The 475,963-nt window shown below is 46.8% G+C and overlaps 2 protein-coding genes across 6 annotated transcripts; one reads left to right on the top strand and one right to left on the bottom strand.

The window, feature by feature from the left end:
* The first annotated feature begins 32,451 nt into the window (after positions 1-32,451).
* SENP8 (SUMO peptidase family member, NEDD8 specific) lies at positions 32,452-33,489 on the top strand. Its single transcript, XM_069624657.1, has one exon. It carries the CDS (start codon positions 32,452-32,454, stop codon positions 33,079-33,081), a length of 630 nt encoding a protein of 209 aa, XP_069480758.1. The 3' UTR covers positions 33,082-33,489.
* A 1,039-nt stretch (positions 33,490-34,528) lies between these two features.
* On the bottom strand, positions 34,529-474,029 carry GRAMD2A (GRAM domain containing 2A). 5 transcript variants are annotated; one of them, XM_069624656.1, is made up of 14 exons: positions 470,531-474,028; positions 470,355-470,445; positions 341,171-341,510; positions 166,353-166,469; positions 144,023-144,080; positions 137,298-137,370; positions 117,022-117,125; positions 108,064-108,162; positions 68,456-68,527; positions 67,306-67,368; positions 67,065-67,221; positions 60,017-60,122; positions 46,745-46,852; positions 34,529-39,891 (listed from the first exon to the last, which is right to left on the bottom strand). In XM_069624656.1, exons 4-14 carry the CDS (start codon positions 166,436-166,438, stop codon positions 39,888-39,890), a joined length of 930 nt encoding a protein of 309 aa, XP_069480757.1. In that variant the 5' UTR covers positions 166,439-166,469; positions 341,171-341,510; positions 470,355-470,445; positions 470,531-474,028; the 3' UTR covers positions 34,529-39,887. The 5 variants fall into 5 exon arrangements, with proteins under 5 accessions (XP_069480757.1, XP_069480756.1, XP_069480754.1 ...); XM_069624655.1 differs by lacking the exon at positions 341,171-341,510 and having other exon boundaries at positions 470,531-474,029; XM_069624653.1 differs by lacking the exons at positions 341,171-341,510; positions 470,355-470,445.
* Positions 474,030-475,963: the final 1,934 nt, after the last annotated feature.

Here is a 475,963-nt window from a genome sequence, read left to right as displayed (position 1 = left end):
ACAGCAATGAATCCAGCTGTGCAGTAAATTAATATAGCTATGAAATCATATAGAGGTGACATTTTGAATTTGGGGAATCAAGGAGCGAAGTACAGTTAGGTAACAATCAATGTGGCAATGTAGCTGTTTGTCTGGCAGTGCAGTAATTATTCCGGGGCAATCGGGGAGACAAGTACAGTTTGGCAGTATCTAGTCTACCACTGCAAAATTAGTCTGTGCTGATGCAGCATTTATTCTAATGATACAACCATTACTCTAATGGTGTATTCATTAATCTTGCAGTGGAATAATGTATCCCCATGTGCAACCATCAATGTGGACCGCCAAACACAGGTGGGTTGGTAGACAGTCCAGCAATTCACTGATTAGTCTTAATGATTGAGCAAGCAGTGTAGAGGTGCAATCAGTAATCCAGGGCACCCAAAGCTCGAAGTACGTGAAAGTAACAAATAATCTAGCAATGCAATAATTTTAACTAAGTATGCAATAATCAATCTAGTTATGTAGCCGCTTAGTACAGCTATGTCAAGATTGATTTAGAGTGGGACAACCAGGGAGAGCAGTACAGTTAGGCAAAAATGATCCAGCAATGCAACTGTGTTTACCTGTTAAAATGATCTAGCTATGTAGTATTTAATTTAGAAGGGAAACAGTTAATCTGTGCAACAGAAAAATAAAGAGTGGGTTGTTGTCCCTTACCCACATGTCCCAGAATGTAAAGCAAGTAATGCCAGAGGTTAGGATTAATTCTAAACCTTCCAGCCATCCCCTTTTTGTTTTGCTGTAGTCACCCTGGGGATGGGTATACCCAGACATGGGTCCCGTGCCCATGGAGGGTGAAACATGCTTGTGGTCTCGTGCAGAAGGGATGTGACCAGCAGTTCAGGCTGGACTGCCCCTTTTGAGGTGGGACCAAGCCTGATTTGCAAATGGTCTTTCACCTTTTGTAATGGCTTGGCAGGCGAAGAGTGATGGTCCAGAAGGTTGCCCAGAGCAATGGCAGTGGTTTAAGATTTATTTTAAACCTTCCTGCCATCACCTCTTTTGTTTTGCCAGAAAGCCAGGACTGAAGGAGCATCTCCCAAATGACATGTGGCATGTATGGCAGTGGGTTGGAGACGTGGGAGCCTTGAAGGCTGGAAGCATTAGTGGACTTGGACAGGGTTGGAGCTATGCAATAGCGGACAAGTGATAGCTAATGAAAGTGCTGGAGAAGATTGGGGATGTGAGCTAGGTAGGAGATGAAGGCGAGGAAACGAGGTCTGAAAGAAAAGGCAATCCTGCCCTTTGCTACAATGTGAATGCCCCAGCCAAGTGTGGTCTTGGGAGGACAAGCTATCATCCTGCATGAGCATATTTGCACAGTAGACCCCCTCAAGTTACTCTCTAAGCGTTGTTCCCACCTACAGGTGAAACAGTGCACTCTAGTCATCACAAGGGCTGGGCAAAATTGTGAAATTCCTTTCTGCCAGCCGCAGAAGCAAAAATTGTAATATTTCGACCATTTTTGCATATCAAAAAGAGCTACACAAAGTTTCTTGTGCCACTTAATAGCACATATCAAAAAGAGGAGCACAAAGTTTCTTTTGTCGCTGCACGAACCTAGCACAGATCGAAAAGAGTAGTACAAACGTTCTCGTGCCACTGCACAAACCTAGCACAGATCGTGGAAAACCGTGCAGTTTCTTGTGCCACTGCAGAAAACTACCACAGATCAAAAAAAGACCTGAAAGAAGTTTCTCATGTCGTGAACCTTTCTTGTGCCGCTGCAGAAAACTACCACGGATCAAAAAAAGACCTGAAAGAAGTTTTCTCATGTCATGAACCTAGCACAGATCGAAAAAAAAAGACTGCCACAAAGTTTATCTTGGCACCTTCAAAACTAGCAAAGTTTTCTCGTGTCGCTGCACGAAACTAACATTGATCGAAAAAAAGATCCGTGCAAAGTTTCTCATTGCGCTGCACAAATCTTGCATGGGAAGAAACGCCACTTCATGTGTGAAGTTGGGCGAAATTTCAATGGCAGGAGAAACGTAATGCTGATTTCGCGGAACTAGGGGAAACGGATTCCAGTGTGGATTCTGCACTTTTCGCTTTGCTGTTGGAAATTTCACTCATCACGATTGAGCCAAGACATGCGCCAGACACGCCTGTTAAAATAAAAACACATTTGAACCCTCTAAACGTTTTCCCACTTATGCTTTGTTCATAAGTGTCATGTCACAGGATCACAGCAATCGCACAGTCCCAAAGGAAAGCATACATCAATCTCAGCCTTGGTGGCCCATAAGGAAAACAGCAGAACATTATTATATTGGGACACTAGGCAGTATAATCATCATACAGCATGAAATACATTGTGGCACCAGAGCAAAATTACTGTAGGACCCCTGGGAATAAAAGCAAGGTATTGCATTACTGAGACACACTAGGGAACCAAATCACAGAACAGCAGGAATTTCAATGGGGTACCATATAATACCCGCATCTCAGAAGCCCAGTCTAACACAAAAGAGCTATTCAAAATCCTAAAAGAACTGGAAACCCCAGTCCCACCCGTCTCTACCTTTCCCAGAGACAAAGCCTGGTGCACGTTGGTACAATCCACCCTAGCCAACAAAATTACTGAAAAAACCTTCCTTTGATCCCACTCTCCCCACCAACTACTGCCCCATCACTACAGTCCCATTCCTCTTGAAAATCCCTGACCACACTGCCCACCTACAACTCCAAACATACTCGGTCTATGCAAATCCGCCTTTAGACCAAGACATAGCACGGAATCCACCCTCCTCGATCACATGAAAGAATTTTACCTCATTTGCGACAAAGGAGTCTTCGCCATTCTCATGCTACTCGACCTTTCGGCGGCCTTCAATCTCGTAGATATCCGATATCCTCTGCCACCGCGTCACCACCTCCTTCAACTTTTCCCAAGAAGCAGCCAAATGGATCAAATCCTTCCTGAGCAACCAAACCTCTAGGGTCTTCGCCGGTACGGAAGCAGCAGACCCCATCCCAGTTCCCTATGGTGTCCCACAGGGATCCTGCGCCTCGCTCACGTTCTACAACACATACACTAAGGACCTATTTGATCGCCTTGACAACCTCAATATCCCTTATACAAATTTTGCTGACGACACCCAGATCGGCAGCTATGATCACGACTGCGTGAACATCAATCACATCTACAGCATCATACAGGCATGGATACCTATGCCTAAATGATGATAAAACCGAGCTACTCATTGTCGGATCCCACCACCACCTCAAACATCTTGATCCTGCCCACTCCTCCATCATCGACGGAAGCAGCATCCCTGTCTCCCCTCATGTAAAAACACTAGGAGTCTACCTAGATGCAGAACTCAACCTGAACAAACATGTGAAAGCAATGACCTCTTCCGCTGCATACTTGACCAAACTCCATCGCTCCAGAAAATTCCTCACCCCTAACAACTGCCTCACTCTTGCTAGAGCAACAGTCGGTAGCAAACTTGACTACTGCAATGCCATTTTAGCACGGTCCTCCAACAAGAATCTCAATAAACTACAACTCACAGAGAACAATGCCCTCATAGCAGTTTGGGGCCTCAACGCTCGGAGCAAACCTCCCAAATCAGACGCAAAGCCCACTGGCTTCCCATCAAAGCATCATTGACTTTAAAATACTCTACACCACCCACCGCTGCCTCTACAACACAGCCCCCCCTATCTCACGCGCCGCATCTCCAAGAAATCCAATCCACAAACCTTACGCTCAACCTCCTCTATCTCACTTACTACACCTAGATTCAACAGAAAACTATCGGGGGGCTCCTGCTTCACTGTCATCGTGCCCACACTATGGAACACGCTCCATCCCACCAACCACCAGGAACAAACCTTGCATTTCGCAAACAAGTAAAAACCACACTTTTTAACAAATATGCATGATTACCTATGTAACTACTATTGAATGGACTGTACTATAACTACCTATGCTTTACTGTATGTAATCCAGCACCGTGATACCTTCGGGTCCTGGGCGTGTATAACAAATGAAATAAATGCAGCAAAATCACAGTATAGCATGAATTACAGTGGGACACCAGGGAGCAAAATTACAGTAGGTGGTTGCCCTTACTGGATTGTAAAGCAGTCGCCATTGTGGCTGTACAAGGCATGGGGGACAACAAAGGTGTCGCCTTTTGCTGGCTGCCTGAGCAAAGCTGCCATTCGGGATGTATCATGAGACCGTAGTCGGATGACTCCCTAACAAGGCTTGTCCGATGACATAGTTTGGACATATTTAAACCTGTTTTCAAATTGTGCCCAAATAATGAAAGCAAGCCCTAAATAAACAGTTTTTCTGTACAGTCTGTGTACACAATTAATGAAATCTGTTCCAGATTCTTTAGTATGTATGCAGTAGAGGGACGCAATTATTTAAATGAACTTGCAGTTGGTTGTGCAGCATGCGTTTCATTTGTCACCTCATTTCACTTTTGTACCAGTGTTTCTGTCACTTCACTTTCGTTACCTGGATTGAAAATCCTTTTTTAACTTGGGGTAGGACTTGCGGGCCGATATGAGAGGTTGTCAGTTACCAAAATATTTGAACTGCAGCAGCTCTTGTATGCCTGAATTGAGAGATTATCTGATTGTAGTGCCAGTACTGGAGCTGCAGTGTTGACAGTAGGGCAGTGAGGTACTTCGGCAGAGCTATGTCTTTCATCAATGCTGGAATCCTAAGGTGGTATTAGTGGAGGGGCACCGGTGCCTGTGATATTCCAATGTTGCCCCAAGATGGAGATGATTTAGTAAAGAGTGCAGCACAGATAGATAGTCTAAAAAGAAATATGAAATGGGGTGATGACAGCACAATTTTATTTATTTCATTTATAAAGTACGCTGCAGCCCAGGGGCATCGTGCCACCGTTACAGTAATCGTAGGCATATGAAACATGGATTATACAGGAATCTTAATCATATACAATTCGTATACAGACAGTTATCGTAGGCATGAGGTAGTACATAATACAGATTGGCCTTATTTGAGGAGCCACGCTTTGAGTGCTTTGCGGAAGGCTCCATGGGAGGGTTCAGCTCTGAGTGACGACGGCAGTGAGTTCCAATGTTTGGCCGCTATAAAAGGGAAGCTTGCTCCTCCTGTTTTGGTGCGTTTGACTTTGGGGATCAGTAGTCTGTCGGTGCATGGTATTCTGGTCGGCCTGGAGGAGTGGGCTCTGTTCATTTTCTGGGAGAGATAAGGTGGGGCTGAGTTAGCGAGACACTTGTGAGTATTGGCTAATGTTTTGAACAGGACTCTCTCTCTGATGGGCAGCAAATGGACTTCTCTTCTGTGACATGTTCCCTTTTTGGGATACTGAGATCCGCCCGGAGTACATTATTTTGGATGACTTGGAGTTTTTGGAGGTTTTTGGTGGATGTGCCAGCAAATAGGGCATTGCAATAATCCAGCCTAGAGCCTACGACGGCTCTAGCTATGGAGCGGCAGCTTGCTGTAGAAAGGAACGGTTTTGCTGCATGCAGTAGTTTGGTGGAGTAGGCTGCAGATAAGGCAATGGCACTGACTTGGCGGGACATAGAGGTTGGCGTCTAGGTATACCCCTAGGGTCTTGACAGCGGGAGGGACTGGGATTTGTATGTTCTCTATAGTTGGTGAGTATTTTTAGTTCACCGGCGGTCCCATTAGCATGATTTTGGTCTTGACCCCGTTGAGGCATAGAACATTTGCCGCCATCCAGGTCTGGATGATGGAGTAGGCTGTGTCGATGGCCTTGGAGTCTTTGTATTTACCTGTGAGGGAGAGGAGGACTTTGGTGTCATCAGCGTACAGCGTAATTGGTGTAGATTATGCCGCTGGAGTCTAAGCAGGCCTCCAGATAAGGTGCGTACCAGTAAATACGACAGCTTTATTATTTTCGTGTGTACATTTAGACATGGTTTAGAGCAGAGGGCAGTGCAAAGGTTAGGTTAATTGACAGAAATCAGAAGGCTTCTTTTGATTTTTATCTACATGGATGTATTTGCAAGCCACCTCTGAAACTGAATGTATTTATCTGAAGCCTTTAAAAAAAAAAAGAAACTGCACACTGCGATAAAAGGAATGGTTTCTTTCCATGCAGCTTCTGTTGTGTTGATGCTCGTGGAGCAAACGGAAGCACTGTGCATATTTTTTTTCCTGGAATTTTAGGATTGTATAGTTAATAAGGTGGAAAACTAAGCTGCAATTCAGAATTCATATTTTATAACAAATTATGCTTTTTTCCCCAGTGAAAGCAAACCAGTATTGCACAATTGTATTTTTCCAATGCTGTGTGCATAATCAGACATCATTTATACACTTATAATTTAATTTACACTCCAGTTATTATAACAATGTGTAAAATGTCTATGCACCGTCTGGTTTACATCCATTCAACCTTGCAGTCAATGGGGCACATTATTATAAATGGCCAGTGGCAGCAGAGTCTTTGCTCAAGGGTGATTATCATTACACCAATCACGGGTGTTAGAATACAATTAAAACATCCAAAGCCTGACTCTCCAGGAAGTGCAAACGCTGTTCAAAAACAAACAAATGAAGTTACGTTGGTAATTGAAATAGAAACTCAGAAAATCCTGTCCCTGTGATAATCCAGATAGGTATTTAACTTTATGTAGCGCTTCATAAATGGATTCGTCCAACATCTAGGTACTGTGATTATTATACCTCAGTCGATGCTCAGTTAACCAACCTCTGAATGGTGTTAGCCAATAAGAGAGCTCAGCCGGTTGAGCACTCATTGCTGCAATCTGTGTGTGATCTGTAGGTTTCAGGTTCGAATCCTTATAAAGGATAAAGGAGTACCAACTTTGCTTTGGTGATAATTGTGATACACATGTTCTATATACATCGCTTTGCCAAAAGCGCTATATAAATAACCATTTGACCATTAGATTAGATATAGCATTTAGCATGGTGTCCTTGCCTCTCTGCACTGTTGGATCATAGCATGGCATTCCATTAGGTAGTAATAGCTCCAGGAAATGAGGACTTTCATTAAACATCAAAAGACAATTCTGCTATCGAACCTCAAAACGTACAATACAATTCATGTTTGCGAAGTAATTGGCCAGGTTTTAGAGATTTCCCAAAAAAAAAAAAGGGTTTTTTTAACTTGTTTGTAATTACAATTAGCAATGTTTACAAGAATCTTTACTGTTCCTCCAGAGCTAAGAGATTCACTGAAAAGGTAAAAATGGGCGACAGGACCTAGAAGAAGCTGTTATTACAGAGAGAACGGCATGCAATGTCTGGACTTAGTGGTTCGATGTTCAAAAGGTCGGGGTTCGAATAATCAAACACCTGTAGCGGAACTTAATTAGCGTCTGATTGAGTGCACCACCCTCCTATAGTTGGTTTGAGATCTGATGCCGCCTACAGTCATACAAAGGTTCAACTTGTTTTCTTGCCCTAGCTACCAGACTGTGCATTTATTTTGCGGAATGCTGCTTCCAAAATGTTTACTGTTGCTAATGCCCAGGACGTTTTTTTCACCTGACATCAGCCTGTCCCACCATGTCGTTTCTTCGTCTTCTTGTAGTCCCGCAAAGTCGGTGCACAGGTTGTTTAGATATGTAGCACGTATTTCTCTTAGCTCCGAACACTGCATCAAAAGATGGCGTACTGTTTCCAGTTTATTTACGTCGCCACATAGTCTACATTCTTTAGTGGCTGTTTTTAGTCTAATCGCTTGAATTTCACAGGTAGGGAGGAGGTTTAAACGTGCTCTCATGAAGGTGATCTGAGTAGTTTGTCGGGGGAACATTATACAGTAAGGCAATGGCCCGTTCAGACTGTTAAAGGTAGGTGGCAGATGTTTCATGAGTTTGTTGGATTGTGCCTTTTCCAGAGTATTGATCCAGTCTTGAGCTTCTAATTTGGATTTTACTCTTGTGGGATTCCTTTGCAAGTCTTCTTCTGTACACGCCACTTCCTCCAGTTTATTCCTTAGTTTGTCCACCCATCTATTCAAGGTGGTCAGCTTGCGGTTTGTTATTTCAGTTCCGATGATCTTGTAGGTAGTGAGGTGTTTCTAAAGAGTTGCATTGCACCAAGAGTTACCGATTGTTCAAGAGAGAGCAGGCCTAGTTCTCGCCTGACGAGTTCCACTGAAACTGAATTTGGTAGACCTAGCAGGGATTTCCAAAGAAACCCTTCCAGTTTCCTCCATATGGTGTTTGGCATGTTCAAAGTTGCACCCATCCCATAGGTGAGGGTCGGGACTACCTTTCCTTTGTAAGATTGTATTACTGGGATGACTGAAAATTACCCGTATTTTCTACCCAGGGTCTTCATTTGAGCTGCTAAATTCTTAGCTTTTTTCCGGAGCATTGCTTGCATTGTCTCTTCCTGGCCAGATGCATCTATTTTGTAGGATGGCACTACCTCAATGTTTGTTTCCCAAAAACCATTTATTTGCCTTCTTTTTTGTAGAGCTTTTCCCAATCAGAACCTTTGTTTTTTTTCTTGTTTATTTGCAGATTGTTTTCATCCATATACGCCGCCAAGTAGTTTAATTGGCGCTGAAGGCCAATCTGTGTCTGATCTAGCAGAATAAGGTCGTCTGCATATAATAGTCTTGAGATGTTCACCGTCCCCAACTTTGGAGGAAAAGACCTTACAGAAAGTTTGGCTTCCTTGAGATCACCTAAATAGGCGATGAATAGGGCTGGGGCTAAGGGGCAGCCCTGTTTCACACCACGCTTTGATGGAATTTCGCGCGACAGCATCCCTTGGGTGTTAAGTCGCACTCTTAGTTTGGTGTTTTCGTGTAGGGCCATCACAGGGTCGAGTAGCTCTTTTGGACAATTCCAGTTTTCCAATTTAGTCCATAATCTTCGCCTGTCCACTCTGTCAAACGCTTGTGACAGGTCTATAAAAGCCATGTACACTGGCAGTGTTCCTTGTTTTACCTTCGCTTTTATCAGATTTAACAAACAAATGTTCACTGAGGTACTTGCATTTTTGAGGAAGCCCATTTTGAAGGGGTCATGTGCAGGTGATGTTTTTGCCCAGGTGCGAAAGGGGCCAGAAATAGGGTTGCAAATATTTTCCCTATTATATCAAGGAGTGCTATCGGGCGATAGTTGCCGGGTTCTTCTCTGTCTCCTTGCTTGTGTATCGGGACAATCGCTGCTTCAGTCCAGGATGCGGGAATGGCTTTTGTTTCTCTGCAGTGTTCAAAGATGGTACTGAGGAACTCTGACCATTCCTCCGCATTTTGTTTGATGTCTATATTGCTGAGTCCATCTGGACACAGTGCCCTTGATTTTTTGAGTCTTGTTATTGCGACTCTTATATCCTATCTGTCAGATAGGTCGATCCATTGAGGCCCTGTGTTTCTTTGCGGAAGCACCTCGCTAGATGTTGGGGCTTTGTAGAGATCCTCAAAGAATGTGGCCCATGATTCTTCACTCACTGCATTGATTGTTTTAATGCCTGTTTCTTTATTTGGCCTTTTGTTAAGCGCCCAAAAATCACTGCTTTTCTTGGTGCTAAGTGCCCTAAGCATTTGCTCCGCGTCCTTCTGGTACTGAATGTGCCTGTGCCCTAGGATCCAGGATTTGTATGTCTTTATCTCGCTTTGCAGATTGCTCCACGCCAACAAAGTGTTCGCTGACTTGGCTTGTCTTTTCGCTTTACTTTAAGCTCTTCTTTTTTCCACCACTTCTTTATCGTACGCATGTATGTTAATTGTTGTGGCGTGATTTCCGTCTTTCGTTTTCTTTCTGTGCTGTAGGAGGAAGGGCAAATAATCTGGTCGTGCTAAATTGTTTTCCAGTTCGTTGGTTTGACTTTTATAAGCGTTCGTAATATTTGCAATGTTAGTTGCAGTTAATTGCAGCCGCGTACGTTGGTTATTTACCTCTATCTGATGTTTGTAGCTTTGAGTTAGGAGGGATGTTGATGCCCATGCAATTGCGACCAAATTGTGATCGCTCTCCGTAGTTGTGACTACAGAGTAGTCTGCTATGTAATGTAGCATACTCTCAGAGGTAAAAAAGTAATCGAGGGTAGCTTTCGATTTGTGGGTATCGTCCATGACCATGATCTCACTTGTGCAATGTTATGCAGATTTCTAGAATTCATCAAAGCCATTCATACTACTCCTCTCGCTTCGGCTTGTGAACGTGTTTTCTTCGCCCCAGTGTTTTCTAGGTCGACGTTACAGTTCGAGTTTAGGTCTCCGGGTCGCCACATAAAATTATGTGTGTTTGCGGGTCTTCCAGTGAGATGCAGTCAATCACTTTTTCTATTTTTTTTACAGAATTCCGTCCTCTAAGTTCTCTGTGGATTTAAGTATACAGTTATTATTGCAATCTTTGGCGGTTTCATTTGCCTTTCTTTGTGTGCTTTGTTTTTGATTCCACGTTGTTAGGATTGCCAGAATACCGTATGATTTCGTTATTTTTTTGATGATTTCAATTCCACATTCCATTCGAATAGCTATCAGTAGCCCTGCCGATGGTCAACCAAACATGCCTTTTGTTGCCGGGGCGAAAGCCATCTCAAAGCCGTCCAGTGCTGGTTTCGCCATTAACCATGTTTCTTGGAGACAAAGTATGTCAAATTTTCCAAGGTCTTGGTTATCTGGGTTAGTTAGATGATGGTGACCTCTAGTGTTCCATGAGGCCATCGTCAAGGCATTCTTTGTTGTAGTTTGTTGAAGATGAATTGGAGAAGTTAGTTTTTGTGGCGCTACTCCTGATGTTTACTATTTCTCCAAATTAGAGTTTAGGGCTGCCTTTAGCCACTTCCATGGGCCCTGTGGTTTCCTTGAGTCTTCCACAGCTTGATCAATCACTTCTCTTTCCTGATCTTTTTCCTGTTTATTTACTTGGCCTTTAAGGCGATAAGTATTTGGTCTCTGGTGGTCTTCCTCTGATTCTGATCGAAATCTCTGTTTACAATATTGCTCACTCTTCCTGGGTGATCAATCTTTTCGTACACACCTGGTGTAATTCTCTCTTTGCCTGCTCGACTCTCGTTTGTTTTCTCGATAGTTATGCCTCCTGTAGCTATGGATTTCCTCTACATTTGTTCCTCCTAAATGGGCCCTTTTCCAGTTTTCCTGGACTTGGCTTTTTTATTTCTGATGACATTTTGGACCCTCACTCTCCTTGAGACTCCTTGGCCTTCCGTCATGTTTATTTTCTTGTGTTACTTCTGTCAGTGTGAAGCCTGCTTTTTTTAGTTCTTTATATGGCTCGTTTGTGAGTCTCTCAATTGCCCCACGTTTCATATGGAGGTATGTTTTTGCCTTCTGGTCACGATGATAGGGTTCAATTAAGATGAAGTCCTCTGTCTTCAAGTGTTGCAGAGAAACAATTTTACTCAATGTTTTTAAGACTGTTTTCCTGTTCAGGATGATATAGTCACTTTTGCATGATGTTTGTTCTAACTTGAACACTCTATTTTTTTTCCGATTTAGCTTCTCGTAGGGTAGGTCTTTCCCGCCCCAATGCTCTTCTTGTTCTTTCCTTTGAGCTACTTCGTACTATTTGTCTTTTTGGGGTCAATGTCCGTCTATTTAAGGCACTCTGATTTGTTTCTTGTTTTTCTTTAGAGTGTTCCCCATGATTCTGGTCTCGTTGGTTGGCTCCTTGCTGTTTAGACCCTATTTTCTCCCCTTTTTGGATGTCTTGTTTTATGTGGGGACTTCTGCCTCTATCTGATCTGTCTTTGTGATGTCCTCTTGGGCCGTGGTCTCGATAGATTGTCTTGAGACGTCTCCTTATCTGGCTCTAAGTCCGGGTAGACCGATATATCCAATAATGGACTTCTCGTTAGAAATTCCTCCACCGTTCTTGGGGACTTTTCTGTATGTATGATCTTTTTCAGAATTTTTGTAGTTTTATGGTCGTCTCGCTTAGGACTCTTGGTCAAGTCGATACTGCCCTCTGTTGACGGAATTTAATTTTTTTCTGTTGTGCTAACTTCAAGCATATTTTTTCTCTTTGATCGCTACTAGATGTTGTATTTTGGTCAAGTCTCGTATTTTGGCTTTGCACCCGTACATCTTCAGCCAGAGAAGCCTGTTTAGACTTGCCAGTCACATGGTTTGTGTCGACCTTCTCCTTTGTTGGCCATACTTGAGTTTGACTTCCCGTTGTTTTTTTTTTTTTTTTGTTTTTTTTTTTAGCTTGTTATTTTGACTTTCCTCTTTGAGAGCTACCTCCATGGCTTCCCATTTTGCCTCCCATATCGTAGTCTGTTTTTCATTTTTAGCTTCCATCGCTGTTAAGTATCCTTCAATTAAATCAAATTTTGATAGTAATTTCCCTAAGGTGGTTGTATTATCTTTTGTAGCTTCGTTTATAGTTTCATAAGTTTTCCGAACGGAGCAAGGGAGATAGTCGTTGTCATATCAGATTTTTTGTTGGGTGAGTTTTTCTGTGTATCCATCATGATTTCACTATGTCTTCTATGTTTCCCCGGCGTTTGTTCTAAGTTATATGGTAGCGTGTGAGAGTGAGCCGGACTTTCAGCAAACGAAGATGCCCGGGGGGGGGGGGGGGGTCGCCAGAGATCGATGTTCCCCGTCTGACTTCTTAGTGGCGTGCTTTTTTCCGTGGTATGTATTGATCGAGTTTCACTCCCATTTGAATGTTGCAGATGGATTTTTTGCCCATGACTGTTCGCTCATTTTCCCTCCAACACCCGAAGTGTGAGGATCCTCCCTCGCCTGTTCCTCCTGTGGCATGGCATGCTCATGCGAATCTGGAAATGGAGTATTCTCTATGGAATCTAGTTTTTCCTGTTGTACGTTATTGTATTTTTGCAGGGTCTCAGTCTTGGACAAGACTTTCTTCGCTAAATCAGAAGAAACGTTTGGCTCTAGGCATGCCATATCTTGAGCCATCTTATCAGAATGTTGGAGGCCTTTTAGATCTGTTGAGAGGTGATTTACGCCCCCTCCTCGTAGTGGAATGATAGAACCACATAGTTTAGGATCCACGACTGGATCTTTATTATGCTCAGGTCCATTTTCTGTATTTTTTTTAGTAGAAGCTTTTGAATCGTCCATTTTTCTTGTTTTATTTGCAGGCAGAATCTCTTCTACTACTTCCAGCATTTCTGCATCGGATAATTCAGTGTCTGTATTGAGTTTCCGGTTGTGCTGTTGCTTCTTAAAAAAGTTGAGCAGTGCATTTGAGATTAGAGGATTGGGTAACTTTTCCGTATAATTTTCCTTTTTGTTGTTTATTATTTTTTGACTTTTTTTTTTTGGTTTTTCATTCCAAAACTGCGCCTGTGTAGTTGCTGCTAGTCTGCACATTGCCCTTTTAGTTTCTGTTTTTTTTTTTGGTTTAAGGGCTTTTCCTTTTTGTCTTTTGCTGTAGATTGTTTTCGTTTGTTTTGCCCCAGCCCCCTTTTTTGAGTCTGTCACGGTCGTCTCCTCGGGGCTTAACGGAGTGTTTTGGTTGTTTGCCACCAGGGGCTTTATAGTCAGGGGAGTATCGTCATCCATATCATCCTCCATGATCTCCTCTACACATATAGAGTTTTCTTTTGGGTTGATGAACACCTGTGTTATATCAGAAGTCGCTGGTGACTCTTTGATCTTTGCTTGTTTATTTACTGCTTCCTGTTGATTTTGCACCTCTGTTTGAGATCGAGGGTGAATTTGGTCTTGTTAGCAGTGTCATTTTCCTCTTTACCCCCGTTACACCTGTGCTAATGTCCAGCGGCCGCCGATGCTCCGGCTCTTTTGACTGAGTCCCCCCTCCCTTCACCTCGCATAGAGGCTGATCCTTGCAACCACCCTTCACACTTAGCGGTGTTGTTATAGTTCTTTCCCCAGTGTCTGGCAGTGTCGTTGTAGCCAGACTTTTTCCATGCGTCTCAGGTGTGTTGGCGGGGCAGGCCGGAGAAAGGGTCGTCCCAGTCTCGCCGAGGCGGACCTCCGGCCTCCATCCCCGCCACACACTACAGGTCCCGCCTCTGTCTCAGCCGCTAATAGCAAGGTTTTCTCCACTGCCGTTACAGTGGCAGTGTTTGACATTTCCTTTAATTTATTTGGATGTTCAATGAGGAGTTCAGGCAGAAAGTCAAAAGCGACTCTGTTGCAAGAGTCGGAGCAAATGGGGTAGCGTAGCTCTTACCTCGCTTAAAGGCAGGTGACTTTTTCTCCGGCGGCACTGCCACTGACCCTCTGCACGCTCTGCATGACTGCAGACTGCTCGACTCTGCAGTACACTCCGCTGTAGCTCTGGGATCCGCTCCGCGGTCAAAGGAGTGTTTATGTGGGTCCACCCACCAGCAATGAAAACGAAAAGCAGACTCACACGCTCTGCTCTGGACTGCAGACTGCTTGAAATCGTGTCTACACAGCCTTTTCAAGTGTCCATGTAGTATTCATTCGTTGTTAAGTGAAGTCTTGATTCCTACAGGTCCCGGGTTAGAATCCCACGCCAAAAGTTGTTACTTCAGTTTCTGCACGTCGGCTTCAGTGTTCGTGTACCGTGCTGTAAAGCCGTATCGCAATCAGAAATTTAAATATATACCGGAGAGTTCAAAAAGCCAAACCGTCGAGAACTAATGAAATGTGTATTCTGTCACAATGCAGAAAGCTGCCCCATAGTAATGATTTCCATATAGTTTTTGCACACGTCTTCTGGATGTCACATACATTTTACTCTCTTGCAAAGGAGAAAAGTCGTTTACTCTCTTAAAATCACATTTACTCTCCAAGTTTAAAAATAGGGAATAAAATACTCCCACCTTAAAACCTTATCTGGAGCACTGAGTCTAGGATATTAAAAAGTGGTCTGGTGAACATATTGTATAAGGCGGGAGAGATGTAGGAGCCCTGTGGGACTCTGCATAGAATGGGAGAGCGCACACGTTTTCTGCAAACACTCTCATGTTTCTACCCTCTGGGCATAAGCCGATTCAAATTGTTGCCTTGTGCGAGAAGTGGCCTGAAGTGGTGAGGTGGTGGCAGAGTATTTTGTGGTCCACTAGGTCAAAGGCGGCTGTTAAATCGAGGAGGAGGAGCAATGCAGGTTTGCCATTTCCCTAATTTCGTCCATCTGATTTTATTAGGTCTAGTAGTGCCAATTCAGTGCCATGGCTGGGTTGGTCTAGTATGTGGTTTTCTTCTAGGAAGTGTTAAATCTGGAGGTAGGCTGCTCTATCAAGGATTTTTAGAAGAAAATGGACTGTAGTGATGGGCCTGTATTTGTTGGGGGCTGAGCAGTGTGTGAGTTTTTGAGTGGTAGTACCCAGGCTTCTATGAAACATGATGGGACCAGTCCTGAGGCGAAGGAGGCGTTGATGATGGCCGTGAGGAAGGGAGCTAGGGTGCCGGCACATTCCTTAATGATTGTGGCAAGGCATACATCGCCTTTCCATTTAGAAGGTTTGGGATTTCTTAGGATGCAGTGCACTTTCAAGTCTGAGATGTCCTTGAAGGAGAAGGGGAGTGAGTTGAAGGTGGGGGCTGGTGTTGTCTGTTTTGGTTGGTGCAAGTTTTATCATTGAGCAAGTCTATTTTGCTCCTCATGGCGGTTTGAATGTTAGTACCCCATGTTTCATATTTATTGGGGGGCGGGGACTGAGGTCTCAAGTTTTCTGAAGATCATGAACATTCCTCTGATGTATGATTGGCATTTGTGATCCTAGTGTTAAAGTATGTGGATGTGGCTGGCAAGATTGCGTGTTTGTAGACTCTGGATGCTTTGGCTAAATTCTCTTTTAGCAGGGTCTGTGTTTTTTTAAACAAGCGGACTGGGCTGAATGCTTTTTGTTGCATTGTTCGAGTAGCTCAGAGGTGTACCAGGAGTTGGCGTGCCTAATGGGTATCGCTTTCCTTGCTGTGAGGGGGGGAAATTGTATTGACAGCCTGCTTCATCATGGTGTTGTATAGGACTGCGAGTGCGTTGGGACCCTTGGAGAATGGCGGTTTGAACTCCGGAATGTCTAAGAGGGGGGGATGAGGTTGTCGTTTGTCAGCTTCCTTGAGCTACGTGCTGGTGGTAATGGGCTTGTGTTTCCTGGGATAAGTGATAGAGAAGTGGATGGTATGGTGGTCTGTTAGATGAGAGGAATGATGACAATTGAGGTCCGCTAGCCAGTCCAGAGTGCAGCCTCTGTTGTTTGTGGGGCGAGTGATGCGATGTGTGAATCCTAGGGTTTGGAGGAGTTTTTAAGATTGTTGTTGAGGAGTGGAGGTTTTCCTGGAAGCTGGATAGGGAGACGGGGGGGGGGGTGGTAGATGGTGCAGGTGGGAGATATGGCTAACTTGAGAGATGGGATTTCCTCATTACCTTCAAGGGAGGAGTTCATTCTTCGGAAGGGACTCCTTGGCTATGAGTGCTACCCCTCCACCTCTGGCATTGGGGCGGTCCTGTCGATAGTGTAGTCAATGGGGAGAGCTTGTGATAAGGCAGGGCCAAAGCCCTCCTGAGCCAGGCTTCAGAAATGATATAGGGCATCTAGGCTGTAGGAGGTGAGCAGGTCATGGATGTCCTGGGCATGGGCAGGGAGGGAACGGGCATAGTTTAGGGGTGGCATGGCAGCATTCTGGTGCATGTGTTTTGGTGGGGTGTACAAAAGCTTGTGCTGTGGAAGTAGGTGAGAAAGTAGCATTTGGCCTGACACATTGGGCTATAGGAGTATGAAAATTTTGCATAGCACATTGGGTGGTGGGAATTGCTACATTTGGCATATCACACTAGGCAGTGGGAAAAGCATTTGGCATATCACACTGGGCTATAGGAGTAAGAACATTTGGGATATCACACTGGGCGGTGGGAATAGCATTTGGCATATCACACTGGGCTATAGGAGTATCAGCATTTGGCATAGCATACTGTCCAGTGGATACATGGGAAGCAGTAGCACATGGTATCAAATCTTTGGCGGGTGCACGTATAGCAGTAAACATGTCGGGTGTAGCAGCAGAGAGTTTAAGGGGTATAATAGTAGGCATACGGTTGGCACTCTGCAAGGCGCAAGGTAGGGCATTGTCAGCGTGCTGGGTGGTGCTTGACGTGAAGGGTTGGTAGCTAGAGAGCATGGCGCTCGACTGATTGGGTGTTCTGGTTCCTTGAGGTGTCCTCCTTGTGGTATGGCTTAGCAGCTGACGAGGTGGATACTCGCTGGCTGCTCCTGGTATTAGCTTTAGGTTGCAGTAGTGTGTGTAAGTGAAGTGAAGGGGGTCCTCTCGAGGAAGGGGTGGCATCTGGCTTGTTTCGCTCTAACGTGGCATGTTTGCAGGCTCGCACTAGTGGGACATCTGCTCGTTGAGGGTAGGGGCAAGGTGCACAGACTGAGCCAGCGGTTACTTTTTTCATAAGTCTGTAGGTGGGTGGGGCAGAGCGGTGGCAGAGTTCGAGACTGCAGTGAGGTATTTGGGTGGCCAGGGATTGCTGTGAGGGTGGCAGGTTGAATCCCTGGCTAGATGATGGTCCGGCTTTCCTTGCTTGGGGTTTCTGGGACTGGTGGTATCGTTTTCAAAGTAAATGTCATATATGTATCGTCTTGCTGAACAGGAGACATCCAATCAAGTTTTACAAGAATATCCTATTAAAAACCTAAGGGGTCACATAATATGTCTATATTTTATATTAGGTTTTATACTGCGCCAGCCCACCAGAGGGCAAGCTTATTACTGCATTGTGTGAAGGCATCATGAAGTAAGACACAGACGACAGGTTCAAACAAAATAACTTTATTAACTTAAATGGCAGGGTGGTTGAAGGCTTAACTTGCCCTATGCTAAGGTGGGATTTCCTTACCAGAACGAAATTTAGCAACCCCAAATACTTTACAGCAGATTGGGCCAGTTTGCACATTTTGGGATTAGCGGCCAGCCCTCCTCTTCGTAACACTGTCATGATGGCATAAAGGTGATGTAAATGGTCTTCCCAGGTCCTGCTATATATCCCAATGTCATCTATATAGGCTCTGCAAAATTCTGAGAACGGTTGTAAAATCATATCCATAAGTCTCTGCAATGTTGTAGGAGCACCATGAAGTCTAAAGGCCAGGACTTTAAAAAGAAACAACCTGATGGGTGTGGCAAAGGCAGTTTCTTTTTATCCGGCTCATGTAAAGGAACGTGCCAATATCATTTTGTGCAATCTATCGTTGAAAGGTAGACCGCATTACCCAGCCGATCTCAGGTCGTTGATATAGGGCCTGGGTTAGCGTCAAAGGCAGAGATGGCATTTACCTTTCGAAAATCTATACAGAACCTCCTTCAGGTTTTGCCACCAACACGATGGTGGAGGACCAAGGGCTAGTAGAAGGCTTGTTTGGCCTTAAACATGGTTTTAATTTCCTGAATAATGATCTCTTTTCTAGCCTCAGGTAACTGATAACGTTTCCAAGTGTACCACTTTATGTACGGGAGTCGGATGTGATGCTCAATACCCTTCACTCTTCCAGGCTCCTCGCGAAACACATCAATGAGCTGCCTAATAAGACTGTATAAATCTTGTTTTTGATTGTTACTGAGAGAGGGTGAAATGAAAGCTTTGTCTTTGGGTAGAAGACAGGATAATATTATAGCCTGGGACTCTGAAGGATTTTCTTTCCACTCTTTCAATACATTCACGTGGTAGACTTGGGATTTAAGACGGTGGTCGGGTTGAGAGATCTTATAATTACAGGGTCCCATTTGTTCCAGTACCTCGTATGGTCCATGCCATTGGGATACCAGCTTGTTTTCAGAAGTAGGCATTAGTAACGGCACCTTTTTACCTACGGAGAAGGATCGTAATGCACCCTTTTTGTCATAGGAGGTCTTTTGTTGTTCCTGTGCTTTCATCATATGAGTCTGGACTAGAATTCTAACGGCCGCCATGTGTTCTTTCAACCTATTCACAGTTTGGGAAAGTGGAATCAGGGCCTCCTCTCTCTTCCCATGTTTCTCTTAACATAACCAGGACATCCTGTGGTTCTCGTTTATAAAGAGGTTTGAACTGGGAAAAATCCTGTTGGAGTCCCGAGGGGATTTTTGGACTGCAACAAGGTCCAGTGTACCATTTGATCCCAGTTCTTGCCGTCCTGCTCAACTCATTTTCAGATGATGGTTTTTAGGGTTTTATTCCGTCTCTCCAAAAGTATATCTGTCTGGGGATAATACACACAGATGTTCTATGGGTGGTGATATGCAACAGTTGTTTAACTTCCCCCATATGCTTGATCATGAAAGTACAGCACTGGTCAGTAAATGGCTCCTTCAGAAATCCTACTATAGAGAAAAAACGGGAGCAGGTGTTTCAGGATTTGTGATGTTGTATTGGCTTTCAGGAGAAAGGCCTCAGGATAACGGGTAGCGTAATGTACAATAACAAGAATATATTTTTTCTCCAGTTTGGAAGTTTCCACGGGTCCCACAATAGCCATACCAATCCGGGAAAATAGAATCTCAATTATTGGTAATCGATTTAAGGGAACTGGCGGTGATGTGTGTTCTAGTTTTCTGGCTGATTATGCATTCTTGGATAACCTGTTTAATGTTGGAGTCAATTCCGGGCCATTAATACCTGCCCGCTTTATGTGTTTGGGTTTTGGACTGCCCCAGATGCCTACTGTCAGATTTGAATGACCACCTGTTTGTGACTTTTAGACACCACTAACTGTGTTTTTACTAGGACCTCTGAAGTGGTGTCTCTTCTATAAAGATCATGTTTCAAAAAGAAAAAAGGTCCCCCCTTCCGATGACCCTCAGGTTCTTATACTACTTGCAAAAATGCTTCAGCTAACAAGGAGTCGTTTCTTTTAACAAAGGCTAAGCCGGGAAGTGTCTCTTTTGGCTTTTCTAGGTTCAGGGTTGGGCGGGCCATCCAATGTTTCATCGGCCACCCCAAAGCCTTTAGTTCCCCTATATGTACTTTCCTTACCAGATTATTCTTTCTGCCTAGGGAACATTGCTTTTTCAAGCACCCCTTGAGCAATTGTATCCCCTTGATGGATTTGAAATTGGTCTTTTCTGTGATTTTGCAGCAATACCTTAACGTTGCCTCTAAAGTCTGAGTCTATTACTCCCGCTAATACATTAACTCCAGATCTCCACGCCAGCCCTGATTTGGTTGCTAGTCTGATCTATGAATCCGGGGGGTCGAGGGGGTTGAATTGGCATCAAATCAGTGGGTATCTGTCTCCATTCCCCTGGGGGAATTGTTTCATCTCTACTACTGCAGATATCAAACCTGATTAGAACATTTGTTAGCTGCTGAAGGGTCTGATGCTCTGGCACTTAGCTTTTCAAGCCACATTCCACCCCTGACACCATTTGTGAAGGCATCATGAAGCAAGACACACAAAACAGATTAAAGTTCAAACAAAATAACTTTATTAACTTAAATGTCAGGATGGTTGAAGGCCTAACTTGCTCTATGCTAGGGTGGAATTTTCCTACCTGAACGAAACTAAGGAAAGTCTGAGTCAAAGAGTTCAACTTAAAAGTCTCTGTGTCCAAAACCTATCATTGCTGTCACAACTAAAGCTTAACAATGTGTAGGGATGTCAATAATGAAAGCAATGATGATCAACAAAAAGGTCTGAGCTTCTTCCAGCTCTTAGTTTCCCTTTCAGCTCCCCTTCCCCAAGTTTAAGAAGGTTCCACAAAAGTCTCAAGATGACCTTTTCCCAGTTCAAGGCAATACAGTTCCCCACAATTCTCGGGGTCCCTAAGTTCAATGTAACACAGTTCACACAAAAGAGGGGGTCTTGAGGCTCTGTCCTCAAGACCGTATTTTTGGTTCCTCAAATCTCAGGGTTCCCTTCCCTAAGATTTCAATGTAACACTTGCACTGGTTTCAACCTTTCAATGTTCAACACAAAATGGGTCCACTTGACCCCCCTGGTTCGCTCATGAGTTCACCCACAGTGCTTCTTGGTTTATTTCGTTGTCTTTTGACTTTCATCACTTAGGGCTCACCGGTCTAGGGAGTTGTCGGACCGCACGGTCCACCCATCACAGGCCGTGCAACCAGAAACCATTTTTGGCTCTGTATGCCACTTTAAACTTTTTTGATTTCTCCTGGTTAGTCTATTGGCTTTATCACCACATGATATACACTTCTTGCCAGCTTCTGGCTTTGCCATATTGAATCCATTTATTAAGTTCAATTCACGGTTTTATTTTCCCTATCCCACCTTTTGTGCTCTCTTCAGTAAGTTACTTGAAAATGGGCACTTTCCCTTTTGGTTGTCATCCGTTGTTAACATTGCCCATAAAAGTGTTATTCAGTTCCGTGTGCAGAAAGCTTACTTTAGCTCAGTTTCAATGTTTTCATTCATTTCGGTGTTTGATATATGGGAATTGGCTGCGTTTCAAAGTTTCATTAAAAATGGCGTTCAATAAACATATTTCAGCTATGTTTTTAAGTTGCATTCAGTTTGGTATTCAATAAACCTGTGCAGACCTTGATTGCTTAAGCATAGCCTGCTAGGAGCTCTCTGGTGCTGTGACTTTCCTGACACTCACCGGTCTGTGCATTCCTCTCCGGTGGCTCCATGTCTCCTCTTCTGTCTAGTAGACCACTGGACCGGCTTCTGCGAGCCCTGCTCACATTCCAGATGCCGTCCTCCACATGCCGGTGGCCCTGCTGCTTCCGCTTGGACGACGACGGCGTCCTTTCTTCCTCCTGTCTCGTTCGCAGCTCCAGCTGCTTTCTGTCTCGTATGTGGGCTCCCACGCCTGTGGTAGCTGCCCAGCAGGTCTTGGGCTCCACTTGTCCTTTTGGATCTCGGCCGGTGGGCTGGTTTCTCTCTGGTCCTACCATGGCTGCCTCCTCGCGACACGGGTCCCCTGCTGTCTCTGCCAACCAGGCCACCCTGTGACTCATTCTACTGCAATTCTGGTCTCCCTTTATACACCTGCAACCCTTTGACAGGTTGCAGATGTGGATTTTCAATTGGGCTTGACTGACCATAATTACAAGGACATGCCTGACCTACGAAACAATCTATAGACATCTTCGTCCCAGTACTAGAGTGGTGAAATGAGGTGTTAGTGTTCATCACACCTAATTGCCTCTTCCTCGTCTCAGTACTATCAGAGGTAAGAAATATTGAGGGGGGGAGGAGAGCGGTCTTACCTATGAGGGTCGTTGAAGGGTTAGGTTGGTCTTTAAAAGGGAAAGTGGGATACAATGTCTTGCCTGCAGGCACAAGATGCCCAAACCACAAGGACCAACCACCCAGGTGATCCTCCCTCGCTTCTCTGGCTCCAGGTCAGGATCCAAGAGCGATGGCCTTTCCCTGGCCACCTGAGAAGAGTATCCAGGGGGAGTATGAGTGGGAATACCCTCAGGTTTCTCACAATTGGGCATCTGTCACGGGGGCTAATAACTAGTTTTTGAGGGACAATGCATTCAAATGGTAGTGCTCGGTCTAAAAGGGCAGGATTTTCGCCCGAGCTTAATGATATGCTATTTACAGGCAGGGGTCCCCCAGCAGAGTGTTCCTAGGATAGGAATCTCGGATATTTTGTTTTGTGGCGTTGTTTATTTCATGGCGGTTTGTCTGATGAATGGAACATGGCATCCACCAATGCTTTCCAGGCCTCTAAGGTGACAGCGAGGCGGTCATCCTGTGTCAATGCTGATTTTGCCCAGGCCCACGTCTCTGCTTCACTCCAGATTTCAAGGTTGTGTAGCCAGCGTTTGTACTGGGGACCTTTTAGGCGATTTCCATAGCATAGCCATTTGCCTTTTCGCAAGTATACATGCCAGGTTCATAAATCTAACAATATGTTTGTTTACTTTGTCTTGGGTAAGCTCCCAGCAGGCAATCCAGCGAGTTCCAGGAGTACCTAACAATTCCCGCCGCCCGACAAGCCTGTTCAACTTGGTACCAAAAGGCCTGTACTTTAATGCAGTTCCAAAACACATGTATACAGTCTGCCTCCTCTTGGTGGCATCGGGGGCACCAGGATGAAGCTTCTTTGTTAAATTTAGCTACCCCTTTGGGGCTCATATACGTGCGGTGTAGCACTTCATTTGGTGCAGTTTGGGATACTTATTTAAAATGTAACGTGTAATTGCTACCTTTTGCCTGACTTTGTTCCATATTTGCCATGCATAATTTATTTCTGTGCCCTAAGCTGTGTACTTCCTTGTACCTCCTGTGCCCTGATACCCTCGGGTCTTGCGCAATACAAATAAATAAACAAACAGGAGTCAAGTGCTTGTTCCCACTCCGGGTCAGTGATAACAGAACCCAGGTCCACCTCCCATTTTAGTTTGTTTGGGGTCTCTGACGCTAATTCCTTCTATTAGGAAACTATATAGTCTGGTCACTGGTCTCCAGCCATCCTCCAGTAAGTTCATCAGGGCCAGAAATGTATTGCAAGAATTGGCCCTTCAGTAGGCCTGATCAATATCTTTAAACTGACTACCCTCGTACATAAACTCCCAATGTGTAGCCCCCCCATTCCTCACAGAGTATGGCAGCTCCCATGTATGCACAAACAGAGCAGACATCTGTGATCATCGGAACATTAGGCGAGTATGGACTGTGTATTTTTAGATCTTCATTGTCCTGTGCCATATCTGCCTACCCATTCTAACCAACATTGGGATTGTGTTCACGCAGCCCGCTGGGAGCCACAGGATTTCACTTAATCTGGCTGGCGACACTAGTTGCTGCAGCAGCTGTTTTTCTGATGTGGGAGGTTCCGCCAGCCATTTCGTGACAAAACTTCATTGGGCGGCGAGGTAATAAAGTTTGAGATTAGGTAACTGTATCCGTCTATCTTTGTAAGGTAGTTGCAACACGTTGAATGCCAGTCTGTGGCGGCCAGCAACCCACACAAAATCTCTAATTATCGAGTCCAGACAGTGAATAAGGGCTGCTTCTATGTAATGGTGGACATTCGTGAAGCCATAAAGAAATCTTAGGAGCACTATCCTTTTGATAATGGCAATTCTACCCGATAGTGGGAGTCTTGACCAGAAGGACGTAGACTTCTCCAGACCTCCCAGTACCCTGAGCGTGTTGCAGTTGTGTGTTTCTTGGGGTGTGTGTGCGTGATCCGGATACCTAGGTATCTTCTGAACGATTCAGTCTCCCAAGGGAGTCCCAAATTGGGTAAGGCAGACGAGACCGCTTCTCGGAGACCAGCCAGTGGGAAAAGGCAGAATTTATGTCTATTGAACGGGATCTCGGATAATTCCGCAAATCTATCATGCACATCTAGGATAAATTGGTAGGTTGTGTCGTGGTTCACAAAGGTAAAGTAAAGCGCTGTCCGCGTATAGCGATATTAGGTGCTTAGAGCTACCTATGATTATGCCTGCCTCTAAATATTCTTGGTGTAGATATGCTGCTATGGTTTCAATAGCTAGTATGTATAGAATAGGCGAAAGTGGGCAGCCTTGACGGCTACCACGTTGAATATTCCACTTTTCGGATATCTGCCTGCCCTACTTTAGTCTAGCCATTGGGGAGGCCTACAGAAGTTTGACCCAGTGAATTAATTTCGGGCCCAGTCCAAAATTTGCCAATTATGTGAGCAGCCACTCCCGTAAGACTGAGTCAAATGCCTTAGGGGCGTCTTGGGATGCCACCACACACTGTTCTTTGCAAGTGTGTGTCTGGGTGATGATGTGCTGGAGTCTTCTGAGGTTCAGGGCCTACTACGCCCGTGGACCTATCTTGTCTGATCTGTGTGTACCAGTGTTGTGATAACTGTGCTGAGGCGTCTAGCTAGTACTGTTTTCGGTATCTTAATGTCGCAGTTTAGCATTGCCAGAGGTCAGTATGAATCACACATGTCTGCTGGTTTCCCAGGTTTGAGAATGGGTATCAATAGGGTCTCCCTCATGCCAGCTGGGAGCAAGCCTGTGTCATAAGCTTCCGTAAAACCTTTTAGAAGTGTTGGGGTCAGGGTAGCAGTGTAAGGCTTATATAATTCCGAGGGGAATCCATCTTTGCCTGGGATCTTTCCGGTAGGTAAGGAAGCGATAGCTTTGTTCAATTCCTCGACCGAAATGGGTAGGCCCAGGGAAGCTCGTTCACTGTCCAAAAGCTTTGGGAGGCGTAGCTGGGATAACACCTCGTCCAGGTCTTTTTGGGGAACTGGAGTATAGTGCTTGTACAGTTGTATAGAAGGAGGTAAAGATCTTGTTGATCGCCAGTTGGGATCTCCATGGGAGTGGTCTGGGGTGCTCACGTTTGCACAGCTATGATAGCAATCTCCCGTGGTTATCCCTTCCCCGTTTGTGCCAGGGCAGTCTGGACAGTGTAATCGAATTTGGACCATTTCTCCAGGTATCGTGGCACCTAGATCGTGCCTCTATCAGTTTTTCTTCAGTGGACTGTAAGCCGGGGTGTTGGGTCTCTAGCATTTTAATTTAATCTTCTGTGAACTCCAAGGTCTCACGTAGTACCCAACGGATACCCCCAGCCCTAGCTATGACCTCACCTCTGGTCACTACCTTCATGGCTTCCCATATGGTGCCTCAACTGCTCACACTACCCACGTTGTTCTCGAGGAAGTTGGTTAGGAAGTATGATGGTGACTTTCTGAAAGCTACCTCATTTAGTTCCCAGACAGGTAGTCACAATGTCACAATGTCGGGATAGGAGGTCTAGGGTACGCGAGGCACCACTCAATCATCACGGGGGGGTGGGGAGGCAGTGGTCCGATATTGTGCGGCCCATGTATTCCGCGCTCATGAGTTCTGGAAGATGTATTGGCCCCACAAAGAAATAGTAGTTTCGCATGTACAGCTTGTGGCGGGGAGAGTAGTAGGAGTAACCCCTTGTGTCTGGGTGTATTTCACTCCTGACATCGTAAGTCGAGGTCTGTTAGCATTGTGTTCAGTGTGGCAGAGGCCTTGGGGGGGGGGTTGTTGTTTAGAGTGGATGATCGGTCTAGTACAGGCCATCATTCCATGCCGTTACTAGTTTACTTAGAGTATGTGCTTGCGCCGGCATCTTGTGGTTCGGAAAGTATGAGTTTACAATGCAGACCTCCCTATGTTCGTGATATCCTCTGACAATCGGGTACCTCCCCTCCCTGTCGCTTTCTATATCTAATAATTGGAAGGGTGGCGTGCCGTCAATCCAGGTAAGAACTCCCCTGGCAAACTTAGAATAGGTGGCACCGAAACCCCCCCACATCCCACTATGGATATCTTTTTGCGTTTAATATAGGATTTCACATTGTTTCTGTGGAGGTAGGATCAATGGCCTTGCACATTCCAGGTCATTCTTCTTCTGGCAGTGAACATTGCACTGTGTCCTGCCCCCACCCCCCACCCCACCCCCCGCCCCGTGGCCTGTATCCCTGTTCCCTAGGAGTAGCACAGCTGTCCTGTGTTCAAAAGCCCTTCAACAGTGTGATACGGAACCTGCCAGAGTCCCTGTGCCAACATATACATTAGAGAGACCCCAGATCAGCAATTTAAACGCTCTCCCGCCAGACAGGAACTCCCAAGAGTCGTTTTGTATGGATAAACAACAAAAAGAAATCCAGAACTTGAACAGGGTGCCCAACAATGTCAGGTTGTTAGGCAATCTGGTACCTACAAGGGTTGGTCTGGACATTGTGCACCAGGCGTAGTGTCCAGCAACGTGCTGGAGACCTTTAGTAACTCGGGGGCAAGTGGTGAAGACCAACCATGAGTAGCTGGGCTCCGCCCCCGCCGGTGGTAGGTTGCCCTGTGTAGTCTTAGCCGAGGAGTTGGGTGTATCTCATGCATTTGGTGACAATCGTTACCTTGTATAGTTAGCGCCCATATTGAGATCTGAGGCCCAAATCCCCCTGTTTTTGTGGTTAGCCTTTTTTCATCTCTTTTGTCATGGATGCAAGTCGCTTTTGCTAGACAGGTCGTTGTGGTCCATCCACATGGCAGCCACGTCTGGGCTCTCTGAGAATTGTGCTTTGCCTTTTGTAGAGGATTTCGAGTCTTGCAGGGTACACAAGCATGTATTTTAGGTTTAGTTGTCTCAGTCTTGCTGTTGTAGGGATGAACAAGTTCCTGGTCCTTTGAACTGTTGGTGTATAGTCTGGGTAGATAGTAATCTTCAAACTACCCCCGTATTATCTCGCCCCCTTCTCTAGAGTGTTGTAGGATGACTTCCCTGTCACGAAAGTTAAGGATTCTGGCGATCATTGGTCGTGGGTGTGAATTGGGTGAGGGTCTTTTGGAGTGATCGGTGGTCCTTTTCAATAGCAAACCCTTGAGAAACCGTGCCTGGTTCAATCTCCTGGAGTAGCAGCTTCTCAATGTACTAGGTGGGGTCTGGCCCTTCAGTTCCCTCCGGTATACTGAGCACCCTCACATTGTTTCTATGAGACCTGTCCTCTGCATGCATTTCCAGGATGATGTTTCGTCTCTCAAGTTCCTTGACCCTCTTGTCCAGGTCCTTAGTAGCGTCTGTTGTCTCTTGCAAAAGAACTTCTCTGCAGACGTGACCCTCTCGGCTAGTCTTGCGTCTTGTCGAAGGAGCTGTATTCAATTTTAACCATGTCTATTCTCGACTCTGGGGGCGTACTTAAGGCTGCTTTTGCTGCGAGCACTTGATTTTCTTGTGGGTTTTGCGGGATCACAGGAATCGATTGTTGAGTCAGGCTCTCAGCCTTTGTGGTGTTGCTATTTTTCCTTGTACCATGAAGGATTCCATTGTCATGGATATATTCTTGTTTTTGGTGGGTGATATGGTGTGACGTTGTTTGGTGGGGTAACATTGGTTATGCTGTCTTTTCGTCCAGCCGGGGGCCCAGCTGTATTTGCGGGGTACCTCTCTGGGAAGTCCAGGTAGGCTTTTCTACAGAGGCTTAGTCTGTGGTGCAGGCACGTCGCAGGAGCGCAGGCAATCGAGGTATTCAGGGTAGGACCGCCTGCAGGAGTTCAGCAAATTGTGTGTGTTGTTACCTCTGTAGTGGGTCACATAGGATCTTGTTACTGTGCATGTGAGCTGTTGTGCTCAGTGATTCCAGTATCTGCTCTCGTTATAGCTGCCTGCTCCACTGGCCGTTTGTTCAAGGAAGATCAGCGCCAGCGGTTCTCGTAAGTTGACTTGTGGTCACGGTACCTCGTGTATGCTTCCTAATCCTAGGCGATGGCAGGTAGAATGGACCAGCTCGGCGGGCGCAGTGATGAAAGGTAGGAGTTGGAGGATAGATGAACTACTCGAGGTCAGTCTCGCCCAGCTGTGGATCTTGTTTCGTGGTGGACCAGGGTTTTATTGGAGTCATGCGAGTTTGTGTGGGCTGTGATTCCTGGGGTAATGTGGTGGTAGTCGATGCCCGCCGCGAAACGTTGTGTTGTAGGACCGGAGCCAGGCTCTGGAACATGCAGCTTAATGCAGTTCCCCTGTTGATGCTGTGGGCGCAGTGGCAGATTATGCGCATTAGTCAGCTAGTGGGAGGGGGTGAAGCAAGATGGATGGGTGAGCCCCGATGGGTCTGCCCAACCCAGATGCAGGGTGCACTGTGTGGAAGCTAATGGTTAATAGGGCCAGACGTGAATGTATGCTGGAAGAGGCCCTGGGGTGTCGAGGCGGTCACTCACACTTAGCGCACAACGAGGAGTTGTTAGACCGGATCCTGGCAGCAGGAGCAGTAGCCCAGTGATGGCTGCAGTGTCAGGGCTGTCAGGAGCTGCATGCCCTGTTACTTGCTAAGGAGGTTGGGTGGCGTTGCATGCTCCGCGGTAGATCGAGGTGGTGTGGCTGCAGACGCTGTGCCGCTCCCTATTGCTTGTGGGTGCCAGAGATGGATCTCATCAGCACTGCCCGAGTGTGCTGTGTTATTACATGCCGGTAGGCCGTAGGGTGAGGCGGACCTTTTGTGCGGTCGCAGGCAAGATGTAAGTAGTTTTGCTGCTAATGCCTGTCCCTTGCCGTGGTCGCCATGTTGGTGCGCAGGGGGACTCCTGCAATTTCTTGTTTTATGCCATACCGCAGCTCTGATTTTTCTCCCAGGGTGGGGTCATAAGTCGAGCACCACTTTCCTCTGCTCAGGGATGTGTTTCTGGACTTAGTAGTAAGTGTCGTAACTGCCGTTACAAGGATCGTTGCAGGATCTCAGCAAGAGCTCCACGCAGCTAGGTCCTACTGTATCGGCTCAGGCCACGCCCTCCTTCGTCCACCGATGTGATGCTACAGTTGAGTCTGGTTTGTGCAAAGTGCTGTTGAAGGTTTGTATATCAGAGATGGATTAAAGAACACACCAGCACCTGAAGACAGCCCAAGGACTTTTGTTAAAAAACTAGCAAAAGTACCCGTTCTACGAATGGGTCTTGTGGACAAACATGACAAAACTCATCAATTGTTGAAAATAGATGATCCTGTAGGTCGCTGTTCCGATTCGCTTATCGCTTGATGTGCCTCTGAAGTAAACTGCACTGAGAATGGGCAAGTGTGGCTGGATGACCTACCCCGGAGCAGACGTTGAGGGGAGGTGAGAATTTGTGCTGCTGCTGCACACTGGGACCTACTGTGCTCTCTTAACCACCTATCGCCTCACCCTGGTGTAGTGCAGTTTGTTGTGGTGCAGATGTCGCAGAAACCATGCATTTTAGGTTTGAGGACTGGTCATTCTATGACCACACTGATGTTTCGCTGCTTTCAGGCTTGGGTCTCCTACCTCCACCCTTGTGTCTTACTCTGTACTACTGTACAGACTACTACTTCGCCCTTCGCTCTAATTCTACTCTCCACTCCTACAGTCCCTCTACTTTCTCTCTTCCAGTTACCTTTTTAATTTGCTCTCTGTATTAATTTCACTCACCCACTTTGCATGCACACTCAAACTCAGCCGCCACTTTCTCCCACCAACCACTACGGGACCTTGCAAACTCCTTCAGCAATTCTCCTCGATCTTCTGCACTGTCTTTCCTCCGCTTGGTCTTCAGCCTCCCTTGACCTCACCCATACAGACCCTTGTTTCCTGGGCTCCTTCTTATCTCCCCTTTTCCTCGGTTCTCTTCCCCCACCTGGTTCCCTCGGCCAACCACTGGCTTTCCTTTCCTCAGGAGAGGTGTTACAGGAGAACAAAAGCATAAAAGGGGTCTTAAGCACTGACCTTTCTTTTAGACACATCCACCGGCTCTAGTCCATGGAAGCCAGAATTAATTTCAATGTGCCAGTTCTTGTGAGGGTTTCCTGGCATATGCAAGATGCTGGTTTGACAAGGGGATCGCTCTGCGGACCCTTTGCAAGTAGGAGGATTGCCCATCTGGGTTTGGATGCGTGTGCTGAAATCGCTTTTCCATGCATGAAAACACTCTGCTTCCTCACTGTTGCTGAAGAGGTCTTCCCCATGCAGACCGATGTCACATAGTGTATTGTTTCCACTAATCTTTGGTTCGTATCGCTCTGAGGCCCAGCAGCTCTCCAAGGACTGTCTTCTAGGCCGTTCACTTGTTCTTTCTTCGCTGTGCAGGCTAATTCTTGAAGTTCTAAGGGAACAAAAAGAAACTGGACAGCCTTGTGCAGTAAAGGCATGGGCAAGAGAAAGTGGTACATATTTCAAACAGGCAGTCGCAGGTAGTAGAGACAGGGGCCCTACTGACTCCCACACCCCACAGCTGGGGGAGAACTGGCTCTGGTGAAAACCTTGGTAAGCCTCTCATCCCAGGCTTCGAGGTGTCCCCATCTCCTCATGACGGGGACAGGCCCCTGTCACTTTAATAACTTTCATGTTAGGGAAGTGGACATCCATCTCCTAGCATCAGTCCCTAATTCATAACTCCAGCAATGTGGCATTAATTCATGCTGCACAAAAGTGGATATCTTGCTATCCTGGGACCACCCTCCCCTTTTCTTATTGCTGTCACTGAAAAATCTTGTTGAGAGAGGAGAGGAGGAATGGGGTTGTGGGTTCAACTGCGCACATCTTGTGCATTCAAAATAGGTCTGATCTATGGTTAATATTCTTTGCTAGCTGTTCCCATTTTAGCATATCTTAAAGGTCAATATCTGTCAGTAATTCACTGGGTTATTCCTGTCCACCTTCATAAATATCAGAATTACCACTGATCGCTTCCAGGAAGGGGGTGTAGGGCCCTGTGACTTATTGATGATTCTTTAGAAAGGCTAAACGTATCAGATGGAATGTGAGTTATGCACAGTATAAGAACAGTATCTAAGTTCCTTCGATTACACAGGCCTCTATGATGTGGTTTTGTAGACACGTAATTGTCAACCTTGTTCCATTGCGGAATCCCCGTGATGGCATAAGATTGTGTAGTAGTGGAATTACAGAGACTACTTTCAGTTTTAGCTTGTGAGGAGGCCTACAGTGTTTCTCTTTTTAGAGATTGAAACGTTGAGCCGGTAATTAACTGTTCATTGACACTTGAACCGCCTTGCCCTGTGTGAAGAGAAGTGGGGGTGGATAGAAGTAACTTGAAATGATTCTTAATGTTTGCGATAGTGGAAGTTGAAGGTGACCGTGTAGAACCAAGTTCATTCTGTTTGTTTGAAATTATAGCTATTGTTGAAGTGGGTATACTTTGCCATTTGGACAGCAGAGTGCTACCTAACAATGATAAATTGCATCAGCTGAGTACGGAAACATACAAAAACATTTTATATATAAGATAGATATTAAACATTAAGAAGCCACTTTAGTGAGGATCATTGAGGTTTGCAAATGTATTCATGTATTAAGAGTTTTTGGATAGTGTTTGCTGCTTCACAGAGGCTTCAATAGCCTTCACTTTCAAAAGCAGTCTACCAACATTCCTAGTCCCTTTGGAACGCATTCAGGGTTCACCTGCCGCCCACTTTAAAGGCAACGGTTTCACTGCAGTTGAGAGAGGGTGTTTTGGTTGGAATAGTTAATGCAGATGATGCAAAGAGCGCAGCACTGGCAATATTGGGTCTTGTCTTTTCAAGAAGTGGAACCCCAAAAGGATACTCTGATGGCAAGGAGGGATGCTGGTAGAGCAGGTGCAGGACAGGGGAATCATTTGGGAAATTACATATCCAATGCCACCCCACTTGACTGTCTTCAGGAACGCAAATGATGCTGTCTATATGATAGCGCTTTCAGTGCCAACGGACTTATAATGGGCCCATAACAGTACTGGTGGCGCACTGATACTTTTCTTTTTGGTGCTGCTGTCTAAACTGTGCCATTTCCTGTCTTTGCAGCATGCTGCCGTGTCTCATTGGACTCTGAAGCAGCTGCAAGGCAGCACGCTTTCTCTATATATGGTTTTAAAACAAACCAGTAATAAAGGTTCATTTTGTTTTGGATGGTGGGTTACCGTGATACGCTCAGTTACACCTTTGTTACAGTAGATTTCTCATGCTCACCTCCCACAAAACAAATCCTTCGATGGTAAAGAAAAAAAAGTGTGTTACTTTGTTGTTCCCTTTTTTTTCCACGGGTGCTTTGCTATTACAATTGTTTCTCAAAATCATTAATGTAATGTGTTTTTCTGCACTTTTCTTCTTAGCTTTTTCACTCCTACCTGATGATGGATCCGGTTGTCCTCAGTTACGTTGACAGTTTGCTACGCCAGTCTGACGTCTCCCTGCTAGACCCGCCCAATTGGCTCAATGACCGCGTGATTGGCTTTGCCTACGAGTATTTTGCCAGTGAACAGTTCAGAGACTGCGCTGAGCAGGTGTGCTTTGTCAGCCCAGAGGTGGTTCAGTTTATCAAGTTTGCAAGTAGCGCAGAGGAGGTGACAATGTTTTTGGAGCCGCTGGCTCTTCCGCAAAAGAGGCTGGTACTTTTGGCTATCAATGACAACTCCAACGAGACAGCGGGTGGAACACATTGGAGCCTTCTGGTGTACTTGAGGGACAATGGTTGCTTTGTGCATTATGACTCGTATAGCGGGAACAACTCTGTGCATGCCAGACAGGTGGCAGCGAAGTTGGAGCGCTTCTTGGGTGATGGGACCTTCGTGGAGGAGGAGGCCCCAGCTCAGCAGAATAGCTACGACTGTGGAATGTATGTAATCTGCATTACTGAGGCCCTCTGTGAGGAGTACCTGAGAGGGCGACACAAGCCATTGCTGCAGATCCTTACCCCACCCTACATTACCCAAAAGAGAGCGGAGTGGAAGGCGCTTGTGAAGAAAATGGCAGGAAACTGATCTTAAGATCCTGTTAGCTTTTCAAACTCTAGGAGCTATTTGGGGCACCTTTCAGATCAATGGCATTTCTTGATCACCGTGTCGGCTTGTTCTTGGGCATCTAGCCTATTTTTCCCGACTGCTGCTACTCAGTCCCCCCTTCCCGGTCATCCTCATACATGTGAATACCTGTTGACATTACCTCATCCCTCCATCACTTAGTGGCCGCAGAGTTGCAGTGGATAAGCCATATTCGTTGAGATATGTGGAGATTGTATTTATATTGGGGACTTGAGTCTCTACTCCAAAGCGATAATCCTATTGGAGTATGGGCTGGGCTGTGTGGTTGGGTCGAGGAGAGTGCGCCTGTATTAGGCGAACAAGGTTTACATTGAGTGACAATTTGTTATAAAGTGTGTAGAAACACCACAGCGTGGTTGTCTGTGCATTTGCATTCTTTACACAGTGTAAGTCTGTCACACGTTCACCTGGTTTTGAAACTTGCAGCTGTGCCGTACGTTTTATATTAGGTAAGTCCAAAGAAGTAAATCTCTAAGGGGCTGCAAGGGATTGTTCGCAGATGCACCTACATCTAGGTAACTCCAACTCTCTTACCTGCGGAGAGGCTGGACTCTGTTTGATGAGTATTGCCCAACCCACATTGGGGGACGGGATGGAAGAAACACAATGCCAGAACTGTGGTCCGCACTGTACCAGTCACCCCAGGCACCATTCACCTTACAGCCTACCTCATTGTAAAATAGTCGAGTGACTGACTTGCTTAACCGCTTGGACACTAACCAAATCCTGCTAGTCTCCACATATGGGAAACCGACATTGAATGCCATTCTGATGTGGTATGGTAGACCTGTTTGGAACTTCAGGAGTACTCCAGGCCACGCTTGGCAGGCATAGGTTCATGAGAAGTAAGGACTTTTCCTCTAACTCACTGTCATACTGCAGGGGTGGAAATAAAGTATTGATCAGCAGGAGCTCAAGTAACTTCTTGGTATAGAGCATCACCAAGGAGCAGGAGCTACTTCTGCAGAAGGAGCTGCTATTGCATGGATATGCGAGCTGCTATTGCATGGATATGCTGGATTCCAACCAGGCATATGTTATGGAAAAAGTATTGTTCTGCTTGCTATTGCAATATTTCCCACCACGCTGGATTACCACACGCTGATGATTTCATAAAAGCTTGTTGAAAGAGAATGTTTTGTATAGTTGGACATATTTTGGTTGCCTTATGTTGGAATTTTCGGAATACTTTCATGAATCCAACACACAATAAATAAATACATTTTTACGAACGTTTTTCTTGAAACACAAAGCACAACTTTTAGGCGTTGCACAAATATGAGAAGTTTCACCCACACCTACTCGGCATACATAAACACATTCCACATGTATATAACAGAAATCCAACCACCAAGTGTTATCCAACGTGTGCAGATAAAACTAAAACTCGAGAAACTAAGTATTTTATTGGCAGGTCCACAGTCGTTTTGCTGGGTAGTGTTCACTCTTCAGTTACAAGCTTCCAGCGCTTACCGAGTGACTTCTTACCCTTCCCTGAGCTTAAGTCTACAAAGTGCCAATCCCACTTCTCCCCCCAAAGGGGGCTCATTTTGATTAGTGCCGTATGGTACTAGACCATGTTTGCACCAACCTCGTCTGCTACGTTTTGATGTTGATGCAGTTGCGTCAGCACAGGGTTAAATCGAACAGAAACTAAGATTAAAAAGTATAGTCCCTCTTCGATTTTAATCACACAGAGGTTGTGTGTGGTGATGGGCATAGTGGAAGAACTACTGCTAGAATGGGTAAGTGGTACCTTGATTTATTCTAAGGCAACAGCCAAGCCTATGCAGCATATTCTCCTGTACCACAGGACATGCAAGACCCTGACCTCGACACCTGCCCAGACACACAAGCCCCCACAGTACCCGACCCCCCCCCCCTCTTCCCAAGCTGCAGCAATGAGAGGCTGTCATTCCTCGTCCTTAATTTCCCAGAGAGGTTGTAATGCTCTTTGCACAAGTGCCCTGAGGGATTGTAATGTCCTGGGCTGAAGTGCCCTGTTCTTCAGTGTCCTCAAAAATACAGCTCCATTCCATGCTGCAGGGCCTCCAAAGGAAGTAACATCATATCCTCTAGGGCATTGTTAGGCTGCACATCCTTTGTATTGCAAATCCTAGCAGGCTGTACCATTCCATACTTACTCAGGATTTCGAAAAGGAAGCAATACCTATGCAGAGCCATGTTCAGTTGAACATCCTGGTTATTGTGGTCAATGGTAGGCTGTACCATTCCATGCTCCAGATCGCATGAGGCTGTAACATTTCGTTTGGCAATGTCTTGAACCATCCGTGCCATGGGGCTTTGGTACTGTAGCTTCCGGTGCTGTATAACCTTATTAGGCTTAGCAGTCAGTTCTTGTGAGGCTGCACCATTCCATGCTGACCGGCCTGGAGAGACTAATGTTCTGCGGTACAGGACATTTGAGTGAATGTGTGGGATTCTACTCTGCATGCCCATTTCAGGATTATTTTGCGATTTATCACTAAGATTGAAAGTTGCAAGACTGTTGAGGGTCATAACTCTCTATGCTGAGGTCTTCATGCGCTATATTTTCCTGCCATGTGTAGATTAGGGCAAATAAGGATATAATGCCATTTGGTTTACTGAATTGCCCAGATTATAGCCCAGCTCAGGCTGTAACGCCCTATTCTTAAAACACTTGAATGTCCCCCACCTTGGAGTGCCGAGAGGATGGCCATGTGCTTTAAAAAGAAGAGATAATCTGTTTGTTGATGCCTGAAAGTGCTGTATGTTGGGGAGTTCAGAGGGCGTGCAATATCCTATGTTCTTTAATATCTGAAAAGCTGAGCCTTCAGGGCATTGAGTCCCTGAGAGAAATTAGTGATTTAATGACACTGGGATGTTTTTAAATGTTGTCCTTTAAGACCCTGAGACTTCAAACAACTGTACACTCAGATGTGAAAATCCTATGCTTCGAGGGCCCTTGAGCCATCATTTCCTGCTGCTTTGAGGTCCGCTGATGTTAATGACTTTACTATGGGGGTGAACGGCATTTAACAAATTGGGCTACGAGGACATGGGACATAAACAACATGTCCTTTGTGACCTGCTGCAATTAAGAAGTTGTGTGCAGGGGCCCACTTAATCCGTAGAACTTGAGGAGGGGGGTATTACTAGTCGGGTAATGCCCCTGGAGCACATAGCCCTCGAGGCATTATACAGGACAAGCTACCCTGTGCATAAATCATTACAGCCTTTGTGTCAGTGCTTAAACTTCAGCTTGTCATTCAGCATTCATTAACTGATTTGGCTGTGCCAATCAATGCCTTCAGCCCTTGAATGGGCACCTTGCATTCTGAATCCGAGGACGAGCTGAATCATCTGCTTTACTGCCTGCCACATTCCATGGTTGGAGTTCATCCTGCCACCACAGTACCCACTTGGAGACACTTTTTCCTTAGCATGTCCTTCAGCAAGCTCTGTTGATAGAAAATGATCCACTGTGGCATCTGGTTGCTGTTCCGTACGTACCAGTCAGTATAGCCAACATGTTTGCAACTCTTGCACAAGAGTTTGTGCAACCTCACGACTTCTATAATTTATTAGCGACATTCCAAGTCCCCCTTAGGATCAGGTGCCTCGAATTTGCCGATTTCTAACCCTGAATAATTTGCACACTAACCTCCCTGTCTGGGTAAGCAGACATGTAGGCGTTTACCAGGTCCTCTAGCCTTACATGGAATCCATTGACTGTTTTGTCCAGAGCGTCTTGGCTTGTCACGTTGTAAAATGTTGTAACCAGTATTCACCTGGAGATCAAAATATTAGCAGATTGCTGCATTCTAGCCATCCTCCATGCAGATGTTGGACAGTTTTAAGAAGAAATTGTCACCAGCCAGTGCTTTGCAGAGATCCTTCATATAGTTGGGAAGCTTGTCCATCCACAGCTTCCAACATGGTGATTGGGAAGCCAGCTCCTGGTGAGACAAAAATTGCGAAATCAGTCACTGGAAAAGATTGCCGGGACTTGGAGTGGTCTTACGACACTTACGGAGTGCCTTACTATGCCATTGTGATTCTTTGGGACGCATTTCGCTACCAGAGTTCTGTTGCCCTGCAAAGGAGTGTCAAACTGTGAGGACAAGTACATGCTTTCTCTGCAAGAGGGTTGGGTAGCCTAGGACCCCAGGTTCACTTTCTGAGACACACACACACGTTCAAGTGGCCAGACCTTGCACAGGAACCTCTTTGTATCCACCTGCCACAGGCTGGTGGGTACAATAAAATCCGAAGCATGGATGTGTGCATCAAGATGGCTGTAATAACAGCCTTTGTGTTTATCAGTACCTGCTCTCAGCATGGCTACCATACCACTAAAACAGGAGCGTGCCCTCGAATCGACTAAAACACTGTTCAAGCATAAAAGGGTTTGGCCTGAAAATGGCCACTACAAAGAAGAACCCAGGCCCCATGAATACAAAAAAGCCCCCATGTTTTCTTCTCTTACAGCATCTGGTTCAAAATGTGGGTAACTAATTTGACCATCTATACTCTAGTGCAAGTGGGTGACTGTATTATTTTGTTTTGCAATCTTATAAAAGTAGTGGCCATGGGACGTGCTGACATTGTGCTATGGTAACCAAAAGCACAGCATTAGAATGTTACTTTTACTGGTATCCTATGGCTTTTAAAAACTTTTTTAGAAGGGGAAGGGGGTGTGCGTGCAAGACGTTCCATTTGCTTTAGTCATTATTTGAATGTATTAATTTGAATGTTAGGTGTAGATGAATTGGTGTTAAAAGAACCACATTTAGGAGGGATCTAAACACTTTCCCCATTTACTGTGGATTTCAACCATTTCTATGAAACCCCTACTCCCTTCTCTCCTTCCTTTCCTCTCACTTATTCCACCCGCCCCACCCATCCTTCTCTCCCTTAGTGTTTCGAAAAGACCTCAAGGTGGTATGAAGCGCTGTGCAAGAAACCTCTGTACATACGCACATATGTTACATGAAAAGGGGATTTCCATCTTTGCTTGAAAAGTGAAGTGCATTTGTAGATGTAAAGATTTATTTTCTTCAGATGTTTGTAGTGAGCGGTGGATTAATTTAAGTAGGTTTGTCGCAGTTTTGAATTTGAGCCTGTGCTCTACTGTAAGATGGTGATCATTCGTTGAGAATGAGGGAGACCCTCGCCAACTGGGCGAGCCCTGTCACTGCAGCGTTTCAAGCTTTCAGGACCGAGGAGTTTCTTTTCTGGTAGATTGCAAAAAATGGACACAATCTCAATCAATTTTGTCTCCTTTGGTAGCTCTGGTGCAATTTGCTTCGATTAGCACAATTTTAAATGGTAGAAGTATAATTTAAAAAGTAGCCTTTTGTTTTCCAACTTGTTGGCAGGCTCTTCCAAATTTAGGCCAGAGTCTACGAGTGAAGGGTGAGCCCTCAAAGAGGATTTGCTTGTTGGATGGAAATCTTCACTTTAGCTTGTTTTGGAGAGCAGTAATCTTGGAATTCAATGCTGGAAAATATGCAAATTTAAGTACTCCCATGATTTAAAGTTTTGGTGTAAGTGACAAAGGATATAAGTCAGTGGTTCAGAGAGGTGCCAGGTTGAATTTGATTGTCTTGCACGTTCAAAACCGAAGAACAAAACCGAAGCCTTAACAGTACATTTTTTGGACACTAGGATATAGCATGCTGTGCTTTGTTGTGTGATTGAGAGACAGTACATGCCTATAGGGATGGGACCGGTGGCATTTAATGCCCTGTGCTGAAGAGCGCTGAACAACTGAATGCCCTGTGTTGTGGGCCCTAAAACATTGAATGCCCTATGCTCTAGATATCTGAGACCTCAAATGCTTTGTGTTGTGGTGCTGTGAAACAGCAAATGCCCTGTGCTGAAGGGCCCCAAGATATTAAAGGATCTCTGGGACATTAAATGTCCAGTGCTGCACAGTCTTGCTGCATTGAATATTTTCTGCTCTGGAGGCCAGACCGTTTAGCATCCTGAGTCCTCAAACTCCTCGTTAAGTATACCCTGAGGTATGAAACTGACATATCCTGTGTTGGTGCTCCTTTGAATGTCTTGTGGATCCTACGGAAGTGAAAACCATGTGCTTTCCTATCCTGAGATGTTAATATCCCATGCTAAGGAACTTCGAGTCATCGATTTCATGTAATGCGAGACCCTGAGATAAAGATCCTATGATGTTTAGACCTCAGACTGTAACCTCCCACACACAAGAGATTAAATGTGTTCTGTGAGTGTTCTACATTAAATGCTGTGTGCCCCTAAGGGAATTATAATTCCTCTAATACAGGCCCACAGGCAAACACCCTGGAATGTGGGCCCTGACACATTGAACATCCTGTAATAAGGACCCCCGCAAAGTGACCCTGAGATGCACTAACACTTTTTGACTTTGGTAGGGCGCAACACTTTATAGTGGGTCCCTACATGCATTAACATCCCGGTCTGCGAGGGCCCCAAGACACATTTCTCTAGTCCCGTGGGCATTCACATTGCATGCGTCAGCCCACACCCTGAGGTAAGCACTCGGTGTTGACACACCAATGTCCTGATGAAGAGCTCTTCCGAGTCAAACGCTTTGTCCATGTGCATCTGCTTTCTATAAGTAAAGCTAATAAATAACCTATACAGGTATGGCTTTGAGAAGAATATCGGCGACAGTCTGTGCTGGGGGTCGTCGTCCTCTGCCTTGTGTCCTGCAGCTATTCTTGATTCCGAAAATGTCCTCTTAGGCCTTGATCCTACACGTGTCACCTAGATTCAAATAAAAACACCATAAGTGAGAGCAGAAAATGGAGTGCTTGGAAAACAGCTGGAGGGTGCTAAGGAGGAAGGAAAAGATAAGCGGACACTGGGCAAAGAAAGAGGACAAGAGAGAGTGGGCTGGTGACGGCAGACGAGATCGATGAGGGAGGGCACAGCTGGAGATGTAAAGGCAAGGGTACAGAGGAGAGAAGATTCGTAGCAATAAATGAGCTGAAGGGGGTGGGAGTGTAAGGGACAGACTGTGAGAGTCACTAGGGGGTTAACATGTTAGACATTAGCTCATACAACACCCTATCGAGCTGCTTACAAAAGGAGGCAGTCAAAAGCCTCCATTAAGTACCTCTTGCATAACGTTTGGCAACTTCCGAGGAAGGATGAATAAAGTCAGTTGAATTTGGCAGGTACTTTTCTCCCTCAGCCTGATGGGGTTTTTTCCGGCCACCAATACTATACTACCATGCTTTGCCCTCCTACTCCTTAGTACCTTATGTTTTTTTTTTATTTTGCGTACCTTTTACTCAATAGAGCTCATTTTAATGAAATATGGCTGGGAGCCGTTACGTGTTGACATGCTCTTGTGTGGCTACCCGCTGCCAAATTGTAAACATTTGCACGGCCGGGTGCAAAAGGCAGCGTACACGTGTGTGCTTCTTTTTGCCCTCCGCTGTGCAAAGTGAGTAAACGCTGCCTGCCATGATCATATGCCAGGCTGTATTTACTTTAAATTGTGAGCACCGTTTGCCATGCTCGCATGATAAGCAGTGTTTACAATTTTAACTGCTCGGAGGGAAGGCAGCGTTTACAATGGATCCCTATGGGGTCTGCCTGCTTTATGCATGAAGCAGTCCGACCCCATAGGCATCTCCAGCATTTAATCGGGCGGTCAAATTCATGCTGGCGCAAATGCAGGAGCGTTTGTATGGTGGAAAGCAAGGGAGGAGACGGAAATGCAAGTTGCGTTCTGCCCCTGCTCTCGACCATACAAATGCATGAAAATATGCCATGACTTGATTGAAAGGCGTTAAAGCCTTACTCAAGGCTTTTACGCCTTTCAATCCCATTGCGCCGCTGACCAACATGAGCCCCAATGTGTTTAATTAATTGAAGTCAACCGTACCGCAAAGAGTACACTTTTCATAGGTTGCCGTGGGTGTAATTTTAGGGGGGGGCAAGGGTGTTTATCCCTCCCAACCTTTGTGGCACACCTTTTTGTCCCACTCATATGGCAGGGGCCCCCTTACTTTTATTCATTGTGCATTTGTTAGGTGCTTATACAGTAAGTCAATTCTGTTTCAAAGCACCCACAGGGAGGTATCATGAGATTGAAAAAACAATGAATACAGTGAAAGATAAAGACGGACCTACTATGCCTTGTCAGTATTCAGAACGTGCAAGTGCAGCGAGAAGAGGGGAGATGGAGTAGGGGGGTAGGAGTAAGTGCTGGGATGTCCATGCTCGTGGATGAGCAGCAGATGAAGTGCATAGTATGGTAAGTGCTACTGAGTAGAAAGTGCAAGCCTACAGAAATGAGGCCGGTGGTTGCCAAGGCAAGTGGTGAGAGGTAGGCAGAGGCTGGGATGACTGGGTATGGGAGGCCAGGTCCCCGAGGGATACACAAGGGCCCTGGCCACCAAGCACAGCGACTGTGAGATTAGCAGAGGAGGGGCGAAGGGAAGGAGGAGGTGAAGAGGAAAGTCTTAAGGAGTTTCTGGAATTTGAGGAGGTCCTACTCAAGAAGGGGGAGGCTGTTCCACAACAGCGAGCCAGCTGAAGAAAGTGATCGGCAAAAACGCTTTACACATAGAGAGTTGGTGCCAGAGGACCGTAGAGGGAGAGCATTTAGTAAGAGAAAGCTGCAGATAGCATGGTCCCAGGCCCCAGACAGCCTTGTTGATGTTGCACAGGGATTTAAATTTAATTTGCGATGTAACCGGGGGCCAGTGAAGGGTTTTTAGCACAGGGAGCTGAGGTCCACAGTACCTTTTTGCGCAATGGTTTCTCGGGTGCACACAATCTCTGTGGTGCAGAATTAAGAGGCCACCTGGGCTGGCCTATACTGTGCTGAACTGGATCAGAGAGTCCACAACAAAGGTGACTGATGAGGTAGGAGGTGTCCACGTAGGTCCAGGCTGGAATCTGGGCCATCAGGACACCACAATGTGGTGTTCTTAGCCTTCCTGATGTGCTGGTGAACTTCGGGCCTCCATCACCCGCGCCCACTGGCAGGCATGCCATGATGTTCGTTCAATATCAGGAAGGCTTCAATGTCATAGGGACGCTTGCATGGTTCACATGGCTCCAGGATGGTGTGTCATAGAGCTAAGCTGTAAAGGGTGCTATGGTCTATTCAGAGCAGTGGGGTGTCCCCAGTTGGGTTCACCAACATGTAGGTTGTAGAGATTAGGCTCTACATACACTTAGTATTTATTTGGGTAAAGCCTGGATACCAGCGTGCTGGACACCAAAAGTGTGGGGTAACTGTCCTCCGTCCACTGTCTCTCAATGAAGCACCTTTAGGCCACAACTGTGTCAGAAAACTATGCTGGTTTTACCCAGCAACCCGTCAAGTGGTCTGGCTTACTCCCTTCTTCCCCCTTGTCCTGCACATCTGGGCACAGGATGCCTGGCTTTTCTAAGTAGAACTTTCAGATGCTTCAGGTTTGACAGAGCAGTAGCCTCCAGTCTAACAGAATTGGTCACAGGAGTCATCACCGGTGAGGGAGGACCAGTGATAGGATTCCATCCCATGCACTGGAATATATATTCTTGGCACATCAAGGGCCTGACTATCAGAGCAGTTTATTACGAGGAGGAAGGGGCTCCAAGAATATCCAAGGGTTGTGATCATCGGGGTGTTTCAAATGACTCATGAACTAGGGAATTCTGGCTGCAAGATTTGTGGGTTTATTAGCCTGTTTCATTAGCTATGTGTGTACCCGATTGTGGGTTTATTAGCCTGTTTCATTAGCCATTTGTGTACACCATTTGCTCAAGCAGTCATCTGCATTTGTCAGCAGACTGGGCTCCAGGAACCCTCTATGGGGTTGCATGGTGGTACTTCTCTATCAAAAGTGCTGACTCGAGGACCTTCTGGTTCAAGCCTGCCTCTCAGTGTAGCTTGTTCCCATCAGTAGAATCAAAGGAACAGGAACAAAAAGGAGGGTGGAGAGAGTGGAGTCAAGATAGAGATAATCGTACTTAAAAAGGGAGAGCAGTATAGAGGAGAAATGGAGGTGGAGAAAAAGGAGGACAGAAGTGAGCAATTGAATGAAAGAATGAAACATGGAAACGAGGTATCAGAAGAAGATAGTTTAAAGAAAGGATAGAGAACTAAAGGTAAACTGCTGAGTGGGATAAAGGGGGAGATGGACACACATTGAATATAGTTTAGAAGGTAAGTGAGGAGAATGAGTGACTGGTGAAAGAGAGCAAGCAATGGAGAAAGGGCAGAATGTAGAAGAGCATGACAATTGGGGATCTGCAACCAGTGACGGCAGTAGGGCATGTGACCAAGTCCCCTGTCTAACCTTGGTGACTGAATAGTGTGGTCAAAGGGGTTGGGTTCCAACCTGAACTAGTGGATACCAGACCTGGAGGAAGTATACTTGGGATCTGCAGACCACCCGCAATGGGGCCCCACGATTAAGCATGGGGCAGTCACAGAAGCATTGCCACACCCACAAAACAGCAATGCCCATCGTACTACTATTCCTGGCCCCCGGAATTGCCAACCCCATAACCAGACCAAAACACCCATGGTAGAAATTAATGCTTTTCTCCTTAAGGGAACAAAGTTGCAACTATCAAATAGTTAGAAATGTTCTTAATAGCGCATGGAAGGTTGATCCACAGAGCTGCCGCCGCAACATAGAAAACCTGACTGCCAACCTGACACCGTTTGTATCTTGGCACAACAAGTTGTTCAGCAGTAGCTGAACGAAGTTTACGGGTAGGGAGGTTGCGGGTAAACTTGGCTTGGATATATTCCGCACCCTGATTGTGGAGGGCGCGATGAACTATAGAGCCTTGAACTCCACCCGCTGAGCCACCGGGAGCCAATGGAGGGTTCGAAGCATAGGAGAGATATGGGCTCCAGAGGGTGTGCCAGTGGCTACCTGTGGGGACAGATTTTGCAACTGCTTAATCACACCCTTAGGTTGGGCCAGGTACAGAGAGTTGCAATAAACTAGGCGCAATATGGCCATGGCTGCTACAACCGGAGGGCGCAGAGGGGCAGGAATCGGAGGCAGAACCTTCCTCAGTATTTTCAGCTGGAAGTGACCAGCCTGGCATACAGCAGTGACTTGTTGGTCCATAGAAAGTGACGCAGATAGAAAAACACCCAGGTTTTTCACTTTCTTTACCGGGATAGGAAGAGGTCCCAGGGAAGGGGGCGTGAAGGAGGACACCCAGAGTGTAGGGTCAGGGGGCCAGCCCACCACCATCACCTCAGTTTTAGCTCCATTCAATTTGAGCCAGTTGCGGTTCATCCAGTCTCCAACAGCTGTCAGGCACAATGACACCTCAGCCTGATCGAGATCTAAATGGATCAGAATCTGGGTGTCGTCGGTGTATGAGTAGCATCTGACGCCGAAGGAGCGGATAAGACACAAGGGCCCAAATAAAGATGTTAAGCAAAATAGGAGACAGGGAGGAGCCCTGTTGCACTCCACAACTGAGGTGATACGGCACAGAAAGAAAAGGGGGCATCGAGAGGGTCTGGGTACGATCCGCAAGGAACGATGTGAACCAGGCTAGCACCTGCCCCGATATACCAAACTGGGCAAGACTGGATAGCAGGATGGAGTGGTCGACCGTGTCGAAAGCCGCCTAGAGATCCAACAAAATCAGGGCACCCACTACACCTGCTTCCACCAGCCTGGTCATGGTGACCAGAATACACTCTGTGCCTCGACCAGGACGGAACCAAGACTGAATCGGGTCCAGATGTGCATTTCTTATTTGGCACCACTGAAGGAAGCATTAAAGAGATGGATTCGGACTAGTGCAATCTATGGGAGTTCCATGGATACAAAAGTTGCACTGTGCAAATAGACATGAAATAAAACATGTGCACATTACCCGCTCAAAAGGCAAAACAAACCAGCCCTGTTCTCCCGCTAGAGTCAGAGAAGTTACAAAGTTGCCATTTCCCCTCGACAAAAGAATTTGATACACACCAAACATTCCCATGCTTGCCAAAGTCTTTTTGGACGTTTGATTTACACAGATTGAAAATAGAGGGAATCCATTTCACAGGAAGCAATGTCATCAGAACTCCAAAGGGGAGACAAGGATACCACACATATGTTCAGTGTAGATTTAAAATCCAAAATGATGGTAGAACTTGATATAAGCTTGGGCAAACCCCATTTTAGTACACATGACCACAAGCACATGGCCCAGTAACATACTCCTACTACACAGTTGCAATACTTGACCCTAAGCTTCACACAAGGAGGGAAGAAAGCAGGCTATATAAGCTAACTTGCTTAAAGAGTTTGGGGTGTTCGAGAAGGAGCCGGTCGAGGTGTTGGAGGTGATTGGCAAGCAAGAGTCCTATTGAGAGGTGACCTGGAAGGAGATTGCTGGAAGTTGGCAGAAGGAAGTTCTATTGGAGGAGGAGGAGGGAGGTTACTATCTGAAAATAGTGATATTGAAGAGGTAGGAACAGTAGTCAGGCTACCACTTGGTAACCGTTATACTGAGGAGGTTAGAGGGAGAGCGTTCCTAACTAGAGAGAGTTTTATTGTGTAGGTTGGAGAAAGAGAGTTACAATCTGGCGAGTAACTGCAACAAGGCCTGCTTTCATCAATTCCCCCCTAAGCCCCCGGTAGGCCTTGAAGAACATTTAAAATCTGGAGCCATTCTGATAATCTGTAATTTTAATAAAGACTCTTGGACTTGACATTCGAGTCAGCGTGGTTGTTTGTGGTGGGCTGCCCCATCACAACTGGTAGAGGTGGGAAAGAGAGAACCATTACCACCTATCGAGGGGTATATAGAGTGGCAAGACCCGAGGAGGTGCCAGAAAAGGCAACCTTACTAGCCAGCGACACCAGGACGCCACCAGGTCAGATCAGAGATGGGATAAGGTACCAGATGGTGCAATCTCTCCAAGGGACTGGGAGGCTACTTAATTGGTAGCAAGGAGGGGAGTGACTGGGGACAAGAACCCTAGAGCAGGAAGGGTGGTCAGGTGACAGTTTCCTGCAAGCCTGTCCCGTCCCTAAAACCATTAGTGAATGGACAAGTGCTAAGGAAGGTTTCACCTTTCCGACTCCTGGAAAAGAATTTACAACTTTGCGAAACCCGTGCCTTGTTAGCTTTGGAAAGCCCTGCAGTCTCTGTAGGAATGAGTTCGGGATCCCATCAGCCCAAAGACCTGGGTATTCCACTGGATACAGGAATCTGGCCAGGATGAACCAAGGCTAAGACATTTGTGAGAGAACCTTTCTTTATGCACAATTCGTTGCTGAAGAAACCATTTTCCATTTGTGTGGTTGAATTCTACTTTCTTGAAAATTACATCTTTCTGTTTCCCACTTGCAGCTGCCCATGACAAAGGGTAGTAGACAGAGTGAATGACAGACAGTGAGATGATAGAACAAGGGTGAGAGAATCAGCTGGCTATATAATGTGGTTATAGAGCAGTAGGAGGCGGGAACTAGGCGCGTGGAAGGAGGATGGGCGAGTACAAATCAGAGAATGAGGAGGTAATTGGGGCTCCCATAGTAGAAGGACCACTTTGGTGCGAGGGGTGCTGGGTGATTAAGGATGAGGGGTGAGGGGCATTGGTCTAGCAAGCCCCAATGCAGGTTCTGTACACAGTTTTCCTTACCTCTTGTGCCCCCTTATGGGGTACCCCTGGTGCAGAGTGTGAAGCTGCTGCTCAAGATGAAATATTCGAAACGCCAGATAGAAAGAGGAGAGGACTAGGATGCACACTCTAGGGAGGAAAGAAATGGCATATTTATACAGTGATGTAGCTCTTAGGTGCCGACATGGGATAATGCATGGAAGAAACAAACATTGGATGAGTTTAAATGCTTAAGCTAACAGTTGTTAACCACTAGCAATTGTTCTGGTCACATTTTATTCAATTTGTTTCAAGAGTCTTTGTTACAACATCAAGGAAGCAACCACACACTATCAGTATTGATCTTGACTCCAAAGTGGTGCACTCTAGAAAACCTCCGCTTGGAAACGTACATGCACATTCCCAGGCATGTTCCAACATTGTTGTGCCTCAGTGACATGCAACCTGACTACCTAGGCAAGGATGTCTGAGCATACCTTATGGTTACTTACTGAGAAAGCTGGAATGTCATGGGTGGAACACTTCACCCAACACGCATTTACTAATGCACATTCCCCTGTGTAGAATGACATTCCATTGTTCGTTAGCCTGTCTAATATAACAGAAAACATAGATCCTTTAAGAGTGGTTTCAAGCTTAATTTGCAAATGGCTGGTTCCCTCATGTAATGGCATCGATGAGCTAAAGAAGGAAAGCAATTTGTGATAAACTATTCTACTTTGAACACTTTACAATGTATACAAACATAATAATTAAATTAGTTAGACCAAAATAAAGTAAGAGTTCTCTAATAAGTGTTACGGGTTGCTGTTAAAAATAATCCTAAAATATTCCCCATGTAATTTTTTTATTTATTCTACTCCATTGGAACTCATGCACACAGTGCTCAGCGCTAGCCTGCTTACACACTGTAGTCAAATGTTCCGGAAATGTTGGAATTGCAGTTTTATTTTCTAGCATCCATGAGGAGGACGATTACCGCAAGAATTTGAAATAGGTCCCCAATTGCTGATTCTGTTTCAATACCAAATATTAATCACCTGGGGTGGGTGCTGCAATCAATCTGATTGCCTGGAATGTGGGCAGGACCGGTAAGTACAAGCCTACATTGTGGTTAAAGATTCGACACCTCATCCAACTTACCTACCCTTCATCTACTACTTTCTATAAATAGCACTAACAATCAGTCCTCCTGCCCACCCCCTACTGTGGAAGTGGCAGTTTCTATGTCCCTTCCTGTTTACTGTGGGCCTCCTGTATTTTTTTTCTTTTTCACATGACTTTTAATGTCCTCACTGTATTCAATGTATTGCACAACTTCCTTTTCCAAAGTATTGGGTGACTTATTTTCCCCACATAAGCAGGCAGATTGGCTTCTGCCTGCCTCCCTTCTGGGCTACTCGACGCCCGCTCCCCCTGCTCGCTTCTTTGTATAGCTGAGCGTGGGAGAGCGGTCGCCGGTGGCCCCGAGGGAACTGCAGGCCTGGAAGCCCTGCCTCGGCATCCGTGAGTAGATTGTGTGTTTTGTTTTAAAAAAAAAAAAAAAGAAAAGTTTCATCTGCGCTCGTAGCGCGTTGTTGTGCCTGCTCTCGCTCTCTCCCTCCCCTCCCACTTCCTGGTTCTCCTCTCCCTCCTTCCTCCCTCTTCCTATAACTACACCCTTTGGGGCAGCCCTCTACCCGGCAGCCCCCTGCGGCTAAGGGCCCCAAGGCCAAGGGCGACTCCTTCAGTTGCGGCTCCCTGTGTGTCTGCAGGTGTCCGCAGGGGACGCAAGGCGCCTGTACTTTGCAATTCCACCTTCGCGCGGCCCACCCCACCTACACCTGGTCACTTCCTTCGCATGGTGTCTTCACCTCACTGTGTTCCACAGTTGAGGTAAACTTGGGTTTTTTCTCCCCTCGCCGGATTCTCTAACTTAGGTGGCCTCTGTACCTAATACTCATTCACTGTTCTGAATTGTGGTAAACTTGGGCTTGCCGCTCACGTCCTGCCTGCGTGCTTCTCGTATCGTCTGTCTTCCCGCCCCCACACTCCCTCCTACTCCATGGTGCTCTCTATCTTGCCTATCTTCTCTAACTGCTTCTCTATTGACTATCCTGCTCTCCTCACTAAATCTGGCAGGAAAAAGTTTAAAAAGGACATCCTGGTCTCCAACCCAGGCCTCCCTATCGCTGACACCTACACTAGTGCCTGCTTTAAGGAAACTCTCACTGACATCCTCTTTTTCGTGCCTTCACCTGACCTATGGACCCTTCATATGGTCTCTGTGCTCTCTCCTTTTTCCTCTTCTCCCATTAATGGTGGCACCCGTTGGGATGTCCTCTTGGCCCCCTTCCGCTCCTCTAAGCCCATCATTAATGTCTACGATAATGGGACCGTCTTGGTCCAAGGCCCTCAGGCCAACCTTCACCTCTTTGATAGACGCTTCCCTCGCCTCATCAACTTCCTTTCCTCCCCTGCTGTCCCCCCCCTGTCTTCGGCTACCTTGCATCTACCCTCCCTCCCTGCCCCCTCTCGCACTCCCACTTCACCTCCTTCTTCTACACCTCCGCAGGGCGTACCTCTGATCTGTACCCCTCCCCGGAAGTCCTTCAAGGATGGCAACCTTCTCCACTTTGCCACTCTTAACTCTCGCTCTGCCATCAAGCATTCCTCCGATATCTGTCGCCTTCTTGAGGAACTGGACCTTGACGTCCTCGGTCTCACTGAGACATGGTTCACAGCCAGCTCTGTCACGAGCTTTGACGCACTCCTACCTGAAGGTTACAAGATCCTCTCTGTGCCCAGGCCCAACCGTGCAGGGGGGGTGTTGCCCTTATCTTCTCTGAGTGGATTCCTGCCACTGTCACTCCTACACAGACCTACTCCTCTTTTGAAATTCTTGTCTGCCGACTCTTTCTCTCTCCTAGCCATTCCCTTACCGTGGCTACTATCTATCGGCCACCTGGTCAAATTTCCTCCTTCCTCTCTGAGTGGGCTGACCTCTCCTCCTCACCCCTGTCCTCTACCACTCAACTCCTCTTTCTTGGTGACTTCAACATCCACCTAGATGCCTCCTGTCCCCCCACTGGACTCTTTCGTGACCTCTGCGACTCTCTCTCACTCTCTATTCTCCCGTCTGGGCCTACTCATTCTGCAGGGCACACTCTTGATGCTCTGATCTCTTCTGACCTTCCCCTCTCTGTCCCTCTCTCCACTCCTCTCTCCTGGAGTGATCACTTTCTCCTATCCTCCCACCTCACCTTCCCTACCCCACAGGTAAAGCCACCCTCATCATTGCCACCCACCTTCTCGGTCATCCGACCCATGAAGCGCGTGTCAGTTGCGGCTTTCGCTGCCACCTTCTAGCCCACCCTCCCCCTTCGGCTGACTCCCACCCTGACACAGCCCTCTCCTTGCTCCACTCTGTTATATCTGATACTCTTGATATCCTTGCCCCTGTCATGAAAATCCGCCTGAAGCCCAAAGCCAAATGTAACTCCTGGTATGATTCGGATCTCGTCACCCTAAAACGCAAGTGCAGTGTGGCAGAGAGGAAATGGCGTGCTTCATGTTCATCCTCTGACAAACTGGCCTGCCGCCTGCTCCAAAGGCAATACCGTCTCTCTGTTCTCACCAAGAAGAGAGCCCTTATCCAAGCCCGCATCTCTGCGGCATCTAACAACTCGGCTGAACTCTTTAAAATCTGCAAGGAGCTTGCCAACCCTGCTGCAGTCTCTACCTCTCCTGTCCCCTCCCAGGCCCTCTGCACTGCACTGGCCTCCCACTTCATCTCTAAAACTCAGGACATCCTGTCCTCACTCTCCTCCTATCACCTCCCCCCCTCTCTTCCCTGCTCTTCCTCTGGCCCTTCTGCAGCCACCCCTCCTCCCTCCTTCTCTGCCTTTCCCCTTTTTTCTGCTGATGAGGTTTCCAGACAAGTCCGATCTATGAAAGTCTCGTCTAAACAGATTCACCCCTGTTCCTCCAAAACTATCAAGGACCACATCGACTCCCTGGCTCCTGCCCTGGCTGACTTTTGCAACCACTCCTTCGCCTCTGGAGTCTTCCCATCCCCCTCAAGCACTCCCTTGTGCACCCTCTCCTTAAGAAACCCTCTGCCGACCCCTCCTGTCCGGCTAACTAACGCCCAATCTCCATCACTCCCTTCCTGGGCAAGTTCCAGGAGAAACTGGCCATCTCCCAGCTTAACCTCCATGCTGAAGCTGTTGATAGTTTCCATGACCATATATCTGGCTTCAGAGCGGCCAGAAGCACGGAAACTGCTCTCCTGAACATCCGTGAGGACCTGCTCTTGAACCTCGACTCCAACACTCCATGTGTTCTCATTCTGTTCGATCTCTCTTCTGCCTTTGACACTGTCAACCATGCCATCCTGCTCAACCGTCTCCGTGATAACCTGGGTATCACTGGTCAGGCTCTGGCATGGCTGACCTCTTTCCTTTCCAATCGACCCTCCCAGGTCCAACTTGGGTCCTTCCTCTCTGACATCTTTTTCTCCACCTGTGGCGTTCCCCAGGGATCTAATCTCTCTCCCTGGCTGTTCAACCAGTATCTGGCACTCCTTGCCCACCGCATCGCCGCCCTCTGCCCCAACTTTCAGTGCTATGCGGACGATACCCAGCTCATTTTCAGGCTACCCTCGGCCTCCTCCTCTCCCTCCCTCATCTCTGACTGTCTGTCTGCTATCCAGGAATGGTGTGCTGCCAATGACCTCTGCCTTAATGCTAGTAAGACTGAGATCCTACTCATCGGCACACCCACTCCCTCCTTCCCTGCAGCTCTCTGGCCGGCCTCTCTTGGCCCTCTTCCTGCTCCTACCGGCAAGGCAAAAAACCTCGGGGTCATCTTTGACTCCACACTCTCCTTCTCTCCTCATATATCTGACGTCTCTAAGAAGTCACATTACCAGCTGCACCTCCTCAGAGGTATTCTTCCCTTTCTCTCCTTCCCCCAGAAGCTCACTGTCTCCCGAGCCCTGGTTCTCTCGAAGCTGGACTACTGTAACAGCCTCTATCTTAATCTGCCTGCCTCCACTCTCCGCCCTCTGCAACTCATCCAGAACAGAACTGCGAGACTTGTCCTTGGCCTCAAGCCCAGGGACCGTATCTCTCCAGGACTGAAATCTCTACATTGGCTCCCAGTGGCTGCGAGGATTAAGTTCAAAACCTTCTGCATTGTCCACAAGGCCTTCTAGGGCCTGGGGCCTAAATACCTTCAACTCTCTCTTCCTAAATATCTTCCTTCCCGAGCCCTACGCTCATCCGTCTCCAACTCCCTCAGGGTCAGCCGCTTCTCGAAGCAACGAGCTGGGGGTAGATCTCTCTCCGCGGCAGGGGCCTCCCTCTGGAACAGCCTTCCTGCCTCCCTGAAACTTGAGGAGAACCATCTCCGGTTCCGGAAGCACCTCAAAACCTTCCTCTTCACTTCTGCTTTCTCTCTCCCTCTCCCCTGCTAAATTCTTCACCAATACTGCACTGATTCTGCAACTGGGCCACTCTCACCGACCTCGGTCCTGGGCCCAGTCACTCTTCACTTGCACTGCCTCCCTGGCAACCCCTGCACTGCGAGACTGTCTCTGTATCACTACAGCCCCCCCCCCCGAGCACTTGTCTGCACTTACCTTGCACTTACCACCAGCTGGCCCTATTTATTTATTATTTTATTTCTATTCTACTTATTTGTACTGCACTCCCCACCCCCCTCCCCCTTCCACTTTTTCCCTTCCCCCTACCCCTGCACTTGCGCGGTCTGAATGACACCTGGCCTAGTAGGATCGTTGTCTGTCTTCCCCTTGTTCCCCCCTCCCTGCCTCGTCGCGCCTTGAAACACTTGTGTATAGGCGCGTTACAAATGCCATATCATATCATATCAAATGTATTTCCTCTGTGTCCCATGCACTGTGTTGAGGCGGTTATGGGCCCACGCCATGATCCCTCCAAGAACAAGTTCTACTTCTTGCTCAGCTGCAGCCTGAGCCTGGATACTTTTAACTCTTTCTCCCACTTGCCCCACCCTATCATTTGTATCTCCCCTTTGTCCTGGCACGAAGCATCTCTGAGCCCTGCAAAGCAAGTTCCACTTGTTGGGTCCATCATGGGTGGGGGGCTCTGGAAAGCCACTTGTCCCGCACCCTGTAATTATCCTGCCCAATGCCATATCAACCAGCTAGGCCCTGACCTCTTGCACCCTTTCTGGGAACCCCCTCCATTCCCCAGTCCTGCAATTAATTTCCACTTGGGGCCCCAGTTGCCCTGCACTGTATAATTGTCATTTTTACTGACTTGCGAATCACAAAATCTAGTTTCCCCTATTGCAAGAATAGGTGGAGACAAGCTCTAGAAGAACAATCCACCCTGTAAATACCTCAAAATATGTGCCCAGCCCTGCATCCCATCTCCCCTGGAAACCACACAAAACATGTCCTTGGCAACAGCCAAACAAACCAGTTGCACATGTATTCCTGGGTGGGAGGCTGGCACTGGAGTGGGCGGTTACAACAGCCTTATATAGGCCTGTGGAGAGAGGACTCTTGTCTCTCTCTCTTTGGTTGCTGGCGGTGGTGTGCCAATGGGGGACAGCAGAGCTCAGGAGCCCCTTCCACAGGTACCCTTCTCTCCCCTCTCCATCCTTCTCCTCCGTTCCTCCTCAACCTGTGCTATTTTTCCACCAGTAGTGCTCCTGGTCAGTCTGCCTTGCCCCCCTGTCTCTCTCCCTGTGTCGCTGTCCCTCTCGCTGTGTGGCTGTCTCTCTCTCTCTCCCTGTGTTTGTGTCTGTCTCCCTCTTCCTGTGTGTCTCTCCTTGTGTGTCTGTCTCTCTCTCTCTTTTTCCACCTCACCATCTCTAACAGCACCCCATCTCCAACTCCCTCTCCAACCCTTCCCTTTCTCCTTTGGGGTCCTGTCTCCCCCCTTGCCTTTAAGGGTACTCCCCATGCTCCATGCCAGTGGGTGTGCCTAGATAGTATGTCTGCCATCAATGCCGCACCTTGTGTGCGCAGCCGAGGGCAGACAATCATTGTGGCCAGTGTGCCTAACTTATCCTGCTGGCAATGAGCCTACTCCTCTTCCTGTAATCTAACTGTTCCTCGTGTCTACAAAGACATTGGTGCCTTCATTGTGTTTACACTTTTCAGTGTAGCCTGCCTGTCATTGTCAGAGAGGGGACCCTCCTCCGTCTGTGTATACAACACGCCCTCACCGGGTCTGTTGACTCCCTGGTCCAGAACTGTGGCTTTGCCTGGGGTCTTCCACATGACCTCCCCATTTTGGCCAGCCTCCCACTTTCACACGACCATCCAAGTTCTTACTCAACGGTTAAAGATTCTACTAGTGACTTTTTTACTCTTTTCACACTATTCCAGAATTTCTCCAGCATGGGGTCTGCCATGGATTCACATGCTCATGAATATTCCCTGTTGTCAGGCTAGGAATCCTCAGTAAAAGAAGAAACAGTTTCACTTTCACTTAAAATGTATTTCTCCTCTAATCACTGTCCTCTGGTTCACACTGCCCCCATCCAATGACAGTCCTCTCCCTAAGCCATCTTCAGATTTTTACTGCATGCTTCAGTGTTGGTAGTCCTTGAGTTTGCTTTCCGAGCTATTTGTACGTTTTTTCATGTTTTTTGACAGAAAAAGTTCTTTTTTGTTTTAAAGAAGCATGTGTGCTCTTTTCTTCATCTGCCAACAGCGGGGACCCGTTGTCAGTGAAGTTCCGTGCCCATCAAGGTTGAAGATTGTTAAAGATTCTACAAGGCCTTTGGGCCTACTTCGCGCCCTTTCGACCATGACACCGAAGAAGGAGGGAAGGTCCCTCTTCAGGCCCTGCACCAAATGTGGATTATGGAACGTGTTTGTGGAGGGCAAGCACCCACAATGCCTTTACTGCCTGCACGCAAACCACAAGGAGGTAGAGTGCGAGATATGCCTCGGTTTCTCCAAGAAGACGACGGACAGGCAGAGTAAGGTGGCGGCATGGCTTAACGCCACGGCCACTGACCCGTGCTCCGAGCATGGTCATGTCTCATCCAAGACCGGCCGGTCTGAAGAGTGGTCTTCTAAGTCCTTTGAGGGCACCTCATTCGTGGGGGCCCAAGATAAGGCAAAGAGGCGCAAGTCCGAGTCCACCTGGTTCGCTGCAGAAGTGGGCCCCAAAGTTGATAGGGCGCGATCAACATCACCTTCCAGCTCCTTTGCCAGCCAGCAATAAAGCTCCTCATCGAAAAAGAAGCCATCAACCCTGGCTACACTACATGAAAAATCTGAGAAGCCAAGGACGGAGGAGAAAGCGGCTGAACAACCCAAACAGGCTCAACCAGAACAGACTAAGACAATGTCGGCCACTCGTATCGACAGCTACTGCCACGACAGCTAAGGTCGCTGATCCTGCGTGGGTAGCCCGCCCCCCCGGTCAAAAGGTGTCCCTACCCCCGAGGCGCAACACTGCCGCAGTGACTTTAGCAAAGTCTGCAGGTACGCCAGAAGGGGCGGGGGGAACCGGCTCAGGCCCTGGTACAAGACCCTCCGGGGAGGGGGGGCAGAGGGGGGCAGGGAGACCCCGAAACAGCACTCCCAGGCCATCACCCAAATCATGGAGATCTCATCCACGGATGACGAAGACCAGGAGTCCTTACATATGGTCCATGAAGACGTTGAAGAGGAGGACGACAGAGATGATGGCACAGGGCCTAGTTTTACCTTCTCAGCCGAGGGACATTTCCTTGGATATTCTGTCGACTGCACACCTTTTTGCCAGAGATCCAGATGAAGATGCCTCCGGCTCCGGTACCTCTGGTCTCCCAGGTCCCCAATCAGCATACAGCAAAGAAGAGGAAGTGTCATCTGATGCCCCCATTTCAACCTCTGCCACCACATTGGGTCCCTTCTCCTCCAGCAGACCCAGACACAGGGATGGATACAGCCACGGGGACAGTTGAGGATATCTCCACATTTGGATGCTCCACATAGGGTGTCCCCACCAGATGAGGTGGGATCTTTCCACTCCATGATCTCCAGAGCCTCCAAGCTATTCCAGCTGGTGCCTGCGGAAACCAAAAAGGAGGGCTTCTTGTACCAGAGGCACAAGGCCAAGAGGAAGACTATCATGGCGGTGCCCCTTCTGGACGATGTTTGGAAAGAGGGTCTGGCCCTCATGAAGAACCCTTGCATGGCTCCAGCCAAATGGGATAGGCTGGAGAAGAAATATAGGGTGCCGGACTCTGCACCCAAGTGCCTGAGGATTCAGCCATCGCCGGATTCTGTGGTATCGGCGGCCGTGAGGAAATCGTCGGCCAACCTGTCCTCATCATCTCGTCCCTCCAGAGAGCGAGGGGAAAATAATGGACGCCATAGGAAAGAAGGTGATTTGCATCGCGGCATCCACAATAAAGGCAGCCAACGCCCTACCGACCATGGCCTGGTACGACATGGAGTTGTGGTTCAAGCTGGGCCCGATTCTGGAGTTGCTCCCAGACGATAAGAAGATGGAGGCAATCGCTTTCTTCTAGAAAGGGGAAGTGGTGTCCGATCACGCCATCACTGTGGCATTGGACGTCCCCGACACAGGGTTCCAGAAAACGGGGAACGGTGTCTGCCTGCGTCGCCAAGGTTGGATGAAAGCCACCAATTTCCGTCAGGAAGTCCAAGCAAAGGTGCTGGACATGCCCTTCGACTGAGAAATTCTAATTAGGAAGGTCATCGATGAGTCCCTCCAGGCCATCAAAACGGATACGGAGACGGCCCATTCCCTGGGCACTCTCCAGCAGCACTGCTCTTCTTTTCGCTCATCCAGAGGAAAGTCGAGCAGGTCTTCAAAAGATTTCACTACATTGCACTTTCAGCCTTCCAGATCCACATCTCAGAAAGACTACAGATGATGTTCTCAGGCCTACGGTAGCAGAGGACAGTACCGCCGCGGCTCGCAGGGCAGGACGCCGGTGCTGATGCAAGCCTGAACTGACCAGGATGTTGGGCCCTCACTCGTGCATCCCGGTGGGAGGCCGGTGAACGAGGTTAATCAGCGAGCGGAGAAAGATCAACACCGACAGATGAGTGCTGGACGCTCTCGCCCAAGAACATACCCTGGAGTTTCAACGCAGGTGTCCGCAGATCCCTCCTGTTACCCATCAGGAGCAGCACATCCCTCAGCTCCTGGAAGAGGTACGGCCCATGCTGCAAAAAGGGGCGATAGAGCTAGTTCCCCAATGACTCCGGGGCTCCAGAGTTTATTCCAGATACTTTCTGGTCAGAAAGAAGACAAGGGGCTGAAGCCCCATACTAAACTTACGTCATCTGAACAAATGCCTATAGTCCCAAAAATTCAGGACGGTCACATTGCAAAACTTGCTCAGCCAACTGGAAAGAGGAGACTTCTCGACATCGTTGAACCTGGAGGACGCCTACTTCCACGTCCCCATTCACAAGAAACATCGAAAGTTTCTACATTTTGTGGTGCAGGGAAAGCACTACCAGTTCAAGGCCCTACCTTTCGATTTGAAGTCAGCCCTCAGAGTGTTCATGAAAAGCCTGGCACCAGTGGTGGCCCATCTATGTCTACGGGGCATACACGTATACCCGTACCTGGACAACTGGCTGATTCGTGCCCGCTCACAGAATCTGGCCGACAGACACACAGAGACTACCATCCGGCTACTATCTGGGATTCTCTGTCAACTATCCAAAGTCCTGCCTAATGCCTTCACAGAACGCACTGTTCCTAGGCGCCAAACTCAATACAGTATCTTGCATGGCATCGCCTTCGGAGGAGAGTATAGCAGCCATTCTGGGAAAGATGCAGCAGCTGTCATCAACTAAGATGGCCACAGTGCGGGCCATCAAGTCATTACTGGGCATGATGTCCTGCATCTATCTCGTCCGGCTCTGCAGATTGCAAATGCGACCCCTTCAGGAGTTCCGTCGGGCAAAAGTATGGTGGGGCATCCGCTCCAACATCGCCCAGGGCACGGGATTTCAGACCCCGCCATACCAGGAGACAGTCATCACGGATGCCTCCCCGGAGGGATGGGGAATGCACACTGGATGTCTGCATGCCCTGTGGCTGCTGGAGAATGATCTTCATATGATCTTCATATGAACATCCTGGAGCTACAGGCTACAGGCAGTGTTACTGCTACAGGCAGTGACCCTCAAGTCGTTCCTCCCGTATCTAAAAGGCAAGGTGGTGAGGATCTTTAAGGACAATACCAGCACCATGTTCTACATCAGGAAGCAGGGGGCACTCCATCCCTGGCACTCTCCAAAGAAGCGCAGGACTTGTGGCACTGGGCCGTCGGACAGGGTTTGTTCCTCGTCCCTCTCCACCTGGCGGGAGTCAAGAACACCATTTCTGACTCCCTCAGCAGGGAACTGCACTCCTGTCGCGAGTGGGAGCTTCGTCAGGATCAGGTGGACCGCCTGTTTGTCAAGTGGGGCAGGCCCCAGATAGACTTGTTTGCGATGGCGGTGAACTCCAATTTCTAGAAGTTTGCCAGCAGATTCCACCAACCGAGGAGCCTGGTGGATGCATTCTCCTTCCCGTGGGAAGGACTGTTTCTGTACGCGTTCCCGCCGTTGCCTCTCCTGCTACGAGTGATCAACACCCTCGGGCAGTGTCCATGCAAAATGATTCTCGTCATTCCGGCGTGGCCGAAGCCAATTTGGTATCCGGACCTCCTCAGCGTCGCCTCCGGTCAAGCTGCCAGTGGTTCCGGATCTTCTCATCAGAGAAGGAGGTGCAATCCTTCATCACGACTGAGGATCGCTGAACCTGAGGGCTTGGCTCCTGCAGACCTAGATTTGAGGGTATGAGTTGCCTGCGGACCTCAGGGAGGTCCTCGCTAAGGCCATAGTGTAGTCAACTTTGAAGTGCTACGGTCACAAGTGGAAGAGTTTCGCTACGAGGTGCCGGTCTCAGAACATGACTCCTCTGAGGGTCACGACCCTGTGGATCCTTCCGTACTTGCTATCCTTGTCCAAGGCCGGACTGGCGCACGCCTCTATCAAGGTACATCTGGCGGCTATCTACTGCTACACCAGGTCTCCAGGAAGAGCTTCACTTTGGTCCCACCGACTCGTCAAAGAATTTCTCAAAGGACTTTTTTGATCTTTCCCGCAGTGAAGGCTCCTGCTCCGGCGTGGGAACTCAAGGTGGTTCTGACGAGGCTCATGGGGGGCTACCTTCGAGCCTATGCATCAGACCTCTCTCAAGTTCCTCTCGTGGAAAACAGCTTTACTTGTGGTAATCATCTCTGCCAGGAGGGTAGGTGAGATCCAGACCCTATCCTGCAAACAACCATACCTGACTTTGCACAAATCGAGGGTGGTGCTGCATACGCACCCCTCTTTCATGACGAAGGTTCCGTTGGAATTCCACCCCAACAAACCCTTGGTGTTACCTGTTTTTTTCCTGAAACCTTTGTCACCAGTGGAAAGGGCCTTGCATTCACTGGACGTTGCTCGTGTCCTGAAGTTCTACATGCAACGCACTAAGAGTTTTCAGAAGACATTGCAACTGTTTGTGAACTTTGGTCCTGTGAACCATGGGAAGGCCTTGTCCAAGGCTTCCATTTCAAGGTGGCTCTCCGGCTGCATCACGCACTGTCATCGGTTGGCGAACCGACTGCTGCCTGGCCGTCCGAGAGCCCACTCCATCAGAGCGATCATTGCGACAACAGTGTTCCTGTCTGGTGTGCTCCGGCTGGACATCTCGAGGACTGCTACGTGGAGGCCCACGCACACCTTCACGAAGTTCTACTGCGTCAACAGGGATTCCAGGGAGAAGTCCAGAGTCGGCCAAGCAGTGCTACGCAACCGGTTCGCTTGAGGTGAGACTGTTCCGGAGGTAAGAATGAATTGCTTCTGTTGAGCCTTGCCACCTCCCGTGGTTGTGTAATGTTGTACTGCTATGTAGTAGTTATTCATGAGCATGTGAATTCATGCCAGACCCCATGCTGGAGAAGGTTTAAGTTACTTACCTGTAACTATTGTTCTCCAGCATGAGCCTATCTTGTCTTTGTCTCTGCATTTCAACATAGGCAGAGCCCTGTGTAAGGAAAGAAACATCCTACAGGGACACATGCCCCCTTGAGCAAGGGATCATAAAAAGCCACACAAACACAAGATGCGTTGCAAACCCAGAGATTGATGGCTCATATAGTGACCTCTGAACCCATGAGAAGGGACAAACACGAGGGGAAACAAAGACCGAGAATCATGCCAGGATTTGGTATCATTCAAACAACTGTGGCCATACTCATGACAATGAGCCATGTAGCAATGGATGCATACATACTCACAGAACAACAAAGACTTTTAGAAGGTGATACTCTGAAGGTCCCAGCTTGGATGTGCAGTCCATCTCCACCTCTTGTTCAGGCTCTTCTTCCGTAGTTACTGGGTTTTCTGGAACAGAGGAAACACAGCTGATAAAACCCTTCAATTTCACTGAAGTTTTCAGGAATTGCCAACCACATTCCTAGTTTTGGTCCCAAGCTTCTGGGAGACTTCCCTCTGTGCCACACCGCTGATGAGCACCAATGGGCTTTATTTAACTCTGGACTCTGGAATGTGCTCCGGGCAGGGGCAATGAATGCTAGAACTGTTTAAAAAGAAACATCCTCCTTGCCACACCTCAGAAGAATTGCCCACATTCATGTGCATGTGTTTGGTCTCATGCACAATCCACCCTTTGGTTTCTGGCACTGTCTATTGGTACCTTTTCATGGTTTGCATTCACTTTACAGGTAGCATGAATTCACCTGCATTGTTGTAAATGATTCACGTTGCGAAACTGCGATGACCAGGAGTATGCCTTGTACCATTCAGTGGGCAATGCCCAGACCACAGTAATTTTTTCTCTTATCTACCATCTTCCTGCCAGAACAGTTGGGACATAGGCACTGTGGCGAGTCAGAAGAAGGATGTGGATACTTTGGACATGTTTCAAGAGATTATTTTATAGTAAAATCATAAGGCCTACTTTCTCTATCACTATCGGTGGTCCCTGCCTATGTTACTTAGGTGCTCGTCAGTCGTTTGTGAATATCCAAAGGAATAAGGCTGCTATCCAAAACTAACCTAACTGACCGTGACACTATGAAAACTAACTTGGGTGAGGAGAATGACTCCCTTCTCCTGAGTGTACTTCTGGTACCAGTCTGTAGGATTCTTTATTAATACTTAATCCTCAAATAGTCTTTTGTGATTTCTTGGATCAGTTTCTGTAACTCTTCAAATGGACTATTAGATTTTCCCTCCTCCTTATAAAAGATCCCTGAAAGAGATTGTTTTCAGCAAATACGGCAGGCTTTCCGTACTGGGCAATTCTAGTTCGTCTTGTTCTGGCTTACTTGATTTTGTACATTGATCAACTGAATAGATCCTCTGAACTGTGGCTCAATGTTTCTTTTCCCAGGGTATTGTTATCCACTGTTCTTTTTTGTCAGTATTCAGATTTTCAGTAATTCTTTCACAACACTTTAATGTCATCATTTTCAGATTTAACATTGCCTCATGACTTGTATTGGGATAAGTTGCTTGCATGGTATGAGTCCCTCTGGGCTTCCTGTTATTCCTGTTCTCCCCGTTACCTTCGACTGTGAAAGAGAATGTCTGTGGGAGCCTTGTTCCCTGTCGGTTTATTTTCATCAGCGTTTTCTTCCTCGCGTTTTTTCTTCTCCTCACAGCGTCTGTGTTTTGCTGAGTGACTGGACACCTTGCTGCTGAATGCTTGCGGTGGTATCCGCTATGGTTTGCGGACTGGCTGGCCACCATGGATCCTTTGTGGTCTCGTCACCGCCTTCCTCTGGGCTCCTGCCCTTTCAGCTTCTCACGTTGGGGATTCACTCTGGCGTCTCCCTGTTCAGTATAGTGCGAGTTTGAAACTTGCAAGCTTCCCGGCTCATGCCTGCTCTGCCGTTTTCAGGTGTTATGCAGCTTGGGGCCTTCCCTTGCCTGCGTATGCGTTCCTCTCTCGTTCTGTTGCTCGTCGAGTACATGCTATTCAATGTACTCATCCCAGTGGATTGGATACTTCAATGTAAACATTTCTATGTGATAATGACATCTATTAAGTATTTCTTGTTGCAGTCTTGTTGTTTAAACGTCTCTGGTATTTTAGAGCACCCCATGTAGGCCACGGTGTGCACAGCTTTAGGGAGTACCTCACAGGAAGGGGTGTCCTTGTCCCCTAAGGGGGAGTCTCTCCCGGCGAGGTCCCACTTGCCTCGACCACTCGGGAGGGTGTTGCAGAACAGGCTCTTCTCCCTAGCCTTACAGTGGGGGGCTCCCCCTTGTGGAGAAGGGACAAATTCCCTCTATTTGTCACAGTACCCATTCCAGTGTGCACTAAGATGGCAGCCTCATCACAAAAGTTCCCACAAAACACCCAATTTATATCTTGAATACCATTACGGAGCTCAGGGCCCCTAACCCTCTTTATATCAGACCCTCTTGAAGGCAGCCAGGGAGGTGTCATGAAGACAGGGGGAAACATTACCTGACAAATGAGTGTCAGTGGGGGCTTTATTTTTGCTTCAGAGAAAGGTAGTTTAAGGTAAGGCACTTCATATTAGGGCTCAAAGTAATAAAATAAAAAAACTATTCACCTTCTTTTCGGTAGGGCACTGTCTGGCTTATGATCCAAGATAACGTTTTTCCTAGGTTTCTCCCCTGGCTGATGCTGGCACTGGGCAATAACTGTGGCACACATTCTCTGCAACCTTCTGTGGGCCTCCTTTCTGATCATTTGTGTCCATGGCTTGCTGTGGATGTCTCTCCACTTCCCTGTTTCCCATTCTGGTAGGAGGTTCTCTGAGTCTCTCTTCTGTTGGTTTCAGCATAAGAGTCTTTGGTTGAAAAATAGTTTATTTTCCTGGGTCTCTCCCTGTCATCATTCCCAGACATTTAGCATAATCCTGCACCATCTGTGGTTCCCTTGACTGGATGGAGATGTTTCCTTGTTTGGAGAATGCAGCTCAGGTGTTGTAAGCGCTCTGTTTGTAGTTCCAGGTATTGCTGTACACATGCCTGCTGATTCACCCTAAAGTGAGGTGGTCTCAGAGGGTCTGTAAGCTCTGGTTATGGTCTTTATACACATCTCTGTCCTGGGGACCTAATGCTGTCACACAAACTCCTGCTAGCTGAATCAATGCTCACTCATTCCTGAGAGCATGTCTCTAAGGTTTTGGCTCTTCCTGGTGTGACCTCTTAATTGACCTCCTCACTGTCTCACCACATGCTTCTTCCTCATCCCACTAGCCTCAGACAATGGTCTGGTGTTGTCCTGCTGCCTCACACTGGCACTGCATCTCCAGGAAAATTCCCACAACCTTCTTCTCTTATCTTCCAGTTTCTGTTTACACTGCCAACTATGGGCCTCTCCTCTGATCCCACTATCGTCCGTCCTTCCTCGTGATGTTTCAGTTTTTCTATTGTTTCTCTTTCTTCACTTCCTGCCCGATAGTTCTCTTTTCTTCTCTCGTGGTCTTCACTCCTTCCAACCTTTACTGTTATTTCACCTTTTTCAATATGTTCTCCTCCAACCTCTTCTGTGCTGTCACCTCTTCTTACTTCTTCTTCACCCCTTTCAAATCTATCTGCTCTTCACCCTCATTCTTGGTAGTAAGACCATTCAACCACTCTTCCTCCTTCCTGATCTGCACCCTCAACCTTGCTTCTCTCCCTTGCTCCTCCCCTTCCAGGTATCTTGACACCTCCACCTCGGTCCACCTGTCCCTCTCTCTATGCCCTTTCACCTCCTCTTTCACTTCCAGGACTCTGTAGTTCCCGCTCCTCGTGCCCCTTTAGATATTTCAGTACTACCAAAAAACCCTCCTGCACCCCTGGCTGTTTCTGTACAATGATCCCCTTCTGCTATCTCTTCCTCTATGCCGTTTCCTACTTCACGACTCCAACTTCCCATGCTAACTATGGTGATTGACCATTTCATACTGCCTTATACCTTTTTCTGGGCTAGATCTCATGCAAGGGTGTGCAGCTGAGGTTCACAAATGTTTCCTCTACCATGTGTGTAATGGATGTTTCTCAGCAGCTGTGTGTCGCCGAGTTCTGCGCTTCTCTCCCCTGTCGTGGACTGTGCCTTCAATAGGCTGTTTCACCATATTTGAGCTGTTCTGACCGTGCATGCATGGTTTAGGCACAGATGATATGCCCAGCAGAGGGAGGCAGCATCTCTCTGGTTCCCTCTATCTTCCCCATGCCACCTGCGATGACAGTGGTAAGCTGTCTCTGTGTATGATCTGCACTAGGTTTTCTTTTCTGGGCACCATTAGTAACATTTGCTTTGATGTCGTTTCCAGCCGCACTCTATGGTCCTGATACCAGGGTTCCTGCTTTAAAGGGCCCACTGACTCTTAGGTGTGTTAAGATGGATTTCTGAACTCTGTCCTGGAGGGGCAGAGGTTCAGAAGGCCAGCCTAGTTTCTTGGAACAGGGTAACCTCTGGACAAGCCAGACCAATCAAGGTAGCGATCGCGGCGGTCAAGACTAGGTCTCGAGGGGTGAGGGTGACTGAAAGCCCGCAATGAGCACACAAAGCAAGGACACTTACAAATTACCCCAAGCAGGGGTTATATTAAAAATATATACACATTTATTACAAGGCCTTTGTAACATTGACCATAGCGAGAAATCACAATAAAACTCAAGTAAACCAACACATACAAATCTAATACAGTATATATACAAATACAAACGAGTCTAACGAGTTATACGCACGGAATGTGTAGACCACCTAGATTGGGAGGAAAACAGGCAGTGCGAATAATAATTAGACCCAGTCTGCCTTCAGAGGCACCTAACTAAAAGGAAGTCCAAGCCCTACGAAGAGTGGAGCCTTGTGCTCAAAAGTACCTGCACACACTGGTGCCAACGGGCAAAAGGGGAGTCTCTTCGAGGGAATCGGGCAGTTTAGTTCGATGAACAAATGAAGATGAACAGAGCTCCGCGGCACAAGCACAGCCTCCACTATAGGCAGAAGCAGAGCGCGAGTACGGAAAGTCGTGCTGTTAGACACAGCGGGGAAAAGCGATGGACTACTGCAGGAGGGCGACCAGTTCCTAGCGATGCTACTCACCGGTCCCCGATGCAGGCAGACCCAGGCTTCTCCGCGTCAGTTTCAGTGCTGGCAGGTTCAGATACGAGCAGGGGACGTCTCTGCGTCGTGTAGATTTCGCAGCAGCAGAAGTTGAGTTGAGGATGTCCCAAACGCAGTGAACCCGCACAGTTTGTTACCACAGCAGGGCAACGGAGCGGCCGTGTGTATTTCAGCCCAATGTACACTACTCACTTCAGACCTGGGAATGCCAAGTGTACGAATCGTGTGAGAGTGACAAGGACTCGTAATACAACACAACCTGACGGCAGTTACAGAGCAAGACTCCTGGGTAGGCTGGTCAGTCTGCTGGATGGCCCAGAGACACTTCCGAAGGCTTACGTGCAGGAGATGGTGAAGATGCCGAGAATAGTTGTTCCCACTTTTCCAAGGGTCGAAGTACCAGTACAGGCCTTCTCGTTCGATCCGAGGTAGAAAGGGTTTCACAAAGCACAGCAGTGCAGAGGAGCAGTCCTTCAGCGGGTTACCAGCGATTCCTCGGTTCAGCCTCGTGGTTGCAGGATACTTGGCTCCTGTATTCCTTTGTTCGCGAGAACTCAGGAGATCGACATGGTAGTGGTGTTTCCAGCCCCCTCTTATCCACGGTTCCCTTTGCGCCAAAACGGAGGGGACCAAATGGGAGATCCGCTCTTAAAACACTCACACCATACGTGGACCTATCACGGACCACGGGGGTCCCAGGCATTCACACCACCCTAGACTCTCTGGCGCCCAGGATGTGTATTGGGATCAGACATCCCAGCCCCCATCCTGGAGCACACACAAGACCTGTAGAAGCCTGCGAAAGCATCTGTGTTTCGTGGGAAAGTACATGCCCAAATAAGGAAGGCCCCGGGTCGGCTCGACCTGGGGGAGGTGAAGGGGGCAAGACGGTCAGCGGACAGGACAAAGAGCCTCGTGGTCTGGCCATTTTGGGAGCCAGGCCACCATTTTGGGCTAAGCGCGAGAAACGCGCTTAAAATGCCAAAAGGAGCTCAAAAACATAAAAAAACGATCGCTGCCACCAGTCCCGTCCGTGATTCACTTGCACCGTTCATTATCAATACAAAGAGAGTATCTAGGGCCTGTAGAAGACTAGAGACCCGAGAGAACAGTAACTTAGCTTACAGTGCCCTCTTGTGCCATGTTGCGCGAAAGCTGCAACATGATAAAAGAACTAAGGAAAACAACGTTTCCCGGTACTGACTGTCTTAAGGGCATGTCAGTTTCCCCGTAAGAATGGAGCGAAAGCCCAGAGGAGTGCGGCAGAAGGCTGAACTTCTCTGGCAAAGTCTAGATCCTGGTGAAAACAACAGCAAAAAGTTTAGGGGTATGAAAGGAAAATTACCCACAATTATGAACTCTTTCCTAACAAGGTGCCTATTTAAAAAGATCCTTTCCTTGGGTCACTGCAGGCAGTAATCACAATTCCCCTTTTGGCCCCTTCCATTCCGAGGGAGGGGATCCCTAAGCCCCTTCCCACACCACCATCGAGCCCCCCTTCATGTTGCAGAATGTGGGGCCTATCCATCTGCAGACATTCTATAGACCAGGACTAGGACATTGTCACAGAGTGTTCTATGGTCTTATTTCAGCTATCCTGCAAGCCTGCTCGCTTCTCTAAAATGAGTCATTGATAATCAAAAATTACTTGAGGATTAAGCGGATAAGTGCATCCTCTGTGTTTCCCTGTTAATAAAGATTTGGAGTAAACACTCATCCCAGGAATAAACCTTTGTCATCAGCCAGACTCACCACTCCCAGCCCAGAATATTCATTCCAAGTTTAGAAACTCCACTTTAGTCTGCTAAACTCACTCCTACCCCTAAGCCTGCTTCCTATCTTGTTGGGTTTAAAGACCCTGGCTTATGGTATGGTAATGTTTATTTGTAAAGCGCCTATACAGAAGGCAAGTGTTTCAAAGCACTCAAGGAGGGAGGGAACTAGGGGAAAAACAGCCATTCAGAGCCCTTCATTTTCTGAACAATACAAGTCTGCACACGCAGATTAAGTGCATATAATACAATTAACAGTGTAGATAACAGCGAATGGGTCTGATGACGATTCTGCAGTTTTTCCAAGTGCATTGAGGCACAACCATTCAAGGAGGGGAGACAGGGAAGATAGACGATCTTCAAGGCATGGTACGTTCAGATCGAGCAAGTGCACAGACGTACAGGAGATGAGAGGGGAGGGGTAGTTTATTAGGTAACTCATTCATCCATAGTTACCTGATGAATGAGTTTCCAGTGGCTGGAACGAGTTTTCCTTCGGACTCGTGCTGGACGCCCTATGGGTGATGCATTTGTATTGGGATTCTAAGCACGGTGTAGGCAAGGGTAACAGTGACATCTGCTTTCTCCACTTCACTTCTGGGGTAATCTCCACCTACGAGAGCAGTATAGTGAGCACTCAAGCATTCCTCGTGAAATCTGAGCTGTTCCTTGTAATCTAAAATTCACCTCAACTTACCAATGGCACTGTATCCAGTTCCTCAATGTATTCCTTTACACTCAAACTCTTCTTGCTTGAGGCCTAGTGCATGAGAGAAAATTAATTCAGTCACTACTCCTGCTTCAGTTACTATAGATGAAACATGTAGTAAGGAGTCCCGGGGAGGTGCTGACAGGAGGGCTGAGTCCTAACTGGGATGGGCATGGAGGTCTGAATCAGCACAGACACAACTGGAAGGTGAGAGACCAGAGCGGCAGATAGGAAGATCTGAGGATTTAAATGGTGGGGCAAAGGAAGGAAGAAGGTATCAATGGAGGTTATGAAGGTGAGACTATTCCAAGAAAAGGGTGGGAGGGTGAAAATAATCATATGGATGATAGGGAGGGGAGAGACATCAAAGGTAAGAAGCCACACCAGTGGGCAAAGGGAGATGACTCACTGAAGGGTAGAAAGGAGAGAGTCCCCAGGAAGGAGAAGGGATACACTGGATGATAGATAGGTGAGAGGCATTATAGGATGGGGAAGTGAGTGACCTCAGGTGATGATAGGAAGGGTAAAGACATTAATGTAGGAATATAAATGCTGGAGATCACAGCATAAATAAGGAAGCTGTCCGGTCTGGAGCAGAACAGAAGATGAGAGGTCTTGAAAAGGAGAGGAATAAATAGGTCTCACATAGGCTAATTAGAACATGGAGAGACTTCAAGATGAGAAAGTGAAGGTCCACGTCTTCAGGAGCACATAGGAAGATAAGAGGTCTTCCTGCTACATATAGAAAGGTAGGAGGCCTTCGGAGAAGGATGGAAAGTCGAGACCCCTCAAAGGGAAGGGTAGAGAAGCAAAAGGCATCAAATGAGTCCATACAAAGATTAGAGATATAGCATGGGAAAATCAAAAGGGGAAGGGTGGGAATATATCTGGGGATGGATAATGGTAATGAGCCAGTCAGACTCTTCTTATGGGTGTAAGAGATGGGTGCTGACAGGCAAGAGGAAGGGGGCAGAAGCCTCGCATTACAAGGACTGGAACTCAAGAAGGGCGTTTTAGGGAAGAATGGGAATGGGTGAAATGGAGAAGTTGGGAAGGATTTGCAATCATTATTTTAAAACACTGTACATTCAGGAATGTAAGGAGGAAAGGCTGAACTTGCAAGAAGAAAAAGATTTACCTGCAGATGTGTGCAGACTCTGCGCAATAAATCGTACACACTGTCTCGTGACAGGAGGGAGACAAAGACGTACTGGTAACACAAGAAAAAGAAGAAGAATCAGGTCACTGATGCACCTGGCAGGTAATTGTCCCTGTTCATTAAATCAGAGTGCCAGATATGGGAGCCAGAGGAAACCCCTTCAGTGTTGGTGTGCATACAAGGAGCATTTCTTTCAATACATAGCAGATGTTCTGCACTCAATAGTCACAGTATGACAGGAAAAAGACAGCAACCAGTTTTACTGAGAGTAAAGTCAGATTTTCAAAATAGATTGACTTTCAAAAGAGTATATGGTCCATAAGTGTCCAACCTAGACCAAACATCTGGGGCAGAAATAGAAGATGGTTTAAATGAAGGAATGGACAGGAATACAAATATATAGACAGATGTTAGGTACCAGGAAAGGAGAGAGCTGGGTATAGATGGCTTTATGCAACCAGACAAAGGGCTTTGTTTCAGGGTGTGTCTATGGTCCTGCAGCCAGTGGAGAGAGTGGGTAGCACGAGGGAAAGGTTACATATATGTTTCCATGACAAGACTGGTTGCTGCATTTTGCATTTTCTTAATCTCTATAGCAAATTTATCTTCTGCAATCTCGATAGTCAAGATTTGTAAATGATAACATAGAGATGATGACAATCAAGAAAAAAAAAAGCTGTTCACAATCATAACCTGAACAGGAAATGTACAGAAATGCAAAATCCATTGTAACTGATATAAATTAAACATCCTATCTGATCTCTGAGACCGAAAGAGATAGTTCAGTACATTTTGAACAGGTTTCTAAGACCCATCAGTTCAACATGCCCCCAACCAACATGCAGCCCGGAGCACACGCTGCTTAGTGGGCAGAGTCTTTACTCCTGTGCCGAGCACTGGCTGCAGGCTTGTTGCCTGGCAGGGCCAAAGACCACCCTTGGGAGCACCGTCCTCATTTCTTTCCTGTACTGGATACACAAGGCAAAATCTTTTGTGAGAAGATAGTCAAGGCCGGGCAATGATTGGTTTAGTGAACATATTGGAAATTGTCCATTTATTTCATTTGTATAGCGCACATACAACCTGGAAGCATTGAGGTGTTGTTACAGGTTCAAGTGCACTAGTCATGCTTTTGTCAGACAATCATGTTTTTTGTTGTGCAAAAATAAGGGTAGCGTAGGTACATTAACAAGGGTAACACAGTTACATTAACCAGGTGGCATTATCATACATATTAACATACAGTAACGTGGTGTAGTAGGGTTAATTAGCTGACAATTAGGCATGGGGGAGTTGAGCATTAGGAGAAGAGCTGAGTTTTGAGCACTTTGTGGAAGATCCAATATGATTTCTCAGTCCTCAAGGAGGGGGCGGGGGGTCATTCCAGAGTTTAGCAGTAAGGTAGGGGAAGCTTGAGCCTCTGGCTTTGCATCTCTTTACTTTGGGCACGATTAGTCGGTCAGTGCAGGGGGCCCTAGTGAGTCTTGAGGAATGAGCTTTGGTAATTCTTTGGGAGAGGTATGGGGGCACTGTGTTGAAGAGGCACTTGTGGGCAATGGATAGTGTTTTGAAGGTGATACGCTCCCGGATGGGGAGCCAATGTGCTTCTCTGCTAGCTTTTGAGATGTGTTCTCTTTTCAGGACATCAGGGCTACTCTAATGGTGTTGTTTTGGATGACTTGAAGTTTGTGGCGTTTCCAGAGGCGGTGCCTGTGAATAGGACATTACAGTAGTCGATCTTGGAACCAATGATTGCACGGGCAATGCTAAGGCAGTTATTTTTGGAGAGGAAGGGTCTGGCCGCATTGTGGGCCTTGGTGGCGTAGACTGCTGAGGAGGCAATGGCGCTTACTTGTCTTGTCTTAGTGAGTGAGGTGTCAAGGTAAACCCCTAGAGTCTTTTCTGTGGTCGAGACGGGAATTGAGCAGTTGTCAATCTGGAGGGCAGAGTATTGATTGTTGAGAGTCTTTAGGGAATTTGGTAGGCCAACAATTGAGATTTCCGTTTTGTCACTTTTGAAACAAAGATGACTGGCTGCCATCCAGGCCTGTATTGTAGAATAGATATTGTTAAGGGTGTCAGAATCACCTGCGTAGTTGCCTGAGAGTGGGATCAGGATTTGGGTATCGTCGGCATAGTTGGTGTAGACTATGCTGAGGGAGTCTAAGATGTCAAATAGGGGCCTGGTAAAGAGATTGTATAGAGTTGGGGTGATGCAAGACCCTTGAGGTACACCGCAAGAGATGGGAGAGGCATTAGCGATCTCTGAGAAGACCCTCATGACTCTTCCTTCTAGGAAGGATGTGATCCAGGCAGTGGCTGGTGAGGAGAAATTGGCATACGTGGTGAGGTGGTGGTAGAGGATTTGGTGGTTGACAAGGTTGAATGCCACATATAGGTCTAGGAGGAGGAGCAGGGCAGAATTTGTTTCATCCCTGATCTCGTCTAGCTGATTTGTTAGGTCAAGAAGGGCAGGTTCAGTACCGTGCCCGGGGGCGGAAACCAGATTGTCGCATCCCTTGGATTTGGTTGACCTCCACAAACTGCTGAATTTGCAGGTAGGCTGCTCAGTCCAAAATCTTTAGCAGGAAGGGGACAATGGTGATTGGCCTATGGTTGGATGGAATGGCTGGGTCTAGGAAAGTTTTTTTTTCAGGTGAGGGAGGACCCATGCTTCTTTGAGGCTAGCTGAACAATGTGAGAACTACCAGAAATCTGCCATGATGTACCAAGTGGGAATAATAGAAACTGGCAATGATCTGCCTAGTGGGCTAAAGGTAATCTGGGAACCCATTTGCATTATGCCCAGCTTTAAATTGCTGTAAACCAGCAATGAAGTGCTAGTGAGACATCATGCACACTGGCAGTGAACTGTTAGTGATGGTCAAATAAACATACCCAACACAATGCAGAGAATAGTATTTTTTAATTAAAATAATGGATACCTTTTCTTGCATTGCCACTTTTTTTTTCTTTTGCTTGGACATCCCAGCAATGAGAATGGGCGTCTGCAGCATTCCTGTGGTGTTTCCTCAGTGAAGATTCCACATTGCTGTAAAGCCAAATCACGTGCTCCCATGGTATATTGGCAAGCTGTGAGAATTAGCTTTGTATATCAACAACTACCCATTTCAGGACTATCAAAATTAACACACCTAACCATTTTTGTCATGATTTATAATATGCCTAAACTTGTTTAGCATGCTTCATAACTTTCAGACTTCAAGGCCAAACATGAAGACACACAGTTGTGTAGGCTTGTTTAAAAACAGTTGCAACAGAAATTATAGGATTGAAAGCTGCATGACAAAGCACACTACTTAACACTGGGTACTGGTTACCTGGGTACTGAGAGTAGGATGGCCAAAAGGGCCAGGAACTTCCCCAAGCTAATCGATGCAAGAAACAGGAGGTACATGGAGGAACCCGAGAGTACCCCAGCTAGGTCGCTGCACTAAGCCACTGGTAGTCATATGAGCACTCACAACTCCACCACCCCTACAAATGCTAATGACCACCTAGAGGGAAGTGATAATGTCATTCACACCAACCCCACTGGTACAGACACTCAAGCCCATCAAGGCTAGTCATAGCACTCTCACTCCCACCACCTCTACCCCACCAGTGACTGCCACAAGCAGAGGGGGAACTCCAAGCCCCTCAAAGAGACTTCTTCTCATAAACCAGACCTAACATCCAGCATAGAAAATTAAACCTCCGCCCTTAAGGGAACAAGGTTGCAACAATTCAAAGTTACAGACGAGCAAAGATCTACTTTTTTCATGGGCACCGATGTTGAAGCTATCATTTCTCATTGTGACTCATAATAGCGCAGGCTGCGGAAGCCCCCCCCCCAGGCATAAGGCTGCACTTTAACATTATGGAGTTCACTGGCATGGACCACATGAAGAACAAAATAAACACTACTCTCCCAACCACACACACATGGTGATTACAAAGTTGCAAATTCCCCAGCATGAAGGCATTGTTAATGCAACAAATAGGGTCCCATGCTTACCAGAGGATTTTCTGGTCGTATATTCACAAGCTGACGGAGCGGGGGATCCAGATTAAAGCAGAACATGGCAACCGGAGTTCAAGGGAGAGAACAAGAAACCCCACGCATACCAATGGTCTTTCTGAAATCCAAGATGGTAGCAGGCCGGCAAGCCCCCTGATCACAAACACATTGCCCAATAACATAGAAGCAGAGCTCTCAGTACAGAGGTTCCCCAATATCTTAATCACCATCCAAAGGAAGGAGAGAGCCCATCATGAAAATCAGCCACTTCATTCTGTCAGGGCGGGCGTATAATTAGGCATTGGAGGAAGAAGTTTGGCAGAGAACAGCAAGAGGGAGGGGAGTACTAAGAGCAGAGCCAGAGGAGAGAGTTGAAGGGAGAGTCTTGAGGTTGGAGGAAGAGAAAGTGTCATTTGAGAGAGAGGGTGGGAGCAAGTGAATCAAGAAGGTTGGAAGGATACAATTATTTAGAGGAGGGGTGGAGTGTTCAGCTGGAGGGTAAGAGTTGTTGGAAAGAAGCGATGACAGCCAGAGAGAGAGTTATGAGTATGTTGGAGGAAAAGTGGGCACCATCTTGAGGAGAGGAGAAATGTACTACCATCTGGATAAAATGGGCAGGTTGGAGGAATGAAACTGTGAGGCGCAAAAGAGACTAGGATGGGAGAGGAGAGTAAAGACAAACATCTGTGGAAAAGGAGAGAAGAACGTTAGAGAGAGAGGTACAGCTATGACACCTGAGGAGGTGAGAAGAGAAGTCAGCAGCAAGAGGTAAAAGATGGTGCAATCTCACCGGGGGTCAGGGAGCTTATGACTCAGTTGATCAGAATGGGGGTGTCCCCCTACCTTAGAGCAGGTAGATGGGCAGTGGACAGAGAACACCTATAGCCTAACCGGAGAACTAAGAGTACAATAGTGCAGAAGTTGTTTAACCATTGCCTCTACCTCCTAGAAGAGAGCTTTAGACCTTTTCCAATCTCGGAATGTATTGGCTGTGGGAGGCCTTATTCTCATACTCAACAGACAAGGGTTTGGGAACCCTGAAAACCCAGAGCCAGAAGACGAAGACTAGGTTAAACAATTGGGCTTTCAAGCAGGATTAGGCTGTGCTTGTCCCCAGGGTCTGTGTAAGAAAATATTTCATTTGTTACGATTTTCATTGAGAGACTATTTACAAAGCACGTTTATAAATTCATCATATCAACTCTTTACCCTTCCCCTATTCACGAATAGTGGATTTCCCTAATCTAGTGTGGGAAGACCTGAACACCCAAGATGACTTTGGGAAGAATTCAAGCTGAAGAAAAAGTGATTTTTGATTTCCTTATTATTGCACCTTTCATTTTCAGTTATTCCCGTGATTAATCCTACGACCCCTCACTGAAGCCCTGCCTAAATTCTCCTCCCAGGTGGCCAGCAAAAGGCAGACACTTCCTGATCCTGACCTTGGGGTGGTGTACTGTGGGAGGATCACCTGGCAGGAGACAAGGCCCAGGGTGGTGAGGAGATCCCGTGAGATGAGACACAGTATCTGTCCTTTGAAAGGGAGAACCTTTCAAGGCTGCCAGAATATGCCATTATAATGTATCTGAACCACATATGTGATCTGTGGTGCTGGGCACAAGTACCATACAATCAGAGCCAGCAAAACCCTTCAAGGTATTTCAGGATAAACACCCTCCATACTCCCAAAGGTATAATATAAAGGAATCCAGAAATATTGCCTTAAGTAAATTGTCTTCCTCTGTAACAACAACTTCTAATGGTTAATCTTTAAATGACTTTTAGGGAAGTAAATAAAACCTTTAAAAACAGTTAGTAACTTTGTTGTTGGGGACTACAAGTCCCATAATCCCATGAGTACTGGGACGAGGAAGAGGTCTGAAGAAGCATGTGTAGTAGTAGTTAGGCAATTAAGCCCAACAGCCCACACCTGAAGGAACCTGAAAGACATAAAAGCCCCCCCCCCAGGTGCAGGCAATAGGAAGGAGCTGGAACTGTGGCTGGAGTGCATGCTGTAGTAGTAGAAGCAGAAAGAAGAAGACAGTGTTGGCAATCCAGGCAGAAGTGGGAGAACCAAAGGGATGCCGGAACGCTGATGCAGCAGATTTCACCTGCTTGTTCTGTGAGGGTCCTGTTCCTCCAAACTCTGAGTTGCAGAGGCTCCGAAGTGGAAGGCATGCAGGAAGGCTGCCTTTCCCCATGTGAGCCTTCTTGTGGAGATTGCTGCCAGAAGTGTGTCGGAGACCGAGGCGAGGCTCTGCTGTAAAGCCGTGGGTCTTGGGCGTGAAAGGGGCTCCTTAATAGAGTGGCCGGATTGGAGACACCATCAGCGAGGAAGGGTGTAGGTCTCTGTGAAGCCAGAAGCAGTAGAAGTTGTGCCAGAAGCCGTGCAACCCGCAGAACAAACATCACAGAAGCCGGTGAGTGAAACGTGGCGTTCTGATTCCTTGCGCAAGCATTTCCGGCAACAGTATCCTGTTAAATCTTCACTCGCGTATAAGTAGAAGCAAGTTATAGCTGTTCCTTAAACTTTTAACAATGGGACAATGAAAAAGTAGCACTTGCGTGTGATCAGTAATTTCTCTTTCACTCGCACAAAGAGCAAACGCTGCAGAAAGCCATTGTTAACCTCTTTAAACATTGTAAACTTTATGTAGAAGAGGTTGTGTGTGCCTAATTTTGCTTTTCAATGGAAGAGTGACCTTTGTTCTTCATTCACGCAAACATTAAATACTCAATAAGGAAGTAAAGTGTTTAACCATTGTATCTACAGTTGAAGAGAGAGCAAGCATTTCCCAAGCCAAGAGTATTCCCCTATTAAGACTGAAAGCAGCCTGTCTTAACCCCAGAATACCACCTAACCAAGACAGTGAGCCCAATAGAAGTTTAACCTTGCCTAAGATACAAGTGAGCAGGCATTACCTGAAGTTAAGAAAGTGACACCAAGGCTTCTGGGTAATTGTTTTGGTTAACAGTTGGCAGAGAGATGAAGGTAAATTTGGTGAAGGGACACTTGCTACTCATAACTATTATTATAGGTTGACACAATCCATATTGTCAAAGACTTTAAGCATCAGAGAGAAGTGGCTCATAAAGGCAAACTTGGGTTGTTGTTGTGGCAGACAAGACAAGAGGGGCAAAGAGGCTGCCCCTTTTGGAGAGAGATATTCAGAGGCAGAGAGCCTTGCTGTTTGAAGGTGTTGAAGTGCCTTAACCTAAATCTTGTCCAAACTAAAACCTGTTTTGAATCACAAAGTACTAAGACTGTGGTCATATATCTGGTTGTCAGTAGATGCAAAACTTCAGTAGTACAAGTGAGTACTATGAGACAAAGGAGAACGTTCTCATGGTAAGCCTTTCTAGAAGTGAAGTTGTTGTAGTAGAAGCAGCAGAACTGTGAAGCCATCCTGACAAAGATATCTACTGTGAATCCTAATCTTGTAACTAATTACATATAACTGTTAGCCAAGAACTGCGTTTCACAGACATTTGTAGAAGTTGCATTTCTTTTGAACTGTGGGAAGTTTTCTTGGATTTCTGGAAGTGGTGTTACAGCATTGTGGCTGTGAATAACATTGATGCTGTTTTGAGGAAGCGGAAAGTCCACGTTTCACCAAGAGAAAAAGATTTGCTATTGCTGGATCTTTGGTTAACAAAACGTTACCTTGACAGTGAAACATCAAGAACTGATCCGAGACTATCTTACTTACAGGGATTTCCTTGTTTCTTTTTGTTGAACATTGGAGTTGAATTCACTTTGAATCCTGGGGAAGGGAACTCACACAGGTTATTGCAAAGTTATCAAGAAACTGTGAATGTTGTTGATATTATTTCCAATTGCCTTATATTTTTCTTTTTATTTGATGTTAAGTGGGAGGGCCAGACATCCTTGGTTAGAGTATTTCCCTTTAGTTTTGTTAGGCAGGGAAATCCTCAGCAGAGTAGGGTTAGTGAGGAATTTAAAAATGCCATGTTTTGAGCAATCATCAAACAGTTGTCTGCTTTGCATTGCTGGCCCCTCACATCCCCTACACTTGCCATGCCTGAAACACACTATTCCTTGTAAATATAATAAATATTATACTTTCAGAATCAGTACTTGCTTGGTTTTGTGCCCCCGCTCGGCACCTTAAGTGACTGTGCCGATATCAACGTTTTATGAGTACATTTGGAAGTAGGCCATAACACTGAATGAACGTGGTCTGATTCTGTCCAGGGCAAGTTGCTGAGGCTGGGGTCAAGAAGAGCAAAGAACATGTGTAGTGCCTCATTTAATTCCCCGGAAGTGGATGATGGTTCAGAAGTTATCAATAGGATGTTTGAGGAATTATATATTCATGTAAGAGAAAAAACAGGAGCACTGACCATTCCTCTACTATGCAAGATTGGTCGGATCAACAGAAAAGATTGGTCGGATCAACAGAATACGGTTCAGGATGAAGATTTCAGTCCTCAACGAAACACTTCAGATTTTTATGTACTACAAATGTTTGAGCACATAATTTACTGTGGAAATTAAGATCAGGTGAACATCTAGACAAGGATTTTCAAAGCCTCCAAAGTTGGTAATGGTAAATATATAATCAAGTGAAGAGTGGGACCGAATCTCTTTCCCTTTGAGCAGCAAGTAGGGGAGGAAGGATAGCTCAGGGAGAATGTGTTTGTCTTTGGAGGAAGACTACGCAGCGCAACACAGGTTCAAATCCCTATCCCACGCTTGGAAACCACTTGCTGGTATTAAGCGCGTTGTAAAAGAACAATTATAAAAATTATAAACATATTATTATACTAAGTAGAGCTTAAACATCCTGTTGAGAGTAACACTAGCTCAGGAAAAAAACACCATGTAAAGAAATATTTATTATAGTAAGAAATAGAATATACTTGTACCACCAGATCACAGGGAAAGATTGGTTTGATACTGGTATCTGATATGAAGAGAAAAGATCATTAGTCTCAGATACTTTCATAGGCCAGTCTCACAGAGGGAGTAAAGGAACAGCCCGAGACTGGACTTCAGAGTTCTCACACAGTTTTTATTTATAAACACAAGGAGGTTGCACATCTCCTGTAACAAAATAGAAAGCTCCCTATGTGTAAGTGAAGCTAACTGCAAACGTAAAGGTTTGGATCCACACCAGTCTAGCATCCCAGGTTCCATCTGCCAACAGTTGGCAGACCCAGACAAGCAAACAATAAGAATTACAGGGACAGGCTGGGGGAACTCATGTGGGACTATAGGTTTTCTTATGCAACAGAAGAAAGGGAGATTTTCTATAAGCAAAAGTTTAGATGAGCCGAATAAAACCTTGTATTCCTTGTTCTAAACAGACCAATGGTTCTGATGCCAAAAAGTCCATGCCTTACTCTGGAGAGCTGGGTTCCTGATGGATCACCCTCAGAAAAAAGTTGTACAAAGTCACACATAGACTCTGGGACTAAGTGTTGCCGGCCCTTCGTTGTCCTTTGTGGGGTATAATCCTCTGGGATCCCTATTGCTCCTCAGTGTCTGTCTTGGCTGCGTTGCCTCCTGGGCATTTGGATGGTCTCCAGTGGTCTTTGGATTCCTGTCTCCTCCTGGGGAACTATGGCATGCACCCCCACAGTCCCCACTACCGCAGTTGGTCTGTGCAGACATTTCTCCCCACACAACCTCAATGCTAGCTCTAGGGCCTTGGAGTAGTGTTGATGGCCTGATCTTTGCCCCTTTAATCTGAACCCCACCCTGTCTTCTTTTGGGTGTCGCTAGTCCTAAGGAATTAGCAACTTGCTTGCTCTGCCAATGTTAGGGGACATATCACCCCACACTCGTTTAGCAACATTAAGGGGATGTATCGCCCCTTTCTTGTTCAACCGTCATTCCAATACTTTGACTGGTCCCTACCAGCTGCTGTCCCCAGGCCCTTCACAGGCCTCCTGCCATACTCTGGGCTTTCCACCTGGTTACTGGGCTACAATTGACCCCTGGAACAGACAGCATCCTGGGTCCCATCTCTGCTCCCATATGACCCTTTTAGGTTTTAAAATGTAGTTCTTACTCCCCTACTCATTCTTGCAAGTTTCTACCTCCTCCTAATATTCTCACCTACGCTCTCCAACCTCTCCCTTGCTCTCTCCTCGAGTTTCTTTCAATCTCTTAACTCTAAACAACAGCTCTTAGAAATTCTGTCCTCTACCCAAAAAAGCTAGCACAGGTTGACTACATGTTATACTGTGCATAATAAAATGGCATCAAGGGCTCTAATTGGATACCCCTGTTCCTTCCTGAGTTTCCTAACCCTGACTGACCATGGCTGTTTGCCCACCTCCTCTCGTTGAGGGCAGTCTCTCCCCTCCTTAGTGGCAAGTGAAAGGAGTTACACAAAAAATTAGTTTGTGTCCTGTATGGGCTCACAACCATGCCATGGCTGCCTCTTGAGCCACTTCAATGGGGAACTGGGTCTCATTGCAGTCCATGTTTGCTAGTAAAGAACCCATAGTGGTCTGTGTTTGCACACATAGCATTATCAACGGCTTCCTTCAATTTCTTGCACAGCCAAATGTTTGACCTTTGGCTCTGGGTTGTGAACTATACATCCTTTGGCACAGACAATGTGTGCTGAGCTCGGACTCCCGCTTTGTGCATGGACACGACAGGAAACTGGGCTGTCCGGGGAATCCCTGGTTCACTTCAGAGCCACCTGCAATCGTGTCTGGGGTTGGATATAGTGGAGTTTGTGTCCCAGGGCTCCCATTGCATCCCCAAAACCTGTTCTTAAAATGTTTTTAACTAGATGTATTAGGCACCTTTCCCTCCTGGATGGTTGGGGTTCTTGCTCAGGTACGGATTATCTCTGACCCTCACTGTCTGCCAAGGGAAGTGTGACTGATTTCCATCTGTTGGGGAAACCTGTTTTTTTCTAAATGTCAGGAGCGCAATGTGATGAATCCAATGGAGTCATCACAGATTCCATGGCAGAGACCTCATCCCATGTGGCCATGGGACGACAGCAGCTACCTGATCTCACCCTGAGGGCGGCTATATGAGGGAGGATCACATGGGAGGAGACAACTACTAGGGAGATGTTATGGCTTCATTGGATGAGGCGCAGTATTCCCCCATTACCCATGAGGAAGACCCCCTGATAACCAATACCATAATGGCCTATTGCCATGTGTTTGTTCCCTCGTGAAGAAAACAAAGAAACCTTTCCCCAGTATTCTTTAGGTCAAACTCCCATCTATGACCTGAAGACTAAAGGCTCCAACAAAACCCTTTTCACTTCCCTTCATGTGGAACTGATCTTTCATGTGGAATCATTGAGAGAAGTTCTGCAAAAGCTGTGCATCAAATGACATAAATGGACTCCAACTCTCACAACCTCCTAAGTACTGAGACAAGGAGGATGAAGGAATTGGTGCAAAGCAACAGGATTGAAGAGAGGGTCCCCGGAATGCCCATCTGGACCCCTATAAGCATGACATCTCAAAGAGTCAGAAATGCAAGATGCCAGTCACTGTTTGGCCAGCCCCCAGGAGGGCCAGTGACCTTGACATATGCAAACAGATATTCTCTGAGACAACCATTCAATCCATACCCAGCTGACAGCCTAACGGTTACAGGTGCCTCAACACTGGACCTGGTCAACTGATGACAACTATCCAGCTGTGCCAATCTCAGAGGTGTCCAGTCAATTGGTCGACAGCAAACTGGTCGACTGCAATTTGGTCGACACCATTTGGTCGAATGCCAAATGGTCGAATTTTTTTTTTTTTTTATATATATATATATATGTGTTTTGTGGGTTTTCGTGTGGGGGAAGAAAAAAAAGGGGTTGGAGGGGGGGACCCCCCCAAAAAAAAACAAAAAAAGGGTGTAAAAAAAAAAAAAAAAATTCGACCATTTGGCATTCGACCAAATGGTGTCGACCAGTTGTCCTGTCGACCAAATGTTTTCGACCAATTGACTGGTAACCATCTCAGAGACACCACGACATAGTAACGTTTGTCACGGAGCAAACATGCATCCCTGCACAAAGTTACACAGACACACATGTGCACACACAAAGGACATGCTTACACAGTTCTGTAGATAAGGACACATCCATACTGTCAGAAGAATTTCCTTTTCATTAGCAAAACGCAGAAAAGCAAGAGATGCAGAGCAAGCTTGCAGCCACTTATTGCAACTAACCATATGGAACTACAGGGTTGTATAAGGAACCTGGGAGAACCAAGTACCACTACCCATAAGGAACATAATACAATATGGACTTATAGAAATCACAGCATAACTACATTAGAGTTCCATGACGCCACAGCCCTCATACTGAGGGATGAAGGAAAACAGATTTTCAGCACCCTATCCAGGTCTGGTGCTCACAGCCCAGGTCAGAGATGAGCAGAACATTCCTGGCTCCAGGGAGCCACCTGCAAAATAGCAGAATGAATCTGCACCAATTGCATACAGGAAAGCTCGATTTTGTGGTCTTCACCCACGTGATTCGCCAAGCCGAACAATAGCCATTTAACCTTGGTGGGAAGAGGAGCAGTTTCCAGCAAAGCAGACGAGAACTGATACATGTGTTTTACAACGTTGCAACCTGCAGGCAAGGTGGATATACCAGTAGAATAAATGGGGACCATAGTCTTTCTCATCACCTTTAGAAGGTACACCGAGCGCTGAGAACAGACCTGAGTCTCAGGCCTCAGGAGATCCGCTCCAGCCAATCAGGGAACACAAATCTAGGGGTGGATGGCAAAGGGCAAGGGCCAATGGTAATCCTGCGACCCTGGAAAAATGTAATAGATAGTTTTTGGGGAAGGCTCAGGCAAAGCCACCTGACATGCAAGGGCCAGTCAGCTAACCTCTATATGTGCTGTCTATAGGCACTACCACCCCTGCCACCCAACAGTGTAAGCTCTTAGGTGACGGGGAAGAGCCCCAACTTGTGATGTCACACACCAATAAATGCCCCTGACACGGGCTCAGTAGTTCTTCCTGTATGATCACTGTCTGTTATGGAAAATAAAGGACAGTTTTATCTTGCCCTTGGCGGAGTACTCCGTCTGTTTACTGCGGGAGGGTTAATTGGGTCCTGGGTAACTCTGCCAAACTGAGGTTGTGTAGCACAAACCCTGCTCCTCTGGTATATCTATACAAATTGGTAGCAGAGGGATGGTTCACAATTTGGTAGCAGAGGGATGCCCCCCCCAAAGCAATATTCAAGCTTTGGAATATGTTCCAGGACGATGGAGGGAATGTGGCGAGGCAAAGTGGATGCTGAGCCAACGGGAGACCCTGGATGAAAAACCCACGGCCCCGCTTCCCCACCTCCTCCTGAACATGGGAACGAAGGAGCTGCAGCAGGAGCCCAGGGATTGTACCCTATACGAGAATTAAGAGCAGTGGAGGGGTACACAAATCCAACATTCACACCTCCACCATACACCAAGGAGGAGGGGCAGAAAGGATTCGCACCAGCAGGAGGGGCAGCAACAAGTGCCCCGCGAAAATGGTGCACAGCGAAACGCAGACCAGTACAAGGGGATGTGACCTGGGGACAGAGGAAAGAAGAGAGGGGCTGGAGAATGTAGTATTGAAAGAGTGGGTAGGAGGACAAATACTCCTGAAATTAGACGGGAAGAGGGGAACCATCGAAGAGAAGAGTGTGAAGAGAAAAACAGAAGGCAGAAGAGAAAGAGTGGGGGCAACGGGAGATGAGGAGAAAGAGGGAGCCTGAGGAGATGGAGAGGAAAAGGGAAGAAGAAGAAAAGGAAAAGCAAGTTTTAGTAAAAAGGGAGAGGAGGAAGTGAGAAATCGAGCAGTTCGTAAGAGAGCGCAACCGCAAGTAGGAGGAACATGCAGTGAGGGACATAAGGCTGAGAGTGGGACGAGCAAATTTGAACGACAACTAAGGAAGGGATGGACAAGCAGAGCAAGAACGCAGCAAGAAATATGTTAGGGCAGCAATGCTGCCAGACAAAACTAACACAGGGTCCTCTGTGAGAAGGGACTCGAGAACTTGATTGACCTAGAAGGGGAACCGCAGTGAAGCACGGTACTGAGGAGGCTTAGCTTCCATAACAATATCAACAGTGACTTGGGAGACACTGAGTTTGACGATGACTTAGTAGGGAGTGGGGACGAGGGAACAGGGCAATCTGTTCGTCGATCGACTGGGAAGAACACTGATCGCAGTTAGACATGGGGAGCAGACAGTCACACAGGGGGATTGCAGAGTGACAAGGATGGGAGACCACGTCGGCCCAGGGTTACATCGTACAGCATGGACAGTGTAATTTTGTATGCACAGAGGCTTAAGGATCTTCCAGCACGAAGGAGGAGAGAATTGACGAGGGCATTAACTGCCACCAGAGACATAGAGAGATTGAATGGGAGGATCAAGTAGACACAGTTCCCCTTACTGGAAAAGGGAGGGGGCGACCTCAAGACATACCATGGAAACATATCAACAAGGACAATTTGAGGTGTAGGCTACCCTCGTTGACTGCAGGTACAGTGAAATGGATATACGAAATGGAGAGGATAACAGCAGGACAGAAGGTAGCATTAGGGGACATAAAAGGTTTACTAGTGGCGACCTTTGGAGAAGCTGCCGATGACGTGTGGAAAAGGGCTGGATACCCAGGAGTACCCACCCAGAACCCGGCGAACAATGGTTTACCGTCTGATAACTGCTGAGCAGCCATGTGGCAAGCTCTATGGGTGCAGTACCCAGACTCGTCAGCTATTAGTGCAATTATGGCACGCAGAATGGGGGAAGACGAAGAACCCCACAATATGTTCAGGCTATTCAAGAGTTATGGAGACATGAAATGCAGCAACCTTGGGACAAAACAGTGGCATTATTCTATAATATACTAAGTCAAGGGTTGCCAGAGCAGGTGCAAAGGCAACTAAAGAGGTTGGTGGGGATGGAGGCAAACCTGTGGTCAGAAATTCAGCTCACAATAGTACATTACTGCAGGTTAATGCAGGAAAGCGTGAGGAAAAAAGCATGAGAAAAGGAAGCAGGAAGAGGCAAAGTTAGTGCAGAAGAAACTCTCTAAATATGCCATGAGAGGGGCAGTGTTACCAAGCATAGGAGGAGAGAACTGCCCAAAAAACAGTATGCACCGCCGCCCACAGGAGGAGAATTCATGGGGTGGGTGACGCAGAATGAGTTCAGAGGAAGAGGGGTGCCACCAAAGGGGTGCAGGTATGGGCATCAAATGCAGCAGAGCCAAGGGGGATTTTCGGGTGGGTATCGTGAATACAGGCAACAAATGCAGCAGGGTCCAGAAGTATTCTCTGGAGGGTATCAGAGGCAAATAAGAAAACAGCCCCAGTGCTGGGTGTGTGGACAGATAGGACATATCTCAAGGGTATGTAGAAGCAGAGGGGGGGGACCACAGAATTGGGGAATGCCATACCAGCCAACATATCCAGGGGAACAGAATGAGTACAATGCCAGGACCAGACACAACAACAAGGACAGTCACCAAATGCATAAGCACAGACACACCAGCCTGTGACACAGACACCACAAATACAGGCACCAGTGCAACAGTATTCACAGGCACCGCAGATACTGCAGATGCAGAATAACATGCAGCCATCATACACGGCACAGCAAAATGACGGGGCACTGGCACACACAGACTCTATGGCAACGACTCCCATTAGGAAGCTATGGGGGTTACCGTGGTGGAGCAACCCATTAACAGGAAACGGAATGTCATTATGCCATCAGTAGGACAGGCCATAGACAGACTAGAGGTGTTCCATCCTATCGATTACATCCAACCCCGCGAAGGAACCATGAATAGGGGTGATGATAGGTAACAAAACATTCTCCTTTCATGTAGACACAGGGGCAACTAGATCCTGCATCCAAGAGGGGAAATATAGAATGTCAGGCGATGCCATGAATGCTCAGAGACTTTGACACCAACACAGGGAGCTTTCAGTCAGACGGAACCTTATGGGAGGCGTTCAAAGTGGTGGTACGTGGAGCAGCCATATCCAAATCCAGAGGGCTCCAAGGGGGCATAGAGCGAGAGATACTGGAGACAGAGAAGGAACTGGAAGACATTATGCATAGGGGGTGCACCTCACAGGAGGACGCGGAACGGGTGCATTTATTACAACAGACTAGCAGGGAGCACTTGGACAGATTATGTAAACTGAACTACAAAAAATATATTGAAAGGCAACATGCAGGGGGTGACAAACTGGGAAGGCTGCTGGCATGGTTATATAAAAATGAGACACCAATACCAGTGATCAGAGAGATAAAAGGGGAAGAAGGTCAGACCTGGGCCACCAAAGAGGGAGTTCATGAGGGGTTCCTTAGATTCTACAAACGCCTCTATGAGGACACGGGGGAGGAGATGGGTCGGGAGATTCAGGAAACACTGGAAGACATAGGATTACCCAAATTAAACGAGGAAGAACGGGAAGACCTGGACACCCCAATCACAATAGAGGAACTAGAGTCGTGATTCAGCACCTACCCACGTGTAAGGCTCTGGGTTCGGACGGGCTCCCCAGCTAATTTTATAAAACATATAAGCAGGAAGTACCCTACTCCCTGCTGATCACCATGGTAAATGCAGCGCTTGAACTGGGAAGGTTGTCGGAGTCTCTGAGGGAGGCAGTGATTATTCTGCTCCTAAAACCGGGCAAGCCAGGCACGGATTGTGGGTCATATAGACCCCTATCTATGTTGAACCAAGATAGCAAAATTCTTACGGCAACGTTGGCAAATAGACTCAAATGGGTAATTGGCAAACGTATACACCCTGATCAAACAGGCTACGTTCCAGGCAGGAATATAACTGACAATCACAGGAGACTCCACCACATCATAGAACAGACAGAGAAGGACCCCGGCGAAATGGCAATAGTCTCGTTGGATGCCGTAAAGGCCTTCGACTCTGTAAGGTGGCCGTGGTTGGTGGCGGCCTTGAAAGAATATGGGATGGGTCCGGGGTACCTGAGGTGGGTCAGGATGGTATACAGCTCCCCAATCGCCAGGGTCAAGACGGGCGCGATAATCTCAGACAAATGGCAACTTAGTAGGGGCAGTAGACAGGGCTGCCCCTGGTCACCCGTGCTGTACATTCTCGCATTAGAACCATTGGTAATCTGCATCAAACTGTCATGATGCCTACCCCCGGGGACCCAGACCACGTCCAGCAACCCCGGAAGCAGGCATCAAGTTATCCTAAGCAAGCCCAATAACCCCTGCTAGGGGCTATTTGGGTCCAGTCCTGGCGCCTATGGCGCCAGGCTCATAGATTAAAACTTACCTGATGCAGACCATGCTGCAAACTTACCTGGTGCAGACCATGCTGCTAGAGCTCCAAGCCAAAAGAGGCTTGGAAGGGACTACTTTACTTAGGGACTATTTTTTACTCGGGCGGGGCTGGGGAGGAATACTTAACTGGGACTATTTTGGAGGCTATTTAAACCACGCCCGAAGAGCAGCACACGCTTCGCGTTATTCTGCATCCAGCAACGTAACGCTCCCTGTGCCTGCAAGTCTGCATCCAGCCTTCTGCCACGCCCGCCTCGAGTTTGGAGCTCCTAGAAAAAGGGAGAAAGAAGGAGGAAAGGTTAGAACAAGAGCAATACCCTTAATCCTTACCTGAATTCCCGATCCATCGCGCCTTCAAGCTGGAAGAAAGAAGTTATTTTATGCGCATCGCCTTGCCTGCTGCAGCGCCGCGCTGAACTCACCGGCCTTCGCAGCATCTTCACATTCTACCGCATCCTCCTGCATGTTCCCACCGCACTCCGGCACCTAAGGGGAAGACAAGAACAGCAAGGTAAGCCAAGGGAATACACAGAGGAATATTAGTTACCCCTCCGTAGACGTTATACCGTCCTTTGATTGCGGGACTTTTCATCGCAGGGTTTTTTACCGCGAATTTATTTTAAAAAGAAAAATGCGTTTTTGGGGGGGGGGGTAAAAAATGTAAAAAATTTGTGTAAGGGAATAAAAAAATAAATAAAGTGAACGGGGAGTTTGGGGGGTAACCCCCCTAAAAAAAAAAAAAAAAAAATTTGATGGCTTTTTTATCGAAAAAACATTTGCGGTAAAAAGCCCTGCGATGAAAAGTCCCGCGATTAAATAACGTAGAACCCCATAGACTTACCTGATTTTACCACTGTGGGTACTATTCCTCTTCACGGGTCGGCGCAGCTTCCACTGCATCTTCGCCGAACCCCGGCCCCTAAGGGGAAACAAAAGGACAGCAAGGTGAAACAAAGGGACTAGCAAGGGGAACCCTCCTCACCACAATAGACTTACCTGATTTTACCGCCGGAGGTATTATTCCCCAAGACTTCATACTTTCTCTCAGCGCCTGAATAAGGGAGAAAGCAACAGGTTACATATTGACATTATTTTATAGAACTGTGTTGGAAAATACAAATCCTTACCAGAATACTACCGGTTGCCACGAGGAACCCTTCATTAGGGTCAAGATGCAACCTGCAAGGAATCGGACAAGAGTGAAAGTCAGGCATTTGAACTCTTACGAACTTTATACTTACGGCGTCTTGCCGGGAATCTCGGAGTCAATATTGTTCTGGAACTCACCAATTCCTTCGAGCCAGTGAAGCAACTGGTTATCAACGCGCCCCTGCGCTCAATGCAGGATGGAGAGCTCATCTTTTCAAACCATCAGAAGAATATTCCTATGGGCAAAGCAAACGAAGCTAGGTGGGCCAGTCCAGTCCGTCATCTCGGCCCTACACGTCACATTGGTGGAGACCGCAGCTGTCCAGTTCTGATCGACGCCTCTGTGGGAGCCAGGTGAGCGTAACACAAACAACATTACGGGGAGATAGGGATCCTCACGAAGGGGGGACCACACCTGATATCATTTTACGCCGATGACATGCTGCTATATTTGCGCTTCCCAGAAGAAAACCTACAGTATTGTCCTGGAGGTGATGGAACGCTACGCCACCCTTTCGGGCATAGCGGTAAACTCTAAGAAGTCAAGCATGTTCCCTCTGGGGAGATATAGGGGGGCCCCGCATGGGAACCTACCGGTTTTGCCAATACCCTGGCATACTAGGACATTTCGATACCTGGGAATTGACATATACCACACGGCTGCAGAGGAATACAAATAAAACACGGAAAGGGCAGTGGAAGGCATCAAGAATAGTATGGGGTTCTGGTCCAACCTCCCCTGGCAATGTTGGGAAGGGCGGCTTTGATTAAGATGGTGGTCCTGCCAAGGTTGTTACACTTTTTCACGAGCATCCCATACATGCTCCGTAAACGCTTCTTCATAAAACTCCACAGCATATGCAGGGGATTCATATGGCATAACTCCATTTACGAACTATTGATGACCAGGGTGGGCAAGGAGTTGATCCAACTGAGGCGGGACTGGGAGGAGGAGGTAGGAGAACCTATGCAGGATGGGCAATGGGATAGGGCTCAAAGGTATCACAAGAAGGTGTCCCGAAATGCGAGGCTACAGCAGATCCAGTTATACGTTACCCACAGGGCATATATGACCCCTGGCAAGATTGCCAGGTTTGGAAGCCCAGAGACACAGAAATGCCCCAGGTGCGGGGAGGTGGATGCTGGGATGGTACACATGTTCTGGGCACGTCCGGAGGTGGGCAGATTATGGATGGAGGTTCAACTACGCCTGTCCCGTAAAGGGATTAAGCTAGAGGTGGAGTCAGTGTGGGCATGTATGCTGGGGGGTTTTTGCCAGACCATGCAACCTGAAGCATATTAGCAAGATGAAAGACCTGGCCTACATCCTGGCCAAACGTAGAATTGCAATGGGCTGGAAAGCAGCCCAAAGACCCAGAATAGAGATGTGGTGGGCTGACCTCCTGAAATGGGCAGAAGCGGAGACAGCAGCCTGGTATGAAGCAATCAGTAGGAGAGGGGAGGAGGAAGCGGGACCCCTGATAGCGTGGAGACCATGATGGTGGGACCCTCCCAGGCCGAACTCAGAGAAGACGATACGAGTGGGACCAATGAGGGAGATAATCCCTGAGAACGATAATTATGGTATTGAGGTAGGGGCTCGAGTTAAGGGGGCAGGAGGGGGAGGGACTTTGATGCATAATATGTGAATATAACGACGTGAAGCATATACGTGAATGTCCTAAATGTTTGTAAAGTTTGGTGTGTTGTTTATAAAGTAGTAAAAAGTGTTAAAAAAAAATGAATGCTCAAAGATTTTCTTGGGCAACTAAATTGGTTCCATTTACAGACGATATTGCACTTTCTATAAGAGAACGTGATCTAGCTCTACCCTTACTGTACTCTCGACAGACACAGGTAAACATAATGGGGAGGGACATCATGAGCAAACTTAACATGACCATCTCATTCACTGACAAGGGTATAGTGTGTTCCACACCTGGGAAACACCTTCTAAACGTGAGGGAGATCATTCAAACTTATTGTGGGGGCAAGATACAGAGGGGGGTGCCAGCAAATGAGAAACTATTTCGACATGGGACTGAAATAATAATACCATGGCTCCCAGGGATTCAGGGAAAAATGTGGCGTCTTCCAAATGAGTACATTTGTTCAGGCCAGAACTCCCATTAGAGGAGAAGGAAGGGACGATGGTACCATTAGAATTAGAGGCAGTAATAGTGGGGGGGGCAACTGGATAGCAGCACTTGGGACAGATGATACACGGTGAGCATGTTGATCAGTGTTCGCTGTGGCCAAAGGGTACCAATTAACTACTGTTACAGATGAAGAACTGTTCAAAGACAATAGTCAGATCATGAGGTAGTGTTTGAAATTAGCATTACATAATGGGTGAAAATACATTACAGCGAGGTACCACAGAGAATAGCGATGATGCTTCAAGAACCGACGACATTTTCGAGAAAGACTTGGCAGAGGTCCCAAAAATCTTATGGAACACGAGTCCCTATGATGTGGGGCTTCTGAAAGGGATAGGAGCAGTGAAAATAAAACTGAAGCCAGGAGCCATTTTACCAAGAGCTAGCAATATCCCCTATCAAGGGTGGCAGACAAGGGTATTTATGAGACGATTGCACCACTAGTGAAACACAGCATCCTAGTACTATCAGAATCACAGTGCAACACAGCGGTGTACCCTGTCAAAAAGCGACAGCGCGTCAAGGTGTTTTATACAGGACTTGCACCCCCTGGACCATATTGTCGAAGCAGAATTTACTTTAGTTCCGAATCCAGCGACAATATTGTGTAGCCTTCCAACTGAATATTTGAAGAATGCCTTCTTCTCTATACCAGTGCACCCAGACTCACAAGACTTTTTTTATATATAGAAATAATAAGTGGAAACATACAAGACTTCCTCGGGGGTACTGTGAATCACCTTCCATATTCAACAGAGTTCTTCAAAAGGACTTAGGAAATGTGCAGTTAGCGAGGGCTGTTATACAGTCTGTAGACATATTGATTTGCAGCAAGTTAGAGACACAGTGTAGAGATGACTCTGCTAGTACAGTCAACCTATGCACAGAGAATGTATGCAACATAGACAAGGATAAATACCAATATTGCCAGAAAGAAGTGTGGTATATTGGACATCTGATATCACAAGATGGGTGAAAGGTGACACCAGAAAGAGCAGAGGCGATATGCAAGACACCAAAGCCCACAAACATAAGACACATGCAGCAGTTTCTAGAACTATGTAATTACTGCAAAGCATGGGTAGCTGACTACAACACTTACACTAGGCCCTTATTGAGTGCACTGAAGGAAGCACAAAGATAGGAAGGTACATTAAATGGACAAAATAAATGACTGAGGCATTTGATGAGCTGAAAGAAGCAATATGCACAGCTCCACTGTTAGGGATCCCAGATTATCAAAGTGAATTCTACTTATTCTCGCACTCCAATGGAGTGGTTGTAACTTCAGTATTGACACAAAAGCCAAGCATGGGGCACAAACCTCTAGCATATTACAGTGGGAAATTAGACCCAGTAATGAGAGGATACTATGCATGCGAACAGGCACTGACTGCTGCCACATTCGCAGTAGACAAATCAGTGAGTTTTACTTATTTGTCTCCAGCACGCAAATATGTGCGAACAATGATATTAAAAGAAGGACGTAACACATTACCAGGGACACCGATTATGGAATTGCAGGGAGCTGCACCCAGGGAAGAAAAGGAGTTATGGATAAATAGGGGATGTACAGTGTCTCCGACAGATGCCTTATGGTGGCAAAACAACACAGGAAAAGTAGTAATGCCATTCTCATTATTGCATATTGTACTGGTACAGTTACACCATCCAACCCATATGGGGAAGGAGGTGCTTGATGCTCATATTGGAGAAGATGGGTCCTGTCCTAATTTATATAGAACACGTGGCAGAATTCATGACTAATTGTCTAGTTTGTATACAATTAACTGCAGGTCATACACTAAGGGCAGTGAGAGGAGCCATACCTCACCCAATGGGTCAATTTCAACACCTGCACGCCAACTATGTAAACATGCTCCAAGTATGCCGGTGCTACCGCTACCTAATAATGGTTGTGTGCCCATTTTCCTGATGGATCGGGGTTGGTCCCTATTCCCATCCTGATGCCATTAGAGTGGCAAAATTCCTGGTTCGAGAAATCTTCCCACAATGGGGTGTGTGAGAGGTCCTGTGGTCTGACAATGGTCTTCACTTCGCCAATGAGACATTCCACCACATCACAACCTTTTTGGGATTACAACACACATTTTCTTGTGCCTATCACCTGCAAGCATATGGGGTGTGTGAGCGCCTCAATGGCTGCTCAAAGATGGCGAGCTGGCTGCACTATCGGCCATTGTCATTATTAGCACTGCACCATAAACCAGGGTGCAACCCCCATTTAACACCACATGAGGTGGTGACAGGACTGTGTATGAGACATCCACTGGCTCCTCCTACTAGGACTTTAAAAGAAAAAATGTCTGATGTATTGGTTCAGGAAATGCTTCCTTGATGGCTAGTGCCTCTAAAAGGACAACAGGAGAGGCCTGAAGCAAGGAAAGAGAACAATGACCCAGACGCTAATAAGGAGCTTTTGAAGAAACCACAGCTGTATCCTGGTGATCAGGTGTTATAAAGAGACTTCACCAGGCGGTAGTATAAACCGTGTTTTACAGGACCATATACAGTAGAAAAAGTAACTGATTGGGCAGTAAAGCTACAAGGGAAGATGGCCTGAAACTACCTGGGGGACATCAAGCGCTGCAAGAGGTGGCCTCTCATAGCAACAACAACGAAAGAGCCAACAATCCACAAGCAGAAGAACAAAACAATGGCCTCGAAACATCACAACCCAGCAGTGGCCAACGTATTATTACTCGCTCCAGAGCAAGAGGGATAGGGAGAGGACTTCCTACACTGTCTGTTTACTATTTCTTTTTTCGCACACTGACAGCATTCAACATGCAAGTGTGACTGTGATTATTGCATTGTCCCATGCCTCCATCCTCATTCCGAAACCTTAGGAGATCGAACAGCAATGGAAGACTCCATCCTAATGTGTTTTTCCATGTTTTTTTATTGCTTATTTGGACCAAGCATACCCATACCTAGACAGAGGAAACCCGTCTGTCCTTGTAGTACTTCATGATCCTAGAATACGCACAGTTTGGGAACAATTATTCCTTCTTGCAATGACCGAAAAAAACAGGTTTTCAGTGCTTGAATTATTAAAATACAAATAGAATAACACCTTTTCTAGCGCATTGCAGGTGGTCAACAAGCGTCGTCAAGACTACACAAGAGTAAGTGATGGGAAAGATTATTAAAAGAATGCTTATTATATCCGGTGTCTCATTTTCATGTGGTATTTTCCCCCTCATCTTTGGCGAATGTCTCATATTGCAAGTGATACCCCTGTAACCTCTACTAACACAACCCCAACAAGTGGAACGACCATGTCAGGTTGAAAGGTAAGCACTGCAAGTACAGAAAGGAGAGGTAGATGCAGTGCTGATGCAGACATGGGATGGGTGGATCTCTAACTCACTGATACTGCTCGAGTATTGAATAACATGTGGTACAAGCACATGACTAAAGTAGGTAAACAAACCACTGGGGAGAACTGCTATGTCTGCTCAATAATACCCTATGCCATGAGGGCCTCCAGAACATTTGTAGCAACTGAAATACCAGCAGCAAGAGCCCAATGCCTTATGTACCTGTCAATGTTTACAACCCAAGGAAGATTCCAAGGGAGAATGGCAACATTGCGATGGATGTCCAAGGCAACATATCCCTATGAAGATAGCTATAGAAAAACACTTGACATGATGGACAAGTACTGGAAACTAGACCAGGCTATACAATTCATAACTGACGGCCCACAGAAGGGAGAGACAAAAGCAATAACACTGAAAGAATTACCATGTCCTAAGAAGGGACCCAGGGATATAGGAGGAGAAAGAGATGTTTGGAACGACCACAGATGCTTGTGTATGGCCAAGTATACACAGTATGAAGGATGGAAGGAGGGAGTAGTAGGCAGCAAAGCACATGTACTCCTACAAGCTCCAGTAAACACAGTACTAGCAGAAAACGATAAATGGCTAAACAAATGGGATGCAAATGCAAAGTTACTGACCTGGGTGGAGAATGAAGTTGGGTGGAGAATGAAGCTGGCCCAATGCCCATAATACCACTGAAGAAAGCAGCATTATGTTTCCAGAATGCTGGTGCAGTAACAGCTGGAGAAAACAAAGAGTGTAAGCACACAGAAAAGCATCCAAGCATGAATGTTGGGATTGTGCACATCTAAGGCGTACGAGAAGCTGCCACCCAACTGGGGAGGAATATGTTTGTTGGTGCACATCAATACGCCAGCACTAGTAGTGCCACAAAACTACATCAAAACAGAATACTACCCTAAGATGGACAATGCAAGAAGAAAGAAGAGGTCAGTAGAATGGATTAGTGTGAAAAGAGAGAACTACTTCTCATCAGCATCGGAAGCATCTCAGGGCGACGTGCCACCTGAATGCCGATTGTTCAGTAGGACGGATATGTTCTTTGCGTCAGTAGTTCCAGCTGTACAAACATACACAAATGCAAAATGGCTCAAGATTATGAGATGGGAGCTGATGCAGACAATAAACTCAACTGTTAATGGCTTTAATGCGATAAAAGAAGAGCTCTGAGCAGTAAGGTTGATGGCCCTCCAGAACAGATATGTTCCAGACCTTCTAACAGCAATGGAAGGAGGAGTTTGCGCCAAGATGGGATCTTCTTGCTGTACATTCGTGCCTGTAAACAAAGAAAATGGCACACTCACAGAAGCAGTTACCAGATTGTCGAAAAAATCCACGCCAAGATGGAGGAGGAAGCAAAAGGTACAGGGAAAGATCAAAGCTGCCTGTCGTACATATTTTCATTGATGCCAACATGGGTGGAAGATGGACTAAAAGAATTACTAGGAGCACTAATATTGGTACTAGTAGCACAATGTGTGATTAGGATCTGTATCACGAAATGCTGCATACGACAGAAAAGATAATAGGAATTAAGGGGTTAGTGGATACAAATGGTGGACAAGATAGTAGAGGAAAGAAATAAAACAAGGACACAGATGAAGGAGTGCCCACTGTTCCCGACTGAGATGATGACATTCGATGATCTCATGGACAACACGAAATACTGGGTGAAATGGGTATGGTGCAACACGGAAGGAGAATGCAGTTACATGAAATGGAGTATGGATGATCATGCAAATTACTATGGACATCTTGGAAGAATAACGAAGATATAGCTACCAAAAGCAACAGTGAATAGGTTTGATGGTGTGGTCGGCAAATCAACCAGCGGGGGTGGAGGGGAGTGAAGAGAGGGTCCCTGGAATGCCCCTCTGGCATGGCAGCCCGAAGAGTCAGAAATGCTAGATGCCAGTCACTGTTTGGCCAGCCCCCAGGAGGACCAGTGCCTTCTACATATGTGAACAGATATTCTCTCAGGCAACCACAGGTGAATGCAGGTGCCTCAACACTGGACCTGGTCAACTAATGACAAATATCCAGCTGTGCTGACATCATTAGCGACACCATGACATAGTAAAGTTAGCCACGAAGCAAAATTGCATCCCTGCACGAAGTTATATAGACAGACAAGTGCACACACGAAAAACATGCTTACACAGTTCTGTAGCTAGAGGACGGTGTGAGCAACCGGAAGGTTTCTCACTTACTAGTCCCTGGGGACCTGTCATCCAGGTGGCCAGAACACGCCATCGCTATTGGATCCAGTTCCTGGGGATGGACCAGTGCAGGAGGATCACCTGGTTGGGGGTCTTCGGGAGCGAAAGTCGGACACCGGCGGGTGAGACACAGTATCCCACTTCTTATAACACCTTTTCTCCATCCTACCCCATAGGATACTGAAACACGCTACCCCCCCTTTTCTGACACAAACACTCTCACACACCACGAAAGATGACAGACTAACACCAGAGCCGCTTACCTGACATGTCCCACCACAAGGGTCAGGCAATTAACAAGAATCACACACATCTGACGGCCCTTTCCCTTTCCCACAGGGATAAAAGGTGGAGCACAAGAGCACAATACGAGCAAGGAAGACCGCACAACAAAAAAGCTAACTCAGCACTGCAGTTCAAGAGAAGGAGAAAGAAGGAGAAAGACAGCACAAACCAACTGGGTGTCAAGGAGAGAAGCAACCTAGCCCTTCATGAGGCAGGCCTGTGAAATATCCACCAAAGGAATCTTAAGCATGTCTTGCAGCAGATGTCAACGGTACATGGGGCCCTCCTCTACTGATAACCAAGCCAGGGAGAGACGCTTGCCACTGTGGTACCTGGCTTGACTCCAGAGACAAGAAAAGCCAAGTGGCTCATCGCAGTCGGTGAGTCGAGGGGAGAGCCGATAAGAAACCGAAATGTGTTGAACAAAAGTAGAAAACGGCTAATTGAAGAAATACCATGAACTGTAAATGTAAAAGGGGAAAACCAGTTACGGAGGAGTCAGGCACCAAGTGGGTGCTCACTCAGGAAACTCTGGGTGATTACCCTATTGTTGAAACTACTGTAACCATGGGAAAGAGGTCAAAGCGGTCATACATGGGTCTTGTAAAATCCTATGTACAGTCGAAAATCTTTGACCGCCAGATGACTGTAAAGTTAAGGGAAGTGAATCCTGCATCGTAAGAACTGTTCAAGGAATTGTGTAAAACGGCAAAGTTGGCAAAAGTGAACCTGACGAAGGGATGCCGATAAAAGGAGGCGAAGTCTGTAGTCTCAATGTACAGTGTGTTGATAAGAGTGAACTCGGCAGAGGGATGTCCACAGTGAACTGTTTAAAAAGACATTAAGATTTGTGCAAGTCACAGATGAGATTGTATTGAAAAGGCCATAGTCAACCCAACGGAGGGAAGGCAAGCATTTGAGTGGGGTCTGAGCCCGGTAGAGGGAGACCCAGGGGTGAGAAGCCATCACCCCTCTGACACGTGACTGCAACATAGGAATCTTTTCAATACAAGCCAGGGTAAACTCGACGGAGGGAGGCTGATATTTGAGAGGGCTCTGAGTCTGGAAGAGGGGGACCGAGGGGTGGAGAATTATCACCCCAAGTACAATAAAGAAGGAACTTTTGTTTATTATTTTGGAACCCATCAGCATTCAGAAGCAAGAAACTTAACTACCGAAGATCCTGATACTGCAAAGCACTTTTGCTATATCTGAGCGCGGAAGAAGGTAATCCAGGGGTGAAAGGTCGTCACCCAATGTGCCTACAGAAAGGAACTCTTTTGTTAATTATTTACAACACACCAGGTCCTCAGAGGCAAGAGACTATTTGTAAAAAAGAGACTTAACTACCAAAGGTTCTATTAGATGAGAGGGGAACTGTTGGCTCATGCTGGGAAAGCTTGAGCATGTGCTGTGCTCAGGCATCCCGCCTTGTCCCGTGCTCAAAACATGGGTAAGGGAGAACACCGGCTATCACATCCTGACATATCATTTGCGAACACTTCTTTCTTTCTTGTGAACTTCATCCCACACTCTTTGTTTGTATTTAGAGTAAGGATTGGCAATAGTTTCTTTTCATAGTATAGGCCCTTTTCTTTTGACAAGATGCCACTAGGACTGCCTTATTATTAGATGGTTGTAGTTTACTCCCATCTTTGTTTTAGGTTTAGATTAGGTGTTTTTCCAACATGCATATTCAGTTTAATAAATACCCTTGAACTGTGATCACTTGTGTCTGTCTTTACTGTTGCCAACATGAGTTCCTTACAACAGATACATATTCATACTGTCAGAAGCCTTTCCTATTTATTAGCAAAACGCAGAAACGCAAGAGAAGCAAGAGATGCAGAGCAAGCTTGCAGTCACTTATTGCAACTAACCATATGGAACTACAGAGTCGTATAAGGAAGATGGAAGAACGAAGTACCACTAACCCATAAGGAATATAACACAATATGGACATATAGAAATCATAGCATAACTATAGTAGAGTTACATGAAGCAACAGGCCTCACACTGAGGGATGAAGGAAAGCAGGTTTTGCAACACACTGTCTAGAGCTGGTGCTCGCAGCCAAAGTCAGGGATGAGCAGAACATTCCTGGCTCCAGGAACAGGGAGCAACCTGCGAAATGGCAGAATAAATCCTTACTAATCGCGTATAGGAAAGCTCAATTTTCGAAAGCTCGAACAATAACCGTTTACCCAAAGTGGGAAGAGGAGCAGTTCCCAGCGACGCAGACGAGAACTGATACATGTGTTGTTTTACAACATTGCAACCTGCAGGCACTCTCTAAAGCAAAGTGGTTATAACAGTAGCAACAATGGGGACACATAGGGCCTCATAACGAGGAAGGCGGCCATGGAATGAACGGTGCTGGTAAGGGACCGGCACCGTTCATTCCGGGCCGCCCTATTACAAGGTCTGCAGCGGGTCCCACTCTGGAACGCCTGGTCAGACCAGGCATCCTTAGTGGGACCCGCTAGCAGACCAGGATGCTAACAACGGGCCCGTCATTAACGGGCCCGTTGTTACATCCTCCCCATTCCCATTGAGCCCTATGGAGGCTCAAATGGGAATGGGGATGTACCGGGACCGTGTCCCGTGAAAGGGATTTACCGGACCCTCCAAAGTTGGAATGACCCGGTAAATCCCCTTTTGTGGTACCCGGACCCGGAATGGCTACCTAGCGGCATGGCTACCTCCATACTCCTAATGAGGCCCATAGTCTTTCTCATCACCTTGAGACGGTACATAGAGCGCTGAGAACAGAGCTGGGTCCCAGGCCTGAGGAGACCCGCTCCAGCCAATCGGGGAACATAAATCCAGGGGTGATGGCAAAGGGCCAGGGCCAATGGTAAACCTGCGACCCTGCAACAATGTAATAGATAGTTTTTGGGGAAGGCTCAGGCAAAGCCACCTGACATGCAAGGGCCAGTAAACTAACCTCTATAGGTGCCATCTATAGGCACTACCACCCCAGCCACCCAATAGTGTAAGCTCTTAAGAGCCCCAGCTTGTGATGCCACACACCAACAAAAGCCCCTGACACGGGCTGAGGAGCTGTGATTCCTGGAGATATCGCATTTCCTGTATGATCCCTGTGTGTTATGGAAAATAAAGGACAGTTCTAACTTGCCCTTGGCTGAGTTAGCCGTCTGTTTATCGGGGGATGTTTTTTTTGGCCCTGGGTACTCTGCCGAGCAGTGATTTTGTAGCACGAACCCCGGTCCCCTGGTACACCTATACAGGATCCTCAAGCTCAATACGCGTGCTGGTTGTTTGGTAAAAAAAACCTGTGCGCGGGACATTTAAACATGCCAACAGCAGTATGAGAAATGGTTCAGCAGAAGATGTTGCATCTTCCAGAGAGGTGAGCAAATGCTGGAGGTAAGAGCTGGTGTGGCAGAGCAGTCGAGCTCGCCAGTAGAGAAGGAAAGTCATGGTGCATGAGCAGGATGTGCCGTGGAGATGCCAGGAGCCATGTGAGAGTTCCTGGAGAGACGCCTGAACAGGTCATAGTGGGAAGCAAGCAGCAGAAATATGCTGCATAAGTGCGAACGGGACCGAAGACGCTACACAGCACCAATGAGTCAGCCCAAAGCAAGTGGGGACCCGGGGCATTTCAGCAACCAGACAAACGACAATTTGAGCGGTATGAGATTGCCAAGAGAAAAACAATAAGATTGTTTGAAAGTAAAAGAGGCAGAGTGCAGACCCAAATCACACTAACATAAATGCATGAAGTGCAAGTGTTGGGAAAAGATTGAATGTTCTTTGAAACAGACAGATATACCGAACCAGGAACGGTATTTGTAGTTTTGGATATAAAAGGAACTGAAACACAAGTGAGAAGTCCTGGCAAGAGAAATATACCAGGCAGTTGAAATCACATACAATGTCCTGGCAGGGAGGTATACCATGCAGTTGGAAGTACAAGAGAAATCCTGTCGGGGAAGTATACCAGGAAGTTGGAAGTACAAGAGAAATCCTGTCAGGGAAGTATACCAGGCAGTTGGAAGTACAAGAGAAGTTCTTACAGGAGAGTACACCAGACTGTTGGAAGTGCATAGAGAGTCCTGGCACGGGAGTATACCAGGCAAATTGCAAACCTACAAGAAATGTTGTGGAATAAACAGTGTTTGTTAGAACAAGGAGGAACTTGTGTTACAGAAAGATCGATACAGAATTGTTTTACCTAACATGATTGTTGTGGGCCAAAGAGTCTCGGAATCGGAGGTTATTCCTTCTTCAATCTCCTCCCCTGGGTCTTCTGAGTATTCCTCAGAAGATTCACCTTTTTTCTTCCGTGGGCATGGACTTGCGCCGCTTCTTTTTCTTTTTGAAGCGATATGGGCAAGCTCCTCCAGAGGCCACTTTGCCTGAATGAGCAACAAGCCAGGCAGTGGGGACTCAGAGGAGCCAACCCCTCACCGGGGAAAAAGCCTTTTGGAAGAAAAAACCCTAGAGTGCTTGATCAGCGTGTCCTCAAACATGGATGTTCTTAGGGGGACAACAGTGGAACTGATGTAGGGAGACCACCAGACAAGAAAGTACTGAATTGTCAGCACCTACTAGATATAGTAGTAGCGAGGGAGGATAGCAATAGTATGCTGTCTAGACAATGCTGTAGACAGGAACAAACAAGTTAGCAAAAGAGGAGGTGAGGGTGCAGGGGTTGAGGGAGGCAGCAACTGGAGAGTAAGAGTAGCCACGGCAGGATGGAAAAGGCAGCCACGGTAGATCGAGACATTGAAATCACCAGGCCGATGCCGCGGGGCAAGAGGAGAGAGAGAGCAATGAAAGCGGGAGTGCGAGAGAAACTGCTGTGCACGGCGAGCTGCCAGCGAAGAGCAAAACAGGAGGAAACAGAGTCGGCAACAAGAGAAGGCAATGCAAAAAGAGGGAGCGCGAACTACGAGCGTCTTACAAGAATGACAGATGAGGGTTGCATTGCTCCGACCGGTGTACTGAACACCAGTATAAACATGCGGCGGCCATCTTTGAAAAAGACTAGACCGCTGAACAAACTACAGTTGAAACGTGTTGGAACTGAAAGGAGATGCCAATTTTTCCACAAACTCCAGTGCCGATTCATGACAGTATGACCCCTCCTTATCTGGGATCCACCCAGTTTTCCTGGATGTTTTCTGTGGAACTGACGGATTAGACAGTAGGCGTGTATGTTGCAAATGGGCTCCCAGGTTCTCTTCACCTCTGAATAGCCTTTCAATTAACCAGATATTGTAAAGTTCCATGCCTGTATTGGGAATCTATGAGTCTCGAGACTTCATATTCATCTGGTTCTTCATTCCTGTCTTTCTTACATAAGGATCTGGAAGACAGTTTTTGAGGAGGGAGGTATAAAATACCAGATGAATCCTCTTTAATCTCCCAAAATGCTACGGGATTGCCCTTGGATTCGATCGAGAATGGTCCAATGTAACGAGGGAGAAAATTTGCTGGGATGCACCCATCTGAGTAGGTATTTGGTCGATAGCCAAACCTTAGTGCCAACATCCCAAGATGGGTTCCGTCTTCTTCCTCAGTCTGCCGCGGTCTTGTAGGACTCCTTTCTAGGGTTTGTAGAGCTTCCTTGTGGGTACGATTTAGAGTTTCCAGGAGTAGGTCCATAGATGGTACCTTGGAAGGAGGGAATCCCCTAGCAGGCAAATGTTTGGGGTGGTAACCATAGGTGCAAAAAATGTTACTCATCCGTATGGCAATGTGTATGGTGTTGTTGTATCCAAACTCTGCAAGGGGTAGTAGGTCGAACCAGTCGTCTTGCCTTTGATTACTAAAACACCTCAGATACTGCTCCAACGTGGCGTTCAGCCTTTCAGTTTGTCCGTTACTTTGAGTGTGGTACCCTGATGATAGAGCATGATGGATACCAAGACATTTACAGAGGGTGGACCAGAAAACTGAAGTGAATTGCGATCCTCTCTCAGGCACGATGGTACGTGGAAAGCCATGTAATCTAACTATGTCCTTTAAAACACAGCTGCCGTCAAGGGTCGAAAGGAAGTCCTGTGAGGGGAGAGAAATGTGCTGATTTGGTGAAGGAATCTATGGTCACCATTATAGCAGTATGTCCCTGTGATGGAGGAAGGTTGACAATAAAGTCGGTCGAGATGTGTTGCCAAGGTCCAGTAGGAGGAAATTCTTATTGTAAGAGACCTAAGGGCTTGGTGGTCGAGTACTTGTTTAGAGTGCAAGAAGGACATGTTTAAACATATTGCTTTACATCTTTATTGATTGAAACCACCAGAAATATTGCAACACCAAATCCAATGTTTCTGCTTGACCTTTATGGCCGGCGGTCAGTAGGTCATAGTACCATGATATTGCCAATACCTGCAATTCTTTTGTGGGCAAAAACAAACTCTTATCCTTAAACAGGAGTCCCTTTTTAAGACAAAGGACGTTCAAGCGGTTGGGTGGTACCAGTCTGGTACTTAGTGGTGGCTTGTTTGACATATTGTAAGAATGCGTTAATCTCTCTGATGAATCTCTTCCCTGCTAGAATGCTCTTGTAGCCCTGGTATTTCCCAGAATTGTCTCCAAGGCTATGAGACAGCGTATCTGCCTTGATGTTCTCTTGACCAGGTATGTAAATTATAGTAAAACCAAATTGAAAGAAGAAATATGACCATCTGGCATGCCTGGAGTTTCGACACTCCATCTGTTGGAGACCGCAGAGGTTGTGGTGATCCGTGGGGACCAAAAATTGAAAGGCCGCCTCTTGTAAAAGATGGTGCCATTCTTCGCAGGCTGGGTGGATTGTCAGCAATTCCTTTTTGAGAACGGAATAGTTCCTTTCACTAGGAGTGAGTGTTCTTGAGTAGTAATCTACAGGATGCCCCATTCCGTATCCTCCTTGTAGAAGAATGCCTCCCAATGCGCCCTTTGAGGCGTCTGTCTCTACTACAACAGGGATCGCCTGGTCTGGTTGACGAAGGATGGGTGCTGAAACAAAGACCCTCTTTAGCTCCTGAAAGGCTGATTCCGCCTCAGAACTCCATACGAATTGAACTCCCTTCTTCAGCAGACCCGTTATGAGTAAAACAATTTCAGAGAAATTGGGAATGAAATTCCTACAGAAATTTGCCAGCCCCAGGAATTTCTGGATATCCTTGATGGGCCTTGGTTCTGGCCACTGGAGCATGGCTTTGGTTTTACGGGGTCCATTTGTACTCCTTTCTTTGAAAGAATGAACCCAAGATAGGAAACAGTAGCAGATTAAAATATGCTTTTTTCTGGTTTGACTAGTAGACAGTGTTGTCGCAGACGATGTAGGACTTCAATAACGTGTCGTCTGTGTTCTGCGAGGTTAGAGGAATATACCAGAATATTGTCTAGGTAGACCACCACCGAGGAGAGCAAGCGGTCTGAGAAGATCTTGTCCATGAATCTCTGTAATACGGCCGGGGCATTAACAGGTCCAAACGGCATAACTTGATACTCATAATGACCCAAGGGAGTTTGGACTGCTGTCCTCCATTCGTCTCTGGGTCTGATTCTTAGAAGGTGATATTCTCTGCTAAGGTCGAGTTTGGTGAATATGCTAGCACTCTGGACGGCTTCTAGGACGTCCTTTATCAAGGACATGGGATACCTGTCTCTGAGTGTGAGATTATTGAGCCTGCAGTAGTCTATACAAAGCCTCAATTCCTTTGAATCTTTTTTGGGAATAAAAAAGCAAGAGGCCCCGGCAGCTGACTTAGATTGCCGGATCAGTCCGTTTTGTAGGTTACAATCTAAGTACACCCTCAATGCCCTTTTTTCCGGAAGAGACAAGGAAAACATTCTACCGAATGGTACGGTAGAATCAGGTTGCAAGTCTATGGGACAGTCTTCCTTCCGATGCAGTGGTAGTTCTCTTGGGGTAACGTCCTCTAAGACATCCTGGAAGATTTGATAGTATATGGGAACAGAGAGGACCACAGAGGAGGAAAAGGGAACCATCACACCTGTTTGGGAGCATTCAGTCTCCTGATCCAGTCAAAATTGGGGAGGGGCAGTACTGAGACTGGAACTGGATAGTGTTCAAGGTCCGGTCAATACCCTGGTTATGCTTACACAACCAAGATATACCCAAAATCACAGGAAAATGGACTGCATGAATCAGGTCAAAAGAAATTATCTCCCTGTGAAGGAACATGGAGACTGGAATGGCGCATGTTTCCTGGAAGATAGGCCCTGAAGTTAATGGTGAGCCATCAACCATTAACCACTGGAATGGGATCCTTCTTATCATGTTACGGCATGTTCATCTCTTGTGCCCAGGCTACGTCCATAAAATTTCCTGACGCTACGCAGTCCAACATAACCTGGACTTCAATGGATGCTCAATCCTTGAGAATTAACTGTACACAAAAAACCATTAGCCGATTGTCTTCAGTGGTTTCTTTCCTTTGGGTGTGATTACAGGGACTTGTGCTTTCTTCCCTTAGCCCTGATTAAGGTCGGGGAGACTAGTTTCCCTGGCGACACGGGGGAACTTCAGCACAATTTCTCAGAAGATGTTTATTGGACTCGCAGTACATGCAGAGCCCTTGATCCCTTCACTTCTTTCGTTCTAGAGCAGTTAAAGGAACTCTGGCTGCTCGGATCTGCATCGGCTCATCTGCTGTCGGTTTCTCTGCCTGGAGGGGCATAGGTGAAGGTGTACTTGGAAGACTTCTGAACTTCCTCCTCTCATGTTTCCTTTCCGCCAATCTGTCAGGAGAAGGTTACCAATTCATGGAAGGTAGCTGGTCTGGCAATCCGGGCTAATTCATCCTTTAGCTCCTCTTGTAATCCGCGCCAGAACAAATCTGTGCCGAATCTGGCCACCCGGCCTTGGCTGCCACCTTTTGAAACATAGAGACATAAGCCTGGGCATCAGCAGTCCCTTGTCTAATGTCCAACAAGCTCTCATAGGAGGAGAATTGGACTTTCAGCCCTTCAAAATCGTGCCTTAAACATCTGTATGAACGGATTGTAGTCATTCATTGTCGGATCAGATGCAGTGACCAGGGGTGTAGTCCAAGCCAAGGCATTACCCACTAGATTGGTAATCAGAAATCCCACCTTGGCCATATTGGAGTCATATGCTCTGGGGCAAAAGGTGAAGTAGACTAGGAAAGCATCAAGGAACAGGTTTGATCATCCCGGAAGGATGCTTATTGTCTTAAAGCCATTTTTGGCTCTGAGGTTCTGAACCTCTACAGTTAGTCCCTGAAGGGCAGCTACCAGCTCCTGGTGTTTTTCCAGGCTTGCCATTGTGGATTCTAGCCATTGCAATCTCTCAGAATCTGAGGATATCCCTTTTTCAATCTCTTCACCTGGGTCTTTCGTGGGATTGCTCTGGAGATTTGCCTTTTTTCTTCTGGTCCATGGACTTGCACTTCTTCTCTTTCTTTTTGAAGAGATAAGGCCGAGCTCCTCCGGAGGCCACTTTGCCTGAATAAGCAGCAAGCCAGGCAGTGGGGACTCTGAGGAGCCAACCCATGACCAGGGAAAAGCCTTTTGGTGGGAAAAAACCCTGGAGTTCTTGATCAGAGTGTCCTCAAACGTGGATGTTCTTATGAGGATAACGGTGGAACTGATGTATGGAGACCCTCAGAAAAGAAAGTACTTAATTGCCAGCACCTACTAGATATAGTAGTAGCAAGGGAGGACAGCAATAGAAGGTTGTCTAGACAATGCTGTAGACATGAGCGAACAAGTTAGCAAAAGAGGAGATGGGGGCGTAGAGGTTGAGGGAGGCAGCAACTGGAAAGAAAGAGTGGCCACCGCAGGATGGGAAAGGAAGCCACAGCAGATCGGGACAGTGAAATCATCAGGGGGAAGCCGCAGAGTGAGAGGAGAGAGAGAGAGAGCAATGAAAGCGGGAGTGGGAGAGAAACTGCTGCGCACAGCGAGGTGCCAGGGGAGAGCAAAACAGGAGAAAACAGAGTCGGCAAAAAGGGAAGGCAATGCAAAAAGAGGGAGAGCGAACTACGAGCGTCTTACCAGAATGACAGATAAGGGTTTCAAAGCTCCGACCGGCATACTGAATGCCAGTATAAACATGGAGCGGCCATCTTCGAAAAAGACTAGACCGCTGAACAAACTACAGTTGGAATGTGTTGGAACCTGACAGAGCCACCAACGTTTCCATAAACTCCAGTTCTGATTCATGACAAGGAGAGTCACGAGAACTGTTAGAATAAGAGACATTGCCATCCCATTAAATAATTCAGGGGAAAGGGACCACCCTCTGGATCCAAGGTCTTTTTTATTATGGAGAACATTTATGTTGGATCCGTTCTATTTTTCATTTATGAACACATTTTGTTCTGCCAATACCAGGTTAAAGACATCTCCCTTTTCTCTTTATTATTTTGTTTGTAGTGTGAGGGTCAGGATAGAATGTTTGGACACAAGGAGCGGATTTTGATTTCTGACATCCTGACACAGACATAGCCTTAGTTTTTGTTTTTTAGGGAGGGAAACTCCCCTTTAGAGCGGGGACAGAGAGGCATTTTCCAAATCCATATAAATTGAATAGAAGTCTTTGAACAAAAACATGACAACTTTGTGTCTGGCTTTCATTTCTGACCCTTCACACCAAGTAAAGTCAGGTCTTCTAAAGAGCCCCACTTTGATAAAGCCCTATGCCTAAAAAAGTAGCATACGTGGTTTCTATCCTGATGGGCCTGGCAGCCCATAGGGCATTACACTGAATTAAGAACATCCTTGTAAGACACCATTTATATTGTCTACTGTGCAACAGTTATTTGGCATTGCAGCAACTTCCACACCACATAAGCAACCTAACATGGAAATATGCACAGCAGAGGAAATGTGCACAAATTGACCCAGTTAAATGCTCTACCCAAGGTCATCAAGGAAGGAATGAAAAATATTGTCATAGAAAATAAAGATCCACAGTAACAAATGCTGTGGATATCTCTAAAAGTATAATAACTGAGGGAAAGAGGGGAGAAGAGGAAGAGCGAGAAGAAAGAGTACAGGAACAAAAGGGAAAGGTTTAAGTTGTGAGGGAGAGAGAGAAAAGAGGAGAGGAGCAACAGAAGGGAAATGTTGGAGAGAGTGACGAGACCGGTAGAGAGAGTGATAAGGTAGCAGAGAAAGAGATAGTACCCAGTCTTTGTTTCAGCCAGGGGTGACCCTACTTGCACCCTGACGGGGGTATGATTTCAAATCCTTGGGATGTGTGGAGAGAGGAGAGGAAAGTGAGATGTAAGTGAAAGAAGAGAGAGGCCCTTTTGAACCCGCACCTACCAGAATCACCCACCCTTGGCTAAGGAGGGTACCAATAATGACTGCTGCATGACAATCCATCCAAGACAGATGGGGAAGGAATAGTCTGACAGTGGCTGAATGCTACGCCCTTAAGTGCTGTGGTGCTGGCATTGACTACCGTACTTCAAGGTGGCGGCGGGAGTATTGGACCCCTTAACTGTTCCAGGAACTGTGAATGACTTTGTGAACCATCAGTGGCGAAACCACCCAGAAAACACATTTTTCATTAGACTTGAGGATTGTGACTCAGGAACACGGTCCTACCTTAGACTAGGTATGTCTTTCTCTCTCACTGTTTGTTTATGTTTGACTGTAATGATGAGAAATACTTTGGTTGTGATATAGTTACCCACACCCCACTTTAGGCCCTCTTGGCCTTATTCCAACCACTGTGATTTGAGATACTAAGCCTAGAGTGCCCACATTTTATTGGGTTTTAAGTCTTGTGTTACGTCCTCTGGCCAGTAACATTCATTTAGCAATTCTAGGGAATATTTGTTCACTCACCACCTACCGCTGAGGAGAAACAGAGAAGCCTGGACTGTGGCAGGAGGGTGAAAAAATCAGCCTGAAAGGAACCCTGACCGAGGAGGGGAGAAAATACCCATTAGATCTGAAGAGAGTTCTAAGAAAGCCAATGTCTTGGAGGGACTTGATGAGAATGCAGGGAAACCCAAGGTCTCAGCAAGAACTTGAATGAATACTTAGAGACCCATGTTTGGGGTGAGACCCAAAATGAACGCAGAGAAACCAAAGGCTGAGGGAGGCCTGAAGTCAAGGGTGAGAAACCCAAGGTCCTGGAGGGATCTCCATGGGCTTAAAAGTATCAGAGGTTGGGGAGAAACCAGTGCTCTGCGAAATGAAAGCTGAATGGAAGCCTGACCAGAGGAGCTTGAGAAGCCTACAACCTGTGAAAAGGTCTGGAGATGTGTGATGAAAACAGATAGAGTAGCGTGGTCCAGACTATGAGCAAACCCTCCCAAGAGAGCTTAGCTGTTTTGTTACATTAGATCACGGTAGGCCAACTGAGACCAAGATTTCTGAACTCGTTTTCCGACCATCCCTTGAAACATTTTGGGCTTTAGGTTTGGGTTGCCGGGAGGCTAAAGACTTCATAAGGTTAGCAATTGCAAAAACATTTTGCTGTCCATCTCATTGGGTATTACCTCGCAGAATAGGGTGTGTCAGGGAGGGACAAAGACTTGAAAGAGTAGGTTAAAAACGTTATGATTTGTGCATTAACCTTCAGAGGTGTTTGTAACCTGGAGAGACCACCATTTGCGTTGACCCATTGTTCACACTGTTTAATTTTAAAAGGTCCTTGTTACATTTAAGTGGTTCCTTGTCCCTGTAGCTTTATAGTCAGACGCCTTCACTAAAGTAACCATTAAACTCATTCTGTTGAACCTCAATAGCTTGTGTGAAATAAGTTATTGCCCGGCCTGACCACAAATTGTACCTGCTAAAATAAGTGCTAAATATATTTTCTGAGTTAGAGAAAGAGAGCCTCATTGCAAACAATTTTGAGTGGTTCTATTTTTTTGCTAGCACGAAATTGGGGGGTTATAACCTTGCAGAAAATTGATTAACTTTTGTGTTTTACTTCCCTTAGTTTGCATAATATTTTTTAGCGAGGCAAGTTCACAGACACACAAGCCTACATTCACTCCATCACTGGGTTGCCTTCAGGTCTCAATGTTGAAATAGCCCTTTTGTAGATGTTCTAAACAGTTGAACTATCTCAACGGAGATGACAGCAATGCTAACTCCAACTGCGGCCATACCTTCCTGCTGGCAGTGGTGGTGATCGCAATTCCATTTGGAAGAAGCCTTGCCGTCTTGTGCTTTTTCACCAGCTGAACGGAAACTACAGGGATAACCACCTAAAATAAAACAAGCCAAAGAACAAAAATTGTCAAAAGTAATAAAAGCCATCAGAAGTCCCATTCAATCATTCAAGATATACTCTCATTAATTCACCTTTCTGATTGATTTTAATCCAAAACCTCCTAAAGTACAAATCCAACACCCTTCAATTCTATCTACAGCAATATACCATGTAAGGCCCACTACACTACATTTGTCAATCTACCCATCTGCCCCCTCAGACGCACCCCTTTCTACTCAACTACATAACTCCCCACTCACGCATAACCTGTTATGACATAGAAATATGAAATGCATTTTGAAATATGGACTCATGGTGGGCCTTATTTTTAGATTGTCTCTTTCTGTGTTCTCTCCTTGTCTGTTACTCTTAAACCATGAGCTGGCCTTCAAGAATCACAACTCACAGACTGCTTTCTTCAGAACCTAATAGTGGATCTGTGGAGCTGACTCATGAAGGGCACAACTTCCACCCACGATATGTTTTAGGACTGGAGAGAATGTGCATGGATCACATGGATATGATATGATTGGTTATTTATAACGCGATAATTAATACCCCTGCGTTTCTAAGCGTGGACCCAGGGATCGAACCTGTGTTTCTCCTGTTGTCTTGCTTCCAAGGCGAGAACGTTGCCCCTGAGCTATCCTCCCGAGACCCTGAGCTAGCCTCCTGAGACCGAGGTGCACTCGGCCTGCACTGAGGTGTGCAAGAGGCTGTGTGCAGGAGCACATGGGCTGACAAGGTAGAGGTGTGAGGGTTTTCACACTCTTGAATTGCATGGGCCTGAACAAGTTTCATGTGCATGGGCTCATGCACGGTCATCACAGGCCCATGCACCTACTGGTGCAGGTTGACACACTACCTCGCAAGCAGGCTCGTACACCCAACATTACCCTCCCTAGTAATCACCCTTGTGTTCACCCACGTCTCACGTATGTGTTGGCCCATGTGCACTATCACTTACATGGTCCACACACGCACACACACCTCCGCACATATGGGCCAATAGGCACCTTCACATGCACCTCGATGCTGGCCAAAAGTGCATTGTGTATGTGTGACCGCATGTGCCCACACCCCAGATGGGCATGGGCCCATGTGCAGACACATGGGTACTTCTGCACATGTAGGCTCATGCGCTCCTCTGCATGTGTCAGTCCATATGCACACCTCTATGGGCAGGGATACGTTCACCTCAGCGTGGGTCCATGTAAACGTTTATGGGGACCTGTGTGTGCACGTACTCCTCCAAAGATCTTATACACACCTGTGCGGACTATTTACTACAGCTACCATACCACCAACTGCCTTTAGATGCGTGTTTGTCCAATGCCTGACATAAGGTATCCAAGACCTTGCTTTCCTGTTCTCAGATAAAGCGAACTCTGCCAGTGCAGCAGGTTCATTGTGGGTTCATATTATGGTCCGGACATGTAGCGGTCAATAACTACATAAGTCACACATTTGACTTTTTTAAGCCATTATGTAACTGGCATAATGTCTGTAACAACCAAACTGCTTTCAATTCAACAACAGCAATATCGTTCAATCTGTGGTTTGAGTTTCAACATTAATCTGTGATGCTCAAACAATCAAGCCGGTTGCCTAATTTCAGTGGGAGATAGTAGAACACACAACCTGCCCTAAAAAATGAACATTGAAAGTTCTCTTACTGACTCATCTATGCAGTCCATGGTTTCATTTTTATTGTTTTAAAGGAATATGCTTCTATATAATTCTAATGTTGCTTGGTGCAAGTTACTTGCTTGTATGGCTTGGAGGATCTATTTTGATAGCCTAAACTGGTTTACGTAGTTAACGCTTGTCAGGTTTAATTAATGTCATCTACTAAGATTAAAATAAAGGATGCCCTTGTGTTGGTGTATGTTTAAGGCTTCACAGAGAGGTCTCTATTGCTAAGGCTCCTTCGTCATGCAGTCAGATTCCCTCAGGAAACAAACCTGATTCAGACCTCCATTGTGGTGTACCGCCTTAAGTGTCTGACCCTTCTGGATCTCATAACGCAGCCACTTAAAGGTACGCTTTGCGATCCTGTGGAAGAGCCCCTGAGAACCAATAGCTCTGAACAAAGTGGCAACTGGCCAGGTTACTCACCCCAGGATTTGTGCCCTCAATGACAATGAGTCCCCCTGAGGTGGCAGTGCACTGGCAAAGAGTATTCACTTAGCCTATATAACCCTTGAACTGGACGTTCTGCCCTGGCAAACTTATTTCACTCATGTCCTGCACATCACCTGCCTTGATGATCTGAATCGAACAGTGTCTTCTAGCCACAAATGTTTGCGCTTGTGCCACGACTCGATTTTGGACCTGGATATTTGACGTTTGGCCTTAATGTACACTATGGCTATATTTCTGTTATCATCGTTATTGTTAGAATACTGATATATCATCATTTCACTGTGATGGCTGCTTTTCACACTACTTGTCATGAAAATGATGGTGCCTCTGAATATCTCTGGGTTCACAGTGACATCACTTACCTACATGCCTGAATTTTAAATCTTATTGACTGCTGGGTTTTTGCCCACTTGCCTCATGACTTATCTTCCAAGTTCCCTATTGCGCCCGGTCCCTTCGAGTGGTGGCACGTCTGTCTGGATCTTAAGTTGGTCAACCAGTCCCAAGGCGCAGGACCCTGTAGGGATGCTCATGCTTACTTGGGTTTTACAGGTCCTCTGAATTTGCCCACGACAGACCAAGTATACATCAAGCCAGCAGCACTACATCTTTCCTCCCCGGCAACTGGTTTGGTATGTTACACTAATCCGGGCCTTCTGTTTATGGGACTAGCAAATGTCATTATTACTTGTCCACCAATACCATTGTAGTGATTAATAATGTCACATTTGCCTTTGACCCCGATTTTTCATGTTTCCAGTCCTGGTATGCAACATATTGTGGAACCTATTTCCTTACTGGAGGCAACGTTAGCCCCTGGCTGCACATTAAACGAGATGGGAGTTTTTACATGGGGTATCTTCTGCCTGCAGTGCATCATACTCCCACCTACCCCGCTCAGTATCACCTCAGGAGAAGCGCTCCCGGGGAAAACCTTGTTGCTAGGGTAGGATATCTCATATATACAATGGAGGACCTGTTGGGTAAGTCAACCCCCTGTAACATCCATAACTAACATAATAACACAATGCAGAGAGGATATTTTTCTTTTTATGACTGAAAAACCTAGACTGTATCGGTCCCCGAAGAGGAACTCAAATGTCCCTTGTGTGTGCCACAAAATCCCTAGATGATGGTGGTGGGCTGCCAATCTAAGGAATGACAGGAAGAAGCGGACTCTGTTCTAGTATGCCTACCTAACGGTGTTTTTTTCTGTAATATTTTTTAATTAAAAATGTTCAGTGCACAAGGTACTTTTACAAAATATTCAAATACAAAACATTGACAAAGTTATATCAAAAATGCAATTCATTTTTCGTTACAATTTAAAGGCGCACGCAAATCATCACTCTAAATTATCAGACAAAGACTACAGCCTTTCTCTACAAAATAAACGCCAGTGCTTTCAATGTTAGCATCTAGACGCCTCGACCCTCCAATTCATCCTTCCCGCACCAAAAAGGGGGGCGTAGCACAGTTTTTTCAGAATGTCCTACCCGGTAACCACCAGTTCCTCTACCTCTAGGTGAGCTCCTTCCATCACCTCATCCAGTCCAGCAAAGATAGTAATCAAAAACTTTACCAGTGCCATAGTGTGTGACAGGTGGGCAGTTGTCTTAAGTCTGTGCCATAGGTCAGATGCTAGAAGACCAGTAGTGGAATTGACCAAGGGAGTAAATATTGCAATCCTCTCCTTCAAAACCCTGTGGCATTACATCACAAAATGTTGCAGCGACTCAAATTCCCCTCCATACAGTCTGTAGAGTCTGAGCTCCCTTGGGGATCCCCAATTTAGGCCTCACCACATCTAGGGTCAGCAAACAGTCCAGTCTAAATTTGAGGTACCAATCTCTGAGCTTCGTTTATGGGAATTCTTTGACAGAGTCTAAGCTCTCTCTGTGGCAAATACCAAGCTTCCTGCCCAGCATACATTTTTAGACGCCCGTCTCTATACCTTAGATTTTAATAGGCCATCTGAAACCGGGCCCTTCAGGTCCAATTGTTCCATAAATGCCTCACACCTATTTTTAATTGTGCGCAAGAAGGTATTGAATCCCTTCCCCATGGTGGTGTTCAGATAATGGTCGATCTGTGGTTGTTCAGCTCTAGCCATCTTAAAGAACAGTGTCAGGCTGTGCTTCATCACTTGTGCCCACCATGACACCAACCCATCTGATTAGACTCACTGGAACGTTGGTTGGGAGCCCCAACACTCTCTTTAGGGTCCTCCATTCCTGAATGTCCAGGAACTTTCTGCTCTTACCCTGAGTCAGCTCGGCTCCGTACAACACAATCGCTGATATCTTGGCCCGGTAAAACTTGATTAGGGGCAGGAGGGAGAATTGAATAGAGACAAATACGCCCCCACTTTCTCTTCCATTTTTGCTTCCTCCACGATTAGGCATCTTTGTTTGTGAGAGACAGAAAAACAAATGTATTGGAAACAGTCCGCTTTCTTGATCCACGTCTCATTGATTGTCCACCTATAAGTGATCTGTTTCATCCTCTTACTACACGTCATCACCACAGATTTAGCTGGATTTACTGTGAGATGGTTCTCAGATAGGTAAGTAATGAGCCCAGTCAAGCAGTGTTGTAGTCCTGCAGGAGTGTAATCAATAAGGACTACATCATCTGCATAGGCAATACAGGCCATTGACAACTCCCCACACTTTGGGCAAAACCCCCCGCCCTCCTGACTTAGCTCCCTCACACAAATCTGCCAGATTCAAATTGAACAGAGTGTGTGCGACAATGCACCCTTGTCGAACTCCCATAACAACAGAGATGGATCTAAAAAAAAAACGCCCCCCTGGCTTAGCTTCCTCACACAAATCTTCCAGATACTAATTGAAGAGACTGGGTGCGACAATGCACCCTTGTCGAACTCCCTTAACAACAGAGATGGCTCCAGAAAGGTCTCCTCTGCTGTTTACCCTTACTTTGCAGTTGGTGTGGGAGTATAAGATCTGGATCATGGCCAGAAGGCCTGGTTCAATACCCCAACTTACCAGCTTCTTCCATAAATGTGGAAGATGCACGTTATCGAAGGCTGCAGAGAGGTCTATGGCTGCTACATACAGATTTGTAGGCACCCTACAGTTAACCTCCGAAAGACAGGCATGGAGGACTATCTCACTCTGTAAGGTGCCCACGCCCCTCCTGAATCATGTTTACAATGGGTGTAGGCGATGGGTAGCCTCCGCCCAGGATCTCAACTCTCGCAGAACCATAGTGGCGAAGACCTTGGAGGATGTGTCAATAAGTTAAATGGGATGATAACTTATTATTCAACGTCCACCAGATACCACGGGTATCTTTCTTTACAAGCTTTGCCACAGACCCTCATTAATATGCATATATTTCTGTGTTTTCCTGTGTCTGCACCAGAGTGTTCATTTCCTCTTTGCAATCTAACTTGTTATTCATGAAAGATTTTTTTTACACTCCTGATTTCTTTTTGTAGCAGGCATTTTCTTTCTGAAACTTTGCTATAAAATGGGCAATTCTTAATATCTAGAGTTGGACTAAATGGTCTCCCGGGAGCCAAGGCCCCCGTTCTTACCAGCTTACTTAGTAGTTTGGGAAATTAGTCGGGTGCAGCTGCCCCCCTTCTATGCTGAGATTGTTCCACCACCGGGCAAGCCTGTTATTGATAGTCACCACATTGGAACTGCGCGGGACCAATCTCCCTCCTTCATGGCAAATTGATAGTAGTCTATCACCCATATATTCCATTGTGTCCAGCGGGGGGTTGCCGCTAGTACCATCAACAGGAGGAGGGAGTGGTCGCTTCTATGGGTTTTTAGAATCTGTAGATCTCTCAATCTAGTCAAATCGAAGTTTTTCATGAAGATGTAATCCACCGTTGAAGATGTGATTGAGTTGGCCCAGGTTGGGGTATCTTTTAGCGACTTTTCCCCCGATCAAATTAGATTGGGTGTAACCCCATCTTGACCGGAAGTGCGACCATTCCCTCCCAATGCTGGCCCTTCTCAAGGTCCCAACGTTTAGCCCACTCTTTTCCCTCCCTTCAAGCTCAGCAAACTAATCGGCTATCACTGTACAATTGCAATTAAAGTCCCCTCCTAAAATGATGGGACCGCCCGCACCCTCATTTGCCATTCATGTAGGGCATTTTCAATCTCATTCATCACAGTTTCAAAATCCCCCGTCAGTGGATTAAAGTAGATGCTGATTAAGAGATATCTAGTCATAGCATCGAATGCCAAAGCATTAAATGCCTTACCATCTAACAAAAAGTATCTAATGCAGTTTTTTTTAAGGTAAAGGGAGTCTATAAGCAGTTGATCTGCTTTCGTTTGCAGGCAGTAAAGAAACACTCGCTGTGCGAGGAAAAAAAGACTACAGCAAACACTCGACAGCACTCCGCTTCGCTCCGCTGGGGGTGGAGTCTGTAACCAGTTGATCTGCTTTCGTTTGCAGGCAGTAAAGAAACACTCGCCGTGCGAGGAAAAAAGACTACAGCAGACACTTAACTGGACTCTGCTCACTCCGCTGGGGGTGGAGTCTATAAGCAGTTGATCTGCTTTCGTTTGCTGGCAGTAAAGAAACATTCGCTGTGCAAGGAAAAAAGACTGCAGCTTCACAAGTGCACACAGCACACTCACTCAACTGCGCTCTGCTGGTGGTGGAGTCTGTAACCAGCTGATCTGCTTTCGTTTGCAGGCAGTAAAGAAACACTTACCGTGAGTAGAAAAAAAGACTACAGCCAAACGAGTCCACACAAAACACTCGACTAAACTCTATAACTGCACTTTCTGTGATGAATATGCACTCAAATGAACTTGTTAAAATATGGTTCTGAACTTCGGTCTTTCCAACATTTATTAATGACCGTTTAAATTCCATAAATTAAAAATAACCCTCATTTCTATAAAGCAAGACAGGTGTAGGTTATTGATTCGACTCCAATTTAGTCGATATCACCCCCCACCATCCCTTGTGAATTGTTCAAGACAAAAAAGAGGTGGAGGAAAGAGGTCTTCCGAGAAGAGATGAGGTGGAGAGAGACGGAGAGGAAGTTGAAGGAGCACATAGAAGAGGTGTAGAGAACATCAAGGTAGAAGTGGGAGGAGGAGCTAAGTTTGGTAAAAGAAACATTAGAATGGAAGTAGGAGAAAGAATAGGTTGATGGAGATATTCAGGAGGAAAAGAACAAGGAGGAGATGAGCGAGAGTGAGCATCAAGGAATAGTTTGGAAGGAAACGAGAGAGAGAAAGAACATTTAGGAGGAGATTGGAAGGCGTTAAGAGATGAGACAGAGGGAGATACTGAGAGAACATCAAGGGGAACGGAAGGGGGCATGGGAAGGAGGTTGAAAGGAGTCACCAGTAGAAGGTTGGAAGATATGCTAAAAAAGAGCGAGGGGGCACCCAAGAGGAAGGAGAGAGGAAGGCAGAGCAGAGAGAAGTCAAGGGAGAAGGGTACATGGAGGAGATTAGGAGGACCATAGTTGGAGAGTGTAAAGGAGATAAGGTGCACATAAGAGTAGAGTGATCTATAGAGAAGTTGTAGAGTTTCAGGAGGATGCAAAGCCAGTTCTTGACAAAGATGAGCCTGGAGGATGTGGTGGTTTAAGCGCCTGGCAAAGAATGGAGGCAGTACATGCGCAGAGACATATTGTAGAGGAGAGGACAGCCGGTGCAGGAGAGGTCCGCCTAGGCACAATTTTGTTGCAACCTGTCAAGAAGAAAAGTGATGATGGGCCTCTTATCTAGGAGTCTGAGAGAAGGAGGTGGCGACAAAGCTGCAATAAACCCTCTAAATACACTCACGTTACCAGCCTCTCGATGGAAGGTCTGAGGTTTTGACCACCATTATACTGCCCCGGATTCTACCCGTTTGGCTCTAGCATGTGAGTGGGCCGCAGAGACCAAGAAAAAAGGGGTCTCCCCGGGTATGAGGATGAAAAGTAGAGGACCAGAGTCTACCGGAAGCAGAGACCAGAAAAAAGTGCAGGTGACACTTAAAAACCCCAGGACTGTGAGTGACTGAATTGATCAAAAACAGCAGGACAGGAAACCGGACTGAGATTTACAAGGTTAGCCTCAAACTGTTAAACCCAAGGAGAAGCAATATGATTGTCCAGGTTTTACGTTGCTTTTTCCTAGTTTTGCCCATGCCTGTTACTAGCCCTAATACACATTTGTTAAACATACACCCTGATTCCTGCCCCATGATGATTCTTCTCAGTTTTGTGAACCTACCCATAAGGAATGGATCCGGCCCATCTGGTCGCAGCACCCATTTCCCTGTGATACTTGCAGCATTTTCTTTAAGGGGGGCAATCCCCCTATACCCACAACCAACTCCCACTAACCTTAAAATCATGTTTTACTTAGTGCCGAATCTGCCCGCTCTATAAAATGCTGCATAAAAAGGCAGGGAAACAGCCATTTCACCAAATGCAGTGAACCGGCCGCAACGAGGTGGAACATTAACATCTAAAACATACCACAAATTCTCAAACAGTGTCTAAGATAGCTCTCAAAGTTAAGTGCTTGCCTCTGTGTGCATCTTGCAGTCACAGGTTTAAATCCCAGCAGGGCTGGCTTGGTCCTTTTCCATGCAGAGGTCGATAGGTACCATTGAGATGTGTAATAACAGTTGTTATTCATGCCAATAAACCATTCAGTTTGTGGTGTGTGCCATGTAAGCAGTACAAATTATGATTACATTACATTACCTTGATATCTTTCCCAAAGAGGTTGGCATAGAAACAAAGCCAATTCTGGGAGATGTAGAGCCGTCCCTGAATAAGGATCTCTCGCTGGAGGGCACAGGAGTACGCTGCAAGAAGCACACACCATAAAGCACATGGTATGGGAACATCATTGAATTATCACACTACTAACAGGGCTATCACATTCTTCTCTTGGTGTTTGTCAGGCTATGCGTTCCATTCATTGACTACGCTCTACTCCACACCTTAGCTTAGCACCCGGGACCACACTTGGGCATTGCATGCTCTTGCCCCCACCCGGTTTACCACACTATCCTGAAAGCGGGAAGTTCCCAGATCTCACAAGTGATAAGGGCGTGACTGTCTGTCCTGAATTCCCACAGGAAAACATTTTAAAGCGGGCAATTTTGGTGATCCATCGCCAGCCTGGGTTGCAGTGCAGCCCGCTCTAACATGCCCTGGCTATTTTCCTTGAATGTCTTAATTGTTCGTTTTGGAGCTGGGCACCCAACACCACCAGTACACAGACCCTCAAGCCTAGTGACCCCGTGAAGCCCTGGCCCTGTTATTGACATTTACGGATCTCACTAAAATTGAACCAATCCTCCCTGCATGCTACTGAGGCAGTGGCGGATTTAACGGTCGGCAGACAGACAAATGGTGAGCGGGCCCCTGTGCCCTGCCATACCTCTTCCCTTCCCAGTCTCTCTCTGAGACACACGTTGCAGTCAGACCCGAACTTCAGCAGATGGTCACAGCGCACTGTAATGGAGGCAATGAATCTATTAATGGGCGTTAGACGCCTGCCGTATGGTGCACAATGCCCACTATTGTTAATCACTTCCCAGTTGTTCGCTGCAGCTCGGAGCAGGGTGCTCTGACTCGGCAGTTTACCTCTCGCCCTTTCCCCTCTCCAGAAACGCACGCTCCTCTGCTCTAGCAAGTGTTTAATGTATTATAGTTAACAAATAATGCAGATTTAAGCAGACCTGAATTCTGCTTGCTGTAATATTAGTTCAGGGCTGGATGTCTGCGTTGGGCCTTTAAAATCACAACTTAAATAAAATGAATCATGTGTCCCTAAAGTTCATCTTTGCGCAATTCCGCCCACTTTGGGGGCCCCGCCTCCAGGACCCGCCCACTTGGGGGCCCTCTGTAATTTTTCCCACGGGGCCCTTTGCCTTAAATCTGCCACTGTCAGGGGAGTTGTGGAAAAGACCCGGGGCTAAGCTGATGTCACAACTGTTGGGAATGGGGGCTAGCTAGTCTTTTGGCTGTAGCTCCTGAGATTCTATCCGGGGCTACAACCAAAATATCAGAGCCTATAGCCCCCCCCAGCAATGCCCCTGGCCACTGTACTGAGGTCCTTGCCTTGGGGACGGTCATCTAGAATGGAGTGCAATTAACCAGTATCCTGAACCAAACAATTTGACACTCTGAATTTCTCATCAATAAGAGATATGTACTGTAGGCACCACTGCTAATGACACTGCCCAATACACTGGACAGACTATACAGATATCACATCAACCAGAGATATGCACACAGTACCCACCGCTGCTAAGGACACAGCATACACATAGGACAGACTACATATATGTATTCCTCCACCCGTTCACTTGATGCACGCAATTCTTGTTCCACACCTAAAGCCTAGGACCACGAAAGGTACTATAGCAGGAATGCAACGGAAAAGTTGCAAGTCATCAACCCCCCTCCAGTAAGTCCAAAACCTACATCTACATTCTAACTACATGTCTGCATCTGGAGTTCCTGCTAAGCAAATCTTCATGACGCACATTTAACATCACCTATCACAGAAGATTCAAGGTTCGAAATTGAGGGGAGCTGGGAGCTAGTTAGCTCCCGCTTGTTGCCTAGGCGAACCTGGTTATCATTATACCAACAGCTACCAGGAGTCACCTTTTCTTATTCAGGCCAACTGATGCTGAACAAAACACTCCTATATGAATTAAATAAACATTAGGACCCATTTATAGGCGATTTAAAGTACAATGGGTCATAAATAAGGGACAACATGATAAGTTTGCATCTTACATGGAAGCTAGATTTGCCGTATGTTATGCACTAGACCCTGGTTCTCCGGTTGTAGCTCCTGGTCACTTGTTAATGCTGGATACCCAGAAGCTGGTTTTAGCTTCTGCTTATGCCATCGCAATTCTGGTCCCTGAAGACTTCTTGACTGTATCTAAATACCAGTGTAGCACTAACCAACGTCCCAACAGAACGGAGACGTTTGCACTCAGAAATAGCATAGATAAATGCCAGTGGATATTTCAACTATGAAACTATGTGAGGAACTCATGGTGGCAACATTAAGACAGACAAGGAATCACAGACCAAGGGTGTTTATTGAACAATGAATGCTGTATGCAGGTTGGAACGCCTAATCTAAACCTAAATCTAAGATGGGAGCAAGCATCAACCATCAAATGAAAAATCAGGTAGTCCTAGTGGCGTTGTGTCAAATAAAAGGGCCTATTCTAAGAAACCTATTGCCAAGCCTTACACTAATACAAAAGGGTATGGGATAGTTCTCAAGAAAAGAAAGAAGTGTTCTTGAATAATATGTCAAATTGTGGGTGCCTGGGTTTCCCTTCCCCACGTTTTGAGCACAGTGTAAGGTGGGATCTTGGGGCACAGTACAGTCTCAGGGTTCTCCAGCATGAGACAACAGTTCTAATGGCAGCTCTCAGGACCATCAATGGCCAAATCTCATCTCGTTTCACTTGAAAGTCTCTTGCTTTCGAGGACCTGATGTCTTCAAATTAATAAAACAAAAGTTTATACCGGAAATGAAAGTTTGTTTCTTGGTTTCACTTAGGGTGAGGATTCTCCTCCTTTGGGTACCCCTCTTCCAGGCGCTAACCCCTCTCGAATCGTATCCTCCCTCGGTCAGGTTCATTATGGTTTTACCTTCTTCATAAATCTTAATGTATTTTTAAACAGTTCCAGAGGACATCTCTCGGCTGAGTTCACGTTTGTCAACACACTGTTTCTTGGGACTTTAGACTTTGCCCCTCTTGGGATTCGCTTCCCTTGTTTCCTCTCAGTGTGAGATTCACTTCCCTTTCTTTCACTTAGTTTGTAGATCAAAGTCTTTCGATTGTGCAGGGATTTTGCTTGACACTCAGTAGGACCACTTTGACCTATTTCGCCGGCTCTTTGACAGCCTTCTGGTATCTGTAGTTTTTTTCATATGGGTCTCGACCAGAGTCTATTGAGTTAGCACCCAGGTGATGCTGGTTTCCCTCTGCAGCTGGTTTCCCCTTTAACACTTGTTACAGTTCTTTTACAGTTCATAGAACTTGGTTCAAACTTGCCACTTTGCGATTTTCACTCAACACAGCCTGGTTCTTATCATTTCCCTTTTGACTCACCGGCTGTGATGAACAGCTTGGCTTTTCTTCTTCTTTGGGGTCAAGGCCAGTACCACAGTTGCAGGAGCTTCCCTCGCTCCTGCTTATCGGCGTAGGCTTGCCCTGTGTACCGTTTACATCTGCTGCAAGACACTTGTGCTATTGTTCGTGGTCTTAGGCTTTCTTTCTCCAAATTCTGCGGGTATGGGACAAAAAGGGCAAGGTCACTTTCCTCATTGCCACCCTCTCGATTCCTGACGCCTTTCTCCTTCTCTTGAACTGCTGCGCCTGATTAACAGTCTCGCCGTGCTGTCTGCGGTGCTTGTACTGTGCTCTCTTGCTCCACATTTTATCCCTGTGGGGAACGGAAAGGGTCATCAGGTGTGTGTGATTCTGATCAATTGCCTGACTTTGCCTGACCCTTGTTTTGGGACATGTCAGGTAAACAGCTCTGGTGTTAATCCGTTCTCTGGTGTGTCGTGTGAAAGTGTCTGTGTTGGAAAGGGGGGGGGCATGGTTTTGAATGTCCTACGTGGTACGGGGAAAAGGTGTTGAAAGAAGGGGGATACTGTCAATAGTGGGGCTCACCTGTGATTCGGTGTCTGATTCGCAGGAAGATATTTCAGCCTCAGCAGATAGCGTCGTCCGGTCCGGAGTCTTTTTTTTAGAGAAGAGATACGGTCTGTTCCGGGAACTCGCCACAGTGGTTGTGTAGGGAGACAGACAGCAACCAATGCGGAGGACTCCCTGCACAGCCTGTTGAGGGGAAAAAGCCAGTGGCAGAAAAAACCCCTGAATTGTTTGAATGCGTACAGGGCTGGATGGAAGATCTTTCAGTTCCGGGAAGGAAACAGTCACTGAGGTGCGTTAGAGCAAGCGCCCCGAGAGAACAAGGGCAAGAAGGTCCGCAGCAGAGGATCCGGAAAGTCCCAGGTATCAGATCCAGCTTCGATCTCCGACAAGTTCCTTCATCCATCCAATAAGGATCGACAGCAGGTAGGGCGTAGTGGAACACAGGAGGAAGGCCAAAACAAACTACAAGACAGAGCCGTGAAACCAGACGTGATACAGCAAAGACGCTAATGAATAGCACCGGAGAAAAGGACCATAAGTATCGAAAATAAGGAAAGGCAGAATACGGATGAATTCACCAAATGTTTGCGGAGAGAGAAAGTAAATGGAAAAGCCAGAGGCTCGAAGGAGCAGTAAACGTGGCAAGTTGAAAATAACAGAGCCGGAGGAAAGGCAGTCCGAAAATGCCGAGAAAAAAGAGGCGGAGTCACCTGAAAGTGCAAAGTCAAGCGGAGGTAGAGAAACGGAGGAAGGAAACAGAAAGAAAGAAAAGATTCCGAGAGTAGAACCGCTAAAGGCTGAAAAAGAACAAGGACGCTAAGGAAGAGAGAATCCAAACGGGAGGTTATTACACAGAGGGCACGGGAACCGAAGGCACCAGTGTAGCGAAGAACAGGAAACAGTTGCAACGCAAGGAGGGGGCGTGGCTAACCTCAATATGAAGAGCCCAGAACGTAACAGCTAGACCGCTGCACAGGGCGCCGTGAAGGGTGCCTTAATGGCGCTTCCATCGCGTCCAACACTTCCATCGCCCTGTCCCCATGACAGTATGCCCCCTTCTAGGGGTACCTACCCCGGGTTTACCGGGATGAAGGGCATGAAACTGCCTTACACATCTGGGAGCTGAAATACCTGTCACAGGTTCCCAGGAATCTTCAGCCTGAGAATATCCTTTCCACCGGATCAAGTACTGAAGTCTGCCTCTGTAATATCTGGAGTCCAGGATCTTGTCTACTTCATAGACTTCTGGGTCAGGTTCCCGGCTCTTTATCTGGAATCTTTTTTTCCGGTGGTGAAGATCAGGGATAAATGACTTCAACAAAGAAGAGTGAAACACTGGGTGGATTCGGCTGAGTTGATGAGGAAGTTTTAGTCGAAAAGCCACTGGATTAATCCGAGCAGTGATTGAATATGGACCTAGATATTTGGGGGCCAATTTTGATGGATGAGTCCATCTGGGTAGATACTTGGTAGAGAGCCAGACCTTATCTCCGACTTGCCAGTTAGGATCTTGGGTGCGGTGTAGGTCTGCCTGATGTTTATATCGGGCTCGACTTTCTTGCAGATTACTAACAGCCATCTGTTGGGTCTTGTGTATGTTTTCTAACAGGGAATCCACCGTTGGCAGGTTTGAAGGTTGGATCTTATCCAGCGGAAAGGATCGGGGGTGTTGCCCATATGTGCAGAAGAAGGGTGACATCTTGATGGCTGAGTGTACTGTATTATTATAAGAGAATTCGGCTAAGGGTAGGAGTGACACCCAGTCGTCTTGTTGATTATTGACAAAGCAACGGAGATACTGCTCCATGGTGGCATTGAGCCGCTCTGTCTGTCCATTTGACTGGGGATGGTATCCAGAGGTGAGAGCTCTTTCAATCCCTAGCAGGCCACATAACGTCTTCCAGAATGTTGAAGTGAATTGTGAGCCTCGGTCAGATAGGATGGTAGTTGGAATACCATGGAGTCTAATCACGTCTCTGAGAAACACCTGTGCCATCTCCGGAGCCGAAGGTACTCCTTTCAGAGGGGTGAAATGACCCATCTTGCTGAAACTGTCGACCGTAACCATGATTGCAGTGCATCCTTGTGATAACGGAAGATCAGTCACAAAATCCGTGGAGACATGTGACCACGGAGTAGTTGGAAGTCTGGGTTGTAACAGTAGCCCTGCCGGTTTAGAAGGGATTGTCTTACTTCTGGCACAGATAGGACAAGAACTAACAAATTGTTTGATGTCGGAAAGCATGGACGGCCACCAAAACATCCGTCGGATAAGGTCAGCTGTGGCAGCGAAGCCCTTGTGCCCTGCGATCCGAGAATGGTGACCCCAATGAAGGACTCGTTCTTGTAGTCCGGCAACAGGTACAAAGAGTCTTCCTTGATGGAACCACATTTCTTCTTTCTTGGTTAGTTTGTTCTTTACACATTTGGGAAGAGGCTTGAGAGCCTCTATCGAGGCTTCTTTTACTTTCTGAAGAAACTTGGAAAGTGAATGAACAAATCGGACTTCTGGGAACATATCTTCTCCCTTAAAAGGTGGACTGGCAAAAGAAGAAGGACTCCTGGATAAGCAGTCTGCCAATATGTTCTTGCTACCTGGAAGGTAGGTAATGTAAAAATCATATTGAGCAAAGAAATAAGCCCATCGGGCTTGTCTGGAGTTCCTGCACTCCATTTGTTGTAACACCTTAAGATTGCTATGGTCTGTACGAATTTCAAATGGGTGTCTTGACCCTTGAAGTAGATGTCTCCATTCCGAGCATGCCTTTTTAATGGCCAACAGCTCCTTTTCAATTACTGAGTAATTGTACTCACTGGGGTTTAGTGTGCGCGAGAGGTAGGCAATAGGGTGTTCAACCCTGTTGAACTCTTGTTTGAGTACTGCCCCCAGGGCTCCCGCTGAAGCGTCCGTTTCAACAATGAAGGGTATTCTTTGATCAGGTTGTTTTAGTATGGGGGCGGAACAAAAGGCTTTCTTCAATCCTTGAAACGCTTGTTCCGCAGTGTGATTCCAACTGAAGGGAACGTTCTTTTTTAGAAGAGTAGTGATGGGGAGTACTTGTTCAGAGAAGTTGAGAATGAACCTTCTATAGAAGTTGGAGAGACCCAAGAAGGCTTGTACCTCTTTTACAGTGGAAGGAGAGGGCCATTCGAGAATAGCCGTGACCTTCTTCTGATCCATTTCGATGCCTTGTTCAGATAGGACAAATCCTAAGTAGGGTACGGAAGGCACAGCAATAAGACATTTTTCGGGTTTAGCAAAGAGTTGATGGCGCCTCAGTCTCCTCAGAACCTCGGCAAGATGTTCCTGATGTTGATGAGGATGGCGAGAGAAAACTAAAATGTCGTCCAAGTAGACAATAACTGAAACAAACAATAAGTCACCAAATAGATGGTCCATAAACCTCTGGAAGGCTGCCGGGGCATTGACTAGACCAAACGGCATAACTCTGTATTCAAACAGTCCAAAAGGTGTACGGAAAGCCGTCTTCCATTCGTCCCCTTTCTTTACCCTTAAGAGGTGATAGGCACCTCTTAGGTCAAGTTTACTAAACAGGCGTGCCCCTTCGACTGCTTCCAGTATGTCCTTGATCAAAGGCATTGGGTAGCGATCTCTCACAGTGATCTTGTTTAGTCCTCTATAATCGATGCAGGGGCGCAGCTCACTAGTATCCTTCTTGGCAATGAAAAACAAAGAAGCTCCAGCTGGAGATTTAGAAGGCCGGATCAATCCGTTTTGTAGGTTTTGATCTAAATAGATCCTTAAAGCTTGCTTTTCGGGTAAGGTCAAGGAGAACATGCGCCCAAAAGGGACCGAAGTCTCCGGAATCAGGTCAATAACACAGTCTTCCGGACGATGTGGGGGTAGATCCTTAGGTAGTCGATCTTCAAATACATCAGCATACTCCTGAAATACTGAATGGATATGATGGACCTGAAGAGTGTCAGAAATCACCGAGGGGCACGAGACAGCAACTCTTTCTGTTTGATTATGGAGACAACAATGATGGACACAAAACTCCGAATCAAATCTTATGGTGTTGAGGGACCAGTTTATCGTTGGATTATGTCGACGTAGCCAAGGGATCCCAAGAATTACAGGAAAATGTGCTGCTCTTATGACATCGAATTCGAGGATTTCCTTGTGATGAGAAATACATACTTGGATGTTGGTCGCTGCTTGCACAATAGGTCCCGAACTCAAGGGGCGTCCGTCTACTCCTTCCACCTTTTGTTTCTCCTCTTTATTCACTAGGCAGATGCCTTCTTGTGTGGCCCAGTTTACGTCGAGGAAATTGCCAGCTGCTCCGCTGTCAATGAGGGCTAGGGCTGTTTTCTCAGGCTGATCTTTCCACTGCAGAGTGAGTTGTAAAACCATAAGATGTGGATCTTCTCCTGAAGTTTGAGCACAAGGTGAGCCTTCCACTACACCCCGGTAAGCGGCTCCTTCTAAACCCGGGGTCCGTCGTTTCCCCGACGCCGTGGGGGTACTTCTGGGCAGTCCCTAAGGAAGTGAGCGTCTGATGCACAATACATGCAAAGGCCTCTTTCTTTTCTTCTGTTTCTTTCCACGGAGGAAAGGGGACCCCTGGCTGTGCTGATTTGCATTGGTTCTTCCCCTCCCCGGTGGGATGGTTGAGGTGTCGAGGATGGGTTTCCAGGAACTGGGGTTATCTGAGGTCGACCCTTTCTTCTTTCTGTCTTCCGTTCCATAATACGATAGTCGATTTGAAGAACCAGAGAGAATAATTCAGTTAGCGTAGCCGGTCTAGGAACCCTTGCCAACTCGTCTTTTAGATCTTCATGTAGACCTCTTCTGAATGCAGTATATTGCACGGTCTCGGGCCAACCCACTTCAGCTGCCAGTCTCTTAAATGCTGAGATATAGGACATTAGGTCCGTAGATCCTTGCTTGATATCAAACATTGCTTCACCCGCCAAAAAGCCGATCTCCTGGCGTTCAAAAGACTGTCGTAACAAGTTAGTGAAGGCGTTATAATCTTGTAGGACCGGATTGTTGGACGTGACCAACGGAGTAGCCCAAGCTAGGGCATTCCCAATCATGTTTGATATGAGAAATCCCACTCGAGTGCGGTCTGAGGCATATGTAGTGGGCCGGAAAGTAAAGTAAACCAGGCAGGCATCCAAAAACTCTTTAACCTTCTTGGGTGCTCCATCAAATTTCCCAACTGCAAGAGAAAAAGGCGGTAGGTCGGACAGATGGGCGTCTCTAGTGGTCACCATTTGTCGGAGTATTGCATTTTCCGTCTTCACTCCCTGCATCTCCAGGGAGAGGCTCTGTACTGCATTTATCAGCTCCTGGACCTGCTCTGCTGAGGCCATTACTGGGCGTTGCAATCTGTCAATAGTGGGGCTCACCTGTGATTCGGTGTCTGATTCGCAGGAAGATATTTCAGCCTCAGCAGATAGCGTCGTCCGGTCCGGAGTCTTTTTTTTAGAGAAGAGATACGGTCTGTTCCGGGAACTCGCCACAGTGGTTGTGTAGGGAGACAGACAGCAACCAATGCGGAGGACTCCCTGCACAGCCTGTTGAGGGGAAAAAGCCAGTGGCAGAAAAAACCCCTGAATTGTTTGAATGCGTACAGGGCTGGATGGAAGATCTTTCAGTTCCGGGAAGGAAACAGTCACTGAGGTGCGTTAGAGCAAGCGCCCCGAGAGAACAAGGGCAAGAAGGTCCGCAGCAGAGGATCCGGAAAGTCCCAGGTATCAGATCCAGCTTCGATCTCCGACAAGTTCCTTCATCCATCCAATAAGGATCGACAGCAGGTAGGGCGTAGTGGAACACAGGAGGAAGGCCAAAACAAACTACAAGACAGAGCCGTGAAACCAGACGTGATACAGCAAAGACGCTAATGAATAGCACCGGAGAAAAGGACCATAAGTATCGAAAATAAGGAAAGGCAGAATACGGATGAATTCACCAAATGTTTGCGGAGAGAGAAAGTAAATGGAAAAGCCAGAGGCTCGAAGGAGCAGTAAACGTGGCAAGTTGAAAATAACAGAGCCGGAGGAAAGGCAGTCCGAAAATGCCGAGAAAAAAGAGGCGGAGTCACCTGAAAGTGCAAAGTCAAGCGGAGGTAGAGAAACGGAGGAAGGAAACAGAAAGAAAGAAAAGATTCCGAGAGTAGAACCGCTAAAGGCTGAAAAAGAACAAGGACGCTAAGGAAGAGAGAATCCAAACGGGAGGTTATTACACAGAGGGCACGGGAACCGAAGGCACCAGTGTAGCGAAGAACAGGAAACAGTTGCAACGCAAGGAGGGGGCGTGGCTAACCTCAATATGAAGAGCCCAGAACGTAACAGCTAGACCGCTGCACAGGGCGCCGTGAAGGGTGCCTTAATGGCGCTTCCATCGCGTCCAACACTTCCATCGCCCTGTCCCCATGACAGATACCTCATCTCACCCGTCGGTGTCCCACTCCCCTAATACCTCCCCATCTAGGTGATCCGCCCTCATTGGTCCACCCTCCAGGAACTGGATCCAATAGCGATGGCCATGTCCTGGCCACCTGGATGACAGATCCCCCAAGGACTAGCTAGAGAGACACCTTCAGGTTTCTCACAACGGGAAGGCCCAGACTCAAGGTTCAATGTGTCAGGCTCATTCAGAAGCCCATGTAAGAAGCGTAGCCTCCTTTCACACATCAGTCATTAATCCCCCTCCTACTTGTTCACATTGATTACTCCCCCAGTCCAGTGAGAGTAACACAAATGTGTCAAGTGGTAGCAGCTGGAGTGGATGTGCACTGAGGCTGCAGCTCCCTCTTTACATTTCCCCATGGCCTTCGCTAGTTCAGTTGTTTAGTACTTAAAGAGGTTTTGCAAGACTAATTTGTGTTCTCTTCCTTCCATAACTCTTTTGCTGATGGGGTCTGCGTAGTGTCCACGTAGCTGCAGCACTGTGCCATTAACCATTAGACTGTCACTTGTAGCCCCCTATGGAAGCACCACAAGATCCTTCTTCCTCCCACCTCCATGGAGTAGAGCTGGCTACCTTCATGCACCAGCTATGATAATGTGCCTGTACCCTTATGATATTATAAAGCATAGACATATGGTTTGCGCCTGTAATCACAGGGGAGCAAAGAGGCTCCATTTACAAGTATAGTGTAGGATTCCTGGAGTCGAGCGTGCTTGATACATCCAGGACATGTCTGGGCTCAAAAACGCTGAGGGGATGGTTCTTTGCTGAACATGGATGAAGGCTTCTCACTGGAAAATATTACTAGCTGAGAGGTATTCCCGCACTGTGGTGGGCACCCAATATCAGAACTATGGGAAGGAAACAATGTTAGCCCAACCCAACTAAAACCTCTCAAGCACAGTATGGGCAGAGCTCCCTGCGTGAGCAACTGCATCTTTCTGAGAGTTGAAAACGTCTTTGCTCCAGCTGACTGTCAGCTGGTAATCAAATAAAGACACTAATCTGGCACTAAATGACAACGGTACCTTTGATTGAAGCAAATGTTCTACCAACTGCAAGAATTGCTGAGCATCAGGGTTTATCAAGTAAAGTGCTTGGAGACCATGTCTTCCAATTTGGGAGTGAGAGTAGTTAAACAGAGCGGGGGGGAGGGGGTGTGTGTGTGCGTGCGTGCGTGCGTGCGTGCGCGTGCGTGCGTGTGTGTGTGTGTGTGTGTGTGAACCCACGTCTACCACATTTTTCATGGATTCCTCTTTTGTCTGGGGCAAGATCGTGGTCTATGTTTGGATGCATAAATGCACTCCGTAGTGTGAGAAACCGGAGGGTATTCTCCCAGGTAGACCGCGGGAAACCCTTATTCAGGTAGCCAGGGGAGGGCTGGTGCTCTCAGATCCCAACTCTGAGGGTGGACGAGCGAAGGAGGATCACCTGGGTAAGGGAGCCTGGGGTTATGCTCAGAGGAATGCCCCATGTGAGATGCAGTACTATGCTGAGGAAGAAGGAGAGGCGAATAATATCTCTGAGGCCTTATATAGGCTACAATACATCTGCCTCACCTCCTCTCATTAAATCTCTCCTACCCAGATCCAATGACTTCTCCGTACAAAACAAATCCCCTAAAATCTCCAACCTGCTTACATCCCAAGATTATCTATCTGATCCAAAGATTATCTATCCCAAAATCCCTGTTTTCCTGCGTCCTGCCAGAACATTCCTGGACATTCTTCTTCACGTCCCTCTAATTATTCTGTCCCGAAACCCCACTATACTGCATTGACAACACACTACCATTCTCACAATCCCCCCTGTTCAGGTCATGATAAATACAGTTTTGTTCACTCCACAACCCCCACCAATCTCACTCTTCTGAATTTACCAAAATCCCTAGGATGAAGGCTATAATTACATTCAACACCTTTTCCCCATCCTCTTTCATTGGACATTAAAACACACTGCCCCCTCTTTCCGACACAAACACCTTCATGCAACACAGAAGATAACAGACTAACACCAGAGCCGTTTACCTGACATGTCCCAATACCATGGTCAGGCAAAGTCAGGCAATTGATCAGAATCACACACACCTCACGGCCCTTTTTCTTCCCCACAGGGATACATGGTAGAGCAAGAGAGCACAATACGAGCAAGGCAGAGCACAATACGAGCAAGGCAGACCGCACGGCGAGACAGCTATCCCGGCCCGGCAGTTCAAGAGGAGGAGAAAGGCGACGAATGTCATGAGGCTGACAAGGAGAGAAACGACCTTGCCCTTTTTGACGCAGACCTGCAAAACCTTGGCAGAGCAAATCGTAACACCGAGGACAATAGCCCAAGTGTGCTGCAACAGATGTCAATGGTACACAGAGTGTGTCGACGCTGATGAGCGGGAGCAAGGGAGACTCCTGCTTCCGTGGTACCGGCCTTGACTCCAGTTACGAGGCAAGCCAAGCGGTTCATCACAGCCAGTGAGTCGAGGGGAGAGCCGATAAGAGCTGGGCTTTGGTGAATGAAAGTCGCAAAATGGCAAGTTGGACCAAGTTCAAAGAACTGTAAAAGTGTTACAGTGAGACCAGCTGCAGAGGAAACTGGCACCACGTGGGTGCTGTCTCGAGAAACCCGGCTCTATTCCGCCTGATGAAACTACAGTTACTAGAACGCCGTAGGACAGCCGCCAAGACAGGTCAAAGTGGTCATACAGGAGGTCAAGCAAAATCCCTGTACAGTCGACCTAAGAACGGTAGAGAAAGTAAGGGAAGTGAATCCCCCCTCAAGAGAAAGCAAAGTGAATGTGAAGTTGGCAAGAGTGAACCCAGAATAGGGATGCTAACGAAGAAGAGGCAAAGTCTATAGTCCCAAGAAACAGTGTGTTCACAAACAAACCCGGTAGAGGGATGTCTACTATGAACTGTTTGAAAATACATTGAGAAACAAGGGGCGTGAATCCCACGAAAGTGAAAGGAAAGCCATAGTGAACCCGGAGGAGGGAGGCTGGTCAACGCTGGAATAGCCATAGTGAACCCGGTGGAGGGAGGCTAAAAGCAAAGAGGGGCTGCGCCGGGAAGAGGGAGACCCGGGAGACCCATGGGTGAATCTATCACCCGAGAAATACGTGGAACAGAACTTTGTGTTTGTTAGTTGTTTTGGTGAACCTTTCAGGCCCTCAGTCAGAGGAGACTCAATCACAGAAGGCCTAGATATCGATAGGAATTGTTTTAGGATCAAAACCCGGAAGAGGGAGATCCAGAGGGTGAAAAGCTATCACCCAACACCACGAGGAACAAGGGTCAGCGCCCGGATGAGGGGGACTCAGGGGTGAATAATCCAACCCTAAGTAAAACCAGGAAACAAACTTTCATTTGTTGAAGTAACTTTTGTTTTGTTATTTGAATACGTCAGGCCCTCGAAGGCAAGAGACTTTCAAGGGAAACAAGGCTTGGCCATCGACGACCCTGACAGCTGCAAGCGGAACAGTCGTCTCGTGCTGGGGAAGCTCGAGAGTGTAGTGTGCTCCAAGATCCTACCTTAACCCGTGCTCAAAATGTGGGGAAGGGAGAACCAGGCTAGTGCATCCTGACATATTATTTGTGAACACTTCTTTCTTTTCTTGAAAACTATCCCACACCCTTTTTGTATTAGTTGTACGATTTGGCAATAGGTTACTTAGAATAGGCCCTTTTTATTTGACACAACGCCACTAGGACTGCCTTATTTTCATTTGATGGTCGATACTTGCTCCCATCTTAGATTTAGGTTTAGATCAGGCGTTTTTCCACCCTGCATACAGTTTAATAAACACCCGTGAACTGTGATCACTTGTGTCTGTCTTTACTGTTAAAGGACACCCGTGTCCTGGCCACCTGGATGACAGATCCCCAGGGACTAGTCGGGGAGACATCTTCAGGTTTCTCACAATACCCATCCATTCAGTGTCCATAGCTATGGGAATCCCTATGGCCATTCCCATCCCCTACCTGCCCCTCCCTGCCCAACACACACCCCCCTGGGATCTTGTTAAGAAACAGCCTATTGGCAAAGCCAGAAGTTTTAGCTTTTGTGTAGGCAGGGAACGGACATGTGTCAGGCATTGGCATAATAGTACAACCAGGCCATATGATGGAAGCAGCTGGGAAATGGCGTGAGTACTTGTGCATATGATATCAGTCACTGCCTGACAATTTCACATCTAATACACAAGCCAAAACTGTTGGCTTTGCCAATGTTTGTCTGATATTGTGTTTGCTCTCCCATCAATACATACACAGGAAAATATAATTTTGTCTTTTTTTTGGGCTATCGAGGACCCCCAAAAGTTACCAGTTGCATTAACTCTTCATTTCACTTTCAAACAAACCTTTTTAGTTAAAATGATCACAATGTTATGAGTTCTAAACCCAAGGAACGGCTTTTGACCAAAAGCCCCACCCTGGCATTGCACCTCACACCTGTGGCCTAATGTTAACCATTTTAACTACCTTTTAAGGCCATCACATGCTTTATGCTCATTTTCTCTACACAAACCTTTTGAGACATTAGAGGCTGAATTTTAACCCTCCTCCCATATACATTGTCTATTAAGTAAGTGTTCATCCAGATGTGAAGACAATTCATTGGTCTAGCTACCTTACTCTGATCAGTTCCCTTAGTGGGGATAGAGGCAGCTGCTGCCAAAGGCCTTTCAACTCTACACTTGACCCATGATGAGATAATGTTAATTTGGCTTCTTCTGACCAATGCCCTTCAGTCAATATAATAAAGTGGGCTACGTATGCGGTTACATCTTGAGTTCCTTATTTAGTTGTCAGCAATTCTGCTCACCTTCGTTGAGCTGTGCAAACATTGTTCTGTACTCGCACATGCTGCTCAAAACTGCTCTTTAATGGAATATCTTTTTTCCATTTTGTTTGGATAAAAATGATTGAAAATGATCAGAAATCATCAGTGAGCGATGATCAGTTGCAAAAATCTAAACTGGTATTAGTTATCTCACACAGAAACACCAGCGCAAAATCTTATTAGAATGTCGCCATAAGGCTACGAGTCAGACTACAATTCAATTAAAAGCACCAAGTAATGAGTAAATAAAGGCATTCATAAATCAAACTTCAGAAGTATAACTGAAAGCCATTAATTTTAGTAAGTTCACACATTTACCCAATCCAACTGACCAGCTATTCATATTGGCACTACCAATATAGACTAAGTTATCTTGTTCAAGAATTCCGTTGTAATGGCTACAGTCACAAGCAAATCCTCCAATACATCTTAGTGCACAATTGCCTCCAGAGCAATGTTCCATGTTCTCGTGCTCGCCTTTTTCTGTGTAAGGTACAGGAAAGCTTGGGTGATGCCTTCAGAAATTGACATAGATACGAACTGCATTATATTATCAACAATAGTTGTTGAACACCTATAACAGCACTCTTTTTGAGAGATTGCTTCACAAATACAAAATGTACTTCTATTGGAAATTGGCCCAACCTGAACATTAGCATTACTTGACGCAGGGCAAGACTGGTAATTTCAGAAGATAATCTTCACAGCGCCAGGTGATCTTAGCAAGACTACATAAATCCAGACTCAAGTATTTCTCTGTTACTCCAAAATCTTACCCTGTCTGTATCAGCTCGAACATTTCCTTAAGGCGGATCTTACTGGGAGAAGCATTGCTTTCCTCAGATGAAGGCTCCCTTCACGCTCAGATTGAGGGATGTTGGCTCCAGTACCTTTGGAGGGAATCTGGCCCAAAGTCTACTCAAAGGTTTATCTTTGTGAGTTGTTTAAAGCAGTAAAGCCCAAAACATGCACACTTAATATTTTAATTGGGCAAGTTCAATTGGGTGGTGTTGCCGTAGGCAATAAGATCACAGTCTTCTTCTAACACCACCTCACGGTAGCACCTTATCTACGCACTGAAGGAGATTGCAAATTTGGCACCCTTAACAGTCATTTTGTTAGATAAGCGCTTGACAGTGAATTTGGATATGGGGAATTGTGTATCCCAGACTAATGCATCTCAGCTTAAATGAGAAACATGATATGCAGCTTTTGCTTTGTCAGTGGTGGTCATTTGAAGAGATGTAGGAAGTGGAATTGGCGTTTTGTACAGCATTAAACACATTTCTCTAAATTCCTATTAAAATGTTAAACCAAGGAACCGGTAATCCAGTAAATTGCCTATTCATACTAAGGTCATGTATGTAAACAAACCCTGGATCCTTGACCGCTCTCTGCTTTTGCTAAACATCTACTCTTATAAGCCTCCACAGTCTTAATATCAGAACTTGATTAGTTCATAGCGTTTTCAGTCTGGCTCTCAATTTCAGGCTCCATCTGCATGTGAAGTGAAACATATATGGTCTTACAAACTGCTTTCACACATAGGAGATGATGGTTCAACAATCATCGGGCATACTTCTCCCACTGCGCTGGTTACACTAGCTTGGATGTCATTAGACTTTGACACAGAGGGGCTAATTAGTCCTGAGTATACGTGTCATTCTTAGTCTGGGAGATCCTGCGCTCATTCATCCCAGGTGTGGAGGTCAGTGCTAAGCAATGACCCTCTGTGGTCCTCCTTTTTGTGGTGGGGGTCAGTTTTATGAATTGAAACTCTGATCTAATTGGTTCTGGGAGTAAAGGGCAGTCAGGTTTACCGGACACCCCTTCATAGGACAGTTTATCCCGATTGAATGATTAATGGAACTTGCATAGTCACTAATACCATAAAAGGGGCGTGGGCCTTGTGCACTGAAATGACTAGTGAAACAGGGCGTTTTTAGCTTGGATCCCAAGGACAACAGGAAGGAGGATGAACAAATATCAGGATGAAGATTGCTCCAGTCTTTCAGAGTCTGATTGATGAAGCATTGTTCCCGCCTTTGGTTGAATGCCTACAGGCTGGGCGATGTTGCTCCAGTCTTTCAGAGTCTATGACTCTCCAGATGTTTTGGACTCCAACTCCCGTCATCTCTCATCACGGACCAAGCTGACTAGGGCTGATGGGAGTTGTAGTCCAAAACATCTGGAGAGCCAAAGGTTGCAGACCTCTGTCCTTTGGGCTGCCTGCTCAGGCATGTGTTAATTTCATGGTCCTCACTCTTGTCCATAAAGGCCTCCCCATGTTGGCCTCTGTCCAGCGCCTCCCACGTTACCGCCCTTATAGGACACTTCACAACATCAATTAAGCACTTGCTTGTCACGTACTTTACAGAGCAATGGTTTTGCACTCACAACATATTTCATGACGGTAGAACTGACAAGATATATTTAGTTTAAGCACATCAGGGAAATTGCAAAAAGCTGACAGAATCTCAAGTGCGCAGGTCTCTACACATCGCACAGACAAGGTCAACTTGCAAAACATAAGAGTTCCTCCATTGTTACTTAACCCAGAGAAGCCAACACATCACACACCAACACAATGCAAAGGGGACCGATCACCATCGATTACGCAACACAACGTCCCTGGATACATCAGTGTGGAATCTGGGGACCCGAGTTGCAATACCATCTTACCCACGTGACCCAAGTTGTGGGATCCTGGACATCTCTCTATCCTCCAGAAACGAAATGTTCCTTACCTGCTGAAATTAATATCACTTAGAAACAATTCGACTATAAACAGGTATGTATACCCTTGGGTCTGGTGCGCGTTACAAGTAAATAAACAAACAAATAAAACAGAACATTCCCATGTAATCAACTCACAATACACTCCATTGGCCTTCCTGTTCGCCACACTGTTGTCATATGCCGCTAGATGCAGATCCTGCCTGGTTCCCTTGAGGATTTGCGCATCACAAATAAACACAATCAACATCAATCCACGATACACTCAGTGGGCCTCATTACGACCCAGGCGGTAAGTTACCGCCTGGGTCGTACCCTTACCACCATGGTGTAAACTAGGTTTACACCATGGTGGATGGCGGATTTACCGCCCCATTCCAAGGTGAGTGGGGCGGTAAATCCCCATTTCCCATTTTACCCTTCCCCATTCCCATTTTTGCCCCATAGGGCATAATGGGAGTGGGGAAGGCGCTAATTACGCCACCGTAAATTACGGTGGCGTAATTAGCACCATGGTCCCTTAGCGCCATGGATTTTAACGCCTGCAAAAAGCAGGCGTTAAACTCACCATGGCGCAAAGGGACCTCGGAATAAGGCGTTAAGAGTCGGCGCCGTTTACGGCGCCGTTAACCCCTTAACACCTGATTCGTAACGAGGCCCAGTGACGTGTAATGATACACAACGTACAGCTTTCGCAATACCACACAACCCACGCTGCAATACAACATTTAGAACCAGCAATGGAATTTTACATACAGCTGTCATTTTGTCACATTACTGAATGCACACAATAACAACAGACCGCACAACCCAAACATAACACACCACATTACAGCATGTACCTCTTTCACAAGATACAGCTCACAACATAAAACAACTTTGCCAAATGTCACCTTTTAAACATGTCCCAAATCATCACACAATGCAAAACACATCACAGAACTGTAAACGCATCACACACAAGGTCAAATAAAGAGCTCTCATGGTCTCACACCATTTAAAACTAGCAGATGTGACCATTTTCAACGCAAAACATATTTCTTAAGGTTTTACACAATATATCTGGCAAATCCGCATAAACTACATGACATACAGATTGCCGCACTCGTCAACACATCTGATAAGATATGGAGCCCATAGCACATCACAAAAAAGCAACAGATTGCACGATGAAAATGAAACAAAAATACATCACAACGCTACGCACAGCCACATGTTCAACAATGCAAACCCCTTTATACACATACCTTTATATAGTCTACAGCAGAAACCTCTTCGGTATTAAGCGTGCTACAAATAACCAATTATAATTATAATATCACATGCATCGAAAAACACACAATCCCCACCCTAAAACAGAGGAACCATATCAAACACTGCCAAAGTCCATCCTGAAATGTATGTCAACACATAAGATAACTTACACCTTAACCTAAGCCACAACCCCAAAACTTAGAGGATGTTACAATCTCACAGAACTTGAAAAAATACAATACGATATGATAGTTTATTTATATAGCGCCTATACACAATGTGTTTCAAAGTGCTCCACAGCAAGGGAGGGATCAAGGGAAAATACAATGACATTCTCATAGGCCATGAACAACAAGAATGTGAAATAACTATCATACTCGGCCTGGCGACATTTCAGATAGTGCAAGAGCTAAGACACTGATGGCAAGGAAATGGGAAACAGACAGGCGACTACTGTACTAGGCCTGATGACATTTCTGGTAGAGCAGCAAATATACAAAAGGTGAGGGAGAGGGGAGGAGAAAGGAGGGAGAGGAACAAAACAAGCTACTATTGTACTAAGCCTGATGACATTTCAGATAGTGCAAGAGCTAAAACCCAGATAGGAAGGAAATGGGAAACAGACAGGTGATTACCATACTAGCCCTGACAACATTTCAGATAGTGCTGGAGTGGGATCGGGGGGTAGAACAAGTAAAGGGAGGGGGGGAGTGAAACATTTGTTGCTATCATACTAGGTCCAGGGACAATTCTGATAGAGTAAGTGCACAGAAAAAAGTAAGGGAGGGCAGGAAGAGAGGGAGAAGGGAGATAAGGAGAAAACAGCGAGAAAAAAAATAATATATTATATATTTATATATATATGCCACTTGCACAACATCCACCTCATGTCCAATTGCACATCCCATTATAAACGCCACAATAGCCCTTTAACGGTCCTGTGACATCCATGCAACCAATATTATAATGCATGGCACCATGACATCCCATTTATGAGAACTCACAGTCATGACATAGTCATGACTGTCCGATTGGCCCCCCAAGTCTTCAGGGCTCACCTTTCAATAAACCTTCCTCGCTTGGCAGGTCCTTGAACAGCTTATGGTACAAAGTGTTGTATTTATTGGGTGTCTAATTGGAGGAAACAATAGGAGATAAACATTACATGTATGCAGACCCATATACATGTCCATATATACTCCTTGTACAGAGAGAGATTCACAGATTAATACAGAGACATTGGCAGAAATACATCACACTATCTATGTTATGGTATGTTATTGGCCATTTGTATAGTGCCTTTTAAGATTGGTATGATTTCCAAAGCGTGATGGGTTGAACGCCCTCGAGGACCGTAGTCCAGGCTAGTGGAGAGAGTAGTGTAGTAAAGTGCTTGCGTGCACTCGGTATGTGTGCAGCCAGGGCGGATTAAGTGTGCCTTCAAGCCAGGTAAGGCATGCCATAAGAAAGGCTTAAAAGTACATGAGCATTTACCAGTGTGAGAAATGTCCTCCTATGCACAGGCATACTTTATCAGTGTTTGCTTGATTTTTCATTATGTCCGATCTGCATCTGGAGCTCACCCATGGTATGGCATACACATACAAACATATGCTAGTCTGGTAGGTGATTACGTCTGCCAGTTTCACTCAGCCTATATGTGTATTGTGTACACACTGCTTGCATGTATAGGGTTAGGATAGTTGTAAAATACACCACAACTACACCCTCTGTCAACTCCAGGGAACACTTCTTCTGGTACATTGAAACCCAATGCACTGACACCAATGAGACAAAGACTGGTGCCACGCGGTTCATTTGTTCTTATTTAGAGGTCGGCCTTATGCTAGGAAGCTCTAGGTTAATTCATTCTAGGTGTGGAGTTCTGTCTTATTGTAGTACATTTTGGATTCTTGGTATAGAGATCAGTCTAACCCTATGATATTTTGGATTCAGTGTTTCTGGGTCTAGAGGTCAGTCTAACCCTAGGATTTTTTATTTATTTATTTGCATTTTAAAAGCGCAGCAGCTGCCCTGGGGCATCGTGGCGCTGTTACAAGAAGGTTTACTTGGCATGTTGAATCGGTTACAGGAATGGATGTGGTTCCAGGGTTACATAGGGACCATAGCCATGATACAGTAGTAATTTACAGACAATATTGTATGCGATACAATTGGAAACTGGGTTTCACTTAAATAGAGTGATTTTCAAGGCTTTTCTGAAGGCTGTGTGGGATGTTTCCGCTCTTAGCTTGGGCGGAAGGGAGTTCCAAGCTTTTGGCGCTAGGACCTCAAAGCTCGAGCCGCCAGCTTCGACTCTGGTGAAGTTAGGGATTGTAAGTTGGTTGGCATATAGGTCCCTTTTGGGTCTGAGTGATTGGACTGGTTGTATCTGTTCATTGAGGTAGCTAGGGGCGGTTTGGGCTATGCATCTATGTGTGATTGTGAGAGTCTTGAATTGAATTCGCTCTTTAACTGGGAGCCAATAGGCATTTTGTCTTGCTAGGGAGATGTGTTCTCTCTTTGGTATATTGAGGGCTGCTCTCAGGGCATTGTTTTGTGCAATTGGGAGTCTGTTAATGTTTTTGGCCGAGGTACCTAGCAGGAGGACGTTGCAGTAGTCTAGTTTCGCGCCTATAGTCGCTCTGGCGATGTTGAGGCAGTTTGTGGTGGACAGGTGGGGCTTTACTGCGTTGATTATCTTGGTTGTAAGGGCTGGTGAGGAGGAGATGTAGCTGACATGTCTGTCCATGGACAGGGTGGAGTCTAGGTATACCCCCAGAGTTTTTACAGCTGGGGATACGGAGATTACTGAGTTCTCGATGAGGAAAGTACTGTATTTCTTGTCTAGCTTGTTGAGGGTTTCTTTATGGCCTACTAGTAGGATCTCTGTCTTGTCTCCGTTGAGACAGAGGCCATTGGCTGCCATCCATGCCTGGATGATGGCATAAGTATTTTGTAGGGTTTTCAGGTCTTGCTCATAGTCACCAGTTAGTGGGAGAAGGATTTGAGTGTCGTCGGCATAGTTGGTGAACGTTATGCCGAATTCTTCTAAGTCGTTGAATAGTGGGAGTGTGAATAGGTTGTAGAGAGTCGGGGAGGTGCAAGACCCTTGTGGAACTCCACAGTTGATTGGCGAGGGGGTGGCTGACGCTTGGTCTGAGTAAACTCTCATAGCTCTGCCTTCCAGGAAGGATGAGATCCAAGCTGTGGCATTGGATGAGAAGTGGGCCGTGTTGGTGAGATGTGTACTTAGTGTTTTGTGGTCGACTAAGTCGAACGCGGCTGACACGTCAAGGGGTAGGAGGATGGCGCATTTGCCTTTATCCATGTTTTTTAGGAGTTGGTTCTTAAGGTCGAGTAGTGCTGACTCTGTGCCATGGCGTGGGCGGAAACCAGACTGTCTCTTACCTAGGATGTTGTGTGATTCAAGGTAAACTTGTATCTGTAGGTATGCGGCCTTATCGAGGATTTTCAGCAGGAATGGCACTGTTGTGATGGGTCTGTAGTTGTTGGGTGAGTCCGGGTCTAGCGTAGGTTTTTTTAGTAGTGGGCGAACCCAAGCTTCTTTGAGGGAAGAGGGTACTGTGCCGGTGGAGAAAGAGGCATTAATGAAGGTAGCAATGAAGTGGGCTAGGGGTTCAGAGCAGTCTTTGATTATGTTTGCTGGGCAGATGTCCCCTTTGCAGAGTGAAGGTTTGATTTGTTTCATGATGCGTAGGACCTCAAAGGTAGATACATTTCTGAAAGTGAAAGGTGGTGGAAAATTGTTGTTGTGTTTGTTTTGGGGGGAGTGCTTGGGGCTGGGGGCAGTCTGTGTTTTGTGTGGAGACTTTGGTAGATTGTCGAGGTTGGCTTTGATTTTCTTTTGGAGTAAGTCAATTTTGTCTAGCATAGCTTTTTGGATGTCATTACACCAGTTCTCATCTTTGATTGTTTGGTGTTTGGAGGCTGGCGGTGTGACTAGTTCATTGAAAATCACGAATAATTCTTTTGAATGTGATTGGGCATTGTCGATTCTAGTGTTGTATGCGTCAGCTTTGGCTTTGGCTATGGAATTTTTGTATTGCTTGGTAATAGTTGAGTATGAGTCGCGTAGGAGGGTGGAGGGGTGTGATTGCCATTTTTTGAGTGCTTGTCTTTTGAGTGTCTTTAGGTCACGTAGTTCTTGGTTGAACCATGAGTTAGCGTGGAAGAGTTTTTTTGCTTTTTTTGTTTCTAGTGGGGCAATGGTGTCAATGATCTCTTTAATGGTGGTGTCGTAGAGTGCTACTAGTTCTTTGGGGTCGTTGGAGGTGGGTGATGCTAGTACTGAGACTTCTAAGAGTGGGCACATCCTTTCTTTAGAGAGTAGCTTTTTAGATCTGGCTAGAGCAGCTGGCATAGGAAGGATTTGACTAATGGCTGTCTTCGTTGGGATGTAAAAATGGATAAGGTGGTGATCGGTCCATGGTTGTGGTGTGTTAGAACTGATGTCTACCCTGCAGTTATGGTTGACTAGCCAGTCTAGTATGCGGCCTTTGGTGTGAGTGGCCGAGTCGACTCTCTGGATGAATTGTAGGTCTAGAAGGGCTTTCGCAAGGGTTTTGCTGTGTTTGTCTTTTGTGTCATTAAAGCCGAGGTTCAGGTCTCCCAAGAGTAAGGCTTTAGTGTTGGGTTTGAGATTGTTCCCTAGTAGGTGTAGGATGTCGGCTTGGAAGTTCAGGAGTGGGCCTGGGAGTCGGTAGATAATGTGCATTGTAATGGTGTCATTAGGGGAGAGGGAGATTTTTACTGATAGGGCATCGAAGTCGTTCTCGGGTGAGATAGATTTGGTTTGTCTAGCCTTTAGTGTTTCTTTGATTATTAGTGCCACTCCTCCGCCTTTGTGTTTTGGTCTATCTTGCCGGAGGATGGTGTATCCAGGGGGGAGGGCCTGGCATATGGCGGGACCAGAGGCTTCATGTAACCAAGTTTCTGTAATGGCTAGGGCGTCTAGCTCGAGGTCAGAGATTAGGTTGTGTATTTCTGTGGCGTGCGCTTGTAGGGATCTGGCGTTGATGAGGGCTAGCTGAATTGGGGGGGTTGTCTGTGCTTGGCTTGGCAAGGTTGTGATTGTGTTTGGTGGTGATGGTGTGGAGATTGTTGGAAGGGTGTTGGGGTGAGGTGGGATAAGAGATAGAGGGTTTGGTGTGTGGTTGCGGTGTGAGTTTGTGGTGGTTATTAGTGTGAGCTGTGGTGGTGCGGGCTCCTAATCTGGCGTTTCTTGTGTGCACTGGTATCGTGTGGGCTGTGCTTCTAGCTGTGGGTATGGGGTTTGGGATAGTGTTAGTGGATGGGTACTGGTGGCTAAGACGCTCTAGTGTGCGTAGAGCAGGTAGGAACGGAGTAGGGCGGATGGAGTCCGAGCATGGGAGCTTAGCAGGGTGGGTGGGGGCCATGTTGGGCATAGTGGGTGTAGCCTAGGGCAGAGTCGACTTTAGGCTAAGAATGTGGGATGCTGCAGATGTGACTCTAAACTCAGGACATAGAAATATGCAGATTCAACTTTGGGCTCAAGACATAAAAATATGCAGATTCAGCTTTGGGCTCAAGACATAAAAATATGCAGATTCAGCTTTGGGCTCAAGACATAAAAGTATGTAGGTGCGACTTTAAGCTCAAGACATAAAAGTATGCAGATTCAACTTTGGGCTCAAGACATAAAAGTATGCAGATTCAACTTTGGGCTCAAGACATAAAAATATGCAGATTCAGCTTTGGGCTCAAGACATAAAAGTATGCAGATTCAACTTTGGGCTCAGGACATAAGAATATGCACTTTAGACTTCACGCTAGGTGTACATGCACAGTCGTGAGGCATGGGAGGGCAATGCGCGTGGGTGGTGGGGAGTGTGCGCAAGAATGAGATGCCTGGCTAAAATATGGTAGGCTCTCAGTTGGATGAGCAGTTATAGATGTAGGGTGAGGGCATGGTGTAGAGTAGGAGGTACGACGGGGGGAAGTAACAGAGGACAATGCAAGTGTTCAGTAGGCAACATTGTAATAGACATTGCATAGTATGCTTACTGATGGCCCAGAACGGCGGGCAAGTCTTTGCTTGGCATGGGTCTCATTCCATGTTTGGTTCGGATACGGCGGTGTGAGTGTCCTTGTGGTGCACCAGGTCTGTGCTGCTCAGCGTTCCGTGGGGTAGTGGGAGATCTCCCCGAGGGTAGTAGTGACGGGCAGGGGTTTGCGCCTTGCGGCTTGTGCGGCGAGACAGGCAGAGACAGGCTCCAGCCTTGTCGTGGCGGGCCTTGAGGTGGGCGGGCCGGCTCTCGCCTTCCGGTGCTGCTGGCCGGGGGAAATGGGCAATTGGAGCCAATCCGAGGCGCTCCGCACACGGGTCAGCTGGCGAGGTTGCTTAGCAACCGAAGACGCCAGATGGCGCAGCGGCCATTTTAGGAGGCGCTCGCACGCTTGCTGCTTCAATAAACAATACGGGGCTTTTTTATGAAAAATGGATGATGAGCTGCTTGGCCCTCAGAGGGGGAGACAGAGGCAGGGCAAGGCAGGGGGTGCAGTTGCACGGCCCTGGTACCTTCGTCGTCGTCGAGGCGATGTGCACCTTAGCTCCAATGGGAGCGGATGATGAGGGGCAGGGCTCCAGCCCTCCCTGTGTCATCGCTGAGAGTGGGGGGAGTGCAGGCAGAGACAGGCCCCAGCCTTGTCGTGGCGGGCCTTGAGGTGGCCTTGAGGTGAGATATTTTGCTTTCAGTGGTTCTGGGTGTAGTCTAACCCTATGATACTTTGGATTCAGTGTTTCTAGGTCTAGAGGTCAGTCTAACCCTAGGATATTTTGGATTCAGTGGCTCTGGGTGTAGAGGTCAGTCTCACCCTAGGATATTTTGGATTTAGTGGTTCTGGGTGTGGAGGTCAGTCTAACCATAGGATATTTTGGATTCAGTGGTTCTGGGTGAAGAGGGCAGTCTCACCCTAGGATATTTTGGATTCAGTGGTTCTGGGCGTAGAGGTCAGTCTCACCCTAGGATATTTTGGATTCAGTGGCTCTGGGTGTAGAGGTCAGTCTCGCCCTAGGATATTTTGGATTCAGTGGCTCTGGGTGTAGAGGTCAGTCTAACCCTAGGATATTTTGGATTCAGTGGTTCTGGGTGTAGAGGGCCGTCTCACCCTAGGATATTTTGGATTCAGTGGTTCTGGGTGTAGAGGTCAGTCTCACCCTAGGATATTTTGGATTCAGTGGCTCTGGGTGTAGAGGTCAGTCTCGCCCTAGGGTATTTTGGATTCAGTGGCTTTGGGTGTAGAGGTCAGTCTAACCCTATGATATTTTGGATTCAGTAGTTCTGGGTGTAGAGGTCAGCCTTAGGCTAGAAGGCTCAGGATTTATCATTCTGGGTGCAGAGGTCAATCTTAGGCTGGCTTTCTCTGCTCTGTTCTTATTGTTCCTTGGCCATTCTTAGAATAGAAAGGTGTGACCTTGGTTTACAGTTCTGGGTTTAGAGGTCAGCCTTAAGCTTTATAGCTCTCTTCTTCTTTCATTGGCAGAATTTGGTTTTGAGCCCACAAGATCCACCCATTACTTAGCAATATGAGTTATGAACACTGAAGTTCAGCATTGACTGTGCAGGAAAAAGAGGCAAATTACACGAGAGCCCTTCTCACCCAATGACATACAGCAGGACAGACGGACTAGTTGGAATACACATAACCCTGCAGAATGAAGGAAGATATCTATACCTGTGAAGCGCTTACGCCCCACACCAGGGAAGAAAGGAACAGGGCTCCTGGAAGTCATACTCACCAGATCAAAGTGTTCCCGCTCCCTGTCTTCATCCTTCGGGCTCTCGTTTGTAATGAAGCTGCAACAAAGAGGCAAAAGCAGAGCTTCTGTGAACTTATTTGGAGAGGAAGTTGTTGGATGTTTTTTGTAACTCAAAATACTTCCATGCTTAAATGTTTCGGTGATAAAAAGTGAGAAATACATATTTGGATAGGTATACAAGTAAAATTCTCCTAGCTTCTGTTTGTGAAGTCCGAGAACAAACCAGAAGGGAAAGTAGACATGGGATTGCTAAAAGTCCTCCTCTACACAATGGGAGTGGAGGGATAGGGTCAAGAAATGCACCTGTGGGTGGTTTGGTATCGGGGGCTGGGCCAAACCTATATCTGCCCTATCCGCCATTTTGAATCACACCTTGAGGTGGCCTGCACTGGTTCTCCAGGTCCTGTTTTTACTAGTGTATGAATGGTAGGATGGAAAAGCCTCCGGTGTGTGTAAAGAACTTCGTACAGTGGAGACACCCCTGCCAGTGTGGGGAAATGGTTCGTTTGTATCAGCGGCATTCCTTCTTGCAACCGATGATCAATACAGAAATCCTGTGGTTTTCTGTGATGTCACTTCAATGTTCGGAAGGCTGCAAGCCGGCAAAAATGCATCTGTGTGCCATCTGTGCTCATCACATAGGTGTTGAACTTCACAGTGGGACCGTACCGGAGAGTGAAACAAACCGGCAAATGTATCTAAACTTTTGTGGTTAGCGCTGGGAAGCTGTGATGTATTTTCCTTAAAGGGACATACAACATTTCCCATGTGAATCTCCTCTTTCTAGCTAGTGGGATAGAATAGTTTTCCTGAAGTTCCCATACTATTGTTGAGAAGGTCCTTAAGTGGTTGGTGACAGACCCTCTGCCCATGGTGTTCATTCGTTGTCGGTGGTTGGAATCCTGTGGCTTCCCCCTTCCTTAGTATGATGGCCTACTTGGGGTTGCCTGGGGACCTCAGCATAGGTCCTCCGGTTACAGCATCCGCTAGTTCAGGCCAGCCCCAAATACCTTTGACCATCCCACTGTCGTTCCTCAAGGTCCTTTGCCACACTGGAACAAGAGTAGTCCTGATGAAGAAGCAGGCAAAGAAGTGGGTGAGGGGAAGCGGTTGTTAGTAGAAGTGGACACAACACCTTCCTGGTGGCACAGGAAAATGAACAGTGGAATGGTGTGGCTTTTGCCACTTGTAGCTGTTCCGTCTCTGAGCAGCACACACACACTCACTATTCGACATAGGACACACAAGTGAGTGTTCTGAGTACTGTGTTATTCTACCATGCTGTAATCATAGACACATTCTGGCTTAAAACATTTCTAAGAGTTAATTCCATTCGAATGCCTTTACATCAAAGAGATGCTGAACATGTTGCAATGTGAGAGCAATGAAATGATTGCTTATTGGTTTGCTTTTATGCCCAATCAAAGAGGACAAACTGCTCACGGTAACAGTTGGTGGAGGGATGTGTTGACTTGAAATGTTTAAACCAATCTAAAGTGACAGAATACTTGCCCCTTTCTAGGTGTGAATGGGTCCATTGCCCTTTCACTTGTTGCCATTGGCAGTGGATGGGAGAGAGTACCCCAAAAGAAGCCCTAGCAGAGAGCCCTGCAGACCCTAACAGCAGCACCCAGCCACTTTCTTCTCATCAACCTCTTCCCTCTTTCTTTGAATTCCTGGATGTGTTATGGATGTGTTATTTTCTCTTGCATATATTTTTGCATTATCGCCTTCCCCCGCCCTCTCTTTTTCCTACCCCCTTTTTGAGGAGCTGTTCTTTTCTCTGTTTTGACTGCACTTGACTTTTACTTTACTGGTATTTCTCGCTTATTTCATACCCCCACCAATCATTACCCTTCCTGAACTCTCCCAACCTTTCTGATTCAATTAGACGATTTCGTTTCTTTTTTCCCTTTTCTTGTGCCAGGAACTCGACTGCTCCCTACACCGGCTCCGATTACAGTGGATGGTAGGGAAGGGTACAAGCCATTCTAGACATGCACATCTGTCGGGGACAGCGTCATTATTTAGTGGACTGGAGGGGATACGGCCCAGAGGATCGGACATGCGAAACCACCTCGAACATCCATGCACTCTGCCTTTTGCGCTCTTTTCATGCTTCTCGTCGATGTACAGGCGGTAGTGGGGGTCCTTTGCCGGGGGGGGGGGTTACTGTCATTGTTCCCCCTACCTGCAGTGGTTCACTCCGGCATCGTATCCCAATGCGGGGGTGGCGCATCCCATGCCGCTTAGCGCACCAGACATTATACTGTGTTTCCTGACTTTAACTTCTGCATTCTGGTTAAAAAAAAGTTGTGGTTTTTTTCTTCTTTTTTTGCTCCTGGTTTGTCTGGAACTATCAATTGCCTGGATTCCTCCTCTGCTTTTGCTTTTGGATTGCCCTTTTGGATACCCTTGTCTTCTGAATACTTTGGAACTGTGTTTGCCGGGATTTCAACCTTCTTTTTATCTGTTGGACTGCTTATGGATTTTTTCTGAACTGTTTTGATCTCCTGATCTATTGGATTGTTTTCCTTGATTCCTGGAATGAGTTTCCTTTAGTTTCATCCTCGTTCCGTCCAGGTCATGTCCCTGCGTTTTCTCCTGTGGAACTTTTCACCCGCTGGCATCTGCATCGGGCGGGCATCTCTAAACTAGGGACTTGCAATTCTGGGCACGGATACAGGTGGGTGTATTGGCTATTCTTCCTTTGGAATCAGGTAGAACTACAAGGGGCAGGGGCAAGCTCTTGCAAACTCAGAGTTCTCAACAGTGGATTTGATCTGTATTTCCCTGTTATCTTCCTCCCCTGTAGTTCCTGCTGTATTCCTGCCTAGTTGCCTGAGCCCATTGCCTTGCAATTATCCTCCTACCATTCGCAGGCTGTGTTCTCAGGAGGAAAGTCTCCCCTAAATGGGCACTGCTGTCCTTTGCTATTCCAGCAGGGACTGGGGTGCATGCCGAGGTCTCTCTCGGACCGTGACATTTGCAGTCTGCAACCTGTGGAAGGAACGCTGTCTTGTTAACCAGCCAAAGGGCCCACTGACTTAACCTGCTGCTGGGTGGGCAATTCCAATTGAACGGCTGCTTGTCTTGATTGTGTTGGTCCTAATTTACTGATGAACACGGCAGTCTTCTTAACCACACTTAACTTTGCCAGATCCATCCTCTGTTTACGGTATGCAGTGATAAAATCGCGGCAAAATAGGCGTGGTTTGACCATCAAAGGTGTACCCATCACACCATTTAAGGGGAGCAGGGGTTGCGGGGGTGTCCCCCACTTCCCTTAAATGGTATAAACGGTACGGGGGTTGCAGGGGTGTCCCCCGCATCCTTTACATGGATTGTGGCGGCAACACCACAGCCTTTTTGCCGCAATATTTTGTGTCCACGGCCATTTTTGCCGCGATTTTAACACATGGAACCCTGTTTACTTAGCTTGCACTAGGTTTAGGCTTGTAGTGGCCGTGGGTGAGGGGTGGAAGCCGGAGATATCAGTTTTACAAATGTTCACGCGCACAATACTAGCAGTTACTAGCATTATCGATGCCAGATAGCACAGTACAAGAAATCACGTGTGAGTTAATAGGATTAGCAAAACCCTACATTCTTATCCGGCAGTAGGCTAGGCTCCTTCCCAGAATGCTTTGCCACCAGACAGCTGCTCTGCAGCGTTGAGACTCTACTCCCAAAACGTAAGGGGCTCCCACAAAAGGTGGGCTCCACTCAGTCCACATGCCCAGTCCTCGCTGCCCACCAAAGAAGGCAACATGGCTGCGCGGTGCCCACTGGCCCACTTATTTATATCACTGTGCTAGAACAAACAACTATGAAACGTCAATGAGGGTGCCATGGGCAGCGACAACTGGCACACACACCGCAACTGCCGCAATGTCCATGTGCAAGTGAGAGAGCAGGCTGGTTTGGAACGTAATGGCACATTAAGCACCATGCATTGCGCAGCAGAGGCATGGCAGAACATGCAAGGTGTTGCGCTTCGTGCACTTCTGAATGGGATGTTCTGCCCATCCGTAGCAGAGAGAAATGTTATTGCAATAAAGATGGGGTGGCGCTGGTCACAGATAAACAGAGTGGAGTGAAAACCAAGGGCAAGGCAAATAAAGGGTTCCATGAAATAATGTCCCTGCAAAAATGTCTCCTGACAAGAAAATCGCCGTTTTTTGTGGAGACATTGTTACATTGTATAGTAATTAATAAAGAGATAGAAAACCAAACACAAATGAACAATTATAGGTATCAGAACTGGGAAAACAAAAACCTTCTCTAAATGATGTACCGGTACTGTTATCTTTGAAAAAAATAAAGTACTACCAAATTATTCAAAAATATATAATTTATTTCAAAAACAGAAAGGAACCCTAAAAGTGTCCACAATAATAAAACTTGTCAAATACAATTGTATTACTCGATTTTCATAAATGCCAAAAGGAATCAGTAGTCCTCTACGGCCGGAACATTAACATGAAAAGTACTTACTCGTTTCATGTTAATGTTCGGCGAGTTGTTACCGAAAATGCATGTATCACAGCATCAGATGTAATTAGAGTGTTTATTGGTCATACCTTGGTTAGATGGCGTTGGTATACCTGGCCTTAGAGGACTACTGATTCCTTTTGGCATCGAGGTAGTTGCAGTGGTCCAACGGAGTATTTATACACGTTATTGAGAGCTGACTAGTACCCTGTTTGGAGATTTTTCAGCTTATGTACTACGTCCGTTGGTGGATGTCTTTTGGACCCCTACTGCACAATATTGGAAGAATTTTAAATGCAAAGAAGTGTTTTCCCCTGAAGAAAGTTCAGCCATATAAAGGCACAAAGAACTGAAACATGCTACATGTCGGGAAGATATATGTTTTATGTGACACATTTGTTCTGTGATGTTGTGATCTGCTGCTAATTTTTGTGTCAATGTATTTGTAAAAAGGTGTGATTCTTTTATGAAAATCGAGTAATACAATTGTATTTGACAAGTTTTATTATTGTGGATGCTTTTAGGGTTCCTTTCTGTTTTTGAAATAGATTATATATTTTTGAATAATTTGGTTGTACTTTATGTATTTTTTTCAAAGATAAAAGTACCAGTACATCATTTAGAGAAGGTTTTTGTTTTCCCAGCTCTGATACCTATAATTGTTCATTTGTGTTTGGTTTTCTATCTCTTTATTAATTACTATACAGCTACATATCCCCTGATAGTAGAGATAGCGGAAATGGGGGTTATCTGTTGATACCTATTTGAATTTCTGACATTGTTACATTGAACATGGGGGATACCCCTGCAATCACCAAATTATAATTTCTTTTTTTTTTTTTTACAAGGGGGCATCCCTACAACCCGTCCCCATACATACTGTCACCATATATAGTCGCCAATGGCTTTTCCCTGCAACAATATATACGGGGACATTATTCCCTGATACCAAATAAAGCTGGTTACATAGTTCAACGATTTAAATAAACTATTACTAGGGAGAGCTGTGTGTGATTTGCAGATCGCAGGTTCGATTCCCGACAAACTCCTTTCACCTTTCCAAGTTCTTTGAAATAAGTAACAATTATGATTGCGTGTTAATGATTGTTTTATATATATATATACATGTTCTTTGTACGGCACTTTGGAGAACATATCTACATAAACAGATAAGTATTCTGAGACCGGGCACAAGGACAGCAAGAGATGCAACGGCCAGTGGAAGGGAGCAGCTGGTCAGTGTTTATACACAGAGAGACTGAAGGGTTCGGGCCACTTACTGCTGCTCTTTATATTGTAAATTGGTACTGTGTGTGGGTGTAGAACAACCCTTTCCCTGCTGCAACACCTATACACAACAAGATATGTTCAAAACAAAAATCAAAGTCGCCTTCTACGTTGCCTTCCTTGTGTGCAAAAGTACCTCTTCATTAACGCATTTGCTGTCCTTGATCAACTATGAATTCTTCTTTTATGATTGGTCATTTATAATGCGCTTAATACCCAGAGGTTTCAAAGCACCGACCCGAGGATCGAACCCGTGTTGCTTTGCGTCGTCTTGCTTGCCCCTGAGCTATCCTCTCGAGATGTGTGATGATTGAGAAATGCGTGGGAATCCTTTCGATCCAACCAAAACATGTTTCATACTCATTTGAAGCTTTTTCAAGGCTCACATCTGCAGCTGCTCATTTGCCACACTTTCATTTTTTTCTTATATTTAACATACTGTGTTTGTGATTCTTAATGGTTCTGACGACGACACGTTCAAAAGTCATGGATTATAAAGCCTTAACCGAAGGCCACACGTGTAATAACTCGGGTCAATGAGAAGAAAACTATGGAACCAGAACATCTCATAGTGATAGTTGCAAGCTTGGGAATAAAGCATTAAGATTCATATACACAGTATGCTACATATAAGACAAAAATAACAGTGGTAGAGTGGGAAGTGAGTGCGTACAGATGCGAGCCTTGAAAAAGCACTAAGTGGGCGTGAAACCAGGGGAGTTGCTAGCTCTGGAAAAGACCCGGGGCTAAGCTGCTGTCGGAACTGTTGGGACTGGGGGCTAGCTAGTCTTTTGGCTGTAGCTCCAGAGATTCTATCCGGGGCTACAACCAAAGGATCAGGGGCTACAGCCCCCTTAGCCCCCACCTAGCAACGCCCCTGCGTGAAACACGTGTGTTGGCTGGAGCAAGAGGATTCTTGCACATCTCTCAATTGTCAGAATAAAAGATGTGTTCAAGCTTAATCAAAGACTGCAATTGTGCTATAGAAATGTAACTTTTGCGCACAAGCTAGGCAAAGCAGTAGGCAGTTTTGATTCTTGTTTTGAACATGCCTTGTTGTGGTTAGGTGTTGTAACAGGGGAAATGTTGTGTTCCTGGCAGTTCTCTTTTACTCGTCCCATGCAATATGTCAATGCCCTCAGGGCCGGTCTTTGCGTCAGGCAGCTCAGGCGGCTGCCTGACTCCAGTCAGCCTCTAGGGGACACCGCACAAGCAGTCCGCGGTGCTAGTCCTGCATTTGTTATAGCTCGCCTTGAGCCGGTGCTCCTGCAAAGCCAGGCCTGGCCGCACGCACAAGCCAGCCACATTCATCATTTTTTATAATGTTACGTATTGCTAGCCTAGTAGCACACTGCAGCCTCGGCCCTCAGGCAGGGCAGCAATTGGAAAATTAGCAACCTTTGTTGCTTTATTTCACTTTCCCCGGGTGGCGCTGGCGCCAGCCAGGCCAGGCCCCTGGGCGCACGTGCCCTCCTCCAGGATATGCGCGCGCACACAGTGCACTGACAGTGACACAGGATTGATTGGGGCAGGCGTTGCCCCAATAAAATAAAATAAAATTACACCGATCTTGATCTATGGGGCAGAGAACATGTTTGGCTGTGACCACAAGATATGGTCTAGGTGTGAAGGTTTCTTCTGGAAAAAAGTTCTCCAAATACCACAAAGTACACCGACTGCGTGTGTTCTATACGAAGTAGGAATATCCACTCTGAACACAAGGATTACATGGAACAAGCTATTGCTCTTTAGGAAAATGCACGACGAAGCAAACCTACCACCCAACAAAATCCTATTGGGAAACGAAATAGGTGAAAAAAAGTCGGCCCTAAGAGACTGGAAACAGCAATGTGGAGAAATCCTCAAACAGCTAGGGACGGATGAGTCAACATTATGGAATAATCCAGATTTTGTAAAAAGAAAATTGCTGGATCTCGACTGGATCACAATTGGGGAGAGAAGAGCCTGTCAAAAATCCATGATGAATCAACCAAAAGAAGCAACAAAAACGGAATACTCTTCAGAAATATCTGGCACTGGCTCCGTGCAAGCACCTCTGAAAACATTATTTGATGTTTCGTCTAAACATTCTAGAAACAAAAGAAATTCTGGGAATCAGGCGTGCGATATCAAGGGGAAACACTCTATGCCGATTCTGTGGGGAGAAAGATGAAAATTTAAAACACCTCATTCTAAGCTGTACTGAACTAAACGATCAACGTGATAGTTGCATGGGAAACATGATGACCAATTACCAGACGCTGTCTGAAGAAGAATGGTGGAGACAACTACACTTGACTGAAAGCAAGCCACTGTTGATTGCAGTAATGCGATTTTTAGAGCTCCTGCAGAAGCGCCTAAAAATGAATCTGGTGGTTGCCTAAAACAGCGGCCCGCACAGTTATAGGTCAGGAGACCAACCTCTCTGAAAAGACTGATAAGACAGAATATCTGTTGGTGCAAAGGTAGAGGAAATGGGGGTAGAACAAGTCTTGAGAAGTAGACCAATAAGGTGTTTAGTGAAAAATAGTTAAGGACGACAGATGGAATGTTGATCTTATCTTAAAGATAAAGTTTTTCAAAAGTTTGCATAAACTAAATGAAAATAAAAAAAATAAAAAAAAAATTGGCACATTAGCAACCTTTGTTGCTTTATTTCACTTCCTCCGGGTGGCGCTGGCGCCAGCCAGGCCAGGCCCAGGTGCGCACGTGCCCTCCTCCAGGCTATGCGCGCGCACACAGTGCACTGACAGTGACACAGGGTTGATTGGGGCAGGCGTTGCCGGGCCCCCTGCCCTCCTTTACGAGAAAAGAGGAGTGGGTGCGCTACAACCATAAACTCATCCTCAGTGGTATAGGCATGACATGGCATGAGTGGCAAGACCCACCCGCCTTGCCCTAGGGACCAAACTACAGCTCAGATGTGTTACCTGTATTGGGCAGGTCGATGAGGGTGCATATTTCCCATCGAATTTGTAAACTACATTTATTGAAGAAACAAGGCTAAACCATGTGAAGCAGAGATTAATATCAGGGACACAAAACATGACTAATACTAACATGAACTAAAAGCATTCTGGCTTGTACCGGATGAGCAGTCGGGGTGATTACATCTCAGGGCTTTGCAAAGCCGCCCAAATGGGTATGTTATTGTGATTTATAGCGCGCACCACTGCCATTTCCATGGTCTCCAGGCGCTCTGGGTAGCCAGTAGCAAAGCAGGGGAAGTAGTCGCCACCCACAAATGCAAATAAAGACGGCGAAAAGGGGAAGAAATCAGTCCCGCCTAAAGGGTGCTCAAAGGAAAACTGAACCTAAACCGGCCGCTCATACTTCCAGAGCCAAGCAAAAATAGGCACTTGTGCATTAGCAGAGACTCGTGGTCGTGATTAGCCTTTCATTATTTCTATTATTCGAGTTATCATCACTGCCTGCTATATAAGACATATTACTGCACACTGACCAACATTCCGTGGTGTCTGGCACCCTCTGCTGCCAAGTTGTAAGCACTGCCGGGCACTCTTGCTGCACTGGTCAATGCACAGATATTCAAACCCAGACGGCGCATTATTAATTGTCCCCAGAGGCGTTGCTAAGAGTAAGGGGCCCTGGCGGGGGGACCTATAGCCCTAGGTCTTTTGGTTCTAGCCCTGGATAGAAGCTGAGGGGTCACGACTAAAAAGGCTAGCTAGCCCCCAGTCCTGACAGTGCGAATGTTAGCATAGGCCCGGAGCTTTTCCAGACGTAGCAACACCCCTGATTGGCCCCATATATAGACTTAAAGATTGTATTTGTGTACGGATAGAAGGAATTTCAGGGGACCCCGACTCCATTCATTTTCTGTAAACATCTCCGTGTTCATGTGACTCACTTCTTAGTCTGTTTTGCGCAAATTCTCAAACAGTCGCAGTTCATTGGGTGTGTGTATGACAAGGGCTATAAAAGGCCGCATCCCTTTGAAAGAAGAGTCTTGAATAAATGCCGCCACAGGAAATAAAAAATACATTATTTTAAAAAATGTGGAGAGAGAAGAACACAGAAAAACAAACACGTAGGTCACGGGTCGCTAATATGAGCTTGATAACCCACCACGCACGCCACCAAAATGTTACCCTAATACTCACACAATTTTGTCAAAAAAGTCACACCTTGCAATTGTTCCCTTTTTCGGTGTCCAGTGCCTAGTTTCTGTCCCAATCCGACCCATTGTCCGTGTTCTACTCGGAGGGGGGCTTTCTCTGGAAAGCCACCAGGAATGACGGGGACAAAACGTCGACACCCCGCAAATGAAACTAGAGTGCTGTGTGCCCTTTAATGGGAGGCCAGGGCCGTCTAGGCCGCTGGCAAGAGGGGTTGCATAATGTGCCCTGACCTTTTTACAAAAAGTGAATACCTTGTCATCATACAAGCAATATATACATTCTGAATGGGAAGAATGCATTGGTTGGAGAGGGGCCTGTGAGGGCCCTTCATTGTGATGGCGAATATGTTTAACACAAATTGCAAAGAGCGATTTCCCTGATTTTATCACGCAGGTGCTGAACACGAACCCCTCCTCGAGCTGCATAACCTTTGTGTTGCCCCCACGCAAAAGACCTGAACGCAGAGTAAAACAGGTCTATCGTTATTGAACACGTTTTGGGGAGGTCTGGCTTTGGCCAGCCAGCACGTGTTTAAACCGACAGAGCCTTCAGTCTTTAACCACTAATGGTACGTGCAGGGTACGTGCAGACCACCAGCTCGATCATGGAGCATATCGTTCTGTGACACAATCCTAGATAAAGCAATTCAGGGAGGCAGTGATTGAGTCTGCAGGTGATCACTGGACAGGGTTGTTGGCCTCTGCACGGAAGAACAAAGAAAAACAACCAGTGGAACTCCCAATGGACCAATTAAGAAAACATATTAAGCTTTCTGTGTTTGAGTCCTGCCACCACCCCCGCTCCAGGTGTTTGGGCCATTTCCACAGCAAATGTTGAACGTTCCTGGTAAAAAAAAAAGGCGATATCTCAAGCACCGCCTGTTTTTTTTTACCAACCACCTTGTTATAAACAAATGAGGCAGTTACCTCCCTCACTATTCTGGGGCAGCACAGCATCCTGTAAATACCACGTGCTTGTGAGATGACATATATCCTCCCTCCCCCCGTGACCCCTCAAAAAGGTGGCTATAAAAATTCTAACCCACCAGACCTCTCTGCATTAAGACAAAAGGGCTGTCCTTTAAGGGAAGGCATCCTTTCAACAGAAGCCACCAAAACGTGCCAGGGCCAACAAAAGGGGGGGCAAAGGTGGGCACCTCAGAGGCCCAACTCATAGCAGGGCCCTTATTAACCCTAGTGGGCAGGATTTTCCATTGGGCAGTTAGGTGTGATCCATCCATGTCCATCACCACGCGTGGCATGCTGAGCGACTTGTTATATGACCGCTAGGGCGGTAAACCCGAATCATGTGAAGACCCTCAGATTTGCCCCTGCGGCAACGCCAGTGACTGCAATCCAGAATCTGGTTTCATTATTTTTTTTAAAGTCACAATTTATAATGCAGGCCAAACTAGCTTGCATGGCCAACGGAGGCTGGGCTGATGAGAAGTAGGAGCAGAGGGGTACACTATCTTAGAGCCCAAGTGGTCAAGGGGCCCTCCGAGGGCCTAATCAAAGCGATGCTATTTTTGTATGGGGAGAGTGGGGACCGCCAAAAAACCTCTGGCTGTTTCCATCTTGGAGCCCTTGCTGATTCTTGGCCTCCCCTCCCATGCACCCCAATTTCACATAACTATGAGACAGCCGATTTAGTAAAATCGACATGAGGGAAAGAACAGAAGGGGGGCCCTCAGCAGGATCAGCAGGTGTATATACTGCGACCCGGGAGACTCTGGTCGGAGCCCCCCCCGCCCCCCTCTGCACCAGGTGAAGGGCGTACAGGGGGGCGACCAGCGTCTACCTGGGAATGCTGAGGGAGCTGCTGCTAGGTGTCATAGTAAGAAAGCTCGAGAGGGGAACCCCTGTGACGCAGCGACAAAGGATTTCAAGACTGGAAAGCGTTGCTGCAAGGAAATGGCGGACCCACTCCAGGAGAAGCCGACGGAGAGCCAAAGGAGATAAGAACTCCTATAAACGAGACGAGACTCTGTGGTAGCAAGTCAAGAAACGTTAGGTCTCTCTGAGGTCCCATTCAAGAATGTCAGCTCATTGTGAAGTTTATCTCACTGTGTGTTTTGTGGGCAGAGTAGTGTGCGTTTCTGTTTTAACAAAGCACACTTTCGTGCATGTATACTGTGGTGTGTCGGCCATTTAACTGTGGGCCCATTGCCCCTTTAAGAATGAGCGTCACGACTCTGTCATGACGCTCCTTAATAAAAGGGGCTCTGCTGGCACGTGAGAGTCAGTACAGAAGAGCCCCAGGAAGCGTCAACTTGTGTCTGTGTGTTTATTGTGTGCTGCTTGCCGTGTGACCATGGCCTGGGTCTGCAGCCCCGGCCTGGGTGCCAGCCACGGTGTTACGTCCAGTGATCCGGACGCTATGCAGCGTGTCCCCTGCCCTTGGGTCCGCTGCGTGATAGCAGCATACGTGCTGAGCGATGTGCCCCCAGCACGTGGTGTGGCCCGCCCTGGTGACCTGTGGCGGGCAACCACATCAGCGACGAGGTGGTGTGGGCCCCGCACACCTTCAGTGTGCAGACTACCAGGAGCCTTTTGGAGGAAGAACAGCAAAGCCGCGGGTGTGAAAGCGGCATCGGCCGCTGCAGGTGGCCCAGGACCTGTTTTACGCATTGGTGCCCGCATTGACGAGGCGGCCTGGTGGGTGCCAAACAGGAGGAAGAACTGCGGCGGCTGTGGCTGCTAAGATTGAAGCAGTGGCATCGGCCGCATGGAGAGGAAACGGCAGGGGGCCGCCAAAACAAAGGAGTGGGTGGGGCCTAGGGGTGTCTGAGCCCCGCGAGGAGACGGCGAGGTGCAGCGTGGCCATATACTGCAATGTTGGGAAGTTCTAGCATGGAAGGGAATCAAGGTTTTTCTGGATGTAAAACATATACAGTGTCAAATCCATGGTTTGAAGAAAGAGTGCCAATTTGCCATAGGGTGCCTTCTGTGCACGCGGGACCAAGGGGCACGATGGAGCCCAGCCCTCTTAGTGTAGCTTCCACTTGAAACAGGAGTAGCCTGCTTATTGACCCGACTAAAGGTGAGCCGATCATACACTGATTAGAGGACCATCTCAGTGGTGAACTGGGTACCATCAGTACAAGCTGCAGATAAAGCGTACAATTGCCATAGACCTATGAGGCCAGCCCAGAATGCTGCGCTGAGCAGGGGAAACACGCAGTGAGTACGTCCCTTAGAGCAGTCTCCTGTGGTGGGATCAAAGCGGGAGGACCCCGACTGGATTGAATATCTGGTTCAACTTGATGTTATCTGTCTGCAGGAGACCTGGTTAACTGAGGGTTTTACTATTCCAGGATTCCACACATTTACTATGAGCGTGGACGGTGTACTGTGTAAGGCAGAAACACAGGTGGGCTAATCACTCTGATCCATGCTCAGGAGGGCTGGGAGGTTTCCAGAGTGACCTCTATTGGGAGATCATCGCTGACTGTGTGTATGGTGGGGTGGGACGGTAACGCAACGTCTAGGCTGTATGTTGTCAATATTTACTCACCCACCGAAGAAAGGTCAGAGAGTGCTGGGAGAGCTGAGGATCTGCTTAAACGAGTTTATGAGAGGTGCCGATTTTGGAAGTTTTGTTGTGATGGAGGTCTGGAATGCCAAGCTTGGTCATTCTACTGACACTACCCCGAAATAAATTTTTCGGAACAGGCTTGTGGCATACCCAAGAGGAATTATGCGTTTGATAGACCCGACAGTTGTGGCAAAGAGCTGGCACAACCTCTTACTGAATTTTCTTCGGTAGAGTTGAATGGCAGGGCCGTAGGCGATGATCCCCCTCGGAGGACATTCACACACCCATCATTGATCACATGTTTGTAGATTGCCATCTTTTCAATCGGATGGCGAATTTTGGGGTGGAAGTGACCACTTTCCGTTAGTCCTTCAACTAAAATCAAGGGAAGTCCAGTATTGTCAAAATCAGGGACGGAGGAGGCCCCGTCTGAACCGCCGAACAGGTCTCAAATCGCTGGCTGTTTTAGCTCTGAGGAGGTGCTCAAACAGCGTTACATGCTGTTGGGTAAATGGTATATCGATATTGCAGCGGAAACACTGGTAGCTTTCAAACTGTGTATAGATGCACTTCACAATAACATATATGACGAGGTTAACAGGGAGGGCAGATCGGGTTTGGGACTAAGAAGGTGCCCATCCTGGTTTCACCCGGAGTGTAGGGCAGAAAAGAGCCGCTTATATCCAGCACTTTAGGAGGACACTACCTCGGCGGGAGAGGGGTATGCGCTAAAAAGGGACTATAAGAAACTCCTGAAGAAAAAGAAGCAATGGGATAGACTTGCCGATGCAGTATGCACAAACAATCACAGGGTATCCTGGAAACTAGTAACTAAAGGCTGGGAAACGGCAGGGAATCAGAAGCGAGGATATATTCAGAAGAACAGATAGGCGGCGCATTTTAGGAATTTGTTTTACACAGAAGGGGCCGAGATAATAGATTTGCAAATGGCTGGCCCTGCTAACAAAATACGGTTCAGGGAGGAGGAGGTCCTAAGGGCCATTGAGCAAGTAAAACCAGGAAAGGCTGCGGGCCCTGACGGGCTACCCTCAGGGGTATTTGCGGGACATGGTGACTGGCGGGCCCCTATTCTTGCAAATCTCTTTGAGGCAACTGATGTAGCTAGGAGGATTAATTCTAAGTGGCGGGGCTGCATCATAGTTCCGATATTTAAGAAAGGCGAAATAGAGAACCCCAACTGCTACCCCCCTATCTCGCTTCTGGACATCTCGGTGGAGATTTATGCTGATTGGAAGATTGGGCCCTGGAGAACAACATGCATACTCCCAGCAGGCTTCAGGAGAGGCTTTGCCAAAACAGCACGCTGACTGGCCGTCGGGTGTACCTCAGAGTCTCACTGGTCCCCGGCACCGCCGCCAGTCCTCTTTCGCACTTGCCTCAGGGCCCTAACCCTCACCCACACAATGCGCTTGAGAAATTAACCCTAGAGACTGGCTCTTTCTGCACTTACCCCAGTCTCAACTGACCGGTTGCACTTGATTCCCCCCGTGACCCTCTGTGCACTTGCTCGATCCGTACGCACCACGCCTGAAGATCGTATGTCTGTTCTCCCTTGTCTTCTCCCCTTAACTGCACTATAAAACTACAGAATCGCATCCAGGCCTATTTGCTGCCTCCCAAACTGTTAAATGTATTTTTACTTACCTACTCTGCCTGGGCAGATTATTATCGTCTCAGAATTTCAAGGGCTCCTAGCGACTGTTTTTTCCCGTTATTCCCACCCTCCTTGAGCGCTTTGAAACACTTGCCTGTGTATAGGCGCTATATAAATAAACAATACCATACCATAACAATAGACTACTGCTTTATTGTGTCCCTAATTATTGACAAATATTGTAAACTTCGAGGCAGAGTAGTGTACACTGCCTTCCTAGACCTGGAAAAGGCCTTTGATGAAATTGATGGAGGCACGCTAAGGAAAAAACAACCAATACTGGGGATCTCGTCAAACCTATTGAGACTGGTTCAACTGTGTTATGACCAAACCAGGTCGGTGGTCAGATATGGTGGAACAGGGGACAACTCCGATATTCTCAAGATAGGAAGGTGGGTAAAACAGGGCTGCTCGCTTGCTCCATTGCTTTTTAAACTCTTAGTGGCAGATTTTGACCCTGTAAAACATAAGAATAGGGTGTGTCCACCGAGGTTGGGTAACAAGGTATATAGTGATTTACTTTATGCCGATTATACAGTTATCTTGGCCCTCACCACAGCAGGTCTGAAGCAAGGGCTTAACTATGCCACAGACTTCCTGGAAGTAAACACATTAAATTTAAATAAAACTACAAGTAAGATCCTGACTTTTGGGGGGAAGGAGAAGACAGTAAAGTGGCAAGGGGGCTACATCATAAATAGGGACACGTACATTTGCTTGGGATTGAAATTTTCAAAAGACTGTCATTGGACAACACATGTCAAATGCCCGGCAGAGAGGGCTAAAAACGGTGCCTCCACGGTTTAAAAAGGTTTTATTTTAAATATGGTGCCTTTACAAGTGCATAGAGGGTTTCAAATGTAAAGTGTTAACCCAGATGTTGTATGGTAACAAATGTAGGGTTACTGTTCTTGACAGCCTCTTGAGGTTGTCCAGTTGCATTTCTATTGCCAAGTTCTAGGGCTCCCTCCAGATTGCCAGAGTAGTGCCCTGAGAATAGAACTGGGGATTGAGAGCATTATGTATCCGGCACAAGATAGGCAACTGGCATATTTCACTAAAATGAAATTAGGTGGTTTAAAAAACCCAAATCTACAGTTAGTATTTTCAGTAATGGATAGCCGCCCAGAGGTACATAAGCCGATCTGGTATGTGATTGGATGTAGGCTCTGGGGCTAGTTCCTAGCTGGAAGAGGACGGCCTAGCCCTGACCAAGGTAAATCAGAAATTAAAATCTGGTCCAGAGAAAGAGCGCTGGAAGCGGATGTAAAGAAAACTCCATTCTTTACCATCACGCTCAATTTATGTGGAGTACAAGGGGTGTTTGTCCACCACGGGCCAGATTCCTGGCCTGGACTGCCTGGAGAGAAGACCTCTTTTAATTAAGACCAGTTAAACCTACTGCCACTGGCAAAACGAACCGCCTGGGTAAAGGCCACAGTAAAATGCTATTGTGATATGGGTGCAGACGAAGATTTGCTCCATTTGATTTTGATCTGCCCATTTTACAGATGGCAAAGGGGGAGATGGCTAAAATCCCACTTTTTAGCGCAAAATATCAGAACCTGTAAGGAGGCGATGGCTTTCTTTTTTAATTGTACTGCAACACAGTTTCTTTTTGATATGGTCAAGTATCTGGACCAGGCCCTAGAGGTGAAGCTCTTCAAAATAAACTTAAGCAAGGAATTATAAGGAAGGTCATGCTTCTGCATTTTACATTTACATTATATGCTGAGGTTGGTTTATTGGGATTGGGTTAGGTTTCTCCTTTTACATTTACTGATTGGGAATGTTTATAATTGTGTATTGTGCGCCGACTTAATATTTGTTCATGGATATCCTATGGATTGATACTTAATGATTGGGAAGTTTTTTTTACTGTGTATTGTGTGTTGATTTAATATTTGTTAATGAAGGAATATGAACACACTTTGAGATTATGATGATATGAGGGATAAATAGATGTAGCCGAAACTGTGGGGTGGGGGGTGGTCTATCAGTCGACGTTCATCCCACGATTTACATGAAAACCAGTCTTTCTGTCCAGGGGCGTAGGAGACACATAAAATCTGGGGGGACAGGGGACATCTTGGGGACTTTGCTTTATTTATTTATTAATGTATTTATTGTGTTTTAGTCAAAGAACTCACAAAATTAGAATTAAAATATCAGTAAGTATTAAATTACACATATCACTGTATAAAACAAGAGAAAAGAAGAAAAGAAAACAAGACAATTAAAGGATGCAGCAGCAAAGAACATGTCTTAGTATGTTGCATTTCTGGATTTTTCATCTGATTATGAGCTCATGGTAAGAGAGAGGAAATAACAATTACTTCCAGTGGGCCACAGCTAGGACGCCAGCTTGTTAAGAGGCAGATCACCTGTAAGTGGACTCCTGCCAAATAAAGCAGTTGAAGCCTTTTCTACCAACTGCATGTTGCTACTTTTTTGTGTGGGGGCAAAGAGACGTGTATGTCTCTTGGAATGGAAAGATGGGGGTTTCAAAGAAAGAGGAAATCTTGTTTGTACCTCTGAGTAAGCCCGGTTATGGGAGTAGAGGGACCAGGTGTGCGATGTTGCTGCTTTGACTGTCTTCCGGGGGGGGTACAGCAAACAAGGAGGATGAGCGATGGCAAGCCCACCCCCTTGTAAGCACTCCCCAGGTCCGCGGCCGGATGTGTCGGACCCAGGGGATGCCTAGTAGGTGGGGTGTATGTGGACCCAGGGGGTCGCCAGAGGGGCAGCCTGCTATGTGTGCTGCCCCTCTAGCGCCCCTGCGTGGGCCGGGCCAGCCTCTCACGATGAGTCTGGTCCCTCTTATTCCATCTCATGCTGGCTTCAGAGCCGAGCCTTTCCTTGGCTTTTCTTATTCTGAATGCAGAGCTGGACTCCTTTCCTTTCTCGTTTAACATTTGCTGCAAAGCCTGATCTATTTGATTCTCTCATATGTTACTAGGATGGCACAGCCTGGGTCCTCTGCCCTGTTACATTATTCAAAGAGCCCCTCTGGCCTTTCTTTGCCTTTCCCTTGTCTGACTGCTTGCTTGCTTAATCCATACCTTCTTGCTTGAAAACTCAACATATTCTCCCTAACACAGCAAAGGCAGCTGCAGTCTGTCTTAACTTCTATTTGTTCCGTGTCTTGAATTGGCCTCTTATTTCCGCTTTTCTGTCTAAAGGGTAAAGGCATTTGCCAGTCACTGCCATGATGGTTCTACCTGTCCATAAGAGGGCAACATCTAGCCAATATTGGAAGAACATGGGCATATTATGCCAGAGACTGGCAACTGCCTTCCTAATGCCGACACAAGAGACACAACTCTTGCCTTTGTTTCTAAGATTAATTCAGTGGATGAAGAAACGCGAGAGCACACATATTGCTTATTAAGGAAGGGGATGATGTCACACTTGGTTAAGAGATTTTGATCAAGCCAGGAGCTAATTTCCAGCTGCAATTAAGCGATTACCTTTTAGACTTCTGGCTTTAAATAACGTTAGTATCACCTGGAAAGCACAGAGGTTGCTCAATAGGGTTCCTGGAGCACAAGGGGTACCATACTTGGGGGCATGGATGATTGGAGGGCATTCTTGCCCTGGTTTGGAGCCTGGCCCCTACAGCCATGATGGGAAGGGGTCTATTACTTTTGGTTGTATGTACCCTTTGAGGGTGGGCAGACATTGCCTCCTGTTTTAGCCCACTAACAGCTCTGCTTTGCAACTTTATCACACATACCTCTCAGGTGGCATGTAACTCAGTGCTACTAATGTTATCAGCCTCAGAAGTCTGGAATCCTTTGCAACATCACCTAGGGTAAAGGCTTGCCACCTGAGATTTACCCATGTCTGAGTCGGCATCTGTCGCCCTGTGCGGAAGACACACATAGAAAGAGCAGGGCACAGTGCCCTTGTGGTTTTTTCACACTTCTTCCTCGGGGTGGGAACAATTCACTCCGCAGAGAAAGTGGCACATGCTGGGCAACATTCTCCCACTTGGACAATGTCACCCAAAGAGCGAAATTGGCCATTTGAAATATCTCTGTCGACTTATTATTGCACAATCCACACGGATGGTTTTCAGCACCTGCTTAACTTGAGATGGCAATTAAGGGCATTTGCCAACGCACTCAAGAAGCACAGGACACCCTCTTACCAGCAACATGTCATGCTCACTCATTCTGATCACGAATTGGCATTTATCTGGGGTCATGTTAAATGTATTTATTTATTTATTACATGTGTAGCATCACGCAAACCCCCCAAGCATCAAGACAAAAAGTAAACTGCATGGAGTGGACCACTTCCATTGACACACATTTTTACTTTTCCGCCACAATGCATGGTGGTTTAGTGACCCCCCACACCCACCCAAAACAAGTTATAATTTTCTTTATTGTTGTTTTGCATCTTTCCTAGGGGAAGATTGTGCTAGCAATCTGCCCCCAGGGAGGGCTACATGAGATGGCCCCCATCAATTTGGGTTGGGGGGAGAGGGACAGCCCCCTTTCTACTAAAACCATCCATGGTGGTTCAATGGCCCCCCACCCAAAACAAGTTATAATTATAATTATATATATATATATATATATATATATATATATATATTGTTTTGCCCTTCCCTAGGGGCAGATGGCACATGTGTGTGACCATCTGCCCCCAGGGGGGTGGCAAAATATACTGCCCCAAGCTTGGGGGGTGGGGTGGCTCTACCAATATTTGCAGTGGCCTCTCCTCTCACCCCAAATGGATTGGGGTAACTCATGTACCCCTTCATAGGGGCAGAAATCTGCCACCAGCGAGGGCTACATAAGGTGCCTCCTCATCCACTTAGGGTGGGGGGAGGGCCGTACCCCTTTCAAACACAAAAAAGCCTGGTGGTCTAGTGGGCCCCCCACCCAATCCTGGTGGTCTAGTGGGCCCCCCACCCCCCACCCCCACCCAAAACAAGTTATTATATATATATATATATATATATATATATATATATATATATATATATATATATATATATATATTTGTTTTGCCCTTCCCTAGGGGCAGATGGGCACATGTGTGTGGCAATCAGCCCCCAGTGGTGGTCAAAACATACTCTGCCCCCAAGGAGGGCTACATAAGGTTCCCCCATCCAATTAGGGTGGGGGGAGGGCCACTCCCCTTGCAAAAATCCCTGGTGGCTAGTGGTCCCACCCGCACCCACCCCACCCAAAACAATGTTTTTTAAAAATATCTTTTTTGTTTGTTTGCCTTCCTTCCCCGGGGGCAGATGATCACCCATCTGCACCCAGGGTATTGCCCCCATGCTTTGGGGGACAGCGGGGAGAGGGCAGCTTACATAGTAAGCAGCCCCTCCCACCACTTCAAAAACAGATCCCTGCAGCACACATCCAACACATATTCTGGGGGGGATAAATGACATTACATCCCCCCACTTAAAATTGTGGGGGAGATTTGTCCCACCTGTCCCCCCCATGTCCTACGCCCATGTTTCTGTCCCTATTCACAATCATTAATTGCCAAAAAACAGTTAAAATAAAAAAGGGACTCCTTAACTAGGTCAGCTTCAATATCCATTGTATTTAATCATATGTGACAGAATATAGGAGATTGCCCCAATATCGATCCATTCCTCTTCAGAATTAACATAATCCACAAAGTTCGTGATTTCCGCCATAACAGGTTTCATGGATATCCCCTCTCTCTATTGCACTGCCGACGAACCAGTGCAGCTTCAAAATTACCCACCAATCAATTCCAATCTATCCCCAATAAATAAATGAAGTAGCCAACCCTCCAGATGTTTTGGCCTAAAACTCCCATGATCCCTCATCACTGACTATGCTGGCTGAGATTGAATGGGGTTGTAGGCCAAAACATCTGGAGGGTGGTAGGTTGGCTACCACTGCTGGTGGTATAGACACTCAAGGAGTTAAGCGCTACATGCATGCAGCTCTTTGATGCAGAACAATCACGACTACAAATGAGTTTAAAACAATGTGGCTGATACAAGGTGGCTGTTAATTCGTCCCAACTACCTGCCTGTCTCTACAGCAATGAAAGAAAGACTAACCTAAAACGGACACCCATAAAAACACCACTGGCGAAACAAATGCATCAGCTGTTTACATTCTCACTGCCACAAAGTTAGCATCCCCAAGGCCAGTTTTGGGCTTGTTGGCCACATTACATAGTTGCCAAGTTTCCTAGTTCCATGCAAGCCACCTCTTGCCAGTCCTGTTTTTTCAATTGCATGCTGGGACTTGTTGGCCCATGCTTACAATGGGAAAAACGAAACTCCAAGTCCCAGAATGGAATGGGAAAAGCAGGACTGGCTCGAGGTGTCACGCATTGAACTGGCAAGCTGGACAGCTATGATATTCCCAGGACTCGTTTGATCGGTCCTCAGAAGAGCAAAGTCTGTTAAAAAAGGTATCCCCTCATCCATTCCTGCGTCGTTCTGCGGGCATGAAGGTTCCCTACCTCATTCTGAGGCTTTATGTCCTCACCTCCACAAGCCCTGCTTCCAAAATATCATGGATCCCTTCTCCTTCATGCTGCATTCTGGGGACAAGCAAACAGTTCATGTTCCTTCATCAGCCGAGCTCGGCTAGCAGTGATTCTGATATCTGGAGACAGTAAAGTGGTTACTGCGTGGAGGATAGTTAGTTCCAAGCCTACAAGTTGACCGCTGTCCTTCAGGTCCCACTGACCCCTTTTGTACCCCAAGTTCTCCTGTGCCTCAGGCTGGTCCCCACTCGAAGGCCAGCAGGGTATGGCTCATCAAATTCGAATCTGGAGCCAGGCTTGTGACATCAGGGTGTCCTTCCAAGCCACCACCGTGCCAAATGACTGTCGGGTATTTCAGCCGTCATGCTGTGCTGGCTCCACCCACCTCTGCACTCCGCGCAGTGTGTGTTTTGCGCTCAGCACACACAGCAGCACTTTGGCTCTCCTGCTGTCCAGGTCCTAGGCAGTAATGACACATTAGGGGCTACACAGCTTCTAGGGCAGTGGTAGGCAACCTGCAGGTCTCTAGATGTTTTGACCACCACTCCCATCATCCCTTACCATTGACTATATTGGGTAGGGCTGTGGGAGTTGTAGGCATAGGTCATGTACCCCAGCTCTAGGGGTGCTCTGTTTGCATTGTTCTGTCGAAAGGGCCCTGCTTTCTTACCTGACCCTGGGGGAATCTCCTAGGCTGTCCTCCTCCAGCGATGCCTCAAGGCGCTCTTGGCTCTGCCTGGCACTGGGACTTTTCATGGCTGCTGCCTTTTCGCGACTCAGTCTCGGCCTATGGAAAAAAAAGTGGGTTTAGAGAATTTGCTCGGATCGTTGCTAAGAATTAGTGCTGCATAGTATTCACAAGGCAAATAGGTCTTCCCATCAGTTGTGCCATGAATATATTGTATTGCGATGCAAAAGAAATGGGGCTTTCCTTAAAAAAAGGCACATCAAATAATACAATGTTTACAATAAGAAAATCATTCATTCCAACAGGTAACAGATAAGATCAATGTTCAGCGTGATACATTTGTGACAATAGTAAAATACATCAGTAGAGTGATGTTTTAGAACAGAGTGCTATAGGAAATGGTAGTGCAAAAAATGTACTCAAGAGATGCAATGGTAATGACCAAGACATCTGGGCCTCCAGATACAACAGTAAGTTTCAAGAAAAGCTGCGCCTACATATACAATGGTCACTGCTAGGAAAACCGGTGGCAACATATATCATGGTAATTCCCAGAAACACTGCCCCTACTAAATGTACAAACCCCACTTATAATAGGCTACGCCCCAGAAAAACTGTCTATAGATGTGATGACACATCTCAGAAACACTAGGCCTATAACTTCAATAGCAGTCCCCAAAAAAACGGTGCCACTGGCTATGAATGTACACCCCAGAAACACTACGGATATGATGGTGATGTCAAGAAGCACTGCATCTTTAGATATGATGCTAATCCCCAGAAACACTGGGCCTACAGATATTATGGCAGGGCCCAGGCAAACTGCCTATGGCTATGATGGCAAATCACAGAAACACGATGCCTATAGCTATATTAGTAATCTCCAGGACTGGGATTTGCGTTACCGGCCACCGGTCCGGCAGTATTAACTATTGGGATGAGCCATAAATGTAATTCCGGGATATTCGGCGCAATTACTGCTGGCGGTATTACTGTGTGATAATAGCGCCGAAAATCATCATTTTTCCGGCGTGTTTACCCCCAGTTCTGAGCGGAGGGTAAACACGCCAGACCCATGTTTGGGCGGACCCTTAAATGCAGCGGTAATAGCGTTACTGCCGCATTTAAGGGCTACCGCCCAACTCATGACGAGGCCCAATGACTAGTTCCAGTGTATCTGAAGTTCCAGTCGGGGAAAGGCTCAGATCCCCCCCAATAGCTATTTCTCTTTCCAAAAATGATGCATGATGTCACTCCTTTAATACAATCAGGCGGTCCGGTCTGCTCATATGCTGCAGTCGTCACTGTCCTGCGAGTAAGAACAATGGATAACCCGTTGGAAGGGTGGGTGCATTATTTCGCTCTATTGGCCCCCTGGACCTGCAGTTCCCTTTTCGTGAATGTTCAGCCTTCAGGATGATTTCATTAAATTTTGGCGAGCCCTTAAGCGACACAATCAATATCACAATAACTAATGGAATCATGGCCTGATTTGTAAACGGACTCGGATATGGTATTATCCCCAGAACTAAATCCACTCCATGTTTTCAGGATATCCACACAAAATCAATTTGAATGCAGTGACACTAAATGGGAGTCACTTCTAGTGGTAAACCTGAAAACCTGGTGTGATTGCTGCTTTCAAGGACCAGACTTCGTGCCCACCCTCCTCCTCTGTCTAACATACGATTCCAAGTGATTTAATACAATTGAATAATCAACCACTGTGGCTGCAGCAGAGAGGCCTGGCAACACATGCATTTGTATTTTAGAATGTGTTATGGTGAGAATCATTTGTGGCGATTTCTTAAAATGAATACATCAGATGAGAGAGCGAGAGTTCAACAAACAGATTATTAAATGGGCTTGTAAGGTTGTCCAGAAACTTAGCCACTGTTCCTTCTATCAAGTGTGTCTTGGAACTTTCTAATGTCAAGATGTAATATTTCTTTACAGGATATTAGCAATACATTTTTATTTCAAATTCCAGGAGTCAGCCTTGTTCCTTTCAGTCTATCAATTGTCACTTGGACCGTTCACTTTAATTCCCAGGGGTCAGTGGATCTCCTTTCAACCTATATTTGGTATAGCTGAGAACTTCAGGTTCCAGCATGCAATATGCCTTCTTTAACTTCCCAGTTGTCTCTTGGAACTTTGCCTCTAAATACCAGCATGCAGTGCTCCCCTCCTTTTTAATCAGGTTAATCAATGGGCTATATTGTGGTTTGCGTTGACGATCTGCCCGAGGTACTGTGGCCTTCACCTTGCTTCTCCCTCTATACTTGTGGACGCCTGCTATCCTCTCTCCTGCACACATGGTACTTTCTTGCACTTCCTCTCCATCTGTCAGTATCGATTCTCATTGTGCTCAGGCCCCCCCCCAAAAAAAACATCAGTGGCTCCTCGTGGTCCCATCAGCTGGCGTTCCCGCTCAGTCTCTTGCTCTTTGACCTCCTCTTTACCGTTTCCCCTTTCCTGCTTTCTGGGTGTGGGAAGCCATTCTTACTTTCCTCTCCTTCCCCCAGAAGCTCAGTCTCCAGAGCCCTGGTTCTCTCTAGGCTGGACTATTGTAACAGCTTGTATCTAAATCTGCCTGCTTCTACTCTCCGTCCCTCTGCAACTCATCCAGAACACGACTGCAAGACATGTCCTTGGCCTCAAGCCCAGGGATCGTATCTCTCCAGGACTGAAATCTCTGCACTGGCTTTAAGTTCAAAACCCTCTGCATTGTCCACAAGGCCTTTTGGGGCCTGGGGACTCAATACCTTCAACTCTCTCTTCCAAAATATCCTCCTTCTCTAGCTCTCGCTCATCTGCCTCCAACTCCCTCAGGGTCAGTTGCTTCTCCAAGAAACAAGTTGGTGGTAGATCTCTTTCTACTGCTGGGGCCTCCCTCTGGAACAGCCTCCCTGCCTCTCTAAAACGTGAGGAGAACCATCTCCGGTTCTGAAAGCACCTCAAAACCTTCCTCTTTGCTTCTGATTTCTCTCCTCCTCCCCCCTGCTGACCTCCTGGCTGAAACCGAAACTGCACTGATTTCCTGGCTACTCTCTGTTCTCGGGTCCAGGTCTCCTCCCCGCCAGTTGCACACCTGCACTGCCCTCCTGCCAACCCTTGCACACAGGGACTGTTTCTGTATCCCTACAGCCCCCTACCAGCACTTGACACCTGCTGGCCACACTTTTTATTAATTATCTTATTTATTTTACTGTTTATTCTATGCACTGCACTTCCCTCCTCCTTTCCCCCCCGCACTTCTCCCCTGCCCCCTCCATTGCACTTGCGCAAACTCAATGTCACCTGGCTCAGTAAGATCGTTGTCTATCTTCCCCCTGTTCCCCCTCGCTTGCCTCGCCGCGCCTTGAAACACTTGTGAATATAAATGCCATATCATATCATCTAGCCCTAGATGCTGCTCACATGCGCCATTTACAAAACCACAGACTATTCACTGCTCGGCTTGTATTCTAAGATGCTCCCAGTTTCTATGCGTACACCCGCACAGCAGCTCCATCAGGACTATCCCTCTCTCTGATTTTGCCATCCTTTTTCTGTCCTACTGTGCCACAGGCCATGTCACATGATCATGGCCAGTGAAAAAAGACTCATGATTCCGTTTTTTCTTCAGTGTTACCGAGGCAACTTCCCTCCACATGGCACTCTCCCAGTAAAGTGGTTTCAATTGCCTGAGTGGGATACATTACATTGTTGGTAGAAGCAGAGTTTATTTGTGAGAGGACCAGGACTTTTCCCAATCTTACTGGTTTGGCTCCCTGGGAGAGCTGCACTAGAGGCTGTATAGCTCTTGAGAGGAGGCAGGACGCGGTGGGATATACTCAACACATTTCCAGAATGCAGACACCAATGGCGCGCCGAATGAGAACCATATTGCAGCGCCCACAATAGAGTGGAACTAACCAAGGCAGTACAAATTAGAATCCACAACAACAGCAAAGAAAATGGCTGATCCTACTGAGGAAACGTGCCAGAACAGGGCTGGGCAGATCATCAGAAAGTACATACTGTTGTGATCCTGATTTCATGCATATCTTCCATAACATTAATGATGAAGCTGAGACATGGATTAGGTCTTACTTCTTTTAGTGTCTCATATTAACTGACTTACAGCTGTCCCCAGCCCTAGCTTCCACATTCCATTCTCCAGGCTCCCTTGCCTACATTCCACATTCTATTCAGCTACAACATCCCCCCTTACTTATCATCTGTATTCATCATACCCAACTGTTCAAGGTGTCCACAATTCACAGTCTACTTCTGTTCACTAATAGACCGTTCAATAATACACAGTTTGTGCTCTGCAAATAAAATACTCCATCAGAGCCAGACCTCTCACATTCCTGTGTCCTCGAATCTCCTCACTCCTCAGTTATTCTCTTATGAAGGTTCCTTCCTCACCAGGCACATTGCAATGTAAAGTTAATGCTGTGACAGTCAACCAGCGTGCTTCCACTGACAATATACCCACCCTGTACACTTTTACCTTGGCATCCCTTTTTACTTGGTATCATTTTATGGTACAGCATAACCAATGTGTTTCTCCTTATTTCCAGTTCTGTTTGCATTTTTTTATGCAGTCTGTGCCTGAATTTCTCCTTTTCAGTTATTCCTTAATCTGCCTCCATGTTCTCCACTCGGCTAGGTTATTGTATCTGGAATGAGATCTGTTGTCATCGTTAGTCAGTCACAGTTTATCACATCCTGCTCTCCATACAGTACTGTGAAAGTTACTGTCACTGTAAACTAATTACTGCTGACTTCAGGAGCCTCCCTGTTGCACCCTTCACACTTTCTACTGCATCCTTCACTTCATCATATCTCCCCTTTCCGTCTCTATTTCCTTTTTTTTTTTTTTTGTTTAGTCTTTCTTCGTTGAGCTCTTGCAGGCTGTCATTATTGCTTCACTTTATTTTGTAATGTATTGCACGACTTTCAAATTACTCTGTCATTGCGGTAACTTTGAAGCAATCTCCAAAATTCTGAACATCCATCTTGTATTACATACCAACATGCATGTAGACGGCTGTCGCCCATTTGAGAAGCACATTGGCAATAGCACACAAGTTCATCTTCCAGAGATGAGAAAATTGACTCATTTGGCTTTCCATCCACCAACATTTGACATTTGGGAAACTTATCATAGAAGTTTGAGAAAGAAGTTGACACAGAGAAGGGAAGGCAGCATTCGAACTGGTCTCCTCTCCACCAAGTGGATGTTTTTTGTGAACCGCTAGTTGTCTTTGAGTGGGGATGGGACACACGTGAGGCACTCCAGTGTTTGTGAAGTATTATAGCAGAGGAGTTCTTTGGCATGAAAGGGCTCAACTTCTCAGTGCTGGCACTTCTCATATTGCAGTCCTTGCACAGCCTGTGTGTATTAAAATATTGTTTGAGATTATTAAAGTGACCTAGACTGTGGCATGCCATCTGTTATATTTCATCATTGTTTCTTCATTCTTTTGATGTTTCTCCTTCCAACTCATCCTGGAACATTGCATGGAAGAGCGAAGCATCCCCTGTTGCTACGCCAACACCTTTCACATTGACCTGCAGCCCTCTTCTTTCCATGCCCCCCCCCATTTTTAAATTCTTTGTGGTTAGACCTTCTTTCATTTGGCTTTACTGCCTTGACAGACTCTCTTTGATATAATTCTCTTCTCTTTGCACAACAGCATTTACATTTGCACCCTTTGTATTCCTTTCTTTTCCCATTGTTGCTCATTTTAAATTAGCAGTTTTGCCCTGCTTTGAAACAGTGCTGCTATATTGACTTCTTTATTGTTCAGGAGCAAGTGCCACTCTTTTTTCCTCTTTCACACTTCGTTCCGCCCTCTTTCCTGCTCTGATGTGGTGTGCATTAGTACAACCTATATCTCACTGCATTGCTACGCCAACCTTTCATTTCCCTTGTCATTTATTTCCTCTAATTTCATTCTCCACTATTGTCTTTATTTTGTATTATTTCCATTGAATTTGCTTTCATTTCGTTTTCATTTGTATTTTGAATCAGGTGACCTTTTGCCTTTAATTACTTTGCTATGTTTTCTTTTCAGATAACTGCATTAATAGATTGAACACGCTAACACCAAGCACGCACAACCTTTGCAGTAGAGGGTCCATAACAGTTCACCAGCTGTGCCGCATCTTCACATTGCAGCAATCTTATGTTTTCAATGTGTACCCTCTCTTTATTTAGCAAGTAGTCCCGATGCTGATTGCACCCAATGGCAGGGTTTGAGTCAAAGTTGTAATTTTTAGTTAGGCAACACATAACTCAAAATGGTGTATTGGAATTAATGTAAACGAAAAAAACATGTTACTGTTCAAAACACGGTGGCAATTTTTCAACGTTTTGTTTATTTGCCAGATGATCGAGTGCAGTGGACTCTCATGTATTCCAACATTATTTCCCTTTCTTCATGTTAACCTGTTCAAGTCGGCAGGAACACTTTTAGTAAATGCATCATTACAGTTTCCTTTAATCTTGTAATGTTATCATGAAATGTTACCTTTCATCACAATATTGTAATATTTGACTGTTTGGGCCTTATACTCCAGATTACAATAGCATTTTGTTTCTAACTTCATTCACCTCATTTCATAATACGGTTAGGAAATTGCTTGTATTTGCACTTGCTGGTTTGCCATGGTAACCTTTATGACTTCACTCAATATGGCCATGCTTCCTTACGACCATTATCTTTTCAAGCAAAACAAATGCAAAACAAAACACTGGTCCTGCAATGTTGCCTCTCACGCTCAGTGAGGTTTGTTTACATTCAATTTTCATTTTAAAAAAATGCTTTCCTGATGGAGCGGCTCATTCCATTAATGAATATACAGCACCATACACTGTGTTACTTAATAAATTGCAGGTTTCAATGGCCACACATCATCTTACTATTAATCACTGCCATACACATGCTGCATCGGTATAAAGTCATAAAAGCCAGCTTAATACATTGCAGCATAACGTTCATTTCTCCTTTGGGTTTGTTTACTCTAGAGGCTTAAAAACGCAGCGCATCTTACCTTCTCCATGACTGCTGCAGTTTTCTTTTCCCAACTGATGTCACTTCCAACTTTGGCACGTTACCTTTATTTTGCTTGTTCCTTGTTGTTTTTCTTTACTTATTTTGTTTGCTTGTGTGTGTATATATATATATATATATATATATATTTTTTTTTTTTTTTGTGTGCAACCTCCTCCTCAGGTCACTTTGGCCCCCTCCTTGGGCAATATTTCTTTTGCCCCCCTCCTTGGGCAATCTTTCTTTTCCTTTGGCCCTCTCCTTGGCAACATTTTATTCCTTAGGCCCTTCCTTGGGCAACCTTTTGTCCTTTGGCCCTGGCAACCTTTCCTTGGGCAACCTTTTTTTTTCTTTGGCCCTTCCTTGGGCAAACCTTTTTTCCTTTGGCCCTTCCTTGGGCAACCTTTTTTCCTTTGGCCCTTCTTTGGGCAATCTTTCTTTTCCTTTGGCAACATTTTTTCCTTTGGCCCTTCCTTGGGCAACCTTTTCCTTGGCCCTTCCTTGGGCAACCTTTTTTTCTTTGGCCCTTCCTTGGTCAACCTTTTCCTTGGCCCTTCCTTGGGCAACCTTTTTTTTTTCTTCTTTGGCCCTTCCTTGGGCAACCTTTTTTCCTTTTTTTTCCCCGCCATCTCCATGGGCTCATCAGTGTATGTAATTGTTGGGAGGTCTGAGATCTGCAGGGAAAGGGCTAGTGTCCAGAGAAAGTTGTAGGATGAAGACAAGGGAGGCGGAAGAGAGAGAGAGATGAGACCCGGAGACAGAGTGTAGTGGGAGCGGAGGGAGAGAGAGAGAGAGAGAGAGCAAGAGAGAGACAGAGAGAGAGAGAGACAGAGACAGAGACAGAGAGAGAGAGAGACAGACAGAGAAAGAGAGACGTAAGTAGTGGAGAGTGAGGATAGGTTTGAGAGATGGTCATTTGGTGTCTCGTCCATGTGTAGATTCAGGTTCCACAGCCTTCTTTGATAATGTTCGTGATCCTGCCCCATTCTTTCTGAAATGCCCCTTCATCATGCAGGCCATTTCCTTCATGGTTCGCAGCTGGGCAGCCTGTGGAGCCTTCTCACCTTTCCTTAAAGTGAATGTGTGTGCCCTGATGCGCTGCTTTTTTAATCGCCACCCCGCCACCTCCATAAAAATGGACTTCGTTGTGCGCTCTTGATATGACTTCCCTCTCATCTGTCAGTATTTTTTAGTGTTGTCTGATTGGTGGTGGTGCAACCACCAATCGCCAACTATTGTCATTTAAATGTTAGAAGATTGAGGAGATTGACCAGATTAAGTACATCCTCCCACATGCAAAGTAGTGCTTTGTAAAATAATGTGTACGTAATGCTGCATAATGTCTGCTTCCTGAGGAAGTGTAGAGCAGGGGGTATGTTGTGATGAATCGAGGGAATTCATTACTTCTCCCCAAGGGTAACGCCCCCGTTGTGAGGCTCGGGAGATGAGCCAGCTCTCTAATACCCTCCCTAGCAGTAGAGGCAAGTGAACCTCCCGGGTAGAGATTCCTTATTCAGGGTCAAGGACTCCGGTTCTGTCAAATAACTGCCTAGAGAACATGTCAATACTACCTCTTCAGGGAAGATTTGTGCAAAGAAAATGTTAATATGTGCTATTGTGAACAGGAAAATGTGACTATCCCTTTAACTAAAGAATTCCCAGTGACTGAGACGAAGAAGAGGACCTGTGGAGGTATAGAGAAGACATACGAGACAGAGAGAAAGGACTACGACACTACACCGGGGAAGTCCCATGACTACATAGTGTATGAAAGGGGAGGAGCCCGGAGGAATGAGAGAGAAGCCCGCCAGTTCCGAAAGTGCTTGCATGTCAGCACTGAGAAAAAGCTGGATGGTCGCTATCCTGGACCAACGAGAGAACGGGAACCAGAACGAGATGCGCAGTGCCTCACACTGACACGAAGGAGAGAATCGGAATGGGACACACAGTGTCCTAAAGGTCGGAGAATGAACGAGAAGGAGAGTGGTGGCATGACCACAAACACATGGTTGATACTTGGGGTCCTTTAACCAACATTGATACCCCTCAGACAAAGCAGAATGAATCAATAACAGGGAGATCGGAGAGCCCACAAATCTGGGTGTACAAAGCAAGAGACGTGACAGATATCCTAAATACCAACCTGATGAAACACAGAGACGAGTAGGAGAGGACAGAAAAACCACTGAAGTTATTCCTACCAGTTACAGTTAACAAGGAATACAGGAGTACCGGGAAGGGAACAGAGAACCCTTATTGTAATGCTCATACTCGTAGGAGTACAAGACAAGAAATGATAATATTGAAAATCTGTGGAGCAATTGAGAAGCCTTATGGGAATACTCATACTCGTCCCAGTACAGGAAAATAATCTAGAACCTTAATAACCAGTGAAGAACAAGAGAAGGCATATGAGAAGGTTCATATTCATCCCAGTACAAACAAAGAGACTATAATATTGAAAACCTGTGAAGCCAGTAAAAAAACATTAATGGAATACCCATGCTCGAAGTAAATAAAAAGAGTATATCAGATTGATATTTAAAAGAGTGAAGGAGAATCGTTACTACAACACTCATACTCGTCACATTGAGAGAGAAGAAAGCATCCCATTAATACCCAAAATAGGCCATCTTCAGGCCCAGCTAAACAAGAGAGGCCTAATCAGGAAGAGATACTAAAAACCAGGGAAAGCAACAAAGGAGAGAGTTGTACATCCCGAATAGCCTTACCAAGGGAAAGGAGGAAGACCTCTAGTGATGAAGCAAGCCACTAGCAAAACAGCCAGGAAGCTAAAGAATAGAACACCAGAGAAAAGAAGGTAACGCTCAAGAAAGTGCAGAATGAAGTATATGAACTGATCAAAGCAGTCACCAGTGACTATTTGAAGATATCCTATTGAACTGAAGTTTGCAAGCAGCGACCACGCCCAGGAGAAGGGAGTCATTCTCCTGCCCTCGGTTATTAGGTTAGTGGTAGGATCAGATAGGGTTGGTTTGGACAGGGGGGCCTATTACTTAACACTTTCACTGATGACTGACTAGCACCTTAGTTAGTTAGGTAGGTAGTGGCGCTCCATAGCATAGGGAAAGTTCGACATTTATCTTTTTCTTTAAATACAATATTCAGTAAAATGAGTATTAGAGTCCGCCTCCTTCTTCTGACCCGCCACAGTGTTTAACGTATACATACTGGAGGGGTGCTGCAACTGTGAAGGCACTGTTCACTTACCACTCCCGCTTCCCACAAACTAGGCAAGGAAGTATGAATACGAGGGCGAGAGCTGCAAATGCCAACGACTATACAGTGCCCTCATACAAGTCAAAGCAATTGGAACTTCCCGTGCAGATGTATGCTACTTTCAATCACATGACTCCGAACACCTGTGCTACATTGATATTTCCTACGATTGTTTGGCGACACCAGCAGCCGGTCAAGAATAGGCGCGACACAACGACCTCACGCCCATGGTGGTGCTGCAGTGGCCTCTTGCTGGAAAACTATTGGCGTGATCCTCTGATGGGGACCCAAGGACTTGCTCTCCTCTGGACTTTTTCTTTCTGCCTGCTGCTTTTTTCTCCAAAAGTCATGAGCCACCTGGCTTGCCTCTGGGTTTTGGGCTAGTGGTGGACCGTGGCTCCTGCGAGTGTGTGCCCGTTTCAATGCGCCATGAAGGATCACAGAGCAGGACAGCCCTCCAATCCAGACACAACCTCAGATGCACAGGTAGAATGAGGATGGGTTCTGTTGGCCGGGCCAGGTTTTGGGGCGTTTACAGCATGGAAAGGAAGAAAGGGTGCCGGTGGCCTTATAAACTTTCTCTGCCACCGTTCCGAGTGACAGTGCAGTCCTGCCAGTCTGGGGGCTCTCAATGAGTCCAGCTACTTGTAGCCCAGCGAGGCTGGACACAGCCCTGGCCTTGGGACCATTACAAAGGCTGCTTTTGATAGAGGTTTCCGAACATATTGGGCATGCAAAACTTCAGGAATCCAAGCTCTAAAGAGAGGCCAAAGGTAGATATAGTCACGCGGAAACACACTCTGGGTGACTTATCAAGCAAGTAGGATGATGCATCTACATATACCAATAAATAGTGATTTGCAGCAGTGCTCTGTAGGTAGCTAGAGATTTGCAGCAGCGTTATAACCATAGCCAGAGACTTACAGCAACACTCAGTCTATAGCTAGAGATTTCTACTCATAGCTAGAGGTTGTAGCAGCTCTCTGCCAATAGCCTAAGATTTGCAGCAGCACTTTACCCATAGCTAGAGACATGCATCGAAGCGCCTCGCAGCTAGAGATTTACAGCAGGACTCAGTCCATAGCTAGAGATTTCTACCCATAGCTAGAGGTTGTAGCAGCTCTTTGCCAACATCCAGAGATTTGCAGCTGCACTTTACCCATAGCTAGAGAAATGCATCTAAGCACCTCGCAGCTAGAGATTTACAGCAGCACTCAGTCCATAGCTAGAGATTTCTACCCATAGCTAGAGGTTGTAGCAGCTCTCTGCCAATAGCCAGAGATTTGCATATCAACGCTCCACCCGCAGCTAGAGAATTACAGCAGCACTCTGTCTATAGCTAGAGATTTCTACCCATAGCTAGAGGTTGTAGCAGCTCTCTGCCAATAGCCACAGATTTTCAGCAGCACTTTACCCATAGCTAGAGACATGCGTCAACGCTCCTCATAGCTAGAGATTTACAGTAACACTCAGTCCATAGCTAGATATTTCTATCCATAGTTAGAGGTTGTAACAGCTCTCTACCAATAGCCAGAGATTTGCATATCAACGCTCCACCCTCAGCTAGAGATGTACAGCAGCACTTTACCCATAGTTAGAGAATTACAGCAGCACTCAGTCCATAGCTAGAGATTTCTACCCATAGCTAGAGGTTGTAGCAGCTCTCTGCCAATAGCCAGAGATTTGCACATCAACACTCCACCCCAATTTACAGCAGCACTCAGTCTAGAGCTAGAGATTTCTACCCATAACTAGAGGTTGTCACAGCTCTCTACCAATAGCCAGAGATTTGCAGCAACACTTTACCTATAGCTAGAGAGAAATGCATCAACGCCCGCTCCTCGTAACTAGAGATATACAGCAGTACTCAGTCCATAGCTAGAAATTTCTACCCATAACTAGAGGTTGTCACAGCCCTCTACCAATGGCCAGAGATTTGCAGCAACACTTTACCAATAGCTAGAGAGACATGCGTCAACGCTCCTTGTAGCTAGAGATTTACAGCAGTACTCAGTCCATAGCTAGACATTTCTACCCATAGCTAGAGGTTGTAACAGCTGTCTACCAATAGCCAGAGATTTGCAGCAACACTCCACCCGCAATTTACAGCAGCACTCAGTCTAGAGCTAGAGATTTCTACCCATAGCTAGAGGTTGTCGCAGCTCTCTACCAATAGCCAGAGATTTGCAGCAACACTTTACCCATAGCTAGAGAGAAATGCGTCAACGCTTGCTCCTCGTAGCTAGAGATTTACAGCAGTACTCAGTCCATAGCTAGAAATTTCTACACATAGCTAGAGGTTGTAGCAGCTGTCTACCAATAGCCAGAGATTTACAGCAACACTTTACCAATAGCTAGAGAGAAATGCTTCAACGCTCTTTGTAGCTAGAGATTTACACCAGTACTCAGTCCATAGCTAGAAATGTCTACCCATAGCTAGAGGTTGTCGCAGCTGTCTACCAATAGCCAGAGATTTGCAGCAACACTTTACCAATAGCTGGAGAGACATGCGTCAACGCTCCTTGTAGCTAGAGATTTACAGCAGTACTTAGTCCATAGCTAGAGATTTCTACCCATAGCTAGAGGTTTGAAGCAGCACTTTCCCCCATAGCTAGAGAGCTGCACCAACGCTCCTTATATATATATATATATAGTGATTTGTAGCAGCACTTTGACTATTGCCCAAGACCTGCTACAGCCCACTAGGCTGACAAATGGATAGGCCTTTAGCAGCACTATAACTCAAGCAAGAAATAGGCCTGCAACAGCAGTGTACCGGAGACATGAGGACAGCACTCTGCCCTGAGGAAAGGATAGGCCCGAAGCAGCACTATCCCCTGAGCTAGAGACAGGTCTGCAACAGCACTGAAATGTGAACCAGAGACAGTTGCAGCTGGGCTGGTTTCGGAGCTGCGGCGACACGCGCCGTGTACCCTCCACTATAGACTGGCTTGCCTGGGAGGTAGTAGGGTCTATACTGTGATGAGCAGATATTGTCATTTCTGTGAACCTGCGGTTTACCCGTCCTATAGGGAAGTTGCTGGGGCCTGCATCAGCTGTCGAAGTTCATTGTGAAATGGCATGACATGCAAATCCCACAACTGAAAAGCAAACACGCATGGGCTTCTTAGAAAGCAGAGGCCTGGATGCAAATCCACAGCAAAGCTAGCGATGAAAAGCACTCTCGCCACACACCAAAGCTGGGATACTGAAAGAAACAGGACAGAGCCTGCAGGGGAAGCACCCTCTCTGCGCAGCAATCCAAGCTATGGGTTTTAGGCACATTGTGGGTGGCACTGAGGGGCAACGCACATTGCGTGGCTAACCACAGGGAAAGGCAATGAGCAGCCCTTACAGGCCAGGAAGCCAGTGATACTCTGGGCACCCGAGAGACCTGGCACACTGCATGAGCAGCACTGGGAGATCAGAGGGACAGGCAACGCGCAGCCCTTAGAGGTCAGGAAGCCAGTGTTACTCTGGGCACCCGAGAGACCTGGCACACTGCATGAGCATCACTGGGAGATCAGAGGGACAGGCAACGCACAGCCCTTAGAGGCCAGGAAGCCAGTGATACTCTGGGCACCCGAGAGACCAGGCAAACTGCATGAGCATCACTGGGAGATCAGAGGGACAGGCAACGCGCAGCCCTTAGAGGTCAGGAAGCCAGTGATACTCTGGGCACCCGAGAGACCAAGTACACTGCATGAGCAGCACTGGGAGACCAGAGGGAAAGGCAGTGAGCAGGCCTCCCTTAGAGGTCAGGAAGCCAGTGATACTCTGGGCACCCGAGAGACCAAGTACACTGCATGAGCAGCACTGGGAGACCAGAGGGAAAGGCAGTGAGCAGGCCTCCCTTAGAGGTCAGGAAGCCAGTGATACTCTGGGCACCCGAGAGACCAGGCACACTGCATGAGCAGCACTGGGAGATCAGAGGGACAGGCAACGCGCAGCCCTTAGAGGTCAGGAAGCCAGTGATACTCTGGGCACCCGAGAGACCTGGCACACTGCATGAGCATCCCTGGGAGATCAGAGGGACAGGCAACGCGCAGCCCTTAGAGGCCAGGAAGCCAGTGATACTCTGGGCACCCGAGAGACCAGGCACACTGCATGAGCAGCACTGGGAGATTAGAGGGACAGGCAACGCACAGCCCTTAGAGGTCAGGAAGCCAGTGATACTATGGGCACCAGAGGGACCAGGCACGCTGCATGAGCAGCACTGGGAGACCAGAGGGAAAGGCAATGAGCAGCCCTCTCGTAGAGGCCAGGAAGCCAGTGATACTATGGGCACCATAGGGACCTGGCACACTGCATGAGCAGCACTGGGAGACCACAGGGAAAGGCAATGAGCAGCCCTCTCGTAGAGGCCAGGAAGCCAGTGATACTATGGGCACCCGAGTAACCAGGCACACTGCATGAGCATCACTGGGAGACCAGAGGGACAGGCAACGCACAGCCCTTAGAGGCCAGGAAGCCAGTGATACTCTGGGCACCCGAGAGACCAAGTACACTGCATGAGCAGCACTGGGAGACCAGAGGGACAGGCAACGCACAGCCCTTAGAGGCCAGGAAGCCAGTGATACTCTGGGCACCCGAGAGACCTGGCACACTGCATGAGCAGCACTGGGAGACCAGAGGGAAAGGCAATGAGCAGGCCTCCCTTAGAGGCCAGGAATCCAGTGATACTCTGGGCACCCGAGAGACCTGGCACGCTGCATGAGCAGCACTGGGAGATCAGAGGGAAAGGCAATGAGCAGCCCTCCCTTAGATGCCAGGAATCCAGTGATACTATGGGCAACAGAGAGACCAGGCACACTGCATGAGTAGTACTAGGAAACCCAAAGGAAAGGCAATGAGCAGCCCTTAGAGGCCAGGAAGCCGGTGATACTCTGGGCACCCGAGAGACCAGGCACATTGCATGAGCAGCACTGGGAAACCAAAAGGAAAGGCAATGAGCTGCCCTCCCGTAGAGGCCAGGAAGCCAATGATACTCTGCGCACCCGAGAGACCTGGCACACTGCATGAGCAGCACTGGGAGAACAGAGGGAAAGGCAATGAGCAGCCCTCTCGTAGAGGCCAGGAAGCCAGTGATACTCTGGGCACCAGAGGGACCAGACACACTGCATGAGCAGCACTGGGAGACCAGAGGGAAAGCCAATGAGCAGCCCTCCCATAGAGGTCAGGAAACCAGTGATACTATGGGCACCCGAGTGACTGCATGAGCAGCACTGGGAGACCAGAGGGAAAGGCAATGAGCAGCCCTCTCGTAGAGGCCAGGAAGCCAGTGATACTATGGGCACCATAGGGACCTGGCACACTGCATGAGCAGCACTGGGAGACCACAGGGAAAGGCAATGAGCAGCCCTCTCGTAGAGGCCAGGAAGCCAGTGGTACTATGGGCACCCGAGTAACCAGGCACACTGCATGAGCATCACTGGGAGACCAGAGGGACAGGCAACGCACAGCCCTTAGAGGCCAGGAAGCCAGTGATACTCTGGGCACCCGAGAGACCAAGTACACTGCATGAGCAGCACTGGCAGACCAGAGGGACAGGCAACGCACAGCCCTTAGAGGCCAGGAAGCCAGTGATACTCTGGGCACCCGAGAGACCTGGCACACTGCATGAGCAGCACTGGGAGACCAGAGGGAAAGGCAATGAGCAGGCCTCCCTTAGAGGCCAGGAATCCAGTGATACTCTGGGCACCCGAGAGACCTGGCACACTGCATGAACAGCACTGGGAGATCAGAAGGAAAGGCAATGAGCAGCCCTCCCTTAGAGGCCAGGAATCCAGTGATACTATGGGCAACAGAGAGACCAGGCACACTGCATGAGTAGTACTAGGAAACCCAAAGGAAAGGCAATGAGCAGCCCTTAGAGGCCAGGAAGCCGGTGATACTCTGGGCACCCGAGAGACCAGGCACATTGCATGAGCAGCACTGGGAAACCAAAAGGAAAGGCAATGAGCTGCCCTCCCGTAGAGGCTAGGAAGCCAGTGATACTCTGCGCACCCGAGAGACCTGGCATACTGCATGAGCAGCACTGGGAGAACAGAGGGAAAGGCAATGAGCAGCCCTCTCGTAGAGGCCAGGAAGCCAGTGATACTATGGGCACCAGAGGGACCAGACACACTGCATGAGTAGTACTAGGAAACCCAAAGGAAAGGCAATGAGCAGCCCTTAGAGGCCAGGAAACCAATGATACTCTGCGCACCCGAGAGACCTGGCACACTGCATGAGCAGCACTGGGAGAACAGAGGGAAAGGCAATGAGCAGCCCTTAGAGGCCAGGAAGCCAGTGATACTCTGGGCACCAGAGGGACCAGACACACTGCATGAGCAGCACTGGGAGACCAGAGGGAAAGCCAATGAGCAGCCCTCCCAGAGAGGCCAGGAAACCAGTGATACTATGGGCACCCGAGTGACCAGGCACACTGCATGAGCAGCACTGGGAGACCAGAGGGAAAGGCAATGAGCAGCCCTTAGAGGCCAGGAAGCCAGTGATACTATGGGCACCACAGGGACCAGACACACTGCATGAGCAGCACTGGAAAACCAAAAGGAAAGGCAATGAGCAGCCCTCCCATAGAGGCAAGGAAACCGGTGATACTATGGGCACCCGAGTGACCAGGCACACTGCATGAGCAGCACTGGGAGACCAGAGGGAAAGGCAATGAGCAGCCCTTAGAGGCCAGGAAGCCAGTGATACTATGGGCACCAGAGGGACCAGGCACACTGCATGAGCAGCACTGGGAGACCAGAGGGAAAGGCAATGAGCAGCCCTTAGAGGCCAGGAAGCCAGTGATACTATGGGCACCAGAGGGACCAGGCACACTGCATGAGCAGCACTGGGAAACCAAATGGAAAGGCAATGAGCTGCCTTCCCGTAGAGGCCAGAAAGCCAGTGATACTCTGGGCACCACAGGGACCAGACACACTGCATGAGCAGCACTGGAAAACCAAAAGGAAAGGCAATGAGCAGCCCTCCCATAGAGGCAAGGAAACCGGTGATACTATGGGCACCCTAGTGACCAGGCACACTGCATGAGCAGCACTGGGAGACCAGAGGGAAAGGCAATGAGCAGCCCTTAGAGGCCAGGAAGCCAGTGATACTATGGGCACCAGAGGGACCAGGCACACTGCATGAGCAGCACTGGGAGACCAGAGGGAAAGGCAATGAGCAGCCCTTAGAGGCCAGGAAGCCAGTGATACTATGGGCACCAGAGAGACCAGGCGCACTGCATGAGTAGGTCCAGGAGGACCAGAGGGAAAGGGTATGAGCAGCCCTCACAAGCAATAACACTCTATAGGCACAACCCATTGGGGCCAGTCTCACTTCTTACATGTGCAAAATACAGGACTCCTCAAGACCATCTCCCATAACCAGCTGATTCACACCTCCACCAACTAGGACTTTTACAACATACACATACACAGACATATCACACACACATATCTAGCAGCCATATACCTACTCGTATCACCTTGGTCACATTAACGCTGTGAACCCCACGCAGAGCTCACTGCATGGCCGTAACATTTCTGCCCGATTGCGGCCCTCTGCCCCCCGCAGCCCACCCTTCCAGACCAATTGCCCTTGCAATGTGCCAGTGTTGGCTGCTAATAGAACTTGGGTTCATCCTTCCCAATAGAACATACACGGAAGTCTCTGCCAGAAACCAAGTAGAATCATATTGATATGCAGGACTCGGATACCTCTGGCCCGCACCCTTAAAACCACATTTTTTCCAACATGCCTATCCTTCTACCCCACTAATACTACTGCTCTCCTCTTTTTGTGCACATCCATTTGCCCTGAAGCTGCCAACATGGTAAAAGTGAGCCACACAAGACCACTTGAAAATATAGGTTAATGGTATCACTGAAAATCGAGGGACATGTTATAATCAGGGGTGGACTGGGACCCAAGAGGCCCTGGAAGTCATTTTCAAGGTGGCCCGATATTCCACATTTTCATCAAGCGCATCCCTTTTCCTATGAGAACATTTAGAAATAAAATAGTTTGCCAGACACAAAAGAGGCCCAGGGTGCAGTGGCCAACCAGAAATCACCAGAGTTCCTTGTAGGCCACCCCCCCCCTTGTAATAAGGAGCATATAGAGGCTAGCTAGGAGGCAGTACAATAAGGGCAGCAGGGGTCTATAGGCAGCACTGGGGCCAATGGGCCGTGTAGGAGCATCTCTAAGAGATTACAGACAGATAATTAGTTATGGTATATTATTGAGATTTATACCATGCACCGCTGCCATTTCTATGGTCTTCAGGCGCCCAGGCAGATCTCAAAAGGATCGCGAGGGTTCGTTAGTGGGATGGAGAGGTAGAGCACAATAGAGCTTGTGCTGTGCTGTGCTGTTGGTAACTTCAGTTTGGAAAGAACGGTCCCTGTGTGTTGGGTTTGCCTCTAGTTGGTACGGGGTTGGCGTTGTTTTGGTGTGTGAGTCTGCATGGAATTTTCTGTGTGTCTGTGTTGTAGTTTTCTGTGGAGGTTTAGTGTGCCTGGTTGAGTCGGTGTTGTAGAGTGTGAGAAACCTGAAGGTGTCTCACCCACTAGTCCCCGGGGATCTCTCATACAGGTTGCCAGGACACGGCCATCGCTTTTGGATCCAATTCCTGGGGGTGGACCAGTGCGGGAGGATCACCTGGATGAGGGGTCTTCGGAGAGTGGAAGTGGGACACGGATGGTGAGACGCAGTATCCCCTTCCCTGCAACACCTTTTCCCCATCCTACCTGGTAGGACACCTTGGAACTCAACCCCCAAACCCTCCTTTCCCAACACATACACTTTCTCACTCATCATGAGCGAAAATGGACTAACACTAGATCTATATACTGACTTGTTCGTAGCTTGCTCCCATTTCTAGTTTCAGGGTTAGATTGGCATTCATCACACCCTTTTTGAAGTTCAATAAACACCCTTGAACTGTAGTCACTTGTGTCTGTCTTGTGAGATGTGATTGAATTGATAAAAATTGAAAATATATGCTGATAATTATCGTACCACCAGAAGGGGAAAATAGAATCGTTGAACTCCTCGACTCCGATCGTATCCACTCTGAAAGAGGTTTTGGTCTCTCAGCTTCATATCCCGACAAGTCAACAACGCCTGTTTTTTAAAACTTAAGTACTATTAGACACCCTCTCGCTCTCTCATTATAACATCCAACAGTGGGATCGAATAACATTGAAAATCTGACCAGCCTTTACCTCCAGTAGACCTAGTGCCCTAAACCCCCTCGCTCATGAACCTTTTTTCTTTTGGTACCCAATTACCATCTGTTGCAGGGCCATCATGATTGGAGACCAACCTACCTTAATCATTACCTTCGGGGAAATCAGACTCAGAAGAATCAGACGACTTTGAAACTTTATCCGAAGTAGTCAAAACCTGTTTTTTTTCCGATTCAGGAAAAAACACTTAAGGAACCCTTACCCCACTGGAGGAAATGGCCAACATAGCAGTTGTTATAGCCCAAATGGCAGCCCATCAAATGCAGGCCAAAGCTAGGCTTCAAGAAAACTTGACAAAATTAGTCGAGTTGCAAGCCAGACCCCTATTACGACAGGGGATACTTCAACCATACCTAGAAGGTGAAGATCTAGGGAACTTCTTTTTGAATTTTGAACGATTAGCCGAACAGTTAGGATAGGAACAAAACCTAAAGAGGTGTTATTTGGGGCCCCTATTGAAAGGTGAACTACAGACCGCCTACCAACTACTCAATCTTGCCCAGGGAGCCACCTTTACATCCAACAAAGAAGGGCTATTGAAGAGAGTGGGCCAAACTTGTAACTTCTATCATCAAACATTAAGGGCCATAGATTAAATCCCAGAGAAACGCCTCTTGAAATGGCTGACTGTATCAAAAATACCATAGCCCTTTGGATCAATAACAAATCCCTGGAAGAATTGATAGAAATGATTACATTAGAACAGTTCACCAATTCCTTACCCCCCTTTTTTTTACAAAAGGCTGTATTACAATTAAGTCGAACTACCCCAGCCATGGCCATCGAAACTGTACAAAACCACTCAGATGCAGCCAAACACTTCCACTCAATACATCGAGGTGAGGAACAAAAAGATTACAAACCTACCCACCGACCCAAACCACAGGGAATAGACAAACAAGGAGGGTCATTTAAAATCAAGGAATGGTTACAGAAGGAAAGAATAGAAGCCAAAAGATCCGACCCTAAAAGTAGAGAAGAAATTAAAAGGGAGGAACCACCCCCGCCCCCTTATCTGCTTTTCGTGTAGGGAAACTGGACGTAACAGGAGCAGGGCCATTGCACCATACACTAATCTCAGTCAGAGCTCAGGTCTAAACGACAAACGAGTTCACTGCAGCATGGCGTGAAATAGCATTTTGAGTCATGTTATGGACTGGAGCATGAGCTCAATAGCATTACCAGGCATGTCATGGTGACATGCATCTTCAGGGGCCCTTGCAGTTCATCAGTGTGAAGCAATACAGAGCAGCAGAACTGGACACATACATCACACACCGCATTGCATTGTGATGTGGGGTCCCCCTTTTCCAGCGAGACACAGCATAATGGATGCAGAGGGACCGGTGTCCAGGGTGGAGGTGTGGGTGGGCCAGAGGAAACCCCTGACTATGAGCATTGAGTGTGGGTTGTGTGCTATACAGTGACATACCAGGACATTTTTATAAGACCTTAAGACTGTGGGCAGTTATCCCTGCAGAACACCCGGCCACAAGCAAGCTGAGTGTAACCAGGACTGGAAGGGCCTTCATTACTCCCTTACACAAAATCTTTCCTCGATATACCACTAACCTCTAAGCACCCTGAGGCCTTTGGGTGAGCGGCGCTCCTATAAGAATTGAAGTAAATAAATAAATGTACTTTGTTTGATACCATCATGCCATTGGCTGGCGTGTAATGTAAGTGGTTTCTGGTCGTTCTCGATTGTAATTATTACAGGAATTTCACACAGTCTGCTTCTGGGGACCTATTTCCAATGGTGACCGTAAGCTTCGGACGTAAAACGCACTCACTTTAAATAGTGTGTAAATGTAGTTATTTATTTATTTAAAACAATCTTTTCAAACCCCAAACCAACGTGTCTAAGATTTGTTGAAACATCATAGCACTTTCTAAACTTTTTATTTATACTTTAATGGGATTCTAAACGAGCCACCCATTGCAAAACATACCATTTTGAACATTAGGTGTAATTATGTTTACACTTCTTGTAGATTGGTAAACATGTTTAATATCATTTGTGCTCATTTAAAAAATGTATAATTCAAGTCAACCTTAAATTGGGGGTGGGGTTGGCGCTTGTGAGTGGTTGACTCAATGGCCACAGATTAAAGGAGATCCGCCCCCCCAACCCACTGTCTTAACACTGCCTTCCTTTTGGAGGCAACTGTGGGTGAAGTGTCTATGAGGCTGGCTGCAATCGACCCAGTATTGCTCATAGCTGTACCACCAGCCAGTGCGCCCGGGATAACACCCTCCTTTGAGCTGGAGTTGGGCTGGGACTTGTTTCTGGCAGGAGTTCTCTACCTCTCTGCTGTGGTAGGTGCCGTGTGGGCCTCCGGCCAGCATGATTCCCCACCACACGCGGGAGAGCGTGTGTATGGGGTAGCTGATTGGGTCTACCATTCCGCCCCCCTTTGCTGGAGGTGTACAGTCCCCGAGAAGGCACACGGGAGATGGCAGTGCTGGGAGTGGAGCCACTGCTGATGGAGGTTTGCTGGGCTCTTGCTGTGGCCCAGCGCCTGATGTTCTACCTTGAGATCTGAACACCCTTGGGTTCCCACAGGAAATGGCCTTGGATGGACTCGCGTGTTGACCCCGCTCCTGGGAGGCAAGGGCGACGAACCACAACTATCTTGGAGCAGCGACAGAGGCAGGGTTCCCCAGTGGCCAATTGGAGAATGTGTGGGGACGACCCTGGGCACTGCAGTTGAGGCTCTCCTCATCCCCTAGCACATGGACCACCGGCCATCTGAACAAGCCACACACATTGATATTATCAAGTACAGCCAATCAGCAGCCGAAGCATGCATATTTAGCGTCTCCATGTGATATTTTTGTGAAAGCCGCATTTCAAAAAGACCTTTTTATTTTGGTATGCCCGATTTGGTGCAGCCTTCAATATTCGCCAATATCACTTTTTGGGGAGGGGGGTCAAACCCTCCTAGAAACCGATCCCACGCCCGCCCGCCCTCACCCATTAAATAGCGAAGACCCCCCTGGATTTCCTCCTTGCTCCCCTGCCCCCTCCCCGCCTTAAAGATTACTACCTAAACCCTCCTCCCTGTACAGGCGTACACATACATACACACACAAACAGAATCACTCACACTTATTCGCCCACCCGCCCCCTCCCTTCAACGCAACACCCTTTCCTTCCCAACTCACACAAGGACGCTTCCACACAGGGCTGGCACTAGGATTTGTGGGGCCAAGTGCAGCAAATTAAGTGCAAACACTTTATGTTGCATGAAATGACATCACAGGATAATGAGCCCTATGTATGTAGGCAGCAGTGAAAAAATGTGTATGTATGTATAACCCATTGTCAAGTTTCAATTATGTAAATGGTGCTGCTAGGAACTTCTATTGGTTTTCACCCGGGCCGGGGATTATGGGATTGGTGGGTGAATGCCCATTCTGGGTTGCCCACATTGCCAACAGCATGTTATCCTAAAGGGTTGGCCTGCACTGTTGGTTAGAGCCGATGATCACCCCAACATGTGCTGGGGCTAGTTGGGGTGCTGTTGGTCTATTTATATTCTATTATATTCTGGTCAAGCATTAATGTTACGAGCACTTAACTCTTCTTCACATCTAAAACCACACACTTCAGGACTGCTGTGAGAATGAGCTGCCTCCTGTCCCCCCCCATACCCTTCCAATCACAACGCTGACATGCAAGTACTAACCCCACATCACGATTTCAATTACCTAAAAATATATGCATAGGAAAGCAGGTGCTAAAAACAATTAAAGGCTTTACGTTAGTAATTGCAGGGCCTTTGTTAACAGCGAAGCCCAGGCGCCATTTAACCTCTTTAGCCTTTCTGTCCGGCCACGCGTCTGTGGGTCAGCCAGGTAGAGGCAGCATAGCCCAACATTTTTTGTGTCGGGTGTTTGTGGTGGCTAGAGCCCAAGCTGCTCAATGGTGTTGCGCACTGCATTTTTGTTAGTCTGTTTTGCTGTGCGCTGACCACCTGCTGTATCCCCTGTGGCCCCCCAAGCTTGCACTTAAGTGCAGCTTTAGAGGGTCGGCCCCATGATTTGTGGGGATCTGCTCGCCTGCAAACATCCAAGCTAAAATCAGTTTGTTCTGAGAAATGTTTTCCACATAGAAGCCCTGAATAAGTCTGAAGAGCTTGGATGCCCCAGTTGGCCTTAAATTCAGAGCAAATCAATAAGTGATTGATTGGTGCTTTCCCAACAGTGCTTTTGTATAGTGCTCACAGCAAATCGACATGTAGGAGCTTTATTACACACGTGTCTCCATGTATAAAATCAAGCAGACGTTTGGGGATAGAGTTTGCTTTCAAACTGCTAGATTGTGACACGTTCTTATTGAGAAGAACATGACATTCCAGAGGAGAGCACCATCATATGAAAATCTGTTGCCACCTTTGAAGAAGAGGCGACTTTTTGGGGACATCAATGAAAGTGAAATTGAATTACAGCAGCTCAGTTGCTGTGGCTTTTCCCCCTCGTTTTAGAGCATGTGTAAAACAGATTACCTTCAATTTAGTCCTATGTTCCATATAAAGTCAATGGAGGCCAAGCCATTAAGTGGGGAAAATAGATTTCCCATTTACTCTTTTGCCGGTATGCATCTGCAGAGTTTTGAACTCTGCATTCTTGTGCTGAAATCCATTGGCTTGCTTGGGTGGTATAGCAGCCGCAGTTATCTGGTCATCGATTGATAATGGTAATGAGATGTCAGTCGTGTGATGCGATAGATGAAGTATTTTTCTCTCTGTATTACTGAGAACCAATGTTTGAAAGAGTTCCCTACACAGTGTTGACAAGTGAGAGCAAGTCTAGAAGAAGCATTTGGTTTCTTGCTTTCTAAGATTTACTGATTGTACTTTCAAAAGGATGGGTGCAGAAAGGGAAGAGAGGAGAGCAAAGGCGCAGGATAACATTTTTTTCAAACCATTCAGTTTTAGGAAATTGCATTACATTCCCTATTTTGTAGACGTTTGGTGTTCTTAAAGCATTCTGTGCTTTTGGGAGTTTAAGGTGAATATGGGTGTAATCTATACCAGAAAGATTTGACACTCATTTCTGCACTATGATTAAAAAAACTCAGAAAGGAACATGAGCTGGAGGAGGCCACAGACTTTGGACATCTCACCGCTGCTTTGCATGTGCTTTCAAAATAAAAATGTCCCTTTGTACTTCACGTTAATACGCGTTGTCCAAAACAATGGTCTCTTAAATAGGCCAACAGTAGTAAATCACTGGCCCTTCTCACTCTCACGCACACACACACACACACACACCCCCCCCACCTGTTCTGTCATGGCTGCTTCCGTCAGCCCCTGCGTGCACTTGGGCGGGCCCCGGGGCGTCAAAGTTTTTTTTTACTTTATATCTATTTAGCTCATAAATGAGAAGGCAATACATATAAACATGTTGTGCAAAACAATACCATAGTTTCAAAAACCGCAGACCAACAACTACCATGAGATAACTCAGTCCCCCAAGTGATGAAACCAAGGAAACACAGAAACAGGGGATTGGTGATCAAGCAATGCAATGCCACAGGTTCATATTAATAATTATTTTAGTATAATACAGTCAATAATAATGACTTTAAAAATAATCAAACAAATATAAAACCCAATTCGCAATATATTAAGTCCATGTGTGCAATATACAATGTGGCATTCTCAAGTCATGAAATCAGCTAACTTTTCTTTACCAGTAAAATGGAACGAAAGAAAGGACAACTCCTTCTTCTTATTATTATTGTTATTAATTTGCAGGAGAGGTTACTCAACCTCTAAAGGCAATGTGCAACATGCCATTGAGCTATGTTTTCTGCTTGGGTGGAAAAAGAATGAATGTTGAACCCACTTTTCCATAGGCCATGATTGTAATTCAGTAAAAGGTTTTCTGGGACCGAAAATATTCTGGAAAAATCAAAGCTTTGGGAGATTGATGTTGCGCATATTCCTTGAGGCGGGCTGCTGGAAGGATTAGATCCCGTTCTTGATAGTTGAAAACCAAAGTAACAACTGGGACAGGTGGGAGGCCTCAAGCCAGGAGAGGGCCCAAGGATCTATGTACCCACTCAATTTGGAAATGTGCTACGAAAACTGGCTTTCCTAGTGGGTATGGAAGCATCTTTATTGAGAAACTGCTCCATGGGTCCTAGTCTGTGTTGATTCTGGGAGGCCTAAAATTCACATGTTATTTCGGCACAGCCTGTTTTCCAAGGTATCGCTCTCAGATTTGACAGCGTCTCACTCTTTTCTTAGCATCAATACGGTGGCTTCCAGATGTTCTACTGCTTCATTTTATTGTGGGACACGTCAACCTTTTCGGTCCGAGCATCCAGCTTTTGGCCAATGCTCATCGTGCTGTGCTGGAGCTGTTGCATCATGGCGGTCAGATCCCGATCCGGCGGGTAACCAAGACCAGTGCCAGAAGTAGTCTTCTTGCTCCCACCCCAGTGCTGTACATCTTTGGTGGATACTTCTTGTCATAGGGCGTAGCTTGCCTTTGCCAGGCCTGATGGAAGCCCTCAGTTTGTGTTTTGTGTGTTTCCGTGTCTGCCTGTGAGGTGACTGGGGTCTAGGTAGTAATCTTTAAGGCGGGGATGGGGCGGGGGAGCTAAGAGGAAATCGGGGGCGGGTGAAATGTCACTATCTAAAGGGTGAGGGCAGGCGTGGGATCGGCTTCTAGGAGGTTTTCACCCCCCAGCCTGAAAAGTTATATTGGCAAATATTGAAGGCCGCACCAAATGGGGCACGCAAAAAAAGAAATTGGTCTTTTTGAAATGCGTACTTCAATATTCAAGATTATCACATGGAGGCGCTAAATATGCATGCTTTGGCTGTGCTTGTGGAAAGTATCACTGATAACATACGGCTACCTTCAATTTGTGTGGCTTGCTCAGATGGCCGGTCTGTTGGCAGATTTCAAGAGAAGAAATAACCTCCCAAACTAAATTTCTTGTCCTCTTTACATGACAAGTCCACAACAATTTCACAATACCACTATTACATTCAATTAGAAAAAAAATGAAACCCCTTTTTATCCCTTTCCCACTTCTTCCCCCTAAAATCTAATTGTTCGTTATCAACTTACTCGTGGTTGAACATTTCATCTAAGAATTTTATCAGAGCGCACGGCAGCTTAAAATCAGTAGCCCCACATACCAATTCCCACCAATCTTCACGCACAGCCAGGGATCCTTCTCTAAAATAGCCCAAACATGTTGATCTCCAGTCTCTCACCCTGGGGCATTCCATAACTAGGTGTTCAATGATTCAACATGTTTCTTACAAAAGCGGCATGTACAATTGTTAGTCTTTCCTCGATTCCTACAGCCAAGGATTTCCCTGGTGGGTAACAGGTTCATTCTAAACCGTATGAGCCTGTCACAATAATATCTACTGGGGAATTTGTCTAGGTATTTTGGCAACCCCTTTAATTGTTTAATGTTTCCTCTCAAATGCTGAAATATTTTGTACTGCTTTTTTTTCACCCAGGTTTCCATCCAATCCTCTGCCCATAGATTCTTTTTCAGGGATTCCGGATTCGTTTTTAGTTGTTGCTCAGTCAAAACCAGCTTTGTTAAAATGTTCAAACATTCACAAGACCACACCTTCATTGCCCCATCACTTTGCTGCCCATCTTTAAGTATTTCAAACTGGACTGGGATTCCTTCACCGCTTATTTTCCGAAATAGGGATAGTGAATTCCATATTCCCCTCGCATGCAATGAAACAAGGCCATGTTCATATCTAGTAGCTGCCATCGGTACACAATTTGGGAAACATAATACCTTTCACCAGAAGATACCTTCTAAAGGCTCCCAAATCTTCCACGGTACACACAATGATGCCTCTGCACCACAGTATATTATCGGTGCTGCTTTTTGATTGTAAAACTTTATCAATGGGATCATTAAGAATCTTCGATATTTGTTGAGAATCTTCCTACCTAGGGCTGCCAGGTTTTTATTTTTCAAATTTAGTTCCCCAATTCGCAGGAGATCCCTAGAATTCACATTCACGTTTATTCCCAGGTACTGTATCGACTCCGTTGGTTGGATTACAGCTTCCCCCAGTGTCCATCATTGTAGTCATTTTCCTTTTCCCCTTGCGGGCTGGATTATTAATACCTCTGATTTAATTGCGTTTATCTTAAGGCCATTACGATCTACATATCACTGCAACATTGCTAACTTTCGCTGCATACCAATTGGGGTCTGGTCAATGATGACGAGACCATCAGCGTAGAGTAGCCATCCGATCGGAGCTCCTGCTATTCTCGGCAGCAATGTGCCCGACTCCATTGCCAATTTTAAGTCAGAAATAAACAAATTAAATAAAGCCGGTGCAAAGGGGCAACCCTGCTTCAAACCTCTAAATGTACCGATTTCTTTTGTCATGAGGCCTGTTTGACTTAGTCTCACCCGGATAGATATGTTTGAGTAAAGTTCCTCCATGCACTGATTAGTCCATTAGGGCACTCCAACCTTGATAACTTTTTCCATAGAAGTTCTCGGTTTCTTCCATTGAACGCCTGTTCTAAGTCGATAAAAGCGAATTTCGCCTTTTCCCACACCCCCGCTTAATGCTTTAACTTTTAATAAATTGATCAGGAATACATTTAAAGCACAGAAACAAAATGTTAGTACCTCTTCGGGGAATGAAAGCTCCCATCTTCCTAGTGAGATTACTACGAATCAAGTGCATGAATAATGGGCCTCATTACGAGTTTGGCAGTAAATCTGCCGAAATACCACCAAACTGAATTACAGTTACCACCAATGGGTACAGTGGAGTTACCACGAGATAACAAGTGGTGGTCAATCCCAATAGGACTCCATGATAATGTTTGGCAACAAGCTGGAGGTGAATCTGCCACTTTTCCTCCAAAAATTGGCGAATTCACTGTAAAGTAATTAGACTGTCAGAAAACCCGGCAAAAATTATAATTTGGTGTTGCAGAAAAAGTGGCGGTAATGGGATTGCCGCCATTTTTCCCCACATCACCAAATTTGGAATGAGGCCCAATGCACCTTACCTTCTGGAGGTAGAGGGTGTGTTGGAATGTCAGGGGTCTAACTAATTCAACCAAGGGCCATAATATTATCACCTACTGAAACAAACACCAAATGAATTTAACCTTTCAAATGTATGTCACAAGTGTTTTTCTAAGAAATGGGGTAATTTACAATGCCAATCAGACTCTAGTGGGGTCCTAAGCCTGATCTCCTGCAGTCTTCAATTCTACTACAATAAAGTTGTCAACAACCTGGAGTGGAACTTTGTTGTAGGAGCTGGGGTATTGCTGGGAGTTGATGTGACACTATTGAACGTGCATGGTCTAAATTTTGACTCCCTGGAATGTTTCCAGTCTGTTTTTGCTAGATGCCATGAGTTTCTTGTTGCAGAATTTCTAGTTGGTTTTTAGAAATCTAGGACTTGTGAGAAACCAGAGGTGGCCAGGGAACGGCCATCGCCTTTGGATCCAGACCCTGGGGGTGGACCAGTGCGGGAGGATCACCTGGGTGAGGGGTCTTCGGGGAGTGGGGGTGAGATAGCAGACGGTGAGATGTGGTATTGCCCCCTCTTTTGTCCATCTACACCATACTATTTTTTAGGATTTACGAAGTCCCAACTCTCCCCCCCCCCCTTTTACACAAACACTGTGCTGAGGAAGAGGGTAACTAAGAGTAACCAGACTAACTCTCTCACATCATACTGGACATGTCCCGTTAATCGGGTCAGGCAAGTCATGCACTTTACCCTAAGTGCACACACCTGATACCAGTTAGCTGTCCTCACACAAATAAAAGGCAACACCTAAAGACACACTCTGAGCAAGGCAGAACACGAGAACGAGCAGAACTTCCGGGATGAAGGCTCACCTACTGGAGCAGAGCAACGGACCAAGGTACGAGAGCAGTGGGTCGGAAACCGTAAGGCTTCCCTACTGGAGGTCATTGCCTCCGACAGACCGCAAAAGACATGTGAAGAAGGCCACATCCCACAAGTGAAGATTGCATTGTGTTCCAAGAACGCCAGCGACCCTCCCGAGTGAACGGCAGATTTGGGTAGGCAAGGCCAAGCCTGTGGTACCAACCTTGACTCAAAAATTGGAAACCGCAAAACAAGAAAGAAGCGCACACAGCCAGTGAATTGGCAAGCGACCTCAGAGACCGGTGTGTGTCAAAGTGAATGAAGTAGCAACATCATATCACAAGTGAAGGCTGAACGTGTGTGGATGAGACACGAAGAAAGGCAGACCCGTGAATGAACTTTAAAGTAAAATATAGCTGCAAGATCAGCAATACTAAGTAACAGAGTGGTCCGGTGAAAGGAAGTAACCCATTCGAAAGACTCAGAAAGATACATTGAAAGCTAAAAGGCGAATAAACGGCAAGAGTGAAAGTAATATAGTGAACATTGAGTCAAAGTGGTTCTGCGGTGGTCTGTGAGAAAACCTAGCACATTCAAAAGACTTTGACATCCGAAAGGGGTCCGAGCCCGATTGAGGGAGACCCGAAGTACACTAAGCTTGGGGAAGGGAGCCCCCTTGCAACTTTGTGTTAAACCTTATCGTGAAATGTCTGAGTCGGGCAGAGGGGGACCTTTGTGAACGTTGTGTTTGAAACATACATTTTGAAGTCAGAGAAAGAGACTTTAAGGTGGAAGGTCAGGCGAGTCTCGATCCAGGGTTTTGAACTGTGTACTGTGTTGGAAACCGAGCCAGAGTGTGTTATCCTGCCTACAAGGATCTCCTTGACCTGTGAGGCCTAACGTGGGGAGGAGAGCTGGTTTAGCCACATTATCATTAGAACACAGATTTTTCCTTTTGCATACATTTCTCCTTTTAACATTTTTGTACAAGAGATAGGGCTGGCATTAGGTTTTGTTAGCATAGGCCATTTTGATTTGACAGACTTCACTAGGACTGTTTTGTTTATCATTTGATGGTCGAGACTACTCCCATTTTAGATTCTTCATCCAGAATAGATCTCTGGTTGAATAGATCTCTGGCATTTAATAAGCCACAGCTGACTGAAAGTCTCTCAAGCACCTTGTCTGATCACTCCCCACTGTTACATATCCCTCTTAATCGATCCTGTGACAAGTCATTAGAAATGACACCTGAGAGCCATTCTAGTGTACAGCGTCAATTTGCTTTGTCAGGATAGTTGATCGTTTCTTTAAGTTTAAGCGCTCCCCACGCTGTAAACAGTCACTAAGGGGTTAATGCCAAAGGTACTCCTCTAGTTTGTCTTCTCATTGGTATTTGCGACCAGCATTCTTGCTCAGTTTTCCTTGGCATGGGCCTCTGCTTTTTCTTTCTGTGCCTTTTCCTTAGCCGGAGCCTACTCATCCTTTGCTTTTTCCTTGAATAGAGCTCTAGCCGTTTCCCTCTCCACTCTCCCTTCATCCAGGGCTTCTTCCTTTTCCCTCTCCACTCTCCCTTCATCCAGGGCTTCTTCCTTTTCCCTCTCCACTCTCCCTTCATCCAGGGCTTCTTCCTTTTCTCTCTCCACTCTCCCTTCATCCAGGGCTTCTTCCTTTTCTCTCTCCACTCTCCCTTCATCCAGGGCTTCTTCCTTTTCCCTCTCCACTCTCCCTTCATCCAGGGCTTCTTCCGTTTCCCTCTCCACTCTCCCTACATCCAGGGCTTCTTCCTTTTCTCTCTCCACTCTCCCTTCATCCAGGGCTTCTTCCTTTTCCCTCTCCACTCTCCCTTCACCCAGGGCTTCTTCCTTTTCTCTCTCCACTCTCCCTTCATCCAGGGCTTCTTCCTTTTCTCTCTCCACTCTGCCTGGGGACAGAGCGTTATCCTTTTCTTTTGCTGCCTTCTCACAGGGCACAGCTTCTGCTTTTCTTCTGTGGGAATAAGGTACCCACTCAACTCCTTTTCTTGAGGTAGGCCAAACCACTCGCCCTCAGGAGTTCTCCCCTTCCACCTTCCTCCACTCTCTGGGTTTTTTGTCTCCACACTTTCCTCCACTCTCCAGATTCTCTTGCACTCCTCCTTCCACCACTCTTTGGGTTTCCCTTTCTCTCCACTATCCTCCACTCTCTGGGTTTCCTCTTTCCTCTTTCCTCTACTGCCCAGGTTATCCAGTTTGCCTCACTCCTCTTCCACTCCAGAGTCCTTAGCTGCTTATCCAGCTCCCCAATAATGCAACTTTCCAGCTATGGACTCCAAAGCTCCCCCTTTACTCTGGTCATGGGAGACGGTCTAAGTTAGTATAGGGCTTGGACGGAAGAGCCTCTCTTTGAGTGGCTAGAAATGTCAAGTGTTCCTTTTTAGCATGAGCAATGACAGGAAAGCTTTGCAGGCTTACATCTCGGATGAAAGTCTTAAAATAGGTCAGCCGCCAATTTGGATGTTTCTCTATGTGAAGCTGCGAGCTATTTTGAGGATGTTGTTGTCTTAACTCTCCTTCTCTTCCTCTAGCATTTATCTTTTTTGCAGTGCAGTCTGGCTGTTCCCTTTACTCAGCAGGGTAGTTTGTGTGCTATAAAATTGTTTTGTTGGACGGGAGTTTGGAAATCCTTTTCTCCACTATTCTGCGTTGTGTGGGTGATTCTCTGATGGATTTCAATGGAGATGTTGGCTGCGGGACATGCTCCTTCTACTGGAGTTGCAGCTATAGGGAAAACATGAGTTTCTCTTTCCTCAGGTTTGTATTGTAGTGAGAATCAGAGTCCTCAGTCGCTGGTTGTTGTTTCAGAAGGAAATCTTGCACTTCCTACTGACAGCTTTTGTGTTACACGGGAGAGAAGTGCAGGTCATCCATAGCTGTATTCCTCAGAGTGGGGAAAGTACTTCTATGAGTGATAAGGGTGTCCCCATACCCTTTCTAGCCTTATTTCTGTAGTTAGGATTCTGGATACCCTCTGGGGTTTCCTCTGTGAGATTGTGGTGGGGTATTTTAAGAAATGTAGTGCTCATTTATATGGCCTTTCCAAATCGTTTGAGAAACTGACTCTTGAAACATGTCAAGAGTCCTTCTTGGTATGGTCGGCTTCCAGGACTTAGTCATATCTTTCCCAGGTCCTTGACTCTATGGCAGGGAGGTGACTGTCACAGGCCTCTCCCAATGTCTACACCTGGAGGGTTAGACCTGAAGCACTCACTGGCCCAGCATTCAAATCCACACCTCGCAGAAAATACGACAGTTCTTTTCTGCTAATGAAGGCACCGCCTTTGCACATCTGCATTGCGTGAGAATCTGGAGTAGAGTGCGCCGTCCACTTTGAAATGGGCTCATTGGAATCAGCATTGCTGGCGCTTGAGATCGACTACGAGACCGGAAATTGGGACACGTCTCTGACCCACATTACAGAGAATCTGTTAAAGTTCTGAGAATTGGCCACATGTGAAACTAAAAACATGAACTGTGAGGCAATGGCCAGGAAGGAGCCCACCATTGTAGATTACCTGGGCAGATGGCGAGACAAGAAGTGAAAGGCAGGAACAGAAAAAGTATGAAGCCCAAGCAGTACAATGTGCTGGAGCAGCAAGGAAGTGAACAGTGTATTTGCAACTTTTTGTTAGAATCTTTAACAACAATACACTATATAGACACTGGAATGCAGGCATGCTTGCATCGAGCTGCACTGGTTTTGTTGAGGGCTTGAATAAGGAAACTCTAACAGTACCCAATGGTGAAACAGAACATCTCAAAGCGATAAAGGACTTTGCTTCTCGAAAGGCCTCTGGGCAAGATGGAATCATCGTAGAGTTCTACTAAGAGTTTGCTGCATTCATTGTCCCCAAACCTAGAATGCTAAACCAGAAGGCATTGAAATTGATATTCTTGGCCCCTCCACCAAGGAGACCAAGGAGACCAAGGAGACCTCTGAAAATGGCCCTAAAAAAACAGACACGGGTGGCACTAAATGTCAATCTTAGAGACCCCTATCATTGCTATATATTGATGATAAGGTCTTGACCAAGGAACTGGCTCGTTGAGCCGTATTTGTCCCATTGCTCCCTGCTATCGTACCCTCTTATTGGTTGGGGTTCAGACACGGTAGGTTCATGCAGTCCGATATCAGGTTTTTCTTAAATTTCCCAATGGTCCTTGATCCTCATATCCCCTTGATGACACCTTACTAGATATTGAAAACATGTTTGATTCTGTTGAATGACTTTTTAGGTTCTTCGTCCTTCAGAGCGTGGCTATGGGAGAAGATTCATGGATTTTGCCGGCTTTCTAGATAGGGAGTCTTTGGATATCGTGTAAACTAATGGAAAGACATCAGCTTACCAGAGGGACAGTGAGGGATGTCCCCCGTCACCCTTCCTCTTCGCTTTTACAAGTGAATTACTGGCGTGGATCATTCGTGAGGATCTTTTGAAAAAGGGGTTACTTTTTTATAATCAATGAGCCCTCCTATAACTACACTGGTGACATGCTGATTTATGTTAGATGCCAGAGGTCAACCTGCTATTTATTGTTAATGAAGTGAAGGGATTTGGAGATGTGTCAGGGCTTAAAATAAGCTGCAGGACATAACAATTGCTAAAGAATTGAACTGCCCAGTTCCCTTGGTGTGGGACTGTCGAGGGCCAGTTCATACGCATGATTTGGCAATGCCCGGGGCTTAGTGGCTTTTGGAAGGGGGTGCTGGCTAAAATCTGGGGAATGGGCGGCATCATGGAATGCAGATTTTCCTCCAATATGTTTGTTGGGACAGTTCTCCAGAAGGAAGTGGATGAAGTCACTCAACAAAATGGTGGAACTGGCCCTAGTGCTAGTGAAGCGGCCACAAGCTATGCCGTGGTATAGTCCAAAGGGCCCTAGAATAGTGGATTGGTCTAGAGATATGGTCAAATGGGTGAAGATGGAACTTGCCACTTTGACCAGGAGGGAAGGTGTGTGTGTGTGTGTGTGTGGAGTTGAGGACAACAAATAGAATGTAGTGGGCGTCGCTCGTGAGTGGCCTGCTTTATCCTTCGGAAGAGATGCCCCATGAGGCCCTGATTATCGATCGTCATTGAATACATTGTTGGGATGCGATGTTAAGGAAGGACCGGGGGAGGGGGTGTTCATTGGTATGGCACGGGACATTTCTATGTGCAACACGCAGTCTGCAGCTGTTTGGGTGGGAAGGGTGTGGGGCTGAGGTGGGTTAATTGGATCATTGGTGGGATGATTGTTCCTTATATGGGGGTACAACCTGTTTGTTGTACCTAACATGATGTCAAAACTAATAAAGAGATTTGTTTAAAACAATTGCTGAAAAATGATATTCAGTAGAAGGAATTTATGAACTTGGAGGCACCTCTGCCACGCACATGATTAGAGTTGTTCAGATATACCTCTTTTTCCAAATGCGGCATTGCGAGTTTTGTAGTCAAACATGCAAAACATGCTACCTTATCCTGTAAAGCCATCTCCCCCTTATACATGTAAGTAACGCAATTGAAGGCAGGTCTGGCTATAGTTCTAAAATGCAAGTAGGAGGAAGCTCTGCGAATAGAAATTGAAGATGATGTTTTCGATGCAATATATTTACAAACGACGCAAGTGTCACTGAACCAAAAGCATAGGCTTTTACACCCAGGTGGAAATTAGGAAGCTTGATCTCATTGTGAGTGGGGGGTGCCCAAGACGTGAACGCAAAAATGCAGAATTGCTACACCTGGCTTGATCTTGACATGAAGTGGTAACTTACTGGGTACAGGTTACTAGACCCCAACCTGCAATTGCGGGATCTGAAATTTAAATTGACAATTTCTTCTGCCTGCTAGGACTTGCCTGAGATACTGCAGGCTTATAGCTGCAGCTTGTAGCTGTGGCACTTCCCAAAGCCCGGAATCAAGTGGTAGTGCGCTGGCTGAGCGCATTGGTGCCAGCCCTTCAAACATTGTGCAGAATACTGGTCTGGGTCAACACATGCAGAAGGATTTTGGGAACAGTTGCCAAACAACTATAGTCCCTAAAACCTTTTCTGGTGCTTTACCCAGAACTTGCACAAGTACTTAGAATTAGCAGCTGGTGCTATTTAACCTCACTTCCATTGAATTCATCCTGATGATCGGAAGAAAAAGAGATTAAGTCATTGCTTGTGTTTAATGTTAAATACAACCTATGCTGCCGCTTTAATGATCTTATAACTATTTGAGAAACTCAATAAAAAGAACTCAACATTTTTGTCAAGGGATTTATTGTGTTGTTAAGTATAGTTCAGACAATTAAGGGTTTGAATGCGCAGTTAAAACCAATACACAAAATAAATAAGATGAAAAAGGCTATACACAATTTTACATAATCCGTCTGTTAATACAGAAAGTTTAAAAAACATTGCATCCTGTTTGCCTAATTTAAGGAAGAAGATATTGATGGATCAATGCATCCAACATGCATTTGATGCTAGGCCACCTCTTAGTCAGGTGACACATTATTGCACAGTCATTTCCCTGCTCAAAGTAGCTCAACATCAAGGGGAATGGCTGAGTGTCCAACATTCCTGCGCAAGTCTAGGCTTACGCAATACAACACCAGGTGTTTAGCGGTTTCCAGAACTCCTTCCCCACATAGACGGCAACCTCTCGCATTACAATCAAGACGCTTCCTAGAGTGCAACATTTGCATTAACCAAATTGAACTTCAAGTGATTTATAACTAAGTTAATAGCATGATATTTTTGCCGATGTATCCTCTGATAGCTAGTAATCTAAATGGGTCCTCCCAAATTTTTTTGTTCTCGGGGGGTCAGATATGTAAACAGGGAGGTTTATTGAACAGAACAAGGAACAAACCAAACTGACTACCCCTCTCTCTACGGCCTGTCGATGACACAGGTGAAAGTGCAATAGAACTGTTTTATATTTCTACAGTCCTACAAACCTTTAGTGAGCCAATTATTTGACTGAGTCCGATGAATACAAAATTGTGAATCACTTTAATAGTTACATAAAACCATAACATAAAAACATTCATAGGATTGTTCATTCATCAATCACACCTTTCATTCCAATTCATATATTCTATGGACTAGGGGTTTGACAGATTACAATTATTTGAGCATATTGGCTGTTTACAGTATGCATGACAACGGAAAACACATTGGAATTTCCTCTAGGTCGACATATGTTTCGGCCCTTCTTTCAGGTACCATCGTAGTCTGCGATGGTCAATATGGTAGGTATTGGGCCATCTTCAGGACAGTCGTGCTTATATTGAACTTTAGTTTCATTCCCCTTTTCTCATAGAAAACGACGAATCTAAAAACATAAATTACATATACATTGCATTGTGCCCCGGTCTCTACCCACTTGTATTTATTCAAGGTGATGGCCAAATTCATAAACCAAAGCAAAACACCCACCTATGGTCGACTTGTATTATTGCAGACCTTGGAGCTGTGAATACCGGATATCTTTCGTATTTCCCAGTATCTGGAACCCTGTTTACAGGGAACACACAGATCATAATTAATACATTAGACGGCTAGCATGGAGGACAATGATCCCCCTTATATTGAAGTGACTTACGAATGTGAATAGACAGTATTTGACTCTTCAGAAAGCTTTATTTTCTCTTCTTTCGATATCTCGTGATCCACTGTTGTTAGTTTGATCTGGTGTCATCCGCGACATCCGATGACATGCCTGTAAGTGAGGCACAGTCAATTACTTCCACATTGAGCGTGCTGGCATCAATGTGCTAATGTTTTAAACTGCTATTTACTTAGTTGCCGTGTCCGCTACTACCTATTGTGAAGCGGGTAAATAGGATTGAGGAGAGGATCTCCAAACTAGATGAAAAGGAAGATACCCAAATCAAAATACCGGCCAATTTATAAATGGCTAAGGTGCACGTATAATGGGAATTGAACTACCTATATTTCCCGTGTTTTAATCCTTTGTTTAAGCAAAATAACAGCGAACGTAGTCCCTTGTAAAGTATGTATACCTCAATTGGAGTAAAAAACAATGAACTTCACAATAGGTAGTAGCGGACACGGCAACTAAGTAAATAGCAGTTTAAAACATTAGCACATTGATGCCAGCACGCTCAATGTGGAAGTAATTGACTGTGCCTCACTTACAGGCATGTCATCGGATGTCGCGGATGACACCAGATCAAACTAACAACAGTGGATCACGAGATATCGAAAGAAGAGAAAATAAAGCTTTCTGAAGAGTCAAATACTGTCTATTCACATTCGTAAGTCACTTCAATATAAGGGGGATCATTGTCCTCCATGCTAGCCGTCTAATGTATTAATTATGATCTGTGTGTTCCCTGTAAACAGGGTTCCAGATACTGGGAAATACGAAAGATATCCGGTATTCACAGCTCCAAGGTCTGCAATAATACAAGTCGACCATAGGTGGGTGTTTTGCTTTGGTTTATGAATTTGGCCATCACCTTGAATAAATACAAGTGGGTAGAGACCGGTGCACAATGCAATGTATATGTAATTTATGTTTTTAGATTCGTCGTTTTGTATGAGAAAAGGGGAATGAAACTAAAGTTCAATATAAGCACGACTGTCCTGAAGATGGCCCAATACCTACCATATTGACCATCGCAGACTACGATGGTACCTGAAAGAAGGGCCGAAACATATGTCGACCTAGAGGAAATTCCAATGTGTTTTCCGTTGTCATGCATACTGTAAACAGCCAATATGCTCAAATAATTGTAATCTGTCAAACCCCTAGTCCATAGAATATATGAATTGGAATGAAAGGTGTGATTGATGAATGAACAATCCTATGAATGTTTTTATGTTATGGTTTTATGTAACTATTAAAGTGATTCACAATTTTGTATTCATCGGACTCAGTCAAATAATTGGCTCACTAAAGGTTTGTAGGACTGTAGAAATATAAAACAGTTCTATTGCACTTTCACCTGTGTCATCGACAGGCCGTAGAGAGAGGGGTAGTCAGTTTGGTTTGTTCCTTGTCCTCTGATAGCTAGGCATTTCAGAAGGTTAAAAAGGGTGCCCCCCTGTGCCTCCCACCCTCAGAGGTAACAGTGCAGCATATCTGGGAAATAAAATGCACTAAAGGGGCCAAATTCCGATTGACGATCTTAGAGGACCTCAGAAACACCTTCTAGACATTAAGAGGAAAATACTGATTCTGTAAAAATAAGCATGCATTGCTGCTTTAAACTTAAATTGCCATTCAACAGCAATTCTTTCACCCTAAGAAGACTCCATGTAGGTTGCCTGGGAGAATTTTGTATTGTTCATGTGTAGGTTTGACTGTGAACCACCTAATCGATTCTTTTTTTGTGGATGGCGGCTACGTCTTTGGATGCTATGGTGTGTAAGGCAAAGGTCCTTCAGGGTGGAGACATGGAGGCAATGGAGCTAAGTATGAAATAACCAGAGTCAGTCGCTGGATGTTGAACAGAATTAGAGCCTGTAGAATTTATCGATAGAGGTTGACAAGTAATAGAGCAACCAGATACACTTGTGTATGAGCGCGATACAAATAAAATATATCATATCAGATATGTAGGACTGGGGAATGCCAACTCCATCCACTGTCACTCAATGAATCCTCCGTCTAGGACGGAATCTGCGCTACTGCGTCCTGATCTAATAAGAAAAGGTTAAAAGCTCACAAGTTGCCAAGCAAATGTGACCTGATCGTTCAATCTAGCTGGTCAACTCCAAACATATTGCTGAACCTAGTATTGACCGAAATCGATTGTAACACTGGAATTATATGTACCTGAAACTGCCTGAAATGCTTGGTAAGCAGCCACATTTGCACATTAGGACATTTTGTCTGACTCTTCTAGTTAATCTTCAAACATATATTACTATAGGTGGTTTAATGGGTTTTCACCAGTGATTTCTTTTAGCAATGATTTTTTTTTTTACCACAAATTTCTCACTTTTTAATTCAAAGCAGCTGCAAAATGTAGGGCGAATCTCCTGCAGCCCCCCCCTACCCCTAGCAAAACAATATATCATTTCTCACACTTATTATCTGTATTTTTTTCATTTAAATATAGTCAGTGAATTTCATTAGAATAAATATTCTGTGCTGAAAAACGTTTCCGGTTTAAATTCTGCAATGACATCTACTGGGTTCCCTTACAAATATTACAGAACAAGACACAAACAGCAATTTCTTAAAAGCCAGTGGATATGCCGGCAAAAGATGTTTTTCCTGGTCAGTGTTTTGCAATGTCATGTTTGTCAACTTTACATAGTGAAATATACCTAACCATGAAAGTATGCTCGACTTCTCGAATGAAGCGGAAGTCAAGTTCCGGCGCTGAAAGATTTGGCTTGCAAATATGAGTCGGCAGGCAACTTTCACAAACTTTGTTCGCATGTGACTTGTAAAAAAAAAATAGAATAGGTAAGGCTTCACGAGTAACCCTTTTTGAACATGAGAACTACAAAAACGTATTAAAGGGAATTGCACAAAATGAAACTGATTTCTTATATCACTCTACATGGCGGACGGCCTCCGGCCTCCGGCCTCCAAGTACAGGAACCCGTGCTGCTCAGCGTAATCTTGTTTCCAAGGCGACCACGTTGCCCCTCAGCTATCCTTCCTCTCTTATGATTTGTATTAAAGACCTGGCTTGTACGAATGCAGGTTTTTCGGAAACACCACAGCTATTGTTTCAAAATACAAGTTACTGATACCAGTGAGAACTTTGTTTTTCCCAGGTGGCTGCACCAGGTCTGAGGCATGTGACTGTCACATTCAAGTAAGGTTAGAGATCGGCCTAGGTCCACAGTGGGAGCCGGGGACCACCACCTGCTCCATGATGGAGGCCCCAGATGAGGAATTGGGTGGATCCTCCAGGCACCCTCAACCCATTCATAGCCTTGGCCTGTGTGCCCCCCAATATTGCACAAAGGTATCCCCCACTAAGAGACAAACAAGTCTGAAGACAAACTACTGTGTAAATGGGAGCTGAAATTTGAGAAGTCTCTGCACCTGCCACTGAGGGTATCCATGAATTTAGTCCCACCTCTAAGAACAGCTGGTTTGTTCAAAGACTCCAATGAATGGGTACCATGTGATAATCTTGCATATTAAAGGCCGGACGCAAAAAATACTGTATGTTTTCGGCTGATTTTGTGGGGCCTTCAATTATGGGAAAATGAAATTTTCGGAGGGTTTTCACACCCCCGAACCTCCCTGCTAGCCAATCCCCCACCCTCTTCAGCGCTAGCGGGATTTTCTTTTAATCGGGGGGTTTGAGCCCTTGAACTCCCCTTTGCTCCCCAGACCCCTCCCTTCCCATGCCAAACACATTCTTGCCTCTACTTCCCCACAGACACACACACAAACACACGTACATGGCACAGAGATTCCCCCACCGCCTCCCTTCCACACTAAATGAACTCCCCCTCGGCCCTCACACACACACACACACACACACACACTTAATACATCCCGGGGACGCCTGTGACTTCTGTCTTCCGGACGCACCTGCCTGTCAGCCGCTGCACGCACTCGTGTGTGGCGAGTGGCAGGACAGGTCCAGTTAGAAAGACCGCTTTCAGCTGTCTTTCTAAATCAACTTTTTTTGTTTTATAAAGAATAAAAAGAATTTTTCACTCAGGACCAATGCATGAGTGTTCCTAGAGGTATGGCTTGTGAGCTGGCATGGTGAAGTTTGCACGGCCGCGTGAGAAGAGAAAAGCAGAAACCAAACCAAGACATATAGAGGAACAAGAGCACTTTCCGTCAGCTGGCAGCAATGATGGCCTGAATCCAAGATGGCGGATAGGGCTGAAATAGCCTCTGGTGGCAGAATCACTAGGTGGTCCACAGACTCATTTCCAGCTCACACATTTGTAGTCCCTGTGCCTACTGAGCAATTCTCAGGCACAATTTTACATTGCAAACATCTGAGGACACTCACTCAGTTAGGCCTTTGGTGCCTCACTCTCAGAGGGAAATAAAAGCGGGAAGCTGCAGTGTGATATGATATGATATGATGTTTTATTTGTATCGCGCTCGTACACAAGTGTTTCAGTAGAACAATGCGGGAGCACGGAGAAGGTGTGCAGAGCAAAACGGCCTGGTGGAGTATTAAAGTTGATGCCTGAGAGAAGAGGGTGAATAAAGCAGACGGAAAGAAGAGCTGAGAAAGAATATTGGACAAAGGAGGAGGAAGCGGAAACAGCGAAGGGAGACTGGAGAAAAAAGGCAGAAGGCAGAGTGGAGAAAGGAAATTGGAAAAAAGAGTTGACAGGACAAGTGGAGAAAAGAACAAGGAGAGTGGAGATAGAAAGAACTAAAGAGGTGGGAAGGAAAGAAGTAGTAGTGACAAGCAGAGGAAAGGTAGTAAAAAGAGGAGAGCAAGGACAGAGAGAATACAAGGGGGCAAGAGGGAAGGAAGGATAAAAGGGAGAGGTAAAGTAGGGAGAAAAGTAAAAGCAGATGAAGGGAGAAAAAACCAGAGGGTCAATAAACGAGATACAGAAAGGTGAGGTGCAGAAACGAGCAACATGGTGGGGCAAGGAAGAGGCAAGAGGATGAAGGTGGAAGAGAGTGACCAGCGAGCAAAAAGGAGGAGGACGTAGTGTGATGGAGAATGGGGGTACTCTAGGGAGGGAAGGCCCTCAGAGGCTTGATCACGCAACACATCATCCAATGGGAAAAGAGTTTGGCCATCAGCCGAAGGCCTGGAGAAAGCAGTTGAGTCAGGCCCTGTCCCATCCAAGGGGGAAGGAGTTGAATTTGGGGGGTTGGATGTTTGTTCAAGTGCCTGATGACCAAACCTTGCCAGGGCCACCCAAGCCCTAGGCGTAGTGGTGCCAGATCTTGATAATAATCCAAGAGGGAAGGCAACAGCCTGATGAGAACCAACTAAGCCAAGAAAGACCCCACAAAACTGCCAAGAAAGAAGTGTGGGGATACAAAAAGCCCCAGAGATGGAGTGACTGATGCCACGATGGATGACTTACCAATGAGGGAGAGGAAGGGGAGGACTAAGCACTGCAGTTCTAAGAAATGCTGTTTTCTTTGCACCAGTTTGCTATGCAACCACCCCATGACCAGAGCAAAACCAAACCACCTGGTATCTTGAGCTCCTCTTGTGGCCCTACTGCTCGACTCTGGTCAGTTGTTCCCTCTTCCCGTGACAGGTGGCACAGAATCCCCCCGGATTACATATCTGCAAAAACATGGCCACCTGCTTTCATCAGAATCCTCATGATTGTCCGATACACGGCATTGTGCGAGCAGCGTTTCCTGATGCTATAGCGAATCAGTGGGATAGGATGTGCTGCCTGAATCCCATAACAAGGGCGATTTCCAGAAGTGGGAGAAAAAGCACAAACCCTTTTTTTCACTGTTTTTCCCCTAATTCACCATTAGAATTAAGCTATGTATGATTGCTTTTATGAGACTACCTCTTTTCCCAAACCCATCTACGACTGGAGTAGAATAGTAATTTATCCTGTTCAGAACATCACGAGGAAAGGGATTCGATAGCCACTGCATGTGGTTATTTTATCTTTTTTTCATACTTGCTCGAGTCGTTTTCCACACACTTCTCCTACAGTCAGTGAGAGGGCCCTAAGCATCAGACAAAAATAGTTGGTTTAGCAGCTTGAGAAAGTTTCTCCAGCTATTCCAAGTGGAACATGTAGTGTGCTCCGAAGTGTGTGCCCTTCTTAGGCCAGTGCTGGACTCCCTTTGGAACATCTGCATACTCTTGAACATAATTAAGTTATTTATTCAGAAAACAAACTTTGCTAAAGGAGCATTTTGATTGTAGTGCAAAATCAGAAAACCATAGTTGGGCAGTAGTGATGGTAAACTATGCACCCGGTGAAGGCATCATGAAGCATGACACAGACAACAGATTCAGAATTCAAGACAACACTTTATTAACTTAAATCCCAGGATGGTTGTAGGCCTAATTTGCTCTGTACTAGGGTGGGTTTTCCCTACCTAAATGAAACTAAGGAAAGTCTGAGTCAAGGAGTTCAACTTAAGAATCTGTGTCCAAAACCTATACTTGACCTCACAACTCATCTATACAATGTGTGGGGATGTCAACAACCAAAAAGAAACCGTGTTCAACAAAGTTCTGAGCTTCTTCTAGCTCAGCTCACAGCTTCCTTTCAGCTCCATTCCCCAAGTATAAAACAGTTCTGGCAAAAAGTCTCAAAATTACCTTTTTTAAGTTCAGGATGATACCGTTTTAGCCAATACTCAGGGTTCCCTTACCCAAGTTCCAAGTAACACAGTTCCAAAGACAAAAGCACCTTGAGACTCCTTTCTCAAGTCAATACATGTTTCAAGTCTCAGGGTTCCCTTGCACAACACAGTTTCAGTATCACAAAAAATAACCTTTGTCTTAGGGTTCTTGGCCAAACAAGCGCCCTCCTTTTATTTTGGGTTTTTCCTGTTATATCTTGGCTGTGTTGGAATAAACTCAGGGTTCCAGTTAATTCTGCTTTCCTTTAGTTTGCTTAAAATGTAATGCTCGGTACTCAGAGACTTTCAAAAAACGTGTTTCCTTAAACACGTGACCACTATGATACAAAGTGTTCCTGGTAATTCACTAGATCAGAATAGATTGAACAGGAGACCTTTGAAAACGTGTTTCTTTAAACATGTGACCACTCTGATACAAAGTATTCCGTTTAGAATGGGAAAAGTTCAAAACGCTCACACACCAGGCTTCTTACTTGTTGGAAACTCACTGGTCGTGTTCACCACTTTCCTAGCAGCGCGGATCAAACAGCCTTCTCCTCTTGAGGTCCGGGCTCCAACTCCTACCCCTCAGGCACTCCTGTGGTGACCTCTTGACACAGGGGAACAACCATCTCGACCACAAGGCAAACGGACAGACTTTCCACACGGCTTCCTTCACAATGTTTAGTCTGCTTTATGGAGCCCCAGCTCCCAGGCCACGCTTCCAAAGACCACCTCTCTCTGCAGACCTCAGCGTCTCAGCGTGTCTCTCAAATAAAGTCCTCTGCTGCTTGCACCGGCCTCCCTGCTGCTTCTTCTGTCACTCTCCTTGTTACTCTCCTTGTCGCACTCTTTGCTGCTCGGCTGGTCTCTTTTTATACACCTGCAGCCACTTGACAGTTTGCAGGTGTGGATGTTGAATCAGCCCTGCCTGACCACAATTAAAGGGACATGCCCGACCATCACTGCTCTTAGCAGGCATCTTCCTCGTCCCAGTACCAGAGTGCGAAAAAAGTGTAGTCTTCATTGCTCTTAGTTGCCTCTTCCTCATCCCAGTACTCAGATATTATATGTGGGCAAACAAGGGGAGCTGACTTACAATAACCCATAAAGGTTGGGGAAGGGTTGGGTTGGTAGTCAACAGGGAAAGGGGGATACCATGTCTCACCCAAGGGCACCCCACTCTCAGTCCCCAAGGGCCCTCCAGCCAGGTGATCCTCTCTTGCTTCTCCAGCCCCAGGGTCGGGATCCAACAGCGATGGCCTTTCCCTGGCCACCTGCGCAGAGGATGAAAGGGGTTTAGGAGTGAGAATACCCTCAGGTTTCTCACAACCCACAACTTGTGCCCCACTATGCACTGCTTATACCAACACACATGGATGTCTACAGATTGGCAATGTTACATTTAATGTCATCGAGGATGCCATTTGATGTCATGTGTGCCTCCAGAATCAGTGAATTGCAGTCAAGCGAGTTATAGTTGTGTAGCTTACCGTAACCTGTGAATTTCTATGGTTTTCGATTATGCACCACAACCATAGCGCCATTTTAGCAAAGTTTTTTCACTGAACTTCACAGGTTTCTATTAGGACAACATAGCCAGAACATTCCCAAAATGGGTTCATAGGATCCTGGCTGTGGCCTGTGTCCATGGCCAACTTACACAATGCCCAGAATTTACTTTTCCTATGGATGATGGGCCTGTGGACCACTGGCCGTAGCCTGCGACCATGGCCAGTGGGTGCATTCCCCAGAGTGTGAGCACATTCCTCAGGGTATGATCAAAGTCACCCTCAGTAGCCAACGTCCCCAAAAGGGGCCCGAGGGCCACTGTTTATGGCCTGTGTCAGGACCTTTGGCCATGCCCCTGCCCTCAGCCAACTAGAGTGGGGCATGGCCTTTGGCCATGCCTGGGAAATCCGGATAAGTTATAAGTAACCCCAAATTGGCTTTTCCTATGGATAATGGGTCTGTGAGCCACTGGCCATGGCCTGTGGTCCTGTCCAGTGGCCACATTCCCAGGCCCCACCAAGCCACCCACAGTAGTCCCTGGGCCTGGCCTGTGGCAAAGCCCAGTTGCCATTTTAACTAAGTTGAAAGTGTGTTTTAACATGCCCAATGTTGGTGAATATTGTGGTAAAATTAACAGTTTTAATATTTCTGGGGCATATTACACCCCTCTGGGACCCCCAGCCCTATGCAAGGTGAGGAAGGGGAGTGCGGGGGGATTCCCACAGGGAAGCTTTATTCCTCATAAACATCACAAAACCTAGGTGGGATTGCCCTAGAATCCGTGGGAACCACAATGGTGTTTTTTGGAAACATTTCCAGGCACATGACTTTTCCTAACCAGCTAATCCGCTTTCCCGAAAAATACTGTAAATTTGGGCACCAGGAAGAAAGTCCACAAACTAAACCGAGATAGTTCTAATTTGTTTTTCTTATTGTTTGGCCATTTTTAAACAAAACGCTGGATGGATTTGCACACATTTGCAAAAACATGCTTTCGGGACTAGGCTGCTGCTCCTTGAGCAAATTTGACAAAAGTCTGCCCAGCAATTCAGTCTGTAGGGGCAACACATTGTTTTGAATACAAGTCGATTGGGTTTCACAAAGTTTGGAACCACCCTATAACTTTGCCCTCTCCTTGATGACACCGCACACACAAAAAAAAATCAGTGTTGCGTCTATAGATTTGTGTGCACATTTGTCGAACTGCACCAAATTTATAAGCTGCCCAAAAAGTATTCTTCTTATGGGGGAATCGACTTATCTGTCGCTGACCCTGTAATATTGTATATTTCTCTCTTCTACAACGAGACTACTTAGCGGCCATGAAGGCACTTCGGAAGAAACCACCATAACAAGATGTTACTGCCATAACTTCCTGGCTTCTACCCTTCACCCCCTCCCCCTTTCATCCCCTGGGATTGTTCTTCCGACCTTCGTCACTTAACGTGTAAATCACCTGTGCGGTGCGCTACCCAATCTTTCTCCACATTTAAATGTACTGTTTCATTAGTCAATCTTCCTGCTGTGGGTGATACTTCCAAGGTGAGAATAAATGTGTAAGTATTTATCAGGTCGGTGGAATTGTGGGGTGGAGAGTGGGATTATTTTAGGGTTTCGGGGAAGAAATATTTTAAGTGTTTTTTTGCGTCTTTGTTATGGGTCGGATCCCTCCAATGGTGTTTTATTCTAAGTTTCCTTGAGAGTGGGCCTGCCTCACTGTATTTGAGTGGCCCTGCCTCACTGTATCCGTCTGGAATACGAATGCAGTTCCCTAATTGCAAACTCTAAATATCCCAGGCACTCCCTAGAGACCCAACATACTCCTCACTGATGATGCCCAATGAGGCCGAAACATGTCTGGGGTTGCTTGTGGTCTCGTGCGGAAGGGATGTGACCAAGCAGTTCGGGCTGGACTGCCCCTTTTGGGGTGGGGCCAAGCCTGATTTGAATATGGTCTTTCCCTTCTGTAATGGCTCGGCAGGCTGAAGAACGATGGTCTGGAGGATTGCTCTGAGCAATGCCAGAAGTTAGGATTAATTCCAAACCTTCCAGCCATCACCACTTTTGTTTTGCACACATCAGTGCAGGAGCATCGGGTCAGGAGAGTGGTCTGTAAAATGCAGGTTTCTTGCCCTATGTTATATGGGGTCGCCCTGCTGCCATTTATCAACAGAAGTAGGTACGTGCTGCACATGAAAAGGTGTGGTAGAGGTGCCCCTCTTTTCCTCTCCCCCACCATACCTTCCCTTCTTTCCTTCCTCCTTTTCATCAGTCGTGGTTCCCTCCACCTTGAACTCCTACCCCGCTCTCCTCCATTGCAGTCCTCAATGCATGACAAGCTAACAATATCAGCCACTCACCCATGAGAAGGAACACATGCTGAAATAGCTCGATCGAGTGGCTGTAACCCACTGGGGGGACCTCAATCATGCTTTAGTTCTTGGTGCCCTAACAGTGGTAGAACATTAACTGCCACATCAGTCTGAACCCACCAAAAAAAGGCAGCCCAGCTCGAAATGCCAGGCAAATCCCTGAGGATTCCTTCCAATTCCAAATGCACACTGACCACCATAAAAAGGACACATATGTTATGAACCCACCGCATTGAGGGCAAATTGCATCAGAATCAGGAACAAGCACAGTGCACTTTGATTTACCATTTGTCATAGTTTTTATTCGTGTAGATAAGTGTATTTACCCTAATCGAAATGACCGCTCCTTAGTTGACTGTGCTTTTCCATTAGTTTGACAGGCGAGCACTTCAATCTTATTCGCATCACTCAGTGGAAGTATGCACTGCATTGTACTTTTGAGTTACCGTTTAAACGGCGTTGGGAAATGGTGGGATTGCACTGCAGTGCCTTGTGATCTTGGGCAAACCTCATCTGAGCTCTCTTTGACACATTGACACATCACTAATTAATGGATATAGTAATGGAGCAAATACAATTGTCTGGGCTCACAATGAACCAGATTTTAAACTATGGTCTTCCTTGCATGTTTACTTTTTTGTTTTCAGAAATTATCTTTTTTTTTAACTGGGCCCTACCAATAACTTGTGAAAATGACTGACTTAAATCGCACGTGTAAGTTTGTTCTTTTTTTCAGTCTGTTTTGGCAGAAACGGTACAATAATAGAAAAAGATCCATCGAAAATCACACACTTTAAGTGGAGAAGCTGGCATTTGAGCCCATTCTGCAATTTAGGCCAGTGATTTACCACATATCTTCTCAGATCTGGTTATTAAAAATATATAACATCCCAACCTGAAAAATATAGAAATACATTAAACAAAAAAGCGAATGATTGTGGCATTATATAGCCCATTCAGAGGGGAAGTATACAGGCAACTGAATGTTAAGTAACGCAAGACTAATCACTCTCCCCTTGGTTCTGCAACTTAATTTGAAGACTTAAGGGAACGCCACCAGCAGCTTGTAAGCTATGAACAATGTAAAGAAAATGTGAAGTTCCAAAGAAAAAGAAAAACAAAACTTTTTGTGCACGATATCATCGAAATAAGTTAGGCAGTTTAAAATGCGATAAAGGGTTCCATTTTGGACTCCATTTAAGTGTCTTGAGGGACGATCCAGATTTACCCAGTCAACTGTTGGAGCTGTAAGAGGCAAAAGCACCCATCAGCTCTCATCACTCAAACGTTAATCTTAAAATGGAGGACTTGTTCACCTTTCAAATGCACAGACAAGTCAAATGAGTGTTTCAATGCCCTAATGCCCGGTTTGGGGGACTGGAATTAGGAACACAGCAGCCACCTACTCGCGCCTTTGCAGTTGAGGGGGACTTCATGGCCCCAAGGAGAGCGAAGCCCTGGCCCTGCCAAAGTCTGCAAAACTGAGGCTGTCGCTGGAGGCCAAAGCCCTGTGATTGTTTACAGCAAAAGACCCCGGCAAAGCTATTGTTAGCAGCCTGCCCTACTCGCAGCATTTTCGAACGCCTTTGCAGCGTCGAGGGTTTGCTGTTTTACTGCGGGTCAAACGCTCAAGTCGCGGGGTCAGTTGGCAGCGACGACTGAGGAGAGAAGAACACTGTGTGGGAGGAGGCAAGCCATGGGCCTATACATGCATGCAAATTTATCTCATGAATATTAATGAGGGATAGCCTGACAATCCAATAGCTTTGTGGCCCTCAAAGGCAGGAGTTTGTATCTCCCCGGTTTAAATGCACAGGAGGAAAGAGGACAGGGCAGCAGCACAAACCAGTAGGGACATTTCTGCACGGTTGAAATCTCAGAGCTTCTTTTTACGTGGTGTGCTGCCCCATGCCACGGTATAAGGTAATAATGTCCCCATACATAATGTCGCCGGGAAAAGCCACCATTTTTGCATGGTGACATTTTTGAGGGGCATCGTCACATGGAACCCATCCCACTTGCTAATGCCCAGGTTTCATGTAGCTTGCTGGCTTCCTGGCACAAACGCTGCCACCTTCATCATACATGCTGTACCACAACCACCTCAGGTACTCGAAATTGCTGAAGATTGATAGAATTATTGCAAGGTGGGGTAATATCCAGCTGCGCTAACAGCCTCATAAATGCTGGCAGGTGCAGATAGGGTTCATTACGCCGCTATCAGCCTGGCACAGTCAGTCTATAGGCAAGACTGTGTAAGTCCTGTTTTAAATACCACTGACTCTACTTCAGAAAATAATCTGGACAGATAAATGTTTACAACTATAATAACAGTAATGTGTGTTCTTATATAGTGCATCATGCGGGATTCCCCTCGCTTCTAAGCGCTATAATAAAAGGCGTTCTTACCCCGTTTATTAGGACTCAACCACTTGGATGGATGAAGAGCAGAGGCAGCCTTGGCACGTGATTCAAAGGGCAGGCAGGCCCCATGTCAGAGGCAAGCCCTTAACTCCCGAGCTATCCAGGCCGGATGGTATATCGTCGTTTCATCGCCAGTCATTTTTACAACGGCCTTTTTTTAAGAGTACACTATTATGAAAAAAGTCACCAAAATGTTTTGGGAGGTGGGAAAGGGCAGTTAAGGGGTTGGGGGGGTGGGGGGTTGGGAATAGTTAAAAATAGGTGGAAGAGGGAGGACATGGGGGGAACCCCACAAAAATAAAAAATACAAATTTCAATGACTTTTTACATAAAAGTGTCCTCAAAAAAAGGCAGCCGTAAAAATGACTGGGGATGAAATGACATAGAACCGCTGGACATACCCTGCGACAGCATGATCGGACTCTTGGATCAGTTATGCAAGTCCCCTGCAGGCAAGTGGGGAAGAAGTCATGGGCTGATGGGACCTCATGCAAGAGTCGAACAAAAAGTCAGGAAACATAAAACCTTGAAAGCCAAAGTGAGTAAAAGTAAGGAAGTTTGAAAAAGAGGACGTCAGGAAAACAATCAATGCGAAAAGAAAACCTTTTTAAAAGGGCAGGTGGACACATGTCATTGAGGAGAGGAAGAGAAAGCGGGGCAAATCGTTGAAAAAATAATGCATGCTTACAGTGTGATCTGTCGGAACAGAAATCGGGAGGATAGCTCAGGGGCAAGGTGCTCGCCTTGGAAGCAAGACGACGCAGATCAACACAGGCTTGATCCTCGGGTCCGCGCTAAGAAACCTCTGGGTATTAAGCGCGTTATAAATAACCAATTAGAATTACAGGTGATACAACCATAAAGATTCTCCGCGCTCAATCGAACAACGACAAAAAGTAAAGTAAGACTGGTAGGGATAAGAATGACCAATTACATTTATTTATGTTTCTGTTGGAACACTGAATAGGCGCCAGGACCATATGGCTAAATGGGTATGGTGGTAGACAGGTTGATGGGAAATGGCAATGTCAGGTGAGCTGAGCCGCGACAAGCTCTTCTAACTCTAGCGAGCTAGTAGGACACGTGATCTAGAGTTTTAATTCTGTGCCGTAGGGTGGGAGCGGGATCAACGCCGGAAGGTATTCTGGATTTCTCTTAACTTGAAAAGGATGTCCATGCTTCCGGACACTACGTGGTAGTGAAGTAGGCAGACAAAGTACAGAGTGAATCAGGGATATCCCGTCGATCCAGAATCCTGGCCCCTTGGAACTCTGTTTCCCTTTCCTTTGGGCCGGGGCGTGTGGAAATTCCCAGCGGCAATGGTAGTCAGGATCGGCAAAGGGGTACACCTCTATAAGGACTTGGGGCTTAAGAGAAGGATGTTCTCATCACTGACCAGTCTCTATAAAGTGCAGGGAAGGGATACACTAGGGTGCTTCATGTTTTGGTTGTCTACATTGTTCCTGGATTCTTGGAATGCTGGGGGCTCCCAAGGTCACCCCGCACCTTTATCCTATAGCTTGAGATGGGACTGTATGATACAACCCTGGCCTGCTGCAGCCAACTGAGAAAACTAAAGTTGTTACTATTAGTAGGAACTATGTTATGCTTAGTATATGTCAGGAGTGACTCAGAGTTACTCCTAGTAGTAGTGTGTGTGTATGTGTGTGTGTATGTAGGAAATGATCCGGAGCAAGACGGAGCTGTGCCTGGCAATTTTTGTCTTGGAGGAGTGCAGGCCAAGGTCCAAACACCAGGGCTAGCAACTAAGCCCAGCAGTCGCCAAGATCTGCTCCCACCAACCACAAGCAGTCTTTGGGAGACTCGATTAAGTGAGCGTGGACGAGCGCTGTGCAGAAACGCTGCAAGCTTAAATTCTTGTCGACAGGCTGTCTACATCAATGTATATGTCTTGCGATTTAATTTACAGACGTTATTCCATTAGGATGGGTATTGTGACATTTACTGACTGCGGGGAGCCCAAGTTGTATTACTTTACAGAAGGGTTTCATGATGAATTACTATCACAGGCATATTTCAAGAATACAATTCTGTGGTCATTCTTATGTTCCCAAAACGCTCTTTGCTTTTATGCAAATCGAAAGGATTAGGTTCCCCGACGCCATAGGACACTACTCAACCTGAGCTGGGGCTCCACTCACATAGCCCCCTCTGGAATGAAAGTGGTGGGTGGGGGCTGGGGGATTGCCCGGGGGGGGGGGGTCCCGAGAGTATATTTTTTTCTATTTCAAACACTGTATATAAATATACCGGAACGATTGCAAATATGGGAGAAGACTTGTAATATAGACAACATTGAAATACTCCCAGATTTCAAAACCACCCAATCAAAATCATTACCCATCTCTAAACAGTAAGGTTGGGGTTTGTAGGAGAACACCCTACTAAATCTTTAGGATATATGGACGGTCCCCCTACAGTCCCCTACCTGCATGATCTATCACTTGCTGTTCTGCACTTAACCTTGCACTGCCACCTGCTGGCTGCACTTCTGGTTTCTTGATGTTTAGATCCTATGTCCTGCACGTTTCCCCTTTCCTCTCCTCTGCACTTGCGTGATCTCAATGTCACTGGGCCTAGAAAGATAGTTGTCTTGTCCCCCCCATGTGCCCCTCCCCTGTCTCGTTGCGCTTTGCAACACTTGTGTATGGATGCTCTATAAATAAAATATCATATCATATCATGGGAGATTGCAGAACCTGGGCAACCTTCAGGGCTCTATTTATTGGAAAGTGACGCATGAACATTGCCTTGGTGTCAGTAATTGCTGTTATTCACATTTTGGCAAGATTCTAATTTGCGACCACCCTGAGTAGTCATGATGCCCCCTGGATGAAACACAACCCTGACCACCAGACACCTGACAACTTCTGTGTTGTATTTTGACATCAACTAGTGAATAATGGGCTCACAAGCTTGGTTACCTTAAATTCACCCTGGGTTTGGCTGTGGCACTTGCAATGTCTGGCAGGTTATGGAAAGGCTCTTGTGATTCTTCAAACAAGCAGAAGCAACTAGCCAAATCCCAGCTGAAGCAGCGAGAACCTGAATACATCAAAGCAGAAAATTGTGCCCAACCTTGGCCGGTTCCACACCTGCCGGCCTCCCTAACACCTCACTAGTTCCACAGAAACCAACCCTACGTGAGGCCGGTGGACTCATCAGTCTTCCCCCCGCATTTGACAACATCACCACCATGTAGGTCACCTTCCACTTCCATCTGTCATGGTTTACAAAAGTGGAGGCATACCAATTAAGGCTCTTGGTACCCCCTTAACTCTCCAACAAACTTTCAGTATCTGGGGGGGAGGCTGAGTGAGAGGTGGGAGGGGATTACACAGTCTCAATGAGACCTAGCCAGATGTAAACATCCAGGAGTTTGAAAGATAGGCCTCCACAAACAACATGCCCAGGACGTGGTGCACGCGATGCCCTTTCATCAGTCTACCGCCATCCTTTAGCCACTTCAGTCGAGTATCGACGACAGTCCTCTTTAAACCACACCTCCAAGGAACCCCGCCTCCCGCCAAAGGAATGCTTTTGATTGAAAGTCTGTTAGCCTCAAATATAAGGTTTGCTTTGAATACACTTTTAGTCATAGGCTCTTGCCCAACCTCCCCAGACTCTTCCCAGTCCCTTTCCCCTTCTCATGCCACAATTGAGAATTAAATGAGACAACCTGCTGGGGCAGCAATCTGCAGTGCATTTCAACGGCTAGGATTTTGTTCCAGGTGTGAAGTGCAAGAGATGCCTAATGCTTTCACCTCAAGGGTTTTTCAAAGGTAAAAAAAAAAATCGATTTATGGAGTCGCTTTTAAAATTAAGACAGCATAAATAACTATAAATAACTTGAATTATAGCGTCATGGTACAAATAAACAATGTATGTATTTTTGGGCTAGTTCTTAATTAGGTTTCATCCAAACAATTTGAGAATAAAATACCAAATGCGTGATTTGGCTGAATTGTGGCCGTTCAAAAAATCTGAACGGCCGAAAAGATCGACCAGATCATGCAATCGGTGCTGGGGGCTGCGGAGGTGTCCCCCGCACTCTTGCTCACTGTATTGTGAGCGAGGATTGTGGAGGACACCCTTGCAGCTGGCCCAAAAAAAAAAGGAAACAACTCTGCAGCGCCGGTTCCCGATCACAGAAGTGAAAGCGAACAGGCGTCACAGGAACACAGCAAGTCGGAATGCAAGGAAGGTAGGTAGGGTAGTGGGGGGTGGGGGTGTGGGTAGGGGTAGGGGTGTGGGCCGAGTCAGTAATGTTCAGGGGAGAAAAGACTGAATATTATTTCTCCCTTGAAACATTTTTTCTTAGGTTAGGTCTTTCAACCCCAATCCCTTAAGTAGATGTAGAAAGGATGTACTTTATGTTTAAGGCTTTGTTAACTCTGCCTGATTGCAGGGCCATCTTAAGCACTTGTGGGGCCTGGGGCAGGGACACCTCCTCCCCCCCTCCGCCAACAAAAACAAATGAAGTGGTCTGAATATCCGGTCATGCAAAATAAGCATAGGGTCTCCCTTTCAGTCCCATTACCCTCTTTATTCTTGCTGTAATCAGAATGATAAAGAAGTAGCATTTCAAGGACAACATTAGCAGTCCATGATAAGGGTACTTGTGTTGTAGCATAGCTCCAGGACACATTTCATTGCTGACAGCAACAAGGAAGGTATACTAGCCATAGTATGAGTGCAAGACACAGATCATATGGAAAAAGGTGCACACAATCCAGAATAGACAACTCAGATTAGCCGCCTCACATAATGCAAAAGATACAGGAGACCAATTGGAAGCAAGAAGAAAGCTACACATACCATAGCATAGATAGTGAATGAAGATTAGAAGCTTCTTGGAAGGTGTCTCAGACTGAGATTAAAAGGGCTTGTTTTTCAAGCAGTGTTACAACTGAAGAGCAAAGAAACAAGCGATTGTGGTGTGCAGTATATAAATGCTCACTATTATTATAGCGGGAGCAACACTATAGCCATTGACCGCAAGTGTGAGGCTTTTTTGAAGACTATACCCTGACAACGAAATCACTCTGAAGGGTGACATTTCTAAAAGTTTATGGGACTGAAATTTTAACAGATTGGGCAATATGGTATTTAATGAGATGAGGATCATACATTGGTTAGGCAGTGATGCTGGGATTTGGGCCCATTCTGCAAATTCTGCCATTTTCTTTTCCAATTCTTACCAAGAACTAAGACAATGCAATTTTATAGAAGTGACATGGAAAGTACACACATCGCAATAACCCAACATGACAGTTTTTCAAAAAACAAAGTTTTATAGAAGCATATTATGTAAAATGGCGATGATTCTAGCTTCATTGTCTTCATCATCAAGGGAAGTATTAAAGTACGAGCAGTCTAATTGATGTGATCTTAAAAGATTTTATCTGGGTTTCTCTTTTGTATTTTAAAGCTTTCAATACGTTAAAAACACAGGCTTGTGAAAATGTTATTTATAAACATGCAGATAAACTGTTGAATTGTACAAAAAAGTGCTTGCCAGAGGCCTTCAATATCTGGTCGCTTTCTTCTGTGTAGAAGCCGTCCCACTCAAATGGCCTATTTAAAAGGAAAGATCAGGTAATGGGCTAAAAAATGCCACCAGCATTTGAGAAGGCAAACCTTTTTTCACAGACGACAGCACAGCACTGTCAGTGATATAAGATGATTTGTCCAGGATCACTGCATCATCTGCTAACAAAGCCAGGACACGGGAATGAATGCCTTGGTTTCACAGTCTTGAATATACCTAATCACCTCTCCAGACTAACACTTATGCTCATCATTAGTGGTGGCTGCCTAGTTTTTACAACCACTTGTCTGAAGAAACCGATTTCTGATTTTTCTAGACCGTCACCATACTGATGTTTTTTGTTTTTATAGCAACTGCTATCTGGTGCAATTACATTGCCGATAATAGCACCTAGTGTGCTACAAATAAAAGGACATATACATGCAGGTTTATCGACTTCCGACATAGAAAAGGCTGAGTTGGCATTTGCTGGAATTGGTTTTGTAATCTTGCATATAGCACAGACATCTCTGCAATGAGTGCTTAGCACACTAAGCCATCCACTGGACCATTGCAGCTCTCAAATCTATCACTATGCATTTGCACATGATAGAGAGAAAGGTGAGAATGCTACAGGAGGTGTGCTATAGTGAATGCATAAACTATGTATACACAGTGAACACAGAAATCACTACAGGATGAATTAATCAGAGCAGAAAGTTCTTGTCAACAAAAGACAGGTAACCGGTTTAACCTCAGCAGCATGCCATAAAATATCCCAACGTGTGCCATTTATGTTTGGTCAACAATGGAAACTGACTTCAACAGATCATGCAGCTTTGTGGGTCCCCCTCCAAGGTGGGGGCCCGGGGCAAGGGCCTCTTTTGCCCTCATATAAAGACGTATCTGCTTGATTGTGCAATATTTACAACATTTTTATATGAGTAGGATACATTAGTTGTGTACACACCTTATCCTAAATGTGCAGTACATTCTTTTCAATAGATTAGTCTATTGATTTTTTTAATTGAATCTCGATCGTTTGTTAACATTTTACAAACGACACCAACTGAACTGTACAGCCCACCCCCATCATCCTGGGTTATCTGTTCCAGGGCAGTTAGGAGTCTTGCTACAAGGCATGAAATAACCTAGGATATCCACATGCAATGACCGAGCATGAACAACCGGACTAACCAATATCGGCAGCCAGTGAATGCGAATTACTTCTTCAGCCCTCTACAGAGGGCAACCTTTTTAGGTGTGAAGGCCCGGGCTCCATATAGCCTCCATCCCATGGCACTAATGCCCAGTTAAGTAGTGAGGTGACATCAGAAACACTTATGTCCGATAGCTTTTGACAAAAATAGGCCACCCAAAATCGTGACAGAAATACACATACACATGAAAACCTTGTTATTTGTACATCTTGCACCAAACCATTCTCTTTACCCGCAACTTTATTGCTTTAATAATAAAAAGTGGCAGTAACGTTAAAAGGACACTTGTGAACAAACTAATAAAAATGTCCACTTTTGGGAAGAGGCAGTTCTCTCAGGCCTAAAGGAAGCCAGCAGTCTTAGCACTGCCTTCAGTGCACAGAAAGGGGAGATTCACAGAAGACATATTCCAAAGTTTCTTTAACCTCAAGAACACAATATTAATTACTACTGGAAAGAAGATGGCTTTTATCTCACCCAGCTGTACTGCCATACAGTTACTGGATTCATTCAAAAGTTCATGCAATTTAATGTTTAATATGTTTCCAGGATCAATATCATACATCCATATAAAAGTTTAGAACGTCTGTGGAAAATGGTTGCAGGAACTTACTTGCACCACTTGATGGCAGCGTGATTAAATAAATGACAGGTCCGTTTACAGTTGAAAATTCAATAGATGACAACATGTTTTAAAGCGCAAACAAACACAGTGGGGAATTACCTCGATCACTGTTTGTTTCATCAGGGGCAATTTGTATGTACATTTTTCGCTTCTGGACTTCTATCAGTCGCTGATATTCTCATTCCATGCTATGAGATACATGGACAGCCATACCCTATCTGTCTTACATGCTCTTGCTAGCGCTACACACAGACTGCCTATTTACCTTTACCTGCCATCTTTTCTTGAACATGTTGTCTGCTCAATCAATGTTGCCACCCAGGCTTACTGCTCATCATGGTCAAGGCAATCCCCTTCAGCAGAACCAATCAGCCTTTACCAGCTCAAGCTACTGTCAGCCCAGTGAAAAGACCCTCCATGTCTCTGGTCACTTTATATCTGGGTGGACTTGCTTATCTGCCTTCAATTGCACATGGACACCACAGAAAGCCCTTGGAAGCAAACCCAGGCCAAGGAGATGCACGTGCAGTGTGAGAGAAGCTGGAAGAGAATGGGGGTGGTTGCGTGGGAAAATAGTTGTTTGGATGGCTGTCTCTGCTTTGGGGGCTGAGGAACGTAAGTAAGCATTGAATGGGTGAAATGTGTCAGTCTATGCCAGATCACCCGCCATCAGCCTCATTTGAAGGCATGGAAACTCACCACAGAAAACAGCCCACTCGACACTGCATTCAGCGGTGCGGCTCTTCCCTGTGGCATTCTGGATACTTTCCGTAGTTTGTGAAATAGACAAGAGGATCAGCCGCATGCCCGCATGCTAGTTAGTCCCCATGTTTTTGATCTGTAACTACACGCATGCATTAACACTTGTCCTTGCGTTGCTCAATTCTGTCCGCACCACATCAGCATGGTGGAGATGTGCAACTGCAATGGAATTTGCAGGATAAGACTTGACACGGGCTGGTGCAGCAAGACCAGGCAGAATCTGAAAGATTGATCAGTCTGATGACCTAGAAAGTAGCTTGCCTTAAGCCAAGCATTGTCACCACCGGTGGGTGTGCTGTGCATGCACATCCAAACCGTTGGAACGCGTGGGGCTAAAGCAAAGAATATGGGCTAGGGGGAACATTTCCAGAAGCTTTGACCAGAAATGCCTCAAAACGAGACTAATTGTGTCACCGGAACGCCAGGCAGAAGTGGCGCGAGCTCGTACTCTCTCCTTGGCAGAGGCCAAGATATCCTGGTGACAAACGCGGCAGAGTTCTGCACTCCATGTTGCCCAAACACTGGTGGAATCCCTGGCGTGGCCAACAAGGACGACTGGTCTCGGCCGAGCAGCCACCTTGGAAGCTTTGAGTCCTGTTTTGAGTTCTGGATCCTAGCTCAGTCTCCCCTGAGGATATGGAGGTTCCAAGGGATAGCCAGGAGTGCCCCAGGAAGGTTTCTTTTGCTCAGACCTTGATTTTTCCCTGTACCAGGATGCCCATGCCACTGCGGCGAATGAGGGGGTGCAACTGCACAGGTATATATTGATTAAGGGGAGCGAGTGAGCAGTGAGAGTCTCACACCCTGTGTGGACAGGAAGCATGTGGGTGCAGGAGAATGAGAGTCACCTGCTATCCTAAGCTCTATTATTCAAACCTTACTATTTTTCTCCTTCGAAGGGAATCGTACCAAAATGTCGACCACATAATGGCGACATAACCTTCACGGCGCCTTCGCGGCGTACAAAAATCCAGGCTCCCATTATGCTGACTAAGGGGTGCACGGGTTGCTTGTGTGTACCCCGCTCCTCTTGTTCATTAGATGGATAGTGGGGGACAAGAAAGTAAAAAAGAAATAAGGGCTCTGCGGCACCAGCTCCGGCCTACGTAAGTGTGTGGGAACTGACATCGCAGGGATAGAGGGGAGTCAGCGACACACAGAAGTGTGCTGCCGAAAAGGTAAGTAGGTTGAGGGGAAATAGAGGGATACAGGGAACAAGTGATCTATGTGATCGCTGCACCTCGCCGTAATGGAGGTCGCCACTTTCAGAGTTGCCATTTTCGACGGCGCAGTGATCACATCCTTCTATCCACCAACTTCCTAACTCAAAGCTAGGTCCTGACTGCCCTATTTTCACCCATGATGAAATGGTGTCCTCCTAAGGGCCATGACTAGAGAAGCTTCACATGTACAGCACTTTGAATCATCAATTGCCTTTTTGTAAGCACTCCCACTTTTTTCAGAGAGGGTGAAAGCAAGTGTCACCATGCCAGTCAGAGCGAAAGTTCCCCAGCGTCTCCCGAAAACCCTGGTGTGATATGGTTAAGTCCTCGACCTTGTCAATGGGGATCAAGCATCTCTCTCCAGGTCCATGGGAGGTGGTGGCTGGGGGGTGGGTTAAAGGGGTATCCAGACCCAGCCCTAGTTAAAAGGGAAAACCAACTAAAGAGGCCCCAAACCCGGTCTTTTCCTCTTGTGCCAGCATGCATAGGTGCCGAAACATGTCTCCAGATACCTCTACCGGCTGGTGTTCTTAAAATTCGGTTTAGCTGTACACATAATGTCTCTACCATCTCCTCACATACTTCGTACAGCACCTCTACCCTTAGAATGAGACTTTCCCCATGATACATTTGGCCTAGATGTACACATAATGTCTCTCCCATCTCCTTACATACTTTGCACAGCACATCTGTCACTAGAATGCAGCTATCCCCCACGATAAAACCTGGTCTAGCTGCACACAGAATATCTCTCTCGCATGTTCTCCAGATTACCTCTCTGCACTCATCCACTTGCCTGCTCAACATGGGTGACTAGCAGGGACTTAGCCACGCCTACCTACCTTCGAATGGCTAAAATGCACACACACATTCTATAAACTCTCAGACGAATTTCCCATACCTGGACTTTGGTCTCCGAAGGGCATTTAACCTACAACACGTTGAGACAATACCAACGGTGAAAGGCGCTATACATAACATTATGTCATTTCAGGGGTTGACCCTAAAGAATGCAAAAGAGAAACTGGCAAACACCAGAAGAAGAGAGTGGAGAGGAAAGAAATAAGTCAGAAAGCACAAACAGTTACCTGCACAAACAAGGCTTGTGTGCCTCAGAGACCTGATCACTGCTTCCGAGCGGTTGGTGAGAGAGAGTCACTGATGGCAGTCACGCAGCATCACAGAATAGCGGTACAGCATGCAGGACTGGCAAAGCCCGCCAGTATCCTGCAACAAAGGGAAATTCACTAGACCACCATGGACTTAAAAACAGAGGGTTCACTGAACTTCCCCAAGGAGTGCCTGAAAACGAACCTCAACATTGTTTGGACACCACCGACAAATCTCTCAGGCGGCAAGCTTGCGTGGAGAAAGTAGGCGGGGCGAAGATTATGTCGCAATTATGTGGTCGACATTTTGGTGCGTTTCACACATACATATCCAGGGAGAAGAAGGAAGAAAAGAGATTGGATGCAAACAACTACTGCAACACCCTCTATGTTGGGTCAACCAAAGCTACCATTAGAAAAATACAAACTCTACAAAACAATGCCCTTAGAGTGGCATTAGGCATCTCCAGAAGAGACCATATCTCTGAGAGTAGCCGACAGATCAACTGGCTCCCTACCAATGATAAAAATCCTCCCAAAAACGTTATCTCTCACCTACAAATCGCTTAATAATGCTGCGCCCATCTACCTGGTCAACAGATTTCATAGACATATCTCCCTGAGACCCTCGAGAACAGCTTATAAAGACTGCCTTTCGATTCCTAATTTCAATTGTTCCACTATTGGCGGCAACAGTTTCCCGGTGAAAGCAGCTAAACTGTGGAACTCTCTACCACCTACACTGAGATCTGACCTTTCCTACCACAACTTTAGGACTAACACTATCCTGTGGCTGAAAGCGAATGATCATTAAATGCTGCAAGCAGGCAAGATTCATTGCGAGGAGCTACCACTACCCCGCCATTCTGCCTTTGTTCTACACTGACACTACCCTACCACGGTACAACATCCTTTCATCGACAGCCTTTTCATCCCCAGGCTTTTCAAAGTGCACATTCCATTGAATGTGCTCATCAAATTTTTTAGGGGGGTGGGGAAGGGCAGATAAGGGTTTGGGCGGGTGGGAAATGGCAAAAAATAAGTGTGGGAGGGGGGTTTGGGGGGTACCCCCCTAAAAAAAAAAAAAAAAAAAAAAAACATGAGTACATTCGATGGAATGTGCATGTTTTAAAGTCTGGGGATGAAAAGGCAGGCGATGAAATGACATGGAACCCTACCACTGCCTATACCTGTATATATTGCTGCTGTAAATATGTTGTTTGTATCATCTGGTTTCTTACCATTTCAGCTTCCGCCTAGATGTATGTTCTTTCTGCATATACCCATGTACATAATACCTGTATGTAACTATGTAATTATTGACTCCTCTGTAACTAAGCTTCGCATATTCATGTAACTGATGCGCCCTGTTACATTAGGGTATGTTGCGCATTATAAATAATAAAACAAACAACAAACAAACAACTGGCCAACCCGCACCAGGTGAGGGATATGTAAGCAGGGGACAGGAAACAGGAAGGGTGGGTGTATCTGGGAGGTTAGTGGAGGAGGTGGATGGCGACCAAGAGATCAGCAACAGTATAGAGGCAGCAGCAAATTGTTCAGAAGAGGTTTGGAGCCAGTGAACCGATGGCTTCAGATTGATAGTGATTGTGTGATTACAGAGGATAGCATACGGTGTGAATGGGAGAAGACTGGTATAGGGTGTGAGGAGGGTTACTGAGTGTGTGGGAGGAGTAGGAGGAGTAATAGTTTGGTAGGAGGAGTAGTACTAGTAGTGTGGAAGGAGGAGGATTAGAATTAGTGTGGGAGGAGGAGGTGGAAGAAAAGAGTTATCAAACGGTGGAGGCAGGAGAGCGGAGAAGTGAAACTTCAGAGGGACAGGAAGTTGGTGGGGAGGAACAGAAGGGTGGGGAAAACGTGTGTGCGAGTGAAACCAGGTAAATCATACAGAGTAAATTGGAAGGCACAGTCCTAATTTTCCATTAGAACACCAACCTGCGTTGAGAGTAGGCAAAGGAAGCCCTTCAGGGAGGTAGTGTGCCTGCTTTAAGGAGAACATTACTAGTCTAATCCTGCTATTAGACGGTAATGGACAACAAATCTGCAGCACTGACCAGGATTATGGACGTCTGGCTTGGGGAGGAGGTTTGTGGGAAGTGGGAGAGAGTGGGACGGCCATAGGCTCCACAAATAATGGATTGAAGACCATTGAACTGTCCTTGGACTCAGAGCTTTCTGTGCCATCTGTGACACATGCCACACCAACCAAAGGACATTTTCCTGGTAGCACTTGTTCAAGCTCTTGCGGAAATAACCTTCAGAGAACCAGCATCCATCTCTACAACCCTCGGCTTCTGTCTGAAAGGCGACACTGACCACTTGACAAAATACCAAGTTAAACATATATTAGAAGAAAAATTTGAAGAGTTTACCAGAAAGGAATGAACTACAAAGCAGATATTACCCAGAAGCACAGATGCACATATAACTCATAGCAAGGTAACATTCGACTCTCAGAACACTTGGGAGAATGAAGATTCGCTCGTCAACACCAGAAGGCAATGCGCCGAGCAGAAGATCAAGGTACATAGCCAAACACCACTAGGTGGCCATCAGCCGCAGGCACGGCATCCCACCCACATGCATTTGCCCACACTCCACTCTAACACTCAAAGCACAACAGCCATTAGAATATGGCTACAACCTACGATAACATTCGGTCTAATTGAAAACACAAGGAATCTCCAGCAATAAATCCTGCTTCGACCTACGACAAACAATTCAGTCAAGCTGATCACTTAACCAATCTCTTGCGCCCTTCCATACGCCTGACCTATCGAGTTGCTTAATGAAGCACGGCCAGCCTATTTCATCCTCTATCTCGGCCTAATGCGCACCTGCATTCTACTCTTTCGAACCACATTCATACTTGGACTCCGGTCCCTGAGGTCGTTCACCTACAAGCGCGTTGAGGCCTTACTAATGGGATAAAGGTACTATATAAATGCCAAACTACTACTTGCTCAGCTTTATTTAGCCAGCTACACTGAAAGCTATGCTGTCAATGCGCGATCCCAAGTTGTACCCAGGTAACAGTGGCATTGTAGGAGACTCACAGCTGCATTCTCCATGGTGTCATTATTTTATTGAAATGATGTCATGAAAACAAAATTGTACATACAGAAAGTAGGAGTTAGCAAATCAAAATAGATATGGTACATACAGTGCACTCAGGCTTAGGTGCAGTGATTAGGAACTAGGTCAAGAGCAGAGGCTGGCCTTCAGGTCTATACTCTGGTGACTAAAACTGGAACATCCTGCGTTGATTTCTTTACATTGGCCCTTGGCTTGGGGAGAGGTTCCTGGGGAATGAGGACCAGGCATTCATGAGCAGAAGCGCCCCACTAAGAACTCAAATAGGACCAGGTAGGCTTCAATTGTAGCCAATATGTGAAGTCAGGACAGGAAAGATTTTAGACAAAGGATAATTAGAGAATTATGGAACTCTAATGAATGTGGGATTGAAAGCATTCATTGTCATTGAACTTCCTGACAAATTATACAAGCATGTTCAGGAGCCTTGTGCCGGGTGCGGATATGCTTTGGCATTGAGCGCTGGTAGCCAACCCATCACCCTCCAGATGTTTAGGCCACCCAACGTTCATGATCCCTCAACATGGACTAGGCTGGCTGTGGTTGCTGGGAGTTGAAGGTCAAAACATCTGGACTGCGATAGGTGTATTACCCTGCATCTAGACGCTGTCCGAGGATCACGGTGTAACAAGATCATGGCTGGATTCTTCCAGACCATGTAGAGCTACGGAAAGAGAGGACATGAAGGAAATGGACTATGAGAAGGAAGGCTCACTATGGGAATTAGTGCCGAGAGAATGCATAAACAGCAACAAAATGGAGGTTTGCGTAAATTATACGGAAGGAATACTTAGCATGATCAGCTCCCACGTGCAGAGCAACAGGTAGTTTCCAAAGGTGACTCACTGGGAAAAAACCAGGACAAGTGACAAGCCCAGTAGAACTCTATTTGTGGGCCGGAAGTGCTCAGCAATAGCTCAGTGGAGGAATTGGAAAATGCCTGTAGAGGTGCCCATATACAGATCTTGGGAATACCAGAAATGGGTAAAGGCAGGCCCCTGAAGTACTGGCCGCCTGACTTGACTTGAGCACATTTGCACATGCTCTACACTACAAGGAGGGTGGCATGTGATGTGGAGGGGGTGAGAACGATAAAAGCTGTGCTGGAGAGTACAGATGCGAGAGTGCCAATACAGAGGCCCGTAGCTCAACCAAATGTGTTGCTAGCCAAGGCCAGAGGCTGTTGATGTTCGCAGGTGTATCTGAGGAGACGAAAAAGCAAATGGAGCCGATCAGCAACCAGGAGGTCCTAGCTTTAAAATGCAGGCTTTACTCAGCCACACTAGGGGTACAGTTAGAACATAAAGGTGTTATTTAATTGAAAAGGAGGCAGTGCAAGTGCTTCTGGGTAATGTGAAAAAGGTTCCAAAGGAGAAATATGGTAATATAAATCCACTTCCCAAGCCTAAACCATCGCTTTTAATCTAGTTAGAAGAGGGTTTTGTGTTTTGCTATTCCATAGGTACTGTGGTGGGTAAGCCCGTGCCTCGGGCCGCCTCACTCGCTCGCACGCATGCACTCATACAATGAGACACCAAACACACGTCTGCAGCTTATGAGGTCCCGGCAGCAACTTCCGCACGGACCGTCTTTATTCATTCCGTGCATGCGCGGCCCAGAACGAGGCTTGCGCATGCCCGCCTTTACTTAAAGACGTAACAGGTACAACTGTGGGCCAGTTTTCCTCCTACTCCTCTACTTCCCTACCACACACCACCTGCTGCAGAGAAATGCTAAATGAGAACAAGTTGGCAAGTACTACAAAAATGCAAGCATGCCGGTAAGCACATGTAATTACTGGAAAATCTAATTAAGAGAATTTATATTAAACAACATATGCTTTAATGAATGTATGTATGCCAAGAAAAGATCCACATGAGCTTATTAACCTGGACCGAAGGATGCGGTTCCTTTGTCTGCACAAGCGTAACACCCGGCTACGACGCAGAGAAGCTGGCAAGACAAGGCTTCTCAACGAGAGATTAGGAGTTTAACACACCTGGGAGTATGTAAACTTTCAGATTTCCAAGCCATTTAAAGTTTACTTTTAGGGCAAACATACAAAGATGGCCTTGTCGGCCTTCTAGCTAACATTATTCCCGCGTCTCTAACCTGCCTCTGTCGCTTACTTTCTCTGCCTCCACTCCAGCACTTCATCTATCATGGGCACACCCCTAACATAGTTGGCTAGACCGCCTACCTGCACTTAAAAATGTCTAATATTGCTTGCCTTTATCTATGTAAATTCACCCATGTATTGTCTCCGGTGTCTGTTCTATTTACTCCCCTCCACAACCTGGTCAGAATGCCACTCAAACTCACCCCATTATGAGAAGCTCACTGCTTCCCGTCAAATCTGATGTCTTATCTATTGTACGTTCGTTTGTGATTAAAAGAGCCTTGTTCCTTCTGGCATGTAAATAAATAAATAAATAAATAAAATGAATAGCAGTAAGAAGTGTGGAACAATCCTACGCACTTCATGTCATCCAGTATCTCAATACACAAAAGCAATCTAAGGACTGTAGCCCTACACAAGAGACAGCCCCATTCCGATTGCAGTTTGTAGACTGCACGGGGAAAGCGCAACGCTCACAATAGTGCTGGAAAACGGCTGATGCCCAACAGCGCAATGTGCTTCCCTTTAGCGGAAATATGGAGGCGTGCAACGGAAAAGGAGCCTGGGTTAGGCAAGTGTTGTGAGGGGGCAGTATGGTATCGGGGAAGGAGAGGGCCATGGAGTGGAAACTGGGAGTACAGGAGACCCCACCAAAGCAGGTAGGAGAGAGAAAATGCAGAGAGAGGACTAGCAGGGGGGGCAGCATGCGACAGGCGGCCCCTTTCAAAATGGCCCCGGACGGAACGTCATCCATAGGCAATGTGAGGAGGAGGCATGTGGAATTATTGAAATGGTTACTTGGAGGGGTTTGGAGTATAGGCCAAAAGGCCAGGCACAGCGGAAGGTAAAATTAATAACTTCACCATGTCCTCATGAAACTCTGTCAATGTCCCCTGCAAGAAAGTACACACACAAACACGCTGGTGTACTGCACAGGATTCCAGAGTACAGACCATGACAACTTCGATGGCTCCAACTCTGAACAGTAACCAATGCCCCGTCTGTGGACCTATAACCGGCAGCGTCAATTAGGCCATAGCCCAGCAAGGAACTGGAGCACCTGCTAGAGAGAGTGGTGCTTGCTTTTGACGTTAGCATTGTCCCCTCCAACAACCGGTGTATATCAATGGGTGACTCACTTCATTGCCTTCCACCTAAGGATATCCTGTGGGTCGTGGTCACAAAGACATGAGATATGAGCCAGGCCAGGACAGGTCAGCACCACTGGTGCCTGGACACAGAGGCCCCATGCCCTGGTGCAGAGGCTGACTCTGAGAAAACCTATGTAAGGTAGAGGCCAGTGAACCCACCTCAAAAAATGCAGAGGCCTGTGCTCCAATAATCTCATGTCAGCAGGCCATCGAGCGGAGACGGCAGATACGTCATGAGCCCGGCCGTGACAATTGCAGGCTACATCGGACGTGGAAAATGCCCTAGTCAACATGGCCGGTGCTGACAGCTCCAGGTGAGTGCGTTCCAGGATCATTACAGCCAAGTGGAGGAGGAACCTACCTCCGACCGCAGACCATCTAAGGCGATTAGCAGGGTCATGAACAGGCTGGTTGCATCAATCCTTCCAATTGGCCATCTGTTAGTAGGTAACTGGGACCCTAAGTCCTGCTCCTTCACCGGCTTAACACAGCTGCTCGCTGCTCTTCAGGAGCATGCAAACAACATGGCCGTCCTTGCCAGGTGTAGCACGGTCATGCAAGGGCTGACATTACGCCTCACTAATCCCCCTGCCCCTAGTATGCATGCCCCAGGATGGCACTGGATTAGCGGGCAGGGCATTTGTCCATGGCCCAGAGGTAGGAGGCGGCCAAAACATCACACATTTCCAACAGATGTATTGCCCAGGCGATTTAAATTTTCATAGCAGTATGACGGGGGACATACTAGCAACATGTCTATGTCCCAATTCATCGCTTTTGCAGTGGTAATGACAAAGCATGATGTCTTGCCTTTATAGAGCCTGTTGAAGTCAGGTTAGAAATGGCTGCAAACTAAGGTCAATTTCATTTCACAAAATAGCTGCCAAACAAAGGGATGTTGGCGCAGTCCAGCACACCCAACACTTTGAGAAATCTGGCAAAGCCATGTAAATGTACCCTTGACAAAATTAGAGGTCAAAGTGGGTGGGAACTAAAGGGTACAACGTTCCTTTACTTCTTAGATTTTCCATCCTCGTACCCTTACGTTATTTCACCGGGAACAACATTCCAAGCAGCAAGCCAGGGAATTCTGTTTTTTTCTTCTTTTCACTTTTCCCCAGTTTTATCATCATTTATCGAAAGTGTTTATTTTTGGGGAGTTCAGCCCAATCCCCCTCCCCTATTAATTTTAGATTATTCCCACTCCCACCCTTTTTATACCCTTAGCCACAACTCCTTATATTTTTCAATGACTTTTTTCCTAAACAGAAATTTTGTCAAAAACCCTGTCGGAAAAAAAAAACACAGTCGATGAATGAATGTCATACCCTTTTCCCCTGCTGGGGATTCGAACCTCAGCCTTGCCGGTATCAATCCTCTGTCACATCTCACTGCGCTATCTCGAAGTTGCGGGACACGCTTTGTTTGCTTTAATAGACTGGGATATAAGTAACACCCAAGGCGCCAAAAGCCCAGCTCAGCAGCGATCTGCCTTTGAATTGCTGTAGGCGCAGTGGTCTTCGCAGGTAATGGGAGTGGTGTATGTGTGGCTTGAGCATGATGTCCTTTAAGAGGTACGAATGGGTGGGTGAATGAAAAGGGGAGGCTGCATGTAGCTGCTTACATAACATCGACATCGATCCCCCTACTTCGACCAGTGGACACAATATACACCAACCAGGTAAAAAGGGGAAGTAAAACTAGCACAATATTGCATGCATTAGCGCTGCATGGAAATAGAGACCAAGTGCCTGGGAAATTGCATGCACTAGCCCCACTGTACGCTGGGTGGCGTATGTGGCAGCGCAGCACACATGTCTCGGGAGGATAGCCCAGGGGCAACGCGCTCACCTTGGAAGCAGGACGACATGGAGCAACACAGGTTTGATCTCCGGGACCGTGCTTAGAAACCTCTGGGTATTAAGCGCGTTAGAAATAACCAATTACAACACAGGGGCCGGGTGCACCCCTAATTTAGGCATCTCTCTCTATTGTATTCTAGAGCATTTGGAGAATGGACAAAAGGTGGCTTTGTCCTGCGAGGCTGCTAATTGTGATACAAATGTAGATAATAATGAAGGGGTTCATAGTCATAATGTCGAATTCAATAATTTCGAAAGTCAAAAAGTCGAATCCAAAAAGTCGAAAACAAAAATGTCGAATTTTTTTTTTTGGTTGCTTTTTTTCAAAATGTGGGGGTTCCACCCCAACCCCCCTTTTTTACATTTTTTTTTTGTTTTACCCCTTTTTTTTACCACCGGAACCCAAAAAAATATATATAAATAAAAAAATAAAAAATTCGACATTTTTGTTTTCGACTTTTTGGATTCGACTTTTTTGTAATTCGACTAATTTCATTCGACATTATGACTGGACACCTAATGAAGGATGTGCCTCATCTCAATCACCTTTTGTGTATTGCACCAGCTGCTGGGTGGAGGCAGCCTTCCATGTCAGGAGGCTGCGACCTGTGGCTCTCTGCTGTTTTGAACTATGACGTCCATGATCCCTAAATATTGACTATGCTGGCTAGGGCAGATGGGAGTTGTTGTACAAAACATCCAGCCAGCCAAAAGGTTGCCAACCCGTCTTTTAGGGTATTGTGAGATTGAAGGCACTTTCCTGACTTTTGCTTGCGCCTTCTTCCTTATTTCTGCATGCAAATATGCTGCAGGATTATTGGCTACAATGTCACAAATGTTTCCCAAGTCGTAAACTTGCCGTGCTGTAAACATGGGTTGCTGTAGAAACATGCTGTGTTTCCGCACTATTTACTGCCATGTTCTAAAAGAATATGGAGGAGGGAGGCTGAAAAGCCTGTGCACCGCGCGGCGCATTGGATACCAAGGGCCAGATCTCAGAAACTTTGCACCTGTGCATGTGCAAAGTTGCACCATGTTAGCACTAGGGCAAGGTTTGCCCTAGTGCAAAAAACATTTGAACTGTGATAAGTACAATTTATTATGGTATATCTACTAATGCAAAAATGTGCGTACTGCAAAAAACATGCACTTTGAAGGCATAATACAGATGGTATTAGCTCTAGGGCAAGCTTTGCCCTGGTGTAAACATGTATTGAAAGTGCATGTTGGTTGCACTCTGGAAATTTCTGCTCTATTGCAGGGTTCTGCAACCTGTGGCTCTCCATATGTTTTGGACTACAACTTCCATAATCCCTCACAATTGACAATGCTGTCAGGGGCTGATGGGATTTGTAGTCCAACACATCTGGAGAGCTGAAAGTTGGAGAACCCTGCTCTAGTGCTTATACCATGAAGAATTGCACTTGTCACGGGGCAAATGTGTTCTAATACGGGCCCAATGTTTTTTGTACTAACTTTGCCCTAGTGCTAATGAAATGCAACTTTACACTTGCACCGGTGCAAACTTTCTGCAATCCATCCCCACATACTGCGAGTCTGCGGGGCTTTGCGAGGAAGCGCTGCACGAGTACATGGCAAGAGCTGGGTGGCAGAGGGTGCATTGTGTCTGTATACTTCTATTCTTTGGGATGGGTTGTGACCCACTTAAGATGTTTCGAATAACAAGACACCTGTTGTGTTGATTAAAGGCACAGCATTCGTTCTGTGATCCGTCTATTGTGCTGAAGACTCTTTGTTCTGCCAAGGGAGTGGCAGGATGCCACACGAAGGTTCATTCAACTTGGAGATTCTATGGTGGCCAGGAATCGCCCATTGCGAATGGAGCTGCCCCAGGGATAGGAGCTCAGTCTTTCTGGGATGAGCCTCACTGCGGCCTCGGGGGTAATGCAAAATACCTCCTGTTCTAGCGTCTGGCACACGATTACACCGGTGGTATTGTGCCCTGAAAATGAGCCAATTTTTACCTTCACCCAAAAGCTACCGTTTTCTTTGTACAGGAGAGCAGCACAGACGCTTCACTTCACGGCAGAAAATACGTTTTTTGAATGGGGACAACGCCGGTGGAAGTGGGCAGAAAAAACCCAAAGTGAATTTTCTGGAATAGCACCGTTAGTATTGCAGAAATAGCCCATGCGCCGGTGGCGATGGCGCAATTGGATCTGGCTACTCAGATCAGCAGTGGTGGCAGGGGCGTAGCCAGGACTGTCAACAAGTGGGGCCTGTAGCTGATTTAGTTGGGCCCACCGCAGTTACATTAATGCCCACACAGCTCTGCCGAGAGGGCATTTACAGATTTTGGGTGGACCTTGCCCACTCAGGCCATATCCTGTATACTAGCCAAACAAGGGGGGGCAGAAAGTTACAAGTTACCAGGGAGATGCCCTTACTTATATACGTTTTAACACAAAAACCGGGCAAAACACATCTGTATCACAATTTAGTTACAGCGTAATACTAGATGCAGACAACCTCAGTGGTAGGGGACAAGTGAACAAGGCTGTGGAGAAAGACAGAAAGGATAGAGCGAAGTTCTAACTATGCCTGCCTGGTCAGGAATCTCAGCTAGGTAACGCTGGTGTACCACCTATCTAATAGGGACAGTATAAGAGATAAACTATCCACTTCTATAGGATGTAATACATTCAGCCGGGTTCATCCTTAACCACACTCTTCCATTACGTGTGGATGCTTCTGGAAGAGAAAAAATATTAAAACAGCGCACCCGAGGTCAGACATCCAGAAATCTAATAGGGTATATCCTACTTTAATAACCTAGAGACTGCCTGGCTGATCCTGGTGGGCTTGGGTTAAAAAGACACAAAAACCACTAACAACTAGAAGACAAAACAATCCCCTCTCTCCATCTTCAGATGTATTCGTTAGACGGAGTATGGGAAAAGTAAAAAGGTTTGCTCAGACTGCATAGAAGGCCAAATGATGCCTCTCGAGTGTAGCTTCCGCCGTCTACACCTCTGAGTGGTGGTGCGACCACCCCACCTCCCTTACCGCCCCCCGGAGGATTTTCTGTAACTGTAGTAAGGCCCCAGCGCACTCACGACACAACTGCGGCTCCATAGATGCAGGGCACGCACCGCAGCCTTACGAGGAAAATGTGGCAAAGAAGCAAACTACAAAGAAAGGCTACTATGCGAAGATGACGAGGGGAGCACGGGAAAGGGCTCTGAGCCATAATGCGGAGGCTGTACCGTAAGGCGCCACTCTCATCCTCCTCCAGAATCAAAACAAGAATTCTTAAACATTGGCATATTCTCAACAGCGGCCTCTTTACTATAGAACGCCTCTTCTTCGCCTTCCAATAGAGCAGGATTCCGAGACACACACATGCGAGCGAGGGCAGGCATCATGAGCAAAGATGGCCAGACAAGGGCAACTGACAGGGACAGAATTGTGGGACATTTTGAAATTACAGGGTGACCACCCATGTGATGATGCAGGCAGGGTCGCCCGGGACGATATTAGCCCCCCGCTATGCCAGCTTGGGGGAGTCTTTCAAGGTCTCCCCTGAGATGGCGTGGTAGGAGAAGGCACGGAAGACGTCCTATTGAAATTAAATGCACCCCGCTCTCAGGAGCAGGGCGCATTTAATAACAATCGAGCGCTGATGCTTTTGCATCAGTGCCTATCGAAAAAGACAAATGTGGTGGCCCCCTGCATGAAATGGGGTGCCTAATGTTCCTTTTGCTGCCCGGGGCACTGCTACGGACGGCCCTGGATGCAGGATCATCACCCATGCAGTGACTGCTCTGTGTGATAGACCAGCTCCTCCAGTCCCTAAAAGGAAAACAAATGGGGCAATAAACTTGAATTGTCATTTTTAGTTTTGGCACGCTAGCTGAGTGTAGGGGTGCTCCGAATAAGCACTTGCTCAAAGATGACAACCACGTTGCAGCAAAAGAAGATACTGAAGGCGGAAGAGGACGCCAGGACCACTGTCGAGCAGCGAGCAGTAGCCGGTCCTGAGCGGGTCTTTGCCTCCAGAAGCCTTCATTGTAGAGGGTGCGCAGTCGGAAGCATGAGAGAGGGAAGCTTGCCCCCCCTCCCCCACCCCCAAGACCTGTTTTGCAGATGCTGTGCAGCAGAAAGCAAAAGTTTGGAAAGCTTTCCTTTCCCTAAGGCTTCCTCTAGTGGCAGGCGAGCACCGGAGAGCCTCCAGAGCGAAGGAAGCTCTGTGTACAAGTGGCGCGGGAGACGGCAGTCTGAAATCAACAGATTGCTGGGTCGTGAGGAGGCACTGAAGAGAAGAACCAGCGAGCGGTGATGGAACTGGACACGCAAGCCTCACCCAGTGAGTTCAACAAGAGATTGTATTAACGGAAAGCTGTGTGACCGCTCGCATACTCAATGCAGGTGAGTGGAAAGCAATTGCGTATACATAAGACTGAAGGCAATGTTGAATACCAAATAAGCGGCAGACAAAGAAAACATTATTATGTAAGATCCAATGACTTTAAGAAACTGAGTTTATTTAAAATCTAGCAACAATCCAGGGCATTACTTATAAGAAGGGGGCAAATGGAAGTCCCAACAGTTGTAAAGTGTATTGCTCATGTATGAAGAAGTTCATAACAAAAGCTGATATAGACTCATATTACCAATGCCAAGGAAGAAGCAGAATAAAAGCATACCATTGGGAGTGTTTGGTTAACAGAGAAGTAGGTAAACAAAAGTGGCAAGAAGGCTGCCCTTCTGGTACAGGCTGTTCATAAGGAGATGAGCACAACTTGCAGAGGTTTTTTGGGGAAATCACAAAAGTGTACTAACGAGCACCACTGTGAATCTTGCCTTCACTGGAGAGTTGCTTAAAGCTTGATGTTGTAAAGTAAGAAGCACTATGAAGTTGTGAGATGCTGACCTTAACCACAGAGACACGTGTTGTTTATGAAATACTGTTCGGGCAGTGGAGTATAGCTGAACAGCGAACATTGAGGTAATAGGCCTGGCATGGGAGTAAATGCGGTGTAATTGAAGTAGTAGGCCTGGCATGGAACTAAGCCAGGTGAAGGTGATGAAGTGCTCTGAAGTGGTGTTGACAAATTATCTTGACAAACTTCCATTGTTGAAGCAAGAACTGTGTATAAGGCTGCTGCAGAAGTGTTCAGTACTCATGGAACTAAAAAGTTGTTGCAGAAGCATCCTGACAAAGACAATTTATGTTAACACTCATGATCTAAGGAAATATTCTTGGTTTATGCTAGCAAGATTGTTTTTAGTCTTATTATTACAAGCAGAAGAGAACATAATATTTTGTTGAACAATACTGAATCATTAGAACTGTGTTATCAAATTGGAGCCATAGAGAACTGTTTTGGAACTTTTGTTACAGAACAGGATTTCCTTATTTCTTTTGGAACTGTGGAAAATAATCTTGTTTGAATCTGGGGAAGGGAAATTCACCCAGATCATAAGGAGAGACTTACCATATTGTGAATTTAACCGTTATATTTTTTTTGCATTTAAACTGCTATGCATTGCCTTTTTGAGTTATTGTATGCATAAGTGTGAGGCACAGAGACCTTTTGTTAGTGTGTTTTTATTTTATGCAGGTAAATCCTTGTCAGGGTAGAGCTAGTGAGGCCATTATCCAAAGTTTTGAGTTAATAAAAAGGCATCTTTTGAAAAACCTACACAAAGTAGTCTGCGCACATTTCGGACCCCTCACACCTTCCAAACACTCACCAAGTGCCCCCCTTGCCATGCTCCCCCACTTCCCTCAGGTCCCTTTTCTTCTCCCTAACCAACTCCCAGTTTCCCATTTCCCCAAACAATCATGTTTTCGTGTGATGCACTTTCATTCTTGATCGCTACTATTATAACCGCGGTTATCCCTCCGGATAACCGTATTATGAGAAAACATTCGAGCTCCGAACTTGGTTCCCAGCCCCCATCCCCCAACTCCCCAATTTCACATGGCGTCGACTTACACCCTCCCCACCCCTGGCATGATGCCATTTCCTCCTTTTTCTCCTACAAATGTAATTTTTTCACTTTTTGTTTTCAGCTAACCCTGGTTATACTCGTTATAACCGTGGTTATGTCTCACATCGAGTAAAAACAAACAGGCGGATTTTCATTTCTGAAAAGCCTCCCTGATGCACTGTGGGACACATATATAGCTAAAATTTCAGTAGAAAGGGGCACTTCTTTCTACGTCAAATATTTTAACAACTACTGGACGGAATAACCCCAGACCCCTCCTGAAAAATCGAGTTTGTGCCAAAGTTGTTTTGTATCTGGTCCAATTCTGTCAAGTGGCTTTTGATGCATGCTGTGCAGAAAGTTTGACTTTTTCTCTATGGGTAAATGAATGGCAGTAGGCTCAACCTTTTTTTTTCTTCCTTAATACCTTTTTAATTTTTTAACTTATCTTTCCCAGAATGTCCAGTCTGGGGTTGGTGTGTGGGGGGAGGGACAGTTTGTTTGCAACATGTTTTTTAAAATGTATGTATCTTCACTACACTGCCCCCACACTATTGGCACGATCTTGGTGGTACCAACCTCAGATGGCTACAGGAGTCGTTGCATATACTGGCAAGGGAGCAATTCGCATCCCAGGATCCGCACTGCCCCAACAGCCACATGTGCTCTGGATGCCACGCCAATGGATTGGCGTGTAATTTGGCTTCAGGGATTTCTGCTGCATGATGCAGTGGATATCACAGCCAGCTTCTGCTCCAGTCTCCAGAGTATACCAGAGAACTGTACTTTTGCCTTGGAGCTTGCTCCCTAAATCAGCCCCAGATGAAGTCAACGCTTGGGCCAACAGAAAGAAAAGCTAAACCCTCCTCTTTCTTGATCCTCCGGTTGCACCACCTCCTCCCATCAGGGATTCCCTGGAGGCAATTGAGTTTACAGAGTAGAGGTATGCAAGTCTATACATCCGTTCATTCCAATGCAATGCTACATGGTTTAGTAATCCAGGCACTTTCCTAGAGTCGATTTCCTATGTAAGTGAGCCGCAGATGCACTTAAGTTACAGTTCTTCACCATCTATCTTGACTCTTATTTCTCTAGGAGGACATAGGATGCCAACACAAAAGTCTCAGGATGTCAATTCTTTCTATAGCACACACCACACATCCAGTCCCCTACAGGCACGCCGATTTATTTAGATGTGATTGTAGTGAGGTGTTAGAATAAAAGGGAGCTCTGAAAACGGATGTCATCAACAGCAGCATAAGCTTCCCCTTACAGTGCCCAGACCTGCCAGACCTATGCTACACAGAGAGGTGACCAGGGCCCCACAGCTCCTCCAGTCCTTGGACTTTCTGGAATTGCTGTCCACAAGGTGTGGTTTAGTGGCAATTTTAACACAGTGTTTGAAATGATGTGAACACTTCCCTCCTTGAATCCGATCTGAAACGGTCATATTAATTTCATTTTGGTAACAAGCAGCTCCGATGACTTCTGACTGTCACCCCGCGTCACATTTGACTTGTCGATATCACTTTGATGGTGTCCCGTCACATGGCCTCAATCCCTGAGCTTTCCAAATACTGCTGCTAATAGTAATAGTGACATAATGTGTCAACCCCTTGCGGTTGATCCTCCCAAAGTCCAGGACTTTCTTCCTCCTCCTCACCCGACAGACTAAAGTCTGGAGTTGCTGATGAAAGGGGTCTTCGGGATCTGTAATCCTTCTTCTTTCTTCCTTTTTTTTTCATAGAATGTGTCTCTCTCTCGGAAGGAAGCCACAGTGGAAAGCTGTCCGACAGCACAACCTGTGACTCCTCTCCCGAGAGGGACAGATTGGGGAAAAAGCCCTTCCAGGCACAAAAAACCCCAAGCAGCAGAGTAGCAGATGACGAAGATCTGACCTCTCCAATGCTGAGTGAAACATGGGCTCCGCAGACTCCCATAAATGCAGATAAGAGTATACCCCAGGTAAGCCACCTAAGTACAGTAACAACTACTGGTCAAGAGTATGGTGAGAATCCACAATAGATGTGGAATCAGGAATGCGATACAAACAGATGCTAGAAAAGGAGAGAGATGAGAGAATGGCAAGCGCGAGGGAGAGAAACAGAAAGGAGCGTGAGAGAGCGAAGAACAACCCTCCGCGAGAAATGGCAGAGCGCGAGGGAGAGACAGACGTTCCCGAAGGAACACAGCGGAGAAAAGGAGAGCAGCACACTTGGAGGAGCACCGAGAGCAGGAAGTATGGGTACAACCTCCCAAGTAGAAAAACAGCAGAAAAGTAAAAGTAAACAAGCGTTGTAGCAACAGAGAAAAAGCACAGCCGCAGCGAGGCTGACCAAGCAGGGTTGCAACGCACTGTACCCAGGAAGGGAGTGGCTATTATTCCTCCATGGACGTTGTAGCCGCAACACTAGACTGCTGAGACGCTGCATAGAAAAAAACATGGTGGAGTCTCTAATGGCCACAAGATAGCCGTACACGGGACCACAGGCTCCATGGCATGCAGCGCATGACAGTATGCCCCCCTCCAAGCCCTAGAGCCCGCGGGGGTTACCGATGGAACTTCCTAAGTAAAATTGGGGCCTTGATGTGTGAGGAAGGTTCCCACAAGTCTTCCAATGTTCCAGGTATTCACCGCGACCCCGCATATAGCGGAATCGCATATTTGAGAGACCTCATATTCTTCACCAGAAGCAGGCGGCGCCGCAATGGAATTGGTCTGGAAGTTGAGCCTGGCACTGCCTCTCTAAGTAAAGAGGAATGAAAAACTGGGTGTACTCGCTGTAGGCTAGGGGGCAATTTAAGTCGAAACGCCACTGCATTGATTTTGGCCGTTATGGGGTAGGGACCAAAAAGCGAGGTGACAGCTTAGATGGACGAGTCCAACGAGGTAAGAATTTCATAGAGAGCCATACCCTGGTGCCCACCTTCCACTCTGGCACATTCAAACAGTGTCAGTCGGTTTGGACCTTGTACGTCTTTTGAATCTCAGCAAGACTCCGTTTGGCAGTCCTATGGGTTTCCTGTATCTTTGCCAAAGTGTCTTCCATCACTGGTAGATTAGTTGTAACTGGGGCAATAGGTAGTATGGCACAGGGATGACACCCATAAGTACAAAAGAACAGAGTGAGACTCAATGCAGTATGCCTTGAGTTATTACAAGAAAATTCAGCTGTAGGAAGAAGAGATACCCAATTGTCCTGTTCTTGGTTGATATAGCTGCGGAGATACTGCTTGAGCGTGCCATTTAATCGTTCCATTTGCCCATTGGTTTGGGGGTCGAATCCAGAGGATAAGGCCCGTTCAATGCTCAAGCTGCGACACATGGCTGACCAGAATTTATAGATGTATTGACTGCCTCTATCTGAGGTGATCTTATCAGGAAGACCATGTAGACGGAAAACCTCTTATGAAAACCTCGACCATTTCTGCAGCTCTAGGTAAACCATGGAGAGGAGAAAAATGGGCCATTTTGGACAATGGTATCTGCAGTCACCGTAATACATGTACAAGCCTGAAACTCTGATAGGTCTACATTGAAGTCAGTGGAGATGTGGCTCCAGGGGCGTAAGAGGACCAGACTTTGTTCAAGCAGGCCTAGGGGCTTGGTGGTGCAATGTCTACTGCTATTGCACACCTTACAGGGCTGAGCATAACTCTTAAAATCGGTCCGTAAACCAGGCCATTAGAAAGATATCCAGATAAGGTCCAAAGTGCCCGATTGACCACGATGGCCAGCAATCTTTTGATCATTACACCAAGCCAGAACCTGACGACGGAGGGAGTCCGTGGGTATGTACAGCCGATGTTCATGGAATAATAGCCCGTCTTGCTCTGTGAGCCTCTCCCTTTCTTCATATGGCCCTGTAGTAACCAAAGCTTCTTTGAGTTGTTGCAGGAAATTGGTCACTTGGCCGACCAACTTGTTTCTGGGAAATAGCCTTTGCAAAGGTGGGAGACGAGAACCCGGAGACACCCCATTGCAAGATAGAGCATCCGCCTGAGTGTTCTGGCTTCCAGGGATGAAAGTTATCCGGAAGTCGTACTGAGCAAAGAAGGGAGCCCAACGGCTTTGAAGTGAATTGACACAATCCATGGTTTTGAGCACTTGCAGGTTCTTGTGATCTGTTCTGATGGTGAATGGGTGCTTGCTCCCTTGCAGCAAGTGTCTCCACTCTTCACAGGTCAGATTAATTGCGAGGAGCTCCCGCTGAATCACCAAATTATTTTGTTGACTTTCTGTGAGTGTTCGTGACAGATAAGCTATTGGATGTTCCTCATGGTCTTGTTCTTGCAGTAATACTGCTCCAATGGCTGCGGCGGAGGCATCGGTTTCTAGCATGAATGGTTTGCTTTGATCCGGATGGCGCAAGATGGGAGCGCTACAAAACAGTTCTTTGAGACTTGTAAAGTCCTCTTCAGCATTGGAATCCCAGGCAAAGGGAGAAGAGGACTTCTTCAATAAGCGGGAGATGGGCAAAACCACCTCTGAGACCTTGGGGATGAAGCGCCTATAAAAATTAGCCACCCCAAGAACCTCTGTACCTCCTTGATCGATGTGGGAGAGGGCCAGCTCTGAATGGCTTTTGTCTTTCTCTTATCCATCTGAACGCCCTGTGATGACAAAATATATCCTAAGTAGGGTACAGAGCTGACGTCAAACAGGCATTTTTCTTTTTTGGCGAGGAGCCGATATAGCTTCAGACGATTAAGTACTTCTATTAGGTGGGATTTATGTTGCTGTGGGTCTTGAGAAAATATCAGTATATCGTCCAGATACACAATAACTGACATGAACATGAGATCCGAGAACACACGGTCCATGAACCGCTGAAAAACAGCTGGGGATTTGACTAGCCGAAATGGCATCACGTGATACTCATACAGGCCAAAGGGTGTTCTAAGCGCAGTCTTCCATTCATTACCTGAACGGATCCTAAGCAAATGGTATGCACTGCAGAGATCTAACTTAGTGAAGATTTTAGCCTCCTGTACCGCCTCCAACATGTCTGTGATGAGAGGCATGGGATAGCAATCCCAAACAGTTACTTTGTTTAGCCCTCGATAATCGATGCAGGGTCGAAGATCAAGGGAATCCCTCTTGGGAATGAAGAACATTGGTGCTCCGGCCGGGGATTTAGATGGACGTACAAGTCCATTTTGTAAATTTTCATCCAAAATATGAGCGGAGAGCCTTCCTTTTCACCTGGGACAAAGCAAAAGGAACCAACGTGTTCGGTATTAGATCTATGGAACAGTCTTCTGGTCGGTGTGGTGGTAGATCCAGTGGGGTCTTCTCTGCGAAGACTGCATCGAAGCCAGGAATATCAAATGCAAGAGAGTGTTCCCCAAAAGTGCTGACCGGAGGGATGGCATGTGCCTTTGCCTCCAGATAGATTCAATCTTGCAGAGAACTCTTGTGACAAAACACTGAGTCGAAACTTAGACTGTTGGTAGACCAGTTTATCCGGGGATTGTGTTTCCCTAACCATGTTATTCCCAGTATTAATGGAAAGTGTGCGGCACATATATCGAACTGGATCTCTTCAGAATGTTGCTGTATAGACAGCTTTAAGAGTTCTGTAGTCTGAGTAATAGGTCCGGAACTAAGAGGGCTACCATCAACCCCTTCCACCTTCTGGTCTTCCTTGCGATCGATTCTGCGTAGGCCTACCTTGTTGGCCCATATTGTTTCGACGAAATTACCCGCAGTGACACAGTTCAACAGAGCCAAAGCCTCTACTTGGTGTTGATCCACAGTGAGCAGAACCTTAGGTACCATAACTCTAGAATCATCTGAAAGATTAGTTGGCCTAACAGATAAGGAAACATAGGGATTGGACATAACCCCTTGGTATCCCGTCCCTCCTAGGATCGAGGGTACTTTGTTTCCCGATCTCCATGAGGAACTTTCCGTACAATTCCATATCTGGTGCTGGTCTGAACCACAATAGGCACATGGCCCCTGTTCTCTTCTTCTCTTTCGTTCTTCGGGGGTTAGGGATGGTCGAGTAATACCTATTTGAATGGGTTCTTCCGTTCTTGTCGGTGCAGGTGACGAAGGAGGAGGAATAGCAGTGGAAAGTGCAGGATTACAGAATCGTCGTCTCTCATGTCTTCTTTCTTGAAGTCGATATTCAATCTGGATAGCCGCTGCCAATAGCTCGGAAAAATATGCTGGTTGGGTGGATCTTGCCAACTCATCTTTTATGTCTTCCCAGAGGCCTCGCCGGAATATGACAAATTGTGATTGTTCAGGCCATCCTGTCTCGGTGGCTAACCGATTGAAAGCCGATATGTATGCGAGAACATCAGTCTGGCCTTGGCGCACATCCAGGAGGTTTTTGCAGGCGGCAAAGGTGATCTCAGGTCTTTCGAAATTCTGTTTCAGCAGAGTGTCAAAAGCCTCATAATCTTGGAGCACCGGATCAGCTCCTGTAAATAGCGGAGTTGCCCATGCCAAGGCATTCCCTGACATATTACAGATCACAAGACCCACGCTGGCGTGGTCCGTAGTGAAAGTATTTGGCCGGAATGTGAAATTATTACTACAGGCATCCAGAAACTTCTTCAACTTCTTTGGAGTGCCATCATATTTTCCGGAGGGGAGTGCCTTGGGTGGCAAATCGACCTGTCTAGGGTCACGAGCTGTAACCATCTGTTTTAACACATTATTCTCTGTCTTTAAATTCTGCATCTCAACTGAGAGGTTCCGTACCGCTACTGAGAGGTTCTGGACCGCTGCACCATCTCCTGTAGCTGTTCAGCAGTAGCCATCCTTTGATCTGGGTGTTGCAAACTGTCAACCCCTTGCAGTTGATCCTCCCAAAGTCCTCGACTTTCTTCCTCCTCCTCATCTGACAGACTAAAGTCTGGAGTTGCTGATGAAAGGGGTCTTTGGGCTCTGTAATCCTTCTTCTTCCTTCCTTTTTTTGTAGAATGTGTCTCTCTGCCTCGGAAGGAAGCCACAATGGAAAGCTGTCCAACAGCACAACCTGCGACTCCTCTCCTGAGAGGGACAGATTGGGGAAAAAGCCTTTTCAGGCACAAAGAACCCCAAGCAGCAGTGTAGCAGATGATGAAGATCTGACCTCTCCAAAGCCGAGTGGAAAATGGGCTCTGCAGACTCCACGGAAATGCAGGTAATAGTGTACCCCAGGTAAGCCACCTAAGTACAGTAACAACTACTGTTCAAGAGTATGGTGAGAACCCACAATAGAGATGGAATCAGGAATGCAATACAAACAGATGCTAGAAAAGGAGAGAGATGAGAGAATGGCAAGTGCGAGGGAGAGAAACAGAAAGGAGCCTGAGAGAGACAAGAACAACCCTCTGCGAGAAATGGCAGAGCACGAGGGAGAGACAGACGTTCCTGAAGGAACACAGCAGAGCAAAGGAGAGCGCCACACTCGGAGGACTGCCGAGAGCGGGAAGTATGGGGACAACGTCCCGAGTAGAAAAACTGCGGAAAAGAGAAAGTAAACAAGCATTGTAGCAACAGAGAAAAAGTACAGCCGCAGCGAGGCTGACGAAGCAGGGTTGCAACGCAAAACGCCCATGGAGGGTGTGGCTGTTATGCCTCCCTGGACGTTGTAGCCGCAAAACTAGACCGCTGAAACGCTGCGTAGAAAAAATGTGGTTGAGTCTCTAATGGCAGCGAGATGGCCGTACACAGGACAACAGGCTCCATGGCATGCAGTGCATGACATAATGGTGAACATAGCACCATGAATAATGTATATAGTGCACAGCACAACCAAATAATGTCTTGGCTCTATAGAAATGATAAGTGTTATTAGCTTCCAACTCAGTAAGTGCCATTTGTATTTAGGGGTGTACCAAAATTAGGATGCAAGTGAGTATTTGGCGGAATTCCGTCTGAAAGTGAAATATTCAGGCTCTGCCAAATACTTAATTCATTTTCACTCGAAGCCGAATAGTTTCTGCTAAAAAATATATTAAGTACTGCTTTGACTGTGTGCCTGGAACCATTCAGACATGTCATGTTAATCCTGGAAAATGATAATTTAACAAATGCGATGGCCACTTGTTTGAGCACAGGCAGAGCAGGGTGTGGAAGTGCAAACAAAGTCTCAGCCCCTCATGTGCTGCACAGACAGGGTTTCATCTGGTGGTTTGCTGGGCAGGGGTGAGCTGAAGCAAAACTCTTAATATTTTAAATGTGCTATGAGATGTCTCTGGTCTCCCTTGTATTTTGCAGTTGGAAACCATTGAGCTGGAGCAAAATTATACAAAGTTGCTAATAGAAAATTGTATTTTCTTTAGGGGCTTATTGATTTGCTGATGATCTGTGTGACTAATCTAAATATTATAGGTTCCAATCTCACCAATTCCCAGTCAAAGTAATATAATTACGTGGATTTGTCTAACTGCTGCAGGGATTCCAGAAAGTTCCAAACCCAGAGTAAAATAGCTCAGGAGGTAGTGTGCCTGAAGCAAGGAATTGTATTCAGCCTACAGCTCAAGGTTATAAAGCAAGCAAAATGGCTTATTGGGAAGTGTGCCTGCGGCAGAGATGTGCTTGTAATATCGAAGCATTGGTTACGATTCCTGTCCTCCAACTTTCTCCGATTGCCAAAATGAGTTCCTTTGAATTGGTAAAAGTGACAGATGTTATTAGAGAATGTGGCTATGCAATAAAACATAATTTCATTCTTCCGCTCTAATCTTTGCCCTTATTATTCTGTATTTATTGAAGGCTTCTAGAGGTGCAAAAGGCACATCTTACAAACAGGAACTGTTGGCACAACAATCTAATATTAACATTAAAACAGGATATCCATTCGGTTTACAATTCCTGTCTAAGCAAACCTCCATCCCCCTCTTTATGTCCCACCCTCTCACTGCAGTTGACACAATGGAAACAATTCTATATTGGAAGCCCTGGAGGATATGTCTGACAAGATGTGTTCCAGAGGTCTGGGATGAATAATTTGTGTTTTATGTGTGCTCACACCACAAAGAGCAAGGGCCGGTTAAGATTTAACTGGGATCAACTGTCATTTGTGGGAATAGATCTATTTCTCACTCACTCCCTTCCTCTGATCTGTAAAACTCCAAAAAAGGCAGCCATATCATATCTTTTTTGGCATGGGTTTCAAGCAGAATCGTACCAAAATGTCTACCTGACAATTGCGATGGCCGAAAATGCCGACTTTTTTTGGGGATATAGAATATAATATTAATATGGGAGGGTGCGGGGATCTCCCCCCGCATATATATGTGGTGAAAAGGGTTAAAAAAAAGTCTGCATTTTCGACTGTCACAATAATCACATAAATCTGTTTCAAGATGGATTGCCGTTAGGCTTTCCATATCGTATAATTCATACACTTTTCTAGACCATTCCGTTCTCCATAGTGAGACAGACTCTAGCCGCCAGTAGTAGGTTTCTCAGCATGTGGGACAATTATATGTGACCGTCATCTCCCTGGTCTTTAAGGCCAAATAGTACCAGCAATGGCGATAATGCGCGTTCTATGCCATCTAAAACCTTAATCCAAGCTAGTACTTCTTTCCAGTAACTTTGTATCAGGGGCATTCCCACCACATATGCCAGTAAGTGCATGTTATGCTACAGTTCCTCGAACACAGGGGGCGCACGCTAGTGTACATTTTCGGAAGCCTATGTGATGTCAAGTGCCACCTGAACAAAAGTCTTCAATGATGTATTTCATACTGTACTGCTATTGAAGAGGACCACATCACACTGTTAATTAATTGCCATATGTGTGGTTCGTCTTTTATGTTAAGTTTGGCGAACCACTGTTTTTGAGTGTTCGGCGTGTCTATATGGCCCCTGGTTAACAGCGAATCATGCAATCCTGATATGAGACCTTTCGTGTTGACATGTGTGTTTGAGACTTGCTGGAACTGCGTCATAGGGCCTCTACGGCTGTATACCCAGTGTTAGTCTGATGGTGGGCCTTTCAATTTCAGGAATGTGAGGTGTGGAATGGGGCCTAATCCTATGGCCACTTCTAGCTCAGTCTTGTGTAGAGAGGGGCCTTCTTTCCATAGTTGTCCCGCTATGGATAGCCCCGCTTCATAGTATGATTGAAACCTTAAGGCTTCCATCTCTAATCGTGGGGTGCCCATATGGAGCTAAGAAAGTTAGGGCCATGTTATCACCCTCTTTATTTCCTGAACATTCCTCCACAGATGCCATAGAACCTTTAGTAAAGAGTGTGTTTCCAATTTTACGAGGAATGGATGTATAAGGAACCCACAGCCCTTTCCCTAGGGTCAGTGCGCAAATAAGCTGTTCTCCACAGTCAACCATTGTGTCTGCATTTTCCCTCACGTGGTCCACCAGCACGCATAGTTAGGCTGCTCTGTAATATTCATACAAATCTGGGAATCCCGCACCCACTTATACTTAGGCAGGACTAGTGAGGTGTAGTCTACTCATGGTCTTTTTTCCACCCATAGGAAGGCGAGGAGTGTTTTCTTTACTTCAACGTGGAAAGTGGACATCAACACTATAGGGAGGGCCTGAAACAAAAAGAGAAGTCTCGGCAAGACATTAATTTTTATTGATACAAGGCGTGCCACCCATGAAAGCATGAGCATTGACCGGTTGTGCAAGTCTTTTTTGATTTGGTCCTAGAGTGGGGGGAGATTCACCCCGCACAGATCGTCACATTTCTTGGTGATGATTACCCCCAAATATTGTATCCCTTCATGCCTTGACTGGATACCATGGCTCACTAAGCACAGATGTATCTGGGAAGAAGGATCTGCTAGGGGCAGCGCTACAGATTCATTCAAGTTAATTTTAAAACCAGATCATTTCCCATGTTCCTTTATAGTCGTAATTAGCACTGGAACAGATATGGCCGGGTGCGTAATATAAGCTGGAATATCATCGGCATATAGGGCCTGTTTGTACTCTTTTTCCTTCACCACTAGGCCCCCGATCCGTTCCCTTGAATGGATCGCCACTGCCAGCAGCTCCAGGGTCAACGTGAAGATCAATGGGACAGGGGTCAGCCTTGTCTGGTCCCATGGCTTAGATGGAACTCCTTGGACACCACCCCATTGACCATGATCCTTGCCATGGAATTTTGGTATAGTACCATGGCCCCTGCAAGCCATCTAGGGCCGATACCTATCCTTTTCAGAACAGTTTTCATTAATGGTCATTCAACACTATCAAAGGCCTTTTCTGCATCTATTGATAAAAAGAGAGGGTCCGTATTGGTGTTGCCTATCCCAGTAATAAGATTGAGGGTCTTGTGGAAGTTGTTAGCCCTCTGTCAACCCCTGATGAAGCCTACCTGGTCATTGTGTACTAGTTTGGGAAGAACTGCATTGGGTCTTACTGCGAGGACACTGGCATAGATCTTGGCGTTGACATTTATCAGGGAAATGGGGCGGTAAGAACTACAATCGTCATTCCCTGCCTTCCTGAGGGAGGACTATGATTCTAGCCTGGGTAAATAAAACAGGAACTTTCCCCCCGATCTAAGAATATCTTTAAAGTGTTTTGTTTGGAATGAGACCAATAAAAGTCAATGGGCCTCATTACACGGTAGGCGGAGAACCATGGCACTATTAGCGCCATGGTTCATGCCGGTAAAATACCGGCACCGCCTTGGTGGAAAGGGGAATTACCGCCCCATTCCAAGGTTGGCGGGGCGGTAATTCCCCCTTCCACCATTGCCCTTCCCCATTCCCATTTTTGCCCCATAGGGCATAATGGGAATGGGGAAGGCGCTAATTACGGCACCGCAAATTGCGGTACCGTAATTAGCTCCCTGAGTCCCTTTGCGGGTTGGTTTTTAACGCCTGTAAAAAGCAGGCGTTAAATTCCCCAACCCGCAAAGGGACCTCGTAGTAAGGCGGTAAGGATTTACCGGTACCGGTAAAATACCGGTACCGGTAAACCCTTACCGCCTACCGTGTAATGAGGCCCAATGCCTCTTATAGAAGGTTGAGGTAAACCCATCTTGCCCCAGTGCAGACCTGGTTTTTAATTTAGAAATGGCTTGGAGAAATTATTCACTCTGTATCGGGGTATCCAAAAATGGTTCCTCTTCCGCTGATATTGTTTGGAGGGTGGGTTCCCTTAAATAATCTTGCATTGCTTTCTCATTGTTCTCATATTCACAAGTGTATAGTTGGGTCTAGTAGTGAGAGAACCTTGTCATTGTGCATTTTGGTAAACAGCTCTTTCCGCCCTGATTCCTTAAGCACACTGCCAATAGCGTGTGGGCCCTATCTCCCTTTTCATAATATCTCTTTTTTAAGCATCGCATGTGTGCCAATGCTTTCCCCTTCCACTCCTCGCCCAGCTCCTGTCTTAGCATTCTAATGTCGTCAAGTTGCTTCACAGTCCATTCAGTCGTGCGCCTCAGCTCTTTCCCTTTTTCCCTGATCAAGGATTTCAATTTAGATTCCTGCAGTGCTCTTTCCCTTTTCTTGGCAGAGCCCTCAGAGATTTGCAGACCACAGACAGTGGCTTTAGCGGCCTGCCAAACTATGTGTAGTGGAGTGCCCCCTGCATCGTTGGTCCACAGGTATTTTTTCATTTCCTTGTGGAGGAAATATCGAAATACCATATCCTGCTGTACAGCGTGTCGTTACACACCCATCTTTTGTCTATTAAGGTGCGGGGGCCCAATGTCAAGTGACAGTGCGCACATGTTATGGTCCGACCAACCTATTATTTGAATGTCTGCGTTAACAATGTTGTGTTCCTGCGCAACCTCTAGGGGTATATCATCTATTCTGGAGAAAGTATTGTGAGGAGGAGAATAAAAAGGTAAATGCCCTCGAATGCGGGTGTGTTATTCTCCAAGAGACAATGAGAAAGTTGTTGAGTAAGGTGGTTTCTAATTGGTCTCATGTACTACTGGTGGGATTGCCCCTGCCCTTAGGGATGACCCGTCTTGCGTAGGATCTACAATTGAATTAAAGTCCCCCTCGCCCCCCAGAAATAAGTACTCCTGTTTTACATGTGTTTATGCGCGATAGTGCGTCATTGCAAAACCGAATTTGCTGTTGATTCAGGGCATAGAGCGCACTTAGTCTCACAATCAGGCCACCCATCTTACCGTTAATAGCTATTCATCATCCTGACCTGCTGGATCTGCAAGCCAAGCGATTTCCGTACCAGTATTCCCACCCCTGCTTTTTTGACAAGCCAAATGACCAGAAGGCCCCCCCTAATTCTTTTAATTTAAGCATGCATTCTTCACCCCTCTTAAACTTAGTTTCCTGAATAAATCAACATGTCTACTCTAGATTGTTTGAATTCTCGCACCACCATCAATTGGCAGGTCTTTGAAATACTGTGTGTTAGGTGAAGCAGCAACTGCTGTAGCTGTTAATCCACTAGTATTCTTCCATCAACCACCATCAATCATTTCTGCGGGGAGTGGAGGCCTTTCGCATGTGTACGCCATTTCACTGTGTCATCATGAGCGGTCTTGGAACCAACATCTAGACTCTAACCGTAAACCAAACACTTGTGAGCAGCCTGGTTCCATTTTTCAAATACACTTCTACCCCTGTATCTAATTCTCGCTTCTCCTCCCTCAGTGTCCAAAAACAATCACGAATATCCATCGTGTGCTCACCCCCTTTTACCCGACCTGGATCCTGTGCCATCCAGGCAGGGGTATCCCCCCCCCAATTCTGATATGCCCTGCTGAGTAGGTAGGGCAGGGCCATCCAGAAGAGACCCCTTGACCGTGACATATTTAAACATTACCTAGGGAAACAAGCAACAAACATGAAATGTTCAAAGGGAACTTGTGAACTGGGAGGTTGGGGAAATTCTTCTTTCAGTAAAGTCAGCCGGGGTTATATGGTAGAGCACCATTGGTCCAGGACGATCCTCAGTGAGAACCGCACAGTGCCTGAGATAAGATGAGGACCTTCAACGCCAGTTGAGGAGTGTTAAATCTACATTTCCTGGAGCAAGATGAGGGACCCCTCCGAGGTAAAGGTTTCTGAGGGCCATCTTTTGAGCCCAGTGCCGGGCTGATGCCTCTGTCCTCAGGGCTGGCTCTGATCCTCAGATGATAGTTGCTACAGGGCACCTTAAACTTCAATCTTTGAGGTGATCGTATATTCTTCTCCTCTGTGCATGAACAAGAGCGAAAAGGGGTATCCCCAGCGGTAACAAATGTCTCTCTTGAAGCCATTGGGTTAACGGTCGGCATTCCTTCTACTTTGACAGTGTCATGGCTGATAGATCCTGGTAGATTTGGACTCCGGACCCCTCACAAAGAATCTGTGCCTTTTCTCTAGCTTTGTGCTTTTGTATGGATCGTGGACCGTTCGTGCTCTGCCATTCCCCCCACCCGCAGTGGAGCCTGTCGAAAGATAACTCGGGAGCTGGTGTTTATCCGTGAAGAGACTGCTTTCATTTGGTGTGCAAGAGTTAATGCGGTTTCTCCCTCTGACTCCTTCAGGACCATAATGCGAGCGCCTTTCCCGATTTTCGAAGCCGTCCATTTTAAATGCCAGGTCCATATCTTTCTGCTAAAGTTCTTGTAGGCGGCCTGCAACTCTCATTTCCGTTAGGTTGGTCAACAGTTGATTGTTTTCTAATGATTCAAGTTTTCTTCTACCTTGCCCACACTGCCTTTAAGTTCTGTGATCGCTATCATTCTGCCACTCTTCACCGTCCTGATCTCCTCTAGGAGCATACGTAGGTCTGCCTTAGTGAATGAATCTTGGTCAGTTCCGAAAGGGGTTTAGCATTACCTAAATTATGCTTCATGCGGCCATGTCGGATTCATTCCGGAAACCATGTAAACTTCTTGCCATGTGTGGGTTGAGCATATGTAGCTTCTGTGCCCTGATGTATGTATATTGCACAGGATATTCTCTGTATTTAATGTCTTATGTTCCACTCACTGAGTGAAGGGCAGTCTTGCTGACTACTGAATTGGTTCTTATGTTTTGGGGGAGGATTGGCCCTCCAAAATCCTGTTGAGTCAGCTTGCCGGGTCCGCTGGCTCTATTTATTTTGGTGTGTAGGCTGTACTGTGTGAGCTGTCCCTTTCTACAAACTGAAACCATGCCAGTGTCCTCCAGCCGCCATATGGGATATTACCGTGGGGTTCCCATCGAAGGAGTCCACAATGGTCTTCACAATGTAACCTACAAATGTCAGGCAGACCCATTGGGGGAGGGACTCGCACTTTACTTGATTGTATGTCTCTCGTTGCATTCTCTACTATGGGGGAACCGCTAGTTGGTATTGCTACGGTGTGTTTGCCTCATGGGCGAGGGCCGTGTGATCCGGGCTCTGTGTATATCAAGAGGAGGTGTCAGTTGCTTACCCCGGGTAGGGTCGATGATCAGAAAAACGTCTGCGTCCCCTGCCTCCATCCGTCATGTTGGTGCGGACTGCTTCTGAGCTCCGACTTCCACCGCCAGTTGTCAATTAGTTGTCCATCAGAGCGGCAACGCTGTGCTCCTTGCGGCTTGTGCGGACCTTCATACACATAGCAACCATGATGTATTGTAAATTGTGTATTGCGCTATGCTCTTACAGTAAAATGTAAACATCGTGCTCTACACGTTTCATCAAATGCGACGGTCCCGTTGGAAATACGTCCATACCAGACAGTTCAAGTATAGAAACAATATCTCGCTTTACAAATTGAAGAAAGGAGTAAATTTCAACCTGTGTATCTTTAACACAGACTACACACCACGTGTTGGATATGTCATTACGCACGCTCACGCCTTACTGCAGTTTTATTCAATATTCAGTAGCAATAATCGTGCAGGACACATGATGTCAATTACAGGCATAACCAATGATCCCGAGTTATTTCAGGGACGTCATTTGGGGGTTGCTAGGGGTCGCAGCTGCGACCGCTGCTTTCTCCCTTGCTACCCTGGCCAAAATAAATATATATATATTTTCTTTTTTAAACTGCCTGCAGGGGCGGCCCTCGGCCCTTTGTGAGTTTTTAGCGAGGAGAGGATTAGCATGGGCAGTCAATGGGTGCATACATAATCAAATAAACCCACAGGCTGTGTGTCCTTCACATGTCATTTGCTCTGCATGGGGAGCAAATTGCTGGTACAAAAGGCGAGCAGGGCTCCTTCTGTAATATCGATTGTGTGCCGGTACCTTTGTGGAGGAGCATTCGTGAAAGGGCCTTCCCTCATGTGCATTAGATTGTACCCCATGGGAACAGTGGAATCTCACTTACCATTGTATCTCTTTTGGATCATTAAAGTATGTGCCTACACAATGCAACCCAGAGGGTGCACCCATGAATTGGCACATATGAGGAGCACGCTCTCTAGGTGCTATTAGAGAAAGAGGGACCATCTGTGGGAATCACCCGTGAGGGAGAGGATGCATAGACTGTACCCATTCCTTTTGTAGGCTCTATCTCTTTTCCCCCATCCAGAGGATACTGGTGGCTCTGCTCTGCACTGAAGAGTGAACGCTCTGAGACTGTTTATTGAACCCTGCTGCATTGGGGAGCTCCATTTCTTTTACTAATGAGGTGCAAGTCCAAGAGCCACACATGGTCGATTGTGTGCGTGCCTCGACAGGAGCAGATGTTCCATGTTCTAGTTTGCATCATACATGACAGACATAAATCCTGAACCATTCCCTAAATAACACCTGTCACCTGTGTTTGTGAAGATTGAGGAGGTCATAAGATAATGATGACAGGGAAATGCTGGTTGCAATTTATGCAAATCCTTAACAGTGATTCCTTAGGTTTGCACAGAAATTCTTTTTGTTGGAGACTCCCGCAAGTTGCGGGAGACTTGGTTTACAGGTTTGCTGTCAGCAAGTGGTAAAGCCTGGCGACACCGGGCGTCCTAACCTGTAATCACCTTCTGTGTTCTCTTTGTGCAGAAGCTGAGTTTACAGACTGTAAAAAGCTTTTGAAAACGTTTTTGTTCTGCCATAAATTGAGCTCTGTGTTTAATAATAGTAAATAATAATAATTTTGCATTTATATAGCACTACAAACCCTCAGGTATCTGAGCGCTGCTTATTATTACCCACGGTGTGTGGTGCTTATTTATCGACCTCGGAAGGATGAAAGGCTGAGTTTGGGCCCGCTGGGATTCGAACCTGATGTCAAAGCGAGCCCTCTACTCGCTGTGCCACTTGACCGGCTACACTCTCACATACACTGATTTCCGTTCCAGCAGCAACAGTTTTTCACTGGCCAGTTGACAGTGCTTTATTGCCTTACAGTTGTTGGCGCTGTACACACTGATATTAATGCTACATATGGTGATCCATTCTTGTATGAAATGTACATCATATTACAGTTATATTGTAACCATATTTTTCTTAGTGTACTCGAACAATGCTCTGGGATGCCACTTACTGTTTTATCAAGGGGTGAAAGGTCGGGTGCCATCACTTCCCCTGATGCCACTTGGGGGTGGGGTCAAATGACATCACTTCCTGTGATATCATCAGAGATCAAGAGTCGTGTGATGTCACTTCTGCTACAGCTGGCATTTTGGGGAAATTACATCCCTGGGTTATTTTGAGCAGACGAACAGCTATCATTCTTTGTAAAAAGCATATCGAGATTCCGAGTAGTGAAATTAACTTTAACATCTGGGGTGCTTCAGGTGAGTGCAGTGTGTAAGATGGGTCACTTCATGTTGAGAGTCCTTTGGAAGCTGCTTCCCTTTCTTCCACACCATCTGAGGCCATTGGTAGTAGCCTCATTGATCACTAGTCGAATAGACTACTGCAGTGGGCTGTACCTGGCCCAAACTTTGGCCTTAATCCATCGGTTACAGCTACTGTGAATTTGTCGGCACGAGTGGCCACAAACGCTCCCTATGGAGCTCATATCAGTCCTGTGCTACGGGCTCTGCACTGGCTTCCAATAGCCCAGAGAATTAAATTTAAGTCACTCTGTCTGGTCCACCGAGTCTTGTCTGGACATGGGGCTGAATATCTGAGGGAAAAATGTCATAGTTATGTCCCGGTCCGACTGCTCCGCTCTAGCAAAGCCAACCTTTTGGCCATTCCTAAGATCCGACTGTCCCGAGTGGGCGTACAAGCTTTTTCTTTCGCTGCTGCTAAACTGTGGAACAGTTTACCTGCAGGGTTGAGGGGGACGGAAAATCATCTCCTCTTTAGGCGAGCCCTGAAAACCTCCTTGTTTTAGCTGCTGGTTACGATGCTGAAATCCTTGCGCAAAGATGCCCTTGGGTAAACGTGTGTGCTGTAAATGCCCCTAACATAACATAGCATTGGTATCTTTATGCAGGACACTCGCGTGACACCATCTTAAGATCGCGCTGGAATATCCTTAAAACATAGTGATTCAATGACAATATTTTGACATTTAAAATCAGATTTGAGCCATGTCATGACGTACGGTAACGTCAGACGGCCCACGTGATCAAGTCTTTTAGTACAAAGTTGAGTTCGGGACGGGAGGCTGCTTTTCAGCTGTTTCCCATCCTGTGCTCGGCATTTCAAGTATTGGAAGGTAGGCAACGGGTTTGTTTGACTTAAATCCTTGAAATAATGCATATTAAAAACTTTGCTTGGTTTTTCCACGGGTGGGTAGGTAAGTAGGTAATTTTTTTATTTCGGATTAACAAAAAATCCATAAAAGATACAACATGCACAACCATTGCAACCATTAGACACAATCAATTAAAATCCGACATAAGATCATAATTCATTCATTACGGTATCCATTACATAGCTCAATTTCATACTATTAAAAGGAGCAAAAAGAAAAGATAAAACTTGCTACAATTATTACATAGCTATTTTCCCAAATCTGAAGGATTAAAACTTCAGTTAATTTGTGAGATTACATCTGTGGTTCAATTTTAACATAGTTTACAATCATGAACTTGTTGCAATGTTTGCCTTTACAGTCATAAAAATGTTTACAATCAGCTCAACTAGTTCCATCATTACTTTCTGCACTTGTACCTAATCTTAGGTACCTTTCCCGTATTCGCCAGATTTTTCTTACATATAGAGATAAATTCCAGGGTAGGGCTGGCAAGGGTGCATCCAGTGAGTAACACAGCGCAGGCCTATACTGAGAAAAGCTCTTCCTATAAACAGAGGTAAGAGATACGTTTTCCTTTGGACACTATTGCTGGACAGAAAAATAGGAAGTGTGCTACATCTTCAAGCCCAGCAAGACACAAAGGAATTTAGCTTCAACAGTGGGGTGTGCAGCACTTTTGTTAATGCTCCGCATCCACACGCAGAACAACATAACGTGCATGTGTTACTGTCCAAACACATCCATCATCTTCATCTTTACTGCAGGGCTGACCACAGAGACACTTGCGAGGCCCCGACAGGCCCTGTATTGTCGCACCATTAAGTAAGCCATTTTGATATCACTAGTCTTCGTTGACTAAACAGTCTTCGTTGACTAAACAGTCAATGTGAGGCGGAGTGACTAACATTTTCGAGTAACCGTGACTTTTCTTCTTTCTTTTGACAGTTTTCACTATATCAAAGGTCGCCACCGGCAGCCAATATCCACATGAGGTTAGTGTAGTTTTATGTGTCTAAGTTTATATTTGTATCCCCATGAGATTACTAGCATCACTGATTCACACAATCCTTTGTTAGGAAGACAGGATGTACCTACCTGAAGAAGGGAGGGTGTGATTCCGAAACACGCACTAGCAACACGAGCACCATTTACCATCCACCATTGCTCTATGCAAAGAAATACTCCTGTCGAGTTACACACTGTCATAGTTGTCTTAAGAAAACAAAACCTTTTTCGACTGCATATATTCTATATATTTACTTTCACAGATCATCTGTAAAACTACTTTAAGATTTAATTTTTGCTTGAAAATATAAATAATTACGTGTGAACAGAACCAGTTGATTTACATTGGATTTTTCTATCGCATGAGTCTAAAATAAACATTAACCCCTTAAGTGCCAGGCTATTATTGAAGTCTATGCACAAATGACAAGTATACTCGTCCTTGGCACTTAAGAAAACAATATATATTTGGGACTGTATCATTTTTGAGACATATTGGGAGATTCCCAAAGGAGTGCCCGGGTATTTCTTGGAACGCCTCGAAGAACCTCACGTTCTTAGTATTCTGCATCCCTGTAGCCGGGGACACTTATCTGGAGCACCTGAAATATGTCTGTCAATCTCAATGACTTTACTTAATCTCATTGAAGTATACAATACCCAGTAGTGTGTCCCCCCCACACAGAGTTCTCTGTTTCGGTGGGATGTATGCAGAAACAGGTTGATATGATATGATAGGATTGGTTATTTATAACGCGCTTAAGCACGGGGATCGAACCTGTGTTTCGTGCCGTGTTGTCTTGCTTCCAAGGCGAGCACGTTGCCCCTGAGCTATCCTCCCGAGTTGGAAGGATACATGACTTGGTGGCTGAATGAAGGGATTGGTTCATGGAGCAACATGTATGTGAATCGATGGAGAAATCCGTCATTGGTAGAATGTGCATAAGCAGAAAGGGGGTGGGTGCACGGATGAAAGAATGAGGGGATCTTTGGATGGATTGAAGGAGGATTAGTGGATGGGTGGAGGTTTGGTGTCCAGAAAAAGAAAACATTGGAAAGGTGAATGGATGGGGAGTAGGTGGTTGGACAAAAACGTAGGAGGCGTACAGTTAGACACATGGATGACCAGTAGTTGCAATTAAAGACGGATGGGTTAAAGGGTGGAAGAAGTGGGGATCACTTGAGAAGGGAAATAATGATGGAGTAGTGAATAGATGAGAACGAGGTTTGCGGGCAGGTGTATGGATGGCTAGATGGATTCAAATAAATGTGTGATGGGCGGGTGGATAGATGTGTACAGGGGAGGATATGTTAAATGTTGAAGATATTTGTACCGTGCACCGTCACCAACGGCGTTGGTCCCCAAGCGCTCTGGCGGATCTGCAAACGAGAAGGTGGGATGGGTTAATAGGGTGGGCTAATAGCCAGAGGAGTGGTGTTCTGTTGGCAGCTTCAACTCAGTATACACCGGGTGTTGAGCTTTAGGTGCGAGTATCAGGCGATGTCAGTCCTCGTGTGATGTTGGTGCTGTTTATGTGTTGTGGCGGTGTGGCGAAGTACATGCAGATTGCGGTGCAAGAGGTGGTTGTGTTAGTTGGAGTGTGATAAGTATGTAGAAAGTTTAGAGCTTTTCCGGTTAGTTGGTTAAAGCTTTCAGCCAATCGCAACATGACTGAATGCCTGGGCCTCTGGATTCCTACCTGGTGCAGAAAAGGCTATATACTAGAGATCTGCACAGTGAGGGAGAGGCCCACACCCAGCTGAGCATAGCAGCCTGCTTCGCTGGATTTCGGAGACAATTGAATGATTCAGTGCAGTTGCAAAACACAGCTCGAATCGAGAGTGCCGCAAGGCGAGAGAGACCCACACCTGACAAAGATTTGTTTTTTGCGCGACGCATTCCCTGTTGTGTTCTGGTGAGCTGTGTCTACTGTAGTATTTTAGTGAACTATGTATAGTGAGGTTGGAGTGCCTATTCTCCCCTTGTGTGTCGGAGCAGGAGTAGGCGTCTCCTCTTACCCTACCATCTGATGGTGGCTGCTTGAACTTTAGGAGTGGGACCTGTCGTGATGCTGTGGGTGAGTCGATTGAGTGGTTTCGTCTTGGTCTGACTATGTGTTTGGTATGTAGTGTCTTCCTATTGTGATGTAACCAAAGTAATATGGGACTAAACTCCCAGCCATCCAGATCTGCTGGACCTCTCTTCTAACTCGCACACAGAATCCCTCTGTCACTTGTGACATCTAGATGTTCTACGTTCCATCAACCCTTATTTTCTCAACATCTAAACCAACAGTATAAATATAACACACCTCCCTTCCTCACTCATCTGGCACCTTTCACATAGCTAGGCATCTTCACTTTTGCCACTCTCCACAAATTCCACACTTGACCTCCTTTGATCCATATGGCTCCTCATCACCTTATGAAAATAAAATGTATGGATCATTGGGTGGGTAAACCAAGGATTGGAGAGGCATGAGGACGGATCAGAGGTAGACCTAAAGTCATTAACACCAAGATTAATGTAGAGAGCAGTGAACGCGTGGACTTGTGGATGGTGGAGAGAGGGAGGGAGGGATTGATTGAAAAGAGACCGAAAAGAGAGAGAGAGAGAGAGAGAGAGAGAGAGAGATGTGTGAAAGGATGGATGGGCCGAAAGTTGGATGAGCTGAAAGTTGGAAGGATAAAAGGATAGATGGAGGGAGGGATAGATGGCGAGAGATGGGGGCACACAGAGAAAGAGGAGGCGGGGGTGCATGAGAGAACAAGGCAGGAATGCACTTATGGCCGAGTGTATGAAAGCGGAGGTAGTTCTGGGATCACCAGAGAGCGGGCGGCAGGTGATGTAATGAGACGCATTTTGATTGTGCAGTGCACCGGAACTTCAAAGTGCTGCACTGCACGGGCATCTGGAAGCAGACAAAGCCAAGAGGAGCCTTGAACTGCAAAGCGCAGCTCCATCAAAGGGAGGCCACGTTGAAAAGCCAATGTCTCAGGGTGATTCTATGCCCGCCGCAGGTCCGGGTGCAGCTACGCGGTGTGGACGACGCATTGCGTCATCCGGGGCAGATGCAAGAAAAACAAGGATGGTCTGCGGAAACAAACCAAGTCCGCCATTCATAAACAGTATCGTCCATTTTTGACTGGAAAAACAAGTTCTGCGTATGAATGCCCGCATATCTATGACTTTCCTGTTCGCTGCCCCACCCATGGATGGAAAAGAAAAAAAAAGTACAGGTCTTTTCTGCACATCCTCCTCTGCTGCAAGATTCCTGTCCTGGCCTGCTTGAGGACAGAGATTAGAGACCCCACTTCCATCAACGATGCTTTGTGAAAGCACCCGCTCTACAACAAAGCACTCTTCTCCGCTGAATCCCCCCCAGGCCCCTGTGATTGTAGCATGTATGTCCTTCTGTCCCATTCTCTTATCTTTCTCTTGCTCATTTTATTTCCTGAAGCAGACCAAGGTCGGGATACCCCTTGGCGGAGGCACAGTGCGCCACGCCTTGGCACGCTGAAGCTCCTATGGTGGCGATTTGGCGCAGTATCGAGCATGTTATCATAGCACATAAGTCAAAGCGGCAGCCCAGGTGGGCTTCCCCTTCCAGGGGAAGCATTCCATGTTTACATCAAAGCGTGGATGTGAAGCATTTTTGCTTGAATTCCAGGTACTACACTCAATGTTTCCAACTACTCAACCTAGGGGAAGACACCACGCTTACATGATCACATGAACTAAGAGCAGATCGTGTGGAGACTGCAGATCATGGAGCCATGAGGGGCGAGGCAGGCGAGGGAGCTATGCACGAGAGTCTGGATCAAAAGCCAAGTTGCAGAGCGGGAATCATGGAGCCACGTTGGAGCGTACCGATGTACGGCCATGTTGGAAAATAAGGTTCATGGGGCCATGCTGAGCAGTGATAATCAGAAGGTCATGTCAGGTACGGAAAGACTATGGAGCCATGTTCAACAGCGTAGAGAACAACGATACAGAACGCTTCTCAAGAGCCAGAGAGTAGAGATCGAGGATTAGGCAGCCATTTTGGAGAGTACATGTACAGAGCCTTGTTGAAGAGTGCAGATCGTGGAGCCATATTAGAGAGTCCGATCCATCAGAGGTGTGGAGCGGAAGTGGAGCCATGTTACAAAGGATCGATCGTGGAGCTAGGTTGTAGAGCGAGGGTAGTTGAGTTATACTGGCGATACGGGATCATTGGGCTCGGTTAGAGAGCACGCACACATGCTCAGTAGTGCAGATCAGAGATCCACCTTGGATAGTGACGATTATGATATGATATATGATATGTTTATTTATGTAGCGCCTAAACACAATGTGTTTCAAAGCGCTTCAAGGCAAGGGAGGGAACAAGGGAAAATACAATGACATTCTTACAGGCCATGAACAGTAAGGATGTGAAATTAACTATCGTACTCCGCCTGACGACATTTCAGATAGTGCAAGAGCTAAGACATAGATGAGGAAAAGAGGGGGAGAGTGGGAAGGAAAGGGAAACAGATAGGCGACTATCGTATTAGACCTGACGACATTTCTGATAGAGACAGAGAAAATAAAAGGTGAGGAAGAGGGGTGCAGAAAGGGAGGGGAGGAACAAAACAAGCGACTATCGTACTAGGCCTGATGACATTTCAGATAGCACTGGAGGGTGGGGGGCACAGGTAAGGGGTGGGGAGGACACAGACAAGGTTTCTAGCATACTAGGTCCAGGGAGAATTCTGATAAAGTAAGTGAAGTCATGTGTCTTGACGTAAATACCTCATTCTAAGCCTCATGATTGGATGGGAGGCTGCCCCCGCCGCCACCAGATGCTAATGTTAGAAACCAACAATGGTTGCTTCACAAGTGTTTGTCTCGTGTACTGCTGTTTTTTTGGAGAGAATTACTTCATGGTAATTCACTTTGACAAAATATATATATATATATATATATATATATATATATATATATGTTGGGGGTTGAGGGGTATTGGGGTGGGAGGGTGAAACGTGTACTGGGGAATCCCCATAAAAGAATATAGAACCGTTTGTCTGTGCAATGAAGAGTGCACACATTATGCACCGGGGTACAGGGTAATGAGGGGGGCCAAAGAGTTAGTGAGGGAGATGGAGGAAGAGGAGTTGGAGAAGGAGAAACAAAACAAGAGAAGAGAAAGGAGTGAGGGGAGACACATTGGGGGATATGAGGGGGGAGAGGAGAGGCAGTGACTGCTGTAGATGGGGTAGTCAAGAGCGGGGAGAGGAGAGGCAGTGACTGCTGGAGATGGGGTAGTCAAGAGCGGGGAGAGGAGAAGCAGTGACTGCTGGAGATGGGGTAGTCAAGAGCGGGGAGAGGAGAGGCAGTGACTGCTGGAGATGGGGTAGTCATGAGCGGGGAGAGGAGAGGCAGTGACTGCTGGAGATGGGGTAGTCAAGAGCGGAACAGAAAAGTGTGTGGAGTGAGAGGAGAAAAGGAGAGACGATAGAAAACGAGAGAGGATTTGGCGGGGGAGAGAAAGTGGGTGAGGTGAGGCGAGTGAGGAAAAGAGAAGGCCGAGTAAGCAGGGAAGGCGAACAGGAGAGAAGAGGCATAGAGGAGGAAAGGGATGGGGGGAATGAAGAGAAAGCTGGAGTTGGACCACTGTCGTGGGTGAGGAATGCTAGACGGATCTTGGAGAGAGATCTAGAGGTAGAGGCGTTGGCTATTTCAGGCAGATGTGCATGGCTGGGTCTAGGGAAAAGGGAACCGTGTCGCGGGCACAGCAAGGCGAAGGGATGTGGGGAGGGGGGGAGGTTGGTTGCCGGCAGACTATAGTGGAAGGGGGAGCAATGCGCTGTTGAGAAGGGGAAGATGTGGAGGTGGGCAAAAGTGAGGAAGTGGTCAGGTAAAGAAAAACAAGAGTACACCAGCTGCATGAGAAGGTAGAGGTCTGGGGAGTAGGGCAAGATTGGGGTTGTAGAAAGGGGGACTCATTGCTGTGGAGGGGATCGGTGTGGTTGCTTGTTGAGGGTTGGGCAAAGAGAGGGGCCCGAAAAGCAGATTAAGGAGTCAAATTCAAGGGGAGACTGGACTGGAGCTGCGGTGGGTCGGGTGAGGTGTGGTGGTGAGGAGAGGGAGGGGTGCAGCGGTAGCATGAGGACGGCAGCTGATGGGGAAGAGGGTGATGAGGGGGTTGAGAGGGTGGAAAAGAAAGGGAAGATGCAGATGTGGCTGCTAGCAGAGGGAGGTAGCAGAGTGTAGAGGGTGTAACAGAGTGCAGGGGGAGAGTGCAGAGGGAGATAGCAGAGGGAGGTGGCAGAAGGAGGTAGCAGAGTGCAGAGCGAGCTAGCAGAGTGCAGAGGGAGGGAGCAGTGTGCAAAGGGGGGAGTGACGGAGGAAGAAGAGGGCAGAGTGCAGAGGGAGGGGTCAGAGTGCAGAGGGAAGGGCAGAGGGAGGTAGCAGAGTGCAGGGGGGTAGCAGAGGGAAACAACAGAGTGTGGAGGCAGACAGCACAGTGCAGAGGGAGGCGGCAGAGTGCAGAGGGAGGCGGCAGAGTGCAGAGGGAGGTAGCAGAGTGCACAGGGGATAGCAGAGGGAGACAGCAGAGTGCAGAGGGTGTAACAGAGTGCAGGGGGAGAGTGCAGAGGGAGATAGCAGAGGGAGGTGGCAGAAGGAGGTAGCAGAGTGCAGAGCGAGCTAGCAGAGTGCAGAGGGAGGGAGCAGTGTGCAGAGGGGGGAGTGACGGAGGAAGAAGAGGGCAGAGTGCAGGGGGAGGGGTCAGAGTGCAGAGGGAAGGGCAGAGGGAAGTAGCAGAGTGCAGAGGGGGTAGCAGAGGGAAACAACAGAGTGTGGAGGCAGACAGCACATTGCAGAGGGAGGCGGCAGAGTGCAGAGGGAGGCGGCAGAGTGCAGAGGGAGGTAGCGGAGTGCACAGGGGGTAGCAGAGGGAGAAAGAAGAGTGCGGAGGGGGACAGCAGAGTGCGGAGGGGGACTGCAGAGTGCAGAGGGAGACAGTAGAGTGCAGAGGGTGTCACAGAGTGCTAGGGGAGAGTGCAGAGGGAGATAGCAGAGGGAGGTGGCAGAAGGAGGTAGCAGAGTGCAGAGCGAGCTAGCAGAGTGCAGAGGGAGGGAGCAGTGTGCAGAGGGGGAGTGACGGAGGAAGAAGAGGGCAGAGTGCGGAGGGAGGGGTCAGAGTGCAGAGGGAAGGGCAAAGGGAGATAGCAGAGTGCAGAGGGTGTAGCAGAGGGAGACAGCAGAGTGCAGAGGGAAACAGCGGAGTGCGAAGGCAGACAGCACAGTGCAGAGAGAGGCGGCAGAGTGCAGAGGGAGGTAGCAGAGTGCACAGAGGGTAGCAGAGGGAGAAAGAAGAGTGCGGAGGGGGACAGCAGAGTGCAGAGGGAGACAGCAGAGTGCAATTGGCACAGCCGAGTGCAGATGGACACAGCCGAGTGCAGAGGGGGGCAGCAGAGTGCAGAGGGTGGTAGCAGAGTGCAGAGGGGGGTAGCAGAGGGAGAAAGAAGGAGACAGCAGAGTGCAGATGGACACAGCAGAGTGCAGAGGGGGGCAGCAGAGTGCAGAGGGAGACAGCAGAGTGCACATGGACACTGCAGAGTGCAGAGGTCGGTAGTAGAGTGCAGAGGGAGACAGCAGAGTGCAGATGGACATAGCAGAGTGCAGAGGGGGCAGCAGAGTGCAGATGGAGTAGCAGAGTGCAGAGGGGGTAGCAGAGTGCAGATGGGGTAGCAGAGGGAGGAAGCATAGTGCAGAGGGGACAGCAGAGTGAGACAGCAGAGTGCAGAGGGAGAAAGCAGAGTGCAGAGGGAGGGAGCAGAGTGCAGAGTGGGGTAGCAGAGTGGGGTAGCAGAGGGAGAAAGAAGAGTGCAGAGGGGGACAGCAGAGTGCAGAGGGGGACAGCACAGTGCAGAGGGAGCCAGCAGAGTGAAGTGGGAGGATCAGTCCGGGAGTTGGGAGCTGCGGTAGGGAAGGCCAGCAAGGTAGATGAGCAAGCATTGAAGCAGTCATTAAACCACAGATGGCAGAACATTGGATGGTGAGGCGGGCTGAGAGGGAGGAGTGGGGCATGTCTAATGAATTGTCTTCGCTGATTAAATACGAGCGTAGGATAACATGCCTGATATAGGAAAATAAGGAATGAACATAATACTTTAACATGCACATTGAGAGTTGCTTACCTAGTTTACCCAACCACCTGACACTGTAGCATGACAAAGCATGCTGTTTGTTTTTATAAAGCGCTCATTTAGCAACACGTTGTTTTCTTGGCGCTGAAATCCTAAATAGCTGCATTCTGACGGTTTCATAAAATGTTCTTAATTAGAAAGCAAGGTTTAGATGTGCATGCCAAACTTTACACGGGAGCCTGCAGGCTCATGGGAAGGCTGTTTCACAGAGGAGGAGCTTGATAAGAAAATCGCGTGCCCGGCGCGAGCCCTCTCTGTCTAAGCGTCCATTTCTCGCTGACAGATAGTTTCAGGCGCGATTTTAAGATGGAGGGGCGGCGGCCCTAAACCACACGATGAACCACAGACCGCATCTGCTGCTGGGCCAGGAACAGTGCAGACATCTAATGACGAAAGAAATAGGACTTTCTGATTTTTGGGAGGGGTACGTACCTGCCTTTTGAAGTCGCTGGAGTCTGTTCACCAGGTTATGTGGAGTCTCCCAGACGAAACACCATTCACACAACCCAGGTGGGACAGTCTAATTGCTATCCGTGTGCTGGCACGCGACTGGAATGCCAAACTTGGAAGCGTGCCTTTAATTGGCAGAGAACGAATACCATGTCTTAGTAACCAGACTTACCTGCTATTCTGCATTAAGGTCGGAGTCCATATAGTTGCCCAGGTGTTTTGCTACTACCGCCAGTGCTTGAGGGCAAGGGCACATTGCAGCAGGCTAAGTGGGTCTAGGATTCAGGTCGTGGGTTCACACTGCCAAGGTCTCGGGTTTGGTGGTGTTGAGATTTACATTTGGTAGCGCATTTGGTAATCCTAGGCTAACAATTGGGGGCCATTTTACAGGTGTAGCATAGCCAACATGCATAGCGTAGCTTGACATATTTATTTATTTATTAGCATTTATAAAGCGCACAGCAGCCCTTAGGCATCGTGGCGCTGTTACAAAAAAAAGAGACTTGCTGGTTACAAAAAAGTGGAGAGCATAGTGGTTACATGTCGCAGCTTAGCTTAGTGGTTACAGGACAGCTTCACTCGTGGTTACAGGGCATAATATACATGGTGGTTACAATGGGGGCAGTAGAAATTAGTTACGTGTTTAGCTTACATTGGATAGAGCAGATGTTGAATACATGCATGGCTTAGTGGTTAATTGGGCAGCAGAGGGGGATAGGTACAGATTTTGCTAGGAGAGCGAGAAGGGTTAGTTGAACAGTGATAGCCACTGGCAACCTGACAACACCATAAAGTACTTGCAGGCTTAATGCTGCTGATGGTATGCCACCGTGCCGCGTGGCATAGCTCAGGTGGGCATGGGTCTGGACAACTTGCGCAAAGGTTGAACGGGCAGATAAAACAGTGCAGCTCACCCGTCACCCCGAAAAACATCAGGAAACTGGAATGAAGCAAGGCCCCTGGGCTTGCCTTGATTTTCTTATCCTTAGCATAGACATTCATCCAGGTAGTGGATGCAGCACTTGGTCAGACCCTGCATAGCACCACAATCCTCTGCACCATCCAGCCAGCCCCAAGTCCCCAGCAGCCAGGCACCAATCCAACCCATCCACAGGGTTGAATGCTTCGCCTTGACAACTCTGAGATGGACAGGCCAAGCTCAGATCCACGAAAGAAGACCTTGAAATGGAGCTCTTCAATTGGGTAGGGTGCATAACAGCGTAATTGTAATTGTATTGATTATTTATCACACGCTTAATACCCAGAGGTTTCCAAGCACTGAGCCGGGATCGAACCCGTGTTGCTCCGTCGTCTTGCTTCCAAGGTGAGCACGTTGTCCCTGAGCTATCCTCCCGGCATAGGGCCAAGCACCCTCACTAACTAGACATTGAGGCAGATGGAGGCTGGCTGCACAAGGGCCATTCCCAGTCAGACCGGAGTGAGATCTAGAAGATCTCGTCCTGCACCCCTCCTGCTTACAGGTACCAGGACAGCACCACAGAGCTCCCCTTATCCCCCTGTTCTCCCTTCTCTCTGGACCTAATGCAAACCCCCTTGATGCATGCAGAACTGGGTCGTAGTCTGGTGTGCATGGAAATCAGTCCACTGGGCTTGTTCCGATAGCCTTGCTAAATATTGGATTAATCAATTGCAACTGCTACCAGATAGGGCAGGAATAAAATGCTGCTCCCCATGAAACCCTCGGAAGCAATGCTTTTTTTTTAACACTCTTTATTGGCATTTCAACATAACAGTTCCAGAACTTCCCCCCGCCCTCCCTAGCCCTCCAATATCAAGCCCTCCACATACATGAACCTCATTAAACAGCCCCTCCAACCGATTCCCAGCCCCACCCCCACCCCCATCACTGCTTCCCAGTATCTCATCTACTTCCTCTTGTTCCAGTGGTCACAGCACAGCAGGCTTCAGGGTCAATTGTTCGTTGAGAATCAGGCCAATCCACCTTCCGCTCACCCCTCCGGGCTCCCTTCTCCCCCATATCCCTCTAATCTTCCCCCTCTCGGAAGCAATGCTTGAAGGAGCGATGAAGCCTCTCTATGGAGCAGGGAATTCGCCTCAATACCTTGTGTTATGTCCACAAAGCACAAGTGAACACTGGGCCGTCCTACCTGAATGCAGACTTACTGATGCAGAAGGAACTTGAGATCTATCACTCACCATTTCATTTCTACCCCAAGCATGGAGGAGGCGGCGGCCTTGCAGTGGTGGGTTCCAAACCCTAGAATTATCTACGGACGACAGAGCCAACCACATCAGGTTCAAGAGATCAGCTGAGTCCCGTTAGGATAAACAGTTCTTGGAACCCACTCCGAACTAAGTTATTGCCCGACGACTTGTTTATTTTATTTTTTATTTTCTTTTTTTGCATTTTTAAAGCGCTCACACAGCCCGGTGGCATCGAGGCGCCGTTACAGGAATATGTCTCTTAGTTGCGTATTTATAATGCGCTGAATACCCAGAGGTTTCTAAGCGCAGACCCAGGGATTGAACCTGTGTTTCTTCATGTAGTCTTGTTTCCAATGCGAGCACGTTGCCGCTGAGCTGTCCCCCCGGCTTGCTGATTGTGCATCAATGAAAAACAATCTCTTACCAAATCATTACTGTCAGTCTATATATCCTTGCATGGACTTGCCATACTCACCCCCACCTAATCAAAACCATTTCTTGCACTCACCCCACCTAATCAATACTATCTCTTGCACTCACCCCCACCTAATCAATACTATCTCTTGCACTCACCCCCACTTAATCAATACTATCTCTTGCACTTATCCCCACCTAAACAATACCATCTCTTGCACTCACCCCCACCTAAACAATACCATCTCTTGCACTCGCCCTCACCTAATCAATACCATCTCTTTCACTCACCCCACCTAATCAATACTATCGCTTGCACTCACCCCCACCTAATCAACACTGTCTCTTACACACCCTCTGCTCTCCTTCACTTCCCATCCTCTTGATCCCCCCCCCCTCAATGCTGCTCCTTCTCCCTCCTGCCTCTGCTTCACTGGAACACCCAGACCTTGCACGTTAAGCTCTACCACTCTTCCCTTATTCAAATACGCACTCAGGCACGACCTCCTTAACCATGAAGGTTCTCCATCTACCTACTCTCATGTCACTACCCCTCCCAGACGATAATACCCTTCCCCATAATGCACCTCGTGGGCCTTTCATAATCCTGTTCTGATGTATGGGTTTGTCTTGTCCATGGTCTGTGTAGCATTCTCCTGGCATCATCCACCAGGCACCATCCATCTCACTCCTTCACCAGCCAACAACCATCTTGTTCCCTCAACCAGCCAACAAACATCTCGGTCCCTCCACCAGCCAATACCCATCTTGCTCCCTCCACCAGCCAACAACCATATAGCTCCCTCCACCAGCCAACAACCATCTAGCTCCCTCCACCAACCAACAAACATCTTGGTCCCTCCATCAGCCAACAAACATCTCGCTCCCTCCACCAGCCAACAACTATCTTGCTCCCTCCACCAGCCAACAGCCACCTTGCTCCCTTCACCAGCCACCAGCCATCTCGCTCTCTCCACCAGCCAACAACCATCTTGCTCTCTCCACCAGCCACCATCCATCTTGCTCCCTCCACCAGCCAACAAACATCTCGGTCCCTCCATCAGCCAACAACCATTTTGCTCCCTCCACCAGCCAACAGCCATCTCGCTCCCTCCACCAGCCAACAACCATCTTGCTTCCTCCACGAGACAATAAACATCTCACTCCCTCCACCAGCCAATAACCATCTTGCTTTCTCCACTAGCCAACCTTCTTGCTCCCTCCACCAGCCAACAACCATCTCGTTCCCTCCACCAGCCAACAACCATCTCGCTTCCTCCACCAGCCAACAACCTTCTCGCTCCCTCCACCGGCGAACAACCATCTTGCTCCCTCTAGCAGCCAACAGGTATCTCACCCCCTTCACCAGCCAAGAGCCATCTCGCTCCCTCCACCAGCCAACAACCATCTCACTCCCTCCACCAGCCAACAACCATTTCGTTCCCTCCACCAGCCAGCAACCATTTCGCTCCCTCCACCAGCCAACAGCCATCTCGCTCCCTCCACAAGCCAACAACCATCACACTCCCTATATTGTACGGCACCTGACTCAGATCTGTCTCGCTTACTGTTGATTGCTTTTGTATGGGTTTCTGGTTAAAATACGCATAGACTCAAATAAATACAAACAAAAAATAAATAAATCAAGGGGGAAAGAAAGCAGAAGGGACGCGAGGTAGTGGTATGGAGGATAAAAGCCCAAGAGATGAGGCACCCACAGGGCATTGCCAGAGCTAAACAGAGATTTAGAAGGGAGCTCAGGAGGGTACCCAGTAGGCAGCACACCACAAGGAGCATGAGGCTCCAGAAGAGGCTGGGAGGGGAACCTCATACTGGTTATGCCTATGCTAACTTTATGATGCAGTGATGTGGTTTTATTTATTGGTTATTTGTATGGCGCTTATACAACAAGACAGTGCTTCGAAGCACCACAAGGCAAAAGGGACGGGAACAAGGGAGCAAATAAACCATGAAAGTGACAATGAAATAAATAATGCTTAGCTGTGTTACTTATTCAAAGCACAACTCAGTGTCATACTCAGTGTCATACTCAAGAGCCATTTCTGCCACATGGTTTTTACCTTTATTATTATAATTATTACAGTATTTATTGAGTGCGGACCTAGCTTTGAGAAGCAATGTAGCGCTTTACAGAGGTGCGCAACAGTACAGATGCATAACTGAGTGCTTTTCAGAGCAAACAGAACAACTCTACAGTGAGGGGTAGTGTACAGAGGAGGGTACATCTGTACAGGGTGGCAGGGAGGAGAGGGGCGAGCAGCATCTAGCAAGCCAGGTAGCGCGGGGCGACGTGATCGCCTAGGTCTGCATCTACATTGTTTGGCGAAATCATGACCCTCTTTGTCACACGCAGCAAGCTCATCTCTCGCTGGACATTGGATGTGGCTCGTTACCCTCTTGCATGTGCTCTGGACATGGCATTCGCCATGGTACATGCGTTCTTGCATTTGGTGTCTTTCTATATACCAGCCACCATGTTACTGATCCACTTAACACCTGCTAGTCTCCCGTGTCACAGCATTCCCCTCTGCCATGCTATCATTGTTTGCCTTTGCGTAGGGAAGTTGCCAGCTCTTCTGCTTTTTGATAAACGGATGGTGCTCAGCATGGTGGTCAGCATTTGGTGCTCAGCATGGGGCTCAGCATTTGGTGCTCAGCATGGTGGTCAGCATTTGGTGCTCAGCATGGGGCTCAGCATTTGGTGCTCAGCATGGTGCTCAGCATTTGGTGCTCAGCATGGTGCTCACCATTTGGTGCTCAGCATGGTGGTCAGCATTTGGTGCTCAGCATGGTGCTCACCATTTGGTGCTCAGCATATTGCCCAGATATTTCTCTTGGGCACAACTGATGACAATCAAGTCCCATCATCGTGTCACTCTGCTCTCCAAACACAAAAGGAACTTCCAGTTCTCAAAGTCCTACCAAAAATGTATGTATTTCAGGGTGCGTTAGGGAGAATTCTTTGAAATGTGCCAATGCCCTCTACCTTAGAGACCCCCAGCAACTTTTCTGGATTTTGAGGACTTGAATTTTTTTTTATCTGGAGAGAGTGAGACCCATTTTCCCACTCACTCATGTATTTTAATGTGATTTTGATTGTGGAGTCTGACAAACTCCATAGGCCTCATCTTTTACATTGTGCCACACAGCACCTTCGGTGCAGTGGCAAAGGGAAGTCTCTCAGATTTCCCCAAGGTTTAAATACCTTCTCTGGGATAAACTATTGTTTCCCAGAGCCGTAAAGTGAAATTGACTTTACTTACCTTTGTAACTTTCTAGACCCAGCACACACTATCTTACCATAGTGTGCTGGAGGGGTTACTTAGTATCCCCTTTGTCTAGCTTCTCATGTAACCATTTTATGTTACCCTTTCCTCACTGAATGGCCGGTGGCAGTGGTTTACTTTTTACTACCTATGGGATTTTACCGCGGGCCGCGTTTGCAGCCACAGTGAAGCACCCATGGGTGCCATTTTTGTCAAAATGGCCCTGGTCTTCTTTATTCACCATTTCCTTGTGGAACAGTCCTTCTTGAGATTTACTCTGTCCGCCAAACCATGTTTGGTCCCTTTGTTCATTTTGTCTTTGGGATTCACAAGTGAAGCCCACCTCTGGCTCCAGGGTGTCTGACGGGGGCAGGAAGCGAGGGAGGTGCCCGAAGCTCCCTGTGCTTAGTCTCCTAGGAGACAAGAATGCACTCTTAGGTGATTGGCTGGCTGGCTGGCTGTCCTACCTGCTACAACTCCTGGGCTGGCAGTAAACCCGGTGAAGCCCTGCTGCTATGCTGAAACTCCAAATATACAACGACAGGGAAGCTCCTGCACGGATGACTTCTCCCTTTGAGTTGGTGGGACCAATCAACTCCAAAGTAAGCCACCTAGACATCCTCTCAACGCTCGCCGAGTCTCCACTGCAGTCATTGCTGCAACCAGATAGCCAGGGAGAGGAACACCAGTTCATGTGCTGTGCTTTTAAGTTGGCCAAGAGCTCCAGGAAGATCCTCCGGACTCCCAGGAAGCAGGACTGACCGAGCCTGAGCCCCCTCAACAGAGTGTGGGACCCCAGAAGCAAGGAAAGTCCATCTTGAGCCAGAGCCGCGGTGGTGCTATTTACGGTAGACGAAAGGAGTTGAAGCACCGAACAGCCACTTGTTTGAAGATTGCTGGTTGTGAGCGGTGACTGTCCCATTGCAGTGCAGGAGTCCCCAGACGTCCTCCCTCTTGTCCCCACGACTGAGGTCCAGGAACAGCGAGATCTGCAGAGCTGCACAGGAACGGACGTCATCTGCTGCACTTTTTCTTCAACCTAAAGGTACTGTACAGTTTAAGAGAACTTACCTCTTGTTGTGTAATCACATGTCTTTGTTGGAGACGTGCTTGGTTGCATTTGTAGAGTTGCTGCCAGCTTCTTTACCTCACAAGCCTAATCAGCTTGTGGCTCTACTTTGATTTTCTTCTAGCCTACAAAACCTTTAAAACATTGGGAAATACTTTCTACTTACCTGCAAGATGTACTTCAGTTCACCTGACTTTTGCTAACTTAACATTGGCTGGCCTGGCTCCCTGAATGACTCCTCTCCTTTGTTTAAGTGTTTTCTGCCTTACTTCCAGGAAAGGGTTTACTAACTTTGCAATGGGGGGTCCTTCAAAGTACTTACCCGATTGAGATAACTGTGTGGATATTTGCTTTATTCTAACCCCTCTTTCCTTTGACACTTCTCCTAAGAATATTCTAAATGCACACAGTGATATATTAATGTCAACAGCACCCTAGTTATTGAAGTCACCTGTGGGTGTAGGTACTGCTGTATGCCATCCCAAATGGGTATTTGCTGATTTAGAAAATTAAGAGAGTTTAAGTTTTTAAGTGTATTTGTGTGGTGTTTTACAGTGCTCCCTTCTGAAGAAGGCTTACATTAACTGACTGGTAAAAAAATGAATAATTGTTTTATCAAGAAACCCTGTGTGTAAGTGTTTGCTTGAATACTTGTCACTGTAAACCTCTGTGTAACTCCCCTACAGCTCACATTGACCCCTCTTGAGATAAGCCTAGCTACTCGTCCACACTAGCAACCTGTGTAGTTCAGACATATACCAAAGGTTCGGTTCTATTGACAGGAGATCAGGGTTGTTGTAGTGCACCCAAAGGGTACTTCATAGAATCTTGCCTAACAGGGTGCTTTGAGTCCTGGAGTCCAGGACAAGCAGAAGTGTAGTCTCTTTTTAGGCATAGGAACGTTCTGGGCATTGTTGCACTTCTTCGAACGTGTGCAATGGCGCCGCAGAATTTGTTTCCCATAGGGGAGCAAACTGGCATCTATCCACTGTTCCTCTTCCCCTACCTACAACCTTTGGATCTCCAGATGTTTCGCACTACAATTTCCATGATATCTGGCTATTGACTAGGTTAGTTAAGGGATGATGGGAGTTGTAGTCCAAAACATCTGGAGAACCAAAGTTTGCAGACCACTGCCTTAACCCATTTCACATCGTTGCTATGTTCCTTGCTGAGGCAAATGTATTGAGGACGATCACCAGTATTTTTATTCAACGCGAGGATTGGGAAAGTGGAGAGGAAAATTCAGAATCTACTCCTGTCCCCCTCATCCCAGATGCATGAACTGGAAAGAACAGCAGGAAGAATAAGGCGCACACACACACCATTTTACACCAGTCCCCAGTGCACCCATGGGTGACAAATATGCTGAAAGACACCCACTTCACCAACACTGCAACCGAAAAGTAACTCAAACCTTGCCCAGAGTGGATGAAGAGCTTCTGGGTGCTAGCAGAGAACCTTTAAATGACAGTATTGATTAAAAGTGCTAAGAAGACATGCTACATTAGCCTCGATGCAGCAATACCGCTATGCAGAATCTACAAAACACAAGAATTCCTGTTTAACGGCTTGCAGATGCTCACATGAATTAACCCCATGGAAAAGCAAAAGCATTGAGCCACCTAACAGTGCTATAACTCATTAATTCATGCGTTATCAAATGGCACAGTGTAACCATGCCCGGCCTCAGGACATTACAGCCAAATACCCTTGTCTCACTGATGTCCGGTGCCGTTGGAACGGCGCGAGACATAGGGACGCATCTTGCAAGCCCAGCTCAGCTCAAGGTCGTGAAGCAAGATAACATTCTTTTTCTTTGAACGATAGTGAACTCTGGCAGACAAGCATTTTTAATTCTTCATAAATACGAGTAATTCAGAGCACAGAAAAAGCCCATAACACGGTGTCATCATGTTTTCTAATGAGAACAAAAGACAAGCTTGCAAAAGCCAGACATGATTTGCAACAATGTAACAAGAATGCCTGCATGTCACATTTAAAAGCAAGTGCATTCAAAAGGCAGTGGTGATTCACACATATTTATGACGCACAAGAGATAGTAACTTTTATGGGGGAAACACACATTTCGGCCTGGGAGCAGATTTGGTCTCAAGCCTGGAGACCCCAGCTGTGACCAATCACCACTCGAGGCACCAGGGGGCAGAGAGCCTTGCTCAGGTAAATCGATGGTAAGGCTTTCACAATGCAACATTTTAAAAATTAGGTAATTGGGAAAACAGCCAGGCCAGCCCCCTGACAATGTAGGACCAATTAACAGGGTTTCTATAAGGGAACTATATGTGGCCAATCGCCCAGCAACCAATCTCCGGATGAGATAGGTTTTCTGGGAGCCAGCCTAATTTTGTGATGTCAGTATGGTGCTGTTGTGTTACAAAACTGGCTTGCTAGCCAGTCCTTCTGAGAGGTGCTTGGATTTCTTTCCCTGTGCAAATCCCTGTGTGTTTTTGGCCAATAAAACACAGTTTGAAACATGCTGCTTGTCTGGACTCTGCTACATTCCTTGTGGCAAAAGGGAGGTGTTGGGCCTCCTCTACCCCGGGACTCCCAGAAGCCCTGGAAGGGGGGGGGTCCACTTCTACCTAACACAGGTACAGTATGTGCTTAGCCCTGAGGTTGTTCTGGCCTCCTACAGAGGAAGGAGGCCAAAAAGAGAGGACAGGGGAATCTGGGCAGGGAAAAGGAAAACATGTTAGCCAAGCACTTTCACAGCGCTGAGAGAGGAAGAGAGTTACACATATGGGGTGGGGCAGAACGAGGGAAGGACGAATTTGGAAAAGAAAGGGAGCAGTTCAGTGCTGAAGAGATTCCTGCTGGTATGAAACAATTGTAGAGCCACAACATGGACTCAAAGTCCATTAAACAATTATGGAATACATTGTATGCTATAAACAAGCACTGGCAAAGCCAACAGTTTGGGCTTCTGTGTAGGTGTGGGAAAGGCATTTGCTAGGCACTGATATAATGTACTAGCTGGTCCTAAAATCACATCAGCTGGAAAGCGAAGCCATTACGAAGCCATTACATGGGTACAGGAGGTCAGTATCTGGAAATCCTTATTCAGTACCTCAAGCCATAACTTTCTGATTTGTCATGGCTTATTTTGAACAGGATATCAGTGAATGGAAGAGATATACATCAAGTGGCTGCAGGCACACCTGGTTAAGACATTTTGATTACACCAGTAGCCATTCAACGCTGCAATTAGACCATTAAATCTCATCAGGTTGCTTAGAAAAAACACTTTTCATGCTAAGGTTTGATGTTACTGCTTGAAAGACTATCTCAAAGAGATCCCAAGAGGATGTGCTTAGGGCAAGGAGGGGCAGATGTGGGGTGGGAATGGTCATAGGGATTGTCGTGGGCAGTCAATGGGTGGGTAAATAACCAAACACACTCACAATCTGTATCTCCCTCCAAATATGTCCTATCCATCCTACCTGTACTCCAATGCAATAGTTTTGGCGTATTGGTGGCACCTAAGTGCCATCTAATAGCCCACACGATTTATGATCATTGCATCAAAAAATATGCAGTGAAATGACAATACAGCGAAAATAACAGCATCGAAATTCTATGTTTTGCATTAAAAGTACATTTCCATCTAAACATTTCCATCGAATGGATATGTACTTTTAAATGTAAAAGAAAGCATTTCGATGCATTTATATTGTACATTAAAACATTATATGGAGCTGTCCAGTGTTGAAATTTCGGCACTGGCCAGCTCCTTGTAAGGTTTTAATGCTTTTTTGAATATTATGGGTAAACCCCCAGCCCCCCAACCCCCATGCCCACCACCCCTTAACCCTAACCCCTACCCTAATCTAACCCTTAATCTAACCCTTAATCTAACCCTTAATCTAACCCTTAATTTAACCCTCAATCTAACCCTAACCCCAACCCCAACCCTAAATCTAGCCCCAACCCTAACCCTATCCATCAAAATTAACCATCCAAAATTATTCAATGAATATGCTTTTCGATGGAAAGGCAATTCAATTAATTAATAATTTTCGATGGAAAGGTGTTAGATTCAAAGACCAGATACTGCCCACACTAAATATACTGGACTCCAGAACTAGTGTCGCTCATGAAATGTCCACACGCATTTACACAGGTATACTAAACGTGCAGGCAGAGCACGTATTACAAATCACACGTTTGCCTGTGCAGAACAGGCTTAGGCTGTTCCTGCAGCAACAAGGATGAAAGTGACAAAGCTCAGGAAAATAATCCCTCAATGATATTCTTCTAGAGCTCACTCACAGGGGCGTCTGGGCGCAGATGTTTTGTATTCCGTCAGGCTGCCTAGGAACTTCCAACGAGAAAAGAACAGGTCAATAAAAACCCACTTGGTAATGCCTGGAGGTGAGCCAGGCCTGCTTAATGTTGGCCATATACTGTCCATGGGGAGGTGGAGAAGGCGGTGTCAGGGTGATTTCCTGGGGGTCAGCAGGGCTGTCCGCGGACCTCCGGGGTTGGGGAGGCCCCAACTTCTCTCGTGTCCCAAAGGAGTATGAGGCACACACAAGAGCAAAGAGTTACTGCTGTTTATTGCACAAAACAGACGGGGACAGCTTCTCGGAGCATAGGTACCCAAGGAACATCTCAGCTGTGATGGGCTCGCAGGCCCTTTTTCTAACCGGATGACGCTACTACGTGCGTCACCTTGGAAAACTAGCCCCTAAACCTAACGCTATCTCGGGTTGGCTCCCCGAGTGGTAGGGTCAGTATAGAACCGTATAGAGGAAATGTTATTGGTAGAGAAGGGGTCAGGTGGGACGCTTGGGTCGTCCCTAAGAATTGCTACATGAAAATAGTTACATGGGGAAAGTTAATGATTGGTTGAATTATAGTGTCGTCAGTGGTTAGCCCCTCGTATCCTGATTGGTTCATCCGCGAGCTCCCAAGCCGGGGACCATCGCCGTTCCCAGCTCGCGATGTACCTGCTGTTGGCAACAATGTATGACTATGTGTCAGTGATGGACAATGGACAGGTCTGGGGACTCTGGTTTGCGGCCCACCTTGGCCAAGTCTATGGGTGGCGGCATACAGTCCATAACACGGGGGTTGCGAGGGGCGACTTGGGTCTTTATATATTAGTCCATCTACAGGGTGACATCTTCATGGTTTTAGTAGCAAAAAAGCACTGCAAGCATATACAAGAGCCCTTCTGGCGTCTTGTGTTTCTGCGGTGCAGTAGTTAGCCTATGTGAAAAATAACAATGATGCATGTCTGTGAGCGGTCCTCTATGTCATAGCACTGAGTAGGTTCTTTGTAGGTTCTTTGTGTGGGCTGGAGTGTGTCTGATCCAGGTGCTTGATGGCACGTGTGTTCTTGTCCGTTGGCTATGTCGTCATGTCATCTCTAACGATGGCGATATTGGTGGGCGACGTCTAATCGAGTTGGTCCATATGGGCAGTCTCAGCTCCACCCGAGGTACCACCACATACTTTGGATGACGCGCAGCTGGCCTGGGTGTGTGGGCCGTGGCCACGGTGGATCTTGACGTCCGGGGCAGAGGGCTGAAATCATCCACGGTGGGTGCTTAGGTCATGAAGTCATAGGCCATGGTCTGGACGGGAATCTGGGAAAAGGATAGTCCCATTTTCCCTCTTCAGCGGCTGGGCATACTGCGGTTCTGTGTGTGGTGAGAGCCAGGTGGGCATCACTCACCAGTACACCCATCAATAAAGCACAAATCAAGAACTAGCCACAGTCTCCAAAACATCCAGCCAGGCGAGGGCACTACTATGAAAAAAGGGACATTTACTAGGGGGCGTGATCAGCAGAAGCCTAGATCATTTATGGAACACATCGAAAAAATGGCTTACATTTGAGGTCTCTGTGGTGAATGGCTTACATGTGAGCTCTCTTGGGTGAATGGCTTACATGTGAGGTCTCTGGGGTGAATGGCTTACATGTAAGTTCTTTGGGGTGAATGGCTTACAAGCAAGGTCTCTGGGGTGAATGGCTTACATGTGAGGTCTCTGGGGTGAATGGCTAACATGTGAGCTCTCTGGGGTGAATGGCTAACATGTGAGCCCTCTGGGGTGGTAAGAACCCGCAGGGTAAAAGTTGGAAACCTGGAAAAATCAGATTGAAAGAAAAACAATAAATCATTTACGTGGCTATATGCAAGTTACTCGTAGCATCGGACTTTCGACCTACGGAATTCCATGCAATTAGAAACCACAAAGGTGCGGGAAGTGCTGTGCTGTTATTGCGCACTACTCGAGCAAAGGCAATAACATCAACACAATGTGCCAAAAGGATGCTAGTGAGGGTACAGTATTACACAACGAGGTACAAAAGAAAACTCATGGGCAGACAAGAGTTAAAGGCATAGAGCTCCGTGCCGGATTATCCGTTAGGCCAAGAAGGCACCGGCCTATGGGCCTCACTCCTTTTAGCCCCCCCCCCACCCAAAACGGATCAAAATAAAGTGGTGCAGAAAATTAAAAACGCATTAGGAGACAATTTGCATCAGGGCGGAGCGGGGAGGGGACATGTCGACGGCCTAGGGGCACTCACAGGGTTTAATCCGGCATTGAGAGCGCTGGGCAGTATTTACGGGCAGGCAAATTAATGCACTCCACAGTGTTTACTCTGGGAATTAACGTGTTTGAAGAGTGAAATTAGAAAGATAAGCACCCCAAGCACCGATTTTCCACCTACTAGAGAGAGCATGAGGAACCTGGCTGCACATGCAAAACTCCACCGCTAGCCCATTGAAGACGTCTTCCGCTGCTCCCACGCGCAGCAGCGCTACCTCTCTTGACGCATACATGAATGCTGCTGCTGCGCACCCGAGCAAGAATGCTTGTACTCCTGCAACAACTCCTCCTTTCTGAGGGGCGGGCCTGACATATTGGGCCATCAGACGCTCCCTTTATAGAGCCCTGAAGCCCCATGGGTCAATACATAGTTACAAACAACAGCCTCACATGTTTGAGGGAGCAGGAACCTGCAGCTTCCCTGAACCAGTAGTATGACTGAGAAATTCAACATGTTCGCTTTAAGGTAACAATCGGAACAATAGGATTGTTACTTTGTTATATCCTGTGACATTGTCAAGGGAAGCACGACACAGAATTGGCTGCACCCACAGAAGTTGCAGGTACAATGTATCTATTCCATTGTTGAGAACAATTGCATGTCCAACAATGTTTCACTGCATCAAACATTGCTTGCCTGCTCCAGCAAGCATTGCGGGTGATGGAATGTTACCATTTCCAACTCACCAACCGAAATGGATACTTTCCTTCCCCGCGTTTACCAGAGAGATTCTATGTAAAATAAACACATGCTGGGTTAGCAGAGGAACACAGAGGAAAGCGGACAGCCTCAGTAGGGGGGTGGGAGGTGTGTGTGTGTGGGGGGGGGGGCCGGGTAGGAGGATTAAGAACACACATCCCTAGCCAGTGTAGAATCCTAAATGACGGCTGGTCATGAAATGACCTTAGGCCGACCCCCTGTAAGACCTGACAATTAGCACATGGCCCAACCAGGCAAGAGCCCGGCCCGCTCTGCACACATGTAGGCAATGGCCCTGGAACCAGCCCAGGGGGAGCAGCGGACACCATTTTAAAGGCAGCCGGCCCAGTCCACATTTGTCAGTTCGGGAAAGAGCTATCAGGAAGAAAGTAACCAACCCAGGGAGACCAAGCAGGGCCCATTAAGAGAAAATAGTGCAATGGCAGAGTGCCGCGGGAGGAAGCTCTGGTGAGTGGTAAGTTCAAAGAAACATGCAAAAGTAAAGGAAGACTGAGAGTAGTAGAGAGAGAATTAAAGAGTAAAGAAGGGACTAGTAGGAGAGTACAACTAGAGGGAATTTTGGAGTGTTTAGAGAAAAGGGAAGATATTGTTTGAGAATCCAGTGAGACAGGGATACACAATGACTATTTGGGAGGGGGAGATACTGAAGAGAACAATGCTGTGGAGTGTAAGGTCAGGGAGGTTGGTCCAGGCAAGCGTGGAGGAGTGGGTGAATGTTCAAGAGTGCTGTTACACCAGGGAGCAAGAGCGAGAGAATAATGATAGCCAGGAGAAAGGAAGGCCAGGCATAAAGTATCATGGGAAGAAACGGGTACACTTCTCGAACACACTCTGCCCAGGCCAGGGAGACCACCTGACAAGCAGAAGTAGAATACGCAAGCAGGCAAGATGCTCCAGTTTCTCCCCGTTAGGAGAACCACTGGGGAAACACCAAGGAAGCAAAGGTCTGGCAGACTCCCAAAGTATCAGCTTGCCAGAGAGTTGTGGGACTGTGGCGAACAAACACCCATGTGTCAAGGAGGACCAAACCATGCTCTTCATGAATGGCTGGAGGAAAGACAACACCTTCTCTGAGGAAGAAAGACTTGTAGTGGCGTAGCACAACATTTGCCCCCCCACCCCTGTGAGCCATGCTGAGGCACCCCACCCTCCCCACCCCCCCGGAGCTCGGAAACAAATCACGGGAGTGCCACACTCTCACTCTGGGAAGGCCTATAATACCACGCTTGCGCAATACACACAAACATGCTGCTGCAGGGGTACGCCGCACACTGCACTAGGAGGATATAAATATGTGATTTAATGCATTGTACAGCACACTTTCTGAGAAAAATTGGCTAAAAGGCCTGAGTGTTTGCAGTTGTTTTATAGGTAACACCAATCCAAAAATCCAATACATGCAAGTCACCAACGGTGCACAGGAACATTAATACTTTCTTCATTTAATGCTTGTAAAATATGAATGCTTAAATATCACAGTAAAGCATGCCAGGCCACATTTAGACATACCTAGACTGAATAACCTCCATGTGCCTCTTCCTTGTCACAGTGCTTACCTATGACGCATATTGCCTCCTATTGCCTCATAGGCATGTACTGGGACGAGGACGAGGGGGGCTGGGAGTCATGAGGATTACAGGTAACTAAGCCAGGCATTACCTCCATGTCCCTCTACCTCATCCCAGTACGTACCTATGAGACAAGGTGCCTCATTGGTGCCTTATTGGTTATGAAGATTACCAATTATTAATCAAGGCATTGAACACAAGCAGTAGTGCAACACCATTGAGCTGGCAGGGCTTCTGCCCCCTTCACCCCCTGACATTTTGAGCTATGTTGACTCGACCCGGCTGACCTACAGAGCCGTTTCTGGACAGAACAGGGCACAGATGTTAAATAGGGCCTGGGTTTCTCTGTTGACAAAGACCCGGCAATTACTAACGTAAAGCATTACACTGTTAGTACCTGCATACAAATGCTTATTTTTTAGGCCATTGAAATTGTGATGTGGGTTTAGAACTTGTATACCAGAGGAGTGATTTGATGGGTAGAGTGGGGACAGGAGACAGCTCATTATCACAGCAGTCAATACGTGGGTGCTTTCAGACAAAAGTGAGAGTTAACTGCCTGTAACATTGAAGATGCACTATTATAGTCTCACTAGAATGCGTAAAGAAGTTAGATGACCCCACACAAATACATGTTCCCCTCCGCCACTGCCCTTGAAGTTAGCGCCTCTCCCAACATTTGAAGGGTTAGCCCCCCAGAAATGTAGGTTTTGTTGCACTCCTGAACACAAGCACACTCACCATTCACCATACACACACACACCCAGCCACCCATACATTTAAGTGTGCACCCTTTCACCATACAGGCACAGGCAGCAACCCTTACATTAAGGGTGCACCCTTTCACCATACAAGCACACACGCACACCCAGCCAACCCTAAATATAATTGTGCACCATTTCACCATACACCCACACAGGTACACCCAGACAGCCACCCATACATCATGCACTCACTGATTCATGCACATTACATTATATACATATATACACACACGCTTACATGCACGCAGACACATTTAAAGAAAATACATGTTCTTAACTTTAATCCATAGGTCCAGGGAACAAGGCCTTGTGCTCCCTACAGCAGCCAGGAACGTGTGTCCCCATCATTTGCAGGGGACCTTGAGGCCTTCATGTCATGGGGTTGAGGGGAGTCCCATTACTTTAAAACAAAATGGTTCTTTTTGAAGTCACTCTGACTAAAGACCTTATTTCCGTAAAAGGACCGAACTGTAACGGAAATAATTTCATAGGCCGCCGCCTCCTCCCCCCCCCCCACCTCATGACATGGAAGCCTCCAGCCTCCAGGGGGTGGGGGAAGCCCTCGTACTTCAAAAAGAAATAGTTTCTTTTTGAAGTCACTCAAATTTCTGTTACTGTGTAATAATGTCTTTATGAAAGCATGAAAGCAGAGTGACTTCAAAAAGAAACTCCCTTTTTAAAATTATTTTTTTGAAAAATGTTTTTTTCCCAAGGGTCCCCCTCTCGGGAAATCTGCTCCCTCCCCCTGTACTATTGATGCAGTATTTTTCCATTGCCATAATTCCTTGTGCCTACTTTTCTATCAAAAAATTCACAGATGTCTGTTCCCATATGAACATTTCCACTATGAACGCACAGAAGTCTGTACTGGTATAAACATGTCCACTATGTGCCCACAGAGGTCTGTGCTAGTATGAACATTTCTAATATGTGCCCATAGAGGTCTGTGCTAGTATGAACCTTTACAATATGTTCCCACAGACGTCTGTGCAAGTTTGAACATGTCCACTATGACCCAACAGAGGTCTATGCTAATTGACACATTTCCCCTATGTGCCCACAGAGGTCTGTGCTAGTATGAACATTTCCAATATGTTCCCACAGAGGTCTGTGCAAGTTTGAACATTTCCACTATGTGCTTATAGAGGTCTGTGCTAGTATGCTAATTTCCACTATGAACCCACAGGGGTCTGTGCTAGTATGGACATTTCCACTATGTTCCCACAAAGGTCTGTGCCAGTATGAACATTTCCAATATGTGCCCACAGAGGCCTGTTCTAGTATGTACATTTCCTCAATGAGCCCACAGAGGTCTGTGCTAGTATGAACATTTCCTCTATAGTATGAACATTTCCTCTATGAGCCCACTGAGGAGTGGCCTAGCATATACACTCTCCTGAATGAGCTCACAGCCCTGGCTCAGTATCTAAGCTTTCCTCTACGAGGCCCCAGAATTCCGGGATGGTATCTCCACTCTCCTGTGTGACCTCACAGCCCTGGCTCAGTATCTACACTTTCCTCTACGAGGCCCCAGAATTCCGGCATAGTATTTACACTCTCCTGTATGAGCTCACAGCCCTGGCTCAGTATCTACACTTTCCTCTACGAGGCCCCAGAATTCCCGCATAGTATTTCCACTCTCCTGTATGAACTCACAGCCCTGGCTCAGTATCTAAACTTTCCTCTACGAGGCCCCAGAATTCCAGCATAGTATCTCCACTCTCCAGTATGAGCTCACAGCCCTGGCTCAGTATCTAAACTTTCCTCTACGAGGCCCCAGAATTCCCGGCATAGTATTTACTCTCTGCTGTATGAGCTCACAGCCCTGGCTCAGTATCTATGCTTTCCTCTATGAGGCCCCATAATTCCGGCATGGTATATCCATTCTCCTGTGTGAGCTCACAGCCCTGGATCAGTATATAAACCTTTCTCTACGAGGCCCCAGAATTCCGGCATAGTATTTACTCTTTCCTGTATGAGCTCACAGCCCTGGCCCAGCATCTAAACTTTCCTCTATGAGGTCACAGAATTACGGCATAGTATCTCCACTCTACTGTGTGAGCTCACAGCCCTTGCCCAGCACCTAAACTTTCCTCTACGAGGCCCCAGAATTCTGGCATAGTATTTACTCTCTCTCCTGTACGAGCTCACACCCTGGCTCAGTATCACAACCTTCTTCTAGGAGGTCACAGAATTCCAACATGGTATCTCCACTCTACTGTGTGAGCTCACAGCCCTGGCAGAGCATTTAAACTTTCCTCTATGACGTCACAGAATTCCGGCATGGTTCTCCACTCTCCTGTACGAGCTCACAGCCCTGGCTCAGCAGCTAAACCTTCCTATGAGGCCCCAGAATTCCGGCATGGTATCTCCGCTCTCCTGTGTGAGCTCACAGACCTGGCTCAGTAGCTAAACCTTCCACTATGAGGTCACAGAATACCGGCATGGTATCTCCACTCTCCTGCGTGAGCTCACAGCCCTGGCTCAGCAGCTAAACCTTCCTCTATGAGTCCCCAGAAATCCGGCATGGTATCTCCGCTCTCCTGTGTGAGCTCACAGCCCTGGCTCAGCAGCTAAACCTTCCACTATGAGGTCACAGAATTCCAGCATGGTATCTCCACTCTACTGTGTGAGGTCACAGCCCTGGCTCAGCATCTAAACTTTCCTCTATGAGGTCACAGAATTCCGGCATGGTATCTCCACTCTACTGTATCAGCTCACAGCCTTGGCTCAATATCTAAACTTTCCTCTACTAGGCCCCAGAATTCCGGCATGGTATCTCCACTCTCCTGTGGGAGCTCACAGCCCTGGCTCAGCAGCTAAACCTTCCACTATGTGGTCACAGAATTCCAGCAAGGTATCTCCACTCTACTGTGTGAGGTCACAGCCCTGGCTCAGCATCTAAACTTTCCTCTATGAGGTCACAGAATTCCAGCATGGTATCTCCACTCTCCTGTGGGAGCTCACAGCCCTGGCTCAGTAGCTAAACCTTCCACTATGAGGTCACAGAATTCCGGCATGGTATCTCCACTCTACTGTGTGAGCTCACAGCCCTGGCTCAGCATCTAAACTTTCCTCTATGAGGTCACAGAATTCCGGCATGGTATCTCCACTCTACTGTATGAGCTCACAGCCTTGGGTCAGTATCTAAACCTTCCTCTACTAGGCCCCAGAATTCCGGCATGGTATCTCCACTCTACTGTATGAGCTCACAGCCCTGGCTCAGCATCTAAAGTTTCCTCTACTAGGCCCCAGAATTCCGGCATGGTATCTCCACTCTGCTGTGGGAGCTCACAGCCCTGGCTGAGTAGCTAAACCTTCAACTATGAGGTCACAGAATTCCGGCATGGTATCTCCACTCTACTGTATGAGCTCACAGCCCTGGCTCAGCATCTAAAGTTTCCTCTACTAGGCCCCAGAATTCCGGCATGGTATCTCCACTCTCCTGCGTGAGCTCATAAGAGGGCTGGTGCAAGGGTTTTTGCTGCCCTAAGTGAAAGGTCATTTTGCTGTCCCCAGCCTCTAACACCAGCTGTCCTAACTACTACAGCACCACCTTTCCCCCCAAAAGTGTCTTCATCTCTTCGCATGCATGGCCTGCACACCACAGTCACCAGCAGCCCTTTCACCATCACGTTTTAACCCTTTTTCATAACAAGGTTAAATCAGATCATTCTCTTGTACACAAACAATTTAGAATACTCAGCCACGGTTTGAAGCAATCACCAGATCATAAAGGATAAAAATAAAAAATCTCACACAGCTTCACAAAAACTATCTATGATATCAGGTATAATTAGAAATAATGAACATCAGGCATCGCCCCCACTCACAGACACACCGTGAGCCAATTTACAGGGCCTAGGTGCATCACTTTAATGACATACAGTAGGTGTCTTCAAAGGTTGTCGAAAGGAGGCTTCTGCTTCCTTCCAACAACTGTGTTGGCTCTTTGCCAGCACTGACCGATTTGGATATGGAGCTATTGCTGGCTTTGCTTGCAGTATCTTTACACTGACTCCACCCAAATCCACTCAGCTTCACCAAACCAAGTGGCAAGCCAGTGAAAGGCAGAGAGTGTTGGTATCACCCTCCTTGCAGGTATTACAGGTGGCAACGAAGTATGCTTTGCTCGGCTGTGCATTTCCGGCCGCAAGGCAGGGTATTCCAATACCATCTCATGTGATCCAGGATTGCTTTAAGTCTTGCCACACTTGGGCCATGTTTCCCCAGATCTCATAGTGCCTGCATCCCTTGCTGCTCCGACACTGGTCTCTTCCTTCTCGATGCTCTGCAACGATTAGGTCTACCTCACCTATTCCGCCTTCTTCGCCTGTAGCTTTTCGTCCCCCTGGATTTCATCCTCTTTCTTGCCTATTCCTAAATGCATATTGTGGTCTTTCTTGAAATCTTTCAGCCTTCTGATACTTCATCACTTTCCTCTTGGTCTTTTGGATGTGTGCCTTCTCCTTTTCTTCCTGTCCTTACTTTCACATTTGTTGTACCGCTGCTGTCTTCTTCTCACACTCCCGGGACGTTTTCATCCATCTTACTCTCTCCTCTCCCCGCCAATGCTTTATTGGTTGCCAATTCTTTCCCACATGTGTTTCTTCTTCTCCTGTCCAGACTTGTATCACTTTCTTGGCCTTCTCTTGCCCCTCAAAGTATGTATCACCTTGTCTTCTCTCTTCCTTAACCCCCGTGTCTTCTCTGCCCACTGTGGCGAATCCAGGGAATTCCTCCCATCTTCCCAAGGGGGAGCTACCCCCTGTGGGAGTAGGGAAGGGAGCCTGCTATGCAATTCCCTCCCTAGAAGACAGGGAAAGAAGGATCCCACTGGGGGTGAACCCCCTCCTGGGGACAAGGCATCTCAGAGTAAGGGTTTTATTCCACTTCCCTTTTCTTCAGAGCCCCAGGTGTTTGTTGGTTATGTGGGGATTGAACAGCGCAGTAATATACAGGACACTTAAACAATTGATGGCTTGGTTTCTGACTTAAACTTGTCGCTGCCCTTTCCTGAAGTGCAGAACCAATGAATTCTCCCCATTCGTTCCAGAGTGGAACATAAAAGTCTCAGGACTCAAACACAAGAGTAGAGATCCAACCAGAGTGTGAGAATCGCAGGCTTGCACAGCTGCGCAGGAGGGAATCTCTCCCTTGTAGGAGAAGACTGGATGGGGAACAATGCCATCGGTGTGGTGAGCATAGAATTCAGGAAGCATGTGGAATGCTGCCACTTGGTCGGAGGTGGGGAGCCAAGACAGCACGTAGACGCCGAGGTAGAAGAAAGAAAAGCCAAGTCAGAAGAAGCACGTTGACATCCTGTTGAAGTGACACCGAAACCCCATCTTCCCAAGGGGGAGCCACCCCCTGTGGGAGTAGGGAAGGGATCCTACTATGCAATTCCCTCCCTAGAAGACAGGGCAAGCAGGATCCCACTGGGGGTGAACACCCTCTAGGAACAAGGCATCTCAGAGTAAGGGTTTTATTCCACTTCCCTTTTCTTCAGAGTCCTAGGTGTTTGTTGGTTATGTGGGGATTGAACAGCGCAGTAATATACAGGACACTTATACAATTGATGGCTTGGTTTCTGACTTAAACTTGTCGCTGGGCTTTCCTGAAGTGCAGAACCAATGAATTCTCCCCATTCGTTCCAGAGTGGAACATAAAAGTCCCAGGACTCAAACACAGGAGTATAGATCCAACCAGAGTGTGAGAATCGCAGGCTTGTGCAGCTGCGCAGAGGAGGGAATCTCTCCCTCGTAGGAGAAGACTGGATGGGGTACGATGCCATTGGTGTGGTGAGCGTAGAATTCAGGAAGCATGTGGAATGCTGCCACTTGGTCGGAGGTGGGGAGCCAAGACAGCACATAGCCGCCGAGGCAGAAGAAAGAAAAGCCAAGCCAGAAGAAACGCGTTGACATCCTGTTGAAGTGACGCCGAAACCCCATCAGTCCCAGATGCAAGGGATCAACGAGAGAGTCCTGACTGTTCATACTGGAGCCAAGTCAGGAGTGCCGAACCATGCTGGCCAGAGAGACCCCATCCCCTTAGTAGCACCACCACTGTAAAAAAAACGGGACACAGTCTTGTACAAAGAGTAGATGGAGGGTGATGAGGCCACTGAAGAGCTTAGGCTGGGCTAAAAATCCACATATCCGAATTATCGTTGGGCTGAGAAAGCCCCAAGCCAGGCTGAGAATCTGCATGCTCCATGAAGGAATGAGCAAACGTACAAAAATAAGGCAGGGAAAGCTGCAAGCCCACGCTGGGCTGATAATTTGCATACTCTATGAGGAGGAGAAAACAGAGCACCAAAAGAAGGCAGAGGCAGCTCACCCCGGGCTGAGAATTTGCATACTACACAAGGGGTGGGAAAAACAGAGCAGAACAGAGCCAAGAAAGCCCATAGGCCACACTGGGCTGAGAACACAACAAGAAAAAACTGGCAAACCAAGGCAGGCTGAGCAGACATACAGGCCGCTGTAAAGGTATGCAGGAAACCAAAATCTCCAGCAATCACAGTTTCTGGACCGTGTCACAAGCTTTTGTTACCAAATTACATCACAAATTCTGACCTTTCCCCAAAAACCTACAACCCATCCTATTGGGTGGCTGGGGTGCTAGTACCTATCGAAGGCATCTATATCGGTTCGCTAACTGGTCCTTCCATGTCAGGTGGTGTCGCCTGAGACTTCCCCCAAAACTACCTATTACATTGTTGCACGGTCGCAGCACTACCATTGGCCATTGACCATTACCCTGCACCCCATGATTTGTACTCCCTGATTGGCTGGAGCGGGTCTCTGGCCTGGGACCCTGCTCTGTTTCCAGCGCTCAGTGTACCTCCTCATGGTAATGAGAAAGACTGTGTTTCTCAATAGTTGCCACTGGTATAGCCACCTAGCCTGAGAGAGTGCCTGCAGATTGTAATGTTTTTGGGCAACACATGCATCAGTTATTGTCTGCTTTGCTGGGAACAGTTTCTCTTCCCACCACAGGTAAAGGACTATTGTGTTACGCTCACCTGGTATCCACAGGGACGCCACCCATCCGAGTTACTCGCTGGTATGCTTCTCAGCTTTGCCCAGATGTGGTCTGCGGGGAAGGTTCTGCCTGGTGGTAGAATTAGGTGTGCTCTTCGTCCTGCCTTCTTTTCAGGGGCACGTTGTCTTTCATGGGCGTGTGCGGTCCAGTTACTTCACTGACGCCGGCCCGTTTGATATTGTTCAGGTAGGTCTTATTGCTGTTCTTTAGTTTTGTTGCTATGCTGCATGCCTTTCTTTGTTTAGGATGTCTCTTTTTCCTCCGTTAGGTATGCAGAGCTTCAGGGTGGCAAACTGGCTTGGTTGAGCCCCGCTGGTAAATGATGGCGCCTTAAGAGCGCTATGATGCGGTAAGTAAGCGTTATGCGCAGCACTGCAAAGTCTTGCCTTTGCTAACGTGTGTTTTCCTTCCTTGTAGGTCGCAGTGTTCTTCAGCGCGAGTAGAATGTCCGGAAAGGTGCCAGCCATGAGGCTACCAGCCAGGTAAGCCTTTTAAGCAGTTTGTAATTTACAAATGTTTCTACTGCTTTCTTTAATGTTGCCTCTACCTTCCTCTTTCAGGTCGTACTGTCCGGGAGGCATGCTGATTCAAGGAAGCTGTTCTCAGAAGCTGCGAGTGGTTAAAGATGAAGACTGCAGGTAAGATGCTGCTGCTAATGATGTTCCTTTTGTCTCCTTACAGGTTCTGCTTCTCCGAGGTTCGAGGGAATAGCTGGACACGGTGAGTGTCACGCTGCAAGCTGCAAAGTAACGCAAAGCGTTTTGTCTTGCTTGGGTGTGGTTTAATTAATTGCTGGAGGTGAGAACTTTTTCGACCAAAATGCCACAGGATGCAGCTGGCCGGTTTCCGGGTCTCTCTGTGAAAGGACAGCCCCCATTGCGGGACTGGACGCATCAGTTTCAACGACATAAGGGAGGTCTGGACGAGGATATCGCAGGATTGGAGCTGAGGTAAACCTTCATTTAAGTTCCTGAAAGGCTTCTTCTGCTTCTTCAGTCCAAGCAAACGTTTTATTGTTTTTTCGTAATAGTACTGTGATTGGGTGCACAACCTGAGAGAAGTCTGGGATGAACCGGCGGTAGAAGTTCGCAAAGCCCAGCATGCTTTGTACCCCTTTCAGAGACGTCGGTGAAGGCCATTTCAGAATGGCATCTACCTTGTGCACATCCATTCTGATGCCTCCTGGAGTAAGGATAAAACCAAGAAACTCTACTTCGGTGACGTGAAAAAAGCATTTTTCAAGCTTTGCAAACAAGCGATGTTGACGGAGCTTGGTGAGGACTGAACGAACGTGCTTGACATGATCTTGTTTAGAGGCTGAGTATACTAGGATGTCATCTATGTCACTAAGGCGCACACATCAATTAACTCCCTTAAGGCGTCATTCAAGAAATATTGGAATGCCGCAGGAGCGTTGCATAACCCGAAGGGCATGACTTGATATTCAAACAAGCCGTACTTAGTATGGAAGGCGGTTTTCCATTCACCTCCTTTTCTGACTTGGACCAGGTGGTACGCTCCTCGAAGGTCCAATTTGGTATAAATCTGGGCATCTTTAACTTGGTCTAGCATCTCAGGGATAAGTGGCAAGGGGTAGCAGTTCTTCACGGTGATCTGGTTCAATGCGCGGTAGTCAATACAGGTTCTCAAGTCTCCTTCCTTTTTCGGTACGAAGAACAAAGGACTGGCTTGGGGGGACTTCGAAGGACAGATAAATCTGTTTGCAAGGTACTGGTCTGAATAGGATTTCAAATGAAGGTTTTTCCGGTTCTGTGAGAGCGTAGATCCTGCCGCAAGGGACTTGTGCATCCGGAACAAGGTCGATCTGACAGTCATAGGGCCTGTGCGGTGGCAATGTATTGGCTTGATCCTTTCGGAAAACATCCTGGAAATCATGGTATTCACTTGGCAAGGTATTAGTTGCTCCCAGGGTTGATACTGTTGCTCCGGGAATCATGGGGATACAGACGTCGGGTTTCTCCTCTTGGTAATAACAGGCAGGGGAGCAGTCACTAGGGAAGGTTAATTTGCGTGCCCACTAGTCTATCAAAGGGTTGTGAGCAACCAACCATGGCATCCCTAGTATTAGCTTGAACTGAGGTGCCCTGATGAGATCAAATGAAATAGACTCCTGATGTCTGTCCTGGCACAGCAAGGTTACCCTGGCTGTGCACTGGGTTACTGGTCCGGAAGCGAATTCTGTCCCATCCACGGTGGTTACCTTGTCCATAGTTGGCTTAGAACACAAAGGAAGCCCCATCTCTGCTGCCAGTTCTTGACCAATATAATTTCCAACTGCTCTGCTATCGATGTATGCTTCAACAGCATGCATTCTTGACGACTGTTGGTGATTAATTAAGATCACTGGTATTGCAAAGTGCGAGGTCAGCAACTCTTTCTTCTCACTCGACAAACTGACCTCACGTTTGTCGAGCTTGGTAGTTTTCCGATTCCTTAGCTTCATCCTTCTCTGTGGCCCCGACTATTCTTCTTGGGGGTTTTACTGGACAGTCCTTCAGGAAATGTCCTTGTTTCCTACAATACAAACAAAGTTGTTGTTGTCTTCTTTTGTCCCGCTCTTGTTTTGTTAATGGAGGCCGTATCCCTCCAATCTGCATGGGTTCTACATCATTTTCAGGTACACGGGGTGTGTTTTCCCTTTTTTGAACATACACGGTCCGAAGGTCCGTCTTAGACCGATCTGCTTTTCGCTCCTGCAACCGGTGGTCTAACTGCACGGTCCTGCACCACCACCTGGGCTAAGACGTCCTTTAATTCGCCTCATAAGGCTCGATGGAATAACGTGGTTCTTTTGTTTTCTGGCCACCTAGCTTCGGCAACCAGTCTGTTGAAGGTAGCAATGTACGTTAACAAGTCCTGATTCCCATGTCAGAGTAACAAGAGTTCATTGTCTACTGCTTGTTCCTGGGTATGGCAAGCAAAAAGGTTTTCCGTTTCTCTCTGGAACCCCCCAAAGTCATGTAATAGAGGATCGTCATGGGTTACCAATGGCACCGACTAATCTGCTGCGCTACCACTCAGTTATAATAAGACAAAAGCTACCCGAGCTTGGTCGTTTGGAAATGCTCCAGGCCTACAAAGAAAATGAAGGCGACACTGATTGATGAATGCTGCATACTTCCATGGGTGGCCTGAGAACCTTTCTGGTGGTGCCAAGGGAACTGTTCCAGGTAACGTGATCTGTACCGGAGTGGATGATATGGCAGGGTTTCGCATCGTTGGATTGCGTCCAGGTAGAGGCGTCTGTCCTGCCTGTGATTGCAAGTATTGCCTGCTAATCTCTTCAGTGCATTCTTTGGTCACTATTAGGTCTCTCCGGAGGGCATTAGTCTCTTATCGGGCAGAATGAACCTCAGCACGAAGCTCTCCTAGTAATTGGGCCAATTGGTCAATTTCTGATGTCTCCATGGCGCCCAAGTGGATTTATTATGTTAGGCTTCGCGTTCTGTTATGCTCACCTGGTATCCACAGGGACGCCACCCAGCCGGGTTACTCGCTGGTATGCTTCTCAGCTTTGTCCAGATGTGGTCCGCGGGGAAGGTTCTGCCTGGTGGTAGAATTAGGCGTGCTCTCCATCCTGCCTTCTTTGCAGGGGCACGTTGTCTTTCATGGGCGTGTGCGGTCCAGTTACTTCACTGACGCCGGCCCGTTTGATATTGTTCAGGTAGGTCTTATTGCTGTTCTTTAGTTTTGTTGCTATCCTGCATGCCTTTCTTTGTTTAGAATGTCTCTTTTTCCTCCCTTAGGTATGCAGAGCTTCAGCGCGGCAAACTGGCTTGTTTGATCCCCGCTGGTAAATGATGGCGCTTTAAAGGCGCTATGATGCGGTAAGTAAGTGCTATGCGCAGCGCTGCAAAGTCTTGCCTTTGCTAACCTGTGTTTTCCTTCCTTGTAGGGCGCGGTGTTCTTCAGCGCGAGTAGAATGTCCAGAATGGTGCCAGCCGTGAGGCGACCAGCCAGGTAAGCCTTTTGAGCAGTTCGAAATTTTAAATTTGTCTCTACCGCTTTCTTTAATGTTGCCTCTACCTTCCTCTTTCAGGTTGTACTGTCCGGGAGGCGTGCTGATTCAAGGAAGCTGTTCTCAGAAGCTGCGAGTGGTTAAAGATGAAGACTGCAGGTAAGATGCTGCTGCTAATGATGTTCCGTTTGTCTCCTTACAGGTTCTGCTTCTCCGAGGTTTGAGGGAATAGCTGGACACAGTGAGCGTCACGCTGCAAGCTGCAAAGTAACGCGAAGCGTGTTGTCTTGCTCGGGTGTAGTTTAAATAGCCCCAACAAAATAGTCCAGGTAAAGTAGTCCCTAGGCTATCACACCCAAAACACTAGACCTCATAGCTTGGTTCTTGAGAACCAAGCTATGTGGATGTCTCCATGTTGGCTGGCAACACAATAAGTAGTTCCCAAGCACATGTTTCTCATGGTGTCTGAGCCTGGAGCCATAGGCGCCAGGAGTGGCCCCAAGAGGGTTTTGAAAAAGGATGCCTGGTTCTAGAGGCCCGAGTCCTGACTCCACCTGGCCAATGGGTTTGCCAGAGGGGGTTTTGGGTGAGGGTCGTGACATATTGTTCTGCTTGGCTTAGTCACGTGGGTGAGGACCACAAAACTGAGCTTTTCGGTCTGCAATTAGTGAGCATTTATTCTGTTATTTTGCAGGTGGCTCCTTGCCCCTGTAGTCAGGAATGTTCCACCCGCTCTTGTCCTTGGCTGCAAGCACTGGCCCTTTGATTCGTGCTGCAAAACCAGCATCTCTTCGTTCCTCATTCTGAGGTCTATGGCTTTGTGCAATTACAGTCGTTCTATGGTTTCTCTGAAGGAGGAGGGAGAAACCACATTCCCGCGGGCCAAATGTGAACTCCACAATATGTACTGGAAGAAGAAAAAAAACACAATGTAGTTAACACAGATGTTTTTATTAATGAAAAAATGCAAAATAATGACAAAAAGGTAGTCAAATCAGCAACACAAACAGACAGAGGCAGGACGCCGTGGTACGCGACCTGCAACAAAAAAACTTCTGACAGTGTGTACATGTAGCGGTCCTCTATCTACAGAGCTGTGTATGCATGTTCGTGTGTGCACATGCATGTCGGTGTAACTTCGTGCAGGGAAGTGAGTTTGCTTAGTGGCTAACATTGCTACGTCGTGGTGTCACTAATGATGTAAGCCCCGCTGGATATTTATCATTAGTCAACCTGCTCCAGTGATGTGGCAGCTGTGTCTGTGAAGACGCCAGCAGGATAGGGATTTGAACGGTTGTCTAAGAGAATATCTACTCACATATGTAGAATGTACTGGCCCTCCTGGTGGCCAGCCTAACAGACTGGCATCTCTCGTTTCTCATTCTTCAGGCTGTCATATGAACGGGGGACAGGAGGGCCATTCCAGGGACCCTCTCTTCACCACACGTTGCTGAGACGTACAAGGGGGAGGGGGGGTGAGTGAATTAACTTGCAAAGAGACTCAAGAGCTGAAGAGCCCATGGGCCCAGAAACTAAGTATTCCCTGAAGAAGTTGCACTACTCAAGCCAGAGTGAAGAAGGGAATTACCCTAAGTCGCAAAGTACTTCAAGCTGGCCTGAGAGCCATATTAGGTGTTGTGAATACCGACCAACCCGGGTCAGGAGTACCTGTGGTTTCCACAGAGTAGAATGCATTCCCCCAAGATCGGATAGCTATAGGATTGTTTGAACTACCTGAAGAGGCATTTTGGCTAAGAGGCAAACAGAGACATTTCTTGCTTTTGTTCTTGAACTACAACGATGGGCCTGGGTCTAGAAGAAACACTGAGAACTCTTGGGTGGGGTGTTGGAAAATCAGCCACCACTAAATCCACGCCAAGGGGAAAGTAACTCCATCCCAACTAAGGTGTATGTTCTCTTTTCGTTTCATAGTAGTAGGGCAGACCTTAGGGTAGTGTAGGTTTGCACCAAGGACAGAGGTTCTTTGTATGACGTGCTGACAAACACCACTTTATTATTTTGTAAAGGAGGGAACCCATCTCAAAAGTAGTGCTTAGAGGAGGAATTATTTATTTTAAATAAAGATCCCTATTTCAAACATGTCCATTTGTCCATCACCTATGTCTATGTCTGATGTCTGACTTACAACACCCCACTGCAGGTTTTCTCTGGTTCTGCTTTTCCGCCCCTTAACAAGATTCAGGCATCTGCCAGAGTCCTCCAAGTCCTCCACAATACGCCACCTGTGAGTGCAGCACTCTTCACACACCGCTGATGCCGCTCCTGAACGCGTGTCTGGTATGAGCGCACTGTTTGTCTCACAGCAAACCATTGTAAGATGTTAGACCTATACAAGGGAACCTCAACGCCACGGGCACGCCTGATGATTCTGCTGCCATCTGTCCATTCACTCGGGTACAATCCTGCCAGGCATTATAATTAACCCCGTAACTGCTGGCCTATTATGCGTGTCTATGGAGGATAGCTCAGAGGCAACATGCTCGCCTTGGAAGCAAGATGACACGGAGCAACACAGGTTCGATCCCCGGGTCTGCGCTTTGAACCCTTTGGTTATTAAGCACGTTATAAATAACCTATCATATCATATGCAAATAGGATGTGTGTACCCGTCCTCAGCACTTACAAACGCTGTTGCAACACAGTCCTTGGCCCGTCAGTGTTTTGGGTGACTCTTGCCCCTTTCTAAGGAATGCTTTAGCGTGGGGTTCAACATACCCGTTGAGTAATAGATGCCAAGTGAGGGTCATAGTGGTGAGACAAAGAATGCCTCATTGCTTCCCCAGCCTTTCTAGGTGGATATGATGTGTGCTCCCATCGGGGAGGTCCTGGGTCTTAAAATATCTAAATGGAAACACATGGTGCCCTAGGGGTGTCTTTAAGTGTACTGCTTCCCCAAAGGCCCTTTACTTCACTATTGGCTTCCCTTAAATCTGGCGTGATCCGCAGGGTTTGGCCCTGGCCCTTTCTTCCCAGGTTACCCCCATATCAGGGCTCGCGTCTTTTCTGTAGAGCGATCTCCAAGGCTTGGATGCCAGCATATTAATTCCCTGAATGATGATAGGCAGAGGAACCTGCCCCAATCCTCTTTCGGGCCTTACAGTATGTAGTGGGCCATAGTACAAGGGTCCCATGGTTCCTCTAGTCTAGCCCCATCAGTCAGCCCAAAACGAGTCCGATCCTCAAGAGCCAAATCCAGTCCATGTTTTCAACTATGCACACAAAATACATTCGGAACGGACTCAATACATTACAGATGCCCGCCTCGAGTCTGATCCTCAAGATCCAAATCCAGTCCATGTTTTCAAGCTATGCACACACAATAGATTCGTATTTAGTGAACCTAGAAGAGAAACATGGCCTTGTGGGGATGGGAACGCCTCTCAGTACAGGGTAGGCTGCCTACCGGGGATAAATACAGAGCCAGTACTATTCCTGAGGTGGGAGGAGGCAGTTGAGAAGGCCCCAACCCCACCCCCCCCCACCTAGTGCCAGTCTGTTTCTCACCTGAGTTGGATGAGGCAAGCAAGTCCTTAAAACCAGAGGCAGGGTTCACGCAGATAAGGTAGTCCGCCTGATGAGCTACCGTTCCACACGTGAGCACCTGCCTCGCGCGGGCTTCCCGCCAAGTCTCCCTGTCCACCCCACGATTGGGTTGCCAGGATTGTCTTACAAGTGGGGCCTGCAGAAAAAGTAGGTGGGACCACAACAGTGACATTAGCATCTGTAAACGCCCAGACAGCGTCGCTGAGTGGGCATTTACAGGTTTTGGGTGGGCCTTGCCCGGTCAGGCCCTACCTTGTATACGCCTCTGCCCATGAATTAAATTAGAAGTCCTGTCATCACATGAGCCGTTGGCCGGGTTTATACATGTGGAGTCACCTTGTCTCCGCTTTATTGCCGATTCCAGGAAGAAAATGAATGAATTCATTTCAGAACAAACACACGTGATGCATCTGCTCTTGCATTTGGCGCGTCACCATTTTTTATGGCGCAGGTTAAATAGTAAACCTCTCAGGATGTCTTCCAGCAACAGAAAAGCATAGTACTTTTATTTCATTGGATCCAGGCGGCGATGCGAGCATTCATTGCGTACGCAGTTTGCAGACAAACGATGTGTGGACGGAGGCTTCATTGGTAGTTTTCAAGCATCACACTGGGAGCAGCATTTCTGTAGTGCTGGCCCACAATGGAAACATCACATCTGCTCGCTTGGTCCGCTCCCTCACCCTCAAGTCTTGCATGGCTAAAACCGCAATTCTTCATGTGTATCATAGCTAGGGTGACCAGATTTTGAAAATAAAATACCGGGACAGGCCTTTGACATAGAAGTAGGACTACAGCTTCAGCTGTGAAGCTGTAGTCTTACTTCTATGCGGGTGGCCTGTCCCGTGTCATGTTGCGTATCGGGTGGATACCATTCCGGTTTTTGGCAAAAATCATGATATCTGGCCAAAAATTGGGACGGTATCCACCTGATCCCCAAACCCCAGTACAGGGTTTTTAAACTTTAAAAAGATCTCGGGATCTCGGGACCCCGGGACGGAGGTGCAAATACCCAGACCGTCCTGGCAAAACCGGGACGTTTGGTCACTCTAGTCATAGCCACTGGTAAGACTTCTGACTGTTAACCTGTGTTAACTACTTATACTGTATGTTTTAATTACTTGTTTTATATACTTACGTTGTGCGATTTGAATCAAGGCTCCTTGCGAGCCCTGCACACACTGGTAGACATCCTCAACTACAGCTCCCATCCATTCTGTAGTTCCTTATTGCCATTATATTCCCGACCCCGGCGCGAACGCGCCTGCGCGCATGGCTCAAACCAGTCAGCGTCAGTCCGCATCTGGCTGCAATGTGGTGTGCTGCCATAATTGTTACACGTCTGTGCCCTGAAACTCATGTGGACTATGGGACTACAGGGGGCCCTTGCTGCACTCGAGGCTGCTAAAGGTACTTTAAAACAGACAACAGATCATTACTGACCATATTAATATCAAAACGAATCGTCTGGAAATCGTGTTGGCTGATATAAATAATATGCTTGTCTCTGAAAATATCGTTGATCCAATTGATTCACAGGATACCCATAAGTATGATTCTGCTATGCCTACTCAATATAGCTCCCTATCATTATGTCTTTCACCAACCCGTACTTTCTCTGGCCTTAGACAATAGCTCTTCATTTAAAGGAGATCCTGTCCCTAACTCTGAATCTAATAAACCGCCCACTCATCAGAATACTATCAAATCTCTTCTCATTAATACTAGATCTCTAGTAAAACATGCTGTGGAGATTGCCACTCATATTGAAGAGCACAATGTAGATATATGTGCTATCACTGAAACCTGGGCCCACACTGCAGCTGGCCCCTCTCTCGACTCAGCCATTCGATCAGACTATGGAATGATTAGATGCGACAGGAAAGACGGTAGGGCAGGGGGAGTCACCGTTATACACAAGCTCTTAATATTTGGGAAAGCAGGGAATTTGCAATGGAGGGTGTTGACTCTATTTGCACCAAAGCTAGCTCGAATGCGGAGAGCACCTTAAACATACGCCTAATATATAAACCACCCCACATAATGGCTGACTTTGTGAGAAATCTTTCTAGCTTTCTGCTCTCATCTTTTAAGGCAAATACCAAATATTTGCTTATGGGAAACTTTCATTTATGGTTTGACCACAAGGATGATAAGAACACACTTGAACTACAAAAAAGCTCTGCTTGAATTGGGTTTTACACAACTCATTCAAGAGTCCACACACAACATGGGCCATATCCTGGATTGGGTATCCAGACATGAAATTATTATCAATAACATATTAGTATTCCCATGTCCATGGTCGGATCATTTTTTTGTGAACTTTGACATTTTGGTAGATCCCACTATCAAACCCAAATGTCATAGTGCAACTAAAACATTGTACCGGAACCTAAAAAACATTAATATGAACAAAGTACAATCGATACTTGACACCATACCCGCTTCTAAAACTGATACTCCGGAAGACCTAGCAAAATTGATCTCTACTAACTTAGAAACTGCTGCTAACATTCTGGCTCCCATCAAAATGAAATCGATAAAACCTGAAATTTAACGCAATTTATGGTTCATATCAGAGCTTCAATTGCTAAAGTCATTAACCCTCAAATTCTATTACACATGGAAGAAGTATAATACACCACTGCTTCTCAGCAAATACAAAGCTTTGGTTTCCATCTACAAAAAGGCCATCATAACAGCCAAATACAGCTTCTTCAACAGTAGAATTGAAAACGCTCAGCACAATACTAAAGAGCTCTTCCGCATATTGAAAGAACAAGAAAGAACTAAGCATATCATCCCGGAAAGATCCATCAAAGATGATGTCTCTTGGTGTAATATAATGCAACAAGCTATGCATAACACCAACTCAACACCATCAAGGAAAATATCATGGAAAAAAGTAATAACTTAAAATGTACCGAGACTAAGCCTGCACATTGGTCCTTTCTTAGATCACTGCTCATCCCTACATTCAATTTATCCCCTATAACAGAAAAGGAACTAGAAATTATTATCAATCAACTCAAGCCCACGAAATGTAAGAATGATATTCATACTAAAATAGGAAAACTTGGGGTTGTAGTTTTAGACAGTGCGCTAGTTGATACCATGAGTATAACAAGTGGTATGGCCTGCTGCAATGACACCCTTCCACTGGCGTGGGAGAATGGATGCAGAAAAACTGGCTCAAGTTGAACGGGGACAAGACTAAGGTGTTGGTAGTAGGCCCCACTACGGCCTCATCTTAATAGACTACTGATTTTCGGCCCCCTTCTCTTCGACCTTTCGCGACACCTGGCACTACCTTTAAAGATCTTGGGGAGAAGCTTTCCTCCTCCCTCTCGATGGAACACCAGGTCAGTGCAGTCTGTCAACAGGGTCATTTCCAGCTCAAACTTCTTTGTCTGGTTCTTCCTTTTTTTCCAGTCACCTTCAATCCCAAGTGGTTTCTGCACTTATTTCTTATTCTATTGATTATTGCATTTCCCTCTTCTTGGCCCAACCTGCTTACATCTTACAGCACCTTCAGGTTCTCCAAAGCTCTTCTGCACAGCTGGCCACTTCCACATCTCCCCTATTCTAACCCAACTTCATTGGTTCTCATTAACTGCATTAATTTCAAGTCTTTAAGTCCTTGTGCTTGGTTCATCGTGCCTTTGTCATGATTCCTGCCCCTCAAGTCCCCAGCCCTCCAAGATGTCAGGCTGGCGCCAGCCACGATCTCCTACATGGCCCTCAAGGGCCTCTCCATCCCTCCAAAGACACACTTGGAGCCAGACTTGGCGCTTGTGGCACCAGACTCACTCACTCCCATAGGATAACAATGGGGATTGGACTTGTAGTGCATTGATGGGGACAAGATGGATTCCCCCACATATTTCGGTTCCCAGAACTGCATGTGCGGTCTAGTCTTTAGGGTGTGGTTCAGCCCAGAGGCACCTGGGATACCCAGAGACTATTTAAGCCACACCCAGGCTGAGAAACATGCTTTGCGTTTTCTGCACCTGCAGCGTGACACTCACCGTGTTCGGATCAGTCTCCAGTAGGCCTGCCTCTTTCTTCTGCGCTCAGCTCCTGCAAGAACAAGAACACCGTTAGGAACAGCCTTACCATGCGGCGCTTCTGCCCATCAGTCATCGCTCCTTCTGTTCTGTGGGCATCTTCGGCGGTGTCATTCCCATCCCGGCATGCCGCTTCCTAAGGAAAAGGGAAAAGAACAGAAAAAAGGCATTAGTAAGCATTCTGCAAATCTTCGCTTATTTTTAAATACTGTACGAGCTTCAAGCGCTTACCTGAATCCCAGCCACTCTGGGGGAACTCTGTCTCCGGAACTTCTCATCCATCTGCAAGAGGGAAAAGACACTCCAGGTTAGCGTGGAAACATCTAGAGGCGCCGCATACCGCGCTTACCCACCGCATTTGTTCTTCATAACCGGCATCCACACTGAAAACGTTGCGGCACCTAAAAGACACAGAAAAAGAACTCAGTTCAATGCAAATACGAAAGGGGTGCATCGCGCATCGCGCTCTCACTCACCTTCAGCGCTACTCATCTCAGCAGCACGCCGCCATCCCCGGACGCCGGCCATCATCTAAGGAAGGAAAGGAACGAAGTTAGAGAACTGTTCAAAAGACTCATTATACTTACCTGTCGGACTCTTGCCAGTGAAGTAACTAGTCAGCAACGAGCCTGCATCAATCAATGCGCCCCTGTGCTGAAGGCAGGACGTGGAGCACACTATCCAAGAAAACAAGGTGAGCTGTGGATCAAAGGGAAGGGTTGCACCCTGGAGAAGAAGGGGTTCAAGCACACAGAGACAATAGGGAGTTAAACTCTACCAATCCTGTGTTTCAGGCCCAGTCTCCAGTCGAATAGCCTCCAGGGAAGGGTTTGAGGTCGTAAGAGGTCAGAACAGGCTGAGTGATGTCCCCATTGATACCAGGTGAGCGTTACAGCCTTTTACGGACTTGGTGCCGAGTATTTACAGGCAAAATTTCAGTCCTATGTCCCAAGACGGGGGTTTGCGCTCTGCCGATGCCTGCATGCTGCCCATTCCAGTTGTGAAATACAGCCGCATTGGTGGCTGTTCTTCCTCCATGGTAGCAGCTGACCTGTGGAATGCCCTACCATGTTCCCTCAGATCTAGTGTCAACTATCTTGCTTTCCGTAAAGCTTTGAAGACTTGTCTCTTCTAGTTGGTTTCTCTACATCCTCCTGCTAGGTAGCACCAAGATGCCCTCGGACGAACGCTGTGCTTTACAAATACTGCTCAAATCAAATCAATCATAGGATCTTAATCCCACATCCAAACATAACAAAAGAACCATCAAGAACAGTCTGCATCCTAAAAACCATCTGAGATGCCTTCAGAAAACCCAAAAGAACTTGGCATATGAAAAGTGCATTTGTACCCAAAAAGAACCCAGCTGCAACAATGAAATAACATTGGACAGCCAACCAAAGGTTCAATACAGCAGCAGAATATACTAGGCCACAAACGTACATGCAATTCAAGCACCCGTAAGATCCTAGGGGTACTATTTGCTCTGTACTGATAATGTGCTGTAATTTTACCAAAATTGCATGGATAGCATCAGTCACATCACATGATCCTCAAGACCTCAATGACATTGATTTTATTTATTTTAATGTAGCTCTTCATGTGGCATTTCTCCACTTCCCAAGGTTGTGGGAGTAGTTGTTGATATCACTCAATTTTAACGTACTCAAATTAGCGACCAGAGGAATGGCTGTGTTGACCCTGCCAGAACTCGAACCTTCGAAGTGCAGGCTTTCCTATGTTGCAGGTGAGCATTTAACTCAGACCTTTCCTCCTGGATGCGTCAGGAAGTAATCGGTAGCACATGTAATTCATAGCTACAGCAATGTACCACTCAAGTGTAGAGGAGGTCCCAAGTACAGCCCGCACTCCAACCGTCCATTTTGAAGTACCAGGAACATTCATGCTGAAATATGTGACGTATGATGAGCAAATAAACCAGCAGAGAGCCGCAGTAGGGCTCTGTCCAGTACCTCTCAAAAGAACAATGCCTATTGAAGTACCAGTACCAAGGAAACCATGTACAGTAAGGTACCCATTGAGAAACCCATATCAACAAATGAAACGAAATGAAGATTGTCTAAGTACATTCCCTGAAGAAGCCAAAAAGGTCTTAATGGAAGACGAATGGTGACATCACAAGAACCCGGACTGGCTCACACATAGAAGAAATGACGATCAGAGAATGACGTAAAGAGACGAAACGCCATGAACAAGGAACATTGTGAACCTAAAGTGAAAGGACGATGTCAAATATAAGAAGCTTAAGCTGTAAGCATGGTAAAGATCTTCGATGCTTAGTAGAAAGATAGTGCGGCAAGCGCCACTATACATAATCTACCTCAAAAGAAGCAAGTTGTATAAGTATACTTCCACTTTGCAGAAGAAGCAGAATTAACTAAAGGTTACTAAGGGCCACACGAGGAGAGCTCATAGTTAGCAAAATCGAAAATAGACGGCAGAAACGAAACTCAGCAGAGGCAAATCGTGCTAAGAAAGCCAAGGTCGTTTCAGTAGAATAGATGCACAGTAGCTACAATTAATTGAAGCTAAGAACAGAATATCCTGCTTCAGAAAGGTCAAGATAAGAAACTGAAGGCAGGTGGTGGGTGAAACGAAAATCAAATACACGAATTACATAAAGAAGAGACAAATTTACGGTGTCTGAATCACGTGACCAGCCAAGCAAGGAGAAGTGAGACCTTCACACCTACGCATGGCAGCAGGGCAGGCGAAGATATCAGAACTTTTCCAGACAGAAGATGCAGTCTTGAGGCCAAGCACAGTGAAATAATTGACACATGGCCACTAAAGTGATGATCGATTGTAACAAAAATTGGAGGAAGGCTGGGGAGCTAAGGGGCACCCTGCACCTGGCCGACCATTCTGTGTGCTGCTAGGCAAAGTGGAAAAGTATGTGTGGGGTTTGGTGCCAACCAAATCACAGTGGACCAAGTAATCTAGGGTCCTATAGTTAGTAGAACCAATAGGACGTTGTACTTTTAGTGATGTCTACAGTCACCATTTTGAAGGTAGGACTTAGATGTCCCACCTGACAGTGTTTATCCAATCCCTTTACTCCATTACCATATACAGATATAGTACCTATATTAAAGTTACCTTTCCTAAACTAATATAATTGCATGCCAACTTTTGAGCGTTAAACATCAGTGATGATGAGATTTAAGTATAAATGATGTTGTTTTTATGAAGTTCGTTGGAGTTGTGAAGTGAGAGAGAAGATCACGCATCCGCTGATATTCATGAGACTCCCCGTTTTTTGTACTTGTCATTAAACAGACTCCCTTTGCCAAACCGTGGAGTTGTCATTATTGATTTGGTGTTGGAGTATTAATCTGCACCCCCATCCATCTCAAGGGTGCTGCTATTGTGTCTTAAAGTGCTTCTGGGCAAACCCCGACTCTATGGGCCGGTTGCAGCTCTTCTGATCTGACAGATCAGAAGAGCTGCAGGGCTTCAGTTCCAAAGTCCAGAAAAACAATCCAGTGTCAGAGATGAGACTAGACAACAACTATTTTTGAGTCATGTATACAAAGATCCCACACCCACCACACTAGCACCCATCCAAACAATCAACACCAAAAACAAGTTCCTCTATTGGGCAAGAGACCCATCCAAACCCATGAGCCCCAACGCCTGGCTAATCCATGGCCCACAAATAAAGCACTGCACACAAAATAGTCATCAACACCTTCTCAATTGCAGTTCCCGTGTGGCTTGAATTCTTTGGCATGATCTCATGGGTAAGGCATGGTTTAGGTGAGGAAGGATGCAGCCTTCCTCGATTGGGTATGGCGGAGAAGAGGGAAGGTGTTCCTGGTATGTGGTGTTGTGGTGAGGGCCACTGGGAGAAAAGGGCCTAGGTGTGCTCAAGTGGTTAATACACATCTGTTCACAACACCTCCATGAAGATCACACCCAGCTGTACCTTCGCTTGGGGAACGGTGTGCCTTTGAATAATATTTTACCCATCGTCGGTTTGACATCATTCCCTGGGTGGCAAATCATTTCCTAGAGCTGATCACGGCCAGGCTGGATCCATCTTCTACTCCCCTCTTCCCCTCTTATATCTTTACAACTCAAAATCCCTGGTGGCTCTGGAGGTTGGTTGCCACTGAGCACAATTCGATAAACGGGAATAACTCTTCCAAGAAGGCCCTGATCACGGTGGCTGAATTTGCCATACTTGTTCATTCTAGTGGACCGTTAAGATGGCCCAGCGGGCTCAGCCCTCGTTGCTCTGATCTGTGTTTGATTTACAGGTCGCAGTTTCAAATCCCAGCAGGCCTACTCCGCCTTTAATCGTATAATAATAATGCATGGAATGCGTCCTAGGTAAAGCACTGTGGATAAAAGCTCTATATGAATAAATAAAAGCAAAAGTAAAGTCTCCATTTGCCCGTCCTATGAAATAGTTGCGCTACGGGTGACATGGAGTACGGCGGAGCTACTTCCAGGGCACCCGAATGGCTTTGAGTGGTTCAGCATCACCTTTAAGACTATGGGCCTCATTACAAGTTTGCCGGTAATTCTGGCGGGATACCGGCAAATGCTAATACCTTACCCAGCACTTGTCTGCCAGGAATTACCAGCAGATCACAAGTGCTGGCTTAAACGGTAAATCCCCATTTCATGGAGTCCCATAGGTCAGATGTATCTCCAGCTCTTAGCTGGAGGTAAATCCTCCATCCCTACCGCAAAATGTTGAAAACCACACTATTCTGATAGATCCAACCAATATTTATAGAAACGCTGTTCAACTGTAACCTTAGTAACAGCTCAACATACGCTTGCACTCTACGTACTACTGTCCAGTGCTATGACTGTTCTATATACTGTCACCCCTGTTCATTGCTATGCCTGTTTCCAAGTGGGTACTCTGTACCAGCGCCATGATGGCCCACGGCCGATGTGCGCTTTATAAATGCAAATAAATAAATATATAAATAAGAGTTGTAGTTGGCTGGTCCAGTAAAAGTGCCCGTAAATGCTGTTACCAGCACTTTTACCATATACCAGCCAATATGTAATGAGGTCCTACGTGTTTGGTGTGGATTAGGCTTCTTCTAGGACTGCAGGCAAAGCTCTCAAAGGATTTAAGTGGACATTGCAAAACACAGAACTTGAAGTGTAACTTCAATGTTTCTTGTTAGCTGTTGACACCTTGTGCTCTCAATGGCGCTCTTGAGACTAATGTTGGGTCATAGCAAAGTCCTGATGACTTGCCTGCACCGCGACACAGGCGCGTGGTTCTTCTGCGGGCAGGCAGCAGTGTTGCTGTCCTTCTAGCCATGCAGAGCAGGCAGCATTGGCCTCCCCTCTTCCCAGAATTGGCAGCTAAATGCGAAGGCTGCTGTGAAGTGAAAGCAACGCCTCCCAACTAAATGTGAAAGCGAATCAGGGTGTGCTAATTGGGCCCAATATAACAACTGGTAATTATGGAGTTAAGTGGGTATAAAACACTGGAAATAACACACAATTGCCATAAAGCAGCAATGGCCTGATAAGTGGGCTTAGTGGATACTGGCAAGGATGGGCTGGTCTCGCCTTGACAGAAATGTGCCCGGAATTCGCAATCATGTTGAGTTGTCAACATGTAATGTCCTCATTCTCTATAATAGAAACTGGCAATTATGTACTAACTAGGGATAATGTAAATTGCCAATTAGGTACAACCTGAGCATACTATAATTTAAAGAATTGGTGCCAGCGGCCTCAATATATTCTGGTCACAATGTGCTCTCGTATAATGAAAACTAGCAATAATGTGCTAGGTGGCAATGATGTGAAAACTGGACACAATGGCTACTACCAATGATGTGCAAAATTGGTACAATATAAACTATAATTTATGAACAGGGACCAACATATATACAATGATGAGGCAATTGAACATAAAAGGAACTGGCCATGATACTTTAATGTACAACTACACAACTGTTAAAGACGTGCTAATTTTATTAGGTTTCCTTCACTGTCCCTTGGGCTTATGCTCATAGTGAATATTAGTGGGATTGGCCTCTGTTCCCTTTGAGTTTTGACAATATTTATAGGGACTAAATTAACTAAAGTGCTTTGCGCTGTATTTTGCTACCTAATTAGGCGCGTGAGCGACGGCATGTGCAAGCCGGTTTGTGCCTGTTCGTGACCGGAAATGCAGACATGTCGGTGTGTTAAACTATGTTGTCTCGCTCCAGTCTCTGTACGTTTCTTGTTAAGCCGTCCATGATTGAGGCTAATCCATTTGCTTTAATTGAGGAGAGGAGGGCAAAATCGAAAACCTCTACTATGACTGAAACAGCAATAGCATTGCATACTAAGCGTCAGAGCTCCGCTGAAATAATTGCCCGATATAAGTGTCTCAGGAAGCTGCAGCTGTTTCCAGCTAATGTCCTGTGTTTAGAGGTTATTGATATGTAAGTTATTAAGCAAGACCTACCGCTGTAGGATACACGGGAGGGGCGTCTTGTTGATCATACTTGTAACTGTGCGTAGTCAGATACCAAACTGGCTGATACTGTTCCTGATATTGATGCTAACATTGTTGCTAGGCCTGCAGTATCAAGCATAGATACCTATCTTGCTGGTACTGTTCCTGTTCCTGATTTTGATGCTAACATTGTTGCTAGGCCTGCAGTAACAAGCACAGATACTTGGAGGAGTACAACTTACTTGGTCTTAGGCCGTCAGGCTTTAGAACCGCACATGGGACAGAGACCACCCTAGACCTTAAATCCAACATGCTTCAGATTATGGATAAGGGTGGGTTGGCTCTGCTTATGTTTTTGGATCTTTCCGCTGCCTTCGATCTGGTAGACTGTAAGATAGTGGTTGACTGCACTCTTCTGCTAATTTTTCCCCTAAGGCCAGAGCCTGGGTTCTCTCTTTTCTGTCTGAATGCACTGCAAGAGTTTTTAGCAACTCTGCAGAAGCCCCCCCATGTTAATCTGGTCTGTGGTGTCCTATAGGGGTCTTGTCGTTCCCCTACCTTATATAATGTATTCTCAAATACTTTTTTGATATTCTTGATGATTTTGGAGTGTTATATACCAACTACGCTGATGACACCCAGATTTTGCTGAATTTTACGGGGGATTCTAAACAGGATTATGACAACATTAACAAGACTTTTAATACAGTCGAACCTTGGATGGCTTTTAATGGATTAGAATCGAATGATTCCAAAACAGAGCTGCCTATTGTTGGCACCCAACAAAGACTTGCAAAGCCCTCTGCTGACTTTAGCAAGCTTACCATTGCTGGCTGTGTCATTGCAGTGGCAACAAAGGTTAAAATGTTGGGAGTTTATCTTGATGCCTCCCTTATGATGAAAGCCTACACAAACCATGTAATCTCTAAAACCTCATTTTTTTTAATGGTTGTGCTGTATTGTTCCCTTCCTGTCCAAGGACAATTGTGCTTGCCTGGCCCATGCCATTGTTGGAGCAAAGATTGATTACTGAGGCAGCCTTCTGCAAGGAAATATAACTAAGCCACAGACACTTCAAAATAGCGTGGTTAGAAATGTGAACCAAATCAAAATGTAAGGATCATGTTACAGGGGCTCTAAACCGGTTGCCGGTCAAAGAGCGTTTTGTCTTAAGAGTTCTTACTCTTTCCCATAAATTCTTGTATGGAAAAAGCTTGCCTTCTCTAAATTCTTGGCTGACCTTTAAATCATGTGCTCAGACATTACGCTCCAGCTACACCAAGTTGTTGACCATGCCTCGAGTCAAATTTGACTCAATAGCTCCCTATCTTTGGAATAAACTTCCATTGGACCTGAGAGAAATATACTCCTTTCCTCTCTTTAAGAAGGCGCTTAAGACTCAGTTGTTACTGGACTTGCTAATACTACTTTAATGGCCTGTACCAGACGCTATTAGACAATTTGATTGTTTAAAATCGATTTGGTGCATTTGACCTAATTCGGCTTGTACCATTGGATCGATTATAAAAAAATACCGAACATGTTGAGCAGCGTTTGCGGGGTGTCCCCCGCTCCCTATGTTCGGTATTTTTGGCCTTGTGGGGTTGCGTGGGAGTCCCCCGCTTTCTCAACATTGGAGGCGAGGGACCAAAAAAAAAAAAAAAGGAAATAAAGAAAAAGGGCCCCTGCGGCATCAGATCTGAACCGCGTCAGAGGGACCGATCTGACACTGCAGGAGTGCAGGGGAAGCGGAGCCAAGCAAGCAGGCAAGTAGGTGAGGCGGGTGGGGTGGTGTAAGGGGCGTTTGGGTTTGTTAGGCAGAAGTGCAAAGCAATTTGCGGCAAAATCGACTATGGTCAATTCGGCCGCAAATAAATGCTCCTGCCCGCCACTGACCGGTCCAGATGGTGGAGTAAGTTGCCAAGTCTCTTGTGCAGCTATAACTTCTCCATGAGTATCCTGGCCATAGGAGGTTCTTGCTGAAACCTCTGTTCTACCTCTCAGGGCGCTCAGGGCATGGTTTCAGGGGTCTCCCTCACCTGGGATGGTCTTACATATGCTCCCAACTCGGTAGATATATGGACCACTACTGAATGCGGTAGCACCCATCAGACCTCTCCGCAAGTTTCTCCCTCTCCGGCTGCCATGATTACTGCACCTTCTCAGGTAGCTGTGGGTGTCTGCCAGCTGCGGCAGGGTGGTGCCTGCATGACCCTGGTGCAGCATACCTTGTTACTATACAATGGGTGCCACCGCCACTGTTCCTTGTGAAAGGTCTCAATCTTCTTTCCATCCAACTTCTGCACTGTTCTTTGCCGTCTGTGCTAAAGGGTCACCGCGCATGTGGGGTCCTCTGCCCTCCCATCATAATTACCCTCTACGTTACAGTACCCTTTGCTCTCCCTTTGCCCCCTGTGCAGAGAGAGATTGCCTTATCGGCAGCAGCGCCTTGGGCGAATTGGCCCTCCCCACATGCCGCTGGTCAACAGGGGCGGGGCAGGATGCGCTGCATTTTTTTTTTACCTCCTTGCTCTGGTGCCTCGCAGGGGGTTAAATCACTGGAATAGGAAAATCACATTCCAATCCAAACCGCCTCGCTCCCGCATAGGGGCGAGGAGGTAATCATGTGCATCAGCACCCTATTGTTGTTAAATACGCCCTGCCACCACGGGCGCATTTAATAACAAAAGGGCGCCTGCCATGTCTTCTCCCAATACGCCAGCTGGAGGAGCCCTTGAAAGACTCCTGCAAGCTGGCGTGGCAGGGGGCTAATGGCGCCCTGGGGAGGCATGACGCCCCAGGCAGTCACCCGGTCTGCCCTGCACTAAGGCCGGCCCTGATTGCCTGGCTTCAGTCACTCCATGCTTTGTTGGTCTTGTCTGCTTGGTCATTGGAAGTTGGCAGCACAGCCTATTGTCAGGGGCTGCATACTTTTAATTGAGTCGGATTTATTTCCTCTCAGTTCCGGTTGTGGTGCTCCTTTAGTGTTTGTGATTTTCTAAGCGTTGATTTTATTGGATCGAGTACTCTTGCCTTTAACCGACTTGTTATTTTGAATGACAAAATGAGAGTGGCAATTAACCCTGTTCTCTATAAACGTAGCTTGGGTTATTGCTGTAGTATTTGGTCATGGCTTCTGGTTCTTTAGCAATATTTAGTTTGAGCCATTAGGTGGTGCCTATGCGCCACCTATAACCCATAACTATTGCATGGGAGTACAGGTGTGAGGGAGAGGACATGTGAGGAGGGACACACAGCTTGTGGGTGTTTGGCTATTTACCCACCCATCAACTGCCCCCAGCCATGCTAATCCCTATGACTATTCCCACCCACTACCTGCCCTTCCCGGCCCAAAACACATCCTTTTGGGATCTCTTCGAGTTCCCTCTATAAAGAGATAACATCAAACTTTAGCAATTTCAAAGCAGTTTGCTGGGAGTTACTGGCTGAAATACAGCTGTAAACAACTACTGGTGTAATACATATGTCTTAATCAAGTGTGCGTTCAGTCACTTGATTTATATCTCTTTCATATCCCATTAAAAACAAGCAACGACAAAGCCAACAGTTAAGGCTTGAGGCAGTAGATAGTCACTTGGCAGGTACTGCCATCATATGCCCAGTGATATATGATATGATATGGCATTTATAACGCGCCTATACACAAGTGTTGCAAGGCGCGACAAGGCAAGGGAGGGGGAACAGAGGTAAGACAAAGACAACACTCTTACTAGGCCTAGTGACATTGAGATTGCGCAAGTGCAGGGGAAAGGGAAAGTGCGGGAGGTAAGAGGGCAGTGCAATGCATAGGATCAACAGTAATAATAAATAAAATAAATAAAACAATAGGTAAAAGTGCATGGTAAGTGCAGACATCAAGTGTCAAGAGCTGGGGATGGGGGGCTGTAGGGATACAGAAACAGCCCCCAAGTACAGGGGTTGCCCGGGAGGCAGTGCAGGTGTGCAGCTGGCGGGGGAGGGGGCCTGGGCCCGAGATCAGAGGGTAGCCAAGTGACCAGTGCAGTTGCAGTCAGGAGTTCAGCAGCAATCACTCTCTTGTCCAGCTGTTGGGATCTTAAGGTCGGGTAGTATCACTATAGCAGTGCCTATCCTATACCTACACAAAGGCCCAAGCTGTTGGCTTAGCCAATGATTGTTGTTTGGTGATATGGATACCTGAATCCTTACGGTGCCGTACTGTGTCCTATTCTTATCTGCTTTCGGCTCTTACCTGCCTCTGGCCCCCAAAGCCTAATGTGTACCCTCTGTGTAGAAAGTATGTGGCCACATCACACGGTCCCTTGGATCTCCTGTGGTCCCAGAAGTCACTGGTGATCCACTTTTGGCGAGTGACCTCTCCTTGAGGGCTGGCAGGGTTAGACTTGGATGCTGCCAGCGCTACATGCAACACATCATCCATCATGTTCCAGTGATGGTCATGTTCTACTTCCTGAAGCTTACATGTGTTCTGACCCCACGCACTGATGTGCGAGGAGAAGGAAAGCAAAGGAACCTCTATGTTGGTCTCCTAAGCAATACAAAAGAGCAATCATTCTCGGTCCACGCCCAGTGGTCGAAGTGAGCGGGAACGGTCAGGAGCCCTGTTCAACTAGTTTTATTTTTTTTACTGTTGATAGCTCCACTACTTTTTGCAACACTTTTCACCAATCACACTTCTTAACTTTCCACCGGATATCAGTTACAGTTCACCTCAATTGGCTGTCAAGCAGCATAACTGCAAACCTTGAAAAATGTGCTGCACGTTCCTCCTTTCCTTCCTAATGGGCCCCCCGCCGGAGTCATAGATCCACACATTTCTTGGTACACTTCTATCACTTTCTAGGCCCTAAGACTCGAGAACTTCCTTCCGATCCATTAACATCAGGCACGCCCCCGTCCTCATGCACTTCAGAAAATAAATCAAGACCCCCAACCCCCTCTCCAAGAAGCACCCTCTTCACACCATGTAATGTGCCCTTAACCCCACACCCCGGCACTAGCCCAGCATCCCTCCTGGTGACCGCTCTTTACAACCCAGCCACTTGTGGAACCCCCCCCCCCCCATGCCCGCCCCTCAGCATGGTATCATGCTGCATGCCAACTGTAAATGGTAGTTATTCCCCTGGCACCCTTATGCCAGCAATCAATGCCAAGGTGGAAGCAGGGCTGCCTTGCACCTCCCGATTGCTGTGACCATGTTCAGCACCACGTTACTTCCCAAAGCAACTTTCCTGCTCAATGAGTACCCAAGGCATACGTACATGCATACAAATTAAATGCATTCTTTTTTTTCGACCTCAGCTGTAAGCTCTGCTTTTTCAGAGTAGGCGCGTTTCCCAGTTGCAATGTGCGAGAGAACATCCCCTCCCCCCTTTCTCCTCCCCCCACCAACCCACCCCAGTTTTTTCCTTGGGATTCTGGCACTTCTAGTGTCTTTTAAATTTAGGACTACAATTCCCAGAATTCCAAGAGCCCATTTGACCGGACAACTTTCTCAAACACGGACTGTATGAAACTTAAGAGCTCTGTACTTTCCGAGTGATCTGTAATATTAAACCCGCGTAGATATATGTGCCAACATGCCACGTTCCATCCGGGAGACGTGCAGTTCTGGTCTGATCTATTCTGGGACTAGTTGTCTGCCGGTTTATAATGTGGCAACCCAGAACTACAAGTCCCAGAATGCAAAGTTGAAACCAGGAGGTGATCTGCATCTCCCGAATAAAATATGGCATGTATGGCGGAAGACGTACCATAACAATAGGCAGTACCAGCCTGTGGAGAGCTGGCCAGCGGGGTCTTCTACACGGGAAACTGAATTGCACAAACCCAACACCTACAAAGGGTTATATATGTATCGGTTCAGAAATCCACCAGCTGCGCGAGATCCCAATACATCACATACACAGGAGAGCAGCCTTGAATGAGTGGCCTGCACGTGATACGCGAGGGGGAGTAAGGACTACTGGCCGGATCAATAATTAGGAAGGAGAACAGCGCTGCGAAGCAACTCGTTTAGCAATTGGCACTATACAAATCAACAATAAGACACAGCGCGATAGTATTTTGTTATGAGGTGACGCTGGGGCGTGTTTTTCATAGTGCTGATCTGTACTAAAAATCGTCTGCATAACACGAACGTGCAGTTTTTATGTAAAGCACCGCACCATGATTTGAATACAATTTAAGTGTCCTTGTATGCCGAGAAATGTAAAGAATGCTTCATCCGGTAAAAGGGTTAAAAGGCACGCGCCGCCTGCCATGTTTTCCCGCCCACTTGACTGTGCCCAGGAGCGGCAGGGCGACATTCTTGTCGCATCATGGCCGCCAGGCAGGCTCGTGCCTATTTCAGGCAGTGCTTCCCGCAACAGTGCATTCCTAGGCAAATTCAAGAGCAGGCAATAGGAACTTGCAACTTCAGAATCAGACAGTTTTCTCTTTTGAACTGACACTCCGATAAAGCCACCACAAAACATGTATTTATTTTATTCATATACAGGAACAATGCTCTTTTGATCATAAAAGAATGCACAATTTTGAACACATCCGTGTGGACTGTTTCTCGGATGTCCGGGGGAAGAGAATTCCATGCAGGTGGAGCAAGAAGAGTGAAAGAGCAAAAGCGAGAGGAAGCACGGGGAGGAGGAGGAGCCACAAGGGTAGTCGCGGAGGCGGAGCAGAGATTACGAGAGGGCTTGTCAAGTTGGATAGAGGGGGATAGATACAGTGGTGCCTTGCCTCAGATAGAGGTGTGAACAAGGAGAAGACATTTAAATTTGGCCCTGTTTTGAATCGTCAGCCATCCAGCTTGGTGACGGTACGCAGAAATAGGTGTGAAGTGAAAGAGTTCAAAGAGTCCTGGTAGCAAAGTTAATGATCGTGTTGAGCAGGGGCGTTGACTTTTGGTTTTCCTGGCAGGGGATCAGAGGTGAGTGGTGGGTTGGGTGACAGCAACACATTTTTTTACCATTGCAACTCGCGAAATTGACCTTTCCTGGGGTGGGCTCGGGCCCAGAACGCCCCTGTTGTCGAGCGGACAAAAAGCATAGTAAGGAAGACGAAAGAGGACGCCGGCACAGTAGTCCATTTTAGGGAAGACAAGAGTTGTTTAAGAGATTTTTAGAGATGTTGAAAGGAAGGAGGTGCCTGATTTTCCTAATATTTAGGAGGTTGAGGTGAACTGCTGTTCCAGTTTTGGAAATGAAAGTAGAGATGGTGTGAGAAGGGTCCTAGATGACGTCGAGGTTTCTGGTTGAAGAAGAGTCGGGGAGTGTGTCAGGTGGGAACTGGATAGGCAGAGGAAGAGATGAGAGAGCTTTTGGCAGGGAAGAAGAGCATCTGTGTTTCGGTAGAGTTTAACATCAAAGAGTGTGAAGCCATCCAATATTTAATGGAGAGACATTTGGTCATTTTGATAGAGCGATCAGAGGAGAGTTCAGGAAAAGAAAAGAAGATTTGGGTGTCGTCCATGAAGAGTTGGCACGAGAACGCTAAGGAGGAGGAGATTAGTGCCCCAAGAGCAGAGGTGTAGAGCGTAAAGAGGAGGGCACACAAGACAGAGCACTGTGGAACACAAACAGTTAGAGGAGTTAGTTGAGAGGTGTTGTCGCTCCAGGAGACAGGGAATTGGTAAGGTGCAAGGTAAGATTCAATCCAGGCAGGGCTCGATCCCAAGAATCCCAAGAATCCCAAGAAGAAAGAGAGTATTAAGGAGATCAGAGTGATCAAGAGTGTGAAAGGCAGCAGACAGGTCAAGGATAATTAGGATAGAGGATAGGTTCGAGCCCTTAGCTTTATTCTAAAAAGGTTTTATCTATTATATCACATCAACTAAAATCTGCATCTGTGCATACTCCAATTACAGCTGATTTGAGAGATCTTTCAACTACTTTCCAAATGTCCACACAAACTCAGAAATTGCACCACAAACAACGTAAAATGAGTCTACAGTTCACGAGGGCTGAATACGCCACACATCAGAACGGTAGACAATGGCTTGGTTTCCGCCATGGGCATTTCCATCTTGACAGCATGATTTCAGATACACAGCGATGCATGCCCCCCTTATATGGCATAACGTGTGACTACGTAGATGGATCATTGGCGTCCTAGACGAAGGTGCCAAATCCCCCTTTGCAGAACATTTGTAGACAGATTTTAGACATCTATGAAGCCGACTGTAAGGTTTACAAATAATCTTTTTCGCGTTTGCCCCCAACGATAGAGGTGAGAACTGATCAAGGTAACCCAAGGTTAATAATTAAAGATGATAGTCTTGTCTGATACATTGCAATATGCTACAAGCAGAGCATCTTAGCATTCCCTTTCAGATCCAACCCTGGTCTCCTCTGGAAATGAGAAAGCATGTTCTACTCTGTTTCACATCTATGGCCTCACCCTCAAAGTCGAACTACGAAGAGCAGAATCATTGACTATTTTTTATAAAGCACATATTTTAATTAACATCCTGCCAAGTCAATTTTCTTTGGCCAATTTTTGACATTGGTGAACTTCATTGGTAGTCACATATCAGGAATATGGGGAAAGATTATTGAGACATCATTCAACCTTAAATCATCGCCTGGGGAGTTGGGGGAGCTTCACATCCTTATCAGGGGGCTGAGACACAAGGGACATGGTCGGTCTGGCTACTGCGCGATGGATGGGGGTGTGGAGGGGTGGAGTGGGATTCCTTGGACTTGTTCGTCTCTGAAACTAGGTATTCCAATATTTGCTTTGGAGCTACCATTTTTTTAAATGATGACCGGTGACTACAAGTATCAGCATGCCTTGGGAATATTTAGAGTCTAGCTGCAGGGAAGGGTGCAATTACGAACGTTCACGAAACTCTATTCAGATAGGAGGATTAAAAACTCAGTGTGCAAAGAACTGAAACCGCAGAGTTGAATTTAACTGGCAAACTGTAGCAAGCTTAAGTCTCTAAGGGGTAGTGAACCGCAAGCAATCACTGAACGCTGAAGGAAGTCAATCCACGAAAACACAGAGAAAGCACTGTAACTTCAGGTTTGAAGCACTGTATCGACTGATCACAGTGAGGCGGGAACGCATGCCCTGCTTGCTGGGAGAACGCAGATCTCCACAGAACACGGCAGAGCTGCAATCACACTCATCTGTAGTTTCAAGATGGCACTGATGGCTCAGCCACAAAGCCGACCATTAAGTCATATGCCTACCAATTGAATCCCGGCTAATACCAGAGGGGGGAATAAGGCAAGCTTTCAAACAAAACCTTACACGAAGCAAAGCTAATTAAAAAACCCAAAACAAGCACTCAGTGCAAAGACCAATCGCGGGCCATCTTACAATGACAGCCACTGGCACACAATTATAAAAGAGGCTGAAGAAAGCCAAAGGGGGGAAGCAGATGTGCTATTCACTGCTCACTGAATATATGGGGACCCTTCTCCCTGGGACGAGGTAGTTCAACCGATCCCAGCTGTACAGCAGATGCTATTGCTGGTCTCTACCACTGATCCCACCAACAGGACAAGTGGTGCATTGAGAGGAGACCCCAGAGCTAGGATCTACCAACACGAATGGAGAACAGAAGGAAGGCCTGAGGAGTGGGCGCTTCCTAAGGAAGCTTATGAAGAACTCTTAGCAGGAGGGCCAGAACCTCACCTGCCTGAAGAGGACCCTGAGTGTGGGGCAGACATTCGTGTTATCACTCAGAGAAGTGTGCTGAGAAACAGAAGTCATGGAGAGCCCAAAGAAAAATGTCAGAGACTTAGAGGTCATGGAGAGACGCAAGAGGAATCAGATGTTGTGGATAGACATAAAAGAATTGCAAATTGCGAGAGAACCAGACCAGAGATGGTGGGGATATCTGAGAGAAATCAGGGGTCATGGAGAGACCCGAGAGGAACCAGATGTTGTGGACAGACATGAAAGAATTGCGAGAGAACCAGAAGTTGTGGGGAGATATGGGAGAAACTAGGGGTCATGGGGAGACCTAAAGAATTGTGAGTAGACCTGAGGTTGTGGAGGGATCTGAGAGAAACCAGAAGTCATGGAGAGACCTAAAGAATTGTGCCGAGAACTAAAAGTTCATGGAAAGGTCTCTAAAGAATAACATAGTGCTACTAAGCAAAGTCGCTGAAGAAGCCAGAATCGTGAGCATCACTGGAGGGCACAACCCAGGGAAGCGCCTGATATACGTTTACTTCTAGTATAAGTTTAGAGTTTAAACCTTTGGTTTATGAACAATCTTGTTGGCAGCACTTGCAGAACATTTTGTTGTGGCTTGGGGTTGGCTTGGAGGATAAATGACTTATTAAGAATAAGTTTGAACTTTTAAATTGGCCATCATCTTTGGACATTTGTTACTAGATTAGGGTGAATCTGGAGGGGTTGAGACATATAAAATGGGGTATAATACTTAGATGTTTTAAGAAGTCCCAATCCTGAGGTGCAGGAAGATTCTGGTGGTCCCCACTTTTTGTTGTCCCATCATTGACCCTGTTTTACATATTTATTCTTTATGCGTTTTGATCCATTCCCTAGTGCTTATAGGTGTTTATCCAGCCTAAGACCTCCCCTTCTCCAAGTCCAGAGGACGAAAAGTGGACAAGGTGGCAGATGAAGCCTCGAGTACCTTCCTATATACAGCACAGGCAGGAGTCCCTGTAGAATGAGACAGCAAACCATGCCAGGGACACATCCAGGGATTATCATTTCAAGGGTGTCTGCTTTCATTGGCCCATCCAAGGAAGGAGGGGCAATTCCTATAACAACCCGTGGGATTGGTCTAGAGCCAAAGGTGTCTCAAGGAACACAAGCAAGGCAGGATGTAGAAGACGATCTAGCATCGCTCTAAAGGTTATTATTGACATCAGAGGGAGGCGCCTGCAGGCCTTGGAGGTGGAATAATGATCCTAGAAAGAGAACCAGCCTGAGAGGCGCTCTTTGCCACTGACCATTAAGACACCACTATGAACAAATCAATGGTACCCCTTATTGCCAGTAGATAATGCTGGGGTGTCCTCGGTTCTAAATGGAAGATAAATGCAAAAAATAAACTGCCTACTGTACCAGATACTGTAGCCCCCAACTCCTATTGCACGGCCCCACACTTTCCCTATATCTTCAAATGTCGCTCGTATTAGTTATTGGAGGATTCTCTATTGTGCATTTGGTAGGAACACTGTTTAATGGCTGAAGGAAATGGCAGAGCGTAGACTCAGCAAGCACAACATTTTTCAACCAGTGCTCAATGTCCATTATTCTACAAATTCCTAGATCATGGACCAGCACCAGCTCCCTTTTTGGTCCACATTTGAAATGACATCACATAGTAGCTTGATGTTAGGAGGAATTTGCACCTGGCAGCAATCCATCTAGGTGGGCAAAACAGCAACGCAGTGTAGGAGCTCTAACTTATTTCAAGAAGGTACACAGGTCAGAACGCACGCAAGGTTTCAGGTCTAATCTGGGCATGCTCCGTACCTGCAGGTTTAGCCCGCACAGGAGAGCAATCACAACCTAAGCACAGACACACTTAGCCAGATCTCGCATTGGCATCTTGTAGCTTCCATTGAGATGACGCAGTTCTTCGACAGTGCCATGCGCCTACCACCTCCTTTTTTTTTTTCTTCTAAATTTGCTTTTATTAGGTTTACAGATACAGGTCATGCAGGAAAAATATAAAATGAATAAACAATTACATATCTCACAATGAAGAAGCAAACCCTTAGAGTTCCATGTATTTCGTGTCTGTCCCGCAGACACATTCCTTCATCGTATGGCTATCAAAGTCAGTGTGTATTGTCGGGATCACCTCAATTGTGAAAGAGTCATTTGGAGGGCTCAACTCGTACGTTGCTTAGGTCGATCCTTGTTCCTCCGTTACCAGAGTAGGAGCTTTGGTACGGGATAGACCATCGGGCAGATATATATTTTTGTATTCCATCCATAAGGCTTCAGTCTGTGACAGTTTTCCATGGAGCGATGCAGTGACATGTTCCATTATGCATATATTAGTGGATACATGGATCCATTCGTCTTTTGTGGGAATCGTGGGAGCTTTCCATCTCATCACTAGCATTGCCCTAGCAGGCAGCAACAGTTGCGGGGCTACATCTTTGATTTTGACCCAGTCATCTTCATCTTTCTTGAGGCCAAACAATATGAGAGGGAGAGTAGCTGTTCTGGTAATGCCATCAACCTCTTTAATCCAGCCCAGGACTTCTGACCAGAAGACTTTTATTCGGGGACATCCCCACCACATGTGCCAGTAATCTGCTCTTTCCCCGCATCCACGCCAACATTCCGGCCTTGCAGTTTGAAACATTTTGGATAGTCTGACGGGATCATATTGCCATCTATGCAGTAATTTGATTGCGTGGAGTTTGTATTGGTTAGAAATGGATATCTGTGTGGCTGCTTGGCATATGGTGTCCCATAGCTCCGGAGTGAACTGGTCAGCGAAATCTCTTTCCCATCTGCCTTTTAGTGCGTCCGTATTCACCCCCTCCCCCTCCATCAGAGCTCTGTACATATCAGATATTAGGCCCTTCATTACAGTTCTTGAGTCCAGTATTTTCTCAAAGGGGGTGAGTTCTCTTATTAGTTTGGGCCTCCACATGGCTCTTGTCAAGACCCCTTTTATTTGTATATATTGAAAAGTGGATAATGGGCCTCTTCCAAGGGCTTCGGTTAATTCAGTGAGTGAAATGAAGGAGTCCTTCCTTTGTAGTTGCCGCACTCTTTCTAAGCCAGCCGCGTACCACATTTGGAACCTTTCTACCTCTGGAATGTGGTTGTTGATTCCTGGGGACCATAAGTGGCTCAGAGGGGCCGGCCAGGTGGTAATATTTTGCATATTCTTGCCATGTGTCCAAATTCCCAGATGGTCATTAGTATCGGGTGATCTTTGAGTTTCCTACCAATTCTTTTCTTAGGTGCCCAGAGCCATTCAGACACAGTGGCTGGTGAAAAATAATGGTTGTCTATATTGACCCACTGGATATTTGTTTGATCGCACAGGTGTGGAATCAATACTCTAAGTTGGGAGGCCTCATAATATTTTTGAAGGTTGGGAAGTCCAACCACACCTTTGTCTTTAGGAAGCGTTAGGGTCTTATATGGGATCCTTGCTTTCTTCCCTTGCCATGGGAATTGGAGCATGGCCCTTTTGATCTCAGTAAAGAAGCTTTTCGGAATCCTAATGGGTATCGTTTGGAAGGGGTATAGGAACCGGGGGAGGGATACCATCTTTATTGCGTTGAGCCGACCTAATCAGGATATTGTGAGCTTATCCCATCTTGCCAAATCTAACCTGAACTGGTTCAGTAGAGGGGGAAAGTTTGCTTCGTATAGATCGCTCAAATTTCACGTTATTTGTATCCCCAGGTATTGCAGTTTTGAGTGTTCAATGTTGAGGCCAAAAATTTAGTGGCATTCTCATCTTCTTGACCCTGGAGGGGAAAGATTATCGACTTTGTTTTGTTTACTTTAAACCCTGAGAGTTGGCTGTATTCTTCTAACATGCAGAGAGCCCGGGGGATGGAAGAGGAGGGGTTCGTGATGTGAAGGAGAATGTCATCTGCATAGAGGGCAATTTTGTATTCTGTTGTCCCCAGTCGGATACCCTCTAGTGTGGGGTCCGCTCTCATTGTTATTGCTAGAGGCTCTAGGGAGAGGGCAAAGAGAATCGCCGAGAGGGGGCATCCTTTTCGGGTCCCACGTTGGAGGTTGAACCACCGTGAGTATTCACCGTTCACAAATATAGATGCTTTGGGGTCCATGTATACTGCGTGTATTGCTCGTCTGAATCTAGTGCCCATTCCCACCTTACGCAGTACTGCTTTTAGGAACCCCCACTCCACTGTATCAAAGGCTTTTTCTGCGTCGATGGAGAGTAAAACCGGGTCGATCTCCATGGTCTGGGACGCATTGGATCAGGTAGAGGGTTTTGCGGATTGTGTCTGCCTGCCGTCTACCCAGTATGAACCCAACTTGATCGTGGTGTATGAGTTGCAGGATGAGGGATTCCAGCCTTGCCGCCAAGACGCTGGTATATATCTTTGCATCAAGGTTGAGTAGCGAGATGGGGCGATATGAGGCACATTTCGTAGGATCCCTCCCAGCCTTTTCTGATGACGATAATCAGCGCCCTGGTGAAGGAGTCTGGGGGCTTCCCCGTGTTCATTATTTCATTGAAGAGGAGTGTTAGGAAGGGAGTCAGCATGGCGTTGAAGGTTTTATAAAATCCGGCAGTATAGCCGTCTTCGCCCGGGGACTTGCCCAAGGTTAACCTCTTTATGGCAGACTGGACCTCCGATTCCTTAATAGGGGATTCTAGTGATTCAGCATCTAGGTCAGGAATCCGGGGTACATTTATTGAGGACAGGTAATACTCTGTGTCTGATTTCTCAGGATCCACCTCAGAGGAGTATAATGTCTCGTAAAAGTTAGCGAAAAATTCTGGGATAGTGGTGCGGGCATGTGGTGTAGGGGAGGAATCGTCCGTGATTTCTAATACTCTTCACTCAGCTCTTTGCTCTCGCAATCTGGCGTCGAGAAGTGCATCTGCCTTATCACCCTTTTCGTAAAATTTTTGTTTTAAAAATCTCAATTTGCGCACTACCTGTTCATGCTCCAATAGTTTCAGTTTGTTTCTTTTCTCTCTGGCTTTATTCATTTTCTGCGGGTCTAATTCTTCGCCCATTTTGGGTTTGCTTTCCAACTGGCGGATTTCAGTTCGTAGCCTTTGTTCAATGAGATTATGTTCCCTCTTCTTTGATGCACCCTCCCTTATCAGAATCCCCCTCCAGGTGGCCTTTCAAGCCTCTCACACTGTTTGTCTGGACACCTCGCCATTATCGTTTGTTTTGGAGAATTCAGAGATTTCTGTCTTCATTTCAGTTCTGAAAACGACATCTCTCCAGAGGCTCTCATTGCAGCGCCATTTTCCACCGTTTTTTGGCAGATCAGCCCACTGAATGTCTGTGAGGACCATGTCGTGGTCAGACCAAGTGATCGGGGTTATCTTTGCCTGTGATATTACTTCGGAGAGCTCTCTGGAGAGGTATACGTAATCGATGCGGGTGTAAGTATTATGGGGAGCTGAATAGAAAGTGTAGCCTTGCTCTTCTGGATGGTGAGCCCTCCATGCATCTATCATATTATACATTTCCATCATATGAGCTAGCTCAGTCGGTTCAGGTCTATTCTGTTGAACTGTGTTAGGGTTCCCAGGTTTACGATCTTAGGCCAAGTTCGCCCATTGGTTAAAATCTCCCCCCAAAATAATGTGCCCTGTGGCTTCCAATAGTATCTTAGGGATCGTTCTGGAGAGAAATCTAGACTGGCCTGTGTTCGGGGAATACAGAGTGGCAATTGTGACATTCATCTTACCTAGTTGCCCATTTACCAACATTGCTCGTCCTTCTACATCAGACCATGTCTTGGTGAGTGCAAACTCTATGTCTTTTCTGATGAGGATTCCCACCCCTCCCTTTCTGAGTGGGCCCGAACCCCAGAATTCAGTCCCAACTCGTTTCCCAAGGATCTGTCGTTCTTCTCCTTTTATGTATTTTGTTTCCTGCAGTAGGAGAATATCTAGTCCACTTCAACGAAATTCTCTAGCCACAAGGGACCGTTTTGTCGGTGAATTGAGCCTTTTAACAATGAGTGTCCCAACTTTTAGGGAGACAGGTTCCCTTATGTTAATGTTCGTAGTCATTGTTCTTTCTCGCGCGGAGTTGCCTCTTTGTGTATAATCGACATTGCTTTATGCTCATGAGTTGCCCGCTGCATTGGCTGTTGTGATTCACTATGTTCGGTGATCTAACTTCACCCGGCTCGTTGACCTTTCCCTCACCCTCCCCCCACCCCCTCCCCACTCCTAATTGATGGCGTCCGATCGAGCCCGGCTTGTTATTCCAGGTCGGCATCGGACCACTTCCGGGGGTCGTTACTTCACGCCCCTTGACCAAAATAAGTTATCTTTGTCCAAAATGAGCCCCTCGGTGGTTCCCCCTAATTTTCTTCATTAGAGTCAGAGGAATGTGTGTGTGTCAGTACCTCCTCATTACACCATTTACATACTTTAATTGGAACTGTCTTACCGGTATCACATGGTTTCAATTATCTGTTTCCAGGGAAAGATTGCCTCTCAGGAATTTTCGTGACCCCTTCACTCTCTTTCTCCGGGGGACTTGGATTCGCCATTCTCGTCCCTCTCTATTTGGCGTTTCTTGGTTAGCGTCGTCACCTTGGGCGCCCAGGAGGTCGGATATGCATGATTTTATTTCTTTCTCGGATTGTAATTTGAATATGGTCCCCTCGTATTCAAATGTGAGCAAGAAGGGGTAGCCCCATCTATATCGAACATTCTTTTCTTTGAGCATCTTCGTCAGAGGACCACACATTTTTCTGAGGGCCAGGGTCAAGGAGGAAAGATCTTGGTAAATAGAGATTTATGCTCCGGCCAGCGTAATCATCCCGCTCTTTCTGGCTTTCTCAAGAATTCTAGCTTTGTCCCTGAAGCGGTGAAATCGGGCGAGGACTGAGCGTGGTCCACCTGCGGGGCCGCCTGCCCTATGGATTCGTTCCGTTACCGGTTCATCCACCTCATCATCCGTGGTCAGAAGTTTGATAATGTTGTGGAGTGTTTCCTTGAGGTCTGCCTCTGTTTCCCCCTCTCTCAGGAATTCCAAAAATGTGTATATTATTCCTCCTCTCTCTATTTTCCAAATCGTCGAGTTTGAGTTTGAACTCGTGTTCACGTTGTTCCAGTTCCGTCATTCTCTGGTCAAGTTGCCGTTCTAGTGTGTCAATGGAGGCCTGATTGTTTTCAACTCCTTCAAACCTGTCTTCCATGCCGTCGAGCCTTTGGGTGATTTTGTCTATTTAGCCACCTATGTTAGTGCCCAGGTTCTTGATTTCTCCCAGTAGGGCTGCTATGTCTCCTTTTGTAGCCGCAGCTAAGTTATCTCCTGTAGTGACGCAGTTTGCCATCCTGTCATCGGAGTTTATAGGTGAGGTGGGGATGTAGGCGAAGTGAGCTAGCTTGTGCTTAATACTCATACAGGTCACCGTTGGTGGCTTCGGGTAGACACTGCATGAGTTGTGGTGCCCTACACCTTTCTTGCTTTGGAGGTGGGTGATGATGTCAGGCAAACTTGCATGCGACTGTAGAGTGTTAGTCAATGCCTCGAGGATGGCGCTTTGCGCCTCAGACTGGGCACCCCTATGCAACTGCTTCCTTCGATTTAACGTATGTGCATTGTCTTTTTCTTCTTCCAAGGGCCTTTGCGGAGTGGTATGCACTGCTGTAGGGCAACAGGGCGTTAGAATGTTCTTACACATGCACTGTTGAGTGTTGTAGCATCGTGAGGATTCAGCTGTAAGCGAGAACTAGTGACTGTTCATTGCGAATGTGACTGGCTGTAATTGACTGTTCACTGTTGTGACCTCCTTGCAATCGGTGGGGGGTAGGTATGTGTTCCCCATAGAGTTGCTGCAATCACCACATGTGAGTGGGGGTGGTACCTATGAAGCCAGTAAATGGAGTGGATGTACCCAGGAGTGGGCGCTGCTGAGCCAGGGAGGAGTGCGGGTATGTTCGTTAAGCCGCTCTCTTGATCCTTTCACCTTGTGCGTGCTGTGAATGCCGGCGATCTCCAGTAATGATGTAGCGTTAAAACTCTGTTACGAGGCTGGAGGGTGGCAAAGTCCCTCACAGGCAGGCCAATTGTGTCCCCTTTGGATGCAGGCGGGTTATCTGGGTCCAGGTGGATTACTACGCTCCTGCCTGTGGGAGCACCGTACCCGGGTGCACGGGTTGGTGAAGTCAAATTAAGTTCCGGGTGTTCGCCTGTAAGTTGTAAGTACGCAGCCGGTGCTTCTGCAGGCTCGAGCGCCTGTGCTGGGGCACGCACCTTGTGCAGACTGATCGTCCGCTCGTTGTTAAATTATTGCAGTGTTCCGCCCCCTTTGCTCACGGGCTACGCTGTGGATGGGCTTCCAATGAAGTGGTGCTGGGACTTGTGGGGGCCCGTGGTGGCTCAGTGGACGGGCGGTAAATTGTGCAGGGGAGCCGACCTCTGGGGGGGTGAGCGCCATCTCCTGTCGAATCTGGTTGCAGATTCTGACTTCAGAGGGGCTCGCGTACAGCCGTTGGCCTGAACAGCTCTGCCGGCGGGCTCACCTGGAAAGTTGCAGGTCCGCGAGGGCTCCACTCTGCGTCTTTTCCAGTGTCGCTCCGTTAGGAGTCGTTCTGCCTGCGGTCTGTAGTCCACCCTCCCGGGCTACACTGCCTCGTGTTCGCTCAGTCGGCTGGCATGCCTTTCACCCACGCGGGAGGGTGTTTCGCTTCGGGAGCTGCACACACGCTTCCAGGCCCTCCTTGGCGGTTAACGACACGCAGGTAGTTTCGGTTTCAACAGGGCTCAGCGGTCCCAACTTCTCTTCTTGTTTTCTGGGGTTATGGTGGGCCGATTTCCATTGGGATTTCTCCCAGGGGTGGGGGAGACGTTCACACAGCAGGATTCCATATTTATTCCACGGGGGGGTCCGAAAAATGGGGGCTCATTTCATCTTCCGGGGTGCTGGTTACGGAGCTCACAGAGAGAGCATGCTGGTCTCTGCGCCCCCTGGTGGCCAGTCCCGAACCTCTACCACCTCCCTTTTAAAGATTATTAAGTTTTATTGAATATTCAACTGATCTGCCCCAACCAAGTGATCTGGCGTCCCCACATGCAGATGCTCACAATCATGGACAATCAATTCGTGGAGAGCATATGCTACCTCACATTGGCATGTTCTGCTTCTTGTGACAATCCTCTGCCTAACCCTTGGAATAACTAGTGGGGTGACCAAGGGGACCAGGGCGCACCCCTAGTTAGTGCATGATAGACCCAGGGAAGGTATGGGGAGGATCTCCTGGTCATCGTTGCTTAATCCCCCTCATAGGGTAGGCACAGTCCCATGCGGTACATAAACATCTGTGACAGGGTCGTGGGCATGACCCGGTCAAGCAGGAGGAGCGAGTCTAGGGGGACACTGTCCGCGGCTAGTCTGATGCCGTGCATGCATAGTAGTGCCCTTCTCTCAGAACCAATGAGTCTTTGCTGTCCAGGTCTCTTCTTCTATTCTTTCAGAAACTATGATGACCAGTATGCACCAGACTCTTCAGAAACCTGGCATGGACCACTGCATACTATTTAGAGGGAAACTCAAACCGGAAGGACCAGAATGCATCTGTGCCAAACAGACAAGACCTGGCCTTGAGCAGGAGGAACAGACTCATTGCCCAAATAGGAATGGACTGGGTTTTCCCCTTCAGAAGTGGAATGGGAGAGCAAACACACCCCACAAACCTCAGACAGGCTACAGTGGAGAAGTAGCAACACAACTGGAACTGTCAAGGAACTCCCTATTTAAGCAATGACTCACCAAAGACAGGAGAGAACCAGAGAGCAAGCAACCACTCTGACCACATGTCTGACTTGAGGAAAATGGAAAATGAAAAGGTGGCAGGCTGGAGTTTTTTATTTAAGACTTCCATGGGAAGTTACAGCCCTTAAGGGTATAGCACAGATAGAGATTGGTCTAGGTGAAATGCTAACTTGGAGAACCAGTAGAAGCTGGATGGCGAGCCAGAAAAGCCAGCAGTTTCAGTTGAGAGTGAAAGATCTACAAATGAGGTTTGACGATGAGGAGGATGACCAAGAAACCGGGTAGGGGGTGTAGCAGGAGTTGGAGGAGACTGTGGAGTAGTTTCAGAGAGTGAAGGTAAGGTGTTGGGACTGAGAAGTTGGAACTAATTTGGGAGGGTGGGAAGAGAGAGAGAGAGAGAGAGAAAGAAAAAGAGAGAAAAAGAGAAGGATATATATAAAGGCGAGTGAGGAGAAGTTTAAGAGACAGCCACTGGGAGATGGGTGCGTCCTGTAGAAGTCCCTGAGTGAGTCAGATAGATACGGCTATGGCCTTTAGGGCTCCCTAGGGCAGGGAAAGAATTAGACAATGGTAGCCTAGCTGCAGTAAACCAATCTTGTAACACACCATGGTGGGGCAGGGTGCCTGGGCTAGGAAGGGGTGAGCCCCCCCTATCAAGGTTGAGGGAAAGGGTACAGGGACGAGCACTGGAATGATAACCCCAATTGTTTTGTCTAACTATTTTAAGAGTAAAGGATGAACTTATTGGATGTTGCCTTGGGACTCATTGAGCACCTTTTCACCCAAACCCTGGTCCTTTAAGTCAACCTGAGTGGCCTGAATGCTTTGTGCAGAAAGAGGTACATTTTCACCAAAGTAAACCAGACCAGATAAAGACCCCTGCATTCCCAAATAGCCCGAGAACACAATGGATACACTTGTTACTGTCACTGATATTTCAGGCAGACTTTTCAATTCCAGAAGGAATGCGTCCTGCAAGGCCACAAGGGGGTTGAGAGCTCTCTGTGAAAAGCGATCCCACGAGGAGGGCACAAGTCTCTGACCTTCCCTGTCCCAGCTCTAAGTAACAGCACCTAAAAGCCCCGTCCCAAGACCCCAGCATTCCAAGGCACTAGTCAGCTCCAGACCACCAACCATAAAACTGTTAAAGCCCCCAATCGATCAGGAAAGATAAGAAAGCAGGGACCAGTTGCCTTCCCCACAGGTCACGTGATTTGTGCTGCGAGGTGCCGGGAGGGGTAAAACAACATATCTAAAACGAGGGTGGGGAGCTTTGGATGAGTGCTGACGTGTCTGGAATTGAGTTAGCGTGTGCAAAACGATGGCCTCGAAGTATCCTCTTAGCCCTTGTCTGCGGTACCAGGTGCACATCAGGTTAGAGATAGGGCCTGCATTGTTTTTCTTTGTCTAATAGCCAATTCAATGTAGTTTCAGGTCTGATGATGAGCAAAGAGGAGCCCACGTGGAAGAATATGGACAGACGGGCATTGTGACCAATGGCCTGGCACCTCCGGTGGAGCGTGCAGCCAATTAATAGGGTTGCATCAACCAGCCATTTGGATTTGTACATTATGTCATTTATGTCACTGATGATGCTGTGTTCCTTCATAAAGTGTTCCTCATACCGATTTTAGCAGAACGTTCCATGGCAGCAAAGTTCTTTGCTGGCATATTTCTATTTTTGTGGAAGTAAAACTTTGTTATCCTTGCAAGAGGTGTCCGGTACCTTTTTCCCCTAGTAGGTTGTATTATTTCCTGGTTTGAGCGTTGAGTGGTTTCTCTACACACTGAAAACCAATCCAGCTTCCCACCAATCATCACGCACTGGTGCAAACACTCAAACACATTGCCAAAGTTGTAAAAAGACAAGCCTGTACCAGGGTAGTGTGGATGTTTGGAGACAGTGGTTGTGGAAGGAGTCGAGTGAGTCTGCAGGGCAGAAAGGCACTGTGAAGGGAGCTTAGAGTGCAGGAGGCAAGAAGCGAGAGGGGGAGAAGTAAGTTTAGTAGGAGGTGAAGTGGGATATCAGGGGAAAGTATGGAAGGCTAGTAAGGTAGTAAATAGCAAGAGCAGAAAGGTTTGAGAGAGCATGTCTAGTCTAAGGCAGCGTGTTTGGGTAAGACCCTCATTTGAAGGGGTTCATCTCACAGTGGGAGGAGGAATGGGCATGTGCCGTGGCATTGAGGGGGAACTGCAGAGTACCAGTTGAAGCGAGGCTTGGAAGAGATAGAAGCCAGAATCCTAAAACAGGGAAGTGGTAGAACCCTTGTGATCCTTCAGATGGCACTGTTCAATATGAGAGAAACCTTGCTGGTCCTTGTACTTGCTAGAGAAGACCAAACGCCCAGGGAAGTCATTTCACCAAAATGCCAGGGGTAGCGGAAGTGACATCACACAACCCTTGACCTCTGAAATCACAGGAAGTGATGTCATTTGACCCCACCTGGAACACAACCTTTCACCCCTTGACAAAACAGGAAGTGGCATCACATAGCATTGTTCCTAAGTACACTATGACAAATATGGTTACGATATCACTGTAATGTGATATATATATTTCATACAAGATTGGATCACCATATGTATCATTAATATTAGTGTATATAGGCCCATATTACCAAATTACTGTGAATGCAAGCAGACTTCCAAGGCCAAATGATAATGATATGTTATTATACAGTACTTACACTTAAGCATTTTATATAGAACAAATATACATACAATATCACCCAACCTGTGTAGTTACTTATTTATCAACCTTAGAAGGATGAAAGGCTGAGTTGGTCTTGCAGGGAATCAAACCTACAACCTGCAGATCACACACACACATCACAACAGCGAGCGCTCAACCCAGTGAGCTTTCTTACCGCCTATAGCCATCTTACCGGCTATAGTAAAATGAGTAATTACATGTCTGAATGGTCTCAAAGTCAGAAAGCAAATTAGACTCTGTAGTGGATACCAATAAACTGGTAACTGAGATTAACAGTAGGCCAGCTCATCTGCAGGTCTGGTGCAACGTTGGCCACATGTCAAACAAGCGTGGGTCTACTTTTCAGGCTTCAGAGGTTGACAAAATACATACCATTGGGAGGGTTCATAACTGTATTAAAGAATATACAGTAGGGCATGGAAGGCAGTGCACTCACACGACATCCCGTACTCTGGGCACTCGTTACCTCATACATGCAAACAAACATCCTGAACAGCCGACAGGAAAGATAGAAACATTACAACAAAGCAGTAATTGTGGCACAATGAAATCAAGGGCCACTTTATTTGCTATGATCAAAGGTTTCTACACTGTACACAAGCTTTTAGGCACAATGTTTTTGTCACGTGACTGAGGACACCGAGATGGAATGTTTTGTGATGATCGTAACAGAGACAATGTCAGAAAAAAATATGCTCTAAATGCAATTTACGAAAAGCAAAATGCATAGTCCGGAATGGATGCTTATTCTACTGTAAATGCTTTTTGGACGTTTTTGTCTGCATTGTGAGTTTGAGGTGTTTAAGAACAGACTAAATCAGTGACTCACTCCCTGAAGTGTGCCTGAAATAAACCTTTAACGAGTATAGCAATTATTGTATAGAATTCCAGAGAGACAAATTATTTGTTATTCTTATTCTTTCCTACTTAGGGTCACTGCTCAAAGTGTTACATTTGTGGAAACTCCTGTTTTTTTTTAAGAGGCCTGAACAAGAAAGCCAGCCACTCCCGAAACAAAGAGCCACATGGTGCTGGACACAGCCCTGGAGCTTCAATTAAAACAAAATTAAAACCATTATTTTAAGGGTAGCAAGGGAGACCACAGGGGTAGCAAGGGACACCTCAGGGGTCGCAAGAGCGACCCCTGGCGACCACAAATGACGTCCCTGACTTTGACATGAATGGCCAGCGTTGATAATTTGTTAGTCATATTCCTCACTTGCATGACAAAGAACATTTCCCGATATGATAATTCATTTATAGCGCGGCTGTACACACATTTTTCTATGTTACAGACATTAAGCCATTACTTCCAAATATAAAAGACAAACTGATAAAGTTGATGAGCCTTCAAGGACATACAACCAGAGGCGTTGCTAGGGGGAGTTTGGGGGGTCTACAGCCCCGGGTCTTTTAGTTGTAGCCCCGGATAGAAGCTCAGGGGCTACAACCAAAAGGCTAGCTAGCCCCGAGTCCCGACAGTCCTGACATTAGCGAAGCCCGGATCTTGCCAGACCTAGCAACACCCCTGCATACAACGGATTTAGACATTAGCGAGGTGCTGCACCCAGCTGTAGAGAAACTGGACACCGGAACTGCGACATTGCAGAAAGTGCTCTGCAACAGCTAGGTGGCTGCAAACAGTTAAAGAAGCTCAATTTCAATTTTTGGAAGAGAGACCGAATTTGCATCACTTCAGGTGGAGTCAAGACAGTTGCGTTGTCTTGTCCTCTTTTTATTTTTTGTCCTCATTTATTTGAGGCCTCTTTGAAAAGATGCAGCAGTTTCCAAAGGCAAGTCCCTCCCAAGAATGGAGGGGCTGCTGGGTTGGGCGGGCCAGGGGGTGACAACAGTGAAAGGAGCGGGCAGTGGAAGCAGCCGCCAACAGCTGGATCAGGGTGGTTTATGCCACCCACTGCAAACCTCTGCTTTGCAGGCTTTGAGGCTAGGGCCAGCGGTGGGAAAAACGGACCACAAAAGGGAGCCGGGGAGAGCATCAACCTCCACCCTACCATTGGATTGTTGTCGCCACCTCCTCCTGCTTTGTGAACCCCCTGCCCTGCAGAGGAAGGAAACTTTGCACTTTGCCGGAAGAAGGATTTATCCGTTATCGACCTTGCTCATTCCATGCTCCGGCCGCCACCACCTCTCGGTGTCTGGGGAGCGATCTTGTGCAGACTCGACCCCCAGACTTGGTGACATCCCAGAGGTAGGGTCTCATGGTTTTTTAGAGCAGTGCTTGGAGCCAGGAAGGGGGAGGGCTCGGGTTGAGCAGCAGAAGAAGCGGAGAGAGGACGTGTGTATGTTTATGGTTGTTTTGCATGGGGATCCATGTTTTGTAGTCAAACAGCTGGTGTTTTTGTGGTTTGGCTCGAAGGCCTTCCTGTGCCGGAATATTACAATTGGGGCAACACGGTCTATCATTTTGCAGTAGGGTTACCTCTGTGAGGTGTAGCAATTTGGGAGAGCAGGACAAGTTATTTTTGGGCAGATTGGTAGAACAAGGATGGGGTCAAGGTAGATGGCTCCAGCAAAAGTGGCAGAATTGTTTGCTTTACTTCAGCTGCAGGGGGCATGCTGGTGCAAAGTGTACAGGCTCCAGTGCCATTTGTCCCTGAGCAGGCAACAGTGTGCCCCAGGAGGAAGAATGTACCACCTAGAGGGGCATTCCCTCCTGTGAAACTGAGAAAAATGGGGAAGAAAGTGGGGAGAATGAGAACCCCCCTGTCCAACCTAGTGCGGTTTGGCGTGACACCCATACAGGCAACACCAGGTGGAAGCGCCCCAATGGGGGAGGGGGGCACCTTCCAGACATGGGCGCCATGATTGCCCACCCTGGGGAAGAACAGAGTGGGGAAGTCTGAGGCATTGATAGGGCAAGGTCAAACTGTAAGCACGGAAACTGCCCTCCTGAACATCCATGAAGACCTGCTCTCCAACCTTGATTCCAACACCCCCTGTGTCCCCATCTTAATTGATCTCTCTTCTGTCTTTGACACGGTCAACCATGCCGTCCTGCTCAACCGTCTCCGTGATAACCTGGGTATCACGATCAGGCCCTGGCTTGGCTGACCTCTTTCCTCTCCGATCGACCCTCGTAGGTCCAACTTGGGTCCTTCCTTTCCTCTATCTCACTCTCTACCTGTGGTGCTCCCCAGGGGTCTAACCTCTCTCCCTGGCTGTTCAACCAATACCTGGCACTTCTTGCCCACTGCATTGCCGCCCTCTGCCCCAACTTTCAGTTCTATGCGGATGACACTCAACTCATTTTCAGGCTCCCCTCTGCCACCTCTTCTTCACCTCACATCTCTGACTGTTTGTCTGCTATCCAGCAGTGGTGTACCACCAATGATCTCTCCCTTAATGCCAGTAAGACTGAGATTCTCCTCATCGGCACACCTGCTCCCTCCTTTCCCGTCGCTCTCTGGCTGGCCTCTCTTGGCCCTCTTCCTGCTCTCACCTGTGAGGCTAAAAACCTCGGGGTCATTTTCGACTCCACACTCTCCTCCTCTCCTCACATCTCTGACGTCTCTAAGAACACTACCAGTTGCAACTCCTCAGAGGTATTCCTCCTTTCCTCACGTTCCCCCAGAAGCTTACTGTCTCCAGAGCTCTGGTTCTCTCTAGGCTCGACTACTGTAACAGCCTCTTTTTAAATCTGCCTGCTTCTACTCTCCACCCTCTGCAGCTCATCCAGAACAGGACTGCGAGACTTGTCCTTGGCCTCAAGGCCAGGGATCGTATCTCTCCAGGACTGAAATCTATGCATTGGCTCCTGGTGGCTGCAAGGATCAAGTACAAGACCCTGTGCATTGTCCACAAGGCCTACAGGGGTCTGGGGCCTCAATACCTTCAACTCTCTCCTCCTAAATATCTTCCTTCTTGAGCTCTTCGCTCATCCGCCTCCAACTCCCTCAGGGTCAGTCGCTTCTCCAAGCAACAAGTTGGTTGTAGATCTCCGTCTTCAGCTGGGGCCTCCCTCTGCAACATCCTCCCTGCCCCCCTGAAATTTGAGTAGAACCATCTTCAGTTCCGGAAGCACCTCTAAACCTTCCTCTTTGCTTCTGCTTTCTTTCCTCCTATCCACTGCTGAACTCCTGGCTGTAATTGAAACTGCACTGGTCACCTGGCCACCCTCGGATCTTGAGCCCAGGTCCCCTCCTCTGCCAGTTGCACACTGCACCGCCTCCCTGGTAACCCCCGCACTTGTGGACTGTTTCTGTATCCCTACAGCCCACTACCTGCACTTGACACCTGATGCCTGCACTTACCCTTGCACTTGCCACCAGCTGGCCGCACCTTTTTCCTTGTGGTTTGGTTTCTATTTATTCTGCTGTTGATCCCATGTACTGCACTGACCCCTCCCGCTCCCCCAGCACTCCCCCCCCCCACCCTGCACTTGCGTGATCTCAATGTCACCTGGCCTAGTAAGATCGTTGTCTCTGTCTTCCCTCTTTTCCCCCTTCCTTGCCTCGTCGCACCTTGAAACACTTGTGTATAGGCACATTATAAATGCCATTTCATATCATATCATAATAGGGGCTCAGACTTCGTTATCAGGTGAGACAGAGACTGGCACCGATGTGCAAACATCCACCCGGGATAATAGTCCAGGTCCCGGGTCAGGGCTCTCCGCGGTAGGCACACTAGGAGGAGGTACAAGCATAGGGATGACACCAGTGGGGCAACAGGGCGCGGGAGTGCTCCAATTACACACAAGTGCCTTATTTAATGCAGGTGTGACAACAGGGTGCAGGTCTCTGTATATGGGAGTGCGTGTAGCGGGCGGACAGGTGTTGGCCAGCCCCTCTTTGGCAGCAGGTAGTAACATCCACCCCTTACATAGCCCCTGGGGTATGGTAACTGCACAGGTAAGGTTGCAGTCCGTACCGCAACTTCCCTGTGGTTGCTGCAGCAAATAGTGGTTAGTTCCATGGAGCTAGGGTACAATTGGGTCACCTGCAATTGAGCGCACCCTGTCAGAAGCCGCTGGTCAGTTACTCAGCGTTACGACAGGGGGACCTGGGATGTCAGGAGGTTTTCCGCCTCAAAGAGTGCCACGAGCGTCCCATACCACGATGGGACCAGTGGGAACGATGGGAGCACAGGCGAGGTAGAGTGTTGCAAGCTTACCACAGTCAGGCTTTTCAGGGGGGGATGCAAGGGCTAACCCTGCCCCCACCCCAGGTACAGCAGGTATGCTTACATGGCATGTGAAACCCAATGTGAAGGAAACATTTGGAAAGACAAGTTTGTTGATGTGCTGTCTTTGTTGAATTATACCATAGCAGAGGAAATTAAGGAGGCTAAGCCTGAGGGAAAGGTGAAGGCATGTCAAGTGGACACACCAATAGTTAATGGGGCAGTAATGGTTGAGGAATTCCCAGAGCTGCATCAAAAGTTGTTATCTTACATGCACTTATTCCTTTCTGTTTACTGTGAGTGTGTCTTCGGGACAGGGTTGAACTATGACGAAAGGTTTAGTAGTTCCAAAGCAGGAAGTGTTCAACTAGACTGAGGACTAGGGCCATGGATCTGTGGGCAGCTGCACAGTAGTGCAACCAAATATTGGTAAGAAAGGGGGGCGTAGTCTGCTACGCTGGGCAGTCCTTTTGGACCGGCACCCAGCCTGGTGATAAGAAGGGGACTTGCTGGGCATTTAACCCTATGACATGTACCAGGTCGGCCTTTAAGTTCAAGCACGCTTGTGCCTTTTTCAGGATGTTGGGACACCCAGAAATCAAGTGTATCAAACAAGCAAAAGATAGGGAACATAAATAAGGTGGTCAGAGCCCTGCCAGGCGACAAGGAAATGCCCACGCCAGTGCGGAGGAATTAATATGGTCATGGGCAAATGAATATCATAGGTTGGAGGATGCCATGCTCTTGGAAGAAGGGTTTTCTTTTGGTTTGCGTATCCCTGTTCAGGGGCTATCCGTCCCTCGGATTCCCTTAGAATCAGATTTTGGCTATGAGTCAACCCGGGGGTCCTGATGGCGAAGGTAGAGAAGGAAAGGAACTTGGGTAGGATTGGTGGCCCCTTTGAGAGACCCCCTTTTCCGTTCTTCGTGTGGTCGCCCTGGAACGTCATTTCACCAAAATGCCAGGAGTAGCGGAAGTGACATCACATGGCCCTTGATCTCTGATGATATTGCAGGAAGTGATGTCATTTGACCCCATTCTGAAGTAACATCACGGGAAGCGATGGAACACGGCCTTTGACCCCTTGACAAAACAGGAACTGGCATCACATAGCATTGTTCCTAAGTACACCACAAAAAATATGGTTACGATATCACTGTAAAGTGAAATACATTTCCTACAAGAATGGATCGCCATATGCATCGTTACTATCAGTGCATGCAGGCCCATATTGCCAAATTACTGTGAACGCAAGCAGACGTCCAAGGCCAAACGATAATGGTGCATTATTACATAGCACTTAAGCTTAAGCACTTTATATAGAGCAGATATACATACAATACCACCTAACCTCTGTTGGTACTCATTTATCGACCTCAGAAGGATAAAAGGGCTGTTTTGAGGTGTTTAAGAACAGGCTAAATTAGTGACTCACCCCCTGCAGTGTGCCTGAAATAAACACATTTAATGAGTCTAGAAATGATTGCATAGAATTCCAGAAAGTCAAATTATTTGTTATTCTGGTTCTTTCTTATTTAGTGTCACTGCTCAAAGTGTTACACTTTTGGAAACCTCTGTTTTTTTATTTAAAGAGGCCTGAGCCACAAAGCCAGCCACTCCAAAAACTCCAGAAACAAAGAGCCACATGGCACTGGCCGCCGCTTCATTTTGTCTGTTGTCTGCAGTAAAACAGTAATAAAGAGTAAAGAAAAGAGCAACCAGGTGTGGTCTGGTCTGCTGATCCATTTCCTGTTCGTGACACTCACAATGCCCTGCAGCACGACCGCGCCTCATCTCTTTTTAGCACGATTTTAAGTAGCAATTACCAAGAAATGGATAGATAAATCAACAATCTTTGGAATCTGAAGTGGCTCCGTTCTTTAAACAAATGCCTATTGGATGCCCTCTGTGCATCGTGAAACAAAGGCCTATTGGATGCCCTCTGTGCATCGTGAAACAAATGCCTAATGGATGACCTCTGTGCATCGTGAAACAAATGCCTATTGGATGACCTCTGTGCATCGTGAAACAAATGCCTATTGGATGCCCTCGTGACAGACATTTGTCTCACACTGCCTCGATCCCCACCAAGTACTTTCGCTTCATAATGTTCCTTGTACGCTTTGCAGACACGTTCTCAAGAGTCGGCTTGCCACGTCATGATATTGGAGAGGACTCTAGCCAACACAAAGTTCCTGTTTTAGCCAGAACATCTAAATAAACAACATTAAAGCACATCACTGGAGTATCGTTTTAGTCATACAATCTGCACAGCTTGCTGTTTAATAAAAGCACGATTTTTTACTTGTTGTTTAATAAAAAAACAAGTTAAAAAAGCAGGATCTTGCCGAGATTAAATCTTTAGTAGGGTCATATTTTTGTCTGTTAGCTTTCAAAACCACACGAGTCTCCTTCCTCATGCTTTAATAGCACACCAGAAACATAGGACCTCATTACGAGGCTGGAGGTAGCCTTGCCGGTTTTGCCCGCATCTGGGTCCGGCACCCGCAAATGGGTAATTACTGGGCTATTCCGGCCCAGCCGGACCCAGTAATTGCACGTTTGCGGTTGCCGGGCCCGGTACATCCCCATTCCAGTCAGACCTGGTGGCTGCAAGGGCACCCGCGAGCAGAACTCCTAGTATAGCGGTACGGTAGCAACGGTGCCGGTAGCGATACGGGCGCCGTTGTTGCCTTACCGCCATACTTGTAATGAGGCCCATAGTCTTCAATAAATCACTCAAATCAGAGTTTATCTGCTATAGATCTGTAAAACCCATTAATCAATACAACACAAATTTGGCATTTAATGCATGTACCTTCTGATGCTGGATATAAAAAATAGACAAAGCAATACGTCCTACACAAAACACTGAATACAATAAACTACAAAGAACCAGACATGTTCATTCATTTGATACACTTTAAAATCTATGCAGCTGTATTAAGCAATGCGTCTCGCTGGCGCTGCGTACCTGGTTTTCCTGAAGGTTGTGTGGTTGACGCCAGACTGTCTTGAGTTGTGAAGGTTGTGTAACACGAGAAACCAACCCAGGACCCACCAGGGTGCGACTGGGGAGTCCTGAATCAGCTCCCCACGCCACGGGACGGCTCTTCCCAGGATTTACGTGGCACAGAACACTGCAAGCACGGACTGGGAAGGCCAGTTGCTGTCTTTAAGTTCAAAACCTCCAGGCAGGTCGTGTCGTAGATAACAGCTGGGACTTCAGGAGAATGGTGTGGTCCAGATGAAGCCTCCACCGACAAGCAAGAGTCCCAGAGCTGGATAAAGGAAAGGCAAGGTACGGGCTGGGGCTGACAGGCGGAGAAAGGAAAGGAAATTAAAGAGAACCAAAATAACAGAACAAAACCAAGGAGAGGTGGGACAGCAGAGCAGAACCAAAAGCAGGAACAGCAGGGCAGGACCTAAGGTGGGAGCAGCAGACAGAACTGCAAGTAAGGAAGGAAACAAGGGCTAGGCAAGGCAAGGAAAACAAGGCAAGAGCATAGGGCAGGAAGCACAAGGGTTCCGGAGTGCTCCAAGGAGGAAAAGGATCAACCTCGTTAAGATGCGAGGAAGCTGGGCATTACTGGGGAATAAGTAGCGCTTGCATGAGAACGAGGCTTGGAACGCAAGCCGTCGTTGCCAAGCTCTTGAAACACTACGCATGCACGGAGTAATGAGCACGGCAGCATGTGCAGTGCGCCCAACATGTCTGCGCCCACGGAATGCCTCGACCCCGAGAAGCAGAGCAGAGGGAAACGCCACCTTGGGTAGAGGTGCCATACCCCAGCCGAGGAGCAGAAGCACAGAGAAGGACGGGACAGAAGACCTCTTAAGCTAAGTGTTCCCGCGTGAGAGGATCCTCGAAGGGCGAGCAGTGTAACAAGCTGGTTGCAAATGCTCCCAGAACCTGTGTCAGATTGGGGTCTAGGCACAGATAATCCATTCTACATGGTTTAAAATTGTACCTTTTCAGCATAAGGATTACAATCTCTGAATTCGGTTCCTTATATCAAGGCTGGAAAAAAACAATCTATGCATGGTTGTGTGTCAATGGATAGATCACAATCACAGAATGTTGCTGTGTGGGTGGCATGGTGTCAGCTTTATTCTACCGTGCCAGTAAACCATCTGTCGCCAGTTGTCTGAAGCTGACCCTCATTACTTGTCTCCTGGCATTTACTGCCCCAATATACTCAAGGTATATGGTTAACCCCGCAAGCTGCTTCTTAGCGGCAGGTAAAGGTTTACATAATACATGATCCTCGATTGCGAGAAGGCTGCCCCTTTAAATGTCTTGTTTTAGGATACTTTTGTCCCTGAGATTATAAGAATTATGCCTTTCCCAATACAGAGGTAACTGTCCAACAATTCCTAGGTTCTTTTCCATGTGGTTCCCGCCATGGTGTATATGGCTTCACTCTTCGTTTGAGATCATGCCCTCTATAATTCTATGGCATGGGGAAGCCACTGGATTCAACAAAATGGTGTTCCAAAACAATATATGAGAGACGTGGCTTTATACAAACCATGGTCACCCTTAGTTCCAGTTAAACCAATGTTTTGGTTGTAGCCAGCACAATCATCCGGAGGTTATCTAGGAACCTCCTTTCTACCACTTCTATTTCTTTATATGGTTAATACCCGCCGCCCCATATGCCTCTCGCAGACATTATGACACCCTGTCTCATGGCCCTACACACTACTTAAAAGGGCAATAACTGGGCTGTGCCTCTTGACATCTGCATAGAAGCTGTCGACCCTATTCACCTTGCGTAGCTCGAGTCTCCAATATCATTCCAACGCCTTTCCATGAAAAGCTTTTAGAGATATCTAGAACCAGGTAATCAAATCGCTTCACTTCCTACAATCCCCCATTCATGGAAATGTAGCTTTTTTCTGAACTTGTAGAGTCCACCTACACCACATTGGAGTTGGATATTTAACAGGACAGTTTCCTAGATGCTATGCAATGGGCATGCGGGTGACGCGGACCGCATTATTTGCAAAGAGTAAGAAGGGAACACATGTGTCTCTCATTACAGCCGTGCTCACAGTTGCCTCCATCTTCTTCTTACTCTTTATTTTGGCGGGAAACCACTATAAAAGAAGACAAGTAATCCAAAACATGAAATCACTAAAATATATGTAAATTAAAAAAAAAAAACATTTCTAAAAAATCACAATCAGGAGTTCATTACAATGCATGAACATTCGCACATCGCAATGCCTGAATCCCCAGTTATACATTACATATTATGCACAATTTTTGCACCTAAATTGAAAGGAGCATAGTGTTCATACACATATCCTACTTTTTTAAAAACATCCCTCTTGGGCCACCAGGGGGCGCACAGGCAATGGCTGCCTGATTCCCGTGCTCCGCCAACGGCCAGGTCTTAACCGGAACTGAGCCCCCCCCAAGACCCCCCCGAGGCGAAAGAGAGGGCCGAAGAGCAGGGAGAACCCCTGGTGCCCCCGCGGAGCGAAACAGCGGGGTCGAAGGACCCAGGAAGAGCGGAGATCCGGGGCTGCAGATCCAGCAGCGGGAGCGCCGCAGAGGGCCCGGGCGGCGCGAAGCCGGAAGTCGGAGCCGCAGCCCATCGCACAGGAGATCGGGACGGGAGGGTCGTCCTCCTACACCGCGGCGGACACCCGTCCCCCGCGGCGCTAACACAGAGCGGGAACCAGAGGGACCTACCCTGGGGAGAGGTCTGCCGGCACCTCCCAAGCGAAGTCGGCGGGGACCGTGTCAGAGGCGCGCCTGACCCGGGGAGAGGAGCCCCGGGCCGAATAGGCCACTGAGAGGTGAGAGCTCCGGAGCGGACTCAGAGGCCCCCGGTGGGGGACGGCGGGTTGTCCGCGGGGCGGGCGACGGCTCCTCCGCCCCCCCCACCCCCATAGTGGGCCACAGACAGCAGGGGAGGTGCCCCCACGACTAGCACGCGCGGGCCGCGTCCACGGCCGGGCACCCCACCCGCGGCAAGGAAGACACAAAGGGCAAGGAAGGCCCAGAGGACGCCGGGTGTGAGGCCCCCGCCGGGGAGAGGCGGGGCGTGTGCCCGCCCAGAGGGGTCCCCCAGGCACAGCAGAGACCAGTGAAGGGAGAGAGAAGCGGCCTATCCCCTCGGGTCCCCAACCCCACCACCGGAGAGGGCTTCGGGCGCAAGCAACACGCTAATAGGGCACGCGGCCCACCACCACGCTGTGATCAACGCGGCAAACAAGCACCCCTCCCCCCCCAAGGAAGACACAAAGGGCGCAGAAGGCCCTGAGGATACCGGGTGTGAGGCCCCCGCCCGAGGCCGGCGGGGCGTGTGCCCGCCCTTCCACCAGTGGGGCACAGGTGGACCCGCGAAGTGACCCACCAGGAGCTCCCCCCAGTCCAAGTACACCCAACGGAGAGCCCAGGGGGGGACTGAATGGACTGGCAGAGGAACTTGCAGAAATACTGCTACCGAGACCCAGGCCCCTACGGAAAAGACCCGGTCAGAGAGATGGCCCACTCAGAGGCCGCTGCCCCCGCAACGGAGGCAATGGAAAGGGGCTTTGCGTCTATCTTGCAAGAAATTAGAGACATGCGCTCCGACATTGCCCAGAAGTTTGAGAAGATGGACCAACGGGTTGACAAAGTTGAGGACAGACTCCTACAGGTTGAATCCAACCAATCCTCCTCAACAACCCTGGAGATAGAGACTAATATGAGGTTATCAGCCCTGGAGAAGAAGGAGGAAGAGAGGTCGAGACAAATGGACGATTTTGAGAATAGGGAACGGAGAAACAACCTCAGGTTTTTTGGAGTCCCAGAGACAGAGGGGGAAACGGAGAGAGAGCTTACCCGAATGGTGCGGAACATAATCGCCCTCCTCTTCGAAGAGGAGATGACCGCTGAACTCAAATTTGACCGGGTACACAGGGCGGGAGGACGAGCAGGGGGCCCTCGTTCGATTCTGGTCCGGTTCCACTACTATCTGGAGAAGACACGGGTACTGGAAGCAGCCAGGAGAGCCCAAGAGATAACGTACAACAACTCACAGGTCTCCATCTTTCAAGACCTCTCCGCATACACACTATCCAAACGCAGGATGTGCCGCCCCCTCACATAGCTGGTGAAAGAGAAGGGAGTACGATATAGATGGGGCTTCCCCTTCTCCCTAACCTTCGAATACCAGGGCCAACGGACGACATTGATCACGGAGGAAGACATCAAAGGAGCCATCCAGGACTACGTGGTGGACCCACCCCCCCGAAGGGAGCCATCAGGGCCGGGGACAGGCGGAACAAGTGGCCCGGGCCCGGCGAGCGAAAGAAGGAAGAAATCTGGGGCACGGAAATTTAGGAAAATGAACACACCCTCACCAGCGAAAGAGGCAGAGCGGAATGACTCGGAGGGATGATTACCAAGGGGTCCCAGCCAGCACTGGCGCGAAAGAATGGTCTCCTGGGATGACCGGAGTTAGCTAACTACCTACAGGGCGGTAATCCGGGGATCACCGAAAGGCAAGAATGGTGCCAGAATCAGGCTGAACAGCAAGTACAAGGGGGGCAATTACGGGAACGAAATCGGGGGGGGCTCACAAGAAGGAAGTTTTGCAATGATCGCCTGGCCGAGAGGGGCAGGCTGATGGTCCGGCCAAAATGCCAGCAATGGCGGAACTATCTGGCTGGACGCCGGGGCAGGGGGTGGGGGTTCACGATCAAGTTGGGGTTCGTTGGTTGGTGAAAGGGTTAAGGGGGTAGTTGGGGGTTCATTTCAATAGCGTCCAACCGGTGAATCAAGGGGGGCGAAAAGGGAGAATTGATGCGAAGTTGTTGACCAGTAGGGCAGGAAACATTGATTATGGCTGACAGCCGTCCGGCCCTGGGAGTGGGTACCCTGAACGCGCGGGGGCTGAACACCCCACAGAGAGTTTAAGCGGGCGAAATTAGACTTACTGTTTGTGCAAGAGACACACTGGGCAAGGGGGAAGGAACCCAGGCTGCGGGGGGGAGGAATTGAGGAGGTCTTCCATGCATCCCACAGGACTAAGAAAAGGGGGGGTGGCCATATTGATAGGAAGGAACGTAGGGTTCGAGAAGGAGGCGATCTTGAAAGATCCCGAAGGCCGTTACCAGCTGATACGGGGCGCCCTACAGGGGTCCCCCCTTACCCTGGCGGTGGTGTACGGCCTGAATGAGAACCAGGCCCAATTCTGGGAGGAAACCAGGGACAAGCTCAGACTATTCACGCAGGGCCCACTGGTGGTGGGGGGTGACTTCAACATGGTCTTGGATCCCTCCATAGATAGGAAGCGGATGGGCCCCCTCAACCCCAGGCCCACAGAAGAGGCCATGGCACAGAGCTTTCGGAGAGTGAATGAGGACCTGGGCCTGATAGATACTATCCCGACCCCCAGGACAGGGATCCCCTCCTTTACTTATTATTCAGCCATTCATAATTCATTTTCCAGGATAGACTACATCCTAACGGACGAAATTCTTCGTCCGTATGTAGCAGGCTACAGGATAGACCCAGACCCCTGGTCGGACCACGACATGGCCCGAGTCACCATCACAATGGGCTGGAATAGGGAAAGCAGAGGGCGCTGGAAATGCAATGACGCCCTGTTGAAGGATGAGGTCATTGCTCAGGAGGTCTTGGACTCCATAACAGAGTTCTTTGAGCTCAATGATAACGGGGAGGTGACCACGTACACGCTCTGGGACGCCTTCAAGGCAACCCTACGAGGAGTCCTGATAAAAATAGGCGCTCTAAAGAAGAGGGAGAGAGAGGCCCAGGAGAAAGCCCTGCGAGAAAAAATAGCCCGTCTCCAACCGGGTGGATCCCTGACCCAACCCCTAGACCGTGGCCGGGTGGCAGCACTGGAGGACTATAGGCTCCAACTAAAAGACCTCCTCCTACACAAAACGGAGAGGAGTCTTCAAATGGTTAAGCAAAAATATTATGAGAAAGGGGACAAGGCGGACAGGATCCTTGCCTGGAAGTTAGGGGGTACAGAAAAGCAGGAGGGTGAAGGAGGTGAGGGACGCCCGGGGACTCCTTGGCTGCGACTCTCCCCATATAGGAGAGGCTTTCCGACAATACTACAGAACCCTCTACTCTTCCGAATACGATGGGGACGACACCCAGATAGAAAACTTCCTGAACTCCATACAGATTCCATCCCTCTCCGGGGAAATGACAGAGGGGTTGGAGGGCCCGATAACCGAGGATGAGGTGGACAAGGTGATTAGTGGGATGAAGGTGGGCACTACCCCGGGGGAGGACGGCTTCTCCATCCTCTTTTACAAGAGATTTCACTCGTCCCTGGCCCCTTACCTAGCAAGGGTCTTCAACGCGGTGCTAGAGGGGGACATCCTCCCAGAATCCATGATGGGAGCCGTTATAGCGGTCTTGCCCAAAGAGGGAAGGGATCCAGCGGATTGTTCTTCCTATCGCCCCATATCACTATTAAACATTGACGTCAAGATCTTGGCCAAGATGGTGGGGAGGAGGTTGGAAGGTATAATGCTGAAGTTAGTACACGGGGACCAGGTGGGCTTTATCAGAGGAAGGCAGAGGTCAGATAACATCCGCAAAACAATAGATCTACTCCACTTCGCTCAGTCGTCGGAATTGGACGCATGCGTCCTTTCCTTGGACTCGGAGAAGGCCTGCGACAGGGTGGAGTGGTGCTACATGGAACTCCTCCTCCGCAGGATGGGCTTTGGAAGTCACATCATGCTTTGGATAACCGCCCTCTATAGAGCCCCAACGGCAAGGGTACAGGTGAATGGGATATTATCCGAATCATTCCCCCTCTCCCGCGGGACAAGGCAGGGATGCCCACTTTCTCCCCTGATATACGTCCTCACGATGGAGGCGTTGGCAATAGCGGTCAGAGCCAACCCGGATATCAGGGGTATTAAAAGGGGTGAGGTAGAATTCAAACTCTCCCTGTTTGCGGAGGATGTCCTGGCCTACCTGGTGGACCCGGGCTCCTCGCTCCCCCCCCTTCCTGGCCCTGGTTTCTGTTTTTGGACGCTTTTCTGGCCTAAAAATAAACACTGGGAAATCTGTCATGCTACCAATGAGAACAATAGACCCAGTGCTAGACCCTCTGGACAGGTTTCACGGGATTAAGGTGGGTAAGGTTGCCATAACGTATCTGGGGGTACTTCTCACCAGGGATCTAGCGAACTTGGGAGCAGCCAATTACAACCCCATGATTGCGGTGATCACTTCAGACTTGAGGAGATGGGAGAAGATGATCCTTTCTTGGTACGGCCGAATGACTGCAATCAAAATGAACGTACTCCCACGGCTCCTGTACCTCTTTACTGCACTCCCGACTAGAGTCCCAGCAGAGAGCTTCAGAGATTTACAGAACGGGGTACGAGACTTTGTATGGCAGAGGAAAACCCCGAGAACCGGAAGGGCCACGCTGACCCTGCCAAGGGAGGAGGGGGGATTTGGGCTACCGGACTTCCACCTATACTTCTGCGCGGCCCAACTGCGTGTCCTCCTGGAGCACATGAAAGAGGGGCTGGGAACGTACTGGTCTTACTTAGAAGACATGGACGCACACCCCCTAAAGGTCCGAGATCTCCTATGGGCACCACGCAGGACGATCCCGAAACACCTAAGATCCCATCCAACCCTGGGAGTCCTCTGGGACATCTGGAAAGAGGGCCCCAGCACCGCTCACCTTACCACATGGCCGTCTCCGATGTCCTCTCTCTGGGGCCACCCTATCAACCTGGGAGGGCAGGGGTTCAGGCACTCTCAGATCTGGTCAGATAAGGGACTGGAGTGGGCTGGGCAGATGTTCAGAGAAGGCGAATTCATGCCTTATGAGGACTTGAAAGATGCTCTCGGACAAGGATCACTTTCCATCTTCGAGTACCTCCGTCTGAAGGGCATCCTTTGCGCCCAATCATGGGGCCCAAACCTGAGGAGGCAATTGACTCCTTTTGAGAAGCTTCTAGACTCAGCGACGTCCAGGAAGGGGGCGGTGTCCAGTGTGTATAAAATACTGAATACCTACAACCTTCAAGGAAGAAGGAGCTTCCGCCTGTTCTGGAACGACCTGGCAGGCGAGGAGATCTCTGAGGACGCCTGGGCCAAAATATTCAAGATAGCATTCCATGGGAACCTATTCACCTCGGACATGGAGCATAACTTTAAGATAATACAGGGGTGGCACAGAGACTCCGTAAAACTGTCTAAAATGTTCTCAGGGGTGTCACCGAGGTGCCCGAGAGGTTGCGGTCAGATGGGATCTAGAAGCCATATGTGGTGGCACTACCCGAAAGTACAGACCTACTGGGAGTCGGTGAGGGGCTGGATAGAGGAAGTAACAGAGGACAGTCTGCCGCTAAATCCCTTAACGATGCTGCTGGGCCTCCCCCCGGAGGACACAGAGCTCCACCGATACCCAAGGATGTGGGAAACCATGCTGAGAGCAGGCAGGGTAGCCCTGGCCCAGAAATGGAAGAGTCCGGAACCCCCATCCAAGGAAGACTGGCTGAAAAAAGTAAAAAACATGTTTCTGATGGACAAACTAACTGCCATGGTGAACAATGACACAAGCTCATTCCTCACAGACTGGTACGGGGTGCAGCAATCCTGGGGATGGGATGTCCATTGAACTTAAGGGAAGGTGCCTATCCATAAGGGAACGGGTTAAGCCCCGTAAGACAGGACACTATGGATTGGGTCCCCACAACCTGGGGAACGGAGGCATTAAGTCAGCTAAAGACACGGTCACGAATCGCATCGCCCTCGAGGCTCGAGAGCCGGAGCCAACACAGGGAGTCTCCCATGAACAAATCACCGGAATGGACACGGGGAGGGGGGTGGGAGGGGTTTGGGGGGGGGCTACAAAGGGAGGGGGGGTGGGCTTGTTCAGTTTTTCTTTTGTTGTTTGTCATATAAAAATGCAAATAAAAACTAAAGTTGAAAAAAAAAAAAACATCCCTCTTTTTTTTTTAAAAGCTATATTTAAAAAGGAGGAAACAGCCACAAAAGCTGGATAAGAAGAACATGAATTAAGCTATTTGCGCTTCTCAAGATCAGACAGAGGATACATAAAAATAAAGTGCAACTCATCTTCAATTATAGTAGTACAAAAAGGACATAATGATGACGTTTCCTTCCCCAAATTGGCTGTAAACTTGGCAAGCGGGATGATGCCGAGGCGGAATTTGATGAAGATATCTTTCACCTCTCTATCTACTCGATAATCGAGATATGGTTCCATCCCCAAACTCGGCTTGTTTAAGCTGCCAAGTTTTCCGCATGGCTGATATCCAATATGTTCTTCAGCACCCAATCATTGCAATAATTCTTGATGACGCATTAATAGTGGCTGCCAAACTTGGTAGAATCTGCCCATAGCTCCCGCCCATTTTCCTGTCACTTGGAGCCTGGAAACTATTGTGTCCATCAGGGGGAGCTGGGAGGGGTCAGGCTCTGGAGGGGCAAAGCAACAACCATATAAGTGAACAGAGGACCAGGGCTCAGCCTTTTTTTTGGTTGCACTGCTGTGCTGGAGGAGTGGGTTAGGGGCAGAGGAATTACAGCGGCCCTTAACAGGTAAACATCTACAAGTAACTCCAAGTCTAATCCTCATTCCTTCCCCTTGTGCCCATTTATCCCCAACCTGCTCTCCTCTGCCCGACTCTCTCTTTCTCTATCACTGTCTCTCTCATGCTCTCTCTTTCTGTGCCACCCTCTCTTTCTATGCTGCTTTCTCTCTCTGCCACTTGCTCTCTCTGTGTGCTTCTCTCTCTCTCTCTCTCTCTCTCTCTCTCTCTCTCTCTCTCTCTCTCTCTCTCTCTCTCTCTCTCTCTTTCTCTCTCTCGTTCGATCTGTGCCGCTCGGTCTCTCTTGCTCTTGCAGCCCAGTGCAGACAATCATCCATGTCCAGTGTGCCTAACCTACTCTGCTGGAAATTAGCCTAATTCCCTGTCTGTAATAAATCGGTTTCCTTATTTCTGCCAAGATGTTGGTGCCTTCATTTGTGTTCCCTCTTTTCAGTGTAATCTGACTGTTATTGCCAGAGAGGGGACCCACTCCGCATATACAAGGCCCACCTCTGCGGGGTCTGTTAGTTCCCTGGTCCAAAACTGTGGCTCTGCCTGGAGTCTCCCACATGGCCCTCCCCATTTTGGCCTGCCGTCCACTTCCGCAGAAGGAGCACTTGGTGGTAGACCCAGTAAACACTTTAGAAATGTGTTCTCAGATATCTGGAAGTGCAGGGTGCATAGCCCCATAGTTCAGCACCATAGGATCAACTGGGCCCTATAGATCTTTATGGGGAATGAGAGTACTCTTCCTTCAAAGATGGATACAAAACCCACAATCGCACTACAGTGCCGTGTGCTTATCACTGTGCTCTTCCCAACTTGTTTCACCCTTTCAGATTATTTGACAAGGTTATCCCTAAATAGTCAAATGTATCCACGGTATCCAGATGTTGATTGTTCAAATACAATTTTGCAGCAGAGAAGTGAAAATGTCCACCAGGGGCACATATCATAGTTTTGATTTTGGCTATGTTTACAGTTAAAACTTTACTATTACATATGGTCTCAAACGCCTGAGGAGGCTGTTGGAGACCGGCAGATGTTTTAGCCAACAGAACTGCGTCGTCTGCAAAGAATAGCAGACTCCACTTATGGCCACCCAAGCTAGGAGCGTCTATTGCCGTCGCGCTCAGTGCCGAAACTATATTATTAATGTAAAGCAAGACCAATAAAGGGGCCATCACACAACCCTGTCTTACTCCAATATTAATGGGCACTGGTTCTGTTGTTCCTCCGCCCAGGCCCCATCAAATCTGTGCACTGTTGTTATGATATAGGCACCTGATTCCTATCACAAACAGGAACACTAAGCTCATCTAATCTTTCCCATAAACAATTTCTCGGGACGGGGTCAAGCGCTGCCTGGAGGTCTACAAAGGCCAGGTATTTACACTTGGATTCCAATTGCACATATTTCTGTAGTATCAAATCCAATCTGAACACCTGGTCTAGAGTTGAGACCCCTGATCTAAAGCCTGCCTGGGCATGGGAAAGAATGTCGGGGTCTCCCTCCAGATAATCAATGAGTCGGAAGAACTGTAATGGTGCAAATAGAGGCCGGTCTTGCTCGCCGCATGACTGTGATTAACTGAACTTTCACATGTGCTATTCAGTTGCAGAACAATACTCAAGTGATCCCCATCCAGACCTAAACCCTAGAGAATTTCCAACAAAACAGCGCTGTCCATGTGGGCAACAGTGGGGGATAAGCCCAAAAAGGCTAGCCCCAGTTACCCGCTGCTTGCATGATTTCCAACAATCAGGAACCGATTGAAACCCTATTCTGCAGTGCTCAGGTGTAGATGGAAACCAAACTGCACCTCTGATTGGTTTCCATTGGCACTAGCCCTGCAGACGGGAAAGAAGGAATGTGGCCATCACTATGATGGTCAAGTCTATTAATATCATAGGACAGTAACTGTATGGCAAACATGGTCTCAATGGTGCCTTTACCACAAGATTACGGCATTTTGGGAGTAATCATTATCGTCCCGAGGAAATTCCCTCGCAGGAGGCCCACAACCGAACGTGTTCTTTAAATAGGTCCATGGAGGTCCAATCAGGGCCAGGTGCTCTCACAGTCTTTAGCATTCAAATGATGCCGGCTATTAACTCCATAGTATGGAGGCAGACAATGCACGGAGTGGCCCCTTTTAGTGCCATGCTGGTTTTTGTTTGAACCTCTGTGCTACTGTTTGGACAAAATGGAGCATTTTACACCTCGAGGCGGCCTCGCAATAGTATGTCTAAAACTTTCATACCGTATGCTACCAGGGGCTAGATAGAGTAACCATTTTTACAAATTGGCAGATGTTTCCAATTCCTTCCGTAAATGCACATTAGAATGGTCCGGAGCCTGACCATTTAAGGACCCCCGAGCATCTCCCACAATATCCTACTGCGACTTGAAGTCTTTTCTTCCCATAGTGTCTCTTTTTAGAGAAGCAGCCTTTCAACTCGGTCAGCACTCTTTTCCCCTTTAGAAGTGGCTACGTCATAGGCCTTCAGCTTCAGGCATCAAAGGAACCCAGAACATCTGCTTGAACATCGTCCATTTTAAGAGAGTGGTGGAATTCCTTCACTTGCAAGCATCAACAATCTTATGCAACGCTAACCCAGCAACAAGTTCCCAGCTTAGTCTCCACCGGTTTGTATTGAGGAAAATATCACCAATGTATCGCCATGTTCTTCCTACTTCCCGCCACCCAAGGGGCTATATGGTCAAATCCGGGGGCAGGCAGGGGGGTTAATCACGGTCACTCTACACTCTTCTTCCTATAGACAAGTCCATATTAGAAGGCCAACGGTCGACTCCAACAACAAAAATAATCAAGGACAGAGGCGCGCGTTTTGAGGTCAAGAGGCAGTTTTGGTAATGACGGGAGTGGTACTTTCACCTGCCCGCAGAGAAGATGCTAACAAAAGAGTAGAAAACAAAACGGTTTTAAGATACAAGGGTTGCTGGCCATCCATAGAATGGGTGGCCCCAGATCGCAGGTTTTAGGCTTCCCAAACTACAGTTAAAAGGAAGCTACCTTGGATAGCCAGTCAACGTCAGGTCTACTGGTGTGGCGAATCCCCAATTAGGACATTTTATAGCACAAAATACATTGAAATTAGGTGTTAGAGCCAATTGGATTAGGGACCAGTGATCCAAGGTATTTCCCTTCATGCCAACTGAAACAAAGAATCCAGAAAAACCGTGCCAACTGGCACGCACATTGCAAGATGTGGTTGGTTGGAGAAGATGATGCGTGCCAACGTGTGCTAAAGGAGAAGATTACGGTTTACAGACAGGCAAGTACTGGGCTTTCCGCTTGCTCCTTATTCTGTAGCAACCAGACTTACTTTTGTCTGCAGCTTGTATCAGTCTTTTTTCATAGGTACTTTCTCCTAGGGCCTGGAGGATAGCTCAGGGGCAACGTGCTTGTCTTGGAAGCAAGACAACTCCGAGCAGCATGGGTTTGATACCCTGGTCCTGTGCCGAGAGGAGCACAATATAAAAACTCAATTTTAGGCCCCTGCTATGCTTGTGCAGACATCCGTAGGCGCATGGAATCCTCATTTGTGGCTGAACTCTACATGTGATTGCTCAAAGAACGCTTGCCTGCTACCCAAGACTCGAAATCCCTGATCTCCGGACCTTCCTATTCCCATCGCTCTCAAACTCTAGAGTCCCCACAGGGGGGGTATTCAAATGCTTTTGGAGGTAGATTCCACTAAATAAATGGAAATTAATTTTGAGGAACGTATTAACATTTGCTAGACAGGTCCGCCCACTAAAGCCCATGGAAGGGATGGGCCTGGTTGGAACGGTGCAAATTAGTTCAAACCGGGGGGCGGGGGGGGGTAATCGGAGTGGGAATGGTTTTGACCAACCCCAAATAAGGACAATTTGAAAGGGATACATTCCTGTAGTGTACAGGAGAAGGGAGCATTGCCTGTTGTTTGCCTTTTAATACCTATTGTTGGGGGGGGGGGATTATCCCAAGAGAGAATCCATTGATTTACTCAATGTCTTCCACCTTTCAGTCCTTTTTTTATTTTTATTTTACAGCAAATTGGGAGTACAGTTGTGAGGCCGGCGTGCAACACTGAAAGTGCAACCACGGGTCTTCGGTTGTTTTGGTGGAAGGGGCTGAATGCTACTATGCACAGATCTGTGCAATAGGCAGGTTAACACCTAGAACGTTCTTACTAGAATAAGAAATTCGAACCTACAGAGTGAAAGCATATTTCTGCAGCAGGCACTTTAGCAGTATGAGGTATCTTGCATGGATTCAAATCCTCACTGACCAATTAGGAGTTCGTATTTTGGGGATTTGAATGTTGATATGATAGATTTGATGGGACTAATGATTAAGCATAGCACATTGCAAAAAAATGCATACTCTTTTTTACCCTTTGTGACAGGTATAGTTTGTGATTTTGACCCAGTCCATAAGGCTTCTCCTATACACTGCTTTCAAAGGTTCTTTAGTTACTTGTGTTTCTTAGCTTGAGCCCGAAAATATTGTTTCATGCTGCTTTAGGACAGGGGTCTGCAACCTGTGGCTCTCCAGATGTTTCAAACTACAATTCCCATGATATCTGGCTATTGACTATGCTGGTTAGGGATGATGGAATGTGTAGTCCAAAACATCTAGAGAAGCAAAGGTTGCTTACCCCTGCTTTAGGACCCCCCCCCTCCCCCTCAGTTGTTCATCCCACCTAAAGCACTGGATGGATGGCATGCACCAGGTTCACACAGCTTCCCGGGGTGGTCAAGGTGGAAGCGGGATCATGGCTCACGCTTTATCTCTCTTTATCTCTCTTAAAAGCATGAAATGAAGTACTGCAGGGAGAAGGCACCTGTGAGGACGGTCATATGCAGCCCTTCATTGCACCAGAGAAGTATGCACTGGTGCGGCAGTGAGTAGGCACAGGCATGCAGCCACACTTTGCAGGTGCAGGCGCGTGAAAGAAATGGAAGCTTCAAGCGTTGCCCATCTCACTCCGACTGCTCAACAAACATGAGAGACGCTGGCATTGCTGCTGCCCCTCCTATATCAGATCATCACTATATGCAAATGAAGCTGGCAGTACTGCTGCCCATCTCTACAACTGTTTAGGGTGTGATGGAAGCTGGGAGTGTGGCTTTCTATGCTGAACCTGCTCTTTGTGTGTGGGAAGCTTTCTAAGCTGTTTCCCAAACTGTACATTTCCTAATGTGAGTCAAGTATGGCCAAATTCAATGGGTGCATTGTTTTCTGTGTGTATGTAAATTAGGTTTGCAAGGTTTCTACAGGGATGTACTTGTTCAGTGGGTTCCATCGTGTCCTGCATACGTGGGAGGCTTGGGGAGAAAGTGCGTGTGTAAAAAGAGCAATTGAGCTTAACCAGGTTATAATAATAAGGTTCAAAACATTATGGCGCATGAAGAAGTGGATCTTGCTGCGCGGGGTATACGTGTGAGGAGGCCAGGGTCACATTTGTGGTATGTCATACAATGGGTTTCTGAAAATGTGGAATGGGGCTGCAAGCCAACATGTCACCGAGGGTTGCCAACCCTTACACCAGTCCGGGGTGCAAGGAGAGGGGGATGGGTGGATCTTCTCCAGTACTAATCGGAGAGGTCACAAAGAATGGTGACCCCTAGTGAGCAAATCAAAGGACCTTCTAAGATCATTGACACCCTCCCATTGGTCTTACAATTAAGGGATGGAAGCCTTGTCAATTTAAAGATACTCAAAAACCTTACAAATCAAACATTACATTGAAACCCAGGGATTCAACTTCATAATATCTTGGAGCAAAATCAAAATAATATTTACCGCAAAGGTCCAAGTATCACATTTCTAATAAATAAATTGTACCTGATGCAAAAATCTCAACCACCCTCCTTCCTAGTCATTTCAAAGTGATTATTTGTATAATGTCCACCTTGCTCCTATTTTCCTTCACCAAAACAAAGGTCAGTTTGCACAGCATAAACGGTGAGCAGAATCGAGCGACACCCCATTCTCTGTGGTCCCGCTTTACCACCAACCGACATAACCCTCCGCACCTCTGTCCATCAACCCTACAACACTTTCCAAACAAATTTGGTATATATCTTTCAATAATTTCTATCCTACAGAATTACAATAATTTCAGCAGAGTCCCAAGAGTAAGACGCATTCTCAAATAATCAACCACAAACACATATAGGAAAAGGAAATATAAATTAGGGGAGAGGAAGATAAAATATAGAAAATAGGAGACGCATTTACTTATCGGACCATTTGGCGCAATACTAGCTCTTCCATTGACCCCACATTGTTACAGACCAATGCGTTCTACCCTGCATAGACCAGATACTTCTTGAAGCGTGGCTCCCAAATGTCTAATATCCAATTACTAACAGAAGACACATAAGCATCCACATGCTTTAGAACCTATCGATCTGGCGAGGGCATCTAATAAGTACTGTACATTTTGATAATGCAAACTTTCTTAATTTCTACTCAGAATAATCTTAATTGAGAAGTCGATACAGTTTTAAATTTGATTACAACACTAGAGACTAAACAAAATATCCTACCAAAACCCTTCTCAAACGGGCAGGTGAGTAACACATGTATGGATCTGTGTCTGACTTCTGCCTCTTGGACCTGTAAGGAACTCGTGGTGGCAACAGTAAAGACAGACAAGTATTCACAGTTCAAGGGCGTTTATTAAACTGTATGCAGGTTGGAAAAACGCCTAATCTAAACCCAAATCTAAAATGGGAGCAAACTTCGACCATCAAATGAAAAATAAGGCAGTCCTTGTGGCGTCTTGTCAAATCAAAAGGGCCTATGCTAAAAAACAAAATCTATTGCCAAACCTTACAACTAATACAAAAAGAGTGCGGGATCGGATTCAGAAGAAAGAAAGAAGAGTTCACAAATAATATGTCAGGATGCGATATCCTGGGTCTCCCTTCTGCACGTTTTGAGCACGGGATAAGGTGTGACCTTTGAGCACAGCACACTCTCGAGCTTTCGCAGCACGAGGCGACAGTTCCGTTCTTGGCTATCAGGAGCCTCGATGGCCAAGTCTCTTCGCTCTCAAAAGTCTCTTGCCTTCAAGGGCCTGATAATTTCACACAAGGTGATACTTCTTCACCCCTGGGTCCCCTCATCCGCCTGCAGACCCCTCTCGAATCTTAGCCTCCATCTGCCGGGTTCACTATGGCTTTCTCAACATTCACAAATCTTAATGTCTCTTTAAACAGCCTCCTGTGGACTTCCCTCTGTCAAATTCACTTCTGTCAACATACTGTTCATAGGGACTTTAGACTTCACCCCTTTCCATCGGCATCCCTCCGTCGAGTTCACTCTTGCCAACCATACACATTTCTTTTTTCTCTTCTCTCTAAACAGGATTCACTTCCCCTAACTTTCTCAATTACTTGGCGGTGAAAGACTTTCGACTGTACAGGGGATTTTGCAAGACCCCCATATGACCACTTTGACCTTCTATACATGGCCCTCCTACAGCCTTCTGGTATACGTAGTTTCAACACATGCAGGATCAACCAGAGTCTCTCGAGTTAGCACCCAAGTGATGCCGGACCCACTGCAGCTGTTTTTCCCTTAAAGTTTCACAGTTCTTTGAACTTCCCTTCTTGTGCCACTTTGCGACTTTCATTCAACACAGCTCGGTTTGTTTTCAGCTCTCCCCTTGCCTCACCGGCTGTGATTAACTGCTTGGCTTCTTTGGTATCTGGAGTCAAGGACGGTACCATGGTAGCATGCATCTTTCTCGGTCCTGATTATCGGTGTAGGCATGCCCCATGTACCATTGACATCTGCTGCAAGACTGTAATGCTATTGTTCACGGTCTTACGATTCCTTTCCGGGAGGCTGCGCGGGTCTGGGTCAGAAAGGGCAAGGTCGCTTCTCTACTTGTCATCCCTTCGGGTTCTCGCTGCCTTTCTCCTCCTCTTGAACTGATGTGCTGGGTTAGCTGACTCGTCATGTGGACTGCCTTGCTATTTCTCATAGTGTACTCTGCCCTTTATCCCTGTGGGAAAGGGAAAGGGTTGTCAGGTGTGTGTGATTCTGGTCAATTGCCTGACTTTGCCTGACCCTGGTATTGGGACATGTTAGGTAAACGGCTCTGGTTTTAGTCCATTGTCTTTCGCAGTGTGCGAAAGTGTTTGTGGTGGAAAAGGGGGTGGGGGTAGTATCCAATGTGATAGGATGGGGAAAAGGTGTGATAAGAAGGGGTATACCATGTCTCACCCATCAGTGTCCCACTCCCATTCTCCATGGACCCCCCATGAAGGTGATCCTCCCTCACTGGTTCACCCCCAGGAACTAGATCCAATAGCGATGGCTGTGTCCTGGACGCCTGGATGACTGATTCCCAGGGATTAGCTAGGGAGACACCTTCAGGTTTCTCACAACCGACTCTGCCCCCCCCCATCTGTATCATTTGAATGGAGAATAGTATAAGTCGAATATCGTCCTGCGTGGTTGTAACCTCAAATTTGAAGGGGTTAAGATTTGACTCATTTGAGGTAATGACTCAATCATCCACTTGTTTATGCTGGATTTTCTATTGCATTTTGAAAGTCAACCTATTATGCGTTCATCTGAATACTCTAAATTGCGCAAAATACTTTGACCTGTCACCAAACAATAGTAATTCATCAACCAAGGCAAAGGCATTTGGCAGTTATTACATGGAGACCAAGTTTTCCTCTCGCTGGGACTTAACCAAAGGAAGGGTCATATAGGGAGCAAGACAAAGTATCTTCACTACCCTTTTCTTTTCAGGATACTTCACAAATAACATCTGCAGCTCAATAACACAAAGTCCACACAGGCACTACAGCTCCTCACATCATTGGAAAACTTATTTTGACTCCATTAACCAATGCTTATAAATCTCTTTAGTTTTGGCTTTTAGGTGGTGCCCAAATGCCGCCTATAAACTGGAAATATTGTAGTGGAGCACAGGTCGAAAGGAGATGACGTGAGGAGGGACACAGCTTGTGGGTGTTGTTTGGCTATTAACTCACTCATTGATTGCCTATAGCCATGCTATGCTGGGGCGGGAGGATAGCTCAGTGGCAACGTGGAAGCAAGACGACGCATAGCAAAACAGGTTCCAGTGCTGGTCTCACGCTTAGGAACGGGTGTCTGGTATTAAGCGCGTTACAAAAGAACAATTATATTTATAATTATTATTATGATCCCAATGGCCATTTCCTGCCCATTCCTGCTGAAAACACAGTCCCCTGGGATATCTTCATGCAGGCTTTTTCAAACAGTGAAATCAAACTTTGGCCTGCCACTGTTTATTGCTTAATGTTCTACAAGCACACCCATCAGTGTAAATTCGGAACAATTTTGTGACCTCACTATCTGTTGTGGCTCTAAGGCAGATTGAATAATCAAAGCCTGCATTTTCTTTTGAAATTTTATTTCAACAAAATGTGTGATCTATTCACACCTTTCAACCGAGGCGCAGGTACCAAGGTCCTTCACATGGAAAGGGGAGGTATACCAGTCACTAGGGTAAAAAGCACTTCTATGTGATAGCTTAATGCCCCTTTCCTCATTTCCGAAGAAACGTATAATTGCTCGCAGAGTGTTCCAGATAAGATTTTGAAGTGGGGTCATTTCACACCCTAGGTTTCTAAAGGTGGGAGTAAAAAGATTTTTTTTAGGCAGCAGAATACTAATTCCATTTCCAAGGGGGGGCTTTTTGTAGGTGAGCAAGAAGATTTTTCAAACTCTTAAACAGATACCTTTTATGCTTCTTAGCAGCTGGTAATTCATGCAAATTGGATGATTTTTTTTTTAGCTTATGGTCCATCGTCAGATCAGACGTTAATAATCTTAGAGCTACTTCGTAGGGCATTCATTTGCTGGTATCACTGGAGGAAAATATCCGGGCAGGGTTTTGGATGGAAGGCCTTTTCCTATTCCTATCTGTGAGAGATTTCCTTTGTTTGATGGGAGTATTTTTACTCCCTGTTGATGTTTTCTCAGAGTATACAGATGTTTTTAGGGAGTAAAAGGCCCTTTACGCAGCTTGGTTCTAACCGTCAAGAAGTAGGCCCTTCTGTTCTTCTTTATAATCAGTATTTATTCAAGGATGGCCTAATTTACCTGAAAATGATCTCCCGTTTCTCCAGTTTTCCATTGCCGCTGGGATATCTTGGATACATAGGCTCCTGTTGTCCGAGGACATCATTGCAGTTTGGTGAAGATGAGCGATTTGCTTCCAAAGTACCGAGGCCCATTTATGTTTATCAACTATCCTTTCTGGGTCAGATCCTGTAAAATGGTTTAGAAGCACAGAAGTTAACAGCAATGCTGTGGACGCCAACGTTTCTTGGAGTCATTTTGTTAGAGTGGATGGCATTTGATTCTGCCAAGCTGTGATCTGTGAATAAGGAACGGGTAAGATAAATGCCAAACATGGTGTCCAGTGTGGGTATCCCATCATGCGTCCTGGGCACAATGTTTTAAAACAACATACTCAGTGTATTTAGGTGATGTGCTGCCCTAGGCCCAATTAATTTATTCCACCCAGGCCCCCCCAACTTTACTCCACCTCTGCCAAATTCTGCACATTGACCAGATTGTGTCCCAAGACTCCGTCTTGGCCAAACTACACCACTTCACCACCATCTTGTCCCAATTTGGCTCATAACAACATAAGGGTATTTTAAGGCTATGGGGATTAGAAAGTTATTGCTTCCACTCTATTAATTTAAGCCTGTGATCTTCTCTGTTATGTTAGTTGAACAAGTGTATCCAGGTCCCTGCTAGCAGTCAGTGTGTTCTACAGTTCAATGCTCTAGAGATACTTGCTGTGGCCCATTGCCTACTTCCGGTTAGGTCAGAGAACAATCTTTTAGAGGAAGCGATCAGAACACAAGATGTCTGCCAACTGGACACAGGTGAGGTAGGGCTAGAACAAGGAATGTTGGTTTCAATGACAAGATCTAGTTGCCAACCCCCGAGTTGCCAGCGATCATCCCATGAGAACCACCTAGACTGGTCAGTATTATGAATGTTTCAGGAAACGTAACGGTCTTGTGACCTGGTGATGTTTACATATGATGTATACGTAGCTGGTAGTGGCGCATCTTTAAAAAATTGGTTTTTTTGATGCTGAAAAAGCCTTTGATAGGGTAAACTGGGAATTTCTAGAATTCACTTTACTGAAAATGGGTTTTGGCCCGATTTTTATGAGGATGGTAGATTGTATTCATAATGATGTTAAGGCCTGGGTGTTGGTTAATGGGGTGGTTTCGGATCCATTTCAGTTGTTAAGGGGCACGAAGCAAGGCTGTCCGTTGTCACCTTTTTTGTTTGATTTGGCGTTGGAACCTCTTGTTACTTATCTTAGACAATGTGAGATTATTAAAGGTATTAATGTTGGGAAGGTTGAAGTGAAAGTTCTATCGTATGCTGATGATATGCTCCTTATGTTATCGAATCCGGAAGTGTGTGGAGATGTAATCAAATCAATGTTTCAAGAAGTGGGTGAATTGTCAGGACACAAGGTGAATTGGGACAAGACTGAGGTTTTTCCTTTGTCTGGTCGACGTGTGAATACGGTTTTGAGCTCATGGAATTGTAAATGGTCTCCAGAGGGGGTTAAATATCTAGGAATTCATATTATTGGGGACTTGAGGAAATTACAGCAATATAATCTGGATTTGGTGAATGCGCAAATATCATTATTGATTAGGAGATGGGAGAGATTGACTCTGAACCTGTGGGCAACGATCAATGCAATTAAAATGGTTCTTTTGCCAAAAATCTTGTATGTTATTCAGTCCATCCCGTTGTTGTTGTATAAGAAGCAGTTACTTAAGATTGAGAAACTTTTTTCTTCTTTCTTGTGGGGTTCTGGTAAGAGGCCTCGGGTTCCGAAATACATGCTAGTACAAAAAGTTGAAGATGGAGGTTTTGGATTCCCTGATTTGATGAAATACTATAAAGCGTTTGTACTTAAAAAAAGCTCATATTACTTTAGGGATAGAGTGGTGAATGAACCAATTTGGTTGTGTATGGAAAGGGGCGTTTGTGCTCCTTTTGACTTGAGATCCATATATAGTATGGATAAATTGCTGATTAAGAGATTGAAGTTGCGCCCAGTTGTGGCTACTAGACAAGTAATTGGGGAGTGGTTTCGGGATAATGATATGAGTTATGGATTCAGTAGAGATGCTTCTATATGGTACAATGCTGCTTTGCAGATTGATAATAAATGTTTGAGTTGGCTTAGTTGGATTAATAAGGGTATCCTGAAATTGGCAGATGTATTGGATGGGGATAGGTTGTTGAGTTTTGAGGCATTAGTGAATAGGTATGGTTTGAGGCGAAGTGAATTGAATAGATACTTGGCTTTTGAAAATTTGATAACTTGTAGATTGGTTTTGGCTGATGGTTCTATTGGAAATAAACCGGAGATTGCTACCTTATTGGAAGGTCCGGAATATGGAGTGCGTACTTATATGCAATTTATGCCTATTAATGAGAAACTTCGGGAGGCATGGTCTAGATTAAGAAATATTTGGTCTGATGATGTCCTGGATGAGATTTCTGAGTTGGATTGGAAATACATTCTAAAGGTTAATTTGCACTTGGGTCCTGATATGGGCTTACGGTTAATTCGACAAAAAATTATTGGGAAGGTGTATTGGACACCTGTTAGGATGTTTAGATTGGGGCTCCGACCGGATGATTTGTGTTGGAGTTGTAACAGGGATAGAGGTACTTTAGTGCATTTACTGTGGGATTGCCCGAGAGTGCTGGAGTTTTGGACGGCAGTGATTGATAGAATTGATTTGATTTTTGATGTGGTTTTGCGGAGGTCAGCAGTGAATGTCATCTTACTTTCCCGTAAAGATAGGAGTGGTCGAAATTGCGAGACATTCTTGCTGGATTGATAGGGCCATTATGGTGGCTATTAAGTTAATACTCAGGGTTTGGAAATCAAGGAAGAAACCTAATGTTGATGAGTGGCTGACACAATTACATGTGTTGGCACAGTATGACAAGGTTTCATTTCATAACAAAGATAAGGATGAAGATTATTTGAGATTGTGGGGTCCTTTTATGGCCTTGTATGGCTGATGGGGAGATGGCATTGTTTTGGCGGTAATGGTATTCGAGGTGTAGAGAGTGGGGTTCCCTTTTTTTTCTTGTCTTGTCTTGTCTTGTGTGGTTGTGGTTCTTTTTGATGGTTATGTTTCACTACGGTTGGTTCTCTGCTTGAAATGAACTGTTTAAGATACTCTTGTCAGTTTGTTCATTTCATGCTTATACTGTCTGTGAAACATTGTTTCTCTTATTATTGTTGTTTATGAGAAAACTAATAAAGTGTTGTTAAAAGCATTAAAAAAAATAAAAAAAATAAAAAATAAAAAAAAATGTTGTTTGAAAAGAGCGTAACCTCCTTCTCATGACTGCAACTTGGTTCTTAGGCGGGGGCATAACCGATAAGGCAAGTTGCCACCTGCTGCAACCCATGCCTCTAATCCCTCAGGCTGGAATGCCATTAAATGATGGCATAATCACAAGTGACATTTGTAAACTCTGCCTAGGCATAAACACCCCAGAGGAGTAAATACAGTTGGAGAAGGTTCTTGGAACCTCTGGCTGAGCATTCTCCTGGTGGAGTAATGGATAAGGGCGACCCTGAACATTAATGGGTGGGAAGCAACCGCATTCCTCGTAGCTGTGCAGTGCAGGTAGCTCTTATATAACAAATTAAGTGGTGTATACTGTTTACATCATTACTGTTTGTGCCATTGTCCAAACTGTAATTGTACAGGCTTTCCAGCACAACATTGCCTTTGTGGGTGTGGTTTAGGCCATGGGTCTTTCCAGCTTGCATTTGTGGCCATTTCAAATATTTGCTAACTCCTTATAGTTGGTTAGACTTTACAATACATAGGAACAGTTTGAGATTTGTGGGTTAATTGTTTATTTTTTATTTATTAAAGTGCATATGGTTGTATGAACAACCTTTTACACTGAAATTAAAATGAGCAATTCGTATAATTTTGTGACAATACATTTCATAAAACATCATAAAAATGTCATAAAACACCAATTAAAGCAACCTAGATACTTTTAAAATGTATTACACGACAATATGTTAAAAGTTTAAGAAATGTCACTCTAATACACTTTATATACTATTATTAAGAAACAAAGATGTAATGTTACCCTTAACATGATCGAGAAGAGGGGGCACTCCCTAATCAAGGAAACCTATGCACAATCTGTGAGTTCCAGCATTCCCTTTGCCCTGAGCCATATATGGTGTGCCGCAGCCATTACAAGCGACTCAGCCGCATATAGCATGCTCCAAAACTGATCTGTCTCACGGGACCAAAATTTGCCATAACCTTTGGCATGAAATGTGCTTAGGGCTGAGCAGTGCATCAAAATGTGATGAGCTGTCTCCACATTATGCTTACATAATGTACAAATCCAATCATCAAACGGAACACCCTCCCAAGCTCCAGTATATGCATAAGAATAACACAACCTAAGTTCAAAACAAAACATATCATTGCAGGAGTACGCATCTTGACTCAATACTGGCGGGCTTAGATCAAATAGCCCTTGTTGTGGCGTTGTGGGTTATGGATATCTATTTCCTGCTTTCATTTGTGGTACTGTTTCACAGTAAAAGTCCTACCTTGTATTTAAAATCGTATTCACGTGAAGGCTACTTGTAAACGTAACTGTTAAGCACTGTGTGGCATGCTTTGCAGTTGTTCTCCTGCTAGTTCCGAGTGAGCAGATGAATGTCCTCAAAGACACACGATGAACCCAGGAGGGATGCCATTCGCATGCTTGGCACGGGGAAGATTCCGTAAATAGAGCCGGACGGATGTCTTGAGAGGACACCTCAGACCTTTCTTCTTTACAGCTGTAAAACAGTGTGGACCTTTGGCGCACATTTTCTTTTTCCTCTTACCGGTCTGTGGCTGTGGGTATCGCTTCAAAGGCTTTTCGATGTGCGTGCACAGATTCACTCTCCACCATTTTAACTTCTGTGCGATCTACTTCATGCCTGCACCCGTTTGGGTGGCCACAGACCTCCGACATGTGGGGAAAGCAGCGCTTGCTTCTGAACATCATGGCGGTGCCCACTTGTGAGAACTCTGTGCTTGACTTAAGCAGAGGCATGCGTTTAATATTGTACAATTATTTATTTATTTATTGCATTCATTGACAGCGCCCAAACCCGTAAGTATCACGGCGCTGATGCATGATGCATCATTTTTAACCTTTACTTTTCTGGAGGTAAAGCCCTCATTTGTGCAGTGGTTTTAAGTACACATGACATTATGTGTATTCTAACAGAAAAGTGATTGCTTTAACACAATGTATGTGTGTGTTGATGAGAAAGAACTCCAGCGATAATGGGGAGTGGCCCCGATAAAGCCAATGAGTTTCTGGCTCTTTTTCACATTAAGGAGCATCTGGGGAACATAAGAATGAAGAAAGAGCTTTATATCTGTCATGTATGTCCGTGAGAGTTGCATGACTGAATCACTAAATACTTAGTGCATGTTGGCTTTGGTACACATTTTTTTTTGTTAAACTAAAGCTTTTCTAAATATCAAGCATATATACAAGTTTGGCCAGCATGGATTTTAGTGGTTAGAGTGCAGTGGCTGCTAACAGCTCAACGTCATTTCCACATTGTCGTGGATCAGCCAGACTCTGAGGGGGAAAAAAAGGCAACTTTAATTTAAAAAAGACCCATGAGTAAATTGAAAGAAACTGCTCTAAAAACGCCTCTTCAGTGGCAATCTGCTGCTCTATGCCAAGGCCTAGCTGGCCTTATTGTAAATGCGTCACTGAACAGGTCTGAGTGAAAGGCGCTCGGGCGCCCTCCAAGTAAATAGTAACATCTCCCCAAACAAGGCCGTCAAAGGTTTCCAGTGGCAAATGTTAACTGCAGAAATTACGCACCAATTTAAGGCGCTTGTTTTATTTTCCTTACTATTCTTTTTCGTAATAAAAGTGCCCTTTGCGGATGCATGTGCTGGCTGTTCGCAGCAAACTATTTCTCCGACACACCGTCCAAAATCAGTCACCTGCATCTATCTGCAGCCTGTGCACCACACGTGGGTCTGTGTTCCTCGTGAGAAGCAGAGGCATCCGTTATAGCCTCACTGTCACACACAAGGAAGTGCAGAGAGGGAAGGGGTGCTTACATTCAAACAGCCCAGATGGTAAGCAGGCAGTGGGCTGGATGCAGTGTCAACATTGTGTATGCAAAAAACACACATCAGCACAAATAGTAGAAGTAAATCGTAAAACACACCTGCTTCCTACAAACATTTAACACGCATTGGCAACATCCACAGTTTTGGTTTTTGTGTAGGTATGAGACATTCATTTGCCAGAAACTGCTATAATGGTACTGTCTGGTCATAAATTGGCAACAGCTGGAAAATGGTGGGAGTACCTGATTATTTAATGTCAGTGCCTGGCAAATGCCTATCGAATATATATAAACAAAAATAAGCATTGGCAAAGCCAACTGTTTGGCCAATGCTTTTAACAAGCCTTGAATGCAAGGAATACATGTGAGGAGTTGCATGTTGCTTATAAATCAACTGGCTGGTGTAAACCTTGGTTAAGACATTTTTATTACAGTATGAGCTCATTCACAGCAGCAATTAAGCCATTAACTCTCAACAGACTGCTTAGAAATTACACTGGCAGGCCCTATACAGCACAATGTTTGACATTAATGCATGAAGGATCTACTGAAAGAGAGCTCACAGGAGGATTCTAGGCAGATGGTGGGTGGTAATGCCCATAGGATATACCTGGCCATCGGTGGTCAATGGGCGGCAAAATAACCAAACAACGCCCACAGGCTGTATGTCCTTCCTAGATTCCCATATCCCTCCAATTTCACATGTTTATATTTATTTTAAGAACAGGGAAGTCAATTTCCATCATGAAATAACATACAATAACACATTTACAGATGGCAGCGGCATTCCCAGGAAGGGTGCGTGTACGGTAGCACAAAGACGAGAACAACTGATAAGCTGGTTTATGAGGGTAAGAACAAAGTGAGACAGACCGGGGACAAAACAAAATGGCAAACACATACATAGAAGAAACAGGTGACTTACATAGACAACATTAATTTAAGGGAAGCAGGTGCCTCAAACTAAAGAGGAGTACCGTACATGCACCCTTCCTGGGAATGCCGCTGCCATCTGTAAATGTGTTATTGTATGTTATTTCATGATGGAAATTGACTTCCCTGTTCTTCAAATAAATATAAACATGTGAAATTGGAGGGATATGGGAATCTAGGAAGGACATACAGCCTGTGGGTGTTGTTTGGTTATTTTGCCGCCCATTGACCACCGATGGCCAGGTATATCCAATGGGCATTACCACCCACCATCTGCCTAGAATCCTCCTGTGAGCTCTCTTTCAGTAGATCCTTCATGCATTAATGTCAAACATTGTGCTGTATAGGGCCTGCCAGTGTAATTTCTAAGCAGTCTGTTGAGAGTTAATGGCTTAATTGCTGCTGTGAATGAGCTCATACTGTAATAAAAATGTCTTAACCAAGGTTTACACCAGCCAGTTGATTTATAAGCAACATGCAACTCCTCACATGTATTCCTTGCATTCAAGGCTTGTTAAAAGCATTGGCCAAACAGTTGGCTTTGCCAATGCTTATTTTTGTTTATATATATTCGATAGGCATTTGCCAGGCACTGACATTAAATAATCAGGTACTCCCACCATTTTCCAGCTGTTGCCAATTTATGACCAGGCAGTACCATTATAGCAGTTTCTGGCAAATGAATGTCTCATACCTACACAAAAACCAAAACTGTGGATGTTGCCAATGCGTGTTAAATGTTTGTAGGAAGCAGGTGTGTTTTACGATTTACTTCTACTATGTGTGCTGATGTGTGTTGTTTGCATACACAATGTTGACACCGCATCCAGCCCACTGCCTGCTTACGATCTGGGCTGTTTGAATGTAAGCACCCCTTCCCTCTCTGCACTTCCTTGTGTGTGACAGTGAGGCTATAACGGATGCCTCTGCTTCTCACGAGGAACACAGACCCACGTGTGGTGCACAGGCTGCAGATAGATGCAGGTGACTGATTTTGGACGGTGTGTCGGAGAAATAGTTTGCTGCGAACTGCCAGCACATGCATCCGCAAAGGGCACTTTTATTACGAAAAAGCATAGTAAGGAAAATAAAAGAAGCGCCTTAAATTGGTGCGTAATTTCTGCAGTATAAATATAAGCATATTACATTATGCAGCATTGGGAAGAGTGGTGGGGTCAGGTAGTGAGGATGGAGAGAGGGCACGCAGGTGAAGATGAAGTCAAGCATTGATGAGAGCCACAGGTGGGCTGGCTTTGATTGTGAAGGACAGCGGGTTCCAAAGGAGCAGGCGAGTAGGGGAATAGACCCAAAGCAAGTGCAAGAGGAGGCATAGATCAATGATATTGAGGTCAGAAGAGGAGCAGAGAGAACAAGATGGTGAGGAGATAGGCAGGCACCGAGGAGCAAGACCATTGATCGATTTGTGAACTAGGAGAAGGAACCTGAAAGGAGAGCTGTTGCACATGGAGAGCTAACCAGCACAGTGTTGGTAGATAGAGGTGGGGGTAGGATCTGGGTAGGTTTGCAAGAGTGTGGGCAGTGAAGTTAAGGCCTTTGTCTAGAGGGAGGAAGGAGTAGAGAGGACATCCAGAGATAGACATATGCAGTAATTGACTTTGCTGAGCAAGAGGGTACAGATTAGAGTTTTCGTAGACTGGCGAGTAAGAAATGGGTACATTTTCCAAATGCTGAGACGGTTACTACGAGCAGCAGAGTCAGTGGCAGTGACACATTTTTGCAGCCGAAATTCGCTATTCGAGGACCCCAAGGTGGCAAGCCATGGGCGAGGGAGCAAGGTGGTCACGTGTGAAGAAGATAGGAGAGGGAAGAGTAGGGATGGTTTAGGAAGACTGGAGAAAGAGAATATCTGTTTTTGAAGCGTTCCACGTGAGACTGCAGAAAGGCATTCAGTAACAAGTAAGTGCAGTGAGACAGTTGGTAACAAACAAATGCTGATTGAAAAATATAACACCATTAGTATCCCGGGGCTAAAAACCCTGGAATACTAATAGCAATAAGCCCCTCGCCGGCGGGCCATTACTGGCATTACTTACCATTAGGCAGTAATGGCCCAGCGGCGAGGGGCTTATTACCACACTAATGCCACTGGTTTCCTCCAGTTCATCCCCTTGTTTGGATGGCTTCGGGGTGGGATTCTCAGGCACCTCAATCTTCTTTTTACTCAGATTACCCCTTGTCAGAGGCCTAGTGACTTCAAAATCCACAGACAAAGAAGGGAGCAGGAGCTGCTGGATTAAGCTGCTGTCTGGGCGGTTGACATTCCAGAATCCCCCTGCTCACACATTCTGAAAACCACAATTCCCCAGCCAATCAGAAACCCACAATTCACCTCAAACATCCAACTTCCGCCGACAACAAACTAGAAGCATAATGGAGATCAATTCGTTTTCAACAGTGTGAAGGTTACTCACAAACATGCTTTCAACTCACCCTCTTACTTAACGTCCCAACACAATCCTTCTGTAAAACAAATACTTCGGCTCAACGAGAAAACACAATGTAATACCCTTTTCGTCATTAAGCAAGGAAGAGATTCTTTGGAGAAATAAACAAAAAGCTTGCAAAAAGAGTTAAGGTTACAATCGCCACTGCCAACAATTGTGTCAGTATGAGGGTAATTATCACAAGCAACAAAAGAGGCAATGAAACATAAAACAGGAGCAGTACAGCAAAGGGGAAGGGAATGTGAGATGGGGTAGAGGAAATGGGACTGGGCGCAGTAGAAATATCAGAGGAGACAGGAAGTAAAAGGGGACATTTGAAGTCTAAGAGGGAAGAGGGGTGGGAGAGGCCACAAAGGAAGAGGAAGGGGGTGAGGGGGTTGTAGAGCTGGTGGAGGAAGCACATGGGTGTCTTTATTTCTCCTTACCAAGGCAGAAGCGATTGTTAGTAATAGGAATAATCCAGCTATGTGTCGTCTTTGTCTGGGGATCTATTCAACATGGATAGAAGGAACTTGATGAGCTGAACAGAATAATGGTTGTTGTTTGTCGGCGACGTCTTTGTTTGTTTCACTGACTTTCATTTGGTGAGTAGACATGGAGGCTTAACTAATCTGCTAACACTTAAATAGATGAGTTGCAGATGGAGTGGGACATATTAACTGCGTTAACTCAATCTTTTATCTGTTTGTTATTAGATGTAATCGATTAATTAGAATGCTACGCATAAGATATTATACATATAGAGATTTAGATTGGTCCTGAAGTCGGCGTTTGTAAAGGAGAATGTGCTGAAACTTTAAATTCAATGTCGTGGTCTTTATCTGTTAAGACTTTATGTTTATTTAGTATATATAGCGCTTTAAGCCAAAGTGCTTTGAACATATGTGTTGCTATTTTAGCCTCATGAATTGTATGGAGTTTTGCATTTGTAATAAATGTTTCTAAGAAATTGGATTAACTGTCATAGCAGGAACATTAATTTGGTATTTGTACAGGAGTGGGAGGGGTGTGGGCAACGACAACGACTAAGAGATATAGACACGGGAAAGGATTGAACTGAAATGGGAGAGAAGATGGAAGGAATGACTTGGCAAGGACATAAGGGAGAGAGAATACAAGACATGAGAGAGGGGCAGAGGAAGAGACATTCAAGAGAGGGTAAAGAAAGTGGAAGGAGGACAAAAGAAATGCAAGAATGGTTGGGAGAGGGGGTGAAGAATTTGGGAGATTCATTTGTGGGAAATGATACAGCAACGAGGAGAATGGCTCATGGGTGTGAGAGGGGACAGAGGAAATAAATGATAGTTGATAAAGGAAGTGTAGACGTTGTGGGGAAATATAGTAAGTTGGAGAGTATTGAGACATGGGTGAGGGATGGAGGGACTAGGCGAAGGGATGAGGCATTCCTTCTTGCCTCTGTCATGAGGATCTGCCTGAAACCTGTCACCAAGCATAACAATTGTTACGATTATGATTTAGCAGCCCTGAAACGCATGTGCAGAGCTGCGGAACGGAAGTGGCAGACCTCAAGTTCATCCTGTGATAAACTGGCCTGTCGCCTACTCCAAAGACAACATCGTCTCGCCATTTGCTCCAAGAAGAGGGCTCACAACCAGGCCCGCATTTCTGGAGCTTCTACCAACATGGCTGAACTCGTCACAATCTGCAAGGAACTAGCCAATCCATCCACAGTCTCTACTTTGCCTCTTCCTTCCTAGGCCCTCTGCACTGCACTGGCCACCCACTTCACTTTGAAAACTGAGGACATCCTGACTTCTCTCTCTTCCTCCCCTTCACCAACCCATCTCACTGCCACCCTTGACCTCTCCTCCTGCCCATCCACTCTCACCTCCTTCTCTCCCATCAGATCGGACAAGGTCACTAGAGTTGTCCGCTCTATGAATGTCTCTTCCAAACAACCCCTCCCCACCTGTTCTCCCAGAAATATTAAGGACAACATCTGTTCCCTTGCCCCAGCACTCGCTGATTTCTGCCCCTTATGTCCACCTTTTCCCCGCATTTCCAGTGTTATGCAGATGACACCAAACCTTTCTTCAAACACCCTACTGCCTCTCTTTCTACTTCCTGCGTCATTCCTGATTGCCTTTCTGCTATCCAGTCGTGGTGCACCTCTAAGGATCTGTATCTCAATGCCAGCAAGACTGAGATCCTTCCTATGAGGACTCCTGTTCCCTCTTTCCTCCCTACACTCTGGCCACCCTCTATGGGCTTCCCCCCCTCTGAAGCCAGAAACCTTGGAGTCATCGTCGACTCCTCTCTCTCTTTCATTCCTCACATCTTAGACATTGCCAAGAAGGCCCATTTCCAACTTCACCTCTTCAGAGGCATTCTCCCTTTCCTCACCTTTCCCCAGAAGCTCAATGACCCCAGAGCTCTCGTACTCTCCAGGCTGAACTATTGCAACAGCCTCTTCCTTAATCTACCTTCCTCTTCTCTCCGCCCCACCAACTAATCCAGAACAGGGCTGCAAGACTTATCATTGGCCTCAAGCACGGGGACCGTATCTCTCCAGCCCTAAAATCTCTCAACTGGCTCCGGTTGCTGCAAGGATCCCATTTAAACCCCTCTGCCTCATCCATTAGGCTGTCTGGGGCCGGGAACCACGCCATCGGCAACTCGCTCTGACCAAATACTCTCCTTCCGGATCCCTCTGATCCTGTGGCTCCATCTCTCTGCTTGTCGAGAGCTTCTCTAAGCTGAGAGCGGGCGGCTGCTCCCTTTCCTCAGCTGGCTCCCTCCTTTGGAAGAGCCTCCCTCTTTCTCTATGTCTCGAGCCGGATCTCCTCAAGTTCCACAAGCGTCTCAAGACTTTCCTTTTCTCCTCCTGCTTCCCTCTTTCCCTCCTGTGCTAAACCCCTCAGTTGCTGAGATTGGCGGCCTGGGCCTTTAAGAGTCCTACTGGGCATTGGCCTTCTGTCCAATTGTCTACAGCATCCGCCCTCCCCCTGCACTTGCCGTCAGGCCCACACTGACCTGTTTTTCTCAGGTCTGCTCTTATTGTATTGGCGGGTGTCCCCACTCTTACCGGGTGCTCACTGCCTCGCACTTACCTGTTGCCTTGCAACTGGCTCTGTGGCATTTCCCCCCATGTGAGAATCGCCAGCACTTACTCCTGTCCCCTCTCTCTGTACTTGCACGCTCTGAATGTCACGAGACCTTGTAGGACCGCTATTGTCATTTGCTTTTCATTGTCATTTTTATTCCATTGTCTTGTATTGTTCCCTCCACTTTTGCCTTGTGGGCGCTTTGAAACCCAATTCTTGCTGTATAAGCACCTTACAAATGCCCAATTAAATCAATCAATAAATAAATAAAATGAAAGGCGTGGGGGAAATACGGGAGGATCAAGGGAGTGGGAGAGAACGGAGGTGGTAGAGTATAGCATAAATAGGCGAGTGACAGAGGACAACACGAGCCCACTTCCCTTCTGGCAAATGTGCAGAGCACATTCTAACGCAAGCACCTACGGGGCTGGTGTGCAGGCTGCAGTACAGATGCAACACACAGAGCAGTAGCTGTATGAATATGGAACACATACCCCAGCATAGGCGCAGACCTCACGTGATCAGCTTCATGCAATGTGAGAGTGCTCAAGCATGGACACGGGAGACAGATTGGAAACAACGCAAAAATTGCATATAGCACATCAGAAGTGACCGGATCCGGGGCAAATATTCCAACACTGACCGGTCTTGGAAGCGGGTGGTGGCTTTTCACGCGGTGTCGCAATGAGTGAGCCAAGAAACAGATGAATTTGTGGTGTGCAAATTATTACTGCGATTATGTAAGAAGCAGCACTAGAACCAGTTGAACCAGGAGGGACCATTTTTTGACAATCATACCCTGAGAACTAAATCACTCTTACGCACTGACAATTTATAAAGATATATATAGACTAACAATTTTGACCGTTTAGGCACAATGAGGTGATAAATGAGTTGTCCAGGATGGAAAAACGTGATTAAGTGGTGAGGCTGAAACTTACGCCAAGTTGGCAATTTTGGTACTTGGCCCCCTTGGTGCACTGATTTGTGCACTGATTTGTAAATGTTTGACTTCCAAGAACTAAAATAATAACCCGTTGTGCAGTCCCAACTTATAAAGTTCATATATCGCATGATAAAACAACATGACTATATTAAAAAATAAAGTTCAGAACATTTTTTAGATTAAAATAAAGATGCAGCCATGCGGCATTAGCATAATTGAACTAAAAACATTTGACCTACAACATTTGATCGAATGTTTTCGACCTTTTTCGGTCACATTTAAATAAAATATATATATGGGGGTGGGTAAGGATATAGATTAGGTTGAGGGGAAGTAGGGGTGAGTTACAGGCCGTCTCCCCCCGCATTTTAGACCAAAAAAAGGTCAAATAAATTTGATCAAATGTGATTAGATCAAATGTTCTAGGTCAAATAAACCCAAATCAGCCATGCTCCTTGTACATCTTAAATGGACATCTACAGGTACTATAATACAAACTGATGAGAAATCGTGTTCTTTTTTAAGCTCACATCTGGTATTTACTATTGTATTTTTAAGATTTAAATATACCCAACAAAAGAAAATGTGCGTTAAAGTCTCATGCTTAAAGTCATTGTTTGACACAGCCCTGCAGATTGCTCTTAAGAGCATCATTTGAAATTCCACAAAGCGCAAAGCTTGCCAGTGATACGTGGTCGACTTTCTCCCATCTAGGTCCCCTACCACTCTCAAACGACCCTCGTGACATGAAAGTGCAGGCGGTTGGCTAAAGAATGCCACCAACATGTGATATACACTTCTAAGCAAATATGGCACAGTGAGAATATCTATCCAGCATCACGTGGCAATGCCAGAATGTCAGCGCTTTCAATTCGGTCACCTAAGCACTTCTCCCGAGTAACGCACGATGCACTTCTCTGGGGGTGCGGGTGCTTCATATATTGCTATGATGGACCCAGCTGCAGTAATTTGGGAGGGGCGGGGGGTCAGACTTTAATCCTGCACGCATATGCTATGTTGGTCTTTTTCAACACGTTCTGCTGCAGGCACGTGGTTTTATAGCGGAGCAGGGGTTGCTGTTATAAAAGTTTATATACTCAAGTTTCTCATTCCCTGGAGCCTTGCCAAGAGTTGATATTAAGTATGATCTGTGTCATGATAAAACAAATCTCTGCAACACGTACTTAACCCACTGAGTTATCTTCGTTGCCATTGTGGCCCTCAAACGTATACATATGCATTTCAACTCTGGTTTTCTAATTCCCTGGGAGACAAAAAGGCTCGCCACTCACCATAGCCAGTAATATCAACTCCACTGCTGCAGCCAGTCATGCCACCCTATCGCTCTGGGGCCATCCATGCCACCCTTGCCATCTGTAGCCAGGCATGCATCCTCGCCACTCACCATAGCCAGTAATATCAACTCCACTGCTGCAGCCAGTCATGCCACCCTGTCGCTCTGGGGCCAGCCATGCCACCCTTGCCATCTGTAGCCAGGCATGCCATCCTCGCCACTCACCATAGCCAGTAATATCAACTCCACTGCTGCAGCCAGTCATGCCACCCTGTCGCTCTGGGGCCAGCCATGCCACCCTTGCCATCTGTAGCCAGGCATGCCATTCTCGCCACTCACCATAGCCAGTAATATCAACTCCACTGCTGCAGCCAGTCATGCCACCCTGTCGCTCTGGGGCCAGCCATGCCACCCTTGCCATCTGTAGCCAGGCATGCCATCCTTGCCACTCACCATAGCCAGTAATATCAACTCCACTGCTGCAGCCAGTCATGCCACCCTGTCGCTCTGGGGCCAGCCATGCCACCCTTGCCACCTGTAGCCAGGCATGCCATCCTCGCCACTCACCATAGCCAGTAATATCAACTCCACTGCTGCAGCCAGTCATGCCACCCTGTCGCTCTGGGGCCAGCCATGCCACCCTTGCCATCTGTAGCCAGGCATGCATCCTCGCCACTCACCATAGCCAGTAATATCAACTCCACTGCTGCAGCCAGTCATGCCACCCTATCGCTCTGGGGCCAGCCATGCCACCCACAGCCAGTCATGCCACCCTTGCCATCTGTAGCCAGGCATGCCATCCTCGCCACTCACCATAGCCAGTAATATCAACTCCACTCGCTGCAGCCAGTCATGCCACCCTGTCGTTCTGGGGCCAGCCATGCCACCCTTGCCATCTGTAGCCAGGCATGCCATCCTCGCCACTCACCATAGCCAGTAATATCAACTCCACTCGCTGCAGCCAGTCATGCCACCCTGTCGCTCTGGGGCCAGCCATGCCACCCTTGCCATCTGTAGCCAGGCATGCATCCTCGCCACTCACCATAGCCAGTAATATCAACTCCACTGCTGCAGCCAGTCATGCCACCCTGTCGCTCTGGGGCCAGCCATGCCACCCTTGCCATCTGTAGCCAGGCATGCCATCCTCGCCACTCACCATAGCCAGTAATATCAACTCCACTGCTGCAGCCAGTCATGCCACCCTGTCGCTCTGGGGCCAGCCATGCCACCCTTGCCATCTGTAGCCAGGCATGCCATCCTCGCCACTCACCATAGCCAGTAATATCAACTCCACTCGCTGCAGCCAGTCATGCCACCCTGTCGCTCTGGGGCCAGCCATGCCACCCTTGCCATCTGTAGCCAGGCATGCCATCCTCGCCACTCACCATAGCCAGTAATATCAACTCCACTCGCTGCAGCCAGTCATGCCACCCTGTCGCTCTGGGGCCAGCCATGCCACCCTTGCCATCTGTAGCCAGGCATGCCATCCTCGCCACTCACCATAGCCAGTAATATCAACTCCACTCGCTGCGGCCAGTCATGCCACCCTATCGCTCTGGGGCCAGCTATGCCACCCGCAGCCAGGCATGCCATCCTCGCCACTCACCATAGCCAGTAATATCAACTCCACTCGCTGCAGCCAGTCATGCCACCCTGTCGTTCTGGGGCCAGCCATGCCACCCTTGCCATCTGCAGCCAGGCATGCCATCCTCGCCACTCACCATAGCCAGTAATATCAACTCCACTCGCTGCAGCCAGTCATGCCACCCTGTCGTTCTGGGGCCAGCCATGCCACCCTTGCCATCTGTAGCCAGGCATGCCATCCTCGCCACTCACCATAGCCAGTAATATCAACTCCACTCGCTGCAGCCAGTCATGCCACCCTGTCGCTCTGGGGCCAGCCATGCCACCCTTGCCATCTGTAGCCAGGCATGCCATCCTCGCCACTCACCATAGCCAGTAATATCAACTCCACTCGCTGCAGCCAGTCATGCTACCCTGTCGCTCTGGGGCCAGCCATGCCACCCTTGCCATCTGTAGCCAGGCATGCCATCCTCGCCACTCACCATAGCCAGTAATATCAACTGAACTCGCTGCAGCCAGTCATGCTACCCTGTCGCTCTGGGGCCAGCCATGCCACCCTTGCCATCTGTAGCCAGGCATGCCATCTTCGCCACTCACCAAAGCCAGTAATATGAACTCCACCCTATCACTCTGGGGTCAGCCATGCCACCCTTGCCATCTGTAGCCAGGCATGCATCCTCGCCACTCACCATAGCCAGTAATATCAACTCCACTCGCTGTGGCCAGTCATGCCACCCTATCGCTCTGGGGCCAGCCATGCCACCCACAGCCAGGCATGCCATCCTTGACACTCACCATATCCAGTAATATCAACTCCACTTGCTGCAGCCAGTCATGCCACCCTGTCGCTCTGGGGCCAGCCATGCCACCCTTGCCACCTGTAGCTAGGCATGCCATCCTCGCCACTCACCATAGCCAGTAATATCAACTCCACTCGCTGCAGCCAGTCATGCCACCCTGTCGTTCTGGGGCCAGCCATGCCACCCTTGCCATCTGTAGCCAGGCATGCCATCCTCGCCACTCACCATAGCCAGTAATATCAACTCCACTCGCTGCAGCCAGTCATGCCACCCTGTCGTTCTGGGGCCAGCCATGCCACCCTTGCCATCTGTAGCCAGGCATGCCATCCTCGCCACTCACCATAGCCAGTAATATCAACTCCACTCGCTGCAGCCAGTCATGCCACCCTGTCGCTCTGGGGCCAGCCATGCCACCCTTGCCATCTGTAGCCAGGCATGCCATCCTCGCCACTCACCATAGCCAGTAATATCAACTCCACTCGCTGCAGCCAGTCATGCTACCCTGTCGCTCTGGGGCCAGCCATGCCACCCTTGCCATCTGTAGCCAGGCATGCCATCCTCGCCACTCACCATAGCCAGTAATATCAACTGAACTCGCTGCAGCCAGTCATGCTACCCTGTCGCTCTGGGGCCAGCCATGCCACCCTTGCCATCTGTAGCCAGGCATGCCATCTTCGCCACTCACCAAAGCCAGTAATATGAACTCCACCCTATCACTCTGGGGCCAGCCATCCCACCCTTGCCATCTGTAGCCAGGCATGCATCCTCGCCACTCACCATAGCCAGTAATATCAACTCCACTCGCTGCGGCCAGTCATGCCACCCTATCGCTCTGGGGCCAGCCATGCCACCCACAGCCAGGCATGCCATCCTTGACACTCACCATATCCAGTAATATCAACTCCACTTGCTGCAGCCAGTCATGCCACCCTATCGCTGTGGGGCCAGCCATGCCACCCTTGCCATCTGCAGCCATGCATGCCATCCTCACCACTCACCATAGCCAGTAATATCAACTCCACTCGCTGCAGCCAGTCATGCCACCCTATCGCTCTGGGGCCAGCCATGCCACCCTTGCCATCTGCAGCCATGCATGCCATCCTCACCACTCACCATAGCCAGTAATATCAACTCCACTGCTGCAGCCAGTCATGCCACCCTGTCGCTCTGGGGCCAGCCATGCCACCCTTGTCATCTGTAGCCAGGCATGCCATCCTCGCCACTCACCATAGCCAGTAATATCAACTGAACTCGCTGCAGCCAGTCATGCTACCCTGTCGCTCTGGGGCCAGCCATGCCACCCTTGCCATCTGTAGCCAGGCATGCCATCTTCGCCACTCACCAAAGCCAGTAATATGAACTCCACCCTATCACTCTGGGGCCAGCCATGCCACCCTTGCCATCTGTAGCCAGGCATGCATCCTCGCCACTCACCATAGCCAGTAATATCAACTCCACTCGCTGCGGCCAGTCATGCCACCCTATCGCTCTGGGGCCAGCCATGCCACCCACAGCCAGGCATGCCATCCTTGACACTCACCATATCCAGTAATATCAACTCCACTTGCTGCAGCCAGTCATGCCACCCTATCGCTGTGGGGCCAGCCATGCCACCCTTGCCATCTGCAGCCATGCATGCCATCCTCACCACTCACCATAGCCAGTAATATCAACTCCACTCGCTGCAGCCAGTCATGCCACCCTATCGCTCTGGGGCCAGCCATGCCACCCTTGCCATCTGCAGCCATGCATGCCATCCTCACCACTCACCATAGCCAGTAATATCAACTCCACTCGCTGCAGCCAGTCATGCCACCCTATCGCTCTGGGGCCAGCCATGGCACCCTTGCCATCTGCAGCCATGCATGCCATCCTCACCACTCGCCATAGCCAGTAATGTCAACTCCACTCGCTGCGGCCAGTCATGCCACCCTATCGCTCTGAGGCCAGCCATGCCACCCTTGCCACCTGCAGCCAGGCATGCCATCCCATCCTCACCCCTCACACACGTTTATCGTCGCCATCCATGCAGCCTGTGGGGTCATCCTCACACCGTGAGGGAAGGCACACACCCCTTAGCTAGCAGTACCCCCCCCCCCCCAGACTGGAGCCATGCATTGCATAATTCCCCACTTCAGCAAGGCATCCCACCCGACCACCTGCACGCCGCAGTCATGCCACTGTGCACCCAGCCCCACAGAACCGTGTCCAGATTTGACACGTGCCTGGAATGCGCAGCCTAAAGCCCCTCTGTACTCACAGCCTGTCCGGGGGTCCCTCGTTAGACATGTTCTGGCCCCTGGTCCACGCATCTACGCCTTCATCCTGAAGCACTTCCATGGACCCCGGGGGAGCCGAGTGGCGCCTGGTCGGGCACACCCCCCTCTTAAGAAGACCGGGGGTGGGCCATTGAGGTGTTACCACCTGCGGATGGCCCGCGCTCCACACCTACATCTCGGGGGAGGGGGAGGGGGGGGGGCTTTTGGACTCTCTACCCAGGAGAGTGAGGATCCTGCAGCGGCTCCCTGAGGGCGGCGCGGCAGGTCGGGGCTCCCTCAGCTGACGGGGAGGGGCTGAGCTCCACTCCCCTCACAGGAAGGGCCCTGAGACTGGGTGACAGGACAGGAGGAGAGGAGAGGCCGGCTGCCGCTCCCACTCCCACACCCACGTGAGCACGTCACTCCTGTCAGCCCTCTCGGATGAGGAGCTGCACGTGAAGGAGAGTCACTGACACCTGAACGCATCATGCGCGCAACACCGTGGCATGAGGACGAGGGAGTCGCCGCCTATTTCGTGACTTGTTCCTGTGAATTCTTGCTACTGAGGACGGCCAGACAGTCTCGTGTTCATAATCCCGTGTAAAGTGACGGTTTGCCCGGAATTGCTCTCTGGTCGCTCACTGGCGTGTTTCACGCCCTACTGTGTTTACCTGTTGTTTTGTTAAAGTCAATATGATATAGTACATTAAAAAAAAAGAAGGAGGGAGTCAGACACCTGCATAAGAATGAGGGAGTCACACGGGGATTGAGTAGGGACCCGTGTGCAGGAGGACATGGCAGTCACACACGCGCACATATGTGAAGAGGGGGAAAGCACACAGGTGCACGTGTGGCAGTGTCCTACGCTTGGCTGCTGGGGAAGAAGGGAGTAGTAATCCACCAACTTCAGATGTGTGGGGGCCTGTGATGTTGTGACGCGGCCGAGAAAGGGACGACAAGGAGAGGTGGGGGCGGAAGGGGCGGGTGTTGGATGGGATGTTCTGTTTGGAGAATGGGTTGAAAGAACAAAGTCACTGTATGGCATACTCCTGGTTTCCGCTCCTCTTTGGTTTGGGGAGCCGTGTGGGGGATCCGCGCGTATACCGCATTAGCTGCCGTCTCTGGTGGGACATCAAAATGGAGGGAGGCGGGCGGCCTCAAGCATTGATCGCAATCCCGGGTCGGGGATCTGGTGGGCAAGCACCCACAGTGCTGCATCCCTTTCCTGCTGGGTATCCAGTTCGTAATACTGCGTCGGCCGTGATGACACCACGTGGCGCTGCATGACCCGGAGAGCGGAGAGCGGCCTACTCCGTGAGTCGAGTGCGTGAGTGCACTGCCCGTGCCTGCCCACCGATTCCCTCTACAGCACAACGCTCACAGCTCCACCACGTGTCGCGACCGTGTCTGGGACAAGCTGTAAACGATGGGTTAGGGACTTTGAAGTCTACATAAGAGCCATAGGACCCCTGAGGTAGGAAAATAAAGCACACCCTGTTCACCCTCTCCATTGGCCCAAATGTGAGAGATTCAGTGGACGATCTGTCCAGCAGGTCCACTGGTACCTGCGGCAAACTAAAGGCAGCACTCACGCCCCACACTGATTACTTTATGCCCCACACCGATGTGGATTACGAACGCCAGGTGTTCCACACGACAAAACAGCTGAGGGGCTAATCAATGAACACATATGTGATGTGCCTGTAAAGCACTGCGACTTCAACAACTACTCTAACGATGAAGCCTTGCAGTCTCAGACCATCGCAGGATGTGCGTGTGCAGACTTCAGGAGATGGCCACTCCAGAAACCACGATCATCGGAAGAGATCCTTCACCTGGCAAGATCGGATGCGGCCTTAGCACTCCAGGTGGATGGCCTGAATGACATCAAAATCACTGAAGGTAAATCTGAGACTGTTCACAAAATGGATGTGATGCCAATGCAGAAAGCCCAGGGGAAGCCATTCTGCTACCGCTGGCTACGAATTTCCCCATGAAGGCACTTGCCCTGCCATTGGCCAGCAATGCTCAGCCTGCGGAGGGGGACAGCCATTCAAGGCTGTGTGCCGCATGTAATGCAGTCAAGCACGCGGTGCACGGGGCAGTGGCAAGCCAACGCCAAGCAGAGGGAGACCGCTGCAAAGTCCCCCAAGGGTTGCAAGCCAATACTAGGAGCCACCTCATCGTAGACCGAGAGAGATGGGGGCAAGAGGGACAAGCACCAGTAAGAATGCCGATAGAATAGAGCTCAAGCAAGAAAACAAGCTCCAGGTCCAAAGGGCCACCCAGACGGTAAGTACCCTACCTGGTAGAACAATCACAGGCCGGACAGCCAGTCCAGTGCGTCATCGGAAAACGACTCAAGAAGGAGAGAGCCTCGGCGGGAGGAATTCAAATGTAAGGGATACCTGTATGCACTGTATACCTGTATTTAATAAAAAATGCATTCATGAAAGCCCATATGCAGCCATATCGCAAAGAAATGCTAGCTCAATTTTTCCCTAAAAACAAACAGTTGCTCCTGTGACTGCTGCTGACTTAAGATATATGTTGCCAGCAATTGAAGAACTTTAATGCTACTTGTATACAACTTTTATACTCTCCATGCTGCCAATCTGCAATGTGATTGGCCTGCGATGCATGAGTGACATCATAGAGAACCAGACAGAAGGACCTGTTTTTCATTTTTTTCCCAATTTTTATACATAGATACAGACAGAAAGCAAATTGATTTCCGTCTGTATTTATGTGTAAAAATTATTAAAAACGGAAAACTGGAAGCCTTAATTATAATGGAGACAAACAATTAGAGCCGGGCGTCAACAGCTGACGATTATCCTGAGACGGCCAGCCAGCAGGGAGCTGAAACACTAAATGCACACTGAGAAGATGTAAATCCTTCTTGTCAGTAAGTGGCTGATGTGGAGGAACCGGTGTTAAAATGCAATGAGGTGGTCACACTTCTATATACCTAGGGTGACTGGACGTCTGTTTTGTCAGGACTGTCCTGATACCCTTTGGTCCCGACATACCAAGCGTTTCGGGAATTTTAAACCCCTGTCCCAGGATTTGAGGGACTGGTGGCTACCGTCCCGGGTTTGCCAGGAACCGATTAAGAAATCTTGAAATCGGGCCTGGCGCTGCTCTTCCTGATCTTGTAAACGCTTTTCACCCCACACCCCATTGACCCCCGCATTTCCTCCCCTTTGCATTACCTGGCTGCTCTCCTCCAATGAGTATTGTGTGCCTGTGAACACACCGCTGTAACAGGCCACTGACATAGAAGTAGTACTACAGTTTTATCAGAGTCCTGTTTGTGCTTACTTATTGTGTTTACTGTAGTCCTACTTCTATGCGGATTGCCTGTCCCGTTTTTTTTTGTTTTTTTATCTGGTCACCCTAATATACCCCGAGGCAAGTGATGGCCAGAAAGGCTCCAGCAAACTCATCTTGTAATTCGAGGGCTGCAACGCACACATTTAAAGCCCCATAACAAAAGTAACACAGAAAGGCATATATTGCCTGTTATAAGACTGCTGAATGGCAACATGGAGGCGGTTGCCGGTGTGGCCCCTGAGACTCGAGGCCCCTTTCAACTGAAAACGTTGAAAGGCCCTGACGCCATCACTGCCACCAGACACACACTACCCAAGTCTTATGTTTTTATTTCTCCAAAAATTGCATTCTGGGAGTTGTTGCTTTAGGTCATTCCAATTGAGTTAAATGGACTGTGGGTTTATAACAGAGAAATCTGGTAGCCCTGCATTTGACGTGGCCTTAGAATCCAATTTCCATTTAATCATTTATAGAGTAATGAAAGCTTAGGCCAAGGGCACGGTGTGCCTGGTGACAGTCATCTGGTAACTTTAACAAAAATGCACCTCTAACATTTCTCATGACCTGCTCTGTTTAAAAAAGCTAAGAGATTTTTTGGGGGAATGTGGAAGCATAAGATTCCACCTTTTGACTGTAATGATGGGGTGGGGGGGCATGAAAATTGTGTTGAAAAAATGCACCCCTACATCATTGATATTTTTGTGAAGCAAACAGGCAGAGAAGACAGGCTTTCTCTGTCTACGCCTCAAGACTCTGGAACCTCTTCCCCTTTAACATCAGACTCATCCCCTCGCTTTTACAGTTCAGGAAGGAGCTCAAGACCATCCTCTTCAAGAAATCTCTCCTCCCTAACAACTGGGTCCTCACAGCCTCCTCCCCACCCGACCTGGGAATGGGTGATCTGCTCCCCACTGTTTCCTCCACTGGATGCTGGTAGATCCCTTGCTGCCAAATGACCCAACCCTAGCCCTCCCCTGTTAACTCCCTGCTCCCTTGTTTCTTTGCTTCCCTCACTGTGTTATTTCCTTTGACTGTAAAGCGCTCTATTGCTTCCCGAAGCTATGTGCACACTCAATAAATACCCTCATAATAATAAAAACATGTAAACATGACCCATTCCATTTGGGATGCTATCCCACTCACGGTTTTTACTTTGCATTCCAGGACTTGGAGTCCTGGATTTCCCCATTGTAAACCCAGGACTACAAGTCCCAGAATGCAAAGCAAAAACAGGAATTAACTCCCAAATCTGTTGAATCACAGTGGTGCATGCACTTGGCTATTGCTGAAATTAATAACACTTTGGTTACATAAAAAAAAGTATGAACTATTGAAGGTTGTTATTTTTCAGGTGTGGGACTCCGGGCATGTGTTGCGGTCAAAATGTCAGGTGTAGGGCTTCATTACGAATTCGATTGTGCGGTCCCTTGGTGGTAATTCTGTTACTGACACTTTTTTTGCCAGCAATAGAATTACTAACACTTTTTACCACACCGCCAAATTCTGAGTTGAAGGTAAAGTGGATTCACCTCCAGAAAACAGCTGGAAGTAAATATTCCACATTACCTCTAATAATTGGAGGATTTACCTCAGAGAATTACAGCACTTGGGAAAACTGCCAAAAATCCCTGTGGACTCCAAAAGTGGGGATTTACACCACTTTACCACCAATCGCCATTCCATGAGCTATTATTTCAGAATTTACGATGGAAGCATTTTATAAAAATTGTATGTATTATTCTGTGTATAATGCTTTTATTATTATAACAGTACACTTGAAAAATGATTGTATCTATTGGAATTATGATTTTATACGTTTTTCATTTTAGCCAATCACAATAAAAGAAAACATTTTTAAAAAGGAAACCCTTTTTCGGGCAAAATTGTGGAAACATCAATCGATTTTTTTTTCAAAGTTAAACTTTATCAAACTTTATTAAACAAACGTTTGAGGGTAGAATAAGACCACAGCAATGTTTTGTCAAAGACTGTTTTTAAAAGCCCCGCCTCTGTTGGAACAGCGCCTCTGTTGTTACTTTTGTTTGATTACTCATCTGTCCGCACAACCCGGTTGGTTCCCTGGTGCCGACCTCACATTACGTTTTTTAAATAGCAAACAAAACACGTTTATGGGTCTGGACAACATAACAGTAAACGTTAGGCAAAAAAAAATCCAATTTGAAGGTCTGTTCACCATCAGCTCATGACTGTGGGTGTTTAAAACAATGGCCCCTTGATAAAGTGATACGTGCTAAGGTTCAAAAATATATATTTTACACAAGACAGACATTTTGGGGGTGTGGGGATAGATTAGGGGCTTTGTTAGTCAATTGACTGAAATGTAGAGATAAGGGGAGGCAAATACCTTTTTTTTTCTTCAGAAAGTGACGTGCAACTGTTGAGGAAGAATAAGCATATTTGTGCTGCATTTAGAAAATGTTATGTGTCACTGTATGGCGAAGATGAGGCAGTGGCTGATGATGAGATAATCGAGTTTCTTGAACATATTGATATCCCGAAATTAAGTGTCAATGACAACCTTTGTTTAGATGGTGAAATTCCAATACAAGAAGTCACAAGTCACTCACTGTATGGGGTTAATGTCACCTGGAAAGTGTCCGGGCCGGATGGTTTCCCGATCGAATTCTATGCCGTTTTCAGTCCACCTCTTGCTCCAATTTTGGTAGAGCTTTTCACTGAGATTATTAGTTCTGAGCAAGTGGCCGACTGTAAGGAACTCATGGTGGCAACAGTAAAGACAGACACACGTGATCGCAGTTCAAGGGTGTTTATTGAACTATAAATGCAGGGTGGAAAAATGCCTAACCTAAACCTAAATCTAAGATGCGAGCAAGCGTCGACCATCAACTGATAAAACATGGAAGTCCTACTGGCGTTGTGTCAAAATAAAAAGGCCTATACTAAGAAAAGCCTTTTTGCCAATTCCTTACAACTAATTACAGAAAGAGTGTGGGATAGGGTATCAAAATAAAGGAAACTGTTCAAATAATAGGTCAGGGTGTGTATTACACAGTAACTAGAGTAAAATACAGTTTACGATGCATCTGCATCCGTTTGGTTAAATTTGCCTCCAGGATATGCGTCTGCCAAGAGGTAATCATTTTAAAGTGCCGTAGATAAGTATGCGCTGCATTTTACCTCCTCCCACTATTCGTGGCAGTAGAAAACCAACTTAGAATGTGTATTCTGCTGGCACCAGTGGCCTCCCCTCTGCAGAATAAAATATGTATTTGACGGGACCATGACAGTAAGCATTTTTCACCAGGCCGTTTGAAGAAGCATAACTGACTTTGATCAAAACAGCTGTGGTAAGGCAAATCAAGACTCTTGCTCCTTGCCATGCCTATTTCTCATAGAATGGGTGTTGCTAGTTCTGGCAAAAGATCCAGGACTACACTAATGTCGGGACTGGGGGCTAGCTAGCCTTTTGGTTGTAGCCCCTGAGCTTCTATCCAGGGCTACAACCAAAAGACCTGGGGCGATAGCCCCCTCAGCCCGCCCCTAGCAACGCATCTGCTCAATAGTCATTATTAACCCCTTAAGTGCCAAGGACGGGCATGCTCATCCTTTTTGCATAGACGTGCATAATTGCCTGGCAGCCATGATTCTTAAGTTTGGCTTTTGACACAGCAATAAGATTGTTTTTTCAATGTTCTCTATCCCGAAGAATATTCATTGACCACTGAATATGATCATTCCGCCAAAGTGCCCGGCAAACGAGTGCCATAAAAAAAGAACTGCCCACCATCATAACCTATTCATGTCTAAGCTTGTGATTGCTTAACATGTTTTAAAAAAAAAAGTTATTTATTGCGACACTTGGCATTGTACATCATTGCACAGTACGACTTGACTTACAACGGCTGAGACAGACAAGCAAGAACAGGGTCAGGGTACAGTACATATCACAGGGGTACCTTACAATAACAAGAAAGGGCTATCATAGCTATCGGCAGTTCGGCGTCAATGCCAGCAGGGGCTCGAAGCTAAAGGAGGTGCCAAGGCAGAAAAGTATTTTTTAATAAAGACAAAAAATAACAACAAAAAAGATTGCAGCAATAGCATAACATTTTTAAAAGAGTTAAATTTAGACAACAAAAAATAAAATAAAAAATGTAAATTAAAATGTAGACAACAAAACAAAATCTATGACTATATGGGATCTGACTACTTAAATCCATTACCCGACTGGCCCGGACAATCCCGCTGCACAGTTAATAGGATGAAGCATCAAGCACCCCATTCCACAAAATCTTAAAGAAACAAGACTGTGAGAGTGATTTCAATATGTTAGGCCTAGGCACCGTAATTAAATAGTTTGATTCTTCAACAAATTGAAAGAAGGTCAGCCATGCAGATGTGTATCTGTGGGAATTTTCCTGCAATGTAGCTGTCTTTTTTTGTGTGAATTTATTGTGTGTTCCTTGAATTTAAACTTTAAGCACATTAACCAAATATCACAAATTCATAAACATCAAATTCATAAACATCAACAATTCATAAAACAAAAATAATAAAACATGTAGTTGTCAAATTTCCAATGGCCAAAAAATCCCATATTGGGACCACCAGGACGGTCTGGAGGGGTGGACGAGGGAGGGGGGCAAGGCTTTCCAGTTATGAACTGTTGTCAGTTGCATGGCAAGCATGTGGGAAGCCAACCTAGATTGAGGACCAGATACTGTGTGATGACGGTCATTATCAGTGCCCAGTGCGAGATCAAGGCCTGTTATAAGTTTGATGTATGATAACTCTGTTTGCCGGAAAGACCGAATCACGCAGCATGTCCAGCAAATATGTAGGAGAGGGCCCTGTGCTGATAAACAACACAAAACAATGACACTGCTGAAGAAACAGTTTGTGTAGTCAGGTTGGTTTTACGTATCAGAGCAAAATGATTTTGTATGAACTTTCTGTGGCCCGCGTGAAGTACTCATCACCATAGGCCAAATCGAACACCAAGTTACATCATCCAATTCTCCATGAAGTTCTCGATGCCACTGAGAGATATGTTTGTGCTGAAATGGAGTTTCCAACTTTTTTTATTGCTCTGAAATTCAACTGGTATTGTCCACCCTCGGTGCAGCACCTGTTCCAGGACAAAAACCTCTCTAGAACCCCACCCTAGTGTCGATAGTTAACTAGCTCAGTGCCCAGTGCCTGAGGTGCATATAATGACATTCTTTGCAGATGGGAGGGAGAATTACTCTTTACATGCTGACTTCATCTTGCCCCAGTACACAGCTGCCCCATGCAGTTTAAGCCGCCAGTTCTGCAGTGGCTACATATCTCAGATTGGTTCATCGGACCAAAGTCTAGATAATTCCATAACGGGGAACCAATATACTGGTTTCTATACTGCCCCCCTCTGATGCAGGTTTTAGTGCTTCTCCATGGTTGAAACAAATTTTTGAGTATCCTCATGGGGATATTAACTGCAACCCTACAGTCCCCTGACTCTCTGCACTTATGAGTCACCTCCCAGCTGCACTTACTAGTAACCTTGCACTCTCCTCACCCCCCAGGCACTTCTCTCCCTCACCCCTGCAACACTCGCAAGATCTGAATGACACAAGGCCTACTAATATTGTTGTTTTGTCCTCCTTCTGTGCTCCCTTCCTTGTCTTGTACTGCCTAGAAACACTTGTGTACAGGCGCACTATAAACAACTTATCATATCATATCGTAGGGAGCCTTGTCACAGGCTCAATTGCCAGGGTGACTCTGGAAAGATTAGGAACGTCTGATCACCCAATACTCGGACCGTGAGGGATATTGATCATCCCTCGGCTACTGGGTCAGAATGCTCTCACACAGGGAACAAGGTGAAGAATGCTCTTACTACCAACTTCTCGTTGGTAAAACAAGATAACATAATCAATATCATTGCTAAATCATGTTGTGATCCTCCAAGGTTGAAACTTGCCCTCTTAATACACGCTGCTTTGTACAACACGCCACTGAATTAGCTGATCTTATCGTCACCTCGGAATTGGATAGTCTTTGTGTGATTGAAACGTCTACACATGCAGCCTTGCTAGCCACCGCTGATGGTTATCAAATTCTTAGAGCCAATCGGGTAGGAGCCAAGGGAGGAGGAGTAGCCATTATTTTTAAGGATTCCTTAAAAATGCACATTACAAACACTACTATACTTGACGGTTGAGAAAACACGCTTGTTAAACTGAGTATGGACTATAACACATCTATTAGTTTCTTGTTATTGTATAGACTGCCACATAAAACTCCACTATTTGAGGAAGACTTTGCTTGCGGATTCCTTGAAACCAACCACACACATGGTGGTATTGGGGGATTTGAACCTGACCTCGGCCCATGTTGCAATGGGATTTTCCCACTATGTCGACTAGGTCTTTGCTCATGACATCATGATCGCCTCTTAAATCCATGCTCATGGTCTGATCCCTTTTTGATCTCCTTCGACCTAGGAAAGTTATTCCAAGCATTTAACAACCATGTCAAACCTAGGTTTGCCGACCATATCTCAGCGTTGAACAAGGATGACTTACTTACAGAGTTTCAGCAGATAACTTTGAAGGCTATTAACACGTTGGCCCCAGAAACAACTTGGATCATAAAAACTGAAACCAAGAAAAATACCTGGTTTAGAAGTGAAGTAATCCTACATAGGAAAATCAAAAGAACCTGTGAAAGAAATCGGTTCAAGTTCCAATGCCTTGAAACCGAGACTGCATACACCCAAGCAGCAGCGGGATATACAGAAGCCATTCTGTGAGCTGAACAGGAGGATTAGAACACCAGAATTGTGAACTCAAAATCAAGCTCTCGTGAACCTTTCTGTATGCTTAAGGAACCAGAAGGGATAAAGTCCGCTAACCCCATCCTCATAACAAGTGATACCTGGTGCCAGAATATCAAGAATGAATGAATAAAGAAAATTGAGAAGCACCAGTTAGCCATTAGAGAGCCTAAACAATGCTTGCTGTGTACTAGCTCCATTATAACATCTGGAGGTAGCTCGTCTGTTACACATAATATAATTCCCATGAATTCCAATTCCAGCAAGTACCTAAAAGTACAGTGTATAAAATTATGTTAGGCCTGAGGCCCACTTCTTGTCCCAGCCAATGTAATCAAGGACTCACTAACTTGTCTCATACCCTGGATTACAAACATCGTAAACTCCTCCTTCCTATCTGTACGTATACCTACCTGTCTGAAGGAAGCTTGGATAACTCCACTATTAAAAAAAGAAAACTTAGATCCGAAGTTGCTGGTAACTATCGCCCCATCACCAACGTCCGCTTTCTTTTGAAGATCTTTGACAAAATATCAAACCTGCAGCTCCAGGAGCACATCGAAAGCAACTCCTTGCTTGGGAGTCATCAGTCTAGCTTCTGTGCCTTGCACAGTATTGAAACCGCCTTGCTTGACTTAAAAGCCAATTCTCCTGGAAATTGTTGACAATGGCCAGTCGCACTGTTGTGTGTCTCTTGTTGTGTGTATTTTGCCTGGCCATGTGTGGTGGCCTATTGTTGCATTTCGCCTGATTGAGTAGGATAGCCTAATATTTGCATTTTCACCTGATTGTGCAAGTTAGCATTGTTACTGCACTCAGCAGCCCTAGCAATGCCCGGACCTAGATTATTCTGAGTTCCTTTGCACCTGGAAGCTACCAGCCTTGTACAGCAGGTGGGAGGTGGCCTAAAACAGCTTTGCTTGAAGTACTAGGCATGGGAAGGTAAAGCCATGTATTGCAGATACTTCTGAGTTCATACTAGACTTCGAGGTATGTGACACACCAGATGCCAATTAAGGGGAGAATAGTCAATTCAGTAGGCACAAGAAGGCAATCAGGGGGAGGTAGGCCTCGTCCAACCACCAGCAGATACTCACACTTACCTCCCACTACCCTGACTTTCCACTCAGCACTTACAACACTAGACTGCAGCTATCCCCCATGATCCATTCGGCCTAGCTGCACACATAACTATATGCCACCTTGCACACTGCAACAACCTTTAGAATGCGGCTATCCCCCATGATAAATGTGGCCGAGCTTCACACATAATCTCACATACTAGGACCACCTCCACTAAAATGCAGCTAGCCCCATGACAATTTGTCCTAGCTGCATGCATACTACCTGTCTCATATACCCTGGACACTACTTCCAGCATCAGAATACAGCTACCCACCATGAGAAAGTTGGTCTAGCTGCATGCACACATGCACGATTTACTGCTCTGACTATCTCCACTGACCTGGACTCCGGTCCCAGAGGGCATTTAACCTACAGCGCGTTTAGACCATACCAATGCTGAAAGACGCTATACAAATGCCCATTAACATAGCATAACATGTGCCCATGTTAATCGTACTTGATCTTTCTGCAGCATGCGATCTTGAGGACCACACTCTGCTGCTAAACAGGTCATTTTAGATTGTGGACTGCTTAGATAGTGCATCTGAATGGATCAGAGCCTTTCTGAGCCCCCAGTCGGTCAGGGTCGCAATGAGCCTCCCCTGCTCCACTCCTATGAGAAGCTCTGCAGGGCACCTTTCTCTCCCCCACAGTGTTCAAGCTCTTTGTTAGCTCTGGGTTCAAGTGTACCAACTATGCTGATGACACACAGCTAATCTTTGAATTCTAAGGCAACTATGATCAAGCTGCTTATTGTGGGGTCAGTTTCGCGCCTGAAGAAGTTGGAGTCACGTTACTGCCAATACAGGATGGCTGACTGCATAATACCTGTAGCCCCATTTGTATAAACTCTTGCTGTTTATCTAGACTCCTGAAGCAGGTCAGCCCATAGCTATTGGCGGATAATAGATCTCTCTTAGCTTGTGCCCTTGTCAACTCAAAACTTGACTATTGTAACAGTCTGTTGATGAGTACATTCAAGACCAATTTGAAAGCTCTGCAGATCCTTCGAAATGGCACAGTAAGGGCAGTTTGAGCCCTGAACAAGTCAGAACGCGTGTCTGAAGCACGAAGATCCCTTTACTGGTTGCCTATTACACAGAGGATTTCACATAAAATTCTCACTTTGACATACAAATGTAGGGCTGGAAATGACGCTCCCTACTTGGCTGATCGACTACAAGGTGCTCCCAATGAGATTACTAAGCTTCTCCAGCCACAGTTTAATTTGAATAGCTTTGGCGGAACAAGCTTTAATGTTTGTGCACCAAGTGTGTGGAACAATTTGCCACCCACACTTTGAGCAATACCTTGTGTTCTTAAATTTAAGAAGGCAATAAAAACCTTCTTTTTGATTTCTAAGGATTCAGTACCTGGCATTTAGTCTTCCTGTCTGTGTTCTGAATTAATTTGTTTTGACGCCGCATATGCGATTGACTATCCCTTTGGTCTGTTTCTTGAGCATGCACACTGAGACCCCTGGGGGTGCGTAACAAGTAATACATAATAATAATAATACTAATATTTCTAACATCTAGTTCACTCATGTGCAGAGATTCAAAGTTTTCCAATTCAATGCACGAGAAAGCTAACCAGTCCGTTTTTTTTCTTCTTAGAATTCTGGGACTTCTGTTGAATTTTGTCTGCCATTTTAAATTTAGGACTACCAGTTCCATAATTCCCAGAAGCAACACAGGGATAGATGGCATTTTCACGAACAGAAGAGGGAAACTTGAGAGCTTCGCACATGCAAAGTTTTAACAGTATAGGAGCATATAAAACACATTAATCAAAAATAAAAATGAATAAAAGTGAAATCATTAAAAAAAATAGCAACTGAAGGCAAACAGTGCTTATCATTGCTCTTCAACCAAAAACACATTGTGGCAATGCCATTGGCTCTGCGGTCCCGTGGCCATGAAAGAAACCAAGTTCTGACTGCACCAAGCCCACATTAAACTCCAGATGAAAATCTAACTTATTATCTCCTAGTCAAATCTTCTTGCCGTGTTAGTAGGTCTGAAAGTGGCCACTGCATTCGATTCACCTGGAGCTAGGCAAAGGATTCCAATAATGACTTATTCGGTTCTCCCATACCAACTCCATCCTCCCCACAGTGGGCACTTGGAGATGACTTTGCAAGTCTTCTGCTGGTCCTCCCTCATCTTCCTTTCCCCTCTTTGATCCCCGGAATCACCATACAATACATTCAAGGCGATCACATGAATATACCACTTAAGCCATGTAAACTAACATTTGCTTAGCTATCTTCATCTACCAAGATATGCATAATAAATAAATAAATAAATAGAAAATTAGAACCAATGCATGCCAATGCTATTATTCCGTTGCAAAACCACTTACAACCTTTTTTTTTGTTTTAAAGTTTGGAATAGTTTAATTACTTTTAAGACATTTTACAGGCCAACTCCTACTGATCAAAAAACATCAATAACCAAACACTTTTGGATTAGTTGTGATTGCTTTGAAACAAGTTATACAGATAATTTTAAAAATTTTACTATCCAATTCTACATTTTTTAAAACTGCCAGAAACGCTAATATTGTTTCCAAACAAGTTGTTTTGAATTTGAAACAATTCAGATTTTAAAACGGGTTCCTTGTGTTTTTACTCCTGATATTTTCATTAAAAAATGTTCCATTTTTTAACTGTCACCGTTTTGAATAAAAATGCAGCAGGACAATGAGGGGTAAGCCACCTACATACCTCCCATTTGCCCAAAAAACGACCCACCACTACAAAACATTATCCTGTTTCCCAAACCTACTGTAAGCACTTTCGTTTTAAAACAATATATTGTAAGTGAATTTATTGGCAATCAATATTCTGCAATGAAAAATGTGTATGGTGAATATTCTGCATTGAAATCACTGGGTACCTCTAAAACTTTAAAACTTTTCACCAAGCAATCTACCTTTTATATTTTTTCCAAGCACTGACAAACTTGTCTTAAATTTAACTCTAAAACGTCCCCCAAATTTTGGCAGATTTAATTTACCCAAAACATCCTGATGAAAATTGACAGAGCACATTTGACAATATCTGACAGCAACGTAATACTCTTACAATAAGTGCATTCTAGTGGCTGAAGGTCTCTTCACCCCTTATCATATGAATTGCTGTACACCGCCAGCACCACTGCACCGCTCATAAGAACAAATCTGGAGAAGATAACTGGCACTGATACACAAACCAATGTGTAGGCATTGCTTTCCATTCTTTTATATATATATATATATATATATATATATATATTATAGGGCGATGTTCCTCACCCTATTGTTAAGGTGTGTCAAACTCTCATAGGAACCTTGACAAATTCTATTGGTAATAGCTTTTGATCTGTGCGACGGATTTGGCCGAACTCTCGAAGTCAATTAGGGACACACATTCCCCTCCCCCCAGACTCCAAAATTTGGTAAAGATTTGTTAAAAAATAAAAAATGTAATAAGAAAAACACAAAATATTTGCGGCCTACTTCCAATTAATTTTCCCATAGACAAAAAAATGTTTTTCCAGACCACACAGCCCAAACCACTGATGGATTTGGACCAGTTCTGAAACAACTTGGGCACAAAGTGTTTACTGGAGGCCTTTTTGTGGTTTGGGGTTATTCCATGCAGTTGTTTTTTAAATATTTGATGGAGAAGGGGAGCTCTCTTTTCCAAAATAGAGAGCTATATCTCAAGTAAATTGCCATAACTGGGTGTTATTAGAAATGAAACAGCCGCTATCTTGTTTTTCTCTCGATCCGAGAGATAGCTGCGGCTAAAGCCGAGGATATCGGAAAATGGAACACAGGAAAAAAGCCATTTGCGGTCATTGTGGTCATAGACTGCACAACAGGGGGCACAAAGTTACAGTGTCTTTAGCTGAATTTCAGAGGTTTTGTTGTGTTAAGTTCTCACCTGAACATCCCTGCAACTAAAGTTCTTTTCCTTGAATTTCAAGGGTTTTGTTATTTCATAAATGTTTAGACCACTACCAAACCACTAGCCATGGGCTTTGCCCATGGTCAGCGGGCACAGCTTTCGACCCTGCCCACTATCCATTTTCAAACACTACCAGACCACTATCCATGGCCTATGGCCATGGCCGGTGTGCCCGGTCGAGCACTACCAAACCACTAGCCATGGCATTCGTCCATGGTCAGCAGGCACGGCTTTCAACCGTGCCCACTATCCATTTTCAAACACTACCAGACCACTATCAATGGCCTTCGGCCATGTTCGGTGGACACGGCCACTCTATATTTTAAAAAACGTGCAACCCATCACTCAAAGACGTTCATCAATCACAAACTGATTTTGACCTGTTTTGACAGTGGTATTGTAATGTATAGAAGATTGCAGGCTTTGAGAACTCACAATGTTTTAGGCATCGCGCAGTGAGATTAAATGATTTGCCATGGATCACATACTGTGGTTAAGCAGCATGCTACAAGCCCCCAGTTTTATGGCCGGTTTCTTGGTGACTGTGATACATCGCACAACCCCAACTAACCACATTTAAGCAGCTCAGAAGAGGGGAAAAAGTGACTGTCTGCAAGAATAACATATGCCCTGGTACTTTTACCCCCATAGCAAAAATCAAAAGCTAGCATCAATTAATCTACACTGTGAAGGCATCATGAAGCAAGACACAGACAACAGATTCAAAGTTCAAATAAAAAGTCTATTAACTTAAATGTCTGGATGGTGGAAGGCCTAACGTGCCCTATACTAATGTGGGATTTCCCTACGTAAATAAACTAAGGACAGTCCGAACCTATACTTGCCCTCAGAACTAAAGCTAACAATGTGTAGGGGTGTCAGCAACCAAAGTAACAGTGTTCAAATGAACGTTCTGAGCGGCTTCCAGCTCCAGGCCTACTCTTGGCTCCCTTCCCCAAATTCAAGACTGTTCCAACAAAAGGGTCTCGAGGTTCAACACAGCTCCACAAAAGGTCTCAGGGTTTCCTTCCTCAAGTTTGACACAGTTCCATAAAATAGTCTTGGAGTTCCCTTCCCCAAGTTCAATACAGTTCCAGAAAAGGTCTCAGGGTTTCCTTCTTCAAGTTTGTTTGTTTGTTTATTACTTGTATTGCGCACCAAACCCGTAGGTATTCGGGTGCATTGCATAAGATAACTCACAGCTTAGTTACACATAATAATGTACATTTGCATAAGGCAATTGATATACAAGCAGGCAAATTATATACATACAGAATATATACACATGGCATTCTGGCTGAGATCAGACACATAGGATCATAACGTCGAGGTTTACACAGTTCCACAAAATGTTCTCGGGGTTCCCTTCCCCAAGTTCAATACAGTTCCACAAAATGATCTCTGGGTACCCTTTCCCAAGTTCAACACAGTTCTTTAGGCTTCAAATTCACAGTCTCATCAACTTGTTTAGTTTGCCTTTTCTTCCCATCACTTGAACAACATAAGCCCTACCAGCCTCAGCCTCTTGACTTCTCTTGCTTTACACCAAGAAAGGGTTCATCGGTCTAGGCGCAGTTGTCAGACCACACAGTCCACCCATCACAGGTCATGCAACCGATAACCCTTAGCACTTTTTTTTTTTTTAAACATGTTTTTATTAAGTTTCTATTGGCACAGTGTTATACCTTACAAGGTTCAAACTTCAAACTTCATTCAAAGAAAACAAATAAATCCCCCTCCCCCCCCCAACCTGCATAACTCAGTCTGTGTATGTTTTATGTCGGAAATCTTTTCCTCGTTCACGTGAATAAGTCCAATAGTCTTATATTATGTGGGCACCATTGTTCTTTATATTCTTTTTGAAGGAATTCCAATACACTTCCCCAGTCCTCTCGGAATTCCCCATGATCTTCTTGGATGTTATACTTTATTAGTTCTAGAGCCAGGTGTGACCAGACCCTTCGTGTCCAATCAACGACCAGTGGTGGGGATTCGTGTTTCCAGTTCCTCGCAATTTCCAACCATGCACCTATTAGGAGGCCCATAAAGTTCCTTTTCTACGGGGTAGTTAGCGTTTTGTCTTTTGGATCCCAAAAGCCCCCTAGCCATATTTCTTCTCCCAGGTATTCTTTTTCCCTGGAACATTCCCCTCATTTGATTCTTTATCTCTCCCCAGTATGGTCTTATCCTCGGGCAGTCCCACCAGATATGTTTCCAATCTCCCAGCCCACCACACTTCCTCCAACAGATATTCTGGGAGGTAGCATACATTTTGTTCAGTTTCTCCGGTGTATAGTGCCATTGCACCATCATCTTCACCCACATTTCTCTCGTTTGAATGGCTCTTGTCAGTTTTGGCATCAAGCCCCACAAGTATTCCCACCTTTCTTTGGAGAGTGCGTAGCCCAGGGTTTTCTCCCATTTCTTCATGTGGTAGGTTCCTTCTGTGCATTAATACATTTGTAAGTGTTGGAAACAAATTTTCGGGATCCAGAGTGCGTCATGTTCTCAAAGGGGGTCAGGTCCCTGGTCAATGCTTCCTTTATTCGGGGAGTGTGCAGCCAATGATGTATCTGATCATATTTATATCTGTCTTTTGGTGTCAGATTCAAGAGAGTTTTGCAAACCTTGAAGGATCTGATCTGTTAATTCTGTTGCATATCTCCCACCATCTTGCACCCCCCTTCCTCCCACTTGCGAAAAGCTCCCCTGTCCATCCCTGGGGGGAATTCGGGGTTTCCGAATGGCATGAACGGGGCGGGATCCTTGGTCAAGGTTTCGTTTGTCGTGGCGGCGTCCCATACCCCCAGGGCCGTTTTCATTATTTCGCTAATGTGGGTGTTTGCATGTCGGAATCTTTTATTGATCCATAGCATGTGGCTGGTGGATGTTGTCGCTACCGCCCGATCCTGCCTCTCCCAGATTTTCTCCCCCTGTTCCGATATCCAATCCCTCATGACCCACAGCTGGGCCGCTTCGTAGTATTTTTTGAAGTGTGGCATGGCACATCCCCCCTCCTTCCTATGAGCTGTCAATGCCCCGTCCGAAATTCTTGGGGTCTTGTTCTGCCAGACATATTTGGAAATCGCTTTCCTAAGTGCTTTGAAGAAGGCCTGTGGGGGCTTTATCGGGATGGCCTGAAACATATACATTAGTTTGGGGAGGATTGTCATTTTCACTGCCATGATTCTCCCCCACCAGGAAATCGCTAACGGGTTCCATTTTAGCAGGTCGTTTTTAACTTTTTCTAGGATTTGCGGGTAGTTGTGGGAATACAATTTGTCTATGTGGTCTGTGAGGGTGATTCCTAGATATCTGACGCCTGAGGTGGCGATTTTCAGTTGACAGTCTGTGGCCACTGAGTCGATTTTTTCTCTATTCCCTGCCAGAATCAACACCTCCGATTTTCGCCTGTTTATTTTCAGCCCTGAAATCTCTCCAAATCGTTCTATGGTTGCCATTAAGTGTGGGAGGGACTTCTCTGGGTCTCCTAGGGCCACCAACATATCGTCCGCATAGGCCACCGCTTTGTGGGTCATCCCCGCCATCTCTATTCCCTCCACCAAATACCTAATTTTTGCCAAGAGAGGTTCCAAGTAGATAGCGTATAGGAGGAGGGAGAGCGGGCACCCTTGCTTCGTCCCTCTTCCTAGGTACACTATGTCCGATAGCCCTCCATTCACCGCTATTCTTATGGACGGGGAGTTGTAGTTGGCCCTGACCTTATCTATAAACCCCTTGCCCATTCCCATCTTTTGCAGAACCCGAAAAAGGTAAGACCACTCTACTCGATCAAATGCCTTTTCGGCATCTAGGGCTACCAGTGCTGCAGGGGTTTGTTTTATGCCTATCTTTTCTACTAGGTGTAGGACCCTTCTGATGTTATCGTATTTCTGGCGGTTTGGAACAAATCCTGACTGGTCTTGGTGCATTAATCTGGGAAGTACTCGGGCCAGTCTGGTCGCTAAGATCTTCGTGTAAAGTTTAGCATCCAGGTTGATTAAAGCTATAGGGCGGTAGGAGGTAGGAAGTTGCTCTTCTTTTCCCTTTTTATGAAAGACCAGCACTTTTGCCTCGTTCATGGATCGTGTCAGATCCCCCTTCTCCCCAAATTTATTGTACAGGGATGTGAGTATCGGGGCGAGCATATCCCTATATGTCTTGTAGTATATGGCGGTGTACCCGTCCGGGCCCGGGGCTTTGTTTTTCGGGAGGGACTGTATTGCTGCATGTACTTCTTCTGTGGTGATGCCCCTATCCAAGGCCTGTCTATCGTCTTCCGTCAATCCAGGGAGGTGAACCCCGGCCAAAAAGGCTTCCTGCAGGTCCTCCTTTGGGTAGTCAGAAGAGTACAATTTTTGGTAGTATCTGCCTAGTATCCTTCCTATTTCTTCCGTCTGTGTTCTAAGTTTGCCTGATTCTTCTTTCATTGCTCGTATTGTCTGGGCCTGCTGTTTCCCCCTCAGCTGTCTTGCCAGGAGTCTGTCTGCTTTGTTTGCCTTTACATAGTACCAGTGTTTTGTGTAGAGAAGTGCCCTTTCTGCTTTTTTCGTTCTGAGTTTTTCTAATTGCCCCTGAACCTGTCTCATAGTGCGCATGAGTTTTCTGGTGGGCGCCTGAATCATTTCTGTTTGTATCGCCCTAATTTTCTCTTCTAATTCTTTTTCCCACTGGCGGTGCGTCTTCTCTTTCTGTGTTTTAAGCGCTATGAGATGTCCCCTACTGACCGCCTTGTGGGCGTCCCATAAAGTATCCATATTTGTTCCGGGGAGATTGTTAATGGCCCAGTATTCTATAATGTGTTCTCTTAGCATCTGGCTCATCACCGGGTCTCTAATGATGTCCTCTGGAAGGCGCCAGTTCCATAAGCGGTGGCCATGTCTTGGCCAGATAATATCTGCCCACAGCGGACCGTGGTCAGAGATTGTGATGGGTTCCATCTCGATCTGTCTTACCCTGCCCAGGAGCCCCGCTGATACCCATAGGTAGTCTATTCTCAAAGCAGTATTATGTACGTGTGAATAATAGGAGAAGGTTTTCTGTTGGGGGTTGCCATTCCTCCATGCGTCTGTCAGCCCTAGGTTCGTGAATTTCTGCTTTAAGTTTTTGGATTGGGTGCCTTGATCACGTTGTCTGGGTCCAGATCTGTCTAGGGAGAGGTCCCACGCCATGTTTAAGTCCCCCCCAGTATGATGTCCCCAACCGCCTGCTGTTCTATTCTATTCAGGGAATCCCTCAGAAAACCCTCCTGACCCATGTTGGGAGTGTATACTGTGGCCAAGGTGAGGGGCCTGCCTTCGATTGTTAATGTTGTTATTAGGCATCTTCCCTGTTTGTCTCTCCAAGACGAGTTTACCTGTGCATGTAGGGAATCTTTGAGCGCTATCAGTACCCCAGCTTTTTTATCCTGTGCATTCGCCTGATATATTTGATTGAAGCCCTTGAGCCGCACCTTTTGCTTATCCCGCTGTCTAATGTGTGTTTCCTGAAGCATTACGATATCATATGCACCTTGCCTGATGGAATGTTCCACTTTTTTACGCTTAATGGGGTAATTGAGGCCTCTGACGTTATGTGTCAAGATCTTTATTCCCATTGGTATTTCTGGGCTATGTGGCATGTCCTATGATCCTTTCTCCCTTTTTCTGTTTTTGAGTTATGCTCGGTTTGTCCCCTGTCCCCAACGCCCATCCCCCCCCCAAAACATGCGCTATCCCCAACTGGCGCCTTTCCCTCTTTCCTCCCCCAACAACCCTGAGGATGGCATGATTTCCTATTAACGCTCAGGCGTGTCGCCTTGTGCTTTATACCCTCTAACACTCTCAGGGACAACTTTGAAGGGGTTCCTAAAACCTTCCACATGACTTCTGTGCCCCCGGGTCTTCCTCTCCTCCCCTCCCCTCCCGGCACCTGTTATATCGGACTCGCTTTTCCTGCAGTCATCTTATTGGCTCCTTGCGCACCACCTTGTCAAGCTTCTGGCTCCCCATACTTGCCCTCAGTCGGTGTTCATTTCCTTTTACTGGGGCGCCGCACCCTTTTGTTTATCGTTTTCCATTCCCCCCTGCTCTTCCTCGCGTATGGGACCGTGCCGCTTGCTTCTGGGGAGACATCGTCGTCCTCCTCCTGTAGATTTAATATGGTCAAACCTTCCTCTTTTGTGGTTATCCTTTTTTGCGCGCCGTCCCAGGTGAATAGGAGTCCAAATGGAAATGTCCACTTGTATTTAATTTGACGTGTAGTAAGTTCTTTTGTAATTTGGGCCATGTCCCTTCTTTTCTGGAGCGTTGATAGTGCAATGTCCTGATAGAAATGTACCTCCTCTCCATTCATTCGGATATGGTCCATTGCCCTGGCCTTCCGAAGGATTTGCTCCTTCTGTGCATATCTCGTGAGGGCCACGAGGACATCCCTCGGGCGGTTACCTTGGGTCATCGTTCTTCGTGGGCCCACCCTGTGTATTCGATCTATCGGGATTTCTTCTTCTTCCTGCAGGTCGAGGATGTCTAGGAAGACTTGTTGCACGGCTGATTTAAGATCTTTATCCTCAACCGACTCTGGTATGTTTTTGATCCTGATGTTGGACCTTCGCGATCTATTTTCTAAATCTTCACATTGGATCTCTATATTATGCGTCTGACGGGCCAGATGTTCCTGCAGTTCTGCCATTTGTTGCGTTTCTTCCTCGATGTTCTGTATTACTTTCTCTAGGGTATCCGTTCTTTCACCCAGTCCATCGACTTCTGTTCTTAGTTCCTTGAGCGCTGATTTAAATTTGTTCTTCATGGCGTCTAGATGCGAGTTCATAGAGTCCATAAATTGCAGCTGGAACTCCCCGAACCACGATTTTAGGTCTTCCTTCGTGGCCATCTCGGCGTGGGGAGCGTCCACTCCCTGGGGGCCTCCCGATGGTTCGTGCGCTCCGGGCTTGTCTGGGTTCCCTTTGTCTCCCCCCCAGAGGTGGACCAGGTTCTGGTCCTGTTTCTGTGTGTGGGACGAGGGGATTGCCTGTTTTTGCTTCCCTCTTGTCTGTGACATCTGGGCTCCCGGTTGCGGTGCGGGCTTTGTTTATTACTCCGGTAGGGGAAGCTCGCCCCCCCTCTCTGATGCGGCGGATTTGTCATCCGTTGTGTTGCCCGTCCCCTGAAGATGGTATCGGAGGGGGCGTCGTGCCCCCAGGCTCCAGCGACAATGGAGAATCTCATGGAGAGGCTCATGGGTGCCGTTCCGTTGGTGGGGGCTCTCCCTGCGCGGTTTCCTCTGGCGGGGACGCCGATCGGGCCGCTGGGGGGGGCGGGCAGAGGAGGTGGCCCTTGGGGGGCTTGCCGGAGCAGCCGTGTCTTCGGGTCTTACCTCAGCCGCCTCCTCGTCTGTGGCATGTAGGCCTCGCAAGTGCGCCACCCAGGTCGGGCCGGTGGTTTGGGTGGATCTCTCCGTCGGGTCCCGGTTTTCTGGGCCGGGGGCGTTGTGTTGGTCCGTGGGCGTCCCTTCCGGCGACGGGTAAGTTGTGTGGGGCGGGTTCTCCGTTGGTCCGAACGCTGCCCCTCGATGAGGACGCTGGCTGAAGTGGTCGGCGGGAGGCCCTCCCGCGTATTGATGCGTCTGCCCTTGGGGTGATGCGCCTGGGGGAGCCGTTCGTTTCCTGCCTTGGTGTGGTACCGGCGAGTGCTGCAAGGGCTCGGGGCCCGGTCAGGTCATTCGTGCGAGCCGGGTTTCTTTAGCCACTGCTGTGGCACGGGAGGGGAGACAGAGCTCGACTCACACGCGTCCTCTCTCCACGGCAGCCATCTTGAAGTCGTCAACCCATAGCACTTTATAACAGTTTGTTCTTTCTCATAGCACTTCAGTGACAACATAGTTTTCCTTTCTGCATATGTGCTATAAGTCCACCTATGTTTCTGGTTCACTTTACTGACTTCTTGCCTTTATCAACATGTGACTCTCACACACTTTCTTTCGTTGTATTTCTCCTGGTTACCACCTTGCTTTCACACAGCCCAGTAGTCTTTTGCGTTTTTCTCTTTTCAATTCGCTTGCAAATGCTGTTTCTTTAAATTCTTCTTGTTCGCAAATTCACTTCACTTTCAGTTTCATTTGTGGGATATTCTCATATTCTTTTCTTTAATTTATTGTTCAAAACGTATTTAGTGCTTTCCAACGTATTCGGTATTCAATAGTTCATATTTGGTCATCAACGAATTTAGCATTATTCAAAACTCATTACTTGCTTGGCACTTCATTCAGTGTTCGCCGCAACCCACACCATGCCCCTGGAGCACCCCAGTCTGAGCGAACCTTCCCTGTCACTCACCTGTGTGTGGTTGCTCCTCCGTGTGCTCTGGTCTCGCTTCTGGGTTCTCATTCGATCCTCTCTCACTCCTGAGGAGCTCCAGCAAGCAGCGCTTGACCTCACCAGTTCTTCCTGCAGCAGTCACCTGCGTCTCTGCGTTCCCCACCCCCAATGGGGAACACAAGGCAACGTGATTCATGCACCTCCAGACCCTCTCGTGGTCCGCAAGGGCCTCAGCATCGTCCTGTCTCTCTGCTGTCGGCGTCCTTTTCACTGGTCCACACTCTGCCCGCTCGACCTCAGATGGCTCCTCTCTCTGTCCCAACTGGTTTCCTTCTCGGCTGCTTCTGACTCTTTTTATACACCTGCAACCATTTAACAGGTTGCAGGTGTGAACACTTAGTTTCACTTGCCTGACCATAGTTATTGGGACATGCCTGACCCTTACAGAAGTCCTCAGGCGTCCTTCTCGTCTCAGTACCAGAGTGGTGAAATAACCCAGTACTATAATGGTATGAATGAGGAAAAATGAGGGGAGATGGTTTACAACAGCCTATAAAGGCAGGGGGAAGGGAACGTTTGGTTCTCACCAGAAGAGGGAGGATACCATGTCTCGCCTGCGGATATCCTCTCCCCAATCTTCAAGGACCCTCCACCCAGCTGATTCTCCCTCGCATCTCCACATCCAGGGTCAAGATCCAAAAGTGATTGCCTTTCCCTGGCCACCTGAGAAGAGGATCCAAGGAGAGTAGGTGTGAGGATACCCTCAGTTTTCTCACATACCCTTCCCCTATGGATGTTGGACAGGGGTGCTTTGCATGGAAACAGAGAGAGGAAGTCCACATTACCTTGCTCTCAGCCCTTCCAGTGTTCCACTGTAAAGCAGTAAGGTTGAAGGTCCAAGAACCTTCCTCTGGCTAATCCATAACAAAGGGGAGTGATCTGTAATTAATCGAAACCTATGACCCAAAAGATAGTATTTGAGATGTATCACTGCCCATTTGATTGCCAATGCATCTAACACGATGTTTCAGTAGTTTCTTTCTGTGGGGAACAACTTCTACCTGATGTATAATATCGGGTGCTCCAATCCGTCCTGCGGATATCCTCTCCCCAATCCCCAAGGACCCCCCACCCACGTGATCCTCCCTCGCATCTCCACCGCCAGGGTCAGGATCCAAAAGTGATGGCCTTTCCTTGGCCACCTGAGAAGAGGATTAAAAGGGAGTAGGTGTGAGGATACCCTAAGGTTTCTCACAACACACAGTAAGTGAACATATATCTTAAAGTGAAATATACAAATGTAGTTTAATTGACCTTCTCCTTAGAAGAAAATGAGCAAGACAAAATAGCATTGGACTTTTAAAAAAAAGTAATGAACACCAGAAAAATAGCCTGAGAGTGGAAATGTTCCAAGAAATATATTGCCATCGTATAAAAGGTGCTCACCTTTTAAACCCAGCAATATGTCGTGAAATATTCCCTGGAAAACAAAATCCCAATATGAAACAAGCGCTTGTGGTCTTGTAGGTAAGCACCTGCACTGGGAACATGACAACCTGGGTAAAATCCTGGTAGCCAGATATTTGAGCAAGCTTGCCAACCTCACAAAAACCCAAGGGGTTGCATCCGCCATCGGAAAAAAAGTTACGCTTTTCACCCACATGTGTCCTTTACTTGTGCCTTGAAAAGCAGCCACAATCAGGGGAGAATAACTCTACCAGTGTCCAGAATTACAAACTATTTTGCCACATCATGGGCAAATGCTCATGACTTACTTGTCCTCTCATCATTTCCCCTCCTCACCCACATGTCTGGCTTCCAACAATACTCTGCTTTATAAAGATAACTTGAAAATACACATACCATATTGTCACTCAAATATATAAACGCTTATCAAACTATGATAGGCAAAATGTGTACAATTGTGGCATTATTCCTCCCATCTTGAATCGGGAACTACAAATACCAGAATGCAATTCAGCAAAAGGCATAAAAATGGTCTCTAAGTGCAATTCTTTCAAGAACTGACATTAGCACATTTAAAAAAAACAATGCAGATGCCGTGTGTTTTCTTAGTGTGTTATTAGATATTTAAAACTAAGAAAACACATGGCATCTGGGACTGTGCACTGTCTCCCATCTATGCAATAACCGGGACAGGCTCTGCTAAGATTCAAAGCAAGGAAGGGGCATGCTCCCTCAGGCCATGTTGCTCTAAGTGGTCTTTTAACTTGTGCTAATTTATTAGGCAACATGGCCTGAGGGTGCCAGCCGCTACCTTGCTTTAAACCTAAGCAGGGTCACTCCCGGGTGCCTATTGTGGCACTAGTGATTTTTCACCCCTGACGTCACTGTAGCTGTAAAATGATCTAATTTTAAAAAACATTGTTTTCATAGCCGCGGGTACAGAACTGCAGATAGTCTTGGCTATCTGTAGTTTTTATTGCCGCAAATATAAGTAAAACGGCTGGATAAAAATGTTTCTTGTCCCCCAGACCATCACCAAGTGCCACATCATTTGTGCCAGCTCCATGCACTCCCCAGATGGCCTCCTCATCTAGCCCACCCTCTCCCTTTCCACCCGACAATACCTGCTGTTTCTGTGACACAGTTTGCTTTGAGATGACGGCTATTAGAGGATATAGCCGAGGTTACAAAAAAGCTTTGTGTTACAAACTCAGCCCCTAGACCCTCTCGAACTCCCAAATGTTGCTTGGTGCCCTCTAGCTACCTTGCCCCACCTCCAGATCAATGGCATGTGCATGTTTTTTTTTACCTGCAAATGGATATATTTTCGGCATTTCATTTTCTGATAACCTCGGCTATCTCTCACATCGAGCAAAAACAAAGATTGTGGATGTTTCATATCTAAAAAAAAACCCTGGTTTTGTCAATTTACCTGAGAGATAGCTATCTATTTTAGAGAAGGGGAAAACCCCTTCTCCATCAAATATTTGAAAAAGTACTGCACGGAATAACCCAAAACCACAGATATACCTCTTTAAACACTTCATGCCTAAGTAGTTTCAGACCTGGTCGAAATCCGCCCAGCGGTTTGGGCTGTGCGGTCTGGCAAAAATTGACCTTGTTCGTCTATGGGAAAATGAATGGGAAGTTAATTGCAATAGAATCTTTCGAGGTTCTTATGGGAGTTCGACTCACCTTAAATATAGGGCGGCGACTACTACCCTATAATATATATATTTGTGTGTGTATATATAGACAGACCAGCTTGTTGCTGCGAGCAGTGGACACAATGAAAGGACCATTGTACGTGACTTACACTGCTTGCAAACCTTGCCCCCATACGTGAACAAGTGCTTAGTGGAGCGCGAAACGCGTTGTGTAACAGGACTTGTCCTTATGGTGCCCTGCCTCTGTTGTTTTGTTGTTGCTGTTTTAACCAATTCAATAAACTCGTAATCAATTTGATTTGAGTTTTCCTTTTTCAGTTTGGATGTTATGGAGATGCCTTGTTTCCTCGCCAGGAGTGCGGTTTACCTCCCTCCTTTTTTGTGCTTATATATATGTGTATATATATATATATATATATATATATATATATCTCTATATATATATATATATATATAGAGAGAGAGAGAGAGAGAGAGAGAGAGAGAGAGAGAGAGAGAGAGAGAGAGAGAGAGAGAGAGAGAGAGAGAGAGAGAGAGAGAGAGAGAGAGAGAGAGATTATTAGATCCCATTGGAATAGGGACAGGAAACAAGGAAATAACCCCAAAAGCATACATCAGAAAATGGAAATGAGGGCAAGTAAGAGTCAAGAATATGATGCCCACTAGTAAATGCTATACAATTCTGGGACAAATGATAAACACACATGTAACCTTGTTTCAATGAATATAGGCCCAACCTGTATGTGGTAACAGGGTGTCAGGTCATGCCTGCCCTTGTATCAGCTACCATCCCTAGACACCCCTCAGGTTACCATACTAGTACAGCAGTACCTTCTAAGGTGCATTTTAATTGTTCACGGTGCCCTCATGTGTCCCTTTGGTTGGACAATGATTCCTTAGGTGCCGCACAGTCCCATTGGCAGCTCCCACTCATATCAGGAATAGTATACCTACATGTTGTAGAAGGCCGGTAGAACGATAGCCTGTCACTATGTTCCCAGAACTGAGACATACACAAGACACACACACCAAGTTGAGCGTTTCATTAAACTTTTTGTGCAGACTACCATTTAATGCATCAGGATGCTGGCAACCCTCAGCAAGCAAGTTGTCAGGATAATAATGTCACAAAGTGTCAGAGTGAAAGTGTTTCCAAGTATATGGGTGAAAAGTGATGGAAGGGGCAGTTATTCTTTATGCAGGATAAACAGAATAGAGTTCGCTCTTCTTGTTCCAAAGTGGGTCCTTAACAAGATATGCTCAGACTCGCCAAGTTCCAGAAACAAACCCAAAACAATCGAGTTCAGTTGATGGGTAAAAAGCAGTGTGCTCCAAAAGTTCCTCCACATCCGAGGAAGTGGCACATCAAATGGCTGCCTCCTCAAGGAGAATGTTGTCGCTCCTCCCATTGTCGGACTAATGGGGGTTCTCAGTCCTCTGATCCTCAGCTCTGGTCATCAATTTCCACCAGCTATGAACCTAAGGCTCTTCGGCAGCCAGATATCATCAGGGTCCTCCTTAATGCCGCCTCCTAGGGGTGTTTCTTTGGGGCACTATCTTTGCAGGCCAGCATCGACTTCCTGCCAGGCTGGGCCCAAGGTTGGCCCTTCTATGTGGGTCTGGAGCATGCTGGTGCGGTTTGGCAGAGAAGCCTGGCGCTTCTATCAGTTTTCACCACCTGCATCTCTCTGTGTTATCCCTGGGCCCTTCATTCACCCTGACTACTCCGAGGCTGTTCTTGACCCCCGGGATAGTAGTGCAGTCTCATTTCACCACCCACCTCTGGACTTTCCCCTGGACCAATGTGATCCTCAAGAACCTCACTACCTAAGTGGGTAGTCTTTCCTGCTCTCCCCCGCATAAGATAGTCCAGCTCCATCCCACTCTCTAGTTATGTAGGCCCTTCTCTCAGAAGATGGTATAGCTTTTCTTCATCCAGCCAACCACACTCCTTCCCTGCGGGTATCTCTCCTTCCCACAGTAATCCTCCCTTGCAATCAAGTCCCTACCGTTCTTCTCTCCACAGCATCCCTCTTCACCTAAAAAACGACTTTCGCCCTGCTCTCCAAGACACATTTGCAACTTGCTGGCCTCCTCTCTAAGAAGACTTCAATCTCTCTCTCGTTCTTTGCCCAGATGACATCTCCCTCCTCCAACTCTTCTTTCAACCCTCCACTGTCCTCCAAGGTCACCTTCAAAATAAGTTTTCTCTCCTCCACAATCTTCCTCTCCTCCTTCTTCCAGATGGTATCCCTTGCTCTCCTCTCCAAGGTGATACTCCTCTATCTCTGCTCCCAAACATGTCATCCCTTTCTCTCTCTAACATACCATGACCACCTTCCTTCAATAAACAAGTATTACCCCTCCTGCCATCACTACCAGCTGTTTCTCTAACACAACCTCCCCCTCCTGTCTCCACCTCACTTTTGCCTCCTTACCACACGCCAGCATCTTCTCCTTCCTGGTTTCCACGCTTGCACTCTTGACATGGGATCTCCGCACAGGGGTCTCCCAGGGTATGCTACCCTCCTCTTGCCAGCACTCCCATGGCTTGACACTGAATGACTGGTCTGGCTGCCTTTTAAAAGATGGTCTCTCCTCCTCCTGGGATATGCTTTGGGCTAAAGTTTGCATCTATGTAGTATGGGCAGGCCGTACCTGATTGGGGCATGTGCTTGGTTATGTGGATTAAGTGGGGCAGGGCCTGGGGGCATGAGATGCTGCTGCCATTTTGGATTCCTTAATGGCCCGAGATAGGTATGTGCTTCCCTCCCCCACTCCCTGTAAGCTCTGCTGAGGTGCCCTTCTGTGAATGGAGTACCTCTACATTCCCAGCTTGTGCATCAGACGTCTGAAAAACCCAGGGAAGTGTTTTATGTTGATGGCACAAAGATTGCAACATTGTAACTCCTGCAACACTTGCTGAAGCGGGTGAATAATCGCTGTTTACTTTAAACCTCTTTAGCGAGATGCGTATTCGTTTCTTTTCTTTTAATATGCTCCTAACTTGCAACAATGTATGTGTAGGGTTTCTGCGAACAGAGCTGGTCCTAGTGAACTTGTAACACTAATTCCTCATGCAGTTTTGCCAGAGGAATAAATGCATTGTGATTAGGCGTCGCAAAGAAAACCCACCCAGCTCCTTAGGAAGGTTCAAGGGTGTTTATTTTGAAATATACATCGTTTGGTTTGGGTGAAGATATGATATTCTGGGATTCAAGGGGGTTTGGGTTTCTTGGGGCTCGGGTCATTCCTCTCCAGCTCGTCTCCCTTGGGTTACCTCCACTGTACCTCCCCTGTAAGCCCGTCGTCCATAACCCTGGTTAGCTCTGGTGCTCAGTAACCCCTACTGTCTTGTAACTCGAGTAGAGCTCAGATGTTTTTACTAAGGCGTCGGGTGACTAACTCCCTCTGGCTCTTCTTAACTATCCCGATCCTAGCCCCGTTTAGTGATCTATAGGAATTGGGACTGTGCACCCCTGTTGGACTCTCTCCAGTAGCCACGTACCCACACACCTTTCACTTGTTGCTCTGTTTTCCCATTGGTTCTCCTCCCCACCATACTTCTGTCCCTCCATTCCATCCCTCTGCCTTCCTACCTCCACCCTTAGATGTTATCCTACTTCCTCTTACTTTACACTACAACTCCTTTTCTCTCTCTACCATCTCTTCTCCTGCAATCAAACTCCACTCCTTCAGCACTACTACTTCTCCGCTTCTACCACTGCCTCAGCTTCTACTGCCTCTACTCTTCAGTCACTACCGCTAACTCTCCCTCTCACGACCACTGCTTCCTCTCTTCTTACTACCATTCACTGCTAATACCACTCACTACTACCCTTCTTCTACTACTACTGACCACCACTTTCCATCCCTACCTCCTCACCACTTCTACTACCAGCTAACACTATCTCTCTCCACCCACAACCACACTTCTCCTTCCATTTTCTCCCACTAATGCTACTTCACCCTATCACCCATGCTCTACTAATAACTCTTACCTCTTTCTACTACTATCCACTTCAAAGTACCACCTCTCTCATTCCACCTACCACTACCAGTACCACTCGCTCACATAGTATAGTCTCGGGAGGATAGCTCAGGGGCAACAATCTCACCTTGGAAGCAAGACGACAGGGAGCAACACAGGTTCGATCCCCGGGTCCACGCTTAGAAACCTCTGGTTATTAAGTGCGTTATAAATAACCTATCATATCATCTATGCACAATCATTCCACTGAACCCACTCCCAATGCCAGCCTCCACGGTTCACCACTCTGTCCTCCTGCTGGTCGTTTGGTCCTCCTCCACTCCAGCAGTCTGACATCAGCCACTACCCCACCAATCTCTGGCTTTCCTTTTCCTCTTAAATAACCCTGCCCAGGGCTGGACTGGGAACTAAAAGAGGCCCTGGAAATAAAGTTCAAAGTGGCCCCACATGACACATTTTCAGCAAGCCCAATGCTTTTCCTATGAGAAAATTAGGAAATACCACAGAAAAGAGGCCCAGGGTGCAGAGGCCCACCGGGAAATCTCCAGAGTTCCCTAAAGGCCAGTCCACCCCTGACCCTGCCCCTGTCAGGATTGTCCCTCGGTCCCTAGCCAATCACTTATCTAACTTCCACAGGGTGTGTGAAGGGAGGACTTGGGGAGCTTCATGGGGGTTTTTAAGCCCAGTCCCCTTTGGAGTTACGCGGCTTGTCGCATTCAAAGGGATAGGATCCCTGATACTGAGACCTTCTCATTGGGGAAGCCTGTCTGTCCCTTCCCTGCATTTATGTTTCATGTATCCCTATCCTAACAGTTATTTAATTTCAATTAGATTCTATTAGGAAGATCTGCCCCTGCAGCATCCCACATTGGTAAGGCATTTGAAAAGAACGGTTCGGAAGGTTTAGGTAACCTGCTTGGGGGGATATTTCTCTACCAAACCAGGAACGAATCTGTGAAACCTAATTACCATGATTATAACTGCACTTGCTCACTTTGCCTTTGCCTCAATCAATGACCTTATGCTGAAAATGTCACTGTTTGCACCTATGTCTGCCCAAACTGGGCTCATGTAACTGGTAAAAGAGCCCTGATGCCCCCTGGCTTGTGTGCGTTCTAAAAATTTAAAAATAAACAAAAAAATAAACCAGGATACAAGGACCCTATGTGGGAGGCCTGGGTGCTCCTGAATGCCACATAGAGGAACAGATTGTGGTAAAACCTTTGCAGGGCGTAGATCGAAGTGAACAGGAACAGTCGGGAGCGGAGCTCCACTACATTTATGTTTCACTGTTGACAGTTCCACTACTTTTTGCAACCATAGTCGCCATTCCGGAAATGTACTCTTTGTAAGTTAACGCACACTTATTAACTTTACCACCTTACAGCAGCTAAATTGATATCTGACTGCACGTTTATGAAGCCTAAATGACACCGTCTGGATGGATTCTAGCCGGCTTCATCTTAGCTTGTGGAACCTGAAGGAGGTCCTGCTAACACTGAAAAAGAAACATGATTTTTGGAAAACTTGTCAAGTTGTTATTTCAGGTTAAATGCTTAGAGAGTGTAGTCTCTAAAGGTCTGTGACATTCACAAGGCATGCTATTCTAATATCAGTTGCCTTCACAGGATTTGTCCATTCATGCCTCTGGATTAGTGAAAAGTTGTAGTAGGGGCCTTAGTGACTAGCTGCTTCGACTATTGCAATGCACTCCTGGGGGCGCTTCAATGAAACTTATTAGCAGATTCCAGGTGGCTCAAACTGATTGGTTTCCTGTCGCAGGAAAAGGGATCATCTCCAAGCTGTTTACAGGAACTGGTATGGCTTTCAATAGAACGGAGAAATCGGTATGCAGTAATAAAATCGTGGCAAAAATGATGCCTGTGCAAAAAATCGCAGCAAAAATGCTGTGGTTTGACTCGGTAAAGGTGTACCCCATTATACCATTTAAGGTGAGCGGGGGTGCCGGGGTGTCCCCCGCTCTCCTTAAATGGTATAATGGGACTGGGGTTGCGGGGGTGTCTCCTGCATCCTTTGCATGGATTACGGCGGCAAAACCACAGCCTTTTTGTCGCAATTTTTTTGTGTAAACAGCCATTTTTCCCGCGATTTTAACACATGGAACCGAGAAATCAGGTTAACATCTTTGCCTCCTTTTCAAATGCATCCATGGGGCTGCTTCTGTATACTTTCAGGATAGCTTCCTACGGTGTATCCCTGGATGGAACCTTTGGTGTACGGCAGATCACAGACTATTCATTCCTAAAACCATCTGTAAAACCAGAGGAGATAAGACATTCATTCTTGGGCCCCAGGATTTGGAGTAAGTTACTAAATTCTGCTCGTGACAAAACAAGCTTTTTCTAATTCCAGGCCCCTGTTGAAGCAGCATCTGTTCAGGTGGATACAGGTATAAGTTCTAGTGGGGTTACGATCAGCGAGCCTAGGCAGTATATAAAAGATCCCACTGACAGACCGACCGACAAAGACAAACAACACAGGGGCACAGGTGCCGCCTTCTTTCACCCGTTCCACCCACTTGGCTGCCGACCTACCCCAGCTGCTACGCCTTGTCATGTGTTGCACTATGCCCCTGCACTGCTCCTTACTTCTTTGGTGCATTTTTACCACTGCTGCAGGCGGTCTGTGGTTTTTTTCACAGGATAGACTAAGAATAGCAGAGGAAAGGAAAGGTATTGGGTAAAAGGCTGCACAATTAGTTACTCATTCCTTTTTCTATTGAGGTGTTAGGTCTGGTTCCATGTCTGAAAATCGCGGCAAAAATGGCTGTGAATACAACATTTTGCGGCAAAAATGCCGTGGTTTTGCTGCCACAGTCATGTAAAGGATGCGGGGTACACCCCTGCAACCCCCGGACCCATTATACCAATCAAGGGGAGCGGGGGACACCCCTGCAAACCCTGCTCCCCTTAAATGGTATAATGGGGTACGCCTTTAGTGGGTCAAACCACGGCATTTTTGGCGTGATTTTTTTTACCAGCAACATTTTTGCCGCAATTTTATTGCCTGATACCGTTAGGTTTTAGTGTCTGTCAGCCTGGGGCTCCTCTAGTTTTATCTGGAGTCAGACTCCTGCCAGAGTATCTGCTAACATTATCCTCCTGTACTCTCCCTTTTGGGTGTCTTCTCTGGGATAACCAAAACTATGCTTTCTGGTGTCTGGTTAGCATGGCGGGGTGCACCCTAGCAGAGGGATGGCCCATGGGACCCTTTATGAAAGGGTCTCTCTGCCAAAAGCCAGGATTGGGCTACCCTCACCCTGTCAGATCAGGCCCTCAGGCAGAAGGATTCATGGAGCAGAGTCACCTGTATCCAGTGGGAGAGAGCTTAGCTTATATTCCATCAGTCACTAGCATGCCCCTCTCATTTCCCTCCAACACACCCAGCATCTGGAATAGACTGCAGCTGTACTGCCACCTATCTCAGAACCAACCATGCCGCACTCCACGGGGTGCTGATGGCACTGTCAAGGTTCTGAGTCAGAGGGGTCAGGGTTCAGCATGGTTTGCCCCTAAGCCGGCTGGCAGCCCTGACTCTCCTTTTCTTTCCCAGAATCCTGACCGCTAATTTGTGGTCTAAAATACACAGATGACACATGGTATTATCTCAATGTCCACCAGAGGATGGTCATGCATGAAAATGATCACCAGTGGTCAGATTACAGAAACTTTGCACCTGTGCAAGTGCAAAGTTGCATGGTGTTAGCACTAGGGCCAAGTTGGCCCTATTTTTAAATTAAAGAAACAGGGAAATATTAAAAAAACATTAGACCATGGCGAGTGCAGTTTGGCATGGTTTAAGCACAAATGCAAAAATTGCTTAGTACAAAAAAGATACATTTTCAATGCATTTTTGCACAAGGGCAAAGTTTACCCGTGTGCTAATACCATAATGTGTAAGGACTAGGGCACACTTTGCCCTGGTGTAAAAATGCAGTAAAAATATGTTTTTTTGAAGTAGGGCAATTTTTGCCCTGGTATTCATAACATGCCAAACTGCACTTAACATGGTGCAATGGTTTTCAAATATTTCCTAGTGTTTTTAAAAATAGGGCAAACTTTGCCCCAGTGCTAATACTCTGCAACTTTGCACTTGCACCGGTGCAAAGGTTCTGTAATCTGGCCCCTGGTCTGAAGGTCAAAGTGAACCACCATCACATCATACATCTGGTTCGTGCAGTTCTTGCACCCTTGGCCAGATCGCAGAACTTTAGAAGATCACTTTAGGGAGCAAACCTTTAAAAGAAATAGCAATGACTGATTATCAGCCCAGGGATGTCATTAAGGGGTCACCAGCGGTCGCAACTGCGACCCCTTAGGTATCCCTTGCTACCCCTTAAAAAAAACAAAAAAAAAAACCTTTTTCTTTTTTTATTGTGGATCCTGGGCTGTGGCCAGCAGCATGTGGCTCTTTGGGCCAGCAGCATGTGGATCTTTGTTTCTGGAGTGGCTGGTTTTCTGATAGCTATAACCGTCAAGATAGCTCAGTGGGTTGAGCGCGCTTGCTGCTGCAATGTGTGTGTGATCTGCAGGTTGCAGGTTCGGCTCCCGGCAAGGCCCACTCAGCCTTTCATCCTGTTTAGGTTGATAAATGAGCACCAATACAGGTTGGATGATATTGTATGTATATTTGTTCTATATGACACGCTTAAGCCTAAGTGCTGTAAATAACACATCATTATCATTTGGCCTTGGGCGTCTGCTTGCATTAACAGTAATTTTTTTAATGGGCCTATACGCGCTGATATTAACGATACATACAGTGATCCATTCTTATATGAAATGTATTTCACTTTACAGTGATATCGTAACCATATTTTTCGTAGTGTACTTAGAACCAATGCTATGTGATAACACTTCCTGTTTTGTCAAGGGGTGAAAGGTTGTGTTCCATCGCTTCCCGTGATGTCATTTCAGGGAGGGGTCAAATGACATCACTTCCTGTGGTGTCATCAGAGGTCAAGGGTCATGTGATGTCACTTCCGCAATCCCTGGCATTTTGGTGAAATGACGTCCCTGTATCGGCCATTAGGAAACACTTTCTTTACTTCAAATCCCTCACTTTGGCGACTCGATGTTACTATATCTAATATTATTTCATCTAAAGATCAATTCTTCAAGTGCATTTTATTCTAGAAAATATACTTTTTTAAAGCATCTTTTTCTGGAGTTAATTTCCCCTTATGCTTTTCTCCACAAGTAATTGCATACAAAGAAAAATAAATCGAAATGCAAGACAGGGCCTGAGAGCCCAAGGAAAATGATGGCTCACTTCTGGGGGTCTTCGTCATCCACTACAGTCGGCGTACTATTCATGGGGAATGAAATGACACAGCGTGACCAAAGCAAATGCAACTGGCAGCACAGTGTCACACCGTACCACTGGATCCCAGTAGGCAGCAATAGAAGACTTGGCAACACCAGGAGACCCTACTGCCTGCAAGACGAGATGCTGTGAAAATGGTGTCGGCATTCAGGAAAGTTGCATGCAGCCACTGACATCTTTGGAGAGTGTGTGGGACCTCTGAGCATGGATGGCCCGCTGTAACTCTGGCCTCAGGGACCCACAGGCGGGTCCTCCACGCTGGACCTGCAGCAGAACCTCACAGAGGTGCCTGACTCTGTCAGGGCTTGCTCCTAGCTGAGAGGAGGTGCAGTGACTTCTTGGAGCAGCCAGAAAACCAGGGTTACCAACTTGGTGTGCAAGGCCGGTCTTTATGTCAGGCACTGCAGGCGGCTGCTTGACATGTCAGCTTATAGGGGGTGCTGCACCAGCAGTCCGACGAGTCTGAACCGTCAAGTAGCTCATAAAAAAATAAAGGTTCTGAAAAGATAAATTCATTCTGTTTGTGTCACTTACTTGTGTAAGTTGTTATTAGTTTTTTATTAGTACTCACTTGTGTAAGTTGTTATTAGTTTTTTATTAGTTAACAGTGCGCCAGACCCAGTCTGACTATTGACCGAGCGCATGCAGAAGCAGTCTCTGTATTCCAGTTTCGTGCTCGCGGTGCTCCACGTTGATGTTTATGATGCTAGGAGCAGCCTCAGGGACAAAGCAGCAATTGGCAACATTTGTTGCTTTCACCTCCCAAGTTCCCCCCGGTGGCGCCAGACAGGCCCCAGGCCTGGCCACACGTGCCCTCCTTCAGCGCATGCACTGCACTGACAGGGGGTTGATTGATCGGGCAGCCAGCCCTGCTGTGACCCTGTGTCAGTACTTGGCGCTGAATTTAGGAATCGAGCGGGACCAAGGCCCAGCAGCAGGCCGTAGGCAGGTGCCCAGCCAGCAGGAGCCCAGAGCCCAGCCACGCCACCCTTGGGCCCAGCCCCGCCGCCGGCTGCCATATCGGCCTCACCTAACGGTGCACTGTTAACCGTTATAAGTGTGGTAAGTACTATTGTACCATATATATATCGTAAACCTGCAGGAACTCAATGTCGCAGTGAGCGGAGGCTTTATTCTCCACGTCAGTGTGATTTTTAAAATACGTGGACCACGTATTTTAAAAATCAGCCTTGAATTCTGAATTTTTCGTATCCGTCAGTCTATGCTAGGTCTAGGAGGCCTACATATATATATATATATATATATATATATATATATATATATATATATATATATATATATATATATATATATATATGGTAGAATGTTGAAGAATTACAATACAATACAATAGCACTGCTGTGTCCTGTGTGCTACACACCTTTCTCCTTGGCCGTGAACAGCCGCCATGTGCTGTAGTATTGTATCTGCCTCATAATTGCGCAACTTAAGTGTTTGATTAGGGTTAACATTGGCAAGAATGTAACGTGGGAGGCGGGAGGTAGGAAGAAGTGGTGTGGATAGAAAGGGAGGGAAAGTACGCAGTAACGAAAAAAAGATGAATAAAGAAAAGGATGTTCATGACATGGTCTTCGACAATTATCTGAATGAGTCTGACTCCTGACCCGAAATGATACATCTGGCATAAAGCAGGACTATGGTGTCTGGGTTACTATTGCCGTGCGTTATGTGTGTGGAACTTCCTTGCTGTATAGCCCAGACGGACTGCTGTCGGTTGTCGGACTGTTGCCTCCACTTTCGTTTTTTACCACTCCAATGCCTGGTGGTACACAGCTAAATTTAAATTCTTTGGCACCAATTTTCATGCAACTGTGCTCTTAACCTAAAACCCACTTGGAGCGCCAAATCAGAATGTGTCTTCTAGTGGGATGCACACATGATTTTTAAATGTGTTGCAATGCAGCATGTGCACATGCATCCTCTAATCACCTTTAACAGCATTTTTCCCCGCCGATTGATCCTGTTTTTCACAAGCGCTGCAGTAATTGTTTGACCTTCCTTACTAAGCCCCATGATCTGGAGGATACCTGCCTTCGAGCTTGCATTGCCTGCCTGTGCTTGGCACAGTTACTGCTTCTTGAACATCAAGTGGTCTGGTTACATTCTGATACGGGGGATGAGGGCCTGAGGGCCTTAGCGTGGCCCGAGCGACGGCCCACCTCCAAGACCCTCCAGCCACAGCGGGCTTAGGTGAGGCTCTATCTAGAGTTTGTTCATATTTTATATAACTGCACATTCTTTTTCGTTTAACCTTTGGACGAGTTCGCGTTTTCGGCAGCAGCTCACTGCACGATGGCTTCAGGTGCGGAGCTCTGTTGAGCACAATGCTCGAATGCGTAGCTGCGTAGGTGAGGTGTATGGTTGTACTGCTTTCGGTACTGTAAGTGCTTATTTCATGCTCAATCGGGGTGGCTTCGGATGACACATTGTGTGTAGAACCGCATTGTGCAAAAGCATGCACTCTCGCGGTGGTCTCGTGATGTGACCAGAGACATATAGATGTGCTCACTCACTGTGGGTAACAGTGGGTCCAGGGAAAGTGTTTTAAGCGCATTGCTCTCTCTCTGCATACCGTACCAGTGGTGCATAACTCTCAAGTGACCTTTGTTGGGTCGTACGTACTAGATGTTAACTCTTTCTGAATGTCTACATTCTGACGATGCTCCACGTGCAGCTAGCTGTCGCTGCCTGTGGCCATGTGTAAGATGGGGGGCGGGGGGATGAGAGGAGTGGGTGTCAGTGAGCACGTCTGTGCATGTATATGTGTGTGACTGTGAGCCTGAGAGTGAGAGATGAGGGAATCTGCATATGTGTAAATGTGTGTGTACACCCAAGTGCCTGTATGTGTTTAGGTGGGCGTGCGGCGCACGGGGGAGGAGGAGCATGGTGAGATGGTGCCGAGCCGGGCCCTGGGGCAAAGGCAATTTATTTGGTAAGGACAAGCTATGTAAAGTGGCAGTGAGGAGTGGACATATGTACCAACCGTATCAACGTCATTCGATAATTATTGTCAGGGAGCAATCCACCCATCCAACCTCCCCATCATTGCTGGAATTACACAGTAAATGATTTCCATTTATTGCACTGTAAATGCATTACATTCCCCTAACACCTTCTCTCCTGGGGCTCTCCTTGCTGGCAGGGGGCACTACGCTCTGGCTGGTGTGAAGTTGGACCAATTAGTCCCAGTGTTTCTGTGTGGCACCGTAAAAAAGACTTAAAGGGAGGTGAAGTAGCCAGCTATTGTGGCCTGTCGTTTCCCTAAACAAGGAAACGAACTAAGGGCGGATGATATGATATGATGTGGCATTTATAACGCGCCTGGACACAAGTGTTTCTAGGCGCGACAAGACAAGGAGGGGAAAAACAAGGGAGGACAAAATAACGATCTTACTAGTCCCTGTGTCATTCAGATCCCGCAAGTGGGGGAAGGGGAGAAGTGCCAGGGGGGAGGGGAAGACTGTCACCCAGTATCTAATATATGCATTTTCTATTGCATTTGTATTTCCATCTAGTTCTTTATCAAGTGCCTTATTTACAACATTTGTAACATACCATTGATTTTGTTGTCATTTTTGGTGGCGAGGGACGCCAACGATGCTTCCCATGTGGGGTGCAATCTGGTGTAAGACCGGCCCTGTGTGTGTGTGTGCCTCATCTACTACCAATATCTCAAATGGGTGCCCCTTGATAGGACGTGGAATCAATGTGACCGGGGCTTGCAGATTAGCTCTCGACTGGATCTTGGGTGGGTGACCTTGCACGCCAGGCCTCTTGTGATTGGTGGTGTGTAGTGTGGCAGAGAGGTGGTTGGACCCTTGGCCGGGCATGGGTGAAACAGCTCATTCAAGAGAAAAAGCTCTCCTACTGGGGTTCCTCGGCCTGACACTCTGGGAGATAGTTGGTTGCACACAAGCATGCTTGGGAACACTGATAGCCTGTCCAGTTGACCATTGGTCCAGAGCACGGCTAGCACCTGGCCAACTCACTTCAGCATCTCTGGTAGATGTAATTTCATCAGAATGCTAGGGAAGATCCATCTATCCCATACAAAGGGGGAGCAACTAAAGGAATACCAAAGCATTTTGACAAACAGACCCCACACAAGATGAGAACAGTTTGCAGGATGTGTCCTGCTTAACAATAAGGTACAGTATAGGTGGCAGGGGCCCGGGCCCCTCTTACATGGCTCTTCTGTAGTGCGTGTGTCAACTATGCATATAACTCTACGAAGACTTAAAAACAGCACATGTCTCCTTTCTCCTTCTCTCCTCCACGTCTCTTCCTCCCACTGTTTCTCTTATTTCCTCTGTCCCTCCGTTGTTACTCCACCTTGCTACACTCCCTCTACTCTCCACCACTCTCTTCTTCGACCACTTTCTTCTACTCTAACCTCCTACCACTCTGCCTCCTTCCACTCTACTACTCTGCATCCCCACTACTCTCCAATCCTCCTGCTTCCCAATATTCTACACCCACCCTCATCCTCCTTTTTATGCTATACTTCACCCACACCTTCTCCCACAGTCACCCTCCTTTTGCTTTCCATGTCACTGCGACCAAACTCACTCACAGCCCTACTCTCTCACTTAGTCTCACTCACTCCCTTTGCACACACTCTTACAACCAAGTACCACTTTCTCTCACCAACCACTACCTCACATTGCACAAGCTTTCTGCAATCCTCCAACACACTCTGCTGCACAGTACTTCTGCCTGGTCTCTTGGTCCACCTTTTTCTCTATTGATGCTCCTGAACAACCCACGCTACTTTTACCTTCCGGTTTCCTCGTTTATGCTCCCCCTTCCACTTCCACTGGTTGTCTGCCTCCGCTGGTTTCCCAGGTCATTTGTTGACTTCTATGTGACGCATGTAAACCTCAACCACTTCTGGAACGTGGATCCTATGGTGCTCAGTAATGGTGGCCTGTTGTAATCACAGTCATTTATTAAGTTTGTGTGTGTGTTATATGGAGTGTCTGGGTTGCTGGTCTGGTTATCCCAATGTTCTGCTGCTTTTCAGCTTGTAGATTCCTCTCTAACTGGTGAGCGGTGTGATCAGGTCTCTGCTACAAGGAATCCTGTATCCGTGGTCCAATAGGACAAAAGAGAGAACAGTGGCCAGCATGTTGCACAGCAAGTACTGGGCAAGCAAAAGTGGTACTTTGTTCTTATAACTAGGCACATGTCATAGGGCCAGAGACGATAGACCTCCCAATTCCCTTACCCCACCTCTGGGGAAGGACTGGCTTTGGCAAGTACCCTGGTAGCTATCCTGCCCCAGGTTGAGGGGGGTCCGCATCCCCTCTTTACAGGGTCCGATCTCTGACCCTGCTACACATCAGACCCTGAAAGTGAACTGAATGGTGAAAGGGCATCCATGGGACAAGAGGTGGGGACACACATATACAGGGTTGACGTGGTGGCGGCAGATATCTGAGTTTGCGCTGCTGTGCTCTGAAGTGGCAGGCTGGAGAAGATGGAAGAACAAGCTAAAACATATTAAACAAAGGCCAAGGCTATTGAGAACAGATAAAGACTCACTAATGCCAGGATCTCAGGATCTGTAATCTGACATCAGTGGCTGAAGGGGAGAAGATAAAAACATCCATCAAGGAACTATTTGGAGCGATCTGATGAAGATTTGAATGTTAGATTCAATACAGATCAAGTTTGTTGGCTTAGCCCAAACAAAAGAACCCAGTGCAAAACAAAACGGGAGATGTGATGGTGATTTTTCACAAGTTCACTTTCCAATACAACATCCTAGAGGCATCCAGGCCTCCCAACAACATCAAATTCGATGGCCACTCCAGCGGGCTCTTCCAAGATATCCAACTTCTGACCTTTGGCAAACCTAACAGCAAGAAGGACTTGACCGAAAGTCAGAGGTAAGGAAACATAGCCTACTGCTGGATGCATCTATGTGGCATCTCCTTGATCTACCTACCACAGAAGACATCATCTGCCAAGACACAGCACGGTAGTATAGCTCAGTGGCAACTCGCTCGTCTTGTAAGCAAGAGAACGCAGAAGAACACAGTTTTGAATCCCGCGTCCGCGTTTAGAAACCATGTCGGTATTAAGCGTGTTATGAAAAACCAACAATAGGGTAGAGAGAAAGCTGGGCTCTAGATATGAACACTCCTGTGCTGAGCTCGTTGTTTGTTTGGTCTGATAATCTGGGTATATCTATGCAAGGTCACAGGTTTGGTAGAGGTGAACTCACACCTCTAGTAGGGAAATTGTAGACAGTCCTGGTCACCTTGCATTTTTAGATTTTTAGTGAATTGTATGAATAAAGAAGATTCTCACGCTAGGATGCAGTGTTTCTCAGTGAGATTATTTGTTTATAGTGGTGTAGACACATGGTCTAAGTGGTGGGCAGCCAAATTATAATCTTACGTAATTGCAAGTATCGGAGGATGAGTGCAGCAGAACCAGCAGTGAGGACAAGGACAACAGATCTAGCACAAGGCATCTGTGGTCCTGAAGCAAGTTTGGGAGAGCAAACGGTTGCAGGGGTAGTGGTGCGGGTGGGGTCCTCCTCAGAGGCAGCTGTCCTGCTCTGAGATCTACAGAGTTTGAGGATCAAATGTGAACACATTCTTTTCATAGTTGCTCATTTGGACAAATGGATGGATCTTCATGCCATGCAAGGGAAATTGACTATATATTCAGTCTTGGGGGGGTGGAGTTTGGTCACACATGCGTTGTCTAGTTCATGCAGACTTTTGCATTTTAAAGATATTTAGATACATGACATCGGGCACACGGGTCAACAACTTATGAAACAAAGTTGTTAGTTTATTTTGTTTATTTAATTTATTTTGTTGATTTTATAGTGAATCCTAGCACCTAAGCAGGTTCGGACTGGGGCATAAAAATGTCTAGTGCACCAATTAAAAAGTGGCCCAAATAGCAATTCATTCCTTTTGTGGCACCGTTTCAGTAGTACCCAAGCAGGAGGTTTTTGATAAAATGTGATGCAAATTGTGCATTTTAAAAATATGAAAGTTGGTAACAATGGTCAAAACTAATAGGTGCATGGTGAAGTAAGGGTACGACGTCCTTTCATCGCCTGTAATTTCATCCCCAGGCATTTTAATGTGTATATTACAATGAATATGCTCATTGAATTTTTTAGGGGGAGGGTGTGAAAGGTCAGATAAGGGTTCTGGGGGGGTAGGGAATAGCTAAAAATAAGTGGGTGGGGTTGGCCCCCTCCCCAAAAAAAACAATTAGCACTTTCGTTAAAATGTACACGTTCAAATGCCAGGGGATGAAATTGCAGGCGATGAAATGACATAGAACCGAAATAACTTATCAAACTGGCCCACATGAGCCAACAAAGTGGTCCACTTTGACCCAAAAAACTGGCCCACACTAGCATTTTGTATTTTTGGTTCGGGCATTGCCCTATTGCCTTACAGGCCAGTCCAAGCCTGCCCCTGAGGGATAATGGGAGAAAAGACAGAAGACAAAATGCAGCATAACAAACAATTGCTTGAATGGAGGTCAGCGTGAAATTAACAGGAGGTGGCCTTAAATAAGAATAATTAATGTAGACAGTCAAGGGAAAGGAATTGGCCCACAGAAGGGAATGCTTGTGTAAACACATACTTTGTAATCATATTAGGAAAGAAAGCCCAGGAGCACAACAATTATCAGAAAGCCACGAGTCTGAATTTTAGACTATCCAGTCTACAGACCATCTTGCTGTGAGTGATTCGCTCACCAACAGCGATCTGGGGTTTTGCAGCAAGGAAGGCCAGGTGTGCCAAGACGAGAGCTCTAAGCATGCTACACGAAATCTGGTATTGGGAGGGGAACTGAGTGCAAAGCAAGGCAGTGACAAGCAAAGAGCATGGGCGAGGCAGGGCCAGGCTTCCTTGCCCCCGGCCTCGGTCATGCACTCAAGCGCAAGATGAAGCGAGTCGAAGCAGGCGAGCCAGTCAACACTGCATTGCTGCTCTCCAACCGTGGGAACAGAGGAGTTGCTAGGGAGGGGGGGCTAAGGGGGCTATAGCCCCTGGTCTTTTGGTTGTAGCCCGGATAGAATCTCAGGAGTTACAACCAAAAAGCTAGCCAGTACCGAGTCCCAGCAGTTCCGACATCAGCGTAGCCCCGGGTCTTTTCCAAATCTAGCAACACCCCTGCGTGGGAACATCAGGGCTTGGACTATAGAGTGGAAATCAGTGGGGGAGCATAAAAGAAACCCAACCCCCGTCACCCCCCCTACTGAGCAACCTTGATCTCTAAGGCGGCCCTAAATCTGATCGTGCCGCCAATTTGTCCCACACTCGTGTACCGGGAGGCTCCATCATCTGTTACCGCCAGGGCCGTCACATCCATTTCTGCCCTTACTCACTGGCGCATTGCCCTGCTCCTTCCACACAATGGCAATCACTCTTTTGGCAAGCAAAAGCCCTAACGCTAGAACCTTGGAAACGGCCTTGCCCCGTCTACCCTGCTTAAGAAGTCGTAGCCCCAACAAACATTGCTGCACCGTGAGCTGAATTCTCACCGCAACCATCCCAAACAATTCATCCGGTCACATTTCGATACATTCCCGCCCCCGCCTACAGTATGGCTTTGGTACGCACCCAAAGCCATAGTGCGTGATATAGGCCCTTCGAACGATCTTGTACTGTATCCATTGAAAGCAAGCATTTCTGGATACTTGCTTCGCATGGCTGGGAACCCTGCCCCATTCCTCATCTGAAAACTCTCCCCCTACATCCTTTTCCCACGTAAGTTTCAGTTCTCCTGCCTGTACATCTAGCTCAGCTCTATCAGCGGCGTATAGTTCAGAGACATTGCTCTAGACAACTGGAACAGTGTTACGTTCATCCCATGAATTCGTGGTTTCTCTAGAAAACCATCCCAGGCCTTTCTCACACCCGCCATCAAGGTGGCCAACTCCAGAAAATTAAGGCAAACCATTGGATGGGCAGTTCTAAGTTCCTTGTATGTGATGGCTGTGCCTTCTTTATAGACATCAACAACTAAACCCTGTGTCCCAGTCGCCCAACGTTACTCCCCCCAACGTTACTCCCCCTCCCCTTCCTGTGAGGGTCATACCCCCAATCTCCTACAGCTCAATGGAATAGCCGGCATGAAGGGAAACCGCTGAACCCCTGGTAGCTCTCCACCAGATATGAATCATGTAATTTACTGGTGTCAGGAGCCGCCCAAGCTTCCTATTCCTTCCCCCAAGCAATACCAAAACCCGCTGTGGCGCAGATTCACTCATAATCCACTCAGTGATACGGTTCTCGCGTGGTTGAACAAACCAGTCCACCATGTGCTTCAGTGCCAAAGCACAGTAGTAAGATCTTTAGTCTGGTACCCCTAAGCTCCCTTTACCTTTCGGTTATTGTACTATCCTCGGGACCCCCCCACACCCCGTTCCATAACAACCTTGTCAGTGTCCCGTGAAGAGCACGAAAGCATGCAGCCTTCACAGCCATAGGCATCACTTGGAGCAGATATAGTAATCTGGGTAGCAAAATCATTTTCACAAGCGCCAGCCGGCCCATCAAAGAAATAGGGAACTTGATCCAGAATTCACTTAGCCTCCCAAAGACAGCCACCAACTTCTCCACATTCTGATGGTACATCCAATTCACATCATCACTTACCTATATACCCAAGTATCGGAATACCCCAGCCGGCATCTCCATTCAAAATCGTATCAGCTCACCACGCATCTCCTCGGGCAGCGTATAAATGGCCAATTTAGAGTTATTGACAACTAACCCTGATAGCATCCCAAACTCTCCTACCGTCGCCATGGCACGCTCCAAATTCACTATAGGACCCTGCACTTTTTTTGCAGCTCTTAATGCTACAGGGCTGAACTAGACTAACAAGCAGCAAAGGACCCTTACTCTACTCAAGGAAGAAGGGTCCGAGCTAGCTCTGCTCCTAGAGACCCAACCTATTGTTGAAGGATCTCCATAGAATGCAGGATTGTAGATACCCTGCCCAATCCAATATTTTGCTTGTTAAAATACCAAAAAGCACGATACCAATTGGGCAATTAATTTCTCATTTGTAGGGCATAAAACCAGGAAGAACAAGTTACTACTGCATGTATTCCCACAGGAGCACCCGGGAGAATGAATAGAGACCTAAACACAATATATACCCCCAGTGTGGTGTAAGGGAACTGGTCCCAGACATTTAAAACTTCAGGGAGGGGAAAATAGTAGTGGAGATGGCATTTTAATCTGCTGTGGGACTCCCAGCTGGACAAAATTCTATATGAACTATATCCGAACTGCGATTATCTCAACTCCATATTAGGCTGAACTAAAGGACAGGGGTCGGATTGAAATCTGGAGGGGAACTAATCTAACACAAGACCACACTTCTTTTGTGAAGCAAATAATACTTATACAAGAATACACCATTTTTAAAGTTGCCTAGGAGACACAACTCAGGGGTTGTAAATGGGAGCGATATATATCCCCCCCCCCTCCCGGTAGCCCAATATTCCTGACAAATGAGCTTAACCAGCTGAGACCTGCACACCACTCTCAATGACTACACCCATAGGTGAGGAGTGGGGGAGAACGCTGTTGCTGCTTAAAAGTAAATTCTACAACAAGGGTAATAGGGAGACCACCCACTACCCAACTGCCTCTAAGCCAAATGTAACAGTACCCACAGGAGCCCTATTTGAGATATGGATGATGTTAAAGAGGGCCAAGAGGCAGAAAATACCAAGCTGTTAGAAAGTTCTACAAATTGCTATACGACACAGATCGTTGCCATCTAGGGGTCCAAGAGTAGTGTCCTCAATCTGTACATTTCTGTTCTTTATTTACACAGCAGACAAGGGCCTGAGTCTTGCCCAACATGAAGGAGGATGTTCTTATAGCAATGAAACATCTTTGTTGGCTTTGAACCATGCCCCAGGCCGCCCCGCACACAGGCACGCATACCAGGTAGAGATACGCAGGACACATCTGGTCTGCATGGGGTTCCAGTGGCAACTGCCATCCCGGTTCCTCATTTATTGCAAGCCTGCATGTGCGAGCCAGAATGAGGCTCGCGCATGTTCATAACATTTGCGTACTGCGCAACAATTTTGACCCGGACAAGGCACTGTGTGATTGATTGATTGATTGATTTTAATATTTGTATGACGCATACCCCGAAGGGACCAGGCCTTGGCTGCATCTAGGCGCTGATCTGATATAAATAACTAATTCAGTGGATACCACACTAACTTGTAGGCCTGTCGGGTCATTGAAGACATTTTAAAGGAAGAGATGTGTTTTTAACTGCTTCCTGAAAACAGTCAATGAATTGATGCCCCGGAGCTCCAGTGGGAGAGATTTCCATAACCGCGGGCCAAACAAGGAGAACCGCCTGTCGCCCCAAGTGGTTGTTCTTGTCACTGGGGCTTGCAGGAGGTTCTGATTGTTAGAGCAAAGATGTTGTTGAGGACAGTACACCTGGATTTTTGCAGTCAGGTAGGCTGGTGCCAGAAAATGGATGCATTTGAAAACCAGAGTACTTTAAACATAATTCTCTGATGAACTGAAAGCCAGTGGAGATTCCTCGATGTTGTGAGATAGCTGTCTTTCTAGGTAAGGAGAGAATCAACCTAACAGCATAGTTTTGGACAACCTTTCATCTTTTAATTTGAAATTGTTGTGCCCCCATAAGTTGAGATTTACAGTAATGTAACCTGGCATTAGTGAGTACGCCTAATACCATTGGACGGTCCTTCTCAGCAATGAGTGGTATGACACGTATTATAAGTCTCAATTGATAATATATAGATTTGACTGTCTGGCTAATCTGGGAGTTACAGTCCATGTTCGACTGCCAAATGCAGCCCAGGTTCCTCACTGCATCCAAAGATTTGGTAGGGACGCCAAACAGTGAGCGGCAGGGAGTGCACTAACAGTATTTTCTACCCGTCTCTTGGGGCCAAGTACAATGACCTCTGTCTTTGAGGGACTAAGCTGAGGTTTATTTGCCAGCATCCAATCTTCGATTTTGTTGGTGCATGCCAAGACTCAATCTATTGCTCCCTGAGGTTGTTTAAGTCTTACGTAGATCTGTGTATCGTCAGCGTATGAATGGTACAACATACAAAACTCAGAGAAAATGTTCAACAAAGTGCAGATATAGATATTGAGCAAAAGTGGTAACAATGAGGACCCCTGGGGCACCCCACATTCCACAGGGATGGTGTTGGATAAGTAGGCCCCCATTTTCACCTGCTGGGTACGGTTGGTCAGGAAAGACACAAACCATCTCAGAGCTTCGTCCGAGACTTGCGCCACCAAGGACAGTCTGGCAAGGAGTATCTAAAGGACGACTGTGTCAAAGGCCGCCGACAGGTCCAACATGAGAAGCATGCTGACATCCCCTTTGTCGGCAGCCATCAGTAAGTCATCCAAAACTGTCACCAGGGCTGTCTCAATGCCGTGGTCCGGTCTAAAACCCGACTTAAAGAAATCTAGAATGCTATATTTTGGCGGGCCATAACAGGCCGGCTTTTGTGCCATAGTTCGATAAAACGTTATGGTCCAATGTCGTTTTTTTAAGGGTGTAAGGTAGGATTTCTTCAGGTCTTGAGGAAAACAGCCTTGAGATAATGAGGCATTAACCATTGTTTGTATAGCCGTGCCAAGGGCAGCAGCATGCTGCTTTGTCAGATTGGCTGGGATCGGGTCATAATCCAGGTTATTAGGCTTAAATTTTTCCAGAAGACCAATGATTTCGTCGGTTCCTTTGGCACACTGTCGATGTCGATGGGGCAGGTGTTCATGCTATTCCTAATGACTTTATCATTTTTTACTGGAAGAAGCAATTAAACTCGTTGGTCATTTCAAATGACGCTGGCAAACTTGAATTGTTCAATCAGGAATGGTGAAGTGTTTTTTATGGCAAGAAACAGGTCTGTTTGCAGCCAGCTCAATTTACTTTTGCAAAGATGCAGAGTTAGCAAGCATGATCTCTCGTGTATAGATCTCCAAGGGTAATTTCGCTACCTAGTGATTGGTTGCATGTCTAGATTTGAGCCATATTTTGTCTTTCTTGCTATATTGTTGTTTTAAAATGTTCAGCTTTTTATTGTACCACTGATACAGATTTATTTTTTATTTTTTAGGGGACCAATACGATTGCAGTTGGTTTGCAAACATAACATAACTTTGGAATAATGGTCCGTGCTGTCAATAGTAGATTGCATGGAGTGTAAATCCTGCAGAAAGTCAATACTGGAAATGCGATGAAGGTCCTTTTTATGATAACGCAGTTGCTCCTTAATGGGGATATTTTGTTGCTGAAGGCAGTAGGGGGTAAAGATGGAAAAACCTAATATAAAATGAGCAGACCAACTCACAGGAATAAGTTCCTCTTTGCCTAGCCTTAGGCCTCGGTATATCACAGGGTCCAGCCACTATCCCCCAGCATGTGTGGGTGAGTTAGACAGAAGGTGAAGATCGTGGATCTGCATTACATCGAATAAGTGCTTGCAGTCGCCGTCTTCAGGCTCATTGCACCAAATATTTAGATCGCCCAGAACAATTTGGTTTCCGTGCTGAAGTGCTTCTTGTCCTAAATAAGCACCCAATGCGTCTAAGAACAAAGTAGCCAAGTCAGGGGGGTTGTAACAAAGTAACAGATTAATTGCTTTGTTCGGAGATGGATGAGAGATACAGCCCAAAACCTGGGATGTAGCGTCCCAGTGAGGGGAGTGAAAGTTAGTGACTTCTAATGAAAGTCTGGTCAGAATGGCCGACCGCCAACCTCTTTGATTCACTAATTTATGTTATGTTATGTTATGTTATTCAGATTTATAAGGCGCCAAAGCCTGTGGGCATCCAGGCGCCAAAAGACAACAGTGGTGGAGAAAGCTAAAGGAAAATCCTAATTAAACAGAAAAGTCTTTATGCCATTTTATCTGGTATTGGTCTGGTACTAGCAGATGAAAATGGGAGATATTACTGTCTGTGAACCATGATTCTGATATAAAAAGTGTATCAAGCTCCATAGTGGATATAATGTTGTTTAATGCAACCTCCTTTTTTATGGCTGATCGAGCATTAATTAATGCAAATTTCAGTGGTGCTTTCATAGAGCAGGTTTGTACCGACAGTCCACTGATTGCAATATTGTACAGTCCAGTCTTATTTAGTGTGCGTAGCGTCAGTGTACCCAGTGTAGTTTCCCTGAGGGATCGGATAACATTGGGCATGTAAATAAACCGCAAATGCAGCTATGTTTATATGTGAAACTTACTTGCAAGGTGTCCCAACAGATCGACCTCACACCACCAAATCTGCCACAGACCGACACAGACCGGCTGGTCTCTGTCGCTCTGGCGCTGTCACACATGGTGGCCAATAAAAGGGATGTATACGAATTGTTCGAACTACAATTGTTCGAATTACAATTGACCTTTGCACAATTGACCGAATTGTGAAGGTCAATTGTTACATATATGCGGGGGGAAACCCCCCGCAACCCCTCATTATATATATAAATATATATATACATATATATATATATATTACCAAACCAATATATATATATATGTGCGGTCAATTGTGCAAAGGTCAATTCGGACCCTCGACTTTCGGTCAATTCGGTAATTCGAACAATTGGGTTCGAACAATTTGGGTAATACCAATAAAAGAAGGCAAGGACTGCAACTCATCTGTGTCCAGAGGAATACACAATAGTTTTCTGTAGGACCCACATGCCTAAGCCATTTAGCATTCAAACCATGCACTATAATTCCTTCTTGTGCAAGGGATGATCGACGGAAACAATGCAGATGACTGGCAGGACTCAGAAGAGTGTGCCTCATGCACCTATAGGAATCCTTAATGTTGATGTTAACATATTTGCTCATATAGTTACCAACAGAGTGGAGGGTTTGTATCTTCCCTATCCCCAATCTATCCTGATCCATTTGCCTTTGTGCTTGGGCGAAAAACGTTTGATTCGATAACATATGTAAAGCAGCGAACATCACTCACAAATCCACTCATTATTAAGTATACTTTCGCTTTACGGCAAAAAAGTCTTTGACAAGGTGGTCTGGGTTTTCTTGCCAAAAACATTGGAATCACTTGGCTCTGGGGACTTCATGTGCCAAAGGGTGTTTGCTAATTATTTCTCTACTGCATTGAGAATCCTGGTTAATTGTCAGCTGTCACAGCAATTTGAGATTTCAAGAGTAACGTGTCAGGATGTCTTGCTATCCCCTATGAACTTCGTGCAGGACACTAAAGAATTAGAGCCAGTCGGGTGACCAGAGACATTTTATTTGGTGGGGGAGAGCTCCAGCTAGTTATGTTTGCTGATGGCTTGCTCATGCTCCTCCATGACCTGGAGCACTCATTGCATCACTTAATGACAGCATTTGAGACCTTTTCCCGAGCTCTCGGCTTTAGGATAAACTATGAAGAGTTGGATATTGACCTTAATCCTGAAACAGACTATTAACTGCATTGAAGGTGAAATACCATGTCATTGGATGGAGAAATGTACTTAATACTTAGTAGTGCACCTTATGAATAAAATAAGTAATTTATATAACACCTTTTACCTCTCATTGCTCAATAAACAATAGTTTGGTGGAAGGAGCTGTGATGAATTCGATGGTGCATCACTTCTTTCCCGGCAGTGACATATCCCCATGTGGCCAAGGTATGGCAGCCGCTTCCTGATCCTGACCCTGGAGGCGGCTATATGAGTGAGGATCGCATGGGGGGAGGTAGCCCTCAAGCAAGTGACACGACATCGGGTGAGACGTGGTATCCCCACCAATCCATGGGCCCTAAGCCCCATTCTTACAACCTTCCGAACCATCCCTTTCCTAATGGACTCATGGGTTGTGCTTATGCTACCATTCCCTTAAAAAGTACTGGGATGAGGAAGAACAGGAGTATCCTGAATGTAGATCACTTTCCCAGTACTGTGACGAGGGAGAAGTATGGAGGAATAATGATCACTCCAAATGAGAACCACTATCAGCAGTTTAGTCTTTCCCTAAATCCTATTGGCCACAGCCGATATAAAAGCAAGGAAAGTCTCAGGGAGTGTGAGAGAGACCCTCCCTGGAGGACCTGGCTATATGATATGATATGATGCAACATTTATAATGAACCTGTACACAAGTGTTTCATTTGTAGCAGAAGAACGGGCCTTGGACTGCTATTGTAGAGAAGTGAAGGGGGAACACTTGCACCCCAACAGCTTGGTGAGAACTCGGGACCGCTGGGGGAACCCTAGGAACCGCTTGGGCCCCCAAAAAGGGGATGAACCTCAAGGCAATAGCAGTGTGCCAGAGGGAAGATGGATGCTCCCTCACTGGGGAAGTGCAACTGCAAGCAGAAGGAGTTCTCCAGCTCACAGCAGAGCAAGGTACCGACAGCGGCGCAGGAGTCCAGACAGCTACAAGGCACAAGATGACAGCCCGGTGAGCAGCGTGCTTTGGAGAGGCTTGCGGAATGCAGGGCCGAGCGGAAGGAAGCAAGTCGTGCTTCCTGAAGACGACAGTGCCCGGTACACCATCCAGACCACATACACTCACCGAAAGATGCAGAGAAGCCATAAAGAGAAAACCGGTGAGCCCAAGGAAAGGGTTGGGACAGTGAAGCACTGTCGAGCAGTGTAACGAAAGCCCTATACAGTGGGACTGTGGTCTGGGACCCACAGTACGAACTTGGAGAAGAACAAGAAATGTCTGGAACCCACAATACTAATTTGGGGGAAGCAAAGTTCGAGCGAGGTCAAGGAAAGAGAAGGAGAAGCCTTTATCTAGTGAACTTTGCAAAATCACCAGTAATGAGTCTGGAACTCGCATCCAAGGGAATCAAAGCCTGAGAGAGGTCAAGGGGAGAGAACGATAACTTTGTGAAGCTATTACAAGTGTGCAAAAAGCCCTAGCAGGAGAGTATGCCAAGCACATGTCAAGTGTGTGTAAAGCTGCATAAGAGAATCCCAAGGAATAGCCATGTCCCTGGGATTTTTACTCACATGGCATTTAGAGAAAGAGAGAGATTGTTTTATAAAGTCCTGGCACGAGAGTATACCAGGTGAAGAGCGGATCTGGGCTCCACACCCATAAGGAGTGTACAAGAAAACATGGCAGGGGAACATGCCAGGTGTTTTGTGAGTCTGGCACTCACACCCAAATGGTGCTTCTATGAAAAGAGAATGCTAAGGAAGATAAATGGTCTTGAGAATTGAACTGTATTGAATGTGAGATCCTGGGCAAGGGAGCCATATCCCCTGGGGTGAGTTGCAGTACAGGAGCAGAGAGCTGTGCTCTTGATCAGCAGAGGTTGGTTAGTTTTGAATTTAGTTTTGGTGGAAAGATTACTGGGGAAGGGAGCCGCCCCAATTGGAATTGTGAACATTGACCATTTGGAACTTTTGTGTTAGATTTGAATATTTGTGCACTTCAAGAAGCAGAGACAGTTCCCTTTGCACCTTGAGTTTGTTTTTAGTGTGAGGGCGAGGATATGACTATGGGCACAGGACGTACATTTATTTTGGACATCTTGGCACTGGACAGACCCTTAGTTTTAGTTGAGGTAGGGAAATACCTCCTAGAGTAGGAACAGCGAGGCATTTTCCAGCCCCTTTTAGTTTGATTAAAAACTTGTAACCACAAACATGACTCCTCTCTGTCTGCGTCTCATTCCAGGCTCCTCAGAGTCCGTGGGCCTCATTACAACTCAGGCGTTAAGGGTTAACGCCGTCATTAACCCTTAACGCCTGATTCCAATTTTAACGGCTGCTTTTAGCAGGCGTTAAAATCCATGGCGCTAAACCGCCTTGGTGCTAATTACGGCACCGTAATTTATGGTGCCGTAATCAGCGCCTTCCCCACTCCCATTATGCCCTATGGGGCAAAAATGGGAATGGGGAAGGGTAAATGGGAAATGGGGATTTACCGCCCCACTCACCTTGGAATGGGGCGGTAAATCCGCCATCCACCATGGTGTAAACGTAGTTTACACCATGGTGGTAAAGTTGGTGTACTTACCGCCTGGGTCGTAATGACCCCACGTCTCTTTAAAATGGTATAATCACTGCACTGAGAAACAGTGGTTGGAGATGTAGCAGACAGTGCGCTGTCTGAGGTAATTTGTTTGAGGAAGGAGCAGAGACAGTAATTTACAAATTCAGCCCTCGACATGTGGCACCAATTAATCACCTGATTAGGTCCTACTTTTTTCTATTTTCCCTTCAGATTTTTGTTAGGAAATTCAGACTCAGACCTCCCCGTGGCAAAGGAAGGCACTGCCATCTATAAATGGTGGGATGCTGACAGTCTTAGGCTCTCTGATTTCTCTGCCTATTGTAGCCCCTGCTGTATACCCTGGCCACAGTGGTGCTGCAAGGCTTCTCAATGAACCACAAAGAAACTGAACTACAAATGACTTCCATCACCATTACTTTACGTACTTGACCTGCTGTTTGGAATGAACACAACACAAACATTTGGCTTCCTCAGGTATGGCAGTGGAGCTATTGCTATGCATAAAGAGAGGATCGCCAGCTAAGGGCACACCAATCGATGACCAGACATTGATTCCAGTAAGGCAAAGGCATGAAAGGAACTTCTACGGAACTATCTCTTTACTCTGGATGAATGGGTATCCTGTCATTTTATTGCCAACATATCAGAATAGTACATTTCAGAGCAGACAATAACAGTGAAAAACAGTGTAAACATTAATTAAATAAATAAAGGCGTTAAAAGGTTGAAAAAGGGGGGGCTTCTGGGGGGACCCCCCAAGTAAAAAAACAAAAACAATTCAGTGTTTTGTCCGCAATGAAATGTATCTCTCTGTAATTTTTTGCAGTAAGATCGCATATAACCCATAACTGTCCAACTGATATGAACTGGTGCTGTTGTCTGGAAAGCCCCCCCCCCCTCAAGTAAAGCAGGCTTATAGCAGGTGCCAGCCCCACCCCCTTTAGTACAGTGATTCGTTCGTACCTTAGAAATCTTTAATGCTCAGAGACATATCTCCAATGTAGATACAACAGGCCAATAACAGATGTGGTAACAATGTGACTCTTGACCAAAGGTGGCGGCAGCGTCTTTGGCAGGCAGTACTGACATCCAAATCTTTCAGCAAACATGTCTCTCCGGTACAAATTTGACAACAAAAGTACTCATAGAAACAGAGAGCGCCATTACTGATCGCTTTGGGATGATGCTCAGATGCTCATTCCAATATCCATGCCAGCTGCAGACCCATTTTGTTGTCCAATGTTCTCAGCCAAAAAGGAGTCAGTTGCCACCCGGCTCCGAGATGTGGCACCTTGGCCACGAGCCTGGGAAGACATCGCTCTAGCTCACATTCACAAAGTTATCCCCGCCTACATTGGGACACCTTCCAACCAGACCGAGGCCAACTCGCTTAATTAAAAAACATGATCTTAGCCATTATTGGAGCAAATGCCATCTGCCACTACATTCCTGCTGCCAAATGCTATCATTGCTACAGGTGTGCTCTAGCCAAATAACCAACAGACACCCCAGTAAATAAATATCAAATACAAAAGAGCAAATCATTAAATCCTCATTATGGGAGAATGGGGGCGTTGAATACTGTTCTGAAAAGTGGGAGATGCAAAATTCCAAAGAGAGGAGGAAACCACACACTTTTAGGTGAGAGGGGGATTTACATACCTTAATGGCGGGGACAATAGCCACGGATAAAGGAAGGAAGATCCCAAACACCTGTAGGGAAGGAGACACGTGTTCTGTTGGAAGGCGCCTGAAGTTCCATAACCTGAGGCAACCACACGTTTATATCATCGGAGAGAGGCCTGTAGCCGAAGAGGACACACCGCCCTGTCATAGGAAGGAGGCAGAAGCACATATCCATGCAAGCCGATGTTGCATTGATTTTAGGGCTGGCCGTTAAGGCTTGAATCAAATACAAACCTACTGAAACAATTAGGGTTTGAATGGGCTGGAATGATCTCAACCATTTGAAACGTAAACTCAACATTTTTCCGAAGATTTGAAACCTGATTTTAGGCTCTAGAGGAGAAAAGTACCTGATGGTTTGACCGCTTTTTCTGTTTTAATTTAATTTAGATTCAATGAACTTTTTGCGTTATTTGATTACATTGTGAGGGAAGGCCTTTGTTCGAATTGAAATTGATTTGATAAGATTCAAACCACTAGTTGCCAAAGGACCGATTTGAACCACAAACAAGGTGTATCAAGCGTTTTAAGGATCGGTCGAATGCTTACACGTGTCAAGTGTGCAGGGTTTTGACCGATTCAAACCATTATTACAAATGTTTAACCATGGTTCGAATTGAGCACTCGATCAATCGATGCCACTACTGTGCATCTATGCGGGAAGGATGAGCATTGTACGGTTAACAGGAGTTCTGTACACGCATGCGACGAGGACCCCAACCTCTGTGTGGAATCGACCCAACACATCCCTTCGAAGATAACATACTTGCCCAGTTTACGTGAAGTACTGGGCACCAGTTTCTAAAAAGCACTATAGACAAAGATTTCCATTGTCTGCGAAGGGGCAAAATGCTGTCGAAATGACCCCCAGTTGGAAAAAGGGCAGATAACTGCAGAATTTACTCCTTAAAGGAGATTAAAAAATGCCTAATATTTTTGTATACCTTAAGATCGCCTGCTGTTGTCCTGTGAATGAGGTCAAAGAAGAAATGCAACAATACTGCTCGTGGTTAACGCCCTCCAAAAAAAAAAAAAACAATTAAACAAACCTGTTGTCCAAATCCCGGTTATATGATATTTTCTGTACATCGCATGGGAACATGTTCTATTTGCACATACCTGTGGGCTGTCTGTCGAGTTCTGCACAGGTGTGATCTGTGCAGGCGGATGGCCACAACTAATCGCATTACGCAGAGCATTCTCTGTCTTATCTTCTCATTGACTTAGATATGCTCTAGCAGGAAATGGCAAGATCACATTCCCAGGAGTGCTAATCCTTTTCGGATTCCTTGGATTCTTTCACTGTTTACTCAAGCAGTCCTGTGACCTTTTATTTCTTACATGATCTGTGTGATTTCTATTAAAAAAAGAGGAGTATGGGTCAGCGATATATATATAATCTGTTTACTCAATAATAAAATATGTTAAGATGCTCTTTTTCACCACTTAGCAAGCCCCGCCCACCTGGTGCCTTTCTTCACCATCACCGTCTTGTGGCCAATGCTGGATTTGACTTTTATGGACTTCATTCATTCACGGCGCGTCACCCTTTCTTAACTCTCATGCTGGACTTCCTTTGCATCTTGTACTCATGGTGGCCCTGAATCATGCTATTCCCATCTTCATCTTGTATCCTGGCTTGCAACATTATGTGTTACTACTGACTTCTGCAATTGTATTCGCTCTCCACTCTTGCTTCTCCACTCTTTTTGACTGCTTACTCTCTGTTCTCTCCTCCTTTCCCTTCTCCCTTTTCTATCTCCTCCCCTTACTTTCTTCTATGCACTTACTCTATCAGAATTGTCCCTGGACCTAATGTGATAGCAACCTCGTCTGTTTCCTCCACCCTCCCATTTCTGTTTTTTTCCTCCCCACCATCCCTCCAGCACTATCTGAAATGTCGTCAGGCCTAGTATGATAGTCGCTTGTTTTGTTCCTCCCCTACCTTTCTCAACCCCTCTCCCTCACCTTTTGTTTCTCTCCGGCTCTACCAGAAATGTTGTCAGGCCTAGTACGGTAGTCGCCTGTCCGTTTCCATTTCCTTCCCACTCTCCCCCTCCCTTCCTTATCTATGTCTTAGCTCTTGCACTATCTGAAATGTCGTCAGGCCGAGTACGATAGTTAATTTCACATCCTTACTGTTCATGGCCTGTAAGAATGTGGTTGTATTTTCCCTTGTTCCCTCCCTTGCCTTGAAGCGCTTTGAAACACATTGTGTATAGGCGCTATATAAATAAACTATCATATCATATCATTGTATGGTCGGGGCCCTAAACATTTGTCAGTTTCTAGTTGATGCTTGCCAAAATTGTTAGAGCCCTCTACTGAAAATGGAATAACCTAATCTACAGGATGGTACAAACTTAAGAGGGTCTACAATCAAAATTGAGCTCACTTTGTTTGATATAGAGGAGAAATATTGATTGGCATACCAGCCGGGTTCCCACCCACAAAGACGATCCAGCACCGAAACGGTAGGCAATTCTCTCCACAAGACTACCAGCAGGAACCTCAGGGATATATTTCTGCCTTGATGGGCCTCGCTGGTGTGGTAATTTGTGACCCCAAGCATTCCAAAATATGCATTACATGTCAAAGCCCCTCTACTGAGAACAAATAGAGTTAAATTACCTGTTCCATGGGAGGGTGACCACGCAGGAGGATCGACAGTCGCATTTTGGCTGGCTAACTTTGCAGCTGTATGTTTCTCCTTTAGTAAGATGGATTCCGCTATCTCTATTTTCAAGTGGAATACTTTTTCTCTGCCAGTTTGCTGGCTAACATACTTAAGCCATTACAGCACAACAGCCATGCAGGAGAAAGCCAGTATGGAGAAAAATCTGTGCAAAGGGGACCTTCGTGTTGTTGTTGTACCCTCCAACTCACTTAAACATGGTGGATCAACTTGTTAAGCCCTCGGCAGCCATTCCACAAAACCTAGTTACTGGCAATGACCAGCAATGACCAAAAGGGAGAAAATAAGTGGCCACAGATAAGAACCCTTGGGAAAGGAGGAGAAACACCTTCGAGAGAATGGGAAGAAAAGGAGAGTAACCAATCAGGGAGCGGGAAAGGACAAGAGAATAACTAATTAGACCCATTATTGAGTAATCACAATAATCAGCTGCACAATAAAAAGAAAAAAGCCCAGGGCTTTGCAGAGGGTGTCAGACTGAGTTCTGGGGGCGATGAGGGACCAAGGAGGAGACCAAAGAGCTTGTAGGGAGCTGTCCCCCAGACACTGGGAGAGACCAGACTCAGAGCACCAGGGGGATGCTTTGTGCATCAGCCTCATTAGAGGGAGTGAACCAAGAGCTTGCAGGGAGCTGTCTCCCAGACACTGGGAGAGACCAGACTCAGAGCACCAGGGGGATGCTTTGTGCATCAGCCTCATTAGAGGGAGTGAACCAAGAGCTTGCAGGGAGCTGTCCCCCAGCCACTGGGAGAGACCAGACTCAGAGCACCAGAGGGATGCTTTGTGCATCAGCCTCATTAGAGGGAGTGAACCAAGAGCTTGCAGGGAGCTGTCCCCCAGACACTGGGAGAGACCAGACTCAGAGCACCAGGGGGATGCTTTGTGCATCAGCCTCATTAGAGGGAGTGAACCAAGAGCTTGCTGGGAGCGCATCTAGACAATAGGAGAGACCAGACCAAGAGCACCAGCGGCTTGTAGGGTGCAGCAGCGCTGCATCAGAGAACCAAGAGCTGGCTAAGACCCATACCCTAGACACTGCGAGAGAGCAGAACAACAGAGGAAGAATTAAAGAACTGGCCACGGAGGGTGACCCTTGGCTAGTGGGTGAGAATATCACAACTTGACATAAACCCTAAGCAAGTGGGGAGGGGGAGACATTTGCTGGTAAGAGTTACAAAGCAGTGTGCTGGGTGATATCTTCCTGAGACTGAGGGAATTAAGAAGCTGGCTGAGCCATGTGGCCCTCAAACTGTAAAGCAGGACAGGGACCCCCCTCCTAATCCCCCAGGGGTGATTGGTATTCTCAAGGTTAGGCTACTAAGGCAGCATTCCTTTTACCCATCCTGACACCCACAAAACAGAGGATTTGCCAGGTTTATTAAATCAGGAAAACATGGTAAAATAAAAATAATAATCAGGCAAACCTTAAAATGTGTATTGTGTATTGGTTACTAGATTAAAAAGTGAGGGGAAATATAGATGGATAGTAGGAGTGTGCATATATAGGAAATGGTAAAAGATAAGGGCCTCATTATGATTTTGGCGGTAGCCATGCCACTATTGGTGGCATGGCTGCCGCCGAAATCGGGTCCGGGTTCCCAGAATGGGGAATTACCGGGCCATTCCGAGTTCGGAGGGCCCGGTAATTCCTCCCTCCAGGAACACGGGCCGGACCTTCCCCCAGGGGTGTTGCTAGGTCTGGAAAAGACCCGGGGCTACGCTGATGTCGGAAACGTCGGGACTGGAGGCTAGCTAGCCTTTTGGTTGTAGCTCCTGATATTCTATCTGGGGCTACAACCAAAAGACCAAGGGCTATAGCCCCCTTAGCCCCCCCTAGCAACGCCTCTGCCTTCCCCATTCCCATTTCAGCCTCCATAGGGCTGAATGGGAATGGGGGAGGGAGCAAACAACAGGCCGATTACGAGCAGCCCGTTGTTTGCTCCCTATTCCCCTCGCGGGACCCGGTAAGCACGCCTGGTTTGACCAGGCGTTGTTTACTGGGTCCCGCGAGGGGAGCTTGTAATGAGGCGGAACGGGTTTAACGGGTCCGCCTCCTTTAGCGGGTCCTGTTAGCCTGTTCCGCCTCACTCGTAATGAGGCCCACAGTATAATGGATCCTCCCACCCCCAGTAAGTGGCAAGGGGAGAAGGGCAATTCAGTTTTAAAAAATCTGACAAAAAATGTGGACAAAATGGAGCGGAGCAATACATAGGGATCCATAAAAGAATCCTTTATTATTTCTAGTACTGACACAAAAACGGGGAATGATAGGTTGAGGTGCGCTCAACTTTCACAAATTATAGGTAGTCCACTGCAGCAGAGACTGCACAGGAGGTTCCCCTGGGTTCCTCCAACAGTTATTAGTGGAAGAGTATGGGTTGTGCAGCTATACTGTGCAGAAGACTCAGTATTCAAATGTTCAGTTCCTTGGTATACATATGAGAGCTCAAGTGTTCTTGAAAAAGCAGAAAGTAGCCATCCAATAGTGTGATGGTGATTTATTGTAATTGCAGCCGACATGCGTTTCGACTAATAGGTCGTCCTCCAGGCAGAAACGTAAAGGGATGAATCCCTACTTTGCTGTTACACTTACTGACCATCCAGAAGGGTCTTTCTCAGAATTCCAGTTATAGGCAATACGCCGTTTCCAGATAGGAGTAAAGCAGGGATTCATCCCTTTACGTTTCTGCCTTGAGGACGACCTATTGGCCGAGAGAGAATAACAGACAAAATCCAAGACAGCAGACCGTGTTTACATCACTTGGCATTCCCTGTTTATGTGACAGGAAATAAAGCAGAGAATGATGGGAAGAGGGGGAGCATCTAAAACTCCCACAGCCAATGTGCTTTGAACGAAAGGGGAGTGAAGTTAGGGCTCAAGAGGAAAGGTGTAAGAAGCACAGGAGTGTTGAGGGAGTGGTCTTCTGAAAGAGTTGGAAGAAGCATTGAGATTCTGTAAATGAAATCTTACAGAGACAGCCTCTGACTCCCAGTACGTGGTTGCTATGCTCAGTGGCTGATCCAGGAAGAGTTCCTTAGAGGTTTACAACCCACTTGGAGTTGGTGAGGGTTGAGAAGACTGAACAAATCCAAGAGTGTTAGAGGTGCTTTGAGAGGTTTTAGAAAGTGCATAAAGCCTGAAATTGGCTCTGAGTAGAAATAATCATTCTTAGACATTTAGGGGAATGGATACATTTTAGAAAGTGCTTATAGCAATAGTGTGACGGTAAGAAGCCCGAGCTGGGGCCTAAGAAACCTGAAAGATGCCTAGAGCCTCAGAAGCTTGAACCATACATAGAACCTGAGAAGGGTGCTGAGAAGCCAGAAAGAAACCTATAATCTGAGGGAGTGGTGAGAAGAAAAAGCACCTGGAGATGGGCGGAGGAACCTGAAACATGCCTGGAGCGTGAGAAGCTAGAAATATTGGTAGCACCTGAGAGGAGCATTGAGAGGTTTAGAGAATGCACAGAGCCTAAGAATGGTGCTGAAAAGCCAGACAACGCAACAAGTGCCTGGAAGGAGACTGGGAAACCTGAAAAAAGCCTAGAGCCTCAGAAGCTTGAACAGTGCATAGAGCCTGAGAGGGGTGCTGAGAAGCCAGAACGAAACCTATAATCTGAGGGAGTGGTGAGAAGTAAAAGCACCTAGAGATGGGCGGAGGAACCAGAAACATGCCTGTAGCCTGAGAAGCTAGAAATATTGGTAGCACCTGAGAGGGACATTGAGAGGTGTAGAGAATGGTGCTGAAAAGCCCAACAAAGCACCAAGTACCCAAGAGGTGACCTAGAAACCTGAAAGATGCTGAGAGCCTAAGAGGGACATTGAGAGGGTTTAAAAATCGCCTAGAAATTGAGAAACTCTCTGCAGAAAGCTGAACGTATATGAACATGCAAAGGAGAAATAACTAGAGACTGGCAATATCGATAGGTAATGAGGTGTGGAATCATACTCAGAGACCGAGTAATCCAGACAGAGGCTCTTGTCATTAAAAACCGTTTTGCTTATTGCAATAACGTCTGCACTAAAGCCAATGGGCGCTGTGTGCGCTAGTTATACTGGTGATGACATAGAATGGAGGCCCTCGAGGGACATCGACTCGACGACACTGGACACTGCGCCCCCTGTCGAAAAAATTCTGAAGCAGCTGATGCTGGGGAGATAATTATTTAAAGATGAGGAATAAGTGGGAGGAACATCCAATTGAAAGAACGTTACCAGGGGTAAGTAACTTGTTCTTCTGTTGGCCATCACCTTTGGATCTCGTTTGATATAGTAGAGCACCCCTGGAAGGACAGGGATTTGTTAAGATTAGGTTTAAGAGTTTTATGTTTATTGATTGAATCATCCTAAAGTGTTGGAAATGACTGGAGGGACACACTTTCTGTTGTACTGTGCTTGACACTCTTTTAAGAAGGTATTCTTTATTATTTGAATATATTTTCCCAAGCTCGTCAGCCTTTTTTCAACCCCAACCCTAAAGAAATGTTTAACTCCCAGTCCCTATTTACATTTCTTAACATCCTCACAGTAATCATGCACATGCAATCACTACTATTGATATTCCACTTGTTTAGTGTCAAAGCGGAGCCCCATGTTATCCAAATAGAACCATTTATTACCTGATGCCCATTCAGATGGCATTGTTATCTAACAACCACCAAGGATCAGCACTCTCATACCGAGTGACTGCTGGTTTGGCTGCACATAGATCATTAAGTCAAACAAAAGAGGTGATGGCTGGAAGGTTTAGAATTAATCTTAACCTCTGGCTTACTATGGGCAACCCTCCAGATCATTGTTCTTCCAAGCCATTCCAAAAGGACGAAGACCATATGTGAATCAGGCTTGGGCCCACCCTTCGTTGGGCCTCATCAGTGAGGAGTAGCTTGGGTGTCTAGGCCCAGCAGGCTCGGCACCCACGTCTGGGCATACCCGTCCCACTCAGTGACTGTAGTAAAACCAAACAGGTGATGGCTGGAATGTAGGCCTGCAGGCACGAGACGCACATCTGGGCGTACCCGCCCCATCATTAAGCTGTTGCATGTGAAGGCTGGGATGCTGAACAGGCAGGGGCAAGGTGGGACTTGGAGCATGAATAAAGCTGCTGGGATCCTTTATGTGTACACTAGGCTACAGTCCTATAACGATGTGAGTATACTGTGACCAGGCACATGCTTAGGCAGGCTGAGCTTGTGTACCTGTTTGAAACAACAGGGGTTCTGTACCTGTCTGTCAGAGGACTAGTCCATTAACTGTTGGTTAGTCTGTGGCCTCTGCATTATGAGGCTCTCTGCCTTTACCCATTTGGAAAGGAGGTGACCCTATACCTGTATGAGGAGGACAGGGGCTGGGAACTGTATGAGAAAGTTCCACTCCTAAACCTGTATGCAAAGGATGGAGCCTTGTACCCCTATTGGAAGGTATTTATTTATTTATCTATCTATCTATTTATTTATTTATTTATTTACTTATTTATTTATTTGGAATGTATAATGCGCCTAGACAGCAAATGGTGTTTCAAGGCGCAACAAGACAAAGTGGGGGCGGGCGTGGGGGAACAGGGATGAAAAACAAAAATGGTTTTACGAAGCCTTGTGTCATTAAGATCGTGCAAGTGCAGTAACAGGAAGTGCAGTGGAGAGCGGAGGGGGAAGTGCACGTCAGAGCAGAATGTGCTAATGCTAAGGAGGGAAAGAAAGTGCAGGTTGGGACAATTACATACAAAAATCCATACACACACAGCCTAAAACTAAGTAAAATCATGTTTCTCTTTCGTTGTCAGCATGGAAAGTGTTGCTGGACGGATTCCTGCTCCACACAAGCACTGTTTCTTCGTTAGCATCACCGGTTCCATGGTAACCACTTGAAACTCATCATCAAGGACGACCAATGAATGTCCATGAATGACAAGCTCCCCTCCCAACCAAAAGTTGTTTTTTCCAGAGCAGGCCATGCTCATCTCATGGAAAAACCCTAAAGTGCTCCTGCTACAGCAATAGTCCCAAGACATATTGAAATGGGCCCGGGCAAAAAAAGGAACTAGTAAGGGAGCAAAGAACGAAGGAGGACTCAGATGCTTTGAAACTGCAATGGAGCACACTTCAGGAGGCAGAGGGGGACATTAGCAGAGGATGAGGAGAGGGAAGGAGGAAGAGAAAAGGAGGGTCTTGAGAAGCTTCCAGAACTTAAGGAGCTCCGGCTCAAGTATGAGAGGGGCAGGGAGGCCATTCCAGAGGGAGGCACCTGCGGACGAGAGTGATCTAGTCTCCACTCTTTGTTTGAAAAAGCATATTGTAACCAAGTTGGCCGCATGTAAGAAATCGCGTGTAGTCCTTTATGATATAAGCACTTTTATTGTTTATAGTGCTGATGTAAATAACTAAGTTACATTTTCAAGATTAGTATATAAACATCCACCAGCCCCCCAAGGTCAGCCCCAAACTAACCATCTCCCATGGAACCTCCAATACACAACATTCCACACTACCACCAGATTCCATTCCTAATGACATCATACCAAAGCATCATGAAACATGTTGCTCACATAAAAGAGATTTATCCAAATCATTACATCTATGTTCTGCAGCGAGCTGGAGCTAGAGGCCCAACGGGCTCTAGCAGGGAGGTATATAGGGTGAGAGAGGTGGATGTAGAGTCCCCAGAAAGCCTTGTGGATGATGCAGAGGTACATGAACTTGATCCTCGCAGCAACCGAGAGCCAGTGGAGAGATTTTCGGCCCGAGAGATGCAGTCCCTGCGCTTGAGGCCAAGAATAAGTCTTGCAGTCCTGTTCTGGATTAGTTGAAGGGGGCCAAGGGAGGATTTAGGCAGATTGAGGAAGAGGCTGTTGCAGTAGTCCAGCCTAGAGAGGACCAGAATTCTGGCGACATTGAGTTTGTAGAGGAAGGTGAGGAAAGGGAGAATGCCTATGAGAAGGTGCAGCTGGAAGTGGACCTTCTTGGCAAGGTCTGTGATGTCAAGAGAGAAGGAGAAAGAGGAGTCGAAGATGACACCAAGGTTTTTTGCCTTACAGGAGGGTGAGGAGGAGGGCCTGTGGAGGGAGGCCAAAGAGTAGAAGGGAAGGAGGGAGCAGCGGTCCCAATGAGAAGGATCTCAGTCTTACTGGCATTAAGGCAGAGATCGTTAGCAGCACACCATGCCTGAATAGCAGCCAGACAGTTGGGAATGAGAGAGGAAGAAGAGGAGGCAGTGGAGGAGACTTTCATAGAGAGGAGGTGCCTAGTGACCTCATGCGGTGATGTGGGCAAGAAAGAGGAGAGTAGAAGGGAAGGGGAAAGAGGGGACAATGGAGGCCTGAGAGCAGGTGAGGGAGAAGGGAGGGGCGTAGAGGAGAGTGAAGACAGGATGTCCTTCATTTTATTTATGAAGTGAGAGGTCAGTGCAGTGCAGAGGGTCAGGGACGGCAGAGGAGAAGTGGAGACTGCAGTAGGATTGGCGAGTTCCTTGCAGATTTTGAACAATTCAGCCGTGTTATTAGTGGCCCCAGAGATGCGGGCTTGGATATAGGCCTTCTTCTTCGAGCAGATGGAGAGTCTTCATTGCCTTTGGAGCAGGCAGCAGGCCAATTTATCAGTGGATGTGTTTGAAGCTTGCAACTTACACTCAGAAGTTCTGTACTTGCTTTTCAGAGAGGATAGGTCCGAATCACACCAGGTGTTGCGCTTGGAGGCTGTGCAGAGTGTTGGAGATGGAGAGGTGAAGGTTAGCAAGGGTTGTGTCAGTGTGAGAGTCAGTGACCAGAGTCGGAGGGGGAATGAAAGTGGAGGTAAAAGCAGCAACTGACACTTGCTTCATTGGTCGAAAGACGGAGGTGACTGGCAGTGCGGGTGGAAGCTTGGCTGGGGCACCCAAAAGATTCTGGTGAGAGGACAGCAGAGTATGATCAGACCAGGAGAGAGGTGCAGTGAGAGGGTTGGAGATGGCGATGCGTGCTGAGATGAGAGCATCCAAGGTGGGTCGGGCTGAGTGCGCCGGACTGGAGGGAAAAATGGTGAGGGAAAGAGAGTCAAAGAGGCTGCAAAAGAGACCAGAGGCCGCATTAGGGGTATCAAGGGGTGTCAAGGTGAATATTGAAGTCTCTGAGGAAGAGAAGCTTGGAGGTGGAGGCCAGGAAAGAAGAGGTGAGGTCAGACCACTCCGAGAGGAAGAGGGAGACCGGACCAGGGGTCCTGTAGATGGTGGCAAGAGTCAGTGAGAGGATTGGAGAGACACTACACCTACAGATGAGGCATTGAAAGGAAGAGTAGGACCGAGTGAGTATGATAGTAGCAGGGCGCCATTCAGGGAAGATCAGGGCCACTCTACCCCCAGACTGATTAGGCCTGGGCTTAGAGAGGATCTTGTAGCCCTCCGGGAGGAGTATGTCAAAAGTAGTGACAGAACTGGCTGTAAAACACTACTCGGAAAGCGGCAACGTTGAGGTCAAAGTCTTCAAGGAGGTGGCAGATGTCAGAGAAGTGTTTAACGGCAGAGCGAGTGTTGTGGGTATTTAAGTGGAGCTGGTTGCCACCATTGTAGTTCTTCTGAGGTGGGGTACAGGAATGTGGTATGCCCGCCGGTGGTGTCAAAGGGGTCGGAGGGGTGGCAGAAGGAGAGTTGCAGGAGAAAAGAGGAAGTGGATGAGAGACAGTAGATGCCTATCAAGAAGGAGGAGGTTGGGCTGGGAGCCCTGGACCATGACAGTGCCTTTCTGGTGGACATTAATGATGCCCCTAGAGGGTGGGAAATATGCCAGGAGAACTCCCTATCAGGTTCCACCATTAATGGGTCGAAGAAGAGAAAGGGGAGAGCACTGTGTCCATATGGGGAGTCCACAGGTCCGGAGAGGGAATGACAAGAGGATGTCAGTGACAGTCTGCCTGGAAGATGCGTTGACTTAGGTGTCAGCGATGGGCAGGCCTGGATTGGAGAAGAGGAGATCTTTTTTTGAACTTTTTCCTTCCAGACTTAAAAAGAGCGATAGGATAGGTGATAGAGTAGCAGTTAGAGAAGATAGGGGTGATGGAATGCACCATGGAGGGAGAGAGCAGATAGATGGAAGGGGGAGAGAAAGAGAGGGAGTGAGAGACTGCACAAGGCACGATGAACACATCTGGCGGCCTGGAAGCAAGCCAGGTAAAGAAGCCTAAACTTCGTACACAACAGCAAATGTAAAAACAGCCAGATTCAAGTATCCTAGATCGAGGAAAAAAAAAGCCTACATCTCAAAAAACACAACAAATGCAAAAACACCCAGATTCGAGTATCCTAGATCGAGGGAAAAAAAGCCTACATCTCAAAAAACACAACAAATGCAAAAACACCCAGATTTGAGTATCCTAGATCGAGGGCAACAGGCAAATCTCAAAACAGACAGCAAATGCAAAAACACCCATATTGCAAGCAGTGGTGTTGCTAGGAGGGGACTGAGGGAGCTATAGCCCAAGGTCTGTTGGTTGTAGCCATTGATAGAAGCTCAGGGCTACAACGAAAAGTCTAGTTAGCCTTGGGTCCTGAGTGTCTCGACATTAACGTAGACCCGGATCTATGAGAGACCTAGCAACACCCCTGGTTGCAAGCCTATACCTGTATGACAAGGCCATTGCCGTGTACAACTAGCATTGTGATGCCTTTTCAAAGTGTATGTTTGCGCTTAGTAAATACTGCGCCATACCATTATGAGAAAGCACAGACCCTATACATATGTATGAGACGGACAGGACGTGTAACTCTAAGAGAAGGCTCCTAGCCTATGCCAGTATTAGAAGGAAATTGCCCTGTATGTTTATGAGAAGGCGTGTGGCCTGTACATTTGTATAAGAAGGACTGAAGTCTGCACCTGCATGAGAAGGATACAGGCCCATCCTTGTGTGCCCTGTGCTTCTATAAGAAGGACGGGCACTTTACCCCTATTAGAAGGCAATCAGCCTATGACTGTATGCAGTGGTATAATGCCATTGAGCTAATCGGGCTCCACCCCCGCCACCGCGCCCTCTGAAATGTGAGTTGACGGGCGGGGCTTACACGCTTTCTTTTTGTTATGCAGAGAGGGGAGGGAAGCCTTTCCTGAAACTTGCGGCTTTCAAAGCTTCCCCTACCTCTCTGCTCAACAAAAAGCAAATGCACACATCAGCAGCCCCCTCCCCACGGATGCGAAAGAACACATAACATTGTTATACGTTGGCTCACAGCCGAGGGGATGGGGCTGAGGTGCGCGCTTGCTTTTTGTTTTAAGCGGAGAGGGGGGGGGGGAGGAGTCTTTCCTGAAACTAGTGGAGTTAAAGTTTTACTGTGTTTGTGCAGACAAATGCATTTGCACAACTTTAAAGCTGCTAGTTTCAGGAAAGGCTTCCCTCACCTCTCTGCCTAACATAAATCAAGTGCACACATCAGCCCCCTCCCCGCGGATGCGAAGGGTGCTGGCACACTGTACTACCATCTCGTCCCCTGGTGGTTGCTTTTGCTTAAAGGCTGATGCCTGATCGGATACCTGGGCTTTGGGTATAACAATTACCAAAGCAACTAAATGTGCATGTTATCTTTAAATCTAATCACTTGGTTATTCTCAATGGCACATTACGCTTACTTGGGCCCCATGCTGGCCAACCTTTGGGATTGGATAGGGGGGCGGCAGGGTCGTCATTTGGGGGTTGCCAGGGGTCGCAACTGTGACCTCTGAGGTCTCCCTTGCAACCTCTAAAAAAATGTATATATTTTTGAATGGAAGCTCCTGGGATGTAGCCAGTGCCATGTGGCACTTTGTTTCTGGAGGGGCTGGCTTTCTAGTTCAGGCCTTTTAAAAAAAACAGGGGGTTCCACAAGTGTAACACGTTTAGCAGTGACCCTAAATAAGAAAGAATAGAAAGACTAAATAATTGTCTTTCTGGAATTCTATACAATATTTGCTAGACTCATTAAAGGTTTATTTCAGGCACATTTAAGTGAGTGAGTCTCGACTTAGTCTGTTCTTAAAAACCTCAAATTCACAATGCAGACAAAAACGTCAAAAAAGCATTTACAGTAGAATAAGCATCCATTTCAGACTATGTATTTACTTTTTTCAAGTTGAAATTATAGCATGTTTTGTTTCTGCCGTTGTCTCTGTTATGACTATCACAAGACATTTCATCTCAGTGTCCTCGGTCACTTGACATTGTACCTAAAAGTTTGTGTACAGTGTAGAAATGTTTGACCATAGCACATAAAGTGGCCCTTGATTTCATTGTGCCACAATTGTAATACTTTGTTGTAATGTTTCTATCTTTCCTATCTCCCTGGCATGCTGTTCAGGATATTTGCATGTATGAGGTAACGAGTGCCCAGAGTACGGGATGCCATGTGAGTGCGCTGCTTTCACTGCGATACTCTAAATTCTTTAATACACAGTTATGAACCCTCCCAATGCTTTGTATTTTGCCAACATCTGAAGCCTGAAAAGTAGATCCATGCAGTCTTGACAGTTGGCCAACTCTGCACCAGACCTGCAGATGAACTGGCCTGCTGTTAAATCTCAGTTACCAGTTTAATGGTCTCCAATGCAGAGTCTAATTTGCTTTCTGACTTAAGGACATTCAGACATGTAATTGCTAATTTCACTATAGCAGGTACGATTGCTGTAGCCTGTAAGATAGCTCAGTGGTTGAGTGCTCACTGCTGGGATGCGTGTGGGATCTGCATGCTGCAGGTTCGAATCCTGGCAAGGCCAACTCAGCCTTTCATCCTTCTGAGGTTGATAAATGGGCACTAACACAGGTTGGGTGCTATTGTATGTATGTATGTATGTTTGTTCTATATAAAACGCTTGAGTGTAAGTAGTGCTATATAATAACATATCATATGCTTGTAATAACAGTAATATGGGCCTATAGACACTGATATTAATGATATACATATGGTGATCCATTATTCTATGAAATGTAGGTCACATTACAGAGTTATCATAATCATACTTTTCGCAGTGTACTTAGGAACACTGTCATGTCATGCCACTTCCTGTTTAGTCAAGGGGTGAAAGGCTGTTGTCCATCACTTCCTCTAATGTCACTTCAGGGTGTGGCCAAATGACATCAATTCCTGTGATGTCATCAGAGGTCAAGGGTCGTGTGATGTCACTTCTGATACCCCTGGCATTTTGGTAAAATGGCATCCCTGGGGGGCAGAACCGTCAAGTTTGCCCCAGCCAGTTTTTGAAGTTGCCCTCTAGCGCCCCAAACATGGAGGTTGCCTTACGCCCTGTCTGTAAAAGAAGGGTGCCGCTCTGTACCTATAAAAGAACTGCAAGGCGTGTGCCTAGATGCGAAGGATCCGAGCCTGTACAAGGCCTGCCTCTATATATGGGTGCATCACGGCCCTGCGTGAGAAAGTCTCGAGGCCCCTATGTACTGTGGTAGCAGCGCCCATCATCAGCGGTCGATCCGATTCGGCTGCAGTAGAGAATGCTCGAAGGTTTGGAATTGTTGTGGTTAAACTTAGTCTGACCGGTTAAGCAGCGCGGTGCGCTTGCACTTAACCGAGCCAGCGCCTCTGCCTCTCTGACAGGATTTCAATCTCTTTATCTCACGCATTTCCTAAGCTGCGGGCAATAGGCGCACTGCTGAATCACAGGAACACCTAGCTCAGGCAGAAGGCAAACAACCTAACCGGAAAAACACGACAAGGAGGGCTCAGCAAACAGAGGCCGACTCAACCGCCCAGGAGAGCGAGCCCGGCCTGCGACACCTTTCCAGCAGAGCGCTAGTAACAAACAGCTGGTGCCACGGGACCAACGACGACACCATCATCATCATCATACACTTCTAAGCGCGGCTAACACACTGCACATAGCAAACCGTCACCGTACACACAGAACCTGTGCCAATGGGGCAATGTGTGCTACCGCGAATGGTTGCTGCGTCACCCAAACCCGGCCTCGCAAGCTTCAATTGAAATGTCAAGGCAGCCCTTTGCTAAGTGTGCTATTAGATTGAAAACCGTCAGTGAGATTTGCAAACTGTACTTCTTTTTTTACATTTTTTTATTTGATTTAGTTGGAAACCAACTTTACAAATACAAATTCAAAAACAATTTGTTTACTTGCTAAAACAATAACCATATCGAATATCAGGGATATAGAATCACCTCTTTCAAGTTTCTATAAAGTGTACTTCTGCCATACACATGACCTTGGTGTGACGACGAGGACCTCATGGAGGATTGGCCTACCGGGCTGTGGGAAGGATGTCTGGGTATAGGTCAGTGAGGAGAATGGCCTTAGTGGGGACATTAAAGGGGTGCAGGGAGAATCGATCTTTCTCAAACACCAACCTGTCCAGGTTAGTTGGAGTGATATTTGGGTGCCTGCGTGATTCCTCGAAGTTCCTGACAGGCAGGGAAGATTGTAAACCGCCTCCTACCTGCAAGAACGTACTGGTTTCAGCCTTCAAGGTCAGTGAGGTGACTAGTCTTGTAAAGGGGGGCCTGGGTGTGTAGAGGAGCGCCCCATGGGCCTGTTGAGGACTGTGGTCAGTTAGTAGCTCTCCTGATAAGCTGTGGAAACACTAGCCCAATGGGACATACACTCTAAACCAGGCTCGGACTGGGACAAGAAATGGGCCCGGGCACCCAAAAAAAAGTGCCCCACCCCTCGCCTCAAAAAAGTGGCCCACCCCTCGCCTCACGACCCTTGACCTCTGATGACATCACTGGAAGTGATGTCTTTTGACTGCACCCCAAAGTGACATCCCAGGAAGCGATGAAACACGACCTTTCACGCCTTGACAACACAGGAAGTGGCATCAAATAGCATTGTTCCTAAGTACACTAAATCACTGTGAATGCAAGCAGACGTCCAAGGCCAAATTATAATATGTTATTGTATAGCACTTACCCTTAAGCTCTTTCTTATAGAACAAATATGCATACGATATCACCCAACCTGTGTTGGTACTCATTTATCGACCTAAGAAGGATGAAAGGATTCTTGGTTTTGAAAAAAAAATGTGATATTTTATTTCATTTTTTTTTTCCAAACCGGCCCAGGCATGGCCAAAAACTGGCCACCACTCTCCAGGGACGATTTCGGCTTGGCCACTGGCCGAAAGGCCGAGGGCCCAAACCGACCCTGCTCTATACAGTAAATACATAAAACAATACGCAGAAACCTGTTTTGTGTTGGCAATAAAAAGGTTGTGGCTTTTTATTAAACATAATGCTAATAAAAGCAAGCATTATGGGTATGTGCAGTGTTTTCTTAGTTCTGTACTTTTGGGCACTTGGGCCAGGAACTGTAAGTTGCCCTTCTTCGCTCACATGGTGCCCCCAGGTCCGTGTGTTTGGGTCCTGGAAATTGGCTGGTGAGCACTCCTGTGCCTGATGGCAGTTTCCTTCCAGGCCCAATGCCGCCTTCTCGGTTCTTTTGTTCCACGACTTTCAGACAACGACTGTTGTCCTGTGCTTGGCCAAATGTACCTTTGCCAAAGGGGAGGTGGGATTCGGTCAAACAAAAAGATGGATCTGCGGGCGCAGAACCGAGATGCACTCTGCGCGGAGTGTTCTTTCTGCAGGGCTGCTCCAGCAGTCCTGCTTATGTGGGGCAAATATGCCCTGGGGCCATGCCAGCATATGGCTACTGGCCACCCAAATAGCCGGCATGTGCTGACAGCCACTTCGCACCCATGTGCCTCGCTTTCTGCCTCTCCCCTCTCTTATTGTTAGAGTGTTCTCTCCCCTTTGAGAAGGGGAGAGACACTGGGGGGTTCGGTGCTGGCACCAGCCGCCTAGAGGAACGTGTTGATGGCTCCTGTGCCCCCTCCCTGTCAGGCTCTTCCTGTGTGTCCAAAGAACAGTTACAACGCTAGCTACCCAACTTCCCCACACAGGGGTCGTGAGATGAATACTCCTTGGAGTGATAATCACTTACACTCAGCTGAATCGATCAAAATCAATCAGGTGTAAAAAAAAAAAAGATATTTTAATTGGTATACACATACTTTAAAAAGACCACATGTAAGACAAACATATAAATGGTCTGACTAAAACTAAAAAGACATGAGCTTTTTTTGGAAGATTACATCAGAAGAAAAAAACGAAGAAAACATCACATGAGTCATATAGAAATGATTGTAACAACTTTCGTTTCTCCAAAAAATCGGCTTCTGACTGTTTGTATTCAAACAAATGTGATGTTAGTACCATTGGTAAAATTGGTCAACATGAATTCATATCTATTTATCATGGCACCCTAGTCCCCCCCCAAAAAAGAGGAAAAACACTTGCTCAAAACTGATAAACAACTCTTCCTGTGAGTCCTGCATCAGGAGAGGACAGTGGGGGCAAGGGAGGTGGCATGCCCTATGGTCGCCTTTCTTCCGTCCTGCCCTCCTCTGCACGCCGTGGGCAGCTCCCAAGCTTATGGGTTGGGCCTGTACCCTTGCGCCGCCAGGGATTGATTAGTCTGGCTGCTGCCCGATGGGACTCCTGGAGGGTGGATGATGCAGGATTCCCTGGGCTTATCAACTCCTCCCAGGTGCAGTATTTTCTCTTTCCTTTGGAACTTGCCAGAAACGCAAACTGTATACAACAGTCCCAGAAGTCCAAGCAGCCCGAAATCAGACAAGGGCAGAACCTCAACTGTAAACGCTTTGCATATAGACAAACATACGTACCTGTGAAGAAGTAAGATTGCAGGTGGCCCGCAGACTACACTATAAGAAGATAACAGTGCACCCATTTGACCAGCGAACCCAAGCAGCGTGGAGCTCTGCTGAACCGCAAACAGCCCCATAGAAACTCCAAGATGGCACCAATGAAACAGCGTACATTTGGAACCACTCAGCGATTAACAATAATGAAGGTCATTTACATGTTGTCCGTAGAAAGAGGAGAATAATATTAGTATTACAAGGTGCATCAAAAACAGATTAAGGTGGGGCTAATTTGCGGACCCAAAATAATCCTCCACCCCTCCCTCCCCCCCAGGAAAAGACCAATCCTGTGCTGCCATACAAAGATACTAATCGACCCAGGGGTTTAAAAGGGGCTGAAGGAAGCCATTAAGAGGCACGAGCTGGAGGAAGCAGGCGTACAAGTCAACAGTCCTTGTGAGAAAAGGTGAGCTGCTAACTGGACCTAGGAAGTACACCTCTGGCTGCTACCCAAGCAGAAGCTCTGGTACATACAAGCCAGAGAGCACATTGAAAGGACCACTGTGGTAATGTGAAGAAGGCCAAGCCCAGTGCAGGATTATAAAACAGAGACTTAGAAGAAGGAGGAAGGCCTAAGGACTGGGCCCTTTCAAGAGAAGCCTGAGAAGGAGAATAGCCAGACAGACAGGTGAGACTATTGTCTGATTGACAAGGCACCGGATTGAAGGGTGTGGAGACCCAGAGAAGGCACAGCTAGAGTTGCTGAAGCATGGAAGCCACCAACACAAAAACCAAGACAGGGAAAGCGGCCTACATGAAAGTGAATTGTTAAAGACGGAAGAGACGCCATAGAGGGGTCTGAGAAAAAGTGAAGCATCGAGCAGAAGCAGAGAAACTCTGGGAAAGGTAAGACTGAAGCAGAAGATCCAAGAGATTGTGGAGACAGCCATATCATGAGTAATCCCTACAGGAGATTGTATTTTGGTAGTTGGACATCGATAGTTTGTGGGACTTTTGTTGGCCAAGAATTGAAAACATTTCCTTTGAAGTCTAGGATTAGTCGGAAGGCTGAAGGATTTGTTAAGAATAGGATGGGACTTTTATGTAGGCCTCCAACTTTGGACCTTTGTTGAATAGGATATGGCATCCATGGAGAGAAGGACCTTCTAAGAGTAGGTTTGAGACTCTTGTTTTATCAGCATCCAAGGAACTGGGAACCATCTGTCAAACTCCACTTTGGGTTGTCTCGTCCATGACACAGTCTTGCAGCATTTGTAGAGTATACCCCCTCATTCCTGTAGGCCTCTTGCCAACAGAAACATGAACTACTAGTGCTTAATAAAACAAACTTAACCTGACCATTGCCTCCCCTTGTGTCACTGCCTGACCTTCCTGCAGGTGATAGATTAGGGTTTGTGGGATTCCTGTCTGGTTCTGTCAGGCGAGGAGGTCCAGTCTGTAGGACTGTGAAGGTGTTAGTCTGTTGGATCACTGAAGTGTGTACTGGTAACAGTGGGGACGGTCACAGGCCCTCTTTTCATCTGTTTAGTTGATGTACGAGCATCTGTTTGATTTCTGTTAGTTTCTGCCAGGTTGTGGTTCAGATACCTCTGGATTCTCCCCATCTCCTACCAGGACTGTCATAACATGGGTAAATGGGGTTGGTGAGTTGAGTACTCCTGGCTGAGTTTGGGGAATGCAGCTCCACCTCACTTCATATCTATTCAGGTATGTTCTGGTGGTATCTGAGTACTTGTGTGATTCCTGTTTGAGGCTGTCAGGCACAGGAGTTGAGTCCCACTGGACCCTTCATCACCAAATAACAGCAAGAATGTCATGATTTGTTGAGATGATGCTCAGACGATGTTCAGTGTGGTTCCTCTTTGCTGCTGCCATCCACCCGATTGGGCTGCCAACGGCCTTCTCCCACCTCCTACCTGCATTATTGTTATGGGATGGGGTGAGTGAAGTGAGTAGTTTCCTGGTAGAGGGGTGTGATGCAGTCTCCTGCCTCACTCTTGGGGTAAAGGGTGGGGTAACCATGCAACCAGGTGCTGTTGCCCACTCTGTGAAGCTGGACCCAGGGGTGGTAAAGGGAGGATAACCTTGGCTTACCCCACCAGACCTCAGTCATGTGGAAGGGACTTGGCATAAGAATCCAACTCAGGATCCCGTCCATTTAAGGGACCCTGGTGATATGGTGATACTTGCTGAAAACACAAACCTGGGGTGTACTAAACCCCAACATATACTTTGTCCTGGAGTTGCAACTCCTCCATGGGATTATGGCAGCATAATGTAAACACCTGGCACGGGACAGTGGGGGGGGACACAGGACGGAGCAACAACAAGAAGCGGTGTGGTGAAAACCCAAACTGTGTGTGTGTGTGGGTCACTGCACTCAGAGGTCTCCTCATCTTCCTTTTCAAGATTGCAAGCAGGTGAGGCGACCTGAGACCATAGAGAGCCTAGTTCCACTGGTCCCACCTCTTCTCAGGCAAACTCGAAATCCAAGATTGGTCGAGCTGATATAACAGCTTGGTTGCTGGACTGCGTAATAAAGAGGAGGGGGTCATAGAGCGACGGGAAGGCAGGTATCTAGCAGAGAGTAACTAATCATGTTCTCAAGTATAAAGCCCCACACACCTGGGCACAGTCAAGCAAGGGAGGTCCATACGGTCTAGGCTAGGCCCTTAGATAACGTCTGTGCATTTTCAGAGGTGTGGGGGTGTTTCGTGACAGTGGAGGAATGGTGCAGGAGGCTGGATAAAGGCGGAGAGAAAAGAAGGCAGGAGCGAGGGCAGAGAGTAGGGAAAGAGCAGAGGGGGGGTGACAGCTAATGTGGAGGGGGTGAGGACGAATTTAAGGAACATCCATGAGAAGTAGGAGGTTGAAAGTAAAGAGGAGATTACCAGCAAGAAGGGGGGTAAAGAGGAGGGAAAAGACCAGGAAGTGGTGAAGAACATGAAGGAGGGAGCAGGAGGAGAGGTGGAATCAGGTATGGCAGCAGGGGAGAAGAAAATAACTTACAGTTACCAGAATAATCCGAATAAAGAACGTTTTAACTCTTTGCAGTTCCTTCGGGGGCCAACTGAGAGCACCAGTACTAATGAGGTGGAGCCACCCTATTTATTTTCTTGTGCATTGTTGTGGTCCCTGTGTTATAGGACCATTTTCTCACTGGCAGCTCCAGGCTAAAGCAACCACAAAGAATCAGATTTTGAATTTTTGAAACTCATTGACCCGGAAAGACTGACAAATAACTGTGGTGCCCAGTGCCCACCCCTATTCTGCATTATGGCAGCAGGGGAGACCAGGTTGGAAGATAGTGATAGGCGATCAATAGTGTTGTCTTGAGTGTGGGCTGGAAAGTTATGTAGGTGTTCTAGTGAGTTGTGAGAGATTGGAGTCAAGATGGAGCTGTTGGGCCTTAGTCATCTTGGAGAAGTAGAGGTCTCTCATTATGGTGGCAGGGATATGTACTTGGAGAGTTTCAATCATATTTTAATATCAGAGAAGAATAGATGATGGATGCCCACTGGGTGATAGATGAGGTGGATGTTAAGAGGGGAGGGAGCAAGGAGTGGCACCGAGATGTTCTTCATGGATGGTGGAGTGAAATCAGAGAAGGGGACGGGTGTGTTTCATGGGTGGAATACATATTACATTGACAGCCATCGCCAAGAGTTTAGTGTGAAGGGAAGAATCAAAATGCTTTGTGACAAAATAAGCTTTTTCTTTTTCACACAGAGGGTTGGGGCATTCCAGAGACCCATGGTAAGGTCAATAAGGGGAGAAGGGTTAAAGGAGTTTGTTGCTGAATTAGAAGTATGGAAGCGGGTAGGGTATATGAGGTGACGCTTGGGAGGAGAGTGAAGAATGGTGATGGGGAGACTGTGGAAGGTAAGGTAAGCATTGGGTGGAGTACATGGGAGAGAGAAGGGGGAATGAACAGTAAGGAGGAGAAGCAGGATTGGCAGAAGCATTGTAGGCAACAAGTGAGGAAATACATTGGGGACTTCAGTGTCCTAAGTGACAAAACGGTGAAAAAAACACAGGGTCCTAGGCAACTAAACAGTTAAATTAAAAAAGTTACTGGGTCCTAGGACACAAAATAGTGCAGTGGGCTAAGTGAAACTTTTCTGTGGGTATCACCGCTCTCAGAGGTCTCTCTGTTTCCCAGTTCTAGTTCCTGAGTGGGCGAGGTGAGCCAAGATAGTGGAGCTCTTCTGGGCCCACTCCTTCCCGCAAACAAGCTTCCCTGTCAAAGCTGCTACCACCTGGAATGCCTTGCCCGCCTCCATTAGAATAGAACAACCCGACTCTAGTTTCAGAAGGAACATGATAAACTGGCTGCGTTCCAATGACACTTAGTACCTGCTCTCTACCTGGACCTGCGACCTCCTGCATAAACTGGCGAGATCTTACGCACCTATCCCTTTCTCTCCTAACATGTAAGACCCGATTGTGTGTGTTCCTTACCTAATCTGTATGTTATACCTCATGTTAATGCTTCATGTATTTAGCTGTATCCTGTAACTAAGCTTCAAGTATCCTTGTAACTGCTGCGCCCAGCTACCTACGGGTTAGGTGCGCATTAACAAATAAACAAACAAACAAACAAACTCAAAATCCAAGATGGAGGCAAGTAGATATAATGGCTTGGTCTGTGGAGCCACATATTGATTAGGTGGGGCTAATAGAGCAGCAAGAAGGCTGCTGTCAAGCCTTCTGAGTCACGAAGGGCTAAGCTCAGATGAGGTGCCGAACAGTGCCAATACACTTATGGGATTAAAGGTGTCAGGGACAATACAACTTCCAGCATCGCCTGACATCAATACGTTAGGCTCACCGTTGACGTCGAGATCCATAGAAACGTAGAGCCGACACACCAGTGACTGCTTCTCAATGGATTTCACAGCGTTGTTGGCTCCTCCTCAATCTCTCTCACCTGCTCTGGCTCCAGCACCCTTCCAGAACGTCTCCTCCTGCTCTTCTCTCCCAGTCCTACCTTGGTTCCTTCTCAGTGTGCTCCTGAACATGCCAGGTTCCTGCACGGCATGTAGGATCCACCCTCTCACAGATTCTGGACCTGCTTCCTATGGATCTGATCTTGGTTTTCCCTCCAGGATTGTCTTTTAGATTGTGGATTATGGAAATTGCACAAGGCTTTGTATGTGCTTGCCATGAATCTGCGCGTGGTATTCCGTCCTGGATTTATTTTGGATTGTGGACATTGCACAAGACTTTGGACTTGCTTCCTATGAGTGTGAGCTTTTTCTTTCCTTCCTGGATACATTTTTATATTGCAGATTTGCACATTCACAGTTTTGGCTATAACTAGTCCACCAAGACTGGTAGGTCATTCTTCTGGTACTTCAAGAAGTCACCTCTGTGCCCGGGATTACCTCTGCTCTGCCATCTTGCATCCAGGGGTCCCTCAATTCAGTTAAGGAAATACTGGCCCTCAATTGCTAACCCTGTTTGTCTCTTTATCTCCCTTAGCTAGGGAGAGAGCCTGGCAGCATATCTCCCAACGAATCCAGTGATAATGCTGCAGTGAAAATGGCCACCAGATGGCGACATTTCCTTAAAAATTTACCCTCCAGGCAATTAAACACGAAGCAGGACGATTTGGCGTGGCCGGTTCGGCGCGGGACGATTTAACGCGGCCGGTTCGGCGCAGGAGCCGGTTCGGCGCGGCCGGTTTGGCGCAGGAGCCAGTTCGGTGCGGCAGCCCGTGCCGAACAGGCCGCACATAAATGTCCTGCGAGTTCTTCATGTAGGCACCACAGCCACGCAGACTGCACAGCCGGGCCCGCGAAGGTGGTGGCTGTGCTGCTCAGAGCAGTCTGCTCGGAGCAGCACAGCCCCCACCCTCGTGAGCCTGGCAGATCTAATCTGCCCTATGCGCCACACACCAGTGCATAAAGCCTGCTGTTTAGGGAAACGTTTAGTGCAGTGCACTGAAAGTGCGAGTTTCAACTTCATCCCACACTATTTTAAAATGAAACTGTTCTAGAGCGGCGCGCCAAAACATCCCAACGCCGAAACATCCCGTCGCCGAACCGAACAAACGGAGTGTACCAAATTAAACACTTCCCCCAAATATTCTAGGATTGCAGGTAATAATACTTAACTATACCCATTTTATGCAACTTTTTCACAGCGACATTATCACAAGGAATCCTCCTGATCTTTCAAGTCCGTGGTGAAGTGAGTTTAAAAGAAACCCATTTTAAAATATAAATCCGAAAGCAATAAACAAATCGAACACAGTATTAGTTTGAAATATTGGGGGGATAAACTGGGCTTGTGTAGAACACAAAATGGCGAGGGGGAGCGAGAGTCTCACAGCAAGTCCACAGTTATATAGAGGATCTATATGTCAATCTAAAGTGCAATATAGCATTCGCAAGCACAGTCCTTCAGGCAAGTTTAACACCAGGTGCTAAGGAGGGACAATATGCATTTACACGAGCAAGGCCATTGGCGGAGCCAGGGAGGAAGCAGGTCTAAACGTCGCTTTCGCACACCTCTGACGGAGGTCCCTCCACTCGGGCATCCGGTACTACAGGGCAGCAGCGGGGACTGTTCGAATGAAGACACGTGGCTCAGCGTGTTAGGTTTGGGTGGGACGTCTTGTGTATTCCTGCAACATGCGCTCAGGGGAGCCAGGTTCTAGAAAATGTGGGCAGGGCCTCATTTAGTGTGGCAGATGCCCAAGTCTCCCCATTCTTGATCAACCATAAATTTAGAATGGGGCCCGCAGGGACTTCGAAGATTGTGCATGGGTTAGGTGGGCAGCAATTAGCAGCGGGTTACCAGGAACGTATGTATACCCCTAGGATGTACCCTCCCACATGGTCACCATCTCACAGAACTAGTGTGAGCGGGTACAGCTGGAGTTTGCACAGGTGATGCCCTAATCCTGGATAGGATCTCCTTCCAGTAAAACTGTGATTGGGGCAAGAACACCACATGTGTTTCAGGGTTTCCAGTCTGCCTGCAACTCCTCTAGCACAAAGGTAAGTATTCAGAGGCAAGTTTGTGAAGCCGGTAAGGGGGGGGAGACACCTCAGCATAACCCTCGAAGGAATTTCCTTAATAAAAGTGCATTTGGAACTTTTTGGGGCTCTTGACCAGTTAGGGGCCAATGCCTCAGGGGTGATTTCCAATTGAAGTCCCCTCTCCCAAGCCAGCATGTAAGGTAGTTTTTCACTTGGGTCGGATCTATCCAAAAGCCTATATATTTTCATTATTTTATGTGTACTTGGCAAATAGCTGATAAATAGTTACAGGGGGGTAGGTTCCCCAGAGTCAGCACCATGTACCATCCCTGCTGTGGTCCAGTGCCTCACCTTGCAGTAATACACCCTCTCCAATTCAGGCAGTGATCATTTTACCTTGCAGTCCTCATAATTGAGCGGGCGATCCTGGGCATAGCAATTCTGAAGGAGGCCATACCTCCTCTGGTGTGGTGAAGTAAGGAGTCAGAAAAAGGGGTGGCATGGTTCAACAATGTTTTGTTTAAGAAATAAAGAAAATAACCTACCTGTCCCTGTCTCACAAGGGTTATCCCTACCTAAACAAATCTCAACTGAGGTGCTCGTCATCAGGATGTTTGTGTAAATAAAAGAATGTCTGTCCACTGTCCAAAAACCTACTCTCACACCTGTGTCTCTCTTTCCTTATTTCCTGTTGGTATTCAGAAAGCTGGCTTTTTAATTCTGACACCAAGGCCTGATTAGTCTCAAGCACCCTGCTCTGAGCTAGCAACCGATCTTTTATTTGCTGCAGCTCATGCTGAAGTGATTCATTCTCCCTCTGTGAGCCGTGTATGCTGTGGGTATATTTAAGGTGATTCTCCTACTGGAGACTAATCTTTTTCTCTTGCTCATGCCTACAATTCGCTGCCTCTGATAGTTCAGCTTCTATTTGTCTCACATGCTCTACTAGCTCATTCTTTTCTTCTCTAATTCTGGTTAGTTCCTGAGAACCTGACTATTCCTTTTCTGGATCCACTTTTAACCTGAATGCATCTTGGTCTTTGACCAGTTATAAATTCTGTTTCAGAATATTTACATTCTACTGCATTTCATCAAACTCCTTTTGTGAGTTCATCTCTTTGATGATGAACTTTTTTCCCTGTCCAATGTCTTGATGTGTTGCTTGACGGCCACAATATCATCTAACAACCCTCTATTATGAGCCGTCTGGTCATTCAATTGGGAATGCAGGTGACTTATGCAGTGCAGCAAACTTTATATCCCTCTCTGCACTTGCTTGCTGTTGTGTTTTCAGCTCATCATGAGGTTTCTCAATGAGCCTTTTTTGTTGTAACTCAAAGAATTTGCTCTGCTGCACTTTATCTTCAAAGCTGTGTGAGCTCTTTCGGAGCCTATTTCCAGCCAATCACGATGGAGGGGCAGTCCCGGAGGCGGGAGGCTAGGAGGAAGTGGGAGCGGGGAAGCGCGTTGGGGAAACAGGGAGACGCATGCGCCAGATGACGTCAGAGCACTCAATAAATAGGTTATTCTTTCAATTAATTACAACACAAGTGCATAAACGTAACTTGTACTTTACACAACCGAACATATCCGCTATTGAGGTGGTTATCTAAAAATGTATTTTGACATCAGTGTATAACATCAATAACAAAGACGCATGCACCGCAGGATGTCACATCACTCTAGGCAACATTTTATTTACACAATTTCTTAATAACCTGGACATACAAAATAATTTAGGACCATCCAGAAGGGTTGTAAGATGAATTAGGATACCTATTTTTCATGAATCTTTTACTTTTAAACTCAAACTACTTCGTCACTCACGCATGCGCATAGTGTCATCATCACCTTTACCAGATAAAAGCGGTGAAGCAGTCATTCCTGGTCATCCATGACACTAGGAGGACTCTACAGTAATCTGGAGTTGCAATCACCTCAAGTAAATTTTAGACTGGGTTTGTACATTTTCTACGTTTTGTCCTTTATCTCTAACACCTCTCAGTCACAGTCCTGATGAAATGTACCCTGTTTCCTCAGATTTATCCTTGGATGAAATTTGAAGTTCCCCCCTGCAACCTTAGGTACTAAGAAGCATAACTTAGAAGATTTATGCAGTTGAGCGTCCACCCCCCCCCCCACCCCCCAAAAAAAGCATTAGATCCTCCTGGGACTCTCTGCAAATTCTGCAAGAGTACTAATTGGTAAATCATATAACCCCATGTTCATTTCCTTTCTGGGCACTTACAAGTTACTTTCAGCCCACTTACCATGGCTATACGTATGTTTTTTAGAAATTGACCCGGATGGAAAGCAGACTCTTTGCGGGAAGATGATATTTGCAGTAATTCGAAGTGGCAGGAATACAATTCCTAAGTAAAGCGATCACAAGGTTAGGATCTTCTCTTGACCCATTCTCATTTTTCACTGAGCATACCGAATATGGTGATTTAACAATGAGGGTACCCCAGTGGTACACTGCAAGACACATGACTCCCCACCCCCCTTCTTCCCTTTTCCTAAAGAATGCTAATAATGTGGATAAAATCTACAAATACGCATAAGACTGGCTAAAATTGATCTGCACCAGCCAGGCACTTACTTACCAAAGAAATTCCATCATGAGATGTATCTGCCACACTATCCAATATATGCTGATAGACAACCATTAGGCAAATCAATTGACGGTGTATTGAAATCCTAACTATTGATATGAACATCATAAGATAACAAAAATGTATTTTCTGTTCTTTGAATTGTCTTTACTTTGAATGCATTTCTGTAAATATGCTACATGAACCTTAGTAAGGTTATTTGTTTTATTATTTTTCTAGAGACACTGAAAAAAATGTCTTTGCCCCTGATGAAGAGTATTAACTCGAAACGCATTGGGCCAACAACACAATAAGTTTCAACTTCTTGTGATATTATGAATATTGTCATTTGAATTTCTATTGTATCAACTCAGTGTTTAATTGCTTAAAACAGTTATCTGAAACTTCTAATTTTCTTAAATGTAGTGGTATGATGCAATGGTAGTCACCTTGCCTATAGGTGAAAGAGTCATGGGCATAACATACCACACACAACTTACTTTTCTGATATACTCAGATTATAGATAGTGTGCAGGGGACGGGAATCCCTTTTTTTTGTTGCTGTATTATTTCCAACCTAGATGCTAAGGTTGTGACTTTCTCCCCCGCACCTTGAACTTCCTAAAGTATCAACTTCACAATAGTCCATCACTAGATTAAACAAACTTAGAATAACAGGATATAACCAGGTGTGCTTATTGTTTCTTTTTTTGTTCAGGTCTGTGATCCCCAGGGTGTCACAGAGACGTACTAACAGGGTGTTGTAGTTAACCGTGTCATAGGCAGAGGAGAGGTCAAGGAGAATGAGGACAGAGGGAGTGTTAGTGTCAAGGTATGAGAGCAGGTCTTCACGGATGTTCAGGAGAGCAGTTTCCATGCCTCTGGATGCTCTAAAGCCAGACTGATGCTCATGGAAGCAACCAATTAATTCAGTGTGGAGGGTCAGCTGAGAGATAGCCAACTTCTCCAGGAGTTTGCCCAGGAATGGGGTGATAGAGATAGGGCAGTATTTTGCCGGAACTGAGGGGTCGGAAGAGGGTTTCTTGAGCAGAGGGTGCACCAGAGAGTGTTTAGGAGCAGTTGGGAAAATTCCAGTGGAAAAGGAGAGATTGCAGATATCAGCCAAGGCTGGGGTGAGGGTGTCAATATTGTCCTTTATGGTTTTGGAGGGGCAAGGGTCCACCTGCTTGGATGAAGCCTTCATAGACCGGACTTGTCTGGATACCTCATTGGGTGTGACCGGTGAGAGAGAAGAGAGGGGGCGTGGAAGGGGACACAAACCGAAGGCTTCATTGTTGGTGTGTGCTATGGTGTGGAAGAGAGGGAGGAAAGGATGTCTTGGGTTGTTGTAATGAAATGTGCAGCCAGGGCAGAGCAAAGGTCCTGGGTGTGTATGATAAAAGAAGAGGCTGCTGTAGGAGTGGCCAGTTCCTTCAGACTTTGAAAAGTTTGGTCGTGTTGTTTGATGCCACGGAGATGCAAGCTTGAATAAAGACTCTTTTTTTGGACCGGATGCAGAGTCGGTATTGCCTTTGAAGGAGGAGGCAGGCCAGTTTGTCAGATGGTTCGCCTGACGAATTCCATTTCCGCTCAGCTGTCCTACAATTGCGTTTAAGGGCAGCCAGATCAGAGTCGTACCAAGAGTTGCACTTTTTGGAAGGCTTCAGTCGGATCCTCATGACAGGGGCAAGCGTGTCGAGTGTTGGAGATGGAAAGATTGATATTAGCGAGGCCTGTGTCAGGGTGGGAGTCAGCTGCGGGAATGGGAGGAGGAGAGTAGGTGAAGGCAAAAGCGGCCACTGTCACTTTTTTCATGGTTCTGGTGACTTTGAACCCAAGTGGCAGTGCAGGGTGTGTCGCTACAAGAGGAGAGAAGAGCTTCAGGTGTGTTGAGACAAGAGAGTGGTCAGTCCAAGAGAGAGAGGCAGTGAGTGGGATAGAGAGAGGAATGTCCATGGAAATGAGAGCATCCAAAGTGTGGCCCGTGGTGTGCATAGAGTCAGAGGGTAGGATAGAGAGGGAGAGAGAGTCACAAAGGTAGCGGAAAGGACCTGAAGAGTCAGGAGAGTCCAGATGGATGTCAAGATCACCCATCAGGAGAAGTTGAGAGGAGGAGGAGAGTAGGGAGGAGGCTAGGTCAGCCCATTCCGAGTGGAAGAGAGTGGACTGTCCTGGTGGCTGATAGAAGGTGGCAATAAGGAGAGAAGATTTGGGGGAGAGTGAGTCTACAAATTAGGCACTCGAAGGAGGAGTAGGCCTGAGTAGGGATGATGGACCCAGGTATCCATTCTGGGAAGATAAGCGCCACTCCCCCACCTGTCTTCTTAGGCCTAGGTGCAGAGCGGATTTTGTAGCCTTCAGGGAGGAGTGTTTCAAAGCTTGTGACAGAGCTATCCTTGAACTATGTCTCTGTGATGACGAGCACATCAAGATCCACAGGTTCGAGGAGGTTGCAGATGTCAGGTGAGTATTTGACGGCAGAGCGAGTGTTGAGAGTGGCAATGTGGAGCAGTTTACCATCTTTGAAGGTTTTCCTCGAGGGGGCACAGGGGACAGTGGTCCCGTCCCGTGAGGGTGGCAGGAGGGCCACGGGATAGTGGAGGATGGTGAACGGGCTAAGGCCGACAAGGGAGCCGGGACAGTACGGCAAGACAGGGGTGCCTGTACAGAGGAGGAGGAAGGCACAGTGGGCCAGTGGGCCAGTGCAGACGAGGAGGAAGGCACAGTGGGCAAGGGCGCCTGTGCAGAGGAGGAGGAAGGCACAGTGGGCAAGGGGGCATGTGCAGAGGAGGAGGAAGGCACAGTTGGCAAGGGGGCCTGTGCAGAGGAGGAGAAAGGCACAGAAGGCAAGGGAGCCTGGCCGGAGGTATAATAAATGTTTCACTAAAACAAGGGTACAATGACAGTATGGGTCAGACAAGGCCAAACTTCCCTCAGAAATGGCTAAATGTACAGCGCAGCCAGGGCCACCGCAAGCTTCACTCACAAACAGGTACATTATGGGCACTTACTGGTATAGCAGCTGGGGTCAGTATGAGTTTCCTGTACCAAGATGCATAAGTAAAGCATTGGCAGAGAAACTGTTTGCAAGGGGTTGTGAAAACTTCTTGCATAAATGGTTCTATGCCTAGCACAAACATAACCACTGCGAGTTTGCCCTCACACGCGGATACAGATACGGCCTGTGCAAGGCCACAGAAGGTACAGCATGGTGAGAGGCAGGGAAAGCTCCCTCACAGACAAGTGGCACAGCATGGACAGACCCAGTGAAAGTTTTTATTTGAAACCTACATCAGAGCGCGAGTGCTGGCTCCTTGCAGCGGCATCCAGTGATAATGTCGCCTGGGAAAAGGTTGCCAGGGGGGTGACAAGTCCCCAAATTTGCACTGCCACGAAAATCAAGCACTTTCCACAAACATTCTATGACTGGGGTTAGAATAGAACATTTTACCCGTCCTAGAATTTGTGGCGGAGAGACGTTGTGGGAGCGGGGGGGGCTTAGGGGGATATAGCCCCGGATAGAAGCTCAGGGGCTACAACCAAAAGGCTAGCTAGGCCCGGGTGCTGACAGTTCCGACATTACCGTAGCCCCGGAACTTGTCCAGACCTAGCAACACTCCTGGGCGGAAGGCTTTTTGGGGTATAGGTAAAAAAGCTGCCTACATGGCTACTTATTCCCAGGGGACACCATCACGTGGACCCTTTGCAGCCCGCCAGCTACATGCTTATGCAGATCTCTCCCTTCATATGTTCCTCTCCCCTCAGCAGCAGCTCCTGCCAATGGCCATGTGCTGACCGGGGAGTGGGGTGGTTACTGGGGCGCACTGCACACACTTGCCTGCTTTCTGCACTCTGTCTCATCAAGATCTTGCTGTCGGCCTGGCTTCTTGTATGGGAGGAAAGGGGGCAGATGAAGAAAAGCTGGTAAAATCACACATAACCACACACACAGCTCCCTCATTAAAAGGGCCCCTGACCATCGCCCAACACAGACAGAGTCCACTCACACGTCTGCCCGCCATGACCACTGTAGTTCCGCATTGCTTTGAAAGTTAGCACAGAAAATTGCAAATCAAGGGCAGCTTTATTGTCAACGCTCCCATAATTGCCAGATACCAGGGGAGTTGCTAGGTCTGGAAAAGACCCGGGGCTAAGCTGATGTCGGAACTGTTGGGACTGGGGGCTAGCTAGTCTTTTGGCTGTAGCTCCTGAGATTCTATCCGGGGCAACAACCAAAAGATCAGGGGCTATAGCCCCCTTAGCCCCCCCCTAGCAACGCCCCTGCCAGATACTATTTGCAGAGTCGAGGATACAAACAAACTGCACCTTGCACGTAGTGAGTGTGTGTCGGAAATGGAGCCTATTTCTCCCCAAAATGCCCGCTAATGGGCAAGTGCTAGCTGATGGGCTTGAGATCCGCTGAAGCAGACCCTTGAACCGTGTCAGCTAGTGTTGGCCCGAGTATGTTCAATTTATTCTACAAAGTAATTGCCAGAATTGGACTACCAAGCCTAGTGGCCAAGAAAAGAATGGCCTGTGTGAGAGGTAGAAGCAGATGGAGACACAGAGGGTAAAAAGAGGGGGGGTAGGCCTTTTAAGTGAAATGGTCTAGAGGTGCGAGTATGTTTTGGGCTCAGGAGCGGCCCGGCTTTGAGGGCATCTACAAAGCTTCAGTGTCATTGTTCAACTGGTCGCGTTGAAACAATGCGCAAGGGAACAGGAGAGCCAATGTCCTTCTCATTGACCCCTTGGGCAGGCAAGGCCAGGTTTCATAAGCAACAAAGCTGGAGGAACTACTAGCACTCTTAACTGAGGGGGGGGCTTGGAACTGCGGCTCTTGTGGCGGTCACAGCCATGGACCATACTGCATGAAAGGTCTCCAGGCCTTCTTAGAGCTTGACGGGTGCGGTTGGGAGGGGAGATTGCTCTCGAGCTGGGCACTCCAATTACCCAAGCTGCATCATCCAGCACGGTCTACCCTTCTCGACCTGGGATGAATAGCGATAGAATGGGGATGGTTGAAGGCTGGGCCATGAGCGCCAAAAACATTTTTCAATTGCAAATACATCGTTCGGGACAAAGCCTTCAGAAAAGTGTCAAACATAGGCAAAGTGAATAGACAGTCTTAAATAAATCCCGGAGCCTCTTTATCTCGGTTCAGGTCTACTTGATCGAAAATATTGGACCTTTTCCAATTTTACCTAATTTATTTGGGTCGTTTTTTTGGTCGAAAATGCAGCGGGAGACCTCCGCACACCCCCCCCCCCCCACTCCTCCTCCACCACCACGCCCCCCTCCTTGACCTATTCCCTTACCCCTCCACATATATATTTTTTTTTTAATTTGACCGGAAAAAATCGATCACAAAAATTCATATTGAAAAGTTAAAATGTTTTTCGATCAAGTATGTTAATACCCTTTATTTCAGCCTGTTCCCACAATTTTTCTTTACTTTCATGTTTTGCCACCTTATAGGCTGTGTGCCGGATCAAGGACTGGCTGGAATCAGAGACCCAGATCAGAATATTGCACTCCCTCAATTCACTTGATAGATGCGATTTGCAAATTCGCTTTTATACACGTCACAATATCATGCTTTTGTCGCTGCCAGCTCTACCCTTTGCTTTATTGTGTGCATCACGATAACTAAAGAAATGAGTCTAGACCAGGATATGCTCTAATTGCTAAGAGGATCTGATCAGACCCAAATGGCAATGGCACAAACATGTCAAGGGATTTTTCTTTAGGTAAAAACTCCAGAAAATATTAAAATGCACAGTATTTTATTTATTTGCATTTTTAAAGTGCTCACACAGCCCGCGGGCATCGAGGCACTGTTACAGGAATATGTCTTAGTTGCGTATTTATAACGCCTTAATACCCAGAGGTTTCTAAGGGCGGACCAGGGGATCGAACCTGTGTTGCTTTGTGTCTTGTTTCCAAGGTGAGCATGTTGCCACTGAGCTATCCTCCCGGGACAAGCAGTGCCCACCCTCTGCATAGATCACCAATACATTAGCAATACTCAGGGGTCCATATCATAATACCTGTGAGCAAAATAATATCCACCTCAAAATAAAGCATACCTTCATATCCACCTCAAAATAAAGCAAGCTAACTATAGAATGCCTATAAAATACATTGCACCAATGGAAAATGCCAATAAACAAATTTAAATAATAAAATAAAATACATTGCACCAAATGTTTAAAAAGGAAATGCATTGCCCCATATGAACAACATTGCCCAAACATTTATTTTTGACCAATAAAAGCCCCGTTCTGCTGTATTAACAGCGGGCAGACCCCACTGCGCCTGCCCCTGTGCCTACAGCTTCCCCAAAGTCACTGTTCAATTTTTTCAAAACATACATTTCTGTCTCACTTGATTTTTTCCACGGTTATGGCCCCCTCTCTAGTTTTCACTTGATCATGTGTCCTACTGTTGGCGCACGCCTCAAACCTACAATACAATCAAAAACGGTTCATTAAGCAAGCAGGGTGGGCCTGTGACCCCCATAGCAGCCCATTCCCTAAAGTGATCTTACTTGCAAAATGAGGCGTGGCTTCCATTCATTCTTTCCGGCTGTCGATTCACTGGATCTGGGGGATCCAGGTGTTCGGCCTTCTGGTGGACCCCTACATTTTTACAGGTACTCACTATCTGCCAGTTGCATCTTCCGTCTGAGTGACCCGTATCTCTGCACACTTGAGTGTTTGTTTGCTTATTTATTTATAGTGCACACCAAACCCTGAGGTACCTGGGCTATATATATAGTGTCTTTGAGCTACATCACTGGGTCTGTGTCCCAGGGGTTTTGGTTGTAGGCAGGGTGATTGTTGGGTGGTGTGCTCCTTTGGGCTTCTCACCCAGTCCTAGTGAATTATGGGTTGGCGTTTCTCGCTGCGGGGCAAGTGGGCTTTCTGACTGCTCTCATGCACCTGGTCTGGCTGCATGTGATGTGTCTCCAGGTATTCTATTATTGATATTGTTGGGTGCTTGTCATTAATACAGGTGTTCCCAGCGGTTGTTTCCGAGTGGAATCCTTAATGTATCTGTGCTTGTTGATTATGGTTATTCCACTTGTCCCCAGTGGTTGGTCTTGACTTTTCCTGTTGTGTTGCTGGGTGGTTATGGAAATTTCATTTAGCCCAGTGCCTGTTCTCGCTTTTACATTCCAAGTTTGCCTGGAGGTTGTCTTCACTGATCTGTCCAGTGGGTGCACTCGCCAATATTGCTGGCGTTTCTTTGGGTGCACTCTATTCATGGCCCATATTTGCCAGATGGCTGTTTCCAATGAAATGCTGGTTTGTTCTTAGTAATTCTCACTGTTTTTCCTGCTCTCTCCCTCTTGGCTGGTCACTGAAATTCCTGGTGTAGCTCTCTGAACTGTTGATCGATATTGCAGGTTTGCCCACTGGTCGCTGTCGCTGATAATCCTGCACACTGATATTCGAGGCTTGCCCAATGGTGGTGCTTCTCATTGATATTAGTGATGAATCTCTCACAGCTTGCCCAATGGTGGTGCTTCTCATTGATATTAGTGATGCATCTCTCACAGCCAGTCACTGATATTCCGGGCTTGCCCAATGGTGGTGCTTCTCATTGATATTAGTGATGAATCTCTCACAGCCAGTCACTGATATTCCGGGCTTGCCAAATGGTGGTGCTTCTCATTGATATTAGTGATGCATCTCTCACAGCCAGTCACTGATATTCCGGGCTTGCCCAATGGTGGTGCTTCTCATTGATATTAGTGATGCATCTCTCACAGCCAGTCACTGATATTCCGGGCTTGCCCAATGGTGGTGCTTCTCATTGATATTAGTGCTGCATCTCTCACAGCCAGTCACTGATATTCCGGGCTTTCCCAGTGGTGTGCTTCTCATTGATATTAGTGATGAATCTCTCACAGCCAGTCACTGATATTCCGGGCTTGCCCAGTGGTGGTGCTTCTCATTGATATTAGTGCTGCATCTCTCACAGCCAGTCACTGATATTCCGGGCTTGCCCAATGGTGGTGCTTCTCATTGATATTAGTGATGCATCTCTCACAGCCAGTCACTGATATTCCAGGCTTGCCTGGTGGTGTTTCTCAGTGATATTAGTGATGCATCTCTCACAGCCAGTCACTGATATTCCAGGCTTGCCTGGTGGTGTTTCTCAGTGATATTAGTGATGCATCTCTCACGGCCAGTCACTGATATTCCAGGCTTGTTTGGTGATGCTTCTCATTGACATTACCTGTGAATCCTTCACAGCCAGTCACTGATATTTCAGGCTTGTCTGGTGGTGCTTCTCATTGATGTTACTGGTAAAGCTCTCACCCAGTCACTGATATTCCAGGCGTGACTGGTGGGGCTTCTCATTGATATTCCTGGTGTACCACTGTGCTGTTCACTAATATTTTAGGCTTATCTGGTGGTGGTAATCATTGGCATTACTTGTGAACCCCTCACAGCCAGTCACCGATATTAAAGGCTTCCCTGGTGGTGGTTCTCATTGTTATTACTGGTGAATATCTCACAGCCAGTCACTGCTATTCCAGGTTTGTCTGGGGTGCTTCTCCATTTTATTACTGGTGAATCTCTCACAGCCAGTCACTGATATTCCAGGCTTGTCTCGGGTGCTTCTCAATGATATTACTGGTGAAGCTCTCACAGCCAGTCACTGATATTCCAGGCTTGTCTGGGGTGCTTCTCAATGATATTACGTGTGAATCCCTCACAGCCAGTCACTGATATTCCAGGCTTGCCCGGTGGTGATTCTAATTGATATTCCTGGTGTAACAGTAGGAGCTGTTCACTGATATTCCAGGCGTGTCTAGTGGTGCTTGTCAATGATGTTACTGGTGAATCTCTTACAACCAATCACTGATATTCCAGGCTTGTCTGGTGGTGCTTGTCAATGATGTTACTGGTGAATCTCTCACAGTCAGTCACTGATAGTCCAGGCTTGTCTGGTGGTGCTTGTCAATGATGTTACTGGTGAATCTCTCACAGTCAGTCACTGATAGTCCAGGCTTGTCTGGTGGTGCTTTTCGTTGATATTCCTGGTGCAAGACTAGGAGCTGTTCACTGATATTCCAGGCTTGTCTGGTGGTGCTTCTCAATGATATTACTGGTGAATCTCTCACAGCCAGTCACTGATATTCCAGGCTTGTTTGGTGGTGCTTCTCAGTGATATTACTGGTGAATCCCTCACAGCTAGTCACTGATATTCCAAGCTTTTCTGGTGGTGCTTCTCGTTGATATTCCTGGTGTAACACTAGGAGCTGTTCGCTGATTTTCTAGACTTTTCTGATGGGGGTTCCCATTGATGTTACTGGTGAAGTTCGCACAGCCAGTCACTGCTATTCCAGGTTTGTCGGCTGGTTGTTGTCCCCAATAATAATGTTCATTGATAGTCCTGGTTTGGCCGACGAAGGCTCTCACCGATGCTCCTGGTGTAGCTCTCCAAAGTCTACACTTTTGGCCCTGGTTCTGATAGTGAGGGTTCACTGGTGTGTCACTATTCCTCCTGGTCTATCGGGTGATGGTTCTCACCGACATTCCTGGAGTGTGTCTCTGGGAAGTCTTTCTTCACTGTCAGTCGCAGCTTGTCCTGTAGTGGGTCTCACTGATGTTCCTGCGGTCTCTCGCTCATTAAAGTCCTGGTTTCGGCCGCTGGTTGTCACAGTTATTCCTGGTGTGTCTGACGGTGGTTCTCACTGATACTCCTGGTGTATATCTCTCATCTGTTCAGGTTTGCCCACTGTTGGTTGTCACTGATATCAGGGCGGTGCCTCGCTGGGTCACTCCTAGGTTTGCCACGCCCTCTATATTAGTTGTGGGGCCACCAACTTACACACCTGGTGCAAGTCTAGCTCCCCGTTGCCCCCCAGGGGTACCCGATAACAGCGAATCTCCGAGCGACGGCCGTCTTTTATCTGCGACACAGCCGTTTCCTTCTGTGGCACCAGCGGAGGCCCTCCCTGCGCGCCAGACGCGGCCTGTCTGCTCGGAAAGCATGAGGGATTTACCCTTCCTCCCTCGGACACAATCCTCTTACCTCCGAGCCGTGCCCTACTTCCAGGACTCTCCCGCTGCAGGCAAATCCCTGCTGCTCCTGGGTCGATTTACCCGCGCGCTCGGTGCCACCCCATGTTATATAATTCAGTTAGGCCTGTGAGTGGGCATGCCCGCCACGTGGGCCTTTCTGCCAGTTATAAATTCAGGCGTGGATCCCCCCCAGCCACCCCCGTGACGAGGGACTTTGTGCGGTTCAGACAATTCGAGGGCAAGGGACTTTCATACTTCACCGAGGTCCTCATATAATTGTGGCTGTTAAACACGTGGCATTTTAAATACCGCCAATTTTACCGCATGGGATAGTGGGATACATAGAAAGTACTGCATTGGGTAAATAGGTGCTGCAGGTGGTTAAATAACCCTTATCTGCCCCATGAAGTAGAAGGTATTTCATTAAGTTAATAAAAGGTACTATATGGGGGAAAGGGCCCATATTTGCAACGCCACTCCTAAGTGAGTGGTATTTTTAAAAACACGTGGTATTTTACATAGCACATATGTTTCTTTACCTTTACCACTAAACACATAATGGGCCCTGAATGATACACACCGTGCATCCATCAGAAAACCATCAGTACAGCAGATTCATGTGGATTCAAAATCGAGGACTGCCGATTGAACGCGCATTTCAGCAGCTGGCGGGAAACTCACTGAGCTACTTTAGACACAAAGACGTAATAGAACATCAAGCCTTTGCTTTCGGCTCATGTATCTACATTACATGCAGATAATCAGCAGGCACGGATCTGTATAATGGCAGGCGGGATCTTCGAGCGTAGACGCGGCCTGCTGCGCCACCTAGTGACAATGCTGAAGACAGGCAACGTTCTAGGAATGGCCTGTCTTTATCTGTAAAGGCCACACAGTAGCATATAGATTCGTAGCGCCTTTATTGCTCCTATTATAGTGCTTGGTGCAAGAGACTTGCAGCTTTGTGGCGCTGTAAGCAAGCGTTCTAATCAGAGCTGGCCCCAGGAATGGGCTGTTCGTGCCGGCGCTTGGCCCCGCGCTCTTGGGTGCCCCTCAGTATCAGCTGCCTGAGGGCTGGGCTGCTTCCAGCCACAGGGCTTTTCTTTGTGCCTGTTTTAGCGAGGTCGTGCTATCAGCTCCCAGCCCCCTGTAACGCGCCCCTAGAGACGAATACCTCACACCCACCTCGCCAGCAGCCCATCATAATCAGCAAGCCAAGAGGCAGTGGCTGTACCCACTGATGACTGAAGCATTGTGTAAGTGTTGGGCAATAAAAGGCCGTGGTTTTTATTGCACATAACAATTGTAAGAAACGTAATTACACATAATAAAAAATGTACACTTTTGGGCATGAGGTCCAGGGTTGTGTCCCTGCCCGTGCCGCCCTCTTATTCCCACGACGGCATGGGCCCATGGAAATAATTTTCAGTGTGGCCCTGTATAACACATTTTCAGCAAGCCCAATCCTTTTCCTATTAGAACATTGGGAAATAAAATACCTTACTACACAAAAGAGGCCCAGGGTGCAGAGGACTACCGGGAAATCTCCAGAGTTCCCTGTAGACCAGTCCACCCCTGCGTGGGCCACGTTCGTTGCCCTGTTTTTTCCCTTTCTTCTCCCTTCTTTTCTCGGGTGGGTGGGTTTCTGTGAAAATAAATGTTTCTGCATATGCAGAATAACTATGGTGTTCTGTCTGGAGTCCCAGTGAACTGACTTCTCTCTCCCTAGTGGCTCCTTTTATCCCTGTAGCTCTGCCCTGGGCTATGCATGTGTACGCAGGGGCTTTTCTGGTACTTCCAGCCGGCTGGCGCTGTCGGCCATTAGCACCTTGTGGTGCACCTTGTTGGCCACTTGTTGCCTTCTTCCTGCCTTTCCCATGTCTGTGGGTGCCGCACCTGCTAGTGCCTTGGCACCCTGGTGTGAAACCCCCTGAGCCTGC

The sequence above is a fragment of the Ambystoma mexicanum genome, chromosome 11, assembly GCF_040938575.1.
Source record: "Ambystoma mexicanum isolate Mex_15411 chromosome 11, UKY_AmexF1_1, whole genome shotgun sequence".
NCBI classification, from domain to species: Eukaryota; Metazoa; Chordata; class Amphibia; order Caudata; family Ambystomatidae; genus Ambystoma; species Ambystoma mexicanum.
The sequence above is the reverse complement of the archived record's forward strand: the minus strand, read 5'-3'. Positions and strand labels throughout refer to the sequence as shown.

What these genes read in the sequence shown, in the direction of transcription:
- SENP8 (XM_069624657.1), top strand. Translation starts at nt 32,452, where the DNA reads ATGATGGATCCGGTTGTCCTCAGTTACGTTGACAGTTTGCTACGCCAG.
- GRAMD2A (XM_069624652.1), bottom strand. Translation starts at nt 380,426, where the DNA reads ATGGAAGTGCTTCAGGATGAAGGCGTAGATGCGTGGACCAGGGGCCAG. An exon ending in CCACCACTGCCAGCAGGAAG is followed by an intron (nt 68,528 to 108,063) that starts GTATGGCCGCAG and finishes TTGTGTTACCAG; the next exon opens with TACGTCTTTGTCTCCCTCCT. An exon ending in GAGTCTGCACACATCTGCAG is followed by an intron (nt 67,369 to 68,455) that starts GTAAATCTTTTT and finishes CTCATGCACTAG; the next exon opens with GCCTCAAGCAAGAAGAGTTT.